Source organism: Hetaerina americana, unplaced genomic scaffold (assembly GCF_022747635.1).
Source record: "Hetaerina americana unplaced genomic scaffold, ioHetAmer1.1.p SCAF_1, whole genome shotgun sequence".
NCBI lineage: Eukaryota > Metazoa > Arthropoda > Insecta > Odonata > Calopterygidae > Hetaerina > Hetaerina americana.
This window is the reverse complement of record NW_027286069.1, coordinates 82,350,610-82,927,325: the sequence shown is the minus strand read 5'-3', so window position 1 is coordinate 82,927,325 and position 576,716 is coordinate 82,350,610. Positions and strand designations below refer to the sequence as shown.

Sequence of the window (576,716 nt, the reverse complement as noted above, 5' to 3'; positions counted from 1 at the left end):
CAACTTGGCTCAGAGAAGGCAGACAAGCCACTGAAGCTATCTGACCTCGTCCAGCGGCTACTCGCGTCGTCAGCACTTCATGCGGCACGAACGGGTACTACTTTCCGGATGACCCTCGTATTTTGTCTCCCTTGCCCCCATCTTCAACGTCCCAGGAAAGTGCCCGGGGCAGTTTCTCGCTCCTAGCGCGCCAGGCAGCAGTATCAAAAATTGCAACACCTCCTCGTCCTGGTACTAGCATGTCCATCCGCATGCATTCAGATTTACTTTTTGTTATTATGTGTTTATTCATCGATTCCACGAGAGAGAAAGAGAGACAAGTGAAGCCCGCTGCAAAGCAGTAAGAATTCTACATTTATTAACGGCCTCATCCGCATTTTCCTTCGTGACTGAGATGAAAATCACAGATACTAAATATCAGTAATTATCTTTGTTCTTTCCTTATAAACGGCGCAAGCGAATAAAATTTCCTCATAAACGGTCCTGAATTAAATAGGGCATGGTTTCTCGGTCGCCAAACGAAAACCAAAATGGCAAGAAATCGTATTCTGACATGGTAGGTAAAGCTAATTAAAAACTTGTTTAATCTCATCAAAGAGAAAGGGTACGTTTACAAATTTGTATTGTAAGGGTGATCTCTCAATACTATAACCAACACCTCAATGGTTCCCACGATTTTTATTCAAAATCTGCATTAGATCTTGATGCACTAGAAATCTCATGCTCCATATCAGAAACACCTAGAAATTCATGAAACCTTTTTCGACGCATGTCCTTACTGTTACACTTTAATTACAGATGCTAAAAAACACGAAAAAAGCAAAAGTACAACGAGCATCAGCACAAAGTCTTAATGGGACAGAGCAAATAAGATGAACAGTATCACTCAAGCAAACAAGAGTCGCCGCCTTTAGGCAATATTAGTTTTATTAAACACGATAACTACCAATTTTGTATTAGCTTCGTGGACTTTTCTAACCTCCATTAAATATTATCAATTATTTCAATAAGCAGTGTCGTTGATGGTGAGGTACGTCATTAATTCATCAAAGATAAATATTATACTTAATGCTTTGGACATATTTAGGAGTAATATACCACTCGCCGAAAACTACGAAAATATGTGGCGACCAAACCATATTCCATTTCATCCATGCATCGGAAGGTGAAAAGAAAAGTTTTATATATCTGAGCTAAGCCAAAAATGAATAAAACGAAGCCTTAAAACAACTTCGAAGAAAACTGACCTCATGTATTTAAAGTTTTATTTGTAGACCTCTATTTATTAATCAGATAGACGACACAAAATTAGTCAAACTCACCAAAACTTAAGAGCTTAGAGAAGCAACAGAGGTGACATTGAATTATGGAAGTGCTAAACTTTCTTATGCAGGAACCCTTTTTCTTCTAGGCATTTTCCGTCATTAAGGGTAGGAGGTACGTTGCGAATTAAGCTCGGTCACCGTCTTGGGAATCCCAAAGAACCAATTCCGACCCCAAAGGGGCTTATTCATTTGCGCACGTCCAAAGAAATAAGCCCATAAGAAACTATAAACCACCATTAGAGTGATGTCCCTGCGATTTAAACTTTTTTTCAAATAGTGTAAATGACTTCTCAATTTCGATAAATAAATTATTTTTTTCGAGTGATGAGAGAGAAAATAAAGGGTACAAACCCCTGGAAAATTGGCAACAAATATTGTGCTATGCATAATCATAATTATGTAAAACGAAAGCGATTGCAAAACCACAAAAGCAAACACGAGGAAAATAAATACACGCGCGGGAATCCCGGGAGCATCCACTTGGGGAGGCTCGTTAATCAGCGCACGTTTCGAACGAGAAAAGTGGGCGAACTACACAAAAACGAAAATAGCGGAGGCTAATGTGTGTGTGTGTGTGTGTGTGTGTCTGTCGACAGCGTAATTCCACCAGGCCGGAGAGAAAATGCACACCACCGTGCGGAGGGCGATTTTTATTTTGACTTCTTTATTTCAACCAGAGTAACAGTCACAGCACTTTTCGAAAAAGTAAATATTTCTCACGAAGAGACTCGAGGTAGGATTAGGCTGGGAGTTAAAAAAGAGATTGGAGCAGTAGCAAACTTTATACTAGTATTTACTCATGCTGTAATTTATGAGCACATATTGAATACCGTACTCTATCATTGCCTAAAAAATTATTGGGATTAAATTAACTATTGAAATAATATTAAGGTTTAGTGAACCATCAACATCCAGGAAATGTGGCTGTTCCTAATTATCAGTATTGTACGCTTAATACTGTCACCTTTAAAGCAGATAAAACGTAGATTAATAATATACAGAAATACCACTACTTCGTACTGTCTTTTAATTTTTTATCACAAAAATCATATGCTTTAGCGCTCATCAAATGTTAGTCTGAAGTTCACTGCGTTCGGCAGAAATAACGGGTAGTGTGGTACAAATGCGTTTAGGCCCCTATTCCGCTTCCGTATTGAACACATAAAGAGAGTCAGAAAATTACAAAGTGACACTTTTCTTATACAGGGGAATAATTTGAGTCTACCAGTAAAAGGTATTTTGCACCAGTAAGTCATTTTTATCTTTAGTACCAGGCTAGTATGGCTTGCCTATTGAACTTTTAAGTTGAATTTTTGAATGAATATTTAAGAACTCTGTTACATATTTTTCATCAAAGTAATTTCAGTTAGAGATGGATTTTATAATATCCAACCCTTTTTAAAAGCTTCTATCTGACGTAGCAATGCTAATCAGGCGATAACGCACGGGCCTAAAAGAAGCCATTGAAATTGTACTATATTACCTAGTATTCCAACTCTGACCGGCCTTTTATTTGGCGAATGCACATTGCCCTTCGTTTTAAGAATTAGCAACCACCAAGCGTAATCCATCCTTCCCGCCCACATACGAAAATTATATCGTGAAAATTATGCAGCAAAAAAACTATTGACCACAGTAGGTCGCATCGCCGATATCATACTACTTCAGGGAAGTATTGCAATAATGGATGCAAACATGTTCTGAAGGAACAGAGCGCAAAATGGGAGGGAAAACGAACGCATTCAATACCATCCTTCAAAGCAGACTAATCCTACTTGAGCAAACTTAATGAAAACCCACTATAATGAAGACAAAATAAATGCTAAAATCAAAAGGCTAAAAATGTAATTCAGCATTTCCTTAACATATAGTCAAATATCCAGGACTACTGGAGATATTAGGGAAATCCCAATCAGCAAACGCACAAAACTGTACTCCTTTTGAATACAAATTCAGTATACTGATATAAAAAAATAGTTCCCCGATCTCTAAAGCAGGAAGAACTTAAATAAATTTAAAAATGTAGTTGAGACCATTTCAAATAAAAACTATAACATAACTCTATATCACAATTATAATGTTTTGTATTTCTGTCGAAAACCGGCAGTCATATCTCTAGCACCAATACGGCTTTAGAAAAAATAAATAAAATAACGAGTAGATTTTTAATATATAACCCTAAAAAAATCAGAGGAAAGGAAAAGACCTCTTTGGCTTTAATAAAGTCCCACATACCAGAGTGTCACATAAGATATAACAGCGAGAAGTAAATGGAAAGATAATTAACACGGTTCAAGACTTTTTTTCTAACCGCGAACAAAGGGTGTTAATAGACGGCATGAGTTCCAATTACGTTCAAGTAATAACTGGTATCCCTCATAGAAACTAAAAAAAGGTGATAATGGCTTATAAGCTGTATAAATGATATTAATGTGGGAATAAATTTTTTTAAAGGATTTTTAATACAAATACAGTATTTACAGAGAAATGAAAACCCGAGGTCGAGATTTGCTGCCATACTTTTATAAACTAGGGTTGTTAGCAATAAAGTTATCAACATTTTGTTCAGAAATCAGAATTGTTAACACTGTCTAGGCCTAAAATAATCTACCCGAAATACAATCAATCATTCGCCTCTTTTTCATTTCATTTCTTTGATTCCAACATAGGTTAATTTTAAATAAAATCAAATATTGTGACCCGAAAAATATTGACTCAATGACTAATTGAAGATATAATACAGTATTTACAGAGAAATAGTTAGGTTGCTAATAATTAAATTCCCTTTTCTTATACGGGTTATTTTTCATAATATATTTCTACGAGGGTCATCCGGAAAGTAGTACCCGTTCGTGCCGCATGAAGTGCTGACGACGCGAGTAGCCGCTGGACGAGGTCAGATAGCTTCAGTGGCTTGTCTGCCTTCTCTGAGCCAAGTTGCGTGACGCTAGCATTGCCTGTGTTGTTTCTGTGATTGTTTACAATGTTTAAAAAAATTGAGAACGCCGCCAGTTGTGAAGTGAGGGCAGTGATTAAATTCCTCAATGCAAGAAACGTTCGCCCATGTGATATTCATCGCCAATTAAAGGAGGTGTATGGAGACAATGTAATGGACGAGTCGTCTGTTCGGCGGTGGTGTCGCAACTTCAACATGGGGAGGGGGAACACACACGACGATGAGCGTTCGGAGAGACCGTCTGTCATTACAGACCAACTGGTGAGCTCAGTTGACGAATTCGTGAGGAACGATCGGCGCGTCACAATTGATGACATCTGTGAGCATTTTCCCAATGTTTCTCGAACAATTGTTCATGAAATTGTTAAACACCATCTGCATTATGCAAAAATTTGTGCAAGATGGGTCCCTCGCGTATCTCAATGAGCTGGCGGCGAAGGACTATGCAGCAGGAATACAGAAACTTGTCACACGTTATGACAAATGCCTTAATTTGCTTGGAGATTATGTTGAGAAGTAGTTTAAAGTATCCTCTTTCAAATAAAATTTTTTATGTTTGTTAATATTTACTTTTGTGTCTTTATTTCACGAACGGGTACTACTTTCCGGATGACCCTCGTATAAAGGGGTAGCTACCAAATGACTATCTCCTGACAAACAACACGATATCACTTGCAACGAATACTTAAAATTCAAAAAACTAAAAACAATAACAGAATTCGATCTTCTGGTTTAAACATTTTTCTGCTTAAATATAAGAAACTGAGACAGAACGACAAGCGCTGATGTTAATTTATAAGTCAGGAGTACATATTTCGGGAGTAAAAACAACTTCTTTTGATTACTTATCAGGAGCCAAATAGCATAAATAATTGGTTAAGGTATAAAAAAGGAAAGCAAAATCTCCTGTACAAAAATTTTGCTTTCCCTATGGATACCTACAGTTAAAAAGTAATAAGAATTCTTTCTAGCTCCAAACCACAAACTGCTTGAGTAACTATTCATTCAGAATCACGAAATTTCGATTGAGTTGTTTTTATATTTTCTATTTTATGCGTGCTTTCTAAGTTTCATCAAATGTTATCAAAATGGAGTCCAAAAAAATTGGGCTATTAAAATTTATATGCTATAAATACTTCGACAGCAAATGCCTGAAAAAAGATATAAATTCATTGTATGTATTCACACTCATTTTCATTTCATAAAATATAGATAAAAATATTCTGATTATTATGTCGTTCGCTTATAATCCTATGTATAGCTAACTTACACCAAAAAATGAAGTAACGCAATTCGCATTACACATCTCTCTCCTATTTAATGAACTTTAATCAGTAATTGATTCTCGACTATTCCAATGGACACTAAATAAAAACATATCTTCCTACAGTTTATTTTATTAAAAACAAAATTAAACTTCGGCCACGGTTGAGCGTGACGGGCTATTTAGGGGACATATCAAGCGGTTTCCCCCAAATAACATAATCTGAGTCCATGCTCACAGTCATTAACATCCTAAAATTAATTGATACATGGCGCAGCTTAAAGCGTTTGTACCTAAATAAGGCATCAGGCATGATAAAATTCCTCAAGAATACCTCACTACGCCTTCATCTGTATCGACCGTCCATTCACACCAACAGTATTAAAATAATATGAAATTGATATCTGAGATCGACTGGATAAACATTTTTAAACGAATCCACTGGATCCGTTTAAAAATGTATAAAACAAGTGCGGGTGACATCAATTTACAAAACAAGATTTCTATATCTGTGATTTGGAAATGGAGAATTAAAAATAGCGGTGAGGATCAACCTGCGCCAAGTAAAGAATGCGCATTCATTACATCAGGATGATCGTTTATATTTTTCCATTTTTATCCGTATAACTGCCGGTGATTCTAACCACTCAGCTTCATGGGGCATTGGTCGAGTACTTCATAAAATGTAAATGAATGGAGAGAAGAGATAATTAGACAAAAAATAGGATGCCATTAACTTACTGATAAAGGGAAAAAAATTCCCGCCAATCGATCGACGTTTTTATCATTTCTTTCTTCTTGATTGATTAAATATAAAAAACAGAGTTAAAATGTGCTGAAAGCGGTCCTGTATTATTAATCTCGTTTTTATAAGTTATGTTTATAATCAAGTCGAAAATACTAATTTTATCCAAGTTGATAAAAATAGAGATTCTTCGACTTACAATACGAATTCAAATCATCTCTTGGCCCAGTACTTAATCTATTTTCATAAAATGCTGAGGCGTGAGAATTCTCTTTCAGCAAAATGTTCCGTATTTATACAGAAAATTTTTCTGACTTTAACAATAAGTTAAAGTACGCAGATATTTATTTTTATAGTACGCCAAGATTTGAATTTTCAATAACACTTCTAGGCACTCTCAGCAATGTTTTCCAGTCTATATGATAAACGACATATGGAGAAAATGCGATATGCATATTTCGTTGATACAGATGGCTTATAGTCATAAACGAATGGGTATTCTTCCCCGATTTCCATTAAAGAAACAATATTTCAATACAATCATACGGGTTTGTGCGGAAAAACTTCAATAATATGAGCAGAAATGAAATTACTTGTTAATAAAGAAAGTAAAAGGAAAGGAAAAAAAATCTTAATAAAGGAGGGAAATAAAATCTTAATAAGGGAAGACTCAAAAAAGCATTATAACTATTGAACGATGACCGTTTTGATTCAATTCAGCTTTTTACATATCTTTGAAATTAATATTATTCATTTCAGTTCCTTCGTAATACAAAATATTTTTTTCCTCACTGAAACACAGTGCACTTACTTGTCACGTAAACAAATGCTATTACTCTTACATAGAAGCTACACAGCTGAAAACAGGAAATGTTTCACTGTGGGAGTGAATGTTATTGTGCTTAGATCTTTAACATTTGATAAAAAAGGCGTGGTCAGACTGTAGACAAAACGCCACTAAAACATTTCTAGTGACGAAAACAATCGCTATAATACGGTACACATAATATTTTACGATTTGCTTGAACAAAAACATCGCTTTAAAAATGGTAATCAAGCATCAAAAAAACAGCCTTGAATGTAATTCTGGAACCGATGAGAGCTTAAGAATATAAATTCACATGTAACAACCAGTTATTCAACTTAATTCTCAGTGCATTGATTTCAATCTCTGATAATCAATACCTGGTTTCTTTTCCCTTAGTGCCGGTTCAACACCCCTTTTGTCTATATTATTTCAATTAATTTATGTCGATGAATCGTAGTCAACAGAATACAATGTTAATTTAGCACCAACAATTATTTCACAAATTTACAAGAGAGCAATGTTAGATAACAAACTTATTTTTCTATAGCATCAAATGAACCAAGTAAAATCACATTTGGTCCTGAAGAAGTCTCCACTTTTCACTAAAATCAGAATTAATATAATAATGCTGGTAATTTTTTTTGAACCCACCAACGCACATAGGAAGTAGAGCAGCTCCCTTGTTAGATTTCTGATCCTGAACTACTAATAAATGACTTCAGAACTACCATATTCGCAAATTTATCACAGAACCATGGGACATGAAATTCTAAGCAGGGAAAATAAATTGTAACATATGACGACGGAGATATTTTGACGGCAGATTTCTCCAGCGGGTGACAAAAACAATATGGGAGGCACATTCGAAAACTATGGGTCGTTTGGTCATAAAAAATACATTAGTAAGAAAAAGAATTACGGTATTAGTCGACGGTATTTGTTTCCTAAAAACCTATTGTATTTTTCTACATTGTCGTCGTTCACCTCAAAGCACCTTTACTAGTTACACTAAACCAGATTCTTTAATCTCTCAGCATAAAAATTTTCCGCCTCAGAACTAAACCAGTTGACAACAGCGGGCTTCAGTTCCTCTTCGTCCTCAAACCGTTGTCCACCAAAGCACTGTTCCATGTGCACGGAAATAGTCTCTAGGTGCAAGGTCGGGACCAAGGATAGCGGTCGAAATAGCATATGTATTCAATTATCTTTGCTTTCTGTGCTGTTAGTCGGCAAGCATTTTTGGTACCCACCTTGCATACTATTCGCGATATCCGAGTTTTTCCGTAACAATCTTGAAAATATTGGTACGTTCAACAAGAGAAAATTTATCAGCCAGAGTACTAATCATTAAAAGTCGATCAGACCACAGTTTTTGGACCACTTGTCAAACAAATTCATCGGTCTGGATTCTGGGCCTGACCTTCAGCTCTTCATAATGCACATTTGTGCGGCCTTATTTGAAGTCTCGACACCAAAGGCTAATTTTTCCTACTCTCACTACTATAGGGCCATTTCCTAGGCTAAATTTCCGAAGAATTTGGACAGCTGATGATCCTTTTCCAAACAAAAATCGAATTACAGTACGTACTTTCGAAGGGAGGGAGGGAGCGAAAATTTTCGCGGATAAGGTTATCTGCATTCACCGACAGGAAAATGACTACTGAATCAAAACATAAACCATGGTGGTATCGGAAAAATCAATACGTAGATGGCGCTGCATTCGTACTAATTTGTTCTTACCCACAAATATTTAAATGCACAAAAACAGCCTTTTCTGTTCCAATATACCTCGTATAACATAGAGACCGACGAAATATAGTAGACATTGGAATTTATTTAAGGGCAAATCAGGAATACGACTGCTTTTGTGCTGACAGAATAACGATTCGCTTTCGTGATAAGGTTGAAAAAGATGAGGACTGACGGTATTACCGTCTCCACCTACCGTTGTATTCCAACTCTCCAGCACCAACAAGTATTTCCCTGCAGGAATACACGCGATCATGTCCTCTAACTAATCGTGCAAGTACATCGACTTCTTCCTCTTTATGATTGTTTGCCAGCATGTATACCTGAGCAATGACCAATTTTGTCGGTTCTGGTTTTATCTCTGCTAGTAATATTCTATTCGTTGCTTTCTCAGTGTTGACTACGCTTCTTGCTACCTTTTTATTCAATATTATGGCAGCCCCTCGTTGGCTCTCGTCCCCGCCGCTGTATATTATTCCATAATTATCACTCCAGTAATCCCCGCTATCCATCCATCTCACTTCGCATGTACCTAAAATATCTATTTTTCCCCTTTCCATCTCTCGCTTAATATTCTCCATTTTTCCTGTCCTCAACTTTGTCCTAACATTCCACGTTCCTATTGTAAATAATTTGGTACTTTTCTTCCGCATATTCTGTTCTGCTGCCATCGGTTTTGCTTTGAAAGTTTTCGTGAGATGACGACCGCGTAAGCCTTGCCTCTCCCGCTGCCGGGCACGACACACGGTCGATTGGGCCAAGTCCCGTAGTTGCGAAGACCGATATTCTCAATGATGTCCATCACGAAAGTCTCAGGAATAATAACTGAGGTGGTTTCCCGTTGCCTTCCTCAATAGTGCTTTTAATGTGAAACCATCACTCAATGGCCGCCCCACTGGGGCCAGATGCTATTGCAGCCGCCTCATTGAGGAACAGACCCTGCGTGGACTAACTTTCGTTTGGCTCCTAATCTTCGACTTATGGGTGACCCTACCAGGAGATTCCTTTTCCAAATGAGGACTTTTTTTTATTTTATTTGCTTAACCAGTGCAATAACGACGCATAATACTCTCCATGTATCGTTTGCACTTTTTGCAAGTAATCGATGAGGATGATTTCGTTTGAATCTCAAAAAATCGTGGCCATCACCATCATCCTATCGGCCGATTTTACTTTCGCCTTTTTCGGAACCAGATCGTATTCAGAAATCCACTGTTTCGACTGAGAGCAAACGCAACACCCATTTTGCCGGGATTTTTACGCACTCCATTTTTCGTGTAAAATCGAAAAATTGATATCTTTTGGTATACTTTTGACCTTAATTATTTGCAAAATTTGATTTGTTGATCACTAAACACCATATTTTGGATTTTTTCAGTCACTTCAGGAGAAGTCATTTGCACTGGATGTTCGTCATTTGTGGATATACTGTACTTCCACATTTAAACTTATTTGCCCAATTGTACGAGTAAATAGTCGTAAACACAGGAGTAGTACCATGAAATTCAATTCAACGCACTCGGTTTTCATCTCTTGTTAAGTATTTTAAATAGAAGTTTTTAATCGCCGCACGAAGCTCATTTTTTTCCATTTTTCTAAATAAACAAAGGTTTTTTCTTTCAATCGACGATAAAAATGAAACTAAGAGATGGATATAGCTGAAGCTTTAACAACAGTTTAGCGAGGGGTGAGGCTTACTAGAAGCAAACCTTTTTCAAAACTAGGACCATCTAAAGTACTATTAAATGACCCACGTAAAAGCTAAAAATCATACAATGTGATTTTCCAGGTTAACTGAAGGATAGATTTGAACTTTTTTAAAGTTGATGATAGAAAAGACAAAAAAGCTAAAGGGTAAGTGACAATGGAAAGAACAGGGATCTATCCTTATTAGATTTATATATTTTTTATAAAGGTGTTGACAGTTTCTTCACTGATCAACGTTTTTCTAAAAGAGTAGGGTGTAAGTTTTAAGCATAATATTAAGTTTGGTAGATAAAAATGAAAAATAGTTTCTGATGCAAATAAAACTAATGAACATCGATAAGAAGACTTTGCCGAAGGAAAAATAAGTTAAAACTCTTATTATTATATTGGATAGTTGACAAAAACTGCAAAAATTTGAATCAGTGTAGGCCAATTTCAAAAATTGAAAAGAAAAGAAACACGAAGCGACTTGAGAAAGGATGAGAGGATATGGGATGGTGGATTTAAGAACGAAAACTAGATTCTGATGAAAAACTCAGAGGTGACGAATCTAATAGAGTTGAAGAAGACGCGACCATCATAAAATCAGATGTGGACCGTCGCTTATCGACCTTCGTTTTCCGCTCCCGAGCTTTCCTTCCCTCCCTTTATGCCTTGAATTAGTTCAACGCCAAGTCACCGGTCGCCGCCGGTCCTTGGAAGGTTGGTACCACACTAACACGGTAACCGTCGATGACCTATTCTATCGAGCACTTTGAGACGTCTATAGGGACACGATTTCTGGACGCTTGGCCGAGGGTTAAGGACCAATGCAGCGAGAGAAAGGAAAAGAAAATCATGCTGTGAACGATAGATGGCATAAGAGAGCTTTTGTACCGTTTGAAAAAGGGTAGGAGAGCTCTCTTCCTAATGTACGAGTATTTTTAAGGATAATTCCTTCCACAAAAGTCCATGGGAGGGGTTGAAAAAGAGGAGGAGGAAGAAATGCGGAAGGAAGGATCGATTGATAAGGCACGGGTGTGTAATTAGAGAAAACGTCCTCACAGACAAGGAGGATTGAAGAATGAGGAGCAAGGAGAACAAGAGTTATTCTTGAAAAAGGAAAAGAAATAAGAAGGCTTCGGTGAAAAGGACTCCGGTAATTTGGATACGACACAAACCTTTAGAAAGGCAGAATGACGCTCCCCGGTCAGAGCTAAGAGAGCGGGCGGAGACATGGGAGGGAGTTAGACTCCAAATGAAGGATGGCAATTATAGCCCCTGTGACGTGGATGCCTTGAGTGCTCTCATTCGAGTCGGAGTGCAATGGATAGAAGGATCCAAAAGAGTGGAATTGTGGAGTGGAGTTTGTTTATGGTTTTGCTAGTATCAACAATAGCAGTACGTTGGAGCGTGATGGAATATTCCGACCAGAACTTAGCTAAGAAAGTCTTAGCTTTAAACGATGCAAAGCGCTCATTTGGAATAGCGTCATGGTCTGGCGCTTTTGTTACCGAAGGTAGTCACCGTAGCTTTGCCAAAGTACCCCGGATTGAAATTCTAATTTTACGGCAGCAAGATTCCGGCATTAAACACTGTGGATTGAAGATCGTTGGCTGCAGGTAATCTATGCAAAGAAATTTCTAGAAGCCACAGACGGTAGGAAAAGGGCACGTGAAACTTGCGGTTAATATTTTTTTATTTAATTATTACCATGGAAAATAAATCTCTTTCGAAAGAATTCAAAGAGCCAACCAAATGATGTACCACGCCTAATTCGCTTTCTTAAGTGTCACTGTCTTCATACTTGAGCATGCACAATAAATTATTTAGCGACCTAATCCTTAGATATCAGATAAAATATGATTATAAATACGAGATTGCATTGATCTATGACATAATTACATTAGCTCAATATATATTATATAATTTTACCCGTACATCATGCACTAATAAATTTTCCTCCGCTTTATATTAAAATTTCGAGTAAATGGAAAACGGCCGACATATCTATTATATAAATAAAATTAAAATAACTAAACAAAACAGTAATATTAGATAACAAATAAAATGAAAACAACAGACATTATAAATAAGAGTTTTTCCCCCAGGTTTACTAATTACCAAGAAAATACTATATCCCAGGAGGAATTATGTTAGTAAAAATAATAATAAAATTAGACCCCAGTATGTATAAACATCACATATCCATATTGAGTTTAATAATTGAAGGGCTTAAACTCAATTTAACCCAAACGATGTTGAATTTCGGAATGAAAACAACTAAAAATGAGAAATATTCATTTTAGATGATTTTAATATATTGCGAAAAAATGTCATCGTATTCTTTGAGGATAGGTATACTTCACAAAATATTAAATTTAACGAATTTATTAAATAGTAATAGGTAATCCAGATCGATGCTGTTGCCTAAATGCACGAAAGAAATGTTATAAATTAAACGTTTTGAACAGAATTACCCAACATGAAAGGATTCAATAGCATTGCATTAAAAGGTGACACCAACTCATTTCGAAATATTGGTGTATTTTATCCTGGTAGATCGAACGAGCCTTTGTGTTTATTCCTTTGACGGTGATGGTATATTTAGTTCTTTCAGCCAACAGCGATTCTTTTTATCTTGGTTGTGATACTTTTATTCCATTGTCCCCGACCAAAACTAATTTATCAGTAGATTAATGAAATTACATGCACCAATTTAATAGTAATATGATTAATTTATTATAAAAATCATCTAAAAAACAAGTTTGAAGATATTACCTACGATTTAAAATCATAATTATAGGTTAAAGTATCAGTTATTCATAATTCTACATTTCAACAAACAATAATAATATTATTTATAATTATGGCATTAGTCATTTGAAATGGATAACAAATCTCTTCAAAATAATTTGTGAAAATGTAAGTGACCCAATAACTAAGTGAGTCTCCCCTATATTTTGAATGGATTTATGTAGGCCTGTTACCTTCAAGGGAGAAAAACAACTCTCTCCAATTTATACAAGACCTGTTCACCCTAAAACACACTTTCACGTAGCTATACAATAATTTCAATAAATATGTTAACTTTCTCATTCCATTTAATTGGATGAATCCTAATTAATTCAATGAGCACGAAGTAATATTTTAACGTACAAATTATATTGTGTTTTTCACTCCGGGTTTAACAATTGAATCCGCTTCTTTAAGCCGAACGGTGCATGTTCATTCACAAAAATTAATAGATCGAAGTTCTCCACGTGTTTTAAGTGCTCTGAGACTCACCCTAGTTGGCTGATAAAGAGCCTTAGCAGCAGGATGGTTATTATAACAGATGTTTATGACTACTATCGGGGTGAGTGGATTTTGTAGAGAAAAGCTCGATTTCAGGGAATGAGGTATAATAAGGGAAGCAGCACCTTCTAATGATATGTGTCAGTCTGTTAACGCTGTGATACCATTTCACAAGAAAAAATTAGGCAATGCACCGGAGATTTTGTTCACGTGACACTCATGTAAAGATACTGATAAAAAATTCACCACGCCGAGATTTTTGCGGATGAAAATTCTTTAAACCTAAAATAAATTGTCTCACCTCACTATTATTAGTATATATAGCCAATGCATCTCACAGGCATGCTGTTTTCTCTTTGCTGAAGGAATGAGTTTCTTGACTCAAATAACCTCCTTATAACTGAGAAGACAGTATAAATAGCTCCCCGAGAGACTTTCCAAAGAAGCACCGGGAAATGCTTTTAATTTTTAACTTCAACGTAAACAATATTTAATATTAGGATGAAAATAACTAAACACGAGGAATTACCTGTTCATTCATTTTAGCACATAATTTTAAAATGACTTAAATTAATCTAATTGCATGCTTTATGTGAGGAAAATTTTACTTCGCAAACTGGATTACAATTAAATGAAATTAGTCAATAGGCATTGGTTATCAGGACCGTTATTGTTGCCTTATAAGATGGAAGAAATATTCGCTAAATGTCATATCATAAGGCCCTGCAAGTTTTACTGTAGGTGCTCAAAGGGGAATATCGCAAACACAAACGATGTCTTACACTACATCCTGTAACATTCCGTGTGTATTCCGTCAGCTATTTAGGCATCATTTATCGATGCCGTCACTATTTTTCTATTATATTTACGGTTTTTTGTTGATATCCATTGGTGTTGACACTCTAACAAACAAATCTCTAAGGTTCTCTTGGGGCACCGAAAAGATTGTCCAACGCTCTTATTTGAATTATAATGATATATCCTGAAATAATATTCCACTTAGCGCCCCTATATATTATTTACACAAAATACAACATAATACCCATTAATATTTTAAACGAGTGAGCGCTGAAATTTCACAGTGTGGGAGAGATAAATAGACCATACTTATTCAATCACTCAATTCCATCATAAGTTCTTGCCATAATGGTTTTCATTGGGTTTTTAATATTCTTCAAGCCACCCCAATCTTTTATGCTTCAAAACTTCAATACTCCAACGAGAAATTTAAAAAGTAACACTTGAGAAAACTGCTTGCTGGTCGAAAATATTTCCCGTCTGAATCAATACGGAAGATGACATCTATTCTTGTCCCTGTCGGCCTAATAGCTTGTTTTATCCTGACAGTAGAGTTAAAATAACATCCTGACCATTCCTAAAATTGTTTCCAATATGAACGTCTTTAATTGCAGTAAGCCTCACACAAAAAATTAAATTTAGGTCAACTTTATTGTGCCAGAGTAAAAGCAAAGACTTGGAAAATGGCTCACTATAAATAAAATGAACTCATCATCAATCCATCAAAAAATTAAGAGAAGTAAACTTTCGTAGCAGTAATAAAACTCGACATGGGAAAAGTTCATGTAACTAGGTGTCATTTTTCAATCAGCTTCATAGCTTCATAAATATAAATGTGCACTTACTAAGAAATGTTAAATAACAGACATGCTTTTTTTAGAAAAGATAATTAATCAGTCGGTAAAGTTCAATTATATTATTCTTCTCTCTTCTTAAACATGTAAATTACCATTATCGTCATGCAAACGCATTTTGCTATAGATTCCCTCAATATACGAGTATCATTAGCTTTCATGCACCTCCGTTGAATTCAACAATGGCAGCATAGTTGGTATTTATACGAGTTTAATTTGACCAGGCCATAGTTTAACATCTTAAAATTTTAATATGAGAGCATTATTTTGCACTGAGACCGCATGTATACGTGTGTTTCATGGAACTCCAACCAATAATTATTTTTTTTCGCTCTGCGGCCTCCACTCCTGAAAAGTGACACATGGTGATGAGTAATGAGCTATAAATTGACGACCGATCATTTGATTACTTGGTATAATTCCGGAGATAGAGAAAATTAAATAGGTCCAAGAGAATGAACGCGACCTTTGGTCATACCCTTTAATGCCGATAGCCTTTTACCGTTATGCGACAAGGGAACGGTAAGGGGCGAGCTCTCGAATTTAATGCCGTTGCGGTTGGGGTTATCAGGTTGGGATTCCAGTACGTGGGGAGAAGTTTCATATTTCGCCTTCGATCCCTATCCCCATCCACATATAGAAGAATAGGGTGTAGTCCCAAAATCGAATTTTCCTTAGAAGATTCCTAAAATATTTGTATGCGGCGAGGAAGGGAATAAGGACGGTATCATTTCATCAGGTCATATTCCATTTCTGAATGAAGCCGTATATGAATACTACCTTGATCAAAAATTTCCCGGAATTTATTCAGAAAATTAAAAATACAAGTTTATTCATCTAAATCTATATTGTCCCCTTCAAAGTAATCCCCATCGACTGCAACACACTTATGCCAGCGCTTGATCCAATCCTCGAAACATTTTTTATATTCGGTTTTCGGTATGTCCATCAGTGCTTCCTGCGATTTTTCCATTACTTCCTCCCGGCTGCTAAAACGCGTTCCCCGTAATGGTTTTTTAACTCGATTGAACAGAAAGAAGTCACAGGGAGCCAAATCAGGTGAATTTGGTGGCTGTTGGATGGTATTTGTTGCATTTTTCGTCAAAAAATTACGAATAATGATAGCACTGTGCGACGGTGCGTTATCATGGTGCAAAATCCACGAGTTTTCTGCCCACATTTCTGGTCTCTTTCGGCGAATTGCTTCACGCAAACGTCTCATAACGCCCAAATAATACTCTTTGTTTACTGTCTGGCCTTCTGGCAAAAATTCATGATGCACTACACCGTTGTAATCCATGAAAACCGTCAGCATTGCCTTCTTTTTTGACTGAAAACGACGTGGTTTTTTTGGTCTCGGCTCATTTGGTGAACGCCATTCACTTGCCTGATGTCTGGATTGCGTGTCGTACTCATAAACCCACGTCTCGTCTCCAGTAATGATCCTTTTGATGAATGTGGGATCGGATTCAGCCTCGCAAATCATGTCTTTTGCGACGTCAACACGGTCTCTTTTTTGCATGAAATTGAGGTCTTTTGGAACCAACTTTGCTGCTACACGACGGAAACCCAAATCATTAACCACAATGTCTTGGGCGGATCCATAGGCAATGTTCAAGTCCTCCGCTATTTCTCTGATGGTTAATTTGCGGTTATTGACCAACATTTCTTTTACTTTATCAATTTTTTCACCGACTCTCGATGTCGATGGTCTGCCACTGCGTTCATCATCTTCGATTGACTCACGACCACTTCTGAACCGCTCGTGCCACTGGTAAACGACCGTTTTTTTAGAGAATCGTTGCCGAAACACTTTTCCAACATTTCCAACGTCCGTGCGCCACTAAATCCGTTTTTTACGCAAAATTTAATACAAGTTCGTTGTTGCAAATTTAAATCCATTTCTGCAATTGTAAAAAATCGCCAACACACACAAAGATAGATGTACTCTTGGCTACGTAACTTTTGCAAATGTCAAGTTATGACACTAAGATTTAAAGGGAATATCAACAACAGATGTACCAATTTAACAAAAAAAAACAGAACTCAAATCGGAACGATGGGAGCGCCACACGGTGGTTATTCCGGGAACTTTTTGATCAAGGTAGTATGTGTTCTTATTTTTCAATTATATTCGAGCAAATATCTTTTTAATTTGGCCGCCCAAACCATTTTTAAGTTTTGGTAAAATTTCTTATTCCTTAATTACTTTCACTAAAAAGTGAGAGTATATCTCAAAATCAGTTCCTAAGAAACATATTTTAAGGCAAAACGTTTTAAAAATTAAGAGAGCGACCAAGAGCTGCATTATTAAAAAACATGAAACGAAAGATGGACTTGACATTGTACGCCAACTTGAAGGAAACAGCAATGAAAATACAGATGTGGCTAATATAAAAAGACATTGCCTTTAGACGCAGATGTTGATGGTACAAGTAATAGTTTTTTTTTACATTCCCATTCCCATTAGAAAGAGATTGCATTTTTATAATCAAGTAAAAATGGTGCTCTGGCTCGATTTTTATCATATTAGGCCAATAACATGATAATCAGACATAAACTTTTATAACAATGACTGGGTATGACGAAATTTCCAAAGGGTATACTTTGAACAATTGTTGCCAAAATTTTTCAATCCAAGGACAAAAAACAAGGGATAGCATTTGACGGAAGGCTCATTCCAACAAAATTCCTCATGGACATAAAACAGGAGAGTGCGAGGGGGATCAGGCCACGTATTAAAAGGGCGCATGGGTTAGTTAAGGTTCAATACCATTGATTTAGCCGAGATGCCAAATGAAATTTATTAGGAGGAATGTACGTCACGCCGGAGTAGATAAAAGGAGAGTAGGCATAAAAAAGGGGATAGCGTATTGACCAGTGGCTCCCAAATGAGAGAAAACAAGAGAGTCGCTAATGAAGAAAACCACGCCCGGAATGCAATACTTAATCGCATGGAATGCGAGAGCGGGATCTGCGGCGAGAGTGGAAGGGTGCGGTTCGTCCGATGGCGGCCTAGCCTCCCCATCCTCTACCGCCCGCTACTTTTCCATACCTCAATCCAAAGTAGGAAAATGAGACGGCGGGAGAGGCTTGGCGGATGGAAGGGTGGCTGGTTCCTGGGGAAGGAATAAGGGTAGGTGTGTTGGAGGAGGGGGGGTTAGAGAGGTACGGTGCCACACGTGGCTCCCTTTTCATTACGAGCGCAGCTGAACTTCCTCCCACCCTCAAGACGGAAGGATGGGGGTGAGGAAAATGTCGGGGACCATAGAGGGATAAGTGTGGGGAGGGATGGAAGGAGGGAGGTCCCCCAGAAGAAGGGCTGTAAAGGGCGGGGGGCAGGTCCACGGAAGATGGGACGACAAAGATGGGGAAGAAGGTTCTACACGGATGAGGCATGCGGGGAGAAAGGACAACGGGGGGAGGGAGAGAGGAAGGAAAGGCAAAGAGAAGGAAAAGAGTGAAGGCGAAATGAACAGAAGACTGGAAAGAGAGAGAGAGACGGTGGGAGAGACAGGTGAGCTTTAGCACAGGATTAAAACAAGAGGAAGCAATGAAGGGGATGAGATGAAGTGGAAACGGTTTGGGAGAAGACGGGAAGTAAAATAACGAATTTACGAAGATAAAACATTAAATAAACAAGCTATAAAATGCAAATAACATTTCCGATATATTATATTTTCGGATAATTAATAACGACCACTTATGCATGCCTTTATGAATGTGATGTCTGCTTGGCAAGGATCATTCCCTATTTTTTTCGTACTAGGAATAATTGAAAAACCATATTTGACACCAGCATATTATTAAAAATATTTCCAACGTCTCTTACCTAGGAATCAAATTACTTTTACGCATAAATATATCACTCGATTGCATTTTAGTGACACAATATTTGAAACTAAATCAGATGAAATGTCTCTTCATATGCAGTTATCAAATCTGTTTCAATCATTTTAATCCCTGAATAATAGAAAAAATATCATTAATTTTAGCCAGCAAATATTTTCCAACAGAAACAATATTTTTCCATCATCACCGCCAGTTACAAACGCGTATAAAATACAAAATAATGCAGAGAATGGGTCGGTAGCCCTCGCCTACTTTTTCTGGTCAATATTCAAATAATTACTTGGCAACATCAAAACCATGAGGTTTCCCCATCATTGGTTTCCCATGGTGTTAAAATCAAATTTTCCGTTTTGCGTATAAACCAAGCAAAACTGCACCGGCTACTTTCAGAGGTTACACCCGGGTGGTGGCATTACCATAAATCACAGAGCAACTTATGAAAGCTAATAACCGTTCAAAGGTTCAAGTGCGAAGCATGGTACATAATTCTCCAAAGGCCCTTTCGGCTCCGGGGGCGACCGTTAGGGTCGCCTCTATAAGATAAAGGATGAGGCGAGAGAGAGAGAGGGAGGGGAGAAAGAGAGAAGGAATGACGAGGCAGAAGGAGAGAAGAGGTGAGTTAGAGTGCGGGGGTGGGAGATAGGAAGGTAAGGGAGTGGACCGTGTGGAGTGGGAAAAGGAAAGGTAAGGCTAATGAAGGGCACGTGGAAAGATTGAAGAGGGCAGAGAGGGAGGGTGGCGCGCAGAGTGTGGGGGGTTAGAAAGGAGGGTTGGAACTGGGGGGTGGGAATAATGGAAGGAGAGGTGGCGAACCGAGAGAAGACCGGGAGTGTGTTTAGCGAGAGAAGGAGATAGAATGATGGGGGATGGCTGCAAACAAAGAGGAATGGAGAGGGAAGAGATAAATATTTGGAGAGGGCGAAAATGGAAGAGGTACTAGCGGGGGAGAATGTATGGAGAGATGGATGGATGAGGGAGAGGAAGAGTAGACATAGGGAGAAGGGCAAAAAGGAGGCAAATATGAAGGCAGATAATCTCTCTATATCTTCCACGAAATATGATATATCCAGGGAGATAATATAACTTTCGTCAAACTGGAAACCTTTTATCGAAGTTTTAATGTTTTAAATAAATGAAAATCGCGTTAAATCACTACAGAAAACGGCCCCAAATGATTCTTCATTTTTGAACTCCCGAGTTGCGAACAAAAAGACGGCAGTCGATATTCGCAAGGTAAAAGGAAAAATATGATAAAAAAGACTAAGCTTAAAGCTGATATTCATTTCACATTTGTGATTTTCTCTTCAAAAAATTCGAGTTGGACAATATTCTTTTGGCTAATGTTTTCATCGTAATAAAGCATTTTAAGTTATTAAATAAACACATCTGTACATATCATTATATATACTTTTAACGCCATTTTCTCCTGTTAAACAGCAGAATAAAAAGAAATGCATCCCTAAAAATATCATTTCACTCAAAACTCTCTCACACAAATGATGGTCATGGGCATTTTTCCGCTTTGCCTTTATTAGTTATTTTTATTCATTTACTAATTTGATTATTTGATATTTTCCATTTTAAACGAGCCGTAACTTCATATTTTATACTGGAAGCAAAATTCATTCTATAAGCCCACAAGTACTCTGCCAGATAAGCTACTGAGACCTACAACACCGCCTATTAGGAAGCGGAAATTGTCTCGGTACACTTCCAGCGTCTCCATTGAATTCAGAAAAATATCACACTCCTTCTCAATACATGTGAAGCAAAATCGTGTATTAAAAAATATCTACATTGACGGATGAGAATTCATTTTAAGCTTGTAGCGATTCCTCTCGAAGAATGAATTATGCCTTGCACTCCACTATAGCTTTAAGACGATAGAGAGAAAACACGTGCATAAAACGGAAAAATGGATACATGAAAGTAAAATAAACGGAATTTAAGCAAAGCAGATGAAGATGAAGAAAACTAAGAAACCGGATGCTTGAAGCAAAAATCAAAAACACGTAAAGAAGCGTGAAGGTACTTTAAAAAAAGAGATTCCTCTTTGAGAAAGTATGAGAAACAAAGACGAGTTGAAATTTGTAAGGAATAAGAATAATCTCGCAAGCATGTTTGTAAGAAACGAAGATAAACGATACAATTATATTCTAAAACTAGCCATTGAATTGTAGATAAATGCAAATAACAAATCACACTGTAAAGTTTATAAAAATATATAAATATCGGGAAATAAGAACTAATATCTCAAATTATTAAAACTTTGGCGTAACTGAAGAATAAATCACGGAGGAAAGATTAATTTAAGAGAAGTAGTACAGCGCACAGCATTTGGAAAGAAGGATCAAAAAGTAAGAATGGCATGCATGCACGATGGATTGTTAACTTAGGTCTTTAGAGGATAATTTAAAATTGATTTAATTGAGAAGAGAGGCAAATAGTACACGATAACTCCGAAAGAACGCTTCAGTTTAAGATTACCTATATTATATATTTTTACTTTATCCGAATCAACCTCTCACAAAACTCGCTCATAGCAGCAATTACACTAAGTTAATGACACTCGATGTTTGCTACGAGTCAAATATTTTGTGGCTAAGCATTTCTTGAAAATCGCTGCGAGCCTCATCTTAATCCAGAAGTCTCGCAGCGACGTGAAGAAAACATGATCCACGAAACGATCGAACACAGGAATCTCGGAAAACTCAATTTCAACAAACCGCTGCAAAAGCCTGCAATCAATGATAAATTTTGATGTTCTACCTGCCAATGTGAAAATATATAAGTATAGTTTTTGATATTTTGGGGAAAATAAACCAATTTATGATTACCTTATGTTCACGACCATCTGAAAAGCCTTTAAACAAATTTAGGATATATTTATCTATATCATAGGTTCCTAGCTTCGTGAGTACCTTGACATTAGACACTTTGTCGAAAGCTTTTTTTTTAAGTCTAGAACAAAAGGTGTCGTTTGAAACATTATTTCCCCCGGAACTGAAAAGATCACGAACAAAAAGTCCAAGTCGTATTTCGAAAAATCCACCCTGGCGGTAACTGTGTTGATTCTTTATCCAAAAATCGTACATATCGAGATGACTCATAATCTAACTAAAAGTTACACACTCCATAACCTTGCATGACAGGCATATAAGGAAAACAAATCTTCGATTCCTGGGTTCTATACTGTCGCCGATTTTAAATTAAGGTGATGGAGTAGTATTTTTCAAATCATTAGAAACCTTGTCATTTATTAGAGGCTTCTTGAATATAGTAATATGATCTTTAGATATGGAGATATTTCCGAAGATAGTTCCTTATATAATCGAGGGCGTATAAGATCGGGACCAGAAGATTTGGGTTAATGCTTTCCAGCAGACGTTCTATTCCACTGCGTGAAATTTCAATTTCGGGAATCGTATGGAAAAACTGATTGAGTAAGCCATACGAGACATCCGCTGAGAACATTGTGGAAACGCCTTAAAAGCAAGAATATAATAAATTGGCCTTTTTTGAAGTGCTGGTAACTCTTGCCGCTTCATCGTTTTTGCGTGAGTTAACCATTGACTTATCTCCCTGAACCTCTTTGGCGTGGAACCAAAATGCTTTCGGATTTTCGTATACATTGTCAGCTAATTTCTTTCTTTTGGATTTGCTTAAGGCTTTTCAAAATGCTTTCTTGAAATTGGCCCTAGATTAATCATGAATAATCTCAATCCGTTCATCGCTTACGATATCATTTCTTGTGTTTTTGATCTTGGTGGGACATATATTTTGACCTGGAATCCTAGGTTCTGTTATTTCATCAATTCAAGATTCAGTATAAGAAAAGTAGAAGAATCGGTGAGCTTCTTTCACTAGGGATGGTTATCTAGAAATCGGTAGTTTCCCGTTGTCTTACACATTTAGAGTACTGCATCCCTTATTGTGACGTAAGCAAAACGTTAATTTTACTAAATCTGAAATGAGATGAGTGCTGCTACGCCTACTACGAGGGTCATCCGGAAAGTAGTACCCGTTCGTGAAATAAAGACACAAAAGTAAATATTAACAAACATAAAAAATTTTATTTGAAAGAGGATACTTTAAACTACTTCTCAACATAATCTCCAAGCAAATTAAGGCATTTGTCATAACGTGTGACAAGTTTCTGTATTCCTGCTGCATAGTCCTTCGCCGCCAGCTCATTGAGATACGCGAGGGACCCATCTTGCACAAATTTTTGCATAATGCAGATGGTGTTTAACAATTTCATGAACAATTGTTCGAGAAACATTGGGAAAATGCTCACAGATGTCATCAATTGTGACGCGCCGATCGTTCCTCACGAATTCGTCAACTGAGCTCACCAGTTGGTCTGTAATGACAGACGGTCTCCCCGAACGCTCATCGTCGTGTGTGTTCCCCCTCCCCATGTTGAAGTTGCGACACCACCGCCGAACAGACGACTCGTCCATTACATTGTCTCCATACACCTCCTTTAATTGGCGATGAATATCACATGGGCGAACGTTTCTTGCATTGAGGAATTTAATCACTGCCCTCACTTCACAACTGGCGGCGTTCTCAATTTTTTTAAACATTGTAAACAATCACAGAAACAACACAGGCAATGCTAGCGTCACGCAACTTGGCTCAGAGAAGGCAGACAAGCCACTGAAGCTATCTGACCTCGTCCAGCGGCTACTCGCGTCGTCAGCACTTCATGCGGCACGAACGGGTACTACTTTCCGGATGACCCTCGTACTTTGGTATCCACCTTCAATAATATTAAGGTTGGTGGCTGCCACCTCCACTAGTAATTGGTGACAGCCATTTTCCAAGTCATGGCCCCTTCATTGGTTTAGGTAGAATTTTTAGACTTTATTTTCCAAGGATGGTCTTCTACATTCTCCAAGTACCGCCGCTAATTGCTGACGACTGCTTATTCGTCGAGTGCAGTCGTTTATTTCGCAGCTACCTCTTATATGCAGAGATCGATCCACTATCAGGAGCCTGGCGGACGCAATCGTTGGTATAAGGCTAAGCAATTATCTCTACAAATGAAGTTCGGACACAATTTTTCATGTAAAAATTTGCACTGTTGTCAACCTGTAGTACAATTCAAACAACCTCCCCAGAAAACTTTCACCGTTGAAGATATTGATATCATGGGCCTACTTCAGCAGCCAATCATGCAGCAAGAATCAATTATATGACGCCTATCCGAGTTATACGCAATACCACCTGTCCAAATGCTTTTACGGTCACGCATTGTGTTCTCCTGATTTATCACCACTATTATCTAGGCGCGAGGTAGTCGAAATGACACGAAGGAAGAGAACTGAGGTATTGAGAGAATGGGCAAGGAGAATTAAAGAGAGAGATACGTCTCAGTTAGTCATTAACCACCATTGTGCCCCTGCCATAGGTTGGTAGCATAATAATTCAAATTTTGCTCACATGTTTGCTCTAATTTGCTTTTAATAAGTTTAGCTTCACCATTCCACTTTGAATGAAAACAAAATAAGGATTTTCTGAGTTATGCTGCACGACTGAATATTCTTAAAGAAATAAAATTTTCCCTTTCACTGAGGTAGGATGGATTTTGGAGGATGGACCATAAAAAATATAACACCATAAGGGTATTTATCGCAATCTACTAGCTGCGAATAATTCTTGCAACCGCAAAAAAATATTGAGGTAAGTTGCGTTGATATAGGTAAGAGGTTTAATTCATCCAAATGGTAATAATGAAAAATTAATCACACAGCGCATGGAAGAGAGCCTGTGCAAGTATATATTCGCCTGAGAAAATGAACTTTATACCTAGGAGGATAAAATTAATTAAGCAAGAATATTAGTTGAAATTTTAACCATCACCAACTGACCACTAGTGGATTCAAAGGAGTTTTCTTTATTCATAACATTACCGATAACGGTGGCCAGGAATATATCCAAAGGAATGGCCAGGAATAAATCCGTCACTACAGAAACATTGAATTTGGACAAAATTATTTACGAAAGCTTTTCAGTGAAGAATAAATATTCCTTCTATAAATGTATTGCGCCTAAGCATTACTTTATTATAATCTTAAGGCTTAATTTGTAATGCATATATGATCCTAGTTACAAAGATTTGACCCCAGTAATGAAGCAGCGGCTGGCGTAGAAAATTAAAAAATGTTCAGTTCGCCTGTTACTGATAATGAAAAGCGCGTTCCACTAAAATGATCCTTCCCATTGGGTAACAGGAAAACGTTACATGGAGCTAAAGCTACGTCCACACTCGCCGTTAAGTGCGTAAATCGCTCAATGTAGGGTGAACGCCATCTTGAAGGGTGTCCAAATTCGTTAAGCAGCGAGAGGGCGCACATTGTTATATATATATGGAGTAGTGTATTATATGTATTTATAATACACTACTATATATACACCTGGTAAATCATATATATATATATATATATATATATATATATATATATATATATATATATAATGTATAACACTTAGCACTAGTGGACACAGACAAAAACACAGACACACACAAAAAAAGAGACTCACTATTTTTCGAATTTTCGGTGGTCGTTGCCACCTTTATCAAGGAGGAGAGGGACAGAGTTCTGTCCCTCTCCTCCTTGATAAAGGTGGCAACGACCACCGAAAATTCGAAAAATAGTGAGTCTCTTTTTTTGTGTGTTTCTGTGTTTTTGTCTGTGTCCACTAGTGCTAAGTGTTATACATTATTATTCACGTCCGTGAGTCTTTCAAAAAGTGTTATATATATATATATATATATATATATATATATATATATATATATATATATATATATATATATATATATATATATATACAGAAACAGATGTAAGGAAAAGGGATAGGAACACATATAAAGGACGAACACAATAGAGGTTACACTAATACTGGTTATTTATTTGATAGAGTACGCTTTTTCTCGCTGAAAAGTCGAAGATTTTATTAACCCAGGGTAAAAAAGGCGTAGTTTTCCTAAGGAAAGATAAATTTGGTGTATTCTGCATTAATGTAGTATAATTCTTGTAAAAACTTTATTTTATTAAGTCGTTGGATATAGATTAAATTGTAGAGGTAAGAACATATTCCTTTGCTTGATGCTTCATTTCATGACTAAGAACATCGTCTTTGTAATCGTGTTTGTATCCATGCCTCATTTTTGTGCTTGTTAAATCTTATTTTGATGCATTACCATTACGGAAAATAATCTTCAAGGGTAATTTGTGTTTGGAGAAGGTAAGAATTCAGTAATGCCCTTAATAAAAATATAGCTGTATGCATGAATCAAACTAGGTAATCATAGGTCGTTCGTCAAACCTTTGCAAAAGGAGTCACCGTTTCACTACGTACGCCCACAAGGTAATAAAACCAACAAACATGAAAAAGCTCTAAGAAAGACTAATTGTAGGATAAGTATTAAATCGATATTAAGCTTCATTAAAAAATATGAAACATTTAGTGAGAAATTACATATAAATATCAAAGAACTACACACGACACAAAGCATATTTTAAAACAATTTGTGATAAGGATTAATGACCGAAAATGTACCCTGAAGTAAAATCCCATATAATGAGATAAAAACTTTAATTTATTGAAGTATACTGTCTTTCCTAATAATTAGAGCAAAGTTAAAAAACGGACAATCTATAAAGAGTAAAATACAGACCGAAAAGAGAAAATTAATACGAAACTAGTGCAAAAAATTGCCCAAGTTACCAAATTAAATGAAAAATATCGAAAACTTATGTAAAATATTGCTGAATGAGCTGTAAACTGAACTCATAATTACGCAAAAACCATTGTGTTTTTGCAACTACACATACATATTTGCACAATCTATCTCAAATATCAAAATATTTACATTCGGACATCATCTGTATATTCCTTCTTCTTAGCTGCATAGATGGCAGTCCAACTGCGTAGGGTGTCCAAACTAAAGCTGCCTTTTCATCATGCGCCTAACAATTAGGCACCCGAAAGCATGGAACTTTATGCCTCACAATTCCGGACGTAGCTTAAGACGACTATATGGGAGATGAAGAACACACTTCCCATTGATTTTTGTGAGCTAACCGCGATTTGGTGGTGGAGTGCACGAAACGAACTGTGTACCAATAGTTCTCATGTGCAGTCTCCTGTAACCAACGTGTGGATGGAATCCAATGAAATTATCAATATTTCTGATAGTTCTCTTAAGCTTACGCAACGATATTCTATCACAATGGCACGCTAGCGGACTTAATATTGACTTTGTTATGTGATCACTGACATGAGCAACGGGTCCAGCTTCATTTAAAGATTTCTCCCCCCTTTAAACCTTATAAACCCTCTTCTGCTAAGCTACAGGGAAGAAGAGACTCTATAAGCCTTGCCTAGCATTACATAGGACTTAGCTAACGATTTTTTAGTCGAGATCAAAATTTCTATGCAGCGCATTTCTCGTCACTCGGTACTTCTATCATTGCCAAAGGTGAACCTGGACATATGTGTATTTCATCTTTAAACGGCAAATTGAAGCATTATCTTAAGAGTACATATGCATAAATAACTCCTATCACACTGATAAAAGTGGCTGGGACGGCCAACATATTACTGCGAGTCGTATTTTTGTATATTCTTGAGTGCGATTTTATATACTTGTGGAAAATTAAAATATGTAAGCCCTAACCGACACCAGAACCAGGAATCATATTCCGGGACAACCATGCTACTGCATCGCGCTGATTAGGCCTGAAATCAGATATGCTTCTTTCAAATATATGTCGCAGGCCTATTTGTTCTCACCAAGATGAGCTGAGAGTACCTGGGGATTTTTAACAGCTATTTTTACTCACCAAAAGATTGGCACAGAAGACAAAGGGCTTTCAATGAATAGTTAATTATGTTTCGTGGACAAAATATTGTACGACAGCATATTTATGATATTTCTAGTTTAATTTTGTTCAAAAATTCCTTTGATACTGAAAAAACGTGCAAAGTGATACGCGTCAAAATTTATAAGTTTTCATTTTCGATCCAAACGGGTTGGTTCAAGTTATATGTATACGTGTGCCGAGTTATGCATTATGATCGAGTGCCTACGTCGAGGTTTGAGATTGCATCAGAGGGCCTTCCTGTTCATTTCCTCTTCAAAAATGGGGAAGAGAAAGTGAAGCGATCGTGGGAAAAGCTAACGACGAGAGGGAACCAGATGAATATGTGAGGGGTTGGGTGGAGATGTTGACATAGAGAAGAGGGAGAGCGGATAGGTTTCCCAGGTCAGGAAAACTTAGAAGGCGGGAAATAGGAAGAACGGGAGTGTAAAATGGCGACAAAGCAAAGCAAATGGGAGTATGGAATGAAACCCAAAAAGGAAAGAATCATCTAATCCGTAGGTAAATTAAAAAGATCCATTAAATTTAAATTTCACCGTGAGTTAAAATTTACGGTGAAACAATTCTCATGTCAATTTTTAAAATTTTGCAAAACAGAAAATTATTGTGAGGAGTGTACCGAACACAAATATTTTTTATAGACAACCTCGTTTCTAACCTCCAAATAGAAATTTAGGCTTGATTTTTTTCCATGATGAGTGTATTTTTAAACACTTTCAAACTTAATAATTAATTTGAAGAATACATTTACAGGTGAGGTTTGTTCATAAAATTTCGTGCATAACCGTTGTTGTGACGTACAATGTGTATAACTTAGCACATGTAGCTTGGTTTGAATATTCATTAATGACAATTCAAAAACTTATTATTATTTAAATGAAATAATATGATATCAAATCAAAATAATTAAATAATAAGAAATAACTAGTTTTCATCAGGGGACCTTTTAGAGCAATAATTAGCATCGTCATCTTTACAAGGACTTTATTTCATTCGCGTTTAAACCGCGAGTAGAACATCATTATAAGGAAACCAAACTTCAATTTGAAACCTGTTTGGAATAAATTAGAGCAATGCTGTCTTTTATTCTTGGGAAATGAAAACAAATTTTCATCCGAGCAACTATGAGAACATGATAATGGCATCAGTTTAGGTGCATCCAACATTAACTGGAAATTCATGGCATAAAAAATTTGGAAATCCTCTTTGGCTGAATGCAGAGGCCTCATCTCAACGGGTGTGACACACGATGTCATAGAATTTGTTTCTGAGCCAACGTCGCGGTGCATGCGTACACTTAAATCCGTGTCGTAAAATTATACACATTGGGAAACCCGCCCTGCCGAGGCCCAGGACTTTCAATGCTACTGATGTGACCGAGAGAAACTAATCCAACATATGCAGGCTATCGGGAATTCTACCAACATTGGCATCAGAGTATATCTTATTGCTGTCCAATAGACAGTGAGACGTACATTTCCGAAATTCTTGCATCCCTCAAGAAAATAATGGACAAAACTCCAGCCAAACCGTGGGACATGTCCCCATGCAGAGATCCTCCATGAAGCCATTATCAACTGTGAGGAATTAGGAATGATGATGATTCAGCTTCGACGAGGGGAATGAACGGCAAAACACACAATTTTCCCAAGAGACGAACAATCCTATCGAAGAAGACGAGGAGCGAAAATTAGTAAGTCACCGGAGCGTGGTCGAGACGCGAAGGACGCGGGTGGATGGAAAGGGGAGGGAGACTCATCTTTTCCTTTCGGAGCTAGATTTTGCGAAAGGAGTTAAGAAGGCGGTGAGGGTAAATTGGACGCTTAGAGTCTGGGATCCCGAAAGATAGAAAGACAGACAGAGAGGGGTGAGGGCGAAAGGCGAAATTTGGAAGCGTAGAAACGACGGCTGATGGACATCAAAGGGGGTTGCAGGGGCGGGATGACGTTGACGAAGAGTGAGGGTACAAGAGAGGGCGATGGAGGAAATGGCATGGGATAGCAAATAGAGATAATACGAGAAGTGGCAACGCCTTAATTTAGAGAGGGGAGGCAATGTGTCAAGGGAGAACGTTGAGCTCGAAGGGGACCAGAAAAAGAGAAAAGTAAGTCAGAGAGGAAGAGGCAGGGTTAGAAAAGAAAAAGGAGTTGACGAGGTAGAATGCGTCCGAATAAATGATATGCGGGTAAAATAAAGAAGATTCTATGAAGCTGGGACACTGGGCAAGAGTAAAATAAAAAGGGAGAGCAGGCGGGGCTGAACGTGCCTTTTGGAACAAAACAAACGCACAGAAGGAGGAATGTGGCGAAAAGGGATGCACTCGGGCGGAATCTCAGGGAGTCTAAAAGGCGTGGTAATGAAAAGTAGGGGGAAGTGAGAAGCAGAGAGAGAAGAGGAGGAGGAGTTCATGAGGGAAGAGCAAATGTAAAATGGGATGGAAAGGCAAACCTTCCCCATTGATTAAAAGAATAAGGCTACGGCTACTAAAAAACTAGTAAAAATGGATCCATAGTGAAGTAAGCAGATATTTTCCAAGATTTACAGATTACACGAATACTCCGTAGAAGAAATCAGTAATCAGTAAATAGGCACATGTATACCCGTCTATTATAATAAATAAATATATATATATATATATATATATATATATATATATATATATATATATACACACACACACACACACACACAAACACACATACATACACATAAATATATAGATATATGTGTGTGCATATATATGTATATACGAGTATATTATTGATGATCGTCCTTTTTAGAAACGGCATTCATTGTTATAATGCTATTTTATGTAATTTCTTGTCTAATGCCACCGGCCCTGTCGTTTACATAACTGATTTTACATTTTCAACCAAAATAGCGAGATGTCTCTTTGCTATTATAATGGTGGATTTGGGGCAATCTACCTCGCCATCAGAAACCAATCTTCCCAATACGAGTTTCGAGGCTTGTAGCTTCGAAATACATCAATCATCAGCCTTAGGACACGATCATGGGTGCGCTAATGCCTATGTTGTTTTTAATATGTTCATCAATTATTTTCTCCTTAATTCCAATCGCCAGGAATTGATTTCCGATACATTCAAGGACTGTCATGATTCTAAGTAACTTTTACTGGAAAGTGAATGGCAAAAGTACATACGAAATCTGCAAATAAATTTATTTAAATCTTTCCTCCACTTTAAAATAAATGATTAACTTACACTTTCACTTGAAGTGGACAATTTCATATATACCTAATCACGAGGATTTTTAGCTCTTCAGCGTTTGTAGTGAATACAGTTAAGAGACAATAATTTCACGTCGTCCTCATGTCAAAATTGTAACATTTCGAAACTGGTTACATCTCCAGATATTTCAGTTTCAAATATTTTTGGAATGGGATCATTTTGCTTGTTCGATTTGGTATGACAGAGAGGGAAGATAATACATTTATTTAAGATTTTGATCTAAGAAATCAGGGATAATTTTTTATGCCTAAGTTGAAAAGTAATGGAGAAATTAAAAAAAGTATTATTTTGAAGTCAATGATGGAATCAAATGATTCATGTATTTAAAAATAGATATGAACTGTAAACGTAAATTTAATAATAGAAGCACTTGTAATATCTACGAATTCCACAAAATATACACTGGACTATCGGTGGCAAAAGTAACATGATCGATTACTATGACAGTTCATTTTTAAACTCTGAATTCCTTTACTGTGACCAACACGGCGAAAAAAAGCACAAAGAATTAATCTGCTCTAGTATAATCAGTAATTAAAATAATTTTACATGTTACTGTGAACTGCAGTTATTTATGCATCGAATATTTATAGGAATGGCAAGAAAACCAACTAAAATGTCGATGGAAAATAGTCTAAGAGGGGTATTATTCGAAATCTACTGTTATTGGCAAGAGCATCTGCATTGCATGCATTGATGATTATGATTTTCTACGCGCATATTTCCACATAACACTAGAACGCTTAGTGGCGGTTATAAATCTTTAATATCCGATGCTTTTAATATCCTTTGGCATGTATTTACGACATTATTAATGACATATTATTACTCGTGAACGGATTTCTTTATAATAATATTTTTATTCCCAAATGCGTTGCTCAGAGTTATATAATTTGAGTAAAAATAGAACTTATCAATTTTTGTACGCCTTATATACCCTCTTATTGTTAATAACAATGTAGAAATTAATCTCATTCCGTGTATCAAAGTGTTTATGAACAAAGAAACGACACTAACGTTGAAAATTAAGAAATATCATTAGGCCTGCACAGCACCACATATCTTACATAAGGTGGAGTTATGTTTTCACACTACATACCATATGTATGTCTGCACTGTTAACTAATTCAGACCCGAGGATATCTAAAAGCAACACTAGTACCAAGGTCATAACCCACATTATTTTTCTCGTATGTTTGCTGTTATAACTGATCGATATATTCTGAATTGCGCGTAATTAAATTCTTAAGAACTCGGTATTTGACTCTTGATTAAGATAATCTTTCATAAACCTTGTTGAAAAAAAAAATTGCAATATCAACGTTTGTCACAATATTACAACGAGAAATCTGCTCAAAATCTCTTCACCGTAGGAGTAACTGCTTATTTCAATTGGAAAGATCTAAAAGGAAAGGTTATCTGGGAAAAGCTGAATTTCAGATTCATTTACCCTGATAGGAAAAGTTGGGAAAGATCCATAATTAAGCATTAGGGGAGAGCTAGTCGAAAACTTATTTCTCCACTTAATAAATCATCTACAGTAAGGCACAGCCGCCAGAAAATCATAAAAGAAGGTTTTTGAAAGGAAAATTTAGGATGAAGGTGTTACATGTATGCAAATAGAAATCCAACATAAGGTTTTCACTATTTGAATAGGGCAGAGGTATGCAAGATCCTAGGTGCATTCACCTGATACAGCTGGCAGTTGTTATAGTGATTTTTCGAGGGGAAAACTCATTTCCGATATAAGAATTAACGAATTAATACTTTATAACACTATAAAGAATTAATATAAGTATAACTTTCAATTTTTTGCATATATTTCATATAGGGACAAGTCGGCTAGAGTAAGGCAGGCACCGATGTCCGAGATTGGCAGCCCTATCAGATCATACCCCTAGCTGTTAGCTTTTATTTAATCTCGATGTTCAATAGGAGTCTTACATTGCACCCGGTAATGTTTAGAGGAGGCTATAAAACAAATTAATGATGAAGACTTTTTTAATCAAGTGGCAAGATAGGTTAATTAGGAACGAAATGCATAAATGGTAAATGCTCTTAATGAGAGATATTTCGGCCATGTAAATGTTCTCTCTCGAGTTTTCCATTAGCCTCGTGGTAGGGGAACTCTGTTTCATTGAGAAAATTAAAATTTAAGGGAATTTGTTTAACATAACATGCTCTTAAGGATGAGAATAAGATTACCCGCACGACCCAAAGATTTTCATTAATTGATTACTCTCATTTTAATTCATTCCCCTTTTTCAGCAAATCCTACTCTGCTTTACAATTTTAATTAAATTTGCTACGTTAATTATGTGAAAAGAATAATATAAGCTCAGCCATTATACAGCTGAATAGAAAGAATAGTATGTACTGCGCTGATTTTACCCACACGATTTTCACAAAATTACTGAATTAAAACTAACCAAATGAAAACCAATTTGTAGTTCGCCAGTGTTAGGGCGACCTCAGAAAACGAAAATTATTACAACATACAAAAGTCGGGAACAGATCCAAAGGGTTTCTGCTCAAGAAATTATCTGAAATTACCACGTGGAAAATGGTGACTGCACCTGCTATAATTTCTGTAGCTAGTAATGCCTCTTCGATCCCTAAGCGAAACAGGAAAAAATACTACAAATATTTAGTCCGAGAGTTTTCATTATTTCCAAATGCTTCCTGGAAACGACGTAGGAAGAAACCGAAATCCAATTTTTTCGCTGTTAAAATAAGAGCTCAACGCAATTCATATCTACCGGGGATGAAATGCTAACCATTTCGGGATAAGAAGGGGACTTTCCAAGATATCCCGCGTCGTTTATATTTGATATTGATTTCATAACCTTAAGAAAACATACACAAATCTCGTGGGAGGGAGCGAAAGGTGAAGGCATTCCGTGGAGTTGGAGAATATGCGCTGTCTGCAAGAGAGCTGGATGGCGATGGTGGTTGTGAGGGAAGGAAGGGAATTCGGGAGCGAGGGAAGCAAGAAGGGCGTTGGAGAGGCAAGGGACGTGGCATGCGAGGGACCAGGAGCGAAAGGGGGCAGCATATGAAGCACCGATTCGAGATTGATTTCATATTTGATGTGAACCTGATCTTGGGAAGCAAACGGTATTCCGACAGATGACGCCCAAATGCCTATTATTTCCCATTCCTTCGGAGGTTTACCCGCCCCCATCTCTATATTTGGCTCCTACTCCATCCACCCCTCCATACTCCCTTTCTCAATCTCCCTGTTTTCCCACTTCCAACCTCCGGCGCTAAACCAAAACACCATATACAAACCGTGCCTTTGCAGTCCACTCTCCTTAGGGCCATGTGGGAATACACGTCCAGCCGAAAGCTGAACAAACGAAAACAATTTATAACATACCGCCAATCCAGCAATAAAACTCGCAAAATTAATTCCACACAAAATTCTTAAAATGCGTACCCATTCTGTATTATAGTTCAAAAAAACATGAATGCATTGTAACGCATGGTTCACAATAATTAAAAAATTTAAAATATCCGTCCATCATACTTAGTCTCTCAATCAACTTTTATTCATAATGGAGATAAATGATTATTAACAATTGTGATTTTTAATATACTTTTTTTATCTACATTTTTATTCAATCATTTAGAAATCAATTTTAATTGGATTCACCAATCCCATCGAAAGAAATAGGTAACGATTAAGGTGTAGATGTGTTGGTTTATAATTTTAAATCTTGTAGGCACATATTTTATCAATGTCCAGTAAACAAATAAAACCCACACTCCTAGGTGGAAAACTAAGTTTATAATATACACACACTAGGAAGGATAAATTTACATCTATCATCATGCAGGTTTATTTATTTAATTGTTCTTCATGGAACAACCGAAAACAATTCTTGCACCCCTAAGATTGCCATTATTGACGCGAAACAATGTTCAAAGTAAGGTAACGTCATGAAGTCATGGTGGAATTGATAGTTTCGCAGATAAACCCTTTAGAAATGGACCAACCATTTTATATGACTAGGTAACATTACTGTCAGCATATTATTATTCCAAATGATGCCAAGTATGAGGAACGGGCAAAATCGTTACCGATATTTACCAGTTATTTCATCCTAATTTTCTAGGATAACGATGGCTGTTGACCAAAAACCATCGGAGGCACAAAGTGAATTTCAGTTTAATGCATAAATCTCACTAACCAATTAAAGAGCAAAACTTATAATTCGTCTCTATAATCAGAATTCGCAGAGCGCTTTGTAAAAACTTAAGCAAATTTGTCTGCGTACCGTATCACTACTGAAATTGATTGTATTCATAAATAATTAAGTGTTAGATTAGTTTTTGTGAGGCTTCGGCTTTCTTAACCCGTACTACTTATAAACGCTGACATACTGTTTGATGATAAATGATTATCCCACTCCTTCTCTAAGTTTGCTAACCAATGTGTGCCCAAATACCCGAGGGTGGAAATATCATCAGTAAACGGGCGTTAATCATGGCATTAACGAATCTCTGACTGATTCATTCTCGATGGAAGAGTCAATATTAATTCATCGTACATCAGTCGAATTATTTTCCATAAAGCGATCATTCCATCTCGTATGCCAAAGTGTACTACTAACATAAATTACTCTCCAATGAAAGAACTCAATCTACAACGGGGAGACGCAGAAATGGAGTTACGGTGCCCCTGTCAAGTTTTACTGGGTCGGGTACGATAGAATTTGCAACGCGATCCCTTTTATCATGTAGTGCATACATATTCCCAATCTATCGATTGATCAACCCTAACCGACGCGGTGAAAACTCAAGAGCCTCGAGACGGTGGACACGTCCCCACATCCGCTATCCAGGATACAAGTTTCAATTTGTCATCCCTTGCGTCACCGGTGGGTTTTACTAATTGGAAACATGATATCCCGCTAACAAAATGAATAACAATGGAGCTGGGCTTTTTATTTAAATGCGACTCCAATTCTCCCTAGGGAGAATGGATGATAGATGAGCTCCATTGCTTGTTAGCAGCTGGAAATAAAAGTTATCCTTTCCCTCAATTCCGAGCGTTTACGATGTCATGAGCGGGGCAGATTTTTGAGCCTTACTTTGGACATGCGTCTTCGCTGAGAGATCTCAGAGTAAGTGCTTAGGAAGGCAACGCTACCAATCAATTTCTTTTGAAAACATGTATCAATATAAAGGTCTGATTACGGAAATGATTCGTTCTATTATCTTGATGAAAAAATTATAGAAATTTCATAGAGAAAAATCTAAGATAAGAGAGAATTTTTTTTCGAAAAAGTAGTTCGTGCCATCTACAGAGTAGGTATGTGAGCAGAGCAGTGCCCCAAAAATAGTAGCAAATACCGTATATACCACTGATCCATATATATATATATATATATATATATATATATATATATATATATATATATATATATATATATAATTCTGGGATATATAACAACTAATTGGAACAATGAATGCAAAAAGGCATGTGGCAGGAGTATGGACATCGAGAGTTGAATATACGGGCAAATAAAATCCAAACCAGCGCAATCGGTTAAATACGTGATCTCAAGGTAATATATATTTGAAGAATTAAAATCACAACCCAATGCAAACTCTGAATTTTGTAGATTCAAGGCTTTTCCGACTACGTAGGAATGATATACCTTTACTCTTATACCAAGGTAATACACTTTATGCCCTGGAATCAACGAATTCATTTCCAAGTCATAATGGGCACATATTTCATGGTGACTTTGAAATACATAATAAAATCAAAACATAAAATTTGCATTAAACGCCTGAACAGAACTATAAAGTAAGATCAGAATCAGTTGCCTTTACTCTCGGTGAGCTTCCATTAACTGTCATTCGCACCTTTGCTTACATAACACAACATGAAATACGAATAAATACGTATACATGGAGAAGAAGGAAGAGAGATGATTGGGCATAGAAGACAAGGTACATTCACCAAGGGTTGGATCATTTAGCATTTAAAGATAGGTCAGGAAATTTCAGCCATTCTGGAACTCTATGGATGAGGGGAGCAGTGCAATGGACACCGCAGCATCACAATTCTTCATAGATTGCATAAAGTGAATATATGAAGGATACCTCTCACAACGGACAGAAAATAGCTTTGAAAAACTACTTCCTGAGAATGTTTGTAACCCAAATACTAACATTTCACAATGTTGCTCAGATATGGGTTTATTAAAGCATTTGAAAAATGAATTGTTCATAGGAATAATATTCCCTCGGATAATTTAATGTTTACGATTGATTTCTGGAAACACTTATATTTCCGAAGATTTTTTCCAAAAAATAAATATACATTGAAATTCTGTAGTAGTAGTGATCAAGCCGATATTGAAAAAATATTAATTATTAGCATTTCGTCGAAAATTCTCTTGCTGAAGATGAAATCAAGATTCCTGTGCGGAATTCCGAGCGGCAAGATTCATGCAATGAAGCATACTCGTACAAATAAAAATAACTTGAAGAGGCTACGATAGATGTTTTGTGCCGAAAAATATGAAGAAGTCTTCTGGAATTTCCCCTTAGATGAAGATATATACCTGAAAATACTGATTATCTATTTATTTTCCTTCAAAATCAACTCTCACAAAAGGCTAGAATAAGGTAAATTCAATTCTGTATCAAATGAGACAGTGAGCACTTATAGAGAAGAAGCTATGAAAGATATTCTGTCTATTTACCCATGATACTAGTCCAATTAATTTTCAATCCGTAAATGAACACAGGATAATATTTATGGCTATAGAAAGCAGCATATTAGAAATTACTTCGAGATATTTGCACAATAGTACTCAATAAAGTAACTTACGTTTTGAAATAAATTATATAAGCCTAATGAAAAGGCAAAGTTTTATTATATGCATTTGAAAGACACATTCTTAAACTATTTTTCTGCATAGTTGCTATTTGAATTGAGGCATTTATCATAACGATACTCAAAACTTTACAATTCCGTCTCTGAAGCCATCCTCCGCCTGTCACAGGGGCATTTTTAAAATTATTGGATCACATGCTTCATTTCGCCTACTCTCATTATTCTGTCTCCATATGCTTTATAAAGTTGCCCAATTGGCTACTTGTTTTTTGCCAGTAAAAATACAATCACAGATCGCACTTCACAACTCGTGGAATTTTCCATTGCAGCGCCCATTTTAACAGTTAAATAAGAGCAAAGAAGAAGAACCTTAGTCTACACACTATCACAGAAGGATGCGTACTGAATGATGGGACGTTTAAGCTTTAATATGATGGCTCTAGCCCTACTGACCGCCACGCTAGGCCAAAACGTAAATTACTTTCTGAACAGCCTTTGTATATCCGTCAGAATGCTGCATAATACGTATACGGTAAAGTGGTAGCCGTGATGACACCGATTTGCCTTCCACCAATTTGTGCTTGCTATCTACCGTTTAACAGACCAAATGCTAATTATAACGAATATATATTAATTAAATCCTCTTTTTTTGCATTAATTCCGTATAACCATACTCCACAGCCAGAGATGCAATACCACATAACGTCGATATTAGGCATTACGGATTCCATCTTAAAAGCGCTTATGACAGGATTTGGGAGAAATTGGATGAAAGAAGGGAGGTAGAATGAGTGAGCAAACGAGATGAAAGGAAAGGCAAGAAGATGGAATGAGAAAAATGCGAGAAAGCTCTCTCGATCGACCTCCCAGGGACTCTTGAAAAGGCAAAAAATACGGCCTAAAGTGGACTCCCGGGATAGACGACAATGAGCGATTGGAAATCGGAATGAATAAGTGAACTTTGGAGCGAGGATTATTTGGATTTTGCAAAGTTCGAGGGTGAATGGCGGAGGTAGGAGAAGGGGAAGTGAAAAAAACCTACGGTACCAAGAGTCGTCGGTAAAGTCGATAGAAGTTTCACCGTATTATAACCCAATTTTTTTAATATGGCCCACTATTATTATTTTTTAATGACAGAAGCTAGTAGAAGGTATTTCTCAACCAAGCCCCTCAAGAGAAACTTTAATTTAATTCACGTTGCTTTGCATTTTTTTGTGACCTACAATTTAATTTTTCCTAGATGTCCCTTGAGTCTCTCAGGTTCAGGATTCTGGGAGTCGACGATTTTAATTTAACTCCAAGCTTAACGAAGACTATTAACTCTAATAATTTCGTACAAAATGCCAACATATTTACAAAAGACACTGCAATCCTCACTGGACGCTGAAGTGAGATTTAAAGGTAACCATTTTAATTTTAAGCTGGTTCTTCATTTTCTCATGCATTTAATACGCCGGAACTCATAAGCCCATTGAAATCTCCGGACCACAATCCCAATGCAATTTCTATCCATATGCATGTTACAACAACTTCTTTAAATTTATCTTCAATACTCTCCTCTCTGTTTATTGTGGTGTCTCTCACAGTGGAGAGGCAACCGGGAAAAAAAGTGGAAGCGGGGTAACTGAAATGGGGAATTGCTAATGACGTCCTGAGGGAGAAGCTCGAGGAAGCACCAGAGGGAAATGAGGGCAGTACACGATGCACACGCACGTTCAAGCGCTTGCTCAGAGGAATAAAAACCAATTGGGAATAATGGAGACCGCAAAGCAGAGATAGACAGGATGGGGGATAGACAGGATTGGGATGAGGGAAACATCAGCGACGTAAGTAAATATCCCACGAGATGATCGATGGATGATATCCTTTGAATTTTAGAACCATGACGTTCCCGGAAAAACCAAGCAAATGGATAAGGGAATAAATTAAAAATGGAAGACCGGATCTTTTTTTTCCTCTCCCTGAGATTCCAGTTTAGAATTTCAATCAAAGAAAAATCTACAATCGGAGCGTTTCATGGAAGTATTGGATTGGAGAAACGAGGTTCAGTGATCATGATGATGCGATGAGAAAATCCGAGTGATTTGTTCACAGAGGGAATACGAGCTCACGTAGCCTCCGCTGCAACGCAAAATCCATCGGCATCTTGAATGGAGGGCTATCGGCGGAAATCAATAACGAAGGCAATGCATGCTGAACTCAGGGCAGCAGAAAATTATGAGAGTTGCCAACTGCTAAAACAAGTTGGATCAACTCACCCGATTTTATCAGCGAGAAAAACTGCGAAAATCCAAGTATTTGACCGTTCACAATATTAAACATAAAAATTGATCCCTTCGAAATTAAGGTACCAATTTACTCCCTGAAGAGGGGATAAAATGCTGTTATCAGTGATGGACTGTTTATAAAATCATAGGCTATTAAATTGCAACTGCATCCTATAATTTCTGGAAAATATTAAACCCTATGTATTCTATATCTTCTCGAGCAAATTGAATTTAAAAACAGAAATAATAATCCTGAGAACATTAACATTACTACCCTAAGAGACTTCAGAAAAATACATTTCGATTAAACGAAAAAATATTCATTATTTTTTTTTCATGAAGAATATTCAGATTATATTAATTGAACAGAGGTATATTGGTATGCTCATATGGAAACATCTACCGAGTATTTTTAAACTCACATTATGCTCAAATTAAAACCAGAACTGCAATATACCATAAAATTGATCATACTCCTGAGTTAGTTTCTTGAAAAGAGAACGAAACCATTTTATTATGGCCTGGAGTAAATTTAAATGCTACAGATATCAAAATTCTCATATTGATATCTGAGATGAATTAAATTAATAACAGCAATTATGGTATTTACTAAATCATTAATAACAGTTATTAGGGGATGGGTGGGAGAAGAAGCAGTTCAGCTTACGTCTGAGACAAGGGTGAGTTGTATGAGGCAAGTACTTTTAAATATTCACCATTTTAAATACGTGCACGCTTTACATATCACGTTTAAACAATACAGAGAGCTGAAAGAATTCATTAATAAAAAACTTCACGAAACAATAGAGCATTTTCGTCAGACGGTAAATTCAGACAACCCAACTGGTCAACTCTATCTATCCGAAAGCATTTTATTTTGTTGACGAAAGTTCCTGCGTCAAAGCAAACAAAGGATTTTGAATTACATACAGTCTAAGTTTTGTCATCAATAATTGCGCACAACTGAATCAGCAGTTGGAGAAAGGGATCCTACTTAATTCTGATAACATAAAATAACATAAAGAAGATAATGAAGAGATGCAATCAGAAGATTTAAAAAATAATAAGTCTGTGGTAGAGCAGCAGAAAGCAAAAGTTGTACCGAATTGAGAATTCAAAAGCATGAAGAAGTAGAAGAGTGTTGTTATTAAGAGAGTACATGTAGAATAAGCAATTGCGGAAGAAGGAAAGGTATGGGCTCATAATGACAGTCATCGAGGGAAAAGTGAGTGGAAAAAGCGTCAAAATAAGGCCCTTTTTAAATGCTTGAAACTAATAATTACAGATTTCAAATAATAGAATCGCGAACTTCATGTCTCTTTTAGCCAACTAATTTTGTAGTCAATTTTCAATGAAGATTATGATGGCTAATCTGATAAATTTTATACTTTATGACAGGTTGGGTTTTCTTATGGAAGGAGAGTGAAACCTGTACAAAGTCTGTCCGATAAGTTCTAGGAAATATCCCTCTTTTCACTAATGGTGTTACACAAATACAGGACTCGTCAAGTATAAAAACGTAAATTCTTTCTCAAGAAAAGTTTTCTACTGCTATTGAAAGTTCTATGCACACACAATTTTTAGAAAGCCAGGAACCGGAGCTGAAACAAAAATAATTATATACATACTCGTATATTCTATGAGAAGTGGGCTATCACGAGACCATATTTCAAAGGGATGATGCGCGGACTGGCCACCTTAAACTAGCCTTACCCCGACACCCCTTTTCAACAAATTAACCGACAAAATCAAATGTAGTTTTCTGGAAACTTAAATTACTTGGGAAAATATTTGGAAAAAACTATAAGGGCTAACCGATCCCTATCTGAGAGACTCTTTGGAAAATAAAGGAGGATATTTTAAGATAACTTCTGCTTTGAGTAATAATCGTCTTACCGTAGCAAAAATACATTTCATTAGAATCAGTGATGGGTCGATTCCATTCGCCGATACTTCAATTCCTTGGTTCTAAGTCAAGAATCGGTAACCTGGGTGGGTCACTGAAGTTGACGATTGAATCCGATTGCAGAGTGCATCACTGGGTGATTTATATTCGGATTTTCGCATGAATATGTTTCAAATCTCTCTTGTTGCGGCCTCGAAGCGAGTATAATAACAATCCATTAATCGCACCAAATCGAAGAAATAGAGCACCAATATCTGAAGCACTGACGTTTGTTCCTATGATCGCTTCATCTATTAAGCGTTAGAAAATTAGATTGTCGTTCTTCAGCCATGCTCCGAAGCGTTTCAAGCATGATATACTGCGGCCTTTCGGTTAAGGTGCTTGGTGTAATGATCCTAAGTAACATGTTTGTTTCAGGTCCGTATCAATGGCAGCTTCAACACACGTTGACTCGAGAATCGGAAATGCCATAAATCGCGTTGACTTGCATCCAGCGAAAATTGGAATGCACCCTTGGAAAATCAAACCACTCAAGGTTCCAAAGATTTTTCTTATTTTGACGATACACAACAGCGAAAACAAAAAAATCCTAATACCAGTGTTCCACAGAAAATCAAGTTAAATCATCATCACTTCGCTTCACCAAGACGGTAGCTATTTTCTGCAGCGCTAGGCTTCCATACACGTACGTGACCGCAAAGGTGAGTGCAAACTGCATCGAAATAAACCCAGTAGACAATGTGCGTGCACACATTACAGCCGTTTGGAAGCCAAGGCCGCGGTATGTGTAGTAACCGGCTTCCGTTGCTGCGGGAAAATCCCATCTATTGAGTTACTCGCTGCCTGTGGTGGAGTGCCTCTGATTACTATGCTATTTAACGCAGTTGTACTTCGGAGATAGGAAGAATTATTATATCAGCCTCACCGTGGCAATTATTCAACTTCAATCGACGAGTAAAAATTAACATTTTAGGAACTGGAATTTTCTGTTTCCAGTATTTAGCATCTAATTGGAAACACTCAAATGGGAAATTGCTATCCGAGGTAAACATTACAAAAGTCCCTATAACTATGAATACTTACGTCAATACTTAGGAGAAGCTGACACCAATTCAGCACTATGAACTCTTCCCCTGTGGAGAATATATGTATAGATATATCCTGTTAGAGGTGACGAGCCCAATACGACTGGAGGAAGAAATGTTCAGTAAACGGTAAGTTTGTTGACCATATGACGAAACCTTCAGAAAAGAAATGCGACTTCACCTATCGTCACGTAGTTCTGTAGTCGATGTTCAAGAACCCCGTTTCATTGTCTTCATTACTGTATCTAGTTCTAGCCTGAGTTCCCATCGCCTTCAACGGGTAATACTAGTGTAGTCCTAACTTGCTACTACTTGATCTTTCAAGTGATTCCATGTTAAAAACATTGTATATTTTTCCTACTTATTATTAAATGTTAATAACTTGGAATTCTTCCGTTCAATTAATCATTCAACTACAATATCGCTGACACAGCCAGCCGATGAGTCGTGTTGGTGTGGGTCGTTTCCACCTGGTAATGACAGCAAACCTGGAACAAATAATATTTTTGGCACATACTGCAAAGCTTACTTCTCCTACATCAAGCTGACATTATAAGCCAAAATTTAGTCATATCTCCTGCGAAACCCAATTAGGATTATTTACACATGATTTACTTGTATCTGGTGAGAGAGGTAGGCAAGTGGATGCCATCTTCTTAGATTTTCAAAAGGCATTTGATAAGGTCCCACATGGTAAACTCATTCATAAATTAAAGGTCGCGGGTATAAACAAGGGCGCTATAAGTTGGGTTAAAGATTTTCTTTCAGAGCGGGAACAGAGGGTAGTCCTTGATGGCGCTAGTTCCGACAGCGTTCGAGTCACGTCGGGGGTACCTCAGGGAAGTGTGATCGGGCCGTTACTTTTCTTGATTTTTGTTAACGATTTGAACCGCGAAGTGAAAAGTAACATTAGGATGTTTGCGGATGACACGGTGATCTATCGGGAGATATCTGGGGATGAGGATCGTTTTATTCTAGCGCAGGATTTAGATTGCATTACTAAATGGTGTTCTAACTGGGGATGGACTCTAAATTATAATAAATGTTCAGTGGTAAATTTCTTTAAAAGATCAACGGGATTTGCTTACAAATTAGCTGGAGGTGACCTAGCAGTAGTTGATACGGTAAAATACCTAGGTGTCACATTCACTAAAGACTTAACTTGGGGGACTCACATACGTAAAGTCTGCGGTCAAGCAAATAAAAAATTGGGATTCATTAGACGCATTGTCGGCAAAAGTGACTCAAAGGTCAAGGAACGTTGTTACCACGCTCTTGTAAGGCCTCATTTAGAATACGCATGCAGCGTGTGGGACCCGAGTGAAAAAGGTCTCATTCGGGAAATTGAGAAGGTTCAACGCCGGGCAGCCCGTTTTGTAAAAAATTCCTACGATAAAACGCAAAGCGTTACCGAAATGCTCATGGATTTGGGGTGGGAATCATTAGAAGAGAGACGATTCAATGCAAGACTGAAATTATTAAATAAATTCAGATCCGCATGTTTCAGCACCGAGGTCTCGCAGATTATTCGTACTCCTACATACATTGGTCGCTTGGATCATGCATATAAAATTCGGGAAATAGATGCCAGGACTAGCCGACTCAAGGACTCCTTCTTCCCACGGACAATACGGGATAGCAACTGTAGGATTATAGATAGTAAAAATTCCACTTGCCACCCTCAGTGTCTAAAAAATAATTAGTTCTACTTAAACATGCTCCTCCACTAACCTTATGTGTTTTGTTATAATAACCCATTCTTTCCGCATGATATCATTCGTGTTCTGTTCATCTGTTTTTAAGTTTCCCTTTCAGTCCCTCTTCCCTCCCGGCGGGGGGAAATTCCTGCTACCTGCAACGTTGGGTCGAATTCCCTTCCTTTTACTGTCTCTTTGGGGGGTTGAGTGTTTTGTGGTGCATTTTCATGTGGTAGTGATGTTTCACATTCTTGCTTGTTGTGTCCTGGCTTGCGTGTTTTAGGATGGCTTTCGTGCTGTATCCTGGGGTGCAGTTTTTTGTTGTTTTGCGGTGTATGTGTTTGCATGAGTATTGGATGGAGGGAGTTTTGCATGAGTGTGTGCGCTGCTGGGGTGTAATTTTCCGTGTTGTTTTTTGCATGTGGTATTTTTCGTTTTTACGGTTGGTGACCTAACACCCCCCGCCACACGCCCTTGCGGCGGCTTGCGGGGTATTATGTAGATGTAGATGTAGATGCATATCTACGAGCATTTAGTTTAGAGAGAGATGTTTTTGACTCAGCAGGAAGCTTATGATAAAAAAAGTAACACACCTCTTCCTGTTTGAGTCAAGATGCGAACGGATTGCATAGCCTTAAGCGTGTTATGGTGTACTTGGGATATACTAATGGCTGAGTAAGAATAACCTTTTCCACTCTTTACAGAGAAAAAGTGCAAGTTAACAATCAATCAAGATATTTTGTTTCCCAACGAAAATATTAGGTGAGTTAAAGAATCATGAAAGAATGTTAACGGATATTTGTACAAGATCCTATTAAACAATATGTTTCTTATGCTAAGGAAATAAATGTTGAAAATAAAATATTATGAAATTATTGCACGGTAAAATGTTTTGAAGACCCATATGGATCAATTGCTTGCATGAATTTCTGCCTGATATTTCACTTAATGGCCTTAACTGATGTTGTATCACGCTATTAAAAATCATGTGAAATAGTTTCTTCTCTAAGTCGTAGCCTTATTAGGCATTCCTTTTATTAAGTTAGATAAATGGTATTTATGATTGATGATCTTGGAATTGCGAATTAAAAATTTAAAATCGAGATAGATATCGGGAAAATGAAATTGACTTATCAGTTATTACAATCTAATTTCGCATCAATTTAGGCTCATAGGAATATAAACCTGGAAATAATTCAAAATTCCTATGTTGTAAACAAACCTTATAGTATAAAAAAATAGCAATCGTACATACTAAGGAAAATATTAATCTTATTTGCCTAAAATGACAAGAGAAATATAAGTAAAATTACAAATTGTGTTCTCTTGGAAATAATCCTTAGGATAGATGAAAGTAGCCTACATACCACCGCCCATTTTAATGCCGATTATCATGTACGCCCGAAATGGGATCTCTCACGTAAGCTGTAACTTCCTCAATCCAAGAAAAAATACAGTGATTCCAAAAATTGAAACTGATGAAACCGTTTTTAAAAAGTTGCGGAACCAAGACAAACGAGAGTACTGCGTGGAAATGAGTGACAAAATGAAGAAGGGAAACATCTAAGCTGCTTTTAAATAATAGGGATCGAAGAGAAAAATCAGAGATAGAAAAATAAAATTCCGTACAATCTGAGATGCTAATGGAAAGATAATAATAAAGAAGAAGAGATTGGTAGAGACATGGATGGAATACATTGAAGAGCTCTACGAAAGGTCCACATCACAATATGATTATTTCAATTAGTTGAGTTATAAGAAGACGAATGAACCCTGGGGATACCGAGAGGTGGAGTAGAAAGAACTGCGAAAGATCTGAAAATCAACAAGACACCAGGAGTTGACAAAATAATCAAAGAATTAATGACGGCATTCGGAGTCAAATCGAAAAATACCCTCTTCAGAATAGTCAAAGATAGCTACGACAGGGAAAAACTATCCGAGAAAGGGTAGTAGAGTATGATGATTGCAATACCGAATAAACAATGAACAAATAAATGCGAAAAATAGAACTTTGATGACAGAAGATGTTCATGATGCTACAAGTGTTAGAAATGGACCACGACGACAGAAGAAGAATCCATCACCTCTATAAAAATTAAATGAAAACCATGCAAAGGCAAAACGGATGTAGACTAGAAACCAGAATAAACAAAGAACTAAGACAAGAATGCAATCTCTCGTCGACAATATTTAACGTTTTTAGAAGAGGGAAAAAACGAGCAAAGAAATGTATCCAAGGAATCAAGGTGAATGGTAAAGAAATTAACACGTTCCAATCCGCAGTAGTTGCAGATACGTGAGAGGATTTGCAAGAACCTCTGAATGATATGGACCTAGTGCTTAGAGAGTATGAGCATTAACAGGAATAAATTAAATTTTTTGGGTGTAGAAGAAAGAAGCTGAAAGCAGATATCACAATACGAGGAGTGATGCTAGAGCAAATGTAATCCTTTCTACCTAGACAGCAGAATAACTTGGGAAGGCTGAAGTTCGACCGATATTAAACAAAGAATATCTCAAGCTAAGACGGCGTTCATGATGAAGAGGTAACCAATTTGTTAAAAAAATATGAAATAGCAATCGAGAAAGCAGTTCGTCAAAACGTTCGCATAGAACTCGACGAATCAGAGACAAGGAACTTTGGAAAAGTGAACCAGCGAAGCATAGAAGCCTTTGAAACATGATGCCGGAGATAATGTTGAAGATTAAAAGGATAAACAAAGAGAGGAATGAAGAAGTGCGTAAATGGAAGAGCAGAATAGGAAAGGGTCATGTGGATAGATACGACTACGGCAAAGGATAACTAGATGGATTGAACACACCTTGAAACCCAATGGATTGGTTAGAAACATAATAGGATGGAAACTTTAAGCGAAGATCCTAGGAGAAAGGAGGCAAGAGACAAGTACTCGTAGGTATACATGGGGCAAGTTAAGAAGGTATAACAAGTAATAGGTATCAAGGGCTGAGGGAATTAGCCTTAATGGAGAATAATGGTTGGCTGCAATCTTAGCAATAAAATAGCAATGATGATTTCACTTAGGTAGCTAAGCCATTCTTTATATATGTAAGCAATATTTTTCAATAAATGCTAGGACGAGTTTTCACGGTAATATACATAGGACTTGAAATAACCCCTTTTTTTATAGTTATTCGAGTAATGTTTAATAACTACAGGGAAAAGTTTCGGAAAAATAGATCTACTTCCGATATTGCGGCATTACGACTTCACAGTACGAGTACATCCCTTGAGCCTCGACACGCTTTTTGCCCGCGACTTTTCCAAGACTCGAAGGCTCCCTGGTAGGCAGATTCCGAAAGGTCCCCAAGGGTGCGCGTGCAAGCTTCTTTTAGGGCACTTAGGGTCCCATGGTGGTGTCCTTTGAGGGAGGATTTCACCTTTGGAAATAAAATAGTCCGCTGATGCCAAGTGGGGACTGTAAGGGAGTTGGGAAATTATTACAAGACGTATTTTTTCAGGTAGTCGGTTACCTTGGAGCAGGTGTGGATGGGTTTGTTGTCGGGATGCAATTTACAATTTCCGGCGATGGTTGGCCTCACCCGGTTGACCCTTCTCTTCAGTCCTTTAAGCACTTCTAGGTAAAAAGCACCATTCACTGTTGTCCCGTCGGGTACATATTTGTATTGGATGTCACGGCTGTCACTCTAGAATTGGTCATTCGAGCATTTTTTGGCCGAGGTGATGCCGCGATGTGCCATTCGAAACTTTGTTTGTGGGTCGTATTCGAATATCCAATTTCGTCTCCCTTGATTACACTGTCCGAAATTCTGGGTCTTCTTCGACGCGTTGCAGAAGACCTTCTCAAGCAGACACTCGACTCTGCTTATATTATTTTATTTATACGAGGGTCATCCGGAAAGTAGTACCCGTTCGTGAAATAAAGACACAAAAGTAAATATTAACAAACATAAAAAATTTTATTTGAAAGAGGATACTTTAAACTACTTCTCAACATAATCTCCAAGCAAATTAAGGCATTTGTCATAACGTGTGACAAGTTTCTGTATTCCTGCTGCATAGTCCTTCGCCGCCAGCTCATTGAGATACGCGAGGGACCCATCTTGCACAAATTTTTGCATAATGCAGATGGTGTTTAACAATTTCATGAACAATTGTTCGAGAAACATTGGGAAAATGCTCACAGATGTCATCAATTGTGACGCGCCGATCGTTCCTCACGAATTCGTCAACTGAGCTCACCAGTTGGTCTGTAATGACAGACGGTCTCCCCGAACGCTCATCGTCGTGTGTGTTCCCCCTCCCCATGTTGAAGTTGCGACACCACCGCCGAACAGACGACTCGTCCATTACATTGTCTCCATACACCTCCTTTAATTGGCGATGAATATCACATGGGCGAACGTTTCTTGCATTGAGGAATTTAATCACTGCCCTCACTTCACAACTGGCGGCGTTCTCAATTTTTTTAAACATTGTAAACAATCACAGAAACAACACAGGCAATGCTAGCGTCACGCAACTTGGCTCAGAGAAGGCAGACAAGCCACTGAAGCTATCTGACCTCGTCCAGCGGCTACTCGCGTCGTCAGCACTTCATGCGGCACGAACGGGTACTACTTTCCGGATGACCCTCGTATATACCCTACAAGCAATCGCCAGGGTGTGTGGTAGGGGTGAATACACACCAGAATCAATCCAACTTCGTGAGGACCCCATATACTTGCATCATATTCTAAATGAAGCCTAACCAACGACAGATAACATTTCTCTTTAACATTTTCATCACATTACCAAGTTCTCTTTTATTAAATCCTAATTTTTTGTTAGCTAGTTCACATATTCCTAGTATGTGTTTCACCCAGGAGAGATCTTGAGTGAGGATAATGTCCAGGTATTTAATTGAATCTACACATTCCATTTCGGTGTTCCCAATACAGTAGGCGATCGGGTGGGAAATGCTCTTTTTCCAAAAATTTATGACTACTTACTTTTTTAAATTTAACTCAAATTGCCAAGTGTCGCACCAGCGTTGTAGAGCATTGAGGTCATCTGATTAAGCTGCTGTATCCTCAGGATCACGGATATCACGGTAAACCACTGCATCGTCAGCAAATAAACGAATCTTACTAGTGACTACGGAGTGAATGTCTTAACGTAAAGTAGAAATAAAAGAGGTCTGATGACACTACCCTAGGGATCACCTGAAGTAACTTCTACTGCATTTGAGCTAACTCCATCTATCAATACTCTTTGAACCCGACCATTCAAAAACTCTTTAATCCAACCTCGGATTTTTTTATCTATGCCATATGCTTCTAGCTTTGCGAGTGGTTTACTATGAGGCAGTTCGCCGAAAGCTTTCTTAAAATCTAGAAAAATCGCTTCCCCTGGAGCATTGCTCTCTCCCGAAATAAGAATATCATGAACACAAGCGGAAGTTTTGTCTCGCGGATTTACCTTTTCGGAAACCGTGCTTATTTTTCATTAATAAATTCTCGAGGTGTCTCACGATCATTAATATTATCGAGGTGTCTCACGATCAAACTAGCATCTATTAGTTCCATAAACTTGCACGAAATGAATGATAAGGAAATAGGTCTATAATTGTTCGGTTCCTCCTAGTCCCCGTTTTTAAATATTGGTGTTACGTTAGAAGTTTCACAATCTCTAGGATCCTCGTGATCTACTAGCGACTTCTTAAATACTATTTCTAGATACGGCCCGATGCTAGATCCTTTAATAAAAGAGCGAGTATTTCATCGGGCCCGGAGGATTTATTAGGCTTAATATTTTCATAAAAGGTTCTATTCCACCATATGAGATTTCCATTATGAGCATCGGTTGAATGGCACGATTTGGTAAGCTATCGGGGGTTTTCTGTGAGATATTAGTGAAGACGCTCTGAAAGAAGGAAATTAATAAGTTAGCTTTTTTCAAACTGCTGGTTACTCTTTCACCTATATCATTTTTGAGCGAATTAACAGTTGACTTATTTCCCCCAACTTCTATGATGTATGACCAAAATGCTTTTAGATTCTTTTTCAAATTTTCCGCAAACCTATTCCTTTGAATTCCCTTAACGCTTTCCAAAATTCATTCTTGGCATTCGCCCTAGATATCTTATTATCATAAGTGATCTCATTCTTTTTGTCGCTAGAGAGATTACCCCTAATATTTTTCATCTTGGCGTGATATAGCCTTTGACGTCGTAATGCCATTCTAACATCCGGGTTGTACCATCAAGGTTCCGTGTTATCTTTTATGAATTTACTGGGAATGAAAATGTTGACTGCTGAGGGCGTGATTTAAATGAAGTGATTTCACGTATTCTCAGTATTTCGGTGATTTTTATCTTTCTTAAAACTAGCAAATTGATTCTGTAGCACGCAGTTTTAGTCATTGTAGTCCCCTTCTTTAAACAAGAATATTTTTCTTTTAGGCTTCCTATTTTGGGCCCCATGAAGCAAAAACTCAGCATTTACTGCCCAATGTTCACTTATTTCTTTTATATTTTCTATAGTTGTCTTTTTCGAGAATATTCGTTGCTAACAAATGAAGAATATTATCGCCCCTAATTGGTGAAGTGACAAGTTGATTCAATGAGTTCAACGTAAAAAAATTTAATAGTGATTCGCAGATATCTTTTTCTTCACCCCCCTTTTCAAAACTACGAGGGTCATCCGGAAAGTAGTACCCGTTCGTGAAATAAAGACACAAAAGTAAATATTAACAAACATAAAAAATTTTATTTGAAAGAGGATACTTTAAACTACTTCTCAACATAATCTCCAAGCAAATTAAGGCATTTGTCATAACGTGTGACAAGTTTCTGTATTCCTGCTGCATAGTCCTTCGCCGCCAGCTCATTGAGATACGCGAGGGACCCATCTTGCACAAATTTTTGCATAATGCAGATGGTGTTTAACAATTTCATGAACAATTGTTCGAGAAACATTGGGAAAATGCTCACAGATGTCATCAATTGTGACGCGCCGATCGTTCCTCACGAATTCGTCAACTGAGCTCACCAGTTGGTCTGTAATGACAGACGGTCTCCCCGAACGCTCATCGTCGTGTGTGTTCCCCCTCCCCATGTTGAAGTTGCGACACCACCGCCGAACAGACGACTCGTCCATTACATTGTCTCCATACACCTCCTTTAATTGGCGATGAATATCACATGGGCGAACGTTTCTTGCATTGAGGAATTTAATCACTGCCCTCACTTCACAACTGGCGGCGTTCTCAATTTTTTTAAACATTGTAAACAATCACAGAAACAACACAGGCAATGCTAGCGTCACGCAACTTGGCTCAGAGAAGGCAGACAAGCCACTGAAGCTATCTGACCTCGTCCAGCGGCTACTCGCGTCGTCAGCACTTCATGCGGCACGAACGGGTACTACTTTCCGGATGACCCTCGTATATGTGCTCCAGTCAATAGATGAGACATTGAAATCTCCACCAATTACAATGTCGCTATCATTATATTTAGATAAAAAAATCTTTAATTTTCTGATATAATTCTAGTATTGAATTGTTTCTATCGACTGGCGGTCTGTAAAATGTGCATGCATAAATTCTTTTGGATTCATAACTTCTAATTGAGCACCAAATGCTTTCCAAACCATTACGGGAATTACCTGAGTCCTGCTGACGCAAGAACTTTCAGCTGGACTAAAGTCACCACCCCCGATTCTTTTTGTTCTGTCATCTCTGTAAATAGAAAAGGATTTTGGGAAAATTTCACCGTCGGAAATATCAGTGGATGACCAGCTTTCTGTCCCAATAATTATTTCTGGGCCTGTGCTTTTAATAAGGTGATGATATTCTGCGACATTGTTTTTTAAAATTTCACTGTCATGTTATCAATGCCAGTACTAGCTGGGATCATGCGCACACTTAACCGACGGTCTAAATTCAGCACTTCACGGAGAGGTTGCTCGTTGTCGTCTGTTCTCGACGGCTATCTAGCGTGGGGCTCGTCCTCCACACTCTCTCGGTCATCTTTGAAGAGGTTTTGCCTCTTAAAAACTGCAGTTTGTGTCATGTTTTCATCCTTGAACACTTGGAAAATCATGTTCTACGTCTTGGTACCCAATTTTACCAGTTCAACACAAAATTTGATGGCTTACCCGTTTAATTGTCCGCTGCATTTTAACCTGCACCGAGCCACTCGACACTTAAAACACGGTCTGGCCTGAACGAATGCTCGGAAGCGATTGGTTCTTGGCGCGTGTTTAAGTTCAAACCCCCCATGACCGAAACTGCGCAAAGCGAGTGCGCTGGGACGTAGGTACGTCAGAAAAACTCGGCCCTGATAATTTTGTACAAATATTGTAAATCAAAGTGGTAACATATTAATTTATCTCAGATGTTCAGGAAAAAAACAATTAGTATAAATCTGTGACTTATAGAGGTAGAGGGAAATGTGGCAAGTAAACCTTGTGAAATTAGTAATAATAACTTTTGACAGCCAAGGGCTGATAGGTTGTTTGCTCTGACAATAAAAATTTATTAAAATACAAAATTTCAGCTATTCACACCTAATGCTAATGCAATATGATTTTATAAAGCGGGTATTGGTTACAAGGATAATAGGTAATTAACGGTGAAAGCGGTTAAAAAACATTCTGTAAAATAATCATGCAGAGAGAATGAGCTACAATTTCCTGAGACTATACGAGCATGTTTGTGTTTCTCCTGCATGATCATCTCGAAGTTTGTGTATGTCAAGCATGTGTGTGACACAAGAGCTGTATACGTAGGATTCATATGCTCTAAACACACCCCCCTTTGATTCACTTACAAAAAAGTTTAGGTAGAACAATTTTCTTAAAATAATTGAAATTAAAGATGATCGCTTTAGATACTTCACACTTTGTCCGCAGTACAGCTAGGTGATTCCATAATCTTACATTGTCAATAACTTTTGGAATACCGTGAAATTTCGCTAAACGTTCAAAAGTGAATAATGAATTAATATTTTCGCTCCCTAAATAGCATGTCACCATGAGAGATTTAATGTCATTCCCAGTGAGTTCGGCCACACTATTATTGGTAAATCAACACGATAATGTCTAAATATGGTTATTATTTCCCATTTTCATGAACAGGTAACTTAAAGGTATCATTCTGCTGTGTACGGCTGATTATGAACACTCAATTTATAAGAAGAAAAGTTAATGAGGCCGTGACTCTGTAACTATTTGGTATGATCGTGTGTTGGAAAGAGAATTAAATGATTGAAATAAAAAGAAAATAATACTTATATTGCTTTGAAACAAAAATATACAAATCTTCACTTACATTTCTATTTATATTCATTGTAAACAACACGTCTGCTGTATGAAATCAGTATTATTGATTTTTTCCAGAGGTATAGCTTAGGAATTCGAGAACTTTTTCTTTTCATGAATAATTTTAAATTATTTCACTGCCTTTATGCCAAACACTTCATTCCATAACCACTGCATCCTGTTTTTCCTTCTTAATTGTCCAATTTGGGACAATCCATGAAATTATTCGCGGGCTGTGCACAAAACACGCGAACTGGTGCAATCTGACGGCCATAACTCGGATTATAGCCGCACTAGCGATGCTAGTTGCCTGTGACCCAACGAGCCGACTTTGCTTGGCGGATCGTCGAGCTGTGCATTTGGTGCCAGTTATGTTAATCTCTGTTGTCCTTGTTTTTACTATTCGTCGAAAACGGAAATTGACGGAATCACGGAGCAACGAATCAACATCAAGTTTTTTGGGTGAAGTGAGGTTAAAGTTTTCAGGAAATTACTGACATGTTGGCAGTTGTTGTTACGGTGATAATGATCTGAAGAAAACATCCGTTTTCAAGTGAATCAAGCATTTTAAAAATGGCTAATAAGATGCCACGAATGATGCAAGGCCAGGACCCTAAACCACTTGTTTTGACGATAACATTGATCGTGTGCGGTCCCTTGTCCTTACCGATCGTCGAAAAGCTGTCCGAATGATAGCTAATGAACTGAATTAAGGAAAATCAACAGTGCACACTATTTTAACCGAACATGATGGATAGATCCTTCACCATGACAATGCACCTGTACATTCAGTATTGATTGTTCGCCAGTTTCTGGCAAAAAATTCAATCACCATAATTGATCATCCTCCTTATTCGCCAGATCTCGCCCCCCCCCCTGCGACTCTATCCCATTCCCAAAATGCAAAAAAGAGTTGAGGGGACATCACTAGGAAGATGTGGACAAAATAAAGCAAGAAACGACGTGAAACTCCAAAGCCTAACTGCCGGGTAGGACTTCCAAGGGTGTTTAAAAGAGGAAAAAAGATGGAATGAGTGCATAGCAACGAATGGAGAGTACTTTGAAGGGGACAAAATCGATGTAGACTAAATTTTGCAAAATAATGTTAATGTAGGTCACGTATTTATTGGACTGAGTAGTATAAGCCTGCGTGTGATTACCAAAGGTGGTGTAGAAGAAAGTGAAATTAATATTTCAAGAGGATCAGTATTGGATAAAATTTTTACCAATGCATAGTTTTCATTTCATGCACCGAAGGATTTTCAATGCATGTATCTTCTAATGTTCTGGTTGTTTCATTTCGTGTTTGTACGAGCTGTTTCGTGTTTGTTCGTAGATGCTCCCATTTTTATCTGTTCCGAAATAAAAATTAATAATCCTGATCCAAGTGCGGCTCAACTAAACACGCGAGGTATGTGCTTTAATACAGTTCACATCTAGTAAAATATCGATGAATATTGGAGTAATTACTGTTCAGTCATAACAGTATTTCTGATGTCATGTGTTACAAGGCCATGACTAGAATGCTTATGAACAGTATTCGCGATCAACTATGTAATAATTCTATGGTAAAGGAAGAGACACAAGAAAGGAAAGCGAATAGGAAATCCTGGCAATAATCTGGAAAGTAATTCTTCACCATTACTCTCCAACATATGAGGGCAGGTTCTTCTGTCTCATTCCAAATAGTCTCAGGCAACACCAACTGTACTAATTCCACGGCAGCAGGAATGGGGAAGTATGATGTAGTAGTAGTGATTTCTCTCTATCAAAACAATTCCTATTGATGGCCCCGCTTGGGGCTGATAATAACAGATTCGGGGAGGTCACCAATAGGGATACTAAGTCCTACGAGAGCAGAAGTCGAATTCGAGGAGAATGTGAAGTACAACAGCAAACCTACAATACTATTGTATGTAGTGGATGCTATATAAAATTCTGTGGTATTTTCAAGCATTGGCGATTCAAGTTAAAGAGTTGTTTTTCTAAAAGATATCTACATAAAATATACGCTAGAGTTAGTACCAGATAAAGACCAGAGAAGGATCAATTGCACTATATTCCGATAAAACCCCATCCAGTCAGTTTCCAAGGCAAAGTTCGCCAAATTTTACCCTTTTCAAGTCCTTTGTAAATGATGTGATTGAGCACGAGTATAACTGGATTTTTAAAAATAATTTATGACAAACTATTTCCCTGGATTGAAAAATAAATTCGCATAAACAAAACTACGGCCCGATGGATTTGCGCTTGGTTAAACAAAAGATTTTATCCTACCCGCAGCAACTTGAAATACAAGAACTAACAAATTAAATGATCTCTCTCCCACTATTTGCTCTTCGACAGTTTACACGTCTAATGTCCACATGCTACAAACTTCTAGCAAATGTGTGAGAATTTAGAGACGATCTATCTCTAAATGGCAACTGCACGAGTAAACTTCGTCTTAGTAGATATGCTAATCACTTTATTGTGTTACGTGTAAGTTAACTTCAGTTTCACATAAGTCCGTCGTAATTATAGGCAGTAAGAATTATATTTTATTAACGTCAAGGATTTTGAAATTGATTTCCATATTTTTCATTTATCATGGAATGTTCAGCCTTTAATTTACGTGACAGAAGGTGTGAAGGGGCGGACACAGCTGAGACTACAGGTCGAAACCGTAGAATATATACATGTGTAATCACCTCAACATTCTTTAACCATTCTTGGAATAGATATTGAATTCAATGTATATCAAGAATTAGCATAACACTTTGCTACGTAGTTTCCCACTACTCATCTCTAGCAAAGGCCAGAAGGGGACAAGAGAAGACAAAATATGGGAGTGGCCGGCCAAAAAATGTAGCGGTTTTCGGCGAGAACCATTATGGAAATTATGTTACTCGTCGTTCTCGTGATAGTACGAAAACAACGACCCTAAAAGCGACTTAACTAATGTGATCGCTGATCAGTTTTCAAAGGAAGGGGCCAATTTCGGGCGCGCCCCAAATAATATTCTGCTGAAGACGATAACAGGAATTTTTAATTCAACATTGTTTCCTTCCACTCCAGACACCTCTCTAAGCCCGTACATTTGTGGGAACTGATTAAACCTTCGCTTGCCATCAAGTTTCTGAGGGAATGAACTGCCGAATTATACAGCAACCATTCTTAAGAGGGGATTAATACCTGCTATCTTTTGGTATGGGATAGCGTCTCTAATGACACTACATCGGCCAGTGTTTTTCATGGAAGCACCAAAATATACTCTCCGAAAACATCCAGGACATATGTTCTATCGAAACTCCAAAACTTCCAGATACGTAACAAAATTAGTTATTCGGAGTCCTATATTAAGTTTTCCATGAGCTGTTTGGATGCTCAACGCAATATTTTATCAATTAATTTGAAACATTGGTCTTAAAAATTTAAGAGCAATTAGTCTGACAACCCCATGCATCAAATATCCAGCCAAGAGTAATATACCGAAGAATGGAAAAGAAGCGGATGAGTTTTAAGAGAAGACCGATTTGGACTAAGCACAAGTAATGGAACAAGAGAAGCTATTTTCGCTCTCAGACTGATCATCGAGAAGAGGAATCAAAAAGATAAACCGACGTACTTTGAATTAGTTGATCTGGAGAGAGCCTTTGACAACGTGGACTGGAATATAATCCTAAAGGATATTTTAATGAACTATAACAGGATATTTATACACGCTCTATACAATAGAGAAAGGAGTAATGCAGGGTCACTTATTATTACCGTTGATATTCAATATGTTTAGTAAGAATGAAAATAAACGATATCAGGGAAATTATAGGAGGTGGATTGTGAATACTTGGAGAAAGTATATATGAATTCTACGATTTTCGGATGACATTTCAATAATTATGCCGAGAATAGAAGGCCTTTCAATAATAATAGCCAGTATTGATGAGAGAATGCAAAAGCGCAATCTGAATGTAAACAAGATTCAAAGTAAGGTAACTGTCTGCAGTCAATCGTAAGGACCTAATCCTCAAGTAAAACTAGGAAAAACATGCTGGAACAAGGGAAAGAGTTTTGAATCTTTAGGTTGTGAAATCACTAGGAATGAAAGAAGCATGAGATAAGTAGGATAGAAAGGGCGAAGAAGTTTTCTTACAGAAGAAACATCTCCCAACAGATAATAGTGTTAGCTAGTAGCCGGACATAAGGAAGTGACTTATTAAAACTAATATCTTGATTCTCCTTCGCTGCGGATGTGAGGCGTGAGTGAAAGAGAATACAATACCCAATAGGAATAAAAGATTGATTTATTCCGAATATCTACTGAGTTTGTAGGTTTGAAAATGGAATTTCAGACCACTCTACAATCAAGCCCCTAGGTCATGGCTAAGGGCGATCACAAACTTATCGGATTGAAACATAGATGTTTTTTCACCTTTAATAGGAATATTGAATATGATGGTAGAGGTCCTTGGCAGTTTTACTTAAAGTGAATATTATCTAATACTCATACACACACATACTCATGCTGGATGCTCCTTCATTTCAGATTCAAACACACCAATCATTAGTAATCAATTTTTCAGATATGTATTTGATGTTCTTGACATTACGATTAAATACACATACATATAAAGATATTTTTCTGTTATGGTAGAGCATCCAAGCTCAAGAGTATCAGATAGGACACGTAATAAGTAACAGATTATATATTATGATTTCGATGCAAGTAACTGTAAATTGAACTGAATATGATGTGAAAAGGACACTTTTCTTTAAAATTCTAACAAGGAATGCCATACCCAATAAGCATATGAATGTAAAACTATTTTCAAGTCAACGTTCATGAATTAAGATATTTTCGGTGTTTTCATCTTTGACAGACAAAATTAATTACAGCAGGTAAAGCTATTATTTTATACAGCAAGATTTCAATATTGTTTTACCGTTTCTGTGGGCAAATATCCTAACGGCCTCTTTCCTCCACCCCAAGTTTGAAAACATTTATTTCCCCATGTTCGCCACAAAATTTGATAACATCTGTAGTTTCACCCATTGAATATGCCGGTTCGAAGTCAGTTGGAATTTCTTCATAATTTTTTGTGCTTTGATTTATTTTCCAAACCGTATCACACATCTAGTATAAACTTTAATTTTTAATTCGCGAAATTACCTCCAATATATTGCGTTGTCCGCTTATTGAAAGCTCGAAAATTTCCATTCTAAAAAAACGATAAAATGCTCATTGATACACAATTAAATAGTTTTCTTAGACCTGCTTAGCCTTATCCAAACGGAAAATTTCTACGGAACTATTGAAATTAACTACCAATAACTAGTACGAACTAGGTTATGCATTTCAAAACTCACTCGAAGGTTTCATCAGATAAGACTACTTTATGAACAAGCCTATTCATTTAGAGAGTAAATTCAACAATAACATTTTTCCTGTGGAGGCTGCATCTGTCCAACCAATGTTTAAGAAATTTTCCTTTCTCGGACCCTACTGGCAAATCCTGCCAGGGCATAGAAGGGAAACGACATAAAAGATTCATTCCTATCTAGAACTGTGGCGATGAGGTGTGTCTCAAAAGTAATTACCGCAACGCATGCAAAAGCTCGATAGAATGAAAAATTTCAATTTGAAGCCATTCCGAACGTACGTACTTCTATAGGGGAGAGGCGGAGGAAAGGGATCGAGAAAGGGGGATTTTAGGGGGTGATAAATTCCATGGTGAAGGCTGAGGAATTTCTTAGCTATTAATCAAGAGACGAGAAAAGCGTTTTCCTTCAACGATGTTTCCTTGAACTATGTTTGAATTGCTCCGACGACTTAAACGGAATTTCACCTGCGTCTTCTAGAGGATTCATTTGTATTTCTTCCTTGTAGCAATCCGACGCGATAGAGCCGAACACCAGAGGTAGGTACGCAACTCTCTCATCCTCCTCTCCATATCTCCCGAGTCCTCCCTACACATCTGGCGGAGTTGCCAACTGGGTCGAGCCACTAATTCCTCAAAAGATATTCAAGGCACTAATTTCCAAAACACGCAAATGCCTGACTGCAAAAGCGATTACGACTTGGGTCCCAATGCCTCTTTCCTAAAGACCAGAACTCCACCGCATCTCTGGTTTTAGGGTCGTATTCGTACTACAGAGGACTTGCAGAAGAATGCAGAGATAGGCGTGTTTGAATAATCATCGTCAATGGACATCAAATGCTTTGCTAGGAAGTTGGGACATTCAATTGCATGTAAACAGCGCATCCTTTAAGGTTAATCTCATAACAATGCATTCAAACTCTTGCTCGAGTTAGGAAAGGGATTGAACGAGACTCGACCAGAATAACATTATTCATCCGCTCATTTTAATTATTTCTCGAAAAAGATTGTGAGATTATACTTAAGACTGTTTAGAGAATTTTTCAAACAAGCCAATGATTCGTGTATTTAATAGTAATAGCGTATGGCTATTATGTCGGAAATATAAAATTGAATTTTTTAGTGAATAGAAGACATTTAATGAAATCGTTTACTCTGACATATAGTTTCAATTTCATTCATGACTGAAGTAAATCGATGCTAAAAATTAATTTTTGTTTTCAAAAATTATTTTTATAAAATCCCTCTCCAGGCGAGAATAGACCGAGACACGTTTAAAAGTTGACTCTTGCACTATTTCAAGACACCTTGGATGACTTTCTTCATTTTTTCGCACACATCAGAATATTTCATTCAGTTCAATATCTCTATAAACTTTATAATGTATCATCAGACAGATTCCTTCATCGCAACGGGTGTTATATCCTAAATATAATTATTTATATTGAATATTTTACTTAAAAATTCTCGTTCCTCCTCAAAAGGAGGGTGAAACTCAGAAAACCTCTAAATATACAACTAGAATACGCAGCGGAGAAAAAGAGGTTTTGGAATCTATCATACGGTTAGAGTAGAAAAAATAATGCACGATAACAAAAAACATTTGTTAATTAAATAAACCAGGCATATCAAATACTGAACTGGTTTGCAAGGTAAAATAAATAAAGGTAAAAGATAATATAATCGCCTCATAAGTGGCGGAGGGATATGAAACCGTAGCAGCAAACAAGCTCTTGTTACCTTGGTCGATGCAAAATGGTAATAGAAAACAATTTTGTCGAAAAAAAACATTTTATCCAGGCTTAAGGTAGAAACACTCTGGAATTGATAAAAATACAAAATAAAGTTACGTCCCAGTGTGCGACTCGTCCCAGCACTATTCATTTTTTCATATTCACTGAAGTGTACCACACGTGCCTGTGAAAGCCCTGCAAACTCCCGTGTAGTTCAATCCCTGAAAATAATACAAATCCTCCTGAGTGGTCTTCAACATCGGCGAGAAAGGGAGGATGAATTCGCCTTAATCGCCTGCGAATCCACGTTGAGAACAAACTCCAGTTTGGACAAGCTCTACGTGGCAAGATCGATCCAGTGTCGAGGCAACACGATGCTTATTCTGCAATAAAGATCGCCAAGGGTCTCATCACTACGTAAACCCTAATGTCTAATGCTCAGACGTTAAGTGAACTATAACTCGAGAACTATGCGACAGACAAGAACAGACCCATATGCGAGTCTTTTCATTTTCTTAAACCTACTGAAGTCTGCAATAAACTAGCAGTAAATTCTACTATTAACAACTCCATTATTTTACTGGAAAAATGAGAGATTAGAATCCCTCGATTCCAATCCTTAATAAATGCTACACTATAAAAAGCAGTATTCTTCTAATTTTATTTTGTTTACGAAGCAAAACTTTGATGAAATTGGATATGTTTACAGGCACGAGAAATCGATTGAGCTATGTCTCGAGTTTGGGAAAACTCAGTGAAAGAGGATGTTTGAAATTCGTAAAAACAATCATTTCATTTGGTTTAGGTTAATTCGATAAAGAGAATACCAATGCTTCTTAGTGTGTTACAGCATAGAGAAAGTTAGAAATAATAATGTTCATGACGGAGTGTATAAGTTCATATATTTCATCCCTAAGATTTTGCATGATAAACTGATTAAATAAAACCTGATAGTAAAATTATAATTTAATCTCATGTTAGAAGAAATTGACTGTACATCTTTCTTTCGATGCTGAATGTTATTGTCGCTGATAAATTTTTAATTAACCAGCTCGAATATTTTGACTTCTTGGGTAATCTTTAGAAATAACATAATATAAATGTTTTAACGAATACCAAATTTAAGCCAGCCCCTCTTTAACGATGAAAAGTCTTTTTGGTACTATTGCACAAATTACCTCAAATGAAAATTTTAAACATATATATATATATATATATATATATATATATATATATATATATATATATATATATATATATATATATATGTATATATGTTGAAAATGTTCATACCATTTTCAAAAATATATGTTGAACTGACACGATCAAAGTAGAGACGTACGGAGAAGAATTGCGCTAGGCAAAGAGGCTTTCACAAGGAGGAGGGAGTTGATGACAGGGACGTTGGGTAAGGATATTAAGAAAAGACTCGTAACAACTTTGATATGGAGCGTACGTAGCTATGTACGGCGCGGAAACGTGGTCATTGAAGCAGAAGGAAAGACGTAGATTGGAGGCTTTTAAAATGTTAGTGTGTGGAGAAGAATGGAGAAGGTGAAATAGACAGAGAAGAAAACAAATGAGGAAGTACTTGGTATGGTGGGCGAAGAGAGGGGTTTGTGGGTAGAAATCCTATGGAGGCAGGAAAAATGGATGAACGGGTGTTGACCGGCAGTGGGATGTTGAAGACTTGAATAGAGGCAAGAATATTAGGCAAACGAGGAAAGGGAAGGAACAGGATTGGGATGTTGACGGGATGATGGAAGGAAGTACTCAGATATGAAGAGGGACCTGGTGTAGAGTAGGATGCTGGATTTTGTATTTTACTAGGAATAACAAAATATTTATTTGGTAGTTCTGTCCACCCAAAAACCTACTTTAACCGATAGATTACCTAATTATATATATATATATATATATATATATATATATATATATATATATATATATATATATATATATGCAGTATAAATGCAATAACTCTTGCAAGCTACTTGCTAACTCTCCCCTAACTCATTACAAAATAAATGTTATAAAACTGAGTGAACCGCATTAATTTCTATATACCTGTATGTACATACATGTAAGTACCTGAAATGTCTGCATAAATACCAAAGGACTGTAGTCAAACAAAAATATTGTTTAATTTTGAAAGCATTGTTTTCATAGTTGTATGCAAAATTTTCTGGCTTCCGGATATGCAACAAAAATGAAAACGTTCATGGCATCCGGTTTTCCCAATCCGATAAATAAAGGTGTTTTTCCAGGGAAACTTCATCATACCTCGGAAATTCGTGAAATATACCACCTGCATCCGATTGATAATACTGCCGATTATTAGTCCCACCGATTAATGGCAACCGGGATATAAATGACAATTATCTTTACAAAAAATGAAGGAAGCAAAATTCTTCTAAATGCTTAACGTTTCCGCACATAAAAAAGTTTCTAAATTATTTTTTATCGTTATTCTCTTTATGCCATTGTCAGAGTTGATATTCAGAAAAAGTAACTAGGAATAAAGACGTTAATTATTCCTCTGACAATAATATACCGGAATAGAGAAAATAACACGATGGAAATGTTTAGCGCACCCACACAATTGGTTGTCTCTCATAGAGGTTTGAATTCGTAGATACACGCATAGAGACCGGGAAGAAATTAAGTATTATTTGAAAAATATTGAAGACTAATATTTTTCTTAATAATTCATACATTACTGGATGAAATATCAACAATGATGAAAAGTTAACTGATTTTTCAGCCATGAAATTCATCCTAAAAACATTTACAGCATATGGAAATGTTCATTGTCGCACTATACCTCAATTTAAAAAAATAGAACTTATTATTTCGGCTTTATTGGTTCAATGATTGTAGATATTTTACATGAATGATTAACTCTGGTAGCCAAATGCAGCTGAAGTTCTTTCATAATATAATCCATCAATTATGTAGATAATGTTGAATCTCCGCTCCAAAATGAAGCGTTTGTATAAAACATATTTTTTGAAGTGTTGAATGATATTTCTGAGAGGTTTTTATTGTTTTTTCGTCCCGGAGGTAATGTTAATACTTCACACAATACGGTATGTATTGGCAACTACTACTGGCTACCCAAACAAAAGGGCTCAAACCAGGCGCACCCGGATTCCGGACTGGATAATACCATAAAATGGGCTTGCTCAATATGATGAAAATAATCCCAACTCCAATTTTCAAGAATATTCGTCTGAGAATGAACTTATCGCCAGACCAGTAAAAAAACCAGCCGGGCAGACGTAAAGTAGCGGACTTCCCAAGCCCCAGGTGTGAGTAGTTTCCTTAAAACTGCAAGCCATACGAACGTATAGACTGGAGTCGAGGAATTTCTTCCGGCTAACCTTTCTCTTTTCATATGAAAACCAAAAATGGGATTCTTGATTTGTTGGCTTATCGACCATCTTTCTTTAAATCAGTCGTTATTCCGAAACCATAAGAGCTGATATGACTTTCATAAAATTCCTCTATCCATTACATATTGGTGGCGAGTTGCCGGTGACGTTAGACGCTCATTTCTGCAGCCGTAAACTGGTTGAAAAATATGATGAAATAGTTCTCCAACATGACAAACGGTAATCAATTTGGAAAGGACATAAGGATGAGTATAAATTAAGTATCTCTGGCGCTCGTTAGTGTAATTTGGGTGCATGTTTATGTAGATAACAACACACATTTAAAAATCAGTTTTCCTAAAAAGCGAGGATGACTAAAATGATGATGACTTCTATAACTAACAAAATAACACTTTTATGCGAAATGATAATGCTATTCTTTTTCAGGTTCGAAAAAATTGAACAATTTAATCTGTCTAACGTAATAAAAAATTGTGAATAGGCAATCGTTTAAACATATCTCAACCTATTAGACTACCTTTCTTCATGGCAGTAGATTCTCTCTTACCATTAGGAATTTTCCTTTTTACAGATTCTATTTTTCATAACTCGTATATCAATCAAATTAAGGCATGTCACGTTTTCTAAAAATACCCCTCCCTGCTCTTCGTTTATGCCATAAAATTCCAAGCCTCTCTTTTCCCTCCCGAATATTCGGCGCGATATTTAAGGGATCCATGGCGAACAATCTTTAAAGTAGAACCATTGGAACGTTATTTTGTTCACAGGGAAACATCGGGAATAAATAAAGCTGTTAGACAGTATTCAAAGGATCAAATTGTGTGTGCATGCACTCTTACTGAACCCACTTGTACAGTATTTTCAACTAACCCCCTTTGAACGCTTACATTGAGCATATGAAAACTAAAGCTACCACCAAAAAGAAAATAACTGCTTATTAACAAAGTACGCAACTCAAAAGAAATCTCTACTAGCCCAAGTTTGCTTTTTTGTGCGTAAACAAGCACATAGGGTCTCTCCAACGGAGATTTTATTGCAAAGATAGTAAAGATATACACGCAAAAATTTCCCCACGAGTCATTTTTTTTAATTTTTCACTCTAAGGAACATGTCAGCATAAATTATCATTATAATTAGGATAGCCAAACAAAAAAAATAATTAAACCACGTCAATTTCAGTCTACAGCTCTAAGAATTCTTCGCCGAATATGAAGAAGCGCATTGTAGGCAAATATATTGCATTATATACAGACGGATAGAGCATGTAAATGACCGCGTAATACTACAAAATGACATCGATCGCCTAGGTGACTGGGTTACAAATAATAATATGGGCATTAATATAAGTAAAAGTAAGCAGAAAATTTGTCAAATAAAAAGAATGCGGAAAAGGAAATTTACTCCCTCTTTGGAGAAAGAATCCCATGTACCAGTCATTGCAAATATTTAGGTATTTATTCAACTAGGGGTCTTGGGTGGGGAGTCCAAGTAGACAATTTGACACGGAAGGCATTTAAAGTCTTGCATTGGGTAATGAGAAATTTAAAAGGAAGCAGCGTAGCCACAAAAGAAAAACCATATAAGGTACTGGCTATCCCTATCCTAGAATACTCCTCCGTAGTATGGGATCCATATGAGGTGGTACATATTAAAAAGATAGAAAAAGTTCAAAGAAAGGCAGCAATATATGTACTCGGAAGGCACAAAAGAACAGATAGTGTCTCAGAAATGTTAGATATACTGAAATGGGAGAGTTTGAAAAATAGAAGAAAAAGGAGTAGGTTAGGCGCGATATATAGAATTGTTAAAAAGGACGAAGCGTGGGAAGATTTATGGAAAGAGATAGAAAAGTCTAACTTTAAGGGAAAAAACGACCATAGTTTCAAAATAAAAATAAGGACGCAAAAAACAAATGAGAAAAAATACTCTTTTTTAAATAGAACTATCATTGATTGCAACCAGCTGCCTGTAGGTTTGTTTGAGCCCTCTCCATCCAATTTTAGAAGTTTTTAGTATAAATATAAAGTAGCCACTGGGTAATAAACTTCATCGTAGTTATTAAAATATTGTTTGTATATGATGTGGAAGTTTGTTTGCATGTCATGTGGAAGTGTCATTGTATGTAAGAATATTTTGTCTCTTATCTGTTTTTATAGTGCGTGTATGTATGTAATTTTCGTTGTAAGAGTTATCTTTGACCAAACTTGACCGTTGCCACCAGGAAAATCGCCTAATTGCAACGTAATTCTAAAATAAATAAATATTAAAATAACAAACTTTCAAATTCATTCAATTCAAAATTTCATATATTTTTCTAGTATTCTCTTTAATAACTACACACAAAGGCTGCGTTTACTTGTGACCTTTTGGAAAATAATAGAAAGTCGACCTCGATGATTAAAATAGTTCAAAGTATTTTTTCCTCATATGTCATTCGCCCCAAAAAGGAAAATGCAGTATTTTATTTACGTCCAAAACTTCAAAAATCGAAATTTTCATCGTGAACCTCCTTAACGCTATCTTCCCATCCCCTAACTCCCAGACTCCCCTTTTGGCGAGAATTTTCTTTACGTCAAGAAGAATCTCGCTCGAAGCAGAGAAATCCCCGTGGGACATCCCAAACTTTGTTATCCAACCTTTCAGTCGGACACATTTTTTTATACCTCTCCAGGTGCTCCGCAATGAGGTAGTAAGTTCAATGTATTTTTTTCCTATCTTCGCAGGGGAAAAAGATGGAAATAGAATCGCCTGCGTTAACCCTAATTTACGTACTTCCACGATTATTTTATTTTTATATTCTGTCATTTCCCTGTTTTCCTGAGATCCCTGCCGGAGTCTACTTCCCCTTCACTCCTTCCAGCCGCTCCGCTTCCTGACTCGAAACAAATAAGGCGACGGTAGGAATATGTAAGAGCGTCCAACTTTTGAAGTTGGTGCATTTATTTCATTTTATTTTTGTCGTCCAGCGCACGGGAACGAGAAAGCCTCAGCGCTCTAAAAACTCCTTTTACATGATGTCCAAAGGGGAGAAAATAATATGCAAAATTTTCCTGTGCCAAGGTGGTAAAAATGATGGCCTCGCTTAGTCTCTTTGTCCCCAGTTCCACACATATATTTCTCTCCCTTACTCAAGGCAAAGCGAAGGATCCCGAATGCATGCCAAGCAAATGGATGGATAGAAGTTTTTCCTAACCATCAAAGAGTACTGCTACTCAGATAAATTTCATTAGCGGCGGTATCCACAAACGCGGCCGAAATATTCAATTTGGCACACCAGTTTATTCTTAAAACCATCAAGTTTTAAAAAGTAATTAAAAATATCGTAAACATATATTATTTTTAAAAAAACTTGAATTATCATTAGTATTAAGTATGCACGGTATCGTAATATCTTCCTTGGTCTGAATTAGGAATAACATTAATTATTACAGCAACCAGGGTATCAGATATTTCATTCATGCTCATAAGTGACTCTGCATTATTATTTTTATTTGCAAACGGCTGCTAAATACTGATTCCCTCAGAAAAACATTTTTATAAGAGAACTTTTATCCATATTTAGGTATCAATCTCTCTCCACACTTAAGCACAGGTATATGCCATAGATTAATTAAAAGAAATGGTTCAGGTATTATTATTCTCAATTAAGGGGAGTGTTCTGAACTGAGTTACACTTAAGGCAGTTCTTTCCTTTAAAAATGTTGCTTAACAAATCCAACCATTTTAAATCGCATTTGATGCACCATTAATTTTCCAAATACTGAGAAGGAGTAGCTACAATCCAAAAGTAACGTACGCCACTATAAATGAACCAAAGGTTTGCTTGGCTGCGTTACGAAATTCCGGTAAGAACGTAACACAGCCACTTGGAATGATTTTAAAATGAGGAAAATAAACGTTGCCTTAAGCCGAGATATAAAATTCTTCTTGAATACAGCCGCGAACAAGCTGTTCATCGTGCGAATGACAAAACCCGAGGCGAAGCTGCAAAGGCACGACCAGGGAAATGAGGTCATAGTGTCTCTGGAGCTAAGGCTAAAAATGATTCAACATATGGTGTGCTCTATTTACTTAACAGTGTGTACCTAGATACCGATTTTATGGGGCTATTTAATGGAAAAAAGCCACATAATGTTCCTATGATAGACATAAAAATTCACGGCAACGAAGGATGGATGATTCAGGTAACACTCATCACCAATTCAGAAAAAAAATGAATCGTCGGTCTAAAATGTCATATAAATGCGCTCCCTTGGTAAACGCATTTGGGACGCAAAAAATGCAGAAGGGTTATTTTACTTGGCTCTTCGTGTGGTAGTCGTAAACTCAGCAAAATCGCACAGCAGATATTGCTCCATTAAAAAGTGGGATCGTTTAATAAAACTGACACGCAGAGCAACGAACAGATGATTGAGTGAAGGATTCCCTTGCACCGTTTGAAGCGCGATACTTATATCGAGCCATCAAATTCAAAGAATTCATGAAATCACACGAATAGAATGTAGCCAGCATTTCGGCAATAAAAAACGAAATTCACTTGCGTTGTCTAATGCAAGCCTTAAGAATTAAACTGATCAAATAGGCCACAATACTATTGACATTATTCTTTGGTCAAACTTAATAACATGGTATAATACTGGGTTCCATATAGTTAAAATATTAAATGGGTTTTATTTTTTTAATTCCTCCATCTATATTCAATTTTACTCATAAGTAGTACTAGCCAAATATTGCAATAAATACTATCAATTTGGATCCCACGAACTTAACATGGAAAAGTTATCCGCTGTCAAACGGCTGCAGGCGTAGGGTTGCCGGAAAAAACGTACCATCGGCAAACCTTGCGATAGATCAAATCACACCATTATAACGTCTATTAAGCTTCCCCCAACACCATAGAAACTTTTAAGTCAGCCTCTTTAAAAGAATCAGTAAAACAGCTGGAGGTGTAAGACTAATTTCTACATTGCAACAAGAAATAATGCTTATGAAACGGGTAATTTTTAATGCTATGAAAAAGAGATACAATTGCGATAAAACTTTTTGATAAACTCCTTTTCTGAAAATAACTGTAAAATACAATAAAATAACTTCTAGTGAAACCGCCTACATGAAAATACATGCACATAAAATATTAACATACGAGATACCTTCCCTTTGAAAAATTTATAGATGTCATTCCCATAACGGAAAACTGTCACGTTTCACAAAATCATATTTTATGAAAACAAGCAAGATTTTCTAGTCAATTCAGGTTTTTTTTTAAGTTTTATTTAATTGGTTTCAGTTGAAATACATGAAAACTACGTGCATCTAATAGGAAATTATGCCGCATTTAAAATCAAATTCATCTCTTGGGGAATTGTGCTAGCTTTGGCAGTACCGTTGCTCCGAACCAATTGAACACTAGTCGTCATTACACCCAGGAGAGAGATATGAGATGTTAGTGTCTGAACAGATCCTTCGGCCTCTGCTCACTCAAGACCATCGTGCAAGGTGGAGAGCCACACGAGCTCCCCTGTTACCGTAAAATACGACAGATATAGACTAGAGAAGATCAATGAAAAATCGCCCTAACACTCCCCTCGTCGGGTAGCACAATTTAGAACAAACTTTCAATTACTTTAAATATCAATTAAGGTGTCGGAAAGGATAGATTTAATATCATAATGGTAAAAAAATAAGAAAACACAAAAATATATATATACTGACAACACAACATTTAGCTACGGGTAATATACGAAGCCAACACACTAAAGAAGTTAAACTGCGCAGTTTCATGATTGAAATGAAAATAATGATGATGAAATAAGAACTTAACGACAGCATACATTTATAAGGTAACGTATTAATTTGAAGAGATGACCCCCATCTTAAAAGGGCTAAAGAAGGAGTGTGAAGCTAGTATGATATGTAATTGTTTTAATATATACAATAAATAATACCGAATACGTCAATGAAAGAATTATTTCAATTGATTTTGAAACTAAAGGAGGACCCTCCCATTTGTGGTACATGCCCCTGATGAGGACCGAAAAGAAGAGTCAAAAGAATTTTATAACAAAGTACAAAATTCATTTAATCAAATCAACCGAAACACACGCCTTCAGTTCTAGAATCCTTGATTTTGGAATTAGATGTATAACCATTTAAATATCGGCAGAATAAAAAGTATAGCCAATAATCGATGAAAATACAATGGCAGAGTAAAAGTGTACGACTGTACAGATTGATAAACTCTTCGAAGAAAGATCTAATTCAATATTGGATAGAAAAGTTTCCCAATAAAATGTCGACACCACTTACGTTCCGATGGTAGATTATAACTTCTTACTTGTTAGTACCTCTTCCCTTGGGTCAAGACTGCGAGAAGTCCAAATACTACTGAGGCAGATTCCACTTTCAGCCGATAGTAAGCAATCGGCCGCTTGTGTTTCTCGAGTAATCTTTGCCTTAGCCATGATAGAAAAGAGATATGGCTATGATTGAAATTATAGAAAAAGCAAACAACCCACCTACGGCAGGAACTACTGCTTTCTTCGCCCATCACATACCATCCCTTCCCCCTTTGTCTTCGCTTCCCCGTCGCGAACTTGGTAAGAGTGTGCGCTCCTGAGAGCGCTCCCAAGCCCACCTTTGGTTTAGCTCGTTGAATCGGAGAGGACGCTTTCAAACTTCCTGTCATAGGATAAGGCATGAGTTAAAACTAGGGCCGCGTGTTTAGAAGATCTTTGAGCTGTCTATAATACAATTCTAGATTATTCATTGTAGAACGTCATGACAATTTAATGAAAAACAAAAATATATAAGAATTTTCAATTCTTCATTAAATAATTATCCAAATAATTTAGGACAAATTAATGATTTCCCGATAGTTAAATTTATATTCCATTACGTAAAGTGCATCATCCTCTTGAATTAATGAAAAAATAGTGCTTTAGTTTGCCCGAAGAGCACAGTACTATGATTTTGATATTTTTCATGCATTTTTGTTAGTGTTGCTCTCCATTTAACTCAAGGAGCAATCCCAAGATATATTAGCCTTGAGGATTATAACTTTTGTAATGGCGAAAATCTAAGTGAAGGCATATTTTATAACTATTAGTGTAGTTTTATATTTAACAACTATCAGTATAAAGCAGGAAGGAAGAATTTGGCGACCGTCAGAAATGTCTACCATTTATGCAAATTTATGAATTATGTTAACATTGTGCCTCCCAAGCAATAACACCGCCACAAATTACTTAGTATTTATTTAGTGAAATTTACCAAAATAATTCTTTAAGGAACGATCGATATCACATAGCTGGTGAATTTAATTATTAGACATAAGTTATTTATTGCATTTGATCTTTAATTTCTTCTGCTACTACTTGCACAGAATGGATGTCATTCAGAAATAATGTAGAATAAAAATACTCAGTACGTTTAGCTTTATAGTTTATAACAAATAATACCTTACGATCAATATTTTACCCATACTTATGACAAATCCGTCACCCTATTAATAACGGCGATTTCTGAAATAACCTCTTTGAAGGATGTAGCAGGTCGTGCAATTTTATAATTAATTCGCACAAACTCATTTTTCGTTTTTGTGCATAACTTACGTAAATTTAAGTATTTAATCTGCTTATAGGTTAGCTTAAAATAGGCAAGCGTGGACGAGTATCGTTTTTACTGAACTAACTTTTACTATATTTTTTTGGAAGCGGCTAGAAATTGTCATGTATTTTGCTACCGTGTTAATCCGGATTTATCTCACAGAAAAGTCCCAGTCTCGTCAAAGGACTAGTTAGAAATATAAAGGCCTAATTAAACAGTGCAGAGGTTGGAAATATTTTTCAACATTATTGCATATTTTTTGTGCTTTGCTCATTCACAATTCAAATGAGGAGGTAGGACAGATGGAGAGGAGAAGAGTGCAGAGAAATTGACATGGAATAAGTCGAATGAATTAATTTTTGAAGGGAGTTAGCCAATACTTCGAGTCAAAAATAACTTTGTGTCTGCGCTTACATAATCAATGTTTAATTATCAAATATGCAAACCAAAAAATGAAACTGATGCACTTTTAGTGAAAGTAAAGCTCATCGGTTTCGTGTAAAAGTGGCGTAGTCTCTCAGTTGGCACAATGAAATTTACCTTTTTAAATGCTATTTCTCTTAGCGACACAATAAAAATACCTTGAAACCCAATACCTCTTCGTCAATGGTACGAAAAATTCGCACAGATTTAAAAGACCTTCTACTGTCGTGAAAACAAATTCTACGAGTACTACATATAAGTTAAAATGACAGGAAACATATGCAGATATAAACATTTTAAATGTGGTTTTCATATATATTCTTAACGTTTATTCTAGCAGAAAAAGCTAATATCTCTAATTCACGTTTAAAATAATTATGAATTCCAATGTGTACATGTAAGCTTGCCTAAAACTATGAAAAAAGCAACTATTTTTTTCTTTTCGCAAAATTTTTTCTCTCTACACGCACATTTTCTTTCTACACGCACTCTTTTTTCCCACGGCAAGATTTAACAGTGAACCTAAACGCCTTTATATTATTATTAACTATATAAATTTTCTAAATAATGGTTATTAATCTTCATAAAGCCCATAGAACCTTCTTTGGTAAAAGTGCATAGTTCGAAAAATCATTAATATTATCGTCACGAGTGTCCTAATTTTAAAAGCAGAGTGCAGGAACAAATATATACATATTTTCTCCAAACATAATGCTATCAAATCCTCATAACTGTATAAAAAATTTTCCGAGGCCTAGGACTTGGTACAATATTTTCCTATTCCGAACTAATTACCCACCCAAGTTAAATCCTCTACGTAGGGATTCATAAAAACAATGACATTTTTTTCAATCTGAAGCTGCATTCAAATAAAACTTTCAATGGAAATCGCGCTTTCAGATAGTTTTGAAAACATCAAAAGTACTGAGAAACCAACAACTTTGATGCATAATTTTCCTTAAAATGTTTGACGTTCTATTAACACACTACTTACGAGGGTGGAAAAATGTTTCCGGTTCTCCGCTGCCTTATATTCCCCAAATCGTCCAATCTTTTTCTTAGCTTCCTCTCATTTGATTTTGTTGCCATGCTTACCCCTTCCGAAATGAGAATAAGCATCGTTAAATGATTAGCCTTTAATTTTAATTATTAATACTTATAACTACTCGATTTCTAAAGTTATCGTTGGAATTGGTAATTAGTGAAACTCTTCATAAAAGATTCGTATCACAATTTAAAGCTAAGAATTTTACTATACATATAAATAAGTCGAATTTATAATTTGATTTAAATGTAAAAATAACTTTGAGTTTAGATCCGTTCGATATTTTTACTACAATAACAATATCAAATTAATTGACTAGTATCCTACTTCATTAGAAATAAATCTTTGAGAGTCAGTTTAAATATTCAGTGCCAAAGAGGCCACGGGTAGTGAAAAACCTGTAGGACAACCTAGGGCATGAGAACATGCATTCCTAACAGACTTATGCTCTTGCATTTAAGTTTTTTACATAAACGAATGCAAGTAAATTTAAACACTTTTATATCCAAATATCTTACAGACTACTCAAAGAAATGGGAAGTACGCTTACCCTAGAAAATTTAAAAAAAAATCTTTTTGGTATAGTAAAAAATATGACTTCTAAGCTAGATAAATATGACCAAAAAAGAGATTACCGTTTGTCAATCGAGTAAAAATAAAGCATGAGAGTCTGGAGGGTTGATGGACTAGGAAAAGAGAAAAATCATATTCTTAAACGGAAATAACTAAAACTTGTATGATAATCACACCAATAGTTATCATAACCGACTAATAATATAAAAATTTCTTCCTAAGAAAGGAGCTCATGCATCAATAGTAGCTTTTTTAAGGGGCGCTTAAAGAAGAGTGATTCAACATTCGGGTTCAAAGTGCGCGTTAGACCCATGATCGATGACACGGTTCCTATGCAAGCCTCCCGGCCTCGTTCAGCCTCGGTGACGACCCCTTTAAGACGTCTTTCGCGACTGAGGATGCCAAACACGAGAGCATATAACTCACACCGTCTCGGGCATTAAGCTAAGAGTTCGAATGCAAACATTCAGCAAAGAGTAGAGAGAGATAGGCACATAAGTAAATATATATACATACAAAGCGCACTCACATACATCAGAAGAGATTACGAAAAATGAAAAGCAAAGAGAAAGTCTTCCAAGTTGCAGGGACTGGAAGAAAGACGAAAGTAGAAGGAGAGAAGGGTCTCTCATGGCGCAGGATCACTGCATGACACACGTATTAGAGCGGCAAAAGGTGAGTGGGAATAGAGGAATGGAGATGGAGGATGAAGAAAAAAATTTCGTCAACTTATGCGGAGGCGTGTTCCTCTCCTATCAAAAGATGCGATATAGTCGGGAAACTATGGCAGCACTTAGCCAATAGCGAAACTAGGTTAATTTTAAGGAAAAGGGCATACTCAAGCGATAAAAATGTAATTATAACCTTTTTCTTTGCATGAAAGTTAGAAAATCATATTAAATTTTGTATAATCGCACTAATACTATAGAGACAAAAAAGCAAACGGCAGAAGATAAATTTACACTCAAGAGGACAGCAGGTATTTATAATGAATGTCGCAAATATTCATTTTGAATTTTATTAAATTCAAAAATATTCCCAGAGGGGATATATTTTTTTCCAAGAGGGCTAGGCACATGATCACCCGCTTGCATCTGTAACTGAATCGGAGTATTAATCGGAATTTATAGTGTAGAACAATATATAATTGAGATAATCAGGATCAACTATGAACCTCTCGAGCAGGTTGCAAAAATTTAATGCGGAGATATATATCACATACCTTCGATTTGCTTTGATTCATACCCTTATTCTTCAACTTTCTAGGTCATTGCATTGGCCAAAATTCACGCACATTCTATGTCAAGGTAGGATGAAATAATTTGTCGACGTTTTTCGTTTTAATGCATTTCCTTTGTGGGTTTGATAAATCCATCATCATGTATTTCAGTTGGCTGCTGTTCATTAGTGTGAACGTACATGTAAGGACTTGATTATTATTTCAAAATTCGTACACATATCTGATGGTAGAGAAGCCAGTACAACCATACTGATCAATTTGCAAAGAAAAGAGTCGACTTCTACTTAAAATAGTATTTGCGTAAAACAAAGTTTACAGAATGGGCAATGTTGATAATTATGTTATGAAAAATTTGCAAGACTCGAGCGCCCGATAAAATTTAGGATACCTGCACATCGCAATTTTAAAGAATGTACTATTATAATACTTGTGTTCGGTTGACTCCAAATTTTGTACCATAATTGAACGATATTTAAACTGAGTTCAAAACATAACCCACTCACTAGAGCCATTCAATCACCGTCAACATTCATTACAAGCTACAGTTTACCTCTGTATAGGCAAATTGCCATCACATGAAAAAGGTTTAATAGCATATTGATTAAAATAACACCATATAGCACGGATTGATAAGCAGTGAATTTGATAAAATACACTGCTAATAATTTCCACAGCCGCGATCGCCGTTGAAAATGGTTTAACCTTTAGAAGCATAAACCATAGAAGAAGAATATAGAGAATGTGAGAAAAAAATGTAGCTTGCTGCTTAATTTTACTGTTGCTGTGGTACTTGTAGACAGATGACTACATTTCTAAGTACAATAATAGTATACCCAAATAGCCAAAGCATTTGCTTCACAAGAGATATCTATCTGACTCTCCGATTTTTAGCACTATTTGAAAATTCAAAGCAGGTCCTTAAGCCAATAAACCACGAAACATACTTCGGAAACATACCACGAGAAGAAGAAATTACTTTTTTAATTACTATTATCTTCAAAATACAAAACTTCAATAAAATTAATCATCGAAAAGGTTAGTTTGATAATTGAGGACTGATATTATCTCGTACTTGTCTCCCTACGGCATATGAAATACGTACATACATCACGGTAGCCAGTTATTTTCCACGAACGGCATGCGACTTATTCAAGAGGCACTGGAAACCGGAAAATCGTACATTTAAGATTGGGCTTGGGTAGAAACTTGCATAGCCACCGGAAATAGCATGATACACGTGCAACAATGACCACTAGCAGATTATACATACGATACATAAAAAATCGAAGATTAGATGCATTCGAAAAGAATCGCAGTTAAAACATAAGCTATGACAATTCTCACTTATAAGTGAGAATCTACTCTCATAAAATCACAATTAACTGCATCGAGTCATTACTTCTTTAACATCGTTGTCTATTATTCTAAATAACAAGAGGTTTTTCCTTGACTTCAAAACATAGAATTTCACTTACTTACATTTTTCAAGCACTAACACCAAGCCACTGTAGACGTAGTGATTCTCAGCGAGAGACCATAAAATGAAATAAGTCTAAACGGGGAGAAATTAGTTTCATTAGAAACACCTGACTCTCTCCAGCTTTAACTAGATCTCACCTTCCAACAGAACTATCTCTCATCATCTCGCTTCCGAGTCACTTCGATTTGTTTCTTTACTAAGAATTACTTATGATAACAAATATGGAAAACTTAATAGTTTTAACATGAAAATATCATCATAAAGTTTAATCAGCCACCAGTAGATTTTCACTCAATTATTGCATCCACATTTAACTCTTTCTCGCCTCCAAGCTAGTTCATAATGGCTATTCATGCACTGCTTATGCGAGTACTTCTTTCCATTTACCCCGACGGCTAGCATAGGACAACCACGTTTCACATTTAAAGTTCCTCTTTTACTGCTTTCTCAGTGATATCAAACTTATCACCTTCCTCTGTTTTACCATTCAGTTGCTATACAGGTCCTGTACATGGTCCACCCCTTGCATTTCCGTGATTTTGTTCCTGAGTTCTCTTTAAAAACTTCCCAGAGACCCCTCAATCTACGCGCGTTATCCCGCCTCAAAAATTAATCGTCCATATCCATTCTATACTTAAAGTGCCATGTTGGTGTTTTCACAATTCTGACTTCTTCTTTTGCTACTAAAACTAGTTTCAACCATTTTTCTCTGTTTTTGCCAGCACTTAGTTAAAACAATTTTACTTTGAAAAATCTAACTAATTAGACTATTACTATTTATAAAGCTCCTTTATGAGAATACTTCACGATACGCGTCAACATAGGAAGTCATTCACATAAAAAATAAGGACATTAACACGAAAATACAACAACATATATTTAAGTAATTCAAAAAGATAAAAACTCATCAATATCGCAATCATTAGTTAGAGCCTTAAGAGTCTAGAGGTCTCACGAAAAGTTGTTTGCACGCTCACTGACTAAAACTTGTGAGGAGCCAATTTTGAAAGTAATGAGTTACCAAGTCAAAATACTGTATAAAATACGTCCATTCCTACACAATTTTTTGTCTATCTAAAAGTAACAAGAGCCAAATTACATACATTACTAAAAAAAAGCACAAACATCCTAACTCAAGCACTGAAAAACCAATCTCTTTTGAGAAAGTATCATCTATATGAAAGAACTATTTTTTTAATAAATGCCTTGTCAGGTCCACCAAGATAAAATGTATTATTCAGAATGGAAACATCCAGGAGCCTAAATTCACATATTTACCTCACCAAATAATTTTTACACAGTGAAAATTACTTGTTACATAAATAAACCTATAATTTTTATTTCATGTATAGATAAGTATGATATTTTTAGTATTAACTAAGATCTAAATCTGAAAAAGTGTTTTCAATGTAAGTATATGCTCTAAACAAATCTATTCTGAACTTCCAACTTACGAGGACGGTCACATAAGTACCCGGCCTGACCTAAAGATGGCGGTAGTTGTTTGAAACATGTCATTGTATTAGAAAGTACGCAACCTATAAAGCATATGTTTCAAGTTTGAAGACACCACATTGTTTAGTATTTGTTTGGCAGCCATCAATACTGTACGTTTTCAGTAAATTTGTGAAAATGGAGAAAATTGGTCATCGTTATGTAATACATTACTTTTATTTGAAAGGCCTCGGCCCAACCAATATAAACGCTGAACTGGATTCTACTCTGTGTGAGTCTGCTCCTTCGTTTACAACAGTAAGATGTTGGGTGGCAGATTTTGAACGAGACCGTACGAGCTATCAAGACGAGCGTCGCATTGGTCGGCCAAATGAGGTGACGACTTCCGAAACGGTGAAGAAAATCCACGAAGTGATAATAGATGATCGTCAACTGAAAGTGCGCGAGCCAGCAGACATATTAGGCATTTCAAAAAGGGCGGAACACCGCATATTAACCGAAAATTTGGGTATGAGAAAGCTGTGTCGTGAAGATGTTTTAATTGAGTGTTCAGCAAAGTCTCACAGCAACAAAGTAGAATTTTTACGCCATTTCAAAATAATTGATGAAACATGGGTCAATTACTTCACATCCGGGACAAAAGAACATCCAAAACAATGGATTCAAAAGGTAAAACCGGTTCCAAAGAAGGTGTAGACCGTTTCATCTGTAGGCGTCGGTTTTTTGGGATACGCGTGGGATAATTTTCATTGACTATCTTGAAAAGGAAAAACTATCAACCGCAAGTATTATGCGAACTTATTGCAACCTTTGAGCGAAGAAATCAAGCAAAAGCGGCCGCATTTGGCTAGGAAGAAAGTGTTGTTTCATCAAGACAATGCACCAGCTCACAAATCCGTTATTGCAACGGCCAAAATTCATAAATTAAAGTTTGAATTGCTACTTCATACGCCCTATTTGCCAGATTTAGCCCCCTCGGGTTATTTTCTGTTTTCAAACTTGAAAAAAATGGCAAGGTGGTCAAAGGTTTTCCAACCGTGAAGAAGTGATGTCTGCAGTTAATGACTAATTTGAGGAGCAAGACAATTCTTATTATAAAAAGGGTATCGAAATAATTGAACATCGCTGGGAAAAGTGTATAGAGCTGAAAGGAGATTATGTTGAAAAATAAATACATTTTTTTCCAAAATATTTACATTTCCATTGTTTGGTCGGGTACTTCTGGGACCACCCTCGTTACATACTTAATACCTTCAGGTTTCACTTCGCGGAATTGTTTCATTTCCATACTAGATGAGTTTGTAATTTTCCACGGACTTCATTTTTAGGTACAAGACGTTTCGTCAACTTGCGGCATCACCTGATGATGCCGCAAGTCGGTGAAACGCATTGTACCTTCAAATAAAGTCCGGGAAAAATTAAAAACTCATTCAGTATGGACATCCAACTTAATATATATATCCTATTCACTAATATCGTATTGTAATGCAAAAGGGTCCACTGAAACACGCCTGCAAACGTTAATGCTGTTTTCTCCTTATTCACCTACCACCTATTCATCAACAAAAATCACTGGGAAGAGGAGTGATAATTCGGAATCTGAAACAATCAGATGAACATGTAAAAACTTGGAAGAGAATGAGAAATGACGACATAAGTACTCACCCATAAATGAGAGCACGCAAAAGACTTGAAATGTTTGATGTATTAATTTCTTTTCTTGAAAATGATTTAACTTGAAAAATGAATTGACAATACCCCTTTCGTCCTCTCCGTAGCCCTCGCAGGAGACGCAAAAATACAATAAAGACGATGTCATAGTCTATTTTAAAAAATGCATGAATTCTCTTCAAAAAACGTAATTTTACTGTGTACTTTGTTGGAGAAGTTATAGGATACTACCTTAACGTAATAAATAGATAAAGAACGTAGAACCTTAACGTAGCTGAAAGATTTATTTTATCTCATATGAAAAATTAGTAAGTTCAAAGGACAGTCCGAAGTCGCGGATTGGAGCCAAAATTGGAGCCAAAATGGAGCCTTTGATTTACTCATACTTTTTATTTTGATACCCGTAATTTTTTTAGTTTAATTTCGGGTAAAGGGGGGGACGATCCCTACCTTTGTTGTCGTCATTATTTGGTGCCCGTCGTCCCGCGTTACCATTTCCTAGAATTAAGAGAGATAAAAGCTTTAAATATGTACTTCAAAGGGAATTTAATAAAAAAATAAAATATAATGACTAAATAATGGTTTTTAAATTGCGCCACTCGGTATTATTAAGAGCAAAGAAAATTCGAAATAAGCGCAATAATAAAATGACTTAATTGGTAAAAGTAATTTTACGTGCATCCATTTGCCATTCAATGTCATTTTACTAACTACTCCATTTGTTAAAAACTAAATTAAGGAAATCCTGCTGTAATATTAAAGTAACTATTTACGAACGGTAATATTTTTTCAAAAGGTTTACATTTATAAATGGTGATTCCATTTATAAATGGTTCCTGATTCTAATTAATTGATGAAAATACATATGTCATTTGCATGAATGTAGTAGAGTCCTCTGACGTTAGTGTTTTGCAGTAAGGGAGGGTAGGCGGCAATGAGGGAGTCGAAATGCGCCGAGACGCAACCCACTCGACGATAGCCGTGGATTGCCATGGGCCAGTATCAATTTCTGTGAAGCCGTCGAAATCCGTAACAATTAATGCAATTCCTGGTCCTTAAGGATTTTAAAATGGGTTAACTACTCTCAAGACGTCGTTTTACTCCGCAGAACGAACATTTTGTTCCAGCTGCGCTCTGACCCCAGGCGTACGGCTATGGCGAGTCGCACAGATAGCAGATTAAAACGTGTTTTCTCAAAAAAACGCGGAAATTTCCAGAATACGCATTTCAATTTCTCTCAAATTTCGAAAAATAAGCGGCAACCTATCCAACTTAGAATTAAGTAAATTGTGATATGTGCATTATTTTCTTCGGGCTTAATTAAAATGCAGAAAACTCAAAAAACTTAATTCACATATGTGGCATCTCCCGCATTGCAATAAGGGTTTTCAAAATCCCTTATTGCAATGAATTCTTTAAAATTCAGTGTCTCATAATTGATCAGAATTTTTTCCTAATAAATTAACATAATTCACGTGAACATTGGGGGCTACAACTGCAAGAATTTACAAAATGATTATTACCCTCTATTGCAATTCTCAAATGCTTAATTCTTCTTAAGGAAACAGACCGGATGAAAATTAAAGGAAAGGGCACGCCCGGGATGCTTACAAAAGAGGATGTGTAAAGATTAGAAGGGAAGTAGTGTCCCTAGTGGGACCACCACGAGCATTGAACAGGCAGGCGAACACGTCCTTGAGATCCTTTCCCCAGATCGCCGAATATCTTCCTCCTCCTCACTCTAGTCATCCCTTGCTTGGACGAACAACCTCTTCATATTGAGGTCCCGCAGAGTCCCCTCCGAGGCGACTCAAACAATGGGTATTCGGGACGCACTAACTGGCTAACCCTACACTTCTTCTTTAAAATCTTAAAGGGCGATTTTTTCTCAAGTATCGCATCGGCCTATACGAATAATTTTTGGCAGTATTGTCTTCGACAAATACCAATGTGTAGCGGACTGGGCCTAATAAATGATTTAATACTATCGGAAATATTTCAAAACACATCGCCATATCAACCAAAGTAATTTTCAAAAATCACTAAATATTTTTTGACAAATTTGCAAAGACTTTCCTACGAATAATAGAATGAGTACAAACTACTTTAACACAACTAATTTTAAAGCTACTTTATGAGGATATCCGACTTACTTTACCACGGAAAATGAGAAAACCAAGGTTATTTAATGTAAATTGTCACCAAAATGGCGAGGTTAATCTCAACAACAAATGTCCATTTTCTTTCTATACGTCCCAAGTGGTCCGTCCAATTTCCCAGATGATCCAAGATTCATTTTTGGTTTCCCATCAAATCTTTTTGGGGCCAAAACCCCTCAATATACAGAAAACAGGATTCAAATCCATTAAATTTGCATCAAAAGATGCTTTATCCCTAAAACTAGTACGAATATTTGCATTTAGACTTTAAATAAAAAACTGCCCGTGCAATATTTAAAACACGTATAATAATCCTCCATGACAAAGGAACGTAACCGTTGTCCAAAAAGCCAAGTTACGCAACAGAAGCTCCCAGAAGCAGCATGGAAACTACATGATAGTTTTTAAATGTGGGGGCCCAGCGGAATAATCACAATCTTATCTCCATTTCAGATGCATTTTTATTCCAAAATAGGAAGTAGCATCAATCATATCTTCATTGATGAACAGGAGCTATATTTATTTATAAGCTAATATGAATGAAAAGTTGCATTATAAAGAAATGCACCCTTCATATTTGGTCTATCTTATTTAGAGATAATAGCTTCAAACTTCAAGATCTTTGAAATGGGCAAATAAATTTCCATACAATAAATTAAAGCAGACAATTAAAGAAGCAACATTCTCTTCACGATCTTTAAGCCAGACGAAGCATGGCAAAGCATTAAATTATGTTTAAAATGGAAACTACACTGGCTAGGAAAGAAAGGAAACATCGGAGGAGTATTGTTCCCCTGACCTTTCTGTGGAAGTCCTCGAAACCCTCTGTTAACCGGAAGCCGAGGAGAAACATCTTCCTCTCTTCGGATATTTCTTTGGGTTGATCGATGAACTTTTCAAAACAAATGGAACTGGAGCCCGAAGAAAAACAAATGATATTTTTCACTACAGCATAAGTGTAAAAAAGCTGGTACTGCATATCACACAACATGCGTATAGCGTAAAGAACTAAGAGTGACGAATTTCCGGTAATCACTATCCACACGGCTTTCATTTTCTACTTTCCGCCTTTCCCTTTTGTTTATAATTACTATACTTTCACTCAAAGCCAGCCAAATTGTCACCATAAGTCCATTATTAAGAGCAAAAGTAAATATTGTATATAATTCTTCCCTCAATGTGCTTAGTTATCACATGTTCACAGTCGAATTATCATTTTCAATACATTTACTCAGGAAAGGAGCAGCATCGACCAGTAATATCATACTTTATGAATTCGAATGACACAACTGAAACTGATCGAATACTTATTCATGTTTTACCATTATTTCTTTGCTCATTTTGAAAGATCGAGTTCATCGGCATCAAGGTTTAAACTAAAAATACATTATTAGCCTAATTTAGATTTTAAAAATTTCAAATTTTTGGGCAATAAAAATTAAATTATTTAAAAAAAGTTTAAATAAACAATTGCTAGTACATGGAAAGCTGTAGTTACAATAATGAGGTAATTAAATGGGACGTTGATGCAGCTATAAATCGCGAAAAAAATTATGTCGTTAAAATATTGAATCAGCAATACTTCCTAGACATTTTTTCAAAAAATGTCAAATGAATAAAACAAGGGTCCTATGGCAAACTGTTACCTTATCCCAATCGCTGCCATTCAATTAGCAGCATTGATATCTTTGAGACCCACCTTATGAGCTCAACACAAAAATAGCACCTATCCTATCATCTCACCGCAGAATTCAGCGATCTGATTGCCTTGCATCGCTCTGTTACTGCTCACGCTTCACTCAATAGTACTCTCAACCTTAATTTATCTTTTTCAGGTAAAAATAGATATAAAAAATTAGGATACTTTCGCCGTGCGCCGTAATGGAGCGTAATGGACAGCGCCCTGGGTGCGTGCCCCCACTTCGAAGACCACTGCTTTCAGATGAGTGGTTCTCAAAGTGTATTCCGGAGACCACAGGGGTCCGTGTAGATCACTCATGTGGTCTGCGGTCTGCTGAAAAATTCACCCTAACGATACGGAACAGTGCTGTTATTTCTCCCCCGCAAAAGGCAAGCCCACGCGGAAAAGGAAGGTGGGCCGGGCCCCTTGGCTCAAATAAATACTTTGTGCACTGAAGTAGCATGATAACCACAGTTTTTTACTACAGCTCTTCTCCAGAAAGCGGTCACGTACGGTAGAAAAGTACACGCATAAACCTCCCTTTACTTTTGAAATTCCTACAACTTATTTATCATAGCCTCATATTACTTTCTTTCAATCGACCCACAGGAACTACATAATGGGTGAAAGAATTCTCGGAAAACAGCGCTGAAACTATGACGTTCAGTAACTGAAATATAACGTTCTTTGTGGCAGTTTTAATTAAATACAGTCAGAATATAAAGGGCTTAGGTAAATCGGGCAGAAACGTCCATTTAGTTCATTCGGTGAGTTTCTCAGATTAAAGTTAACATTAAATATCGGAATAATAGGTTTATAATCTTAATCCTTTGAATATTAAAAGGAAATACATTTACATAAGTACAAAATGTGGATTAAATATTTTAAAGGGTGAATCTATATGTAAAACGACTTACTTTATTGAAAAAGATAGTATGAAACAGTAAAGTGGAACCTTACCACGGCTCTCAATGTCAAGTGACATTTCAACAAGCATTTGAATTCTCACCTATTTTTCCATTACGCAGGCGATATTTATATTAGCAAATTACAATCATTTATTGTAACGTTTATTGTTACTATAATCACGAAAGAATGATTTTCATAAAATTAGCGATCAGAGCATTTATTAAAATACATTTTAACTCATATGTAAACGTATACCATATGCACATACTTGAACTATTAGTACACATAACATTCTTTCTCGCATTAGCTTTTAGGCAATTTAGGCTACCATAATTTTTGACAGGAAAACCGATAAAGTGAGCCAGTAACGTTCACGGCCACCAGAATAGTTTTGTTCGCTATATTTTGATGTAACACAGTTGCGAGAAAGCTGAAGGATGAGGGAAAATTCAAAATAACAAAATTTTATCTTTGTTATTATTTGTAACTAATTACTCTAGAAACTACTACTTATAACTAATAAAAGTGCAAAAATATTATTAATACAACAATAGACAAAATAACCTGTTTTCATGCAATCAGGTGCTGTCGGTCGTTCAACCAAGAAAAGTGAAACTCAAATACCAATGCCAATCGCCACATTTGAGAAAGGTTTATCAAATATCGCTTTCATTTGAATACATCAGTTATTATGCTTTCAAAATTTCACCTAAGACAATTTACATCTATTTCCAATTAGTCAACGTAGTAATCATAAAAAACTAAACATTCAATTATTTGATAAAAAAGGAGTAATTATTTAGAAACTAGTTTCCATAAATTGTAATTTCGTACATCGAGCGTTATGAAGAATGGTTTAATTGAAATTCAAATACATTTATAATAATCACATATAATGAAAAAATGTTAAAAAACAATTGTAAAGTATTTTATTTTTTCCAATCATACTGCCCACAAGAATGAATCTATTTGAAACTACAGAATATATCTCACACAAAATAAATCAAAATATTAACTATGTGAAATGCTGCGGAAAAATATGTACAAAACATTCGTAGAAAAACCCCATAAAAGCTACATTTTTAAAACCAATCTCTTTCAAAGTTTTTCTTTTTAATTGATGGACTATTTAAATAACCCTCAGAAAATGATACTTCCAAGTCAAACATTAGCGCCTTTCTTAATTACAGGCATCAATACTTTGTCTTTCGCAATTTACTAATTTTTTAGCTTTCACGCTCACCAAATTTCAACTAAATACTCAAATACTGATGGGTTTTATTGAAAAAAATTGTCGGATCGTATTCCGGAACCTCGAAAGGTGTATTTGCATTTAACTTCTTGTTTAGATTTTTTAATAAAACGATCTATGACATTAGGTGGCGAAGAAATAAAATAATTGAGCTTTTATTAAGTAGTATACCGTTTGAATTAGGTTTTGGATGGACATGCAATATACAACACTACATTTGTTAGCCTCTCTAAACCAGACAAAACGTGACAACCTGCACTATAACAAGCTTTTCTTCGAATCCACATATACTCCTTTCATTCCGTCCAATACCCTGAAAATTATCCTTACCCAATCTCGCTTGATAAACTTACTCTCCTCTATCACTGTCTTCGATGTCCTATCACCAATAAAAATGTCATACATCAACCATTCCTGCCTCCTTCGTAACTCTCTCAACTCTCTGCTCCTCTACTATGTCTAAGCACTTCGCTTGATATCCAATCCGTCCATGTTACCTTTTTCATCTTTCTACACATCCACACCTCAAAAGATGATAGGCGTAGATGCTTATCGTCTTACTTTTATGACCATATTTCGAGGCGTACGGTGAAGAGGCGAAAAAAATCCAAAAATGCAATTCCGAGGTTTAGAGAGTATATATGTATATCACTAATAATCAGTCAATTCGATAGTTAGTAAAATGCAATCCCTTAGTCTCTAGTAACAGCAGTTTTAGGGGTGGCGACCGACAGCTAATGATGCGCCATTAAGGATAGATGGGAATGGAAGGATGGAGAGAAACCCGGCGTCGGCATTAGCCTACTCTTATCGAAAGGTGCCTAGGGGTCCGCAGTTTACCGTTCCATCCGACGGACGACGGACTCACTTAAAGTGCTCTCCACAAAGCGCCTCTACCAGGGATCAGGCTACCACTGAAAAATGTCTGTCGTCTCCAGGATTCGAACCAGGGTGCATTGGATAACTTACTGGCTTCCCACATCTCGGTGAGAAGCCAGTACGTTAGCCATGGCACCATCCCGATCCCCTTCCTTAGCCTCTAAATTTCTACTCAATGCGAAGTATACTTAAACCAGCCCTGGAGAGCATTATAGCGCTCGTGCTATTTACATATTATAAAGACACTCCAATTCCGAGGCCAGTGGCAAGACAATCTGTGTCCAACATCAAACAAGGTTTAACCTAATTTCTTATGTTCCAAGGTCCTTTAGCATATATTCTTTTCCCTTACGAACTCAAAATTCAACGTTTCATGAACCGCAGTATAATGGCTCTATCAGTAACGATGTGGTCGGAATAGTTAATTCAGAGTCAGCTGAAGAAGAACAAAAATTATTAAGCTCATTTTCAACGAGAAAATTTTCAACTAAGAGAAATTTCGGCATTTATAAAACGTTCTTCTCCAAAAGAAAAACTATAAACGGCCATAAGATCAATCGCCTCTCTTCTCCAAAACATGAAGCACCAGCTTCATCATCTACGCTCAGAGTTAACTACTACATATAATTCTTCGCCTCAAATGGCTTGCAAATGAGAAGCCGTTCATAAATGTAAAACACAAAACGTATATAATATATGATCCTGAACTTGAGGTGAAATATTAGATCCTGCACACAGTCTCCGTAATCTATCGAATTTACAAGAAGAGAAATCCCTCACATCGTCTCATTATTCAAAAGCACTTAAGGTATTGTATTTTAAATAGGTAAATTTTAATGGATATGACAAGAAGTCACCAGGAATAATGCCCCCTTTGAGTCCCGGGATTAAAAAAAGCTGCATTGTTTCAGGAAAATATATTTTTAACGAAATATTTCATCTTATAGTGACATATTTGAGTTATTCATTGTAATTCCTTCTATTTTCTTAAAAATCCTATTCGCGATTTATTATGGAGATTCAATGTTCCGCTTCGGTTCCACTTAATTCTTTCGCTTGGAATACCAGAATGACAGGGACGGGAGAAGAAGAAAGACGTCGCAAGAATGCCACAAAAGGGGCATTCAGTTAAGGAAGGATAGAGATAGATAATGAAAAATTCAAGAAAACAGGGACTAAGTTTGATTTTAAGATCACACTTCGTCTCACATCCGCTTTAATGCTTATTCCACTATGATGAAACACAAATTCTATGACTAGATGTTGTCGGAAAAAACAAGATGAATTCGATGATTTTACAATAGGATCAACAAAGAGGACGTTATATAATATTATAAAGAAGACGTAAGCATAGATAAAATAGTAAAAACTATAAATAATGTTTGGTGGTGTTGAACTGATTTTACCCCAATAAGATTTTTCTCCGCAGAATAAGAATGACGAGTTCAATATTTAACAGCAAAGCAAAGAATTAATAATCAGTAATTACTGAGAATTGCACTCATATAACACTCTTTCATCCTTTGAAACCGTGCAATGAAAACCCAGGATCAATGCCGGTGGGTATGTATACTCTTACGCGTAGCTGACGACCCCGTTGCCCTGCGGATTAACACAAAACATTTTGGCGCAAATATAATTCACATTATTTATGTTTTTAGGCCCACCAATCATCAATTCTGGATTATCAATTGCATTAAAATAAATTAACCCACAGGTAGCGCATACAACGGAAATAAATGAATTATATAAGTTTCAAAAGGTTAACCACCAAATGCAGAAATGAGAAGAGGTACGGATTAGTATGAAGTAAAACGGAAATTTCTGAAACTCAAAGTTTTTGAAAACTCGAAATATGAAAGAAAAAATGGAAAACGTTCTACAGAGGACAGACGGAGAAATATCAAAGAAATAACGGGCGTGCAAAATCTGAAAAGGCATGGAAAACAAAGAGGAGGAAAGATGCGGAAGAGGAGGAAAATCTTCAAACTCTCGCGACGGAGACATGTGAAAGGATAGCTGAAGGGGAAAGACAGGAACAGACGCATAAAAGTGGAGAAAGCGATTAAATTCGAGTAAAATAATTTCAGTTCCGTCAGATAAAATCTCCGTCAGCAGAGGGTGGACAGGAGGTTGAAAAGGGAAAATCTTGTACGGAAGGGCGGCGGTGGATGACAGAGCATGGGCAATAGAGCGGACGGGAAGGTCGGGGAAAGGAATAAATCCGCGGAAGAGATTACGCGGGGATAGTGAAATTGGAGGAAAGAGAGAGGAGGGAAGCGGTGGGTTCCGTTGTGCGGACGCGGGAGCGAACTGCTTGAGCAGCCGGACGAAATGAACGAGTTAGGAAAGAAACATCGGCGGAGGAGAGCGAGAGCAAAATGGGGGAACAAGATTCAAGATATGAAACGAATGCAAGGGACAAATTTAAGAACCAGGGAAAGGGAGTGGAATAAAATCAAGATAGAGCAATGGCTGCTACAAAAATATTAAGTCTGCAAGGTATAGGCAGAGAAATCTTAAATATCCCCAAATCCAGGAGAAAAAAGCTGTGGGCACCGCAATTTGACAAAAGCAAACGCGGGAGACGGTGTATAAGAAGAAGAAATGTTGGAGAAAAAAACGACAACAAGAGCTGAGCGGAAGGTGCAGAAGAGATAACGTGAATTCAGGGCTAAGAAAATTTTAAAAGGATATCTTTAAATATCAAAACACGAAGGAAAATCCAGAAAGAAGCGCAGAATAAGCGAAGCATTAAATAGAGGCAATAGGAAAAAAATACTGAACCCTTATAAAAGGACACACATCTATTTGGTGCTTAAAATTACGGCGTGAATGCTAAAGGAATATCAGCAATAGAGTCTTAAAATAACGAATGAAAATTTGTGGGTGTTATAAATTCAAACACATCAGTGAAATAACATAAAAGTGAGCGGGAGAAGCACAATCAATGAACGGGGAAAATATCGGGTCGGACAGGGGCAGAAAGAGAAGCCGGAGAAAATCAGGAAAAAAGGAGGCACGGTTTTCATGGGAACGATGTAGGCAAAGAAGGATAAGAGAAGAGAGAAATGAATTAATTAGGCTGTAGCACTAGACCGCAGCACCAGAGCTTATACTGGAAAACGCAGCTATTTAATTACTGATACAAAGCCACAGGCACTCCAATAAAAATTAAATATTTAAACCGAAGGGAAATTCTATTTAACGCAGCTACTTGTAGTCGTCAATGAAGTTTCGAGGACGGCGGCTTGATTTTATAACGCTAATATGTCAGGGTTCCACATAGCCCAGTATAAGCATGGAATAGAGAGAGAACAACACGCAGAGATTCAATCAATAACACTCGAGCTACAACAACTTTCATTTCAAGCACCGGAAGCTTTCAAAAAAAACAACGCCCTAGAGTCGAATGCTTTCATTCTCACTCTTATGCGCCCCGTGAAAAGCTTCTCTCTATCGAATCGGTTTATGAATTTAATGAAAGGCTTATTTATGCAAACGATGAGTAAAACGCAAACAAGTTTGGCAAGAGCCTAAAACGAGATGGGAACTGGGAGAAGGAGAGGAGATTTGATACCTCGAAGTGAGAGACAAGGAAGAATCAAAAAGTTTAGACGAGAAGAGAAGAGGAGTGTAGGGGCTTGGTGAGAGATCGATGGCGAAAAGAAACGAGGCAAGAAATACACGAAAAGTTTGTTCATATTTCTTATGCAAACTGAGCGGGCAAAGTCATTCCCTTTTCTTCCACTACCTCTTCTTATTCCGAAAATACCGTCCGCGTAACCGTAGGAGGATAGCCCACTTAATGAGGTACAAGGAAGGAGATAACAGCTACATTAGCCAGAGCTTCGCGAAAGATGCCAAAATATACGGCAGGATATTCTTCGCTGTTTAAACTGAATGCTTCAGCCTCAATCTCATTTCGCCTCCAACATCCTACCAGCTTCCATATTTTTCTTCCAGAACCCCTCCCCGCCATATTCTTGCCTCCACATTTCCCCTCTATGCACCCACCCCCTTCCTCCACCTCCGCTCACTACGCCCGGTTCCGGACGCCGCCACGCTGAAAAAACGTACAAAAAGCGTGTGTAACGGGTTGTTTCCTGACGCCGTCTAGGGTCGAATCGGGCGAATGAAGCGAGTCTTGTGCGGACACACGTTTAAAAAAAAGGTGAATAAAGCATTGAACACGGGATGGGGTGCGAAAGGATATTGTAGTGAATTATGCAGCGAGATGGAAATGTGTTGTGCAGGCGAAAATAAATATTTAAAAAACGAGAGGAAGAGAGGCAGTTGTGGAGATGCAGGAAACGGGGTCAAAGAGAGAAACTTGGAGAGTCGCGCAGCGAAGGATGACCGAGAGAGCTGAAGGAGAACGAGGGTAAGAACATGCAAGTACACACACGTGGACGAGAACTGGTTGGCGAGGAGTTTGATGAAAAGGTTTCAATATACAAGTATGGGAGAAGAGAGTGAAGGAAAGAAGGGAGATGTATGAACTACATTTTGGGATACTCTGCATTCCGAAAACATATACTCAACCGCCAGTTCGTCGAGAAATCCTAGTTTTACACGTGGGTAAAACTGTCGTTTCTCTAGCCCCATTCCGAAATTAAAAATTCTAATTATAAGCACCATAAAGGCGATGAATTTCACACACATAAAGTTAATGTTCCGGGTGAAATTGCTTCTCGCTCGCTCTCGCTTCTTACACAGACCATAATACAGATAGAATAGGGAATAAAGAAAATAAAACTTAGGCATGAAATTTTGAAATAATACATAACGTTTCAGATAGGCCAATTCAGGGGGCATTCTGTATTAAAAAGTTGTTTTGAGCCATCGAATAAATTTAATAATTGCATGACACACCATTGCTGCGGCAGTATCAACTACCACTTTCTATTCAGATCTTTTTTTGGGATCTTTCAACTAAATTCTAGTAATTTTCGGTCAAAATTCTATATTATTAAATCTTAGGCATTCATTTAACATTTTAAAGCACATTTTAAATAACATGCACCACTTTTCATGATTTAAACTTTACAAAAACGAGTGTTTTTTCTAACGTACTCGTTTTCATAGAGAATTTCGGTTTGTCCCAATGCATATAGGCAATTTTTGTGTGATTTTTAAAAAATTTCGGCTTGATTTTTCTTCTCTAGTGTCAAGAATTCCTTTATTATTGTTCACTTCTTACTAATCCCCAAATAGGAATAAATAGAAAACAGAAATAGGTTATTGACTAATTCCAAAAATGTCTTTCAGATGTTCATTGACTAAAACAATGAAGAAGAATTATTTTAGTATCTACCAGTTGGTGCAGAACCAAGACCAAGTGAGAGTAAAAACGAAAATACCTTAAGCAATGAAAGCACCACTAAAAACATAAAAACACTTTTCAATATTGTTAAATTCCCATTTATTGCAAAATATTAGTAATACAAACGTTCTATTGGTTCATGTACCAAGGAGCTGAAAGATGTAAGAAACTTTAAACTATTTTCTCATTAAGGATATATATAGTGTTTCTTTTAGGTAATTGGGAATTTATGCCTCCTAGACACGTTACATCTGCTGTTAAAACCATTAATTATTTTCAATTTGAATGACTTGTGAGGTGAATATGCAGGCCTAGAAGGATTAAGGTTGAAAGATCCGAAGATATAACGCGACAGTAACTTAAGCACCATCATAAACTTGACAGGAATGCCAATATCGGCGATTAGAAGGAAAAGTATATTCCTCAGGACCATCAGAAGGATTAAGAATGCCTTAATGGAGAGTTCTGAGGTTTCAAGTTATAGAGATTGATTTTTCATTCCACATCTGACCCATTATTAATGATGGAGAAACTAAGAACACTAAAAATATTCTTAGGACGGTAATAATCGTAAACAACGCCAAAATTTTGCAGCCAGCGTGTCCTTTAAAATACTGCAATTACAGTTATATCTCCTGTTTTCCTAAATAAATGGTACGGAGAAAGTTAAGGCTTAATTTCTGCGTGAGAATTCACCTTTATGATTATGTTTTTACATAAATGGAATCGAAATATTATTACAATTAAATGGACGAATATAAGCATTTATTTAGGTTACTCCATTACCCATTATTTATTAAGTTCTGTACGGTATTAGTTTTCTTTAATACACCAAAACTCCCTTTTTAAATATCATTTAACGCCCTGTTGCAGGCCATTAATCGGAATCAACTCCTTTAATTGCAAGCATCCTTCCTTTGATGACGTTTGAAGCAATTCTCTTCGCCTTGTGCTCACCATTTTACAGACGGCCACTACTACCGTAACTATCTCTGTACAATGGACCTTAACTCTCTTTATTTTTCTAATGGTATCTTGTCTCCGCCACCACTTTCAACATTTCATTTTTCTCTTTCTTCAATGTCTTTAACATAGACCAGGTAAAATAGGGCGTTCATCAGCAAAAAATGTATTCAAGGAGTTCAAATCACAAAGCTGATATAAATTTGATTTTCATTTCTTCTTCGATGACTTCTTCAACCATTACCAACTGAATTTCCAACGATGTTTTATTTCAAGGCAATTCAAAGAAAGACAGCAAGGTTGGTCGTTATATTATACCATCAAGTAAGTATTACAGGCATATTTGAGCACACCAGTCGAATGCATGTATTAATAATTAGTCATATGGATGATACAAAACCTGGTCATTAGAAAGTCAGCTTTCAAAGTGCCAATTTAAATTATTACGACAGAATTCTTAAACAGAAAGTCTCCTGTGATCTTTAAGTGTTACCGAAGTATAATTAACAACGAATGATATTTACTTTATTTAATCAGCTAAAACGAAATTGGAATTAGGAAAGATTTGGACATCTTAATATTTATTTCACTGAATTATACGCACAAAAGCTTTTTATATACACGGTGAATTCATTGTTCCATGTAATAAAAACATTAATACCTTTTACTTAATAACAAATTGGAGAAGAGTTCTTTCATTTTTTCTGAATAGCCAATCTAAGGCTTTAATTTAACTTTTATTTGTAATTAGTATGGAAGTAGGACTAAGTACACATAAGTACTAAACATTGCTAGCAATAGTAGGTAATATAAAATTACAAATGATAAATTGTAAATTTCTATTGCTATTTCGAGAATTTTTTACTCCATCTAAACTTGGTCTTACTTGCGTACGTTATAATCATAAAAGTTTTTAAAAATCTTTTCAATATCAAATAGAACTAGGCAAAAAATAATAATTTTATAATTATAAATTAATACGTTGAAATAACTTAGATGGAAAACTTATGATAACGGAAAATATTTAACATTGAATCAAAGGGAAATATGTTGATAAATACGACCCTCAGAACAATAGCCCGCCTCTATACATACACTAGGGACATCAACCAAATGGAGGAAAGTGCATTTGCAACTCTTCATTACCACATTTCCCTATCAAATTTGGTATTCTACATCTGTGCGAAATGTAATATATGAATAGCTGACTGATTCGTCATACTACCGCTAAGGTTCGAGAATTATCACGGACCGTGCCAATGATTGCATGAAGTCGTTCGTTTTTGATTGCTTTTTCCAAAACATTGGCCAAAATATTTCACATTTTGGGTTAAGTATTATTAAATATTAACTAAATAGTAGGAGGAATACGATGTTAATTAATATTTTAGGTGGTGGGTTCATTGGCTGAACTGAAGTATTTTGACGGATGGAAAAGAATAAATATAAATATTAGCTTGGAAAGAGAGGCAATAAAATGGTAATTGCTGGACAAATGATTTTTCCTTGCAAATATTTTTTTCCTTATATCACAAAAAAAGGTATTTTTTCTTCACCTAAACCACAATTCATCCGATAAAACAAACTATGCTTCAGCACCAGTCTTTGTCCTATATTGTTTTCTCTTATACAGTAGCAGGCATTGTTATTTGACATTTCCGGTGATCAATTCGTTAGGTAAAGCAATAATTCGCCAATCCACTCAGTAGAGATTTTCAGGTAAAGCAATTTATCGAAATTTGAGGCAGGCATCTGAAGAACACCCTTTGCCTCTCTTACCAACAACAACAGTGACTTGGATCTCATAGGAGTAACTAGTTATCTAAAAGTAGTCCGCACCATATCAATTTGGAATAGAATTTTCCATTGTGAATTTCGAATCAATTTGAATTTGATTACCATTTCCACTACGGTATAACCCGATCGAAAACATTAGCATCCCTTGCAATCAAAAAAAGTAATAAAGAAAAGATTTAAATTACGCGAATGATTTGCAAAGCAAAGGAAAAAGAAGAAATGGAGAGATATAAAAAAAGATCCCTACGAGAAAAACTGCGAGGAAAAAAATGTCCGATGACAAAGAGAAAAAATATTCCTTGGGGACAGATGTCGCAGTCCTCGGCAATTAGAGAAATCTGGGATTTAGTCCAATAAAAAGAAATTCAAAGAAGATCGAAATCGCATTAATTTCCCAGAACGATTCGAGGCGAAAAACAAATAAAATGGCGGAGTTTGGATTTTTTAATCACAAGATAAAGCAAATAAGGGATTTTCCAGATTTATAGAAAACTTAAAGTGATCGTGGCTTTACCCTCAGACATGGGAACGATGAAAAGTACATAATGAAGAGTGGGAAACGTTCCGGACTTGAGGGGGAAAAATACAGCTAATGGTGGTGAAACTTTTGTCATCAAATGACTTGAAAGGTCGATGATTGAAGATACGTGGCCCATTAGGCCGACAGAGACACCGGAGGAGATGTAAATAATAAGAAAGCGTGGAACACGAACAGGAGCGGGACGTTCTCTCAATAAAACTCCCCCCACCCCTCTTTATCAAAAAGAAGAAAACATTTTACTTGAATATTTTTAATGTCGGAAAGTAGTAGGAAAAGGATTTGGAGAGAAAAAAACTATACTGTGCGTTAGAAATAGGACGATGGGGAATGGCAGGACAGCGTAGAGACCTGGCGGAGCGCCGGTTTGTTTACGCTGAACGAGCAAGGCGTCTCCCTTCCTCCTCCCTCAACTCCCCCTCACAAGTAGACGAAAGGCGGAGTCGCCGCGGTCAACTCCACCCCTCCAACGGAGTCCCCTCACTCCAAATTTCACTACATCGGCACGCCCTATTCACTACCCCCTTCTCCATCCACCCGACTCGGGACCTTTCCATCTGTCTATCTTCCTCCCTCCCTCAATCGACAAATTTCGAATCCTCTTTCCCTCCTTAGCTCTTGACTCCCGACCTAACTCCCTCCACATACATTCCCGACGGATCGCGGTTTCCGTTGGTCTGCTCCGTCCACTTCCCGAAGCCACTCCCACCCTCCCCACGTACTCCCCCGACTCAAACTCCCCCCGGAACGTCCCTTACACACTCCTCCTCCAATCCCCTCCCTCACCTCTGGCTACCCATTTTCCTTCAGGACTCCACTCTGCCCCTGCCGAATTCTCCCACACAGTCATCAACTCCTCCCTCCGCAAATTCTTCCCTCGGTTCGCCAAACTACCCCTCGTTCGACGAGAGGGGTAGCCAGCAGACTTCGGTCTCTTTTATTTCTTTCAAATGAAAAAAGGTAGCCTCTTGAACAACTCACCTCCTCTTCGACCTCACCCCCCGCCCTCAATCACTCATTTCATCAGTCTCGCTCGTTTCCTCATTCGTTTCCGACCTACTCTGACGTCCATGGGGCAGGAAGAAGAAGCCAGTTCGGCGGCGATGAGGAAACGACGGAAATATAATAGGTAAAAAGGAAAGGGAGAGAAAAAAACACATGCGGAATTGGTCCAGCCAGGGGAAAGCAAGGTAACCTCTCTCTTTCTCCACGTACCCAGCTCCCTCCCTCCTCTCCATCTCTGACTCCCAACCTCCTCTTGCACGTAGCTTCCGTCGCCGCTACCGTGTGTAGCCTACGCTGCTGAGGGCAGGGGGGGGAGAGTTCGAAAAGAGGAGGAAGGGATAAACGGGAATGAGGAGATTTTGAGAGAGGGGGTGGGGAAGTTCCGTGCGGACAGAGGGACGGGAGGGGCTTTCCCTAGGGGTCTCCGAGGGCTCCTATATACGTACGTCGCACGGCGGGATGGACGGGGGAGGAGAGGAGGGGGAGATGAGGATGGTGGGGGAAGGGGTGCGCGCCCCCGCCCTTCCTCTACCAAACCCCCACCCCCGCCTTAACCCTGCTCACAATTCCACAGAACGGCGGGTCGGTGCGCCGGCGCCCAGAAGGGTGGCGTGGTAGAGAGAGCGGAGCACGGGAAGTTATGGGGAGAAGAGGGGATAAGAGTAATGGTGCGGGTGGTGGGTGGTAAGGGGAAAAGGTAGCGGGTACGGGGAAAGAGGGCGGAGGGGGGAGATGGGAGCAGAGGAAGGGTCTCCTAAACGCAGGAGTGAAGGGGGTGGGTTTTGGTTGGACGACGGAAGGGAGGGAAGGGAGAGGGATGAGGCGCCCTGAGGGGAAGGAGAGAACGTGGGAGGGTGGGTGAGGACCGCCGTGCGGATGGGGGAGGTTTTATGAGGGGGATCCGGCGAGACCCTGGAGGGGGAGGCTGCGGGCTGGCGGAGGTTTGGAGTGGGAGGGGTGGACGCGGTTTGATAGGGTGGACGAGAGAAGGGGGTGGGGAGGATGTGCGGGAGGGTGGGCTTGAATGAGATAGGGAGCGAGGGTGTGTTTAGGGAGGGAGCAGAGTGAGAGTCCCAACCCCCAGACGTTGGCAGCCGTGCACGAAGACTCATCTCCGTTGGAATCAATACGCGCGGCGGCAGCGGCGGTGACTGCAGAGCACAGCAGAGGGCAGAGCCGTAAGCGAAGGGGGCAGTTTCAGAGTGGAGAGAGAGAGAGAGATAGAGAGGGAGTGAGAAGAGGGGGAGGGTTTTCGGTGGTGGTGGTGGTAGGGGGGGTTCGGATTGAGAGAGGGGAGAAGAGGGCAGGAGGGTGAGAGTGGGAGAGGGAGAGGGGGAAGGTCTCAGAGGAAGGAGAGAGCGAGAGAAGTGTATGTGCTCTTCGACGTTGCAGACTCCGGCGAGGTAGTGAGAGAACAGAGAGGAGGGATATTCCGAGGTGAGTGGACCGAATTAAGCGGTGAGGAGCGAGTGAAAGAGTGGAGGAAGAGAAGGAGGTGGTGGAAGGCGGGTAAAGAAAGAGAGAGACAGAAAACAGGAGGATGGTGTCAACATGGGTAGGAGGAACGCGTGGCTAAAGAGAAAAGTGTGATGAGAGGGATCCGTGATGCTGAGGTAACCACCGTAGCTGCACACTTTTCGCGCATGTATTCCCGCACGGGCACGGGTGCACTGCTGTGAAAACAAACCCTATCCAACCAAAAATCCCGGAGGGGGCTCTGCTCCTCTCCATCCGACCGGCACTGGGACCGAGATTTCCGAAGGTGCATACCAAAAGATAAGCGCGAGTTCCAACAGAGGGAAAGTAGGTAGTAAGGGTAAGGGTTTTCATCTTCCTCTAACGAACGCTTCGACCTCCAATATTCTGCATTCTACGTAATCTCTCTCTCTCTCTCTCTTTCAAAAATACCCCTTTCTCCTCGTCCGTCTCGGTCGAGAGCGCGGGTTAAATGTCGGCGCGGAATCTCTGTCATAGTTTGCGGAAGTCGCTTTTCCCGCGCCGTCCGCGAAGGCAGTCCAAGTGATTTGTTACAGAGCCAATTCACCAACGTTGGAAGGATTTTCAAAAAAATTATTATATTTTGCATGAACCCACAATTTTTTGCTCATTTTTTTTGGTGAGTTGTAGTGTGTAAGATATTAGGAAGCCATCATACATCATCCTTCCCTCTATGGTGATTCTGTGAGTAGAGAAAAATTTTAATTTCGGCCCGCAAACTTCGGCAAAGGTATCCAAATAGTTGTTCTTCCTCCGCTTGCAGCTGAGTAAAACTAAAGTTTCCAGTCTTCCAGTTTTTGTCATGTCCTTCTCTTTTCTCTTCCTTCTCTGCTTGGTCGAAAAATAAAAACAACGGGGTGGGGATAATAGTCAACAAACAACAAACATGGCGGCGGCCGCAACGGCTGATCGCCTCCGCGGGGGGTCCGCCTCCCCGTATGGTGTGAAGTTGGTCCTATTCCTGGTGGCCCTATCGGTTGTGCCCCCCCGCGTGGAGCCCACTTCGGCCCCCATGGCCATCGCCCTGAGCGGGGATGCGAATTCTGCCGAACCAGTGACTTCTTCCCCGGTGCGCGAGACTTCGCAGCAAACGACGAGCACAGTGGCGCCAATTAGAACCTCTTCGGCGGGGAAGAGAACAAACGGAATAACCGAAGAATCGCTCGTGAGCGAAGGTAATGTTGAATTATTCCGTAATTACCCGTATGTTGCATGAGAATCTACCCACATTTTCCATAGATTTCGGGTGTGGCTGCACAATTTTGTCCGTGGTACGCCATATACTGTCTCACATATTCCGGCTTGCGTTCCGGAAAACATGCAGGGCAAAGATCCAAGAGTAGCCCCGCGCGAAATTCAAACTTATTTTATCGATGAGAGCAAGAACATGACCGTGATAATGTCGGTCGTTATCTAGAGTCTTCCTATTCAACAAGTGGAGAGTGATTAATTACTTATCAGTTTCGGCTGCAAAATGATTATTAAGATTGAAATAGTCAGGCCGCAGGTGGATAAATATATGAACCAGGAAATATCTAGGCAAAATTAGAATAGTAATGGCAAGGCCTACCCTTAGGCGAACGTATAAGCAGAGCTTGGAAAAACTTTACTCGCGGTTTTTATCACATATTTTCATTGTATTCTGTAAAGGGCAAAGAAAATTTTCAAATATTTTTTTTTATATATTCACTTACATTGTTATAGCAATTAAGTATTTTTCTGATTAAGTGGTCAACCATATGCCAAGGAGGTCAGAAAAATGTGAAGTGATTCCTCTTCACGCCACTTGTGTATTTGAAGGAGAAACTATAATTTAATTGAACGTAATGTCAGCCCACATAACTAAACGTACAATTCTGCAGTAACATGGATATTCTAGGGTTTTAACGAGTGTCTGAACTACGTGCAGTTTCGACGAATTATTCTTCTCTTAAAGTGACAGAAATAAGTCTTCATTAACGGTAATCTTTCAGATAGGGTTTTTATTCACGGTCTTCAATTATAATTGCACATACTTGAGTAATTACTTCCGAAGAACGAAAGAAACGTTTCCTACTGCCATAGGCATACATTATTTCTTATTTTGTTCAAATCCTATTTCCTCCTTTCCCGCGTGCATAGCATTATTTCTTCCATCACATCATCAGTATCCTACGACATACCTACATACATACATACCTACATACCCATACATCCATCTACTCCATCCTCCTCCTCTGACACCATTAAATTTCACCCACCAATTTACTCTCTTCCCCCAAATTCTAAATCCCTTATAACACTCCTTAGTCTAAGACCAAGTTCTTGGGGCAAACAGTATTACTGTTAGCAATAATCTTAAAAAATGTAAAAACACGGAATGGAATAAGAAGTTCGTATTAGGCATTCTCTCATTCACACCGTAGGATTAAAAAATACACGCATAATTAAGGTAATTTTCAAAAAAGAGCGTCAAGTTGTTGGTAAAGTTTCCCTCGCGTTGGAAAATTTATGGTGATGGGTGCATTCTATCTTCCTTCAGAAATAAATATAAGTTACGGCCCCAAAAGCGATTTTCTGTCACTTTTTCCGAATACGACGTGCCCATGCCTTTAATTTATTCATTATATCGTTTATAAACCGCCGTCTTCTTATTCAAAGGAATTAAATGTATAAATTAACAGCCAATAAGAATTAACTAGTCTTATTTCCATCCAAATCTTTTGAATTCAATTTATGATTAACAACGTGGTTTTCTTGTAACCAATTCTTTCCAACTACTTAAAGATTGTTTTTGTTGAAATTTTATTTTCCAAAGTTACAATCATTAAATGGAGACTTAGTTTCCAAATTTATAAAATTTCGTAATTTAAGCATCCGAGTCCATGGATGTTCCACCGATTATTTTTTACCACAAGTGTCCGTGACAAACAATATTTGAGTAAATATTTCATGCCAGAGAAAAGAAACAAAGGGAGACAAATATAAAATACTCGTGTAGCCATGCCTGATTTGTCCTCTTAAATGTCCCGGAAAAGGAAATCATGTCATGGAACCATTTCCGAAAGGTGAATGAAAGATCTCATTAGGGGCAGAAAGGGTGTTTTGAGGACAGGAAAAATCGAATAATTAGCAAGCCACTCAGAACTCTTTCATTGACGGGAAGTCTTTCGAGGAATAAAATAAAATTCGTCACATTTGAACGAAAGAGGCGAACCTGGACACGAGATGATAGGAATCCTTTTCAAAATTGTTCATCCCTGTCTATAATTTTCAGAGGCCTCGATATCTAAAAAAATAAGCACCGTACCCCACATTTACTCTTCCCGCAACCCCTTCAATTCCGCTCCCCTAACTTTGTCTAACTTACATCCTCAAAGAAATCCATTTGAACATCCGATTCCTCCTCCACCACTTCAATTACATATCTTCGAAAAAGCAAGCGCAAAAGGAATTTATGGTAGAAGTCACCTCCTTTTTTTTTCATTTTTTCGGAAAAGGGTGAAAAAGCAAGATTCCCTCAAGGATTAACGAGCCATCCGTCTCTTTTCCCCCTTGGCCCTCTCCCTCCCTCTACCCCTCCATATTTTCCTACCTTCTTCATCCCTCTCTTTCCGTCTGCCTTTGACACCCATTCACTTCTCACTCTCTCAATCCACTCTTCTCTCTCCCTACATTTACCCTACACCTTTATACATAAACACCCCCCACCAGTTTCCTCGGAGCTTCCTCCGTGGGCGATTTGCAATGGCCTGCTCTCTCACGCGATGAGTTAGTAAGCCCCGAAGGAGCAATCCAGATGCGATTCGTCTTTTAACCTCTACGCCCTTCCTACAAATATCCCCTATCTCTAGCTTCCTACTTCACATTCCCGTCGATTATCCCGCTCCTCCCGGCCACTCCGTTTTTCTCCCTCTTCAGGCCACTTACCTCCACCAAAAGAGGGTAAAAGAAAACCGGAAGGGGAAAGATGAGAGAAGGAAAGGGAAGAGGGTGTAAAAAGGAGAAAGTGAGTAAGTGAGAGCGTGTGCAGGCGAAATAGCCCTAACATACACCCTCGTCATACCCTCCTCCTCCCTACGTCTCCTCCAAAGTCCCGAATAAGGTAACTACTCAACGCAGCAACCGAGAAACCATAAACTATTCATGGACTGCAAAAGCCTTTGGGAGTCAACGTCGGTAGGAAGAGCAGAGAAGGATGGGAGAAAAATGCTAGGGAAGAGGAGGTAGAAATGAAGCTCATGACCCAATTGAGATGCGAACCCTCAGTCTATAGGGGAGAAATAAAAAGAAAACCGAGTAAGAAAGAATCGATTTTGAATTTTTTCCGCGCCTTTTTATGCAAATTAAAATGGGGAAGGACTGAAAAAATTGATTGGTGAGGCTTCCTATGTTTTCTGGCCACAAGTAAGGAATCGAAGGTTTAATCCTCAAAGATCCTCCACAATATTTAGTAGTATTTTTTTATCTCATCACCATTACGCTAGAGAGAGGTCATGCCATTCAAAACGGTCCTCTGTTTTTCGCACCGACGGAAAAATTTTTTGTTTGAAAGAATAGAAAATCAAAACGGCAATCAAGATAAAGGTCCCATTTGGACAAATTCCCATAAAAAGACATGTAGCGTAAAATTCACTAATGAAGGCCGATCTTGGGTTTGCTAATCAGAATCGGTTATTCAGCACACTTTTCCTTTTCTCTAGAGAAATTACACCGAATAAATAATATTTAGTAAAGTAAAGAGAAGGACTAAAATATTTTTACAATAATCGGAAACATGAAATTATTGATACATAGACTATTCATGTATATAATTGAATTAAAAGGAAGTAACGCTGCAATAATTATATCACTGTTTCGTCGCATATATTTAATAACCCTTTTTTATCGTTGCCTTCAATTGGTTTGAAATATTAACTTATGTTTTTCTTAAATGAAAATATTAATAAGATATCTTAAATATTCACCAAACATTCAGGCATTCAGACAACTTTCCTAAATTAGCCGCATAGAAATCCAAAAAGACTATTAATATGAGGGCGCATTCCGATGAACCCTATGAGGGGATTAAAGGATAAAATTAACAAGGGCAGGAGACATTTGGTATGAATTTCTTAATTTGTTAATTATCTGAACCCTAGCCCCCGTTTTATGTAAAATGAACATACATGCAAATCAAATGATTTTGATGTGGAGATCGATTAAAATAATGCTCATTTAAACGGGCCCCTAAGAAATAAGCCAGGAATCTTTCAATCAAAGTTGTAGAGCGAATTAAAAATAATTTCTTGTTTTATAACGTAACATGAATCATTAACAATTCTGTGGCATAAGAAAATGTGATATTTATCAAAGAGCTTGGTAAAATTGAACTTAGTCGTATTTTTTATCTATTTGGTAACACAATTGAATGGTAATAAATAATTATTATTACGTTATAATATTATAATGGCTGAAACTAATGTTTCTTTTTTAATAAATAATTACATAATAATGAATAAAGGTCCATAACGGTTCTCCACTTGCGAAGTAACTAAAACAATGTGGGTATATAATTTCGTCGCATTATTACAACCAACTCATATTGAAGTGTTAATTCGTGTTTCGACGAGCTTTCCCGTTTCTACGTAATTAACTCGCCTGGGAATACGTGATAACAAACGAGTAGGCAGTTACAAGGGTAGAAGAAAGAATGGAGATTAACAGGAATCTGTTAAAGTACTAAATATGGAACGTGTTAATAGTAGTAGTATTTAGGGGAGGCGACCGACTGCTGAGGTCATTTGCGCCAGGGGGGTTGGACAGGAAAGGATGAAGGGTGGAGAGAAACCCGGCGTCGGCATTAGCCTACTCCTTACGAGAGGCGCCAAGGGGTCCGCATTTTAACGTACCATCCGACGGACGGCTTACTCACTCGAAGTGCCCTCCACAAAGCACCTCAAGTAGGGATCGAGATACCTCTGAAAAATATCACCGCCGGGATTTGAACCCGAGCCATCTGGGTGGGAAGCCAGTACGATAGCCACCGCAAAATTCCCGATCCCCATAGAACGCGTTATACCACAGTAAAAATTATCACTAATCTCGCCTCTCATGCAAATTTATTGACATGTTCGACAGAAGTAGAGTAACGATAGTTAAAAATTGTAATTCTTTAATTACCGGTTCAATTTCGTTTTACAAATCCTTATTTGGAAAATGAAAATTCCATGATGAACATAGAAGTGAATAAGGATATTATCCCTCGTAAAAATATTTGTAGTCATGACTTTCATCCTTCAGTACAAATATTTTATTTGGACATAATCCAATGTCATTTGGATATGTCCAAATAAAATATTTGTACATCATAATTCTTTATTTTAAAGTTGTTCACCGATAATTATCCGAAATAAAATAAATAAATTCATAGAAATATTTTTCATACTACTGTCCCTTTTCCTTATCCTTAATCATCCCTCTCTTAAGAAAAGAAAACATTTTCTTATCATAAATTATCTAATAAATATAATATTAAACATAAAATCTCGGTTTAATAAACAAGAATCTTCCCTTTATCGATGGTATCAGGCTTGTCTGCGCGGAAATTCATTTTGAATGAACAAAGAATAGTATGCCTTTTTCACATTCCTTTTATTTAGTGCAGCTAGGTTCAACTCTTAGGTGTCACCCACAGGTACTTAAGAATGACGTCTATGCGTTGAAACTAGTAACAAATAAAAAGTTGGTGGCAAACATATAGTTCACCCCAGTTCTTTCATTCAAAACCCTTCCCAGTTATTTCGAACTTCTAATTTGCATTTCAAGCCTGGGGACTCAAAAATAATTTTATTTTGAAGTGCTATAAGGTTAAGTGATGGGGTTTTCCAGTCTTATGGGAGTTCGACATGTCTGCACCCTTCTAAATATCCATTGGTAGAACCTTCAATGGAAATATGAATGGGAAAGAGGTTTAAGGGGAGGATTTAGAAGCGGGAAATACTAAGTTATTTCTTTTTTTTGCTGTAAAAGGATTCCTTAAATTTCTTGATATTGGCATTTAATTGTTTACAATTTAAGCAGAGGGATTAAACTACAAATAGGCAAAAATTATTCACAAATGAATCCGATCAGTTTCATACGAGGGTCATCCGGAAAGTAGTACCCGTTCGTGCCGCATGAAGTGCTGACGACGCGAGTAGCCGCTGGACGAGATCAGATAGCTTCAGTGGCTTGTCTGCCTTCTCTGAGCCAAGTTGCGTGACGCTAGCATTGCCTGTGTTGTTTCTGTGATTGTTTACAATGTTTAAAAAAATTGAGAACGCCGCCAGTTGTGAAGTGAGGGCAGTGATTAAATTCCTCAATGCAAGAAACGTTCGCCCATGTGATATTCATCGCCAATTAAAGGAGGTGTATGGAGACAATGTAATGGACGAGTCGTCTGTTCGGCGGTGGTGTCGCAACTTCAACATGGGGAGGGGGAACACACACGACGATGAGCGTTCGGAGAGACCGTCTGTCATTACAGACCAACTGGTGAGCTCAGTTGACGAATTCGTGAGGAACGATCGGCGCGTCACAATTGATGACATCTGTGAGCATTTTCCCAATGTTTCTCGAACAATTGTTCATGAAATTGTTAAACACCATCTGCATTATGCAAAAATTTGTGCAAGATGGGTCCCTCGCGTATCTCAATGAGCTGGCGGCGAAGGACTATGCAGCAGGAATACAGAAACTTGTCACACGTTATGACAAATGCCTTAATTTGCTTGGAGATTATGTTGAGAAGTAGTTTAAAGTATCCTCTTTCAAATAAAATTTTTTATGTTTGTTAATATTTACTTTTGTGTCTTTATTTCACGAACGGGTACTACTTTCCGGATGACCCTCGTATAATGATATTAATATGAAATCCAGTAAAACTGTCTCCAATGATTGACAAACGGGGTATACACGTTGTTATAATATGACAAAATTTTATACATACCCGAGGAGTGTAGAGACCCCAATTGATTCCATGTAATACCCCCACGATTCAGAAAATAATTCCGACTGCTGCGCGGATTGAAGATCATAGTTAAAGCTTAACAAGTACACACTGTAAAATGTTTGGGAAATAATAAATTGGAAACACTAACACTAAATGCGTATATAATAGACGAGATCATATCAGGTTAATCGGAATAAGCAGAATATTTGCATGCTCCTACAATTTCCAACATATAATATGGGCGTGAACATTAAGGTTTTGTGAATCAACTTTTGAAAAACCAGGTTGAATTAAATGGATTATGTAAACATATAATCAGAAATTTACTGAGTTCCGAGACTTGCTCATTCGCTCTGTTAAGGTAACATTAAGAATATGCAGCTAGTTTGAGAAACATTGAAGAAAATGTTAGTTAGAGAATAACATTAAGTCCCACATGTAATTATTAGTTTTGTCAAACTAAGTTGCGAAAAGAAAGTGAATATGACAGGGTTTAATACAATCCTCCCAAACTCAAAGGGAGGAAGCAATAGAAAGGTTTAAAGAAAATACGGTTAATCAGACCACTTTGATCAAATATGAGAAATAACAAAGAAAGATTCAAAATACTGTCACTATACGCGGAAAATTCACTGTCACAACAAAATTATAGTTTAGCACTCCAATAAAAATGATCAATGAACTGATGTATAATCTAACACCTTATTCCCCAAATTTACATAACAAATTTTGGCATCCCAACCTAATAATTCTGGGTGCAACAATATATTGGGATCGGGAGGCTCCCATGGGAACTCCCGTGGGAAGGGTGCAAGGTGGATATAATAAATGAGAATTTCAACTGCATGAGTGCACGTTGGAATCTGTTAGCTCTATTAATTATCTTCCGGTTCACGAAGCACTTTTATAGTTACAATCGTAGCGTTTTAATTTCACGTGATGGGTCAATTATTATGGATTGTATTTAATGCTAAATCACCATGATAAAATGGCGGATGGAAAAGCTGGCCTGATACTCCTCCGGATTCAAAATCATAATTTTTCTTTCGCTTCTTCGCGTTTGCTGGCAAATAATAGCTGAAATTCATTTCCAATAATAAGTGATATAAAAAGGCTGTTCTCATCTTTTGGCAATAAGGTGAATCAGATTTCTAACAGCACGGCATTAGAAAAACCTGTCTTCAATATTAGCAGTATATTATTCCGTATATTGTCTTCATATACAGGGATTTGAACTGTCTCTGAAGAAAAAAATTTGTTTGCCATACAAATTTCGTTAAATCCATATTAAAAACGTTTATTCCTATTAACCCAGAGTTATTAAACTCAATTTTCGCGAAAAGCCTATGAAGTGACTGCGTTAATGGAATCACATACACTTATTTACAAATCTTCATTAGTCTAATGTGCCCGTATTAAATCTTAATTCCATGATTATCTATTCTATTTGAGATTTATTCTGAGTAGATGGGATTCATTTCATTCAAACTATCAAAAATGAAGCATGGCATAGAGGAAACTTTAAAAAGCGCTTTACACCTATCTCTAGTCGAAAATTAATACACTCTCAGTAAAACTTGGCAGGTAATGGCAATACAAACCGCATTTTGCACGCTCATGAGCAGAACTATTAGCCACCGCAAACCTTAAAAGTGTTGGTCAATACCCTTCAGTTAAATTTCCTTTCTCACTCCATACCCAGGAAAAAATGTCTTTTTAAGCCGGCCATAGGGCACCCACATGAAGAAGTCAAGAGTTTTATTTAGGAACGAAATTGGTTTCGAGGGAAACTGATTTCTGGCGCTCGCTGCGGATGGAAATCGACGTCAAGCGGCAGGATGAGGTGAGCGGGCAGGGTGAGCTTTCCCTTTCCAGGTGGGAAGGGGGAGACAGAGAGAGAGGATATAAAGGAGACCCTTCCCTTTCCGTTCCCATCCTACTCGCAAAAAGAATGAGACCACAGTCGGTAGGGAGGCCGGAAAATAAAAAATAATAAATTCATACTAAATATATAGGGAAAATACCTTTCTAACAAACCATATTTTATAGAAATCACAATTTATTCTCCTTAAACTAGCAACTAGGAGACAATTTTGTAAATATTGATTTAAATTATCAATGCGGAATATAAGTCGTAGTTTTTCCTCGTGCTAGTTAACTCTACTGACGATGTGAGATGAAATTTTTCAAAATGGCATGTTTCACGTAACAATCTTTTGTACGAAATTTTACCTTCCCCATTAGTAAAAATGAGAAATAAAAAAAGCAATGACCCATAGTAGGATGGCATACACATTTATTTGAGTATTTAAAAACCCTGAACATGTTACCTCCTGGAAATGATCAATACTCCTAGAGAGAAAACATGGCTATGGAGATACAAAAATAAAGTTAGATATAACTATTAGGTATAGAATGGTATGAGGCGTCATTTTGCGGAAGCGATTCATGCTGGAAAAGAAAATACTTTGTTCTTCCTCATACGTTTATAAAAGAACGAATATTTTCTTTTCCAGTATAACTATAAGGCTTGGAGTAGGTGTCCATCCCCTATGGCGCAAATGACCTTAGCTGTCGGTCGCCTCCCCTCAAAACTACTACTACCCGAGAACAGCTAAAAAGAAGCTGTCGAATTGTCTCGAAATCCAAATCAAATACATCGGATTACTTTTTACTACATTCTGCTAAATTAACCAACATGATTGTACGCCGAGCAGAATAATAAATACACGATTTATTTGGAAATACTTTGAACCAACTTACCAAGCACTGAAAAATCTCTCCTACTGCTCAATTCTGCACCTGGGACGGCTTCAGGTCCGATTTAAGCATCACCACATAGCCTTAACACATATAATAGCTCTAAATCGTGTTGCTCTTTCTTTATTTTTTCTAAAAAATGTTTAACTGCCATAAACGGTTGGAATTTTAACATAAAGTGTAGAAATAGTGTAAACGAGAAATATCATAAAAATTTTCTTCTGGTATCATGGTAATTCCCTTGTCCAAGTGCATCTAATTAAAACCTAAGTTGCCGGAGATTAGTATTTAATGACCTACTTACTCATTTATCTCAAATCTAAACGCTGGCAATAATGCATGAAGCTGTACATACATTACATATCAAACCACGGAATCGACCGAGAAAAATGATATCCGTTTGCCGACAGCGACGTCAGTTTTCCACAGACGAAGACATAAGGATTGGCGCAGCACTATATTGGCACCCGGGACGAATTGTAATGAGGGGCATACATAACTCAGACGCGATTTTTTCGGCGCTGCTTTTTCCCAAGACCTCTTATTTGCTAAGACCTCTCTTATAAACGAGCTCAGTTGAGATGCTTTTCGGGCATTTTAGCCCACCTACTTTATAACAACATGCCAAAATAATAATATCACATAAAATCTGGATGCAGATCCAGTCTGTCCGAAAAACCAGTCTTTCCATTCTCTCTCAAAAAAATGAGCGTTTCAATACGAGTAAAACTCAGCGCTATTATCTGAAAGTGCTAAGATTTGTTTGCCTCTCAAAATAAAATTGTATCCAACGCATGCAGATTCAAAGAGAAGTGGCAGGAAATTGACAGCAGAGGCCATTTGAGCCAGTAGAAGTAGGTCTAGGAATTTGGTAGGGGTAGTACTGCGTGGGGTAGAATGGACTCTGATTTAACGGGTAAATTGTAAAAACACCAACCAAGATAAAAAAAAAGATTTTCATTTTTGAAAATCATATTTAATGTCATTTTTCTCATTAGGTTTTAAAAATTATTTCATCCAGGTGGCGACCTTGGTGAGCGATGCACATGTTGAATCATTCAACATATTTTCAAAAACTCTTCTCGGCATATCTTGCGTCATTCCAGCGATGACATCTGTTATTGCCTCCTTAAGAGTTTCCAAGATCCTTGATCGAACTTTTTAAACCTCAGCTTTAAGATTTCCCCAAAGAAAAAAATTACATGGGCTCAAATCCTGGGAGCGAGGGGGGCATGGAACATCCTCTCGTAAGGAGATCAGGCGGCCGGGAAATTGTTCTTGCAGGATTTTGCGTGAACGACGGGCGGTATGAGCCGTGGCACCATTTTGTTGGAACCATAAGGCTTCTGTGTCATATTCCTCATCATAATCTTCCATTTTTGGGAGTAAAAAGTTCTGCGGCATCTCACAAGAGCACACAGAGTTCATAGTAACAGTTGAACCTTGGAATTCAAAAAAGTAAGGCCCAATAATGCCTCTAGGGGACACAGCTCACCAAACTGTCACTTTGGGGCTATAAAGAGATCTTGGTTGAAGTTCGCAAGGGTTGTCAGTCGCCAAATAGTGAAAGGTTTGCTTATTTCAGTAAGGTGAAAATGCTTTTCATCGCTAGGCCACAGCGCCCTCTGCGTCGCCATCAAACTATTATTGTTCTTTAAGAACGTTTCTACGACAAAACCTTGATGCTCACCAGACCACTGCATGATAACTATTAAATAATGGCGTTATTTTTCCCAGCTAACGCCGCTAATCCTACTCTGCTAAATTACCTGCGCGCTCTTCAGTGATTTTTAAAGCTAGGGAGTTCATTCTGCTACACTCTGTATATAGTATTCAGGGAATGGAGGAAGGGTGGAGAGAAACCAGGGTTGGCATTAGCCAACGAATTTTCTCAAGAAGAGACAACATAGGGTTCATACTAGCATTACCCTTGTGAATAAGATTAGTAGTATAAAACCATAAACACAGTAATCAACCCGAGGGTCGGTTTAGTGGTAGATTTTAGAGTTCACCCAGTAATAAGCCCGACGGCGTGTGAAATTCATACATCAGAGTAGGGGGGCCAGATCCTTTCCCTGAGCCGGTTATGGTTTACCAGGAAAATCTGGTACCCGAAAAATCACATAGCTTGGGTGCAGCTTAGAGAAGATTGCTCGGGAATCAAACTCCCTTGGTCAATAGTCCAACGCTCTACCCCTGGACTACCGCGATACGGATGAAAAATCACATTCAACTTATATTAGCCCATCTTGTACCACAGGGCACCCCACCAAATTTAATGGCTTCTTTGGTTCGAACTCTTAACGAAAGGTAAAGAATGGGTCCACAATTAAACGTCACATCGGACGGACGGCGTTCTCACTTGAAGTGCTCTCCACAAAGCACTTCAAGTAGGGATAGGGATACCACTGAAAAATAGGGTGACCATCGGGATTCGACCCCGAACCTTTAGAGTGGAAAGTCACCACACCATCTCGATCCCACTCTTGTCCGAAAATTTCTAGAGATCCAGTCTTGTAAATCCAATGATATTTGAACACTATACTTAAGTTGAATAATTCAACTTATTGATAAGTTGGCAGTTAAAATGAATGAGATATAAAGATTCTATCATATCTGTAAAGCATTTAAACAGGCACGCTAATATATGAATTATTATAAATTTCACCTTGAATAATCAATGCATTTAAATAAGAGATAATATATAAGTTATATTTTCAACGAATTTATTGCACAAATATACCTAAATTTATTTTAATAAAACCTGTCGCAACATACTGTTTTGTCCTCATGGTCAACACAATACTCATTTGAACATTTACATGCAACGATCGATCTGTTATAGTAATTATGATATTACGCTTTGGACATGAGATTCACGTGGAAGAAATGTGTTATTATTAACCCCTTTCGTGATACTTACAGGTTTGAGGTTACTTATACTTAAGACGCTTATTTCCCCAGAACTCCAAAAATCAGTGAAATAATGTAATCAATTAGAAAGACCTTCACATAACCTTCATAGAAGCATTAATTGTCACCGACAGGCGTGTCCTCTCCGAGCTAAATTATAAGGCCCGTACGTCATGCGAACACATCCACCTCTCCTATCCCGCCTCCGTTGCACAGGCTTCCCCTCATCACACCCCACGATTCATTTTCTCTCCCGCGACAATCCGATCCCTGAGAGAGCAGAAGGTGGGAAAGGGGCAAATTTTTGAGGGTGAGTGAGTGCAGGAAGGAAGAGTGGGGCGGGGAGAAGGTGAGGGCGTGCAAGTGGAGCCACTCCATCTCGAACGACCGGTGATTAAAATCAATCTCATTAGAATCCATTCGTTCCGCGGCTTCCCCGCGGCGGCATTACGTCCGAAAATGCGAATCCCGTGCGCGCGTTGACGTACACGACAACCTAGGATTGAGATGAAGCAGGACAAATTGATCCAGAGACTCGCACTTACTGGCAAGGTGAAGGATGGAGAAGGACAGGCGTAAAAGAAAGGGAGGGTAACGAAAGAGAGATAGATAAAAGCGAAGAACAAAAATTAGAGGAGGAACCATACTGTGTTTACGAACAGGTAGGTCCGTGAGGGGCACCGAAAGAGGCCTTTGTTGGCTGCGAAATGTTGGTATATTTTTTTCCTCCTCCCCCACCCTTAGCGCTACCCGCACACACATAAACCAGCTCGATCCCTCCTCCTGTCTCCTCTCTCAGGTAACTTTAACTCGAGAGGATGAAAGCGGTCGATGGCTCTTCCTCTATCCTCCTCCTCTTCCTGCCTACCTTTCTCTATCTCCCCCGTCCCCTTGGCAACACGCTTCCCCACCCAGGACACACACACACACAGTCTACCTCAATCCCTCTGGCCCTCCCTCGAGAGTCGGGCGCCACAGTCGCCGCCCTCCCCCACTCCACTATCTCCCTCCTCTCATCTCCCTATCATATCCTCACCTCCCCCCCAACAACCACCTACACGACGCTTCTACCCTCCCCTCACTCCCGTCGCCTCCCTTGATTCCACCCATCCCCTCGTCCCACTCGTGCGTTCATCCCGCACCATCGCCCCGCCGTCTGCCCTCTTTTTTTCCCCAAAAACTCCCTGCCGTGTCGCCATCCCTTCTTCCTTCACTCCCCCTCCCTTTTAGCACTGATCCCTGAAAAGAGGAGTAGGTCTAATTCTCCAACCCTAAAGTGAATAGCGGCGTGATGATCGGAACACCTTAAGAGATAGAAAGCTAACGAGTTATTTTTTTTCTACTCTTTTTCGAATCTAAGTCAATGGAAACGGGATGTGAAGAGAAAGAGAGTATGGAAGAGAGAGAGAGAAATATCCAAAAATATATCGTATTAATGTCCAGTTACTTTTACCACTGCAAGTATTCCTGAATGCAGAATTTAATATGCCGCGTAACAGAAAAGCGTGAGGTGTTCTGAGAAGTATCAATATCATATAACAAACAGAACAATTCATCTTTCCACCTAATGTTTTACAAAGATACATTGTTTTGTTTTTTACTTCAGTGATAATGGATATCCACAAAGTTGAGCCTGAATGCATCGAATATATAAGTATCATCATCTTTATCTTCCGTCCTTTTCCTCGCCGAGCTCCTATTCTTCCTTGTTCTGTCTTTGCAGATAAAATTCCCTTCCCACAAAAAATGTATCTATATATCAAGCTCATCCTCCTTCCTACTTCTTTTCCTCTTCCGGCACTGTAGCAAACAGTTATCTATACCTTCATGTAATCTTTTATTCTTTCATTCACCCATTAATTTCATTTCCTCCGACATTTTGTCCTTGGCATATATCCTTGCAACTACTTCCATTAATGCACAAGTCTCAGGTATCTTCCAATATTATTTTCAGCTCATTTCAACTGTGGCTATTATGGTTATTTTTTAAAATAGGTTTGTATGATTATTAACTCCACAATCAAATGTTTCTAAGCTGTATCCCTTAGTTTACGTTCTGCTTAATTATCCATGGCTTATTTTCATTTGTAGCTTTTCACTTTTGCTTGACAATACTGAGATCCATTAGGTTTTTACGAGCATTTTAACTTTCATTATATCAGGCTCACCCAGCCCCTTCCCTTCACTCTCTTTCTAGAAGAGGCCCTAGAGAAGCATTACATCTGTTCATCTCATCTGTTGCCGTTAGTTATCCGGTTTTATTCATTTCATATTAGCATTACTCGAATAATGCCATCAATTTCAGTGTGCTTCATATTAATGCATGTAGATACGGGAGGTGTTATTTGAAGGATCCAACCTGAAGGAAAAATCAAAATATATATTTACTACCTTGCATTATGTATAATTACTAGCTTTTATAATTTTTTTCTTTCCTACATTTCACTTGATACACGCTATTATTTTTCATGTGCGTTCAGAAAGATTATCATTTTCAACTTTCCATTCGAGGAAATCGCTTTACAGGATTGCAAATTGTTTCCATATCGTTCCGAATATATTCGCCCAAGCTTAAGATCCATATCATATTGCTTGATATTAACATCTCCGGTTCACTTCGGTGTCGTTTTACATCTCTTTTCAAGAGTTAGATGACAGAAATTTTCCATCGACTTATTCTCGAATAAGCAAAATTTGTTATTTTTGTGGGATGGCGATGACTTTTAAGGAACCTGTTACATTGTAAATTGGTTTTAGGATTTCCATTCGCTGAAACTTAATGCTAACTCTGGATTTGCATCAAGTCAATCCTTGTTTCATTTTCCTTGGCTTCCCATTCTCTCCGCTTGCTCTTTTCCCCTCTCTCTGAGGTACCCGGTTGCCTTACCCTCCCTTCTCCTCACGACAGCCTTCATTTCGAGCAATCCCTTACCCTATTGGAAGAGGAGCATCCTTTCCATTAACGGTTTTTCTCCCACCCTCTCTTTAAACATGTTTTCTACTTGCCGACGTGAAGAGGGTGAGGATTATTTAAGTCTTCCTGGAATTATTATCGGAAGCAACGGAAGGAGGGGGGGTCGGAGCAGAATGGAGTTTGAGTGGGGAGAATCTTTGGATTAGAGGTGATGAGCAATTTCAGAATTTATTAGCTCGTGATTAATTATTTCTCCGGATAATTCCATCAAGGAGGAGAAGAGGGGAAGAAGCAAAAAGAGTATGCGAGGTTGTGGAGGAAGGGAGGAAAGGGCTTGGAGAAGGACCCCTTACGAAGAAACGTTTTTAGGGAATACAGTAGGCCTGAATAGGGCAGATTCACCGCTCAATAAAGCATCAGTGACGGTCTATCATTCAACGAATAAAAACTTATTTCAATGGGGAAGAGATTCCTGTCGTTTTATAAACTGGGTGAAATACTTAAGTTAATCTATCCTTCGATCCAATTAAATTCCTTCCCACGAATGAAACCGATTCCTGACAGATCAATTGTGTTTCGCAAAAACGATTATTTCAAGCACGAGATATTTAAATAGCGAATGAATAATTTATAGGCCTTTCTAAGTTGTGAAACTATAGTGGAGAAGGTTCAATAAGAAATTTGACAAGTATGCTTCTACCCAGTGAGCTAGAGAGCAAATGACAGTATTTGGCACAGCAAAAATGGTAAAAACTGATATCTGGTTATGTTTCAGTTAAAATATAGAATAATTATATCTGAGTATATCAGGTTATATCATTAATCCTGTATTTCAATAAAATCCAGTGAAGGGCTTTGAACGTAGACAACATAAAATTGTTTGAACAAATTAATTTCATATCTAATGATGCATTATGTATTTATGATTATCAGGTTAACTCATCTTTATATCATTAAACAGCATGGGAGGAATATATGATCAATTATCTTTCTTGATGTCCTCCGTTTCACCCTTTCATCACATGAGCAATAGCAAATCGAAAAGCGTATTTAGAGAAGGGAATAGAAGTATAGTGAATTTTTCTAAGCGTTTTTCCATATAGTTATGACTTTCTCCTAATAATCAAGTAGCGCCTCATTATTTGTAATATACTAATCAAATACATATTTTGAAATTCATAAGGTAAGATTTCAAAACAAGCAATAGCAAACATGAATGCTGAAATAATTGTCAACTGAATTTACAGGAACCTGACTCATTATATGACTCTGACTCATCAATCGAGTACTTAACTGTATTTATCATATGATATGCAAGCAATTTTCATTTTTTACAGCTCAAAGTCGAAGTTTTCAGTGTTTAACAAGTCATCTGAGATATTTATTGCTACTGAATTGTATATAATGGAGACATATCGATAAAACAACGAGCCATTCAGATGATCAAAAATATTTCTATCACAGGTTTATTTTTTCAACTCAATAAAAATACCAATATTGTGAATAAGCAAAGCCTTACATGGAAGTAATTACCACACACCTCTGTTCAAATAAATAATTTTAATATGGATAACATTCAGGAACGAGGTAAGGGAAAACCCAACTGCGTGAGATTCAAACCAGCGATCCTCGGATTAGCAGGTAACGAAGTTGCCCCTCCGACACTTTTGCCGACAAATTTTACGTAATCCTTTACAAAAACCCAGAGTGTTCTGCATAAACCCACCGGGAAAGCAAAAACCACACCGAAGTACTGAGGGATTTGTGGGTAACGTACCTAATTGAAAAGAGAGGCATGACAAAGTAAATGAACTCAAGAGCCTGGGATTATAATAAAATTTCTCTCCTTTATGGAATGAAGACGCAATTTAACGTTTGGCTAAACTTTATATTAACGCCATTTTAATTTTCCTTAAGAATATAACAGGTAATGAGAGAAATTATTTCTAAATAGCACAGTACCCTAGGCAGTGCGGTACCGAGTGTCTCTTAGCCTCTCGCATGTACGTACTTTCAGAAATAGTTTTCGCTGATCCTAATCCAACGAAATTTTCGCCTTCGGCAGACAGACTCGACATCAAAATCAGACGACTGAGCAATTAAAATTTGACTTGAAAAAGTGAATGGAGGAAAGAACAGTCGATTAAATAAAAACTTTTCAAAAGGGCAGGGGGTTTGAAATATGAATTGGTCATTCCTGGATCTATGCGATTTCGCAAAATAAAATTAATGAGCTAATGGAAAAAGCCATTAAACCTAAAACCGGCGTACTTCCACATGGAAAATTAATTTATATTTCTGTTTTAGCAACGTGAGAAAATTAAAGAATGACCACACAAATCCATGACCTAGCAGTAAAAGTCCTTAAAATTTAATAAGACCTCCCATTGTATACCCATATTGAAAAACCGAGCTTCCTCTGTTCTAAAACTATTAAAACAGATGATAACACGAAATTTCCTCAAATCAAGAAATGAGATTTTGAAATGGCCAACCCCGTTCCTAAAATGAATGCTCAAATATCTACTCTCAGGATTCCTCATAAACATTGTTTACCTTTTTCCTTTAAACCTACATTACGGACAAAAAATCGCAAATGCTATCCGTAGACTTCATTAATATCATAATCGATTAACAATATTATGTAAAGAACTGACAACGATTCCCATTTTTTGTGAATTATAAGTAAACCGAAGTATATATGACCACCAATAGAATATAAATGTATTTTCTTCTCAGTCATTTTTATCCCCTTTCTATCCATACTTAAAATAGGTTAAAATATTACTAACGTTAATAACATATTATAAAATATAACACATATCCAAAAACCATTAATATCGTATTTATCAAAGATAACGGGAAAATTTCACATTTCATCAACCGGACTAAATCATACCTAACAGGTATTTTTTTAAGATAATCACTTCGGCAGTCAAAATACACATTACTTTATAAACTTACCGCAGCAGTGTTTCCCCAAAAATTATTTTCGGGCCTTTCTGCTATACAAGGTCTGTGCCAAAAGTAGTATGACTTATTTTTCCCGGATAGACGGACGGACGGACGACGGTTTCACTAGATGGGTTCGAGGGAGGGGAGCCTCAAAAAAGGATGGAGGTAGGTGGCAGTTGGCTCCAAGCCTTTGCGAAGTGCGGATCGTTCGTTTGCGAAACGTCTATACCGTGATCTCACGCCGCTTCGTCATGAACCGGTTATTGGAACAGCGCTGTGTCATCACATTTTGCGAGAAATTGGGCAACACATGGAGAGAGAATCATAGAATGCTCAAGGCAGTTTGTGGTGATAACGCCATGGGTATATCAGGTGTTTTTGAATGGCACGAGTTGTTTCGGGAGAGTAGAGAAGATGTTGAGGACGCCGAACGTTCAGGACGCCCTTCCGCCTCACAAAAGACCGAAAATTTTGTGTGGCTTTGTTGGACAGGGATTGCAGATTGTGTACGCATGGTTTCTGATGAACTTGGAATCCCTAAAAGTGTCAAAAAAAAGCCTCGAACTACGATGGAAAAACTGGGCATGAGAAAGGTGTTTGCGAAGTTGGTGCCGTGAGTGTCCTCGGATGAAAAAAAGGAAACTCGCTCGTGGATTTGCAAAGAGTATGGCAAACCCGCTGGCAGCGGTGTGTGGATGCACCTAAGTGCTACTTTTTGAAGAATTTTGTTTGAATATATTAATTTTTCGGGCAAAAAGTTTTTTAATCGACTGAGTCTTGCTATTTCAGAACAGACTTTATATTTACATGATCATAAAGAAAAACCAAACACCCCATTTTGTGCCCTCGGGCATTTCTGCTATAGAAAATAGCTGTTGCCCATATGTACACATGGTGATCGATCTATAGCAGTAATCATAAAGTTCGAGAGACAAATAGGATTCCTCCACGCAAATTCTGAAGAATGACGGTTCAGATTTGAAATCGTTACACGTTTACAATGTCTACAAATGTATTTTCTTCGTACGAATATAATTTATTGTAAATGTTTAATTCCAAATAATTTAGAAAAGTGTGAGTGTCGTACCTTTTTTGCTCAGAATCCTAGCATTTATACTTGAAATTCACTAAGTAAAAAATCATTTCCTGGTTTATTATTGCCCTATATAGTCTTAATAAAAGAGAAAAAATGAATTTTTGCAAATGTTCAAAGAGCACTTCGTATTTGATCATGTCTGCCATTGAAAGTAACGTAAATACTAGCATGGCGGGTCAAACCCTGAACTTTTCAGACGGATGTTCACAACTAAAAGGATAAATTTATTTTTTAAAGTCAGCATTAAATAAAATTTCTTTCGCCTATCAACAAGCATAGACTTCAGAAGGACCTGAATGTAAAATTGTATCCCTAAATAACATTAACATCACGGTTTTTCCTTGCTAAACTATTGCATATCTCTTGTGTACAGTCAACTGCGACAACTACGATTCCAATCAGCCGTGAAAATGCATCAATAAATTGTTAAAAATGTTATTATAGCTTGATGTATTCATCCTGTTGAAATTATTATTATGGGTACTCTGCCGTTTAAGATTGGTTCTGGATGGACAAAGAGTAAATTTCGCTACATTTCTTAGCATCGTTCATCAAGACACAACCTGACACCCCAAACTACATTTAACTGTTCATCAATTTCACATAAAATTAACCTCCCACCATTCCATCCTTTTTCTCCCTTTGCCTTGCTTGAATAACGTGCTACCTTTCTTCACCGTCTTCAACATTACATCGTCTATCAAAATACTCTCTCTCCAACTTTCCTGCCACATTTAAACTTCTGCCGACAATCTCTTCTCCTCCACTTACTCGTTTGTTTTCTTTTCTATCCATTTCACCTTTTCGCATACTTCTCTTAACCCACATTTCAAAAGAATTCAATATACGCAATTTTATCATTTTGCTAGTCTACGTCTATCCTCCTGCTTCAATGACCACGTTTCCGGGCAGTACAAAACCACGCTTCATATCTAAGTTTTTATGAGTATTTGCTTACTATCCTTGCTCAATGTTACTGCCATGATTTCCACCTTCTCATGAAAGATTTTTTTCCCAACGCAATATTTTTTCTTACCACCCTACTACTTAGACCATCTTCGTTCAAAACAATTCCAAAATATGTAAACTGTTTCCCCAGCTCTAGTTTCTTCCCCCAAATTGAACGTTTATCTTACCCTTGATCTAATTGTAAAAAATAATTTCAAAATTTTCTATTGCTATTATTAGAAATAGAAACTGCACTTTATAAATTTAATTTGTAAAATTATTGATACACGAAAAATTATGAAAGATAAAATTAAAATAGATGTACCTATGACTCTTGGAGGAGTATGCATTTCTCTTACCTATAGTTTTTCTTTTGCCGGATTTCGTCATTTGAAGTTCGTAGATCTTTGGCCAATTAAAAATACTTGCAAATTAACACTCATTCGTTCTTGTCCGTTTATACGTACGAGAGTTGCTATTTATATCTTAAGCCTTGACAACAATAAGTGCTTTACACGTCATCTGACGTTACCATCTGAAATTTTGACCCTTTTAACGCTAACTTTCTTCGGAACATTTTGTCATTTGACCATAACTTGTGTTGTTCACAGTGACTCGAAAATTTGGTCTCAGTGAAAAAATTGAGTTAACTCGTGAACATTTTCGTGCGATGATTTTTTACGATGTCGATTGTCAAGACAGGAGTGCATCGATCAACTTACTTCCACTTTTGGCGATTAAGCCCCATCCTTTGTCACTGTGAAGCGCTCGTATAACAAATTCCATCATGGCCGCATTTCTCTCAGCAAAAAAAGTCGTGAAGGTCCAACAAAATCAGTTGTTTTGCCAGAAAACATTGATGCTGTGCAAGAACTCGTGAAGGAAGATCGTCATTTGACTTATCGTGAGATTGAGGCATCCTTGGGGATTAGTATGACAAGCATCAATAAGATATTTCATGAACGATCAGCTGTGAAATAAAATTTGTTCGCGTTGGATTCCGCGTCATTTGGTAAAAACTCAAAAAGATGCTCGTGTCAATTGGGGCAAATAAATGTTCAACAAATACAATCGCGGTGCATCAAAAGCTTTGTACGTAAAACATCAACAAAGGTGACGAACCTTAGATCTATGCGTATGAGCCCGAAACAAAACAGCATTCAACTGTACGTATGGGTCTTCCAGGACGAGCCAAATCCGACAAAAGGGATTCGTGCACGAATCACATCGAATCAAATGGTCGCCTGTTTCTTCAGAATAACTGGACATGTGGAAAAATAGGATAGAGCAACGTAGAACCGTGAATTCTGAATGGTACAAGAGCATTTGTTTGCCAGAAGTGCTTGGTGAAATACGGAAAAAGAAGCGGCAACGAAGGATCATTCTTCATCATGACAATGCAAACTCTCACAGATCGGCTGAAACAACTACTTATTTGACTGGCCAAAACGTCGAATTGATGGGTCATCCTCCGCACAGCCCTCATTTAGCACCAAATGAGTTCTTTTGAATGAATTCCCGTTTTTCAAGAAATAATTGCGTGGCCAACGTTTTTCGGCGCCTGAAGAAGCCTCCAAAAAACCATATTTTGGAGGTACCTAACTAGGAGTGGAAAAATCGTCACGAACATTGGTTCGAGCGCATGCAAAAGTGTATCACTAATCATGGAGAATACTTCGAAAAACAAAAAAAGGCATTTCCAACAATGAATTTCCGTCTTTTCATTATTAGGCTGAAAAAATAGCAACCCTCGTATTACCTAAATGGCATCATCAACTAGTAGCATAAGACTTAAATATATGAAAATATGATCACTACTCTTTCCCTTTTCGCGAATTAGAGAGTAACTATTGATTGTTGTTATAAATTATTCTCATTTGCAGCACCTGAAAAAGGATCTTTGCGAAAGGAGAAAATTCACACTTTTTCCCTGATAAGTTCCTTAGAAGTTAAACGATGATCTCACAAAAACGGATTCAGATGTTTATTTTAATACCAAACATTATCAAATGGTTCTTCGTCATCAAAAGAGCATAATTCAGTCGAAATAGAAGAATTTCACTTCAAAGTACGTCAATTCCCTTCCAGAGCCCTGGATTTATGTAACTAATACAACATAAATTGCATATTTGCGTTGGGCGACCTTGAAAATAGAAGCCTGAATGCATTAATACAATATTTCACGTTTTTCCGATTTTCCGTTCTCACGACTGTTGGAAATGAATAAGTTTACGTGGATATCAGAACATATTAAAGGCAAACATGCAAATTACAAATACAGAGAAATAAATATTTTATCATCACGAAAGGAATTGGTTCATTCCAATCGCCTTAATTCTAATTTCGTAATACCAGCTTTTCCAAGTTCGAAGCAAAGATTTTAGTACACAGCAGACACATTATCTCTCTTCAAATTCAAAAATTAACTGCATACCTCTATTCTTCCCGATTCGTAGTTTCTTCTTTCAATAACTACATTCATCTATCAGGGAGTGAAAAATAATTCTTACAACCTTGTACATATTTTCAGAGCAAAACTATTAATTTGGTGTATTACTTCGTCCCTGTTCCTCTCATGGAGCAATACCACATCACATTTCTAATAAATCTTTGTCTCATGAGGTGTATAAATTCATCGGCATCTTTTCGGTACAATGATTCCTGTGGATTTTCCTCTATAAACCTTTAATTTTCCCTTTGTTCTCATCTTATGTCAATTTGATTTTCACCGCGAAAACACCAGACTCCAAAGGCTTTGTTGTTCTTCTTTGATATACTTTTCCAAGTTTAATGTCCTTGATTGATTAAGTTACCTCTCACGACAAGAATAATTTCAAATGCTTCTTCATTGTTTTAAATTTATCTTCTTTAGTAGTAGTAGTTTTTAGGGGAGGCGACCGACAACTTTGGTCATTTGCGCCATAGGGGATGGACAGGAAAGGATGAAGGGTGGAGAGAAACCCGACGTCGGCATTAGTCTACTCTTTACGAAAGGCGCCAAGGGGTCCGCGGTTTAACGTCCCGTCCGACGGACGGCGTACTAACTCAAAGTGCCCTCCACAAAGCACCTCAAGTAGGGATCGAGATACGTCTGAAAAATATTCAACACCGCCGGGATTTGAACCCGCGCCCTCTGGGTGGGAAGCCAGTACGTTAGCCCCCGCACCATCTCGATCCCCTTTATCTTCCTTAGTCTCACGATAAGCCTCTTCATCATTGTCTTCTTAGCCATCTCAGACTGTTAAAGGGTTTACGTCCATCGTGCGTCTTCTATTTCAGAATAATTCTGCTTCTAAGGTAGGATTCTAACGGTTATTATTTCTCGCAACCACTGCATACCATCCACATTCTCCGAATCAATTTTTCTTCAGCATTCACTGCGCTGCAACCTGTTAAAGGATGTCTTTAGGTTGTCGTTGCGTTATCAACTGCGAAGAGGGACATATTATTTCCTATTTAATAATTTTATACCTATCCATCTCCAGAGCTTTTTTCATTTCCTTTTGCACGTATTTACATGTTGAAAATAGTTAGGAGGTGTGCTCTTAAAACAGGCGAGAAGTTACAACCTTATTTTTATTTAGATTTTATCATTTTTTTCGAGCTTTTATTCTCAGTACGGTGAAATGGTTATTTTATAGCTCTAAGATTGTATTTTATTGTTGAAATATACCAAAATATTCCAGAAATCATAAAATCTTACTCCATTCATCGTTGTTAAAGCCTAAGTCAAAAATAGCTTCTTTCAGAGTAGTTTTATTTAAATGTTTGAACCAGCTTGTAGCCTCCTTATTACCCTATTTTCCTCAACCCTAATTGTTTTTCCGATAACTCTTCTTCAATGTTACCCTCCGCTCCTTGACAAATTAATCAAGCAAGCTTTGTGGACCCATAATACCAAAGGCTTCTAGCCCCTCATCCCTCTCGTTACTAGGTTTCTTGGTATCAGAATCAGTGAACTATTCTCTATGTCTATCGGCAACCTTACATTTCTTAGAGAGCTTAATTATTTCAAGCAGAATGAATGAATATACATTTAACTCCGAGTGCCTTCGCTAACTCTCCTATTTGTCTTTCCGCTCTGATGATTTTTGGCGTCAATCACTACTCTTTCAAATTACCTTCCAAATATTTACTGGCACCGGTTAAGCTTGTTCATTTTGTTATATTCCTTAATTGAATTGTCTCCCCGAGGATTCAGCATGTGTTACTTTTCTCATTAATGCACTACCATCTCTTTCCTATGCCCTCAATATTTATTGCTATATTCCCCATCGCACCTTTCGGCGATACTGGATGTTGTTCTTCTTTCTACGAAGTGCCTCTTCATGAACTTCCCTATTATTTTTCAGATTCCTTTTTCACGTTTCCTTGGATTTCCTACTATGTGCCTGTGTACCATTAATCCATATCCGCAAAATTGTATTATCCTTTGTACTGGCAGATCGCTCTTCCAATTCTTTTGCAAATACCCTCGTCATATCATTCCATCATCCACCGACACTGACTTCTTTTCAACTCTCCAGATTTTCATCACCGAACTTCATGAATCTTCCGCTTGTAAATTCCCCACAGGGTTTTCATATTTCATGTAACTTAATGTTTAAATATAAAATTTTCTACTTTTATTTTAATTCATGCAGGTCGTTTAACTAATCCCACTCATACAGACACCCCCCTATTTTTTCTTCTTTTAACATGAGTTTTCCCTCTTAACTTTCGACTTACTCAGTAGCTCATTGACGAGCTTGAACGGTACGAAAGATTTAGGAAAGACTTCAAAGTACGTATTGCTTATCTGTAGTAACAGATTATATGTTGTCTTTACCGCGTCAGATACACAAAATATGATAGAATAATAATTCCTTTCCGTAGGTTGTTAATACACAGACACACATAAATGTTGAGGTGGTTAAATTATATTTTCCAATTGTGCAGGTTCATTCTTCCACAATCAAAGAACAACTATACTCTAGTTATTCTATTTTCCCTCGCCTGTTTTTTCAATAAGTGGAATTTTTATTGATTCACTGTTGTAGTTCCCAGGTATCGCATTTTTTTCCAAAATCACGATTCAATTAATATTTGTCCTCTACGCCTAGTTTCGTGGTGCACTGATTCTGAATGCAGTCTCATAACACTACTCTTTCGTAGAGTTATCTTTCCGTAAATTTAAATGAGCATAACAACATGCAAGGACATATCTCATTATCACTCAGGTCATAGCGTGGGGCACGTATCGGAACGTAATGGACGATTTTACACCCCGGAGACATTTTTAATTGTATAAGCTGATTTTTTAAGCATGCTTTGAAGGATATATTGCATGAATTACGTACGAATGATGCAGGTTATAGAAACCCTCTCGCTGATTCCTGATAAACATACCAAGCAATTACGAGTACCTAAGAAGGCAACTTTACATTTCCACATAGGCTTACAGGCAAAAATCTCACAAGTCAATTTGAATAAATAAGTAAATTTCTACGTTTAAAAGTCATATATCTTTTTCAAATGATTTTTTTATACTAGTCGTTATCCTCTTCCTAACTACTAAATAAAAACTACTAATAAAAGAAGATATTTTATGGTATGAGCTGTCAAACAAGGAACTCCTGTGTGAATCATCGAATCGAATAGTCTATATTTGTAGTTACCAGTTATATTGGTATAAAGGACCAAGTCCAAAATAATATCAAATGACAATGACTACTGCTAAAGGCATCGCGTCCGTAAATTTCATACAAATTAAGAATCGTTTAAAAAAATCTTCAAACCCTTGGATAAAACCAAATCAACGTTTTCAAAGGGGGCGGATTCAATAAAATGATTTGATGATACTAAACCTCGGGACTTCATGTAACAATTGAAGAAAACATATGGGCCACTTGCGCGAAATATATGCATACCTAAAAGAACGTCACTCAGGGGTATTCTAGAAAACACTTCTCCGCTCCTGATGGAAACGATCCTCGTAACGAACGAAGCGCCACAAATCTATTATTAAAGCAATTAAATTGGAGTGGGACGACTTGGGCGGTTGATGGTAAAGGGGGTGAGGGGAGGCGGGGGGAATGTTGTAGTGAGTGAGTTGAGGGGTGTGAGATTCGCAGGGCAGGGCGAAATGGCGAACCTTTTGGGAGGAACGGGGAGATAGAGCGAAGACGGGGAGAGGTATACGGAAAAGCGGATTGGAGGGCTAGAGGGAGTTAGGGGGAGATGGGGGATAACGGACGATGAAGAAGGTGCGGGGATGAGGGTAGGCGAGGCAAGACGAAATGACACGTTTCGTGAGGCAGTTCAAATCCCAAAACGGCCTCACGAGAGATAGTTGGAGAGAGAGAGAGACAGACAGACTCTGGAGGTGTGTCCGTGCGTGTTTGTGTGTGTGTGTGGAAGTGAACGTGTGTGTGCGTCTGTTGTTTAGTACGGCTCGTTAAAAAACCCCTCGGAACGACGCCATACACACCCCTACACACACATACACACGCGAGTGCATGATGGGAGAATGCCACCGCTGGACAACCTCGTCACGGAAAGTTAGTCGTCCAAACTGCTATTCCTAATTGCCGCGCGCGCGCGACTCTCCCCGCCACCCCTCACCAAACCGTCGAATTTCCTGCTCCTCCCCTTCATCATTACCCCACACCCTCACTACCCAGCAAGTTCCCCGCGCCAGAGTTCCTACGCTCCCATCCTCTCCCTCAGCCAAATTCCTTCCCTCCGCTTCGATCCCTCCGCCTCTTACGCATTTCGCTTGATTTATTGTCACAGTGCTATATAATTTATCGAGACTGTTTTCCCGCTGAATTATCTCTCGACCTGGCCATGGATTCTCCCTAATGCCTGAAATTATAGCACGCGTTTTTACCGCGGTAGTTGTCATGGGCCAATGAATATCCAGTTTCCTTAATCGGCCCGCATTTAAGATGGAAATAGCAATTGATACTACGGAGTGAACCGCGCAGGCGACGAAGGGATTTGGAATAAATAACGAATAATTTGACAGCGGTCTTTAATAGAGAAAATCAACTTAGTAATAGGTTGCTTAGTCTAAGAAAATAGTCACATAGAGTAATGTTTAAAGTTCACAGTTACCTTGCCAACCATCAATTTAATAAACCAAAGTGGTTCAAACTTTAATTGAAGCAGAGTACAATATGAGTCGCAGCAGTCGCAGTGAGAGTAAGTTTGCTGCCCTAATATTCGACTTCGGACTAGTGGAGATTGCTGCGGTAAAAGGAACCAATAATTTTTAAAGGGGTGCAAAGGAGATAGTTATTTTAAATAGAATGCTAGCAAATAAGGAATACCCTATTAGAGGTGTAATTTCTGAAGTTTATATTCACTGAGAATCGGATTTATAAATTATCATAGGTATTTCTTAGACCACATGATGGTTAGTAAATTTTAGGAGCTAAGAGCATAAGTCCATGAGGCGGTGGTAGTGACCAATTTTTTTTAAGCTTACCCAAAATTATTTAAATAGAAACAAATATATAGAATTTTATAGGATTGACCAAAATTATATTAAATTGGCGGAGTAATTAACTGGCTGATAGAAGCGTAAATGACCTACTCACACTCTTTCTCTGCCATTCTCCCGCTTTGAGGTCTAGTTCTTTACCTCACTAGACAAGTTTTCTTTTTAGGACAATTGAAACAGCGATGCATGTAAAAAAAACATGTGTCGTGAGGCATGACAAGACTACACAAAAATTAGGGAGAATGTGGACATACACGGCAATATGGCTTTAATGAGAATGTGGAGTTGGACTTCCTTCAAATAAGTCTTTCAAATCTCTTCGAAAAAGAATTAAGCGACAAATGCCGTTAGCGTTTCCAATTCTTAGGACCGATTTTAGAACAACGCTATTAAATAAGTTTTTATTTCACGTCTTTAGGGAACAATAGGCTTAAATTTATCTCGTTGCGAATTAATCCAGGAATATGGCTTCCGCGCCATAGTCATGGCGTCTGATTTGTCGAGCGAAGGCTTGCAAAAGAGAGGCCATTAATCTCAAATTTCCAAAACCACGAGTTCTGCCGTGAACGCGGTGAGCAGCGACGGTTTCCTATGATTAATTACGAGTGAATATCGATTTATAATACCTCCAATTTGAGGATAAAAGCCAAATATGCCAAAGAGCGAGCATTATATATAATCCTTCATAAAATATTCTTTGGCAATTGAATATAATAATCGTCTGCCACAGCGGAATAACAGGTTTCGCTCATCAAATCGCTACTCATTTTCAAAAGAATATTTGCCTCATTTTTTAATCGATTGATTCATTCAAATCCGGATTCTGACCGCTGTAAGCAAACATTCCATTTTGCTTCAGCAATAGGAAATTCAGGAATAGTAATGGCGTTAACTAAATGATTAATGCCAAGTAAATGTCTCCTCCCCAATTTGCCTATCCTTAGTACTTAGAACGGTTAATCAACATACATGTATCTTCCCATTTTCTGATGTGCTTACTAGTCCCCTATTCATCTTCCCTACCTCCAAATACTGAGAGAATGATAGAGATGTTTTTGCATTTTCTTCTGTTGTGATGGCTAGCAGTTGCAATATTACTTCATTCATTCAAAACAGTAAATCTTATTAAACGCATCATCTACACTAATGCACTTACATCTCTTCTTGACTGGTGAAGTTATCTAATGGGGATTACTTTGAAGGGGTCAAAATAGATATTCATGAATAAATAAATAATTTTTGAAAAGTCGCGATACTTTTTGAACAGATCTCGTATTAACCTAAACACCTAGATGAACTTTCCAAAGAAACTGCGGGAGATGCCGCAACAGTAACTTTTAACGGAGTCATCCGCTAATGTGCATTTTAATGCAACAATTTCAGAGCGTAAAAATCATTTCAGAGTTTAAGAGGACGCCTCGGTAGCTTAAGTGGCTAAAGCACTCGACCGGATATTGAGGGATCTGGGTTCGAGTCCCAGTCAAGGCGAATGATTTTTACGCACCTAGATGAACTCTTTAACTTTGTGCGATCGTTTTACGAGGATAGAAAGAATTTTCACACAACGGGAACGGAAACAAATTATTTATTTAAGGTATTCAAAGTCATTTTTTTTAGAAATTAGAAAATTACATGCTTTCATCCGCGTCTATGAATCCATTTACGCACAAGGCTCAGTTTAATTTCCGTTTTCAACCATCATTAGCTGAGTTCAAGCACTCACTCAGCAATCTAAGACAACGAATATACTGACTAACGAAGTTTAAACCGCCCGAGTATCAGATGAGTCCGTTAGTTCATCATCCTGAACCTGTTTTTCCATTGTTCCATCTCCTATCTTAATTCCTTCTCAATGGGCCGGAACGCGAAGAGCAAGGCAGTGGTAAGCGTATTAGGAGCCCTTCAGCATGTCCGACCGCTTATCGGCGCATGGTGTCTGGACCACTATTTCAATAAATTAGTGAGGGAAAACGTGCAGCTCGCTGCATCTCGGAAGATTCCAACGAATGTACTCGTAAAGTCCATGATAAGACGAAGACATATTGCCATTATTCTAAAGGTTTAAGTATAGACCAAACTGAGTACATCTAATGATTGACAGGCAACCATTTTAACTTAAAAAAACAAGTAAGTACGACTGCTCACTCACTTAAGAACAGGTTGTGTTCCTATACTTTTCATCAAAAATATTTATGCACACTGATGAAAATTTCATGATAATGAAAGTAAAGAGTACTACGGTACACTGGTCATTGTATTGCATTATGCTTTGATATGCACACATGTTCTGTAAATTTTGCTATTTTGATGTTATTTTAATTTATTTTGGAATACGAATTCAATATTTTTTTAAATTTTTCCCTACAATTCTGTTTGACCAGAAAATCTCTTCACTAAAATCGTCCCTATAATTCTTGCCATTTTCGGGATAGAATCCTGTACTATTTTGACACAAAATTACAAATTAAATGCTTAGGTTAATGTTATTGTAATTCTTGAACGATAGATAGTAGTAAAACATAGAAAGTCAGTATGTTCCCCTCTTACAGTACCCAGTTAAATTATCTCTTCTATCCCGCCACTCGCAAACATGAATATTTCAGAGAGCATTAAAAATTGTACACTGAAACATTTAGTAATTATATGATACTCAAAATAGTGTCATTATAGTGTGAAATTACTTAAGGTAAACTGAACATCTAATACTTTCACATAGTGCACGTAGTGGTCGTAATAAAGTGCAATGGCCGTTTCCTTTTTCCCCATTCAAATCTCTCATCAGCGAGTAAAAATAAAAATTCAGAAATTAACGAAATCAGTCAATTTCTTTGGGGAATATCATATTCGCCTGCGCTAGGAAATGAGAACGCCTTCTATTCTCGTGTTAAATTCAGGGACTGTGATGAAGCAATAAGAGAAGTGAATACATTTTCAGTCAGTGAACTTCGTCTCTCTTTATACTCCCTTTTCTTGTAATAATAGTCGTAAAGAAAGAAAGAATCAGATTGGAGAGTACAGTCTCGAATTAGCAACTGGTGACTTTTTTTGAAAAAGTAATACCTAATGTGAAAGCAGCTCAAAATTGTTATTATTGGAAAGCACCCTGATAACGAAAACCTAATTCTTTTGACCGAGGTTTTCAACGTCTCGCCCCTTCTTTTCTCTCTTCCCTACTTTTCTTAACTTATCCTTTGTCTCCCTTTCTTCCCCTTCACTGGCTCCTCTCCTCCTCCTTTGCCCTCTCGGCCAACACATTTTTTTTCCCCACCAGGCCGTTCACCTCTCCACCCTGTCCTATCCCGCATGTCCCTCTCCCATCACTCTCACAACCTTTTCCTCCTCCCCTCCGCGCCATCCAGCTCAGGAGAACTATCCAAGTTAATATGAACGGGGGTGTTCGGCGTCCATTACGGCAGTTGATCTCACGGTTCGAGAAAGAGAGGAGGAAATAGGATGAATGTACTGGTAAGGAGAGGAGAAAGTGGGAGTGAGAAGAGGAAGGGTTTGACGGAACGTAGGATAAATGGAGAGAAAAAAGGCAAGGGTCGGTTTTAGGCGCAAAGAGAGAGGAGTAGGAGCGAGGGGAGGCAATGAGAGGTGCGTACATACACTCACGGGAAAGAAAGGTTTTCCCCGTCTCCTTGACCCACGAGGTCTCGTTACTCCAAAAGTGGACCCCTCTCGCGGAAGAGAGCCGAAAGAGAGGATGGGAAGGATGGGTCCGCACCCCTCTTCCCTCAGAAGGAATATGAAGGGTGAAGTCAATGCGGGGAAGGCAATGTCGAGACAGGGTAAAAGGAGCAGAGTGAGGCGGGGAAACTATTTGACATGAGCAGAAGAGAGGAGGGATAGAGGGGAGCATTGGTGGACGCAGGTTTGGAGGTGGAGAAGAGTTTGATATTATGGAGGAGGAGGCTGAAGTGAGCTACGCCGAAGAAAATAATTTTAAATCTCGAATCTTCAAGGGAAGGCTTTTCCATCCCTATCTCACGCGTCCCCTTCCATGTGCCCCACTTCATATTATTTCTTCACTTCATCCCTCCCTTCCCCTTTTACGTTCAACTCCACCGACCCTACCTCTTTCCCAAGCTCCCGCCAACTTATCTCTCGCCCTCTTCACATCACCAAAACCTTCGACAATGAATTAAGTTGGAGGGAGCCCGCGAAGATGCTATGACGACAAAAGTTGGGAAGAGGAAAGGAATAGAAAGGAAGAGAAAGGGAGGGATCTTGATGAACGGTGGAAGCGACTCACTCTGTTGCCCACCCTCCTTCCCTGCCGAGAAAGAGCCTGCCGTTCACTTAAAGTGGGCTTACCCTTGCATCGCAACGGAAACGGATCACATCAGTGTAATCCGTCTTTAAAGAAATTCCGGTCCAGAGAGTCCAGAAAGACGTTTGGGGAGATTGATTAGCCTGAGGAAAGCGCACCATTTACTTCTATACATGTCCGTATTCCACTTATATTCAGCGAGCTACTTCTGCAATTAATTTGTTAGCAAGCTCAAGTAACCCACAATATTTTGTTATTTGAAACATGCAATAAGACAGAGGCATTTTCGTAATTGAAAAAGCAGCAGAGGCATATTTATATTGAGCCAAGATAGTTTGAAGAAGTGGTCGTAACAAATATTTAGGCTAGGAAGGTGAGAATAATGGTACGTACGTTGATAGGGGACACATTGGAACCCGAGTTAATTTTTAATATATTACAAATCAGTCGTTATCTAGATTGACATAGCGTTTTTTGAAACAAGCTCAGTTATCCTACCATGTATACTTTTTTTAATATAGAGAAAATACGACATGGAATATTTTTAAACAAAATCTATGGCGCTGAAAAAGTGCGATAAAGCTATATTATTTTCAATTTATGGCTTTTTGTAGAGCCAAATAAATCAGATCCTCAAAGCACACACGATGCGAGACATGATCGTTAATCAACGTCCTGGTTAAGGAGTTCTCACGAGTTTTTCAAGGGGAAACTGTTGAGGGTTGTGAAAAAAGTCGGAGGTTTTTTTTTCTCCGATCCTTTGCTTCGAAAACAAGATATCCAGAGGTGAAAATATTTTCCTGAGAGGCATGATAGAGCACGTAATACGTTTGTGAAAATAGCATAAATTCTGGATGGAATTTTAAAAATTAACCGTTGTTATGAATTTCTCTCGATTAACTTAAATTAATGAGGTTTGAAATTGGATTATTAATTTTATTCGCACTTAGTTATGATTTTTATCAATATGTGAATAATAATTACTGAAAACAAATTATTGGTCCAATTGAAATGGGATTCTTTGTATAATTATGGAATGAAAGTTGAATGATAATAAAACGTCTAAAATATGGTTGCCATTTGTGGCACTAATGAGGAATATCCATGTATCTTGAAAGGATTTCATCATTGCATCGAGCTACAAGTATAATGAAACATCACGTCTGACTAGCAAAATTTTAAAATATAGGCGCACATATGCAATTTCGTGAATATTGAAACCAGTGAACCTGTCTGTCATGAACAATACGTAAGCAGTTTCAGCAAAGGGTAAAGAGAAGTCTGAAGCAGTCACTCAGCGCAATATTAAAGGAAATATTACTTATAATTTCGAGTTGATCGCTTTCGAATTATCAAAAACTATTAATGGATCTCCGTTCATTACGCCTGAATACTTCATAAAGGTAATGATTGCTCCATGATCTAAAGAAAGAATTCCCAAAGTCAATGTTTTCTATCTTTTCCAGAAATGGAAGAAAGCCTGAGCAATGATTCAACCATGTAAACGCTTCTCGTCGTAGTTAATTTCAATTCAAAATTATCATTTTCACATCCACATCCCATATCTCAGTATTTGCACCCGACAAAAGGAAAGTGTTTAATGAAGAGGTTCTAATATTTTTCCGTATGTGGCCGGCAGAAATGGTCACTGCAATTGTACCAATCGTAAGTTACGTGTGGTCCGGTATGCAACAATTTGAAATCTCCTGCTGATGCGGCCCCAGTTGTCCAGCTTCACTGTTGCAAACAACATTTTGACGTCTGATAAGACAAAATAAGTACCGCTCTATGCTCAGAGTGTGCCGGTGGGCAGTTAGTGCTGTTAGTGACGTACTTTTTTTTTCTTTTTTGTAAAAAGCCGTTCCCTGTCGGCTTTCCTTTCCTGTTAGATTAAGAATTCATATTTTATTCCTAGTTTTAAGTTTCACTTTCTCGCAAACCGCACTTCCACCTCAGCCATGTTTCCTTCTTCAATGCCATGCGTTTCATATGTACAATGACCGGTAAAGGTGGGACTTCACTCACCGGGTTTATACTTGCCCGCTTGGGCAGTCAATGAACTTTTGTGTGAGCTGGGATAATTCTTATGAGAAAAATATACCATACTTCAAAATCAAAGATTCAGTAGGCTGTTGGCATAAACTTACACATTTTTCCCAATATTCAATCTACCGTAATCCCAGTTACATCTATTTTATAAAAATCGTAACCTAAAGTAAAATGCAATATTTGTCGCTATATACACGTTTCTTGCCTCTAAGTGTGCTAGAACTGAGTCTTTATTGATTTTTTCTAATCTTAGCGCACTCGATGATTCATTTCTCACAACAGCGTTTAATGCATATTTGACTTGTATATTTTAATATATTAGTGTCTAATTCTTTATATTCTACCTTTTCGATTCAGTCCATATATCTCCCCAGATTTCAGTTCTAACAGGGTTAGAGGGTTAGAATTTGCCGTAAAATGGAGAAATACTTAAAACAAACAATGAGACCTTAGACAAGAGGAATTCTTTCCTGAGTAACGTATGCAGTCTTGCCATTCAACGGGGTGGCTAGAAGGATGCCTTAAAGATGTAGATATGAAGCATGGGTATAGTGAGACACTGCTAACACGGAGTTAAAAATTTCAGATGACCGCGCATAGCATACGAAGTATAATACTCTGTATTTCTCTTTGAAAAATACTTACGCAGGGGCGGGATCTCCCACGACGGCCTCGGAAAAACCTGCCGCTTTGCAACCAAGCACAACCGGCTCGGTCCCACCCGTAGAGGACCGCGATGAGGACCCCGCGGAGGAGGCGGCAAGCGAGGTTCCAGATTTCACGGCGGACGTCAATACGCTCGCTGTGTCCAGTACGACCGCGGCGGGCCCCTCAGCGGCCGCACCCGCTGAGCCAGCCGCCAAGGAGACTGGAGGGCCCTCGGTTCCGGGGCCCGACTTGGCGGTCGTCGACACCGGATCACACCCGGCCCGAGAGACGACCGCAGGCTTTGATCCCGCCCCGGACCCCGTGGCCACCCGACCCAGCCTGAGGGCTACGACTTCGAGGTTCGTCGCCCCACGCCCGAGGCCCCGCCCCAGACCGAGGCCCGCTGAAATTATCTACGCAGCCCCGCCCCCGCTCCCACCGGTGAGTAGACGCAGTGCTTGTCACAGAAAATAGGGCTTACGTTTCCTTGTAAATAGTACAAACAATAGGCGAACCCCAAGCAACACAGACCACTGTCCAAAAGGAAATCTTTTCCAGCTGCAAAAAACATCAGCGTGCTGATTTATCGCGACTCCCTCTCAAGTGAAATCTTTAACTCCTCCTTGCAAAGCCTGTTCGATGTACCATAGATGAATTTATCAATAACTGTAGCAAAACTAAATCTTATAATATTAAAGACTTTCGGGGGCATTTGCAAGTATAATACATAAATCAGTGCCTCCTCCTACCGCAAATATAACAAAAGAACTATGCCTAGCGATTAAATAAATAGGCTAGAGTACTTTGTACACTGCTGTATTGGGACACCATAGTAGTCGTCAAGTTCTCCCTATGGAATATTGGCACTCCTTTTGCTTTTTGAACTGAATTGGTACCAAAACTTAATCTTTTAGGTAAGAGGAAGCGAAGACAAATGTATCAATGAGTAAAATAAAAAACATATGACTGCATTTTAACCAATATTTCAGTTTTGCACTTGAATTTGCATGCATTTCAAATTTATTCTTGCAAGGCTCAATCTTCCACCGCAAAATATAGGTTAGAATAAAAATAGTTTGAGCATTTTTCTGGCGCATTCATAGAATAATTCTCTTCCATACTCTTTCGTACTATACTCCAAATTCGCTCATATATTCTTATGCCCTGATAGTAAAATGTCAGGCAGGTGAAAAATCTAATATTTCATCGGGAATATCTAGTAAAAATCATTTTTTTAAACATACAGTGGTCACTAAAAAGTACTCTTTGCATGTTCTACTACGCTATTTTTTGAATACTCGCGCTTGCAACCTCAGCTATCATCTGGATTGTTTTCAATCGATGACATCATAAACTTTTAAATTTAATTTAAATTTAAAAACCAATAAATTTTTAAAATAAGAGTTACTTTAATTTTAAAAATGTCACCTTAATACATGAAGTGTTACAAAGCTTACATTCGTGGTTTATATTTACTGGTAAATGTGGCTACATACTTTCGGTGGAACGGTCATGTTTTCCAGTCCATGTTCTGCATTTGGGAACCCAGTAACTTCTTCTGTTGATCTTTTATGACCTTGTACTCATATTTAATTACCATCATTTTGATTATCTTCATACGAGACCTTTCGCTAAACCATATACATTTCTCCAACATGAAAGCATGTTTCCGATTGTTGGTTACCACTACAAGCAGAGTTCCAGGTTTATAATTAAAATGAAACATTCACATGCTTATTGAATCCCCTGAACAACAAGAAATGTTATTCCTGCAGTCGTGTGGTTGCTGAAAATTTGGCTACCGTACACCAGGGGTCCGATATTCTTCTATTTCATTTTATTAAAAAAATCGTTTCTTCGGAAGAAACCGACTGGGAAAATTTTTCTCTTCCTTCGCGATCGCCTGCCTCTATTAGGAGTTTGGTTTGGCTCGAAAAATGTTTTATCAAATACCATCGTATTTCTATTTCCTACAATATATGCATAATGAATATTGGTATAGCACCGTGATACATACAAAAGATGATGAGCTATACGTCTTACACACGTCACAACTACATTATTATGTATGTTGATACGCATGTACATTTTTAATGTTCCAGGTATATAATTACCTGTTAGGCAACCAATAGTAAATGAAAAAAAATACGAAACTGAAATGCTCCAATTGAATACGAATAAATATCATAGCAGTCATTCATATCAGCATGGATAAAATAGGAATTCTGGTACATAAAATATGAACATTACATAGGTTCAAACTGCAAAAAATTACCGATCTATAAACAATTATCTGCTATTCCATGACAAACAAAATAATTTAGTGTACAGGTATTATCTTCTCGACTTATAGTTACATTATTAACGAGCAATATTATTTAAGATATATTATGCACTCAAAATGGAAGGCAAATATTTTTAATAATCAGGTTTTCCACTTTATATAAAATCGCAAAGAGAACGAGGTTACAATATTTTCGAATGCCAGCTGTAATGTAGTAATTTTTGTATTACACATCATTTGTGCAGCCCATCTAACTGTATTGCGTCGTGTGCTTCATTTTTAATTCCACTGTCGTGCATCATCAATTATACAACACGTTCGTGCATCAATTCATGATCAATGAATCATGATTCAAATTCCGTATAAATAATAATTTTATCTTGTTAATGGCAGCATTTTATATGAGCCATCACTAAGATAGGTTTTACCGGGATAATCACCATCTACAATTCACCTTCGTAACCCATTTCAGCTTTCTCAATAATTGCGGCTTGTGCCTTTTAGCCAATGAGTTCAAATGTGTTAATTCATTATATCCTCACGTTAAGATAAACACCAACGATACCTTTCTACGCCAAAATCAGTAAAACTTGGAATCAGAGAATAAAACATTCTTAAAAATACGAATCATGTCTACCTTCTCAATATTTTAAACAAAGTCTACATCCTTGAAAACCAATATTTATGTAATGAACTGCATTCAATCAACTGAAACCAGTATTCAGGGGACAAATATTAAAATCAATGATGAAAATCAAACTTTGACTGTCGCCGCCGAACGGAATATTGGGTACTCTTGACGACTGCCATATCCTGCGATGAGTCCAATTAGAGAGCATCCCTGTCACAACGTTGAGATTTCCCATAGCGGCTTAATATACTGCGTGGCAACTCCAAAAATTAGAAATGGAGTCACTCAAAAAGTATCATGGTTTAGTTAGAACATTTCCCCCGAGAGTTACAAAATAGTTTTCTAGGTTCTGCATTCGAAATATGCAATTTTTCATTACCGAATTGGTTCAACGAACTTTCCTTCGCTTTCCAAAGTCAGAGTGGAGAGAAATTTTCAAAGGACTAGAAATTGAGGCTTGATAATTTACAACAGTATCAAAACCACAATTGAAACATATCCCGATATTTGTGCGAATTTCCGAGGTCGTGACGTCTCAATTTCGGATTTGAGTAGGATCAATAATGGCAAATTCTGATTATTCCTTTTTAGAGCCCACGTACCAAAAGATAAAATTATGAAGTGGTCGTCCGCTATATTTTCCAAACTTAACCGATGATTCTTGGTACTATATTTACGGTGTTTGAAATTCAATTTATGGCACTTACTTCTTTCATTACGCTAGTTTAATCTTTTTCTGAGTGTTATTGAAATTTATTTCACGAAGATCGACATTCTCTAAGATACTTCGACCATCGAAAAAGTTTGCCACCTGTTTATTCCTGGTAATTTACTACAGCTGGAAGTTTTATGTTCACAGGTAAACGTTTTCGCTCAAATGATGTATTTTATACGAATGATATTTAATGTTAGCGTTGAAACACTTGTGAAACTTCTTCAACCGTGTTGAGATAAACTGAGCTAAATAAAAGTCAAAGGAATATTCCCCTACCCTAAAACACTGTTAAATATGCAAGAGTTGGCAGTACTTAATACGTACTTTCTCACATTATTTCTTTCGTGAACTTCTAAAGTACACCAGTTTGTTTTTCAGTATTGAGCAGAGGCCTGGCAATATCTAATGGCATATTTCCAAAAAATCTTTAAAATCGTATACCCACAGAGGATACCGTATATGAAGAAATTGACCACGTACATAAAAATTCAAATAATACAAATGATATCCCCTTAAGCTCTACGGATAAACTGGCCCAGCTAAGCCGACCATAGCCGCTGGAATGATAATGAAGAGCTGAGTTCATTTTATTTATTTATTTATATAGATACTCTGCAAGCCACCGCCAGGGTGTATGGCAGAATTTGAATGCACACCAGAATAATTTTACCCGAACATGACCTTACCGCGGTCGAACAGTTTTGTTATGATCCCCTATCGTTAGTGAAAAAAATGACATTTTATATCTATATGTTTTACACTTAATCTGTCAAATGTTATCAGCATGATCTCTCCTAGCTTAGTAAGATGAGGGTAATAATGCATTTTAACATCACTGATGAAGATACGTCCTTCCAATTAATGCAAGAGCTTCAACCTGTAATTTAACCTTCGCTCCGTGCGTAATTCCCAGGCCTAGCTGCTCTAATATTGTGGATACGCTACTGAGTTTATCATAACAACATTTAAAAATCTAGCTTCTCTACGCTGCACGGTGCGGCAATCAAATAAACTTCGTGAGGACGCCATATACTTGCAGCATATTCTAAATGAAGCCTAACCAACGACAGATAACATTTCTCTTTGACCTTTTCATCACATTATCAAGTTCTCTTCTATTAAATCCTAATATTTTGTTAGCTAATCCACATATTCCCCGTATGTATTTCACCCAGGAGAGATCGTGAGGGAGGATAACGCCTAGGTATTTAATTGAATCTACACATTCCATTTCGGTGTTCCCAATGCAGTCGGCGTTCGGGTGGGAATTGCTCTTTTTCCAAAAATGTATGACTACTCACTTTTTTAAATTTAATTCTAATTACCAAGTGTCGCACTGAGGTCATCTGACAAAGCTGCTGCGTCCTCAAGATCACTGATATCACGGTAAACCACGGCATCGTCAGCAAATAAACACTAGTGACTACTCAGTCAATGTCGTTAACGTAAAATAGGAGCATATGAGGTCTGATGACACTTCCCTGGGGATCACCTGAAGTAACTTCTACTGCATTTGAGCTAACTCCATCTATCAATACTCTTTGAACACGACCATTCAAAAAGTCTTTAATCCAATCCAAAAGAGATTTTTTATCTGTCATATGCTTCTAGCTTTGCGAGTAGTTTACTATGAGGTACTTTGTGGAAGGCTTTCTTAAAATCTAGAAAAATCGCGTCCACTGGAGCATTGCTCTCTCCCGAAATAAGAATATCATGAACAAAAAGCGTAAGCTTTGTCTCGCAGGATCTACCTTTTCGGAAACCGTGCTTATTTTTCATTAATAGCTTCTAATTATCGAGGTCTCTCACGATCAATCTAGCAACTATTAGTTCCATAAACTTGCACGAAATAGATGTGAGGGAAATATGTCTGTAATTGCTCGGTTCCTCCTTGTCTCCGTTTTTAAATATTAGTGTTACGTTAGAAGTTTCACAATCTCTAGGAACCTGGTGATCTACCAGCGACTTCTTAAATAATATTTCTAGATACGGCGCAATTTCCGATGCTACATCCTTTAATAAAAGAGCGAGTATTTCATCGGTCCCGGAGGATTTATTAGGCTTAATATTTTTCAGCAAACGTTCAATTCCACCATATGAGATTTCCATTATGAGCATCGGTTGACCGGCACGATTTGGTTAGCTATCGGGGGTTCTCTGTGAGATATTAGTGAAGACGCTCTGAAAGAAGGAAATTAATAAGTTAGCTTTTTTCAAACTGCTGGTTACTCTTTCATCTATATCATTTTTGAGCGAATTAACAGTTGACTTATTTCCCCCAACTTCTATGATGTATGACCAAAATGCTTTTAGATTCTTTTTCAAATTTTCCGCAAACCTTTTCCCTTTGAATTCCCTTAACGCTTTCCAAAATTCATTCTTGGTATTCGCCCTAGATATCTTATTATCATAAGTGATCTCATTCTTTTTGTCACTTGAGACATCATCCCTAATATTTTTCATCTTGGCGTGATATAGACTTTGACGTCATAATGCCTTTCTAACATCCGGGTTGTACCATCAAGGTTCCGTGTTATCTTTCATGAATTTACTGTGAATGAAAATGTTGACTGCTGAGCGCGTGATCTAAAGGAAGATATTTCACGTGATCTCAGTATTTCGGTGATTTTTATCTTTCTCAAAACTAGCAAATTGATTCTGTAGCACACAGTTTTAGTCATTGTAGTCCCCTTCTTTAAACAAGAATATTTTTCTTTTAGGCTTCTTATTTTGGTCCCCATGAAGCAAAAACTCAGCATTTACTGCCCAGTGTTCATTTATTTCTTTTATATTTTTTATGGTTAAGTCTTTTTCGAGAATATTCGTTGCTAACAAATCAAGAATAGTATCACCCCTAGTGGGTGAAGTGACAAGTTGATTCAATGAGTTCATGTGCTCCAGTCAATAGATGAGACATTGAAATCTCACCTATTATATCGTCGCGATCACTGTTTTGGGATAAGAAACCTTTAATTTGCTGATCTTGGATTTTCTCAGTCGACTGGAGGTCTGTAAAATGCGCATGTGTAAATTATTTTGGATTGAGGATTTAATTGAGCACCAAACCAATGAGTTGGTGTATGAGGGCTAGGGAGAATATAAGGCACTCGTCAGAGCTGATTTTTTCATGTTTCTCAACTCATCCCATTGTGTATCGCAAAATACACGACTTCACCTATCCGAAAACATCTGTTCCCCTCACGCCGACTATCCTAGATCTTGTCCGGAACCCCCTGGACGCCACGGGAGGGCAGCACCGGACAATGGGAGTGGCTGAATACGCTCCGGAGAGGGTGTACTCCCAAGTGAATATCACTTAGACATCACATGTCACCCTCCCATGTCTCATGTAGGCCCCATAGTCCCTGTATCACTCTGGTATGCTCTCGCGTTAAAGCTCGGTAGGGAACGGTAACTAAAGGAGCTCCCCATCATCTCTCCAACCATGTGACTTAGGTGAATTATCCCCACACAAGTGATTTGTTCTTTTTTCAGAATAGCCATAATTAAATATAAGTGAGGAAATGTTTCATATTGTTTGAATGTTCCTATACATATACCATAATTCATTGGGAACAGCGCCACTAGGGAAATAAGGTTGAATACAATATTTTTCTCATCCTATACTCCTCAACACACACACATCGGTCCTTTTGAGATATTGGCTAATATTAATTTCAAAATTAAGCGCTGTTTTCGAAATGGCACGTGAAAATTTTAACCGCGTTTGACAAAAAATAAGCTATAGTAATACTACACGACTTATTTTTGATAATAATATTCAGGATAACTTTAAAAACCAATTTTCGATTCATTTCACGGGCGAATTTCCTGGTTCTCTTTTAGCTTTTGTGATTTTCACCGTACCTACCAATACTGCAGATAATTTGAAAATATAAACGACCTCATTGGCGTTATACAAACATCTTAAGTCGAAAACTACTAGGTTTCCCAGAGAAGATAAGTTTGGATTTTTGGTTTTATTGGGAATGGCCTGGAAAATGGATGCGTTGGAGAGTTTGACTTTGGAGGAAGATATTGGTTGTTTTAGAGGGAGAACAAACCAGCACATGGATTTAAATAACCTACTCATGTAGCTGTCACACAAAAAACCTGGGAAGGGAAACCTGGAAACCTTGTAGTCAGAAAATTTTACCAAATCGATCATAAGAAAGCTATATACTGATTGCCTATTATTTATTTCGAATGGGAAACAGTGTGCCGTCAAATGGGCACATCCATATTTCCTACAAGCCTATAAACCGATTTCGTGATTTTCGCACTCCTTTGCGAAGGTGAACAGATGAGTTTCCTCCGGAGTGTCACCGGAAAACTGTCACTTCTGTCTGCGAATAGAAAAGGTTCGAAGAGATACAAGGCGATAAACAGTAATTGCTTACTTCAAATGTCAGTTCGTGTTATCTGTGAGACTTTGTATGATATGTGTATCCCGGGAGTGATAAATATTTGCACGATAAGGGCCTTGGGCGTGAATAAATACACATTAATAAAGAGGCCAGAATTGATCAAATATTTATGTCGCGTCAACCGACATTTCTTATTAATCGTATCCGTTTTCAATACTTTCCGCTCTAGACATTCATACCACTCATTCACGGTTTCGTTTTTCATATAAACTATGCCCTGACCCAAAGTTTTTACATCAAATTTTCATGAACTTTACCCTCTCCCCTTTTCTATCACCCATGCGACTTTACCTTCCCTCACGAGTAATTAGCCTCTTTGGAAGTGCAGTTCTGATTTGATTCTCCGCGGTGGATGCAATTTCGGCACAATATGACGCCAGGCAAAAAGGAACGTTTCAAAATGTCATGCACATACTGACGCCTGTCATTTTTTTAATTCATTAGTTTCTCTATTTTTAAATACGCGAATGAACATTTTTAACGTATTTTTCAAATGTTTATATAATTTATTGAAACTAAAATTTTTACTATATTTTAACGATGAAATGATCCAAGCAAATAAATTCTCATCAAAAGCGTGAAACGATTTGGTTGAATTGCTTCAGGCTATCCTAAAGAATCATCCCTCAAACAAAGTGGATACGTCTTTGCATTCTTTTGCTTTCCGTCTTAAATCATTATTTGTCTTGAGGACACACTGGGTGTTAGACCAATCATTACAAATCAATCACAGCCACGCTTAGTAATGAACATGCTGTTAAAATGGCTCCTTTCCGATTATTTTTTCCTGCTCTGCAAGAAATAACCTATTATTCTTTGATAGCAGAATGAGTTAGCACAACTGGCAGGGTTATTTTTGGCTGATGTGAGTTTCAGCCAGTTCGAAGACAAAGAGTCCATCGGTACGAGTTACGGAATCGCACACAGGAAATGGACGATGTATTTTAATGAAAAAAATTAAAAAGGAAGGGTTTATGAAAGGATTTACCATTATGTAGAATTGATTTTACCCTCTAAAGTGCAAAGATCTTCAACACCAGCAGTGGTAAAATGAACTTATTCTTAAGTATTAACTCCCCGAAAATAAATTGCATCTAAATGCAACTCATTCGGAAGCAAAATAAAAGTAAAAAGTGACCTGAATTAAAACGATGAGTGAGCTATTTACTAAACAAATGAAATTACTAATATTCAGCCATCCCCAAATGACGTCTGGGAGTCATGAATTCTCCCAACGGAGTCCGGTGAACAATCAATCTAGAGAAAACACAATCACCAAACAACTAGCATAAGCAAGAAATCTCAATACAGTTGAGAAACAATGAAAACCAAGGTAAAGATCTAGATTCAAATCAATATTTTAAGCCGAAGTCAATTCTAAATTTGATTCCAAAGAGTAGCTTTAAACTCGCCAATCCTGCAGTAATACAAGCCCTTCATGAAACTAAAAACTAGAGTGGGTTATTTCACTGAGCTGCAAGTTTGCACCCTAAGTTTTGACCCCTACAAAGCTAAGTTTAAAGGTTCAGGACAATAACTCGGATGTGAACATGGGATATTAAGTCTATACCACTAGGACACCATGGTACCTACCTAACCAATGAAGCCTAAATGAAGTGTTTACACTCTTTTAACTCTTCGACAGTGTTCGTATAATGATAATAAAACGAGAATGTTTTAGCCTGGTGAGAAGATAAACACTTTCCGGCTTTTCAGTTGAGGTTTATATTCCCTCACCTTGAGCACCAATATTTTGCTGTAAATATACTTTTCTGCATTGCGTTAACGATATACAATACCTTCAATTATGAAAAGAAAATCACTTTCACAAAGCAAAACTACGAAGCTGTATCTACAAACTCCTGCTTCGAATGTATTCTTTAATTCCGAGTTTCTTAATGAAGAGGTCACATTCCTTTTCATTTGCACTCCACAAAGACTTTGTTACATAAAATCATTCATTAATTAATAGTGGCGTGTCAAACGATCATTCTAATATGAGCGAAAACATATGTTTTCATCATAAAAATTACTGTGATTCGATTCCATGAGTTTACACTCTCACGATAGAAAGATATCGAGAAGCAAATGCATACAATAGTCAAATAAATTGAAAATTTGGGGAAGAAAGGAAATCGCGGGGAAATTGACTCATTAATGCATGTCAAAAAGAAAAAAACGAATTCAAAGCATGAAAAACATGAGACTTGCTTCGCAAATACCTAATTGTAGAATCGCGGCTCATTTGCAGGTATTTACATACTTATGTTACCAGCGAAATTTTTTATATGTAAGCGAGGATATCTTACCGAGAATGGTCGCATCAATTCTTAACTTCTAATTGAAAACTGAGCCTTTAAATGCGATACTACAAGTATTTGACCCACAAACAGAGTCACATTTTGTAAATGTTAACGTGATCAAAATAAAAACTAAAGAATGCATCAAAAACGACGCGCGGGGTACGATGAATAAGCCTGACTCGTAAAAGGGACCAGGCAGATCGGAAATACCCTAAATATACGATATCTCAAAATTACGATGGGAAGATCCGGCCAGAAAAAGTGGTAAAAAATGTTATTACTTCATTGTATTTCTCAAGCGTTATGAGCCAAATTTCCGGAGAAAAGTTATAAAATGTCGGTTATATTCGTCGATATATCGCGTTCCGGTCTCATTCTCCCAGTTCACCTCTTACCTTTTCATAAAAATGAAAAATTTATCAAAAACCAGGAAATTTCCAGGCTTGAGCAAAGTCGGTGGATAACTGAAAAGAGTACTTTTCTACCAAACGAATGAAAAATCATGAAGAGTCCTGCCACATATACTATTCCAGTAAAATGTGATCTATCGTAACGTGTTGAAGTCCTTAAGTCTGAAACGTGCCCATCGCAAAACCTACTACATACCTACGGAAAGTACCCTGAATATGATCTAGTTTTCGGCAACGAGTACATTAATCAGAGTTATCAATCCGAAGGTCGGTTTGATAGATGAGGGCAGAGCTCACCTAGCAGTGAGCCCAACTGTATATAAAATTCACGCGTTTAGGGTGGAGTTTATAACATACAGTTATTATTACAGTTAATGCAAATAATTTATTATTATTCGCATTAATGCAATTAAATTTTACTGAATTAATTTATTTTATATATAGCGCTGTATATTACCCGTGGTTGCACCTAAACGCGATGGGTCTTGGAACGTGTTACCCTCGAATACCATTGCTGTTCAAAAAGTAGAGTCCATGGGATTCGTTCCATGGATAACGCAGAAAAATCCTGCATATCTTGTTTCACTCAAACCCATAAACAGCCGCATAGGCGGTAAGTGTAGGCCCTACGAGCTACGGCTCGTACTTCTTGTCTCCCACGCTCACTTAACTACACCAGGGTTAAGAGTCTGACAAAAGGGCGAAGCCCGTTTCTCTATCTCAAATTTTCAATTCCAGGAGAGCGTCAGAGGTTCTATGTATAGTGGCTTTAAACCCTTGGCTTTAGCGATGACTACTTTCCAAATATATAAATCTCTTTGAAAATAATCTGTAGCAGTTGGTAAAAATTATTATGCATCGGATAAATAAACTGAGGCCATCTAATGAGATGGTGAGGGAATGGGGGTGAGATCCCTTCGAGGTTATCAAACTCATTTGAAATCTCTTCCCCCTCCGACGCACAGACCCCGTGCAGGCATACGCTGAACTAATTCAGCAAATAATAGAAGGTAAATTTATCAGATGCTTTCATATTCTAAACATTTCCACGGTTCATTTATCTGTTGTTGCTTAGTTTAGCGAATCATAAGAAGCATAATATGTACAATACATATAACCAATCAGTAAATTAATATTGCCGTAACTTTCCCAACACGTTTGCATATTGATTGCTTTAAGGCACTAAATATATGAATCCGAGTGAAAACTAGCCATTAAAAACGGCTAATGATACAACTACACCCTCTAGAATGCATAAATAACACGCTCAATTGCATTTATTTGGAATTTTCTCCCCAAATATTTTCCTTCACATTAATATGCTAATATTATATCCTTGTGCATTCTAATTGCACAGCAAGTTTGTCAAATTCCGTCTTATATTTGCTATTTTTCGAATAATACACACACAAATCCGTGATGACATGCATGTACAATCTTTCCATTACTATTTTTTAGCCCACTTTCCTAATATCCACATGCATGCACGCTGCGATCAAATAGATCCCACATCTGGAGCGGATTACAGTGAAATCAGGGGGCTTTCCCCAGTCTTTCAGCCACCTAAAGCACGTTTGTCTAAACAATACGAAACGAGTCTAAAAACACGTAGAAACATTCCTCGCGCACTAAAATTTCTCCTCACGTCTCCATTCACAATTCAAAATCTGCGGATTAGGTAGGATAGTGCTACCACTGACACCCCGTGACTCCTCGTTAACATTGTAATATGCATTCATAGAGGGAGACATTTCCAAAACAATCCCTGAAATTAAAGTTCGTTGCTGGGAGAGTCGATATTCAATGAGTATTTTTCGTGATAGATTCATTCATTAAGCTCATAGAAAGCTTTTTTTTTAATCTAAAAGTAGGATTCCCTTGACTTTTACTGTGCTGATCCCAGAAAATAAAATCTCCCTCGATCACCTCTCGGGTGTATTCCCATACCTCGCCCTGATCGATAGCGACTTGTCGACGGTGAGCAATATGTCACTTATGTAAACACCGCAACGCTCTCCCAGCTAAAAGTGGATGCTCCATCAACTACGGATCACCCAGCCAATGTAAGAGGGTCGATGAATTGCTATTACCCAAAAGTTTTCGGCCCCATACAGCACTCGTGTACCAATGAACACAAGCGCAGATTAAAAAGCCAAAGGACTGACAGTTTTGCCAGGATACTTCCTTTAAACTTGAAAGGTTCCCATCCATCTTATCTCGAGTAATTACCTTCAAGTGCAAATGCTACCATTCCCGCTGAAAGGAATCGCTTCCGAAAAAATAATCGCTGAGCGAACGTTAAAGGCTCGTTAGGGTGAAACCCTTTAACACTCGTTGCTACATAACGAAATAAATAAATAATATCAATCGGTAATATATATATATGTGTGTGTGTGTGCGTTTAAACATATATATATACACTCACACATAAATATACAAGCTCACACGCATATATATATATCTTTCCATTACTATTTTTTAGCCCACTTATATATATATATATATATATATATGTGTGTGTGTGGGCATATATATATTTTTTTTATATATTTATTTATATATATTTATATTAAAATACAAAAGAAGTATGGTGGAAAACGCAGTGCGAGGATATGGAAAGTTTGCAGAGGAAGGGTGAAATTGGTGCGCCCTACAGCATGGTACTATCGGGAAGTGCGCTCTACAAGGCATTTTCGGGAAGTAAGAAGGGAAGATCTATGCTAACAGTTAGAGATAAGTCGGGTAAGATAGTAGTTGACACCGAAAAAATCCAGGGTAGCTAGAAATATATATATAGAAGAACTGTATAGTAAAGAGCATGGACCAGTAAAGTTAGACATAGAAAAGGAAAAAGACGTAAAGGAAGATAGCTTAGGTCCAAAAATCAAAATTTATTTCAGTTATCATTACAATTACTAAATAATCTTCAAAATACATTCCTCCTACATCGATACACCTGTAGTTCCCGCGTCTGACACTCGTCAAAAGCCCGCTTGAAGTTGGTTTCCGGAATACTGTTGAGAACTTTTGTTGTCGCCGCTTGAACCACCTCGATGGAGTCGGACCGATATCATTTGAGCTCCTTTTGAGCTATACTTTGAGGTAATAACGCTATCGAGAAAATCTTCATCTTCCTGGACGCAGAACAAAATTTCTTGCGAAATTTCCACCTGCCACAGTTTTTGTTCCTCGCTCAAGACTTTCGGCACCAGCTTCGCGCGCACTTTCCTCTTCGCAAGATACTCTATTACAATAGTGTGGACAGTTCCGACTGAAAGGCCGGTCTCCTCACTGATAAGGGCGATGGTGAAACGCCTGTCAGAGCCCAAAACCTTTTTCACTTTGGCCACCTGAGCATCGGTTCGAGCGGTCGTCTGGCGTCCGACGCGGTGCTCGTCTTCGACGAGCTCCCGGCCTTCCTTAAACATTTTGGCCACTCAAAAACTCTTGTTCTGCTTAAGGTTTCATCCCCATAAGCCAGTTTAATGAGTTGAAGGGTCTCCGACGCGGATTTCCCGAGTGTAATGCAAAACTTCACAGCGTAGCGATGCTGGAAGGTGCGCTCCATGCTGGCGCGACTACACCACAGACAATCACAAGCCACAAAATTCACCTCCTTCCTCAACGCATGCCCGGAGGCGACTGAACTAAAGTGCACCTGAGTGATGGGGGACCTCTCTACCGATGCGACCGGTGGGGCCCCCATCCACCGCTTCGTTGAGGCTACAGTGAACCAATCACGATACTTCTTGTGCGAATCCTGTAGAAAGGGCATTAGGGGGGATGAAACTAAATAAGGCCGTAGGGGTGGATAACATTCCTGCAAAACTACTAAAAGGTTTGGGAAATTGTGGAAGGAATAGGCTATATGGACTGATTCGTAGTATCTATGAGGAAGGAATCTGGCCGGAAGACTTTGTGAGATCAGTGTCAGTTCTCATTCCGAAAAAGGTAAAGGCTACATCATGTGAGGACTACAGAACAATAAGTTTGATATCCCACGCAGCTAAAGTTGTTCTAAGGATCATAAACAAAAGAATAGAGAGTAGGGCAAATGATTACTTAGGGGATGATCAGTTTGGGTTTGGGAAGGGGAGAGGTACGCGTTATGCAGTAATGAGATTATTAATCGAGGGGAATATAGAATACAATCAAGACGTATTTGCCTGTTTCGTAGATATTAAAGAGTCGTTTGATAGAGAGTGAATTGAGTATATTGGAGGGATAGGAGGCTAATCCGTAACCTGTACATGTCTCAGACTGCTCAGATGGGAGTGGGGAACGGGGGAGTCCGGATGGGCATGTTAGGAAGAGGTGTAAGGCAGGGTTGCTCATTATCACCGTTGCTGTTCAACGTATATGTGAAGGAAATTAGTAAAGAGGCACGGGAATAACTGGAGGTAGGAATGAAAGTGGGCGGGAATTCGTAAAATCAGTTAGGTTCGCTGATGCCCAAGCTTTAGTTCGTCAGTTAGCCAGGGGTTGCCAGCATTGCTGAGTGAACTAGAAATTCAGTGCGACGGATATGGTATGAGAATCAGTATTAATAAGACAAAGGTTATGCGAAATTCCATAAAGAAAAAGGCTAAGCTAAATATGAAAATAGGAGGGCAAAAACTAGAGCAGGTAGAACAGTTTACGTATCTCGGCAGTGTTTTGGACCAACACGGTCTAAGTAGTATGGACACAAGGACAATTGCGCAAGGCAAAGAGGCTTCCACAAGGAGGAGGGAGTTGATGAGAGGGACGTTGAGTAAGGATATTAAGAAAAGACTCATAAAAACTTTTATATAGAGCGTAGTACGGCGTGGAAATGTGGTCATTGAAACAGGAGGATAGACGTAGACTGGAGGCTTTTGAAATGTGGGTGTGGAGAAGAATGGAGAAGGTGAAATGGACAGAGAAGAAAACAAATGAGGAAGTGCTTGGTATGGTGGGCGAAGAGAGGGTTTTGTTGGGAGAAATCCTATGGAGGCAGGAAAAATGTATGAAGGGCGTATTGAGCGGCAGTGGGATGTTAAAGACTGCAATAGAGCGGAGAATGTTAGACAAACGAGGAAAGGGCAGAAACAGGATAGGGATGTTGGACGGGATGAAGGCAGGAAGGAAATATTCGGAAATGAAGAGGGACCTGATGTAAAGTAGGGTGCTGCATTGTGGTTTGTTTTGTTAGGAGTCACAAAATATTTATTTGGTAGTTGTGTCCATCCGAAAACCTACCTTAGCCGGTATATTACCTTATAATAATAATTATATATATATATATATATATATATATATATATATATATATATATATATATATGTATATATGTATATACATATATACATATATATGTATATATGGGGGATCGAGATGGTGCGGGGGCTAACGTACTGGCTTCCCACCGTGAGGGCGCGGGTTCAAATCCCGGCGGTGTTGAATAATTTTCAGAGGTATCTCGATCCCTACTTGAGGTGCTTTGTGGAGGGCACTTTGAGTGAGTACGCCGTCCGTCGGATGGGACGTTAAACTGCGGACCCCTTGGCGCCTTTCGTAAAGAGTAGGCTAATGCCGACGCCGGGTTTCTCTCCACCCTTCATCCTTTCCTGTCCATCCCCTATGGCGCAAATGACCTTAGCTGTCGGTCGCCTCCCCTCAAAACTACTACTACTATGTATATATGTATGTATATATGTGTATATGTGTGTATATATATATATGTATATATGTATATATATATATATATATATATATATATATATGTATATATATATATATGTATATATATATATATGTATATATGTATATATATATATATATGTATATATGTATATATATATATATGTATATATGTATGTATATATGTGTATATGTGTGTATATATATGTATATATGTATGTATATATGTGTATATGTGTGTGTATATATATATATATATATATATATATATATATATATATATATATATATATATATATATATTTATATATGTATATATGTATATATATGTATATATATATATATATATATATATATATATATATATATATATATATATATATATATATATATATATATATAACACGTACACATTTTATTAAAAGAAATTATGAAGTTATTATTTTATTATCAATGAGGTAATTTTGCTATTTTAAGTTCAAATCATGGAAACCTCATTTCATATGTTGAATGTGGTCCATTAAGTTTCGCACTTATTTTTCTAGAAAATGTAGCCATAAAACTAATGCCAAATCCTCATTTTGTAGTTGCGCTCGCGAAACGATCGTGCGCGAGATCATTTTTTCGCGCTTTTTCAAAAATAACTTATTTTCTTACATTTATAAACTTTAAAATGCTCCGTTTTCCCACTCCTACCTACGGTCCTAGCCATATATAGATGCACATTCTCGCATTCCTTCCCTGATCTTCTGCTCGCATTTTAATTCAGACTCAATATATTTGCTTCTTGGGCACGAAAAATCAAGGTGTTCATGAAGTTAGTCGCCAAAATATTACAGAAAAATCTCGAATAACACTTAAATGATAAAAATTACACACTCCTCTGTGAAATTAGAAGTAATGACAACATTTTCAAATGTCTTACTTCGTTAAAAAATATTCCGAAGCATGTTCATATCAAAATATATTCACATGGTAACAAAAACCATGGAAGAACACTCGTTGGAAGAAAATAACCTTTTCGAACCAGAAACGATCTAAATAAATACCTCCAACTAATATTTTTTTAATTTGAATTAAAATAACATATGCATTTCCAGTGTGCAAATTGCATTCTGCAAAAGACAAGAACTCGTAGAAACGAACCAAATACTCCCTGCCTTGGTAGTGAAACATATGAATAAAAACAATTTTGTACAAAACAAAACTTCATTGAAAAATATTTGCATCAATTTAAGCAGATGCATGACATATGAAACAAAAAAAATTGCCACAGGCACCGGAGAGATTCGAACTCTCGATCTCCTGTTTACTAGACAGGCGCTTTAACCAACTAAGCCACGGCGCCGACGCCATTGAGGGACTTAAAAGTAGTATAAACCAAAAGTTGACATGTTGTTATTTTCTTTTAGTTTTCATTCCTTTGTCTTGTTGAAGTTACCTTTGAAAAACTTTGATTGAGGTGAAACATAGCAATAATCATGTCCCTGACACCTTTGACGCACGTGGCACATCTAGTACAAAATTTTAGATTTTCCTGACACCCACCACAAATATCTGTTCAATGTAAAAAGAAGTGCAATTTAAATTTTAAAAGATCATTACGGAGCAATAATAATGGATCGGTACCGGGTACTACGACTAATTTCACGCATGTCATTCTGTTTTTCACGTGATCAAATATTCAATTTAGCAACTGCTTTTCAGTACCTAGGTGCCAACTTACACGACACCTTACAAGTATATTATAAAAGAAAATGTATTTGTGAATAATTTTATGTAGACGTTTAATATTTGGAAGTATTCCAATGTATCTGCATATACTTGGTATAAATGTAATATAATGTAATGTACTTGGTCATGTCTATTATAATTTATTGATAAAATAAGTTACCAAGGATATTGAATATGTTTCAACTGCGATCGGTGTTTTATATACTAGATCTTATGTGGTCATATGATACTGCTCTGCCCCGTTCTACCTATTTATAAGTACTAGAAACCAAAATCACAGTTCCATAAGGAAATATAGTGACGACTCCAAATGCTAGTGAAGTTATTTTTCAACGGGTTACCAGATAGTATAAGACAAGCGTGACACGGTGGATGGAAAAATGGACATCTCCGTAACTATTTTAGTCATTAATAACAAATAAAATATGTGATTGTAAGAGCTATGTTTCCATTTAAATTAATCCCAGGGATATACCAACAATTGCGGAGCCACATTAGGATCGTAGAATCATATGGAAAAAAGTTGCCGCTAGTGTGATGACTAAATACATCCTTGCTTTAAAATATTAAAATAATAATTATTTCAAAAGGATTTAGGTGAGAGCGAAAAATTCTTATAATAATCATTGTAATGGCTAAATTTAAGAAATCTAAATTTTTATGTTCTTACCAGGATCCAGTTCGCTATTGCAAAGTAAGCATCACGAGCAACGAAGTGGACACAAATAGATCAGATTGCAGACAAAGTGTAACATATAAATTTGTAAAATTCTCAAGTTAATCATTTTAAATATTCGCCTATCAAGCATTCGAATGAAATTTTACTATTTATTTTACATTTTCATGTCACTTACCTATGTCGGTACGAGAAAGAAACAAAACACACAATGTATTACTCGCCCAGTATTTGCAGATACGAACAACGTTGGATAAATGCGAGCTGGCGATTACAAGTAGATATGCGGGATGAAACATAACGGATGCAACTCGTATTCTGCGCTGGGAATCACGCATAATATTCTATTCCTAAATATTTAATAATACAACGAGATAAATTGTAAGAGCTGAATGTATGGTTGCTAGACGAGGCCCGAAAGTTTGGAAATGATAAAACGTCAATTATACGTTTTAAATTAAAATTATATATCCGATAAATTATTATGGAGTTTATGAAGTATTATTGGTGATTCAGACATGTAATTAAGAAGTAGTAGAGGGAGAACCATAAAACATTTGGAGTAGAAGACATAACTCTTCCGCGATTGCCGTCTCGTACAAGATGGAAATCGCTGGAGAGGCATGAAACCAGCAACGTAACGTGTCGGAACCCTATGGATCAAAGTAGATTGATGTAGATGGAACTACTTACACCAAACTCCTATATATTTGAGCAGTAATTTGAGAAGAAAATAGACGGAGCCGTTTGGTCATTTATTCTCATCAAAAGCTAAACGCGCAACAGACTACCCAAGCTAGCGCGCCATTCATCCATACATAATATCAATGAAAATACCTCGCATTGTAATTCAAGCGTTAAATATTATATCCCAAAGTCTTCACAAGAGAATTGAAGGCTAGACATCCTCAAGGCCACCCTCTATCCGGCCCAGAAGCCAATTTTAATCGATCCACGCGGACCGAAATTCATAATTAATTTTCACTTCGCCGCTTGGTCACTTTAAAAGCTTTTAGCTCGATCTGGAAATTCGATTGAAATTAACAACACCGGGAGTCTAGATAAGAGCCTTCCCCACGGATAGCACTTCAGCAAGGATGCATTATAGCGTATTTAGCACCCATTTACCTCCTCCGGCAGGAGATCGACCGAGAAAAGCGACTTCCGGGCTTTTACTCATTCCATGGTGGTCAAATGTGCGACTCAGATATGGGCTGCTTCAAATCTTTCGAACTATTTTCATGGAGTTAGTTGACACCAACTGCGATCACGGAATTCCATGAAATGTAACCTTATGGAAGTAAGAATTCAGAAAATGAGAGGTGTTACTCAAGATAAATATAATTATATTTTCAAATATAAACACACTCGCATATATGTATATTGCCGACGTTTTCATATCAACATGTGCCATCTGAGTACACGAATAGAACGGAAGTGAATCTCAAAATAAAACAGGAAAGCAACTACTCGTATCTTTGTGGCAAGCGTTATAAAATAGTATATTCATATATCTTATCTGGCATGCGCTTATGTATAAAAATATCCATTGATAAATATTTTTGATGTGCCGAATAAAATTCAGAAATTATCTAATGCAATATCTAATGCAGAAACATTTAACTAATAAGCTTACAAAGAACTGAATCTAAAAAAACGTAACATTTTTTCAGTTTACATTCGGGCTCATTCGATTTTCCCCTGAAGTCCGTCAATGGACTTCGTTACTGTGCTGATCTCCTGCATAAGATTTTGTGAGGCGGATCCAAAGTAAACGGATGCCATTGTATTAATCGTGCCAAGCACTAAAACCGCCGATCGCAAAGGCTGATCTGGTTTAAATGCGCCCCAAACGCTGTAAGGCAAAGTTGCAGAAAGCGGAACAGCCTAATGCCGATATATTGTAGATGGTCGGCCCCGTCGGCGGCGGGATAACGTCCTCGTCTGCCAACTCAGAGGTCGCGGATAAGGTGGTTTTTCCTCCACCTAGGGCTTGGATGTATGTGATTGTCAAATTGTTACATCAATGTTCAAAGTCCGATGTAAAGGTCGAAGTACTGCTCTCGGACTAATGCAAAATAAATAAAACTCTTGGAGTGGAATTGGATATACGAAAATATACGTCGCACCAGGATATACGAAAATAGGGATCAAAAAGTAATGCAGAAATATATCATTCATTACATGAGCAATATCCAGAGAAATGGAACCATACACTAGGAATAATAATGATAAGATAAATAGCTATGTACAATAGGAAAATCTAGAATGAGAGTCTCTTGGAATGCGTAAGAGGTAACGCCAAAATTAAGAATGTGGTAAATGCATACAATGGCAAAAGGAGATGGTGCGTCGGCTATTGTAATGGCTTCCCACCCAGAGCACCTGGTTTCAAATCCCGGCGGTGTTGAATAGTTTTCAGAGGTATCCCGATCCCTACTTGAGGTGCTTTGTGGAGGGCACTTCGAGTGAGTACGCCGTCTGTCGGATGGGACGTTAAACTGCGGACCCCTTGGCGCCTTTCGTTAAGAGTAGGCTAATGCCGTCGCCGGGTTTCTCTCCACCCTTCATCCTTTCCTGTCCATCCCTAAGTGTGCAAATGACTTAAGCTGTCGGTCGCCTCCCATAAAAACTACTACTACCGATATCGAGCTCATCAGTAATTCCACTAGCATAGAGCAAGTGAAAACATGAAGATTTTTCTCCCTCCTTCCTCTCACATATAATTTGTAAATATTATGATTTAGGGGTGACAGGAATGATGAAAATGAAAAGTAAATGATAGTAAATGGTCATTTTATAAATTAAATACGAAAAAATTACGTTCGGAAAACACATATTTATTAAACAGTCACTCGACGTCATAGCGAGTATGGGTGCGCTCAAATTCAAATAACAATACAACTATAGTCTTGGAAATTATGCAAAAATAAATAATCGTACCAGTTTTTGAGAAAAATTAAGTGTCGTGAAAATACCTTTCATAGCTTATTAATATACATTTCGAATATCCATGCGAATTCTCTATAAATCATAACCTTTGCAAATGTTTCAGACACCGTTTTGATAATGCTCTTTGCCTATGATTTCTCTTAAACTTAATATTTTCAAGGTACTACAATAGACATGAAAGATTCTAAGATCCCAAATTTTACGACGCGATTGCAGCTTGTTGACTGAAAGGTAAAAAAGAAAATTACAAAAAAAATATTAAGCCCAAGATTTTAGTGCAGATAAATTAATTGGCCAAACCCGAGCAGAAAATAACAGAGTATAAATATTCTTTTAACTGACCTTATATATTTTGAATGTTATAATCAATTTTCATTCCATATATTCCACTAAATCATAAGTAGATTTTTGATGACCCGAGATTACTATTTTTTTCTACGTTTCACGACAACTGTTTTGCCCAACATTATTTATTTATTCACTTCTTCCTAACCTTTTCCTGCTATCATGTTGTCTAGAAAGTTCCCCTTCCTCTATAATGCTTGCACAACATTCTCCCCTCTAGTACGGTCTTCCCACTACCTCTCAATATTTCTACCACCCATTTTCTCTGCCAATTTCGAATTTCCACGAGTAACATACTCTCTTTGCCCACCCTATTTAAAACTTCAGCGTTTGTCTTTAACTCCGTCCAACTTATTTTCTCCATTCTCCGCTACACCCATATATCAATAGCCTCCAATATTTGCTCATCCTCTTGCCTCAATAACCAGGTTTCACCACCGTTATGCGATTCACTCTTTAAAGGCTTTATTAATCTTTTGTTAAAAATCTTTGCATTTTTATGGGTGCACCTGTCATCAATTCCCTTCTTGTGAAGGCTAATTTCACAAACGCAAATCTCCAAATGTCCCCACTACTACTCCCATTTTCCTCTAATACACTACCCAAATGCATGAACGGCTACACCAGTTCCAGTTGATTCCCTCATAATTCAATGTATAACTTAGCTTTCCTACTTCTCGAGAATCTCATTATTTTTGTTTTTATTCGTTTATTCTTCATCCCATACCTCTCGCACTGTTCCTGTAAAGCACTTAATAGTAACTGAAAAGCCCTTCGCGTGCCTGATTCACTACCTTTGAATAATCTACAATCCCAACAATCATCTCGCAGCCTAGTTATTCTCAATTCAAAACTATTCCCATGCCACCCTTAATACCCTTTATATTTTCTCAACATGCATGCATGTATTTGACATTCCTGGCGATTACGAAATCCTGTTTCATTCCCCTGCCAATCAATGTTCACCCCGAATTTCCTTTTGCTACCCTTACCTGTGTCATTTGTTTCATACAAATTTATCGAAAAAGTCGGTTTTTAGTTTCGTTATATCTTCTGAAATGAACGCGGTATTTAGTGGATGCACAGCTTCCCAATATCAGCCACTTTCACTTTCCTTACAGAACTTTCATATGGCACTGGACGTGTGGGACGCAGCCAAAGATCGTCGCTTCACCGTCTCCGAGCACCAGGAGGGCAGCAGACTTTCCACCAGCCTGTCAGCACCAACTGGCCCGCCGGCGTACTCTGCAGCCCCGCCAACGGCCATGCCCTCTCCTATCCTGATGCCCAACGGAAGGGCACCACACACACCTAAGCACCCGCCAGCACGGCTATGTCTGGCAAACCTCGCCACCGGAGTTGGCCACGTAGTTTCGGGTACGTATTCTTAATGTCTGTCGAAACATTGATCTACCCGTCACAAGAAGACATAAGCAGTGACAGAAAATCACAAAATGGGTATAATAGATTTTAAAAGGCGTTATATTTTTATAACTGAAGCTATATGCCGCCTTCCATTACATATTAAATAATTATATCCCACCGCTGCGGAAAATATTTATTTTCTAATGCATCATTTGACTTTTAATTATTGAAGGATGTACTTTTCAAACTGCGTGTCGTAATTCCCTAGAGAAGGAAAGAAACAAATTACGAAGGGTGCGTCGATAAATTACCAACAAATAAATATGAAAACTTATTATTATCAATATATGTCAATCCCCAACGAACGTGGTAGGAGTAAACGCATAATGAGTGATTTCATTACGCTACTTCATAAAAAGGTAAACAGTAAAAAAAACCCTTACCAGCCTTATTTTACATATGCTTGGAAGAGGAAAAAAAGAAGCACAATTAACAGATCCTAATGAAATTGAGAAGAAGGGGCTTATTAATTGACGTTCCGTTTCGCGAATGAAATGAAAATCTTAGCAGAGAATCCAAAAGACCTTCAAATAACATAATCGGACAAGTTCTTCGAGAAATAATATGTAAGTAAACACCATGAAAATTATTATACCAGAAAGAGAGACAGAGGATTAAGGCAGCTGTTGTGTTAAGAAAAGAGCAATTTGTACTAATTGAATCAGCCTCTCTCCAAGTAGCATAACATTAGATGGAAAGAGTTCAGTGGATTCAAGCTGAGTACACCTCAAGATAAAAAATCGTTCAACACAATGATACATCTACTATACTCAAGGAAGGTAAGTTGAGAACAAAGAAAATTATACGTGAAAACATTTGTGCAAGTATGGCAATCGGCGGAGCAGAGAAATTGATCATTGGAAGAGGAAGCCAGAGAGGACAGAAGCCTTCGAAACCAATTGCTGGCGGTGTATGCTGGATATCAAGCAGACAGAAAAAATATGAGAAAGTATACGCACAGAAGAGGATAACAGACAGAAAATAATTAGGGAAAGAGCAAATAAAGTCTTTGGGAATACCTTGCAATATAATGAATTCGTTAGGAGCGTACCAGAAGGGAAAATAAATGATAATGAGAAAAATACGTAGGAAATTTTAAGCTCGATATCAAATAATACAATTTCCAATAATACCTATTGTTATAAAAGCGTAACTGTACGACTTATCATCATCGCATCACTGTTATTTTGCGTTCATTGCAGACGTCTAATCCGTGGGTAACACTAAACAAAGAAAGCAGAAAGGCGGTTATTCCCTCATCAATTTTAAGGCACCAAAGACAGCGTACGCGAAAATAGTCTTCCTGATCGATAAACAGAATCGGAGATAATAGTAAATAATACTCGAATGTACAGAGTTACGCGTACGCTTTCAAATACGTTTGACTCTACTCCTGAGATATGTTAATGCCGAAATACATCCAATACACAAGAGTAAGGATCATAAATGACTATGCGTACCTTTAATATATGTCCGTGTTTCTCTCAACATAGCTATAGCGGCACAAAAAGTATTCCATCACGTGCAGTGAAATGCTCGTACAAATAAGGAAGCATTTCAAAAAAGGAAGTTATATTGTCGCACCCTGCACTGGTGAGCTTTGCCGCATCAAGTAAACTTATTTAACAGATACCCTTCCGAAAACAAACTGTTAAAGCTGCAACGACTCAAATGCTACGAGTAGCCTAAGTGTTATCGTGACAAAATAGTAACCAGCACAGATGGACTATTGACTTTATTTGATTTCCTCTGTTCAGTGACACGAGGACTTCAATATACGTGTATACACACACAAGTGTTAAATAGGTACATGTAGGAAATAAATTATTTCCTTGATTTAAAATCATTACTAAATTAGCTATGTCTTATATTCGACTATCGAAACGAATTGAGACCAGCCGTAAACTGACTTAAATTCAAACTAAATTCAATATAAACTGTGTATGGTTCGCGAATAATCTGGTTCTCCTCACACGTAAAACGAGGAAGAAAGAAGACCCCTCGAGATAGGAAGGGAAATCACTCCAGTAGAATGTGACAGGTGCCTTGACGTCATTTTAAAAATGTATGCTTTCAGAGGGGAAATCATATTTTTGTGGAAATTTGCACTGCGACATTTTATGAAACATGGATAAGCCCAAAAATAACTTTTGAATAAAACAATAATCATATTCATTTTGAGCTTATGTGGGTACCTTAAATAAAGCAAGCGACTAAAAAAAACAAGCACAACCAAATGGTGCAGAGATTTTCCTCATCCTATGGTTCTGACGTGAAAATAGTATCTTTTCCATGACATTTACTTTTAACTCCCGGGTGGTTTTTCACAATTTCATCTTTGCCGATTTTCCGTCCTCCGCCGTCCTGGATTATGAAACTGGCAAATGTCAAATGCAAAATGGATGTCAGGAAAGCGAAAAAAAAATAGTCTGCAGCCAAATTTATTGATTGCTCACATTATTGGCGAGCAGTGCCAGATATTGCTCACATTTGCAGTAAAAATCATAAAACTCTCGGGGAAGAGGATTCCAGATGATGTCGATATTCCAATGTACCTCAGTTGCTTTCCGCCCATGTCGTTTCTCACAAATGAAATAAAAACACTTCGAAACACCAATTTCAAGTGAAAACTTTTCATCATTTCCCAACCTAGATTTCAACAACTAACGTCATCAACTGAATGAAGGAGTAGTCCAGCGTATTGAAATTGATACTGAAAAATTATTATAAAGTTAATACTTTTAAAGTATGACATTACCTTAAACAAAATACCTACGTCAAGTACAAACAAGTTAAAATCGGGATTGATGTAAGTTTGGAGGCCTACTTGTTTATAGAGATTATATCACTTTTAACGATATTTAGGGGTATTTCTCGTTATCTACGTCATTGAATGGTATTTACCTACAGCCTTACTAAGCCCTATCGTACGTGGGACTTAGCACATAAGAATATCAACTAAATCCATCACAAAAAATAAATAAAACAATTGGAATTCCGAAGTACACAGGTTTCCGGGTTTCCTCTGAGTTTGCATCATGTTGATGGCGACTTAATTCATTTAAACGCCGCCAAAACCTTATTCGGAAATTAGTATCCCACCTAACTTAGCTCCACCCTAGTAAGAATAGAAACCAGATCAGAATGAGAGGATTTTCAATTATTTCAGTTAAAGGGAAACTTGTAAAAAGGTCATTTACACGCTTGGCCTTCTTTTTAAATGCGTCCGTGCACGGCAAGCAAGAAATCATAACTTCATTAAACATTTTATCATTCATAATTATGTTACATGTATACACTTGAGCGAATTCAAATGGAACCAATTAAAATCATCGATAATGTTACCAGAAAAATTCATTCGATGATCATATTTCTTCAATTTTCAGAAATATTCAATACTTCTCCCATTTTGACCTTCGCCAAAACTCAGCCAAATATCATCTTGAACAAGTATCTGGTATGGCATCGTATCTGTTGCTACATACTAGATAAATGCTTAGTTAAATTTTCCATCCTTTCATAGCAAATCCAGAGTTTAAAATATTGTAGTAATTAGCTAAAAATTAGTGATAATAAAAGGTTAGCATACTTGCGTCACAAGATTCCGATTACTACGGAACAAGCTACAACATTGAACCTCATGGTTATTACCTAACATACTTTAGAAAAACTCTAGTGGAAAGTGTTGGTTTTCTACTTTCCACCACAGTGATATCTCACGAGCACTCGACGTAAGTGCGTGAAATTTCAAGGTCTCTTCACCACGAAAAGCGATGGTCGATAAATTACAAGCTCAAAGTCCCGGTTCGATTACTGAGCCGAAGTAGCGACATGAGTAGACAAAAACTTAGGGAATTCGCAATGAAACAGAATATCACCAAGTCTTCCAAAACACATACAAAAAAGTCCGAAAAAGTAAGTAATCGTGAAGAGAATAACTTTTTATGTTTTTTTTCTCATCAAACAAGAATAGTAGTAGCTCATGACTAAACGCAGGGATGGTAGAAATAGTTAAATCCTATTCCAGATACACGGCTTTCTCGGACCTCCAGTATATGTACACGTAATTCGGCTCTATCGCATTGATGATGGCCTCCGGATCAGTATTCGCAGTAGCTAATTTTTTAATGTTCTCCGAAGGGTGAGCTCAAATCGCGCCATAAATTGAACTTCGGAAAATCAATTGCAAGTCCATGAATTGACAACATCCAATGCGTCAGCTTCTTCTTTCCCTCATGATTTCCCTTTCTATTGGTGAGTTAACTGTGTATTTCACTTGTTATTCGCCCATATAAACACAAATAAATAATAACGATTCAACGATAGTGCATTTTTCAATTTTGCGTATTTTGGTCACGCCTATGTTAACAGTTACGTTTACCTCTACTAGTAACGTATACCAAGGTGGAACACAAAGAATGAGAAACAAAAATAACACAAGAGTAAAAGAACATGTGAAGCACAATAAGGACAGGAAGAACCATATTGAATGGTGGCACCTTCGGACACAATGGTTTTGAACGGTGGGAAATTGAAGGGTATAAACGAGTATAAGGGAAAGCCGCGGGTGTAAGACAAAAGGACCCAGAGAAGAGAGGAGAAGTCATAGACCAAGTAATGTAATGAAAACTAAATACCAGGGCCAGTAAGACAATAGAGGATAGGGAAGAATGAAGGTATTTAGCCGATCTTTAGAATGAAAGATTAGCAAATGAAAATCTACTTAACTAATTTATAACGACTTCTCACCTTACCCCCTCCCCCTGCCAAACCCGAATCCCTTGGACACCGAAATACCCGTGATTCCCGGGACCTGCCTTCAAGGCGTCCGTTGCAGAATCTCTACCCTCCTTCCGAGCCACTGCTTCTGCGACGAGAGGGGCAGGGACTGCGGGGAGTCCTACGTCCGCTTCGCCTCAGCCCTGGCCTTCCTGCGCTCCGGCAGCCGGGGCCTAGGGTTGTCGGAGGTCGCGGACGATGTGGACGACGAAGAGGTGGGCGACGAGGAGGACATGGAGGACCGCGTGGTAGGCGGCAGCGACGAGGACGAGGAGGCGGAGGAGAGGAGGCGGGAGGAGGAGGAAGAGGAGGCCACAACGGTGCAGGAGGTGGGAGTGGGGTCCGTGGGGCTGGTCACTTGGAGGCGGGGCAGCAGCGGCGGCGGTGGGAGCGCTATGTCCAACAACAGCGTCAGAGTGGAGGCCACTTATGTGAAGACGGAGGGCCACCCCTTGATGCCGGCCACGCTGACCATCGAGGGAAGTGGTAAGTTTATCCACATTAAGGACAGTGTAGTCCAGGAACTGAAAACCTGGGCTGAATGAAAATGGCTAACATTGAGGCTGAAAACGGATTTCAGCCTCATTTTCATTTTCTCTACGCAGTTTGAGTGTGCTATTTTCACAAAAAACTTCATTTCAAAATTTCACATTGCTTCGGAAATTCACGTAGCGACCGTTTCCTAGCTATGTGTAAATCTGTCCATTAGCGCGCGCGTGCGTAAATTTCTGTTTCGTATTTCATGAGCACGAAAACCCTAAAATTATTAATATGACGAATCTTCCCTTCCGGCTCCCATCCACTATGATAATGCATTGAAAGTGACCCAGTCGGAGTTTCCATTTCAAGATGACATAATATGTATATAAAGTACTGCGATTTATAAATTTAGAAGAGATTACACTCTCTTCTATCAAATAAGTTAGGGTAGCACAAAGATCACTGAAATCATAGTTCCGAAAAATAAATCATAGCACATACTCACACTAGACCAGATGCATATGAATAGGATTGTCTTCGGTTATTTAAGAGAACAAAACATCAGGTATTTTTCCTATTTTTTATTGCCATTTAATTCGTTCAATCGTGTTAGTAGGTTAATTCGTACCCGGTTGGATTATTTTTAAGGCACACCGTGTATTGATAGAACAGAGATCATGGCGAATTTGGACATCCTACCCAATGTAAGCCGAATATCGAAAATATTTCAACTTATTGACGTCACTTTGTAATTCGATGACATCACATTTCACGCTCGTATCACGAATCATATCATTTACACTTGGGATGTTCTAGAATATGTCAGAAAGAGTCTCTCTCCCATGTATTTATCGGAAATATATGTAAGTAGAGTACTTCTACATCTTAAACACGATTCTCTTCATATTTTGATACAGATATATAGTAAGACGATAAAGAAGCTTGAGGACAAATGTGTCAACTCCCTCGACAGTTCCCGATACCCAGGATTTCAGACCTCAGTTTCAGTGAAATCCACCCGATATTCACACATTCACCCTGTGTCACATTTAATTTATTCTCTTTCCACCTAATATTCAGTTGTTGGATATTTACAAAATATATTTAGTAATTTCACATGAAAAACATAACTGTTTTAAATTTTTACTACTACGTGTATTTAAGCGTTTTGTGTTAATTTTTATAACAATAAATATAATAATAAAATATAATGTTTTGAGTTAATTTAAATATTTTGTGTTAATTTTAACGCATGTAGATATGATCCACCTTTTGAGTAAAGTTTAAAATCTTACTCAAGGGTTTAAAAAGGAGAGGATGACTCATTGGTTTTCATTGAAACGTTAGCAGCCACCGTCTACCTATCTGTTAGTACTTAATTTTGTGAATTATGTCAATCCTTTGACAACTTCGGAAAGCGGCCATTTTTGTATGTCCTTAGCTCACGTAAATGATTTATGAGACTACATATATACCTCAATAAAATTAATTATATTGGGCGTTACCAAGTGGAAATGTTTCCTATCAAATTAGCGCAACAATCAATTGGCCTTCCACGGCATTTTTGATTTTGTACGACCAGGGTTTCGTTGCGTCCCAAAATGACGAATGATAAGAACTGACAAGGTTGCGACGCTGCAAAGTCCTGGTGGTACAAAATGTACTGTTGAAAACCAAGTGAGCTTATGTTCATTTACACACCCCCTCAGAGCAAGTCAGTCTTCTGAGCATGTAATGTACGTCGATTCTGCCTTCATTAAAACAAGAAAAAATTGAGCTAACCAACGTATACAAGTTATATTTTTTCCATAAACTCATTTAAAAATAAAAACTAGTGAACAAGCTGAACGTAACTAAATTTTTCAGCATAGCGTTTCTATAAACTAGACGGACTTAATATCTCGCAAGGTCTGATCAAGCAGGGATCGTCCTTTAGCGATAAATTTCATTAAAAAGCTGGTTGGAGAGTTAGCTAGAGTTATTTGGCTGAAGCAGGGGTGTTTTACTCGTAGGCAGAAAGAGGATTATTCGATTGGAAGGAGCAACAGGAAAGAGCGACGGAAACTCGTTGTTACGATGAGTAACGACCAATTTATTTTCCTTATCTCCGTAAAGAAAGTGCGCAAAACGATAGAGCGTAAGGGAAGATCGCTAGATCATAGCTTATTCATGTCTTAATGATGTTAAAAATTCAATAAAACGATCGTATATCCACTATCTTCAATGAATACGAATGTACTTACCCAGAAATAGGAATCCGCAGAGATCATTTAAGTGCAAATCAACTTCTTCCGATATCTCTTTCCAGGGAAGGTCTTCGGATTCCCCAATACATACATCCACTTGGTTTACAACGTGGTCAACTTTAAGGTGGGAGGGGGAGGCGGTGGGGGTGGCGGAGGGAACGGCGGCGGAGGCGGCGGTAGCTGGAATAGAGTGGGGTCGCCGTTCGTCCCTCCGCCGGGCGTCTTCTGCCCACCAATTGAAGTGTCCTCCCGTCGGAGAATGCCCCAACTCTCAGATCAGTTCTCTCTCACCATGGAAACCATTGTGCACGTAAGCTGAAACAATAACCGAAAAATGAGTTGGTTATTTACCACTGAAAAATAAAGAGTTTTGAGTTCGATTATAACTACTTCCCCATAAATTTAATTAATTAACAATAAAACAAAATTTTTATAAAATGTTAATATAATTTTAAGTTTATTCTGAATGAGACCGAAAATAATTTAGAACCTCGATTGAAATATTAAATTAAAAGAAAAAATAAATTGCTGATGAACAAAGGATTGTAATTTGAAATGAAAAAGGTAATCGATAGCCTTCCATGTTATGGGAAAATCTGTAATTGGTAGATATTTTCTACTGCATTTATATTCCTCGTTGCAATACTTGGCATCACCACCTAAAAGCATAAGCTTCTGAAGTGCTATCCCTTTGAATTCCAAAATCTGAGGAAACAAGAGCTTTAAAAACATTCTATCTGCAGGTAGATTTAAGGAATTCTAATTTTCCATTTTAAAGATATAAATTTTGTCGCTGCTTACATAGATACAGAGACCTCCGAAATGATACAAGCAATTTTGCTAGCGTTATCTTTGGTACCGTCGTTTTACAAAATCATGTCGCTCAAATATGCTGGTTAAATTAAACATTTTTCTACCAGCAAATATAGTTTAAGTAAATTTGAGGTAAAAACGAGCCACCGTAAATTCAGTGAGGCGGACAGAAAATTACCTGATATTAATTGAATACTCCTGACAATTACGGGGAATGATTGATTTTCAGGGCATTCTGATACCAGAGAAACTTCGATAATCAATTTCGTCCTTCGATATTAAATGGCGGATTCTATATAAAAGGTGAAATATAGTTTAATTTTGCTCCCTGGCCAAAATTTTGTTATCTTCACATTTCCAATAGCAAGAAAAACCAATTTCGAGAGAAAGCAAGCCCCGCATTCGAGAATTCGACATCATTATAGTCCGCGACAAGGAAACCAGGACGTTGATTACGTAACTTTTCATGACCAAGTCCCATTTATTTTCCAGTTTAGTTCCTTAGTTTCGCATCTCATTATAATGGCTCTATGAGAAATTTAGATGGAAGGGCGAAAAACACACACGCCATTTCACACTATACGCGGTCATTGAAAGGATTCCCAATAGACATCCAGGGCTATGGAGAGTCCCACGTAAAATACTAATTGTAATCACCATTATACCCTTCACGCTGTTCCATTTTGGGATACGAACAATCATAAAAATATAGTTATAGGAATAAGTACGGAATAATATTTGTGCTAATAAGAATAATAACTTATTTAATAATTACTGGTGATCTCAATTCAAGTACATTATAATGAACTTGCCAATGATCACAAAAAGAGAGCAAAAGCAACACACATTGCCTATGAGAATAAACGCTATTTAGGAAGTATCCAAAGCATCGGCCAACGGATTAGCAAGCTTGGGCTTTGGCCTATCAACAGCGATTATGGCAAATAATACCCCCTCCTCTTCGTTCCGTTTACCGCGCACATTAATTCCCTGCACATTATTCCTATTTACCATTTACTTTCTATTTCGCAGAACGCGAGGCTCTTGTCTTACCAAGAGCAACACTACGACCTGGGCGAGAGCCTGGTTAGCTTCGAGTGGAGGCCCCGACTCCAACAGCAGCTTCACCGCTTGCTCCTGCCCCTCCTCGTCCGCCCCCCGCCACCCCCACCTCCCCCCTCCTCCTCCCACTCTTCCATGTTCCAGCCACAGTCGCCAGTCTCACTTCCTCTACAGGTAAGTCTGGAGCCCGATCTTTTAATCCCTATTCGTTGCTGTATTTAGCTCCCCCAACTCAGAGAAGACGTCCAATGAGAGAGCACATGGTGGCATCTCACTAAATAAGTCACCCTCATCGCCATAAACTCTACTTGGACCACAAGACTCCTTCCAACTTCAATGCGGGTAGCAAAAATTAAAGAGAAGCTTGAGCACTTAACCAGTTTTCCGCATATTTTAGTCTTGTTTGTAGTAATTTCCTTCACCCTATCCTGGAAACCACACTAGCCATGAACTTTCCATCCCTCATAAAACCCTAATGAAAGTTCAGTCTTTGATCCTTTTGGCATAAATCTTATCTAGGCAATCTCTCAGCATATGTTAAAGATTCAACAACTATCAGTTTTAGCATTGACATATGAAACTAAATAAAGAGTAGGAACTTAAAAGAAGGTTTCATCAGACAGAAGTGAGTAGAATATTTCAAGGAATTTTCTTAAATTACATCAATTTTCATACTACACATGAAATGTTAATAGTCATAAGTCTCACTCAACAGTCTCTGGTCACTTGCTTTGGTGGTGCACTAAAACTTTTCCCCATATCAAAATTATAACACTAGTCAATAATTCATCACTTTCTCAGAATGAGGTTGAGTTCATTAGAAGAAATACACATTCCACATTTTATTTTGATTTGAATAAAATACAAAATGATTACTTCGCGAGAAGTTTAACATTTAATCTCAAAACAATTATTGTATTAATTGTACAATCAACTTAATTTTTCATACTAATTATTACTGGTATTCTGTCTTTTAAAGAAATTTGGAATGGACTCAGGCTGTATAACATTAAATGTCTTTACCTCTCCCAACATAACACAACTTGAAACCTGACACTAAAATAAGCCAGCTCAATTCTACACACTTACTTCCTCCCTTTATTCCATCCAACATGCCTATCCTATTCTTACATCTTCCTTGCTTGCCGAACATTCTTCCCTCTCTACATCCAATCTATAGCCAATCAAAATGCTCTGTATCAATCTTTCCTACCTTTAAATTTCTACTAACAACCTCCTCTCCTCATTTGTTTTCCCTGCTGTCCATTTCATCTTTTCCATCCTTTTCCACACCCACATTTCAAAAGCCTCCATTCCACACCAGTCATCTTGCTTCAATGGTTATGTATACCCACTGTACAAAACTACACTCCATACCAAAATTTTGATTATCCCTTCCTTAATGTCCCCACTCAAAGTAACTGTCATCAATTCCCTCCTCCTGATGAAAACTTCTTTGCCTGATGCAATTCTCCTTCTTATTTCCCTAATACCTTGACCATCTTGGTCCAAAATACTACCAAGATAGGTAAACTGATCCAAATGTTCAAGTTCTTGACCCCTATTTTACAGACAGGAAAGTAGCCAGAGAATTTCAAGAAGAGTGTGCTGATTGCAATACCAAAGAAACCAATGTGTTATTAATACAAAGAACACAGGATATTTATGCATTACTTATGAGTATTATTTCCCATGCATCGAAAAAATTCGGCTAAAGATGAAGGCTAGAAGGGAAGATGGAAGAAAGGCTAAAGGGAAACCAATTTGGACATTAGAAACACCAAGGAAAAAAAGAGGTAATATTTAGCTTGATTTTAATGGTCAGAAAAGTTATACACATAAACAAGTCATATGTGGCATTAAGGACTTAGCGATGCCCTTCAACAACGTCTTGATGAGCTAAGTGCTCAAGATACTAGAAGCTCTTGAAAAGGACTACAATGACAAGATGAATCCTTCACATCTAAAAAAACAAGAACAACCATGCAAATGAAAAACAGAAGGAAAATAGAAGTCAAAATAAACAAAGGATTTAGACAAGGATGCAACTTCTCACCAGCACTATTCAATGTATATCAAGAAGAGGCAATATAAGAAGCTCAAGAATTGGCATCAAATCAATCAAAGTGAATGGCGAGGAAATTAACATGCTCTGGTTTGCAGATGACATCACACTATTTAGTAGTTACAGAAACAAAACCTGCAAGCAACTCTGTATTCTCTGGGTCAAGTACTTCGGGAATATTATTTTTGAATCAATAAGAATAAAACTAAAGTCTTTTCGCACATGGAAGAGAGAAGCTGAAAACAGGTATAACAATTCGAGATGTGAAACTAGAACAAGTGGAATCCTGGCACTTTCCAAGGATTATAGACATGGAACATTGGAAAAGTGGGCTAGCAAAGAATAGAAGTCTTTGCAACATGGTGCTAGAGAACAAGGAAGTATGTAGAGTAGCAGAGGAGGAAAGGGCAATGTGGAGAACTCTATGGAAAAGAGGAAGATCAAGAGGCAAGTAAATGGGGAAATGCAGACGGACCTAAAACAGGGAAGCTATCAGGGGTGAGGGTATGTAGTAAGCCAATATTACTATTGACATACTGATGATGATAATTTTAACATGCAGCTTAGCCTTCCTATTTCTTGAAAATCTCATTATCTTTGTTTTGTTTGTGTTGACTCACATCCTGAACTTATCTATCACACAGATTTAAACAAGGGCATTGCTATGCCAGCACAGCAGACAAGAACGCCTTGTAAACGCCAGACAAGCGACAAGTAGGTGGTTTGCCTAGTATGTAACAGAGCTTCCCCCGTACCACATGCCCTGTCACTGCTGAGATTAAGTCATCAGTCAGCACTGAGTGGCAGTCACATAGACATGGCCGCCTCAATTGATTATCCCACCAAATGCAAATTGCGAAGTGTTATTCATTTCCTGCAAGCAGAAAGAATAAAGTTGCAGAAACTCATCAAAGAATGAGCCGGGTGTATGGATAAAACTTTATGAGTGATGGTTGTGTGTGAATAGTGCCAAAAATTTAAAGATGGCCTAACTGATGTGCATGATGAAGGAGGTCAGGGAAACAAGTCTGTCACCTTGTTCAATGAGCTGATGAAGTGGTTAGAGGAAAATATACCATAGGTGCTTTTACTACAAAAAGCTCTGTGCCTTAGGCTACAAAATACTTCTTCTCACTGGGTCCCAAAAATGTTGACTGACAACCACCAAACTCACTTAATGGCTTCAGCTTTGATGTTCCTTGACTGTTATGCCACTGAAAGAGAAGACTTTTTAAAATCAATTGCGACCAAAGATAAGACGTAGATTCAATTTGACACACCCAAAACAAAGCAACAACCATAACAGTGAATGAACACAATTTCACCAAATAAACAAAGAAAAATCAAGCAAACCTTCAACAACAGAAAGGTTATGGCTACTGTGCTTTGGGACCAAAAAGATGCGTTGCTTTTTAAGTCCATTCAGCTGGGGACAATGAGTAATGCAGCTGTTTAACGTGAAATGTTACGACGATTGAGGAGAGTCATTCAAAACAAAAGAAGAGGCATGCTGACTTCTAGAATTGTTCTGATCCATGACAACACCAGTCCTCACAGTGCTGGTTTGATGAAATGGCTCCTTGAGCAATTTCAATGGGACATTTTTGATCACCGGCCATACAATCCCGACCTAGCGCCGAGTGTCTTCCATCTTTTCCCTGAATGGAAGAATTAGCTGGGAAGGCAGCGCTTCCCAACCAATAAGGAGCTTCAAGACAACGTCAAGGCTCATTTAAATTCATTGGCTGCAACATTTTATGAAGAAGGTTTTGTAAAGCTTGACCACAGGTTTGACAAATACCTCAATCATTACAGTGATTATGTTGAAAAGAAACCATAAGGGCGCTAAACTTTTACTAGTAAAATAATTCTTTAATATTCACTTGTATTTTTTTATGGCCCATCGTAGGTTGAAAAAAAACTGCCCTCATAATTCACCCAGCAATGACCAAAACCCATCGATTGACCAACATACATTCTGATCTCCAGCTCCTTCAATGCTATTTTAATCATTTCCTCTACATATGTTGAAAATTAAGGGTGATGGCGCCCTCTCCTCCATCACCTCCCTTCTTAACACTGCCCATCCTGACTCTCCATCTGCCATTCATATCTGAGCAGTCAGACATGTACACTTTGTGGATAGGTTTCCCATCCCTCCAATCTACTCCTATTTTCTGTGAAATTCATTAAGTCTACCGGGTTTACTCAATCAAACACCTCAAAGTCTACAAATATATTTTATACAAATACAACTTGATTGTACTTGATGTATTTCTCCCATGGCAACTCTCAATTTGTCAAATTCATCAGGGAAGTCTGAGATATGTGCAGGTTACATATATGTCACCTATCCCCCCGATATACTCCACATACATACATCCATATTTTCTGCAATAAGCTCATTAACTTTGCTCCAATTATTCCACCAAAACGCTACAAACAAATACAACCCAACTGTATTTTATGCTCTCCACCATTAGTGACCTAATCACTGCTACAGTATCATAAGTGCCTCTTCCCTTCCTGCACACAAGCATCATCCCTAGGTAATCATTTTCCCTTCTCTCCATCCTCTTCATAATGCTCCTAATTACCATTTTAGGTGCATTTGAAATAAGACATCCAATATTTCTTACACAGATGTCTTATAGTGCTCTCTTAATCCCCAGGTATATTAAATGTATTCATATACCTATTGTGATGTTTAAATCAAGAGTTCATTATGGTTTAACCCTTTTTCCTACTCTTTTGTAAAATTCAATTGCTTTCTCCCCACTGTCATTCCTAGTCCCTAAACCATAATTCCCCACCTCATCACCATACCTTCCTTCACCAACTGTCTCATTCCAATCCCCATCACTATCAAATGTTTCCCTCCAGGAACAGCCATGATTATGTCCTAAAACTGAATGTATACCCTATCAACTTCTTCCTCCCTATGATTGCTTCACTGCATGCATACTTGAACAAAGACTAAGTTCATTGGTTTAGCTTTTACTCCTGCTAATAATAATCTATCAGTCACTTGTTCCATTTTTACCACTCCTCTCCCTAACTTTTTGTTCAATATTATGTCCATCTACCTATGGCTATTTTGGCCTCTGCAGTATATTTCTCAATATTTATCACTCCAGTTATCCCCCTTGCTAACCTTTCACCTCACCTCACACAGCCCTAAAATATCTGCATTTCCTCTCTCCATTTCTCGCTTTATGTTTACTGATTTTCATGTCCTCAACATTGTTCTAACATTTCAAGTCCCTATTCTAACTAATTCAATCCTCTTCAGTGCCTTCTGTACCACTTCTATGCCTTTCACTTTCAGGAATCCTAATTTTAGTAATGGAATGAATTAAATACAAGACTTTTATAGGCCCTTTACCACCAAATGAATTTAATTAATTTATTCAATTACACCCGCAGACTGGTTTGGCACCACCCGGAGACAGCTATCGAATTGTACACGACTTCAAGACTGGAGTGCAATACCGAATAAATGAACGCACAGGAAACTGCTCCATTGGGCCTATACCAACAGATTCCCCAGATGCAGCCCCAGCACCTGCCTCAACATCAACATTCTCCACTGGATCCTCCTCTGATGTTGACACCACTACACGAATCCGCCTTCGCCATGCTCAAGAGCTTCTACAGCATGCTGCCAGAGAGGACTTTGTATACTGGGGACTGGTGAGGCAATGCATTTCTATTGTCATTATGCACATGAAAGCAATTACTACAAAATGCAAGCAGCAAACTCATCTCTTGATACATTTGTACTCCATTAATCCCACTTTGACAAAACCATGTCAGGAATTCAACCCTGTAATAGAAAAATACACTTGCGCTGGATGGGTCTTTGGAACATTAACGAATTATTAGCCTGTTACATTAAATGATCATTAATTTAAAGTAAAAATACAACTTTTGCTTTTCCTGCAGGCTTAACTAGTCCAACTATGTTGAAGTATTCAAATTAGGTTATTTTTGTGATCACAGATAGTGTTAGAAAAGAATGAGTATTCATATCCATCATTTTGGGAGGTTTTTTGTCAATTGATAAGTGTATTCTAATCAAAAAATTAAGCATGAAGTCTAATAATTACATTAGTGTCTTAAGTAACCTTGATTATTCTTTCTAAAAGTTCAATTGATTTAATTTCTTTGGGACTTGAGGGGCTCTCATCCTAGTTCCTGGGGATCGAGATGGTGCGGGGGCTAACGTACTGGCTTCCCACCCTGAGGGCGCGGGTTCAAATCCCGGCGGTGTTGAATATTTTTCAGAGGTATCTCGATCCCTACTTGAGGTGCTTCGTGGAGGGCATTTTGAGTGAGTACACCGTCCGTCGGATGGGATGTTAAACTGTGGACCCTTTGGCGCCTTTCGTAAAGAGTAGGCTAATGCCGACGCCGGGTTTCTCTCCACCCTTCATCCTTTCCTGTCCATCCCCTATGGCGCAAATGACCTTAGCTGTCGGTCGCCTCCCCTAAAAACTACTACTCCTAGTTCCTATATAAATTAACAAATTGCCAAATCTAATGAACTATCTTTGCAGTTTTTCCTATGAATTGAAAAGATTTACTTAAAAAAATTAGAATAGTGGTGAAGTACATTAACATTTTAACAAATTATGACATATTTATGTTAATAAATTGGGAGTCGTTAATTTATATTGAGTGAATGACATAAAATACATGCAAAACCAGCAGGCTTTCATCATATGTTTGAAGTTATTCATTTAAACAACAACAGTCCCCAATAAATACTGAAATAGCTATAAAACCACAATCATTATAATTATCTTTTATATAACCAATTTGTCCCCTGAGTTCCAAATACCTACAGCACATTCTAAATGTGGCCAAATACATATTTACTGTGAAATAAACACTTCATCTTAACTTTTTCATCCCCATAGCCTATCTAACAATGTAAAGTTCCATGAAGGTACATGATGCTATTTATTTAAAATCATGTACAGAATGAAGAGATGGCAGCAATATTACCGGCCAATTATGTGGTAACATTGGTTCATTTGCAATTTAATTAATTTTTCTTAATGCACTACATAAATTCTAAAAATTGTCACTAAAGTGCACACAGCATGCCCCAAGTATAACTTTCAAATACAATGAAATTAAGCATTATGACACACATAATGCACTTAGCATAGATTTCTATTCTTAACTAATGCTTTACAAAATCTAATTTACAGAGAGATGTTCGAGGTGTGGTTTGTGATGTATGGGTGGCTGCTAACAGGCGCAGAGACACTGGTAATATTCAAGATGTTGTAGAGGATAAGAGAGGTCACTCAGATGATGGCACAGTAGAAGGGATGAGTGGGGGACGGTCCATAAAATATGGAATGGGAGAATACTCAACTGTAGAAGTGTTTCTTTCACACAAAGACTGGACAGTGGAGACTGAAGACCTTGGTCAAGTCCAGCGAGTTCCTATTGGCATTGCTACATATTCTGCTCCTACGGTTAGTTTCAATATATTTTACCTTTGTCTCAAGACAATAAAGAGAGATTTAGAGAGATCCAAAAACCTTACTTATATAAAATGAGTAATTCTCAGACAATCTTTCAGGTAGTAGTATATTTATTAACTTGAAAGATGGCCCTAAGCACAAGAGAATTTTCAATATGAGACCTAATAAAAGTTCAAATTTTTATATTAAATGTTTTCTGATGTTAATATGTTTATTAAAGAAAAAACTTAATACAAAATCATTTTTTTTCAAATGAACAAGACTTCTAATTTGACTCTGGTTATCATTTCAGTTTTCCTTCTTTGTGAAACTTAAAGAATTTTTTTTCTTCCTGATATTTAACACATGAGTAAATAGAAAGGTATGAAAGGACTGCTCTACCTTTCACTTAAGTTGCTACCTCAATTCTAACAAAAATACTTTATTAAAGCATACATATTTTTACTATTTTTCTCAATTCATATATAATTATATCTTCCTCAGGTAAGATGAGCAACTCAAAACAAACTAATTAATATGCAATATAAATGAGATTTATATGGTTAATTACCATACGTAATAAAGTGTGGAAATGCTCTTGTCAATAGCAGATCTACAGCTACTGAAGTGAAATGTCAGTGCCTACTGGTGTCATGTACAATGTTTAATTTAAAGTAACATTCTCTCGTCCAGTAACTCAAATGCTTATTTTATTTAAAAAAATCTAGTTCTCATAAACTTACTTCCCAAATGCTTCAATTAATTCAAAATACTTTGATTCATTCTTTTCTCAATTATTCTATGTTTTATGCTAATACCTTTTAAATGTCGTCAGTTAAAAATTCATTTGGTGGTGTATAGTCAAAATTCATTTAAAATGAAATTTAATTGTCATTTATCTGCTATTAGCAAATTTACTCAGCATTCCTCAAGTTTGGCATCAGGTTCAAATAAGGAATAAATACAGGAACAATTTCATTTCCTAAAATTTTCAAGTGATGCTGTATTAATTATGCTAAACAAAGGATTTGTAATACATTGGTGCTTAGACAGTCCATCCAAAGCCTACCTTAACTATTAGACTGCCATAATAATAACAATAATTAATATGATTAATATAGCAGCACTACTGGCTGTGTTTAGTCTAGTTGTATTAAATTTTATAAGTTTATTAGTCTGTGCCCATCCAAAACCCACCTTAAAATATCAGACTGCCAAAAAGAATAATTAGACTTTGTTAATTCTGGGCCTTAGGAAGTTACTTGGCAAAATTTCATCCCCACAGATGAAACATTAATGGATTTAATTTGTAACACGCATACAAGACTATTAGCAATTTGTTCAAAGGTCATTGATAATAAATTTTTGCTGCGTCTGCCACTCACTTGAGCCTAGAGAGTAAAACAGTCCACACTAATATGAAGCCATTTTGGACAATTTGGCTTCAATCAGAAAAAGGCAGAGATGAAAAGAGTTTTAGCAATGATGTGGATTTTATGGTTACAATGCACGACCATGACTATTCCTCTTTGTATAGCAAGGATCCCTAGCATTAACATGAATGCCATTTATATTCATTATTGCCGATGTGAGTAAATGTTTCAATTTTAATGCATCAATTTAATTTCAATTCTGGTTGATTCAAAAAACTCACATTGATTCACCATTGCATTTGAATTTGAAAGATTTTATAGTCACCCTTGAACTTTCACTCCACAACGCTGACTTAAATGGCTTATTAGAGAGCAGAGCACCCTTATTTACATTAAACAATTTGAAATTATGATAGGTTTTATGGTCACTTAGCTGTTCTATTAACTATTGTAAAATGAATTATATATGTGTCTATGAAATGCAAAACTTCCTGGTGAATCTTTACACCCAATTGTAATAATTATTAAAAAGATTTAATAGAAGTGAGAAACTATTTCAAGATTACCACCCAGCACTCAACTATCCCTACTGGTTGTGTTCATCACTCCTATGCTTTAGCCACCAACTTAATAAATTATATCACTATTAATGTCTGCTACCCTTCCTTTTTCAGCTCCCAACTCTAGATAATACACCATGTCAAAATATGGGCATGTTAATGGCATTTGTAATAAAAACACTCTCATGTCATATGCAAGTATCCTAATGCATATTGCTATTTAAACAATAGTTTATATGCACATTAAGAAAGCTCTTTAAGTTTAAAACGATAGATGCCTAAACAATTCATTACTGAAAAATAATAATATGCCTGACTTAAAATATTATCTCGCAATATTTATTAATTTATCATTTGATATGTGCACATTTAATTCACAGGAAAATTCCTGGACATTCTCTGAAGTTGCCACCACACATTATGTTGCCTACAAGACAGGGCATCCTGGGTGGTCTCATTTTGATGTGGCACCCTGCCTAGATCGAATCAACCGGTTATTTTTGCGACTTTCTTTATTAGGTAAGTCAATTGCTCAAAAATATTAGTAAACTTAGACAAAATTATTTTCCATTGCCTTCTACGCTTGAATGGACATGGAAACAATGGAATAGTAGCATCAAGAAAACATATGGAAAAGACTGATTTTACTGATTCAAATTTATTAAGAATTTAAATCTTTAATGATTTGATATTTATAATCAATATTATTGATGCTAGTTTCTTTGGCATAGGTAAGAAAGTTGGACCCAATATGGTACTGTAATAAAGATTTTCATTTGAAGATTGACTACTGATGTGTTCAATGATACTCATAGAAATATCAAAAGTTATTGTATTCAAGCCTGTGTAAGGTTGTGAATTAAGGCGATTGTAATGATAATGTACATGTGCTATAATGTAAAATCATACTTTTATTGTATTTGTGGCAAAAACAGTTGAAAATGGCTGATCAATCAGTACTCTACACATGCGCTTTTGTGGAAGTGGAAGAAAAGAGGGATACTGTAGCACCTTCTGAATCTAAAAATACTTACATCAACATCCAATCAGCCAATCAAATATTAGACCTATATGGGCAAAATATTTTGAAATGTTCTTTTATCAAATGGGAAGAAACTTGGATTCATAAAACAAATGTGTAGTAGGACAGTATGTACTCCAAAGAAAAAGGTTAAAGAGGGTATTATTTTCAGTAGAAATTGAGAATTCGGGACATGCTCTTAAGGACCTAGAATGGAAGACAGAAAACAGCTGCTCATTTTGTAAAACAAGATTATGAACAAAGAGAAAGTATTACGAGAAAAAAGCTGCTCATTTAGTGAAACACAGTTATCAAAAAAGAGAAGGCAACATACAATTTTCGGAAATTCCTATTTGAAAACCCGAGAAAGTACGATGATTGTATTCATCACTAAAACTAAGAGGCAATAAAAAGTTAACGGAAATTGATTGTCAAATATGTCTATAAAAGAAATCATTTTTCCCTTACACTTTCCATAACCATAATCGTGGAAAAAAGTTATGAAAATCCAAACTACCCAAAATTTAATGATAAGAAATAGTAATGGCACCAATTTAATGGCTGGTGATGTCACACACCCAGCCATATGCCTTTGTGATGGCTTACAGGTTGAAGTTATGAGATTAAGCACCAAGGATACCCCATTCCCTACTTGGCAGCTCTATGAATAACACTTCAAGTGCAGTGCTCCAAGCTCCACATGTACTCTATCTCTCACTTGCCTCCCATTTTTCTCTTCTTGAATTACAGTTGTTATGATACCATATGCCACCCCATACACCATTCTCTTTAGGACCCTAAACCCCTGAGACCTAGGAAATTAGATCCCTGATGGTGACAGAGACATTGAAAGGGATGTTAAACTGTATACCTCTTCATTCACTTCAATAAGATTTAACTAGTGCCAGCAGCAGCACTCTTCTTCTTATGCCTTAAAATCCTATCATACAAAATTTTCCCAATCCATTTCCAATGAGACAAATTGCCAATTCTCAAGAGCATTTAAGACAAATTTAATATAAAAATTCGGTCTTCATCTCAAATATTGGTTTAAAGCTGTGGTGCACACTCAGCCCTGCAGCATGTTAAATACCTACTTACTCATGTTCATAATAGGGGAGCCAGTTTCTCTCTCTCTGTACCAATGAACTAGAACTATCTCCTAGTTTTCATAAACTATGCCGAACTGAAGAGGCAAGGTTGTAAGGATAAAAGGTGTTCTTTACTTGTAAAAGAAGTTCATAATTCAATTATATTTTTATGGGACCTCTGAATCCCTACTGCAATAGGATGTACAACCAATGAATAATAACTTACTTTTTACACAATAAAAGATTTTATATGGATACAAAAGTTTAGCATAGGCCATTTGTATTTTTGACACATTAAATAATTATAATGAGCAAATTCAACCTAAATTTTGTTTTCAATAATTAAATACATTCAGTCTTAAGGATTAATAAATGTACTTATTTTTGTGAAATTTTACAGAAATTTTGAACTTTTCCTCTGGAAAAATATGTGTGGGTAGCTGGGTAGTGGGTAGTAGGTATTACATAGCCATTTTATGCAAATAATGTAAGCTATATAGAGTTTGTTCAAATTGAGATTAGATAGATACATATTCTTCTTGCCACTTATTTGTTTACTTTGACTTTAAAAAAACACAAGGTGTTCCTGTCTAAGCATTTGTCAGTGTTTTGGCTATTAATAAAGATAAAGCTCAACTTTATATGCATAACAGCAACATTATATTAATTATGTACATATATCTTTCAAGGGAGATAATTTCAGAGACATTCATTAAAGAGAGTCAAGATTATCATCATTGATTCAAAAAAGATAATTTATATCAATAAAACAATGAGCCAAAAAAGCATTAAAAATCTACTTTAAGATGGCTCAGGAAAGAATGGGAGGATAGCAAGCTTTTTCAAATCTTCACCAGGGCGGTATTTTATATGGTGCTAAAAATACTTTCGACCCCAGAAAGTGAGTCAATACAATTTATTACCTTCTGTTGACTGTCAATCTAAATTTTCATCTACACTTTCCAATTCCTTAAACGCAAGGCAAATGTTCTAATGATTTGAATTTTATGAAAAATTTCTGTACACCATGAATTTGTTATCAACAACCCCTATCTCAATTATAATAATTAACCTCATATGCAATATAAGATTGACAAATCTTCATCCAAAAGTTATAATTAAATAATGCTACAATCCTTCAAATATGTAGTCATCCATTAATTTCCCTTTTCAACATTACAAGTATATTTGTAAAGATGCCACTTAATCTGAAAGTGCATGACACTGAATTTAGATTTTTTCTTATTTTAAATGTCATAAAAATTAAGCACATTTTCATTTTCCACGACAACCTTTGAGAATTTAATGTAACCTTAGATGGTTTGGTTCTACCAAACAATTTTAGAAATACAACATAAAATTTCCACGGCATAGCATGGTATAAATATTTCTCAAAAAAGTACCTGAATAATCAAACAATGTCTAATTTAAGTATAAGTTCAATGAACAGTTTACCAATAGGCTGGAATTTAAAAAATTCAATTACTTTATTTTTAGTGAAATATGAGGATTTGGTGCAGTACAGCATGGAATCTGCAAGAGAGTCTTTGAGAAGAGCCATTGCTGGTATAGCTGGAGTTACACCCCTACGTGTCAGCCAATTAACGGTAAGGCATGACTAATCCACCACACATAAAATGCATTAATATATCATCTAGTACTACTATTATGCTTTCTCAAACTATTAATTCCCCTTTTCAAAACAAATTATACAGACTTTCTGAATTTCTACAAGCACTTAATTTAGCAATTATACAATCAGTTTGTTCATTAAAGCACCACCTGACTACATTAATGGCAAATTTGTTTTAAATTTGCTAGTAAAATATACTTCTTAAACAATGTTACCAAACAAACCATTAATTTCAATCCTTAATACTCATCAGATACAAATATGAAATTTGACAATGTGAGGAGCCTGAGTGAAAAGAAGGGATAATAATTTACTCCTATCTTTAACTTATTTCTAAAACATATTATGCACACCCAAAAAATCGTAATGAATTCATAAATTCTGCGAATTTTCTGATTTAGCTCACAATTAGCTCATACACAAATTACACGGGTCATAAATACTGTATTTAGGCAGTTCTATCTAATATAAGTATAAATGGAAAAATATATGTAATTTATGCAGATAAAACTTCATATCTACATAATTAACAAAGATGTATACCACGTTAGAGTGCAAGTAGTCATCATCCTAGAGGTCAGATTGAGAATCGATGAACAAAGAGTGGGAATGTCCCAAGGAGGGGAAGAGTAATGTATGAGCAGGTCCCATTGACCCCTAGAGCTGTACCGTCAGGGGTAATAAATAGTAGTTGTAATTGAGTAGTAGTAATTACCATTAGATTTATGGGAGGCAACCGACAGCCAAGGTGTTGTGCCATTAGGGATGGATGGGAAAGGAGGAAGGGTGGAGCGAAACCATTGTTATCCTTTTCCTTTTCTTTGAGGACTAGACATCAAAGTAAGATTGCTCACACAACTCAGCAAAATTGCCATGGTTTCTCAAGTAATTATATGCATAATTGGTAATGATTCATGTATAAACTACATGATTGATAAAGTTCACTGATAATTGGCATTCAATGCTTGCAAAAGGCTTTGCCATAGGGCTACATTTGCTTCAGTAATGTGCTTTAGTACATATTAATGACTTTTAAGACACCACATTAATTAAGTAATGCATTTATTGTATTAACACTAAATCTGTAATAAAAAATCTTTTATAAGGTCTTTGAGTACAGTTGTTACCTCATGGAGTTGAAGTTTCACACTGTTTTATGCTAAGTGCTATAAAAAAGTAGTAGTAGCATTTTACATTCTAAACTTTGCTAATAAGTAACACTCTACCTTTTTATAGTTTTCTTTTTAGAATGTTTAAGAAGTTTTAAGAATCATTTGGTTGTCACTAAATTAATTAGAGTTAACAGGTATATCCACGAGGGTTTAAAAAAACTCCTATGTCCAAGAAAGAATTATGGGTATAATGTCAGCAACCAAGTGCCTTCTCCTACAGACTCATCCTACCAGTATTTATAATTACAAAGTATCATTCTTATAATCTATTTTTGTTCTCAACTATTAACTTATTTTTAATGTTTAGGTCAACAGTAATTTTTCTAGGATAAAATCACTACTAGAACTAATGGCTATTATACTATAAAATTGTTCAAAAAATAATATAGGGAAAAATTAACTTGCCACAACAAATATATCTTTTTCAAACTTTCAGCTCTCCAGTGGAATAGGCAGTCATGGGACTTCAGGGGATGATGAGGGAACAGTGGGCCCAGTAACCCATGTTTGGTTTGTACTTCTGGAAGCTCCAGGAGTAACAGGCCCTGTAGAGCAGCCTCGTCCACAGCTGAGTCTTACTGATGCTTTTCAAATGCTTCGTGGAATAACACGACGTCATGAGGTACCCCTCCGCATAGCACTGGGAGCCCAGAGACAGAAGGTGGGTCTGATTCAAGAAGCTGAACCAGCATTACAACTTAAAACATATACTGGCAAAATCTTGAGGCAAAATTAAATATTTTTGTAACATTTATAGTGATTACAAAACAATACAAAGTTCCATCTCTCAAAAACCTTTAAGTTATTTCTCTCAAATCAAAAAAATATTCCATGAGCCATTTGTTATTTTAAGTCTTAATTCTTGCGATTAATAGTTGAGGTTTTATTGATAATGCATCCTTCAAGCAAATGCATATTTAATGAATGCCTAATGTTCTGAAATCTTAATACATACTAATGTCTAAGTAAAACCGAATAAATTTTTGTGATTAAGCAACAGGAAGATATCATAAATAAGGATTGGGAGTAGGTTACCAAATGAGAGCCATAATTCACTAAAAATATAATTGTAATGAACCTGTGTAAATACTTGTATTTATGTATTAAATTATAATATAGCAATTCACAACTACAGCGGTATTAGCACATCAACTTTATCATATACACACTTAACTTTGGGATTTGATTAAGCAAATGTGCATTTCAGTTGGTAAGAAACATCTTTCATGAATGTACTCATTTTGCTCAAAATAACAACAATTTTTAAAAATCTTTCATATAATGGCCTCCCATATTCAACCTCCGACCATGGTTTAAATATGTTTTATATATTTTATGTGTATTTAAAAACATATGCCCATGATTCTTAGCGATTATATGATTATATGGTCATGCACTAGGTCCCATTACAAACCTCACATTGGGGCTTATAGGGCATGATGCAGATAAAGTATGATGTAGTATTCATTTAATTGCAATGCATTTCTTGCAGGTGGTTCAAATTGCACCAGGATCTCTAATGAAAACTCCAGAAGCATTCCATCCCCTTACACGAAGACGGTCATCTCCAGTAATGTATTTACAAACAAGCTACACAGCAGGTAAATATCTTGTGAGAAGTGCTGAGAAGCACTCAGTGGTTTTTACAGTACCAATTTTATCATAGTGGATTAATTGCAATAAGCTTCAAGAAATAGTAATGGCAAAATGATTAATATTTAAAATGGGACCATTTTGACAAGAGGTGACATATTGCATACATCATCCTAATTCATCTTTAAGACAAATCGATCCTTAATTATTGAATCGAAATGATGATGCTATATGCAATCATCAACCTTTAAGTTTTTGAGATGGGCACCCAGGAAGTACGATTCAGACCCATTATATGACTAGACTAGAAGTAATGCCATTTTAGATATACATTGATAAAGTTTACCATTTAGAATATCACGAACAACATAAGTTTCTTTAAAGGAATAGACAAGTGTTGACATTGGCATTCCACAGGAATTGAATACCTGTGGCTGGTCTAAGGCTTCACTTGTATGGAGTCTTGTATCCATTTCTTATGCAATCTGCAATCAAACCAAGTGACTAGTAGCATGGGCCTCTTTCACTTTCTAGAGCCCAATCCTTAATCCAAGGAATTATCATTTCCAAAATTCTGTACAGTCACCAGTATGCCAAAAATTAGAGAAAGTTGAAAAAATTTAAGAAAAATTAAGAGGGCGAAGTGTTGGCATTCAGTGGCTGGCGGGCAGTTCAGTAGCAATCGTGTTATATTACTCTGACAGGCTCCAGAGCTATATCATGACATTCGATTCCATGGGCTAAAAAATTGCCCGGACATGAATCCCCGGCTGGACAGAGCAATTTTCACATTACCAAAATTCTCATTTATCTCAGAAAGCTTAAGACCATAAGTAAGTACATAATTAATCTCTTTGGAAAATCGAAGTAGTTCAAACCTTCAAAGAAACATTCACAAACAGGAGGGATAAATTAATACAACCAGAAAAAAATAAATTTTTGGGAACCAAATTGGTAGGGATATCATTGCTTGAGACAGTAATGATGGGGCCATGCCAGCATGTAAATATTCAAAATTCATAAAATATTTTGCAAGTTACCCATATAAAAACATATTCATCATCATCAGGCACTCCACTGAATTTATAAGAATGTGCTTATCTCTGGGTTGAATTCAAAGATATAGGTGTCTACCTAATGGTGATATCTTTTGATTCTATCTGGTGAATCAAGAGCTACAGAAAGTTAATATATGCGAATGGAATGCATTTTGTGCAGTGGCCAAAAATACTTGAGCTTTTAAGAGAGGGAAGTATATGTATGGTTCCAACCAAATGGCTATCAATGATAAGTTCATCTTGTCATTTCCTAATCGAGGTAAACAAATTTCCAGATTGCTGGAAGACTATGATGCCTATGGATGTGAATATTATTTCCGAAGTTAAAATTTAATTTCTTCAAGCTTTTACGATTAATTTTTCCACTATTTAATTTTATTAATATTTAACAAAATAATCTTGTCCAGCAGTGTGTGGAAGCTACCCATAGAAATATTTTTAAATAGTTCTGAAAACAACATTAAGCATGAAAACCAACAATGAATATACAATTTCAAATAAACCAAAACTGAAAAGTTAGAAGTGATCCATTCACCATATTTCCATCACATATACAAATAAACGATTCATAAAATGCACTTTCAATAAAAAAATGTGTACATATGTACCTACCTTAAAAGTATTTTGACATCCACCTCCAACAAGAGTTATAAAATGTACCAGCCAAAAAATGGATATCCTCGAGTCGGTGGCTAAATCAATCAAAAAGCAAATAAATATTCATTATTTTCTTCAAACGTTGTAATTAACTATCGAAATTAGGTCCATCGCTATAAAGACATGAATAAGCAACAATGAAGATAAGTATACTAACTCCTTGTCGTTGTTAAACATATAAAACTGTTATGCTACCAAACTTTTGAATTGGGCGTCTACAGTACGCATTTCAAATAGGTTATTGTTTCAAGAGATTACGCAAAGTCAAATTTTCTACGCGAAAAGGAAATGCGATCGCCAATTATTGTATCATAATGGTCCTAACCAATGAAAATATGGACCTTAATATTCATTGAAGTTTTACTTTGTCCCAAATATCTCTGTTGGTTCACATCAAGCAAATGCCCTCAGTCGTGACGAGAAAGACAACATAGGCGGTCAGATCACAGAGTCGATTATGACACTAAATCCGTCGGACATAAATATGATAGACATTTTTTACCAACTTTAGCATAATAATTTGTTTATTCTAATGCTTAAAAAAATGTGCCACCCGCATACATTTATGACTACCAACATATTTCCATTTATTACTCGTAAAACCGGTGATGCATTTCATGTCCCAGCCTCTACGAACAACCAATTTCACGTTTGTGTAATCATGTTAAAATAAGCATATTTATTTATCCCCACCCACAAAATCTTAAATAGAAAGTACCTTTTATCCCGCTAAGATGAGTTGAATCAGAGAAAGGAGCCGTAAAAGATGTAAACTCAATAGTTTTATCTCTATAGCCCCATCCAGTTAAGGCGCTGCATTCAAATGGAAGAATTGAAGTTTCCTAACGACTTTTCGTTTCAAGAAGAGGAATCATTCAAGATGGTAACAATAAATGTTCATAAAGTAATAATTGTTTCAACAAATATAATTATTACAATGAATAAATGTTTGTTTCCCAATCCTTATTAAAGCAGTAAATAATAAAATTCAATAAGAGACACTAAGCTGTACTTGGCAGTCATTAAAATATTCATCGCGATTTATATGGGTGGAAGAAAGAAAACAACGGCTAAAACGGAAAAGATACGAACATTAATAATGATATTTTTTCAAAGGTGAGACAATTCAAAAGAATTCACAAAAAGAAAAATTGACTCTGGAGTTGCCCATGAACCATGTCGAATATCCAAGCTAATTCCACTGACTCTCGAAAAATGCCGTTGGCAGTTGATACAGGGGTGGGATATCAGACAGTCTTCTCATTCTGAATGTTTGGGAATAAAAATTTTAAACAACCATGATACAATTACTGCAGCCCTGATCACTATTTTATTTATAAGAAAATCAAAATTACAATTGCAAAAGTTTTACATTACTGTGACACTTTTATCCATATTTTGGCTCTGGACTAAAATTCCAGCAGTGTGAAGATTTATCCATGGATTTAATTCCCCAGTTCATATTTTATGTGAATTGCACAATATTCCCCATTCAGATATGTGTTTAAAACCCTCATACCATACATTCAAGGGATGGCAATTCTCTTCAATCTTGCTCAATTCCTTTCATCCTCTGCATCACCCTAATCTTGTCGCCTACATTCGATAAAAATGCTCACTGCAAATACCAGTAAGCCACAATGCACCATTCACTTTTAAGTATGTACTACAGCCTAAAATGCCTACGGTACAACCTTAACACTTAATATCAATTCCAAACATGAACTCAAATGCACAGTCTATAATTCCCAGCTGCCAATTGAGGATAAAAATTTTTACTAAGCATATGCCTCTTATCTAAAATTCATTAAAGCATACAAGACTAGGGAATTTTCAATTCTTTAAACATTTCAAGGAGTATCAAGCAAGCACTGACAGTTGTATTATCCGATAGGCTGAAAAATGTTTTCGCAACCTTATGGCCATGCAAATGCATGCGTACATAGTTATAAAATGAGGATGTTTATTAGGTGGTTTCAGGTGACTCAAAGTGAAAATGATACATAATGAAATGTAGATAATAGTTTTCTCACATAAAATTTTATCAAATGATCTTTAGGTTTCCATAAACATAACTGTTGTGAGTGAAGTCACTTGCACTTTGAAGGAAGGGAATCCTGGCTAGATGCGCTCAAACAATTTTCAAGGGAGATTGTTCCAATCTCAAAATTGTCAACATTTCTTCTTGATTGACTCTCTTCTGCACTATCATTTTTACAGTAAACCCCCATTTTATTTAACCTCTCAACCCAATGCCTCCCCTCAGGACCAACACCTAAACACTCCTACTTTGCTTGCCAATAACCTAGCATTCACTCTCAACCCCTTCAGCTTGCTTATTAAGTCTTATTCCAATTTGAAAAATATTATATGTAGATCTCATTCTTTATTATCAATTATTGGGTAATTGTCAATTAAAACCTAGGCAATAAATTGTTACGTGGAAAATCAAGCAGGTATTTCCATTTACATGATGATATGTAGAGTACACAGGATGTTCCACAAAATACAGGGTATGTGCCAAGCTTGGGTGGTGCCTTCCTGTAAATTTATACATAAAGAAGCCTATTTGTATCGATATATGACTAAAAAACAATTTGTACCAATCTGTAAACATTATCTACTTATTTTAATTGTCATCACAACTATACTATTTTTTATGAAAAATATAGAAAAAATTTTAAGCAATGCAATGTAGCATTAAAACTAGGATGCTGCAACACTATAAATTATGTCCATGGCACCAAAAAAAAACATGGCAGTTCAACAAGGCTACATCAGTTCAATCTGGAAATAACCACAAATAAAAAATATAACAACCAAGAAGGCCATCTTAAATAATGAACTGATAAAGCAATGAATTCCAAATTTAAGAGAGATCAATACTAAATTATATGATGATACTGTCTGAAAAGTAACCTACTTGATATCCAAACCTTAACTAGTCCATTTGGCATTATCTCAAAATTAAGCAGTGGTCCAAGTATTTCCCACATAACAATGGAATTCATTCTCTGCAAATAATGCAAAGATGAAAAGTAACATATTTGAATGTGGATTCTTGATTCCACTTCCATCCCATTTAGTCATTGGAGTCACATTTGATCCAAATTGTCCAATAAAAATTATGAAGCTATAAAACAAGAATTGGAAAGCCAAAACACTCCTACTTGTGTTAAATTGCATATTCAACATATGTTAACATAAATTTATTGACAAGGGAAAGGTTGAGTAACTTCCACGTCAATTTTAGAATGTTTTGCCAAAGATCCTGTTTGTGAAGTAATTTCCACTTCAATATTTAATGACTCCTAAAAAAACTGCTTTGTTAGAACATGAAAAATCAATACTGCCTACCCCAACTATCAGATAAAATCTCTTCAAACCCCAAATAATTAACAACTAGATTAATACTGTGCAGTGCACCATACTGATCTCAGACAGCATCAAGCATATTGGTCATTTCATTCCTAGTCAACATCATCTATCTGTAACTTAGGAAGAAACAATATAGGTATTTTCCATGGAATTGTCATAATTAAATAATGGCAGTAAAAAGTAGATTATAAGTGCTGTTTACATGCAAAATAAATCTAAAATAAATATATTCACACAATTTAGTTAGAAAATAAAATCACCAAGTTATGTAATAAATCTTATGGATCCAAGCTTCATGTAGGTTGTACATAAACATAATTACAGAGCATTTCATGTCGTTCCTTCCAATTTTACAAACATACAATGATAACAGGGAATTAATTATCAAAAAAAATAAAGCCAGGAAAATTCAGGTAGGTGCCAACCAGCTTGGATCTCAGAGTTAATGTCCAATCACTAATTTATTTATTTATTTATTTATTCAGTATAAGTCCGAAAACAGCACATTTTGGCCTTTACATCGAACTATTAACAACGATAACAATGGTCACATTTACAAACACCCAAGCCCTAGATGGAGGGAAACTCCCCCAGGCGGGAATCGAACCCGCGACCCTTGGAATGGCAGACGAGGACGTCACCCCGCCGCCACCGGGGCCGGCTAATTAAGTTGTCACTTCGAATTATATTACAACTTTCATTAAAGCACTCAAGTTTACATATTTTCACCCATTTCCCTGATATTCTCATAACATTCAACAACCTTCCCTTATCCTATGGAATTTAAAAGAAATCTGGGCTAAGAGACCATTATGCAATCATGAAGCAAGCCTCCACTATGTTCATGCTTCCACTAGTTAACTGGGCTGAGTACCCATGTATTTCTCTTTTGTAGGAGTGATGAGTTACCGCACATGTCAATGGATCACCTTTTATTAAAATATGCACTGGAATCAGTTACTTTCCTTGTACATGAAGTTCTGAATAAGTTAACTAAGGAATGTAACAAAATTATTTATTTTTCAGGATCAATGGCAGGATTAGGTTTCTCCATGTGTGTTGTTGGTGGCTGCCTGGGTCTCCTGCTTGGATTCCTTATGTGGAGGCGTAAACCAGGAGTACCTTATCGCCTAGCAGAGTGAACAATTCACTGAAAAAGAATGAGCTAAATGACAACAAAAATGGAGTGTTATTGAAACTTCCAAAGAGATGTGGTTTTTCCAAGGATATTAGCAATATGGACAAGGTGATAAGAATTTCTTCACAAAAGAGGATATGCGCTCTGAAGTGTTAACAATTAAGACTTCCCAAGAAAATGATTGCCAACTGAGTAGTAAATGTTAAGTAATTCTGGACCCAGGAAAGTTATTAGTGGATCTAAAGTGGTATTTTAGTCAATGTTTCAAGGATGCATATTTTGAGATAATAAATAGTCAATACCATTATCTGTGGGTACAACAAACAACCACATTAAGAAACTATAGGTGATTTTTGAGGTAACAAATTGTCAACTTCCTACTGCTATTATAACTCAATAGTTTTTAATCCTAAGAGTTTTGATGAAATAAATGATCATTATTTGTTAATGTACTTAGATTAACTTGAAGACCAATTCCAAAATAACAGCTTCAAGTACTTCAATTATAACTTTAGACTTAACAGTAGGTCTTCCAGAATAACTTCTTTTGCCAGGGCTATTAAAATGGCAATCAGTAGACTTTGAACTTTAAAAAAATCCATTTCCAAGATTGGAACACAACAAAAATATTGGATGGTGAAACACTCTGCCAAAATCAGTCAATATCACTTTCCATGAACATAAACTGGAGGAGGGTGCATACCACTTAAAGTGTGTCAGATAAGAAGTGAAAAATTTCTTCGGAGGACCACAAATCCCTCCACATTGTATGGCGTCCAAAATTAATGCAAACACTTCAGATAAATGTTTGTTATAAACTATTTCCTTACTATTTATTACTATTTAATGTCAGGTTTGCAAACCCCTTCTGTAACAAAATCAAAAAACTAAATTTCAATACTATTGTTGCCAAGGAGCAGCATCAGTAAATGATCACTGGTAGTGTATTAAACCAAGAATTGACATCACATCATAACTAGCTCAACTATACGGTCCACTAGCAAGGTAAATCCTTCAGAACTTATAATCTATAAAGCTTAGAAAATGTCTTTTAGACACCTCAATAATACATTTGTACAAGAGTTGATATGTTTTAAAACCATAACAATAAAAATGTAACCTAACTACAACTTATAATGAATTTAAAACATCACAATATCAGTGTGGCCAATATCACTAGATGTGGCCAAGACTTAAAAATATTAGTTTTGAACAAGAGCTGCCTTCTGTAATACAAAACAATTTGATATATTAGTAGTCCCTACTTATATAGCCCATGTAAAATATTAGGACTTGTACATCGAGTGAAATGATGAAAATGAATAAATACTGCCATTGTCTATAACGACATGAACTAAAAAGCCAATTAATAACAGAGAACAAATAATGATGAGGTCCTTTAAGCAACACCTCTCCTTTACATAAATGTGGATTTACATTTTTAACAATGTATTTCTAAATGATCTCAGAAGGGAGCATTTGCCACACATCCCTCTTTAAAGTGAAACGGTAGCATTATTCGCAAATTAATATTATCCATGAACTATATACCATGATATATTTAGTCTGACAGTAACATTAAAAATTAACAAAATATTATTATGAAGCTAACAATTCCAATATTGTTAAATTTCAGTTACAATCATTTAACAAGAAACATGTATGTATGTACAAAATTTTGACCACTCGCCTTGCATTAAGTTTCAAAGTTGAATATTAAAATTTTGATTAAGCTCCACAAAAGAGTAATGGTTGAATAATGAGAGCTAAGTGGTTTTCATGGAAGAATATTTGAAAAATACCAAAATAAAGTGTACAGAAACTAAACTAAAACCACCTAAGCCATGGGAAAATTAAAAACGAAAAAATACAATAAAGCTAAATATTATTGACATTTTTGGAATGGTGTGTTTTTCTGTTTGTAAAGGTCTTGAAATGGCATAGTCCTAACAGGCAGGTAGATGTATTTTTCACCTTCATTTATTGGGTTACACTATTGAAGATGATACACAAACACAAAGGTACTAAAACAATGTTCTTTTCTGTACCACTAGGGTCAAGAGAGGGGATTGTTGTTATTGGCAAGTAGTGGTTACTCATTCCAACCTCTGAGAAAGATTTGGGAAGAATGAAGTAAATTTCAATAATGTAAAATGCTGTTTCACATTCTGCCAACTAACTGGAAATCTTGATCCTAGATCCATAATGATCCTGGCCACTTAACTGTCCTCTTCATGATAATATAATGAAATTATCTATTTTATGAATGGTATTCAGCATTACCAACCATTTCAAATTAAACAACTTCAGTGGACTCTAAAAATTGAGATGACTAATCACAACAGACTCCCAAAGAGACTGATCACAACAGGAGAGTTAATCTGATACCAGTGCACAATAATGTCTCACAACATTCCATTATGAAGAATGGCATTCCCCTTTCCATATCACCTAATTAAAATACATGAATTCAAATTATGCAGTCACACAAAACCAATAAATGCCTCCACAAACACACAAGCACCAACCAATTCACGGTGGATGAAGGGAGTGCAAATGGCAAGATCAGTTCCATGGACCCATCTCATTCAATGACTTCACATCACTCTAGCACCATGCATTAAAATTCGTATAAAACAGGGCACCACGAAATTAAGCATCAAAATGAAATATATAAACCATGCATACTACCTGGAGAACAAATAAATACTGCAATTCAAAAGTACCAGTACGAAATAAGATGGTAAATGTCATGGTATTTTTAACTAAAATCACCATTTCACATTCAACTGTTGTCACATGATGAATATACAATGTTGCATATAATGACCTCAACGTACGAAAAATAAATTTCATTCATGATTATAAACATACCAATTTTAAAAACATTACAAATACAAAATGCAAATACTTCATTTACAAATGCTAAGTACAGTATAAACCTAAATTTTGCATAAAAACGGATTTTAAAAGGTTGATATAAAAATCATGGATACTTACTTTTTCAATATTTTGAATGAAGCATCAAGAATGTCCGAAAAATATTCATCCACTAAGACATACAGGTCTACATACAAACTTATATACTTAAACTTAAGAATAAGTATATGAGAAAGTAAGTTGCTAAACTGAAACTTATTATCATACCGCAAAGAAAAAAGTCAGTCAACACAAAACAAAAACTCGTTGGCAATGAAAATTTCAGAGAGAAGGAAATTGGCAAAGTGCCACAAAGAGTCCTAATATGACCTCGGCAATTTGATTTTAATGTTACTGAACAAAAGTTTGAACATAGGGAGCAACATTTAATATTTGCTAAGGGCAAAGTAACCTGGAAAGATAAAAGGTTCAGCTGACTACTAGCAAATAATTCAGATGCAATCCGTAATATCAGCAATAGCAGGTGCAATCAAGAATTGAGTGTTAATATTTTGAGTTTCAATCAATTTACAGAAATTAAAATCAAAAGAATAAACAGTGGCACATATTATAACACATAAACAAAATGGGGCAACCATAAGTAACTTAGATCATTTTAGAACTAAGGAGTAGAGTCAAACCTTTGATTATTAATTCAAATAAGGAGAATGTGAATGAGAATCTCCAATGATATTCGATTTCAAATCTTCAATCCCAGGGACAGATTACACACATTGTAAACATAGGCAATCGGGAAATATATCAGGGAGCAAATGAATTGTATCATATGCTCACCAGTTTATTACACACATTCCACTAGCACCAGCAAACAACACAATTACATATCTTATCTCTGGGAATAAATGGTAATCTCTTAGTAATTAAGAGAATTGAACATATATATTAGTTGATGAATAAAGCAGAACAATGTAAAATTATCATACAGCACACAATCTGTCATAAGAATCTTTCTTGGTTGTAATGTTACAAATTTATCGAAGGTATCATGTTTATGCAAATTAGTATTGATCATTTGACAAATGCCAAGTAAAATAATCAAATTAATTTGAAATTCACCAGAAGACTGAACTCTTTTACCAAATGGCACAGAAGCGTACTTAAGCAATTTACTACTCAAAATAATGTTTCACCAATTTCATTTTTTTAAATTATTTTTTTTCTCAGAATTAAACTCTAAGAATCAATGGTATTTCCATTCTAAATAAATTTTAATGCAGATGAGTTACTTATATAGTATATTCGTAAAAAAAAGCTCTCAAAAGGATATTTTATGAACTATTTTCAAATAAAGGTAACGAAATTTCCTAGATATGTCTGCATAGCTGCAGACCATGTTTTCATTATCTTGTTAAAAATGACAACTTAATTTTTTAATACAAAAAATCCATGCCACACAACTCTCATGATTGCCACAATCAAGGTAGGTAGAAACTTATAGTTATGAACTTCATAATTGCCAATTACAAACTTCTATTATTGTTAATTAACTGCACAACCTTTGGAACATTTTATAACATAAACAACGAACACTCACTTATACAATACCTCATTTTAAGCAGAGTATCACAATGATTTTAACAACTTTAAAAATTATTTTGCATTTATTGGCATTTTATTAACATATGCAGTAAGTATATTGATTTAGCCTTACTTCATACATGAAGTAGCTCTTAAGTTTTCAAATTACAGATAGACACACTCACAGAATTCACTGATTTCATTGAAAACAGCACAAATTACGGTCAACATAAAATGCTTATAATGTAAAAATGAAATGACACATGAATATGAAAAGAACATGGGTATAATAAAAATTTTCATAAATAAAATTTTTACAAAATAAAAGAATGTCAACATGTCATTTTAAAACATGGAGAGTTAATATTGGTATATAACGTGTTTTCCATGGCCAACTTTTAAGAAAGTTATTTACTGTTCTGTGCTTGGAATTCTTTACATACTTCAATGTACATTTTTTCCAAAGTCACTTTTAAGGAAGCCAAAATCTTCCATAAATCGTATTTAGACCTTAGGTTACAAAAAAAAAACGGTAAACACAATTATTTCATTTTAAACTTATCTAGGTCCATGATACCACCCATTACCATACAATTTACTCTGAGACTTGGTATTCAAAGAAATTAATGTGATGGTGGACAGGCAGATAAATAAATCAGACATTATAATATACAAGGGAGGTAAGGGGGTTTTACAACAGCACCTTTTAGTTCACTGGAATTAACCACACCAATGTCCATTAAAAGTGAGACTAGGGGAATTATATGATCAACACCATGAGTGAGTGCTCTCTTCAGAAATGGCAGCATGAATGTATTAATGTTGCTTGATTTAAAAACATACAAATCCTTAACCTCTTATATCTTTCACAAATACCCACACATTCTCACAACTATGCCAAGGCTTCTAAGGCCACACAATGATAATTTACATAGCATCACATTCTCGTGGACACATCTGGAGATGTTAACTTATAACCTTCACCAATTATGCACCAGTGAATTTTTATTGTTATGAGAGGGCTTTCATACCATCAAAGAATTCAATAGTAAATGTCAACAAGAGTTAGGATAACTTCCGAGGCAAATTCTCTAGTATAAAAACATAATTAGCCAGCAGGTAAACAACATGCTTGATGATAATCAAGAAAAATTATTTGAACAGGCAAAATGCAAGACTAGTAAAAAGAGCCATTTTTCATTTAAACCCTAGCCTCCATAGTTGATCCCACCTTATTTAATCATGCCTAACAAGCCAAAAAAAAGCTCTTAAAGTCATAACGAGCCAATATCCAACACTTGCCATACTCAGGCTTCACAATTACATCAATCTATTAGAACACACACACAAAACATACACGCACAAGCGCAATAACACACGGCATCTTCACCATCACATTCTACCGACAGCCCATCCAAGGGCCAAAGTTTAGGATTGCAGTTCTAAAAAATTTGATGCCTCAATGCATCATTTGCATATATATAACTCCCAAATGGATATATCCAACGGAATATCTTGCACGCTGAGAGCAATCTAAAGGAGGCACTTCACAACACTGAGAAGAGCGATGCCCCGGGAGAAATATCCACTCTTTTAAATGAGGGCCTTGATTTTCTTTAGGTTTTTTTTCTTTTAAAATCATCCAAAAATCATAACTCCCTGAGAGCCAGCACTCGGGAATGTGTTAAGGGAAACTCTTTGAAAGCACACATGCAGCTGCAAATGCCTTATGTTGGAGTGTGCTTGGGTGAGGAGGCGCTTGAAGACTCGGAGCCAGTGCCTGCACCATCACCACCTCCTCCTGAACTGCCACTTCTTGTCCCCCTCGAATGTCCATGAGAACTGCCCTGACTTTGTTGCTGTGCTTTTCTGATATAGAGATGTAGCAACTTCATCTTTGAGCCATTAAGGGCGGTCAGGTGTGGCGCCAACACCTCCTCTCCAACTGCCACATGTATCGCCACCATGCAGAAAACAGCAGACTTCCTCACACTGCTCTCCTCATTGTCATATGCCTGCCAAATAATTATGATAGCTTAGGCAAAAAGTAAGGTGATTTCAACAATTTGGGAGAATAGCAACACATTTTAAGCAATGGGAAAGAGAATAAATTGTACCACTAACATGATTTACTATTTTCCACAAAAGCCATTTTGCACAAGTCTACGTATATAAAACACACAATCGGGTATGCCAAATAATTTAACTTTTGAAAGTGCTTTCATTCAACAAGCAAGAAGCATTAAAAAAATGATGCATTTGGCCAAGAATTTTGAGTTAAAAGAAGGCTGACATTCTTGTATTGTTGAGGGGGGCTAGTTTAAGAGTAAAAAAATTATTTGACAATACTTGCAACACTTTTTTTATACAAATTAATCTTATTGACCCATTACCATTGGAGTGCTGGATCACATCACTTTTAATCAGTTACTTATTATGCCTTACTTATCATCACAAAAAGGTTTTCCGAGCATATTAACTAAGCATTGGTAAATGATGGAAAGAATGCAGTTCACATGATTGCCTGGTACATGAACACAAACAATTAAAATTCTGGATGACCTGCGATGTGCATGTTTTCCACTGAAGGAACCAAAACAACGGGTATCAAGGAAAGTTTCCTGTTAAGTTTAGCTTCCCTAGTATGTAATCGCATTTTGGCCAGATTCATCACGAATTATTGAATTCCATTGCTGTGGAATGAAGCCAGTGCTGGAACAAAATGTCAAAAATCTCTTTTTAAAAATCATTCCACGTATTTGCAAATTTAATTCCACACTTGAGATCTATCATTCCACAGACTTAGATACAAAATATTCAGACTCAGGAGGATAGGATAAGTTGCAGCTTACTTATGCCACTATACATTTTACTGCTCAAGCTGGGGCGGTGGGAGTTATTAACCAATAGTAAAGCCTTTATCCTTACAATAAGGTGATGTCACTCTTTAACCTCCTTCATTCTTGCTCAATACACATATCTACACATTTAATCTAAGTGCACTTAAGATTTTTAAACAAAGAATCACTCATACTATAGCCTCGCATACAAGTGTATATACTGCAGTCCTACTCATTCGTCAGTTGAAACTTGTCATTAATGCAAGGTAAAATGTCCCACATATCCCAGGCAGAAAATACACATCATGTGAGATGAATATTAATACTTGAAATTATGCATAAAAGTGGAATGGCAATTGAATATTTTCTTTGAGTATTATTAAAAAATCCCAAAAGAAATCAAATTGCATATATATATTGAACGTTATTCAAATATGTTTAAAAAATTGAACTTTTCATACTATATTATTTGAAATCATGCAAAATCAGAATAGTCAACCTGTTTGCTTTGGCTCCCCCTCCAAGCCTGAAATTAACCACGAAATAATGTCAGCAAAATTGTAGCAATTCATTCACAAAATAAGTATCTCCATATTCCATGGTATCCATTTATAATTAATAGCTATTCCATACAATTTCAATCTTATAAATTACAGAGAACCTACACCTAAATGACTGAACAACTCAACGTTTAGATTCATTACAGAAGGCTAATACTAGAAAATCATCCCGTATCATGCTGGACTTATTAAACAATGAAATACTCACTTTAACAAGGCCTGGCATTATTTGGGGAAGAAGAGGCTCTATCACTACATGTCCCCTCTGTTCCACAAGTCTGGTCAACATCTTAATAGCTGCTTGATTAACTGGAAAATCTTCTGTTTTAATCAACAAGTTAAGCACTAATACTACGGCATCAGCAGGCATGATCGCAGCCATTGCGCCAGCACATGACTCAGCTGCTCGCACCACCTGAAAATTAAGTCAAAATGTATTTGTCCCCTGTGTTTGAAAAAGTTTACAATTAAAGCATGGCATTAGAATTTCAATACACTCACATCCTTATCAGCATCCTTGTGAGCAAACAAGACCTTAGTTATGAGTAGCTCAACATATTGTGCAAATGCAGCAGCAAACGAACGCTTGCTCAACATTTCACCGAGAGCCCCCAAAGCCAAGGCACGGACAGCACCTTCCCCTCCCATCTGCTCCAAAAGTAGCCGCAGAACTGGCCTGTAATCATTATGATGTTTATTGCCAAATAGAGAAAATTAATGTATAGTAAAGAGATTAAATGTACTTGAAGTTTGAACACACTGGATTACTAAATGAAAAAATCAAATGTGGCACCATAATGGCCATTCTCTTGGGTCTTGAAATCAGAAAACATTTAATGCTTGTTAGTTGTACTTGATAGATGATTTTCTTAATAGGGACAGTGGATATTCTTTGAGCATACTTTTTCCTTTTCCTCTACTATTAATGTGCGTGCGTGGTTACTGAAAACACACCAGATAGCACATTTTAGGCTATTGGTGAATATTGCTGCATTCATATTGAAAGTAGATCATAAACATGCACACAAAATTTAAGGGCATCATTTCCATGAACTTTGGACACTACTGAATTTTTATGATCCAATATCCACATTTACACACCTTGCTCAACTAAAAAAATCATAAAAAATTAAATCATGGAACATATACAATGACCTTTGGCATGCCATGGTCATTGTTTTCAAAAACGTAGCAGGATGTAGAAGTTTCCCTTACTAATTGAAGTTGTGCCTATCATGGCCCTTCCTAATATACTGCAGAATATATTGAGCAATAGACTAATCAAACATGAAATATTGTTCTTACAAGCACAGGGCTTCACTTCAGAAACTTTCAAGAGAATTCATTTTCTGACTTGTTTTAAGAAAGGATATAGTTTCACTAAAATAAGCCTCATTGCAATTTCTCATTCCTAGTGGCTGCATTACATATTAACATACCACCACTTCAGCATATAAAAATAAATTACAAAAGATTTAAGAAAGAATCTATCAGTGTAATTGTAGTTTTTCTCTGATGAGGCAAATATATCTTTGGCTAAATGTGTAAACACTCCACAATAGAGGTCAATGGACTCTGGAATAACACAACCAAATCTGTGAAATATGTTCACTGTTTCCTGGAATGAAGTGAAAATGTAAAATTGTGGCTGGAAAAACAACCATGAAATGTAACAACGTTAGATAAAAAAGTGGAAATGCTAATAGAGGCTTTATTGTGGGGAATTCTAAAATTCTGTCACACCTCAGCAAAAATTACTTCAATTCCCCAGGGTTATATGATGTATCACAAAAATGAGATATTTATACCACTTTTCATTTCATTCAACGATGTTTCTATCAATATTGTTTTAGCAATTATTACCTACATTTTTCTATCCAAGTTCTACTAAAATTTGGTTTTTTAATTAGCAGATGCTTTCTAATGCTTTGGTGATGAATTTTGATTCTCAACTGCTGAAATAATGTATATTAAGCTACTTCAGGGATTTTTACCATGAAGTTTAGTATACACTCCATGGATTTAACCAGGACTGCAAACTGAAACTCAACAGACAAATAACAGAAAAACCTTAACGTAATGTTTATAGTTGATAATATAAGGGATGATAGCAAAAAAATAACAAAACTGCTTTTGAAAGAGTAGAACCTCATGATGAATTTTTTTGCATTATATATGACTTAGATATTCAATTCCTGGCAAAGGATATGCAAATGTACAATTTTAGTGGTATGTTAAAAAGAAGATGGCATGATACAATGAGGTATATTATTTCACTCACTAAGGAATGCCACATGAAATGGTTTCTATGGAATAGAATGATGCTACCAAATCAAAATCTAGGTGGCAATGAGAAACCACAGAGCTTTGGCCACACTCATTAGAGGTACAATACATGAAAATATATGAGCCATTCTACACTTGCATTGCTTAAAAAAATGTATCTCTCTGGTAACAGCAGTTCTGGAGGCTGACTAAAGCGTTGTGCGCCATAGGAGCAGTTGGTATGAAAATTTTTGGAAGGGATACAATTTTTATAATTTGAATATTTTTGATTAAGTATTTCTAAGTAAGTATCTCTAACAGCAAGCATGGTTCCTTGCTTTGACAGTTAAAAAGGGCCATTCGAAATTAATCAAAACATTATTTTTCTCAACAAGGCATCCAAAAGCTAAGCAGATTCAAAATTAATAAGTGTCTCAGTCAACAGCAGAAATATTTCAATTCAGGAATAGATTGTTTGACAGATGTTAGCAAAATTTATGCTGTTGGATGGGTAGCAGAAAGGGAGGTAAGTAACTGTAGTCACAAATTAAAATAGGGGTTATGTGAAAAATAATGATAGTGTATGATATCATTAGATTTTCCAAGAAGAGTTGGGCAAGACTCACTTAAAATGATCCATTACAGCCAGCGTACTTCCATCCCGAATGATCCGTATCAGCTGGGTAAGTGCAGCTTTCTTATCAGCCTCTGACCTTATATTTCCTTTGACATTGTCAACATCTTTAGAACCATCTAGTTCAACAACACCATCTGTTCCATTTCCAGTCCAAGAGAGGGCTTCTATTACCCTTCTCAAGCTCTCTGAATCATCTAGGCCAACCTGCAGATGACTGCCTAAAAATAAGTAAACAAAGTTAATTTTGAATACAAATTATGAGATTTGAAGGAGGAATATGACAAGTACATCATAACAGGGCAGACTATTTTATGAGAAATTGATTTCACTCCTGAAATGAATAATTATGGTAAAAAAATTTATTTAATTCAAAATAATTAATGAGAAATTTTTTTTTACTAATTGTCATCATTAAAATTACCTAAGGATTTATAGTTTCAGAGATAAACTAAAAAAACCTGAGGAAAAATTAATTACTCATCCATCCTATGTAAAAAACAGACAAGTTTTGTAGCATATTCTGAAAAGGTTAACTCTCGATTCAGACTCAAGAACAATTTTTCCAAAAATTTTTCCTAAATTCCAATACTTTTCCTAGTATTCTAAAACCCAAATAAAAATCCAAGACTTTTTCAGGTTTTCCAGTTAGATAACAGACCCATTTATGTAGTCAATGATTTGATTTCATACAAGTTTTCCAGATTATATAAACCTTGTTAATATGTACAACATACCTCTGGGACTGAAACCATTCTCTGGAGAAGCAATTGCATCAAAAGATCCACCACCCCCACTATCAGCAGGAGAAGTTGAACTCTTGTCTATTCCATTAAAGCTAGGTAGTCTTGTTGGTGAGGATAATGAAGAGGAGTGCCCTGATCCCTGCTACAGATTGAAAAAACCAATATCATTCATGAAATTTGGCAAAATTAAAGAATTTATTGTTACCACATTTGCAAAATTGCATATTTGTAAACCATATGAATTCATAATATCTAGGTGTCAAAGTTTTGCATTAAATTATGAAATATACATTGACTGTCCAGAAAGTAATTAATTTTTTGAAATATAATATGAACCTATTGACAAGACAAAGTTTTATCATATATATTTGAGAGGCACATTCTTAAAACTATTTTTATTCAAAGTCGTCATTCAAATTGAGGCATTTATCATGATGAATTCACAAGCTTTTCAATTCTGTCTCCAAAGAAATCTGCTGCCTCACAATTTAACCATTTGTTTACACCAATAAGCAATTCTGCATCACTGTCAAAGCACTGAGTTGCAAGCCATGTCTTCATCACTGGAAAGATGTGAATTACTCAGTGCCACATCTGGACTGTACAGCAGGTGATCATACACCTCCCATCCAAAGCTATCCAAGAGCTCTCGGGTAGGATTAACCATGCATAGATGTGCATTGTCGTGAAAAAATAAAACTTTTGAGCTCAGTTTTACCCGACACTTTTTTGTATTGCCCACCTTAGTTTATTTCAATCTATCTGAGTTAATTGTTGAGCCGTTTTCAAGGAATTCGACCAGAAACACACCCTTAGCATCCCAAAAACATCTGCTGTGATCTTTCTGGCCGACAACATTTACAAACATTTTCATTTTCAAAGTAGAAGAACAACAGCCTTTACACTATCACAGCAGGATGCATAATAAGTTTAGGGACGTTTAGACACCAAGATGTTGGCCCCATCCATCGCCATGTTAGGCCAAACGCAAAAGCTTACTTCTTGGCCATCCTCGTATATTATGTATTTTTGGGATGTATGTTACTTGTATTATTAAATAATTCCAATGATTTCAAGTAATTGCATTACATTTTTATCACTGTCAATCAATACACACTTTACAAATAATAATGATAAATAAACAATGGTGATCTGTAGATCATAATTTAAGTATCCAAGATGAAAATATTAAGAATCTGTGGGATCCTGAATATTCCGTAAGCCTTTCTAAGAATTAGGATGGGAAAGTCTTTCATGAAAGTATGATTTTAGACAATGTTTATTTCCAATTTTTCAATCACCAGTACTGAAAATTGAAAGGAAGCATTGGAATTGATGGATGGTTTTATTCAATACAATTTCCAAATGGTTTGATATTCCTAAAAAATTTTGGTAAAACCCACAGTGATGCAAAAACTTAATTTATATCTAAGATCCCACTAATATATTTAAGAGCATACCTTTGTTATCATTTATTTAATGTTAACAGTAATATACTCAACTTACTGAATTGCTTATGCTATTGTCTCCAATATCTGCCAAGCTTCTTTCTTCCCCGAGGCGGTCTTCATTACCTATTGACATTGGCCCAATACTAGATTCTCGGTCTCCTTTGCCAGCCTCAAAGCTGTAATTCTGAATTTCTGCTGTTGTTTTCCTCAGTGACCTAGCAAAAAGTTGATCATTATGTTTATTTCAATAACCAAAATCTTTTAATAAAAGATTAATCACCTTAGAAAAGTACAGATTTTGTTCATAACACAAATTCTGCAAATATTAGTGTATCCATGACATTTAATGAGCTACATCATTTTTTGTAGTAGTAGTTGTTTTCATGGTAGGCGACCGACAGCTAAGGTCATTTGCGCCATTACAGATGGATAGGAGAGGAAGGGTGGAGAGAAACCCGGCATGGCATAAGCCTACTCTTAACGAAAGGTGCCAAAGGGTCCACAGTTTAATGTCCCATCTGATGGACGTCATATGCACACTTAAGGGCTCTCCACAAAGCACCTCAAGTAAGGATTGGGATACTGCTGAAAAACATTTGTTTTCTCCAGGATTTGAACCCAGACCCTCTCGGTGGGAGGCCTGTACATTAGCCACCGCATAATCTCAATACCCCCATTTTTTTAATATTGTTACTTAATTAGTCACAACAATAAATGAAATAAATCCCCACACTCAAATAAAAAATTACCCTTGTCCCCACAACTATCATTTGAGAAAGAAATTGACCCATTTCCAACCTCTTACTGGCCTGTTACTTATTTCATCTTTACTCCAGTAAATAAGCATGTAAGAGTGAAAATTCCCCTTTTCCCACAATTAACACTTTCTTCGAGGGTCCCTAGAAAAGTATAAAGGGGTTTTATTGTATATTAACATATTTCCGTTAGCTTACCGGTAGACTTCATCTGGGTTCAAGTTTTCATCATCATGGATGCCAGCTAAATCTCTTTTGGATCTTGGAGTCTGAGGAGATGAAGGGAGGTGACTAGGATTGTGGTGGTGTACATGTTGAGCATTGTGGGCATGGAGAGGGGAGCCTGGCATACGGGGAGATGTTACAACTGGTGGAGATGCAGAGCCTTCAGCCACACCACTACCTCCACTTGTGCTACTCCTCCTCAGGTGGTTTTGAACAACTTGTGATGCTGTTTCCTGGACAGAGAAAACATTCAAAACTATGAAGGGTGGAATTCAACATTTAATTTTACCAATAAATATTTTACAAATATCAAAATAGCAAACATAATTTAAACTGTTCCTCCTATATGCCATTACTTATCTGTTGGAGTTTGGAAAAAAATAAGGCTATGAGGGACCAAAGACAACTCAGCACACCTTCAGGCCATGGGACGCTTGCAAAACCTACATACATTTAAGAAAAGTAAATATTTCCCTAGCCCTACTTTTAACTCCACATTAAAAGAGCACCACGGACTACCTAGTAAGTAATAAGTGTGGTCATAAGCATCGCAGATCAATTGCATCCACAAAAGCAACAAAAGCCCTCACTATTTTTCCTTTAGTGAGAAAAAAAACAGAATATAGTACTTCCACACAGGTGAACTAATATAATATGCACTTTATCATAGAAGTACACTGGTAAAAAAAATCGAGTTAATTACAGGGTTCACTTCAAAGAGAGGACATGTATATAGGACAAAATAGCGCAAGTCCTACTAGGCAAGTATACCCTCACGTTGTTCATAGGAAATTATTTTCTCATCGCGGACGACCACATGGGCATTTGGTAGTCCATGCATGATCAAAAATCCAATACCCTGTCAATTACATTACGTAGAGCCTCTAATCATCAACTAAGCTTTTCTCAGAATATTCCGCATATAGTCCATAAAAGGAGAACACATACATGAAGGACGACTTCATCCTCATTTCATTTCAAAAGATGATAAGAGCTATAATGAGACTTTCCAATCAAAGAAGTGCTATGTTGGTCTGGATTTAAAATGGTGCCAAATAAAAGACTGGGTTTTGGTGGTAGAAAAACTATTAATGCCCGGGAACGGAAATGGAAATAGCCAGAATATTTGCTTTGGGGAATTGAATATTTCACAATAAATTTTACAAGAAACTTACTAGTATAATTAAGATGCTTTCTGCAACATAAAAAAACTTTATCCCCAGCAAACGTGAAAGTGATGGTTCTGTATGTATTTGCAAAATCTTTTACCTTTCTGGGATACTCGATTGTTATTAGTTTTGCTAGTAAAGGCTCATCTTTTTAAGTATATTTTTACTCCATTCATATTATCTTTAATTAGTAAGAGCACTATTTAAATAATAAAAAACACCAATCATCAGTATGGATCACTTTTGACTAATTTACAGTTATAAGCTATTCATCCATCACTTCACTGTAATTATTATTTTACAAGCATAATACATATTAATCATCTTGAAATACAATTTAAATTACCTGGAACTCCTTAGGTAACTGTGATAGAACCATAGTCACTTCAGGTGCATTCAGATCAAAGAGGGCAACAACAGCTGCTTGGGCTGCCTTTCTAACCTCATGTGGTGATGACTTTGACTCCGAGGTCCATCCTATCATTTTCACCAATGCCAATCGTGTCATTGTGCTAGTATCTTTAGTTTGGCCTGTTAGTGAGTAAATTAAAAGTTTCAAACAAAATTTTCCAAACAGAGGTTTTTAATCAAATTATTGATTCACCTAATTCTATTACAAAAGAAATATTCACTTAAGAAGATACCTTGCATCTAGTATAAATATTTACCAATTCTGTTCCCTTTGTGAGAACTGCTGGAGGTCAAAAATTGGTGGTGGCTTATTGTTAGCCAAAGTTAAATTAAAACAATAACAACTGGTAGTAAGGGACACTCAATGCCATGACATCAGAATCATGGTAAATCATTTTAAATGTACTCTGTTTCCATCGAAGTATTAAATTAATGTCCAATTAAGATTTGAATGCAAAACAGAATTTAATTCAAATTTTTGTTACTCCATTATCGACACCTAAATGTGCAATCAGAACATTCTTAGCTATTAAGTACAAAAAATTGTGCACTTGATTGATGATAATCAAATGCGATACATAAATACTGAGTTACTTTCAAAATAATGACTTCTGTGCCTATGATTTCAAATATGTGATGCATCTAGAAAACTATTATGAAGAAAGACCCGTAAACATTTTATTAAGAAAATGGTGCAGCTAAAACATCAATCACTTTCAAATTAGAAATGATGAATTGGGCCAATCATGCAAAGCAATTTGAAAAAGTAAGCTAGTTACCATTTTTCAAATTGAATATATAAAATAATGGCTTGAATAATTATTAAAAAATTGATTTAAAATACAATAGAACTTGATTTGAAGTAAACCTGTACTTATTACTTAAGGTTTAACCAACTGAATCATGAATGAATTTCAAAGTAGTAATTAAAATTTCAAATTCCACTGATAGAGATGATTAGACAGAGATACTGCCAAATATTCATCGGTGAATTAAAAATTCAAAAATATAGTAGAAAGTTGTATATTGTTGAAAGTTTAGAAAGTAAAGAAAGAAAAAAAAGAAAGAAAGAAAGTACCATTTAAATTCAAATAATATAATTTCAATTTTGGCCCAAATAAAAATTACGAGAAAAACAAATTTGCACTTTTCTACAGATTTATTTATAATGTGCAAAGCATTTGTATGTTAAAAATAAACCTGTGAAAACATGAAAATTTGTTTTCTCCTAATGATGAACTTCCATGACATCACACCAAAATCTGACGAATGTATAAATAAAAATTGTCAAGCCATAAATCTTAATCTACAACCTTATTCAAAAATACAAATATAACTCATTCAATCTACTTTAAAGTGAGATTATATACATATATAGTTTACGGATAGTTATACAAAGAGTTTTTGAGAATAAATTAATGCTATTTAATTATTTCATATATTGGGATATTCCATAAAAATGATAGAAAGAGAAGTATTTAATGTCCAAACAATGAAAGACAATGACTTACCACCAGATGACATACATCCCCCACTGATAAAACTATAGTCTGTTGGCTCCATACAGGCAGCTAGACGTGCTAGATAAGTTAACATGGCAACTTTGACTTTGGCATTAGGTGTTTGGGTTTGGTCCACAAGAAAACGAAGAACTACATTCATTTGAAGATCATAAGGGAAAGAGTCACTATAAATAAAATAAAAAAATGATCCATTAGAAAAGAGAAGCTTTGAAAAAACGTGATTTTATAAACAATATCAGATTCTCTTCAGACAAAGCAAACAATTTACTTACCGAACAATCTCCAAAGACTTGTGAATTTTATTTTGAGTAGAGCTAAGGAGGTCAGTCCCAAGTTTATTTAACAAGCGAGTTAAAAGAACATACAACCAATCATGGAGATCGCTGTTATGACTTGCCACAAGCTCATTCAGGGTGTCCAGGAACAAACTAAATACCTAGAACGATGTTTTAATATTATTTTTTAGCATAGGTGATAAGTTAAAAGAGAAAATTAATATTTAAGTGTAAAGAAATAACTTCAATTGTGACCGCATAAAGATTTAAAAGTTTGTTGTCTTGCAGTACTTAATAATTGTTATACATTTTTATGGCTATTCTACATGAAAAACTCAAACCGGTGACTTCTGGATAACCAAACAAGTAACCAGTTCAGTTGAATTAAAATGCATTAACCATAAACTTACCTTGGTGTGTGTGTCCATGAACATTTTCGTAAATATTTCTATGATTTTCTTCAACTCAGAACCAGAGAGAAGATTTCCATTTTGAAAGTACAGCTGAAGCCCAACAAGTCCCTCCTTGCGGTCTCCCCAATGAGTGCTGGCACAATTTGCTATTATCTCAGTTATATCCTAATAAACAATATAATCAACATTAAATAAACTCATAGAAGTAGCAGGGAACATCTTCAGATGGAATATAGCTTGATCACTATTACAGGGATAATGAAAAAAATTAGTCATTACAGTTGAAATTTAATTTGCAGTTACTGATTGAGAAAAATTAAATAAAAATGGAAATTAAATTTAACAATTGAGACTACAATACTGTGGTGCAAAATCAGATTTCTTTACATTTCCAACCAGCACAATAAATTTTTCCTGACAAAATGCATATTTTTAATAAAAATGCATTCAATAATAGACACCTTACTTTAAGCAAGATTTTTTAGAGAAGAATGATAAATATGCATATATTTTTTTAATTGAATTAATTCTAAAAATTGATTATTTGTGCATCATTCATCTACTTCCACCTTAAAATTGAATTTCTTATATACCCCTTCAATGCTAGAAATTTTCGTCTCATATGGAAAAAAGTGAATTAAAATAACTTACACTTTGAAATAGTATAATTAGCACCATTAAATGCTGTCATGCTATACACCATGCAAAACCTGTGATTATGGAACTTTTACATACTTGCAATGCATTTTATTGAGCGTTATATTAATTGGTGCACTTTTTACAAGCTTATAAACCAATCCAATTTCATTAATTCAAGTGAAAAGCTCAATACATATTACTGTGTACAATGTATTACACCGCAACAATATTCAAATTTCATTAATTGAAGCATATTAAGCCACATTGCACACATGTCTCTTTCCATATTCAATGTTAAAACCACAATCAGAAGCTTATTAACCAATAAATTTAAGTATTCCGACAATACATCAGCTCCTGAAATACTAAAGACAAATTTAAACTTTTCCATTTATTAGCAGGTTTTTTCAGGATGCCCAAGCACAGTATGATAAAAATATTAATTTCAAATAGAAATTAACCAACAGCTATTACCATCAGTAGTGCATTTGGTTTTACCCAAACCTTGAATCAATTTCAAAGGCAAAAATAACATTCCTTCCTACAGATCATTAGCTATGAACACTTCTAAATTAATACTCCTTCCATGTAGGATCATAGGATTTCTACCACATTTACCATTATTCAGAACACGGGCGTAACATTTTTATAACAAGAGAATTTGATTTAACTGTAAGGTGCATGCGATCAATTTCGGTTGAGTTTGGAAATAATTTATTTTTGAGGCATTGGGCATTAGCTTCCATGAAGTAGCAGAGTTATACGGTTAATATAGCACATTATTCAAATTTTAATTCTTTAAAAATTATACATTTCCACATATATGGTGCAAACAAGCATTTATCACCTGTAGCACTGATTAAAATAAATAAATTAATTACATGTAATAGAATTTTGATGAAATTTATGACATCTGATTTCTTAGAGTAAATAAACTGTCTTTAAATACATTTAGCTATGTAAAAATAAGATCTGAACTCATCAAATTTCAAATCCATACCATCACATTTTTGATGCTCAAAATAACTTCTGTGTTTGTAAGCTTCATTTTATACTAATTGTAATATCAATGCCAACCATTTGTTTCAATTATTCTCACATTTCATTTCCATAGACTTATGTAAATAAGAAAGGAATAAGACAATTACTTTTTTGACGTTAAAGTTTCATTTCTTAAACTGTAAGAGAATACATTTAAATTTTAGGTCATAACAATGAAATGTGGAAAATGTGAAGACAATGCGGTCAGAAGATAAAATTTCCTAACTGACCAATTATTGAAATTTAAATAATAAGACGAGACCCCTGTTATATACTCCAAACCATTTAGATATTGTCTCTAGTTTGGTGTTAATAAAATTGTAAAAGTATAACACACATTCTTACCCAGTAATTAAAAATCAATTCAAGTAAACGAGCAATAAAGGTAAAAAGTACACATAATTTACTAGGTAAAATATGTACTGTGGTATGATTTCAAAAAAATGTCAGTTAAGTCAGTCAGAAGTGATTTCCAGAATCAGAAACATTTATGATCTGAATAACTAGTACCTCACTATGCTAATTGTTAACAGTTATGCATTTAAAGTAGATGCTTTAAGATGATAACCTAATTTAGTTTAAATCCTAATTACCCTAACTATAATATATCTTGCGGGCAATAACAAAAAAGCAATGTAGATTCACTCTTTTAGGCAACAATTTATGCACGAAACAAATTAAGAGTAATTTATTTTATTATTTTCAAATAAAATTTTAAAAATTAATAATCAAAAAATGCCCAGCTGTACAATTAAAAATTAATTGCTACCTGCTGAGTGCTTAAATGACAACTCCTTACTACATAGTATGCCTCAAAAGATGTTTATTTAATTTTTTTCCAAAAATATTTGCAAAACCATCAGCTTCTATTTCAAAATTATAACCAATGGCTAATGGCAAGTGACCTATTTTCCTAATACATGCATGACACTGCTACATCACTCTACAAACGAAATCTTTCTTTTCTGACCACACACAAGAATGAAGTCAATCTATGTCTGAAAAAGGTTTTTGCTAGTAGTTGGGTTCTTTATTGGCATTTGACTCTCAATACTCTCTTCTATTTCATAAATCTAGGATTGCACGCGGCCTCTTTCCATTACATTGAATAGATAAATAATGATAATAGTTTATAGAAAATGGTTGGAAAAAATCACCGAAGTAGCAATGACATTGCATGAGCTTTGTGTGTGTTGAAATTAAATAACCATGTCAATAATAGTCCATATATCTCATACAAAATATTCTTCAGTTTCCTTCAAACAATATGCTAACACTGATCATTATGATGTGCTTTGAAGTATCAATACAGTAAATTATTCCATCAATCATTGGTAAAGTTTATATGATCACTAGATGCAAAGAAATCATGGCTTATAGAAACATATATGTTTTAGGGATGGCAAATAACTTATCTTAGAAAATAGTCATGATAATGTTCCAGACTATTTAAAGTTAGATATTATTTGCAAAAACTAACACAATTATTATTTTCCTCCAGCTTTGGAATTCAGCATTAGAGAGATTTGGCACATACGTGATCAATTTACAATTTCAGCTGAATCTTATTCACTTATTCAATTCACCAGAACCAGAAACCAACAAAAATTAAGCTTCACACATCCTAAAATGTAGTAGGTTAAATTTTGAACCAAATATATGTGTGTGCTGATTATGTGTATGCATGAATCAAGTGCTGATATACTAAAATTAATCTAAATGTTCACCACTAGTAATTATGGTTTATCAAATTATTACTACCAAAATACGGATAAATGTATGGGAATAATATTAATGGCTGCAATTAAATTTAATGAAATTTAAAGTGATATTTACTCATGATTTTGGTCATTGCATTCCATTGCATTCTCAAGGCAATAATAATAGTGTAATTAATTTTTCAAACCAAATCTCAATTTGATGCATTAATATGGCAGATAGATTCAAGAAATCAAAGCCAGTAAAATAAATATTATTTCAAAAATCAGTTGTTCACTGAAATGAAATGCTAAAAATCAACTGTCAACCAAAGGGTGCAAAATCACAGCTCATCTTTTAGGCAAAACTTGCATTGACAGGTAATGCAGTGCAGCGCTGATACTAAAGAGTTCCTTATGATGTCATGAAAATAAATACACCTTATTTAGTAGTACTAAAACTGGTTTAATAAGTATTAAGGGCCAATATCTTGTGGCTTAAAATTTTTGAACTTAGCAACAGATTGGAACAGAATTATATCCTCCAATTTTTTTAAAACTAATATCCAGAAAGAGCAACAGAAAGATGGAAAAGTGGTATATCCATAAAACAAGTATCCACAACCCTTAAAATATCCAATTATTTTCAATGATGATTTCACTACACCATAATCCATTTGTTTAATATTTTCATTAAAACTGGGATCAAATGCCAAATCTAGGTAATTCTTTAGCATTATCATTTTCCGACTGGCAATTACCAAAGAAAAATATACAAATATTGAAATAATCCATTGTTCATATTGTCGCCAACCTCTATTTTAAGTGAAAAGTAACATGAGGGGTGGATCTTATGAGTGGGCACAGAACTTTTTTCTGAACTTCACAATCATACAGAACAATCATCACCATTCAGTACCCATTGTCCAGCACAGGTTTCATCATTAAGAAGGTTGCAAAAGTAATCTTTCATTACATTCATATAAATAAATAGTACATTATTCTTTTCAATATCCTCTTAATTGGGATCTTAACTTGCAGTCTACCCATATATACTTTTTATCTGATCAAGGCCATCAAAGCATTTGAAATCTCTAAACAATATACTTAGCTTTCATATTAATTAGAAGCCCACCTCTACTGCTGATTCAGCTTATTTTACCTCATCCAGCAGCTCATCTCTCATAACAAAATGTATTACAAAATTCATTTTCTGATGCCCACCAGCCCAGAATTTTCATCCATTTAAATGTAATGACAGTTCCATAGTCTGACCGAAATGAAGACCCATGGAAAACAAATCTAAAAAGCACGTGGGTCTAGAAATTACAAATGCGAATACTACCAAAGCAGAAAATGTGTGATGGCCATAAAATATGGACTCAAATTAACAATTTTCTGGTTAAAACATATGATAATTCACTCATAATATAGAAAAACCACTGTGGGTGAAACATGTATTGCTCACTATTACTGATTTAATTTACAAGTTAGTCGCAGGGAAATATGCTGTCCCTTAGGCATTATTCGTCATACTGAGGATCTCCTCTTATGCCATTCTTATTATAGCAGGACTCCACTGGAATGAATTAGCCCATTTTTTTCAAAAGTAAAAATGAGCTAAAAAATTAAGTATAAAAATGATCATCCAGTAGGAAGCGTCTATGTCATACTCACACAATTATGAGGGAAAGTTGTCAAACAACACAGATTTCTGAAGTGGAGTTTTAACACCCTAAATTTTGAAAAGAAATATGAAAGGGTAGTCTAGATCCTATGGGGTGCATGGAGGAGGGTGTGTAAGCACAATACCCTCCTATCTTTTACATTTTCTATCCACAAATATTAGGTGCACAGAATAAACAACAATGAGTTCATCCCTAAGGTAAGGGACATTTAAATATTATGTTAATCAAGGAAGTAAATATAAATCCTAATAAATAACCACAGCCATGCATTTTCCTCCAATTATAGTTGATAATAGGAAATTTACAATTTGACAGTTACAGTTTGAACAAACAGTTTTACACATGACACCTGATTTAATGAAATGCATAACCTGGATTTTAAGTACTAGGTATGATAGTGCATAGAGGCATTATCTATGAACGAAACTTAGGTTACGATTATTTAAAAGCTAATAATCACATGCCCTCGAATATTTACCAGTAAGCACAAAACATATAGAAGCGTGTGCTTTACAAATTGAACATTCATTGAGTTTGATAAAAATAATCAGCCTTAACAATGAGAATCAATAGAAAAAAGGTTAATTATCAATGAAAAACAAAATTATGAGGATATAACTGAAAATAATTGACTCCCCTGTCTTTGAATTACTGATTTCAAAGATGGGAAAGTTTTAATGACATATCTACCATTGATAAAACAATGCCAAATTACTACTGTGCTCAGTACATTAATTTCAAGCTAACAAGGACCAATTACAACATTAACAATAGTTTATCTCAGAGTAAGAAATTTGAAACAAACAAATTCTCAAATAAATTATATAAGTCAATGAAAAGTTCTCAGCATTTATCTGAGAAATTCTTAAAACTAAAAGGTTAAGGTAAAAAGTATTTCAACTGCTAATAAAAAGAAACCAATCAAATATCCAAGTTACTACAAAGACCATACATGCAAACTGACAGTGATTTACAATTTAGTTCCAACAACATATGCATATTAATTATCTACACACATCAATTATTTAAGCATGATGATAAAATGCTCTAAGAAAAAACTAACCATTCTAAGTACAAGCATTTACCTGTTGCATATAAGATACAAATTATTCTAACATGTTTAGTTTGTGATGTGAATAATAATGAATTAGGGCTTTATTACTACCTCCTAAAAAGATGACAGGGATAAAGCAAACTTCGCTTTCCTCATGTAAGAATATTAACTTTTACCAGTCAGTAGCCAATAAATTTAATCTCCTACAGTTAATGATACCGTACCATAAATTTCCCAAATAATATATGCCTATTGTCGATGCTATAGCACATGTCTAACATGAGCGCAATACCTATGATTGTAGCCAAATTAAAAGTGGATTAGTTAGCTAAAGAGAAAGGCAAGTTTCATACAGAGAAAGGAAAATGAAGAAAGTGGCAGGGGGTGTAAACCCACCTTGCAAGATGGCTCCCACACGTCTCTGTAGAGCCGCTGCTGGGAACCACTCCATGAATACGGCTACATGGTTAGTCAGTCGGAACAAAAGACAAGACACAAACAATTGGTGCAGTTAAGCCCAACAACTAAAACATATGAAGATTAAATAATGAAAAATAAAGTCTCAGCTTCAACTTGGTAAACAAAACTAACTACTCGGCAATAAACATGGTTATTAGTAACTGATACTAACATAAGCTTTTATGAAGCTTAAAATATTGAGAAGGCAGAGAATGGGAACTTTCTTAAAGAGGAAGTAAGCCAAATCACCAAAATATTGGAGGTACACAACTTGTTCACTTAAAAATGAATGCAACAAATTTATGGGATGTGTGCGCTACACTACGCAGTCGATTGTAGGGCATTAAAATGTTTCGAGGAATTAATACTCTGATGGATCTTTACGAAAGCATTATGCCATCTCTTTTAAACTTTCATAAGATATTGAAAGACTTGCTGCACAAGTAACAAAGATTCCTAGCTCCAAAATTTAGAATGCATTCACAAATATACGTGACAATTAGAAGAAAGAAAGTAGGTAAGAGGTTACATGTACATAAAAATACTAATATTTTCTTCAATGTCCATCTTACACAAAAAAATTTAACAGCAAAAACTCGAATTAATACCAAAGGATATGAGGATATTAAACTCAAAACAATATGATGACTGCAGTTGTGTCCATTACTATTAACCAACAAATCACAATTTAGTCGTACAACGATACAATTTGTTATGCATAATTGCATTTGAATGCTACGCCCCATAAATCAGCCTCTTAGTGCAAGGAATTATATTACACACATCTAACCTATACATATTTTGGTGATGATATTGGAAATAGATATTACTAAAGAGCATGTGGAGTACATCACTTTACTTCATCACTGTCAGGAGCTTTGTTTACATGATTAATAACTAATAATGGAAAATAACATGGAGAACTTTCCAATGGTATGACATCAGCCATTACATGTAAGTTTAAGATTATTCACATTGTGTAATTTTACATTATTTTCTTAAGCATTTAAATTGCTCCAAATTTGTGCAAGCCACTAAAAATTGGAAAAAACAACTTTTTTTCAGAAATCCTGATCCTATTTCTTCTAAGTATTTATACTACCTGATAACATCAATTCAACACCTTTGTCTTCTTAATATTACAACTGATAAAAAAAAGGAAAGTACATCTAACTCGAGTCAAAAAGAAATCACAGGTCAATTGTAATGTGATGCATGTTACTATGCCATCTGATTCACACATATCCATTAAGACACAAAATGTAAAACCCTTACATTTTCTTTGATTGTTCCATAATAACCTGGTACTCCTCAATATAGCTATTCATGTTTTCTACGTATAAATGTGAATGTGGCTCAAGAGATGTAATACCTGTAACTTCTTGACATCATTCAACATCAAATTAACTGAATGAATTCTGGCCAACAGATAATTTTTTAATCTCTTTCATAACTGCCTTTTCTCCATTACTTCTGAAAAATATGTACCAGAGGGGTAAGGGAGTGGCCAGCACTAGTCCTAGGAAGGGAGGTTAAATACCCACCCAGGATAATGGGTGCACATGTTGAAAGAAGATGGAGTGAAAAAGCTCTATTTGAATTTTTTATTTAAGTAATCTGAAGATTTATTATATTCACCAAAGGTTTATTACATGGCATACATTTAACTCCTAAATACCTAAAAGTGCAACAATATCTACAATTTTTTTTACACTTTCCTAATGTATATCAATAAAATTCCAAGAAATTTTAACTTTTCCTATTCCTAATACCATTAGAGATTGGGTAATGTATAAGTGCTATTATTGCAACATAGTGAGAATAATACTAGAAAGTAAGCCAAGGTTTTATCTTTTCTATTTTAAACAAAATTATCTAGAAGGCCTCTGGTATACCAAGTGATAACCTCTACTCAAGTGGCTTAATTAATCTTTTGATCCCGATTCTTTCCCCATATTTCAGCCCAATTAGGACAATTATTAATTACCAAGCAGCCTACTCAGGTGTTTTAGGTTAACTGGAATAATACGTTTCTTTAATATTTTAAATTTATTTAGCAGACAAAGGAGGCCAGTGAATAGCAATGGAAATATATGCTGGGAAAAATTTCCAGGGAAGAGCATTTGATCTTCAGATTTAATAATTTATAAGGTGATTAAAAATGTACAATGACAGCAAAATGAAGGCAAATGACCAATTTGTGGCATATCAAGATAGAAAATCAGACAGCATACTTCAATTCCACCCACCAATCCCCTGCCCATTGTATCTCAGTGGCACTTCATTAAAAAATGTCTTGTGCTACGCATTTCAATAACTCCCAACCGACTAATAAAATTTTTAAATAAGTGCATCTTGAACCGACACCTTTTGGCTTTGGCCATAAAACTGGTATAACTCACTGACTGATAAAAGCACTATAAACCTGACAACTGTTTCTTCTAGATACTTGTTGCATTTATTTTATCAATAGTAATTTGAGTCATTCAGGAAATACCTTCATCACTTCATAATCATGCAAGCTATTCTGTATTCAAAATTGACATTTTGGAGAAAATGCTGAAAAAATATGAATTAGAAAACAAAATACGGTGCTTGCAAGGCTGAAAGATCGGCCTCAAATGAAACCGATAAAAAAATTATATTAAAAGCAAGTCAAAATGGACAATTATGTAGGCATTCAGCAGCAAATACTCCTTCCACACTGCCAAACTGAGTAGGCACACAAATTGTACAGCAACTCGTAAAGCAAAGCTTTGAGCCCATAATGTAACTAGGTAAATTTTGAGGAATGGCATCCAGTTCAATCACAAAAACACTAATCACTACTACCATATTTCAGCAAAACCACTTAATTTCTCATGGATCTTTTAGCTTATGGTTGTTTTGACACGTTACACCAGTGGTTTTCAAAGGCTTTTGGGCCATAATTCAATTGAGGCATTGAAAACTATAAAGTCTCCCTGACCAGCATGCAAATTTAAGTGATGACTACCTGCAGCATTAGTGGGGAAGATGAAAGTGAATAATTGAAAGGGATGGATATTTTATACATGTTTTTTCTATAATTTCCTGGTTTTTACGATCATGTTTTCAGAGGCATGGTACACATATTCAAGTCTACTATGCATGTTTGGAAAATTATTTAGTTTTTTCTCACCTGCCATTTCATTTATCCAATTTTACATCCTGGTAACTCTTTCAACATATTCGAGTAGTTGAAAATATAGTGAGTTGATTTTCTACAATGAGCATGCTTCATTTTTATTCAGAAGAATCAGCAGTGAATGTATATATAGGCATATTCATAACGTTTATCCCACTTGAATTTCCAAGCCTCCTGGTAGTAAGAGTCTAATGTTCGTAATAATATACAAAATTTTTAAATACTCGGTAAAACAAACTAATCTTTAGAAATTCCATCCCATAAACCAGTTTTTTTAATGATAAACCTAAAAAGGCCAGTCCACATGGAGCCAATTACTATCATCCTTCATTCAAATGGACTTCAGTCCTTATTCTTCAAAAATAAAAGATTTAGTAGGCGTGGGCACTTCTGGGAAGGAAACTGCCAGTTAGGAAAAATTTTAGTCTATGACCATATTACTGAATAGGGAGAAATGACTGGAGCAGCACAGGCTGGGATGGTCAATGGTACCTTGGAAAAAACGCAGTGAACTAACTGACCATGCAATATGACAACTCAATTTGTCATAAATAGGATGGTCTTGAGAGAGAAGTGATTTTCATAAACTCACAGCAACCATAAATAACTGGCCACTTTGAGAACCACTGTTGTAATCTCACTGGCAGAAAAAGAGTAATAGGAAACTAAAAGATCCCATACAAAAATATAATTATTGTCCACATATTGATTTGAAAGCAGTTGTCAATTACACATACTCATCCATTTCACACATGAAAACTAGTAATTGAATATATACAGTGGAGGATAATTTATCCAAAACTCTTAAAAGCAGAGGAACATCTAAACTTTGAAATTTTAGATGTGCTAAAGGGAACATGAAATACAATTTTTTTTAATTAGTAAGTCTTTCATTCACAAAAATCTCACTGTGATCCAAATACATCATACTGCTTTAACTTACAAGTATGGTATTCAAGGTAGTTTGAGCAAGTTTAGTGACTCCAAATCTTCTGAAATGTTTACCAAATCCCCTCCAAATATGGCATTATAACTAAAATGTTTTAGTAAATTGCTTTTCCAGCTAGTTTTCTCACAATATATCCTTCAAAAAAAGTATGTTTGACACAGACTTTAAGGAACAATGCTGGTATCTTCACCAAAAACAATTATTTAAAACATGTAGGACTATATCTTTCTGAAAATTTAATAATTATTGCAATAATTTTATTACAAAATACTTTACATGCCTACCCATATTGCTTGGGGAGATTCAAGTATGTGTAATTCAACTTCTGTAACACTGCACTTTTGATATTGATTATTTGTTAGCATATGATGCATCTTTTGAAGTTAATATTCCATCCATCCCTGAGAGGGTTTACTTTATAATGATGCATTGTCTTTATGTATTTGAAGCTTTATTTGCTATTTAATTATGTTACATAGTTTCATTATGCCAAGGGCACATTGAGGATTTCAATATAATTACTACAGTTTAAATGCCTATGTCAATATAACTGCATGAATCTTTTCCCAAAATCTATTAAATTTTTCTACTGCTAATTTTTTAAATTAGAACTTTATGGGAAATATCACGTGATCATTCTACTAATTTCTGCAACTTCTATTCTTGAAAATTTTAACAAGGACTAAAGGGTTTCAAAGCAAGTTGGGCATTATAAATCATAGCCCAGGAAAAAAAAAACACCTCTTGAATAACGAGCCAAAAAGAATGAAGATATCCTAAATTTATGTACACATTAATCAGATATGTATGAAGTACCAAGAGTTTTGGATAAACAATCATCTACTGGGCCAGTAATTACCAGCATATCTTTGATGAGGACAGGAGAAGAGTTCACAACATCATGTTATGAAAAATGCATTAAGCAAAAAACACTGTTAGTATTAACTTCATTGCAATTACAAGAACAAAATCATGCAAAGTACTACTTACATCAGATGGTCTCCTGAAGGAGTCAAAGGAACGCTCAGAGCACACTGAAGAAGTTTCACTGTCATCAGAGTGGTCATCAAATGCACGAAACACTCCACCAGATCCTCCAGATGTAGATGATGATTTCCTTCGATGAACTGGATGTGGGTCATCTGAGATACTCAATCCATCAAAATTCTTAAAAAAACAGAAGTTTTGATTAATTATAACATTAAAAAATATAAGAATACCTGTAAAAGGATGTATTCCCCATAACACTTAACTTTTTGATTCATGAAAAGTTTAAATCTTAACATAAGCAGGCAGGGCCTTCTTACCACTGTTCACTCAAGTGTATTAATGCTTAAGAGTTTGAAGTGTATATCCAATGCATCAAGCAGTTTAATCTATCATGATTTTATCTTGTATCAACATGGTATGCTGATACTACTAAAGGATGACGTACAGTAAACTCTGGGTTACCCGTGCTCATGGATGGCAAATGAAGCTCGGATAATTGAAAAATACGGATGACCAAAATATTTGGAAAATATGGTCATGATATAGAAGAATACACATGGAAACACTCATTTTTCATTCCATGAGATTAATTTGAGTTGTTTTTGACAATAGAAAGTACTTTTTATTCCATTTCCCAGTCATTATTATAAGGGTGGAATTACAGAATTGCAGAACACAGAACTATCACAAAGTGGAGAGCAGAACATATATTACTCAGAAGGCTAAACCCATCACATAGCCAAGAAAAAACAACAAAACTGATGAAAGACAAATTTTAAAAAAGGATCACCAATACAGATTCATATTAACCATATGATACTAATTTCAATAATGCAGTGTATAGAGTTAATGACTTACTTGTTGCATAGTAAAACTATACATTTGCTCACCTTACAGGAGAAAATGGAATCATCTCAACTAGTGAATGTGAGGGAAATGATAAAGGAGAAATACAGATAGTACAAATACGCTTCAATTATAACATTGAATATTAATGACAACTCTTGATTTTGATTGATTGAATCATGAATAATTGAGAATTTACTATACTATTATGTAGTAAGAAGACATCAAAAGGCTAATGAAGATCATTAGCACATTCCAATAAGATCTATCCCGCTACAAGCATGTATGATATACTTCTCAGTAATGAGTTTATCCTTGGTAATGTTGTATTAGTGAACATTTAACTTTTTGACTTCGGCGAATATCGTTCAACTTAAGTCTTCATTATACTTAAAAAAATAACATTATATGGAAAATACTATTTTACCTCTCACAAAATGCCTTTCTCATTTTTGAATGCTCATACTAAGTCTTCCCTAAGGGCAAAATAATTTCCATGAAAAATAATGCAGATGTAAGTGAATTGGCTAACTATGAAGGGGTAAGAGTAGTCAGTCTTAGCCTTCCACCAACAATTGCTGTAATTTGCCCTTTCTTTTCAACCTCTTCAAGCTTTGTACAAAAGGAGCATGAAAAAACAATGATCTTCAGTATTGTCTATTCCTTTATCTACATTCAATCGAGAGAGGGAGCAAAAATATAATAAATAGCTAGAGGTAGCCAAGCAGCATATTAGATTCCTGATAAATTGTGTTGAAATACATATAACAGTGTTTACCACTGCTAATCTTATGCCATTTCATTTGAGATAATGCTAATGCTTCAAGGCTAATTCTCCAAAGTACTAACATCAACACTCATTGACCCACAATTGCACCTATAAAAACTTCACAAAATGTTCAGCAAAGTTTCACAGCAACAAAGCAGAATTTCTGCGCCGCTTCATAACCATGGATGAAACATGGGTCCATTACTTCACATCCGAGACAAAAACAATCAAAACAATGGATTCAAATGGGAGAACCAGTTTCAAAGAAGGCAAAGATGGTTTCATCTACAGGCAAGGTCATGGCATCGGTTTTTTGGGATGCGTGTGTGATAATTTTCATTGACTATCTTGAAAATGGAAAAACTATCAATGACAAGCATTATGCCAATTTATTGCTATGTTTTAGCGAAGAAATCAAGCAAAAGCCGCCACTAAGAAGAAAGTGTTGTTTCATCAAGACAATGCACCAGCTCACAAATCCGTTATTGCAACGGCCAAAATTCATGAATTAAAGTTTGAATTGCTACCTCATGCACCCCATTTGCCAGATTTAACCCCCTCAGATTATTTTCTGTTCGCAGACTTGAAAAAATGGCTCGGAGGTCAAAGATTTTCCAAGTGTGAAGAACTGATGTCGACAGTTAATGGCTATTTTGAGTAGCAAGACAGTTCTTATTATAAAAAGGGTATTGAACTTATTGAACATCGCTGGGAAAAGTGTATAGAGCTGAAAGGAGATTATACTAAAAAATAAATACATTTTTTCCAAAATTTTTGTGTTTTATTTGTTGGGTCAGGTACGTCTGGGATTACCCTTGTAAATAGACAACAAGAAAATAACTTTTTCGAATACTTAAAACGTTAACATGGATACATGACACTGACAATATTCCTGATGGGATATACAATCCTCACACTTTTCCTTTTTAGTTGTAATGCCCCATTATTCCCATGATTCCCATTTTTCTTGATTGGGGACCACCTATTTGAGCTCCTTTTATTTAATCTCCTTGAGGGGGCCCAGCATTCAGTAATGCTGCATGAATTACTAAAAGCATTTTTTCAAATTCCACACAGGACCATTGATTAAAAACTAACCTATTGTTTCCTTTTGAGTTATTTCCTTGATTATTATTGCCTAATACACTAAAACAAAAAGAAGTTACTTTTTTTTAAGAGGAAAGTTTTCATTAACAAAAAATAGAAAGTAATCATGCAATGCCTTAACATTAAACCCAAAACTTGGCTATACATAAACACTTAATAACATCCATTTATAATAAGTGCTTTATTTCAAAATAAAAGCTTTCTTTCAATTTATAGAGTTCATAGCTTTAGATTTCAACTGAAGACATTTTATGCCATAAAATTATTGAGACTAAAATGTTGCTAAAGGCAATTTTGATTGATATTTCCAAAAATTATTTTATAATAAGAAGTGTTGTGCCAAAATTATCTGAATAAAAAACTTCTTAAAATGGAGTGTAATTATCATGAAACTACAAATTCACTACAACCACTAAATTACAGGATTTCAATTCCAATAAATTAAAATAACCTCATCAACCTACCAATGCATCAGCCAACTCTCTCTCAGCCTCCCTACTCTGCTGCAACATTTTCTGAGCCATTACAGGACGTGCTGTAGACACTGGTGGTCGATCTCTCCCAAGCATTGAGCCCCTGGAAAAGGAAAATGTAAATTAAGCCCAATTATATCTCAAATTTATTTTTGAAGACAGTGTGCATTGTGGAGAGAAACAACCTCCTTAAACTTGCTCTACTATTTCAAACAAAGAGGATCAAGAACATCACCGGAGGAGGTTAACAGCCATCACAGATTAATTTCATAGAACCAAAGACAGAATTAAATGGCAAGGTTGATGTTGCAACAGCATTGGGCAGAACTGGTGTACAATGGTAGGGCTACAACAAAGTGAAGATGGGACTGTGCTGATGGGATGGAGCTGTGATGAGGTAACCCATCAAGGGCAAGGCACCATATACAAGTATTGTTGACCCTTCCAGTCCCAGGTTAGGCATACATAGGATGAAGGATGAAGAGAAACCTGGCATTCGCCGCAAACAGGTCTCAGTTCAAGCCCAAGCTGTGGAAGTGGCAAGACATCAGTTATTGTTAAACTATGGGCACCGACCATGTCACGAAAGACCAACTGAGAGGAAATTTCATGTGGACTCTTGCAACGTGTTGAAAATGAACCTGATTATTTGGACGATGTCCTCACCGGTGATGAAACCTGGGTTTTTTAATACGACCCAAAAACAACATGCCAAAGCTCTGAGTGGCACACCGAGATGTCACATAAGGCTAAAAAGGCAAGAATGAGCAATTTAAAAGTGAAAACAATGCTCTTTGTCTTTTTCGAGAGTCAAGGAGTAGTCCATAAGGAGTTTGTTCCTCAAGGACAGACAGTTAACACTGCCTACTGCGTGGATGTGCTGGAAAGACTCCAAAAAAGGGTCATCACGACAAGAAAAGACATCTCCACTACCTGGCAACTCCATCATGACATTGTGCCTAGTCACAACGCACTAAAAGTCCGCGAGTTCCTGGCCAAACACCAGGTGCCATTGCTGCCCCGCCCCCCCCTATAGTCCTGACGTCACCCCAGCAGACTATTTGTTCCCTTGGATTTAGGTAGCCCTGAAAGGAACCCGTTTTTCACCCATGAAAGAGATCTGATCAGCCATGACAAAGACCTCGCAAGAGGTCCCCAAAGATGCCTTCCTTGGTGCGTACCAGCCATGGCAGAGTCACAGGAAAAAATGTGTAGAGGCCCAACGAGAGTATTTTGAAGAATTTCAAGTGTTGGTGCAAATCTGTTCAATAAATTACTTCAAAATAAATCACTGCATTACTTTCGGGAACGCACCCTGAATATTTCAAATTGACCTATGATAAGGCAAAAAAGTTAAGCATTGGGGTGGAGCTTTCTTGCAATAAAATGAATACTGGAATGTGATGCCTGCAATGAATTTGCCATATGCAGCAGCTTGACTTGCCAAGTATTTCTGTTTTCCAGGAGGAGAATAGTATTCCAAAATAATTAGAAAACCTAGCAGAACTTTCTTCCTTCTAAACCTCAGCCTCTGGATAATATGGAAAAGTGCATATCACCTTGTCTCATTTAATGGGCAACTTTCGGCAATACCTTAAAATTTACATTTCTGGAAAATGCTTGACCATGGTTTGAGCTAGAAATTGGGGTCCAGTAACGGTAGGGAAATTAAAAAGAGGATCATCGTTTACCCATATTCATGAAAAACATTTTCAATTAATAATCTTGGAGGATGTTTAGTTTTGTGTCACTTATGACATCAGAAGTTGGGTCAAGAATTATAAAATAAAAATTCTATTAATTCTCAAATGCACTTCCTGTTAGAGAGAATGACTTCAGCTGATTTATACAGTTTATGATTGCTTAGATCACTCATTGCAACCACATCATCTTTATCATCTGTACCCACATCTGAACATAAATGTGAACCTGGAGGATCATAAATATGCAGTCGAGACTGAATTTATCACCATTTTGCTCAGGGATGAGTATTTATGAATTGTCAAACCACTCTAGAAAAGTGACTTAAATGCAGAAAGAATACAAATTTGTCATGAAATGGTGATAAGCTGCCAGGGGCATAAACATAGTTCTCAAACAGAGCTCATTAAACAATAAATTTGTTTGAAATGAAATACAACTTCAAAAAATATAATTAGGTAACAGTACAGGAAACGCTTAAAAGACACCAAATGACAGAGGAAGTATAATCTATCATGTATCATCACAATAAATATCTTCATGCCATGTTCATATTCATCATTAAATTAAAGGAATAAAGATAATATTCTCGGTATTACTGGCTAAGAAAATTCATTTAAAACAAAGAGCAATACCTTGTCTTCCCAAGTGAAGACAGATGACGGCCATGATGATACATGTGAGAAGAGGGAGAAACTGAGGAGGATAGAGATGTTTGAGGTGCATAATGCCTCCCATTTGGACTGGTTTCTCGGCTGGCTTCACGACTGGTCCCTGTACTTCTTGGGATTCCTGAAAGGTGGCGTGGTCTGTGATGTGGACCAGTGGGCGAACCCTCCATTATCGATCCACCTGCTCCTAGCTGACTTGAGTAGGTGGCATAGCTCAAACGAGATGAGGGAGATCCTGATCTGCTACTTGCTGCATTGGTAAGAATAAAGCAAAATGTTATACGGAAAATATATTATTTTACCATTATATATTTGTAAATACTTTACATGAATCTTTCAAAGGTGAAATAAATAAAGAGAAAGAGTACTATGACCAACATGTAAATTGTAAAATAAAAATAACAACTATTTTAATGCATGTAGACTTTGAATTAGGTAGGAAATTAAATAAAAAAATTAGAAGATTTTCTAATGTTGTACGAATTGAAATTCATTTAAACATCACGTGGTTTTAAAGCTATTGGAAATTCAGAGTTGAAGAGGACAGCTTAGTAACTTAACTGGATGAAGAACTAGATTAACAGGAGAGGTATTAATTTTCAAATCCATGGAGGCAATTCTGGATAAGAGTGTGGGTGGGGAAAGATTTTGAATCTAAACTCAATTGATTTTATGGCCACAACTGCAGAGGGGTGAGCTGTTATTATGGATATGGACTTTTTTACAGACTAATTATGGATAGTTTTTTGTAACTCACTTTTCTAATGATCTAATAACAATGTATAGGATAAACCTGCAATAGTTAAGCCCTCTTCCAAAGATTCAACAAATTTTGATGGAGCGAATCCCAAAATATGGTCACCATAACCTCCCATAGTTAAGGAAGAGTCTTCACATGCTTTGGTTCAGACTCACCCCTAGCAAAGCATTGCTGGGAATATTCCTTGATTTCAAGTGTGTTGTGGTGTATCCATGTTTCATAGTAGCAAACAATTGCTTGGACTGTTACTTGATTTCAAGTGTGTTGTGGTGTATCCATGTTTCATAGTATCTATCAATGCCTTGAGTACTGCATATTTCACTGTGACAGTTGCAAAATGACCTTGAAACATGTCACAGTTTTGTTTTTAGTCAACTTTGAGCAATTGCAGCATTTATCTGGTGGTTAGCTTTATTTTGACAAAATTTTGATACAAAATATTAGGACTCAAGTCACTTACAGAATTAGTAATTTCATGCACCTTTAATCTGGTATAATCTCTCATTGTATCATGGATTACATCAATGATTTCTGTAGCAGTGACCTCAACAATCTCTCCAGGACGTCACTTGTGTTCATGTGGCCACTTAGAAAATTTTGAAACCACTTCAAAACCATTCTAATTAAAGTCACAGAATAACCATAATGTTCATTGAGTGTGTCTGTAGCCTCCTAAGGATTCAATCATCATAAAATGTTTTATCTAAACAAAAAAATCAACATTGATCCATATTTTGGAAATCACTCAGCTTACTCAATTTAAACAAATGCTGAACAGAGTAATTCAATGAATATGACTGTAACTTGCTGTATGCTTCTCCAAGAGAAGCTAACTGAAACGAAGCTGCTACTAACTGAAAACAACTTAATTATACACCAGTTGTGCCTGACCTCTGATTTTGCAGGAACTTTTCCAACTACCCCCATATTGTTTACAATAATTAATTTGAGTCAGTACATAATATAATTCTAAAAAATCTAACAGTATTCCCTGACTAATGATTAATTAAATTTAGCACTCAGAATAATAGGTAAAAACTCCTTACGTGAAAATCACATAATGCACTTACGTTGAGACTGAGAAACACCTGCCACTCGCGTTCTTGTACGTCCAACTCGTTCTGGAGATGTTATAGCACTCACAGACATTGCATTCCCTCCACTACCATCCATGGTCTTACGTGGGCGAGCTGTTTTTCAATACAGGAATGACAATTAGTACGCAAATATAAACTAACTATCGGGAGAACAAAAATATACCAACAGAAAATTCCAATATAAACTCTAAACACAGCATTAAGCAACAAGCTGCAATTTTTAGCTCCCACTGAACACTATATAACCTTTAAATAAAGCAGTTCCAAAGATTTTTAACCATATGATAAAACAATTGTAATTCACATTTTGTATGAATTATATTTCCGGTTTATCGCAATCTCAAAGCTAGACTGTGTAAGAGAGAACATGCTGTAACACATTATGGTAACTGATATTTAATGAACATGCCAGTCTAATGCCATGCAGAGTCATACAGATAAAGAGAAATTGGCAGAATAAAATCACTGCATTCTACATGCTCCATCCAAAAATCTTCACCTTAAGTTATGCATTTGTAAATGCTAATATTTCACATCTATCAACTGAAACCATCTTTTTGCTTTTCTTAAATTACATTTCCTTACCACATACACCATGGTAACTGTCTTAATAATCAGCCAGTACTGAGTGAAAGCATAACAGAAGCAAGAACTTCTAGGTTATCAGAATTTCTGTAAGCAAAATTCAGTGTAATTTTTAGGGGCAGAAAAATAACAATATGTCATTGAAAATGGAAAAATTCCACAAGCATGGCCAACCATAGAACCATTTTGGAATTTAAAAATAAACATGCAACTTCTTTTAAATATTCATACACATGCATTATTCCAAGAGAAAATATTAACAAATACATCAAATTAATTGATGTAACTGTTCATAATCAAAGTTCACAAAAATGGTGCAGGTCAGTAATAACCTGCCCCTTACTGATTGCGCATTTTAAGTCTATCTTCTGACTCGTAAACATATGAGCATATAAATGAACAAAACAAAAAGTAAGACTGAAATTCTACGGAATTCCATTAAGGAGTTCCTATTATTTTTTTCCTAGTTTACAACAAGTGTTTCACGGCCAATACCTGATATAATACACAGAAATCTAAAAACAAAAAAGTGACTAAAACTTTTTAATATGCTCCAAAACATCTATAGCTACACACTCAAAAATCTGCATCAAAATCACTCTATTCTCACTTTTGAAAGAGTTGAGAACTTACAACTAACGTTTGCCCCACTGTGATTCTTATCAAACAATCAAACAGGTAACAGAAAGAACTGATAAGGAAACAGGTAAGAAATAACAGTGCTTTTGAAAAAAAATCTAATCCCCGATAAATCATCCACTGAATGCATGAAAAATTTAACTTATTAAGAAAGATGTAATGAAAACTGTCATAATTTTAAGCTGATGGTCAAGCAAAAGCTTTTACAAGATTTCAAAAAGGTAATGTTTGTTTATCAAACCTCGCTTGGATTTAAGAATATTCATTAATGTACCGATATAATACTGGGGAAGTCTCCAGAATATTCATATTACAACAAGCCCAATTCAGCAATCAATAATATTAAAATAAAACCATACAATGTTAAACATAACAGTCTCAACTTGGTGGAATTCCTTCATGACGAGGGTAAAAAAGAAACTTTACACTTCCACCATAAAGTTTAATGTGGAAGAGTAAAGTTTCTTTTTTACCCTCATATAATGACAAAGCATATTTTCCATCAAGAGTAAAAATCATGGACCACTCAGATGTTCAGGACATCACCAGGGACACCAGTTTTATGAAATGGATTCCAACAACAAAGATTGCCTTTCTTAGGAAACCAAAGTGTAAATGATGAATTCCACCTATGATGTTTCCCATATTAATTTTCTGTGATGTATATGGAAGATCATCATAAAAGGAATCACAGAGAGGAAGAAATGGAAGCAGAGGTTAAGTTGTGGGAATTAAGATGGATGATGATTGCAAGATCTGCTACAAACTGATCACTGTACTCATATCCTCTTATGATAAAGAATTGAGTACCTAAGGGAGTTTTCCAAATGCTGAATTTGAAAAAGGTATTTCTATGAAAAATGATTGACTTTCAACCAACTATTAATGATAAATGATCTGAGAGATTAAAACAATAATGCAAATTCCAGAAATTTCCCATTCCAGCCCCTACATATGATGTATAACTACCTATTTCCTCCCCTGATAATTTTCCTTCCAAAAATATAAAGTATATCTCTTGTAGCAAATTTATGTTTCTTTCTTCTGCATATCGGAATCTCTCAGGAACATAGGTTTCAATTTTTTGAGTACTTGTATCATAAAAATTTACACAGAAATTGAGGAACATTTTCCTCATATTTATAGTTTAAAATATTATTCTATCTACCAATTAAAATGCTCCTTACATAAAGCTATATTAAAAATGTGGAATTACTCTAGGCAGAAAACTCCCTTTCATAAACATTATTATGTTGCACTTAAAGGGATCAGTCAAAGGAAAGACATTTTTCCAAAGAGAGTATGTTTATTGCCCAAGACTATGGAATGAATACTGGAAATACTTGAGGAAAGCATTTAAATTGTAACTCTGTTTAAAGTGAAATTAAAAAGGACCATTTTGTGCATAAGTAAACAAAGAATTTGACCACAGTAAGCACTACGATTACTTGCATCAATTTTTCTAAATTAATGCTGGCTACAAATTTTATTTTCAAATACGCTTATATCGCTTATTGCTGGGAAAACCAATGACAATTTAAATTTGTAATAAAGCATTATCATCCAGTCTGTTTACTCGATATGTTACACATTTCTAATAAAAACGACACACAAAAATTTTGATATAAAAAAGATTTTTCGAGTCTTAAGACGCTGAACGCATTGTGATGTTGTTAAAAAATGTGTGTAACAGCACACAACCAGCCACTCACCTGGACTAGTGTCATCTCCTGTGGCGTCAATGGTTATAGGAGAAAAAGGTAAGAGAAAAATTTAAGCAAAATCATATCTTCAAAGTTGATGAAAACATTTAAATGCTCCGAAAATATCTAACAGGATTATATAGACAAAAAACTTCAATTTAACAGGCTTTAACTGAGATCTTACCACTTGAAAATACCAATTAAAATGACAAAAAATTGTGTTAGTAAATTTCCTCCACCAAACATATTAAATAAGCATTCTCATTCACCACACCATTAGAGCATAAACACACTATTTTTACATAACTACATCCACAAATGCCTCTCACTACAAAAGCATTTCAAACCAACTGTTATAAAAACACTTGTCAATATTAGTTAAAAAAGTCATTCAGTTGCAAATTAATTAAAATACCACAAAAATTTCCATTAAAAGCATTTAACCAATAATATTTTAAAGAAATACTAAAAATAAAATTATGCAGGATTGCAAACAAAACAGTAACTTTATTCAGCAGAATATGTTTCAAGACAAAATCAGTGACAATGGTAATCAAAATAAGTTGGTTTTTCTAATCCTTGGCCGAAATTAAATATCCCTACATGCTCATTATAATTTCAAAAAAAAAAGCCGAGAAAAATGATGGGACTAGCTCATATCCAAAATAATGCCACTTCGAAAAATATTTAAGCACTGCAGTTATTTGCTTCATCTTGAATAATCAGTTAGAATAAAAATTATACTGAAGTCATGTAAAGCAAATCTAAAACCGTTGGTAGGCATTACTGCTTTATACTACATCAAATAAGCTTTCTGCAAAATGCTTTTCATCAGAATCAGTTTAACCCAAAGAGGAAACACTAAAGCTGCAACAGTAAGATGAATTTTTAAAGGAAATTCCAAATTATTGATATTTTCCAGTAATTTTCCCCCTTGCTCAACAACTTACGAAGTGAGGCCCCTGAGCCCACTTTGAGGCGAGCCGCAGCTGCATACTGAGCGCGTGCCTTGGCTCTCTGGGCTGCTTGCAGGTCAATAGCGCTGTTGGAGCGCAGTGCTGACCCAACACCACCCCCTCCCACTCCCCCCATTCCATAGAAGTGGCGGCGGGGAGAACCATCTGGTGGAAACGCCACGCAACGCAGTCCCAAGTAGTCGGGTGAAGAGAGATAGAGCAGGTCGAAGAAATGGTTTACAAAGAGAAAAATAGAAGAGAAAAAAAAACAAAAAAAACAAAAAGGAAAAAAAAAAATACTTTATGCAGGCATTAGTGGCAAAACTGCCATAAAAAAATAAAAAATAAAAGCCATAACAAAAAAAATTGACCAAAAATGTATACATGACTACAACTCATCACAATTTAGCTACTTAAAGAGTATTTTTCAGACTATATTACTGCTTTCTCTCAAGATTATGACGTGTATGGAAGTATGTGGCATAGTGAACATTAAACAGGTTGATTTTATAAAGCTTAACCAATAGAAGCAAATCTAAAAAACAATATTGTGCTTGAGTGAAAATTACATTAACATAAAAACAAAAGGATTTTAGAACTATTTCAACATAAAAAAACAAGATACACATACTTGTTAAAGTTGGGTTAATTTTTACATTAAACATCTAATAAGTTGGCATACCTTCTTCCAAATCTACTTGAGATAACACTAGTGAGAAAATTCATTACCGAAGGGAAAAAGAACCATTTATACTCTATATTTTCATGGAAATTAAGAAAGAATATATTTTTCTTATAACTTGATACAATTTAAAGGAAAGGAAAAGCAGCAATACAATTAAATGAACATATGATTTGACCTTACATGAAAAATGCATATACTATAGGTCAAACAAGCTGGTTTTCAGGGCACTAGCAACCATTAAACCAGACAGGTCTTTCAGTGCCACATTCAAATTCCACACTGATGTTGGCATAAAAAATTTAAAAGAAAATCTTCACAACTTCCTATCTTCAGACAAAAAAATTTCATTTTTTAAAGTTTCAGTCATATCAATAGTGGTTACCCATTATAATGCAGCTGTACATAAGATCTTCAATTTATTAATGCCAGTTATTGGGATATATTCAAGTATAAATGGTAAATGAACATCTTTCAGAACACAATCACTCATTTAAAATCAAATACTATTCATTGCTTACTTATTCAGCAAATAATATGTTCACATATTATCTTTAATATAATCTATTAGGTACCATTAGCGAAGGAATAGAAGAATTGGTAGCATATTTTAGAATTACATCCATCTAATCACAGTAATCAAATTGAAGGTTAGTTTAAATGGTGAGGTTGAAGCTACATTTGTACCAATCGCTACACCAAGTGAAATTCACACAGAAGGGGTGAGGGAGCCAGTTCCTTCCCCTGTGCTGCCTGCAGTTTCCCAGGAAGATCTGGTGCCCAAAAATATCACATAATGGGTGAAGCTGGGGGTGTAAATAACCACCAGATTTGATCCCAGATCCTGCAGTCTGCAAACTAATGCTTTACACCCTAGAAGGGCTATTAATTATTTGATCTCCCGAATAGTCGCACCAAACTGAAACTTGCCAATTGATGATTCTTGTTGCTTATCAACTTCATGTTATTTTTGAACTAACAACCATTACTTTTTGGAAATTGCACATTAGTTAATTTTCAAATAACAGCATACACATCTATCCCTGTTCTACTTTTGAACTCATGAAACTTATACCAAATTATCCAGGTTCACACATCACCTATCTTTGATAGCTTGAGATGACTTGCCTTACTCAAGAGGTAGAATGAAATTCCCTATTCCACCTCTCCTGAACAATCCTTAAATGTACAAGTTTGATGGGAGAAGTGGAAAAAAGTGTAAATTCAAGGTTTATGTAAAACTGAGGAAAAACACCAAAAGGTATTTGAAAAGAATTTTTTTATGTTTTATACATAATTGATATGAACTCTTAACTGCCACAGCCGAGCATCAAAAATTCAAAGTACAGAGCCTCAACCTTAAAAATTCCTAAACCACTGAGGTCCTCAATGAAAGAAATAAATGTGTGTTACTCAACTGTCTTATTTATCATAAGTATTTTTTTCATAACTATCAATATTACAAATGTTTTTATTGGCTGAGTACTTCTTAAGCCTTTTGAAATAGAAATATAAAAGAAATTAAAGCTCAAAGATGCTACTTTGAGCCAAATCATTTCAGTTATTCATAGACTTGAATTGTGAAGTTATATTTTCCAGTTTTCTTGTGCTTTTGGTACAATTTCTAAGCAAGTTAACAGCTATTGAGTCAATTCAAGATATTTAAATAACCGCTCCTGACAGAAAAACAAAAGCAACAAATATTATAAATCAGATTAATGCTCCAGTAACTTATTTCTCTGATGATCAGTAAGTATTTAATTAAAAAACAACTTTTACCAATTTACTAGAGAAAACTAGTTTGAAATAAGTAATATGCAAATATGAACCACAACTCTCCGAGACATCAGAAGCTATGGGAAATATGTAATTAAAATCAGATCTAATCCTTAACAGGAGTTGAGATCACACATAAGTTCCTGACTTCAGAAACTTAACTTTAAGAAGTCAATGCAATTATTAGTATAAAAACTAATGAAGAGCATAAAAAGTTAAGCAAATTTGAGTCACAATAAACTGGGGTTAAGTAAGTTCAAGAATACACTTCCACTCATCACGGAAAGTCTTGCCTCTCATTTAGAAAGGGAAAATGAACAAAATTTCCCAAAGACAAATTGTTGTATATAAAAAAAAAAAAAAGATTTCAGTTCAAACTTTGACTTTCACTGCATTCACTGAAATACTGATGATCAGTCAAGTTGGGAATACATCTTGTGTGGTGATTATCCACACGATACCCTCCAGTTTTTGAGTAATCCAAGTTTCCATTGCCCATTACTGAACGTTTTTTTTATTTTAACAGCTATGAAAGCACATTACATGTAATTCCTCAAGAAGTCCCTTCATTAACTGTCAGTTAATCAGAGTACATTACACAATGATTAAAGCAAGACAGTGTTTCTGGAATGTGGTATGTGAACCACCGGCAATACACTACAAGGAATAAAAGGGCATTTCATAAAAAATAGACAAAAGATAAAGAGCATAGAAGAAATGCAGTTTCCAGAAATGTCTAAACTACATTTTCCTCTCCATAAATGGTAATGCTAGGTAAGCTTCCAAACTTCTGGCACGATAAAAACAGGATGAAGGTACAGGTATTACACAAGAAATTGCACCAATTATAGTTGAAGTACTTCCACCCCAAAGGTCCTGTCAATAAGATCAACATTTTGGATAGGGAAATGGAATGTATTAATGTTCATGGAATACTGTATAGTGGTTCTCAACCTTTAAAATACACGATCAACATTCTTGGTTGGGCCTTTTCTATCAACATGCTTGGATGTGAAGTTTTCTCAAATATATGTATTATGAAGTAACAATGGAATTACAGTATGTCACAAAGTTTTTGTAGCCCATTCAAATGGCTTTATGACCCATTTGATCCTCAAACCTTCATTTTAACAAAAACCTATCTTACATTTTTAAATGTACACATTTTCTTTCAGTGCTTTCTGAAACCAAGGATGCTTGTCATCATCCCTCAAGGGACTCAAATCAAATATTACCAGTCAAACCAGGAAATTAGCATAAAGAGAGTCAATGCAATGTTAATATGTCACAATTTTTATTTATTACATAGCAGCTGTAACAGACTGTTGTAATACAAACAATAAGCTACATAAAAACGATTTGTTTGACAGGTTTTTATGCCTTTAAAATTTACTATGATGAATGTGAATTTAGTGGATTTATCGTCTAGCAATATGAGGTAAGTGTTAGGGGTGGTGACAAGCACTCTCCTCCACTAAAACTGCTGAATGAGGAAAGGGATTTTAGACTTACAGATTTCATGATTCAGAATTTATGTTAGAGGATGAACTGGTATTTTATGGTAAATATGATGTATCATCTACCTACAATGGCACTTGGCAAGGGGCAATTCTATTAACACGGCAGCAATTTTAAATATGAATGGGTCTTGCTAACACATTATTCACACAGCATTTTCTAGGTACCAGAAACTTCATTACAATGGGCTTCTACTATATGGAAATGATTTATCTTTAAAATAAACTTCTATAAAATGAAATTATTTTACTGTCAGGCATTCAACTTATGAAGGGAGTTCCTTGAATGACAGGCTGAATCAGTGAAGAGTGATCAACTTTAGCCAAATTAAAGAAGTAAAATGCTTTATGATATGATTAATTCAAATTACAGATCTTTAAAAAATGAGGCATTTTAAGACCCATCCAGTAGAGCAAAACCATTCATAAATAATATAAAAGAGTATAATCATTAAGGCTGAAATTGTATGAAAATAATTGATGAATATAAAGCTGAATAACAAAAATATATAAAGCAGGTGCAGGAGAAATTAGCATGACAACCAATGAAAGCTTAAACACCGACAACTAGAGAAATATCAGGCATGCTGAGAATTCCACCAATTACAATATAATTACCAAACTGTTTGTTAGAACTGTATTGCTATTTTGAAACGAGAGAGAATTGAAATATATTAAGTATGAAATTAATCTTAGCTCAGCAAAAAAAATACTGAATTTGGGAAAAAGGAATGTACAAATTCTTATGGGGTTAAAATATTTTATGCAACCCATCTGGTTATTAAAAATAAAACTATTTTATAGCAAAATAAGAGTTTGGTAACTATATGCTACATGGAAATCTCATGTAGGGCCATGATATGGAAATGTCGGTTCACCTGCTTCCCCTGAGAAGCCACGAGAGCCACTGACGAGGACGGGTATTCCAGAAGATCCTCGCCTTGCTGCCACTCCAGCAGAAGAGGGAGGAGAAGAAGAGTGTTGTAATGGGTGGTACTGTGAGGACTGATAGTGTTGAATCTGATGTGGATGATGATGAAATTGATCTCTTTGTTGTTGATGGAGGAGGAGGGGTAAACTTTCCACACTGCCAACGGTACGCACCCCCTGGGGGCGTGCCGATGGAGGAGGGAGATGTGAGGGAGGTGAGTGGGGGTGTGGGTGGTATTGTCGTGCTTGATGGGCATGGCGTTGTGAGTGGAGGAGCATAGGAAGGCTCTCTGCACTACCTGTAGAGGGTGCCCGCGCAGCAGCTGATGAAGACGGCATCGAAGACTTGCTTATTCGTGCAGGAGCAGCCATTGTGACAAGGGAATTTGATGAACTGGAGTTTGAGACGGTTGCTGATAATTCTCCATAAAGAAGTCGCTTGTAGGAACCATCCAAAGAATTAAGCAAGGAATCAGCCTGGTCCCTGAAGTGGTCAGCAAATGCCCAGAAAGCCCTAAGAAAGAAAATTGATAATTACATAGTGCTCTTCCTCAGTGAGGCAAATTTTTTATCTTGCTCCACCTTATTAAGCTGTAAAACATTTGAGGGATGCCTGGTCCCATTAGGCTCATCATTTTTTGCAAGCATCAACAAAACTCAACAGAATACTCGATTATTTTATTTTTGCATTAAAAAACAATCACTCCTACAAAATACTGAATTTCAAATAATATAGCAAATCAATTTGTTCAAGGGTTGAAATATTAAATGCTAATTTACATTAGGCATACAGGTAAAATACATAAATCAGGTATTAACAAAATCAGATTTATAGCGCTTCAAAAAAAAAATGTTCATGATCTACCTTAAGGAATACTTTCACTGAGAGACAATGTCATATTACGGTCCAAAGCTCTTATTTTCCATTTACCTTATTCATACCATTTACCCAATAAATTTAATTTGGAACTGTAAGGAGTTAGAATGGATTCAGCAGTTAAACCAAACCAAAAAGTCAGTCTTCTTACACTTTTTGAGTATTTAATTAAATGTTTCACCTGAATGAGAAATATAAAGCTATTTCATGTAGAGTTAACTTGGCGAGAAGCCGGAGAATTAACCATCAAAATATAATACTGCATTCTTATACCAAAGTCAATGGCTAACCTTAACTTTTAAGTACAATGGGTAGGTAAGTAGGTTGGATACTCTAAGTAGATACTTTTCAGTAAGAAGAGAAGGCAAGTTGCAATTACTAGACATTATTTTAAGAAAACACAAAATTAATATTAAAATCATAACTTGGAACACAAAACAACACTGCCTATATTCTATGAAAAATATTTAAACGGTGTTCAACTGTTTTTTAGCCATGAAAACAAATGCCATACTTACTTCCGAGCAGATGCTCTGGCTTCAGGGTCTGCATCAGCAATGCCTTTCCTAATGGCATCTTGAAGAAGAGCTAAATGTCGCTCTAAAACATGAGTTGACCATGTGTGCAGTAATTGGTGAAGAAAATCACAGGTAGCTCGACGGATATCTTTAGATTTGGAAGAGAGACCTGAAGCAACAATTGGTACTAGACGAGGGGAGTGCGTAGATCTTATCACAAATCGAATAGTCACAATGCCAGAGGATGCCACAATCTAGAACAAAACACACCCATTAAGAAAAATAGCCAAACATAAAATAAATAAATAAGAGCGACATGATTCAATTAACACTTACTTTGGCACAATTCATTATCAGGTTGATTAGACATGGCAACAGGGCTTCAGCAAAGTGGTCAAACTTCTGCCCAAGTTGCTGAGAAAGATATGCAATTGAGATACAAGCTTCCCTCACTACTTGTGACCTAAAAAAATTATAGAATTTGTTTTTAAACAAGATATATACTGAACAAAGAAATACATAACCCAGTTGAATGGACAGCATGAAAACAAGAGTAATAGTTATGGAACTATAATGAAAATAAGGAAAATAATTAGGAATATCACGGTAAAACTAATTAAGTTTAAAATTACCTTAGATCTTTGACAGATAACTGAAATGCTGGTTCTAGCTGCCTTAGGTGTGTGTGGAATTCATCAAAATTTGATCCACCAGCAATCACAACAGAACGGACCTTTTTTAGCTGAAGACAATTACATCAATTAATATAAATGGATACATATGAAACAAGGCGAAACCATAATATTATTTATGGAAAACAAACTTATTACCAACTAAACTTAAACTGTGGTCAGTTTCAAATTTTTGCCTTACTGCAGGGCTTTAAGAATAGCATTGCCAGCTCTATAACTGGCTTACAATGCACACTGCAGTATCCCCTGTCAAAATCCTATTAAAGTAAAAATATTCAGGAAAATTATTCGCAAGAGTTCATATCCAAATGCAAAATGCATTGCCATTATTGTTGCTCCCAGTTGGTGACACACAGGCTCAAGATCAACACTTGCTTCTGTTTATATCATCTTGCATTATTTATATATTTGATCCTATTATTTAAGGGACCAATTATTATTAAAAAGTGAAATATTACTCATAATCAATAAAATTTTACTGGTCTTACTGTTCCAAATTTATTTAAGCCCACATTCTTGTAGCCTTGATCAAATATCTCACAGCATAAAATTCTAATATTCGTAAATATTTTTAATCCGGTAACATCATGAACTAAGTGTATCTGGGTAGGATTTTAAGAACATGGGTATTTTAAACTAGCTCTTCTGCATTCTATGATATTTTCATTCCAGAAGTTGACACTTATATGAAGATTTTAATACATTTGTCCCAATTTCAAAAGTTAAAGTAAAAATGATACTAAATAATGCATTTCAAAATTTAAAAATTGCCTAAAATAAGCACTGCAAAACTGCAAACCTTAGTAGGAAAAAGCATTTTTCCTTGGCACATGACAAGACAGTTTTAGACTATTTAACTCGCCATGTCACATGGCAAACTAAATTTTAATCAAATTAAATTTTTTTAAACTTAAGCATTAACCAAGTTATTTACATTTAAAGCTTCAGTGCAACAAGAAAAAAATGCTTACACCATTCAAGGCATCTGAAAGTATTCAGTTAACAAATAAAAAGTAAAGCACATTTTTTAATTCCTAACATTCGAGCTTTGGGTAGGATAATACTTAAATAATCATTTAGTAGTTTACATTTTTCTCACAAAATCTATTTACATTCAACTGATTTTTGGCTTTGAATGGGAAAATCCAATTCTTGGGTGGTGCACGGTTTCAATAACTTAGGAAACACAATCACATTATAAGTAGTGTGAAGTTTCAGCAAGTTACAAAATACAAGATTTCCTTTATCTTCAAAAATATTGGATTCAAGCTCATAACACTGCCAGACTATGGGCATATCTAGATTAGAGTTCGGGGTTAGTATTGCTAGAATTTCAGGTAATGCTGTATTTAAAAATATAACTTATCAAAATGGAAGGGAAGAAAAAACATCATATAGCCCAGATTGTAAATTATTAATTTTAATGCAGAAATTTCAGATTGTAAACATCATTTGCCTTGACTGGGATTAAAACCTGGATTCCTTGATGTCCACCCGGGTGCTTTAGTCAGTTAAGCTACTGAGCCATCATCTTACAATGTCCAGGACCACAAATACCTGTGACATTTTATGTGTGGTATTTTGTCATAACATCTTGTTCCTTTAAAGCTCCCAAAATTTCAAAGAGTAAAAGAGTGCCTTGGTAGCTACTAGCTAAAGCACTCAACCGGACACTGAGGTATCCAGGTAAATTTCTGCTTTAGTGCATATTAGCAGATGACTCAGTTGAAAGTTATTGTCACAGTATCTCCCATAGCTCTTCGAATTTATTCACTGAATGTTTATTTTATACACATATGAAAGAAAAGGCAGAGAATACAGATGAAAACTTTGGAGTTGCTGTTCAAAGCCAACAAACAGGCTATCACTAAAGTGGAAAATTAACAAGCATGCATCTAAATCAAATAACTTTTGAAACAATCAGAGCCAATTACACGAAAGAAGAGACTTTTTAGTTTTTGGCATTGCAATGAAACAATATACCAAAACTCTAGTAAAAATAAAAACCTAAAAATCAAAATTAGAATCTCTATACAATTAAGACCAAATGAGCCCCTTTCATAGCGCCTGATCATAATGCCTTGTAAACATGATAAGGAAAAATGTCAGGTACTTACAGCCTCCACTCTTTTATCCCAATCTTTGGAAGGATCCGAAACAATATTTTTAATAGCAGTCATCTGTTCCTCTAGCTCTCTTGCTGAGAACAGCCTCACAGTAGGAACATCTTCAAAAGACCTGATGAACATTTCTTCATCAACAGATCCAGCACCTGCTGTTCCTCCACTCGCTGAATCAAAAGAAGTAAATTATCATCAGATTACAACTATTGAAGCAATATAAATGCAATGCAAAGATGAAATTCCCAATGAGGCTAGCTGGGAGTGTGTTATTATAATTAATCACAAATCTCAGTTAATTACAAGTATAAACAACAATCAACACAGAAACAAATTTTTGGCACCAAGCATAATTGTCCTTTTCAAATATTTTTGGGAATATGATGAAGTATTGCCAATGTTATGATGCCAGGAGGAGACATTTAGGAGGGGGAACTCAAGTTTGACACTGTTTAATAGATTCCGGAGACAAATAGTGATTGGCACTTTACTATTATTTACTCTCAAAAAAAGCATACAGAAAAATAAATCCAGCATTGTTACTGGTATGGGATCAATATCTGGTCACTAGAAAAATTGGATGCAACTAATTATGTTCAAACAAATACGGTGATAATGAGAAAATCTAGTTGATGCCCTTATTGATAATTATTAACCTGGGTTTTGTGGCATAACAAAAAAACCTGGGTCATAGTAATAAAAATCAATATTCCCATTAAAGAAAGTTTTTCCATCATCTCTGTGGATAATTTCCACATAATAAAGGCTAAAACTGTCCCCTCCATATGCCCAATTATATCAAGCACTGCAGTTTTGTACCCCTATCAAGCTCATATAAAGTCCTTTACTACCTCACAGTGAAATTTGTGCATCCCATCTTATCTTTGACTGGGGTTAAGTGATTGGTATTGCAGAACATGAAGGATATAGAATTGAGGCTATGCCATGCATGGCTAAGGCTGCTAATGGCTTCACTACCTTTTAATTTGTTTTACCAATATCATACCAAGGAGCTTTCTAATCTCCTTCTCCTAAACCAGAAATATATTTGAAAAGGACTAGAAAAAGTATAAAAAATAAAGTGGACAAAAAACAGAAACCAATATGCAAAATGAATATCATGCACATTTAAATCAATAAAAAATGTGCGTAAATGGCAAAAATAAACACCTGTACACGTGAAATAAATAATGAATGTTTGGAAAATCTAGACCAAAATGTCACTTTGCACAATTTTTCAATTAATCACATGGAGTTAAGAGGTATTGTTATGCAACTTGGTGGTTGACCAAATTTCATTAAAATTAATTTTCCATGAAAATTATGCATCAAAATTTTTCAATTAAGATATTATGTATATTAATAAATATTAATGGGTGAAAAAATAATTAATAAAATTTATGTTCTAAAATCACCAATGAATTTTAAAAAGTGCCATTACTTCACTCCAAATAGAACAAAAGGGCAGCTATGATGAAATAGACAGATACTTCATATTGGTCATATAAATATTGAGGAAATAATATTTCTTGCAAATAATTACTTTGAAAAAGCATTAAACATGCAGCTGAAATGGTCAATATATTAAATAGCATACAGTGAACAAAATCCAAAATGCATCATGACAATTACTATGACTAAGTCATGCAACCATGCTATATCTCAGGATGATGATGTGGTATACCTAATGACTTCCAAATCATAATAGCTGGCAATAGATCTATTTTGTTGATTCAACTTGTTGATAACATCATTTTTGTAATTTAAAATAGGCAATGATACTGCATGCATTTCTACTCACAAAGCGTGGAGTTTTTTTAAACATAATTTAACAGCCACTAAAATTTTTGTTATGCTTTAAAATAAGAAATTGATAAAAAAAATATGAAATTAATAAAACACCTAATAGGCATGTAATGAATGCATAAAAGTCTTGTGTTTCTTTATAAGGTTCCTAATCAGCTTGTATTTCCACAAAATTTTCAAGTATCTCCTCTTATTTGATCTCATAGGAACTGTGGATGTTAACTCATACCTGACGATGCAGAAGGGGGCCTCCTAACAGAGGCTGACCGGCGTAATCTGCTGCCAGGGGCACCTCCTGATAAGTTTGGAGGGATAGACTCTGTGCCAGCAGCTGCTCACACAATGGCAAATGTCAGTTGATGGAAGGTTTACAACATGCAGGTAGATCCATGGCAGCAAGAAAGAGGGTAATACCCAAAGGGGATAGGAAGACATGTCCAATGACTAATGCTGTATTTTTCCACATGTAATATGGTTCCAGATTTACTGTCGATTTTAAATCAACATAACACAACTTCAGCCTGACAGTAATTGATTTAAGGATTTTCAAAGGGGAAAGGGATCATTCCGCATGAGGAATGGAGGAGCGGATTAAAAAGTAACGTACTGATATAAAAAGAATAGGAAAAATTTACAAGCACCACAAAAGCTGAAAAGAGACATTTGTTAATTTGTTTGGCCGATGTGTTAAAAAAGAAAGAACAAACTGCTTCTTCAATATTTTCTTAGAGTGAATGAGAAAATAAATCAGTGCCCATGGGGACAATCATGCATCTGAATTTATTTAAATATTTGTTTAACTCAACTATCTCAAAAAAACTTTGGATAGGGTGGAGCAAAAAATGAAAACCTGGGAAATATGACTTGTAACAAAGAAAACTATTGCTTCAACAAATATCATTGGAATTTCAATTTGTTATATGTATTTATAATTTTTAGTGGTGAATACTCGACATAAACATTCCCTCAACCTTCCTCCCTGATATTACATCACTGATAACATTTAAGCCATTCTGGAATATATTACATGTTTGACATTCTTTTTTAATATGTAAACATACTGTGTCTGATAGTGATACAAGAAGAAAAATTCATTTTAAAAGCTTAAACACACAAATTAAATTACTCAAGGCATTGCGGACTAACTGCGCCATATTACAAATGGAAAATTGCAGCAGCTATAAAACAAGAAGGCTAATCCAGTTACCAAGTTTAATGAACCAACATTTTGGACAGTACATGAAGATGTACACACACCTTTGATAGGTCACAGGAAGCTAATTATTACAAAAATATTGTTGAGACTACTTCAGCAACCATACACCCTAATATAGGAATTAATATTTTTCACAAATGAGCAATTAATTATATAAGTAGACAATAGCATTCACAACATTAACAGCAAGCAACACATGCTCATTAATTGGAAAAGCAATTGTCATTTAACCCACATAGAAAGAATACCTTCACTGATCTGCCAATGGCATTATCAAGGCAAAAAATACATTAGTAATTTATTTAGACACTATTCATTTTAGCTGAGCAAAATGTCATTTAAAGCTATTATTGTCTAGTCTTAGTTTTTTGTATCTCTATGATGTATGAATTTATTATTGCTTCAAAATTGTTAATACATCTTAATGCAATATTTATGGCAGCATTTTCATTCAAATATTGTTATTATTGTAACTTCATTTTACAAATAATAGATACAAATTCCTTACCAGGCAGGACAGGTGTAGAAGTCCCAGAGCGAGAAGCACCTGCAGATGGAGCACGGCCTCTCTTAGGGGCAGTTATACTTGATACTTTCTTTGGCTGGTTTGGAAAAAAGATAAATATTTTTTCTGTGATACATACATGCTTTCTTAAACATCTATGTTCGGATTAAAGCATAGATAGTTTTAGATAGAAATTTCTAGAGTTTTTCAGGAAATATTTACAGTTACCCAGGGGATCCCACATCGTCAAAGGAGTTTATGCTTTGGCAAAACTACAAATTTGGTAATAATCATCGATTGCAAAGTCAGAAGTGACAAGGTCTTAGGTACTTAACATACGCACCAGAGGTATGCATAAATATGTGAATATTAACTAAGTACATTTGGATCAGAAATCTTCAGGTAATCACATATTATGTATAAACAGAGGATTAAAATTCACTAAAATGTAATTTATCGGAAAATGAAACTAATATTTAAAAAAAATAGTGGCGAACTGTTTCACTATAATGGTGCCACCTCAAAGAAAATACCAGCATTGATGAAGTTAGTATCATCTTCAATTCATTAATTCATTGAATTTCTGTATCCATGGATGATTTATTATGAATGACAATGAATAATTAAATTGACACTAGTGGTCAATAGTTGATCAGTATTAAAAATTTTCTTTTTAAATCCAACACACATCAACCAATAAAAAGTATTTTGGACCTGAAATGTTTAAATTTCCTTTATTTCAAACAAATAGGAAGTCTGCAAAAGGATCAAAAAGATGTGAAGTGCCATCATTGTCTTGAGGAAACCTTTTTGCTTTTTTTTTCTCTTTAGTTACTAAAAGTTATACTTGAGCTCATTACCAGATGATTTCTAGCTTAATAAATCTTTGAACAACTTGAGTTCCGATTACCCATGTTATCACTATTAAAACTGTATTTAAAAGCATAACATTTTTAAGCATTATAACTAAAAGGGAGACTACATTAAGAACATAATAGGTCTTGAGTTTTTAAAGGACATCAGAGAAGTATTAATCTAAATTTTACTTTGCTCATTGAATAATTCACACTATAAAAATGCTGGTAGCATATGATGGCTCTTTATTTGGCAAATATGAGGTCTTGCAGAGGCTGGGAACTTACACTTCAGAGAATCCTCTCTTTCAACGGCTTAAAATGAAATTTTTCTTATTTCTATGAATTTTTTCACACATACTCTTCAAAAAAGTGACAAAGCCAGGACTCCAACCCTACACTCACTCCAACTCGCTGTTCTTTGAGTAACTACTACATATAAAGTTCAGGGTTAGTGATAGACTACTCATTGATAGTTGACCCCACTTACAATGCATTTGGGAGAAATAAAAATTATTCAGCTCCAATTGGAGCCAGTTTGTTGGTCTATATACAATTATATTCAGAGTCTGTATGTATGAAAGCATTAAACTTCTACAAGCATGCTGCAGCTGGATGGCAAAGAAAAGTGTGCCCACAGAATATTATGCAAGTAAAATGATTTCTGAAAAAATAATCTACTGGTTAAGGTAGGATTTGGATGGAAACAACTAGCAAATAAATATCTCCTAACAAATACAACCCAATATCTTACTCTACAACCAGCCCCTCTTCATCTCATGTACTTCCTTCCTCCTTTCATCCTGTCCCACTTCCCAATCCTCTTCCTGCCCTTGAATTATTTACATCATATTCTCCCCTTTATTACAGTCTTAAATATCCCAGTGCCGATGATCAATATGCTTTTCATTCATTTTACCTACCTCCTTATGAAATCTCCCAACAAACCCCTCTTCTTGCCTACCATACAGCACTAGCACTTTCTCGTTTATTTTCCTTTCAGCCTATTTTACCTTCTCCATCCCAAGCATACAATGCTAATTTGATAATGAGTTACCATTAACTTTTTATTTGTATAATTTTTGGAAAAATTTTAATTTTTTTATTCCCTTAGTTTGATGTGTCATGATGTGTTTGATGTGAATCATAGGTGGCACACATTTCAATGATTTTACTGCACTACTGCATCTGCGGCAGCAGCCAATACATGTTGAAACAGGCTCAGTACACCAGTACCAGCTAATAAATACTAATAACATCTAATCAATCAGGTGTAAATTTGATTATCAATGTAAATTAAATCAAATAGACGTAAAAGCAGTAACTCTGCCAAAAATCCAATCTTTCTACATTTAAGAAAATATAGTTTTGTCATACAAAATTAATATTACAGTAAATTTGCATTCGCTAATTAATATAAATACAAAAGGCATGTGATGCCATGACTAATGAAGGGATATCAGAAATCATAAGAATTAATCACTTACTACTATCCTGTCAACCTCGTCCTCATTAGCCTGGCTGTCCCCTGCAAATAAAGAAGACTATTGTTAAAAAACATCCAGAAAAAAATATATTCCGAAAATGTATATAATCTTATGCACCCTATAATGGAATCCTGGGCATTTTTTACGACAAAAAATTGTGAATTCCAAAGGATTTTCCACCATTAAAATAAAAAACTAGATCAAATAACACGCTAAACAATTTTTTTTCTTAAACATAATTTCATGTACAGAAGAATACAATTAACCGGAGTAATAGTAACCAGTTTTCTATGCATTGATAATGCAGTACTGCTGGCTGCGAGGCCAAGAGGGGATCCTGGAGGCATTCATTAACCTGGAGACTGACATTGAGAGTAACTGCATAAAAAACACAAGTCAATGAGTTTGATAAAGGTACTTAGATTCACGATTAATGGTGAATGTACACAGATATAATTGAGCAAGAGGAAGCTTTACACTAAATTTACACAACAACATGCCTTTCACCAAATAAATCGTGAATCGCATTGCTGGTGAGGTTGGTTTAACACCAAATTACAAATTCACAACTTCTTTAAAACAAATTAAATACTTTGAAGTGGGGTGTCGTACATAACTGCATGGAATACTCAGTACAATGGAATTCAGCTGTTCTTTTGGATTATTGTACCCTGTATGGCTATAAATATTTTTATTCTTAAAAAATCCTATAAAAGTATTTAGAAAAGAATCGATGATGTGGACGGTAGATCTTTCTAGTACGGCATGGCACTCATCAAATAAATAAAAGGCTGAAGCAGAGAGAGAAGGTTTTCCCCTCAAGCATTCCCGAAAAATAAATATTCTACCTCTTTCATTTGCACTCACAATATATTTATTTCCGTTTTCCACTCAATTTCCGACTTTCCCATTGCTCCTCCTTTCTTTGGTGACAGCGAAAAATGCGCAGAAAGGGTGAATGTTTCTTCTCATTGTGCTTCCGTGCAGGGGAGAGATGGGGATTGGGGGATGGGAGGGAGAAAAGAGGGCGAGGGGAGCGAGGCGCCGACTTGCAATGGGCCCCGATAATGATCCACAGTTATGTTTCCCGGCACGCAAACCAACCTCCCCGCCTCCTCCCATCACCCAACCTCTTCCCGCCCTTCACAACCTACCCGAGGAGACCCGCCCCTTGGGGAGACCACCCGCACCACCAATCAATCCCCCCACCCTACGCCTCGTTCCCCCGAGACAAACTCGTGAAGAATAGGGGAAGGGGGTTTCCTTGTGTCCCTTCCGGGTTCTCTTTCAGTCGCCTCCGGCACCCACCCTCCCGCGGATCCGCTCTCTCCGCCAACCGTCTCCGCTCCTACGACCTTGGATGCAAGATTGAGTACGTTATCTTCTTCTGAACCGAAAAGAAATAACGCCTTTTGGACCGGTTGGCAAAACGCCAAGGCGGGGAACATGAACAGGCAGGCGTGCATTTCTTTCCTTCATTAGGAGAACGAAAGATGTTGGGCCGATTTCAATCAGCCATTGTATTCTGTCTTCTCCCGGGAAATGACACGCTGACGAGACCACCACCGGGCACAAGCCGAATTACTCTCTGGCCACTAATTACGGGCTCCACGAGATGATGTTCCCAGGCATCATGAATCATCTCCTCCTTGCCTTTTATAATATTAAACATTAAAGATATTTTCCGCATAGATGACAGGGGCAATTACGAGCTAAGGTTACAACTAAATACACCATGCGAAAAACTCATTTTTTCATTGCCTTGTAGGCTCGTCTGCGGTTTGCCACCCTCAAATTGCCCCAACATAAAACACCGTCGCTCCATTAAGAACTAAAGAAAATTACGTTGGAGTATCGGCTGCTCAACAATAAATCATAATTGCATGCAAATGATACGCAAGGAACTCCTTCACTTATTCTCCAAAATTAAAACCGCACATTCCAATGAATTATAATGTTTAAGGACAAGCTCATTATCTCTTTTTTAGTAAAATATTACAGAAATGTCTGTTTCTAATTTAGTCGTTAGGAAAGAAAAAATATCACTCATGGCCTCAGACCCATTATTTACCAATGCCAGCGTGACCCAAGTTGGTAAACCGGTTCATGAGGTATGATTATCTATTTAGTGCCATTATTAGAAGGGATTAACTGACAAATAAATCCTGGAAAAGTTTTGAGGCAATAGGACATCTGAACTTGAGATCAAACCCGTTTTATCAAAATTGCAAGAATTCAGTTTTGATTATAATTAACATATTTTTCGGAACCAAATCCAAACCTTGGTATTTGGCCCTCGGATTTCTATTCACTTGGATGTCGATGCGCATCGGACGAAAACATTTTGACAAACTTTGGAAATTCGTCAGCCGAATGAATAGAACTGGACTCGAGTCAATACGAGCAGACGAAATTGTTAGAACAGTCTGCTTTCAAATCGAATTTTTTGAAAGGTCACGCGGGAGAAAATCTTCACAGGGAAATTAATGGGCAACAGAGAAAGAGGGGGGGAGTGAAAAATCGGAATGAATGGAACGAGGTTAAAGCAGAACAATATGAAAGGTAATTGCTTGCCTTCCGCACTCGAATGTATGACGACTCGATTGTGCCACCCCCTTTTGTTTTATCCCACGCGGGAAAAGCGTGCGCTTGGGCCGGGTGAGAGGGTCTGGGAACCGTCGATGACTAGTGAATGAAATCAGGCGTTTGGCCGGGGGGAGGGGGTGTTGGCAACAAAAATGGAAGGGAAGCCCCGAGGAAGAGCTTTTTCAGCATTCGTCCAAAACAAGCAGCACGATAAACCCGTACATCAACCTTTCAGGACATAAGTTTTCCGTAGCGGAGGAGGATCACAATCACCAGTACATTGCCGGTCATGATAGCTGGGAGGTGTTTGAAAAAGAGGCAAAATAAAGGAATAAAAAAAGCAATATCCATAAAGTATAAGCTACTCCACGGATCCCCTTTTCACTTTTAATGATTTTTCAGCCTGCGCTAAAAATTGAAATACTCATAAAAGCTCGACCGCGAAATAAAAATTTGAACAGGAGCACGCCTTGACCATTTAAAATAGTGTGCAGCTAAAGAATAAAGAAAGTACAACAGCATAAAAAAAAACAAAATTTACAATATCATATAATCTAGGACCACCAAAAAGTAAACGTGAAAATTCTACGGCAATATTTCCCAATAGACATCTAGAAATTGCAACAGGGAAGAACTGTCATCACAATAAACTGTATAAAAATCGAGTGCAATGAAATTGTACGCGCAACACGTTAAATACCTTATCTTACGCAAAGATTAATTACTCCTTATTGCGAAAGCAATTTCTTAAGATTAGGCGTGAGCGATTTAACTTCGAGATGCAGGGATAAAATTGGCAAATCGCACCGAGAATATGATCTTTCATGGCAACAAAAAATTCTAACACTAATCAAAAAATTCCAGGACATGATTCCTGTCGTTGGAAATAAGAAATTTACACATGATTAAATTCCTAAAATAATTAATCATCTTTGGTAAATAAAACACTCATTGAACTTCCTTCAATGAATTATAAAGTTCGAAATATAACGGAGAATCATTGAATTCATTCTCCCTCATTCTCAATATAGAGCAGTAACTGAAGATGGCATCAAGATGCTTTACGCTGCAAATAAAAAGGTGGCCAGTGAAATTGTGCTTAATTAACTCATCGATTAGTTCCACCGACTATAACTTAATAAGAGTAAGTTTAAATGTAATAAACCTATCCACAAGGTATATGGTATTGGCTTTGAACAGATTTTAAACGCCAATAGAAAACCGATTTGGATATGAGCAGATACACGAGAGGCGGGTATAGGCAGTCCCAAGACGCAAAAGCTTGCGCGTGGCACTAAAGGAGCCACCCACGCCAAATGCGGGAAAACTCAATTCAGAGGAACAATTCACAATTTAATTGGCGCATTTCAGGTGCTCGAGAGAACACGCATACAGAGTCGAGCCAAACTCCCGCCAAGCACGCAGGCTACTAAGGGCAATATTGAGCCGTGCACGAGGGAGTAAGCTTAAGTTTACCTCCGACGAATTGAGTTTTTTTTTTGCTTTTTTTTAAAGTCCGATGAATTACTCGCATGGGTATTTGCCCCCAATTCCACCAAAGTTAAAAACCAAACACTAAGCATGAAAAAAATACCATCTTTGTGTTTAGCATTAAAATCAGCGTCGTAATAACTACATTTCGTAATACTCTACCGTCATTTTAGCGAACATATAGTACATTAGCTCTTCGCTACTTGACAAATTTTATAGATTTTTTCTTTATCTGTCAGCATTATTTGAAAGCATATCTTTTAGCCGTTATACGAAATACGGATTTTAGTTAGAATTCCAGGGGTGGTCACACACTTCTCAAAGTTATTCATCTAATTTAAATGCAAGGAATAGAAGAAATGAGTAAGAGTTGGGAGGGGAGAATATTCATTTTCAATAAAGGAGAAGTACCAAGGCGTATTAAAATACGTAATCAGGCGAAATTATGGGGGGAAAATTAAAATTGAATTAAAAAATGAGAAGGTAAATATGTTATCACAGACACTGCTTCAGGATTTCAATTGAGCCACGCAATTAAAAAAAATTGTCCATTTGAATAAAGGAAATGAGAAACTTAATTCGGGAAAACTGTACTCGCAACCCTCATGATGAGGAACATTGAGTGACTAATATCATTCTGCGGAAGCTGTATGAGAGGTCGATCATCCAATACTACCACTTTCCGTTGAAAGACTCGACATCATTTTTATCTATTAAGTCAAAGATTCGATTATTTTACTTTGACATTTTAATTTCCTGAAGTAAATGTTCATTTGTCATTTGGTAATTTTCCAAACGATATTTTTAGGTCTCTTTCCAATTCTACGTTTTTTTCCATTACGATTTACCTTGAGCTAATGCCGTGTCCGTTATTCATAAATATCGACGCTAGGACTAAGGATCTCATAATCTCGCATACGATTGAAACTCTTAAGTAATTCGGTTGAATTTAATAAAACGATGTATATCAACTTTGCGCTAGACGACAATTGTTGGCTCATGGACATGACGAGCACATGAACATCTGGTCACCTTTATTCAATCGGGGACTACATCACGTGCAAAGCATATTTAGCCTAATGCGTCGAAGAATACGCACAGAGCATGCACGAATAATAGGAGCAGGCTTGGACTGAAGCGGAGAAAGGAAGGGATTCCCGCATGCCATACTCCCGGATACTAGCGACATCTTCACCCGGGAGGAAAATACCAATTTACCGGCAACGAAATATCAGGCTGGGTCTTCATAAATCATTCAGGAGAACGTCGAGCCTAGCCGCAAGCCATGACTACCAAGTTGGAACGAACGAAACCGAGAGCGCAAACCAACGAGATTTGAATTTCTGCCGCACTATAGAATTGGAAACGCAAGGAAAATTAAGCAAATTGGTAGGAAGACTACATTATGAGACATACGATATTTACAAAGCTCTAACAAAGAGCAAACAGGTCACCTTACACAGGACGATGAAAAAGAAACGAGTGCTTACTCCTACGTCGTCGCCGAAATACGTTTAGGCACCTATATTGAGTGCTAATGCCATTGAAAATACGCGAAGACAAGGTGCGCGGGTTGAAGAATAAAGAATCTGAGTGAGCTAATCACCTGAACAATTATAATAGCGGCGGTATCAAAATGACAAAAGTATGCCTTAACTGTAACTAAAAGATAACCCACGGCTCCAGAAAGATTATTAAATAAACTCTCACAGAAGCGCGATATTCACACACCAATGAGAACAAAGACACAAAGATGCTGTGTCAACAATCGCCTGCGTGAACAAAGGAAATAGAAGTTATCTCGAGGATAGATAGGAATTTGAATTTATGGCTATAACTTTTACCAACATTACGTCTTCAGAGGGTAAAGAAAGAGAATTCGGGAAGAGAAGGAATTCCACAAAGTTAAATAAGAAACTGTTATGATTACGTCTGCTGACTAGGTGCAATCCAGTTGTTGACATCACAGTTCCACCATACAGAAAAAGACCAAAGTCACTCGAATGAAAGGGCACTTAAAAAGATCTTTGGCGGTACATATTTCAAAGGAGTTGAGTGTTTTTGAAGAGTCGGAGGCTAAACTAAGGGCAACACATGCTAGGGGATTCATTTTTTAATACCTACTTTATTATCGATTGCCAGGTTGGCCTGAGTAGTTTTACATAATGAAAATTGTAATTTCCACCGCGCTTTATTTACTACGAAATTCAACGCTAATGCATCATAACCAGGTCCATACCACTACGCTGTGCGTAATAAATCACGGCGGGGGTTTTTTCAAAATATTTCATTCCCAAACATCAGAACTAGCCACAACTATTGGTATTCATCACCTGATTAGTATCAAAATCCAAGCCTAATCTAAAACTTAGACCTCAGTCGAGGCGGGGTAACATCATCCACTCCTAACACGGACGGATTTAGTCGCGGATTTAATCATGTCTAGATGCGTCTTCCGGGTTACGTACTTGCGATTGTCTTTGAGGCAATTTAGTGTTTATAACACAATACAAAAGGCTAAACTTGACTATTTTTGGATGATAGTTGAGTATACAAAAATTAAATACAAGAATTGGCGGATGTGAACAGCACTTGGGAATTCCCAGCTTGGGGATTGGGTTTAGATAAACCATACAGTATCTATGGTGCCTCAATAATATTTTCTATTTTTCTATGCGCACAGTTACTACGGCAAAACAAGGACCCACCAGCGGTACCGTGCGAAACAAAGCAAAATCACTCTGCTTTATGCTTGCAAAAGAAAGTATTGAGAACCAAAATTACTAAGTGCCAACACTAGAGGCCATAGATGCTACGTACTCACAGCGGTGGAACATGTCCGACACGCCATTGAATTAAATTGAAGAGAATCAATTGGTAAGCACGAAATAACTAAAAATTAAAAGCAGTCATTTAAAATACAAACTTTACAGACCCAACTCTTGACCAAATTGTCCGCGTAATCCCACGAAGAAAATAAGTGTTGCCTTACGTTAACCAAAAAGGGGGATAACTTACACTCAGCCGCATGAATAACAGGGAGTATTTCCGTCATTTAAAATATTAACCCAGAAAATATCACCAATCTTATTAATCCCCATTGGAAGTACGCTAATGTAAATCAAGAAATCAATATTATCCACGGAGCTATTCTTGAGATGTTTTAATTTAATCCCAATTCTTGCTATTGCCCAAACGGCCACGGCGTTAGCAGAACACAGTCATCCCCTCCAACAATGTCGACGCATTTTCATCACTTCCCTTAAACTAAGAGTAGCACTACAAGAAAAATACTATAAAATATTTTTGCCCCGGTGTAGCCAATGATACGCTAATATAAATGAGAAAATTTCAGCCAAATAGATCGAACCGCCTCAATTTACACAAAAAATTAACTCAACATCCGAACGACACAAAACGGGACTTATTCGAGTTACGACACCTTGAACGCAAGTACCGAAATACGCCGGAGTGAACTATCCGTGCCAAAATTTGCATTCGTTCGCCCTCGCGCGTTAATCCCGTGTTCTTAGCGCGGCCACACCTCATCCTAAGGTTACGCTCCTCCACATAAGCCAATATTTGAACTTCATCTTAAAATATTTAAGCTGAAAGAGGTTGGAAGAGCACAACTTAAATACACAAACATCTCTCTTTAAACTGTCTCCTAAGGAAAAAATAAAAAAAATGAACTTACTAAACGAATGCATTCGTCATTAAATTCTTTTAGAGAACGACTTTAAAGGACGCCTGACTCTCCCTTGCGCTCACAAACCACGAGGTCACGAAGGGAGTGGAGGGGACATGAGTGAAAAGAGACGGGGGGAAGGGCAGAGGGGTGGGACGGCAGCCGAGACGAAAAAACGAGAGACGCAGGCGACGGATATGTGAATCGCCTTTGCATGTTTCATGACCGAAGGGGCGGTGAAAAGGCCTGTAAAAGAAGGGGACTCGTGCAAGCGATGAGTGGCACAGGGTTTATTTTCGCCCGTCAGTGAGAGGAAAGTATGGAAAAAGGGCATGGATGGAGATGGCGAGTTTGGAAAAGAGAACGAGAAAGGCATGGAATACAGAGACAATGACATCACCCGGCTGAGGCTGAGAAAATTCCAACTACCTTGCACGTAATTCCTGCCTGTCCTAGAGACAAAAGACAATTTACGAGCGGGAGCCCAAAGTTCAACCTTAGGACTTGGGTAGCGGCTAAGACAATAGCATGATAGTGAACTCCCAGCTATATAGAGTACATATTTCCGATTCACCGCTAAGCAATAATAATCACTTAAAATAATGATTTCAATGGATGGAAATATTTTATTGCAAGACAATTTGCGTATGGTGACTAGTTTTCCAAGAGATGCCCAAAATTATCACCTACCTTGCGCGACAACAATTTTTCCCTTAATCGACAATCAAATACCCAACACCTTTGACAAGGTAAACCAAAATTCCCACTGTAAACTAGACGCCAAAAATGACGCAGTATTCCACGAAGTGACCTTTCACTAACTTTGGTCAATCGTGTCATTCATCATGTATGCGTTATTATTTTCCTAATAACGACTGCTTTTTGCTCAACTTATTTCAGTAACTGAACTACAAAAGAATTTTAACACACAAATTTCCGTGGTTCAAACTGAAATAAAACTAGTGGGCACTTGGAGAAACACTGCCATACTGATACATGGTCTGTCCAAAAAAATAAATAGAATAAATTCAGGGAAAAAATTTATTCCAGATCAAAGTACTAATTGCTAAAATTCTTCATTCAGGAAGATCGCCTTTATTTATCGACACACCAATTCTATTGCCTCCGCCAGTTGTGGTATGCTTCCTGTGAGGCATCAACAGGACCCCGTTCAGGCACCTCGTCATGGCCTCTTTGACATAATCCTGTGGTCCAAAATGGTACTCAAAGGGGTTATACCTGAGTCTTACTCAAAGACCCATGTCCCGTCACAAGTAACCACCTATTCTAAAAAATTCTGGTCACTTTCACCGAGGTCCAAGAGGTCCAAGGCAAGATTGTCACACAAGCAGTCTTCCGACAGCACCTTGGGGACCATCTTGGCACACCTTTCTCATGGCTAAAAAGTCTGTAAGAATGCAATGCACTGTGGTTTTCTGAATAGTGGACTCTGTTAAGATCCTGACACTTGAGGGTCAATCAGAATAGAGCAAGTGTCTCACTTCATGCATATTTTCATTATACTGAGTTGTTGATGGATATCCAGGGCATTCCTCATCGTCAATCTCCTCTCTACCCTACCAGAACATCCTGTGGAAGGAGTTGTTTTCCCAAGACCTATCACCATTTTACCCGCCACAAATCGTCCCATACCAGTCGTCCGCTTCGCCAGGAAAAATCGTTTTATCTACTTTTTGGGTGGGCCGCGGTAGTCCAGGTGTAGCATTGGACTACTGACCGGAAGGCCCTGGTTCTATTCCTGGGCAAGCCTCTCTGGGCACCTGCAGCTCCACTCAAGCTATGTGATTTTTTGGGTACCAGATCTTCCTGGGAAACCATAACCGGCACAAGGGAAGGAACTGGCCCCCCTACCCTGATGTGTGAATTTCACACACCGTCGGGCTTAGTACCGGGTGAACTCTATCATCATCTATCAAACCGACCTTAGGGTTGTTTACTGTATTTATGGTTTTTTTTGTTACGTTTTGGGACAGACCCTGTATGTCCGTGTTTACTTAATGGTTGAATTATCCAATCAGACTAAGCATGCAAAATAATGATAGGTTTTGAAACAATATCCTAGGGTACGAACAGGCTGAGGACTGCATAAAAGGGGAAGAAAATTAAAACGAGAAAGGAGGGGAGAAGCATATAGAAGTATGGAAATAAGTGAAAAAATACAGTATCGTAATATTATGCGGATGCTAACGCGAGAAGGGGGAGAAAAATGGCAGAATAGGAGAGGATGAGAGTAAGGTGAGGGCGACGGTTGGGGCCTCTCCTCCCAGCCCACATCAGAGGACCTCTCAATGTCAGCGCACGCTGCTCCTCCAGCCCTTCATCCGAATTTTAACAAGGACGCGAGCGAACTCCAACTTCGAGCACTTATTTTTGCACCCTCGCTCACCGAACCGCTTTATTCAGGACGTTACGCAAAACTGGATGGGAGACGGGTAGGCGGGGAGAGAGGGCGGGATGAGGCGCATCGGGCACGGCTTCTCGCAGAACGCGCACTACGAGGAGATGGAGAGGGGGGGGGGTGAAGATGGAGTGGAGGGATGCTCCTCTTATTTAATTCGCTCTCTTCAACTGCCACTTCCTTTCTCCTTCCCCCCCCCCCCCCGCTTTCACCCCTCGCCCTAGGAATCCCACTTCCCTCTTTCCTCCCTTCGCGCACAACCCTCCCTTTATCAGTAAGCATTCCAGATGAGGGAGGGGTGGGGTGGCAGGCCAGAAGCAGCAGAAGCAGACGTCGCACACGGACGCTGCTGCGACCTCGGAAGTATGAGGAATCGGGGAGGGGGTCACGTCAACATACAGCCGGGTGAAAGGGGGGTGAAGGAGGAGTGAGACGGGACGAAAAGTAGTGGAGGGGGCGGACAGGGGTCGTCGTCGGCTCCCCTCCGTCCATTATTGGTCCCCAGGCCCCCTTTCCAAGCTCGCCGTTGCATGAGCACGCCTGCGAGGGATTGTCTAGAAGGGGGTGAGAAGAGGGAGAGAAAATAGTTTCCGATGGAAGAGGGACAAAAGAGATGGGAGTAAGACAACACAGGTTTCGGGGTGGGGGGTCTAGAGAGAAATGGGGTTCTGATCAGAAGATAGGGTAAATCTGTAATAAGAGAACGGCACATCCTGGCATGCAGTCGCAGCGATAGAACGGGGAGACTGAAACATCACATGGAATCTGACACGGCATACGGTCAACTGAGGATTGACCCGCCAAGTATTCCACGGAAACGCAGCCAAAAAAACTGGCTTCCCAAGATATTCGGAGGCGAATCCTTCTTCCCACTGCCAAGTTTACACTCGCATTGAGACAACTCCACACCGCTGAAGCAATCCGTAAACTTGAGTTCTACGACGGAATACTGAATAAGTTTCGAAACCACTTTCAAATAAAAACCGTACTCCATATCGGATTCGTATACGAGACGGAGGGTCATGAGGGAGATGATTCCCTCGGACAATCTCCTCCAACATAATTGTGACCACATAATCTTCGCTAGTTAAAATGTCTAGAGAGTTGGAGCAGAGCTACAGTTTGCCCAATTGTATTTTGCTTTTTCCGCCGTCTCTAAAAAAAACAGGGCACAAATTTTCCCTTTGAAGTGCGTCCATTTTTCATGCTTTACAATTTCTCCCACATCAAACAGCGAGCTCCTGTCGCACATAAATGGTTTTGGTAAGCTCACTAAGTAACTCAAACCTCTTGTATGCTGGAGGAATTAGGATGGGAGCCCCTACATCACGAAGAATGACTTCTCTCTGCGGCTTTCTAATAGTCTCAGCAAGGCTAAAACTATTAGAAAGGCACAGAAAACCCGAGGTTTTTTATTGGCACATTAGCTCCAGAGTATACTCGTAATAAGAAAGACAGACGTCACCAATGATTTCAGATTCAAGTACTAGTTCTACCCTTGCACGATACATAATTATGAAAATAGGCATCGACGTAAGCATCCTACTTTATAAATACAAAAAGCAACATTTAAAACTTGACCCAAACTAACAATCTCGCAGATATGTATGGATGTGTAAAAGTGCAAGTGTGTTTGTGTCCGTGAAATATTTATGCATAAGTGAATATTTTATTTGTAAAGGGCTGGGGAACTAACGCCCCCGCTAAAATTCCTTGCGGGACATGCGGGGTCATGCCCGCCGTGGGAAATAACCACATGCTTTTTAATATATCCGGGCATGGCGATCATTATTTTCTATAGCAGAAAAATGTTTGAAAAAGACTGCTTGAATGTTACGAAAAGAGATGCAATGAAATTGATATCACATAACAAATGAAAGAGAGGAAAAATCAGACGTGGGGAACTAAACAAATACTAATGCCGAAAAGAATCAAAGCTGGTCAGCACACGCAAAATAATTGAGTCCTGATGGTGGTCCATCAATGGGATTCTCAACTAATCAGGGTATTCTTAACCCGGGATGAGGAAAACCTTACAATATGGCTCCCAAAACGAAGGAAGATCCTCTGAAATCTTGAATTATAATTACGCCGCCTTCCGGTCCGAAAACGCTCACGTGGCCGATGCTTTGTGACTATCGACTTGACGGTCAGGAGCGTAAACGGACCTGCGGTTAAACAGCTCCAGGCCCCTAGGGGAGAGGGAGACGCGAGGGAGGGACGGGGCTCAAATGCCGAAGTCATGTGCCTCACAAAAAGTCACGAAGTACCGCTGGCGGCACTCTGTGCGGATGGCTTTCACTCGGTTCCTCCGATTATGAGGGATACCAATCGATACAGGTGATAAGGCTAACCTCACGCATGAGCACGTCCGGGCTCACATTAAAAATTAATATCCTTCGAGGATAGCTTCACTTTCACCACTCGCGAGAAACTTCTTCCCGATGGCATGGCTCAATTCAATGGCTCTGTCCACTTCCCCGCGCAAAATTACCAATATCATCCTCCCACTACACCACTTATTTGCATGAGATCATCGGTACCGTCAACATTTTCTACACATTATGATTCATTCCATCCGCTATTATCATTTTCCCAAAACTCTCCCCGAATATTCCGTTGTCTCGGTGAGGCAATTTGTGAGGATAGATTTTAAATCATTGCCCCGCACCCGACACACTACTGAGTAAAAAAAAGTCCACTATGAATCTAACGTTTTGATGGAACTTAAAACCATTCAATCACGCTTTCCATTGCATTGATGAAACGCTTCCATCCATATAACTTGTGAATGACCGTAAAACAAATCACATAATTTCATCGAATGGCTTGGATTGTTACTGGAATTATTATTCCACGAGGGAAACCATGTGATTTGGAAGATATCTTGCACGTGAATCGATTAGCCAAGGAAAAAGAAATTTAGTGGGACCAGTATCTAATTTGCTTAGAAACTCTTGGGAGATAAACCTACGTTTAGAACTTAGTAATTTAGCTCGTAATTTATACCAGGGACGAATTCACTGCAAACGACATCTCCAATGGACGACAAGTTTTCAAATTTCTAGCGAAAGCCCTCTTTACGTTACGGAGTTACCTTCAAAGTTTGAATTGAGAAGCTGAAGTTTACATACCGAACAAATCTCAACCTATTTCCCCGTCATGTATTTATTATAAGGTGGCAACAAGTTTTTCTAAAAATCTGACAAAATGTTGCAATACTATTTAATGCAGCTTTATCTTCAGAAGTACTTCGACGGACTCTAAATGCGGTCTTATAATATGTGTGTGTAAAATATACTATTACCGCCACGGCAAATGCTTTCACAGTTATACTGCAAGCATAAAATGATAATTCACATGTTAATTAAATCAAACTCTAATCCCTTCACAATGCCGAATTTAAAAAGTAATACCCGCCATATACAGAGGTACAATTCAAAAGGTTTCGAATAATTCGCATTACATGAGCTATATGCCCATGCATATTTATATTTTAAATAATGGCCGAGATCCAGTAAGTTTCTAACTTGGTGGAACTTGTAAGTACACGTTTACTGGTGTGTTTAGCAATGTTTTAAATGCAAGCATTGCGTTGAAAGCACCTTTCCAACAAATGTAACAAAACGTAACACTGACCGTATGTTCGAAAGAATTTCTACAATAGACACTCTACGAGGCGGGAGAGCAAACACCAAACAAAGGGAGTGAGAGAGAGAGAGGTCGCAAGAGTGGGGGCAGGGTGCAATAGAAACTTATAAAAAATACTCGGCAAAATAATAAAAACTAGTCTCCTGAAAGAAGAAGATTTAAGGAAGCTTGCCAATAGTACTATAGTATTTCCCATTCCAAGGCAGGGTTGAAATCAGAGCAGCCGACAGAGTGGCAGGTCATGGTTGGTAGCCAGAATTGTCATTTCCTCCATATCGAGTTCACAATAACAATACCATTCCTGTCCTAAGCCCATGAAGAATTTAAGATCTCTCTGGCGGAAACGATCACGGCAAAAGGGAATTCAAGCCAAGTAATAACGCCAGACGGATTTTTAAAAAATAACGCGGGTGTTGCGCGCGTGAACTAATCAATATGAGTTTGATGGAATAACCCATTAATAATAATAATAATATGAATAGTAATATAATCAATCGCAATAATATAGTTTATGAGCGTATATCAAAATAACCCCGCTACCTTATAGCAAGTAAAAACATAACACAGGGCGCATATAAGAGAAACAATGTCAATTTGTTTAGCTGGAAATATTTTTCATTCCCAATTGTTTACATAGACTAATAACAACAAAAAATATCATCGTCAAATATGATTACATTCATGCTGCTTGCAAGGACTTCACATTTTTCATTCCCTGCACGAACCATAATCTACATCCAAATACTACTCTGAATTTTAATTTTTACGTTAATGGAGACATAAATTATTAATTCTTTAGGAAGAACGAACTCCAACGAGATGAATAATTTTTCCAGGACAGTCACGCAATATGCCAAAGAAAATAGCAATACTGAAACCAACTGAAAATCTGTTCGCTGTATTCCTCCTGGATCTAGAACTGTCAGCTTTTAATGGTCTCGTATTTAACCAGACTGCTTAAGTTGAAAATTTACCAAAAATATTAGAATCGAATACCCAAAAATAATTAGAAAACTGCTGAGCTCGAGGATATAATACACACTTGGGTACAATACAATTTAAAGAGAGCATTACGCATGAATTGGATATTTTTTTACGAATGGGAGGTAAAATGACTATTTTTCCCCTGTGAATATTAAACATCACGGTACGTCTGAGAGCATTTCGTAGATCAACCACTTCAGGGCGTAAACAACACTGAGCGGCGTAAAGCGTGTGTTGTATTTGAAGACTGTGACGACGGGAGCAAAATGTAAAGAAAACAGAACCTGCGACAGAAGTTTTCTCGCGAACTTGAATAAACTCTTTCCGGCACCCCCTCAGCCGACCATTGAAGCAGGCCGGCTGGTAAACAGCGGCAAGGAAAGTGAGAAGGCACAAATAAAGAAGCGAGATGGGGGCGGTTAGGAGCTGGGGAGAGGAGAAAACCGGGGCTGAATGAAAAGCGCGTACGACGAGGCGGGGAGGGGATGGAAGGAGAGGGCCCGCGTGAACCACAAGAGAGGAAGTGGCGGGTAGCAGTCACGTAGATGAAGGGGACGAGGACTGCTTGGTGGCGGGTGGAGCGAAGAAATAGAGAAGTGCTTGGAGGTCGTTGGGGTAGGGAATGATGGGAGAGGCAGAGGGGGAAGTATGTGACGGCGTAAGGGAGTGAATGGATGGCGGCGGGAGGGATATGGCCGGGGGGAGGGGCAGGAAAGGGGCGGGGGAGGCGGTGATGGATAGAGTGTGTGGAGAGGACAGGTAGCAGAAGTAGAGGCAGGGAAAGGATTCTGATGAAGGCAGGCGCAACGCAGCGGAGGGATATGTCAAGGGGAGAGGAAGTTTTTCAGACTGGGTACAGTGCCATCAACAGACACTTAGCTTTTTTCCTTACGGGGGAAGGACTATTACGAGAAGCATAAATCCCCCATCGCAAGAACAAGTAATTTCTAAAGGTTTGAAGTACTTTGGTCCCGAAAATGTCGAAATTCACTTTACCTCCAATTGATGAGTGATATAAATAATCATAAAGTAAAAAAAATACACATAGGGACAATACGCTCACGGCGGGTAAGCATGTTCGTCATAACTTTGCTTTTATCAACCATCTTCCTAGAAGGGTGATGGACAACTGAATGAGTGGAATACGCATTATTAGAAATAATGTTTTTCCCCCTCAACGACTCATCACCACAACAAGAGCTGAAGGCAAAGCTACTTAAACTTAATCATTTGTTAATATTTCTTTTCATGGTTTGCCCTAACAACCTCAGGAGCGGCCTAAGAAATTTTACATTAAGAAAGATATAATAAAATACATGAAGGACAGTAGCAAATTGTAAACACAAATGCATTTGCCACGAGCATGAAATATTCCAGGTTATATGAAGAACAAAAACATCCAAAAATATACAAAATAACAGGGACACATCACAAGGGGTATTATTGGCGCATGGTACACCTATGGAACTACAATATTTATTGCTTCGATGACTATGGTGCACTCGTAAAAATGGTGATGCTTTTATTCTTCGATATAAGACAAAATTCAGACAGTGACACGTTCACGCCCCCATTTTGATCTGAGCCCCAAAACCGTAAGTGTTAGACGGAGTGCGCTTTTCACCAGGCTAATCCGATGGAAACCAAGTCCACCCATGGACGATAATTTTCATATTTATGTACATACAAGTATAATCAGATTCCATGAATAATGCAAACAAAAGAATGAAATAACCTTTCATTCGTTTTAAGAAGAGAGCGCGACAAGGCGATTACTCTCACAGAAAAAAGTCCGAAAATTAGAGCACCCGGGGCAAAAACCGCACAGGAGTGTGTTATGAAAACAGGATTTTAAATAGGAACGGCTGATAAATATTCCATGACTCTTCAATGTTTCCAAGTAAAAACCAACATTTTTCCACAAAATTAATGTCAAGTTTCCCATCGTTCTGAGAGTACGCATTCATTTTCTCCATACAATGGGAGGGGCCGCGAAAGTCAAAAATAATTTCTTACGGTATGCGTAGCGAAGGATTAACTCATTTGATGTGGCCCAAAAACGGTACACCCCAAATTCAATACTAATAAAACTGAAGTTAGAGGAAATGTTTCATTCATATCCCTAAATACTGCACTAGGTTTACACACACAACTGTGTGCGTTGACCCCTAACAACAGCATGGGAATCACTACAGACAAACCCGGGGTCAAGGAATCGAATTCAACCACGGGCGTAACGCGGTTTGCCACAATTATCTGAAAACCATCCGCTATCACCAGGAGAAAATAACTCTACAGCCACTAGATATGTATCTCTCCACTCATTTTCTTGGCTTTTAAGTAGGTGTTTCTATTCATAAGTCGATAGCAAATCCCTGACTTTTCCTGGACGATTCTGACTATCGTGACTTCGTTGCCAATATACTTATAATATTTAGTTATCCTAATGAATTCTCGCGCCATTACTCGAGATTATTTCAACTACTACAGGTATGGTATACAATAGAAATTCAATCCTCTATACCATGCAAAAACACAGAGCAAGAATAGAGGAAATTGGGGCTCCACTAACGATTCTCCCATTTGAGTGTAACCCAGGCGCGTAATCAAAATCACGCACCAAAAAGAACTAGGTGCCCATGGCCTCAACTGCGGCACGCCAACAATTTTCTCTACACCTTGGCACTCCGATACAAACAGCTACCAGTGACTGCTTAAACCACTTGCCACAGTAAAATTTTCGCACATTGGAAAACCCCGCTGGAGATTATATAAAAAAAAAGAAATGAACATAAATCCACTCACTCGACATATGGCATCGTCAAAGCTAACATTTGACTCTCACCTCCCGCCTTCCATACAAGGGAATCTGGGAAATGATCGATTTCGGCCGACAAGTGGCGTGCCGGAAAATTTCGTCTCGCGTGCCTCGAGTTCGCGGCGCAGAATTTAAAAGGAGGCGTGGAAATCGCTCTCCCGAGGGGAAGACGGGGAGAAAGTACGCGAGGAGGCGGGTGGGGGAGGATCGAGAAAAAGAGAGAGAGACTCGGGGAGGGAAAAGGACGAATGGGGGTGCGCCGTGGGTGCTAGGAGGGGGAGGAGGGGCGCTCGCTGGATGGGCGTCTCGCTCACCCAGGTCGGCGAGCAAAGGAGAGCACGCGGGAGAGGGGGGGGGTTTACGAGGAGGGGTCGAGGCGGAGTGGGCATGCATTAAGAGTGGATGCTGACGAAACCGGAGAGCACGACGCCCGCGAGCCATGCGCCAACTCCCGAGCGAGCGTCCGACGAGCAGGAATGGATGATGCCGTGAAATTACGTGTGCACCGTGAGGGTTCGGTATTCGAGCGCCGAAGCATGGAAATGTTCGATTAAACGGGGAGGGTGGGGTGGAAGGTGAGGACTTCTCCCTGCCCACGGAAAACCAAGCAAAGCGAAAAAAGCCATGGCCTCGCGAGGGAGCGCTCCTTCCCTTTCCTCGAATACGGGGAGTCCGCACGACGGGCCGGATCGCGGAGATGAGACGAGTGGATGGGATGTGCCGGAGCGCGTGTAGAAATGATTCGTCTGGGAATTGTGGAGGCGGCGATGGAGAGGTTAAACGCGCCTCGTGGATTCGCAGTTATCACTAGGGCAATTTTTCCCACATTTTCCGAATTATTTATCGCATAATCTCCGCTTTTACCTTCTCACCTCCAAGAATGACTCGAAACCCTACATGCAATCGTAAATAATAGCCCGAGGAAGTACTGTAATTGGTACTCCTTCGACGACTATTGGCAAGTATAGCGTTACACTCCAGGATGAAACTATGGAGTTCTAAATTCAACGCAGTTTGAAACAAGCTTTATTAATGACACGCTTTGAAATTAATAGACTTAAAATTAGCATTCCTAACCTCAGGCAGTAATTATTCTTTCTTAGACCAGGACCACGCGGAAATCGCACATTGGGCGTGACTTCCTGATTGAGCGATCGCTTGTGGGTCTGTTATTACCGTTTTAGCCAATAATATGCCTGAATTGTGTGCACCATCTGGCTTTTAAACACGCAACTGAAAATTATCGAAAAATTATGACATATTGATAGAACAGTGTCCCCATATTTCTAATTGCATATAATACTAAAGTTATCAGCCCCTTTAGTTTGATAGGCACACAAATATTTAGTATAAATATCATCCTCAATCTCTGAAAGGCAAATCGTCTGCGCAGCAAACCTAACAATCCAAGTAGTTCAAACAAGCAAAAAGTTATTATTTATTCCAATGAAAAATAAGTGATATTTCCGCCTTAGTAAAAACTCATCTTGACTACGCCTCGAGCATTTGGAAACTAGCAGAGACGGATTCAATTTTACGAATTAATCATAACTTCACCGTTTTTCTTAATATGCTCTGAACAAACAGGGCCACGCGATTATCAGGAAAACCTAGGAACCAATCGCAAATACGAACACGCAATTATTAGGTAAACTTGGTAGAACATCGGAGAGACTAAGATTACAAATAGAATTTATTCGCAAGAAAAAATTTTGTTCGACATCAACACCAGGAAATAATTTAAGTTCCACATTAAATTGGAAAGTATGTCCACAGTTAGAAGGAAACAAAACTACCGAAACAGCAATCGTACGAATTTTTTTATCGCTCTCGATTTGCGATCACAACAGTAGAAAACATAAGGCACAAATATTCGAACAATTCAAAAATGAAGGGCTTCCTTATTTTCTTCAAAGTTTTACAATGCAAACAAAAAATCTCTGCCATAACTTGTCTTGAAACTTCTAGCTCTGCGTCTTTGAGGCGACTTGCGGAGAAATATGTTGATGAAAGACAACTTGGGTAATTTATCTCGAAAAAATTGTCACATGCAAAATCAATAGTCAAATATTTCAGTGGCATTAGGTACTATCGCTTAAGACCGAAAATATCACACAATTTATGGAGCCCAACTATAAGAGTGTCTCCAGATTTTCCAGTGGGCCGAGTTCACCCGATTGCAAAAAATCAAGACCACAGAAATCCTGCTTAAGTGGAGGAAGATTAGCTCATGCCTCACCCACAAACACGAAACATGGGGCGTATCTACGTACTTTGCAGTGAGATGTGAAGAACCTTATAGCAATAACAAGTATTTGTGGATCTAAATTACAGTGCCTCGAGTCCCTCAAAATTAACAGGATAATCCAAATCACTTACTAGAAAATGGAGCAAATTTTGATAGGAGAAGAGATGAAGGGGATGATTTTGATAGAGGAGAATCACGCAAACACTCAACCCTCAACTGCAGCAAAATAAAAATCAGCAATTTCGTCGACCGACGTCAACATTTCACACGACTAATCGTTGGCCAGAGCCATAAAGACGCAAACCAGAAAGGCAGCTATTTGGAGGAGCCTCGATGTAGACGAGATAGCGGGCACTCACGCCAATTACGAGATATTCAGGTCGCATTCCCTTCCGATGTAAACTTTTGTGAAATAGCACATAAAAAAATGAACGGATCGATTCCGTTAGAGTCGACGGTTGGGCATATCTAGGAAGGAAAGCCTGAAACGTAGGCAAAAGGGGACTTCGAAGGAGTAGAGGATACGGTTGAACGAGCATCAATATTTCACCAAGTCGCCAGCGGTTCCTTACAGAGGAAACCGAAAGAATTCCCTCAATGTAAGCTGCCATCAATCCGAAACACAAGCCGATCGATACAACGTGGACAGCAAGGGAAAAAGACCCTGGGACAGGCGAGGTTAGGAGGAATCAACCCATTACGAAAGGCAATCATTTTAAAGCGGCGGACACACCGATGGCACCCATACTAATCAAGTCATCTATACGATAATGCATTCAATCAAAATTGTCTTTAAAATTTAATGTCGACGACGTTGACAATAGTTCACGTGGCAAATAGCCACCTCGATCAACCAGAAGAGACAACCAAAAATGTAACGACGTCATGTCGAATCAGGTTTGCAATTTTAACTCGAGCTCGAGACGCGTATCGGTCGTGCCTGGCAAGACAGCCTCAACAAGCGACCCGCCCCTGTCTGCAGGCAAATAGCCCCCCCCCCCCCACTCCCCCCAGACGGTCACGCCGACAGAGCCGTCAAGACTTCCGGCTTCGCCTATGAGAGGCGCTCTCATGAAAATATCGATTCGAAAACCACTTGAGCAGAGAGAGAGGAAAAAGATGAACGTCTGCCACATGAACGGGAACATCAACAAAGGAGCACTTCCGTGAAATTGGTTCAGGAAAGGACCTGGTGCATTGCAATCCATGGGTGATCCATATCAGTCTAATAAAGAAAATATTACAGCTCGGTTTCAACGAATGAAAATAAAATTGACAGCAGAGAATCGAATCGTGCGATTAAGGAAAGTCATATAACCCACCCCATTCATCAGAGTAACATCCATCATTATACATTATTTAACGACAGGAGACTATCGATAGTCGATGGATTAAGCGGTTAGTAATTTTTGATGAGCTCTATACCCAAATGAGTCGACCTCCGGCGATAGAGGAATTAGGCATGGACTTGGAATAGACGTTGTAAATACTTTCGAAGTACATCAATAAAGTATACTGTACAGCTCCCGCGGCGACCAAGTGAGGTCAAAGTGGAATGGGTCAAGGAAACTTGCATACTTGTACGATACGTTTTGAATTATCTATGTGATGTGCAAGTGGGCAAAATTTTGGACTTCAGTAAATGATTCAATGGAGACGCTCACCACTTCTAGGGACCGGACTCCATTGGATTCTACATCCCATTTTGGCTTACCATTATATTTCGCAGGCGAGCATCCACTTTAGGTTTAGACGGGACTCACGACACATGAGTTGACGAGCTGTTGCTCTACTCACAAGTCTAAACCGTCAGGCAAACGGAATCTTCTACTGACGATTTAATTGTTTTGGATTATGATGCTCATTTTTCGGAGGCAGAAGTAGATAGAAATTTTAACACATAATAGGGAGAATATCCTTTCAATTTTATATTCGTACGAATAAAATTATATTTTAAGGAGCTCTCGCAGCCAAGACATTTGGGGATTAATCAGTATAAAATCATTTCAGAGACGAAATTATAAAACAACGCTTTCCCGTTACGAATTAGCATACACTATGACGTAACAGAATAGTGACTAATGAGGAACGAATCTCCCCCTGTACAAAGTTAATCAGAAACACGAAAATTAATTCTAATGCTATCCCTTACTTATGACAAAATTATTCTACAAACTTGGATCGGAATAAAGCTTGGCGGAAAGGAGCTTCACATCTACAGATTTTAACTACATCTAGCTACGAAAATTAAATATCTAATCTAAATTGGGAGTATATCTATCGAGGAATCTAGAAAACTAGAAAATCAAACATTTTTACCTTTCCCAATCATGAATATACCGGTTACACAGACTTAGCATTTTATTCTGTGTTTAATTGAATATAGGTATTAATCGTATTAACATTGACACACCACACGATACTGCCAAATAAGTATGTCTCACATTATGCATTTCCATGAATATTCCCGACAGAGTTACGGAAGCAAAAATGTACGATTCAAGGACTGATTTCCGACCATGCATTTCGTTTAGCCTGATTATTTCATTCATGGTTGGGCAAAAGACTTCGTATGAATCTGCAATGTCAAGAAAAGACATCTTAACACTTACGAACATTACTGTCTTATGGGTCGCGTTCTGTTTACGCTCACAAGGAAAAATTGACCAAAACGGAGGAGAGAATATAGGGAGGGCGGAGTGCGTCGGGCACTTAAATAGTTTAAATTGCTCCCGACAAAGCGCAGGAGTGGGGAGAAATGCTGCAGCGGGAGTTAAGTGATCGCGTGTGCATCGGATGGGGAACGACGAGGGAAGGGTGCGAGTCAGGCGGGTGAGAGGGTGAGGAGAGGACTAAAGTGGTGGCTTTGTGGAAAAGGAAGATGGTCGGGGGAGGGGTTTGGTCCGATGGGGTGAGGGCGGGTGGTGGCGGCGGCCCAGGGGTGAAAACTGTGGAGGAGAGGGGAGGAATGGAAAAGGCCAGGCAGGGGGGCCCCTCTAGCGTGCCCATATCGATCGCACGAGCGGCCCGCACCGGGTCTGCTTTCACACGAACCGAATCGAATACCCGCCGCCATCAAATATTGCGCCAAGTATCCTCGTTTTGCTTTATCCAAACGGATTATTGGGCGTTGGGCCGACTTAAACAGCTGGATTGACGGATGCCGATCACGCTCGAAGGCGGCTGCTTCCGTCACGAGGATGAGCTCACTTCTCCCCAAACTAACCCCGCCCGTCATGACAACGACCTCGCCCGAAAAAAGTGGGCGAACTCGCAAAATCTGCAGTACTGATTTTTGCGTCGATCCCCAAGGCTGCGAGTTTCCTGTCCCCGCTAGCGTATTAAGTGTTCATTGTAGTGCTAGGGCTAAAAATGGGGATTCACGGCGACATCTAGACGATGCATTCGGCAACTACGGTGTTACTTGGGTACTTGTCTACCGGCGCAAGATTCATCCGCATCGAACAGAAAAAAAGAATGGAATGTATCCTAGCCGCAATGAATTACTTTTTACTACTTTCATACCTCGCCTTGGAGGCGGCTCAACTCCATTGGGAATGAAAAAGCACGGGCGATATCAAAATTAAATCTCGGAACCTAAATTTAGATCGATCGAAGGGCGTTACAACACATTTGACTACGCGAGTGTGAAAGCAACGCCAAGTCATGAGGACGTCGCTCTCAAGACTTGATTCCTCTTGGAGTGAAAAGCGCCAGAGAGACGCCAGCCGCTTGAATATCAACGAATGCGCGGTCCCGGCAGCTGCCGGCGACCAAGCGCGGCTACGAAGGGACCTTACCTGCCCCTGGGCGGCTCCGCGGGGGATCGCGTGTGAGGCGAGCGAAACAATGCGCCCACGACACAATTGCGATGCGAGCCGTAGATAGACAAGAACACGAGAAGTCGTGCGCCGTCGGGATTCCAGCGCGACAGAAAATCACACCGTTGGTAGAACGCTTTTTCTTTAATAAAGCATGCCAACGATGCCCTTAGTTAAAACTGGGTTAGAAATCTCAGCATCTTCGAACCGAAGACAGCTTAAACATTACTGAAATCACACGTTATCAATATTACAACTGCCGTACTTCAGGTTTCATATCGTATTTTGACAGAAGAATTGAGATCTCAGGTTTTAAGTCTTTCGGCGGCTGCCACAAGACTTGAAAAAGGCAATCACCATTGATGAATTTGATAATACTCAGCTGGAGGGATAAATTAACCGAAAGTGATCAGCAACAGGAATTCCAGTCCGCTCGACTTAATAGACAAAGCAGTGAATTTTATTAGAATTTAAGCAGGCATTAACGATCATAAAATGGTAATACGACTCCACAAGCAGAAAAATATTTCAATAACACCATTCATTAATGGGGCAATCGAAAAAAAATCATATAGACACCACTCAGTCCATGCAGACTCTTCCTCCCACATTTTCAGAGCCCTAAGCTATCTTCCTCTACGTCATGTTCCTTTTCTATGCCTAACCTTGTTGGCCTAAGTTCTTTACCATACAGTTCTTCTATATATTCCTTTCATCTCTCTTGGATCTTTTCTATTTCAACTATTATCTTATCCGACTTTTCTATAACTGCTAACAAAGATCTTCACTGCTTACTTCCCGATAGTATTTTAACCTTCCTGTATGGCGCACCAATTTCCCCCTTCCTCTGCAAACTTTCCATATCCTCGCACTACGTCTTCCACCATGCTTCTTTTGCTTTATTTGTTGCCTGTCTCCAATTATTATTTAACTCTTTCAACTTCCTTTTGCCTAACTCTGTGTTTACATTCTTCCATTTTCCTCTTCCTTTCCATTCTTCCCTCCCATGGACTACAACCTTGACGTGGTGGAAGGACTCGTGCGTTCCGATGACCCCTAGAGCTGTGCTGGCGGGAGTAATGATAATTGCTCCTGGTAGGGTCACCCATGCCAGATTGGTCGAAGGTTAGGAGCCAGACGAAAGGTAGTCTTCACAGCGTCTGTTCCTCAGCGAGGCGGCTGCGAAGGTGTCTGACCCCAGAGGGACGCCCATTGATTGATGGTGTCACGTTAACAGCACTATTAAGGAATGCAACGGGATACAACCCCAATCATTATTCCCAAGAATATAATGATGGACACTATAAAGAATGAGTCCTGGCAACTACGGGACTCGGCTCAATCAAGCCGTGTGTCGTGCCCGGCAGAGGGAGAGGCAAGGCTTTCGCAGTCGTCATCTCAAGAAACCCTTGAAAAAGAAAAGGGCTAAAACATAGTAATTCTCAGCTTCAAATAACTCTTACCCGAGGTAGGAGTTTCTATGTTTGGCACAGTCCTGCGACGTTGCATGTGATATCATATCTACTTTCAGATAAAACGATGCTTAAGGGTACTTAGCCGCTCGTAAAATTTGTCCGTAGATCAAAATGACAAACATAGGCGTAAGATTAGATTATTCAGCATGGAAGATTTGAGCCTGGTGTTTTATTGACACATTTATCCAAATCGGTAGCAAAGATCATCCGAATCTTTGATTTTGCAGGAAGCGCTCTGATGTTCGGGTGAAAATTCAAGAGTTTGAGGAAAGTATCATCCAATTTCGAAAAATTTAGAACCGTCAGATTCAAAGGAAGCACATGAAAGTAGAGTCCTTAATAAACACTTAAAGGACTAGAGACTTAATCTGATAAAACGGATGATTTTCTGAATATAATAATATTTATTCACTTCGGGTAACATCGCCAATCTTCTTCCGGAGTGAACCAATGCTTCTGCTATTGCTTGTATTTCGGACTACTTTCCACACTATTGCTAGTGTGTTAAAAGTCAAGGATGACTAGAGAATAATGGATTTAAATTTCCAAAAAGCATAATACTAAGGCCAAGGAGGCCCAAGATATTTTCCGGCAGCAATCCGAGGAAATGGAGACTAAGCATCCGACAGTTGATTTTTAGTAAACATTTTTGCGCCTTTACCAACTAAAAAAAGCATCCACCCACTCGAACGGTGTCAGGTATTATTTGTCGATCGATCGACAAAGTTAAAGAATTTTTTTTTCAAGACTAAAAATGTTCCATCAAGACTAATGTTATACTACAAGAAACCAATCTAATGGAGGACGGCCACAATTTACTCATTATTTTTATCAGAGATTAATGGTAAAATGAGAAAAAATCAATCCGACACTCCGAATATCTGCAGGCCATTAGGTTCCGTGGGAGAGCGATCGAAAGCAATGTAGCAGCATTCATCGCAGCACACAACTGCAAAACGAGCATCGGTCCTTTTTCACAGATTGAAAAAGGTGCGTAAGGCAACCTCCCCCGCGACTTCTCAATGCGTAAGTATTTTCTTTCCCTAACGGACGACCAAAGGTTTTCCTGAGCGTCTACGCCCCCCAAGCGTTCCCGGCAGTCAACCGTTGGCACCCAATTAAACGCGAAAAAAATACAAATCGTCATCGGCGACACATTAAAGGCGAAGGGAGGAGGGAGAGAGCAACGGCACGGCGCGACGGAGAAACGCGAGCCTGTTTACACGGATGCGGGGAGATGGGGGAGGGGGCAGGAGGAGAGAAAGGGCCAATTGATTAGTGCTAGGACTATCACCCCAGCGAGTTATTTTTTTATTGCAGCGTCTCGCCCGCTCGCGATTGTTAAGCGAAATAAGGCCGCACGAGAGGGAAGGGTAACGGAGCAGGGGGGAAGGCGCTGGAACGGGCCTAACGACGTGACGGAGGACCAATATGAGAATGACGACGACACCGAAAATTTTGGAATTGGAATCTGTGCGAAGGAAAGGACTAGATAACTTAAATATAGAGAGAGCGAGAAATAACAGAATGGGGGAGGTGAGGAAACGACGCGTACGAATGCAATGGCGTAATGAAACAGTGGAAGCTACGGGACAGCTCTCCTGCTAACTCACTACAGTACGCATGTCCACATTACCTACGTACTAGTGCGCGCGAGCGGGCGAAAAGAGAGAGAGGGAGGGAAAAATTAATTCGAGCGACGTGAGGAATGCGCTCGGGGGCAAGGTTAACCGAGGAAGGGAGTGAGATATTTTCGAGATGCTCCGTTGCCATGGCGACCGCCGCCGATCCGGAAAATTCGCGTGGTTTTCTTCTCCGGGGTCGGGAACCCCCTCGCTCACACTTTAAAGGAGACGTCGTCGGGAGGCATTCGAGGACGCGGAAGAGGAGAGAGGGTCGCGAAGGGGCATGCGCCCCAACCGCTCGACTCACGCCAACACTCAACCTCCCTCGCGGAAAACGAGAAGAAAAAAACAAGGGAGTTGACTTGGGAGACAATTAACTGCAGGTCAACTCTAAAATCTTACAGATTTATTTAGCGGCCTTTTTGTACGAGGAATTATTTCCAATGAACTACTTCTAAAAATAATTTGAGAGAGAGGGTGAAACTCAGCGGTGGATTTACTTGGTCATCAAAAAGCACTTGGTACATCCGCATTTAATTATTTTATCCCTCAAAAATGATTTCCCTGATTTGCCTGATAGACGACGGGAATTTAACTTGGGTGATTTTGCTGATATCGCGATGGAGACATTTCGTTAAGTTACGCCAGGCTCCCTTTTAGCAGCTCTAGATGCAGTACCAATATAATATGAAGTGTAGACTAATGTCAAAGACACGCAAGAATCCAAAGGATAATTCTGGGGAGGAGGGAAAACAATCCATGACTTTTTTTTGGCTTTTTTGTCGGAGAGAATCGTTCACCAAGCATTTGTGCATCAGCTACTAAATGCGGCTACTTTTCTATGAAAACTGATCGGCAGGCAGGAAAACGGAATCATTTGTTCTGCTGTGATATTAGTGATTCATTAAAACTTCAAATTTATAAAGCGATTTTCATTAATTGCTTTTTCCCAGTTTTAGAATATCGTTTAATAACAAGTTTGAGCTTCTCTCGGGTTTGATCTAGCTTTTTCACATCTAGGTGTAATAAATGGATTCCAGGAACAAAAACAATTTTTTTTAAATACTCATCAAGTGAACTAATATTTGGATTATAACGAGCTAAATTTTTATAACGCAACAATATATCCGGAATCACCCAAAAGTAGGGACCGATTGCCAAAAAATACACATTTAACATTACGATAGAACATCAAATATATTACTGAAGTTAACACAATATCACCGGATAGATATATAAAGTCAAGGACAACTCGGACGATAAGCCTTATCTCAACTTATAGAGCCTACTCAGAAACCGCACATAGTCATCTTCCCAAGGAAAATAGCGAATTCATCTCCAAGAGGTTCCACTAACTGTTATTTTCATAAAGTCAATTCAACTCTACGTCAACGGTAACATACGCCAACTAAGAATCCCAACGCAAAAGGTCATAAGAGTAACATTTAACTCTCTCACTTAGAGTGACTAACACACAAGATCTACCAAGAAAGACTTCCTCCTTATAATGAAAGCTATATAATTATTACCAATAAAAAAGTCCATTTCGAGAAATTACACATTAATACGTAACTATTTTCCATGTACAGCTATAAGCCATTGCTATGAATATATCAAGCTTTTTGAAGGCGTTCCATTCACAGAATTGTGAAGCTGAAGAAGTTTTACCAAAAAGCGACTTACACATTTCACAAAGTAGAATTAAAATTAGTGTTGAGGAAAAAAATGTGCACTGCTGGTATCATGGTATCAAAATGTACCACGAATTAATAATTAAAATTTTAAACTGCTATTGGTCATTCTTAGGGTCCGGAAGGGTGAGCGAAACCCCATCTCAAGAAAACCAATCACAAGATAAATTACTTCCCACCAAGGAAATGTTTCAAAACGGTACTTTAATCCGTCATCAATCTTTGGAAGACAACGCCAATTTTGCGATCCTTCCATTCCAGGACAACAAATAGATAAGTAATTCATGTTCCTCTGTATAACTGTCATTTTCTTGAACAATATTTTCATAAATGTTTAGTGTATTAGCAATTTTCAAGGCCTAATAAAGAACTAACGATTCCGGGCACAAAATAATATACATTGGGCAAACAAATTGACTACAGAATGCATAATTTGAACACTTCCCTCAAGTCTCCAATTCATTTAGGTCCTTAATGTCAGAGCATTGAGGGAGAGTTGCCATATTTCTTATACCTCGATTCTTCCACAAGAACAACTTCCGAATTTTGCTGCCGTCGGCAGTCACTCACTTCGCCCAAACATAAATACACATCTTCCGGACCAGAAACTTTTTCACGGGCCTCGATGGGAGCACCGGCACTTAACCACGAGGCGGTATTCGATCAAACAAATATGAAAGTGTACACCGGAACGGCGAAAGTAAAGAGAGAGCTGCCGCGGGTTTCTGGAGTTACCTTCGGCTACTTGGATTCCCCAAATCCCTCGGGAGAGGGAGTGCCAACTTTTCGACCTGATCCACGCCCAAACTCGGAAGGCAGGAGGGGAGAGAGCGGAGCCGGCGTGCTTTGCGGGAAGGGCGAATGGATCCATATATCGCACGGAACCTTTCACAATCGCGGCGAAACAACTAACGGATTCAAAAGGTTCGGGAAGTGCCTTAAGGAGGCAGCTGCGGTGCAGATGTCATTTGGAAAACAGCGTCAGTGGAAGGTGCTCTCGGAGGTTCGGAGACAAGAGCGAAGTTTCACATTGCAAAACGGATGGAAACATCGCTGGGACCGTTGGGACCCCGGCGTCAGACACGAGCATGCGCTGTGATGACATTTATGCGAACCAAAGCAGCACATCGGTTCGCAAAAAGTATAAAGAAAAATATCCTCTACGGCATTTAATCTCACCTGGCTTCTTCCAGTTACTAGTAATAGAGAGTCGAGAATCACATCCGTTATCCATCGAATTATAAAAATATTAAAAATAAGAATATGTTAGACACAGAGAAGATACTCTCACGTCACGACAAATAGAGAGGGATTTTCAAGCTCCCAAAGACGATGATATAGTTTCGAGCAAAGACGGTTTACACGGTAGTGTTTGTCAACAAATCCAGGCTGACACCACAAGACGGGAGCTACAAGCAGATATTAGGCTATAAAAACCGACAGACCCAAGCGGCTCCGCTCCAAACTCCTGGGGTGGAAGAAGGAGAAAAAACTAAACAAGCCTCCCGCCAAACGCTCAAAATATATCACACGCGGTAAACGGAGGGTATAGAATCGAGGAATGAAACATTTGAAGGCGGAGGAGAGAGAATCACACACAAAGGGAAGCCGGGAAGAAGGAGCCGAGAGGGGGACCTGAATGGGAAGAAATGAAAAAGGAACGGTGGGAGCACGTGAGACCAAGAAAAGATAAAGATACAAGGGGAGATCGAGAGGAGGTTGCATCGAAAGAAAAGAAGAGAGATGGGGAGGAGGGGTCTTTGGGAGCGGGAAAGCAGATCGGTTCTCCACGAGAGGATGAGGGAACGAGGAGAGTAAGGGATTTGGGGAGGAAAGGGAGAGATTGGGTGGAGGGAATGGCAAGAGGGGGAGGGTGGGCCCCTCATTCGTGCACTTCCTCCCTCGCACAGCATCCGTCCCTCACCCGACGTCTCCCACAAACCCACCCACACCCGAGCACACACGTCCCAAAGGCAATACCCCTCCCTCCAGCCTGACCCTCGCTCCCGCTAACCTTCCTCTCATCCCATGGACCACTCTTTATGCCTGGTCCAAAACGGCGTTGCCAAGCGTAGCACAATACTAACTCGGGAGGACGGGGTCTGGAAGGAGGGAGGTACGTTCGTGTGTGCATGGATGGGGGCCCCCGCGTCCTCGGGAAACCTTCATCCAACGTGCCCCCCCCCCCCAGTGGTCCTTCTCTCAGCCGAACCCTCGACACTCCCAGGCCGCGATCCCGACCAGGGAGGAGCGTGCATTGCCCACGGCCCCTACCGCCGTATCGCTCGCTCACTTTTCATGCAAGTGCACTTCACCGCGACACTCGCACACTGCTCGCGGTGGCCTCTCCTATCCGTTGCGAAGAGCCGAAGCCACGGATTCCCCAAGCGATAGAAAGCAATCTTTCGAGTCGGGGGAACAAGGAAGAAAACATTAAAAAATACACCAAGAAACCCACATCTTAGTGCGTAATGAAGTGGCTATTAACTTCGTCAACAAAAGAAATGTTCACCGGAAGTCTAGAACAATTAAAAGATCTCTACGCAACTCTACTCCAACAATCGTAGTGACGCATGTGACATTTTTGACGACGAACCCCAAATATTTGATTCTTCCTAACTTAAACAATTACCGTTTTACAAACACGAAAATCCCATTTTGTCCTTACGTGGTCATGGCCTTCTAAAATGTTTATAGCACTTGATGACCGAAAAGGTTTAGCGTTCTCTGCGAAGGAAGTGGCACACGAAGCTCACGGCACGTCATATGCTGGAGAAACGCAGGGCGATCATTTTACCACGGTGCCCAATCCGCATTTTGTCTTGGGGGAGTGGGGGAAGCAAGAAATGTGTACTCCTTTACACATGATCCTTACATATTTAAAGGCAATGGCACACATTCAAGTTTCACATGAATGCAAAATTTTCCACCTTAAAGTCAATCCTGAGTAACATTCTATTGCACTAGACAAAAAAAACCACTTCACTAAAAGGATAATGACACTTGATTTAATGCATGTTAACTGGATGGATTGTCGTTGGGTCAACAATGGGCTAACAATAGAACTCGTAAAATGCACCTTTGTAATTGTGCAAACTGATATAGTGTTTGTTAATTCACCAGCCTTATTCATTAATGTATGTTCTTGAGGGTTTCGACGATATGCTGGCATTAGGAATGCAATATTACATTTAGTTTTTCAATTATAGGCGCGACTATACTCTCTCTTATATTATGCCGATATAGCTTGGCTTAATGGACCAATATATCTTTTAATATCACTAACTCGAAAAGTTGAAGAACGAACAGCTGAAAATTCAGTCTTTCTTGCTCTCTTCCAGTCACGAGAGAGCAATCATAACTTCTACAGCAACGCCGTCCAACTCTTTTTACAATAAATTTTCACGGATCAATCAAATATTATTTAAATTTACCTGATTCCTTAGTTAAAGTTCTCGCCGAAATACTAAACGCACATCCCAAATTATCCCCAAATTATACCTTCCATCTACTTGCCCGTGAAGTCTTTAAAAAAATCTATCTAATGAGGCCTAATATTTATTTTAAGCGAAATCCGGAATATTCTAAAATTGCATGCGCCCTTTGGTAGGTGGAAGAAAGAGAGACACCTACGTACTTTGCAATATAATAACTGGTGTTTGCCTATTGACAAAAAAGCTACAACCATTTAAGTCAAATTCAGTTCTGAACGAGCGATGAGAAATCTACCACAAATAATTATGATTAAAGGGTATTCAACAACCCTTCATTCTAGGTTTGGATCCACAACGATAACTTTCTGGGAAAATTTAACAGTCGTAGCATCCCTCCTTTAAGAGACTTAAAGCGCCAGTGCATCTCATCAACTCGCATGGCTCAGCGCCAGGTCCCCTATATGTGCATCACACATAATGAAGCTCTTCTAATGGTAATTATCTAGCGCAGCGCGCCTTACCTTTGCAATGTCTTACCATGGACAAAAAACGACGACCCCATTGTTGAAAGAGATATATTAACTAGGCCATCCTCTTCCGGGATTAAGGACTACCGTCCTCATAGCTCACGAGGAAAAAAAGGTAATTTATCAATATAGTCAAGGCTGGTGAGGCAGTATCACTTATTCAAAAGAATACCATCTCACCAGACCTAAAGGATTAACAGACACCCTACACCGAGCATCAAGCCAAGATTTTTTTATTCAATTTCCTAGAGAGGTACCAATAGAATTTTTTATTTAACAATTTTTTGATAGCACGGGCTATATATTTTTTATTTTCCCTGCTACATCGTGACCCCAAAGGTATCGCGGCAAAATAGAAAATAAAAATGAGGGAGGGAAGGAGACTAGTCACGTATTACACGAGTTACGGGAAGGAGGCATCGGAGGGAGAGCCAGAAGTCGAGATGAAGGAGGGGGGAGAAAGTGGATGTGGGGGCAGGGCAAGAATGAGAGAAGAAATGAGGGACGGGCACCAGGTAGTAACATTCTTACTCTCACTCCAGCCACAAGAGAATATCGATTGAGAGGTATCTAGCACAGAAACAAGGGAGGTATCGACGGGGATCCTCCGATCCGTACGCACCCATACTAACTAGCACCCTCTTTACTTTCAGAAGCGAATAAAATAGGGAGGATAATTCCAGGGGAGAGCCCATCTCTTGGCTTACTTTTAAGTAATTTTACAGAAACATAGCGGGCCAAATGCAGCAGTGAATTGTACAACTCGAATCCCACGCATGTCCCTAAACTGTGTCACTGTAGAAGTGTAGCAACTTCAGAAAATATTGTCATTCGCATGTGGCTAACATTTATCACCTGACTTACGTCACGGAGACTCGTAATTGCCGTATAAAATATATCAGGGACTTTTCGCCAGAAAGGTGCACATGCAAAACAGTTCTTTAAGAGATATTTGAATCTAATTTATCCTTAAAATTTGTCAAAATAGACAAGGCGAAAAATATAATTCTCATGCCCTTTAAGTTTTTAACAATGGTTTTCAAGTTTATAGAGTAGCCCACTTATTTCTCTAAATTACTATTTTAATGAAATCGACATTCTGGAATGAATTCTTTCAAGTGCAAACTCACGCAATAGGAGACATTTTCAGAGCAGTCGAAGTTAGTTTTCGGGATGGATTCACACTTCAAACCGTTTTCCTGATAATCAGCTTACCATTCCAGTATATTATATTTGCTAAGCGATTCTTATCCACAATGAACACGAAACTGTGATCTCAACTGGCAATAACCTCATTCGAAAGGATTTCTACTGACTAAATATTTTCTTCTAAAATATAACGCGAGATTAAAAACGATTTTAAAACCTCAGCAATTGACCTTATGAATCAAAGATTTTACTAAATAATCTCATAGATAAAAATATTTCCTAAAAATATACCTCTAGGAAAATCAGAAACCGAGGTATTATTAAAAATAAACTTTTGATGTAAAAATGTACAAGTCTAATGTTATAAATACAGAGTCAATTTCTTGTAATGCGATGTTTTGACAATTTCTGCATTCGTAATATCTCCGTAAAGGAAGCTATTTGGTTATAGTTATTTTTTACTCGAAAATATATTTCAGCATTAATGTTTTTCCTTTCGTATCAAAGAAATGGGCAGTAAAGCATCCCGTTTCGTACTTGCTACTGGCGTGAGAATTCTAATTCCATATGATTCCAACGGACGACGAGCAAAATCCAAAAGTGCCAGTTACCGCCAACGAAGCATAAGCTATGTCTCCCGTCCATTCTCATAATCACGCCGGTTTTGGCATGCTTCTCATCCATTCAAGTGGTGAACGACTGCTTCCATTACCTTCCTTTTTGATTTTCCCGGGTTCTTCCAATTTAGCACTTCCCCCATCGGCATTAAATGCCTTTCTAAAGACTTATCCGAAATACAAATTCCATAATTTTATTTTTCCAGCTTTACCCGCGAATAAAATAACAAGAGCCAGCACACAAGACGATTCTAATTTGAAATTATTTCTAATTGAAGAAAAGATTGATAGCTATCCATTTCTTTTTATTATTTTACTATTTATTACTCCGGATATCAAGCAATCTCACACATACCGATTAACCTGGCAAATGAAATAATATCAAATTAATAATCAAAATTCGAAGTATATGTAATGAACTCAACATCTGAATTTTATTTCCTACAGCAACCACATTCACCCGAAGCGCCAAAAAAACGAAACTATTTCATTTTTTAATGCCTTTACAAACACCAGCAGCAATAAAATACAGTCTATCAGTCTTAACTTCCCAGTGTACGCATTTTTCATCTTTTTAGGGCACTAAGGGGTTTAATAATGTATGAGGCAACGCTCATTCTTAAGACTAAACAAACGTCGCACGCAATCCCGAAGGGAGAAATACCCCAGTTAGGCATGCAATTAAATTAAAGGAAAATTTATGCCAAGGTCTCTCCAGCCTCAGGTCTTCCGCAGTCGCTTTCCTCCCAAATAAAATATTAGAGCGGCACTCTGCTCCGGGGAATTCTGGAACTCTAATCCTACTGCCACCAAAAATTAAAAAGCAGCGAGGTAAACCATGCGGCAGACAAAATCAACAACGCATTCCGTCAAGAAAGGAATCCCTATTTTTTCCCCACGTCGGTATTCGTCCAACGTCATTTCTCGCAAAGTCATTCCGCTATTTTAGTCCCAACCTTCGAAGCCATCCTGTTCCTGCTAAATTCATTTCCACTTTACTCGGGAGCCGAGAATCGCACATCCGAGGAGGGGACCAAGGAAGAGTTTCTCGGAGAAGAGGGGTTGCCGAGAATGTATTTTTTTCCGCGAGGGGGGTGCGAAAGGATCGAAATGAAAAATTTTAGTTAGGCGGAGTCAGCAACTTATCTCTCCTTTTTCTCCTCCATTTCCCTTTCATCCTCGCGCAGGTCCAAGCAATGATCCCCTTCCCCGCACGCTTCGAACAATCCCTCACTCTATTCACAAAATTTCGGGGTTCGTGCTCCACGACCGAGCGACTGTGCAAACGCCACTCTGACTAATGGGTAGCGAGGAGCAGTGGTTAAGCGCACGGCCAACTCAGTCCCATTCCTTCATATTGCCTTAAACGCTCCTCTCAGGCCACGCCATTACTCTCCCCAAGACAATCGATATTCTTTACCTGAGGGGCAACTCTTTCGCAAATAAAAAGTAAAAAATATAAACGCCAAGCATTAAACCTTGCGGTTCAATACCTTACTATTCTCCCCGCCTTCTCCCGGAGGCACATCTCCGTTGCTCATCTTGTACGGCCAATCACAACTCACGATGCAACGCATACCTGTCTCTTCTCCATCTCACTCTCCCGCCCTTACCCCGCCTCGTCAGTCTACTCCTCCACCCCTTTCGCCGCCCTTGCGTCTTCCTGGTGCGTGGGTGCGGGAACCCTCCCCGGCCCCGGTTTGCACCCTCGCCCCCAGTCACCCTCTTTCCATCCTCCCCCCCATCTCCCGGTCTACTTTCAAGCGCACCTCAGCGCCCACACCCCTCCCCCCTTGCTCGATCTGAGCACTTCCCCACCCCCTTAACCTTGCCGCCCGAGCGAATCCACCCGCGTCTCCTGCCCGACTATCTCTCCGAAAACCCTTACGACCCCTTCCAACCCACTTTAATCTCCACACCACTCGCTTTCATTTATCTCCCACTTCCTACTACTGCCTTGAGCCTTCTCCTCCGATCCGTTACCCCCCCTTCCCCTCCCCGTCCCTTCCACGTACCTCCATCCATTCTCGGCTATTCAAATCCCTCAACCCGAGAGCAAACCCCCTAGCCTCACCGTGTAACTCCTCACTCCACCCCACCTACCCCCCCCCACGCAGCCATCCTACCCCTGCCCCGAGCACACATCATCAAAACCCCCCTCCGCCCACTTTTCCAACCTGCCCCGCCGCTACCACCGTTACCGCCGCCTCCCCTCCCCTTGTCGCATTGCGGTTGCCCGAACCCATTCCGCTCCCCTTGCCCAGCAGGAAACATCGAGTGGGCCTCCAGGACCACCACTAATCATCGTGTTGTGGATGGGAGGGGAGCGAAAGAGAGAGGAAGCTTCCGAGGGAGAACTTCTCGGAGGAAGCGTTCCTTGCCGAACGGCGTCCTCCTCCGACCGCGGAGGGTCGCGCAAAAAACGACCGCCCCGAACTGCCATCCCCCTGGGCACGTGGCGCATCCCTCCCTCGCGTCACACCATCCCCTCGGGGCCAGAGGAGCCGGCGCGCGGTGGTATGATGAGAGGCGGAATTCTCTTTGCGCTGCACCTCACACCCGACACATAAATTCGACCGCACAAATCAACGGTTGACGGCCTACGGGGGACGTGGTGGTGGAGGATGGGTTAGTGAGGTGGTGGAGGATGGGTGGGGGAGGGGTTGCTGAAAAACTGTGAAAAATGGTGCGGGGGGGAAAGAGGGCGCCGGGGATGCCCGCTCGCACCTTTCTCTCCCGAGACGGCGGAGGATTCCTCCCTCATGCGGCGCACGGAGGCCATAACTTTTTCATCGCCCCTAGACGCGGCTGGTGGGGTGGACGCTTAAGAGATAATCGTAATGCATCGAGATGACTCGTGCGTTTCGATTTCCGCGAGCCGACATATTTCGTATTTATCCAAGGATAAAAAACGAAGTTGCCCGGAATTATGAATTGTTCGTAGGCACCTGCAATATGTTTCCATTTCGAAAAAGTATGCCACTATGGTGCTGTGGAAACAAATGGCATCCGCCCGGGCATTTAGATCAGGATAAAAAAGTAATACGAGAAATAACTTCCATGAACATTAAAACAAGAAAGAAACTTGGATATACCCACAAATAGTAGGGAAGTGAATAGAAGGCAGAGTACGTATTTTCAACAAATGAGAGACTCTATGTGGATGGCAAAGGATAAAAGAGTGCATGCGAAACGGAAATGTGCCCAACGGTTAATGTGGATTACAAATCGCACTTATTTGGTGCGATTTATTTTGCAAAATTTGAAAATTGTCATCATAATTGCACGTCAGGAATCAATTAAATTGATCTTAAATAAACGCAAAAGCCACAATTTTCTTAATTAGTGAATAATCACCAATAGTTAACTGGATAGTTAAATAAATAAATGATTTCCTCCTACAAGATAAATGGAATTAATCGTAGTCTGGACCAGCATTAATAAACTTGGTCATTAAAATTAAACTCTTTCGAATAACTGTTACGTCCTTGAGATGTCGACGGAAAAAATCCATTGGAAGAAAAATGTGCGAATAATTTTTTTATTCTGCTGTCGCACGCGGGTCGATTTCACTGTAGCGACTGACCCCGAGCTAATTTTTTCAAATCGATGTCTGCAAGCAAGTGGAATTGGAAATAAACACGATTGCGACGACAGTGTGCGAATAATAAGTGATAAAACGCAATAAAAGGTTAATGGCGAATCGATGTCAGAGTAGAAACTGACCCCGAACTAATTTCTCATGTTTAAAGAAAGTAGACTGCCATATGAATACAACTTATACTGCTGTGTCCGAATTAAGTGACGAAAATTAAGAATATGCTAATTTTCCACGAAGGTAGTAGTTCCAAGCAACATAGCTTGTTTTACAGGAAGTTCAGCTTTCACTACGAGTTAGAGGTATATCAAATGCATAAATTAACGTGAAGGTTACGAGATTCCACATTCATTTTTACACTATGATCTTGCTCCCTCCAGATTAGTGTTGTTGCTCATTTGGAAGTCTATATTTTATGAAATACATGTTCAAATATATGCCCGTATTTTTTTCATCCTCTACCGATATTCTCTTGGGAAGTTCCTGCTCGTAGTACAGTAAAAATGTGATGCCTCTCCGAAATTTTACAAAAATACCCATAGTGGCATTCTTATCATAATTAAAAAGTATTTTTTTACAGATGTGGGACAAGAATGCGTGATAGTACAGCCTGGTAGGCGCCCCAAGGGTTACCAGGAGGAAGACCGACCACCTGCTTTGGACTACGGTAAAATTCAAATTTGAATAAAAAACTAGCATGGCTCAATTTTTTAATATTTACCAGAGCAACGTATAGGGTTACAAATCACATCTTAAAACTTTAATGAAGATTTAATCGCAACTGTCCGGCGAGGTTACTCTTACTACGTCACGATCAAAGGCAAGGAAACATTCTGCTTGAAATAGAAGAACCGAGGCCTTTCCCGTAAATCCTGGTAACCCGAGATCTGAGGAATCTTTGTGGTGTCCTCACGGGAAATACGCCCGCACCTAGAATTCACCGAAGGCGGCAGTTCGACTATACTATAGTGGTTTCTAAAACGGTCAAAAGCATGCCCACGCGGTAGGCACGGATACGGCGAGCGCGTGACTCACCAACCGAGCCTTCGATGGGCGCGAGACCAACCCCGACCCCTCCATCCCTCCCCCACACTACACACTCCACCCCCAAAAGCAGGTCGTAGCGTCATCGACTCGATCGACAACATCCTTAATGAGAGAGTGCTCGGTCAAGGCGAATCACGCACCGGCGGCAGCTAATGAAACAAACTAAAACTCATCGACCACACTACGGCGCCACTTGTAATCCAAGCTTCTCGACCCAATTTTTAACTATTTCATTTCGAAAGGTTAGGGTAAGCACTTGCGCCGGATAAAATGCCCAAAACCTCAAAAACAGAAGCAAATGGAGAAAGAAATGCAGACATTCAATCCACCGAAAATTTTCACACGCGTAAACGGCGACGGCACCTCTCTTTTTCACGAAAAGACTTGGGTAACCACTGTGGAAATCGCATTACCAAAACTACTTTTCCAACTGTTTCCAAGGAAATTACGTCACACACATGGAACTCTAATCCCGAAGCGCCGATAATTTTATGCGAACATTTCTCCTTCTCTTTCCTGAAAGGAAAATGAAATCGCTATCGTTGGGAATAGTGCGCAGCTATCCCACACAACTTGTCGAGTGGCCTTGGATCATAACGAAAAATTCATTGAGGCAATGATACGGCTACATCACTGCCTTAGTGAAAACCCCAACCCTTCCTTGCATGCCATTATTTTCTCGTGACTTAAATGGGCGGCATAACATGTGCGAATCCATCAACTAAGGATATGACGGTCTCAAATCTTACCACCCATCATTTATCATCATCAAGGTACAAAGATGAAGAAAATAAAAAACATAAAATTTCAAGGGCACCAACCCTCCCGTCCGGGTCTACTTCTAACGAAGAGCGGCAAAATACCGAAAAATTGATTATGTGTTAGGGCACGACAAATTTTTTACAAAAAAACAAGGGGGCACGTGTTGTTGCGGGCGGAGTGGAGGGAAAGGCTTAAGAGAAGAAACGGGACAGGTAGAGGGAAAGCATCGCCGCATTGGACGGGGAATAATCACTGCGATGCGAGCGTTTGGGGATTTCAGAAGTCTTGCCGGTGTCTTCAAGGTGGTTGTCGTAAGCCCCTCCGAGTGCGCCGGAACGAAGAAGCCACAGAAAATGTGTCGCGTATTCCATCCACCTGGCCGCATACGGAGAAACTTCGTGAGGCGACCGAAATTCTTTCATCTCGTTCATTTGTGGAAACTATTTCCTACAAACACCACCCAACCCACAGCACGGAATATGTGATTTGCAGTGTAAATCATAAAATGCGCTTTTTCTTCCTCAGGGTGTTCTACAGGGAAACAAGTGGAGGCTTACCGGAGGAGACCACACACTCTCCCTCGCCCTTTGCCCGCGTCAATGCAAACGGAATTAGCTCGCGGTCGTGAGAGAGAGAGAGAGAGCGTGCAACAGAGGCCGGGAAAAGACGTAAGACGTTGGTGGGGCATAATCGCAAGGGAAACGAAAGGAAGGGGGACTGGAATCCTTTCGCGACACCATTTGGAATGAAAGGGATTTAGCGTTATTTTCCAGCAGCGCTGTTAAGCCTCCTTTTCGAACCGGGATTAGGAATCAATGGGGTATGATGATACAGCGCTTTTAATTAAATATGCTCGAAGGAAGAGTCCGTGACCTTGGTAAAACTTCAGCACGTAAACACGGCGATATATTGAGGCCACTGGTAAGCCGAGAATGCAAACATTAGAAAACGATCCTAGCAAACCAGCGAATCAGCTTATTTCCCCGGTGGCTTACCTCTGATCGTCAATACAATTTGAAATTACAAAAACTTCCCTTCGGGGAGATTTAAAAGTATCATAAGACATAAAAGCCCGAGCGTCATGTGAGAGATAATCAGTTATTCAATTGACACTCTTTGTCTCCCAATTTCACACACGTCAACACCTACATGACAAAACTATACGGCTTGACGTATAGTTGCGTCCAAATAATAATGTATACATAATTATTTCATTATAAAGGCGTTAGGCATCAATGAAACAGAAAAACATCGAATTAAAAATATTATAAAGTGAAATAACACTATTTCTATGAACTTAGGCGTAATGTCACCAGAATCGTCAATGACATTATGGCTTAAACAGCAACAGCCTTTATCATTTCAAATAAAACTTCAATACGGAATATGTTAATTCTTGCCGTCTAAGAGCCACGACGATTGAATCCGTAATATCTACTTCTTATTAAGGGGGAAACGTTATTTTTTCAAACTCCCTTATAATACTTGTCGCTGCGACAACTAAAATAAAACCCACATAGAAGAGAAAAAAAGTACAGCAGAAACAAGAACCTTGAAGAGGTCATGGACCCTGGAAGAAATGGTGATCTCCGGCACCGTGCCAACGGTCAAGTGCTAATTGAAATAGTATTGGTTTCCGTTGAGCCTTCATATCTTCCTAATCCTCTTTCCACATGCCCTGACGGGCAAGTACGCGTGTCTCACACACGCACATATAAGTACGACCTGCCCAGATCCTCAGCGGCAGACCGCTACAATGGCAGAGCAGAAGTCAACGAGCGCGTGAACATGAGGCGGCGTGCGAGGAAGCGAGTGGCGCGGGTCGGTTGAGAGGGTGGACGGGGGAAGGAGGGTGGGGGGTGAAAGGGGTTGCATGGGGGGGGGGGAGATAGAGGAGAGGGGGTGAAAAGGGAACAAGGAAGGAGAGGCAGAGGAGGGAGAGAGTGAGAGAGTGATGGGGGGGGGGGGGGATGGACCGCAACGGAGTCGCACACTCGCGCGTTGACACTTTGAGAACAACTCTCAAGACGAGTGATTGCAATTGACAGTGCGTGCGGGCGTCACCTTACACGCACACAAATTCTCTAAGAATGCACTGTTGCCACAGCTCCAGATTAACTTGGAAGGAAAAACATTTGACAATACTTTACCCCAAAACGATGGTCGACCGCACGTCAGACATCACCAAGAAAATGCCCTGTCGACCATTAAAGATGCTTCCAAATGAAAATTTTTCACACGCCAACACAGAAAAATGCCGGCAAATAGTTGAGCGATTGCAATTATTCCGACAGTACTCTTAGAGAATCCAATTTACGATAGCAACACGTACAACCACCCAGTCAGTCGGTCTGATCAATTATCTTGCCTTCCCATTACGCCACGGTCCACTCATGTAAATATCCCGCTAGGCTATGGCATACGCTAGATGGCAACAACGCACTCCCACCCTTCTTCCATATGGCGATTCATATATGAATGGGAAATCATATTTCCTTCCCCCTCAAAAGGCAGACAAGCAGTCGATACACTGAGGAGCTTTTCCACCAGCACACAAGTCATATAAAAAGTGTTAATTTATCTTCTTCGGGGCATGATGATACATCAACTTTTGCCGATCTATTACTCTGGTTAAATGGTTTTCATATTTCACTCACCTTGAAGGTAATATTGATATCTCTTCTCGAAATAACGTTAGAAAGTTTTTTTCAAGTCAAGCCGTAAATAAATATGTCATCCAATCATTGGTGGTCTGCCACACATATTGAGCATTCTCGAATAAAACTGCATCGAATATCCATAGCAAAAACTTTATCTAAAGTGAAAATTAAAAAAAAAAATTATGTAAATTTAATTTTCTTTCCACGAAATTCTTCAAAGACGAGTGACGGAGGTTCAAATATTTTCAAATCTTTTAAGAGTAGAAAGTAAATAAATAAAATGCTTACATGTTTACAGAAACTGCCAACAAGTTAATATCACTATTCTTATTATTTTCCTATATCACTTCTCTCCTTCCTATTCTCCCCTATACACGTACTCCTCATTCCATTACATTATGTATCCTGTAACTCCACCGGCTCCAGCTCTGGGACTCTGTCACGTCCTAGTGCTGTTTTCTACCAAGATACTCCCCAACTTGGAAGAGTATTATATCGTATATAATTATTAATACATTACCATTTTTTTTAATTTGACAAATTAGCAGTTTGAACTATTAAGAATTTTGGAGTTAACAAATAAGAAAGTTGCGCAATTCACTCTCAGACGACTTATTATTCGTGCGTGATTATCCGAGAACAGGGTAAAATGGGTTTTATAATTTGTATTTTGACACTGAGGAATATGTAAATATAAAATGTTAGCAGTTGCACATCATGCATACGTAATATTTGATTTGAGCCGCTAATCTGACAGAGTGACGACTGACTTAACAAAACGTCGTATTAAATGATACCCTTAAAGAAATCCCTATCGAAATAAATAAGGGCAACGACTGATCGTGCACATGCTTCCGGTAAATAAGGAGATTATTTATTTATTTATCGGCTTAAGATTGAGATTACTGGATTCGGAAAGGGGCCCAACAACAACGTGGCATGATACACCTCATGATTGATGTGAATCATGCCTCGGGCGCAGTATGGACCGACTCCTAGTGAACACCTTGAGAACGGTCGTTCGTTTCACCCACGGCTCTGGCAAGCACGATCCCGAGGACCACGCTCCGTGAAGCTACGAGAGGAGAGGGAGGACCGCCGAAATCGAACGTGACGGACTGACGAATCGGGGAGGGTGCGGCCATGGCAAATTCACTCCACGCGACGGCATCCACCCACCCCTTTCCTCATACCGTGCGCGGAATGCGAAGCTTCCGGAGTACCTACTCTGCCTTTCGGTGGTGGGTTTCCCAAAGGGCACACGCTGGGGAAGCAGTATGGGATCCTGGAGCGGTCGGAAAGAGAAAAAAAATACAGAAGAAGGGACGGACCCTAAACGAGGCTTCGACCGAATTCCCGCATTACTTATGCGAATGGCTGGCGTGGTCGCTGCGGCTCGAGGCCGCGTTGATGTTATGGGAGGGGATTCGGAAATGACAGAAACAAAAGGCGGCGGCTGTTATGAGAGGGTGTATTATTTCGGAGGCGGAAATAGTTACTACGTGAGGAGGAGGGTGTAATTGGCATCACGTTGAGCAAAGCATTTCCTTTGCAGTTACACCAGAGTCCTGATACCGAAGGTACTTGTTTATCCACACAATGTAAAGAATGACGATATCAAAAGGAATACAAAAATATACCCGTTACATAGCGACGCTATCTAGCTCGCTCTTTCTTTCTGCTGGAACGGAACTCTATATGCTCAACCGTGAGGGCTAAAATCGATAATAAAACTGGACGTTTAATTGCTCCGTAAACGAATTCCTTATTAAGCTATAGGATTACTTTTAAGATAACCCGTTCGTACCTATTTAAACATTGGATTGTCCAAAACTAACAATGCCAATATCAACAGCACACCAGGAAATTTCTCCTATAATACAGGTCTCCTACATAATAAAGGGAATCTCATAAATGCAGGCGTTTAACATTTGTTCTTAAAATTGATTTAGTTTTAGTGCTAATATCTCAGAGTATGAAATCTCACTGATCTGATAAGTTTAATCTACCCAACAACAATTTCGTTCTCCAAAATTCTACGGAAAATTAAAATATTGTGGTAGTTTTCCCATAGTAATTTTGATAAAGGTATCCTTCAACTGAAAACCCATAAAATACTACATGCTCACTCGAAAAACTATAACAGGTACGCCACACACGATAGCATATGCATCATAAATGTTTTAAAATTACGTCGTACACTAGGAAAGACTCCTTCCGAGTGAAAATGAGAGAGCGCGACTAGAACGAAACGGCACAGTAAATAAGGGACAACAACGGAAACAAATGAGAGCATTAATAACTATGCATCAGATGTCTGGGCCTTGACAGCGTTGAAATGGAAGCCATATTGCACCAACATCTTTGAACAACACGAAGAGAAATAAATAAGTGCCTATTCAAAGAGAAGTGAAGCAGTACCTGCGAAAAAATAAAGAAAAAACTAAGGGCATCATTTCTAATATTAGTATACGTCTAAGTTGGTAACCCTACTGCATACCGGTTAATTTACAACTGACAAAAAATGACATCATCAAGTGGAGAAGGAAAACTTAACCGAGAGTTGATGAAGAAACTGCTATGCTATAGCTATGCCTTTAGAGTACTATGCTAATATTAAAATCCAACCTCTCCTGACGGAGCCTGAAAAAAGTAGAGGCAGGGGGGAAGGACTGCACTCCAGATTGAAGGGCAGGAAAGGCAGAGCGGATGCGTGGGGCAGAAGAAGAAAAGGAAGGCTATGGGGGTGGAATTCGATGACAGAAGCTCCGATCGCTCGAGGGCAAATACGAAGAAAGGAAGGGAGGGCGGACGAGGGTGAATTGTGCGGGCACGTGTCCCGAAATCAACGGAGTAAAACTAACAAGGCCCCAGAGGGATGGGGAGCAGGGAGAGGAAAGATTGAATAGCGAGGGGGGAATACTGATTGGGGGGCGCACAGAAGGGGGGAAGGCAATGCGTGCACACATTGGTCCGCAAGGGCCACACGGTTAATCTCTGCTATCAACGATTAGACAGGTCGAAAATCTGATCCACCACCCCACCAACAGCGACGAGAGGAAAACGAAAGATTAATAAAGTTAAATGGTCAACGGAGAAAATAATCGAAATTTCTTCAATGAAAAATTTTCAATGAGGAATGAAGTTTTCCCAAAATGGTGACGACGGAAAGATTACCATTTTTTTTCTTTTTCGTTGCTATCTTTCCATACTGTTCCACATCATATTCTAGATAATTAATAGGAGGGAACAGTAAAAACCACAAAAACAAAATAAAGAGTTTAATTATTTCCCGATCGAAATAAGAGGGTTTACACAAAAATATTAATTCTTTGACACCTTGAGTGTTGGGAAAATAGGTAAAGCACGTCATTTGAATTTAGATAAGAGTGCTCCAGGAATTCGGTGCTCTATTTGACAAAATATAATGCCGTAGCTATCGATCTCTCCAAACCAACAACACTTGAGGGATAGACGATAAAGCATTAACTCTCGAGTTAATTGGTTATCTGAGGCGGCCTTATGGTAACTTCCTCAACGCCGCGTCATTTTGGTCTGGCGGCATTTTAATTTCACACCCAATATGCTACGGGATGACAGCTGCGGCTGCTGGAAAATATTTTATATGTTGGTTCTCTGTGCAAAATAAAAGGGCTCTTGAGGCAACGCAAAACAGCCGATTCATTTCTCCAGTAAAGAAAGCTAGGATGCGGGATCTCATCTGAAGAAGATTCATTCCTGCGCGCACCAAAAAAAAATGAAAAGCCATGGAACGTAATTAATACGTGCTAGGGCCATCACGATTTAATTCCTTTTGCCGAGATCATGAGTCCTTAATCGCTTCGTGACGTCATAGGAAGATTGTATCGCTAAGAGATGCGAAATGATAAAGGAATTAGACTCTGGCAGCCAATTGCGGACGAGATCTTTATAACCACCACTTAACAGAAGAAACTGCATTAATCACACCCACGTATATGTATACCGCATCGAAATTCCCCTTTAAGGACACGCATGAAAAAGTACACAACCGTACGACAAAAAAAAGCAAAATGACTAATGCCTGGTAAATCCTTAATAGTTCCGACGCGGAGAAACCAGTGTTCTTCCCGCTACAATACACCCAGTTTTTATATACGTTTTTAAGCAAGTCGGCAATCGCTTCAAACACAAAAAGATAATGATTTAAAAATTTTTTGGGCATAAATAAAATTAAGGTTGATTCAAATTTTGGAGGAATAACATAAACAGTTAAGAAACATTATCTTTCGCACACAAATGACGGGAAAATTAAGGATGACATAAGAATACTTATTATGTCATGCCATTCGAGCTATCACAGGTAAATGCATTATTATATCGAACAGCTACACTTGAAATAAAAGAGCTCTCAGCTGAAACCAAAGGGAATCCAGACTTCTAGGTATGCATTTATTGATTTTTAACCTATAGACGAATCCGTTTTTCCGTTACAAAAGTAGCTATATTGCCAAGCATTAGTTCAATTAATACCCGAAATGCAGGGGAGCGGACTCTCTCCATTAATGGTGACCACCATTCCGGGGTTCGCGCAGAATCTTGCAGAATGCACCAAATAATGTGGCGTAGAGTTAATCGAGACCTCTTTTGGTACTAACATTTGGGAACTATGTGATCAATCTAACGGACGATTAGGATTTATTAAAGAGCAATGGGGAATGGGACAAAAAATAAATAGCGATGTTATCTCTCAGAACTGTCATCGAAGTCATCTATGGAAATAAATTCCTATACAAGGTAATCTATTCTGTAATTATTATTATAACACAGTAATCAACCCGAAGGTCGGTTTAGTAGGTGATGGTAGAGATCATCCAGTACTAAGCCCTATACGGCGTGTGAAAATTCACATATCAGGGTAGGGGGGCCAGTTCCTTTCCCTGTGCCGGTTATGGTTTCCCAGGAAGACCTGGTGCCCGAAAAATCACTTTAGCTTGGGTGGAGCTGCAGGTGCCCAGAGTGCCTTGCCCGGGAATCGAACCCGGGACCCTCTGGTCAGCAGTCCAACGCTCTACCCACTGGACTACCGCGACCCACAATTATGTATATATAACTAATAATGAAAATAGCCACAAGTTTATTCTACAAAACATTCCTTCCGACGTATCCGTGTACGTAGGTATAGGCCGAAAATTGACTGCATGAACATAAACACAAGTCCCTGAATTCACGTATGAAATACTAATTAATCTAAAATTCCATTGCATTGAGCGTTGACTGCATTCTTAAATATCCACAATGCAGCGAAAAATGCACATATTTGTTTTTAAAGCGCCATTATTAAATAAGGAAAATGGGAAACCCAATATTACAGTTGACAGAGAGTCTTACATGCTCCGTTTTTATTTATGTGAGACGCTATCATCTGAACTCGGGAGATTTAATTCAGCAAGCAGCAAGAAAATAAACACTAAATGCTATGAAACTTTTTACCAGCTGCAACAAACAGTTCAAAACGCTTTCTCTAATTTCACATCAATTGTTGCCATGAAAGGAGTGACACTGGTAAAGACACCTAACTTGTGCCGAAATGGTGGTGATTCTCTTCAGCTAGCGAGCACAAATACCACAAGAAACGCTTTAAATCCTCTCACAATCCAGACACCTCATTTTAGGGAGAAGTTATTAAATGAAAGCCAATTTTAACGCAAGGCAATAAATTGGTGTTCAAATTATAAGAAAATGATGCCTAGAAGAGTGAGGCATCTATTCACGTCTGTGGCGTTACGTCATCCTCATAAATTTTGCGGCTCAAGGCAGTTAGCTGCGAATAACACAACCCTTTCCACGATTCTGCCGACATCGCTATATACTCACAGGAGAAAACTTTTCCATGCCCTGGCAATCTTGAATCCTATCTCCTTTTCGTGCGGGAAAGTAAACTTTAAGCATGGAGGATATGAAGAACGGCTGATACCATGATTCCTCTTCCGATCGGCAAATCGAACAGGAAAAAACTGGTACTCTGGAAAACCTTGACTTAGGCCAGAATGTGCAGTAATAAAGTTTCGACGTTTATTTTTGGTTTCAATTCATTACTGAAAATATGGTCATAAACTTTTGAGGAAAAGCTTATGGAGTTTATGGATTAACATATCATACAAAATTCTAACATCGGCAATAGTAGAACAATCACGACACCATCAAAGCAATGAAATTATACATAAAATATATTGATAAAATACAACAGATGAGGATTCAAATAAATGATCATCTTGCAGGTTGTCCTAATACATTTTTATGGAGCATTAACATTTCATAAGCAAGTAAGGATTTTATAATACCTATAAACACGAACAGCTACTTGATTAATTCAAAAAAAGCGGTCAAACGTTATTCTGAGTAAAAATATATTCAAGTGCGCCACTAACAATTTTTTTCACAAGTCTACGAGCAATAAACATGTCCAATTCGGATATTTATGGTAACTAAATCCCAAATTACGAACGTATCAAAATTATTACCCGCGAAATCATACTGCCACAAGAAAACATAAAAGATCACTGACCCAAAGAATAAACATAATTCAACTACGGTGATGAATTTTACAAGTATAGTGTTTTATCAAGTATTGACGGAGAAGCGTAACATCCTACATGGATGTCACGTGCGTTAAAATCTCCAGATGTAATTAATCGATGCCAAATTGAAAACGAAATAACAAGGAAACATTTTAAAATCCATTCATGAGATTTTCACGGCAAAAACTCATGAGGGCAAAGAAATGAACCACACACAATTACACACAATCTTTTGCTGTGTGATAAAGAAGAATATCCCCAACTCATAGCAACGACTCAAATACTCAGTACTTCGTTTATATGCGAGCATGAAACGATACTGACAGCGCCGAATAATATTAACAAAAATAGCCTGCAAATGTTGAAGATTTTTTAGTAAGGAGAAGGCGATGAAATTATAGAAATCAAGATTGCAAATGGTTCAGGGGCATCAAAAGAAATGGAACTCTTAAGAGGAGGAAACCATCCATGAAAAACAATGAAATGACTAATTACAAGATGACGAGCTAGACCTTTTTATTTGCGCACGTCGCTCCCTCCGCATAGCTCAACGAGATGGCATAAATCGAAAGTTATCTGCCTTCTTTTATTAATTCAAGAATGCGGAAATAAACAGAAGTCATTATTACATAAATCAGGGCAATAAGGTTTATTTCTAGGTCGCATTTGTGGCATTGTATGAAGGTGTGTACATCAGGCTTTCTTTACATTACTTCAAGCGTTTGTGATGAATATTCAAGCATAGTCTACACTTTTAGCCACAAAAATGATTGATGTAAGCATACATCGAACACGGACAGGGAAGAAAATTGAGTAATAGTTCTGAGTGACCTTCGTCATCAATGCTCACTTCCGTTTCAACCATCATCTCAACGCATTTCTATCTCTTTCCGAGAATTAGTGCACAAACAACCCAGAATCTTAATGATTTTTTTACGCAGGAATTCAACGGCACCACTTCCCTTCACAGTTCAAAGCATGCAACTTTACTTACTGCGTGTGAAAACGTGATCATATCGAAAGGGTGGCATCTTGATCAGGTATAAAACGCCATCATTACGTACATTTGAACGATAGGACGTTTTAAATGGTATGCATACGCTAAGGCACATACAAGTGCATTGTACGTGCAGGGTACGCGATGAAAGAATACTCGTTATCATGATATCTTATGATTTACGTTTAGGCCGAGAGCAAAAACCTATTATGATCGAGCTTTTGCGGAAAGGAAAGAATCGAACACTTAGGTCACTCGAAGCCTGACCGTAAATCACACAAGTGAATGGGGGGGAATGGAGAATCTCTCCCATCAAACCGATCCCTATTCCGATCTAAATTTAAATGAATGTGGGCTTCCACGGACACATAAATGCTGGCACTTTTTAACATAAAATGTATACGAACAAAGGTTACACACGGGGCTTTCCCAATCCTTGGTTTATGCAAAACTTTGCGGTGGATCAATCCCGCGTGTTTCCACTTCCCATGGGAATCATAACCGAAAATGTAAAGTCCCCCAATACCTTACCATAACATTTAGTGTTTTTGACACATGGAATATACTTCAACGAAATAACTGAGTATCACGCTAGAGTAAATGTCTGAATAAAGTAAATTTCAACGTTATACGCAGAAATATCTGAAATTAAAAGTACGAATTTTATAGTACAACTGACTCTTGAAAAAGCATAGAAGTCAATCTTCTCAAAGAAAATATCTTCTGGCCACAAAACAACGAATCTTTGATTGATTTAAGCAAACATCGCCACTTCAATATGGTCCGTTCCTCACTAATATACCACTCTCCACGCGGCGGTGGTCTTCTGAAACAATCGACTGGTAGGCAGCCTCATGGGGTTATAAAACACACTTTCACTTCAGCTACCGACAAAAATTACTTAGAAACAGTAAGACTAATTTCCATAAACTGCAACAGACATAATAACAAACTAGAGCATAGATCATGATTATTTAGGCGTAAAAAACCTACAGAATTGACGAATTTAAATCACGCAGGCAAACGCCACTAAATGAAAGCCATGACGGCATGATCATATACATTTTAACTGGCATACGGCCAAATTCCCTGATTTCGCAATTTTACATGAGAATAACCATACCCAAAAATATAACTTAGCAATAATAAACATAGCCGACATTTTATGCATGATTATACTAAACATATGGAACGTAAAATTATTTGCACGAACGGCCCCTACAAAAGTGAGCATAACAACAAGGTTTCTACCATACCTACACGCTACTGATTTCCCATATTTCTAATGCAAAAAAACAACTTACCACGGAGGTGCGAACGGCAGGACAAACTAAAAAGGATGTGCAAGGTATTTATATTTGAATGTCCGTGCATGCATGCATTCCTACGCAAACATCACACTCATGGGGAACCAATTTTTTTTCCTGCCTCGTGACGAAAATTTAAAGATTAACTCGGGCGTGAAGGGACGCGAAATGGTTCGGTTCAGATTTCACTATTCAGGCTATTAATATCTTACCACCGTAATATGAAAACCACCATTCATTTATCGCTGAAGATGTTGTTTAAAACTCCACCGAAGATTTCCCAAGAAATTTATGAAAAAATGTTCGTAATCTTTTTTTCTATTATTTTGCAGTGTCTTTAGACCAAGGTACCTACCTAGCTGCTTAGGAGTACATGAGATGTCATTCATGCCGGAATCATCCGATTACCAAAACAAACATTTCGAGTAGGCCATGGAATTTCTTCATCGGCGAATTCCTTAACCAAGGATTTTGGGAAAGGGTACTCTTTCGAGAAAAGGAAAGAAGTACACAAACTTGAGAAGCTGTCGTAAATATAAGCGGTTCCTTTCTGTGGCTCTAAGGCGAGAGCGTGTTTTCCGTAGGCTGCCGCATACCTCTCACGAATACATTATGAGGAAATTCAGCCGGGCAGATCGTCGAAGGTAGTGGCCGGTGGATCACAGAACTGAACAAACTACATCATGCTCCATAAATTACCAAACGGGCATATCATAAGATTAGGGCGTGGAATTTGAACGTCGATATGTGAACGCCTTTTTCCTGTCAAGAGGGCAAGTTATTTCCTTAACAGCCGCCAACCGTCTCGATGGATCCTCACGGCAAGCTTGTAAGAAAAAATAATAAACTTGTCCCTTAAAGCGACGGTCTGATGGAGCGTTCAAATCCCCAAATGAGATTTCCATCATGACATAGACAGACATATCGAGGTAAGGCCACCAACCAAGACTCCACTATTTTCGCAACAAAGGCCTTAATGAGCACCTCACAAGAACGGACAGACAAAACCTTTCCGACGCGTATCATAACCGGCTTGAATAACAAGGGCACAACTTTTCTCAGCCGTTACTCTTGTCGATTACGTGGATACCGGATCCCCTAGATCGTCCCGACTGAGAAATGAGCTAGGCCTCAAGAAAACACATTGGGGTCGATGATAGTGCGCGAGACCGAAGGACCCGGTTAAAACGGACAGTCGGATGGACAAGTGATACGCACGCAAAAAAGGGCGCAAATTATTCGTGGGGGTACGATAGCGGGTGACTCACAATTCACGGCATGATAAGTCACGCGCCACGACCAGTTTCAGAGCCATACCCCACGAAGGGGGTGTCATAGGGATGATGCATAACGAAGAAAATCGATTGTAATGGACAGATGGGGAGTTCCGCCTACGTTTTCCTTACTTCTTCCTCGACTCCCCCTCCTAAAGAGAGAGGAGTCGAGAGGAGAGCGGGGGTGTGAGGAAAAGAACGACGCAGACCATCAAGATCGAAACAAACCTGTGCTGCTCCTCCTCCGGAAAGTCCTCCATGTTCCCACGATCTCCCTCCCGGGAGAGTGAACGTCGCACCGGCAGCCCCTCGCACCCCTCCCCCCGGGGTGCTTGAGCAGTTGGTCGTACAGGAGGATCCAGCGGGCGTCCGCACCCCACGCGGGGCCACTGTCATTGATGGTGGTGGCACTGCCATCCCACGATGAGGGGGCCGACACTTGGGTGACGGGGGCGGTCGGGGTCAGCAGGGACGTTGAGCCCCCGCCGACGCCCACACTCGAGTTCTTCTGTCCGAAATAATGCCACGAGGGGGAGCGCAGATCGAAGGTCGGAGGGGTCTCCTCTGACTCCGGAGGTTCGGCACTGAATCGGACCCGTGGGGTCTCAGAGTGCCCGTTCACGACGTTCTTGCCGTTCTGCTCGGCGCCCCCGACTCCGAAGTCACCGCTCTGAGGTTCCGAATTGGTGCCCTCGATCTCCCCTCTGCCTTCCATTATTCTGGTTACGTCACGATGGTCACAAAAACCGATGGGACATCGACTCACAGTTCAGCTCACAATTCACTGATGGAGTTATCAAAACCCTGAGGTCGAGTGAGCAGCAACTAATTCAATCGGTACCGCAGCACAAGAACGGTCACCAAAGGATTGCGGCGAGTGCATACGCCGTGTCAAGTTTACCCGAAAGTCGCGTATGCTGATGTTGGTTAAAAAAGTACTGAATATATGTCATAGACTTTATGAAAAAAGGGTTATTACACTGATGACTGCAAAACGGGAAGACGATATCAATAGGCATATAGATAGTCGATTATTTACAGGCATTCCAATATGCAAAACATTCGAAATTGGAAAAAACTCGCACGCATTGGTTAATTTCTGGGTCAACACTAGACCGGTCACGATTTTTTAACCGCTAATATGTAAAACAAATATCCCTGAGCACAGTAACACCCAATTTCCCGGGAGAACTACTAGGCAAAAAATGCCTGGAGTGTGACGCGATATCATCCGGGAACACACGACTCAGGATGGGGATATCGCCATTGAAAAGTCAAAGACGGGTTTCCGATGAAGATAGTCGATTACCTACGGCTCGAATACAAAGCGTGTCCATTGAAAAAGACGCCTATGGTGGTAGGTAGAAAAAGGAAAATGGGAGCGAAAAAGGAGGAAGATGGAACGGGAGAAAAAGAAGGAGAATACTTGAACCTCCTCGGGGGCTTAACTCGTACGTTTCTCTCCTCGCTCGACGCGATAACTGATCTCACACAACAACCTTTCCACGTGCAGGCGCTAACCTCCGAGCCACACAAACATTCCAGATCATCTCCCCCACCACTCCCATGCTTAAGCTACGGCCAGGGATGAGAACCCTTTCAACCCTTCTTCGGCGGAAGGCTTTCCGCCTAAGGACCACGCCGGATACGAAGAATTGGACCGCGATTCCCAAGAGAGGTACGAGGACAAAATAAAAATGAGAATGTTTCTACGGAGCGGTGGTGTGAAGAATGGAGAGAGCGAGGCGATATTCAATGATGGCAAGCTTATATCGTGACACTAGAGTGGATAATTACGTGACGTTGAAGACTTCGAAAAGTAGCTCCGGGCAAATAGAACCGTAATTGCACGACACGAGGTAGTTGCGTCAAACTAAAACAAGGCTTACACATTTTTCTCATGACGCATCACTAAAGAATTTTAAATGATTGTTTTCATTTAATTCTCATTAGGATATTTAAAAAACTTCCCACTTAAATAAAGCATAAAAATATCGTGAGTTAGAAGTGGAAACAGTTCATCTTTACCAAAAACTTCAAAATACTCTTTTATTAAACTGGTAACGTGTCCCAATCGAATAAAAGTAATGTTTTTATGACAACAATACGATTTCATCAACAAAGGCTCTAATTAATAGTTGATAAAAGACATACAACATTAAAAGATCGAAAGTTACCTTAACTTCACACCGTAAAAGAACTTGAGGAGTTCGAGAAAGGTGAAAAGACCAACCTTCCCGGAGACCACTGAACAAATCGTCACGTGGCTGTCACCGCCAAGAGAAAGACGAAGAGGCCGACCACACGGTAGCATCATCCATTGAAAACACGACTCAGTAATTCAGTGAGAAGGCCGTTAATTAGGATTCCAAAGTGTCAAACGAGGAGAGAAGCGAGAAACAGAAAGCCTCTAAGGCCGCAACAGCCCCGCCACTAAAAAGAGATTAATACAAGTCGACTATAACTACAAAAATAGTTATACACGATCAAACTTTTTTCCATATATGGAAAATAAAAAAAATCCCATGACACGGTCCGTGGTTATTTGCCCTCCTTAGCGATGATTTCCGAAGAGAGAGAAAACACGATAGGCAGAAGAAAACCGCGAGCAACCTCCTGCGCTCCGGAAGGGATGACCGCCCCTCCTGCGCGGACGTCCTATGCCGGAAGCGTTATCCGCCGCGGGGGAACATGAAGATCACACTACTCACTGGAGAAAAGTGGATATGGATGACGCGAGATAATGGGGCACACGGAGAGTGGCACGACACACGTGGAACTTGACGGGAGGTTGAGACGGCCATGGACGAATCGCTTGACACTCCTCTCCCAGCGGAGCCGGCGGCTCGACTGCACGGCGGCGGCCGGATCGCAAGCATTGGCGGAGAGAGGGGGGCGGAGGCAGGGAGGGAAGTAAGCACATGCCACACGCCCCCCCCCCCTTTCCCCTCTTTTTCCCTTCCCACCTCCCGCCAATCTCTCTCTTGCCACAGTTCTATTCCGACCGGACGGTGTCGCACGCAAGCGCAAACACGGAGGGAAAGCAGGGTGCGGGGCTGAAGCCTACTCCTCCCCCAATCTCCTCTTCATATCACGAAACCTTCATCCCCCCATACAACGAAAGGGTCCCATACTCCAGAGCCCCCCTTCCCCGCCAGACACGAACCCTCATCAACAACAATCAGTCGAGAGCACAGTCTCCTTCCTTCGCCGACCGGCAGGGGTACTCCCGATTCCACCGTCTCCCACCCCTCATATAAAAAACGGCTCGGAGGTGGGGCGCAAGGTTTGAGGGCAAGGCTGTGGAGTTTGTGGAGGAGCCCTTATGCTGACGCGAGCTAATGGGAGGGGAGCGGTGCGTCCGTGCGAAATGGCGAGGTGGAGGAACGCACGAAGGAGTGGAATATCTGACGAGCACCCTATCGTGAGCGACCAAAAGTCCCGGACGCCAAGGGGAAGGAGGGAAACGGCCTGAACCCGGAATGATGAGGAAACATAACTCCAGTGCCCGGATTGCCGTTTTCCTCCGACTAGAGCTTTCCCGCACGAAACTTTCGACGAGGTGACTTCGAGTGAAAACTTAGTACTAGGATACCCCCTAGGAGTGTGGCAATGGCTGTGATGGGTCGCCTAGGCGTCGATATTTTAGCACAATATGGGGTATTGTATCATACAGACCACATAAGGCTTGGCCTCACGATACCGTTAAAGCAAGAAAGATTCTGGAACCGCAGATCAACGATGAATTTCTTATTGAAATTAAATTTACAAAATCTTTCAGCAGAAGAGATTACAACAAACGTCAACTACGTTCCTGGTTTTACGTGACTAATGTCGTAATAACCCGGTTATGCAGGATAATACATATATTCCAAGAAAATGGAGCGTCGGAATAGCGCATTCCGGAAACGTTGCTAAATAAGTTCTAACGACGTATATTTATGTATAACTTTTTGGACTCTCATCAGTCTTGTTTTCTAGTAATGCTGGCGTTCTCCAAACCAGGGCGCTTCAATGAACCAACACTAACCGGGGAATTTTGGACTCGCATTTTCTTTGATTTTCCCTGGCTTCCTAAGTATTTAACAAGTCTGCGAAAACAAACGTACGAGTACAAGCCTTACACGACCCTTAAAGGTGTAGACAAGGCAGCAAAATAAAGTGAATTCAGGTAAATCGACAGGATGGGACTCACATTTTCGAATATTTGTGCCGGGATTCAATGACTAAGAGTTTAATTAAATGAGTTCCCCTCCTCCGTCCCACGCATAAGGAGGAAATAGCTGCACAATAAAGGAAAGAGCTCCTCTTCCACGCTATTGTGCTCCTTTGTTTCCATTTATACGCGCCACTTGGCAAGGAAACGGTTGCGCACCCTCAGTGAAACTCCGAAAGAGAAAACCTTTCATTTTAAGAGCTGCATCCCGCTTTCTCAGTCCGGCAGCAAGTTAAAATATGAAAAATTAACAATTAATTGTATAATACTTTGAAGTACTTTAAGGTACTACCTCCCGCGAAACTTCAATGATTGGAAAACTCTTCAACATGTTACAAATAAAATTATAATGATTTTTCACATTAACTATCGAAGTGTTTGCTTTAATAAATGAATAAGGGATATATTTCGCACTCATACCAGAACGTGATCAATAATATTTTACGTAGACCTTTTTTCAGAAGTTCAGAAAGTAAGCAAACAGCACAAAGGCAAAAACATAATGGCGAAAGTATTATTAAGAGAGTACCCCCCAAACGAATACGGAAACTGATACGACTAGAATCAAATGCCGACCATCTTTCTGATGGTAAAAACGTTACATAGCAATGATTGAAATAAACAATTAACCCTCTCAAAATGTATACAGCTTAAAACTATTCGAATGAAAGTAAAAATAAAAATTGACCCAACTTACCACCAGGAGTGTTCTCATTCAAAAGCAAGCAAAGTAACACTTACCTGTAACGAAAAACAGAAATACATTAGTGCCAGAATATTTAACACATTCTACTTCACTAAAAATTAACATGAATAAAGTATCCACAAAAAATAGAATTTCCGTGGCCATATATATTGAGTAACCTAAGAATAAACCATACGCCGAGGGTGAGCTGTTGCCCCGGGGCAAAAAATGACCGAGCCACATAGCACATCAGGAACACTGACAACAGGGAAAGTAAGGGATGGCCGGTCACAGGAATACGTACTACACCATATTTGACTCAAGCTAGAGAATTGAAGAGTTGTGAGGGGATGAGGTCTCGATAACTGCTTCCATGGGGGGGAACCATTCGGGACGTCGTACGAATAATTTACCCCTCGGCAAGTAAAAACGCAGCGTCAATTTTTTCTCCTTATCCTCTTCTATTTCCCAGGAGAGCCATAAGGACCTGGTCATGCTTCTCTCGCACACGGTCACATAATTCGTTCGGAGATCTTCCTTTCGCCCGCAGCGAGGAAGGGGGCATTACACTGGGGCCTTGCCAGAAGGTTGCTGGGGGGCGCGGGCGAGGAATGAGAAGGAAGAGAGAAAGATGGACGGGAATAAGCCAGACCTCGGGGTGTAGGCCACCTGCGGCTCCCATTCGGACACCCGCAAGGCACAGTCACGTGTTTAAATTTGCATGGATACTCCGCCTCGCGGACCTAAGCGTAAAGCATGGAATTCCCTCGAGCAATACCCCCCAGCCCCTGCGCGAACATTTGATTTTGAATAACTCGGTTCAGTCTGGCCACAGGAAACCATAGCAAGGAAAAATATTCCAAGGTTAGTGAAACCTTGATCAAATTTTCTTTCACGTGTGATGAGATTTTTATCAATAGACCGTGTTCTCTTATCTCAAGTGCCGAAAAATTATCCTTGATAGAGACCGCCCTCGACTCAACAACATGCGAGTGATACTGTACTCCGATGAAAAAATTTTTACATTCCAAATTCGTCAGCTTAATAATTCAAAGTGCACCTTACGTTTCTCGGTTGTAATACTAAAGCTTCGGATTTTAGGAGAACAAATTCAACATGGCGATGTTTTATTTAAGGGACGAAAGAGGTTTTTATAAAAAATAAATGGATTACCACCTTGTAAACGCACGTATGTTACAATACCTACTTCTGCAGGTGTAAATATCCATTGTTGTTATGAATTCCTACAAATCACAAATTGAATTGTAATCGAATGTTTTACTAATGACAATGTTTCCTAATCTAACAAGAATCCAAGAAAATTCCTATTTAGTATTTAATTAATGGTTTCACAAATCGATTAGTTGGCATGGACCCAGGTAATGGAATTATTTGCGTCAGTCAAGGGTCGATGGATGCTTCTCAGATTCCATTATGTTTTGCTTTTGAAACAGCACTTCCGCGGCAACTGTACAAGGACCCAAGTCATGAACTCTTAAAAGGTCTGACGATGCCCAAAAGACCAGGGGAGCTCGGCACCCCCAGCGCAAGAAACAACAGCGATCTGAAGGTAGAGAGTGGGGCGGATGGAGTGCACTGGAGGGAGGGAATGGTTGGCAGGAGAGGGCGGAGGGGGAACGGATGGAAGAGCCAAGGAAGGGGAAGGGGGGAACGACTGGTGAGAAGAGGGGGCCGGAAGGGTAGAAGAGAAGAGATTGGGAGGGTGGGAAGCAAACGGGAATGAAAAGATGGACGAGGGTAATTGGATAAGGGTTTAGACGGACAGATGGGGAGAGTGGATAGAGTACGACGACGACTGGAGGAATAGAGCGAGCGTAAGGGGGTGGTTAGTCCATGCCTAAGGGCAGCAAGGGTAATTAAAAGGTACACCGGATGAACGGGCATTGGGAATTAATGGAAACTAAAAATGTTTAAGTCAAGGAGTGGACATATAATTCCCACTTTTCATTTACTGGGTCCCAATAAACACCCAAATATTCACGCAATTACGATTTATGTGAAGAATAGTGCGACTTTATGCAAGTAATTCATTACTAGGCATTACGATCTACGCAGTAGATAAAATTCTTCATATAAAAACCATGTAGAAAAAAAATCCCAAAACAGCTTAGTCCTCCATTTGTATTTAAGAAAAAAAGACCAGACTCTTAGAAACAAACAAGGGTAAGCCTGCCAATTCAGACAGGGAGAGCACCCAGGCAATCACATCCACATAATGACAAAATCCGGCTTTGCAATGGAAGAGACTTCATAGGGAGAGTCTACATTCCAAAGCCTCAACTGCTAAGGAACTCAAGGTAATTGCAGTCCAACAGCGCGAAGCATAGCTGAAGGATATTTCTCCCCTCGGAACCTCCATGTTGTTTGGATTATAACAGCCATAGATAGATAATTAAATAATATTTTATTTCACAAACAAATGAAAGTATTTCCAACTAAATTATATTTTCCACTGAAATACAGATGATTATTTGGAAGATTTTGTGGCGAGACTTCGGCTTCAATATTATCCATCTCTCTGTGACTGATCTCTCAGTATTCATCGGTTTCAATAACGCCGACACAAATCTGGATTAGGTTTAACTCTAAGACGGAATAATGCCATTTCGCAATGTTAGTAATAGTAAGTGCAAACTGTACCTCAAACAAATCCTCTGCTCATAAATATTCAAACTATAAGGGGGAGAGACAAGTTCGCCGAAAAACGACACGGGCAAACTTGACCTCTTCTAATGAAGGGAGTAGGGAATTTGCTTCGAGAGCTCTGGTACGAGAAAGCTCCTCGGGAGAAAGAGATGCCGACACCCTCCCGATAATAGGATAAGAAAAGACGAGGAACAAGCGGCGATGGGCCGCAATGGGATTGGTTCCTGAGGGCTACGACGGGAAGGGGAGAACAACACGAGAGGCAGGGAGGACGCGCAAGAGAAAGACTGGGAAGCGGGGAGAGACAGAGGGAAGGCGGTGGGGTAGATAGCCACGGAACGGATACCGGGAAGACGGGTGGACGGAATACTGAGACGAAAATGAATGGGGGAAAAGAAAGATATACGTGGAGTAGAGATGGAAAGGAATTAAACGGATCCTGGGAGGGACGCATAATTGGAGCGTATCGAAGGCACCGGAATGAAAGGAAATGGTCTGAAGACAAAAAGAGAGGAGAAATAGACAGGAGAGGAATGGAGAGGAGGAACTGAACGAGCCAACAACGGGGCGAGAACGCTCCTAACTTTCGCATCTCGCGAAATACTTCGCGTGGAATTCCCGGCGGCAGGGCAGCCTGCAGAAGAGCCAGTTGGATGGAATTCCAAACGCCCTCTGAGTATCGGCTACATCTCTAAACTGGACCGCGGACAAAGTTAAAATAACGACGGTCACCTGGAATTCCACTAGTAACGGAATGGAGGAGGGAAAAAAATTAGGGAACAATATGAAAGTATTTCTTCGTGTCGAACACATAAGGGAAAACCTATAGATTTGAGAAGTTAAGAATATTGCAAAAATGTCTAGATTACCCGCTAATGAACGAGTGGTATTATTAACATCTCACAAATAATCGAATAAATCGAAATAAAATTTACTTCCGGCTATAAAAAAGAATGTGTTGCAAACTGATAGCCGGAAACTCAGATAAGCTTCACTTACACTTATCGGAGACTGCTGATTCTTTTGCTTGGATCGTTAACAATAGCCAAGAGTCCCATCTTTCCCACACAGCATATCAGCACACCAAGTCATCGAAAAACAAATACCGACGAATCGAATTTTTTTCTTTGGCGACTCTGACGATTGGCTAACGCTATCAACTCTACCTCCATCATGCTTGATCAAAAAAATTAGTGTGCAGCCAAACGTTCCCAATTTGACAAAAATGTACGCTTGGCCCATTATCCAGTCGCCACTATACTCTTGACGGTCTACTCCGTAGTCTATAAGTATCGTCAAAACAACTATAAGCATTAGCTTCACACTGCTGTTCACACGTCATAATTTCCTTGGTTGGAGCAAGGCTCTGTTCTTCCACCACAATGGCCCCTTTTCCCGGGTCGCATTCGTAACTAACCTCCGTCATCAGTAATTAAACTGGAAAGGTAACATGAATTATTTTTTCAGAGCTCTTTGAGTTCCACGAAGACTTGATTTGGTTAACATTGATTGTGCTTGTCTTTCAGAAGTCTCGTCACATTGCCTCATGCTGAGATATCCCGATAAATACAAAGTATGTTTGTACCTGGACATGGAACTATGTGATAAAAGCGGTAGCACCGCAATAAATTATATTCATGATACCCAAAAAGGTTTTTTTCAATTTCGAACCAACAAAAATGCATTAGTTCTATTTATTTCGCCTCAAGTTGCTCTTAAGGACCGTGCAGTCTATAAATGTGAACGCTAAATTATCGATTTAAAGGCTAAGAAATTTAAGCTATTAAAAGGACCTCGAATTTTGGCCAAATTTGATTATGATTTCTTAGATGGATTTTCAATGACCAGTGAAGAACTATCACTGGCCATTGTCCAACTATCACAGATATCTAAGAAATAATTTAAAACTGTAATAAAATCAAGTGTCTTCATAAGCTCTCGCTAGCCTACAACTATTAACGGCAATACTAGCAAAAAAATCAGCTTGGTTCTTTACCAGTAGCGTCGTAAATTACATATACCAAAGTAATAAAAAAACAGCCAAGTGCCTCCATTTTGTCGAATAAATTAGACATACACCTTGGAATTGTTAAACTGGCGAATACTGTGCAGGAAAATTAAACCAGATATAAAATCTGCCTATCCACGCTGCGATACCATAAAATTTTAATTACACCTTCTCAGAGTAAAAACACAACATTTATTAGGACACTGAAAGTAATAATGCTTTCCTTACTCATCTATGGCAACCAGAAATCGTTTTCAAATGTAAATTATTTCCAGTAAAACACTCACTTGGAGTGAAAAAATATCAAATTCCTTTAATTGATTGCGCACTTCGTGATGTACATGAAAAAATATTGTACACAGAATTGAAAAAAATAATTCCTAAAAGTTGAAGCTTCATATTATGCGAAGTGAGTAAAAAGTAGACATTGAGTAAGAAAAATCTGCATAGTAACGGTCAATTTTCTCGTAAGATGTGCAATGCTAGAATTACACTTTTTTTTGTAAATGGGATATTTTCTCAAGTTATGGTACATCAAACAAAATGCAAAACCTTTGACTTTCCTAGGAAAACCGCTTTGGCCCTCAAAGAATTATATACCAAACAGAATACACCAAACAAATAGCGAACAATTTTCACAGTATATTTGAATGTGAGAAGGAGAGAAATTGTATCGTTATGAAGGCATTAAAAGAAATGAATGACAGCCGTAAAATCTGAAAGCAAAATGAAAAGCGTAACCGCGGAGAATTACGTCCCGCATCGATCTTCGCGGTCGACAATTAACTTCCTAATTCCTTAAGACTTATTCGTCGTTTCGCTGTCGACATCGATGAACCTTGAAAATATTCCTGTTCGCTATCCTTCAAGGTGGATTATAGTTAAAAACTCGAGCACGTGCAAAATAGGAGCGCCGTGACGACACAGTTTCTCTATTTCTCCCGGAGTGGAACTGCCTTTGCGCGCACCCAAGATATTGGTACGCACGGAGTGCGGCAAGTCATTTCCAAACAGTCCTCGGGATACTAGAAGCCTTGCCATGAAGAACGTCACTCTCGATCGAACTCTTTATAGAGCAAAGACTTATGATCCAAGACTTTCTACAGCCATTCACTAACTTCGTAAAAGCTCAATGCAAAGCTCGTAAAAGCTTGAAACAACAAAGTCGGCCCCTCGATGCAAAATGATAAGCAGACAATGAAGATAGACAGTGGGGTGGTCAATGAAAATAATTAGGCCAGCCGGCGCCACAATTCATACTCTCCATCATAGAGAGTATGCGGCCTTGTCTCACAGAGGCATCAAAGCAATACTTCCCACTTGAATCTGTCGCGCCGATTACGTCTGATAGTAATTAAGGGTAAGTCGAGTAATTTTGGCACTTTACTTGATGTCGCTGTGATAAACAACGTCATAAGCTAGAGAAAACTTAGGTTCTGACGCATTATTTCAGCATCACATACTATAGATCATAACTGCACTGCAATGAACGTGTCGAAGTCAATTAGACAACCAACTGGGCAGTTTGGACATCGAATAGGCTGCACGTGACGGTTGTTCATTAGTGAGTACGTAGCCACATGAAAGAACCGATCGGTGAAATCCATAGAAAGAAGATGAAAAAATAACTTACATCAGCCGCACTACAGAACTTAAGTTTTCGTAGAGTTGATTTTTACGGAGATCGGACGAAAAACAACCTATATGGAAGCAGTAGATAATTTCATATCTGGAAATCTTCAATCTCTTATTCCGAAAAAATTAGGAACAGAAACTTATCCATAAAAATCAGAATCCACACGTTATCTCATTATCTATATAAATCAGAATTCACATACGTCATCTGTCTTATATTTTACTGATAGTTCCTGTAAATATACCACTTCCAGCTCGGTAGAACACTGTTTGAAAGCTCCATTCCGCAAAAGAGTACAAATGCCAATAAAAGTATATGTATGCCACGACATAACGTAAGGCTTCGCCGTGATTGTGCCGAGTTTGACGGAACAAGGTAAGGATTCTCGCGGGGGTCTTATGGCCATTAATTTTCCAAGCACGAGGCTATTATGGCTCGAAGCTTAGCGCCATGGATATTCCCTCGACGGCTAATTACACTAAATAAAATGTATTCATATGTGCCCTGAAATTCCAAGGCTTATCAGCATAGCGGTTCGAGTTACTTATCGACAATTACTGTGAACCTGACCATCATTTATGCTCTCAAGGTTGGCATGGGAAAATAAACCAAACATCCGTTGAAGAAGATTTCAATGCCATTCATTAACAAACTGGGAGGACAACTGAGACGATTCCGATTTGCTTCGCCTCCTGAAGTACTATTTCCACTGAGCAACGAACGACGCTAACTAATTTGGCGGGTCACTCCTATCTAAGTCAAAGGAGATTAGAGAGGTAGGCTTAGGCGCCAACGTTGCAATAACTTCAGTCTGCACTCGTTTGAAAAAAGATCGGTTCTCGCAACATGCCTTCCTCAATGGCACTCCGCCCACTATTCAGCACTATAGCCTAACAACTAAGTCAAATTTTAAGTAGCTCGAAAGGAGATGCAGATGCTAGAAATATAAATTTTCAAGATGGAAGATTTGTTTTGACTTCCCGTCAATACGTTAAATTCAGCTTCGTTTTATCAGAGCATCTCAATTTTCGCAGAACCTACTTGGGTATACGCTAACTTTTAATTAGTTTTATTATTTAGTGATGCTGAAATTGAGCAGGAAATATTTTCACGGTGACGACTTAACTCCTATTAATAAAAAGCAATCTTTAGTCGCTCGTGTCCGGAGTAACAACCTCGGCCGATTTGGTGTGAATTATTAAGTGAAAGCTCCACACTGAACTTCGTTCCATTTTTGCCAAGTTCAACAGATTAAAAAGCTAATTTAATTAGATCCTTCACCGACGCCGATAGAAAACTGGTTTACAACAGGGGCGGATGAGAAGGAAGCAACACGGCCGAGGACGAGGGAGGCTCCAAATCCAGGAGCTAAGAAGGTGCGAATCGACACCGAGGCGCGGCTCGGAGTCGTTCGGATTCACGACGCCGATGAGGAGACGAGCGAGGGCGGGAGAGTAGTTTTCTAGGGCGGAAGCCCCTTTAGCGCTTCAATGCGGGATGGAGTGAGAAGCGAGGGAGGGCACCCACTCTCCATCCCGCCAAATGACGGACGCCTCGTGGAACTGACACTTTTTCGGGCACGTTGCGATCGCGATAGATGGGTGGTTGTGAAACAGGGGAGAAGTGAGTGCGCGACGCACCAAAAGACTTATCCTTCATGCTTTTCTCTCCGACCCGTCAGTCGTCTCGCCAATTCCGCTCTTCGGTGCAATGGGTGACGGAAATTAAAAAGGGCCCCCCGCTCAATAGTTCAGCCAACCGAGCGATGGCGGGAGGGGAAAAGTGGGTATCAATGGCTGCGACCATGATATTCTGACACGCACACGACAAAGCCTTCTTTCCAACGCATATCCGTCGATAAGGGATTAGTTGCGGAGGTACTTCTCACCTCGAAGACGGAAAGGTTTACACTCTCGGCAATGGGCTGGTCGTGGAGGCGTCTTTGAGGAGATAAAACATAGCTAGGGACCAATAACTAAGCATAAAACTGGAACAACTATCACCGGATGTCGAAATATTTCCACTTATTTCGAATAAATCCCTTCCTATACAATTTTAGATGCGCGTAAACACAAGCCCAAGTATACAAAGGGCCCAATGGGACTCATATAAGTGGGAACTAAAGAATTAGAGCAATTATATTTTCAATATTTACCGGACACAAGGAAACACCAGAGTTAATGCAGGAAATGAAAATTATCCAGCGAAGACGTTTAAAGAATCACCTTAATGTTCATTTGCAAGTACAGGTTATTATACATTTAATAATTAAATCACTCAAAGACAAATTCCAAAGAAACTGCGGGAGATGCCGCAGCAGTTACTTCTGAGTCATCCGCTAATTTTCATTGCAATGCAAATTTCAGAGTGTTAAATCACTCAAATTAATTTGTCGAAAGAAAGCTCGACCGCGCCAAGAAAAAAATACGAACAGATAAATGACACACGACAGATTCGTCTGCTCCAAAACCTCATCGCGAGTGACATTCGTGTTTCACAAAAAATATTTTCGTTCTAATTCCCGAGACGAAGTCAGCCCGCAAAAAGTGGATGAAAGAGACAGCAAGATGTTGAAGACCCGTAGACGAGAGACTGTTAGGTTAACGGGAAAGAGAGTGGCATATAAGTATTTATAAAAAGGAGAGGAAAGTTTGAGTAGTCGAAAACATATTATCGGCTACAATTTGCTTATAATAGACCAAAATGATTCATCACTCAACCGAGATGTTCGATATTTTTCAACGACCACCCATATCATATTCCTACACAAGACTCATTCCATATCCTACCCATTGTAAGAAATTTGAAATCACTTAAACACTAATATTATTTTTTACGCTTAAGACATTACCGAAGTAATCACGTGGAAATATACAGTCAATCAATCAACTTAGCGCACACTGTAGAACAGCTTAAGGAAAATATAACGGGAAGACACTTTTACGCTAGAAGAAAATTAACCTTCTATCTGCCCTCATAAACCTATGAATCCAAACTCAAAAGAAGATTCTATTCGAAAGTTTATCTTAAACCCGAAGAGGTGGCAACCGTGCGAGTGTCGGGGGCACTCAGGGGTTTCACACATTTCTCAGTCATTCTAACGAACCAAAATAGGCACATAATACCATTACTGTAATGAAGCTTCTTTTCTTGAAACGTCACTCTCGCGATTATTTTTAGGGTACACAGAGAGATGAGGAGGCAACTTATAAGTACGGTGAAGAGAGTTTCGAGTGATTTGGAACACTTTATTGAAGAGAAATATTGGGTAACAAAGATTTATTCTCTAAAAATCACGTAAAAAGACGTCAGCCCCACGGGAATGAACTCAGCGGAAACCTACAATTAAATATTTACGATACTCCAGCGTACTATTACAACAAACGATGCGGTCTTTATCACGAATCGAATCATCACAAGGCAAAAACAATCCAATCCAAGATGGTCACTTAGGAACCGAAATGTCATAATTTAAATGAAATGGAGGACCGTTTCCCATTCGACTACTGCCAATCGTGTTCACGAAAGTTCAAAATTTCCGAATCATTCACCAATATAGAGCAATGAAGAAATAGAAAACAGCCACAAGGAAACAAGAATTGTATGCAATTAATTAACTTCATTACCCCTCAGTACTAATGGTCATGGCATTGAAATTCAAACCGAAGAACTTTAAATAAAAAACAGAAAAAAATTAACTCTGGACATCATAGTAAATATAATTACAAATAGGTAAAGAAAACTAATAAGAGTTAACGCCTAATTGAGGCTTATTAACTTCTTATATATCATGTCATAACTGTTTAAATTATAATAGCGTAATTTTGGCAATACAAATATTTTGAATTGCCAAATATTAACCGAAAATGTATGTTATCTGAAAATATTTTGCACACAAATATTTTCAGATTATATAATCTACTTGATCGTGACGAGTTAATGGAATAGACCTGGTTACCAGGCTTGTGAAAAATTCAGTTGTTGTGGAAGACAGCTTTAGTTAGAAATAATATATTTTAAGAGCATCTTTCTCATTATATATCACAGAATTTGCCAAATAAAAAAAAACAAGTTTCATGAGCTGCGGGAGGACTGACGAAAAGCGAAAAACTGAAACAAATTGGCATTTTGTGCACAAAAAATAATGCCAAAAAACAGTTACGCATTGCCGGCATATACGAGTAAGTGTCGCATGGAAAAACGTTCGTTACCTAAAATAAGTCGAGATCAAACTTTTTCATATCCCACTAAGTTCAGTGAGAGAAAAATAAATTCCGCGATCAAAATTTGTCCCTGAATGGAAAATAACGGAAGGAACACGGAAACAGAGATACATAGCTGAGCTAAACAGGCGTTGAATCGCCTTATCCGAGGGAAGCATTTTTTTCGACTGAGAAATGAAAAGAAACACACTGTGAGATGATAAGTGGGCTTGCATTAAAATGACAAAAGAAATTCCGCACGTTGCGAGAGGGCGAGCCCATTGAAGAAACATACAAAGGGAAAGAAGGCGCAGGTGGTCCGGTGGTGGGGAGGGACCGCGAGAGAGAGAGAGCGCGCGAGTGTGTGTCCCGCCCGTCACGGGCGACTCTCTCCACCTCGTAAGATATGGGTGGACGTGGGTGAAGGGGCTGAAGGTCACGATGAGTTCACGTGTGGAGGGTGGAGAAGGCGCTTAACATACTCGGAAGGGAGTGGGTGGCAACGAGGAGGTGGGTATGGTTTAGTGATGGAATAAGCGTATCCGTCCACTGATATCACTGAGTGGCGCATCACTCGCGGAGGATGGCGCACTTGGCTCGAAATCCATGGTGGGGATCGAGCGGAGCCCAGCGGGCGCATTTAGGCGTGCGTTTAAGGGGGCGGAGGGAGTTGGATGAGGGAGGGAAAAAAAGCGAGGCGAAGGATCCGAGGAGAGTAGCTTGGGTCGCGGATCATCCGACCGAGAAATTACCAATTAGGGGCGTTTGCTCGGCTACGGAGAGATTACTGCGAGATCGCGCACCACCAACACCCGGAAACGCCCGCTCCCCACTTTCAGACCCTCTCTTCCCACCTCCCCGTGGTGGCCCTCGGGCCATTGCGATGGTTTTCGGGTGGGGGCGAGTGTGGGACTATCCTCGGCAAGCTCTTGCGAGAACCCTTCGGATCGAAGCTGAAAGAGGGGGACGGGGCGCGCTGTGTTGGTGCACTGGGAGGATGCTGGCGATGTGGAGGCAATTTGCTCCCACCTTCTCCTCCATAATGATCATCGTCATCGATTCAAATTTTCCACGGCGCGCGTTCGGATTTAAGCGAACGTATAAAAAAATATCACTGCGTTCATCGATAGGAGATTGCCACCTACGCCTTCGAAAATACAAATTGTCAATGGCTCATTAATAAAGACATTAGGCCCTGAAAAACGCATGACGATAACGCATTTTCTAAAAAAAGGTTCGGTATTTTATTCATACGCAGCCTTCAAGGTCTATTCAGTTTCTCATCGGAGGCAACTGTCACACCGATATGGTAGGTAAAAGACGAAAAGCATCCGCATTAAGACACTTAGTCAAAGATTGATTTACTAAAAAAAATCAACTCAGTTCACGTAAAGAGGAAGGTCGTTGGCGCCAATGTTGCGCGTCTCACGGTGATGAAAATAAAATAGAGTCGTACATCCCGCTCACGTGTATTCTAATCGCCAGGAAAACCCCCTTCTTAACAGGAGTGCCCTCTCAGTACTTCAGAGCCGCCTGTTATCGAGACGTACCTCATATTTCAGGTCGAACGCAACGCGGTGCATTAGAACACGATCAGGATAATGTTTGAATGATGACACTTTACTTCTTTACTCCCGTTTTGTCGATACTAGACAGTAGGTAATTTAAATGCGAGGGGCTTTAAACCGAAACTGATTTCTCCAAAGATCAAAACCAAATTAAAGTCCACCAATTTGGTCCAAAGAGAATTGGCGTCGGGCAGGTGTGCAATAATTGGCCCACCCATCTAGCCGATTAAATGCGATACCGCAACGATAAGAACACCCAGGTCAGAACTCCGCCCGTACAGTTTACTGGCAACTAATTTCACGGAACGCATTTTAAAACGAATTACTATTGCTTTTACATTAATGGGAGAAGAACCTACACTAAGAACCGATTTAAACCTCCCGAGTTGACAGCAAACAAATTGTACTCATTTTTTGAACAAACTGTGGTGGCTTTTAAGAGTTCTACTGAAAAATAGATGCAATCCTGGAAACTAGAAACTAGGACATCCTGGATCTGCAGCATCACAATTTCACTGGTGTTGAGAAATGACGCAAGTAATTATTTCGCATCCGAAACTGCGAAACATTTAGGTACTCTTTCAAAATAATGATTAAGTTATATGACTTACTTGAGTACACTAAGAGTTATTTTAGGGGCAAAAACTACCTTTTGAGCAATTCAAAAATTAAAATCGTAATATGAATATAAAATGGATACGTATGAATTAAGTTAGAAACTATTCCCAATGTAAGCCCCGGAACCATTTCAATGGGAAATTAAAAGGAATACAACGATTCATAACGATTGAAGATTAAATTCACAAATTGCATGGAAATAAAACGAGAAAAGGGAGTCAGCCCATGTTTCCTGCCGATAAATCGAACACGGAGGATTCCTTTGTTCCCGAGTCGGCATGGCTTAGTCTATTGTTTGGAGACAAGTCTTCATTTTCGTCATCTTTTGTCTTTCGCTCATGGGGGCCATTATAACTGAACTGGAATGAGGGTCTTTAATGGATCCCATTTCCTACCATTATAGCAGTAAAAGGCAGAGGCACGGAAATACCACTTTCTTATAAGTATTCTCCCTTTCCAATGACTCCAACGTACTCCTTCTAGACCCGCCTTCCACGGCCTCCAAAGATGATCTACGGATTAAACTGTTTTACTGTTTGACCTTTTGACCTATGCATAGTAAATGCGCATTCACTGAACAAATAAACCCATCTGGTTACTATAGGGCGAATCACTTCACTTTTATCAAAAGCTAAAATACATGAAAAAGTACACTCGACAATATATGAAAAGGTATACTCTAGCACAACGATGCTTAACACCATGTTACTCCAAAATGAGTGGCCAAGAACACTACTCTCTAGAAGGCATAACGTGTCTCCTCGGTCACACTTATGACATAGGCAACAAAACTGTCACATGTCTCTAATGTTGCATTCGCCGCATTAATTGCTAACCTGCCCACTTTCCACTCTTCTCAATCAAATGTCATAACTACATCGTGCACAAGTAAGCCCAACTAAAACCAAAATTTGACAGATAAATATTCACAATCGTCAGAAAAATAGGCAATACATGGTGACAATCACAAGTCCGAATATAAATGTTAAGGGGAATTGGTTCTTCCAAACAAGAGTGATTTAAATCATAGCAAAGTGTACTGTACTCCATAGTTAGGACATGCAAATCTATTCAATTGAGGTGGAATTTTAACCGCATCCCACCACAATTGGATATTTTTCCTAGAAGCTTCATTAAAGAGAGTGTCCTTTCGACTGAAAATTATCGGACATGAGGGAAATCGAAAATTTTAAAGAAAACCGTAAGAATATTTTACGCAATGCGCAAAATCTTTGATGTCAGGTAAAATTTCAAATTCATTAAGTCAACCACCGCATACAGCAGCATAACATCTGCACTCCATGAAGAATGATACATTAACCACAGGATATCCAACGTTAACGCGTTCCGGAATTCTCTTTTTCACGATTCCGAGATTACTTGTAGAATTTTCAAGTGAATTTTCATGCCGGATTACTTCAATAGCTCACAATTCCTGAGCTATTAAAAAAGAGGGGTGGTATGTGAGCTAAGGCTACGGAATATGCGAGGCTACAGATTTTGAAACATATTAACATATTCCGGCGGAGTTAACCTAATGGATAGCATAGCTACTAACTTACCGAGTCTGGGCTTGTGTTTTTATGGCGTGAGGAGTGTGCATGGTATTGTTAATTCGTTCAAGTAAGTTACCATTGATGCGATAAGAAAATACCACATCTGCCGAAGCTTACACATAAATACAACTACCCGTATGTAAATGTGCTTTATAACGTAAAACCACAACTACTACGTCCCAATAGCATCATTAAGCCCATCAGTGCATCAACCACACGATAGGATGAATAGGGAAACTGCTTATGCATGCCCTCCAGGAGCTTCTGTTATTGCTTCTGTACTTGCAAGATGATGAACAGAATTTATTAGGCAAAATGTGCCCGACAATACATGAGGCGATATTACAGAATATCTTGGGCTCAATATAGACTACTTTCTCACACTTAACACCTTTTAAGATTTCCAAACGGCCTGACAATTGGGAGCCACATCTTGAGACAAATATAGAATCATAAAAAATGAGTTACTTTAATATTTACATGTGTGTATATATATATATATATATATATATATATATATATATATATATATATACACACACACACACACACACACACACACACACACATACATAAATGAATTAAGACGATAGAATCGAAGTGAAACGAAAACTGTTTATCAGCTAACGCCATTTCTAATAGATCCTGGAATCCAAATTTTAATTCCGGTACCCAAAATGAATCGATAGGGCCCCCACAAGTCGCTGATAAAAGATGTCTTTCCGAGTCTGGGATTGAGTTGTGACGGAAGCGCGTCAATAGCATCATTTGTAATTCAAGAGTCGTCATCCCGCAGACGGGGCTCCGAGTGATGTCTGGTGGTGGGTCGTGTTCACCTCACCACCGCGGCCTTCGGAGAGAACACCGCACGCTGAAACGCATACGCGTGAGAGCAATAGAGTAAAAAATACAACACGGGAAGCAGCAAGTCAGTCGCGAGTGACGCACTATTCGCGGCTGAAAAGGCAGAGGCTGGTCGGGCGGCAGAAAGTGGAAAGAGACCGGTTGTACGGAGACGATGCCAACAGGCGGGCATTGCATTGTAGGTGCATGCACCCAAGTCATAGGTGCACTCGAGAACCCCATGACGAACTTGCTGCCCGCATATTGAACACAGTGAATACGCTAGTATTTCACAATTGCTCACCATTGAAGGCAAAACATCACCTACGTTACATCAAAGTGAAATCAGGAGAATTTAGAGTAAGAGAGAGTAACCCGGAATCGGCTAGTACGTAGCACACACAACTTTAACATACCTGTATTTATCGAATATTAATGAACTATTATAGGTTACTCGAGGTGCACTGTTATTATCTGTAATGAGGCATGACCCGTGTAAAGCTATTTACGCTGACACTTTTATTTTATTGCCAAATTAGTTTAGCAAACACTTTCTTTTTTAAAATGGTTATTTCACACAAAACAAAGAATCGACACCAATCATTTTCAGCTTCATTTAGCTGAAAAAATTTATATTTTATGGTTTTTTTGTCCGCTTTAAGTGTTTTATTCGGGATTAACGTTAACTGATTTTACTAGAGAATTGTGTCAGCAGCAGCAGTTGCAAGTTGAAACATGTTCAGTTTGCCTACGCCTGTGTTTGATAATGCTTTCCACAAAGATGTTTCTCCACACTGGGGAAGAGGAAAACGTCAAATTTGGCTAGATCTTGATTAAAGGGTACTAGAACTACATCGACTACATGGGACGATGATAAACACACTTTACCTGTACATTAGGTACACCGCGAGATAATCGCCATTCCGCGATGAGTTATGCATAACCACTCACAGACTCATAAGCATTTTTTTTCTCAAAGCGTGGGAGGCACACAATAGGACTTTCAATATTTCTGATAGTATTTTTGACGTTATTCGAAGATCTCTCACAATGCCTACAGCGATTATAAAGTTTACTTCCGCGATAGCCATGGCAGGAGCTCCGGGTCCGCCGTCCTTCGAAATAGATTAAATCCCCAATTAACACCTTTTAAACTATCTATCAGCTGCGTTATAGGTAATGGCAGACTACATAATCCTTGTGCACCATTGCATGAGCCTCGGCTGACGGGTGTGTCCAGGCGAAATCAATTTATCGTGCAGTGCAGCCTCGCGTGTTATCTCCATCGCTGCTGTGCACGAACTGAATACGTTTCAACTTGCAACGGCAGCAGCTGACGCAATACTGGAGTCAAATCAATGAAACCTATTCCAATTCATTTATTGCCAATCCAAAAATAGACAGATTTCGGCCTTTTATATTGACCTAATAACATAAAATATACATATAATGTAGGCACAATAAATCATGCGAATAAAAAATGTATGATCAACTCTTGAAGAGTTCTCGTATTTTGGAAAAATCAAGAAATTTACAATGGCTACGGAAATTAGTTTCATTATCGTTTTAAATAAACCAGTCATACTCAAACTACTTACAAAAACCACGACTTTTTCTCCTTCCTCTTTCGAAATACCCTCGTGACGTCTATGAAAACCAATAATTTCCAATCAAAGACAACTTTATTCTTAATACTGTCACTTAACCAACAAAGCAAAAGGTATTTAGGTGTGGCTTTACGAGCTCAATGAAATATCAGTTCCCGGCAAAAACAAATTGTTACGGAAATGACGGGAAAGGCCCTGGGATCAATGCTACCTCTAAGACGGGCGCACCGTGACGTTGTAGCGCCACTATAATTAGGACCCAATAGGACGAAATGTTTCCTGCCGCAAGCGACACCGCAGCCTCGTACCAGCCTCCGCCGTCCATAATATGAGTTGAGGCTTTCAAACCGAGAAATAACCTTGGTATAAATGCATAGTAATTAGACCCTTATGGGGAAGAGTGGAGAGACACCGAGGGAAAGAGCGGGAGAAAAGAGAGAAATAAACTCCATATGGGTGCGCTGCAAGAAAGCGCGTGATTCCCGAGCATTTCGAATCCCAATGGGCACAGTGGGCAAGGTCGGCTAGCCGCTATTAGTGGACGATGACGCGACACTATGTCATCATAGTAGTGTTACCACAGGTTTCAGTTCAATGCCATTATAAAACGCTTTCGTTTCCGTGGAGGATATTATGCATAACAGAATATCATACGAAGGAGCATAACGGCACCAATTGGGTTCCGCGTCAGAACAAATGTAGTCGATGCGCAGGGTGTTAACGTGGGAGCAGCTCAACTCGTGGCCCCTTTGCAGTGCTCCCAACTACAAACATTCTAGAATCGCCTTCATGATTTTCGTCTCTTTTTGTCAATTTCCAAATAATATTATTTCATGAGATTTATCTAAATAATTAAAACCAATAACAAAAATAATGGTTTTAATTATTTTTTCCATTTTATTGCATCAACTAGTTATCACTTTCTTTATTCATTTTACAAGTATTCAATTTGACCAATCAAAATAAATGCAAAACATCATTTTCATAAAAAAATTATGCAGAGAATGTAAAAGTGGGCCCTAAACTATTGGGCCTAAATTTATGTCCTAGAAGTATTCCGACATTGTTACACATTTCATGATAAATGTGACTATGGCACCGAATGAACAGCCATCTGGTTTAATCCTGAAAGAAAGTCAGGACCAAATCAATACAACAATCGCTCGTTAAATATGTTTGAATGAACAAAAATATGAAAATCACTTAGATAATGCGCAAGCCTAGTACGCTGAAAATTTTAGATCGTTTAATTCATATAACAGTCGGGATTTGAATATTTAGATGGAAGAAACGTTGCATGCAATGACGTTTGCACCTTTGAGTTATCGTTAGTAAACAATATAATCCGTTATGTAGCCTTAAAAATTCATCTATGTAACTACTACTACTCACAGTAAAAACATATCAAATCTAAAGAAGTTACAAAAATAAATAAGGAAGTCAAAATAATAAAAAGCAGATGTTTTCAAGATGTAATTCAACTCATATCACTTTCGTATCCAAATGTGATACCTTCTATTGCGGCGGCTCACGACGCGTAATTACTGTGAGTATTACTGCGACTGAATCAAAGGTCATGCAAAAACTAGTAATAACATGGACGGACGCACACGAAAATGATACATCGATGACATTAACTCTTGAGACACTATGACAAAACTGAATACGGCAAGGTGATACTGGCCATTAAAAGAAAACAGGTGCAGTGCGCTTGGTAGCTTAACGCAAATCAAGAGCATTTCAATGAGGAAGGAAATTGAGGATGAAAGCACAGTCACAGCCGATGCGTCTCTGCTACGTAATGTAAAGAGGAGAATGGAGTGGGAGTCGCAATATCCCAAGACGACCAGGCTGTTTCTCAAGAGGCACCGAGAGGACGATCGTCCTCGTGCGGCTCAATTGGGCGTGGAAGCGCCTCGTTTACGCCACAGCCCAACTTCCTGAACACCTCTCCCGATCACACACCCCCACACAAACAAAGCACGCCCGTGCCAACCCGCCCATGTGCTCCGGCACCTTAATGGCATCCCACGCGACCGCGAGACGAGCGACGGCAAAACGCGCCCGGGGGGGGGGGGGGGGGGGGGGGGGGGAAGAGAAGAATCCCCGCTCGGTATGTGCGCATCCTCCGTGAAAGCATTAAAGGTCGGCCTAACCACACAAAGACTCCCCGTGGAAAGGGATAACAGTGTAACAACCGCGTGGCTTTCTACTAAATTTCTTCTTTTCTCTTCTCGAAAGCAATCAAAATTTTTAACAAAATCTCACAACTGGATTCCCTCGATTTGATCCCAGGAATTTCAGATGCGAGTTTTTACTAAAAACAACATTACACTTACTGTGTATCATAAAAGATAAGCGAACGTCAGTCTAATTACGATATTACACTTTTGGGGTTATCATTATGTCGAAATGATGAACTTGATATGGAGGCTGATTACTATTCTTTATCTTTAACGGAAATCTTGCAAATCAAATAAATTCCACCAATTGTAAAGATCATCCCAGCGGCGTTATAAACGCTGGCAATAAGAGCATATTTCTAATTTGAATGCTAAATTCCTCATCATCTGAATGAATGAACGGTGCGGAGGAACGTACTAGAGACGGGAACGCTTTTTTTAAATCTAAAAAAACCCTAGAAGCTTCTCTATAACGTGACCAATTCACTACGACACTCAAAGCTAGCGACTCATTGACTGTCATTAGGAGTATTAATTGAATGCCCTTAATGATAAGAAATACGTAAAACGATCACTTTGGCTTAAAAACAAACAAAACATAGGTACTGAAAAAAATCAGTTTCTCTGGCGACACTTCACGGTTGTATTACCTATGACTGAAAACTTGAGCTTCTTTTCGTAGAATGGAACTACATTTCCCGGACGGTGACGGATGCATCAACCGTTCCGCTACCGTTACTGCGCGGAGTGGGAGGGGACAATGTAAAAAGTCCTTATCAGATGAGAAATCTATTCCTCCTCAACCCACCTCCGCGAAATTCCAAAGCAATCCGGCACTGTTTCCGCGTGCACGTATCATTCACCTCCTCAGAGACCTCGCCGCCACCTTACATTCACCCCCCGTTACAACCACCGACGTCTTCCTCACCGTCCTCGAGCATTTGCCTTCGACTGCGTTCTCAACTCTTTCCCGCGAACTTCAAACGAGCATCAAATTTACCAAAATCAATTGATAGAAAGAAATGCAAAACCACTATATTTCTGTCCAGAACGTATTTGTCTGTATTGCAATGATTCAACGAATACTTGTCTGAGAACGTATGGCTACTTTGTCAGATTTGTTCGAAAATACCAAGAAATATTTTGATTAAAAACTACTACACGATCCTAAGTCATTTGATTGTATGAAAATGGAGAATATATTGATCACCAAACACATCAAAGGGAAGAAATTAAAACAATGTCTTATAAACGTGGTCTCACCTACCAATTTTAACGGCTCTGAATAGCCCTTAAAGAATTGGAGCTCGCAGAACAGATTTTAATTGTATATTTTTGAGAGAAACTTCAGGTATTAATTATATGTCTCTTCGCCAGATAGAATACTTATCTAATCCTAATTATAAGCACTCCTAATTCCAACACACCTTTCCTCTTGGTTCCCAGACCACCACCTACCGCCCATACGGTCCTCGCCCTTCTACTCAACCCGAGACCCCACCCGTGACTCCCACTCCACAGCTTCCCTCCTTTCCCACCGCCAACCCTCCTCGGCTCCTAGCCTCTGGCCTTTGTAACGGGGGATTCGCGCGCTTCGCTTATCGCAAGGGCGAAACACAAGACCCGTGAGGATGGACATACATGGGTGGCTTTGCCTCTCCCCCAGTCAGCCCCTCCCACATCCATCCCTCTGGACTCCCACCTTTCGCTGTCCCGGCCGGCCATCCCGACCCTCTTCTTCCCGGCCCTCTACGGCCTTCTGATCGGGAGAGATTCGATGGACGGACGCCTTCCAAGGATCCCCGCTGCGTGGGAAAGCATCTTCTCCCCACCCAAGCCGCTAGTCCCAAACTCACGGTTCATGGGAGAAGACGAAGGACTGGGTGCCTCGATTCTTGTCCCTCTGGATGTGCGATATGTCGATGCAAATTTTGGTGGTGGATTATTTCAAGCGGAATGTCGACCCTCGATTTTGAAAAAATTACGAGACTTCGAAGTTGTAGATTGAATAGGTTGTCAGTACTGAATGCGGGCAATTATTTTTTGAACCCAAAGGGTGGAGAGTTAATGGGCATATCGCAATAAATGTAGGCTTTCCAAAAGCAACTCGTTAAGGTAATAACGATGTCGAGTCAGTGAGATGTCGAGATGTGAATACGGTGTGCGATATACAACGCGATTGACAATTTTTCAGGCATTCAATTTACGTCGCAATAAGGTTTTACGTCGCAATAAGGTGTTCAAATTCGAGCACCGTGCTATGGTACTTCCGACTTACAGCAGATCACCCGCTCGAAGCAAGCCCCTCCCGAACTCCACCCGCAGCAGCGGTTTGGGGCCCGTGTGACTGGTCTCGGCCGCTTGGGAGCTGAATTTTCAGTTACGCCCCGAGGTTCAACGAACTCTCAGATGACACACCGAAGATTTATCCATAAAATGTTTTAAGTTACACCTCAAAAAGTAGCATCGCTGCCACAGGCTAATACCACACCTAAAAAAATTAAATAATCATACGACTTTCCGAGCACGAAGATGACTTTCTGAGGTCGACGCACATGCATCTGATTCTGCTCTTTCGTGATACGATTGATTTTCCAACTCCCTCCATTCGTACCGCGATTATTCCACATTAGTTAGCTCTCTTTCAACCCAGCTCGACTAAAAAAACTTCTCCTAGGGCGGAACTAGCAGCCGTTGTCCTCAAACAAAAAGACTTCCCAGTTGAACCCACAAGAAACCCCCATGAAAGTCAACTACATCACTCAATCTCCTTCCCCGATTCGAGTTCCCTTTTCCCTGCAGCTAAATTACAGACAACCACATGCATTAACTCATGCGAGCAAACACGGGAATCACGGGAATCGTTTTAGAGGTGAGTCGAAAGTGACTTTCACAAATGTGAATTTGCCAAGACAATGACAGCCTATTTGAATGGCTCGAAAAGAGCAGTGGTTGGAAGTAAACGAGATCCAGTTTAGAGATCGAGAAAAGATTTAAGCGGGAGTGGGGATGACAAAGTATTCTCCTTCCATAGCCCGAGAGCGATAGGTCTTCACAACTCCCTCACATTCCACAATCGATCATCCGTTTTTGAACAGGCTTGTCTGACAAAAGTGTCTTTCGTTAAGTATCTAGCACCCCGGAAGATAAGAGATTTCTTCTCACATTATCCTGTAACCGGGAGAGTAACAACGGTTTAAAATATACGAAACCTAAGAACTAACGTAAGTGTTACACATAAACACAATCAGATGAAAACTAGGAGTAAGTGGAATAAAACTTTAAAAGGATGTCTAAACGATTTTCACGCCAATTATTTTTTGTGGTTCGAAAAATCGCAGTTTGCCACCAAATTTTTTCACTTTCAGCCAATATTTATTAATGTTGACCTTAGTTTGGCATTCAAGGGTGAAATTTAACAACCAGTTTTTTTATAACAAATATCAAAATTTAATAAATCGCACCATCAAACAAAAATATAAAAAAACGCAACATTAATACAGCAACGCTGCATCACAATCCACAGGCACGGAGAGGGACAAAATTTGCTAATTGAAAGCAAACAATGGGCGAATGAAATGCCCAAACTACCCAGATGGATTCCATAGAAATATAATTACTTTCTAAAGCCACGCTTTCATCCGTAGGTAGCGGATGAAGACTATATTTTAGCCCAAAAAAAACTCTTGAGAAATTCGTCGGTTTCTCTTTGTGTCATATGAAGGCCAATTTAAACGTCGCGACGGTGAAAGCCGCTAATGTGTTTTTCCTAAGGGAGAGACTACGCGAGAGATTCAGCACAAAGGGAGTTGGGAAATGGCGTGAGAATGCTGCCATTTCTTAATTTTAATGCCGCTCTGGTAATTACTCATTTACACCGGCAATTTCTTTAATTTGACATGCCACGAAACTCACGAAAGGAATATAGTTTTCCATTTTACTGCTACATAGAATTCTGGGGCAGCTATCCAATGGCCCATGACCTTCATAACATTCACCAATAAAACACCCCAAGAGTGCATCCAATTCGACCGGCCGAAACGACTTGTGGGTCTGTTTTGCGAGCAACGGAAATAATGTTACCCATCACACACTGTTTACTAGATAATATTTTATGATCTATAAATGTTCATTCTAGATCGAATTGACACAAATGGTCGAGGAAAATCTATAACGGTCGTTTATGGATCGGCGACTTCACCACCTACGCTTGAGCTAATTTTGGATATCAATCGGACACCAATCTGCTTGCACATAAGTTTTTGATGACAGAAAAAAATGTCGAATGAAAAATACTTCTCGGTTTCAACCTTTGAACCCACGCATTACGGATGCATCACCTCCGCACGTGTCCATTACCTTCTGTCAACACCACGACAACTCTACGCAACCCGCTGTCTTAGCCCGGGGGTGAGGAATGGCACAGGCATGAACACCTCCATCGTAAATTCCCCTCGCCGTCCTCTCTGACACGACCTCCTCGCCCTCGGGCGCGCGCGCTCCTTCAGCCAGGCAAAAAACAAAGGATACACAGAAAAGCGGTTGAAGGAGGATCGAGGGGGAACAGTTCTGGATCTGCATTTACATACGACGCGAGCGGGCCACGAAGGGAAGATAGAGGCGGGTGAGCGACCGGGAATAGGGTAACCAGGCGTGGGGGTTGCGGGTAGCGAAAAGAGTGGGGTCGCGGGAATAATAGCATTCCCAACATTCACCACAACGGGGAAGGAGACTCCTAAGAGCGAACACACGGGAGGTAAAATCCATTCTCTTCACACTCTTCCAGAGGCGTATCTATGACGCATTTATTTAAGGCGGTTGACACCGACAACTTGTCAACACTTTTGGTACCGTTACAAGACAAATTACAAATCATCAGTTCTCTCAGACTAACTGCGATATTAATGGCGGCAATGTGGCCCCATTTCTTCGAATGCCAAAGGAAGAATTTTAATTTCAACCAAGAAAACGATTACTGCGTTGAAATGGGTCCACTTCGCTCGGTAAGTTAAACGGTATTAAGATGTATCGTACTATATTTGTGCCTTAAGGGATTCCTGATCAACCGAAACAACGCGTTCCACGCATTACAATACACAACACCTATAAAAAGATTTTTAATGAAAAACTAAAGCTACACATTTTTTTGCATTAGATTTTGCGAATATTTTTTTAATAATTTCAATTTCATTAAAGCAAAAAAGAGGATGATAGACTAATAACCACCACCAGAAAAATTGAGGGATATCAAACTTCAGATAACGTGCACATTAAAATGAAAAAATACATCTCCATAAATTATTCAAAACTATCAGGCAACCAATACTCTCTCGTCAAACCTTTTTAGATGGAAATGAATAAATTAGTAACTTGGTGATTCCACTGAAAATTGATGGGGAGTCTTCTGTAGAGGCTGGCCTTAACTGCGTTACTAGCGTACTTGATATAATTGATGGTTTCCGGTGTAATTTTATGGAATCGATTCATATTGGAAATGAAAAAATAGTAACTTTGTAATTTTCAGTGGAATCACAAAGTTAATATTTCTTGATTTCCAATATGAATCGATTCCATAAAGTTACGCCGGAAACCATCAATTATACTTTTTAGATGGGCTTAAAAAAATTACTGTGCAACGAATTAAAACCCTAAACAGCTGTCACTATATTAAAACAGCTTAATTTAATAAATCAAACTGTGGATTCTCGCAAAGTTTATTTTAGTTTTGGGACAATGTCCCGTATTTTACCAATTAACGCCTATTAGTGCGAATTTCCTAAACAGCTGCTGCATCACCTCTCGCGGATGATTAATGTCGATTAACACTAGCATTTCTGGGGACAATCGTTCAATAACAGGATTATATTGAAGTTTAACAAATTCTAAAGTTACATAACGGATTATTACATCTTCCCCTGAACAATTTCAATTTTTAGGGTAAATAAAGGCTTCCTACGTTTAACGGCACTATTTGGCGGTATGATTCTTCACCTCGCAAACACTTTAAAAATAACCTTTGTGCGCCAACCTCTTCTTGGGTCTCCGCAACTGGTTCCCCACAGGCTTGGGACCCTTGCTTCGACATAAACCACTCACCCGTGACCGAAAAAGCCGTAAGAGGCACAAAAAGGAAACGAGTAATATCCATAATCCTTTCGAAGGTAACACTTCCGACCCAACATTTTTTTTTGTGCTCCGCCACGACGGGATCCATTCGGAAACCATTCTTTCGACATCAACGGACGCAATGAGGGAGACTCCACTCCCTCTTTTTTCCCAATCGCCGACCCCTAACCGGGAGGACCTTTAACGCTTGGCGGTCCTCAAATTGCCCATACCTTCGCGACCGCAGAAGAACTCTCGGGAGGTCCTCCGTTGTTTCTGCATGCAAACAGTCACACGCAACTATAGAATTGGGTGAAAAGTGACGAGAGAGATGGGGTCGAAAATGAACTGATTGAAGCGTGCGATAAATGCGGTATTTACTTTCTACCCAGAATTTATGCACACACAATCATCCTCCTCGTTCACTGTGCTGAATTTGACGAAAGCCTTTTAATTAATGGCATATTATATACATTGCCTTCATTTACTGGTTGCATAATCCCGCAAAATGTACAAGAATATGGAAAGGCCTTCTGGAATGACGGCACAAGCACGCCATATACATATAACCCCACCTGATAAGTCATGCTCGCGTCCATTTCTAGAAACAAATTCTCTTTCGATAGCTAACTGAGCAATCTCTGTGCCAATAATGTATACATTTCATTTTTACGGTACACATGCGAACTAAGGAAAAAATGAGTCCATTCCTTGATAAGTATAACTGCACCCACTGAAACTTGGTGGAATTGCTTCATACAGAAATACACATAAACTGCAACTTAGTTTTTCCACATCAACTTTAATTGTATACGGCTTAGGTTCCGTTAAAGATCAACATTGTGAGGTGTAATGAGGTTTGATATTCAACGAAATAGTTTGGCGTGTCAAACTAATTTTAAGCAACAAACCAACGCTTTTCACGTTGCTGAACTAGATATAGTTATCAAGCATTAAATATTTCCTCCCCCGACAAATGAATTCTGGACCCACACAAAGTAGTTGACATCCTACTGGAATCTTGCCCGGTCGAAATCCTTCTGATGGAGGGAGGGAAGAGGGGGTTTTCCGATCGGCCGTTCGGGAGAATGACGGGGAAAGCTGCTGGCGGAGTGGGTGAAGTTCACGCGAGGTATGGTGCACACCAACACCACCGCCTAAGCACACCGTGAAGCTACGCTCAAAAACTCGCGGACGACAACCGATCACACCGAGCACGAGCAGAGGGCACCGCGTGAGCTCAGGGGACATGGCGGCGGTCGGTGTCGACGAAAAGGAATAGAGTTGCTTTGGTTAGCCGAGAGAGGGAATTCGTGTCACGAGAATGCCAAAAAGACCACATAACGGATCACGCCACTCCATCGAGGTTAACTTGATAACTGCTAAGGCGTAAGGTACATCGGCACCGCCAAGTGACATCTTCGCCGCTGAACAATAAATTTGGCTGGACCAAACTAAACTTCGGTAAATCACCAGGTTATCACCAGGTTATGAGGACCGCAGATATAACATTAACTGAAGGAAATAGTTGACAATACTATTTCCTAAATATTAAATACAGGTTAATATATACACGAAAATGGTTCAGTTTTTACACTAAAGATAAAAACGGTTAAATCAACTTAAAATACAACAATGCCAGCTAGTTCATCCATTCATTCGCACCGAGGAAACGTACTACAACATACACAGAATATTTTAGGGGCAGGCAACTTCAAGGTAAAAACTGATTTCATATTAATAAAGAAAGAACATTATCATAAAAAGAGACTTAAAAAACAAATTCAAATCCAACCGCATGGAATTGTTCCCTTCAATTTACTGGAGATTAAATTAAAATATATACATAAACTGGAGTTGATTAATAATCCATATTTGCCTGGCATGAGGCTATATTATATTCCGAAACATTAACTCCAATTACGAGTTCTGTTCAATGGGTGCCGAAGGATGGTTGATATAATATCCAGATTCAGTACAGGATAGGAACTACTTTTTAAAAACTCCTCGAAAGGCAAAATCCTAATCCCATAAGAAGACGTTTACGGACTGAGCATGCCAAGGATTTAGGACCACATAAGAACCGTTTTTAGCGATGTGAGTGAGATATGCTCAAATCAAAGGAGGAGGGCTGGAATCCCCTCCTGCAGCAGTAAGATGAAAGGGAGGTCACACTAGGCGTCTTCGGGTTGTCAAAATTCCTGGTTCTTTCTCGATAGTTTCTCTCACATATCCTCGGAGTTCGAAATCTAAGGAAAGTTCGGCATTAAAGCTCTTCCCAACTCTCATCCTCTCACGAGAAAATGAATTATGCCGACAGAAGAATCCATGACATCATTCTAATCTAAGAGCGAACAGGTTATAGAACTCGAGGTTGGGATGGGTGACCAAGGAAAAAGTAGGACGAAGCTTGACGAAAAAGTTAAGGCACAAATAAAAACATTGAAGCAAGTGAGTACTCTCATTTGCCTTAGACTTGGATTATTTGCGGAAACAGAAACATTGACTTCGTAGCCCCAGCAGTAAATAAGAAAAAATAGAGTATACCAAGAGGGGGCATACACTAAAAATAGATCCATAGAAATTTACGCCTCGATATTAGGATACATTAATACCCTAGGAATTATGTGCTTATTAGAGGCGGAGAAAAAATGACAAAAATATTGTTTTAAGAACAGGCACATTTCTTTTAAAATACCAAGACTAGTGTACTAGGATACCTTACTAGAAGTTGCTATGCTAAGTGCGAATTATTATGATATTTCAATGTGAACTGAGTATCTATGCTTTTCACACAGAGAATGAACTACGTAGAAGCAACCAATCTACACGATTTAGTTAATATTGCAACTAATAGCCAACAGATTATGAATTATGCGTAAAACATTTTCCTTTCTAAATTTTGTAGGTCATTCAAGTAACATCAATTAACAATACAGCCTTCACAGTTATACAGACAATATACACGCGTGTATGGGCACACTAAATTTTTCAATACGTTTAAGTTATCAAGTCAAATTAACCACGCACAATTATACAAAATAGCATTCACTAAACGCATATTCCCAGTAGAACTTGGAAATAAGGGAGACGACGGCACTCAAAACAAAAATCCGGTGCTCTATCGCGACATGAATGTTCCCAGATACTTCGTCTTCACTGCACTTGAAGATATGGATCATTAATTTTCGGCGTGCCCTCATAATTCCTTCACGTTTTGAGACCGACATTTTACAGGAAAACTATCAAGTGATAAAACTTGACTAACTGGAAAAGGAAATAGCCCCATTAAAAATGCACGCACCAAACTGAATCAATGCACGGGGTAATGTACGAAAAGTAATTAAAACTAATTAAATTTAGGAGCAGTCTCGCCTCTCACCGTTTTTCTTGACCTACGGGAACAGAATGCATGCAACTGATTTTACCAACGTTAACTTCAATAACCAGGGTTGATGGTCATGTTTTAACGCTTAATTTTAAAAAAATGGTTATCTTAACTCAGTAGATTTACCTCAATTCCTAATGCGTTAACATGTATAAGTAATGCAATTTTTATTTTACGGCAAATAGCTGATACCATGGACGCACCAGAAACTTTTTTAAAGAAAGAAGTTAGATCAAATTCAAATTAAGGAATAAACTGATGATTAAGACTATCGCAGTCGAAAGACACGCACTAGAAATTCGACTGAGGCGAAGGCCGAGCGCCCCAAGGCGAATGTAAAACGTCCTACGAGATTCGCGGGAATTCTTCGGAGAGACTTCATCCATGGCGCGTACACGGTTTCGGCAGGACTCTCATATAGTATATCGCGAGGAGTTGGGGGAGTGAGCGGGGAAAAGAGGGCTAGGCAGGACGACGAGCGGCGTCGTAAAATTAAAACGCGTGACATGACAGAGGCGCGTGTTTTGAGTCCTTGCGGTGGAAGTGGCCGGGAGAAGGGCGGGGTGGGCAAACAGAGAGCTTGGAACGCACGAGGTCAACTGTAAAAAGACACGCCGGCAACTTAACTAACAATCTTCCATCACGGGCCTTCGCCCAACCATGAAAGACGTGCGAATTTACGTACACACTCGGGGGAGAGATTGAGGAGGAATTTTCGAGTAGTGGGGTGACGCAGAAGGCGTTGCACAGAATTCCCTTCAACTTGATAGCGCACTTGAAAATTCCACCACTGAACACTAGGTACGGGATGCATCCAATTTCTAAGCGGAAGAGGGAATTAAGTTAGACATGGCAAACGCCCAGGTTTGAAATATAAGATACACTTGGCTTTTAAAAAAATAATTCAACTGTATTGAACATAAGTTTTGGCAGCGTTTACATCATTTATCTTCCGTGGCTTTCGAGAGCTGCTTTTTGTTGTTTAAGGTGCTGTCACTGGTGAGCTACCGAAAACCTCGAAGATTAATTCAACAGTATTTAACTACTTGCCATGGCCTATGGCCTCACGCATTGCATTTCTCGGATGACAAAGACGAGTCTCCAACTTCTCCCAAGAGGCCATCGGTGAGGTAGGTGGTACGCCACGTGTCACATGAACGATGACACCCGATTCCTCTGGTCAATTCAAATTAACTTAGTCACACATTACACCCGGAAAACGTGAAAAAATCCTTCACAGAAACAAGATATTACAAAAACAAATTATCAAGTTGGTTTGCATGTGTTATCTTCAATACAGCAATGGGCGAATGTAGAAAGCATAATAACAAGTATATTGATGTTCACCAACAATAACATTCTTAGGTGAATACCTAAAATAATTACACAATAAAATTCGTAGGAAATTAGTTTTTAACAACTAATGGATTAGGCCACCTGATCGGAATAGCCTTTCTTCAACCTCTTCGACCAGCTCTTTCGAGCTATATAGCGCTAAAAACGCATATAACTAAAATAATTGTAAGAAGTACTTTAAATTATTGCTGAAGCATTACATCACTTATCATTTTCAAACAAAATATTGGAGTTGGCCGCGTCAGCACATTCGCACATAACGTACAGGTTAGAATCGGTTTGGTATTATGACACGATTGACATTCTTTATCAAGGCCATTGGAAGAAGGCTTTGGTATCTCAAAATTTATTGGGTGAGCATTGAGTCACAAAGAATCACGTTTTAAAAGGCACTTTAAAAATGAGATCAAGCAGTAAATATTGTACCATATGGAATAAAGAAAGCCGCGGCGTATCGATCTTGCTCCTGGCATTTATCAAAGAAAACAAATCTTCCCCACCCTCTAGCAGCCAATAACCTCAGATAAACATATGGGAGACGCGTAATAGCCATAAAGAAAACCTTATCTGAAAGACTTTTAAGTATCATGTCTATTCTTAGACTTTCCACGTAATAGTAACTGACTAAATTGGCTTAAGTCGCCAATAAACATTTTATCGTGGGACACTCAGTTCCAATACGAATGAGAATCTAGAATTCTCCTCACGCCGACCATTACGACCGAGAAAAATTAAAAAATAACCCATCATACAGGAATAACTGGGCATCTACTGCCGCTAACCGGGCTGCAATCACGCTGTACGTGTACTTGAGATTCAGAGGCTACCCACTCCTTGTGTCCAGGAGTGTCAATTCTTTATCGCCCGCCATGACTACAGACCACCTCTCACGTTCAACGTATCAGAAACCAAAATCTCGCGACCAAACGGCGAACTCACCCGACGGGGTATATATTACTCGGGGAAGAAAAAATCCCGGCACTCGGTGCGTCGAGAATTGAAGACGAGATAAAGCGATAGGCCAGTGGCATCCCGCTGATGCGCACGAAAGAGCTCTCCGTCGCATACTTACACTTGGCTACCGTTTCCATTATGCTACCGGACGCAATTCACGTTCCTAACGCACAAAACGACTGCTGAGTGCCACAGGCCGTGTGTCGACGAAAATAACATAAGGGCTTACCTGAACCATTCGGAAAGAAGCACCACTTTTTGAAGAAACAGATGTTAAAATTTAGAAACAATTCTGTTACTATCTTAGCTAGCTTTAAGAGGGATTTCAGAAACATGAAAAATCCTAATCCTTTCCTTCAACACTTTCCTTTTTTCTGCAGTGTTAATTCTCTTATCAATGGAAAAAATCCAGAAATTGCAAAACTGACAAAATTGATCAGGCCTAAAATTCATATTAGCAAAAAATTACCCATGACATAGTTTCCATTCAACGTAATAAGTACACCTTTCGGATCCATCAAAGCAATAATATTTCAGGATTTTCATACCCTATATGAGACAGGAAACAAATGCATTAAGTTCCAACAAGTGAGGCGGGTACGAATTATTGTAAAGACCCACTTTCAATGGTCCGGCGTCGTTACGCATGAAGATGTATTGATTTCAACAATAGCACCGGTAATTCTCAATTTTCCGATTTATGTGTACAAGGATTGATTAAAAATGACACGAACGAATTCATGCCCCAAAAGAAAAAATTCAATTTATTACTGAAAGAGCGGAGTTTCATTGACGAATACTTGACTTTAAAATAAATTCTATACAATAATTTAGTATTTCTAAGATACTGATGGAGAATCTTATGACTGGTGCCTATTAGTTTGCTTCAGTTAGTTCCAGTTAATGACAGGATCTTATTTTCCGGGAGCGAATTTTTAAAATACCCTGATGCAATATGGTGGTGTAAAATAACACGAAATGGTTAAAAATATTCAATAAGGTAACACTAATTCCATGAAAAAGTAAATACATACATATATAAAACCATAAACACAGTAATCAACCTGAAGGTCGGCCTGGTAGGTGATGGTAGAGTTCACCCAGCAATAAGCCCGACGGCGTGTGAAATTCACACATCAGGGTAGGGGGGCCAGTTCCTTTCCCTGTAACAGTTATGGTTTCCCAGGAGTATCTGGTACCCGAAAAATCACATAGCTTGGGTGGAGCTGCAGGTGCCCAGAGTGCCTTGCCCGGAAATCGAACCCGGGCCCCTCCGGTCGGCAGTCCAAACGCTCTACCCCCTGGACTACCGCGATTCACATATATATATATAAATAATATATATATATATATATATATATATATATATATATATATATATATATATATATATATATATTTATTTATATGTATATATATATATTTATATGTATATATATATGTACGCATATACACGCACACATGCATATCCTACAGTACATATATATTAGATGCATCACACAAGTATTATGTTTAATAGACCATCATTGGGAGGAATTATATCTTGTTTTATTCTAATAACCTGAAACAATATTATCGCAGAAAAAATATAACGTAGTACAATGCTTCGGATGAGGGATTTTGTACCAGCGGAGAAAATTTATTAATCCAAAAACCGGGAGCACTGAATTTAATTCAGGCAAAGCCTCCGGCCTCTAGTAGCAATATGTGTTGAAACTCGACTCATAAACAACTTTTTTCATCTCCAAAGGTTAAAAAAATAAATGTACACACACACACCCTTCCGTAATTATGAAGAAGGAATAAACATTCTTCACCACATCATCCGAAAAAAAATACTTGACGAAAAAAGATATACGAACCGACGATTGAAATCGAGCCAAAAAACTTAAAATTTATGCAAAGAGAGATTGCGACTAGGAACCGAGGCTTTGAGTAGTTGGCAATCTCCACGACTGCCAAACAATTGGCGAACCCAAGGAGAGTAAAAACCCTGGGGACTCGAAGGATAAGATGCCAGACCCAGAGGGGGAAATGGGCAGATGCGGTGTGGAAGCATGAATGGGACAACCAAGTGGAAGAAGAGGTGCGTGGTGGAATTGGTAAAGACTACGGTAGAAGCACGAAATGCAAGGAACGAAAGTGATCGAGGGAGACTGAATAAAGGTAGAGGAAGAAAATGAAAGAGAGGGGTGTGGGCGGCCAGCGGGCATTCCGAAAGAGGACTGAGAAGCCCGAGGGGAAAGTGCGAAGGGGAACACCGGCGGTGGATGAAAGTGACGTCACTCGACTGACGCCACCAACCGAACGTGAAGCAGTGAGCGGGATGACGTGGACGACGAGGACGTCGAGAGGAACACTCAAATGCGCACCGCGTCCGTCGGGGAACCGAGGTGCGAGACGGGATGAGAACCGAAGGCGGTGGATACTCCTGGGTCCCTCCATAAGGACGCGTACCGGGATGCCTACGTCTCGGGCGGGGCTGCGAACACGGTCTGCAGGAAATGCATTTTGAACACCGCGAGATAGAATCGCAGACGAAATTTCCAAGCTGATGTATGGAGTTTACAGACGAACGCGCCGGAGACAAATGGCAACAAAACTACTTCCAAGAAATTATTCAAATGAACCTCGGGCACATAAATCGTACTATCAATCCGGCGGAGATTAACTGGTTGTGATTATCAGTGTCCGATTTCTCTCCTTTTCGCCGCCCATTCAATGGGAATGGCTGAATCTAAGAAGCTGATATTCGGTTCCAATTATGACGAGTGCCCACGTCAATTATCTCAAGAGGAAAGGAATTCAATGATTAATAAGCCTTTCAAGTTCTTCTCCCCAACTGGCACATAATGATTAGCTGTGGATGAATCCAATTAGCATAAACATTATCCAAGGCTTCAAGAGATTCCCGTGTGCTGGGTCCGTTGTAATTAAGCACACTGGCGAACGAAAACCTTAAGGGCATGTTAACATTGATTTTGTTATCACCTTAGCAGGAAAAGAAATTAACAATATACCCTTGAGAAAGAGCATAGCCAATAATGGTCCCAAATAAATAGAAAAAGCATATTTTTCAAACATTCTTTAAAACTGTCAACTCCTTCAACATAGAAAATTTCAAGTTCCCGTTTCCGGCGAAGAATTTGTTTGCAGAAGGAAAGATCAACTGAAAATATAATTGAATACGCACCCGCACTTGAAAAAATCGGTAAAGTTAATGTCGTAAATGAAACTTCGAAGATTTGTTCCGGGAATCGCCGAAGAAATCTCCGCAAAATCCATTAATAGCATTTTGAAATCGAAAATTAAGATATATTTCAGGCAAAATATAAAAATATTAAGCAAAATCTTGTGCAGTCGACAGCAAAAATAAAAACTTCAGGGTCCATACACGTCCTCCATAATAAATCTCAAAAGATCATTACAAAATCTATACTCAAAAACAATACATACATAATTCATCGAGAACAAATCACAGAGCCAAGTGGATAGCCGTGAGTTAATGTTATGTCATCGAAACACTCCCTAATTATTCATGGTGCAGATGACATCACCGAAGCCGAGGGTTAAATTCATGGATTGACCTTACAGCCCACGCTTATTTCCACGAGGATAACAATGCTAACGGGCAAAAATAAGCGTAAAAATTGATAGCGCGACGAAAATACGCAGAAGAGATGACGGCAATCGATCACATCTCAAGGACATCGAATCCTGACGTCTAAAAACCTCGGAGAATTACACCGTTTTCGAATTACCGTACTTGGGCTCCAAATGTGAATTCATCAAACAACACCCGTCAATTAATATTACTATACTACGAGAATATTATGAGTGAGCAATCATTCGAACCAGCAATTTCTGCACGAACTCCCTTACTTGCTCACCAAGGACGGTGCGTACATTCCAGACATCTCTCGCCTGATGAAGATGGTCACGAAGATACGCACCTACATCCCATCGAATGAACACGACACTCCGGAGCGCTCATATCAAAAGAGGATTAGAAAATGATTTATTGGATGCTTGGGAGGAAACTGACAGCGTAATTAGTTGACATGTCTTGCAGCTTCCGAATACTTAAAAACACCTCCCGCAACCAAGAAGAACAAGGTCTCTTTGCCCCCAACCGAATCCCGTCGGTCCCTGTACACCTTAGAAGAAAAATGCAGCATCTAATGATCACTCCCTTCCGCGGTGGTCCAATTGCTTTAAAACGTGTAATTTGCAGAGGGAAAGGGAGCGAAAAAAAAGCAAACGAACCCGCCTCGCGTGAGCCGGGAGAAGAATTCCGCGCGCTCCAACGCACGCAGAGGAAACCCAGCCGCGAGTGCAAATACACACAAGCACACGGACTTGAAATAGGCTAAACAAGAGCATAATTTACCGACTTCACCGCAGGGGACGGGCAACGTAATTAGCGGGAAACGTAAATACAGTCACTACAGCGTATCATTTCCCTTCCTCCCCGCCACGAACGCAGAAAATCTTCTCCCATCCTTTCTAAAGAGATAGTGAGTCATCCGACTGGGACGTTAATGTTGAAATACGACCGGAGAAAAAGGAAAAATGTGGAGGAGAAAAACAATAGGTGCGGCGTGGATAGGTGTGCAGTTGTGGTTTAGATCATGGAATAGACAAAAAATCTTTCGAGAAGATCGCCTGGAGGGTGAGAAACCGGAGGAGGGAGATGGAGGGGATGGAGCCTGTGGGAAGGAGGAGTTGGGGTGAGAGCGGCGGAAGAGGATAGCACATGAAAGAAGCCTTTTTCAAGAGAATAAGAACACATCAAGAGGGACTCACACGGGCCACATGCGGAATAGGGTCGAGCTCTGCGATAAATATTTCGCAGAGATTTCATCACATGTTCTCAAAAGCAAAGCACAAGTCAGAATGAGAATCTTTCACAAACGAATTGCATCGGGAGATGATCTTTCCCTCCACTAGATTGAATATACGTAGGAATGACGGTCCACATGGAAATTTCGCACAAATAAGTTAATTGTCACTCTCTCTTAACTTCCAATATCACCATATCGAACGACCAAGCAGTCACGGTCACCCTTGATACTTAAAATTTATCGTATAATATATTAAAAACTATAAAGTATTCATTATAATTCACTAATGAGTCGAAAAGTTGATCTCGTTCTTTTCGGAACGTGATACATGCAATTCAATCTATTTTAAATTGCAGTATGCATATCAATTCATTGGGAATTGAGAAAAATGTAAGATTTACTAGGGACAAGTCGGAGTTCACCGCTAACACTCCCCTCGCAGCTCTTTTTTCGTGTTTTTTCAAAGAACGCAGAAAACGAACGCATTTAACTTCACTGGTGTCGATACTGACAGTCACTTCATATCTTAGAGAATGAAACCAGTCGGTATTCCACTAAAGCCAGCGTGAATTACAGCTTTGCTTAACAAAACCTTATTTCTTTCTCCATCCATGTAAATGGGTTCGCCTGAGAGATGAACACGTGTTAACCCCACACATAATTATTACTACGATACAGTGAAGAAACGGCCTTACCCGAAGGGACGACAATGTATGCGCCAAAGACATGCGATCGGTTAACTATGAATATTAGAAAATAAAGCCACGAAAACTGGCAGTGAATGATAAAGCGACCCGCTTGTGTAAACAACAGGATTCACTACAGTAAACAAAGGCCAACTTTCTACCAACCGAATAGCCATTAAATTATTTGCGGCCATAAAAACGGAAAGGCCACTGCGACCTGGACCTTTAAATTCTACCCTTAAACAAGTCTGGGGGAATGAATTCAAACGAGTAAGCAACCTTTGGGTCTCCCATCCTGTGCAGCTCCAGCTACCTAAAATTTAATCAGAAGAATGCCCCGGAGACTTGAGCGCGCGAGCTCTCTTAAGCGGGGAAACGCACCGATTAGCATATTTATGGTTTGCGGGGCATGCGGTCCTCATTTCGAAACACGCCCGAATGGTCAAAACACAAGAGTTCGATTAAAGTCGGCGGAGGCTGGCGAAAAGAAGAGGAGAGGGGGGGGAGAGGCGAGAGCCCCAAGTTTGAACGGGGAGTAGATGGGAGATACGCCTCTACGATACTGAGATAGTCACGTTATGTCGGTCCGTCTAGCAATTCCATGGGATTACCTCGTGTTCAATTTCCAATATCGATCCTAAGTAATTTTAAAAAAATTCCGCGGCGGGCGGATTTCATGCAGCGGGCCAATCAAGAAAATATCGACGACATCGTAAACATCCATAACGTCAACACACTATTGATTTTCCCTACAAAAATTTCGGAAAAGGAGAAGAGAAAATTAAAACTTCGCCTACTTCCGTTGAATCGAACAGCTCTAACGAATCCGATTTAGTCGCCCTTTACATCGCGAAACACGACACATTTTTGATTATTCAATTTTAAATCGTAATTTTCACATTACGCGCAGCGTGGCACAGGCCATCGTGGAGTAGGATGCTCGAGTCTAGAACTTCGAGCTGAAGGAGACGGGAGTGCGAGGCTCGCTCCCGCGGTGCAGCAGGAAGGCCAAGAGCAAAGTGGTGAAACAGAGAAGGAAAGGGGATACGAAGGAGAGCTCGGAGTAGGCGAGCTCGTTGCGGGTAGCCAGCCGTCGCCTTACTTCCCGAGTTTCGACATGTATCCGAGAAACGGAAACTACTGGTGGAGATTAAAGCGTCGTCTGGCGGCCCTCTTAGCGCGGGGTAATTGACGGGAAAGGAGTGGAAACAGTAAACCAATGACAGAGAGGTGAGCAAAGGGAGACTGGAAATGATTACACCTCTTGCCTAAGAGGAACCTGCACACTACCATTGACTCCCACTGAAGATGATTATAGACAGTATAATAGGCTTAAAATTGACGCTCATTTGGGAGGACAAAAAAGCAGCGTCACTTTAAACTCGCAGTAATTGACTGCATGCTGCGAATTGTTTGACTTCCAACTCTTTAATTTAAAACTCTTCAAAAGCATGATTATTTTTATCGATTGTTGAATACTATTTAGCAATTCTCCTTGAGAGACCAAATCCTCATATCTTTAGTACATGAAAGACATAAATCTCTCCACTGATGATATTGTAAGCTTCCAAATGAGATCATAAAGGTTTTATCTAGCTCAAAAAGATTTCTAATGCATATCATATATTGTAATAATTAACAGTGACCAAGAAAGTTCGATTTTAGCAAATCCTAATGAAAATGGCACCATAAATTCTATGAGATCATTACTAACGTAACGAGAGAAAATACTAACGTAATTAAATAATTGTTGAACATGCATGGCCATCAAATATTTACTGCATGTGATGGAACCAAATTACGAGTTACTCGTATGCCATCTTTTAAAGCTTTTAAGGGATGTCAAAAGTTGGCTAAATATGACAAATGCAATATTAAGCGCACCATTTGCAACAATTTCATGCACCCAGCTCCCTTTTGTGGAACATAGTCAAATAGAACTTGATTTTACTCTTTTTAGATATTTCTTAGCCTCTGTCAACAAACATGAGAGACTAGTATTAAGAAGTGTACAAGAATATACTGATTTGGAAGAAAACAGTAAAAGTTAAGTTTCTAATCAGTACCTAAAATTGGTCTTTTTCAACAGTGCATACTATAAAATATAATTTCATAAAGGGTATGTAGGTACGATTGTTGCATAACAGGATAATAAAATGAAGTGCAGATATGCAAAATATAACAGCTTCATGATTTAACTGCAGCAAGACATATATTCTTCTTCAATTACATTTATCTTCTAATCCAACAGAATCAATCCATTAATATTAATTGTTTTAAACAAAATATAAGAGAAAAATGATTGATACTAATCATCCACATTATGTCTATAAATAGCTGTGCTGTTTATTCATGGTTACTTGGTTTGTGTGATTTTTATACTTCTGATCCTAGAACATTTGGGGCTATAGTAAGAGTTAAAGATATACATGTGACATTGCCTTGGTATTTAATTAAAAAACATTATCATTAACTTTCAATTCATTCCCTATACAGGAGTGAAAATTACAATTGCTGAGACAGAGCTTTAAAATACCAGTGTAAACCGATGTGACAGCACTTCCTGGACTTGAAAAGAGGCATAAAAACGCTGTTTTTGCATACTTAAATGACAGTTACTCATTTCAGTTTATTCAAATACACCTAAATCTGCCAATAAATTGTACGTTTTCACTTTTTCACAGAGTTAATAATTACAAGTAGATGGCATTAGATCAAAACTTTAGGAGAGGCATTTAGAATATCGACGCCCCATGAAATTGAATTCACAAAGAGCAGTTTTCCACCCAGTATTTTTTTCATAGGCTTGTTATTTAACTATTGCCGAGGTGGTTAAATGTTCAATGATATGATTTCCGTTATTTTTATACATCAAATTTACCTATGTGAAACAACTACATCATTTGACAAACAACTGAGTTAAATCATCCCAAGTATGTTTTAGGCAATATATATGAGAGAAAGTTGTTGAACCAGAGGACAATTGAAGGAGCTGATTATGCGTCCAGATGAAATTGCTTGTTTTTCAGTGCACTAACTATCGTAATGAACGATCACATGATGATACTAAGAGATAAGTAAGTGAAGCATCAAGCTAATTGAAGTCAAACAAAAAGTTTATCCAAATTTCACAATTTGGGGAAACAATTCAATGAGGAAATACACAAAATTAAGATTGACAGTCCCAATCTGGTCATAAACAATTATGAATTTTCATCCATGTGGCACATTAGACAGCCCACTTCTTAAGTGCTCATTGTGCAACCACTAAAGCACTGACCTAAACATGGTGCAAATATATAAATTTTAATGATAAAGACTACCTACTCCATATTAAATGTAAATCATTAGAAAACAATTTTAATACTGAGCAGCACAGATTACAGAGGCAAACAAACTAAATGCTTACAATATGACCACAACCATGTGAATCCACCCTTCAGACAAATATTTTTTTAACTCACCGGCAGCAGTTTCAGTACTTGCAGATTCTAGTAGATCACCACTTTCCCTTAGCTCGTCAAATTTTGCCATCAAAGCTTGCATCCTGAAAAATATATAAATTCAGTCAATGATTTAAGTAAAAAATAATAGTGAATACCTTGAAATTATTTGATATCAAATATTTGAAAACATATTTCTTTGTGATCTTCCATTAAATTAAAATTTATTTAAAGGAATTGCATGTGTGTACTTATCAAGTACATTACACATATGTAATCATCAGTGAGAATGCTGGTTTCATTTAGTGAGAGTAGAGCTCACCTCTTACAAAGCTTTTCTATTGCACCAAAATCCCATGCCACAGTATGGGGAATAATTCATTTCCATGCTGACTACGGTTGCCAAGATATATCTAGTACCATGATAAAAATGCAATTACGCTTTGCTGAGGCACTGTTTAAATTTAAAACAGCACTCTTGAACCAAGAGGTAACCAACTACAACAAAGTCAAATAAACAAGCAATCTTGAGAGCTTTTGATAGTTGCTCATTGCTCACTATGACAGTTAAGGTCTGGAGGAGGCAGAAAATTCAAGGAAAATGGTGGAGTGCAGGTTTGCTTTGAAAATTGCTTTGGTTTTTTGAGACAAGCATACTCTTACACCTACTTTTGATGCTTTACATGCATTCTGAAATTGCTATCATGAAACCCTCTACAATACGCAATCAAGTCAACTCAGGTAACTTTTGACATGCTTTGTGAGCAATGACTGTTTGCTTGAACTCTGCAAATGAACAGTCAGCAATGCCAACATTTTTTCATTCAAAATGATAAGTCTTTGGGCTTTGAAAATTTTGTTACTCTGGACCCCCTGCGACAGAACAGAACGTTACAAAGATTCTGAAAATTTTAAATAAGTGTTACATTCAAGAATTAGAGGCATACAGTCTCACAAGATGACATATAATAGAACCCTTGCTGTGTTTGTCTGTTGATAAGAGTCTGAAATCATGAACCTTACGAAACACTGTAAAAACAAAAACATGTACGTATTGACCATGGAAGAATCAAATGACTCAGTGTTTCCAAATAATATTCTGGATATATTATTTACAGAATATATTATTCCATTGAAATGCTAAGTTATTATAAGTGGCTTATATAATATATTCTGTAAATACATGTACAGTGAAATTCCATTATAATTATATACATTCCAAGCTCATTATAATGGAATTCCAACTATCAGCCTCAACTATCTTTAAAAAATTTGTATACCTCTCACATAAAAACGTATTTGTGTTGCCAAACATTTAACATTAATGCAGAAAAATACCAGCACTTTTTCAAACTATAAGCAAATTCTGAATATTTCTACCATCTATCCACCATATCATAGTATCCATTTGACATTTTCCAACAGCCCAAGGTCAATGCGTACATAAATGTTAGTGGAAGTTTCTTCTTCAATGTATTTACAGTGTTATCTTCTTATTTGTCTTTTTAATAGGAATTGCGTAATGTTCACACACACATTACACAACTTAAGAAAAGGATTTCCTAAAACAATGAGTTGAACAACAACACTGTATGAAGTATACAAAGGAGGAAAGAACAAAAAATCACTAAAAAGTACAAACGACAACATAGTGATGCCGTCAATGACCATCAATCATATAGAACACCCTAAACCAATCTTACTTCCTTTGGCCAAACACTGAGGTCCCATTTCAGAAAAGTACAAAAATAAAGTCATTTCTATTTCCTTCTTCATTGAATCCATTTCCACCCAGTTCTAAATACCACTAGCCACTAGATGAGGAAATATACATTTAGGCATTCCCATGTAAAGAAAAGAAATTATAATTATGCATGAAGAAAAAGGACGTTGACATAAATGTAAAAATAATTCATATTAATTTAGTACAAGTGATATTCCATAGATGTTGCATAGATAGATGTTCAGAAAATCCTAATTAATTTTAGCTTAAGAGCCTGAAGTATCCTACAAAAATAATATAATGTTCCTGTTCCTAAATCTTGGAAATCATTTCATTCCCATTTGCATGACTTCTCGGAGCAAACTTATTCAACGCCCTAAGAAAATAAAATATTTAACCTATACCAAATTAAGAATTAAGACAACAACAAAACAGCTTATGGAGATCGGCTAATATAAACAAGATTTCTTCTGATATCACCTATCATAATCCCTATTTTAGCAGCATGATGATGAAGCAGGCGAGTAGTATACTAGAAGGCTCTTGGTAATAATTCAGATGAAGCATCTGAATACCAATGACCAAACACATAATAAATAATTTTTCTGTACATCAGAATGTTCAGCGGACAGCAGCAAGCATGTGGATAAGAAACATACTTTCAATTTTGAATGTGTGAATTGCACTTGACCGCAACCCTTCTCCATCCAGCCGACCTTCAAATTTAGGACTCTGTTTAACCCTAAATTAGCCATATTTATATGCTCACCATGATACCACTTAGCAAACAAGAAAAAAATTAATGAAATATAAATAATTGAAAATTATTGTAAATTAAAATTTTTTATAAATTATATAAATTTGGATTTAAGATTTTTATGGCTATTTAACATGGATGATAGCAGCATCAGAGAAAATTAGATTAGAAGCACTGGAAACACTGGTGCAACATAAGTATGATAAAAATAAATGGGTGGCTTAACCAGGTGAGTGATGAAGTCCTTTAAGGAGAAGTCGTGAGAAGTCTTAAGGAAGACTCTCATGAGACAGAGAGGAAAAAATAAATAAGCATATTCTGAAGCACTATATTTTATTAAAGACCAAAATGAAATGAAACACATTAAAGGAAGACCCACAGAAGAAAGCCATGGATGACTAACAGGAAGTGAGTGATGGAAGACATCAGTATAATAGACTAGAAATCATAATGGGGGACTGGTAGAGCACATGAAGGCATTGAGAGCTGCTAGAATTCACTTCATGGTTTGAACACTTATGATGTGCATAATATACATTTATGTATTTACCAACCATTGACACATCCAAACTGGATGCATAGAAATTATGAATGATGATTCTCTACTCTCAAGTAGCCTCCCTCAATAATCCCTTTTGTTATGAATAAGAGAATACATTGATTTTCTGAGTAGTTTCCCCCCTCCTGACTCTAGTTTGAAAACAAAGAGGCATCCACGCAATTTAAAACTGTCTTGGGATTCATGGTGTGCCGTGGACAAACTACATAATGCACCTTGAAAACAGTTCCAAGAGACAATTTTGTACTTCAAAAGTAGAGCTTCAACACCATTGCTCATTTCTTAAATTGACATGCTCTCCAATCAGAACTTCTACTTGGATAGTGTACTTTGAGCATAATGAATATGAGGCAATGAAAGAAGGAAAGGGTACTTCAAACATTGGTGTTTGTGCACTACTTTTTCATAACAAATTAGTTTACTGAGAGAATATGCACTCTTTTCAACAAATTCCTGGTCGGTCAGCAAATTTCTAACCAAGTCCCAATATTTCCAATTTCCATTCAGATTCTTGAAGTATTTCCGGTTTTTGCCATTCCCAGGGTGCTAGACACACAGAATTGCCCCGAACAGATATTAAAAATAAAATGTCTGCTAAAATACAAGTTTTGCTGCACAGTCCTGGTAAAAGGAGCTACCGCAAATATTGTGATTTACAATCACAAGCAACTTACATTCACGTTAAGTTGATCCACCACTGAATTAAAACTTAAAAAACACTATATTTATATCTAAAGCTGTTTTAGACCCTGAATAGTATTTTGTGTGCAGGAGTATGACCGATGTCTTCAGGAGAAGAATCAATGTCACAATATGCATACCCAGTCATAGTCAGAAAATTTCAAATATGCATATGATTTCACAGTATACTTTTCATTAGCAACTTTTTGAGAATTGGCGGCAGCCCTGATATAAAATTAAGGGCATTTGAGTAAACAAAGAGAAAATGCACTTCTTCTGAATGAATAATATGCTGATGTGAAATAGATTGGTTGGCAGTTGCTTCTTTAAAATAACTGCCATGACCTCATTCTTAACTAACTTCAGCTGGCAAAAAGTTACAATCTATGCAGTGCAAAAACTATAATAATGGAAGTATTTTCAACTAAATACTTTTTCCTCCAAATATCAACTGTGATCATTTTAATATTATGAAAAATTTCATTACATGAAATAATTATGTGGCCATATTATATTTGATCATTTTAGAGACCGATTAAAACTGTAGGAATTAAGTGTATGGTGTATTTATCTCACTGAAGTGTGCAGTGTATTTCCTCTCAAAGAAAAACACTGACATGAAACATACAAGCACACCCACGACTTGCAGGGAAAGTATCACCATTCCCCTTCCTTTCCCACCTCTCTCTCATGGCCATCTCACCTGGACAAACTTAACAATGTTGCCAAATATTGCTACCTTTTCATGAATACAGTGTTCTCAGTACTTCTAACTTTGTTTTCGCTTTCCATTTAACATTGATTTGGTTTTTCAAATTGGTGTGACAAACGAACTATGCTTGCAATCATTTTGGAAATTATTATTAATGGTCTTTTGCAATTACCATCATATCAAACTCTTATTTGTCCAAAGCCAGGCAATGAAAAGTCAGACAGAAAAGTCATGAAGTTTTATCCAGTTATGTTTCTAAATCAAAAGTGAATTTGCATAAAATATATGATGAGTATATGCAACAGAAATGGATGAAGGCGAGTGAACACATTAGAAAACCGAAGTGTGGAAACTGATACAACAATGGACAAACAAAAGACAAAATAATTCAATTCTGATGACAAAAGTCCATCGGAAATACCTTCCACAACACAGTCATCCTATGAGGATAGTGAAAATTTGCTAACAATGTTAGAATACATCACTGTTATCAACTTGAAGGTAGGTTAAGTAGGTGAGGGTAGATCTCACATCAGACTTCGCCTAACTGAATGTAAAATTCACAAATCAGGGAAGGGGCCAGTTTCTACCCCAGTGATGCCCGTGGTTTTGCAAGAAGACATGGCACCCAAAAAAATCACTGCTGAGGCATCACCCAGAATCGAACCTGTGCTCCCCAGTCAGCAGTTCAGTGCTTTAGCCATTAGATTTCCACATCCCCTTGTTAAAATACATTAACCTTTGAATGCTGCAGTTTGTATTCATCCCAATTTCACAAGACAAGAGTGGTGCTTCTTGCCATTAAAAAACAAATAGTCACATATCACTGCCTTCAGTGGCTTAATTGTTTCGAAGTCACAGAGAAAAATAATAGGAAAAGAACCAATAGACAAAAATTATTGAAAAACTTTCTTTAAAATTACTACCAACCCATTCTGCCTCTCTTCCCCCCACTGCACATTACTCTCTAACTATTATTTCAATAATCTTAGCCATATTTCTGCCTCACTTCACAGGACCAAACATAGAGACTTTCTCTCTGCTCCTACTGCTAGCTGTTTCCTAACTTTCCTGCCCTAAATATCATCCCTAAATTTCAAGTACATATCCAAATTAAGTCAATATTAGGGAGTCTTCTGTTTAAGGTTAATAGGTTTAAGTAGGTTTTGGATGGACAAATAATAAACAACTATATTTTTAGCCCCTCTGAGAAAACATAACCTGACACCCAGCAATTCAATAAATCCTTCAACTCTGACCTGAACACAGAAATGGAATGTGTAGACTCAATTAAATACCTAGGCGTTACCCTCACCCACGATCTTTCCTGGTTGAAACACATATGGGGAATATGAGGACAAGCTAACAAAAAATTAAGATCTATTAGAAGAGTACTGGGTAAATGTGATGAAAAGGTCAAAGAGAAATGTTATGTCGCTGGTTAAGCCTCATTTAGGATATGCTGCATCCTCACGAAGTTCGATTAATTGCCATATTGGATTTCGTGCAGCGTAGAGGAGCTGGATTTTTAAACATTGTTATAATAAAGTTGGTAGCATATCAAAAATATTGGAGCAGTTAAGCTGGGAGTCACTCACAGAGCGAAGGTTGAATTGCAGATTGAATCTCTTGCCCTGCCAATAAAATTAGTGAGATTTAGTATAAAACATGAATTTAAAATGCCATTTTTTCCACAAACGGTAAGGGACCATAATAACATTGTCCAACCACAGCAGATCATGTTCCGGCAAAAAATTTGTCTGGTGTGTATTCACCCCCTGCCACACACCCTAGCGGTGTCTTCCAGAGTACATAAAAAATAAATAAATAAAACTCTGCATACTTCCTCCCTTTATTCCATCTAATATGCCTTTTCCCAACCCCTACCTTGCTTTCCTTATGTTCTCCCCTCTATCATATTTTTCAGCATTCCAGTCAAAAAAATGCTCTGCATCCATCCATCTTTCCTGCCTTCTTTGGAGTTCTCCCAAAAACAATCTTTTCTCCTCCACTATCACTAGTACTTCTTCATTTGATTTCCAAACTGTCCATGCTATGTTTTCTCTTTTTCTCTACACTTACTTCTGAAAAACCTATTATCATGCTTAAACAATCAAGTTTCTGAATCACACAAAACTATACTCTATGCCAAAGTTTTCACTTGTATTTTCCTGCTTCAATCCTTTCCTGCTTGCAAAAGCAATTCTTCTTCTTCTTATATCATCACTACTGTGACCATCTTGGTCAAAAACATTGCACACAACCACTATCATACTCAATCAGGAAATGTAAGTAACTGAATGAAAATCATTTTTATCATATTGCCATCTTATCCCAAGGGTTGTGAGTGGGTCAAAGCGGCATGCCCTATTCTCAGCTAAGTGATGAAAACTTTTCCCCAGAATACTCTTAATCGAAGAGAACTCATAAAGGACCCATATAGAACTTTACAGTGCAAAGTTTTATTAACAGGAGCATTATGCCAAGTTATTTTCCACCACGTAGACCTGCATTTCACAACACATTCTTTAAATGCTCAACAGGCACCAATGTCAAAACTGGTTTAAGCTCACTAAGTCAATGGCTTTTTTACTGCCTTGTTGACCTTTTCATTTTTGGTGATTCCACACGCCTAGGAAACTTTAACTTGAACAAATAAGATCACTATGAATAATTAATGATTCTCATTTAACTCACAATTAAAGCAGCAGAGATTCAGCAAAGAGCTATCACAGGTTAAATGACCTGTAGCATGAGAAATTACTTTACTACAGCAGGTAAAAATACTTAACCTCATTTTTATTTCAAACTGATATTAAATTTGATGTTAAATAAAAAATACAGGAATCCAGCGAAGGAAATCATATGATGTTTAACATTTACCAGCCCTGGTGGCAGTAAGGTAATATCCTTTTTTGCAAGCCAAAAGATTATATGTTTGATTTGTGCCTAGGTGGGCATTCCTTTGAACTATGGCTTAGCTGTTTTTGACTGCCCTACTTGTAATTTCATATTTATAACCTTATGTAGAAGGTCAAGACTGATGTTTTCAAATAAGTAACACATAAGTAAATGATATTGAATTACTGTATCAAAGGGTCAGAGACCTTTTCAAAATAAGGGGTGATTTACGCATTATTTTAGGGGATGACCCAACTCTTTAAATAGAGTTTTAAAATTTTTAAAGGGAAACTGGCCTTACGGGACAACTTTTGTTGCGGTATTTTAATGCTTTTAAATATTTATGTATTTATCTATTTATATATTTATTGAAATTGGATTGAGGTTTTAAATGTTTTCACAGTGGTGCAAAATGACCACAGCTGTCGATGCACCCTAAAAATCCCAAATACTACTACTTGAATTAGTATTAGTATGAATAATTTGGAGAAACATGAGACGTATAATTAGTTACAGCTCTGCATCTAATTAATGTAAATGTTTTTGCAGGTCAAATTTTCATATGATTGTGTACTAAATAAGAGCAATGTTCACTGTGACATTGCAGCCAAAAGAACTGGACCTAGAGAAAACCACAGGGCTTCATCCATGAGGTTTAGTTAATCAAGTTGAAGATGAAACTAAATGCCAACGAATTTGATGGTGGCTAATGGAAATTTTCCTTGAGATGACGTATGCATATTTGTATTATGATGATAAAGAGATGTCCACATGGGCTAGGCACAATCAAAATAAATTATAGGGACATGCCCATTCAGAGGAAATGGAGTTTACGATACCACCATAACCTTGATAGAATTTAACAAAGTGCAAGAAAGAAGGTAAATCTAAAAATATCATCGAAGTCACCAAAGCACATTCGGAAATATATTTAGGCACGGAGTTTATTCTAACACATTAAAATTCATTTTTTTCCTGATTTAAAAAAACCTAGGAAATATGTGAAAATGCTAGAGAAAAAAACAGTAAAACTATTGGGTATGGAGGTCTAGGGAGAAAATCAAGTTTTAAACATGATTTTCTTTTATCTAAAACCTGGTTCATTAAATTCATTTTTCATTTATAGCTAACTAGCAACGTTTCTTGCTTTCTACTTGCTGCTGAGTTTTTTTCTGATAGATGCCAGTTTATGTAAAGCTACGGGAGACAAAGTTTAAGGAGTTCAGTCAAGATTGGCAGTGGATTCGGGTTGCCAGATGACTTGCACCATTATGGATGAAAATGAGATTTTAAGAACTGGCAAAAAACTTTTGATAAATATTTGAAACAATTACAAAAGGAAGGGAAGTCAAGATGGAAACTGTCATCCAGGTTTTTTGAAGAAAGTATTTCACTTCTGCTGTGATGCTTTGTGAGTAAAAAGAAAGGAAAAAAGCACAAAGGAGGAACAAAAGAAAGGTATAGAATGGCTACTTATTAAATTCGTAACATCCTACACATCTTGTACATTAAAATGAAGTACAAAAATACTTCAGATCTATGCTATTCAAATCATTTCGTCATTTTCCTTGAACTGTTAGCTCAAATTACTTTGATTCTTTTTCATTAATGCTTAGTAAATTACAGCCCTGCACTTTATAAGTCCTTTAAAAACTACACTAGCATTCACAAAGATCTGCTGAAGGAACAGCCACTGCTGATTACCCTCCTTTCATAAAGAAGCAATACAATATCATGAGAGAATCGGTTGTGTCAAGAGAGAATTTCTGCTCATATTTCAACATATTAATAATAGGGGCCAGCAGCACTTTGAGCAAGCAAGCTCACATCAATTACCATTTTTATTTTATTCTTAATAATAAGATTTTGATTTAAAAAATCTCACTAATTTACCAGCTGCTTCTTTTTCCTTGGCCTCTGCTTCCATTTCATAGCAATTGATAAATAATTATATTATTTTTAAAACTTTTCAGTAATCCGAAATCTTCTATAAGTGCAGTGTGAGAAATCAAGAAACTAGTGTGATTGCATTTATATAGGTTTCTGATGTAGTTAAATGAATTCACACAAATGTTGCAATGCTTTGTCAATGGCCTCAAATAAAAGCAACATAAAATGATTGGTTTCCATTGCTAGAAAATCTAATAAAACTATCTCATTCCTGTACCAATTTGCTAATTATTATCATATGCATGGTATTAAAATAACTTTTCAGAGAACAAATTCTTAAAGTAACTGTCAAAGTTCACTTAATGGCTGGTCATCCAACATTTCGGCATAATAGTATGCTTTCGGTACTAACCACCACCAACTTCCTAGGAAATGTTTCTAACTACATGCCTCAATCTTCCGCGCTTCATACTATATACATACACTAACACAATAACTCAGTTTCAGGCGTAACATGGTGGAAATCTTTCATGATGAAAGAAGACACTTTGCTTTTCCACATCAAGTATATTTATTACATTACAGCATAACATCAGACCTTCAGGTGAAGATGTTACGCTGTTAAGTAATAAAAATACTTGATGTGGAAAAGCAAAGTGTCTTCTTTCATCATGAATTTCAAAATGTGTTTATTTATCCAAGCAGTTGTACATAGTTTAAACAGTAACAATGGTAACAGTAACATTTTTATGAATTATAATTATACAACTGGCAAGGAAGCCCTGTTATAGGCAACATGCCTCTTCAGGGAATCCTTCATCATTCAGGATTTCCACAATGTTACGCCTGAAACTGTCTGATTGTGTTAGTGTTTGTATGCAAGGATGCAACTGTATGTAAGCAAAGTGCGTTTTTTCATCAAACACTAACACAATCATCACAGTTTCTGTTGAAGTTTGACATATAAAAACATTTTGAATACAACTTTAACTTACTAAAACATATGAATGACTACAACTATAATTTCCGATTAGGAATCTTTTAATAAGATTCAATTCGCCAGCATTTTGACCAATTTTTTAAAGAAATTAATAATGATAAAACTTGATACATTCTAAATAAGTTATTTCAATAATATCATTATAGTGATTGGAACCTATAAACACATCCAGGGCCCTCACCATGCACCTGAGGACTCTAAATAAGTCCATTACTGATTTTAACTGGCTTTCTCAAAAACAAGTGCATTCAGTGCCAACAATGGCTCAAAGGCTTATCATCAAAATAAGGCTTTTGATCAAGAAATTCAATCGATGTAACAAAATAAACTGACTCATTTTGAAGAAATATGTATCCCGTTTTGTGGACCCAAAACTTTCTGAGATACTGTGATTCAGAGAATCAGTGATGCCACAACCAACCAATTATCCAAACCTGCCTTTATATTTAGTAGAAACTGAACCCAAACATAAGAGCAAATTGACCGTTAAGTCTTCTTTCTCATATCGGATAGTCAGAAGTAATACCTAATTCCTAAGACGCCTCAGCATCCAACTTCTCCAGAAATTCTTATTGTTAAATGCTCAAAGATACTCTCTCTTACTGCCACCCTTCTTTAGTACTACTGTCAAAAGTTACTTCCATTGTTCTGCCTGATGATCCCTATTTGACACTTCAATATACTTTTTAGGGAATGCTATGAAATTCCTCAGCATTATTAAAAGGTTTTCATTTTGAACACAGAATCAAAAGTTGACAATAGTATTTAATGTTTCATTTAAATAATTTTGCACTAACCCCACTTTCCCATTCTTGTTTGCCTCAAATTTGTCAGCCCTGAGAATTCCACATTCTCCTTTAAGGCAAGCAAATATATATTTTCATTATGCAACAAATTTGCATTATTTTAAATGGCATCATATGATGAATATGAATCTCTATTGGCGATCATTTGTCAATATTTATTCTCTGCCAATCCTTTGTTTTTTTCTGGCTACGTAATTGGTTTCCCTTTCTGAAAATATATTCTGCTATTCACTTGATGATAGCTCTGGGTTCTCTAAAAAATTTAGTCCACCCTTATCAAAACGGCTGAAAAACTGAACTTTTTATTGCTGAAGTAAACTTGAATTATTGACAAGGAATGAAAAAGGAGAGTTAATTTGTTTCCTAATCACAGTTATTTTTTTAAACTTGTTTGATTCATACACGCTGTAACTATTTCATTCACAACCATACTTACCACAAATTTCGGTCATCCTTGTTTTTTTACTATCTGTGCTTCATCATGCACCCATTAGCATGAATAATCAAGACTTTACTGTACATTAATCACACCTACAAAATTCAGCATTTACATGAACACAAGAATTAAGTTTGATACAGCTAGTTGTTTTTTCAAAATTTTATGTACGGTTAAAATATTGATCAAAATATTATAATTATTTTCAACCATTTTAATAGAAATTGCAAGATTGGCATTTTTTTCCACAGTATAGCAGCATTGCCTCTTGTAACCGCTTAACGGTCCATCCATAAGACATGGGACTATTCCTGGATTATGCCGGAATCAAGATTAGATGAGCCCAGATTGGCTAATGTCTACTCCACCAGCAATAATAGCATAATATGAAAGCCCTTCAGTACATATAGAAATTTGCAGCTCCAAATGTAACGGACTGACAAGAGAATGCTAAGGAAGTCGGTTTATATCAAACACAGCCTGAAACTTCCTCAAAAAGTTCAAAATGATAATTATTTCCAAACATGTTTTTATATGTACATTTGAGTAAGAAATATAAGATCCTACTGGGTCATTATTGAACAACCAACTTCTACTCCTTTGACAAAAAGAATGATTAATTAGAAATGGATATTTTAACCAAGATGATTCACGCAAATATCTAATCCACACACTATAACCCTGATAAACACTATGAAATACAAGCTCAAGGATTCATTAATATTTTTATGTTTTCAATTTTTCCAACAGCTACCTAGGCAGGTGTGTGAATGATCAGAAGTAAAATATCTTAGTGGTAGTATTTAAGGGAGGTGACCGACTGCTGAGGTCATTTGCGCCTAAGGGAATGGACAGGAAAGGATGAAGGGTGGAGAGAAACCTGGCATCAGCATTAGCCTACTCTTAACGAAAAGCACCAAGGGGTCCGCAGCTTATCGTCCAATCCGACGGACATCGTACTCACTCTAAGTACTCTCCACAAAGCACCTCAAGTAGGGATTGAGATACCTCTGAAAAATATTCAACACTACCGGGATTTGAACCCGAGCCCTCTGGGTGGGAAGCCAGTACGATAGCCACCGCACCAATCCAGATCCCCAGTAAATATCTTCTAGAACTCTCTATCTAGAGTTGAGAGTCAGGACTTTCTCAGGCAATTGAATAAATGCATTGCCCCTTAACAGTTACGTAAAATAAATTAATTAAAATATATTTGTTTTAGTATGCTACATGGTGACTACGGTTATGCACAAAACTGGGGTAGTATACTGAATCATAATATTCAAATATTGTACATCTTATACACCCTGGAGTAGCCCCAGGGAATAAAATTCTTCCCATTCTCAATCAATGCACAGAAAATGCATTAATTTGATTTGAAACTGGAAGGGATACAAGACTATCACACAATAAATAGACTCAAGGTTTCTGTAGGACAATACTCCTCTTTTTTTCTTCGCTTAATACCAGTAGTTGATTGTTTTTTTCCAATCTAAACTAAATTGTAAGAGAGTAATGTTGGCTTCAAGCCAATCCAAGAAAAAGATTAAAAATTATGTGATAAACTATCAAATAAACTCACTTGGAAGGAGGTACTGAAGCATGTTGCTTACGCTGGAGATCTGTCCGCAGACGGTCTCCAACATGACGATAAGTAAAAACTAATGTATTGAAGGCAGCATCACGTACTGACGAAGTTGGATCACCCAGGAGTCGGACGATATGGGGCACAACACGGGAGACTGCTATGGAATGGGAACCATATCTGAAATATTAATTAAAAATCTGTTAAGCCTTTATTAAAATTATAATATAAAATATGGCCGCATATCACATTCAACCCTTAAAAATACATGCGACATCAGACGTATGTCAATCAACTTTGTTTTATTCTAATTTGGCATATGAACTTATTCAATGATTTCTCTTTCTAGGTATGTTCCTTTTTGCATAATATCTGTTGGGTGTTGAACATTTATTTTAATATTTACAGCAGTATTTCAAAAAAGGTTTATTTTATTATGAAAAAAATGACCTCTCTAATAAAAAATATTTTCTTTGGACCCCTGAAGTAGCCGTCATTTTTTAAAACCTTTTTCACTAGATTTAATTCAATTACATAAAATTAAACATTTAATTATTATATAATTTTATTGTAAATCGTCCATTTCTGTTTTTCATGTTATTTACTAAATATTTGTGATCAATTATTTAAGCATTCATAGGCATATTCAGTGAAGTGCCGATGCATTTCTTATCCCTCTTTCTATGGCTCACATGTGGCATCTGTTCACATCCAAAACATTAGTTTCATCTTCTCCTAGTAAATGCCAAAGGTCAGTGCACACTATATTTAAGTCTCAAGAACACACCAGCATGCATTCATTCTTTATGTATCAATTAGAGAAAATTGAGTGAATGACCACACACACAATATTTTTAGTGTGTTCTAGTGAACTTAACGAATGCATCAGCACAAAAGACTACATCAAACCAACCTTTGGGTTTATCATTGCGATTTGATGCTACCAAAAATGAAAGAAAAGCTATATACGAGTATAAACTGGCATCTCCAATAAAGATTTATGAGATATTTGTTGAAAATTGATGTGAATATTATTTTCAAGAATATATATTATTATCAACGAAATTCCATGAGGTCAACAAACATCAGGGGAAAGCACAGATTCAGGTGATATATCCCTAGTAAGCCCAGAAAATATTAAATTAAGAAATTTTCTTCAGTGGATGCTAAAAACTTACACCCCAAAAAACTTAGAAGTTTTACATAGAGAAATAGCCAAAAGGTTAATTTCAAATGAGCAACAGCATTTACCATGTTGTAAAACAATTGATAAGGCTAATTCGTGGTAGTAGTCATAATATAACCACAATTAACTGGTGTACTAGTCACCAGCTAGTTTCAGATGAGGAAAAGTTAACTTAATTGTTTATGAACAGTGAGGAAAACAAAAGGAAGCCTCCGGTGTGTTTTACATCCCCATGAAGCTCCAAATCATTTGATGAGTCATGGTTTTCAGGGGCATTAAATGCTATCATGCAATAAATAACAAAACGAGAAAAAAAGTGTTTAGTTTAAAATAATGCATCGTGATTCCAATAATATTTAAGGGACAGAGAATGCAAATAAAAAACAAATTACATCATTTCATAATGCCACAAAACCTGGAGTTGAGAAGAAAATTAAGTCACGTGTGACCTGCTCCATGGCATGGACTATTGAAAGGCGGCCAATGGTTAAGCTTTTTCCCAAGCTCGGCATTGGTCCAATTAACGTGTAAGTAATTTCACTTGAAAATAACAGCAGGAATTTTAAATAAATCAAAAGTGAAAGTATTTTACCAAAGCCCTTGCTTCAACCTTTGAGGCTAGACGTCTTCAAAAGCAATGTCAAAAACCCAGGGATTAAGCAAGAGAGGTGCAGATTTTAGAGCGATAAGGATAGAACTAGGAGATATTGAATTAAGGGCCTGCAGTGTAAACAATAAGTAAGATGTAAGAACAAAATATAGTAAAGTATTCCTAGTAACATATGCTATATTTATTGGTAAAAATCAAATGACAAAGCATAGGTGCATACCCTGGGAAATTTTATTTGTTTAGAGCATAAAAAGGTATTGGTAAAAGGCATTAAAAAAACTTGACCATAAAAATGTTGTTCAAACATTTAGCTGAATGCCTTGAAAAATATGGTGGCTATTTTAAAAATGAAAATATGCTATTGATTTGCTTGATTCTTTGAATTCTTATGCAGTAGTATATAAACAATTTAAAACAAATTCACCTACGCTATTTGTTAAATTAATACCATATTTATACTTTTTTATGGTTGGAGTCTAACCGATACAACATGAGCATATATGTTCCAGCAAGCAAAAAGATGTACAGGTGGGTAAAACATTTAGATGGATCGATACTTTGATAGCTATATCAATTATTATCATTAACTGGGCTAAAATTAAGTCACACTAATTATATTTAGGCAACGGCACTCAAGAAAAATATTTCAAGCAGTAAGTTGACCTTCCAGAGTATTGAAAAATTTATAACTGGCATACTTAGGCCAGCAATAAAACTAAAACAACAGCATTTTAAAGTAGAACGATTAATATGGTTCACAGGGCATATTTGACGGGATGATTAGAATTTAGGTTTGTTGTTATCAATATAAAACAACAGTCACATGCCACTTTACCTCTACATACATATCACTTCACAAGATGTTACAGTGTTGCAGGAAGTGTGAGGTTTTCAAATAGAATGACCTACAATTCCTTGCTTAGGACGACTTACAGTTTAATGAAACCTGAGAAACACTTAAATTTTTTCTTTTTATGATTAAACTGAATGGTAATGCCAACTTTTTTCTTTGGCTTTAATCGAGAAATGTGTGAGGGGGGAAAAGATTACTTAAATAATCTTGAGCAGCATTTGAATTATGCAAACTGTGATGCTACTTCTTAAATTTTAGCCTAACATGTAATTAGGGATTAGATTTTTTTACCTTGGTGTTGGTATTACACTGCTACATGATTTACGTTTATCCTTATGCTTTGAGTACCATTCTCACCGCTTCAAAGGCTTCCATTGTAGATAGTTCAAGTTAGGCTGTACATTTATAACAATTTTAATTATTCAAAGGATTTCCTTTGTCTTGCATTCACTTCAGAAATAATATTTCTGTCATAAGTTCCAAATGATTCAGGTTTCATTCAAGAGGTGGTGTAATTAATGTGAAATACATCTCTTTCTCTTTCATTGGACGATTTTCCCACTTGAATTAGAGGCACTAAAGAAGTGAAGTTTAGCTAGGCTGGAGCTAACTAAATGGAGTTATTTACATAAATTATTACTCCCACAAAAATAATAAAAAACTTACTTCCACGTTAACTATAGACCAATGAGAAAAAACTTAATGCACAGAGTTGCCAATGAGTTCAAGGGGCATAAAAAATCCTGTAATAGTATTACACACTGAATTAGTGAATCATAAAAACCCACGGAAAAATGTGGATATAAATTTGAATTTTTCTTCACATTATTCCACTTCCTAACTCATATGGTGCCTGGCTAGACACTTATATTAAAATCAAAAGTGGATTCCTTTGGTTCTGTCAAAGAAAAGTCAGAAGTTCATCTAATTCTGGGAATCTCTTCAATTGAAAATACCTCAAGCAAGAATGTGTCTACTATGTATCTACAGCATATAAACTGTCCATCTCCTTAATCATTCAGGCCCATTTAAAACATATTTTAATGAGAAAATACCAATAAAAATAATCAAGTAGAAAATAAATTTTAATTTTACTAGCATTAAAATATCGAAGTCTAATTAAATTTATCTCAGAACCACTTACTCATCTAAAGTATTCTGAAGGCATAACATGGCTTCTTCTCTCACTTTGCCATTTTTATGTGAAAAACAAGGCATGAGGCGATCAAATGTTTGTTGAGGGGTCAGCACACAATCCATTACCCGTAAAATCAGATGCTGAGACTTTTCTCTCACTTGGTCTTTGCTATCACCTTAAATTATAAAAAAAGCACAAATTATATTTTATACTTTTCAATTTAAAAAGTATTGCAACAGTATGAAGTGCATTTAAATGAATAATGCACAGTAGAAACCATATTTAATCCATTCTTGGGACAGAATTCTTCGATGAATTAAATTAAATAACTTACATTGCATGCACGTTTGAGAGAACTAAGATATGGAGATTAATGTCTTTTAGAAAAACACCTCAAGATCAAAGTGAAAACAAATTAAGTATTTAGCTTTACTTTAATGTTACATATTCCCAGGTTTTTGAGATAAAATTTTTAATTAAAACAGACAGTGTTACTTAATCCTTAACATTTTTTTTCTGATAAAAGAAGGCATGATGAAAACATTTTCAGGTGTCAATACCTCTAGAGAAATAATATGCTAGAACATTCTCAGCCATTGTAGCAAGTAATGTAACTGTATTTAAATCCAAACCACCAAAGGGTTTTCCCCAAAAAATTTCACCTAGACCTCGACTAGAATGGATAGAGATACTATATATTTTCAGGTAACATTACATAGCAATAAATATTAGAAGGGAAACATAATTTACATCTAACCATCCAAAAGACTATCTTTTTGTTCTCATCAAGCCAAGAGGGTTTGGAAATGAAAACATAAACTACAAACCTAACTTGGTTTATTGATATCAATAACTTGAAAAATAAGCCTTTATTAGCTATCCATAAAAACCCATACAGCATGAAGTGCATCCATGTTCCACCCGTGATGCCTTTCCCCACCCAGGTAGCACTTGATATAAGGCACAAAATCCTCATAAGAGCTTCAAAGAGAAATGAGTTCACAACTCCTCATCAAGAGCATTTATTTACTTTATAACTAACTTTTAAGGCGACAAGGTAAAACAAAAAATATATTACTTTTAAATAAAACTTATGGATTGAATGAATATAGAGAAGCAGCTAAATAATTAATTCATGGATTGCAATCATGAAAAATAAAATGTCACTTCTTCACCCATTAGTTCACAATGACTAAAACATCTGAAGGATACCTCTTAAGATTCAAATTCACTAATTTCCCATTCTGATGACAAATTGTTTCATCTTTAAGTTAAAATGTTTAAAACCCTTCTAAAGGAAATTTACTCACCCAGTCTATCAGCTATCAGTGGCAACACTGTGGGTATATAGGGTTTAAAGTCATGCCTCATCTTTTCCAGTAGGAACCCAATTGCCTCCAAGCCATTTTGAACAACCTGTACCAAGGAAAAAAGATGAGAGTTGAGAAAATGTTTTAAATTTCACTTCAAAAGAACATCAAATCTAACATACTAAATTTTGGAACATTTGAATACAAAAGTATTTTTCAAGTTAAAATTAATGAAATCAACACAGTAATATTCCATCATTTTTTAAACAATATTTGTTAAACAAAAACGAAGAGGAATAAAAATTGATATTTGGTAATATTTTGTAACTTTTAAATCTTACAGGTTCAGGTTTCACTTTGTGGAAGTTGTGTGTTAAAAACGTACATATTCTCTTTCATTTGATGTTTAAACTTGGTCTTACAGACAGAAATAAGAAATATCATTACTGAGCATTGGTTAATGAGTTAAATAAACCTATTAATGCTCATAGAAAAGTGGTTGCATAAAAATATAATGGGAAGTATGGACCTTACACCATGCATTATTTATTTATGTTTCTAAGGCTAGAAAACTTTCTAAAGTACGGTATGAGAGTAAGTGTTTCAAATACAAAACAATTACCAGAGGGAGAGAGTGCAGCAGAGACTGATTGTAATTGGATAGAATAGGGAAAATAAGTGCTTTGATTTTTCAACATATTTCTCTCATCGGTTTGACATACTTATTACCTCTTTTATATCACCCAAAATGTCTATTCTCTTTTTTTCATCTTCCCTAATGGCCTATCTTCTCCCTTCTATCACAACCTTCAACATCCCATTCCCTTTCAGCCCTTCCTCCATCCACTATTTCTTTTATATAAAAACTTCACTCAACAGCACCCACCAAAACATGTAACACATCAACATTTTTTTCATTAAAATAATTTCCTCCTTTCTTTTCAGCATAAAATCTAAAAAGTCTATCATCTCAGCTTACATTTTTTCCTCTGATAATAGTATTTGGAACAATAAAATGGCAAACTCCACATTCAAGCAAACAATAATCATTTATTTAGATATTATGAATATGTATGCATGAATAAAAAACATAAATATTAAAATGACCACTTTTCTTGGTTTAAATGAGTAATTTGCAATTGACCTTATGAATAAGTTACTTGGTTGATTAAAAGTTAACCAGTGGATAAATTTGTTGAATAAATAAAGGACTACATGGTATTTTTGCATCCCTTTGCACTAATTCTTAAGTATTTCCATAGAATTACTATTATTAAGACTTCATAGGGTATTAGAGGACTCATGGCCGGCCACCTTATGCCAGTATCACTTTCATCAATAAGATGCCTGATAAAAAATCAACTCACATCCTCAGGGGTGTAAAGCATCATAAAAACCATGGGATGGCATATGCATAATATATATTGATAAAAAATTGCTTTATCGATGGTTTCCCATGTTCCTCCGTCACTATAAAATAGCAGGTTAAAAGATAATACTTTTAGGCCTTATCTACAGAAATAATCCCTTCTACCATGCAAACATCCTTGACTTTGCACAAATTAAAATACAATGCAAAAGGGATCAACAGAACGTATTTTTCAAAAAAAAAATATGCAGAGCATATTACTGTCAGTATTTTTACATTGAACTTACTGAAAAAAAAGATTACCAATACATCGACACTCAGTACATTTTTTAATATGACTGATGCTCGGGTGAATATGGGTACCAAGATTTGGCCAGGTTTTCATAAAAGTTACTCCAGATTTTATTTTTTAACTGGATTCATTGGTTGTTTAATGGTTAATTTCGGTCAAAATCCCTTAGCACATTGAGTTATAACATCCTGAATATATCCTAGATGACAAACAGGCACAACGAGACTTACTTTACCTGGGTGGGATTCCATGCCTTACATTTAATTATTACGTGTATTCTTGGATTGGCTACATTTTTATCAACTAAAACAATGCTACAATAAAATTGCGTATTTACTCGTAAGCATTAAAATAGGTCCCAATGCTCAACAGCGTCGCCGCGAGGGATGAGGAAGCAGTGTCAAAACTACTGTATCAGCGGCGTAAAGATGCACAGTGCGAGCATTAAAGCGGAGGAACCAACGCCAGTTCATTCTGTTGCATCAAAAAAAAATACTCAAAAGACGCGAAAACGGGCGAAAACTGAATGGGGAAAGAGCCAGCCGCGCGTGACCCTGAGGAGAGAGGGCGGCACGTAAAGGAAAGGGAGGGAAAACGAGAGAGCCTAGCATTGAGCGAATAAAGGATTAGTTTTTGGAGGAAAGCGGTGGAACGGCAAAGAAGCAACCTTTAGAGTAGATTGGAACCATAAATTTGAGGCTAGAACGTAGAAGAACAAGTTTATTTTAGTTTAAAAGGTCTATTTTAGAGTCCACCATGCGCATTGCCATGCAGGGTATTCTAAAGTCTGTGAGACTGTAAATACCTACTACACAAATGGAAATTCATTGCAGCTAAAATGGGGAGTAAAAGTTTACAGGATAAGCAGACAAATGCCTATTTGCTGAATTCCACCGCAATAATTTTCATTCTATCGCAACTCTCGACTATACCGACTTTAGGCACCATGGGAGGCGCTCACAAAGAATTTAGCTGCAGCAGATTGGGTGGGAAAGCATTTAAGGTTATGGGAAAAAATAAGGGCAGAAAGAGGCCTGCCTGCCCGTTATGACAGTAATTTGCAGCTAAACATCTCGCGCAACCAAGATAAAATGCTATATGCAGTCATGCGTATTCCAGCATGTAGAAATAATAAAATAATTATAAAATCATTATTGCACAACAAATCCGACGCGCAAGACTATTTCAAATACCGCTAAGTTATGCCAGCCTACACAGATTTTTTTTTAAAGTGTGTGGAATTACGAAGTCAATAATTTCATTTCAGTATCTACGCAAAGATATATAACTATTAAATTCTGGGCACTTATAAAAGTGAATTTGTGCTATTTTTCGGAAATGAAGAAAACTCCATGGCCGCCGGACATATAAAATGCACGTAGACCAAAGGCCTACGCCACCATCATGATGAATGTCCGCCGCGGGCCAAGAGCCCTCGAAAGCTGCCACCTCACGGGAGTCCCACAAACACTCCCCCAGTCCTAAATTTTCCCATACAGTTCCTCCAAAATGCATGGAGGTTTCCATTAAGCCTCTGGCTACATAAAAGAAAAGGAAGGTTATTCAGTTACGGGCATCCCCCTCCATAAGGCATAAGGGTCGTAGTTTAAACCCTTGGATCTAAGAAAAAAGGACGAATGGACGCCACGGCTCGAATAAGAATTTCATTGAAATGTGATTCCACCACAAGATCATCCCGTGGCAAATATGCTTTTTTGCATGTGATGAAATGTTTATTGATGATTGAAACAAAATGGACCAACGTGTAAGACTGGCTGGTTGCTGAAACCGCGAAAAAAATCCAAAATAGATTATTATGGCGAAAAGGTAGAACAGTCACCTCTTTAGCAGGTGAATTGTTGAAGGCATTTTAGTAAATGCAAATGATGAACAAAAAGAATGTCATTAATTTGAAAACATTTTTTTAAGCCTGCAATTTGTTTTCACACTTAAATCGAAAGTGTTTCCACCCCAACCCTTAAATTAAAACCCACATCTCATTCGAAAGTTATCTTATTGCGCTTAAGTGTTAAAATTCACACAATTTTGTGAAATACCTCAGGTGGGACAAATTCACAATTACATGGACTTAATCCTGTGTAAAAGCACGCACGCTGTTCCTTCCTATGATATAAACCAAGCTAAATATTCTCTCCAAGACTTAAATTCTTAACTTCAGGGTATGAAACTATGCTATACTCAATCCTCATCAAACGAATAAAAATAGATTCTATAAACCCTAAGAAATGAACCGTTAAATTAGCTCTCTCAGGATCCTCCAGTGCCCTTCGATTTTTAATTTTCCAAACCATTAACTGACTCGGACGTCTCGAATTTCCTGATCGCAAGCCGCCTCAAAAGGAAGTCGCCATTAGAACGAATCTTCGTCGAGCATACATTCGCTCCATTGCACATCCCAGAGCTTAATAACTTGTAAGTAAAAATAGCACCCTGATATCTCCTGAAAACGTCGCAATGCGTCGAAGCAATTAAGAGGTCACTATAGCTAACTAAATAAGGTCCTATTTACTCAGTGAAATCAGTGATCGCTTCACGACCATTCCCTAATCCGATCGAAAAGCATAGGAACCAATTTGATCACGTAAAGCACTCAAGCAAGTTGACAGTCCAACCGAATAAAAAGAACGCCCCAAAGTATCTCACTCCTAGTTCCTGTGATTAGCCCATCACTCCATAACCGAGGGGATCCAGTGGTGAAGTTTGGCAGAACAATGGAGACGCGGTTGACGGAGTAGCAGAATGCAGAGCAGGAAGAGAAGGGAGGGAGTGGAGTGGCTTAAGGGTGCGGGTCGGAGTGGGGAGAGGAGGCACACAATTCCGCCCCCCTCCGGACAAGGGAGGAGACACAAAGATGGCCCGATGGGTGGAACATAAGGGAAGAAGAGATTGAGGTCAGAAGAGTGTATTGATGGAGGCACCAACCATGAGGATGAGGTCTCAAGCAGTGATGCCACATCGTCTGCAGCGAAAGAAGGAAAGGACTGCAGATTGCAAGAGAAGAGGAGGGAGGGTGGGGCGGGATGAAGGAGAGAGATAGGGAGGGGAGGGCGGGGGGAGACGGGTCTCCTGCACCGCAGGGACATGCAAACAAAGGGTTATAAAGGGCATCCCATTGGGCACTTCACCATGAAATCAGAAATGAGAATGGTGGATAGTGGCAGGGAAAATGCAGCTTCTCTGGGGGAGGGAAGCTGACGCATTCAAATTGAAGCGGCTTTGGAGATGATTGAGGAATTACTCGTGGTAGAGTAATGTGAATGAGACTGATGAAAATACTGCCCCGTCCACCAACTCTCTCATTGTATTACCTTGCTTCTCACATTCATATCCAAGAGCTAATTTTGAATCAATCTTCCCTCGGACAAAAATTAATCTAACCCTTCCCCACTCGTTAAAACGAATATCTGTTCGACTCATACGATTTTTATTAATTTTTCCACTTGGCGTAACTCTTGCGTCACTGTATGCAACTTAGGGTCTCATTAAAGTGTAGATCAAGGTGGCCGCCGGTCATAGCATCAAGCTACAAAGAGCGTTAAAACATGAAAGCAGGAACAAATAGGAAAATTGAACCAATGAAAACAATACTCCCGATTTCCCCTTATCCAATCTCAATTCCTTTAATTCCAATGTAAACCTAAAAAATGCCCTCTTTAATAACATTATTTTCTGGCGAGTATTTCCGTGTTTATCTGGATCAGAGTATTGTAATCGACCATGACGCAAGTGTAAAACAAACAGCGAAGTTTCATAGGGCTCGGATTATGTCAGAAAGTAGCAAAAAAAAAACTTAACCCGCGTCCCATTATGACATATTTCCGGGAAAGCATTAAAGGGATTTATTCAAATGAAAGGCACGCGACGAAAAAATAAAGCGCCTAGAATTTCACTCCGGAAAGAAACTTGCGGGCTTGGTTCTTTCGGGGAATCGACGACAAGAATTACGACACGCTAGCTTGCAAGCCCAGATTCCAGATCGATGCATTAGAATAAAAACTTCGTTTAAATCGATCGGCGAACGCCCGCATCATCGCGCAAGAATACCCACAAGAGGAAGGGGAGACATCTTTGGCTGCGATTCCGAATGATCTTGACCTACGCCTTCCCCTTGCGACGACGGCCCTTTGATCCCTATCCATTCCACACCCCTTCCATCGGGGAACTAGGCAGAAAGGTGCCAAGTGCTCCCACCCACCCCCCGGGTGGCGGCCAAACACCTTAGGACCTCGGTTCTGAGTTAACGACCTCGTCCAACGTAAAACAGTCCAAGGGAAGCAAAACGGCAGCGCAAAATCGGATTACTCAACCCTGAACCGCTCAATCTACGCTACTCAATTGCCGTCCACTCCTACCCCACGTCTCCCTCCTCTCCGCCTCCATATCGCCATCTTCTCCACCCCCTCTAACCTCCTCGGCTAAGCAGTCTTCGAAAAGACACGGCGCTGCTTAGGCTTGGGAACGTAAGGAGCACCTTGCATACGCTGACTAGCAGTTCAGGCAAATATACAAATTAATAGCCGATGACGAACAATTCTCTTTTCCTGCCAAGAATGCAAATTCCTATCACTTCCCAGCCAACCTATCAGCCATTTAACCAGTCACGTCGGTACCCATTATTGAGCCAAGTGCCAACGGCGAGCAAACGCCAACCATGATGCGTTAACAATACTTATGTGTACTTAAAAACCAGCGAAGGAAATCAGTACCGTAAATTCATTCGGACATGGTATGAATGAGCGAGTCTCGCGAATTCAGAACAGAGGGATATTCCGTAACAGCTATTACTATTTTTCAGTTGCCCAATGAGCAAGTAGGGAATTATAATATTCTTCTTGCGTTACTTAGTATTTTAGTACAATTTCCACATTTGAACAATTAAAGAGGAGATGCAAATAATCTCTCACATTTCGAAGCACAAAAATGAAGAGTCCAAAAGAACGTAGATGAACGAACTCGACTGAAGGAGAGGACGACCTCTAACTTCGAAACAAGTACATATATCGCTTTGGAGTTTGAAATTACTGTGTCACCGCGTGAGCCACGGAAAGGTTGATTATCACAATCAATGAGGCAATAGATTGATTAAAGACCCAAAAAATCTATCCCTTGAATAAATTACGAGTTACCTACGCAGGCCAATTTCGAGGGCGACCTCGATTCAGGTTTGGGCCAAAAATGAATATTCCAGCTACTCTCAGACGGAAAGAAGCCGTTCTAACTCTACCCTTCTAACAGGTCACAGCCTACGCAAAAACTTACAAATTTTAAGACCAATGCATACATATAATTAAATGGCATCACTGCGTGAAATTTATGAAGTAGAAATGAACAGATAACACACCTTAGAGTATGATATATAATTCTCCGTCTCCTAACATTCATCACTACCATCATCCATGAGGACCTGCAATTAGTTCATTTTAACGGAGCTCTCGAGCTTTCGCCCACCTTCGCCAGGTGCTGCATTACGATAAGGCGGTATCTCCGACTCCCTCCCCCTCTTTCCCATCCTCAAAATCGCCCCGCCGAGTACTAAGGATTTTCCCTTTCTTCCTCAGATCTCCCACGCCGATTCCTCGTCACTCTCACGACGCCGAGGAGCGGAGCTTCCTTACTCGTAGGAAGCACGGCCGCCCTCCACAAGGGGCGAAAGAGCTGAGGGGTGAGGGGAAGGCACCGTCTCCCACAATCAAAAGTGAAGATAACACGAAAAAAAAGAGGAGAAGGGAGAAAAAAATGGGATGGGGACGACCGCTACGTCTTCCGATTCCCAAAGAAACGATGGAAGAGAAGCCCGGCGGAATGGGTGAACGGCCGTTGAGGACGGAAACGGAAGTTCGAGAGCCTTCGAAAGGTAAAAAGAGGGCAGAAGGGGTCGTGAATGTACTTGCATACATGAGAGGGAGGTGCCGCCGCCGCCGACACCAACGCTGCCGATCGCTGGGCTCGCCGGCGTCCCAACCTCCGCCAATAAACGGGTGGTCACGTGGAAGTCATCGAATTTAAAAGCCTCACACCGCCCACATTAGCCTCCCTCCGACCTCACCATCGTCTGAAGGTCCAAGGATCTCAGGTCCGAATAATACGTAAGGTGACGCAGGTCCTCTTGATGCCCGCAGCAGCGCCTCTTGCTAAGGTTTTGATACCGCATACAATAGGTGAGGAATGGGCAAGATGCCATGCGGCAATACCTAATTAATCCTACGTAATTAACAGCATTCATTCGCATAGGGAAGGCTATCCTTCCGACAATCACACAAGGAACGGTACTGCCGACGTCCCACGGACAGCTGGATGCCGGCAGTTATAATGAAGTTCACATGAAGTCAAATGCACGAAATTTCCACCACAGAGAATGTAACTCCACAATTAAAGGTCAGGGACCTACCACCCCACACGACAGAGTGACCCAAAAATCTAACCTGGCAGACCGTGAACTGGACACACAACTCTGAATGAAATTCATGTTCATGACCCACGGCCACTAAGAGCACGACTCGATAGCATACAGGCTACAAAAATCACACTACAATAAAACAGGTGGCCAACTTCGGAGAGAGAGCGCCAAAACCAAGACTTCGGTTTGAATGTTTGCCGAAATCCTTTCGTTATTGCCTTTGAAACTCTTAATAGTGGAACAAATACATCGATTTGACGTTCCAACAGGATGAAGCTTATTCAAACGTTACCGTTTCACGTCGGCATCGTTCGATTACTTTTGTCTTTTACTGTATTTCCTGAAAACGTATACGAGCACAAGCATGTCACACACTGGTTGACAATATTTCCAAAGAAAACCGAGCTGCTGATTAAGTGGTAAGACCCGTCACAGAAATACGCCGAAACAAAAACTTCGGTAAATTTGGCCCACACTTTTCGGCAGGAAATTCGGTCCTCATTTGAATCTCCGAGTATGTGTGCAGTAGTTTAAAGGTTCAATTACCACGTTTCTCATGAGAGATGTACAGATAATCTCCCAACTGAGTGTAGACAGATGTAACAAAAAGCACTTTAGCCAATCACAATTCCCACGAAAACCAAAATTTTGCCACATACATAATCACGACGTTTCAGAAAAATTCAGGCACTGAAACCTGCTTGCTGCGAAAATGAATACAGCAAAACCTTTTACATAACTTGAAAGCAGGAGGAGAAATGTATGCTACCGCTACCCTCTGCCAACCACCGGAACGGATTTATGAGAAAAACTGCCTCAGTGGGTAGATTCACCGTCAAGTCCAGCGTTTCCAGCGGTATTACAGTTTCAAACGCAACGCTCGGGCACCTCTATGGCAACGCATATCCCAAAACACCAAAGAGGTAGGAATATTAAATGGGAGGTTGGCAATTGCGTAAATGGTGTCCACTATTTTGACCTGTACGACCGTGGAATAATGGGGCTACCTTTGACGTAGGTCAACAGATAATAACTAAAAGCGTTCCGAAGAAAATGGGACATTATTACCTTCGCATTAACTGACAACTAACTGAAATCTACAGATCGCAACTTCCGTCATTCTTTTTTCAATGTTCGGTGGTCAAAAAGTTATGGATAGAAGTTGCCCACAGAATTACTCTCATCAATAGTATATAAATTTTGAGTCGTTGGCGTAATAGCAGTAAATGACCTCATCATTTTTGAGACTTCTGCGGGCATATATTACATTTCACGTCCTACGCCGTCCTACTTTTTAAGGCTCAAGTAATTATCAGCGCAATAAAGTAATATCCACACCTGAATCAAAGTTCAAATCTATAACCTAGAGATTTAAATCTCCAGACTGCTACCGGGTAACAAATAAATGCCAGGAGGGACTCAAAATTTATGAGACCATTATGCATGGTCAACAACAATGTTGCTCACAATTTTCAAGCAAATTCTCTAAAATATTTCTAAATTCAATGCATATTTTCGAAAAACTAACCATTAGATTGCAAAACATCAGTTAGATTACTTCATTGCGTCACAAAGTTATCAAATACATTTAAAACAATTCAAAAAACAAAATAATATTGGAAAAAATTAACCTTTGCATAAAACATGTAAAAAAATGGACTGTAACACCAATATATAGTAGGGCTGGCGTACTTCGACCGCATTACAGTTGCCATAATATTTCATCCATTTTACAATTATTCGGATTATTGTTTTAATAAAAGAGATTACACGTTCGTAGACAACACCGCAGCCATCGGATGTGTTTTCTCTGGCAGCCTAACGGTCGATTTTTTATAAAAAGCAGCCTGGAAATATGCAAACCGAAAAAATGATTAAATTGCCTTTTTATTTCTCCTGCCCAAAGAGAATTTAAGAATTATTACTATTCATTAAGCATGTGATTCATAGGCAATTATATACACCTTTTGACTCACGATAAATACCATACAAATTTTTAAAAATCTAAGGTGTTTCTCGATTGCGAAACTAATACTTGAGAAGAAATGAGACTAAGCAAGGAAATATTTCCCTGGAAAAAATGTTATCTGATGTCTTGCTAGAGTCATCAGCTGATTTTGTCAACCGCTATGAGGAAAACACAAATATAGAAATAATGATACACAGAAAAAACAGAACTAAGATAGACTGGTTAGACATTTAAGTCAAATAATTTGCTAAAATAATACCACGATTTTTAGAGCTTAAATCCAAATCCTAATCTTGCCCCTCAATTTAAAAATGCCGTGAATAGTCCATCACCTTCCGAAGTCATAAAAAGAATAATCAAAGAATACAAGCTTTCGGAACATATTGACGGCGTCGTATTAACGAAATGATAATAATTTACCTTCCAATAACTCAACCCAATAATAGCACAACTGCTCGTGGATAAAACATTCACAAGCATTATAATAACTTTACCCTATGCAAAGATTTGGCATCTTCGCACTGACATCATTTACCGGGCTATGCAGAGAAAAAGTGAGCTGTGCCCAAATATTACAAAAAAGCAGCATATCCAGCTTTACTGATATTTGTAACGCGTTAAAAAAATTGTTAGTATATAGTAAGCTCCATATCCTTACAAGCAAGAAAAATGAGCGAGGTCACAATGGTAATTAAGACAAAACCCCATACACATATGAGTGTAGACTTTCAGTAAAAAAACCCTTAAAATGTTGCGAATTGACCAGCCTGACAAATCATTGCATCCTGTTTTCCAACTGAACATGATAAATAATTATTTCGATGACTGTGCATGCAGGTTACATATGAAACGCACTTAATATATAGTAACAATTCCGTGAAACTTTCTGCATTTTAAAGCAAATTACGGGAAACGAGAGGTAGAAGGGAAATATGATATGATGCTTCCCGAGAAAGGGGCAAGTTTTGAACGGTTCTAAGAACCCAGATATTAATATCTAGCACGTAGAGAGAACTCTGATTAACTACAACAATTTGAACTACTTGTATTCTGTGCAACTTCACCGAGTATGTAGGAGTGCTTCACAATTATCAATTTATTTCCTACGTGAAACGATTGATTGATTTGTTATAGTGTAGAGGGCGTTGTTAACGAAGGGCCATAAGCATCGAGACCGGCATGTGCATTAAGGTCATCAATCATTACTACAGCGTCTGAAAGGCTTATGGAATTGACGTGAAGGTCATTGTCTCTTAAGGGGATGTCTCTGATTTTTTGGGCATCCATAAATGGTGTCTCGCGGAAGTAACTTCCATGCTATTTCAGGACACTACTAAGGATTTGGGACGCTGTTTCTTCTGCTTCTTCCCAGCAACATCCACTATGCTTATTTAAAATACATTGAATTGGTCGGGGTGCCTGTTAAATCGATAGTGAATCACTCAGTACCCCCAGCATAGATTTGGTTGGCTTTCATCAAAATTGATAGAAGCTTCCTTGCAATATTAGGCCTTTGTCGCCAAATTCGAACTCTAGCCCGCTTTAAACTCCGCGAAACGTTTCAGAACTTCGGAGTGTTAAGAGGGTCGTCCACTCTACAATTTCGAGCTCCTCTGTCACAAGGGTTGCGGTAGGATTGGTTCTCGAGCAATCATATTATGATTACATTTGGCTCTGGCTTTTTGGATGTATCAGCAACCACATTCCCCCAAGTTCCTTGGCCTGAACCACAGAAGAGTTTCTTCTGGACCTGATCTACAGAGTTTGCGCCTATTCGGATTCCTGAAGTAGACGAATTGTAACATGGACAGCTCGGTACCATAATCCCTGCCTTGACTGTGTATAGGCCCATTGATATCGGCGAATTCTTTAATGAATTGAGCTGAATTTGGGATAATTCATCCACAACACTGTGCTATGTTTCACTGATGCGAAATAGTCTCAGCTAGAGGAGCTCCATCCATACACTAGCTACCTATTTGTCGTCCTTTCTCGAGACATCCTTCGACCACACGGAGGAGGCAATTAATACAGAGCATATTCTTCCATCCCACAACCCAATATGCCTGCAAGGGAACATAGCATTATTAAATTATGTATTTCTTCGTCGACCCGAAAAATCTTTCATCCTGTTACGAAAATTCTAAGATTCTTAATCTCTGATATTTATTCTATCCACACACAAGTTAAACCTATTTGGCATTCGCAAAGTGTTAACGATGCGCGATTTAGAACGGTATTAGAAATTGAATAGTGCGTGATTATGGACGGAGTGTGGCGATGTACGGTGCGCAGTATGTGCTCGTATGGTGTGAACCTAGGTGATGGTAAAGGTGCGGTTGGTAATCTTTAAGTGCCATTGTTTGTGAGAGTATTTTGTCTCCTATCTGTCCTCCTGGTGTGTGCTATATGTATGTATGCGCATTTTAAGAGTGATCATCGATCATACTTGACCGCTGCCACCAGGGCAATTGCCTAATTGCAACGATATATTCTTAAATAAATAAATATATTCGAAGGCCGGAATGGTCATTCAGGAATAATTTAATGGCTCAGCGAACAAAAATCATGTCTAGGAATTCCATACGACTTTCTACCATTACTGAATAGATACCTAAAATGACCCTGGCAAACCCTTGAGCTCATTAACGGAGTCATTTTGAGCCAAAGATGAAAGAATATTCATTAAGACACCGACGCATGTAATTTATTAAAGGCTTCCCATGGTGCATACACGTACTCCATAGACGGAGAATAATAGAAAGTTAACTTGGCCTCTGCAGTACGCCACTGATCACTGCGCGGACACTATTTATAGATGGTAGCTATTTAATGATGGTTTATCGAGGACGACAGGCTTTTAATAGTTGCAGAGTGCGCCATTCACGAATCTCCTAACAATGCCCTCGATCAAACGTCATTTATGAAATGTAAGGAAGAAAATAGAACACAATTACAAGGGGAAAGGTTACTATTACAAGGCATTGAATTTATCTTGAATGAAACGTGCGAGAAGGTTGGTAGTTCAACGAGTTATTGAAGGGAACTTCCTTAGAGAAATTGGAAACTCATACAGCATTCTGGACCCCAGGACACATTAATAAATTTGTAATAGGTAACTCTCCTCTATAATGAGGTGAAATATATTTCATAATGAATTTAATTATGCGTTCAAAAGATGTCCTTAAATGTATCTGAGAAAGAATATTGTGCCGATCGCGAAAATTTTGAGGCCATGATAAACAAATTAAATCTCTAAGAAATGGATGAAGAGAGACGTTACGGAATAAGCAAAAACATCATACTCCATAGAATTAGTATCTTTCGAAAAAATAAATAACAACAATACACCAAAACTATTTTTAGTCAAAAAAATTAATAGTGAAAAATCGTTATCATAATGCATTCATTCAAAGAGTTAACATTTAAACATTAACTCTTTGAACATATGAACAATCAGGAACATATACTTCATCGGATGGAGGAATATTGGAGGTGATCACCACCCGTGACAATTGGTAATTGCATACCTAACCTAAAGTTAAAAAGTCAATGCGCCTATATTAGTGCCGTCCAACAAATATAATAACCGCAATTACGAACAAGTAGACCGAAATGGATACTGCCGTTGAACTGAGCGCTGACAACTTTAATTGTAATAAACTTACATTTCCAGACAAGCAGATTTAAAAAACAGAGGTGTTTGGCAAATCACCGGAACTAAATTTCCTGGACTGAAGTGTTAAGTAAGTTAAGTAACTCATGAATGATAGGAATAAGCCTGCCAGATATTCTCTCTGCCTAAGTTAATACATTCATGTCTTTGAAATAATTAGCATGGGCCATAAGACGCTTACTACGTTCAAATTGGCTAGCAACGCGGCGTTGAATTAAAAAACCACAACGATGAGAGTGTCAAAGGATTATAAAACTGCGACGACCGTTTGGAGAAATATTAAAAAAATTGAAATGAGAGGTAATCCACGTCAATTTCTTCAACGGAGTGATCATGAGACTTAGGGGGCGACAGCTATGTCGGGCATCCCCCGATTATAGGAACGGTTACTTAATTCGCCCATATTATTGACAAACGGAATGAACCACATCAAGGGCTCTATACGATCATTCTTATGTTTTCTGGGCCCCAAACAAAACAATTCGATGAATTCATCAGTGAACCACAACAAGCTGAAAAGACACGAACATATAACTAGACTACTTCTCACTTGGTAAAATGCCAACATTGGTAACATGCCGTATTGTTTATCCCCGAAATACACGACCATCGTGTAGCGGAATTATGAAGTGGCAGCCGTATGGGATGACTGCAAAATGACGAATATGCGGCATATCTATTTTAAGAATATTATCAGTCCGCGATTAATTATTTACAAATATTGACGAGAGTCTGTGAGATTGACCAAACTCAATGACTCGAGAGGAAAACATATTTTGATAACCGTAAATTGCAAATTAAGAACAAATTGCAGCCACCCAAGATCATTCATTTTCATTTACACATGGACCGATTATATGAGGAATTAGTGTGAATGTGACAAAAGTATTTTAAAATAAGGCAATTTACATCATTTTTCAACTGGTATACCATTGGAAGAATATCTACGACTAAGAATACATCATATGACCTAAGAACATGAAAAGTTTACCAAGTGCCATATATTTTCATAATTATTCCAAAACTTCTCATTTAACCCTTACATGAACCTAATACTACCAAAGACATACTAATGCAGAAGTATTAGCGTTATCTCTAATAAATATCCTTGTTGGTCATGTAGCTTGGTACACATTGCGCTCCCCAGTGCTCCTGGGATACTCGTGCCACCAAAACAGTTCGTATCAACTAGGATTTAAGCGTTACAATAAGAAAATCAGCAAAGATGATTTGAAATATGGATTCCAAATGTTTTGAAATAGAATAGAAGTATTCGGGAAGAATGTTTAACAATGGACGAAGAATCAAAGTACATCCAGTTCTCTGCTTTATTCCTCTGCAAATAGCTTGCATATAGTCTTTTGAAAGTAGAAAAAGAAGCGATTCATACTTAAAAACTTAGAAAAATCCGTTCTATTTGCTACCACAGAAATGAGAATGTATAGAGGACCTTAGAGTAACTCCTTCCAGATAATTAGTGGCGTTGTTTTTCAATGAAATGTATAACAAATTAAATAGCTGCAATCGAACTCAACAGAGCCACTTATAGCATCCTCTACTTCGACATCACATGGATTCACATCCCTGTCAAGACGGAAATTGTTTGAATAAACGACAATCAATTGCAAATAATACAGAACCACTGGAGGCAGATAGATTTACACAAAAGAACCATAGGGGAAGCCTTTTTTTAACCCACGGCTTAAAGGCAACCGGGGACTTATTCCAACTTTCTGAACAAATAACAAAAGGAGTTACAAATCGATACTGCACGCGTTCTCTCCTGGGACCCTATAAACTCCTACTTCGAAAGCCAACGATAAAAAAAATTTTACGAGCATTTTATTCCTGTGCACACTAAAGAGATAGAAGTGGGAGAGATCCGAGGATCGCTTTTATTTTGCCTCGAGAACTCTCTCTCGTTCCTCAAATCCATCGTCTAGCCACGCTGTATTCGAGCGGCCTGTAACTCCCCACCCGAACAAAGAAAAATGCTTTGTGGGTGGGAGAACGAAAATCATGCTCCCTGGCCACCTCTCGTCAAAATTCCGCTAAATCCTGCATTTTCATGCTCTCATCGTGCCACTAAAAGAATGTCTTATCGGTTTGGCAAGAAATAAAAGCAAACGAAAGCGCTCAAAAATTGAGGGAGAGGAAGGAATGGAGGTCGTTGCGGGAGGTGGGTCGGGAATGAAGGGAAAAGGGAGGAGGTGCGGGGAGATAACAGGGAGACGAGTGAATGGGAGGCGAAGCCCGCCCCTCCGTCGCCGCCGCTCCACCCTCCCTCGCGAGGAAATGCGGAGTGTTGGGATGGGCGCGGAAGGAGGGGGGGGGGAAGGCAGGGAGTGGAGGAGGGAACGGCGGAGGGAGGGAGCGACGACGCGGGTGGAGTTTCGCCGAAAGGAAACAGAGAAAAGAAAACAAAGTGCCCGGAGCGAGACCTCAAACGAACTAGGGAGACTCGGAAAAGAGGCTCTATAGCGCAAGGACAATGCAGATTTTATCGGAGGATACAATTGTCACTGTGATGTAAAAAAAAGTAATTCCTTTAATGGAAGAGAGAGGAAAAATATGATACACGGGATAAAAAGCATTCCTGGTGAAAATATCGGATAAGTACAGCGTCCAAATAAAGGGATTGCTCATAAGATCAAAGATTTAATGTTAAAAACTCTAGTAACTTGAGCGATCTTTGGAGCATAATTTGCAGAAGTCGATTCGAATCCTGTCGACGGAGTCGCTTGGTGACGTGTTAAAAAATGATTATCGTAGCCCAAATATAACGAGTATTGATGCAACACGTTGCAAAATTTTGAATATTTAGCAGACGATATCCTCCTTCCCGAAAGCAATTTAAGGCAAGCGAATCGAGTGAGCCTCATTACAGACTCCTCATTGATGACAACAATTAACTCAATGGAAAGGAACGCATGTACCTTCCGCTAAAAGGGCGAGGAGAAAAACGCTAGTCGCGAGAATGGAACGCGGGCTGGGGCGGAATACGTACCAGACCGAGAAGCTTTGACTATATACAGCGCAACTTGTGATGAAGGCCGAAGAATACGAGTGCTTCAAAAACAAGAGTTAAAAAGCAGAAGATGTCATACGTGACGTGATTGCAATAGACATGAAGGCGAATGATCACTCCGACATTAAGAGGAAAACAATGTCACCCTAATTCATTCCAACTGACAAGCACACGACGAAAGGGAACTTTAAATTATCTCCACCATTTCATAAGGAATATGCGTGTTATGTGAGCCGTTTTTAGGGTATTGGAACCGAAAACCAACAAGTCATAAACGACGAATGCAACAAGATCGCAAACTACTTACAAGAAGGCATGTGCTGGTTGTGAATGAATGGCAAAGGATGAGAGGAGACAGCCAAATGAATGACCACGTTACGGTTCGTTAGGTCACTCTGAAGCGGTGATGCCCTTCTTCCTCGTCGCTCGAGAGGCGCACCTAAAAAACTGAAATCTCCAAGAGCAATGTAGCCGCATCTTCCCCAAGGTTTATGCGGCTATCCTTCGCCGTCAAGTAATAAAAAGCCGTCATTTCCAATAAAAAGGCGTATTTCAAAAGTGTTAACCAGTAATAATTAGCGAAATAACAGCAATAAAACCGACGAACGAGTCGATTTCGAATTTCATCGAAACTAGGTTAGAGTTGCGAACAGTCGCAAGTATCCTGACGACCGTAAAAATCAACACTGAAATTTATGCACATAAATGATAGAATATATACCTTATTATTCGAGGAAATAAACCAGAAATTTAACAAGTTCAAAGTTTTTACTCAGGGAATATAAACTATATTAATACCTGTGCATGTAATGAATAGAAATTCATTGGATCCGAGTGAAGTACAGACCTATAACACGCATTTACACTAACTATGAATCCACATTAATTATTATAATAGGGTAATGAGACAAAAATTATGAGAAACTGAGGATTTAATGCTAATGTCATTTCTCTTTTTTCACGGCGATTTTAAGGGGAATTTAGGAATTCGAAGCGAAAGTTCGCGTAAAAAATTGAACGGTGGCCCTAATTTCTCGCCGGAGGGCGTAGTGCTAAATGCATAACCGCAGGGCCCAAAGAAATCTATAGGACACCGGGCGGTATTGAAGAGGGAAATATGGGGCCGCCCGAAACACGGTCGGTTTGGCGCACGTGGTGACGTAATAATGAAGAAAAACGGCATTCCGAAACGACCATCTGTGCCTCGGCTTTGCAAAGACATTAAGCATGACGGTCGAAGGCAGGAGTGGACGAATACCCAGAACAAAACGGTATCTAAAAAACCTAAATGAAATTTCGTTACCTACATAATCATTCAAGGGCAATCCGAGTCTTTAAAAATGTCCTCAGCTGACCACAAAGTGAGTATATATGAAAATCGCCCACTGTCTGAGATGAAACCCAAGATTTATATACATGTAACATGCCCTACAAGTCATCCTGCTGTGAACGGCAGCTCGTGCGAACATGAATGGAAACTGATAGGGGATGGGAAAGGAATTTGACTTTGATACGGGGAACGAACTATCGCTTTGACATTTAATTCTCTTAATTTATATTCGTGGTCCGATCGACTCATCGAAATTGGTTCAAGAGTGGCTAGAATCTAAAATAAAACGTTAATCATTTGCCTTCTTATGTAAGTCGAAAATAATATGATAAATTAAGTTACTATAAATTTCCACTTAGTAGCAGTCTCTTAATTACTTCGATTACTGAATCAGAGATCGAGTAAATCAACTAGAAAAATTAATGAGAGGCAAATTAAAAGACCTAAGAGCCGACTCAGAAGGTTTCCACAATCGCACATGCTCCTCAGCAGAGAAGACTTCACGACATAACAACAGACCCAAACCACGTAGCATGCGACCCGATGAACAATGAATGGGAAAACAAAACAACGGCTGAAGTACAACAGATCGGAAAGAGGCTAAGGTAATATTTCTCTGCGACCTCGACACCGTTTGTGAGGGAGGAATCATTAAAGATTAGGAGCGCTTTCCGCATTTCTTATTAAGTGAGATTCGCTCGATAGACAACAACAAACACGACGACAAAAAAAATTAAGTCTTCCTACATGACACGCTCACGAACTACCGCTGAAAAAAAGAACGTCAACTTTGTCCACGCACGCGTGAGTGAATGAGGAGGGGTAATTGGTCTGATACAGGAGGAAGGGGACGAAACCGTGGTCTGACCGTAACGTTGGCTGATTGTGTACGCGGCTGAGAGACGGAATGGAATTGTACCCGTTGGCTCGAGAGCATGCGAGGGGAGCTGGAAAATAAAAACAAAGATGAATCGAAAACATTCAAGCGACAGAAGAATGAGGGGTGGCAGGCTAACTGGCAAGGGTTATCGGAGAAGGAAGAACGGAGGAGGGAAAGGAGTGTACGGAGGGTGAGGAGAGAGGGTGGAGAGGCAAGTTGCCCAGTAAGGAGAGAAATGCGTTGGAAGAAGTTTTACAACCCCCAACGCTTCCGACGAAAGCGTCGCAAAAAAAATAACCCTGCCCCCTTCCACCACTACCACGGAGCGAAAGGACAAAAGCAGATTACGAAGAATCAGCAATATAAAAGCTTTCCACTCTGGAAACATTCAATGCCAGCCAAGGTTGATCTCTCCTCCACACCGGTGGACTTGGAAATCGCAATAAGAGGCGCCGAGGGGAGGGATGCCAATGGGAGGGGGTGTGTGACGAAAGAGGAGAAAAGACAAAAGAATGCCTCTTCCCACAGGCGTAAGTGTTTTCCCAAGGTGAAGTGGACGAGAGTGATTTTTCCGGAGGATGCCAAGGAACATTGGAGTGAACACGAGACCATTATGAAAAAAGACGGTTCAATCGTTTAAACCGCTGACTTAAAACGGGTCAAACGCCAGACCCGACCCCCCTAACCAACACCGAAAATATAAGGAAACGAAACAAAACCATCTCGTTTCCATCGACCACGCCGGCACGAAACGCCCTTCTAATTGCGTTCACTGGATCGATTCTCACGATTCTGTGCGTTCTACCACGATTTCGATCCCTCTTGCCGTCCCGTGTCTCACCAGCTAGAGCGAAAGAGCTACGGACGAAGGACAGGTGGGGAGACGGAGGAGGTGGGGGGAGGAGGAATGGAGAGGCACAGGGGGGAGGTGGCGACGAGGAGAGCTGGAGAAGGCAAAAAAGCAAAGCGTGTGCGTGCGCGCGATGCGGTGTGGGTCGGGATCCAAACACCCCACGTCATACGCCATATACGACGACCTGCCTCTCCCAGCGGCACGTCCTACTTACTCCTACATGAGAGGACTCGCTTGGCGCTGCTGCTGCTGCGGCGACGACGACGAAGTGGATGCCGAGAGAAAGGGAACGAAGGCCGGGAGGGTTTGGGGGGAGGGGGGGGGGTAAGGGAGAATTCACGGCAGGAAATGTTCGGGAAGTTCTTGCTTCGAAAAACTACTTTAAGTTCGTTCATTCCTTCGGAGGAAGTAAGAGATAAGGAGAAATACTTTCGGATTTCGACTAATTACCTCAAATTTCGCAGAGTCATCTTCCCTGCTCAGAGCAATGTACCTAATGCGACCGTTTTCAGGAATACTCGTAATATCAATTAAAGAATATGAAACTGCATGTTATACTTTAAAGTTACGATTCTAAAATACTGCAGAACTGAATAGGCGCCTTTCAGAGAGACACGTGGACCGACGTCGTCGTTATGCTAGCCTAGAGTGTGCATGGGAGAAACTTTCGCAAGATTCAAGGAGTTAAGACCTCTTTCATCCGTTCGTGACCTACAACGCCCATTACGTAGGCAAACCGTCTGCTCTTGAAGAAAAATATGAACGTCTTTCGAAAATGTACACTGGTTTCTTTCCTTATTCAACAGAAGGAATAATTGATGCTCGTGCATCTATGATTCCCAGCGTTTGGCCAACAAAAATTTAATACCGGATTTAATATTAAAATTAATAAAAAACAATATGTAATGCCTACAGCTTACACTAGCAAATAGCTCAATCAATGGTAGACGAAAATCCGATAACAAATGGCAAAAGATATAACATGTGACCCGTCGCTTGGTAGGCAAATCAAAAGAGCACAGACAACAAATGGAAACAAGGCTTTCACTTAAGAGATGACAGGGAACTATGCACATAAAAGGCTTCAAGCAAGCACACCGTTCGATTGAAAAGGGATGACAATACCGGGAGAGAAAACAACTGTGAAAAAGCACGACTTTCCTTGCCGTCGCCCTCCCCAACACTTTGACCATGAGAATGCCAAGAGGCGCAAGCGCACAGTGTGCCTTCGAGCAGACCACTGATTTGCATCGGCATTCCCACTTCGTGTGTTTGAATCGCGAGTGATTACTTTGATACACATCAAGCGACGTAATTTCTACAGCCGGAGAGAGGGAAAACGCGCAGCGGGGCTAGAAGTGAAAGATGACGCCCGAAAAGGAGTGAAAATCAAGGAAGAGGGTGGGAAAGGCCAGCGACCTCATCGAGCGCACTATGGCGCCGCTCCACCGATCACCACTTACGACGGGGCAGTTTAATGCAATGCTCACGGCAATTTCCTGAATAAATTAGCAGTAAAATTATATTCAAAGATCCGGGGGCAGTAGATATTTTCGCCTGGAATCACCCAAACAATTCTTTGAGTGTACTCGCCATACCTGACGAAGTCATGAGAATTGGATAATCCTTCGTTAAAAAAACATGAATTCCTTTCTATACACGCAACTCATACCACTGAATGAAATCAATTGTGGTTAAAGGAGGACCATAAAAGGCTGAGCCTTACCGTGGAGCCCTAATACGAACCAAAGCCACACACAAGTGAAATGATTAATCACGAATACTTTGTTATTCAGAGTAGCACAGCATACAGAGCAGAGAGAAACGTCTATTCTCATGTCCGACGAATATGAAAAACGTTGGGTTGTCTTTTTTTACTGATTGCAATATTATGCCAGCTGGAGGCCGACAAAAATACTTCTCACCTGTAAAGCATTCAAGCGAAGCCGGATCGAGGTCTTAAAATAGCACGCAGAGCACCTCCTTATTTGCAAGACGCAACTACTGAAAAACAAGATTTGAGCATGCACTTGCACCGAAGTCCTACTACCTCTACTCCTTTTCAAAATGCTTCAATGAGGTATCTGATATCAGAGGAACACTAAAAATAGCGAACGTATCGCGTCCAATAAACACTGGATGAAATATCGGCTGAAAAAATCAATAAACAAGATCCTTTTATTCAAGAGAAATTTTCAGACGGATAATACGCTGTCATACCAACTGCACGAGTAGCGAATGTTCATTAAATCAAACCGCGAGGAATACAGCGCAAAGATCATGAAGCAAGAAAAAGGAAGTTTATTTGGGGCACTTCAAGTTTTCTGCAAATATTAACTACGCTTTTCTTATTTTATCCTGATATCCCCTTTTCTAGCAAACAGATTTGCATAGTTCAGTATAAATTAGCCACTACGCCATAGACCCCACGCTTCTGTTAAATAGACGCCATACGGCTGCCATTGAAGAAAATATTGAATTATAACGGCTGTAAATGAGCAATATTCTTGGCCCCACAATCAACTCCAACATTTAATTTTTTATCATAGATCAAATAAATAATTAACAAGATTTTTCAATAGGGGAATCCGACACACACGGGTAATTCTAGAGTATTCAGTATTGTTGTAACAAATTCAAATCATGGTTTCATAAAGTTTCATTGAATGTTTTAACTGTTTCTCAAGTAACTTCTCGCATTCCACAATATTCAGTAGCGGAAATGACTAAAACAACGTAATAAGGCAAGTTTAGGAATACTGAGGTGCACACAAAATAAAAAATTCCAACTCAACAAAATCAAAATTCTGCTGACAGAAATATAGTATTACAGTTATGTTTGTTACACAACATTTAAGTTCCAAGAAATGACATTTAGAAATAAGAAAATGACTTAGGCCTAGAGGTATTAGAAATTTGAAATGCTTAGCAATATGATACGTAATAGAATGCTCCAAATATATTTTATTTGAGTGTAAATATCTAACTTGAAATGAGACGAATGCTTCCCGATCGCCAGGACCTTTGGAACCAGCACCTTCAAAACCAGTGTCTGGTATCATGAGAGTATTATCATTCAAAAAACAATGCCAAATACGAAGAAAAGGTGTAATCATTCATCATAAATATATTTACGTGTAAACCAAGGACGGGCCGAAAATAATTATTCGTTTTCATCGACATACACTCAGTTTTCATCGCATCGTAAACGCTCATATATGTATTTGATAAATGGGCTTAGTGGTTAACTAATACAACACAATCAACATTAAAAGTCGTCATTTAGGTGAATTATAAAAAAATATTGACTACCACAACTTAAGTATCCTGATAGTCCAAAAGCAACAGAGTATATGGCAGGCAAAACAATTGGAGGAGTTAATAGGTTGGAAATTCCTATTCCACACTGAAATACTCTCTCGTATAGAGGGCAAAGCGCAAAATCTTTTGCAAGCCCAATCTCGGTATTTTTCAAACGCGAAGGGGTTTGTCCTTTGCAGCTAATGAAAAAACGTATAAGGTATCCGCAACTCGGTGTGGAACACGACTACCATTTTCGTCAACACCTTTAATGGGACCACTTTCTAACGTAGTCGAGAGTGCCGGAAGCGAAATCGGATTCCCGTGATGTTTTCCTTTTCCTCCGATGCCCAAATGGGCGAATAAGATGAGGCGAAGGCTCATGTCGGCACATTAATTATTGGTACTAGACGCAAAAAACCGGACAAGTGGAATTTGTATCCAAATGAGGAAAGCGTATTAGAAGTTGCATACGCGTTTTCCATTAACTAAAACAAATAGCAGAGCTACGATAACCCATGCAAACAAACGAGTTTGGAGAGAGAAAAAAACAGGATGATTTGTCCGCATACCGGAGACTTTCTAAAACTACGACATAAGTCTCGCGAAAGAAGAAGAATTGCGACGAGTGCTCCTCCGAGGAAGAGTTTTTTAAAGGGAAAAGTGAACCGTGTTAAGAGAATTTAACGCCGATCTGTCTCTACTGTCTCACGATTTAAGTATAGCACAAATCTATTTGATCAAATTCTAAGTTTTTTAAAACATTTGCACCCATTTCACACGCCAAAGAGTTTCATAAATAAAATACAGTCAACGATTGAGCAAGCATGCAAGAGGTGTAATTCCTCCCTTAAGGTGAACCGTAACAGAGGAAAGGATTATAATTTACAAAACTTACATAACGGTAAAGACATACTCGAACAAGTGGAGTAGCTATTATGCCAGAATCTCCAACACAGAAAACACCAATATGGAGATAGTGAAAAGCATTGTTCAACAGAAGAAAACTGAAAAAATAAGGAGGTTCCGAATGCAAATAAATTAGTTTGGACAACAGGAAACGGTCCGCAAAAATTAATTTAGAGTTCATGTACAAGCCTACCACTATGAGGTGCATTCAACAGGAGTATAGAGCAAGGACTAATAGAAAACTATACGTGGTTTACCGAAGGATGACATGATTAATATAAAAAAGGAAAGACTAACATAATCGCCCACAAAGTTGAGGATCCAGGAGGGCAAAACTGCAGAAAAGGGCAGAAAAGAAAACGAAAAGCAAGTGATAGAATGAATAAATGACTATAGATTATGTAGGAATAATGAGAGTGGCGGGCTATGGATTAGATGGCATGAGTGGGCTACTACGAATCAGTATTTATATTAATTTTCATTAATGATGTAATTCCGCGGAAAAATGATTACATCACGCAATAATTTCCATGATTATCCCAAAGGAACTCACTGGGTGCGGTGAGATAATGCGTGGAAAGGAAAATTGTAAGCATTGGAGACGGCAGTATTAATCAAAGCCTTCCGTATTTTGGATATTTCCACTTAGTGTAGCGACTACCGCATCTAGAAATAGCAGAAGAATATTTTCTAAAATGTTTATCATACGCCAGACTAATCTTCTCTCATCTTGTAAAGAAGAAATTCCACAGCAATCTTCCCGATACCATTGCTAAGTAATTGCACTGAGTTTTGACATCAAATAGTGAATCCTTCTCCATTTTTTAAATTGGCTTTACACTCTTTTAAGATCTTTCCAAAAATAGTAACATTAATTTCAAAAGCCCAGATTTATTGATTTTTAACAAATTTGACTATAGACAGTTATAACTCCCGACGAATATGCACAAAAAAATTCCCTGGGCACAAAACAACGTTCACGAGCGCTGAAAAATAAAACTCAATAAATAGCTTCATTTAGAAAGTGTAACAACGCCGGAATTTTTATATTTGAAACCCAGGTCTAACTATAAGCTTAAGTATTGACAAAGGAAAAAGAATACCCATTTAATTGCAATTATCCACAATGAACGTGTAACACGTACTATGATGTTCGTTATACAATTTATGCCCGTAAATCGAGTAAAAGTCACCAGCCAAATGGCTATCATTTTCCCTTCACACTAAAATTACACTTATTAACTCGCGACGAATAATCCCCATCCAACGATTGAAGCAGGGAGGGAACATTTAGCTTAAAAATACTGTGAGCATTCCTTAAATTCAGCATTATTTGCAGTAAGGAGAAATCCAACAATTAGTTTTACAACCTCAGTCAGCATTATAAAACATATGCTAGTCTTAAAGAAAGGTGGACGATGGGATATTGATTTCTTGAATATTTTTGATAACCTTTCACTCATTAATACTCGCAATATGTAGACTGTGTTAAACGCTAAATAGAGTATTAAGATTTTGATTTCATTAGCTAAAAACAAAAATATATGCATTTTAAAGGGTATACTGGCATTGTTACCTGGTGGAACCAAACTAGGTTAAATACTAAATAATTCGAAATTCTCGCGTGATGTATGTAATCGAGTTGGTACTCGAAAAGGAAGACATTTCCAATCCCCCTTAGACCTTTCCCTGTTTCCGATTTCGACTCAATCCCATGAAACCTCGTCTGAAAGACACAACAGCACTGGCCATGCCTGAGACGAACTTAAAGATCACGCCTAACGCTTTATTCTTGTAACCTCTCCCTTCTACTCCACTCATTCTTTCCTTCCTCCACGGGGACTCTAGCGAGGGTCAGCAGAATAAACCACTGGAAAGAGTTGAACGCAGTCAAAGAGGAAAGCCGCGAAAATGAAAACGGTGAAAGACAATCTAAAACGAGCCCGGTGGGTTAAGTACGTTATTGTGAACAGGGATATCAGGGAAAAAAGTATAAGGGTTTTGAAGGCTACCTCAATCCGAGAAAGTAGAACCGCTCTTTTACTCAAAGGATACCATACGTAACATCAAGATCATAATGCCCCAAGAAATTCACTTCACTATACGACACCAATTATTTGTGGGAATGGCCACGCTGTTTTCACCAAGCGGATTTATGGATTAAAATACTACGTAACCAGTTCAAGAAATCTCATTTAACGGGTTAACTACGAAATGAATGACCGCTTACTCGTTTACACAGGAATAGCTCTTACTCGAATAAAATCTATGAGTTTGAAAATCAACAGTCACTTCATGCTGCAAATTTACTTTTATAGAGGCATAGTTCGGAAAAATAGAGGCATTAAAATATCCCTCATATTATTAATGTCCTTCCTTATGGCGATTTGACGATCTATAATCACAATAACTCTATTAACCAAGATTGTCCCACCGTCTTGAGGAGACAAATATTGAGGCGCAACATGTGCATTTCCCGCCTTGGCCTCGAAGAGGTAAGAATAGTTACCATCTCACAGAATAAGTGTATGTAATGTTACCTCATATTAATGAACAACAAGTCACTAGGGTCTTAAGGAAGAAACTGGCGGGATTTAAAAATTCCTAAATCCTGGTGCTTTGTTCTTTCAGCCGTTCAAAATTTCTCAAATCTAGAATGATATTATACTTTTTAATAAGAATGCACAATGCACTGGTAAACGCAGAATTGGATTCCATGCGCCATTCTGAAATACGCTTATAAGTAATAATGAGCCGTGAATAGCAGACATAGATCTTACACAACACAACTTCTGACTAAACTGAACCTCGTGTAAACTACTCGAGCCTCGCATTTTTGCGCGCAGACACCCTGCGCACATGAACATGTTATACTTGGAGATTTAGCAAACATTAATATTCCCCAAAATTAAAAATAATAATTCAACAAAAAGGGTAAATTAATCATGAATTCAGATGATCAGTCAATCGTTCTAATAACAAAATGTATAGGTAACATGAGTTCTATATTTAGATGTATTTGAAATAAAACTTCCTAGGATTTGACCCCATTTAACTTGCAAGACTAGTGCTTAGTATTAGGTGAACTCTACCCCAACAAATCAAACCAACCTTCACGTTCATGACTGGTCTGATACAAAATCTACTACGTGTATCTGAAAGACTCCTTGAGACCCCCAAATAGGAAATACAGCCCGAAGTACGTTCGGAATATTATAACAATGTCAGCTGAATCAAGTCATTAAACCTCGTAATGTTCTATAAAGCGGTCTAACTAATGCCCAAAATTAATATTTTCAAAATTGTTTTTGATTAATAGCTACTGTTACCGTCAAACAGAGACATTTTATGTCACCTGAGGGAAACTAGTGCTCCCATTGCGCTATTTTCTGACCTTAAGAGCAAAGAAAACATCTCACCCTTTCCCACGTCACTCTTCATTGTACTCGCCCTTTTAAGGTCATATTTTCCTAGCTTTTCTTCCTCTCTCTCCTCTTGACTTTGAACCCTATCCCGCAATTGCTCTGAACTCTCGCGAGTGAGCCCCCGAGCCCATTTCTGCCCAATGCATACGTCGCACCATATTGTGGATAAACAAGGCGGGAGTCACATTCAGGTCATTGTCAGGTTGATAACGTGAGTACACAAGCAAATGCGAGACTCGTGTTATGACAAGTTTGCTAAGTCTGGAAAAAATAAGACTCGTATTATGACAAGTTTGCTAAGTCTGGAAAAAATAAGACTCTCAAGTCATTACATTGGCATGTACTTCGAAAGGAAAATATGGTTGTTCACCTGGATTAATTTCCTAATTTTTGCTTATAATCATATAAAAATACTGAGCACTTGACTTGTCGCACAAGGTTTTGGTAATAATAATTAACTCAATTTAAACGATTCAAGACAGCACGTGCGAAGGTCTGAGGAGGCGAGGAGTAGTTTCACAACCAATCAATACCTTCATATAAATCCCTTTAGCGCCCGCATTCTTGAGGCTCTTCCCCCCTCCCTCAGAAGGCTGTGTCAACTCGGAGACGGGGAACGGGTGTCGGAAGAGAGGGCGGCAGCGAGTTGGGTGATGAACGGGCGTTTGGTGAAAAAATAACGAAACCACTCCTAAGATCTTCTGAGGAGGTGATCTTTGAGGGGGTAAAAAAAGAAATCTATAAAAGAAACCCTCGAGAAAACGCAGACTTGAACTCCCCCAGTCTCACAGAGAACGACGAAGAAAGGAGAGGGGGAGGGAGGTGAGACGACTTAGAAGTGCGGGGCTTCTTGTAAAGTATTTTTTTTTCTTTTCTCCTCGCTCACTCTCGATCTAAGATGGGGTCGAAAAACAACGATCAAAGAAGGTGGGAGCCATAATACGGGTATCGATGTGGGTGGGTGACTTAAAGTAATGGGAGCTGTGGGAGAGGTATGCATGCATGCGGGTATCAAACCGCACGGGAGCGTAACTGACCTCCCGAGACTTCGGTTCCCGACCCGGCCACCACGCTTGCTTGTGAGGTGACCGACGCCGTGGTGTCGGACCACAAAATAAAACATCTCGGGCGACTCCCTAGACTGCCCGAAAATAAAGCTTACACGACGACGCTGGGAACGGCAAATCGTAATGAACCGCAAGTATGAGCGGGGAGGAGGGTTGAAAAAGGACTGGTTTGGCGCCGAGAGAGAGCCGGAAGTGAATCGCGGGTGAAGACCGAGGAGATGGGGGAGGGCAGGTAATTAGGCGGAGGGTGTCGGTGCGGTAACATACACTGTGTAAAAGTTGCCTACACAAGGGCGGCAACCCATATTAGAAAAACATCAGCGCATCTTGTGATAAAGGAGGGTCTCTCGAAATTGGTTTTCCTTAATGAAGTACCACGGCGGGACATCATTAGTGTCGGGATTAGTTTGGAGACTCTAATCATTCCAATGAAAATGAAGCGGCGGCATAAATACACGTACAACGGCAATGACGTGTCAAAACAAAAATGGCATTATTCACTACTTTTATAACGAACTGACGTATGTTCAGAAGTGGCGCGCAATGACAATCAATCACGTTAAATCATTGAAATTGAGGGAAATATTATACACGTGACAAAAACAGAACTGTAAAAAAAACTACAAAGCCAAACAAAAGCATACTTAGAAAACCGCAGGAAGGTCGAAGAATAAGAAGGGTGGAGGATTGACACAGGCGATATTATCTGCGTTCTCATAACGAAAACTTCATCGTCAGCATTCATACTTATGCGACTCGGCTATAGCAGAGCTATCTCTACCATAGCCGAGTCTACTATCTCTCGCAGCTATCAACATATTTTTGAATCACTTGATTAGAAATGAGTGGAACATTTCGAGAACAAATGGTTTTTTCGCTCCCCTTAGCATATAATTTATTCTTATAAGCACACTTTAGCAGCATCATAGGAGTTCACGCAATATATTCCATGTCCCATCATGCATATTTATCTACTATCGAAGAAAATTACAAAGAGCATAATAAAGCCCGGCGATATAAGTAGATGCTTTGGATGACCACGTTGCTAACGGAAGGAGCACGTTGGAGCAGTCAACAAGTTCTTCAATCGTCAATACAAAATGTTAATCTAAAGACCATCCGGCCAATTTCATATCATTACTAGACGAATACCTGATTCATGTGAATCTAGAAGCAACATTGCCTAAGCAAGCAAGGCAATTTTTACTAAATACCTTTCTGTATTTTTAAACGTAAGCGACTTATCAAAATTCCAAGAACGGTGTGTCATATCTCCAGAGCCGTCAGTAATTTCTTTCCAACGGTGGACAAACGTATGATAATGCCTCCAAATAGTGTTAAAAATTCGCCACACTGACGAAAAATATCAAGTGATCAAACAAACTTAAGTAAATGGAATTTAATTACCCTTTTTTCATCCATGTTAGTATCTCATTTTAGACCATTTAAATGCATGAATTCAGCATCACGTCATTAGAGAAGCGTACATTAAAATCGAAAGCATTTAAAAGTAAATTAACAACTTAAAAGAAAAGCTGTAACTTTGCAGAGAAAAACAGGATGGTTTTTATTGGCACGGAACAAAGAATAGTTAGAGGCATAGGGAGTCCGTCTTGACCAGAAAAGCCCAAGAGTCAAAAACTGCACGAGTCAACCATTTGGCCATTTTTACGTCACGAAATCGTGACTTCTGCCTTGGGTAGCATAATTAAAAGGCCAACGTGCCAAGTATCGAACGACGCCGACTCATTAACCTTAATTGATTCGACCGCGTTCAATATCCATTCAAGGCAACAAAAAAAGAACAGCCAACTTAAAGGAAGCCACAGAGTCCGCTTCAATGGTTTCCGTATCGTGCGCAAACCTGGATTTAGAAACGCATGTCATTTTCATTCCTTGAGTCACCATCTTCGCGGATTTCCAGTTCGAAATTCATCAAGGAAGCTTTAATTTAAGTCTCCCCATTTTTAATGTATTCAGACTATTTATAGTAGTTGACGCACCTTAGCAGAATTACGCTGTAGACATGGCTGTAAATCTTAAAGATACCGAGCAAATATCACGGTAAGACACTCGGCTCCGAACAAAAGATGATTATGACAAAACTTTCGCCATGTCAACGTATGACGGAAAGAATTTTCGGCGGCATCGACTTCCCAAAATGCATAAGCCTCCTTAATTCGTCACACTCAGGCCAACATTTACGGAAGCGAACGAACTATTTACATTTCAAGAAACACTATCTGAGGTAACTGCGGGGATTTAAAGCCAAAATCGGCTTGAAACACTCCCAACCCCGAGATGCAAGTTTACACCATGGACGCCCAGCAGTAGTGAGCGAAGATACCATACGAAAATGCCATGCCGCAGGCGACGGGAAAATAAAAATGCGCAACCGTTCGACCGAAAATAATCCCGGGAAATTGCCCCCTTCCCCTAAGGTATCTGACGGAGATTAAAAACTCCACCCCTAAGGAGGGTACCGCTATTGTCTTCGGTTTTACGGATCCGGAAAAAGCCCGAGGAATGGTCTGCGTGAGAAATGAGGAAGGAGGGAGACTGCGGAAGTCCAACGAGAACGGCATTCGTAGAGTCGGTACGTTAACAGCATATTTTTCTTTCGGGCTCACGAAGGGGTCAATCGTAACGGAAAAAAACTCCCGATTCCTACGATGGAAAAGCCCTTGGGTACACATAAACACTGAAGACAACCAAAATACAAATCGGAGCGGACGAGCATAGCAATTTATGTCAACAATATCCTGGATCACTCCCTCGACAATTAGTCAGGTGGCTCCACCAACCACCCAATCGGCATTCGTCTCGTGTAGTTGGTGCGAGGAACCCATACACCGATAAAACAGAGCCTGGCACCCGAATGTCTAGGGAGTATGCACGCTCACTTTCCATAAACCTAAACCCGGAGGGTGAATCGCATTCCTGAGTCTAAGACTCATTTTAAGACATACCGAGCGCAGGCCGAAGAAATGCTCTCTATGATTCTTACAACACCCGTTGACGTCCATTAACGACTGGCCGAGAGGCCTCTCCCTCTATTATCGCTTTCAAAAATGCTAAATTATAGGCGTTAAACTCCCCGAGCCCGAAACTAACTTCCACTCACACGAGTGGTTTTATGATAAACCGTGAGGCGGCATACCGGGCTTATAATCTCCCAGGCCAACAATCCTCTTGAAATACATAAATGCGAGGAGATTTTCTTATTTTACAGACCTGGGTGTACGATGCCTGGTTCTGCTTAGTGAACACAAGATGTTCATTCTCATATATGACCGTATGGCCATGGCGGTGTACCCCCGTCTGGGCGACTTCTACTAGGCCTCGGCCCCTTGAAATCTCTGCCTCAACGAGAGGGTGAAGAGGAACGAAAAATATGTCAAGGGCGAAAGGGAAGCTTCCTTAAACGCCCTACGGAAGCACGGCGCCTCTCTTAACCCCTGCCGCCGAACCAAAATACACGGACTTAGACAAAAAAACGAGTCAAGCCGACGGCGGAGGGGTTGGTGGAAGAGGAGTGAGAGGGAGGGAAAAGGGGGGACAGGGGGAGGGGGGAAGAAGAAGGAGAAGAAGAAGTTGGTTTGGATTCGAGAGTGGGTGGAATCCTTTTAAAGGCGAGTGGCACATGAGGTGGGTGCGAGAGGAGGGGAGGCTTAACAGAGAGCGTTGAGGGATTTGAATCCCCACTTCCCGTCACCCCCTCCTTCCGGCTGCCTCCACCTGAAATCCTCACATCCCCCCTACGTTAAGGGCTTTTGCTCCGCCACCCTTTTACACCCGCGCGAACGAGACCCCTCGAGGAAAATGTTTGCTCCGCCAGACAGTGGCAACGTTGATCCTTGCAATTCATTACATGCGGGATCCGCGGCCGGGGTGGAGGATGAGGGGGGAGGGGGAAGGACCCTGGGGTCTGGGGAGCAAGGTCGCGGCACCATCGCAACAAGCGATCGCTTATGGAGGTGCGAGGCATTCTTAAAAATGAGGTAGCGCCAGCGAGGCATTCTTAAAAATGAGGTAGCGTCCCCGACTTCAACCACCCTCCCTCGTCGTGATGGGGGCGACCGGGGAGGGCTGCGGGCGGATGGGGCGCGCATGCCCTAATAAGAAGGAATTTGAAAGAAATAAATCGGCGGGGAAACTCCACCGAGCTAGACCACCCGACACGGTGACTGCCACCGTAGTTTCACGCTTCAATTCTTACAACGGAATGAGACATCCGGATTAATAAAATTCTCACATAGTAAAAAAATTAATCTGGAGTGCAACGAATCGACGCAACTGGAAAACCTGAATACGACAAAAAACGAGCAGCTTAACAAGAACGTGAAAACATATTCAAGCATATGTATATCAAGGCCAAGGTAATTCGTAAATAAGGGAAAACGTTTTGAAGCGTTGAGGATTGTAATGAGCAACGTTATTTGCCACAAAATTGCGTTTCCGCAAGGTTTTAGACCGAATCGGCTTCCTCGGAATTATGGGCAATGTTAAAAACATAATTGAGGAGAATTGAGTGCATCCTCTAAACTACACGCTATTAATTATCTATTGAAAAAAATGCATTATATTTTCATAAAAAGTCTTCGTAGAAAAAAGAAACGAAGAGAACGAGTCAATAATCAAGATAAAATAACTATTAAAAAACATAGATCCATTTAGTTACATTGAAGAGAAATGGTGATTTGGTGACCGACAGTGTATATTTTAAACAATTAAAGGGAAGCAACCAATGCAAAATGGAAGAGTGTGGGCTTTTGAGCTGTTAACGCCAAAAATATTTTTGATAAAGTCCATACCACTTCCTACCTATTCTCGCAAGAAAAGAAAGAAACCAACCAAATGGTAATCAATAAAAGTTTCGGATCTGGAGCGAGGCCGAGATACATTTGCGATCGGCACGCGCATGCTTATCCGAATTTTTAACATACCGAAACTCACCTTGGATTAACTGAAAATAATCAACAACAAAATAAAGCTTAAGAGGAAAGAAAATACTTATTACATACAAGAAGCTCAATAGTATAATGGCGCGGAGATACGTGAAATAACAGCATTCGACAGTTACATATAAATACATATTGGTAATATGAACCACAAAAAGCGGACAAAAATGCTTGTCTGTCAGTTCGCAAGCAGTACAGGAATGAAAATTCCACCGAATGTTGCACCACTTCAAGTAATCGAAACGGATAAAATTTACGTATTTAAAGGGTAAACTACTTCCATGTATACTACTTGGAATCCAGATGCAGAACGAACGAATTCCCAGTGCCGATAATAAACGTGAGGGTGCACCATCCATTTGAAAACGTAACCTTGAAAGTGAATTACTTCGTCATGAACGTAATCAACAGCCTTAAAAAATTCACGGACTTGATCCCGATCACGCACGAAAGGTTAACGGCCACGGACGGAGGACACGAGGGAAATAGGATCATCGCCCTGCCGTAATGTGAAATTATGGGCACAAGCGTGGCCCAACGTGACCATTCCCAGAAGGGCCCAAGTCATTTATTTCGTAGAAAAAAAATTGATACACAAGTAATATTCGAGGGTGAGTCCGTGAGTTTCGTTTCCTCGGGATTCCGAAATGTCTTCCATACAGTGACCATCTACAAGGAATATTTAGCTAAATAAAAAATTTCAAGGCAAGAGAAGAACAATTTAAAAAGCATTCGAGTACGGTAACTTCTATCAAATTGAGTGAACAACCGGAGGTTTTTGGCTAGCTCCCTCACAGCAGCTGGCAATAAGAAGATGCCGCAATCCACCCGAGGGAAATCCGAGCAAGCGCTTGGTCCGCGGCAAAAGGATTGATCCTCGAGTTTGGGCGAATGCCAGACGCACTCTCACACTTCAGTCGAAGGATACCGATCAAACCATGAAATTTACCGAAACGCGGCTGATGGAAAACGCCAGGGGGTTGAAACATCAATCCGGAAAGGGAGGGCTAACTCGAGGGCGCACGCCGTTTATCGTAGATAAGCCCCTTCTCGAGAACAAGACGCAACTGCTGCGAACCCAATCCCGCCCCTCGGAGGAGTCCTCGTGGATCCCAAGCTGGCACGTAACGACGGCCGAGAGGTCGATCTGGAGTGCGTGGGACGGTTGTATAACGGTGGGGGCCTACCAGGAAATGTTTCGGGGTGGATGAGAAAGGTGGAGGAAAGAGGAGGATGTCGGGTGGGCGAGACCTCAAGCCAGGCGAGGAGGGAGGGAGAGGGTCTGAGGAAGAGAGAACGAACACATCGGGGAGATCACACAGGAGGCACCGGGGGCTGTGAGAGGGCGGGTGGTGGTGTATTTCAACAAGCCCACGGACTTGCCGCCGCATTGGTATCGATCCCGTGCCCTATTCCAGCAAAGCTCCTCCGCCATTCTGCGCCCATTCTCCCCAATACGCCGTCTCTATGCAGCCTAGCGGCCGACAATCTCGCTGCTCTTTCGCACACATCATTCGCGATCGCGATGAGCGAGGTGAGGACGGAGTATGCCTCGGGTATGAAGCTCGAACCCGACACGGACTCGGGCGCGACAAACAGGCTCGCCCCGGACTTCACACGCTCGCGGGATGAGGGTTAGCTGTGACGGAGAACACTTTGACGAACTCACTCTCCCCCTTCTCATCTCATTCCCTCCCTCCCTCCCCTCGCTCACAAAACAAACCCCTTGAGGCATGGAAGAATGCGGGAGGCGTTCATCCATTCATGAAAAACGGGGCTCGCCGTAAATATTCCATCGGTGGTCGTGGCGTCATGTAATTGGGAAGGGGAGCCTGGGAAGAAAGGTCGAGGAATGAGAAAGAATCATACTTCGGAAGCATGATAAAATTGTGTTAACGATTAAAGATTTGCAGCTGCTAAATCAAGATCCATACCCTGAACCATGATAATGAATCAACAATATAAAAACCTAAACAACGAACTGGATATTCAAACCTACAAAGAGTAAAATCAAGGAGCAAACCAACTCTTGGTGAACGGGAAAATGTGCTCCTTTTGCAACACACACACACACAAAGCTGAGGTTAATAAGAGAAAACGTTAAATTACTTGCAAAATAATCTTTAAAAAGGTTCCAGTAGTCTGTCAGAAAAAATATTGAACAATTTAAAAATCTTTTTATTCCATATAGATGTGGTTCAGACTCCGGATTAGTCATATTTCCCACCTATGTATTCCATCTCCAATAGCATCATTAATTTTAAAAGGTATCCAATTAATGCGAAAAATAAAAAGACAAAATTTTAATAACTCATGAGAGTAGGATTTGTTCAAGAGATTTTGAATTCAACCTCAAAAGAAACGCTGTTCAAACATGCGAGATAAAAAACAAAAATGACCTCCGTAAATCTTTCAAAAAGATAGGAAATCAATCATCCAGAACAAAAAAAAAGGCCCTCCCATTAAAAATAGGGAAAAATGCCTCATGCGACTCTGTTATCACACTCAAACTAGGGCATCCTCCTCATGTACTCGCGGCAGGACGGCCACCAGAGCAAGGCTCAATTTCCATGCGGCCGATGACGGCCGACTCTTTGAACTTCTCAGACAACGTGGAAAGGGGATAGGATCCTCGGGAGGAGGGGATGCTTAAACAGAGCCGGCAACGTCTCTGCGGCGAAATGAAAGCGAGGGAGGGAGGGGACGTCAGAAATGGTGGGCGGGAGGAGACTCGTTCATCGCACACTGACGGAACCACATCAAGCTCCCCAGCATAGCGTCAACGACGTCGTCACGGAACTCGGCGGAGGATCGCGCAAGGAGGCAGAGCAAAAAGAGATAGGAGGCGTGGTGGGAGAGTGAGCGCCCCAATTACCTGCTTTGGCACCGATCCGCGATTCCGCGAGGTGGAGCCGGCCCGAAAAGGAGCCCGAAGAGCGGAAGGATGCAGATATCCCGAAGGCGACGTCGGAGGCGGGGAACGGGAGGAGGGAAGAGACCGGAAGAGGGGGTCAATAAAAAACAATCCCTCCCCCTCTCACAAAGGCGAGGAAAGTGAAAGGAGACGGAGAAATGCAATTAATAATGGACGTGGAGTGGAGAGAGCGTAAGGATGAGAATAAATGGACGAAGAGGCATTTTTTCGACGGATTTGGTAGAGCGGGAAGGACAAAGCTATGCAAAATTTGAGTTGACTGAAAAAACTACTACTCCGCCTCCGTCGAAGAGCTGGACTCCCTTCAATGGATTCCCTTTAACGGGAGGCAACGCCTGTAGAGCATACACGCTGCACGCATTCAACGCTTCAAATTAGGCTTTCCGCGGCAGCAAGTGTAGAAGCAGAGCAAGTGCGGAAACAGCACTGGCGACCGGAGAAATGCGGCGATGATTCTCAGTAGCTCTAGCTCGTAAACTCCCTCATCCGAGAAAGGAAAAACGAGGAACTCGTACTACCCATGTGTCTTGGCATTCTTGGTTACAAGAAGGAGAATGTTAATAGAACGGAAATAGAAATCCTTGGGTAACGGCAAGTTATAAAGCCAAGTTGAAGCTCCTTACATAATAGAACAAAAATTACGCCCGCGATGGTAACAAGACACCTTCAGTCGTGTCTTACTGAAGAATTCATTTCAACAGGGATTAATTAAGGTATATCAACTCCATTGCCGTTAACTATTTGGTCAGGCCTCATTTAGAATATGCTGCAAGTATATGGGATCCTCACGAAGTTGTATTAATTGCCGAATTAGATCGCGTGCAGCGTAGAGATCTATATTTGTAAAACGTTGTTATGATAAACTTGGCAGCGTATCCAAAATATTGGAACAGCTAGGCAGGGAATCACTCACGGAGCGAAGGTTAAAAAAGTTCTTGCATAAATTGGAAGGTCTTTTTAGCAGTGATATTGAAAATGCATAATTACCCCCATTGTACTATGGTAGGAGAGATCATGCTAGTAAAATTAGAGAGATTAAGTGTAGAACAGATACAGTTAAAGTGTCATTTTTTCCACGATCGATAGGGGATCATAATAACATTGTTCGACCGCGGTAGGGTCATGTTCGGGTGAAATTATTCTGGTGTGTATTCACCCCCTGCCTCACACTCTTGCGGTGACTCGCAGGGTATATATAAATAAATAACTATAATATTAACAGACTAAGATAAGAGAGCATATAACTATACAATAAAGTGAGAAAAAGGTTCCTTAGAAAATGAGATTTGGAGACACTGATGTTAATTTTTGGATTTATAAATGCCTGTCAAATTATTGTCCGTAAAAAATGCAATCCTAGCCAGTTTTCCGAACCTGGAGGCCAGGACAGAGGATCGTTACTTACAATGAGATGAAGTCATAAGCAGAAGTTAAGAATTATATAGAATTATCTTTATCCTAAAAATTTGACCGGCGAAGTTGATCGTCGTCATGCGATATTTTAACTCGATTAATTTATTTTCAGCTTTCGAGAGCTAAAGAATGAATTTAAACCAATCACATTTCCAAGAGGCACGCTTTCGTCAATGTTATGCATGCATGTTTTACATCACTGACTTTACGAACTGACCACTGATACTTTTCAGGCGTATAAGGACCTCCGTTTGCATAATAACTGTTACGTGACAGCATCGGTTCAGAAAAGTAGCATAGCAACAACGCTTACTCCTTGACCGTTAACGTGTTTTCGTTCTCAACACATACTATAAGTTCACCGGCAGTTTAACCGGCACACGGTGGCAAGATGGAGTGGGCCTGTAATACAAATTAAGTCAACTGGATTTGGTAGGGACACTGGGCATGGCATGATTTCCTTTTGAAGATGAAGGAAAACATTTCTTCTCCTTGGTATTTCCGTATCTTTGCGGATTTTCAGTTTATGACGCAACTTGATGAGGTAAAACTGAAACGAAGTATTTTCCAATAAAATGCGCGAAACGTCACACATCACGGTGGCCACTGGCAGCAATCCAAAGTGTTTTTCCACAGTGTCACCTTAAGAGAGTCTGCGGCCAATGCGATCGCCAGACCTTACCTACTCTTTAGAGTAGCTGTTATGAGTACTGAGATTTCTCGGACAACATCCGCACAAACGACTTGGGAAGACCATTAGCACTGAACTTACACAAATTGATGGTGCAACGTTGTGACGCCTTTACGACAACATGAAACAATGTAGTCATGTGACTGGAATAGCGCGGTGGCCACATTCGATAACAGTACGACACCACATTACCCCATGCGGGTCATAAAACGCACTGTCTCCTAAAAATCTGATCACATTCATTCTCCCGTTTACTCTATAAAAGGAAACCAATGGACCCAGTTTCCACGTTAACAACGAATTACTCTATTAATATAAAATTTAAGAAAAAGACAATTTTTTTCCAGCTTCGGAATTAAGAAAACTACAAAGAGAACATTTGTCACGTACCTGAGAGGAATATTCAATAAAAAATGACTCACTTTTTTATTCTGATAATTTATAGAATAACCTCGAATATAAAATCGCTTCTTTTATGAGTAACTTCGAATTAATTTACTTCGTACTATTGATAAAATTTTTCAGCATTAAAAGGTTTGGAATTCTTAAGTCCATCAGCTACTCCCGTTTCGTGGGAATAACTGGGCCAACGTTTCATACTACGGGGTTCTTATGGACCTTGGGAGTAAAAAAACGCCTTAATAAAGAGTCTTCTTGAGGAAACAGGATACCGCTGTACATTCATGTGGGGTACTATATCAGGGCCCAAACAGCTCAAGAAGGAGAGACTCTGTTTTCGAGTTTATCGGCAGCGTGGAGAAATCCCCAAGAGATTTCAAATGTAATAAATAACTTCATCTGTACATGCTCCGAGTTAGACGCTAAAACCTCCAAAATATGCATACTTCTCTGAAATTAAATTGGCGAATCCATTTCTATTACACGACCATTTTGAAAAAAATTAATCTCGGAAAACTTCAAAACATTGGAATTAGAAATTTGACTTTTTTTACATTCTACCATTAAGTGATGCTGGGTGGAAGTAACGAAAAACTGAAATCACGACGGTTTTCTATACGTCAAATTGGTCGCTCAAATCTTCTGAACCGGAAAGACTTTCCCAGGCCACTGATACTTTCAAAATTACACTTTTCGATTTAGAAATAGTAAAGTTATATAAAATTTAGTTTAGAGTTTCAATTTGCCATCACTTTCCGGCAACTATACAACTTGCTTACTTACGTAATGGAGAATACAATCAGCGAATGAAATGAGTGAAGGGACGAAATTTGTTCATAAAAGTGGAAATAACTCAATACGTGAATTAGTATCTAAGAAAGATTTTTATTTGATCGCGTTCAATGAAGTTACGCTCTCGCGTAGAGCCCTAGTTAAAAGAAATAATTCACAGAAGAGCTGGTTTTCACACTATTTTAAGCATAGATTTTATTTGCAGTATTTAAAAACGTGAATGTAGAACGTAAGTCCCTTCTTCGGTATTTTCATGATTTCATCTCTCCAGATTTATGAGATATTCACCCCACCGACGATGAGTAAAACAAAATGACCATCCGACACTACCAGGTATTTTGCATTAAGAACAACTAAAATTACTAACACTGAAATAATTTTAAAATTACGTACTCGCCGGAAAGTTTAATAAACCGGAACCCTAACAAATGAAAAATGCCTAGGGAAAAAATGACAGATCGGCCATTTTTAAGGCCTAGCCTCCAAAAGCTATAACATATTTCCAACAGTTTATGAGAGCAGTCACCTTAATGAAGATTTCACGAGGGACTTTTGTTCTCAGGCATCATATTCATGGGAACGGTGCATGAACAAGCTCTAGAGCGTAACTCAACACAAAGTCCTCACAAGAATACCTTTCCAAAGACGAAAATTTAATTCACGCGAAGCCCTGTGATAAGCGTGAAGGTTGGAGCCTGGGGAGGGGGGGAGTGGTGAAATTTAATTAATGCTGAAACAAGACAAAATATCGTCCTCGAGGCCGTAAATAGCTGTCATTATAAACCCATCCACGTAAAAGATTACCTAGAAGAAAAGAAGTCCGGTTAAGGTATTTTTGAAACTAGGACCAAAATTAATTTAATTCCTCCAACGTTACCATATATTACAACAAAATCTAGGTTTATTCCTAAAAGGACAAAAAAAATTGATTTTCAGTTTTCTAGACTTTTTCTGGTTCTATTTTTTTCCTCTTCTCTATTTTTTGTCCGATGCATATCTCGTCGAATGCAATGAATAACAGAAGCTCTTTTAATTACTTTACACCTCTCGCGAAAGAAGTTAAAACTTGAGTGATTTGAGGAAGCATCATTACAGTTTTCAACAAAGAATTGATTAATTTGAGTAGCAGTTCTCCAACACCATCCCGCTACCCACCCTGTTCATCCCCCCCGGGTTCAAATCCTAGGGACAACAAATATTTTTCAGTGGTATCCTGATCCCTACTTGAGGTGCTTTGTGGAGAGCACTTTGAGTAAGTACGACGACCGTCAGATGGGATGTTAAACTGAGGACCCCTTAGGGCTTTTCGACCAGAGTGGGCTAATACCGACGCCGAGTTTCTCTCCACTCTTCCTTTCCCATCCATCCCAAATGGCGCAAATGACCTTAGCTGTCGGTCGCCTCCCCTAAAAACTGCTACAATAAATCGAACGTCAACGGCATGCATTTAATGAGATTAAGTATGGTATGCATTCGGTTAAGAACTAAATACAAGTTAGAAGAGTGATTCAAAAGAGTTAACAAAATGAGAACCAATACCATCACAGAACGAAATTTGAATCGGAAATAAACCAGCCGCATAAGATGTAAAACGAAAAGCACGGTGCCTAGCAGACGGTCCATTCAACCAGCGGAGAAGGCCATCAGGTTCTCTTTATTCAAACACAAATTTAACACTACATTTAATTGTAAAATTAAATTACTAATCTACATTGCAAATACTTTCGAAGCAAAGGATGCTAAAAGTTGTTGAACCACGTAAACATTAAGTTACTGATACACAAATGATCGGAAACGACAGCAAGGTCAGCATTGAGGATGAGCATTCAGCCATTACTACCGCAGCGTGGAGTCATAGTGAATACTGTAGCGCCTTTTACGAGAGGCATATAACGGTAAAATAATTTTTCACGAAATTAACCCACTAAATAGCTAACAAATTTAAGGCAGGGGGGATTAAGGATAACTGTAAGCTAATTGAATTCATCTAAATAAGAACTAGAACCTCAAGTTTGTATTAAAACATGACTGATGTTACCTAAAACATTGCAAGGTTAACGATTCAATACGCTCTACAACAGCTAATAGAATTTAAAATGCTGTCCTTCCTATACAATAATTGAATACCTTAAGAAAAACGAGCAATTCTCAAATATCACACCACGATTACTAAGTAACGTGTGAAATTACAAAATGAAAGTCACTTCTCTATTCAGCAAACCTGGTAATGGTAATTTTATCCGCCTATTACGAGAACTGTACCAACAATAACATCTCTGCCGTTCGTAATATCGCTCGAGAGTACAAATAAAATGCACATCTAATAGGAATATTTTAAAAAATTTGTCACTTCGAAATAGGGTTCGGCTTGAGCTGACTCGTGTAACTCTGAAGACTTCAACTGGCATTCCACCGCATACCTCGAGTTATCCAGCAACTACATCCCCCTTCTGAGAATTAAGTAACATAACTACTTGGACAATAAATGGTAGAGAACCTAGGATCGGGTAAAATACAGTTGAGGATGCAGTTCACTCTCCTCTGCCAGTTTTGGCACGCCGAATGGGGTTGGGACGGTGAAAATATGGGAGAAATTATTTGATTTTTATTAAGAGGCCTCCTTCAGTTAGTTCGACGATTTTAATTTTCCAACTTTATTGACCATTAACCATTTTCCAGATTTCATTGCTCAAATTTACATCATCGACACCAAAACTGTCAATCATCGAAATAATCGTGAACCGACTGAAACCGCACTTTCATCGATTCAAACTGTGATAGCGGCATTGGACATTCGATTGAAAGAAATCACAATGAAATTCGATTGACCTAACCAGTTCTAAGCGTCCTTGCCCCCGGGTGTGAATGGAAACCGCGAACCGACAGGCCAAAGGAAAGGAGTCACGACACAGCAGCAGAGTTAGCAATGGCGAAGCAAGGATGAAAGCTGAGGTGTTGCAGCGAAGGATGTGATACTGAGAAAGGTGGGAATATTAAAGACGCTCGAAGTGAGCCCGAGGGCCAGGAGGGCGGGGCTGAGGCATAGGGACTTGAGTGAGGGAGGAGATAAAGTGAAAAAGGAGCGAAAAAACCTGAGTCGGGCAAGAGTAATCGGAGAACGTTTGAAGGTTAACATATATTACAGGAGGAACAGGGATAAACTGCGTTGGATGATGTGTGGCATCCACGAGAAAATTTTATCACGGCCATAACTCCATTCCACGTAAAGTAAAAACAAATGATGAGTCATTGGTATCGGTGGCTAACCTTCGGCTCTCATCAACCTCGATCTATGAATGGAAAATCAGCATAAAGCACGATATCCCTGCCTTTTTAGGAGATACAGACCTTGCACGTGCTTCATAAGGAATACTGCGGGGTTATTCTGTTAAAAAACTCAGCTTATCTACAGCTGTAAAGCGGTCATTGTTATATGCATTAACAATTGCATATAATTCATAAATGGAAATTTCAATCAATACAAATAGTTACAGCATACGAGAAGTGCTAACCGTAAGGGGAGTCGTGTAAATACAAAAAGAAATGAGGACTCATGAATGTAATAATCCTTATCTCTAAGAAGCTTCTTTCAGTAGCTGACCTCATACGAACCACTATACTCTCAAGACTAATCCGCGGCCATTAGTGACATCACCAAAAAAACCCGGCACCAAATAAAAACATGAAAAATGTGTACGCATCATCTCTCGCAGCTCCATTATATATTCCCTTCGTTTGTTCATGGTCACGGTCACGAAACTAAAAAAAAACTTTGATTTAAACCCGCGGCAGTTAAAGATATTAAAGCCCTTGCACCTTCCCGAGTTTTAAATACCGGTGGATAAAATGCCGAAATAAAATCCGTTATCCCGAAGGCGCCAAAAAGGACGAAAGAATTTTATCTTCGAACGTTGTCAGATATCACTTGGACAGAAACAAACACACTCAGAGAAGTTTAAAAGATAGGAATAAAGGATGGGTTCTGTCTTCTCCACGCGTGAGATTACAGCACCATGATTTTAAGCCTTGCGGGTATCTTTAAGACTTGCTAGCCGGTGCCTGAAACCTCCATGTCAAGTCAACAGAACCGTCCGGCAGGTACGTGCTGTCCAGCTATAGTGGATGGCCGAAGGAATGTTATGCTTGCTTTTATCAGGAATGCATACTGGTTAAAACATCCACTGAACGATCAGACGAACGTCGCAGTATGAAGGAAATAAACCCAAAGAGATATTCATTTGCTATACTGAAAATATAGATTTCTAGATTATCATAGGATTACGATCAGCAACTACGGCCTCATTTCCTTCACATCATGTAGAATTCTACAAATTCAAATCAATACTGATAGCGCATCCAGTTCAATTATAAGTATTATATTTTCTTTTCTGCGAGGTAAAATTGGAAGAAAATAACTTGGAATCTTATTATGAATATATGAACGTTCTTTATCGAAGCTGTTTATGTTACAAGCATGCTAACCAAACAACGACTGATGAACGAAGACACGAAATAAAACTAATAAAATACGCAAGTTGCGTCATTATACGAGACTGCTTATAACTAAATACGACAGAGATAAATTTGGATGGGTCACTGAAATCGCATGGAATTGTCGAAAGTCCAATATCTAAGCTGATTAAGCACGGAAAATGTCCAACACAGCACGACTGAATTTTCTTCTCACCCAGATGAGGCAGCATTATTTCAGCCGTGGAGGATGATCTCCGCGATCATATTTACACTTGAAAGGTTACCGAACCAACGGGATGCGTAAAAATTTCACCAGCCGGACCCGTGGAGCCCGAACAAAACTCGAAAGGTGCGGCGAAAGAGGTAAACAGCCGATGGGGAGAGGTAAGGTGTATTGGGGGAGATGGTAGGGGAGGTGAATTGCAGGGAGGTACGCGGAGTGGAACCAGCTCATAAAACTGCACACTGCGGCTTGGAAGAACTGGGTATTTCAAGAGAGGGAAGGCGAGGAGGAGCGGAAAGATTTAAAGACGGGAGGTGAGAGCAGGCTTAGAATGACGAGGAGGCCGGGGAGAGGATGAGATAGAGGGAGAGGATGAGATAGAGGGAGAGGGAGTTGGGGAGAAGTTAAGAGAGGGTGGAGGAGAGGGAGACGAGAGCCTTCCTTCCTGCGATTGTACGCGAAGGCTCTCGCGCCGGGAAAGAGTCGGCCGTGACGTGATCGTCGGGAATGCATGAGTGTGAGAGGGTAGGAGAGGAGCGGGGAGGGCAGGGAAGGGTGAGAGTTAAATGGGTGGAGGGAATGAAGAGACACACACGAATGGCGGGAGGAAGGGTGATGGGTGAGTGGGGGAATGGGGTGGGGTGGGCGAGCCGCGGCGCGGAGGACCCAACGTGGTGCGAATCCAAAGGAAGAGACGGCGCAAGAGAGTGACGTTGGGACGGTGTAAGGGCGCCGGGGCCGCGAAAACGTAGCGGGATTATTGCATGCTAGCGGGAAGAAAACGAAACACGGCGCTCCTGTGGACAATTATAATAACACTCGTCGACGACCATATCAATCTGAGGGCACTAAAGACTATAAAATGTAATTCCGTGAAGCAACCCATGGAAACAAACAAGGTACGGAATTAGACAAGAATGCAACAAAATACAATGATAGGTCCCAATCTAATCCACTGTTGTCAAGACAAAAATGGTTTCAATTCAGCATGTAACCTCACATGTGAGTCGGTTTCTTTTAAGGGCATTTTTCCTTTTAATTTGATTGCGTGTCACCTCCGTAGGACGTAAAGAGGAAAAACCACAGAGGAAATACGGAAAAGTAATAAATCAAGATTTTTCTAAAAAAAAATGAGTAACTCGTGGAACTTATCACTAAATGCCAACTCTAATTCTGACCTAAATGTCAAAGCTGAAATCATCCAACTGTAAATAAGGACGATTACGACATAGAATCACCAGAAGAGCGATGGTTGGAATCCAAGTAAAGACTCCAAACTCGACGCTGAAGTAAAAACGTTCGCAGAAATGAATTACGCTTTTAAAAAAACTGAGAGTGGGGCAAACAAGAGTGATATCACGGCGACAATTCATGAGGGGAGACGTAAAAAAAGGGGTAAAACAAACAGAGATGCTGCTAAATAATACGAACATTATTAGTCTGGCACTTTGGTTCATTCTAAAAAAAGGTAGCGAATTTCTATGAACTTGCCAACGTGGTTAATTTAAATTACCACCCCACCCTGAGGGCGCGGGTTCAAATCCCGGCGGTGTTGAATATTTTTCAGAGGTATCTCGATCCCTACTTGAGGTGCTTCGTGGAGGGCACTTTGAGTGAGTACGCCGTCCGTCGGATGGGACGTTAAACTGCGGACCCCTTGGCGCCTTTCGTAAAGAGTAGGCTAATGCCGACGCCGGGTTTCTCTCCACCCTTTATCCTTTCCTGTCCATCCCCTATGGCGCAAATGACCTTAGCTGTCGGTCGCCTCCTCTCAAAACTACTACTACTACTTAAATTACCACTCAGTGTGACTAGGAGTTCATCAGCTAGCAATGACGGCACACAGCTATTCTCCCGGGCAAGAAAGGGCACCCATACACTGAAACCAAGATTGGGAGGGGGAACTTCGGTGGCAACGGGTGTCCATTTGCCTCACACAAGCAGAGACGTTTACTTTTAACTCCTGGCAAGCAGCTACCGAGAGACGAAAGGAGGGTTCGGGGAGCTCAAATCTTCATTATTCAGGTTCGCTGTACTTGAGAAAGAATCACGAAGTGCTTAGTGTCACTCGCTATATTTGGCATACATGTCTCGTTATCTAAATGACCCGTTATTTATTCACACATTGACCTTTTATAAAGTAAATTCTACATCCACACTTTCATAGTTCCATTGAAGTAATCAGAGGGAACGCCTGGGTTTTACCTCTTCGTCGTGATTTCTACTTTCGAATGAAAGCTGAATTCGGACGAAATAAAGAAAGCCGCCGCTTCCAAAAGATAGATGTCTTAGCTTCAAAACAATCGTGGAAAGCATAAGTAATACGTTACAATAATACCTAAAGGAAGTTTTATAAATGATTACAAAGGTGTGGGAATTAATTCGTCCCCGACTAAGGCAACTTTCAGGAAAATGGTTCGGTGGGCGGCAAAGAGGGCACATATTGAATTGTAATCAATGACGCAATAGCAAAAATATCTACGCTTGCCTATTAAAAAATATGGACTGACAATCATCTTGACGAAAAATTTATCAATATTAAATTATTCTACATACATATACACAGGTAAATGGGGTCGAGGTACAACCGTGGAAGAGGTTGCTCACAAAGTGCTACTTCTCCAAGTACGACCGAATGTAAAAACATATACCCACGCCTTATAGAATCCCAAGTCACGGAATCTGATGCCAAATCAGCGAAACCACCTTTGCTTTCTCTGTATATTTCCATGAACTCATTCGTTCATTGAATACAAAACCTGCTAACGGTAGAGGTATCGTCAGGCTGTTCATAAAATTTCAAACATTATTGGCAAGATATATTCACCGACTACAGAACTCTTACTAGATGCAACAATACAACACAAGCGTGTAGAACGCATTTAACAACAGCACCTACTTCGACAATTTACATATAAGCTCTAACATTTATATTCTGGAAAAGCATGCATAGTTTTGACAGAAAAAAATACTTTTATTTTTATCATAAAAGGCAAGCTTTTTCTCAAATAAAACCAGGAAATATACAATACTCGTAAATGAATATGATCAATGTGATGATGATGATGAAGTGAAAAAAAATCCGACGAATTACATATTCAGAGAATAAGTTCTAAAAGCATCAATTAACTTTCCAAAAAATTAAAAAGGCAGCTCACATGACGACTTTAGAAACAAAGCCACAGAAACTGAAGTCTTTAAATACCCGTCCATCTAGTTAACTAAGGGGCTCACCACAATCCATCAATTTTGACAGCAAGGATTTAAATACATATGGCAATCACAGGGAGACCTGCGTCGCGCCCGACCGCTAAGCGATCTTACCATCAACAGAAGTGAATATTGACGCTCAGTGAACACCTTGTTATGTTTATCATTCAAATGTTGTGGTAGACACATTGAGCATTATCCCTGGTTGTCTATTTCAGTGCATTTCGCCGAATGTAGCCCGCGCTTACAAAGAGCAAACAACTGCTTTAAGTAAAAAAAAGGAACACATGAATGGTTATTTCAAGAAACAAGATCCACAGTAAAAAAATCCACGAAACAAGTCATTCCCAAAGCAAACTTCAAAAATACAACTTCTTAGCTGTGAATTTAGCCCACTGCATGTTTGAGTTCACCATCCTCTTAAGCACACTAATTATAAGCCAGCGCGATCAGGGTATTACATAATACGAAAAACACATTTCGCGAAGTAACGTCACCGTGCGAGTAAACACATCAACAAGAACTGCCTCAACCTCGGGAAATGATTTTTTGAAAGACCTCCAACACCCAAGGGCACGCGAGTTCTCTCCTTTCTTGGATGTGAAATGACTGAAGTACCCAATGCACATAGGTAGATTAGTTAATGGGCACATAACGCGTTTCCACTAAATCACAAAAAAATAATGATTTGAATAAGTTGAACAAGAAAAATAAGTTTTGGCGAGGCAACGACATTACAAGTGAAGAAAAGGTCGAAAGTAAATAATAGGGGAAATTTTTGGCAAAGAGTAACAACTTGAAAGCGAAAACAAGTTCCTGGCATTATCAAGACAGGCCGCTAGACTATAAAAAATAACAATGACATCCGTCGACAGCTTACGTCATTCTGAGAACAAGTTTCCGCAGAAAACCAACCAAAGCTAGATAAAACTGTGGATAAATTACTCGTATCAATTAGCAAACTTTTAACTTCTTCTTTCAATAAAATTGATCATTAAGCTCATTCCATAGAAACAACCGAATCTGAAGGGAAAAACCCTAGGCACGCGATTATTACCAAAATCGCTAAAAAAATTACTGCTTTTCTCCGGGTGTGAATACTAAAATGCCGATGTTTTTCTTTGAGATTATAAGTCAATGACTCTGTAAATACTGCAAGCGAGCAAGACTCAATGGCATAGTAAGCAAAAAGAGAGCTCGCTCTTTGTTTTAAAAAAAATAATTTTTAAAAAGATCATCTACTGGCGGACCTCAGCACACGACCACATTCCCATGTTCACTCTTCCAATTCCATGACACCTTTAGGTAATTACATTTCACAACGTTTATGTTTGTTGGACGGTCAACAGCACCACGATTATCAACTTACCTAACTCAACTTTGAATTTTTAATAAATAATAAATGTGCCTCTAAAATAAGTCAGCTCAAGTTAACGTAGAGCGCAAACCACCTGGAGTGCCTCACACGGCGACAGACGTAAAAGAGAAATGAAGTCGAAGGAGGATTGGAACCAAGACCTCGCTCGCGGGAGTATCTGGTGGTTAGTATAACTGAGCCGCATGGATGGCTTCAAGAGAATGTTGTACATATATCTCAGACACACAGCATGAAATTTACCAATTCTCGTCGAACATCATAAACACTCTCCATTTGGGAAAATACCAGAAAAAGTTAACAAAAAAGAAAGCATTATAATTTACAAAATTTATTTTCACTTTCTGGACTAATATTTAGTCCACCCAACTCAAACTCTGACTTGGAAAATGAAGAAACAGAAAACCTCCAAAGAAAAACATTTTTTTCGCTGTGTTATGCAAACACTAATGTGTAACGTAAGCATATGTTTTGGCGTGAAGTGTCCGAAATGTCAGGGTCAAATTGCGTGCCTGGAGAATCCCCACGATTAATTTCAGCATCGAAAGATGGTAGCGCGAATGCCGAATGAGCACAATCAAAGGAAGAAAAGATCTCACGATGTGAGAACCAATACTGACACGAAATCACAGTCGTGGCGACACCGATCGAGACGAGTGGACACGTGGGACACATGCGAGTGCCTCCCCAGTAGCCTCCCCCTTCCTCCACTCCACGTCCCCGCCGGCCGCACTCTTGCTCCCGGCGGCGGAGACACGCGGCTCGACTCCCGAAGGAAAAATGACGACAAGGAATTGAAGGATCGACGCACATAACGCGGGCGCTCAAGTCGACACCCCCTCCCCCCCCCCCCAACTAACTTCAGACCCTTCTAAACATTTCCGTGACCACTTCAGACACCTGTTGCGCCCGAAGGAGGAGGATAAAGATTCACGGCGTATGCGAGTGTTGGTACGGGGAATTGTGAGAGCGCAAGGTGGGGCGGGTGGGAGGGACACCAAGTACAGTGGACCCCTCTTACACTTTCTCGGTCGATGAACCTTCTCTAAGGCTTTACACCGAGCGCGTCGTTGCCACGGATCCCGGCGATGCGGTATTCCTAGCTCCCCGGGGGTGCGGGGTGCCGACCAAGGTTATGATCGGGAACTTACACCCGAGAGCATCCTTTAAGCACACGAATTCGTAAGATGAGCGATATTTTGGACCCGATTCCGGTAGAACACGACAGCGTTTACGGGTACGAAAACAGCAACGGCTGGTGTACAAAAAAAATACCTCCAGAAAATTCACTCACACCTGAGAGCACCGCTACGAGGGCGGCGGGCGTTACCATTATGCATCGATTTTCAAGGACTGATAACTCGAGAATATGAAGGCCCCACATAACACAACCCAATAAGCCGAACAAAAAAATAACGCGCGGGTTCACTGAGCAGGTGCCGTCAACCCCAATCTTGTGGAGGCCGGGTCGATACGGAAAACCCCTTTCGACGCTCCCACACTACCGGTCAGTCTAAATTGGTGAAAAAAATGGCACATACGATGTCCAAGGAAGTAGGGATGCGACAAATGGAAAACTTTAACAAATGGAGGGCTTGAATTCTACGAAAAAACACGGAACTACATTCGCCCTAAACGTACCCAAAATGTAAACTGTACAACAGGTCCACCAAAGTGAATGCATTGCCAAGCCGTACAATAATTTCCCTGCTTAGGAGTGATTTCGAGGACAACGCTTGGAATGGACGAACAGGGAACAGTTCTACGCGCTTGTTGGAGTAGAAAAACTCAACACCCAACACATTTTATCACAACTAGGAATTTTTAAAAAACCAAACAAGAGCAGACCGTGATGACTTCAAGATATTACTGATCACGCTATCCTAACAGACATATGGTCCAGCACCCTCTGAAACACCTGTTATTATCATATCCCTTAAGCACTGTAAATTTTTCAGTCGACCCCTTTGTGAATTTAAGGAAAACGGACAACTAAAAGTAAGAAAAGAGAATGTATTCATAATTAGGAAACTTTTGCGAGTAGTGTTGGTGCCGATACATATTACTGGAGTCTAGCATTAAAATATTCCTCAACGACAATCAACAATTAAGCGCAAATTAAAAAAAATGCACATTTCCAGAATGAGAGCACTCGAGAGATATGTTTCATATGTAACACGCGAAACATCCCATTCTTTCCTGGAATTCAACTAAGATGAATATTCAAGCTTAGGTATTCTTGGCAGATGAGTTCCACAATATTCGAAAAGACACCTGAAAATAACTGAGTAATTATGAGGCGTATAGCGCTGAATTCCAGTATTATTTACATGAAACATTATTCCACTTACGAAATTAATTTATCATATCAAATATCCTTCATAAAATTAAGACCAAAAAAAAGAGGAAATGACATTCAAGAAGCATAAAATTACTCCGGAGAAAAATCTTGAAACTACATTTAAGTCATTATTCTGAGGAAAGATTAGAGCCTTAAAATTTACGCTTTGCGGAAATATAGGGCATTTTCCCATGATAATTTTAATTAAATGTTGTAATATTTCGCAAACAAATAACAAAAAAGAAAATAGGCCTTCACTTGTTTTTGAGATCATTAAAATAATTGATCCTTGCAACCGTTTTCCCGGTCAAGGCAAATGATTTTTACACTCCGAAATTGTTGCATTGAAACGCATATTAGCGGATGACTCTGTTAAAAGTCACTGTTGCGACAACTCCCACAATTTATTTGGTAATTGATAATTATTGACCACCAACCCCTGCAGTTTTTTTCCAATAAAAATGAATATATACTGCAAAATTTAACAAAAAAAACAACCGAAAAATATAACCCTGATTTTCAACTTTCGAGTTCCAGCATTATAACACCACCCAGATGATGAAGTTAAAGCACTGAAACCCGAGTCGTGATTTGATTTTTTGATAAAAATTTTGCAATATCACAATTTTTATGTGACTTGTATCCATTAAAAACGGATTTGGAGATGGTAAATATGATTTCCTTATCTAGATTCAACGGAGCTGTGTTACCGATTGATTAATAACTCTATGTGGACCACAATCATTGCGAGTAGACTATATGGGTATCAAATATTGCCCCAAACTCCATAAACAAGGTAGGTCCCAAAAATAAGTAGAATAAATCTTGGGGGGAATGTATTGCAGATCAAATTACAAATTGCTAAAATTCTTCATAAGAGCATCCTATGTACCCACACACCAATGCCAGTGCCTCCGCCAGCTGTGGTATGCTTCCTGTAAGGCATTAACAGGACCCTCGTTCAGGCACCTCTTCATGGCCTCTTTGATATAATCCAGTGGTCCAAAATGGTACTCAAAGGGGTTATACCTGAGTCGTACTCAAAGACCCATGTCTCGTCACCAGTAACCACCTATTCTAAAAAAAATCGGGTCACTTAACCGAGGTCCAAGGCAAGATTGTCACACAAGCAGTCTTCTGACAGCACCTTGGGGACCATCTTGGCACACCTTTCTCATAGCTAAATCTTCCGTAAGAATGCAATGCACTGTGGTTTTCTGAATATTACACTCTTCTGCTAACATCCGGACACTTTGGGGTCAATCGTAATAGAGCATGTGTCTCACGTTTTACACATTTTCATCAAACTGTGTAGTTAATGGATGTCCAGGGCATTCCTCATCCTCAACCTTCTCTCTACCCTACCAGACAATGCACAATTTCATCGCATATCATTGCTCCAGCTAAAGTGGCATCGTGAATTCGTGACGTGACCGTCGACCAGGGTTCCAGTCCATCAGCAATCAGCACACTGTAAATGCCCACAGTTAACTGACGTGGGTCGCGTTTCTTTCCCACCACAAATCACCCCACTCCAGCCATCAGCATTGATTGCAAAAAAGCATTCTACTTATTTTTGAGGCAGACACTGTATCCAGAAAGGTATTCCTTAGATTAGAGCTCTTGGTTGCTGGCTCAAGCCGGAGTGATATCTACGTGATCATTCCCCCCCGTTACAGAACCTGAAAAGTTGAAGGCAAAAGAGGGAAGGAAACAGGCCACCTACAAAAAATGTGCGAATTCCACTGCCCGTTCGGGCTTTGCCTATTACATCCATTTTCGAACAAAGACTGGTTTTGTTTCATACGGGATATTAAACACAAACGTAGATCCTGTGTTGCAAACAAGCAGATGTAATATCACCTCAGGACTACAACCATAAGATGAGTATAGTAGTAAGTAAATAAGAGTAGTAAGAGTAATAATAGAGCTAATTGCCACACACATACATGTTTACTAAATATTACCTCAACTAAAAATCACATTATTGTCTTGCACTGATGCAAGAACATTATCATCGACACCTCCTCGTATATAAAGGCGAACAGATGGTCGAGGGCGACAAATGAGAAAGGCATTGGTCTCAAGACAGAACAAGGTTGTGACGCCAATGCAGTTTCCAGGAAGTTTTTCCGGATGGCTCCCTATAACGGCAAGTACGCCAGGAGAGTGCAGATGAGGTCGGAGAAAAGATAATAAATCAATTACAGGGAAAAAATATGAAAGCTGATCGGGGTTCTCCCAAATATACACACGTACATTTAAGTAGCAGTCTACGATTTCATCTTAGTCATATCAAAGAGAAATATTTCGCAACTGTTCAGAGCAAATGCATAAATTTTAAGGCAGCATTAAACCTATGATTGCGAAGAGGAATTCGAGGGGACTTTAGAAAGAGAATAAGCTGCTCTCGTCTTCGACCTTAAAACATCGGATGAAATAGATCAGAACGAATTGAAAGGTACGATGTACCGGAAAGAAACAAAGTCTAAATCCTGCCCCCGTGAACAAATACACTCAATGTATGTTACGGATAAATGAACAGACCAGAAAGAGTCCTCATCCACGGTTGGAGGTTAAAGGAGCCTTCGAATTCTAACAAGAAATTGAAAATCCAATATAATGAAATCAACGAAAAACACGAGCACCAGTATTCTTACACGCCCGCAAGATTTTTTCTACACAAATATTCGATACATGTACTGCAAATTAGATGATCTCAAACGATTAAGAAGTTGGGCCTACAAGTCAATTCCAGTCAGAAACGAATCAAGTTATCCACATTTTCTGATATAATTTTCGTTCCATATCGATTCGTTTTCAAATACCATTCCCTGACGAAACAACCATTTACATTCCTATGAAAATAATCCGTTAATTTCAATCAACAACTAACCGCTACTGGAATAATATTAATTAGTGAGAGATTCCATTAAAAAATGGCATCTTGAAATATTATTGTTTCGGAAAAGGAAAACAATTAACAATAATTTCCAAAGCATAAAAAGGCAAGTGCTACGAACGCATTAGGATTCTATCTCGTGAACACGTACGGTCGACTGCGGAGCCACTCACCTACTACTCTTAATAGCAATAAACGGATGGGCACGGGGGGATAGGGTGATATCGAAGAGATTGATAGATTCGATGAATTAGCACTTTTGCTGCGAAATTGCCATTGGATGTTATTTAGTTTCAGAATTATTAGAAAGATGTAAGCTGAATGCTTAACATATGACGCCAAGTTGCCATTAGAACCTAGTCCTACGGTTTAAATGGTGAGCATTATTAATTAGCAAGAAAAAACTGTATTTTCCATTCTTTTTAATTGAAGTAAATGCGTGTACATAGTGTTATGTTACCTAAGAGCATTCATGATGCTTTTCTGCAGCATCACAATCCTTACCACCGATAGCCATCTCAAGAGTACCATTAATTTATTGTGTCCTTACAATTTACAGGCACACTACGAAGTTAAATCAAATTCACTAAGCATTTAAAAGTTGGCATCTGGGATAGCGTTTGGGAATCTGAGCAGAAAACAACTTGTCAGCTCCACGTGCAATTGTGACACATTTCGAAAATTCAGTCAATAATCGACATTTGTTCAGCGGTGAGAATATCGAATGCAGAACCAGTTTTTCCGGATTTTATCCTCGCAATACGTTGTTAATCAGAAACAAGCACCGCAGTAAAATTCCAGTCCACGCATCTCCCTGCCCACCCATTACTATAGCGAAACTCAAAGCAATCGCTTATCGTTGGTTTCCAGTAATAACATACATTGGGTACCCAGACTCTGGCTTTACCTACGACTATTTTGGGCAGAATATCAGATAGTCTGACGAAATATTTTATTGCATGAGAACTTCATCATGGAATCTGCCACCCTCGTGTTGCTAACTAATTGGGGATCGCACGCCTACCGCTTCTACTTAATTTTAAACTATGCGAAACGTTTCGGAAACACGAAAAAATGCCAATAATCTTTATGTTTACTGTATATTCACACTGCCAACCTGGAGGCACTAGGAAATTCTCGCATTTTAGGAGAGTTAACAGAGTGAACGAATTTCCGAAAGAAAAAGAAATCTGACGGTCCGAAGAGAAAAATTAAGCACGACGAAGGTAACACGCCACGGGACCCGCCGAGGGCGGAAATCCCTCATGCCTAGCGAAAGAGCCTTTAGGGAATCAAGCGCTGCTGGTAACCAAGGCAACCAAGAGGGGACTATCCATCCGTCGCCCGCGCGTGGGCCACACCCAAAAGCAGCCCACGCCCACTCATGCTCGCCCTACGGCCCTATCCTAACAGCGCCGAGGACTCGCGGGGCCACGGCAGGCCACGAATTACGCACCAAGAGCAGCCCACGCCTCGGCGAAGTCGCCAGCCCACGGACATCGTTACGTTATCGCGGAAGGAGAGGGCCCGGCAGGAGACCCCGAACCGGCCTTTTTAAGAGAGAGCAGGGAAGAGAAGCGAAGGAGTAACGGGATGCTGTGCTGCAAGGCGCCGATCTATCTTCAGTGAACCGTATCCAAAAAGCGAAGATAAAAGCTCTCCGATTGCCAGGATTACACAAAATATACACAAATAGATCAGCAATTGGTTATCTACTTAAAACCGCCATAACTACACGCCGTTCTTTGGAGCAAAAAAGACGTAAAACTAGAGCAAGACGAGACGGACTGCGCCCGCACTGCCTTAGGACTGAGAAAATACCAGTATCTCAAAGCACACGCTGTGAAAGTACTCCCTCAGAAAATCAAGTCGCTCGTTAGCATCAAGTCCTGGTGGGCTTTCGATGGACCCTGACACTACACTCCACTGTATTCCTACGCCCCGACTAAATTGACACAAAATATCCTTAAACCAAATATTACATTAGCTCTTTCTTTATCACTTTCTACTTTTAACCTTCGTAAGTTCCATCCGAAATGCATATTCTATTATTCCCTCTTATCTCGCTTTACCGGCATTCTACCCTCTGTCACCGTGTTAAGTACCCCACCGCCTCTTAGCATCCTCCTGAACACACTTGTCCTGTCTTCTTCGAAAACCTCCCAATAGCCATCTCTTCCGCAACCATCGGTTAACTCACAAGAAGCTTACGTGCTGGCTACTTTCTCAGAGGAACTCAAGTCAACTTTGCCTAACTTCAAACCAGAAATAATATTAATAATTGCGAGTTACAAATAGCCTCGCGGAAAGAGATCACCGTCAACGAGAATCAAAGAAAAATTATAACATAATATAAAGTCAAAACAACTCAGACTTATTAAATATGGCTCTTCTACTTTCATTCGTGGTCGAAACACGTAGAGTAAAAATATAAACACGTGCAAGTTTACTACTTCAGTGAGTAAAAAAACATAATTATCAACATCAACTTAAGAGAACGATTTAAACCAACTCAGTTCATCGACGTCGTCATGTTATGAAAACACTAGCGGTTGTCCTGTTCGCTGCAAGCTGAACGAGGGAAGTGCATGAGATCACAAGAATAAGTTGATCGAGAATCACAACAACGTAACTAGTCTGTGAAGGTGGTCAACAAAAGCAAACCGTGGGATGGTGAGATACAGCAGTGGATTCGGGAGGGGGCAGGGACGGTGCTGGACCTGCGTGCGTGACCTTAAAGGCTCAAGGTCGTGCTCAGAAAGTACGACAAGTGGGAATGGCACTGTCTAAATTGGAGACGAGACAAGACGCCACATGAAGAACCCCAGCCTTAAGTCCCACTTTGGTAGTGGACGCGATAGTAAAAGAGAGCACTTGAGGCTCTTTATGGCATGCTCTTAAAAGTACGAATAAAAAATGATGGTTTGACTAAACACGGCAACATCATATCATGTTCATTTCCTGTTATTTTCTATACATGGAGGTAGGAAGTGTACCGATTACGGTGTGCAGACAAGAAAGTGCCCGATTTAATGAAGCCGAAAAAGCTGGAGCAAGTGGGAAATTTCTGGAGCGGCCAAAAATACTAATACTTATATTGGAGTCTTACATAGGAAATTAAGTGAATCACTGAATAGTGAAAGGAAGTAACTACCGCAAAAGTACCTGACCGTCAAAGCTGGGAATATTAAAAAAAAATTATTGGGAGACTAACTTCAAAATACCTTCGGATTGAAATGACTCATGAAATAACTATGATTTTATATTACCAGTAAGTTGACGGCATTAATTATAATTACGAAAAAATGTATGCAAGGGAAGTAGTACCTATTTCTTTCATATTTTAAACGAAATTCTCAAAATATTCTCTATTAAGGGTACGAGAGTAGCTGGATCATCTGAACGTGGTGGATTTTGAATCGGTTTCCGAGAATGGACTTGTCTGTGCGAAGATGTTCAGAATAGCATTTAATGGGCGAAAAGGCTTCTTCCGTCAGGACACCTGGCCATCTATTTCAATGCTACTAAAGCCCTTGTGATGTTTCACTAATTCATACAAATAGGAAGCCTATCATCACTACAGCAAAAAAAGATCAACAGGCCGATAATTTAAAGCAGTTCTAACAAGATGCAGGCAATATATCTATTAAAAATTAGCATTATAAAAATTCAACATTTTCACGAGGACGGACATCACAATATAAATGACGCAATTTGCAAACCACTATCTTTCATGCAATTCTAGCGATAACTGAATACTGCTCCACGGTTTTCTAAGGACGGGATAAAGGGGTGGTGTATGCATTATGTGGGAATTGTGCAACTACAGAGGTTTCGTGAGAAGCGAGGAAGAATTTGGGCAGAAAACTGACGGCGTAATGCGATCGAATGGGTAAATAATCACTGGATAGGTAATAAAACAATGCCCTACTGCGACGAAACCTCGTAGGAAGTTATGAAAATATGTTCATTATCCCAGTTCCGATGATAAATCACCATTACGTAAAATACTTGCACAAAAATTGACCACGTGACATTTTTCAAAGAAGGAATGGCATTAGAAAAAAACTACCCACGCATAGTCTCAGGTGGTATAAACTATGGTGGTATTTTAAGCATTTGAGATCACTTTATTAAGCACGATAGCCAATCAATACGAGTACCACTGGGACGTTGATCTCTGTCGCATACCCAAATTCTCAGTCAAATTGCCATGTATTTCAATTAACATAAATGAGTTATATAAAAAACATCAACCCATTAAATTTGGCTAATTTCAACATTGTTCATTTATTAAGACTTAAAAAGTAGCAAACTGCATCAAACGCAAAAGTGAAAGGCACTACAGATGGGAAATAGTGCGTCCATCTAAGTCATTAGTTAACAATAATACGTACATCTCAAAATCACATAAAATTAGATTGCATTATGCATGAGTACCGTTGAGTACTCTCATCATTTTCTTCGGTAGTAATGCGTTAAAATAATGCAATAGAAATGATATGAAAGATTATTCCGCTATACGTCTACACGAAAATGGCATTGCATTGTGGAGATAACTAGCTATTTTCCTCAAGACGAAGTGTCATATTCTGATGGATAAACTCCCCAAAGTCAATGGATTAAAAGCAGATGTCACTAGCAAGAAAAAGCATAAAGTAGAAGTGTTTCCAATATTAACGCAATTAATACACTAAACGTAGAATTCGGAACAAAATAGTGAACCTATCAAACAGTTCTCTAAATAAATAAGCCACAATAATACACGAATACAGAGGAACAGTAAAATGAGATCAATATAGCTTCTTCATCGCTTGGTTAATAGGAAAATTAATATTTGTCCTCTAGTAAATAAATCTGCAATAAACGATACAACCACAGAAACTGTAACGCAAGTTGTATTCAATGATCTTATCAAGCTTGGTGAATAACTAAAAGACGACAAAATAACTCAATATTAATAAATAATCAGTACGTCTTCACAGCTGTCTAATGATGCGAAAAAATAGTGTGGGATGACAGACAAAACATAAATATTGACAGAATCCTATTATTTTAATGCACTTAAGGAAAATTTACCTACGTAAAGGATACTATGAAAATAATTCCAATAATAACCCCAGGGACCAAACGACAGGTCTTCATATCAGCTGAGAAAACAAATGAAAAAACATCTTTAAAAGGGAGTGACTGTACCATTATCTGTGATAATTATTTTGCTCTTATGCACACGCAAACACACGTAGGAAAACAGTTCCATCACTCCTTCACATCCAGCATTAAGCACTGGAGTTATAACTTCTTCTGATGCACTGAAGGCGCCGATGCCGGTCTCATCTCATCCATTTCATGCACGTGGGGGGTGAGGAGGTACACTATAGACTTCTCGTAGCGTGACAAGCCTTAACTTAACACCAAAACTAGATGATACTGCCAATGCTATCTGCGCCGAGAAGCACTAATTAACTCCACCAGCATTCAACGAAATCACACTGGTTATCTTACCTTAAAATTACAGCTTTGCACCCAGGGTAGTAAACCATCAATAAATTGTCCAATATCCGTGCATTCGATGGGTTGATCAGGATTTCCTAAGACTGTTATGACGGCAGTTCCGATAGCAAGTTTCTTTTTCGTGTCGGTGGTTGACAGTAATGGCATCAATGTATCCAAATTAATTGGACTACCTGCGGCGATGCCAATGGAAATTGCCAACTGGCGGTTTGAATGATGTGCAGCCGATGCCATCGTGGGGGTGATAGAAACACTGTTTAAAGAAAAGGTGTATAAATCCACATTAAATTATTTAATTCAATTCAGAATTTATATACTAATTATAAAAGAAATAAACTTTAACCTTCATAAAGTTAACAAAAGTAATATATATATATATATATATATATATATATATATATATATATATATATATATATATATACACATATATATACATTAAATAACATTTAATAAATATAGTAACTCAGATTTCATTTATTTAACTTCATATACACAAATGATGATGATCATGAAATAATTTTGGGAATCAGTCCGTCGAGATTGCCATTTAAGTAACCTTTATGAGTGCATTTACATTCATAAAGGCATGCGATGCTTTCGGCACATCTCCAAATAAACTAACACTTGCAGATTCCAACTGGTCATTATAACATAGATCTATTAACTCACTCTTCGATAAACAGGCACGCACTGCATACGATGAGCATATGAGTGCGACGCACGCAAAAATATATATAAACAGCATCACGTAGTAGTTCCAGGTACTAACCATACTTGGAAATATTAATTAGCATAATGAGCACAACATCGACAATACTAATAATTTGAATGTCGACTTCTTTCCGAAGCGACATGAAAGGCATGTATATTATTCAAAAATAAGTCATCTTAAAAACCAAGCAATATGCTCAGAAAAATAGTGAAAAGTTCAAAAGAAAGCCATGCCATCCCGATAAGATATGAATTTCGGTCGTGCGAAATAAACATTCATATTTTAAAAACAACTCCATGTAGTGAATTTGGTAATTATTATTAATTGTTTATATTTTCAAGGGGTGAAGTTTTAATGAGAATTGCAAGGACGGGTCACACTCAAAATAGTTATAATTGATGCTAACAGAAATTTTCTTAACATTTCCAGAATATTTTTCTTGACACCGCTGCAGATGAGTAGAAATAACATGGTTACAACTTGGGGAAATTACAGGAGTTAAAAAACTACTCTATTACCACCATTATAAGCTTAAAGCAATTCATGCAAGCATAACTGGCATCTGCAGTATCAAAACAGTAAAAGCTACGGTTCGAAATAATACACGCTGATTTTTGAATGTAGCTTAGGGGTCGATATGTTAACGAATGATTAATTCTGGATAAACAGCAACATCAGCCAAAAATGGTACGTAAGCTGAATTGCTCGAGTTTAAAATGTCTCTTACCTCTTAAATTTTACAAATAACCCCTTCAAGAGGCATTCACTTCATGAAACGAGGCTACAGAACATGTATCAACTTCGTAACAACTCCGCCATATTCCTGAACTGTAGCAGACTCGCGCCTCTAGGTTATCATTTGTGAAACACAGACAAGTATGGAGATATCCTGGATGTGACATCACAGTCACGTGACAAAACTCAAATTAATCTGTCTTTTGGGTTATTTGTAAAATTATTTCATTGCGATACAGAAACTTTCTATTAACTACATAACTTTTTAAATGTAGTATTAATGGAATATAATTTAAGGGTAAGAGCCAGAAACTAGAACTTAGAATATTCCATTGACTAACTTATTACACGCGGGACGATGAATGCTGGATTGTTCAATTGTGGAAGTGTTTTCTATCAATTAAACTGCCTTTAAAACAGCGCATGCCAACGGAGGGAATTATTAAATAAGGTATGTGTATTTTATCTCACCAGCTTTATTATCCTAGAAAATTTACTGGATAAAAAAACAGGGGTTGTATATATATGTTCAAAATAGGATTATAACAGCACGCATTCTCTTTCTCATGTGGACCTTCAATGAAAATATTATGGGATAGCTAATTAATGCGATAATGTTTTGATAATTTGCTATTGTTCAGGCTATCGTTTTCTTCGAATCACGTAGATTTCCTCTGTATATTAATGAATTTTACTTGGGGATAAATACATGATTTTATAAATTGTTTATATTTATTGCTCATCTTTAAGTGGTAATTTCCTTTATATGTTACATTTTTTTTATTTTCAATTTTTTTGTGTTTGTGGATTGATTGGTAACGGTAACTGGTAAATACTCTGTAAGCAGATTCCATAACACAGATAGTATAATTCAGAAGAGTATTAGTAGCAAAAAGTGAGTTATTTAGAACGTGCATGTCGAGAGCAAACCGTTATATTTCTCTCAGAGAATGAAGAGATTTGAAAATCGGTAGCGATGTGATTATGTAATTTTGTTACTTTCAAATTGGATGATGCATTAATTGTGTGAAAACGTAATCAGATTGTATTCTGAATCTGATTATGTTCATGTTCACAGCTGTCATATTCATTTAATCTGAATACAATCAATTATGATTGGTTTTCTTGCATGCCTTTAATAGTCATTACACTATGGATCTGGCTTTGTTTTGTGCCCGTCAAACAAAATCTTTTTTTCATTTTGAAAAGAAAAACGAAATGAACCAAGCTAAATGAATACCTACATGAACATGTGTGAAGCATAGTGTATTATGGCCAAATGGTGCCTGCAGTATATTCGCTTGATGTAATCCATAGCTTTTCCAATCCTTTCTTGTCCATGCAGGTGATTGAATCATAGTAGTAGTAGTAGTATTTACGGGAGGCGACCGATTGCTGAGGTCATTTGCACCATAGGGGATGGACAGGAAAGGATGAAGGGTGGAGAGAAACCCGGTATTGGCATTAGCCTACTCTTTACGAAAGGCGCCAAGGGGTCCACAGCTTAACATTCCATTCAACGGACGGCATACTCAAAGTGCCCCCCACAAAGCACCTCAAGTAGGGATCCAGATACCACTGAAAAATATTCAGCACCGCCGGGATTTGAACCGAGCCCTCTGGGTGGGAAGCCGTGATTGAATCATTCTTCAAGATCATGATGATTATTTTAAGATTAATGATGCATTGCAGGCTCTGAGTTAGTTTAGGCATAAAATGGTCTATACCGGCTACTGTTTATACAGCGTCACTGACCACTAATCCAAGCCTATATTCTGTATGATGCCACATCAAGGAAAAGGTTTTTCAGTGTAGCAGCTAAACAACTCCTCTCCTGGCATGGTTCTTCTCCCACTACAAATAATGCCAACAGTGTATTAGTCAAACAATTCTTCATGTATACTCCGGTTAGGGAGACCAAAATAGCTTTATTGGTAGTCCCTCACAGAAATTTTTTAATGAGGCGACCCTAGCCCTCCTGCCTCTTGGCTGTATTCCATCTGGAGAAGTGAGAAGATGCATGATGTTTATGATTCGGATATTTATTATTGATTTAAAATTTCTTTTAACCTGGATGAACCAGGATTTGAAACCTTTTGGCCTTGCTTGGCTAAGTCAGTCTTGACCCTTGAATTCAGGTGTGTCACTATTGAACCAAGGATATTTTCTCTTCTTGATAGCATAAATAGTTTGATGCAATGCATGGTAAACACAAATGTGATTCTTAAAGATTATTATGTCTTTACCCCGAGTTTTAAAATGGTGATAACTTCAGTCAACCATCATGGGAAAGCTGAAATATCCACGGTTGCTCTTATACCCATATTGTTTTGAGAGATAAAGCTTTTGAATTGCCTGTATAGATATGATGCCCAATTGTAGGTAGTTTAAGTTGGTTTATGATATCTCTACATGAAGGTGCTTTAAGATCTAGTAGTTTTCAGCGGGCAACAAACATTGCTTAGGAAAATTTCATTAAATAGACTTGCTGTGGTGAAGTTGTTAGCTGTGCAAACACTAATACCCTGCTTCTGCCAGCTCCATTGTTTCTATATGCTATGTATTGTGAGGGATTTTTAAAATATTTTAATTTTTATTTTCTTCAATAACCACGTTGAAGTTCATATAATAATATACTATGTGTGAATGCAAGGCTGTATCTTATAGGGAGATTAGTGTAGTGGTTGCCTGTTGCCTTGCACATAACAGCATCGGAGCTGATTCTGTGACTTTCACTCTCGCCCACAGCTAGGAGCATTGGTACTAGGTTGATCATCTTGAGCTGCTCCATCAGTGCCTTATGATGAAACTGCTATCTCTTGCTATTGGTTCTGGGTAGTGTTTTTTGTACAATCAAAGCTCTAGGTGGGGACCTTCTTGTAGGGGAATTTCAGTTAAGGTGGACAAATGCAGGAGAGAGAAATGAAATATTAGGTTATTAACAGTCTGCAAGAAGTTGGAATATGCTAAGATGGGACAGACTTGGAATAGACATCCAGGAAGTGAGTGATTATCGGTGAAGATGATACATATCAATACCCTGTGAGCAACCAAAAAAATGTCTGGCAGGGGGTGCAGCACCAAGAGGAAAAGGTAAGGGATGAGGGGGTTAGGGTTTTTCAAATGGATGGGGAAAGGTGGGAGAACCTGCAAAAAAAAATATATAAATATACTAGTATAACCATGCGCAGTCGCTACCTTGTAGGTTAATACATATTATGTCTAGCATGTAAACACAGCAATTCAATCAACCATGGCTTTCATGGGCTTGGAGAAGTCCTTTGGCAGCATCAAATGAACCAGATATTCAAAATACCTGTATGCCCAGAATGAACTACAATGACATAATAATAAGCCATCAACTCTACAAGAATCAGGTAAAAACCATGGAAATGAAAGGAGCCAATATGAACAAAGGAGTTAGACAAGGATGCAACCTTTTACCAGCATTTTTCACATATTTCTAGAAGATGAAATAAAAGAAACACAATAATGCACATCAAAGGATTCAGGGTGAATAGTGAAGAAATTAAGATGTTCTGGTTCACAAATTATATCACAATAGTTTTAGTAAACTGAAAGGACCCACAAGCAACACTAAATCCTATGAACCAAGTACTTAGGGAGTATAATGTGACTATTAACCAGAAGAAAGCTAATATTCTTGTATTTGGAAGAGAAAACTGAAAATAGTTATCAAAATTTGAGGAGTGAAACTATAGAAAGTGGAATACTTCATCTACCTTAGCAGCAGTATAGTATCAACCGAATATGATAAATAATGTATAAAGTTCAACCGAAATCAAGTTGAGAAGGCGTTCATGAAGATGACGCAACTATTATTTTGAAAGAACCTGAGGTTGCAATTGAGGAAGCACTAAATGTTTGTAATGAGCATGGCACTCTATGGGTCATAGACATGTGACTTTGGAGAAGTGGACCAGCAAATAATAGATGCCTTTGAAATATGGTTCTGATGGAGAATGCTAAAGGTTAAATGGTCAAAGTGAGAAACAAGAAAATACATATATAGAAGAACATATGCGGACAGGACCATTTAGAGAACTATGTAGCAAAGAAGTATGTAGTAAGGGGGGTATGTTTGAAGTTGAACTTCACATGCCCATGAGATGTGCAGGTGTAGCCTCTTCTATGCCCCCTCTTGTGTTTCCTGACAGTACTATCACATTACACATTATCATAAGTTAGAACAAATACAAGTTTGACAAACTGGACTCATTTGATATTGATGTTGTTTGGTCATTTGAAAGGGCTTTTTAAAGGAGACTCAGGCATTTAGATCTTTTGTTCCCGCCCATATTTGCCGGCCAGGGTGGCGGCAGGGTAACTTCCTTTTCAACGAACCCAGAAGTCATGGGTTCGATTCCCATCTAGGTGGGTTTTCCACCACCTAGGGCTTGGATGTACATAATTGTCGTCATTGTAATGTTTAGGTGTTAGGTGAAAGAAGAGACTATGAAGTCTTTTCGTATGATTTCCACAATAATTTTTAATACTTTTACACAACCATGGTGTCAATGATTAACATCTGAAGATGGTATTAACTGTCAAAACAATGCTCGTGTAAAAATATAAGAAGTTATTGTGGAAGTTATGCAAAATTCTAATGTTTATTAAAAATAAAGCTTCTCCAAGTTTAGATGGATAGTTATGCTTCCTTTTATAAAAAATACTCTTCAATAGAATTCAGACTATTTATAAAAAGGCAAAATTTTGTTATGATTTTTTGGACTTAACCATATTATAAATTGCTGATAAACATTCTGGAAAAATAGAATATTTTGCCTTGAAAAACCTGGAAAGGTGTTGGAATATTATTCCCAGATTTTTGTGACCACCCTGAATGGAATGAGGCAATAAAAAGGTGACTACGTGTAGCTACAAGGAAAAGTGTATTGTGAAAATGATGAACGTAAATGGTACCTATGTTGTGCATCTTGTGGAACCTGGCCTGTGTTGTATTTCTTCAGTAATGATCCACTTTTAACACTGAGAGGGACTCATGATGGATTTAATGTCAATGTTTTTGAAAGATGGGATCGGGATGGTGTGGTGGCTACAGGCTTCCCACTGAGAGGGCGCAGGTTCAAATCCTGGAGACAACAAATATTTATCAGTGGTATCCCGAAGCACCTAATTGAGGTGCTTTGTGGAGAGCAATTTGAGTGAATACGATGTCTGTGTGATGGGACATTAAACTGCGGACCCCTTGGCCCCTTTTGACAAGAGTAGGATAATGCCGATGCCGGGTTTCTCTCCACCCTTCCTTTCCCATCCATCCTTAATGGCACAAATGACCTTAACTGTCGATTACCTCCCCAAAAAAACTACAAAAAAGCTTTTAAAAGAAAAGAATTTTTAAAAAACTAGCAGTCTTGATGAAGTGGGCAATGAAAGAAGATAATTTAGTTATGATGAAAAAGAATTACTTGAGCCTTTCAGTCAGAATTGTGCTATGTAATTTAGATCGTTAGGGTGCAAAATCATTGCATTCATGATAGAATGCAGAGTGTTGCTGACAAATATGTACCTAAAACTAATTGAAAAGTAATCTTTGAAGAATAAATTGTGTAAAGGGATTACATTTGCTGACCCCTTCCTGATCAAGCATTTACCAAATATTACACTTATGTATTTAGGCATATTACCATGGACATTTCAGGACAATAACTAACTCATGATCAGGAATTATGATCAAATAGAGTTGAATAATTTTACCAGATTTCATGATTTCTTTACCCATCATTTTCTTCAAAAACTCCAGTGATGCGATGAAGACATAAAGAAAAATGAAGGCTAGGGGGAATGATGTGGCATGTTATGGTGAAAATACTCTTTTCAGTGATCATTTAATGATTTTACCAATATTATTTATTTTTGAAAATGCCAGGGTGCATTTTAAAATACAGATTCTGTAGCACACTTGGGTAATGGTTCTGTCCTAGGGAATGTAAATATAGGCCAAAGTCTACAAGAGGAGGAAGATGGTGCAAATTACCTTAGAAGGCAAAACAGTGTTCTGTACATGACTATGTTGCATATATTTTTTAAATCTTTATCCTTAGTGTCACTGTTTGAATGAGATTTTGAACAATTTCTATTCTTAAACCAGGAAACCACAATTTTCAACCCGAAGGTTGCTGTGATAGGTGAGGGTGGAGATCACCTAGTACTAGGCCCAAGGGCATGTTAAATGCCTACATTGGGGTAGGGGGCCAGTGCCTTTCCCTATGCTCCCTATGTTTTCCCAGAAAGATTTGAAACCCAGAAATCGCACAGCTTAGGTGAAGCTGCAATTGCCCAGAAATCAAACATAAGCCCTCTGGGCTGTGCTCTAATGCTCTACTCCCGAACTCCCACATCCTCCTTTCTATTCTGAAACCAAAAACATATTCATTGGGATCCAAACCCCAACCTTAATTGCAAAGCATTAATTTTTGTTTCTGATTGAAACATTCTTATTTTTGTGATGTTCTAGAGATCCCTAACTTCTTGTGGGTAATATACACTTTCAGAGAATAGTTTCAATTCCTTTACTTATTCCAACAGGTTTGAGTTTGGTGTACATAAAAGGAAACTAGCATTCAAAGAACCATTTGATTTGTATGAAAATATTCAATACATGAGAATATGAGCATCAACAGCATTCCCTGTAATGATTCAAGAGTTCTATTATACCCTTATCTAATGCATCACCCTACCATATTTATCTCATCAGTGAAAGGACATGCAACTGATTCTATTTTTTTGCATTTGTATATGAATTTTGATGCCTTCACTCATTAAAGTTCTTGAACTTTTATTATCATTCGCAATGTCAGGGGCTTCATGCCAGTAGGGTGCATCTGCCAAAAGAATAATTTGAAGGTATACAGTTTAACAAGTATTTCAAAACTAAAAAATTATAATGCATATTTAAATACTGTGGGAATTTTACTCACACACATGTAAGCTACTAAAAATATGAAAACAAAGATTCTTAACGAGCTCTCATGAAAAACTGATTTTGTGTATAATCTTCTTTGGCATGAAAGTCTCGGGGCATATGAATACATTAATTACATTTATACCAGGTCACCATCTAGCTATGATTAGTACCTATGCATATTTACATTTCATTTTCAATTTTCATCTTACATTGTTGTTATATTGTTTCTTTGGCTTTGAAGGCATTGAAGACCCTACATGTTATTCTGCCTTCCAGTTGGAAGCTTGAAGAAAAGTCATTAATGGCAATTAGTGTAACTACTCCCTACTGTGTTCATTTAGATGTGAACAAAGGTTCATCTATGTCTGTAATCTTTTTATTGTCATGCTTATATTAAATAAAAGTCACTTGGTACTTTGATAACAATTGTATATGTCATTTAGGGTTACATTGAGTGTCAGTTTCTTGAATGTAAATTTCCAGCCTAGGCGAGGGAAAATTATGTGGTCCAGGTAATTGTCTCTATAGAAGATAGAAATGGGAAAGGTCTTACAATGGACAAAGTTGCATGAAGGTTATCTGAATTATTATCTCATCACTAGATTTAAAAAATGCAAAATACTGGAATTAAATGTTCTGAAACAAAAAATTTTAAATAGATGGTTCAAAATATTTCATCCTATGGGATTCTGTGCTTCAAGTTGCATGTGGTGATTATTGAGTATAGATGGTATTTTTGGGTTATGCCAATCTACCCCTCATATCAATCTCCTCTAATCCTTTCTTTGTATCCTATAAGTATATATATATATATAAGAATGGGTCGTGGTAGTCCAGGGGGTAGAGCGTTGGACTGCTGAGCGGAGGGGCCCGGGTGCGATTCCTGGGCAAGGCACTCTGGGCACCTGCAGTTCCACCCAAGCTATGTGATTTTTTGGGTACCAGGTCTTTCTGGGAAACCATAACCGGCACAGGGGAATGAACTGGCCCCCCTACCCTGATGTGTGAATTTCTGACGCCGTGATGGCTGGTGGGTTTTGTCTCGGGTGTGAAGTAATGGACCCATATTTCGTCCATGGCTATGAAACCACTCAAAAATTCTGCTTTGTTGTCATGAAACTGCGAAACACTCAATTGAAACCTCGGGGAAACAGGCCGATCAATGAAAGTTCGGATGAAGGAACACCTCTGGGCAACAACAAATAAGCAGTTTCACCTGTCTGCCATCTCAGAACAAAAATGTAGTGAACCCAGTCACGAGATTTTATTCCAAAAAGCAAACGTAATAGCAAAGGAGAGTAGATATTACCCACGTTTAATTAGAGAAGCAATTGAGATCGCCAAAAACCCGGATTACATTAACAGAGATGACGGCTACCATCTCCACAACGCATGGAAAAGAGTTCTCCGGAAACGGACCAATCAGTGAGCAGCCGCTAGACGGGACCACCTATATAAGGGTGGCAAAAATCTGAGTCCCTTATCTTTGACCTGAAGACGCCAAATACAACTTTGGCAAAACTGTTGTCAGCATCAAACAACGACGCGGTGAAACCAGATAATGCAGAATCCTTCATATCACCGCCGCGAAAACCTACGCAGCCATACACCAATCAAAATGTTTGGCATCCACCTTACCTGCATACTTTGGATTTCTACCAACAATTCTCTCTCTTTCCCTATCATGCCTGGCACTTACTCATTTGTTTTCTTATTTGTCTATTTAACCTTTTCCATTCCTTTCCACACCCATATTTTTCAAGCCTCCAATATACCTATCATCTTGCTTCAATGACTGTGTTTCCGCACTCTACAAAAATATGATCCATATCAAAGTTTAAGTAGGTCTTTCTTAACATTCTTACTCTAAATTCCTCTCATCACCTCCTGTCATCTTGTGAAAGCCTCTTTGCTGAAGACAGTTCTTCTTATGATGTTGCTTCTACTTGTTTCTTGATCCTAAAGACTGCCATGATGGGTAAACTGCTCCACCTGCTCTAGATTTTGCCCTCCTATCTTAGCATTTAACTCAACCTTCCTGTTTCTCAAAAATCTCATAACCTTTGTTTTGTTAACATTGATCCTAAGCCCATAACTATCACACTAATTGTTTAAAGTCATCAGTAATGCTTGTAATGTAATGGCTGTTAAAAATTTTTAATGCAATTTGTATTAAAGTTTTATAGCCCAACCCCAGAGGGGATAGACTATAGAACTTTGATGGCCTTACAATTCTTCCTTTAATGAATAACCTATATTTGGTCTTCGTTCATTGATTCAATTTGCTAACTGGAGTACGGTTTGTCCTCCTGATGCAATAACTCTTCTTACTTATCAGACTTCTTGTGATCCAAGCCATCAGTAATAGTACAACGCCCAAGCATCCATACCTTGGGTAAAACAAGAACTCAACTGCAAATCCATAAACTGGTTAGTTTCCTATCATCCTAATCCATTAAAATATACTCTAAATATTAATTGCTACCCTTAAGTTCAATCCTAAATGATATGGTGATGTTCATTTAGTTTTATTGTTAAATCTCTAGGCTATTTTGATTTAATAAAAAACAAATTTTTTTTTAGAAATTTCAAGTTAGGGAAAATGCACTTATAACAGTTCTTAGAGTTCGTAATTCGAACGTGTTATAGCATCTTGTTATTTTATGTTTTACGATAGTAAAATCTTTATTAAGTACGGAAAAAGTTTTTGTTTACAATAAATGCAAGGATAAAATATATAAATGTAAAAACATTCTTGGTTGGTAAAGATCACATGGTGATATCCAAAAGTGTATTAAAGTACAAGAGCTTATAAGTGTATGTTAAAATCAGAGACTACAAGTATGAAGGAAATATTAAAATGTGATATATTGAGTTATGTTTAAGTCAAGGTTATGTAATTTTAAACTTGGAAATAGTCTATAATGATTGATTATTTCTTAATATTTACTTCATTATTTCCATGAAAATTTACAGCATTTCTATTGCTCTAAAAATTTGGTCTTCGGTGATGGTTGTACCAGAATATATCTGTGAAATATTATCTAAGCCTTAAAAATGTTAGTTGCGGAAGATGCTTTAGTGCAATGAAAAACTAAATTTTCCTTCTCTGATGGCTGTCAATCATCTTTTGCCAACACTGAACTGGTTTTCTTATTTTCTGAAGTATACTTGGCCACAACCAAGTCATTATCCACACTGACTAAAGACTCATATTTCTCATCACATGATTCTGAATCTGGACCATATGTTAAGAAAGTGGATAATTATGACTTCTTCCTGTGCTCTTGAGTAATCAGTGAGTAGAACATCCTTGTGAAATTAGATGTCAATCTCTTGTTTCACACTTTCCCATGATTTTTGAAGTAAAACAATTTCTTCAAACAAATTGATGCCTGCAGTAAGAAAACTATTTTTGATTACAAAGAAAATTCGTTAGATGCATTTTGTCCTGCACAATTTTTTGTGTTTTAAACTTTTCATTATGTCTTGATCCATTGCTTGCAGCTTATATGTCATGTTCAGTAGCCAGAGTATCACCCAGATAGCTCTGAACTCCTGTGTGGACTTAAATTGAACTGGTCAATTGTCAATTAAAAGTAAGATATTTCTTCCGTCCTTGATGAACTTTCAATCAATATTGTTCCTCCAATATTCATAAATTGAACTTGTTATCCATATTTTTTGTTGTAATCGCAGATCGTAGACAAAGACATAATGCCTGAATAGACCTTGGCTTCACCGATCACGAGAAACCCCATTTTTTCTATTCCACACATGCTGGCTCCAAAGCACCACCCTCACCATTTTTGTGCTCATTTTTCACCCTTAAATGCCAATGTTTTTTCAGGTAAGCATTTGCAAGAAAACATTTTACTTGCGTTGAATAAATCATACCCTTCAAGGAGTTTAGTAACACTATATCTTGGAAATGGTCACAGTCTCTCACAAACACTCTCCATAAATGATCGTGTGAACATTTTTATTATTAAAAGTATGTAGCCATTCCATACTTGCCCAGATGAATGCCTATGTCCTTGATGAATGTTGTAGTGATCTCTTGATCAGACATGGAAGAGGAGATTCATCTCGAGTGGCTGCGAAGAATCTCCGGTAGGGTCTTTGGACACTTAAGAGTTATTACACAAAGTAAATTAGAATCAACAAGGAGTTTATTAGAGTAACAGTAGAGTACAATGGCTGCCCTCTGGGTCTGACGTGACCCGTCCAAGAGCTACAAGTCTAATAATCAGAGAATGCCCCTTCTTTCCCTTTTTGGGGCGTTTAAATACATTCATCCACCGTGAGGAGAGATGGGGTGGGGGTGAAAGGAAAACAGGGGAGGGGAGTGCAAGGTCTCTCGCTCCAGGGTGGCCTTTGGCCTGCTGACACCTCCTCGCGTCTGGTGATAGGGGAGTATGGTTTATCTCTCCCGCCATATCGCTTCTTCTTTGCTGTCCTGTCTCTTGGGTATATATGTCGACACTTGGATATATAGCGATAGGGGAGAATGGTTTACCACTCCCACCATATCGCTGGTCATCTGTCCTCTGTCTGAATGTCTCTGGGTCCCGTCATCATGGCTGGGCGGCGACCAGTACACCTCCCTCCTCAGAGAAGAGGAAACACCTATCTCTGGGTGTTTTCCTCTGCATCATTAGCGTTTCCCTCGGGCAGGTTCGGAAACCGATCGTCTCTCTCTCCCAGGGGATGGTAGCACAACACTGGAAGTTAGTTCAATTTCCTCTTCTGTTTGAGGCAATCTTTCATCAGACAGGTTAACTTTATTCACAAACTTTGGTTTAAACACTATGGCCTTAAAAGGTTCACATTCTTTACAGGATTTGAAATGGTTTGGAAAACATCTGTGACAACATTTGCAGCAGTAACATAAAATCATCAATCCAATCACCACTAATCCTAAAATTGTTAAATAGGACAGATGCATCACTCTGTCAGAATGGTGTAGTTTCAATTCTTGTTCTGATATTAATTTCTCTACTTCATCCACCGTATAACTAGCATATTGTAAGTCTTCTAAATTATTAGTGACATGTTTAAGTGGTGCATACAATTTCACTTGTTCAAACTTTAGTTTGACCCCATCGTCCTCACAACAGTCATATATAATGTTTAGATCAGGTATCACATCCTTGTTGGTGGTATTTGAGGCTACTCGTATTTGAGTTTGAAACATTACATTGTTACTATATCCTCTACACCTGTTCAAGAATTTCAATTTACCCGAACCTTTTAACAATACATCAGTGGCTTCCTCATTTTCACAAGGTATGGTTAATCTTTCAGTTTTTGGTGCTACAAATAACCACTCATTACCATCTAATTTGGTCCATAGGGTCTCATTTAGCTCTACAATTCTTTTAGAACAATCAGAAGGTATTTTTCTGATGGGTTGTAGTAGTTGAGCTTCGCATTCTTCGCTGAAGTGGGTAGAATGCACGGGGAATTCTTGCTTGCACATCCTCCAACGCTCACTCACTACCTTACACTTGGCGAACACACTATGGGGAATTTTGCAGTAATACTGCTTAGTAACATCCATAAAAATATACGGTTTCTCCGGTTGAATAAAAATAAATTTAGATCCTAAGGCTATGGGAAAGGGAATCACACGATACACATTGAACTGTACTCGATCCGTCAGCGGGATCTTCAGAATATAAGCCAGCACATTATGGTTTACAAACACATCAAATTCCACAATTTTTTGTAAGACACTGCCTATAGTCACACCCGAAGGATAGGGTAAGGATAGGTCTTTAGGTATTTGGGTATCCTCAGATTTCATTATCCTTACTATTTCGGCCGGACTTATTATGTGAGGTTGCATTATACCCTTTTGTGCATTTATAATAGAGGTCAGCAGTACCTCATACCTTCTCCTTATTTCCTCCATTAGCCTATTCAGCTGGATCATGTGTTTGTTAACAGTGATCATTACAGAAACTATCCCGAATTTCCTTCGTATTTCTTCCTCGTCTTGACTAATGTGTTCCTCTGCTGATTTTAAATTTTCCATCAGGGATTCCTCATTCCGCTCCAACCCTCGAAAGGTCGTGTTCACTGTTTTCAGGGTGGACTTAACTACCGTCATTTGTTCTTTTGCCAATTGCAAAACGTCTTTCTGTTCTTCCTCTAATTTTCCTATTTTTTCGCTGTAATAGCTAGCGTCTTCGTCATTCATAGTCCCAAACAATACCTTTCCCAATTCTCCTACGAAATTGAGAATTCCCCTTTTGATCCTTAACGGTTCTTCAGTCGGTTTAGCTATCTGCGCAATCAGTCCCTTAATTTGTTTGATTTCCTCTAATTTGTGCGCAGCATATTGTATTAAGGTCGCGCAGTCTGTTAGATTCGCCCAGGAGGTATTTTGATATCTATTGCAAAATCCCTCCGTCGCGCTGACATACTGTTTTACTTGATTAAACTGTTCATTTAGGTTTTTTAAATCAACGTAACAAACTAACTTCCACTCAGAATGATATAACTGAGCTTCTCCCTCGTGCTCATAATATAACCCAGGGGAAACTCGGATGTGGGTAACCGTATAATCGAATCCCGCCACCAGGTAAAAGATCCACGTTGTCGTTATCAGCACGGCGGCGATCCCTTTCATTGTTCCTGCCAAACATTAGAAAAACAGTTTCAATCTGTTCGCGTGTACCTTCACACACTTGCCCTGTCTAGATATTACTACATTCACCCCTTCCACTTTAGTGACTAGATACGGTCCTATCCATTGCGCGGATAACTCTTTGGACCTACCTCCTCTGACCGACTCATCGAACAGTAACACCTTGTCACCGGGTTTGAATATTTCAACCTTCGTTGATCTGTCGTAATATCTCTTATTCTTCTCCTTTGCTTCTAGCAGGTTTTCTCTTGCTTTATGATAGCACGTTTGCAATCGGGACTTCAATTCTTTCAAGTAGTCATCATGGCAATATTGCGTAGCAGGAGTCTCCTTTTGAAGATATCCAGGTATGTTGGCTGCTCTGCCAAACATTAGTTCATGCGGCGTGAATCTCGTAGCCGTATCAGGAGTTGTGTTGTAAACGAAGATTGCATAAGCAATCCATTCGTCCCAGTTCCTTTGGTCTTCTGCTATGAAGTGTCTTAAATATTCTGTCAAGGTTTTATGCGTGCGCTCCAAAGATCCGTTGCTCTGCGGTCGAAATGCCGTGGTCTGAATCTTCTTGATTTTCATCATCCGGCAAACTTCCTTAAATATTGCACTTAGAAAGTTTGTTCCTTGATCCGTCAGTAACACTTGAGGAATGCCAAACTTCAAAATTACTTCTTTCACAAAGGCCTTTGCTACTGTCTGAGCATCTTGCTGCTCGATGGGAATGGCTAGGGTGAATTTTGACAATTCGTCTTGAAAAGTAAGTAAATACTTATTTCCCCCTTCTGTCACTGGATATGGTCCGCATATGTCCATTGCACATTTTTCCATTACCATCTCCGGCGTGCTGGTGATTTCTAAAGGCATTCTTGTCTTCTTGTCGCTACCTTTGTTTTTCTGGCATTTCTCGCATTTTCTAATGTATTCCTTTACCTCTGTCTTCATACCTGGCCAATCGTAATACATTTTTATTCTTTCGTACGTTCTCGCTACGCCTTGATGACCTCCTACTGGTGAGTCATGGAACTCGTGGAGAATCTTCTTTCTTCCGAGATCTTCGTCTCTTCCCTTCCTTCTTCATTCTCATCATCTTCCTTCTCTTCTCTTCCTTCTTCATTCTCATCATCTTCCTTCTCTTCCCTTCCAGGCTTATTCGGGGTGGAAACATGATGAACCCTACTGAGTGTGTCCGCGATTACATTTTGAGTTCCCTTTCGGTATACTATATGGTAATCGTACTCTTCCAACTTCAATCTCCATCTCATAAGTCTCGAACTCGGATCCTTCACACTGAAAATCCACACTAGGGGTTTGTGATCGGTCACAATGGTGAATTTCCTTCCGTATAGATAAGGACGAAAATATTTTGTCCCCCAAACAATCGCTAGCAGTTCCTTTTCTACGGTCGAATAATTCTTCTCGGCCTTGTTGAGCGTCCTGCTTGCGTAAGCCAGCGGTCTGTCCTTTCCGATGACTCCTTGTGATAACACACAACCCAATGCCTCGTTGCTGGCATCGGTGGAGAGTATGAACTCTTGTGAAAAATCGGGGTATTGGAGAACAGGTTCATTCGTCAAGAGATGTTTTAATTTCTCAAAACTCTCCTGTTGCTCCTTACTCCATTCATACTTTACTTCCTTCTTTAGCAGTGTGTGCAATGGCCTGGCGATCTGGCTAAACTCAGGGATGAACCTGCGGTAGTATCCCGCCAATCCAAGAAATCCTTTCAGTTGCTTGGTGGTCTTGGGTTCAGGAAACTCTTGAATTTTTCTCACCTTGTCTGGATCTGGTTTAACACCTTCCTCCGTGATCACGTGCCCTAAATAGTTTACTTCTTTCCTCAGGAATTCGCACTTGTCTGGGTGCAGTTTTAGGCCATGTTGCCGTAATCTCTTCAATATCTCCTTCAGTCTCTCATTGTGATTCACCAGGGAATCTGCATAGACAATTATATCATCCAAGTACACCTGACATTTGATCCCTTGTAGCCCACTCAAAACAGTATTGATAAGCCTCTGAAATGTGGCTGGGGCTCCTTTTAATCCAAATGGTAGCCTCAAGAATTGATAGTGATCAGTGGGTGTGCTAAACGCCGTCTTTTCCCGGTCGTCTCGCCTTAGGGGTATCTGGTGGTACCCGCTCGCTAAATCAAGGGTGGAGAAATAGCGTGCTTTACCCAGCTGATCCAATATTTCCGCTATGTTAGGGAGGGGGAAAGCATCGCCCACCGTAACATCATTCAGCCTTCGGTAATCTATCACTATTCTCCATTTCTTCTCTCCGGAGGCGTCCATCTTCTTAGGGATAACTATTATCGGGGAATTCCAGGCGCTACTGCTCTTCTCAATTATCCCATCCTTCAACATATTTTCCATTTGGTTGCTCACCTCCTCTCTATGGGCCTCAGGTAGACGGTAAGGTTTACTTTTTATCGCTTGGTTAGTTGCAAGGGAAGGAGTTGGAATTGCATGTTCCACTGCTTTCGTGCATGAGAGAGTGTCTCCCGGTAGGTGGAATACATCACTGAATCCTTCCAAGGTTTTCAATAATTCCATCTTTTCTTCCGCGTTCAAATGAGTCAGTCTAAGAAGGGAGATCATTAAAGCCCTCCGCTCAGACACTCGGTCAGCCTTTTCTAACCGCAAAATGTCCTTTTCCGTTTCTACCGCTTTCAGCTCTATTTCGGGGAGCACTATCTCCTCGTCTTTCTCCTTAGTATTGACCATACTGGTGAGACACTCGCCGTCCTTGCCCATGGTGAGCGACTCGGCCAAATATATCCCAGGAGCAACTGATTGTTTTTCGATAAGTCCTTCCCCAACACTCTCAGTCGGACACTTCACTATTACTTCACTTCGCGCAGGCAGCTTTAACCGTCTGACCGCTTTTACCCGTATCTCTTTGTTTATTACCGTATCAAACGGTATCACAACATTCCCCATTTTGATCAATCTTTGCGCAAAGTTTATTTGAGCTCTCGTCTCCTTAAAGAAATCGCTACCAATTATTCCATCGTTTCCTAGGGCGACTTGTTCATCCACTAATTGAAAACTGTGGCTTCTTACTTTTGCTCCGGTCATCAGCCCTAATTTAATAATTCCCAGCGTCTCAAATTTTTTATCTGTAACCCCCTTTAAGGTTACCCTTCCCCCATAGAGGTAGTTTGTGCCCTTCTTCAATGAGGTTTCCTTTACTAAGCTTACCTCCGCGCCCGTATCAACCAATAATTTGAGCCTTCCATTTTTACTTTCCTTGGCTTCGAAAGTGACAGTGCACCCTCTTTCAATATTAACGGACCTCACTTGGCGCACTTCGCCATACGATTGGCGCGCTCTTTCACCTTGATTCTCCCATCTTTTCCTATCGCCATTTTTCCTCGGCGCCCTACAGTCTTTCATTAAGTGTCCCATTTTATTACAATTAAAACATTTAATCCCACTTAATGCCCTAACTGCTTTATTTTCAACTTTACTCTTCCTTAAGTAGCAGTCCGAAACTACGTGTCCCATTTTCCCACAATTCTCACATTTGGAATTATTTCTCGGATTAAATTTATTCCGCTCTTTTGCTGAGAGTATGGCACTCTCCTCTTCTAAGGCTACGTCAGTGGCCTCGGGAAGGAATATTCCATCCCCTCTACTTCTTACAATCGTCTGAATTCTTTCATTTTCAAGCCCTTGCACAAAACATGCTTTAGCTAAATGATTTATAAGGGATATGCTCCCGCAACATTTCTACTCCCGACTACTTTTGCCGCAGCATCTCGCAAATCTGTTTGCATCGTATCCATTCTACTCGCCCAATTAGCAATGCTCTCCTTTGCATGTTGGCGCGAATTGAACATAGTGCATGCATAGTAATCAAGTGTCCGCCTGGTCGCATAGTTCTCTTCCAAAATGGCCCTAACTTGCTCCCAAGAATTGGACTCGTCTCTCACCATAAGTTTGGCTCGAGCTTCACCGGTTATTTTAGCTTTAACAAACTTCAATAATTTTCCGTGTTCCTCAGGATTGACTAATTCAAAGGCAACGTCCGCGTTCTCTATAAATTCCTTCAATTTCTTTTTATCTCCCTCAAATGGAGAAGCAATTAGTTTTATGGCGTCCATTATGCCACAATACGACTCACGGCTTGCGCTAACGTGGGCTTCCGGAGGAGCCATCACTAATCAGTAATGAAATCTGAGATGGAGCAAAAGGAAAGGAAAGTTAGGGTGTGACTTACCCTCTCTATCTTTGCAGTCTTCTGCGTTCCCAAGCTCCTTCCTCCGTTCCCTTCTGCGTCCCGTGGTCTCCACTTGCTCTCGGTCTGTCGTTCGGCTGTGCAGCGGTCACCTGCCGGGGCTCTGCGTCTTTCTGCCGTCGACTCTCCGGGACTCCGCCTTGTCTCTCTCTTTGTCTCTTCCTTGCTCCGGTCCGCCGGTACTCTATCCTAATTTACTGTGCCAATACCCCACACCTGACACCAAATTTTTCCCTATGTAGTGATCTCTTGATCAGACATGGAAGAGGAGATTCATCTCGAGTGGCTGCGAAGAATCTCCGGTAGGGTCTTTGGACACTTAAGAGTTATTACTCAAAGTAAATTAGAATCAACAAGGAGTTTATTAGAGTTACAGTAGAGTACAATGGCTGCCCTCTGGGTCTGACGTGACCCGTCCAAGAGCTACAAGTCTAATAATCAGAGAATGCCCCTTCTTTCCCTTTTTGGGGCGTTTAAATACATTCATCCACCGTGAGGAGAGATGGGGTGGGGGTGAAAGGAAAACAGGGGAGGGGAGTGCAAGGTCTCTCGCTCCAGGGTGGCCTTTGGCCTGCTGACCCCTCCTCGCGTCTGGTGATAGGGGAGTATGGTTTATCTCTCCCGCCATATCGCTTCTTCTTTGCTGTCCTTTCTCTTGGGTATATATGTCGACACTTGGATATATAGCGATAGGGGAGAATGGTTTACCACTCCCACCATATCGCTGGTCATCTGTCCTCTGTCTGAATGTCTCTGGGTCCCGTCATCGTGGCTGGGCGGCGACCAGTACAATGTGTCCGCTTGTTCAAGAGCTAAAGTTCCTTGAACTGGAATATTCTTGTCCCTGACCATCTTTGTCAATGGAGGCATTTAGTCTTCCAAATGTGGATAATTTCAAGCTTTTAGTTTTCTTCCTGTGATTAAACGCTTCTCCAAACGCCCAGCGATATCTTTTCTTTGTTTTTTAATATCGTTAGAAATGTCAATGGAGGGATCCTGAACTCCACTGGAATTCAGTTGCGTTCTCCACTGCATTTATAACTTTATCGTTAATGTTCAAGGATTTTAGCACCCGTTTCTCTTTTTCCACGTATATACTCTGCTAGACTAAATTAAAACCCAGAGGGCTAGTGGCCTCTCCACGTGTTACACTGATAGCATTTACGAACAGCTGCTGAAAGATTCATGAACCCTGAAATGGTCATTTTCTGTGTGACCGTTTTTCTTATAAATTCGTCTTGACAGCGGTGAACATGAGTAAAACCTGTTCTGGATGCTCGGTACCCACAAATATCATGGGGGGTTAAGAGTATTGCTTTGGCGACCTGCTGGAAAAGGTTTATCAAGGTTGGATCGATTGCTAACGAGAGAAGAGTGAGCCAAAATTTCCTAAGACTTAAATAGAAATTCCTCCGTTAAATATTTTCAGGTATCATTCATTTTTAAAATTGTCATACTCGAATTCACACCACGAGTAATCGGTTTCGAGATTTAGAGTGAGCATGGCATACATAATGTAAAAAAATGACATCGTAATTCTAATTTATTTCGAGTTACCGAAATCAACTGATAGAAGTTCGAGCTATCAAGGTTTAGATGTATTTATCTCTCTGTATTGATATACTTATCCACTGGTATATTTATTATTAAGAAAGTAATTCAAATTGGCGAAGACCAGATTAAGTACTGTCTTTTACCCCAATAAAATGTATTATTCACTAATTTTTCGTTCGTGAGGTAGATTACGGGAGCGTTTCTTCCTTACATACGTGTATTCACAACCAGTTTCAGGCCTCTCCCTTCTTCCTTGCATGTAACTCCTCGCCTTCTATCCTTCCAAGAAATATGCTAAGGCAGGCGTCCGAAACAATGAAGAGAAAGTGATTGAGCTGAGTATCTGGTCGGGCCAACGCTGGCATGTAAAGTGCTTTTGTGGAGAAACTGATTTAGCGCCCCTGCATAAAAATTGCTTAGTTTTGGCGACTGCATTGTAACTTTACAACTGAATTTTCGTATTCAATATACATGTATTCCGAGGATACAGGATTTTGAATCAAAGATAAATCCTTTGAAACTTAAATTGAAAGAATTAAAAAGTTCTGATGCATATACAAGAAGTTTTTTCAATAATAATGTATTGTTACGTTTTAATTCTTATATCAGACAGGTTTGAAACTCTACTTCATCGCCAAATCGTTTATCCGAGAGCAAATTTTAACTCTCTTCGGACATCTGTGGTGGCGCCAGTTTATTAACCATAAGATTCGTAATTCCTAAGTTCTTAAGCTGCATGATGAAATAAGATACAAAAGGTTTCTCAGTGGAATAAGCGATTAGAGGTGATGTTTTTAATGTATTAACAATGCAACCAACAGATGCCATAGTGGTACAAGTTAACATGCTCACGATAGACATCAGCGATGCCGATTTGAAGCGTATTGCGATTTTTCCGATGTAATGAAAACTGAGAGGAAAGCATACTTGTATTTGGAGACTGAATACAATCGCTGGAGAAGACCAATTAGTAAAAAAATTAGGATGATATGGTCCAGAGAAACGAAACAAAAGAGGAAGGCTTTTGGAATTCTGTAAACAGTACTAATTATTGTCGGCAAACAGTGTCTCAGAACCACCCACGAAACCGATACACATAGGTAAACGATGCCAGGGGATATAATAAGATACCAAACTGACTACGCACTCGTGAAGCAGAGATTTGAGAATCAAGTAAAGAATTGCAGAAGCTATCTAGTTAAAATTATCGACAGCGAGATGTACCAACTCCACAATTTATTACGATAGAAGAGCCTTCTAGAATTCAAGTGACTGAAAATTCAATGATAGCTATTTAGGTGGAAGGAAACTGAGCCAAGGCTGAATTTCAAATAGAAAAGTGTAACAACACGTGATCGATTTAAGAAAATTGGCAAGAATTTAATGGATATATAGAAGCCGCGAAGAAAACGATATGCTCAGGGATACCTGTGAAAAAACATGGATCACAGAAGGAGTACAGAATCTGATAGAAGAAGGTACAAAAACTAACCAACTTAGGAAAGACATGCAGCCGAAGGTTAAGAAATTAAATCAGCCGAAAATTCAGAGGACAATGGATGAAGACCTTTAGGCGAAGAAGTGCAGTATAAAATGGTCCAGGAACAAGGGGAAGCAGCTTTTGGGACAGTGAGAGACCATTTAGTGAACCCCGAGCAAATACCAATTCCATTCTGGATAAAAATGGTAACATTCTAGCAGAAGATGAAGACCATGCGGAGAAATGAAAAGAATATTTGTGTCGGAAAAGAATCATACTAGAATGCGGGATGGAAGATACGAGGGCGGTTCAATAAGTACCCGTGTTTGACGACAAAGGGCGTTTCTGAGGGAAGTTTATGTTATCAACGTGTGCTGTCTATCAAACGACGGCGAAATAAATTTCAGACTGATTTAAAGGTTAGTTTGGATTTGGCAGCCATTCGAGTAAGACGTGATTTTCGCTAAGATGGAAAAAGAGCAGTATCGTTCGGCAATTCGCTTTTTGTTTTTTGATGGGAAGAAATGCGAGGAGATAAAAGCAAAGTTGGATGCTTTTTATGGGGACACTTCGCCATCTATGACCACAGTGAGATATAGGTTCAACGAATTTAAACGTGGGTGAACATCTGTTTTTGATGAGGAGCGACCAGGACGCCCGGCAGACGTGGTTACCGAGGAAATCATTCAAAAAGTCCACGCCATGATTCTCGCTGATCGACGAACAAAAGTGCGCGAAGTAGCAGAGGCCGTGGGTGTGTCGACCGGAACGGCAATTAATATTTGACATGATAAGTTGGCGATGTAAAAATTGTCGGCCCGATGGGTGCTGCGATTGCTCGCAACGCACCAGCTCATTCATCCGGAGTTGTCGCCGCCAAACTGCATGAACTACGCCATGAATTGCTGCCGCACCCCCCGTATTCACCCGATCTGGCTCCCTGCGACTTTTTCTTATTCCCTAACATCAAGAAATGGCTCGCGGGAAAAAAAATTAGCTAAAAATTTCACGAGGCAGTTATCGCCGAAACAGGCGTATTTTGGAGAGTTCGACAAATCCTATTTTTTGGAGGGGTTAAAAAAATGGCCGAAACGTTGGGATAAGTGCATCTTTCTAAAAGGGGACTATGTTGAAACATAAAATAAATGTTTTTGAAAAAATGGTTTCTTCATTTCTAACACGAGTACTTATTGAACCGCCCTCATACAAGGATGAGGAAAGAGACTACATCGTAAGGTCTGAATTTCACGCTGCACCGAACAAGGTACCAGGAATCAACGTACTCACGGGACTAATTTAAAAATGCAGGAAAAGAAATTTTGACATAGATATAGTATTATGTTTGATATGTGTTTGAGAGAGTAAATACTAATGGACTTTATGAAGAATTTAATCGTCTCTATGACAACAAAGAAAAAGGCAAATAAACATTAAGAATTGTGAACAATCGGATGACTATGCGTCGAAGATTTTGGCAAAAATAATATACTGGAGAGCGGAGTGTGTGGTAGGGGGTGAATAAACACCAGACTAATTTTGACCCTAATATTTTTACCCCTATCGCGGTCGGGCAATGTTATTATGATCCCTTATCACTCGTGGAAAAATTGCATCTTAAATCTATCTGCTCTAAACTAAATCTCTCTAATTTTATTGACATGATCTCTCTTACCGTTGTACAGTAATAATACATTTTCATCAGAACTGTTAAAGAGACGCTCTTCCAATTTATGCAAGCGCTTCAATCTGTAATTTAACCTTCGCTCCATGAGTGATTCCCAGTCTAGCTGCTTAATATTTTGGATACGCTACTAAGTTAACCATAACAACGTTTTACAAATGTAGCTCCTCTACGCTGCATGCGATCAAATTCGGCAATTAATCCACTTCGTGAGGATCCCGTATATTAGCAGCATATTCTAAATTAGGCCTAACCAGGGAAAGATAACATTTCTCTTTGACCTTACATCACATTTACCCAGGACTCTTCTAATAAATCCTAATTTTTTGCTTGTCCACATATTCCCTGTATGTGTTTTACCAATGAGAGTGCGTGAGTAAGGGTAACGCCCAAGTACATAATAGAGTACACATTCCAATTCGGTGTTTCCGGTGCAGTAGACGTTCTGGAGGGAATTGCTCTTCCTCCAAAAATTCATCACTGCGCACTTTTTTAAGTTTAATTCTAATTGCTTTGTGTCGCGCCAGCGTTTTATAGCATTAATGTCATCTGATAAAGCTGTCGTATCCTCAGGATCACGGATGTCACGGTAAGCCCCTGCATCATCGGAAAATAAACGTATCTTACTTGTGACTACGGAGTCAATGTCGTTAACGTAAAGTAGGAAGAAAATAGGTCAGATGACACTTCCTTAGGGATCACCTGGAGTAACTTGTACTGCATTTGAGCTACCTTCATCTATCTTTACTCTTTATACCTGACCCTTCAAAATATCTTTAATCCAACCCAGGATATTTTTATCTATGCCATATGCCTCTAACTTCGCCAGTAGTTTACTATGAGGTACTTCGTCGAAGGCTTGCTAGAAAAGGTAGAGCACTTGCTAGAAAAAGAGGTAAACTAATTGGACATATCCTGAGGTAAGATAGATTACTACTGGCCACATTGGAAGAAAGTGGAGAGGGAAGAATTACCAAGAAAGGATGGATCATACGAAGTTATGGAAAATGAAGGCGTGAGGACCTATAAGGAAATCGAGAGGTAGGCTTGGAACAGGATTGTTGGAGAGCTGCAACAAGTCTGTCCTTGCATTGATAACCCTTTGATGATGTTAACTTTTTCCTATTTCTCGCTATGATGCCTATTTAAATGGTTTGGCAACTTTCGGTATTAATAGCCTCGTTGACTAAAATATATGAATTTAGTGGTGAAGTTGAAATGAACATCCTCATTTGAAATTCTTTCCCTTGCCTCCCTCTTTTTCACCGTTGAATCATTGGGTCAAAAGTTATCCTTTTTGGTTTGCTACGAAGTATGTTGATCTCCTAAAAATTTGATATCTGATACATTTAAAATAAAACTAATGTCAATTCTTAAATGAATCTTTATGCCTTGCAATAAAGAGCGTACTGAACGAATTTGAAGTGACATATTCAATTTGCTGAGATGTCAGGCCGCAGGAAACCGTAAGGACCGCTGATAAAAGCTATTTCGAGTGCGTGGATATTTGAATTGCAATGCGACTCCTATTGTGTATTGGAGAGTTACGGTCCCACTATCTAGGCGGAATCTCAGAAGATACTACTGATCTTATCTGGTTCAAGGTTCTCGCCCCATCTTGATGCGGGGATATTAACTACGACCTACAAACTACCGCTCCTCAAGCTAAATCTCTCACGTTCTATCGCTAACCAGAAGCCTCATCAGTACCAACTCGTGCATCGCTGAGGTCAGCTTCAGTTGCCGTTATTTCTCTAACCTTCAGGTGAGTGATCCGCATGTTAGCATACATTTTCCCGAAGAGCGCCCTAACCGTTTCTCTTTGTTCATTATTAAGCTTTCGCACATAGTGTAAACAGTTCGACGTGGGAGATGGTAAGGGATATTAGCTGTCGAATACGCTTTAGCCGTTCGATATCCTTTCACTTATCATGGTGGGGTGATTGTACTTGTGATTGAGTAGCATGATTCACTGAAACCCAACCTCTCGCTGAAGTACATCGATGTGGAAAGGTGTTGGAAACACGAATAGGAAAGTAATTAGATCTTCATCCCTTGCACGCGATTTTTTTGTTTTATTTTAACCGAAAGAAAGTAGAAATGTATCCCGTACTATTTTAATAACTACAAGAACTTACAAAATGAAGTTTATATTTATTTTGGTTTATTGCAATTTGCCTGATTCGTCTGTAATGGTTTGTTACGATATGACCAGTGACCTACGGGCAGCATTCATTTGATACCTCCGCAATGGCGACTAACCTGACTACTGTATACTACCCTTTATTTTTTTCACAACTGCCTTTAGTATTAAGTAAGTATGTGCTGGGACAAATTAATCATGTTACCGAAGCGCTACTCCATACCGATGTTTTATTCCTGTATACATATTTGCCTGGTAATTGATTTGAGCTATTCAGAAAGTAAACATGCAGCATTGCTTCGAATAGAGAGCTTAACTTTTAACTTCACTTTCGATTATAGACTGTTACAACAAACAACATAAGCCGTTGAATATCTTATCTTCACAACTTTATCCCAGTGCCACTAAAATTCATCAATTCAGAAGTCTACCAGCTTGCTTTTCGCCGCATTGACGCAGCTCCCTCTGATTTCCTTGAGATTGCTAATGGTCGTCCTTGAGATGATCAACCATGATAGGCGTCCTGTGATAAAAAAATACCCATCACTTTAAAATCCTTAAGTACGACATTAAATTTTAGCCGGATTTCCGTAATGCTTATCTGGAATCCAATTGCATTTGAATTTTATTCATCCTAGTCTTCGAAGATCACAGAATAAATTTATCATCAATTAAACCTTTATTTGTCTTCCTATTTGTGTGAAGTTTCAATATATGCATTTGACTGAGTGCTCTATAAAAGTATTTATCAGTAAGAGGAAGAAGTCCGGTGGGGTCTTCTTGTGTAAAATGAAACTCCAAATAAAAATTTGTAAATCAAACCCATATCTATTGAAGCTTTTGCTCCACCCACCGAAACCTATCCCAGCAACTCTATGCCCCACAACTGGTTTCAATTAGGCCCATAGAGTGAACGGCATCACCGTAGACATCTAGTGAACTACTCGGAACTCGCGGCGATCCGTGCGGCCGATCTATTTTTGCGGATTCTATTCATAATTTAATACCAATGAAGAGTAACGTCGGATTCAATAGGATGAAAAAGTGAAGACGTTTAGTAAATGGAATGTAGAGGCATTAACCGGTACGAAAAGAAAGGAGTGTCCGCGGCTGAATAGAAAGTAATGAGTGAGGAGAAGGAGCTGGGTGTAAGAGATGAAAAATAAGAAGATTGCAAAAAAGTGTTATCAGAATCAACAAGAATATCAAGAAAACTATGGATTACGGATGAGATGATCGGAAAGATAGACGGTAGAAGTAAATGGAAGGCTATGAAAACAGAGTTAGCTAACAGTAAATATTAGGAGTTCAATAATAAATAGAGCAAAAGAAGCGCGGTGAAGGAGGCCATGCGAGGATACGGAAAGTTTACAAAGAAGGTGAAATTGGTGCGCAATACAGGAAACTGAAAGTACGGCGGGAAGTACGAAGGGAAAATCCGTGCAAACATTACAATTCGAGAAATAATAATTGAACTATGGGAAATTCAAGAGAGATGAAAGGAATATATACAGAGGAACTACATATATGGTAAAGAGATTAAGCCAGTAGGCTTAGGAAGAGAAGGTGACGTAGATGATGATAGTTTGGATCGGGGCCTACTCGTTGGCGAGATAGAAAGGGCATTCAGGGAGCTATAATCAAATGAGGCAGTGACGGTGACAATATTCCCCTGGAATAACTTAAAGGTTTAGAAAAGCGTGGGAGGAAGAGTTTTTCTGGACTAATTCGTAGCACATACTTGTGTGAGGGAGGAATTTTTCCGGAAGATTTCTTAAGATCAGTGTTAGCTCCTATTCTAAAAAAGGGGAAACGCAAATGTAAGGATACAGAACTTTAAGTTTGATTTCGCATACGAGCTAAAGAGTACAGCTAAAGTGGTTCTCAGGATCATCAGCGAAAGAATGGAGAGTAGGGCAAATGATTGCTAAGGGGATGATCAGTTTGTTAGGGAGGGGAGAGACACGCGTGTTGTCATTGCAGTAATGAGATCGCTAATCGAGAGGAAAATATAATATTACCTATTTGCTTGTTTCGTAGATTTCGAAAAGGCTATTTGTTAGAGTGAATTGGGACTAACCAATTAATGTTTTGCAGGAAATAGTAAAAGATTGGAGGGATATGAGGTTGATCTGCAAACTGTACATGTCTTAGATTTGTACAGGTTGACTACTCCAGTGCGATTGGGGTATACAGAGTCCGGATGGATTGTGTTAGGAAGAGGATTCAGGCAGGGTTGTCCATTATCACCTGTGCTGTTCAATGCATATGTGGAGGAAATGATTAAAGAGGCTTGGGAAGAACTGGGGATAGGAATGAAATTCGGCGAGGTATTCGTAAAATCAGTTAGGTTTGCTGATGATCAAGGGATGATGTTTATTCCGAAGTAAAATAGTTATTTTTGAAAAAAATATTTGTCAAGACTTCGTGTGACAATGGTAGCGCTGGTATTAATTTGAACCGCGAGGAGGACGGGTAAAGAGGACAAATTGAGCGTAAATATAAAGCGCGCGCAGAATAACAGAATCCTGCTTTTGTATCTGAGAGTGCATCTGAAACTTTCGTGCCTGAAAGAGCACCTGAAACTGAAGTAGTAGGCCCCTCTGGACTATTCACTTTATTCTGGTAAGCATTTAACGAATAGATAATCAGCTCGAGAAATCAGGCGCAATCGACCTATTTCCCATTGAGCATGGACTCTGGGAAATAAACGGTCGATTTAAGGAATATTGAGTATTTAAAGGATATTCAGGAAAATTGTAAATAAAACGTAGAAAAGTTTAAAAGGCAAGCGATCAGGCCAGCCACTTTTAAATGAAAATGGAGTCTCATGGAGACGAATACTTATAGATTGGAGCCAGGATGGGTAGAAAAAGCGCTATGGAAAACGAAAGATAATAAGGCAGCACGATTAGATAATATCCCCACAGAATCATCCTAAAGAGCTTAAGCTAAAATGGAAGGAGATTCTTCGAGCTTGGCATTTATGAGAAATGATTTCGGACGGTATGCTCTATTAGAATGAGTTTGCTCCCCATCCCGAGGGAGAGTGCGAGGACAATAGGACGAAACTTGAATTTCAATTACAGCAAAGTTAGTTCTACGAATCATCAATTGGGCAACAGGGGAAAGAAACACGTTACTACATTAAATTCGTGATATTATTAGAAAAATGCAAGAAAAATCTGGATGACTTAGTGTGTTTCAAGGATTTTGAGGTGTTCGAGCGAGTGGACAACGTTGATGAAAGCATTGTGGTATTTAGGAGTAGTCTGGAGGGATACGCGACTTATCCGTAACCTCTATATAAATCAGACGGCCCAAATAATGGTAGCAGCGGGAGAATCGACATGGACAGAAACAGGCAGGGGATTGAGACGGAGTTAACCCGTTATCGCTGGTACTTTTTAACTTAATATGCAAAGGTAATGTTAAGGATGGCATGGGTAGGCCTTGATCTGGGAATAAATTTGGACGGTGAAGTGATTAAGCCAAGTTTGCAGACGTTTCAGTAAATCAGACACCCATTTATTATCAGGGCAACGCGAGAAGCACTGGATAAATATTTACCACAAGAAAACGAAAGTAATGCTACAATCAAGAAGTTGGAAAGCTAAATAAAATATTTCAACAGAAGAAAATAAACTAGAACAGGTGAACAGGTGGAGCTGGTCACTTATTCTGGTAATATTTTAGAGGAAAGTGGTCGTAGCAATGGTAATCATAAACACAGTGATCAACCCGAAAGGTCGGTTTGGTAGGTGATGGTAGAATTCATCCAGTCCTAAGCCCGACGGCGTGTGAAATTCACACATCAGGGTAAGGGGGCCAGTTCCTTTCCCTGTGTCGGTTATGGTTTCCCAGGAAGATCTGGTACCCGAAAAATCACATTCGATGGGGACCCAAAAATAACAGGAATGTTGTTGTAGATCCTTAAGTTCTCAATATATTTACATTAAATTTTGTTCACCTTCTAAGTATTCCCCATTGACCACAATGCAATTCTCCAAACGTTACTTCCATTGTTCGAGACATTTCTGAAATTCATTTATCGGGATGTCCTTAAGGCCTTCTAGCGATTTTTGTTTTACCTCATACACAGTGTCAAAACGCTTTCCTTTCATGTCCCTTATGAGTCTGGGGAACAAAAAGAAGTCACAGGAAGCTAAATCCGGTGAGTAGGGGGGGGGGTGGACAATCGATGGCATGCCGTTTTTTTGTCAAAAACTGCATCACGGAGAGGGCAGTACGAGCCGGCGCGTTGTCATGATGGAAGAACCAGTCGCCTGTGTGCCAAAGACCTGCTCTAGAATCCTCTGAATTGAACATTATGACCCTCCAGGATCATCTCACGGAGTTGATCAATGGTTCTGCGACGTTCCTCACGAATGAGGCCATTGATTATGTCGACGTTTTCGTCTGTTCTTGATGTTGAAGAGCGGCCTGAACGGGGTTGGTTTTCAATTGACATTTAAACGTCTAAACCACTCGTAGACTCTGGTATTGCTTAGGGCACTTTCCCCATAAGCAGTCTTGAGCATTACATTAGTTTCCGCGAACGATTTCCCAAACAGGAAACAAAATTTCACTGCAGCACGTTGTTCTTGTTAATCCGCCATCACGTGTTTCGCCGAAATGAAAAAAGTTGTTTCACTAAAACAACTATTACGGACGGCCGACCCAGTCATAGCGACGGCGCTGCGCATACTGACGCAGGTGGCGTGAGCCTGACTTACGACCGGCTGAAAAGAGGCTTCCCCCAGTCTCGCTCCCCACAGCAGCCCAATTACCGTTACTTTTGGGTCCCCCCTCGTAGCTTGGGTGGACCTGCAGGTGATACAAAATGAAATCCTTAGATACAAAATGAAATCCTCTGGAGAAGTTTAGGCAGCTTCAGGAAAACTAAGCGCTCTGATAAGCATTACATAATTTTATAAGTTTACTGTATTTTGATGTACCTTGAGCCTGATTTCAATAAAAAATCGGGAAATGCTGTGAAAGTACCTTTTGTGGAGTCACCCACTGACGTGCATACGAAATGTGAGAATTTTAGTGTAAAAAGAACGAATTCCAGGCAAACTATTTTCACGCTGTGAAATTCTCAATTTTAATTTAAACTAGTCCAGGACAAGCATATATATGTGAACTTCGTATTAAATTGTGTGATGTGGAAATGCTTATCTCATATTTGGTACACTAATGAATAAGAATTAATATGTATCATACAAGGTTTGTTTAAAAAGTATTTGGAAAGTAGATTTATTTCAGATATTGCTATAATGCCTCAAAATTCTTCAAAGGTCATCCCTTGAGCGTCACACTTTTGCCGGCGGCTTTTCCACGGCTCGAAAGCTATCTGGTAGGTGGATTCAGGAAGGTCCCTAAGGTCACGCGTGCAAGCTTCTTTGACGGCACTTAGGTTCCCATGGTGGTGTCCTCGGAGGGAGGATTTCACTTTGGGGAATAGGAAATACTCTGCTGATGCCAAGCCGGGACTGTCTGAAAAGTCAGGGTTTTCTTCAACATGTTGCAGAAGTTCTTCACTAGCAGACATTTGACTCTGCTTTTGGTCGTCCGTCAAGACCTTCGGGACGAGTTTAGTGCAGATCTTTCGCACTGCCAAATTTTAGTAATATTGGTGTGAACTGTCATCTTATCAATGCCAATACGATCTGCGATCATGCACACTTGTAAACGACCGTCTGAATTCAGCACTTCACGCAAACATTGTCGTCGGTTCTTGACGTTGACGGCCGTCCAGCGCGGGGCTCGTCCTCCACTCTCTCTCTGCCATATTTGAAGAGCTTGTGCCACTTCAAAACTGCAGTTTGTGACATGCTTTAATCGTGAGCACTTGGAAAATCATGCCCAACATCATTGTACCCGATTTCCTTGGTCCAACACAAAATTTGATGGCGTGCCGCTGTTCAATCGATCTTTGCATTTTGCGCTTGCACCGAGTCACTCGACAGGGGTCCACTAATAACACGATCTAGCCTAAACTAACGCTCGCAGGCGATTGACGCATGTTGAAGTCAGACCCCCCACTACCAAGCCTGCGTGCTGTGACGTAAAGTCACGCCAGGAAAAAATGCCCGCACTGCACACTGTATACAAACACTGCACATTATTGAGCCTTTGAAAAAACTTTAAAATCATTAAGAAATCAAGAAAACAATACTGGACACAGCTGCACATTCAAAATAGTTGCATCACACTATATCAAGGAAAAATTATTAAATTATGCGGAAGTCATATATTTACTCTATGAGCATTGTTTGGCAAGAGCCCACACACCCCAATGGTCAATTCATTGGACCTTGGGGTGGTTCTACAAGGTGAGCACGCATAGCAGAGACCAAAGATGTGAGGAGGGCAGTAGCTGCTGAATATTTTAATTTCTCGTCAGTGATATCAATTATTAAACGTAATAACTTCATAAACAAAACATGCGTCACTTTGATGACCAAACCTTTATTTAGTGTATTCTGGAGTATCTTTATTGGAAATTAAAATAGTAGAATAAAACGTGTATTTTAATCAAGAAATTTTTAATTCAATCATTAATACTTGCAACCCCTTGGCTGACTGACAAACTGACTGAAAAAATTGTTTTCAGAATAAACGTCGTTTGTTTCTGAGCCTCTCTTGCTCTTTTTCCTATGATTCGTACCACTTTCCAAGGTACGGCTCATTTTATAAAAGGACAGATATAGCAAATGCATGTATTTTTCTTGCTCTTCTCTTCCCCTGCCTGTGGTTGCGCTTCTGCTCCGCGTAAGCCAAATTTACATTAAAAGAGCACTATCCCAAGCTTGGGAGGGGATCAATGAGACAATGCATGAACCCGGATAGTTTTGCTGCGAAACGATTACCGATAAACTTGGCGGGGGATATAGGTGTGGGGGTAGAGACATGCACCCACTTTGAACCCCTCGAATCCAGCGTACACATCAACCTAAGTAGAAGTTAGAAACTGAAACGAAATATGTTATGAGAAATTTCGGGAAGGGAGAGGGAAGAGATCGGAGGGGGTCTATCAGGAAAGGCATGGAAATCTCCACGGGCCCTTAAGCTTCCTGAGACGTCACACTAACAAAAAAAACATGATAATGGTGAGGCGTCTCTCAAATGTGGCCGATTTAAGTGGAAGAGACCCCAATTCTCTCCACGAGAATAGTGAGTTTAGTATTGCCGTATGTATGCCACACGTAGCAGCGACAGAATTGACAGGATGTCGCCTGCATTCGGCAATATTTTCAAAAAAGGATATCTCTGCAGTCCATTACTCATTCCAGGTGGATTTCGGCAATAACAGTGCCTGGATGATTTCTTGTTTGCTTTCTCTTGCAATGATATTCCTGCAATATGTAATTCTACCCCACACAACAAGTAACTTAGCGTACCCTTCAAAACAAAGTATGAGCACCAGTCACTAGTAGTTGACTCGTAATGGCATAAGCGGTAACAAAAAAGTACATCTTGACTGGCTGAACTGTAACCTTTCATGTCAGTAGAGTGCATAGCTGAACATTGGGTGGGGACGCAAGAAGTCTTTTCAGGGATGAAATGTGACTTTGGTGGGATAAACAACAGCCACATGTATGTAAATAAATACACCTTTGAAGATAAAAAAGAATTCCCGCTATCTTGAGTCGTGGCATGTCAGCTGACTTCTCATACTGTCACAATTACAATGTACAAGTTGTGTTCAAAAGTAAGGTGACTTTTCAAATTTCATGGGCAACATACATTCGATTCTCGATTTTTTTGTTGCGTTGGTGGATATGTCCCAAACATTTGTCATCGGTTTCAACGATATAGCATATTTAGTTAGTTTTAACAGATGCAAATTTGAAAAGTGTTTTGGTGTGCCGGCGATTTTCTGCAATAAAAAATGGATCTAAGAATTTGAATAAAATTTTCTGTAATGAATGGAATTAAGTGCTCCAAAACACTTGAAATATTAACAGTGGCATACGGTGAGTCTGCTGAATAGAAAAAAATTATAAGTGGTATCAGCACTTCCAAATGGCCGAGGAGGTGCCAATGACGGAACTTGATCTGGACGCCCCAGCACGTCAACAACAGATGAAAACGTTGAAGCAGTGAAGAAAATTGTAATGAAAAATCGTCGAAATACTATTAGCGAAGTTTATGAGGATGTTGGAACATCGGTTGGCTCATACGATGTAATTTTTTCGGATGTTTTGGGCATATCAGCATTTTACTATTTGAGCATTGGGATATGTATCAGCGAAGTTCGTTTCGAAACTGCTTCATTTTGACCAGCAGAACTGTCACATGAGCATCGCTCGGGAGCTTTTAATTGCGTCAAAGATTATCCTGATTTGCTCAAAAGGATCATAACTGGTGACGAATCGTGGGTATATGGTTATGACGTCGAAACCAAAGCCCAACAGTCCCCAATGGAAGAACCCCGGAGATACAAGACCGAAGTAAGCACGTAAAGTTCGATCAAATGTCAAAGTTTTTCTCACTGTTTTATTCGATTACCATGGCGTAGTGCATGAGGAGTTCTTACCACAAGGTCGCACGGTAAATAAGGATTATTACCTTGAAGTTATGCGCCGTTCGCTAGAAGTTATTCCAAAAAGAAAGTCCGGAATATGGAAAAACGCCCTATGCGACTATTCCCTGTTCCCATAACTGAAGATACCTATGAAAGGGCGGAGATTTGCAACTATTGAGGAGATAAAGACTGCATCGCTGGAAGAGCGCAAGGCTATACCATAAAGCGGTCATCAGAATTGCTTTGAGGATTAGAAAAAGCGTTGGCACAAGTTAATTATATCTAATGGGGATTGCTTTGAAAAGAACAACTTGAATATCAAAGAATAAATAAATATTTTTTCATAAAAATATAAAGTCACCTTACTTTTTGAACACGCCTCTTATGAGTAGAATCATATTCATTATATTTCATCCTCACTCCGCATGGCTCATCTTGAATCTACTTTGAATGCCTCCTTTGCCATAATTATAAAGTATAAGTGCAGAGTCACTGCTGCCAAAATCCTTACCTTTCTGCATGTGCTGTTTTCCATCAAATGTATTCCTCACATGACTATTATTGAGTGCCAGTGCATGAAAAACTAACACACAAGGAAAGTTACCAGAATAGAAAAAGTTGTCGTTGCCCGACAAGACAATGTTTACATTACTAGATTCTATTCTATTGATGGAATGCCATAGCAGAAAAACTAAGGGTATCATTGAGGCATGGCAGAGTGCCTACTTATGGATAATGCAATGGTAATAAAAGAAAACCACCATTTATGATGGTAGAAAGAAGGAAAGAATCATAGTTTTACCACAAAATACTTCATTTCGTGACACATTTTGCTGATACATGGCTGGTATATCAAATTAGTGCCATTTAAATGGCATTACAAACAATTTTAATACTTAAGCAGCAATTATTCACTACCTGCAAGTGACAAAAAACAGTGCACTGGAAGACATTCTTCATGATCGATAATTTTTTCCTCTCATGTAAAAAAATAACTTACATAAAATCTGCCTGCATACAGGTACGTAAGAGTACATACAGGTATGTATATATTGTTTTAGCTAAAATATATGTGACCTTAATCACCTAAATAAATCATATTTGAATGTTAGAATCAAGGAAATATAATTTAAGTTAAGTTTTTTGCTAATATCATTTTTAATGAAGAGTAAAGGTAACCCCAATCTTAATTAAACAAACATTATTAACAATATATGCTATAGAACAGATGTTCTCCTGGAAAAAAATAAAGAGCATTTAATTTCTGGACAGTAGACGCTTAACATGAATACTAAAGGTCATTCTACAATGAATCTTTAGTCTCGTGTCCAAAGTTGTTGCTGAAGTCTTGCAAATAGTGTATTGTAAATCTTGAATATGGTTGTTGGTTTATGCTGAATGGCTTGAACAGAACTGGTCTCTAGTCTCTCGTCTGAAAAAACAAAATATAACCATCTTCTTCTGAGAGTTAAGGCATCATCTCCACAGCTATGAAATAATATAATTATGAGAATTGAGACTATAGCCCAATTTTGGTTTGACCTAAATGCCAAATAAGAACTTGTGATCTTCCTCAGGTTGTAAAGTGTTGTAGATAACATATTGGCTTCAGTTAAGCTGAAGAAACTGATTTTAATTTGTGTGATTTTGCTCTGCATAATTGTACAATTAACTTGTTTTACTATTTCCTAATGAGTTTTGCATACTGACATTTTTCTTCTGCTTAGTAGTTTAAATAAATCACTTTTTGTTGGATCTGTATTTTCAGGGTATATCAAGCATTATCAGCATGAATAGCAATGGGGGTGGTGACAATGATGACAATATCCTTCAACCAGGGCAGCAAATTAGTCCTGTAATTAGCATTGATTTGGCAAAAGACTTCGTGAGAAAACTCTATGGAGTAAAAGTTAAAGAGATCCATGAACTAAATGCATATGATGACAAAAATTTTCATGTTCTGGTAAGGAGGAAATATCTGAGATTATGCATATTTTAATGATCCTTTGTTTATCCTATGCTGCTGAGCAGTTACTGAAATTATTTTCAGGCTGAAGAGGTTGATAACCCATACATCCAGAAAGTATTTCACCATGGCTATGTATTTAAAGTTATGAACACTTTGGATTCTAAGAATCTATTATTAATTGATGGACAAAAAGAAATAATGGTTTATTTAGGTAAGACCAATTGAATTAAATATATTGGAAATTATGAATACATTAACTAGTTGATTATTTATGATTGCAGTAGTGGCATAATGTTTTTATTTTTCTATTTACAGTGAAACATAACATTAAGTGTCCAAATCCAGTACCAGATATTCATCATTCATATTATTCTATAGTAGAACTACAGGTGCCTTCAGGTAACTGAGTCTATTGGAGCCAATGAGTTATACATTTTAACCTTCTTTTGAGTCTTAATCATCCTTAATTTTACCCTTTCTTCATTAAAAACTCTTGTGCCTGGGATTTATTCAATATCAGTAGGTAGGCACCTGATGTATAATGTAAAAAAGTGATTGATAATAGAAAAATCTGAACAGTTTATATCAGTTGTAAAATGGCAAAAAATGAGTGTAAGATCAAAGAATAGAAATTTAAGGAAATTGTGGTAAAAGGTAATATTTACTTCTCAGCTAAACCTGGCTTTGAAAATGATTCAGCTAACTTCAATAACTAGTGAGATAATGTTCTTAAATAATTCTTATTTCATGGTTAAAATCAAAATCTGCCATAGATAAGCTTACCTGTTTGAATCTTTGATGTTTTTGAAGTACTTTTTCCTGACTCACTACTCCCATAAGTCATTCTGAACATAAGCACCTCATTACTGTGCATCCCATGGTAATTATTTTTCCTGTGACTTGATTTTTTCCATCTTTTTTAATATATTCCAGCAAAATAAATTTATGAATGATAAATTCATTATATTTATGCATCACCTATCTCAAATGTTTTTATAAATAACAAAAATTTCTATTGGAATTGGAATTCACCTTCACATTAAATCTGAATCTGATCACAGAGAATTGTAATTCAGTCATGGATTTAAATTTGCCTATTCTAGGACTAAGTAAAGGGTAAAATAATGTCTTATCATTTAATAACTATACTTTCGTTTTTCATGAAACGATTACTTGATTTCTTTGGCAACTTAGGTACACAATATAAGCATTTGTACTCTTGAAGTCCTACCAAATTATCAGCATGTACCTAATAGTTTACATTTCGTGCTATGGCCAAATGAAGCTCCACCCAGCCATCTACCTTCCAAGCATGTTGTAAGACTACTTGAGTACCAGCCTGGAACTCTTCTATGTCATGTACCAGCATCTACAGAGTTATTTTTTGATGCAGGAAAGTATTTAGCCAACTTGGACCACATCCTTAAGGTACACATTTGAAAGTTACAATCAGTGGACAAGTTAAGTATGTGTTTACATTTTAAAATATATATATCTCTCACGCAGGGTTTTAGTCATGCAGCATATACATCTCACAAGTCCCTGTGGAGTTTATCAGCAGTACCTGATTTGAAGAAGTTTCTCTTTGCAGTTAAAAACGCTGATGATAGAACTCTTGTCAGTGAAATTATTGACAATTTTGAGAATGATGTACTGCCATGCATGGATAATTTGGAAAAAGGTATTTTTAAATTTTGAAGTTAATGCTAAAATTAAATCTAAAATGCTAAAAAAATATGCTTCCCCTTTAACTTTGTGGAGAGTATACATCTGCCAATTATGTACAAAAATATTGTCCTTAAGATTCATAAATGATAATAGTGATTTTTCAACCACAGTATTGATGTGTTTCCTTGTAGAAAAAACTCAAACCTTTCAAGGCATAAAAATATAATCAGTAAGCATCAGATTTGGAATATTTGTAATTAAGTTCCTTCTTTCTATGAAGTAAGAAGTCTCTTAAGCTCTCACTTCACTGCATAGTCAGTTGGCACACACTTCACATAATATTGCTTCTGAGCTTTAAATGAAATCCCATACCATATTTGTTTCATTAGAGGCACCTTATCCCAACATATGTCTCATAGGCATGCAATATGCCAAATTTCATTCTTCACTTCCATATCATTGCTTCTTAAGCAGTCTGGATAGCTAAAATAACTGTAAACATTTCCCTAGTGAGTACCTTACCATAGCATCCAATGTATAAGATTGAATAATGTAATCAGATTATCACATAACTTCTTATCAAGTATTTTTTCACCACCCGAGTCATGTTTTATCAGTCATTCCTGTATCGAATATCAGTCATTGCCTTATTGCTTCATTAGTCTTTGCTTTATAGCATATCTGAGCTCCCTCATCATCAATATTCATCATTACTAAAATTGATTAATGACAGAACTCCACGTTATTCTCCCAAACACAAAACTCTTGCTAATTTCCATGTTATGGAAAATATTCCAGACTTAAGTTATTCCCCATTCCTTGATAATTCCATTACTTGTGTATAATCCTTGAGTTTAAAAGATTGGCCATCATGGCACATCTGCCATATTCCTGCTTTTATATTAGCCAAACTAACATATTTCCTATGTATGTTTTTATTTTTTTATGTAGAATATTGTCATGGTTGCACTTTTATTATTTCATGACCTTCTCCAAGTTATCCAGTGTTGTTTTCAAATCCCATTTATATTTCATTCCTGGTGTATCATTATTACAATGTGGCATGCTGATTTATTCTCTGTGGTAGTGAACTGCGGTAACCATTTATTGATTTCATGATTGAAACAGAAAATATGGTCAGAATTGCTCTCCTACCCCTACCATGCTTCATTGCTGCCCTGATTTAATGACATCCTTATGGTCTTGATAATTCCTGGTAATAGCTTTCCTGTCTTAAGGATACTCTAGTAACTCCAAACCCATAATTATGGTAAAAGCACCCACACAGCATCCACAAGGGAAATTTCAAAGGGATTCAAAAGTGAAAACATGACTAACTTAATTAAAATTTTTTGGCATATTTTGGAAACTTTTCTATGGAGCTTCGTTTGTACAAGGTCTGTGCAAAAAGAGATGAGACTGGTCTTTCAACATGCAAACTGCTGTATTAAAATCAGTGAGGTATGTCCTTCTAGCGAAATCTGTGAGAAGTAAAACATGGCCTTGCTTGCGGCCCTATCTCAGCTGGTCCCCACACAACAGCAAACCTTGTCTGAGCTTGCACACGCCTGCAGTACAATTTCTTGTGTCAGTGAGAATTTAGGTGTTATAGAAGCAGCATGCCTGCATCGAATTTTGTCTTAACCTCTGGTAAAGTGCAACTATAATTTATGGAATGATTCAAGAGGCATTCAGTAATGAAACTATGGGTTGGGCACAATATTTTCATTGGTACAACCACTTCCAGTCTGGAAAAACCTTGACCAATGAAGAACCGAAAAATAGACAACCATCAACATCATCAAACGATGCCCACGTCAACACTGTGAATTATCTAGTGCTTGCAAACTGAAGGTTAACTGTCGGGGAGATTGCCAATGAAGTTGACATTAATTTTGGATCTTGTTTCACCATTTTGATGCAAGTATTGGATATGTAGCATGTCCAAATTTGTGCAGCCAGTGTTAATGGATGAACATAGGAAAAAATGTCTTGGCATCAGCCAGGAACTGCCTGATAATTCAAATGACAACCGAAACTTCTTAAAAACAATGGTCACAGGTGATGAAACTTGGGTTTATGGTTATGATATAGAAACCAAAGCCTAGTCTTCACAGTGAAAGGGGCCATCTTCCCAACGACCCAAAAAAGTTAAGATGCCACGATCAAACGTGAAGGTGATGTTGATCGTTTTCCTCGATTGGGAAGGCATTATTCATCGTGAATATGTCTCCTAAGGATAAACAGTGAATCTGCAGCACTGTATAGAGGACATTGAAGACATCCAACAAAATTGTATGGCAGATCTAAAGGCTATTGTATTGTAGCCAAGGGTTGTATTTTGAAGTTGATAAGCATGATTAAAGGGCAACCAATAAAATCAAATATCTATTTAAACAGTCTCATCTTTTTTTTGAATGTACCCTGTATCACCTCGATGATCTTTTTTAGAAAAATTTGGATTTTCATTTTGTGAGAAATCAGAGATTTTCATCAAAATTAGTTTTTACATCATTCGAAACAGAAATATAAGACCAGAAATATATTGAAAAACTGTCAAGTGTAACCAATCCCTATAACATTTGCTTGCTTATACAAAAGCACAAATTGAAATTGCAAATATTCCTGACCCTTTGCAAAAGCTAGAGAAATTTACTTGCAGGTACATACTCATAATCCCTGCATTGCCTTTACTTTCGCTACTTTCAGTCTGTAATGGTTAAACTTTTTTTTAACCATTAGGGTATATACCTGGTTACTTGCTCACCCACTATACTCATTGGATGAATTCTTTTGTGACAATTTTCATCACATTTAAGAAAGTATGTTTATATGTTAAATAATACTTATATTGACGACATTTAATATGGTTGTACCATTTTTAAAATGAATAAAGTATTATTATTATTATTATTAAAAATTGCTGTATACTCTTAAATTTCCTTCATATCATTTTGATAAACTATAATTTTTGTCTTACTAAAACTTAAAAGTAACTAATAAAATAACTTTTTCAAGCAATAACTCCAAATCAAGTGGCATAAATGAAAATTTCATGACTGCATACTCATTTTCTTAACAGAGATAATCTAAGTAATTTTCAGCAGCCAGCAACAAGAACTCATACATGTATTTTATAATAAATTATGCGATGATATTGGAAATGCAGTGAAATTTGCTTGGTGAATTGAATAGATGATATCAGTGTATAGATTAAATCAAATTTAGGTTCTCTTAAGCTCTAAAGGTTAGTTCTTATGATTGATCTTTGATTAGTTTCCAGTTAAATAAATACGAACATGCATAATTAGATGAGCATTAATAATTTCAGGTATGTTGCATGGAGACTTCAATGAACAGAATATACTTTGTGCCCAAACACCAGATGGAGAATGGAAAGTTTCTGGCATTTTGGATTTTGGTGATTCCCATTTTTCCTGTTATGTTTTTGAATTGGCAATAGCCATGTGTTATATGATGCTTCAGTGTAAAAATATGGATCAACTTGAGGCAGGAGGATGTTTTTTAGCTGGCTACAGCACCATTAGACAACTTCCAAAATCAGAAGTCAATTTATTAAGGGTAATTCCTAAAATAACACATATTTTCTCTTTTTCCAAAAATGCAGTTCAGTTCTTCTCACTGCAGTACATGTATATCCTTTGTTTCAGACATGCATAGCAGCCAGGTATGCACAGAGCCTAATATTAGGAGCCTATTCCTATTCCCTTAATCCCAATAATGACTATGTCATGGTCACTGCAAAACTGGGATGGAAGCAGCTCAAGCATTTTTGGTCTACACCATCGGTATCACTTCACCTGGTGTGGGATTCTGAGATGAAAAAACATGGAAATATATCCATTGCTAGATGATTCTGAATGTTCACGGTTTTGTAATACAATATTTTTAGTAAGCGATACTATTCATAATAAATTATCATCACCATATGAAAGGATTAAGCAGAGTCAATATCTTTGTAAGGCATAGCAATAAGTATTATTGGCACTTATTATTGCAGTAACTTAATTTAATGCCAAATCATGCATTATAAGAAAAATACAATATTTCCAGAAAGTGTTAAAGTTAGCATTTTAAAATTGCAAACAGTGGGAAACTATTGTCTTCTAAAAGTGGTATGATTATATTTATATTCCTAAGCAATAAAACTTTTGATACACATTATTGATGGTGAATGAAGAAATTTCTTTTGAACAAAAAAATACTTTACATGTGATATTTTTGGTGATATATTGATTTGACATGATATGGGTACCTGCTTATATGTCTTGTTAATTGTTTATTCAACATCATATGTAAGAGTTTTGATATGCCAAAGATAATCTTATGATTAAAAGTAAAACCCATGCATATGTAGCAATAATAAATTTTAAAACCTCATGGTTATTTTTATGCATGCAAAAACGAATTTAATATTAATACATGTATGAGCTCACATAGCTAATTAAAATATAATGAACATTGATACAGTATTAATACTGAGATGCTGGATTACAGAATTTTCAGTAGGTATGAATTTTTAAATTGTGGGACATAGTGGATTGACTGATATAAAACATAGGGTGGAGGTTACAATTAAGATAATATATTATGTTGCTTGGATGTGGAAAAAAGTCTGAAAAGATAAGATATATTTGAGAATTTGTTTTTCAGGAAGGATGTGTGATGAGTGTAGAGCAAGTTCTGCATCTGCATGGCTGCACTGAGTCGGAGGGATTTTTAGAATCCAGAAAAGGCTTTGATTAAGGCTTTTATTAAGAATATTAGTAAGATTTTCTGGAATTTCAAGGGTACAGAAGTGAATTTGGGCTGTAGGTTGGCAGTTGTTATGTTGTTAAAGGGATGGGGGAAAGATCTCTTAGGATAATCTTGAGGAACTGCATTCCAGAAAACTAGGTCGTACAAACTGAAAGTGCCATGTTTGCTTTTATGGGTGGTTTTGGAGGTGTATGTGTAATTGCATGGGATGAAGGGAGGAAGGAAGTACTCAGAGATGAAGAAGGACCTGATGTAAAGTAGGCTGCGGTATTGTGTTTTGTTTTGTTAGGAGTCACAAAATATTTATTTGGTAGTTTTGTCTATCCAAGAACCTACCTTAACCGGTAGATTACCTTATAATTATAATGATGTGTAATTGCAATTTTTTGTGGAGAAGGGAATCTGTGCAACCATATCAGGGTAGAGAGACATGAAGTCTGAAATGGAATTTGTTTTGACAATCAGCATGACTACAGATACAGTAGCTATGGGTAGAAACATAACAGGAGGATAGACTGTTTTTATATGCAGAGGGTGACAACTATTGAGGTGAAAATATAGTTGTATTTTTGAGGGTTGAATGTGGACTGATTTGTGGAATTTGTTGTTAACAAGGGTAATTTGGATATCAATGAAAGTAAGTTACTCCGATACCCTGCAATACACCAAGACGTGAAACGTCCAATTTTCAAAACCCAAATCCCATCCCTCTCCCATCTTTTTTTAACTCTCTCCCACCAAGTCCTCTCACACCTCCAGAATTAAAGCCTATCTCCTGAAGTGCCAACTATGCTCTGCCTCCTATATTGGAAAGTGTACCACACCCCTAAATATTAGGATTAATAACCAGTGTGCCTCATGCAAGCATCCATCCCTAATTGGGAAGCTCCCAATTCTAAAGAATGCCTCCAAACATAAAACTCCCTAATAAATGCTATAGTGTCTCTATTCTAGCATCCCTTCCACCCTCCACTCAAACTCAAGACAATAAAGCAGGCATATACCTAGCTCCTTAATTCCTGAAATGAACCAGGGCTCAATATCAGACACTAATTAACCCAATCTCCATATATTTTCATCCTCCTGAGCTCCCAAAACTTTACATTTCAATCCCACACTCCCAAACCATTCCCTGCTTTCCCCTTCGATCCATTGCCCTTGTCCTCTCCCCTGGACACTTTCTCCTCAGTTCCTTCTTTCCCCAGGTGATGGTGGTTTTGCCACCCAGAATTTTAAATATGATTAGTGTCCTTATTTATATGATTTTCTCTACATTTGTTTGCTAATGCCATGGTGCTCCATTATTTGAATTGTTATTCACATCATGAGAATTTTGTACGATATATATATATATATATATATATATATATATATATATATATATATATATATATATATATATATATATATATAGTATAATACAGAGTAACAGACAATATAGAAACACAAAAAAAGAAGAACACTCACACGTTATTTCTTGATATTTCGACGGAGACAATCCATCTTCATCTGAAGATATAGAAGTAATGACTGCTGGAATTGTTGAGGTGAGGGGTGCGAGAGAAAGGGAAGGGGGCCAGGGGAAGGGGAGAACGGTAGGCGAAGGAGGGGTGAGAGGAATGGTTGGGGAGAGGGAGGGGATGGAATTGGCACAAATCAGAAAATAGAACAACATGCTCACTGCAACTATTGCAATATACGAGATCCAGGTTTCAACCTACAAAGTATTGATCATGACCTCGCAAGTCAAAACAAAGGCCACGTACACCAAAACTCATTCGGAAAAACACAGTGTCCACCCCCCGATATGCTTTGCTTCCACAAAGTAACAATTTTAGGCCACTCCCATCAGTGAACGACATTGAGGCCCGGATGCTGATAGGCCATACAGATGTAAATGAATGCCATTTCAAGAGTTTTTAATTCTATAGGGTTGTCGGATGTGGGAAGGGACGCTAGGACGGAAACATTGTAACACTGGTTGAAAGGGGTATTATGATGGGAAGCATGTTTAGGGATGGGGAGACCCACGGACGGGGAGGAGGGATTGCACGAGGCGCGGTGGTTATTAATCCTAATATTAAGTGGTGTGGAACATTGGCCAATGTAAAAGGACGGGCAGAGTTTACAGGTAAGAAGATAAACAACATTTATATGTAAATGTAAATATATATATTAAATATATTATATATAATATATTATATTTAATACATACACACACACACACACATATATATATATATATATATATATATATATATATATATATATTTAATACACACACACACACATATATATATATATGTGTGTGTGTGTGTGTGTATTAAATATAATATATTATATATAATATATTTAATATATATATTTACATATACATTTATATATAAATGTGGGTGTGCCTATGGTCAGTCAAAAGCATGGTGATGAAATATAAAAAACCCTCCTAAAGCTTCCCTGGACACTAAACATGCACCCCCTCTCCATATGCACAACACACTTCCCAGGAATTCAGTCCCTCCTACATATTTTAAAAGACCTCTTCCCCATAGTAAACAGAACTAGCAACGGATAGAATATTCTAGTAGAGATAAAAGCAGAACCAACGAACTTAGTCATTATTCAGGTATACATGCCATCAAGCAATCATATGGAGGAAGAAGTCGATAGGATATATGATCAGTTAGAGGACATAATCATGTGTGTTCCTGCAGGGAAACATTTGATAATGATGGGGGATTGGAATGCGACGGTAGGCGAAGAGAGAGATGGTGATGAGGAAAGGGACTATGGCTTACATGCAAGGAATGACAGCGGGGAGAAAGCATCAAGTTCTGTATCAGACAGAGGTTAGTCATCTGTAACACTTGGTTTAGACACCACAAAAGGCGTAAGTATAAATGGAAAATGCCAGGTGACTCAGAAAGGTACCAGTTATATTATATTATGGTTAGGAATAGGTTCAGGAACAGTGTGATAAATTCGCACAGCTTCCTGGTAGCGGATGTGAAGTCTGACTATGCCTGTTAAAGGCTAAAGTCTGCTAAACTTTGTGCTACATTCTGAGCACTTTAACTCATACACTCCACTCCTCTCATTTTGGGGACTTTGTCTTTAGTATGAGAGATCAGGTTCTTAAGGCATGAATCACTTTAAAACAGTGGTTCTTAATGTTTCAATGGAGTGTTTAGCAAAGTTTCTCAGCAATAAAGCAGAATTTTTGAGGCGTGTCATAACCATGGATGAAACATGGGTCCATTACTTCACACCTGAGACAAAAGAACAATCCAAACAGTGGATTCAAAAGGGAGAGCCACCTCCAAAGAAAGCAAAGACCATTTCATCTGTAGGCACGGTCATGGAATTGGTTTTTTGGGATGCACATGGGATTATTTTCATTGACTATCTTGAAAAAGGAAAAACTATCAACAGCAAGTATTATGTGAACTCATTGCAATGTTTGAGCGAAGAAATCAAGCAAAAGCGTTTGGCTCAGAGGAAAGTGTTGTTTCATCAAGACAATGCACCAGCTCACAAATCCAGTAATGCAATGGCCAAAATTCATGAATTAAAATTTGAATTGCTACCTCATGCACCTTATTCACCAGATTTAGCCCCCTCGGATTAATTTCTGTCTGAAAAACTTGAAAAAATGGCTCAGTGGTCAAAGATTTTCCGACCGTGATGAAGTGTGTTGGCAGTTAATGGCTATTTGGAGGAGCAACAGTTCTTATTATAGTGTCGGGTACTTTTGGGAATACCCTCATAATTCACAACCTGTATGTATCTAAGAGTGCTCAGGTGCAAGTGGGGGATGGAGAGACCAGATGGGCAGTGTTAGGAAAAGGCAGGCATAGGCAGGGTTGTCCATTATCACTGGTGCTGTTCAACATATATGTGGAGGAAATGATTAAAAAGGCATGGGAAGAACTGGTAGTATGAATAAATGTCAGGGGGGAATCCATAAAATCAATTAGTTTTGTTGACGATCAAGCTCTAGTTTCTCAGACAGCCAAGGGGTTGCAAGCATTGTGGAATGAATTGGAAATTCAGTACAATAGATATGGAATGATAATCAATGTAAATAAAACCAATGTTATGTAATTTTTCAGAAATACAAAGGCTAAGCTAAACATTAAAATAGGAGGGCAATTACTAGAGCAGGCGGAACAATTTATGTATCTCGGAAGAGTTTTGGACCAACATGGTTGAAGTAGTAGTGACATAAGGAGAAGAATTGCACTAGGCAAAGAGGCTTTCACAAGGAGGAGGAAGTTGATGGCAGGGACTTTTGAGTAAGGAAATCCACATCCACACACAATTTATATGATTATATGTGGACACAAACACATATTTAAAAGCCCTGAAGCATTCATGAGTGATTAATGATTAATCCATGAAGAAATACAAATTAAATATAAGGTACTAAAAAAATTTCAATGAGTCATATGCTATTTGGTATCGTATACTAAGATACATTTAAAAGATGAGGTACAATTGATAATGATAATTGGTTATTATATTGTGGTGAAATATTGAGTGAATAAAATCGAAATCATTTGGTGATAATGAATTATTCTTGAAAAAATTCTTTGTGATATTTTGCTTTACATAAATACAGGACTTGTTCATTGGTATTACAAGTTAATCTATTAGTAGTTGTTGTTTGCTTACACATCACGCTCCTGGAAAAATCTAATACATATATAATGTACTTATTAATAAATATACTTCCTAACACATTATCAAGTAATTAAAACTTTATCACTAAACCAATCTTTAAAATTAGATCTTCACTGCCCTTAATATTCTCTAATTTTATGATGAGTTTGTTTATTCCATTTATGTATGGAAATATACTTTTTATTCTTTTAGCATACTCTAACAAATATATTTAAAACTATGTGAAATATATATAAAAATTATACATAAATTTAAAACTAGTGAATTATTTCCTTGAAGATAATTCACTATTTGTAAATGATACACAAAATAATAGAACACTTCATTATAGTATGCTAAAAGAATAAAAAGTTATTACAATACCCTCAAGGCATATTTTATTGGAACACTCTGCCTTTGTATTTTCATTTGTTTATCATCCTTTCATGTAATTTAAGTACACCAGCATGTAAATATCAGTGAGTATTCAAGCACAATATGATGAAAATATCTGGTGTTAAGCCATACATTGAGAATAAGACACACCAGTTTAAGAAAAAGACTCGAGAATCAAGATTAACTTCTCAGGTTCAAGGCCCAGCCCTGTTTGTCAACATAAAATCACTCTCCCATCTTAGAACCAGCAGAGTGTGTGTGTGTGTATATACATGCGCGTACACACTGGAAAATGCTAGCGTTGTGCATGTGGTACTTAAAGATTCATTTGAAATCAGATGAATCAGAACTCAAAGGAAATATTTCCCCATATTCAACATAAACGAGACTTTCGGGTACGAGGGCCGAGAAGAATGGATCTTAAACAGCTAGATTTTCCTAACCATGTCTCCATGTTAGCAAATGGTTTTTACTCTATAAAATGAAACATACAAGGTATGATCAAAAAAGACAGGACTGATTTTACAACTTGTTTATTTCGATGGATACAGCTTAATCGAACTTGTCGCCCTCTAAGTACATGCCTTGGCTGATGACACACCTTTGCCAACGTTCCTTCCAGCTCTCGAAACCTGTCTTGTAAGCCACCTTAGGGATCCTCCTGGGGCCCGCCAAACAATTAGTTTTAATGTCCGCAATAGAGTCGAATCGGCGCCCTTTCAAGGTTGATTTTAACTTTGGAAACAAAATAAAGTCTGATGGAGCCACGTCTGGAGAGTAGGGTGGCGGAATCACGGAAGTTCCAGTTCTGGCGAAAAACTCCGTCACGATCAGCGCCGTGGGAGCCGGAGCGTCATCGTGGTGGAAACGCCATGCATTGTTTTTCCACATGCCGGGCCTCTTTCGGCTCACTGCGACCGTTAGCCTCTTCATAACCTTTAAGTAGAAATCTCTGTTGATGGCTTGACCATGAGGGACGTAATTGTAATGAATCAGCCCTTGCCAATCGAAGAAACACACCAGCATGACCTTCACATTGGACCGGGACATGCGAGCTTTCCTTGGTCGCGGAAAATGAGGACCTTTCCACTGAGAAGACTGGGCCTTTGTCTCAGCATCATAACCGTAAACCCAGGTTTCTTCACCAGTTCTGATGGTTTAAAAAAAAAACTCTGGATCGGAATTGGCTCGATTCAGGAGTTCCTGACAAATGTCCACACTTTTTGTCTCTGTTCATCAGTCAGCACCCGCGGGACGAATTTTGATACGACACGCGTCGTGCCCAAAATGTCTGTCCAAATTGTCTGACAGGATCCAAAACTAATGTTTACTTCCTCGGCTATCTTTCTAACAGTTAAACGGCGATTTGTCTACACCAAATCGTTCACCAATTTGGCATGGTTGGGGTCTGTCGAAGTGGAAGGCCGCCCCGTTGGCGGATCTTCATCTGTCGAGGTTCTGCCCGATTCAAAACGACTGTACCACTCAAAACACTGGCTTCGACTCAGCTTCATCAGCAAAGGCATTCATTCCAATGGAATCGAAAGGAATCATTCCAAATGTCTCCGTAGCACTTTTGCCAAGTTTGAAACAAAATTTCACGCACACACGCTGTTCCTCTAGCTACTTCATCCCTGCCATTGCACGCGGCGACGAACAGGTTAACACACGTACCGCTGCTGCTGCGTAACGACTCGACGTAAACAAACGCAACACCTCTCGTTCTAGTCGTCAGATGAGTAGCTAGATGACGCACTGTCTTGTTTAGATCCGTTGAACGATTTGTGCAGAATAAAATCAGCCCAGTCTTTCTTTGATCACACCTTGTAGATGAATATCAATAAATCCTTTCCTCATGTACCATTTATGTAAGATTGCATAATAAACCCAAGTTCCTAAAAGAATGGCTCTCAAGTTTTTAAAGTAAAACTGCGAGATGGAGATCCTAGCAATCATGTAAAATCTTAAAAATAATCGTATGCTTATACGTATAGGAGTGGCCTACAATTCGGGTCCTATTTCACTCGGGTGGAAACATACCGGTCGGTTGAAAACGCGCAGAGATGATTTACTCCTGTACGAGATGACACCCGCAACACACTGTGTGGCATACGTTGCCTGATGTGCAGGATACGAATGCCCCAAAAATAAATTATCCTAAACAAAAATAATTTTACAGCGAAATTAGGGCCATACAGCCCTATACCATTCTTAATTACCTCTATCTTAAAGGAACATTTGAAAATGAACAGAAAGGACACCTCAAACACCTAAGCCTAGGTGAAGGAAGAAAACTCGCCTAATGCAACTATTTCAGAGTGTACAAATCATTCGCCTTGACCTGGATACAAACCCGGATCCCTCAATGTCCGACCGAGAACTTTAGCCAGTTCAGATAGCGAGGAGTCCTCTAAAACTTTTAAATTGTTGCATTGAAATGGATGGTAGCGGGTGACTCGGTTAAAAGTTACTGTTGTGGCGTCTCCTGCAGTTTCTTGAAAACTCGCCAAATTGGACATCGAACCCACCACCTCTGGATTAGGCAAGGACTGTTTTTTCCCTACCTTTGCCGACGCCGGAAATCCGCTGGAAGTTTGGTAAGTTTATTCGACTGCCGATTATCCTCAAGCAAAAAAATTCAACCACATATGTGCATCCTTAAGATCTAAATTTTATAGATTGATTTACTGTTGCCTTCAAAGCTGAAATTCATGGACAAAAGTTAACTTTGTATCATTGCTTGTGGCTTATTCCCATTCATAACTAATGGAAGAAAAACGATGGAATTCAAGCGCTATAATTTGATGCTGAATATTAGCCATAGGCAGAACCCTCTCCTCTGTAATAAACCCTAACAGGTTGGCTTTTCCCAGAATCAAATTTATTTTGCACCTTGGTGGAACAGTACACTGTATTCACCTCCTAGTTTGGTATGTGCAATAGGATGCTGGCTATCGAGACAGTCCCTTTAGTATGTAGACTAGCTTGTTTAGAAAAGCGAATACTAGTATGGGATATTATTTACTAGGCTTTGGTTTCACATACGATATGGATTTATTATTTTTTAATTGAATATGCTGGCATTGATGTACCAAATTTGATGGGTAGATTACCATAACCATTAGCAAAGAATAATGTATGTAGCACAAGTACTTCAGAGGTTGCTAGCCTTGCATACAACCTTTCATTACTCATACAAATTTAACGACAGCCTTGACAATCTAAGGCATAATTAGATATTTATATTGTATGAGATGGTTCCACTAAGATGTAGATATGGCAATATCACGTCAGATTTATTTAGATCTTGGACAATCATGATAAAAGAACAAGAACTGCAATGATTTTCTGCTGATGATCATCCAATTCATATGATTTGACCTCTCAGTTGTCAAATCTGCTGCGGGGTAAATTATTGCCTTTTTTACATTAAAAATTAACAATTGGATACACAAGTGGTAATGGACTTGGTCAATTACACAAGAATACCAATCTTGAGATCAGCTTAGAGTAATATATTTCATCCCACTATCTTTACCACAACTCATAAGTAGCCTTAACTAAGACATAATTTATATCATCTTTAAGTAAACAAGGTGAGATCCATTGGAGAGAAATTCTACTCCTCCCAAAAACACCCACAGTGGACTTCTCCCAAAAATTCTGAAAAAAGTACAGGAAGCAAGTACAAAAGGGAAGAGGTAGAAAATTACATTTGTAAAATGTTTTTGTTGCATATTATCATTGATTCACTTAGTTTAAAATTCGTACAATAATGAAAAGCATATTTTTGGATTTTCCATGATAAATTTAGCAGTGAACACAAATCACAAGTGAAACACTAGAGAGTAGGTGAAAATCAAACCTCAATTCACACATGTTTTTCTTTGGAATTAAAACCTCTTGCATGCATGATTATGCTATGTGAAAGATGGAGGGCAGCACCCAACCAAATGAAATAAATCAGCTGGTGTATGTATAACAGCTGATAAAAAAATGAACATTGTTTTAACAAAATACTTTTCATTAGTCCTGCAAAGTTGGTCATTTAACAACTGGTCCCAAAACCATTGTCAAACTTTTATTTCAGCCTTTGCATATGATGGAAGATACTTTTTAATAGGTTCTTTAATAACACCTCAACCACCATTACCAATACTTCTTATGATGAAGTGGATGCTTTCCATTAAGGTTTCTTCAGATTGGGGAGCATGAAAACATCACATGTAGCTAGGTCTGGATTACAGAGAGGATGAAGAGGAAACATCACATTGATTTTCATGAGATATTTAGCAAAAACTATCGTGGAGATATGCATTATTATCATCAGCATTCAGCCTGTTGCTTTAAAAAATTGGACTATTGTGATTGACGTGGCCTATGGGAATTTTTGGTATGATATAAATAGTTGCATATAAAAAATTGAGTCAGTGATTCAACATTTTCTTAATCTCTATTATCCCTGATGAAAAAACAATGTGGATGAGATGATTTTAAATGATATATTTTTTGTCAGAGCTGAATGACAACTGGTGATCATAATGGTAGGTTGGTACATTTAGCATTTTATGTTTCTAAATTATTACAATGCCTATTGTCCATAAAAATGAATTCACTAGTTTCATTTTTTTTCTGGACACAGGACACTATTGACAGTATTTTTGGGAAGGTAGTCTAGCTTTAATTGGATATAAACTTACTCGTGTTCTTTGCTCTTGGAAGATCCAAAGTTTTTAGATCGCATTTGGAACTTGAAAAAAGGTAGGATTGCTAACTGTCCCAGTGAAGTGGACTTTGTTGTCCCAGGCAATGCCATGGTAACATTTGATGGTATAGTTTGTTTTGATATAATAGGAACTAATATTGCAATGAATAAGAGTTTAAAATGGGTTGAGTTTAAGACTAAATATTTGGGGTTTACAAAATTATACCAAACTTGCAAATTGTATGCAAACTTTTTAAACAATTTTTTACACTCTCATGTATAAACCAAATGAATTCATTCTCAGTTTTGAGATCCTTCTTTAGGGACAAGTTTTAAACAAATGGAGTCTTAAAATTGTAAGTTTTCACTGGGAGGAGTCATCCTTGTATCATCACTACAGTGCTTAAATTCATATGAACCATATTTCCCAGCCCATTAGATGCACTTTTTTTTACTTCAAAATGTGCTCTAAATTAGTCTGTATCTTTTAGGCTAAGGGCATACATGTAAAAAAGTGAACTATTATATGCAAGTCAGTTCACTGGGAAAATATGTACCACTAAGCATTTCTTCCCCGGTCAGGCAAAGAAAATGGTTACCTTTATTACAATTTCAATAAATTCACTTTTTGGAGCCAGTAGTAAGCAATGGAATTTTCATGATTCCTTTAAGGACCTCCTAAAACACTTCCCAAATAAATCCCAAGGGATGCCACCCCTCTAATTATACATTGTATCTCTCCCAATACACTCTTTGGTTCAAAAAAACTTTAATGTTCATGTTCTATCGATGTCCAAAGCTCTAGGAACATATTAATAGTGGTTACTATATCCTCCAAAGAACAGGATTACTGTTTCAACAAAAATGATTTTAACTGTAGAGAGAAAATTATTGATAGGTATTTCTATAGCCAATTTTTTGAGATAACGTCAGGGTTCAAGCGCTTCATGAAGAGAAATGGTCTGTGCATACATACCAGTACTATAATGGGATCAAAATTGCCACTTAAATACAAAAGGTTACAAGTCACCAACTCATGTCCCACCAACAGGAAGGATGAAATGGTCGTCGATTTCTAGTACTTATGATTGGTTGAAAAAGGCCCAAAATAAAGGTTATGATTGATTGTAATAATCTCTTTTTATAACTGTGGCAATGATTTCACACCAGTTATAATGAATTTCTGGGATTCTACGATGAATAAATGCTGATTTAGCCACTAACTTTTTGATTCAACAATTCCATTTCCTAAGTATTGTGTTACCATTATAATATTTGGATCCTCTTCTGTCTGATCCAAATAGTTTAAGTAAATTCTAGCCTGAAAAGTCAGCGCATTTCATTCGCTGGTGCATCTAATGGCTCAGATAATACGGTAATACAGTTATCATCCTCAACATTAGTTACTAAGGTGTATATATGTATAATAAGCAATAATAGAACCCTTATGTTATCAGAAAGTCCAATTAGGTGTATTAAATTCACACATCAGGATATGTGTTAGGGTTCTAGTTTCTTTTCCTGTGCCCAGCCATTCCTTGGAAAGATCTGGCACCAGAAAAATCAAGCAGTTTTCAGAGAAAAATTTGAAAACCAAAGTATAATTAGGTTCTAGGGTGCCAAGTTGAATATTTAAGATGCTGTGATTCAAATTAATGACATTGCTGTACATAGGTTTTTACATACTATATGACCCTTAGGCACTACTCTTTTGCATATGTTAGTCAGTATTAGTAATTATATCGTAGTAACTATGCCATAAATAAAGGAAGTTTGCCATTTTCGTGGATTCTTTTCAACAACATAACCAAGGAAAATGTTAGAGATGTACGCAATAATGCAAAGATACTACGTGAAATATAACTTCCCACATTGAGAAAAAAATACCTAACTTTTTGCATACTTTCAATTGAAATTTAGTCATGGTGAATAACAGTGGATACATTCTATGAAAGGCATAGGAAAATATATGCCCATTACTTTGGTTTAACCTAGTTTTGTGCTAAACAAATTGGTCTTAATATTATTCTGCCAATTTCACTTAGGTCACCAGATAGGTACACAATGTGCTATCTGGATAAGGTTGTATTTGTAAGATAAAAATATTATTTAGTAAGTCCAAATATATATGTTCCTCAGTAAGGCAGCTTCAAAGGCATTTGACACCAGTCAAATCTGGTCATCAGAACCAGGGCTGGCCATCAGAACAAACATAGAGCCCTTCCATCACATCAAGGCCGTAGTCTGTGGGGAGCAATACAAATTAATATGCAATAAAACATAAAAACATTCTATTTTATTATTCTACTTCACTACATAGCAATATACAAAGGCCAATGAGTTTAAAATTCACTCCTTAATTATTTGCATACGCTGGGGCTCTTCCACAATGGCACATCATTTTTCCATCTTCCCATAAGTCTGTTCATAGATTATCTTAGCATAACTTTCTGATTCTTGATACCTTTTCTTCCGTAGGTGTGGCAGTATTATTGTCTTATATCCAACAACTATAGTTATAGTGCCAAACAATGCAGCTCCAAATAGCAGTAACGGATTGCTGGGTATACGAACCATTGCTGACATATGGTTTTCCAAATAAATCGGCTAGAATGAAAGAATTATTATGGTAAAAACTGGTTGAAGAGCAAGGAAAAATGCACAACCTTTACTAATAACTGTTTTACTTTCTATTATTTTGACCAAATGTTGCAGCTGTAGGTTTTATCTATATCAGAAAAATTCATACTTACATCAGAAAAGTAGCTATAACATCAACTGGAATATGCCTACTATTTATATTTTGCATAATCTTCAGAAGATTTATCCATACACAGGAAAAAACATTAAATATTGTGCACGTGAATTATTATGAGATTAAGGGATGTACAAGATTTTCATCCCCAAGAAGGGATTGATTTTGGGCACAATTAACCCACCTGAAGTCACTTTGCTGAAGGCCTACTACCTTGTCCAATAAATACGTGAACTGAGGCCATAAAAATTGCAAAATTTTGTCCCCATCAAAGTACTCTCCATTCATTGCTATGCACTTATTCCATCTTCTTTTTCACTGTTTAAAGCACCCTAGGAAGTCCTCGATAGTTTTTAGTTTTCTCTTCGTTTCTTGCTTTATTGGGTCCTCATCTTTCCAGTGATGTCCCCTGATCAAATTTTTGCATTTTGAGAATGGGAAAAAGTTGCAGGGGGCGAGATCTGACAAATAAGGAGGATGATCAAGGATGGCGATTGAACTTTTTGCCAAAAACTGGCGACCAATCAATGCTGAATGTGCAGGTGCTTTGTCATGGTGGAGTATCCATCCATCATGTTTGGTTGAAATAGAGTGAACTGTTAATTTTCCTCAATTCAGTTCTTAGTAGTAGTAGTTTTGAGGGGAGGCGACCGACAGCTGAGGTCATTTGCGCCATAGGGGATGGATATGAAAGGATGAAGGGTGGAGAGAAACCCGGCGTCGGCATTAGCCTACTCTTTGCGAAAGGCGCCAAGGGGTCCTCAGTTTAACGTCCCATCCGACGGACGGCGTACTCACTCAAAGTGCCCTCCACAAAGCACCTCAAGTAGGGATCGAGATACCTCTGAAAAATATTCAACACCGCCGGGATTTGAACCCGGGCCCTCTGGGTGGGAAGCCAGTACGTTAGCCCCCGCACCATCTCGATCCCCAATTCAGTTCATCAGCTATCATTCGGACATTTTTACGAAGATCAGTAAGGGCAAGAGACTGCACACCATCAATGTTATCGTCAACACAGGTGGTTGAAGGTCATCCCGGCCTTGCATCATCCGTGGCGTCTTGTTGCCCATCTCCAAAATGCTTATTGTACTTGAAAACTGATGTTTTCTTCAGTGCATTATCACCATTAACAGCTGTCAACATTTCAGTAATTCCTTGATAACTTTTCCCGCACTTCACCAAAAAACTTGATGTTGATTTGTTTCTCCGTGATTTCTTCAATTTCCATTTCCAACAAACAGTAAAAACAAGGACAACAGAAACTAACATAGCTGAGCATAGCATAGTAGAAACTAACTGGCACTATACGCACAGCTCTACGATCCACTAAGCACAGATGGCTCATTGGGTCTCAGGCAACTAGTGCCGCCGGTGAGCGGTGCTATAGTCCGCATCATCGCTGCTAAATTGCACCAGTTCGCACATTTATTGAACATACCACGTATTACCATTTTACTGATTGTCTAATTTAAACTCAAAATGTATTACTACATCAATTTGCATATTGTAGATGCTGCATTTTTTATAACCATGTACTGCATTGCACATTTTCCTCTATAACTAGTTGTTTAGGGGACCCTTCGATTCAATTGATATTTTATCTTATTTCTTCTGATGCCTCAAATTGAGCGATAATTAACAATAATATATTTATATAACCAGAAATATGTTGTTCCATACAGGGTAAATATGGGTAGAAGTAGTACACTTGAGAAAATCATTAATGATAGGCAAAAAGCATAGGGAGATGTGCAAGTTCAGTTCACAAAAAGTCGTCAAGGGTAAATATGGGTAGAAGTCGTTGTTCCGTCAAGGGTAAATATGGGTAGAAGTAGTACACTTGAGAAAACCATTAATGATACGCAAAAAGCATAGGGAGATGCACAAGTTCAGTTCACAATAAGTCGTTCACAGAATAAAACTATTTTTTTGTAGAAGTTTTAAAAAAATTTTTCTTGAAATTGTACCTCTTGGATTCATATTTAATATCGGGTGGTGGTCTATTTAATAGGATTACGCCCACAGATTTAGGTCAACGAACAGTATTATCCTTAAAAATGGTAGGTGTAGATATTTAGAAGATCTAGCTCAGTGACAGTGGGGTCAATAGTGATATACCAAGACAATATTCTAAACATACATGTGCAATTTTTGAGCAAACGTTTTTGCAGAAATATATGTCTTTACTATGTAATTTTTTAGTACTTCCTGTTCAAAATTGATAATAATTTCAAGAGAATCAACACTACCTACTGAAAATGCTGACAGGATTGTTTATTTTATTTTTCACCCTTACATGCAACCTGTAATACCTGACATGGCCATTGACCAGTATTAACCACATTTGACAATGTATAGCAAGCATTCTCTTGTTTCATTTTATAATTATTCATTTCTGTTTTTACATAGTTTTTTACAACCTACTCCCAGTACTGAAGCACTACAATTATTCAAATAAGTTAGCAGTAAAATTGTTTCTTTTTTAGCAATGGGGATATTTTCCTTTCAGCAATGCAACCAAGGCCCTATTCAGAAGTAAACACTAACTTGCTGGAGAGAAAGCATTAAATTTCATTCATCATATTATTTTCATTCGTATTTTTAGAGGAAAAAATATTCTGTAATCATAAGAGGAAATGAATGCTAAGACATTTCCTCAAAAATCATTGCAGAGAGAGAGACATCTTTGTACTTTAGTAAGGAAACGTGAAAGCCAGCAGAGAGAACAATATTGTCATATACAGTAAAACCCTAGAGAATTTCTGAAGGGGGCAAACTGAAAACTTCACTACAAAATTAACTATCCAAGAGCCAACACTTACTTTGAAATTCATTGATATAAGAAATTTTCACTTTATACAGGAATTAAAAGTTCCTTGGTTTGTGCTATGAGAGAACCCAGGGGGTCTATTATATTTATTTTGTGGATGGGCAGTTTAATTTTAACAAGTATGAGAAAAATCCATTAGGGAAACCCATTGGGTTGAGTGCTTGTCTACTCACTGAAGAGTTCAAACATAGATCATTCAGGGCACCCTCAGCTTCACCCAAGCTGAGTGATTTTTCATATTCATCAACTTTCTCAAAATTCAAACGTGACACAAGGAAAGTAGATGACCCCTTAAATTCTGATGTGTAAATACCACATACCCTAGGCCTTGGAATGAGATTACTGTCATTTGTCAGACCAATCTGATCACATATGGGACCTTAAAGGTGGCCAATAAGAGCCTAAACTGACATTAAGTGGTGCAATTTTAATAGAGACACAGGTTTCAAAGGAATTAAACTGTACATTCACAGATTATTATATTAGGTCCCACATTAAAACAAGAAAGTTTCTACGAGGGTCATCCGGAAAGTAGTACCCGTTCGTGAAATAAAGACACAAAAGTAAATATTAACAAACATAAAAAATTTTATTTGAAAGAGGATACTTTAAACTACTTCTCAACATAATCTCCAAGCAAATTAAGGCATTTGTCATTACGTGTGACAAGTTTCTGTATTCCTGCTGCATAGTCCTTCGCCGCCAGCTCATTGAGATACGCGAGGGACCCATCTTGCACAAATTTTTGCATAATGCAGATGGTGTTTAACAATTTCATGAACAATTGTTCGAGAAACATTGGGAAAATGCTCACAGATGTCATCAATTGTGACGCGCCGATCGTTCCTCACGAATTCGTCAACTGAGCTCACCAGTTGGTCTGTAATGACAGACGGTCTCCCCAAACGCTCATCGTCGTGTGTGTTCCCCCTCCCCATGTTGAAGTTGCGACACCACCGCCGAACAGACGACTCGTCCATTACATTGTCTCCATACACCTCCTTTAATTGGCGATGAATATCACATGGGCGAACGTTTCTTGCATTGAGGAATTTAATCACTGCCCTCACTTCACAACTGGCGGCGTTCTCAATTTTTTTAAACATTGTAAACAATCACAGAAACAACACAGGCAATGCTAGCGTCACGCAACTTGGCTCAGAGAAGGCAGACAAGCCACTGAAGCTATCTGACCTCGTCCAGCGGCTACTCGCGTCGTCAGCACTTCATGCGGCACGAACGGGTACTACTTTCCGGATGACCCTCGTATATATATATCCCTCCAGTCCAACAGTCCTAGGACTCCATTCATTGTTTTATCAGCAAGGCCAAAGAGAGGACCACATATGCATCACTTGATGTTCTGATAATACCCCTGAGGATATACATAGGGCATAGAAATAGACTGAAAACCTGGGGGGGCTCAACTTTGGTTTTGATCATATTAATATTTTTTCATAGTTTTCCTAAGGGAATGAAAATTTCCATTAAACAAGGACAAATTCTGTTTTACTCATTTTCCGGCTTAGGGACTACCATTAATGATACATATGGATGAAGACTTACAGAACATGAATAACATTTTCTAAATGATACCTTATCTATTCACCAGAAGAGATAGATATAAAGGAAATTTCAAATACCATCTGACATTAAATACTGTGGAAAAATAATACAAAGAGCCTATTTCTGCCCAGAAAGTTCTTTTCAAAATCAACATCCATGGTTTGCATAATAAGTATCAGGTAAATTTTCAGATAAATAGATTTATTTCAGGTAATAGCTCAAACAAAAAGTAAACCCTTTGAGCACCAACACAGTTTTGCCAGTGGCTTTTCCACAACTCAAAGGCTCGCTGATAGGCAGATTCCAGGGAGTCCTTAAGGGTATGTGCTCAAGCTTCTTTGATGGCACTTAGGGTCCCATTGTAGTGTCATTTGAGGAATTATTTCACTTTGGGGAACAGGAAATAGTCTGCTAATACCAAGTTGGGACTGTAAGGGGGTTGCAGAAGGTCTTCACAAGAAGACATTACTTTTGGTCGTCCGACAAGACCTTCAGGATGAGTTTGGCACAGATCTTATGCATTGCCAAATTTTCAGCGATAATTTCCACTGTCATCTTATCAATTCCAATATGATCCGAAATCATGCGCACATTTAATCGATGGTCTGAATTCAGCACTTCAGACACACGTCAGGAACAAATTGTTAACGATACTTTTCATAGGAACCTTGAACTTATTCGACTCAGAAGGCTGGTGGTAGCTACTGAAAAATATTCAAGAGAATTCAAAGAACCCCACCACCATAATAATCAACTTGCCATTTGTAACACACCACAATCAGGACACATTGTCCATGTTAAATTACAGAGTAAAACTAGTATTATTCCATGGCAAAATTAATAAAGTTCAATAGAAGTGAGATTATTTTTCTAGAGCACAAGTTCATTGCTAGAGGGATTAGTGTTGACCCTGAAAAAATAGAAGTTACCTGGGAGGTACACAATCAACAGGAGATCAGAAGTCCCTTCAGAGAATACCAAGTTTGTATAACAACTGAATTAGATTTATTCTGACCTATTAAAACTCTCAAAGATGAGTTGAAAAAAGAATATTAAACTGGAATAGTTCTTGAGATAAGTTTCTTGAGATTTAAAAGTAGCAATTACAAGACCACAAGGCTCTTACTCACTCCAACCCTAATAAGTCATTGCAAATACCAGTTATTGTTTCGTTGATGGGTCGATAAGAAATTTCGTTCCAAGAGGGGAGGCACCAGTGGCTTGCGTGTTGAAAGAATTATATGAGACAAAATTATTCTATGCTCAAATAGAAAGAGCTTTTAGGAATTTTTTTTGGATGCGAGTACTTCAAATCATTTATGGCAACCTAAATGTTACATTTGAGACAGACTGCAAGCAATTGATCACATTATTTTATAAGGCACTTCAAAAAGTCCAAACAAGATTACAAAGAATGTTATATTACTTACAGCCATATGGGCTAATCAAATCATTTAAGATCAGGAAAAAATATACATTTGCAGTGGACATATTATCCAGAGAACCTAAGTGAGCAAAAGTTGTCTGATATGTTTCATGATAAAATTAAGTTGCAACTGAAACTGATCAAAGACAAATTACTAGTAAGTAATCAAAATATGAATGCTGTGGAGGAAAAAAACAAACAGAAATTAACTTACCAAAGTTAAAATATTATGGTATTAATAGTTGGTACAAATATAAGAAGAATATTAGCAGTGAAGTAAAAGTTAATTTAATTTTTGATTTTATTTTCAAGATGATGCAATTTTAATGCCTCGGACTTGAAAACTGATTCTTCAGTCAGTAAATTCCACAAATTTAGGTGACCAGATACAAATCTATATTACGCTGAACTTATTACTAATTAAAATTGACTATAGATCTAGAAAATTAAAAATCAATTAACGAAGGCTTATGCTATTTTCAGGAGGAGCGATAAAAAAGATGCATTACTATACCATGCTGTACCAGAATTTCCCTGGCAGGTCGTGGGCAGTGATATATTTTAACACAGAAACAAACATTATATACTCTTGGTCGGCCATTTCTCACATTAAATAGTAGGTAATAGGTAGTTGAATTTAATAACTTGGGTAGCCAAAGTGTAACCAAGAGGCTAAAATCAAATCTTTTTAGAAATGTCACACCATTTAAGTTATTCACTAATAATGTCCCTGCATCCAAATTGATGACTGAAAAACACTTAGTATTTCTCCCTTTTCACTGAAATACTCTACCATTTTCAATGTTTTCACACAGTTATCAAAGTACAAAGTTGGCATTCAGTCCATATTGTGGAAAATTACAAATTCATTTAACATGGATATCAAACAACTCCACTTAAGGAAGCCTGAAAGTGTAAAGTTTATTGGCATTCAGTATCGTCTAGCCTATATATCCATGAGATAGAAACAGGTGGGGGTTTAAAGGGAGGGTGATTAATATATATATACGTAAAAGGCAAATCGTTGAGAATCTGAACACATGACCACCTGTTCAATTCACCTGTCCCAAATATCTAACCACTATTATACCTACCCACCAGTTGATTTACTTACGATAATGAAAGAAAAGCTTTAAGGCCAATTAATGTCATCACCTAAGGAATTTATTCAAAGATGTGTGGAACACATTGCAGAATAGAGGCCCACATTTTTGGTTTCAAATTCACTTGATCTATCACTCAATGTATAGTATATGCCCACTGACAGCCTTTGGCAGCATGCCCAAAGGCTGTCAGTGGGCATTAATAAAAAATAAGTACCATACATTCACGGGTGGTGCCCCTGGTCATTGAATAAGTCTTAGATTCATATTTGTGTGATGCATCTGGACATCTCCTGCTTCAAATACGCTCTTATATAGGGTTGGGTATCAAAGCTTTCTCAGAAACTGCAGACAGCACAGAATTAAATGGCTCTCCTGACACAACATGCCAATTTCACATGCCATTGGGCTTGTTAGTTTGAGCCCTCTACCCTCAGTTATCAAACCCCCTTAACACTTAGTTAGCTGCATACATTCTTTGATTGCAAATTTTAATTCCTCAAAAAAGAAAATAACTAAACAAGTAGCATTAGTAGTAGTAGTAGTATTGGGGTTTTTAGGGTGCATCACAGCTATGGCCATTTTGCACGACTCAAAACATTTAAAACCCCAAAACAATTTTAATAAATGTATAAAAAAATAAGTACATACGTATAATGATATTTAAGTAAATTTGTATACGATAAATAAATAATTATAAATAGATAAAATATTATAATTGGCAAGAAGCATTAATAAAGCAGAAAATGTAACTCAAGAAAAAGAAACTCACTGACAAAAAAGGATGAAAAACTCATCAGCAAACAGTACTTTGAGCAACCATTCCCGATACCATGACAAAAACGACATGTGTGGTGACTGCAGCATACTCACATCACGGCAAAAGTTACTGAACAGTTTTCAAGGGTGCCATTGTAACAAACATTACACTTTTTTTAAGTTATGTTCCTTTTCATTTACAATATTCTTTAAAGGCCTGACTAATAAGTTTTGATAGTCATGATTACTTAGAAAGGAATGTAGTATGTATAAACAATTAAGGCTACCCACCTATTATGAAATGAATATTCTATTATTTAGCCATAACCATTCTTATTTGGGAGATCCATACATTTGCATCATTATAAATTTTAATATTTTCCCATCCCACCATTTGCAAACTGGATGCCTGGGTCATTCAATGTGAAAATATTCAGTTTTGAGATTTGAAAGTAAGATTACTAAAAATTGCACTAACATATAAAAAGTAAATAAAATAACAGGAAATGGCAAATTTTTCATTGCTGACATCAAATCAATTAAATCTATGTAAGAGGAGGCAAGATATAAATTTACTTATTTTTACTTTTAAGTAATTCTTTAATTGTTACCTGCAAATTAATAGCACTTTAAGCTACCTTCACAAGTGGTTCGGTTACCTAATTTTTGGGGGTTTCAACAACAGTTTTGAAATTAACCGAGCATTCATGGTCAACATTTAATATAAAAACCATAAACACTGTTATCACCTACTAAGCCGACCGCCGTGTGGGCTTGGTAGGTGATGATAGAGTTCACACAATACCAGGCCCAACAGCGTGTGAACATCACACATCAAGGCAATGGGGCTAGATAACTTCTCTATGCTGGCTATGGTTTCACAGAAAGACCTAATACACGAAAAATTACAGCTTGGCAAAGTTGAGGGTACCATGAGGGGCATCCCCGGAAACGCTTTAACCCTAAACTACCGCGTCCTTCTCCAACCTTAAATATAACAGACATTAGAACACTCGAAGTATTAAACGCACAAAAATTCTAATTGGCAAATAGTATTCCAATGACAACAATGGCATACACACAGCGATGATTAGACTATCTGCTATCAGCATCTTAAGGTTGTAATTTTTATTTTCCCAATGATGCAATTTTCTACAAGCATAAAATTTTTTGGAAGATTCAAATGAAAAATTTTGGTAATTAAATTTCAACACATCTGAAATCATGGGTAACGCATGCCCGCCCCCGTACTCATTTGTAGCGACGCCCATTCAAGCAGAACCAATTTGAAATAAAGACAAACATCATACCTTTGGTAATCAATTAAGCTTCTTTGATTTCTCCTCAGCCTCTTTCGGGTGGTCTAAAGATTTTGTCTGGTTCTCAAACATATATTTTAGTAGTAACGGTTTCCAAATGTAAACTCCGCCCAACACTCCTAGAACTGTAACCAGGACTATTTCTTTAAAACCAAATCCCCGAGGTTTTCGAATCAACATGCTTCTCTGTGCCGAGTTCGTTTGCACTGCGGATGGTTTCGCGTTTTCTATAAATAAGCACCGAAGTTATTGTAATGTGATACAAATCATATTCTTCACCAGAGATTTTACAGTAACAAACACTCCATAAATTAGTCGTTTTCTGTAATTTCCAATGGAAGTTATGCAGACCGACGATGGTCTAATTGCCATATGATACACAATAGAAGGTCGCAATTTTTAAAAGCGCTTTTCCTTTGTTATTAATCGTGCCCAATACGTTTCCTTTGTTTTCGTCACGTGGTAGCTGGTGTGTATGTTGTGACCACAAGAAGCAGGAAGTTCTCTGAAAACAGTTGTCTGAATTTATTAGAGGCCGAATAAGCAGTGGTAAGTACACTGAAGCACAGTTTCAAATCAATTCCAATGAGGTAACCCCAACATCCTTGTTACTATATAGTTTTTATTTTTCCGTTTCTAAGCAATGTCTTCGTGGAAAAAGGCAGCCAAAGTCAACCAAAAAACCCATCGTGAGCGTCATCAGCCAGATAGTAGAGCTCATCTTGGGATTTTAGAGAAAAAAAAGGACTACCGACAGAGAGCAAAGGATTTTCATTTGAAGCAGGCAAGACTTAAATCTTTGAAGAAGAAAGCTCTCAGTCGCAATCCTGATGAATTTTATTTCCACATGATTAATTCTAAAGTTCAAGATGGGGAGCACAATGAAATTGACAAAGAAGATGAGCATACACCGGGCCAAATAAAATTAATGCAAACTCAGGATTTGAAGTATGTGAATTTGAAGTGTAAAATAGAATCAAGCAAAATCGAAAGAATGCAAGCCCAACTGCATTTAATTGATGTGGCCAATCAAACTAGCAACAAGCATATTTTCTTTGTTGATTCCAAAGAGGAGGCTAAAAACTTTGATGTCGCAACTAGGCTGGATACCCATCCGGCTCTTATGTCAAGGAGGACCAATCGGCTCAAACTCTCCGATCTACAAACGATGCATCTTCCGAGTGTAGACGAAGTAACTGTGAACAGCCTTTCCAAAGTAAGGAATGCTCGTTACAAGGAACTTAAGAAGAGGGTTGAGAGGGAAAAAGAGTTAACAATCATCCAGCAGAAGTTGGAGGTTAAAAGGCACTTGCAAAATAAAAAAGAGCAACCTCCTCTTCGCATTAAACCAGGAACTAAAGAATTACCTCCTGTTTATAAATGGAAGTTAGAAAGAAAAAAGTGATTTTTCAGTTTAACATTGTTATTCGACTGTATGATCTTTGTCTCTAGTTCTTGTGTATGTAATGGAAAAATGCATAATTATGTGATGTTTATAATAATAAAGTATGAAAATATTGTGAACCAACATTTTCTTTAGTTCTTGAGAAATTAAGCCCAACTCCCTCTAAAAGGTACTCCGTTGTATCATGCAATAATGCGTTAGTTTATAAAACAAATCGATAGTTCCAGGGGAGTGAGGGGACGGAATCAAAGAATTTGACGGGAATGGAAGAAGAATAAAGGTGACCCAAGGCTAGAGACCAGCAGAGGGGGAAAACTACAGAAATCCTAGGTGGAGCACACAATCAACCTCTTGTGATATCTGGGGTTCTCGTTTCCTCGCATTCTACCGATAGTCAGTTCTGACCCATTTCGGGTCAAAACACTTTCAAGTTGTCCACAGAAGAGTTTTACCAGATGGGGAACCATGGACACCAAGCACCCGTTTTAGCGAATTTGGGTTAATTGCCACAAGCTTTGGTTTTTATATACTGCTTGGCAGAAGTTGTCTTGTTCAATGGAAACAATCAATTTGGATGAAAAATAGTAATTACTCAAGAAATTTCATATTACCTTATTGACAGAATATGTCAGGACGTATGTTTATTTACATTTGATTGCTTCAATATTCTCAAATGGGTGAGGATTGATCACCCTCAAATAAACTAAAATAAGTCATTATATGACAAAGCATTCTTGTACCACGGGATTCATACCTGCAACAGACCATATCATCAGGCAGGCAACATTATGGTAACTCAGCTGTTGAATATAATATAGCTTTTCTATCCTAGAGTCTTAGAGGCCTGAGATAGAGACTTTGTAAGTAATGATGTGGGAATAGTATTAATGCCTAGTTTGAGGTCTTAAATTATTCCTTTTCCCTTCCAACTCAATACTTCATTAAGTGATAGTGGTGACCCCGGATTTAAGTATAACGGTACATAATCCAGAAAGATGTTTTGTTTTAGTACATATGTGGCATGACAAAAACTGGCACATTTGCAGCTTTTTTCTTCTTATAACTAAGTAATTGTCAATTAAGTGATTCATTGAGTACACTCATGATCACTTGTTTTACAGCCTCTTGTAAAATGGGTAACTACAGGAAAATGTATGTTAATAGAATTGATACGTGAATACCAATTTTCTGCCAATGTGAAATTTGGACAGAACAGTTACACAAAATCAATTGTTGCCTAAATAAGAATGGCATGTAACATCAGACGATGCGCCCTTTTAGTGCCATTATTTTAGTTAAATGGTATATTCCCCTAAATGGCAGTGGGTAGTTTTAAGTCATGTCAGGATATCTTGAATACCTTTTCATGAATCAGATGTACTTTGTCTGCTTTTTCATAGTTGTGATGACCACATTTTACAAACACTAATAGTTCGTAATAATGCTATGTAATACTTGCTTTAAAATTAACGGCTGTCTATTACAATAGTATGGTTGCCTGTCGAATAATGTTCTCTAGACTGTCTCTGTGAGATAGGTTACATCTGAGAAGGATTGCCATCTAATTTTTTATGGTCGTCCTTTTTCAAGAGTGCCCGGGAAGGATTTGAATGATTAACCAGAATTAACTCTGCAGTAGGAAATATGCATCAGTCAATGTGCATGGACGTATAGCAGCTATTTTTGAGGTTCTTCATTGTAAAATACCCTTTTTCCCATTTTCATTATTTCCTTCAATATTGACCTCAAGGAATACGGAAACCCTACTATTTGTGATACTTCCGGGTACTGTTATTTCACGTGAAAAATATTGGTCGACCATCCACACTTGAAAGTGGAGAATTCACTGACTTACGAAGCTGATGAATGGTAATCCTTAACCTCGCACTTCAAACACAAATTTTGGCTGCCTTCTACTTTGGATAAACAGGTGATATCTGAGGTTAAAATATAGAGACAAATCCAATGTCCAAACCAAAATTAGTAGCAACTGAATATAAGACAAATGTATAGAATAATTTGTCCAATATCTACGTACTCAACAAGAGTTCAGAGTATCTTTATGATTCATAATCCGAGAAACGCTCCATTCTTTTTCCATGAGGTGTGTTTTCAGTAGTTACTGTGGTTACAGTTTCCTGAAAGTCAATAATATGCAAGACATTTACTCGGCGATTAAGGTTTTGAAAATTTACCAAAATCAAAGATACAGGTCAATTTCCAATTTAAGGTTCATGAAAATATCACGTAATAAAGTAATTGAAAATGGAAGAAAATGAATCGGAAAATGTAGCAGAAAGTGAGCTACCTGAACCAGCGCCGCAAGAGCCCGTTGTTTCACAAGAACAGGAGGCCGAGCCTCAAAAAGAAGAGGAACAAGATTCTCTGTTTAATTCGTGGGAGTGTACAAATATTGCTGCAAACGGCGAACAACCAGTTTGTCTTCACAGTAATAAATTGTTACAATTTAATCCGTATTTATGAAACGTAAAACAAACTCGGCGATTTTTCTTATTCAAATTTTCCACCTACACGCAATTCATGTCTCACGAGATGCTCCAAACAAACCATTCCGGAAATGCGAAATAAGTTTCAAAATGAAAGTAGAAATTCGGCATTCTAGTTATAAAGTTGCCGAATTAATTTGAACGTCATCGCTTTTCTGCAAATTTGCCAGTTTGTTTATTTAAACCACGCAATGCCTTCGGTGCGGTTGGAGGATTCGTTAGTTTCTGGGATAGGTGGTAATTTAAATTGGGGGAAAACTTATTTTATATGGTTAGAGGTGATATACTTAAAGTTTTGTGATGCGTATTGTTTTTCAGACGAAGAACCCTGGCAGGATGATATTAATTTGTATGAGCCATATGAAGTGGAGCAAGTTTTATCTACGGATTACGCAAATTGCCTGGCGGTGCAGGCATATTTGAAAATGTGTAAATTAAACTTTAATGTGGAAATGCGAAGTAACGCTGAGTTTATGTCACCATCAGGTAATAATGTACGCCTAAAGTACTATAACATTTCACGCTCGTAATTTAAGATTTGTAATATTGCTACGTCTTTGGTAGGTCAAGTACCTTTCATAAGGTGTGGCTCTTTTGTAATATCGGAGCTTGATCCAATAGTTGCATTTTTCACTCATAAGAATGTAAGCCTTTCTGAGAGTCTGAGTGAAAAGGAAAAAGCTGATATGAGAGCATATATGTCTCTGGTGAATACCGTTTTAACTAATGCCGAGGTAAGTTAATGAGTGGGAAATGATTGAGGCAACATTGAATAATTGCTTGAAATTTTATAGCAGTGCTTAATTCATTTTGATTGGATGTTAAGTAATCTAAACATTTTTGTTTCATATAATAGCAATATGTCCTGTGGAATGTACCAGAAGTTCTTAACAGCGTAACCAAACCACGTTATGGCTCTGTATACCCTTGGCCTTTAAATACGTTTATGTGTTGGCGTAAGCGTTGTCAGTGCCTTTCTCGACTTAAGGTTTATGGATGGGCATCAAAGACCTTAGCTGAAGTATGAGTCAGATGAAATATACCTTTTTTTTAATTTGAACGTTATAGCTGTATATGTGTATAAGGTGTGCTTTTTCAAAATTTAATTTGGTATTGTATTTCTCGAGTAGGTCTATGAAGAAGTCCAAAAATGTTGTTACAATTTGGCTAGCCGTCTTGGTCAAGGACCCTATTTTTTTGGGGGAAAGTGAGTATGAATATCTGATATAAGTTATAATATGAATATATATATTCGCCTATAATAAATAAAGTACATGCCATTACATTGACAGGAAAAAGTTGATAATGAAGGATGTCGGTTATGGTGTCCTTTTGTTTTGATATCAGTTAAAGATATGAACAGTTATTGATGCCATTGAATTGGATCGCTTGAAAATGAGGAACTTTCTAGAGCCCAGATTTTTCAATTATATTTTGTTATCAAGCCAATTTATCTGTGACATATATTGGATACTACCCAGTATTTATTATTGTATTGTTTGGGTAGGTGCGAAAACTATAGAGTGAGTGGTACGAAAAACTGTTGGAATTTTTTGAGAAGTTGTATTAAAAGAATCAAGTGGGTTTGTGATTCTCAGTTTCGTGTGACATTAAGTTTCATGGTAATATTCAATTTCTCTCATTTTGTTAAAAATTCCAAAGCTTAATCAGGAAGTTGAAGACATCATCAATTTTCACCGGAAATACTAAAAAGATGGTGGGAAACAGTAGTAAATAAGTTTTCAAATTTTTCATAGAATTGTGAAATTTGTGAATGAAATTTCACAGTGGGTTTTGTTAAGAGTTATTATGCGCTGGCAAATGGTGCTTGCATACATTTTGCAAGAATAAAATTGATCATGAAAATACAAAGAGAGAAGAAAATCACTTAATCATTCTGAAAGCAGATTATTTTAACGATTGGTGGCTGGTGTGAGGGCTCAATATTACAATTATATCATGCCATTGACTTTAATGATATTATGAATATTTATAATGCATAATGTGGCATGAACAAGTGAACAGAACACATTTGATAAGAAAAAGTGTTGGTCATATGTGAGTCTATATATATATTGTGGCCATCATATAATGTAGTATATCAATATTGATAATAGATTTTGGAAAATGCAATTTGCTGCATATACCCTATTCTCCGATAAAATAGTCCCTCGTATATAATCTTTAAGTATGTGTAGCTGCTACCCTACTTATGATGTTAATCTGGAGAGATGTGGACTGTAACTCTGAAAATACCGTAGTCAATACATAAAAATCAGTCAAATACCACAGTTTGTAATTGGCCTTATTGAAAAACTGACGACAAGCCTAAGAAAAAAACTGGCTGAAGCAGTTTTCTTGACATTGATGTGAAGGGATATAATAGTTGAGGCAATTAATGTTTATTTCAAGTAAAAACAGAGACAAGGGGAATAATATATGGATGTGATTGTGAGCAATAAAGAAAATGGTTTTTAATCTCTAATTCATTTGTACTAGGTTGAATTAGTGAGTATTAAATGTGCAGGATATGTAGGGAAAAACAAGTAGACTGATTTTTAGTCACTCACTCTTTAGGCAAACTTAGAATTCAGAAGATGTTCTGTAAAAAATCAGTTTTTTACTCACTTTAAGAAGGAATTGTTCTCCTTTACATCTGTAACGGTTCCCTGAGACTCTCTTAATGAACTTTATAACGGTTCTTTTTGGTAGCGCAAACTATTTGGCTGATAATTCACTTTCGTTGTATGTCCTAACAATCATTCTATTTCACTTATAATGTCTAATAAGTTGATTAATTTTAATTAATTCAAAGTTTTGTTCTTCTGCCCCTAATTGTCTTAAGTCATTTTCTGCTGCTTGTCAGTTATTTTCACATGTATTAATTATTGAAACGAATATATCCTTATTGCAACTGTATTGATGCTTGTCTTACGACTGTTAATACCCTTGTGCATGTGCATGGCTATTATGTGTGGTAGTGATACCACAAAACCCCTTGGAGTACTGGCAAAATTTCCTTAAAAATTTGGAAAAGTGGTCATATTTTAGTCAGGATGATGATAGTGTGGTATTTGGGTACTTATTCAAATGGTGATGGTAATATCTCCAATATATCTGATGTGGTAGAAATGACTGCACAAAAATATAGCTGAGTTCATGATTGCACTTTTATAAGGATATATGACCCTTAATCTGATAGCACATGACTATCCATTGAAATTTTGATTTATTTTTCTCATACTCTTTTAGCCTTAAATGACAAAAAAGTACAATAGCAATTAATCTTACGTATGTATATATGCACTCTTTAATCACACAATATTTCTACACTTGCCACCCTCAGCGTTGAGGAAATAATTAGTTCTACTCAGTTGCATGCATTTTCACTAACCTCATGTGTTTTGTTGTCAAAACCCTTCCTGCATGACCGCATTAGAATGCCATTAAATAATGTAGTGCTCGTTAGAGTATAGCTTGTTCTGCTTTGTCTGTTTTTAAGTTTTCCCTTCCATCCCTCATCTTTCTCTGTGGGGGGACCCTCCCACTACCTGCAGTGTTGGGTCACATTCCCTACCTGTGTCCTTGGGGGAGGAGACGGTTGCATGTCCATGTGGTAGTGGAATTTTGCCTTCTTACTTTTCAAATTCTAACTTGCACGCTATTGGATAAACTTTTACTACATTGTAAGGTGCAATTGTTTGTTATTTGATAAAATATGTGCTTGCATGTGAGTAAGTTGAAAGGGTTTTTGCATGAATGTATGCGCCACTGTTGGCATAGGTTTGCATGGATATATTGATTGTGCATGTGGCTTTGTGTTATACAGGTGGTGACCTGGTACATGCCCTTGAGGCGGCTTGTGGGGTATTATGTAGATGTAGATGACCTAATTGTATTTTCAGAAAATGAATATTTTGGTACAATAGTTCCAAGGCTAGAACATGTTTAAGGAACAATGTGAAATATTGTTTTTGTGCATGCATCCAAGTTATGTTGATTTTTGCCTGATTTTCCTGTTTCTGCAACATATCACAGTGATTCTACTCTTTCCTTCATTACCACTGTTAATGTTTCACTGAATATTTTCCCAGATTCTCACAATGTTTATTCACAGTGTATTTTTGGTTGTAAATAGCATCAAACCCGTTTGATGATACTAAATATACATGGGATATCAGACTGCAAAAATATTTGGCTATTACTTAGTGATATTTAATTTTTTTGTGAAAGTATGTGACTGATTCCTTAATCTGATACCCTCTGACATCTTTTACATTTATTTGATCTTGAAATGAATCATTGTAACTTCGAATCTTTTGTTTGAAGTTGTGGAAATGTGGTAGAATAAAAAAAATAGGAAGGAATTGCTTATGGAAATCTGGAGTACTATTTATGAATGGCCAGAATATAAGTAAAAATTTCATAAATCATTTGTACCCTTGGTTTATCCAAGGGAGATCTATCTGATGAAAATATACATTGGCTAGAAAGCAAAATGCCATTCTGAAGATGTATCCTAAAGTAGAAGGTTTGTTATCTCTACTTCTGTTTGCAGAAATGTTTTTGTACAAGAGTGATAGTTTCAAAGAAAAGGAGGTTTTAATGTAATGAAACTGTGATATTTTAGTGTCACATTTTTGCATCCTGTGATTTAGTTCTAACAATACATATAACATAATTAATAAAAGTAATAAAATGTGAAGCAACTCGCCCAGAAATCAAATCTATGTGTAATTGATCAGATCAAAATCAGTTATTGTTCATTTATGTTGCTTTGAAAAATTATATGATTAAGCATTCTCTTTTGCAGGCCTACGGAACTAGACGCTTTAGTGTTTGGCCATGTGTTCACTCTTATGAGTACACCTCTTCCTGATAACCGATTAGCATCAATTGTCCGTAACTTCCCTGAGCTGAGAAAGCTTTCCAATCATATTGAAGGAGAGTACTTTGCAAACACCTTGTCAAATACTTCTTCCAGCCCAGAAGATACTAATCAAGACTAGTGATGTGTAAGTCCTTGAAGTGGTTAATTATGTATCATGTAGACAGAAAATTTGCAGTGGGGGATAAGGATCCATTGTGAAACTGGCAGTACTAGCTCAGTAGATAGAAATCAAGGGATTGTGCAACTGACTGTGCAGAAGGTTAGGTGTGTTGTACATTTGAAGCCATTGCCAATTGCTTTGTAGTTTGTTTGTATGAAAAAAATCAAAAAAATTATTTGATATTTCTCAGTAAACAAAATATTCTTTTTGTAGTGATTTGTATGTGTATTGTGAAATTTCAGTTGGTCATGAGCAAGGCAATAGTTTTGTGGGAATCATAATGAAGCAAAACTACTTTCTCAAAGCTTTCCTCCTACATTTTCCTGATGATATTCATAGTGGTTTTGCAATTGTAATTGACAAACCTGCACAAAGAAATTATGAGTATGTATTGTGGTTTTTGTTATGGATCTTGTTACATCCCAATTATGACCATGTTTATTGTCCATGGCTAATGCACTTGGGTGAAATACAAATGTAAAACTAATGTAAAGCATTTTTCTAGTCCAGATCACATTTTTCTTTTATTAATAATTTATTGAATAAAAATTGCTATCCTGTTTCATTCAATGAAGAGTGTATTACCTTCCTCAGTTTCATTGTTCTTGTAAAAAAATATTCACATGACACCTCATTGCAGGCTGTAGCATTAATTTACTTCTGATAAAGATTAAACCAATTAGCAACTTGATAGTGTTTGTGTAAGGTTCTTACTAAATTCATTGCAGCCACAACATGATTCAAGCACACACTGAATCCTATAGGCAGAGGAAAACAAGAATCTTAGAATAAGAACATTCCTTGAAATATCTATAGCAATAAACATAACTGTTTATCATTTAAGCACTTACGGTATTTTATTAATATTGGAAGCCTCTTTTGATTAAGGTAACAATAGAAAATGATATTCTTTGAAATTAAAAAGCACCAATTTTATTAATATTACTAATGACATAATTAATTTGTTATTTTATAAAATAGAGGACATGGTATCACATTGGCTTTGAGAACTTCGTTCAGCAGCCAGTATAAAAAACAAACATTATCAACAGAAAGAAAATGCATTACATAAAATGTGATGTACATAAAACTTTTTCTGCCATAATGTAACAAATATTCTCAAATAAGGATTCTTAGTGGAAATGTCAATAGCAAGGATTAGGATATGCTAAAGAAGACAGTGCCACAAACAATATGCACTCCAAATTGTATAATCTTAAACATGAAAATAATTGAGAAGAAGTACTAGCTAAAAATTTTTACAAATTACAAATTGGTTTCTTTAACATATATCTTGTTTTAACTTTGAATTTCAGGTTACTTTTGGATTGGTAATATTGTTTGCAAGAAGTAATGGTAATTTTGTGGCACATAAGTTGGTGCCATTTTTAGTGCAGCACACGCCATACATCAATAATATTTCAAGTATATAAACTTGCTTAGTTATGCCACCTATGACTAAACCCCTTTCCCTCACTCTCAGATTGTCTTTAAAATGGTCGTGGCAAAGGTCCAGAGCCTCATTTAGTGAGCTTCCAACTTAATAACGTTGGCCAACATTTTTAAAAGCCATCTCATTGGCTGTGCTTGGCAATAACTGTACATAGTCAATGAAACTGTAAACCAGTGCCACCTAATTGTCCATATATAACTGATTTATGCATCAGTTTTGAAAACATCTGAAGTGTCGGAGCCCACATTAAAGCAATGTACCAATTGCTTTTTTTTCTATAATTAGCAAAAAAACGTTTTCCAACAACATGAAAATCATATTAGCATTGAATGTACAGTTTTTTGCAATTTTTTTCAGTTAAATCTGAGGAAATAGTGTTAGAATCTACAATTAAATGGAGTAATTTTAGGAAATGTTCTCATATGATATATATCTTATCGTACATGGAAGACATTTGATTGCATAAATGTTTCGTACATGCAATAGGTGCTAATAAAAATGTGCATGTTCATATGAATGTGTTGTGTAAAAACTGTATAAAGTGGTGTGGCAACAGTGTTAGGAATTTCAAATACTGTTCATTTTATGAGAGATGATCTTATATTTTATGTCTTAATGAATGCTGCCTGCACATTAGTAGAAAATATTTCTTCCAATGTGATGCTGGGCAATATTTTTAATTTTAACATGACAAGTATTTTCAAAAGTTAGTCACAATCCACACATTATGTTAGTAAAACAAGGTATGGATGAGAAAACTTTAGCTAAGTTCTCTTTCATAAAGCAAATATGACATTAATCTCAACATCCAAAATGAAGAAGGACAACAGCTAATTACTACCTTCTGACAGCAAGGACTTATTTGTTTTAATCTTTGGAAGTACTCCGTGAATAGATTGATCCAATTTCAGCTGCTACTTAAAATGCTATGAAAGCACTTTAAATCAATAGCTTTCTTTCTTTGCTCGGTGATTGCCATAGTTCTTTTCAAACATTAAGAGCTCTCTAATATGTTCATTTCCTTTCAATTTAATTTAGAACAGTGCTTGTTCACTTATGATGTACTGCGAAATCTGTTTATATCAAATCCTGAAATATCTTCGGTAAACCATTCTTAGGAGTGCTGACTTAACTTTGCAAATTGTCATACCAAAAGACGTAAATTTGTCAGGAACAGCATGAAGTGCAAAATATGATGTGATCAAATAGTATAAGATCAGCTTTGAGTATGGGATTTTGCATCATTGAAACTAGTTGTGGCTTTCTGCCTGTGATTCATCTGAAAAATTGTAAATTCAACTTCCCTGCAGCTGTTATCCAATTTTTTTCTTCATATTCAGTAGAGATTATCTGAATTCAAATTCTCCTAAAAAAATCTGCCACAGCCAGTATTGGAAAGGTTACCCTCAGTCTAAATATTGTATTAGCCACAAACCTCATCATCAGGAACTGATTAAAATGTGTGTGTGGTCTGCTAATTGCTAGCACAGAGCTGATTTAATGAGTAGTTGGCATCTGACACCTACATTTAATCAGTTCCTACTGAAGCTGCTTGAAGTAAATATGATGGCTCATATTACAAAATTCCAAATGCAGAAGAATGAAAAGATTGCATTTAATTATGTAAGATATCATGAGATCACACACCTGGCATATAGTATGTCATACCTCATGATAATTACTTTGTGAAAGTGAGTAGATTCATATTATAATGCATTATAAATGAAAATTTTCAATGATCATTGCACCATTTATGCATAAAACATGAGCAAATAAATTAGTCTAACAGATGATACATTTTCTATGATTGTTAATCTAAGAAAAAGTAAATTCCATTCATTAAACTTTTTTACTCTTTCAGCACCACTTTTGAATTAAGGAAACACCTTTTTTTTCAGAATATCTGAACATTTTGAATTTATGCTCCCAGTGTAATATCTCACTCGTGTTTCATTAAAACTCGTAAGAAACTTTCAATGATGTGCATGCAAACACATATCAGATGGAATATTTACATTTGTGTACTTAAGTTGAAAGTTGTGTTCAAAACCAATGAGAAAACTGATCATAGGAACATCACAATTTGGCACTCAAAAAGTGTACCAAAGTACTGTATTACATAAACCCTGAAAAGCCATCTTGTAACACCTGTGCTAGGCTTCTAACCTACATAGAGGTAAAGAGGTTTTCATGTTATTGTGTAGTGAAGTAGGTTCAAAAAACTTTGTGTACTGCACTTAAATGAGTAAAAAAAATGATAAGGTCTGGTTCTGCAATGATGAAGTATGAATCGGCTTTTCTCTCTCATTGGAAAGAATGTGAGTGGCCTGAATCACCTGATGGCTGTTTAAAATGACATACTCTGTCTATTTATTCCAAGCCCAAGCAGGTAAGGGGAAGTATTGCTTTGATTTGCTAATGCAAATTGCTATTCATTAAGAATGTTATTAAAATAGAAATAAACAAATAAGGCCTCAGAAAAGGCGTACATAATTCGATTGGTTTTCTCCCCCAATCTTTAAAATACAAAGCCTTAAGTCTCAATTGTAACTCGGGCATTTCTGTGCCACATAATTGATGCCTCTGGAAACATTTGGAGGGAAGGTTTTTCAAGTTACTTGGAATTCATGGAATTGGCCCATGGCATCATTCCTAACGAGAGGCACTTCTACATGCTTTGAGAAAATTGGCTAAATTCAAAACTTGACACTAGCTCCTAATATTTTTCATAGTATTTTGCCTACTATCCCATCAGTTATATATCAAATATCTCATGTAAACATGATTTTGTAGAGGTCTTGTAAATTCAGTCACCATATCTTAAGCTCACTTGATTTTTCATATTTCCTGGACTAGAGGAGGGGACAAAAATTGAGGATTATCCACAACATTCCTAAAAAGTGACTAATCAGTCTCTCTGATTATGTTGTGTCATACTTCTGTATGTAGCAGACTTTCTCTTAAGCATTTCATAAAGAAGTTCCAATGGTGCCGCAAACTCTCCCAAAATTCTTTTGAGCGAGAGAGTTGGTGTGATTAACAATGCAGCAATATTATCACGTCACCAAATTGTTGGCACCTTTCACTTCCACCAAACTTGTGATGTCTTTCAACCAGAAATGGCATTTCTCATCAGATTCACCTCTCTCAAGTCCATTTCTTACACACTGATCCATTCAGATTGAATGGTTCTATTAACTGCTATGGCTGTATGCAGTGTTGGTGTATGGACCACTGTATATGGAGCTTCCGCTGCCACCTATTGTGGACTCTCCTGCCTTCCCTCGCCTTCTTCCACGCCTCCTTCGGCGTGAAACAATGATGAGAACTGCTGCCAAGACAGCCAACATCAAAAGCAGACCTGCTATGGCTATTCCAATTGCAAAAGACCTCTGTGAGATGCAAATGCTGTCAGGATCATCAGGTGTCTAATGAAATACAAACAGGGAATTCATTAGGTTAATTGAGTTCACACTAAAATGCTTACTTGACCTTAGAATTTAGTTTTGTCAAAACTGGTTTGATAACTTGACTAGATAATTAGAGCCAAAAATATAGAAATTCTTACGACTACTCTAAAACTGTTTAGTATTACTATTAGTTGGTTTAGTATTATTATTTATTTTATTTGTATTATAATTTAGGTAGTATTACTTACTGATTTTTTAAGCAAATGTACTTGAAGCTAATTCACCTCCAAATTTTCAACATTATTTGAAGTGATAGATATATATAATAAGCTAAGACATTACAAGGATATAAAATAGTTAGTGCATGCATCAAATGATATGTGTCATCAAGAGAGAATTAGGTGAATTCCAAGAAACTATGGGATATGCTGCGACTGTAACTTTTATCAGAGTCATCCGCTAATATGCATTTCAATGCAACAAATTCAGAGTGTAAAAATTATTTGCCTTGACTGGGATTCAAACCCAGATCCAGTTTTGGATCCCAGGCAACACGAATGATTTCTTCACTCTGAAATTGTTGCATTAGAAGAAGGTAAGTTTTATGAATGAATATTTAAGGATATTGTATAATTTGTTTAAAACTTAATGGCAATAAATGAATGAACTTACTTTTTCCTTGGCAACCCCAGAATCAGAAGCAGATGGGTCCGAAGTTCCACGACCCCCAGCATCAGTTGCCTCATTAACATAGAGTCCACTGTAGACTTCTATTGTTGCAGGGCTACTTCCATCATCTTTTCCTATCTCCAAAGTTGTTCCCCCAGCTTCACGACGCTTCCTGTTTGTGTCACACTTGGGAGGCTGAAAAGGAGAGGTATGTATTGCAATTAACGAAAATCAAGGCATGGGACATTCTACATTTATAACAAGGTACTAATTGCATACAAATATTAACAATGATTATTTTTATTACTTGTAATTGTATTTGTAGGGAATAAATTAATATTAAAAAAATAAAATGGAATATTTCTTTTAACAAATGCAATGCATCATGCATGCAAGAAATATCAATAAATTATTATTATTTCCTATTGTAAGCAGCACTCTAATTAGAGAACCAACTGATTGTAACAATCAAGATGGGTTGAATATAATATTATTTCAATCATTCATGCAATCATTGTATTTTTCATCTCATTTTTTCTTCTTGTGCAAGTCTTATCTGGGCACAAGGCTTAGTGCACAAGTGATATCAGCAAGACTTTGATTATTCACTCATAAGCACTACTCAATTTATTATCATAATAAAACAAATTCTGGTCATGGGAAAACATCTCACATGTTCCCAACACATCATTTCTTTTATGTGTGGCAAATGTATCATGCCCTCATGTTGTTAAGCCAGATTTACTCCCTAGTCCTTAGCAGTCGAGAGCAGATGGAAAGATGGTTAATAGACTATCATAAATTGTCGAAAAAATTTAGGGGTGCTAATTGGTCCATGGCTATCTATTGAAGTAGAAATCCTTGTGGTCAAAAATTATTTTTCTGCTAATTTTGTGTGTTGCATTCCACTGAGGTAATAGGAAGGAGACATTGTATTGTGGACATATATACCTTGCTTACAAATTTTGGTATGGAATTACTTCAACTGTTAAATTTTCCCTAAAATGATACAGTTTACGAGGTATTTTATTGATTCAAGCAGGCTCATTGTGGAAATAAGTTGAACAAAAAATATAGGCAGTAACTACAATGTTAACTTTGAAAGCAAATTTTGTTTTCCATTCCAGCCATTTGACTTTTTTACAGTTTGAATGTGACATAATTTAACAGCAATTCTTTAGGCCAATGCATCATCACCTATTTTAAAATAGAAAGTTCCTCCTTACCACATCTACACAGCCTCCTCCGGCCTTGACACACAGCCTCACATTGCACTGGTAATATACAGATGCTGTGTATGGAAATTTATGGGCCTGAAATCTTACGGTTGCAGTGGTTTTGGCAGCATTGTACTTGAACTGTCCCATGATTTCTCCATCTAGTGGACACCTAAAAAGATAAATTCCAAATCAATATGAGCATTTACTGCTTATTAAATTCAATACACACCTATAATGAAATCTTATGAAAATTTGTATTTCTATATTGTGTGTTACTGTGTATTGTAATATTTGGCACTTCCGTGTTACGTCTACGAAAGCATATATATACATATATATATATATATATATATATATATATATATATATATATATATATATATATATATATATATATATATATATATATATATATATATACATACATATACACACACACACACACACATATATATATATATATATATATATATATATATATATATATATGTATACCTGCGTCTTTTGTGGTGTCTAAACCAAGTGTTGGTGATGACTAACCCCTGTCTCCTGCAGAACTCAACTGCTTTCTCCCCGCGGTCATTCCTCGTGCCTAAACCGTAGTCGCCCACCTCATCACCATCTCTTCCTTCGCCTACCGTCGCATTCCAATCCCCCATCACTATCAAATGTTTCCCTGCAGGAACACACGCGATCATGTCCTCTAACTGATCGTATATCTTATCGACCTCTTCTTCCTTATGGTTGCTCGGTGGCATGTATACCTGAATAATAACTAAGTTCGTCGGTTCTGCTTTTATCTCCACTAGTAGTATTCTATCCGTTACCTGCTCTATGTTGACTACGCTTCTTCCTACCTCTTCATTTAATACTATGGCAACCCCTCGTTGGCTCTCGTCCCCACCGCTGTATATTATTCTATACTTATCACTCCAGTAATCCCCGCTATCTTTCCATCTCACCTCGCATAGACCTAAAATATCTATATTTCCCCTTTCCATCTCTCGCTTAACATTCTCCAATTTCCCTGTCCTCATCATTGTCCTAACATTCCACGTTCCTATTCTAACTAATTTTGTCTTCTTCTGCTGCGTCTTCTGTCCTGCTGCTGCTGGTTTTCCCTTGCAAGGGTTTCGTGGGATGACGACCGCGGAAGCCTTGCCTCCCCCGCTGCCGGGCACGACACACGGCCGATTGGGCCGAGCCCCGTGGTTGCCAGGACTCAAAATATCTCTATTGTCCATCATATTTTTCTAGGGAATGATAATTGAGGTGGTTTCCCGTTGCCTTCCTCAATAGTGTTTTTAACGTGACACCATCACTTACTGGCCGCCCCACTGGGGTCAGACGCCATTGCAGCCGCCTCACTGAGGAACAGATGCTGCGTGGACTACCTTTCGTCTGGCTCCTAACCTTCGACGTATCTGGCATGGGTGACCCTACCAGGAGCAATAATTATTACTCCCGCCAGCACAGCTCTAGGGGTCATCGGAACGCACAAGCCCTTCCACCACGTCAAGGTTGTATTCCGGGGAGGGATATGTATATATATATACATATATATATATATATATATATATATATATATATATATATATATATATATATATATATATATATATATATATATATACATATATATATACATATATATATATATATACATATATATATATATATATATATATATATATATATATATATATATATATATATATATAGTATATACATATATACATATATATATATATATATATATATATATATATATATATATGTGTGTGTGTGTGTGTGTGTGTGTGTGTGTGTGTGTGTGTGTGTGTGTGTGTGTGTTACTATATATATATTACTCTTTGCTTTCATTATATGGAAGATATAATTTTTAACGAGAAAAATGATGATTTATATTTTTTATTAGGTATTTTTGGGTTTCTACACCTAAAGTGTTATTATGTAGGAGGTAGGAAGCAACATAAAATAGGCTATGAGGGAAGGCAGAAAAGGAAATGGAAGGTTAGGGGTTTGGTTACATTTAAGTTTCGAGACAAATCAATAGAATAAATTAGAATTGCATTCTAATTAGAAAAAGGCTTAGTAATAAGAAAAAGGATAGGTATTAAGTACCTTAGGCAAGATTTTTTAGAGATACTTTAAACTCATATTTTAAAACTAAATCATTACTTCATAAAATATTTATCCCAATGCTAATGTGGATTTTAGCTAATTATCCTAGGAATGTATCAATCATATAAAACAACAGTAATCAGCCCAAAGATCAGTTTGATAGGGTAGGTAGAGCTCATCTAATCTATTTCCATAATGGCATTTGTAATTTTTTTTAATTTTGGAATTATAACCTGATATTTTAAAATAATTTTTACTATTTTGAAATGGGACCATGACCACATTCCATCATATATAACATTCTAATTTACGAGGGTCATCCGGAAAGTAGTACCCGTTCGTGCCGCATGAAGTGCTGACGACGCGAGTAGCCGCTGGACGAGGTCAGATAGCTTCAGTGGCTTGTCTGCCTTCTCTGAGCCAAGTTGCGTGACGCTAGCATTGCCTGTGTTGTTTCTGTGATTGTTTACAATGTTTAAAAAAATTGAGAACGCCGCCAGTTGTGAAGTGAGGGCAGTGATTAAATTCCTCAATGCAAGAAACGTTCGCCCATGTGATATTCATCGCCAATTAAAGGAGGTGTATGGAGACAATGTAATGGACGAGTCGTCTGTTCGGCGGTGGTGTCGCAACTTCAACATGGGGAGGGGGAACACACACGACGATGAGCGTTCGGAGAGACCGTCTGTCATTACAGACCAACTGGTGAGCTCAGTTGACGAATTCGTGAGGAACGATCGGCGCGTCACAATTGATGACATCTGTGAGCATTTTCCCAATGTTTCTCGAACAATTGTTCATGAAATTGTTAAACACCATCTGCATTATGCAAAAATTTGTGCAAGATGGGTCCCTCGCGTATCTCAATGAGCTGGCGGCGAAGGACTATGCAGCAGGAATACAGAAACTTGTCACACGTTATGACAAATGCCTTAATTTGCTTGGAGATTATGTTGAGAAGTAGTTTAAAGTATCCTCTTTCAAATAAAATTTTTTATGTTTGTTAATATTTACTTTTGTGTCTTTATTTCACGAACGGGTACTACTTTCCGGATGACCCTCGTATATCCAAGTCTCAGGGCTACCAAATAAACTTTTGAATATAAGGGTATGTTTTTAGACATTTTAAGATAATCATAAATCTGCTTACCCATTTGAATCAATCAGCTTTTGCTCACCCCACCCTAGGCCATCTCGGACCAAGCAGTCAGTCACCCAAATGCCATAAGCAGGTATGGACAAGTCTTCATCCTCTGATCCCACATCATTCCCACTTAATGCATTATCCGTGGAGGCTTCTCCTTCACCTCCATGCTCCTCATCCTCTTCATCCTCAATGCTAATGACTAGTGACAATGGGTCACCAATCCTCACATTTTCAGCTATTCTTCTGACATCGGGATCACCAGCAAATATTTTCATGCTACATCCTGGCATGGGTGCTGTTGCAGATATCGGTGTAGTGCCCAGCATACTGAATGAAAATAGTCAACTCAATAAATTGTAATGTTGGACAATTTCATCTATGAAAAACCTCAGCAAAAAGTAGAGATTTGAGAAACTAAGTTTTGCTGATTACCCTGCTAATTCTGTTTGGTAAATTGAATTAACATTAAAACACAATATTTAACTTTAAGAATTTACTTTAGTCATATCCTTTATGTTTAAAGGTGAGAAAAGCAATAAAAAACAAATTTTAACAAGTATTCTGATGAATGACCAACATTAATTTTCATCAGAATAAAGCCAAGTGATACAATGCCAATTTAAGAAAGAACTGAAATACTGGATCAATTAGCTAATGGAACCGACAAATTTCCCAATTTTAGTTGACACTTTCAGTGGCATACATCCACATTAGAATATATATCAAAAAATAAATTTTACTTACAATATATGAAATAACCTTCTGCATTATAAGAAACTAAATTTGTTTTTATACATACTGCACATACTTTGCAGAAAATGAATGCATTTATAATATGCACATAAAATTATGGGTCTGCATGCAAATGTTTTCTCTACCATTTTTAGCATTTTATAACTGAAAATAGATATGAAAAAGCAGCTCAGTCTCTGTTTGTTGTTCCAATTTCTAGTTTATTTGTATTTTACATAAATTAAACGCCGGATGGATTTTCATACAACTTTTTATATGTATTGCAAGAGCGCTTTATTGAAATTACATTTGTCCAGTGGAGAAATCACTTTGGGATCTGTAGAAAAATGATAACTTACTAGAAGACCTTTGACATTAGTATCTCTTTGTGTGCTTGAAATTATATGTGACTTTTTGATGCGTCTAAATACCTCACGGATAGGTTGGGCTTACAGAACCAAAAGTAAGTGGGAAAAACAGCTGTAATCTTGACTTAAACAAAGGATATTTTAAGTGATTCAAAATTTTTAAGTGCTTACCTCACATTGAAGTGGGATAGTATTGTTTTGTCTTTTGTTTGATAGCGGCATCTAATGTGATATCCTCGACCTTGATTAGTAACTAACTTCCTGTGAGGCTGGACAACTATAGTGTTGAAATACTCCACTCCACCATCAGACTGAAAATGAATAAAATATAGATTTATTATTACAAAAACCAATATTCAAAGTAGATATGTATATGTAAGTGAATTTTTGAAACAATAAAACACTGCAAAATCAATGTTGCATTAACTTTAGAACAGAGCTGATTCCTGATCCCGAATAAATACACCTTGGAAATTGTTTATGCTTGAGTTATTACTTCTTTGGGTGAGTATGCAAATAGATCTCATAGGTACCCATTCTCGATTTGTTAGTTGAGTTAGTAATACCCATGAGTCCTGCCTTGGACAGAGATGCTACATCACCTCTCATGATTTGATACTTTCAACTGTATTTGACTGAAGGACACTTGCTGATAGGCCAGGAGTGTCTGTCTCAATGGGATCTCCCAGGAGCACATGACCAGACCAGATGGCAAAACGTAATTCTAAATTTTCTCAATCATTCATTCTACATACACATCTATTTGTCTCTCTCCACTTTATTTTGGAGGATGTCATTTAGAATTACTGAACCTATGATGAAAAAGCACGTGAGAAAAAACTTCATTGATACAACCACTACAAGTTAACCTAGGCATTTCTTTTACAAGTGGAGTCTTCCTCCCAATTGGAATCACTTGCAGTCGTTGAGTACTAAGTGAAAATTCAGTTACGTTACTAAGCATATGTATTCTGGAGGCCAAATTGGCATTAAACCATATTGCAATGAATTTTGAAGCGTGACTGCATCCCCTCTTGAATGCTGTCATAAATATGGTACACCATCAAAAATTTATTATTATTCCGAAATCATGGCTTGCAGTTGGACAGTCATCTCCAACACACCGTTGGTAATGGCTAAAAAAAGCAGCTTCACTACCTAGGCCTAAACCTAACCACCTAGGCCAACTAGAGTGGGAGGGCAGTTGGTACATACTCCATTAAATGCGTCACTCACAGCGATGCAATTTACTTGCAATAAGCATGAACTCATTGCATCACCTCGATGTCTTATTGCACGTTGTAATGATAGCACAATGGAAATTGCCAGCACCTTCATTTCAAAATGGCCTCATTCAACACACGGAGACGCCTTGGCCTATTGTTTATACCCATTGCATGTATGCAAGAAATGAGCAGCAGCATTCGAGAGAAAATTGTTCAATTCCGCAGGGCACAGGTGACAGGGAAATTTATGATAAGGACGCGCAAATAAAATAAAACCGAGCCAAAGAGACAAGCCCACGTTTAAACGTTACTCTTCCCCCATCCTTTACAACCTTCGTTCGATCCCCCACTTTCACTGTTGCCGGCCACACCCGAGTCCCGACTAGGAACTAGCCCCCACGCGCGAAAAATCGTGTATACTGGTGGAGCTGGAGGTGAAAAAAAGGAGGCATCGGACGCTCACGCACGGAGGCGAGAAAGAGAGGAAAAAAAGGGCGAGGAGAATTTTTCTTTTTCCGAAAAACACTTTCCCGCTTCGATGCGGCGTGGGGTTCCCGCCGCGAGGTTTACCTGGGCGTCCTCGCGGGCGCCGATTGGGCCCACGCACCTGAGCGTCCTACGCGCGGCGACGAGACCCCTTTTTATGGAGCTGTCGGTGGCTACGGAGAAGGGGCCCGGTCCCTGATGGCCACCAGCCAAGCCAGCCCACGCTCCTGAGGGGGAAGAGTGGGGGTACCCGAATGGAAATTGCGGATTCGATTGGGTGGGGAAGCTGTGAAGAAATGGCAAGTGGGGAATGCGTCATCTTCGAGACGCGGCCGTAGTTCTTCCAAGTTGCCAAAAAATGCCATTATTTTCGTAATTTTTTTCAGGGTGGTAGGAGGACACGGGGAGCTCTGGACGAAGTGCGTACCATACGTTTCCGAAGAAAAGGGTCCTTAATTTCCAAGCTCTACACTTTTAGTCATGGAAACCCAATTAGTAGTTAACCATTCACGTTATTTCCTTAAGACACTAAAATAACCTTAATTCATTTTTGTTGGCGCCTAAGGTGATACAAATTTCAACATAAGAACGCGTACATGTGTGCAAATATGAAGCGTGATCGGAATGGGAGAGGGCAAGTTTTGCTCCGAAAATTGTCTCAGTATACTCCTTTAATATGCTACATATTTTAGAAAAAAGAAAAAAGAAGAAGAAAATTAATTTTCTCCGAAAATTTATTTAATCGTAGCTTGATGAAAAATGTCCGATGCTGTATTATTCAATTCTTCTACATCAAACCCAGTGAATCGTGTAAATTCCACTTTGTTTTGATTACCCCACATTTGGCGAATCACCCAAAAATGTACCGAACTATCCAAAAACGTTAAAATTCGCGGGTCGAATTCCCGCTGTGAGGAGAAAGTTTTTAGTAACTTTCATATTTGCATAACATTCAACTTTATAGAATGTATGAATACATTGAGGACCAGTCTACTTTCCCGGAGTAACGTCTGGTGCGCTGGTCCTAACCAAACCAGAACCGATGCTTGGCAGCCGTCTTCGATTGAGCCAGGTTTGTTATTTGGGTCTATTTACTTTTAGCTTTGCTTGGACGGCTGCCACTTCAATTTCTAATATATCTTGTCTTCTTCTTTTAAGTACCGAGCTATATTATAACATTAGAAATTACGAGTCTTAATAAACATCTCATGCTATAGCAAACGGATAATATCAGCTTACCGTCGAGCGCTGTCTTTCCGATAATCCTTAGGTACGGTCGTTAAACTTAGGAAATCGCGTTTAAACAGTTGCAACGTTGTCTTCAATGCTTGCAAGAAACTGAGGAGATGTGCTGCCGCTCTAAAACTCAACAATTTATCTGTTACCAAATCAGCCCCAACTTCATTCCGAGAGAGACGTTGTATTATGCCAAACCAGCTCAATTTGAGGAACAGTTTGGAACTTGGTTAGTATAAATCCTGTGACGATTAGGACTGCGGCTATCTCATTCAGGAATTTAACCTGGGAATGGTTAATAGTGAACTGGCACTCGTATTTTAGTTAGTGGACACGTTACACTGAAATGTCGGCTTTCCGGGGGAACTCGGGAATGAGTAAACTTCTTGTTTGTAATGGCCGCTTTCAGCGGATGCCGGTTTTCTCTCCACCATTCTCCAATCCGTTAAATCCTATCTACCCCTGATCGCCCACCCAGTACAGGTATCCAAGCAGGAGCCGATCGACTATCAATGGAATCGGCTTTATGACGCGCTTTCGAATTAGTCGAAAATTTGTCCTTTCTATTGTATGCAAAGCGTTAACCACGCTCTTTAATCGATGATGTTATCTTCTATCGAGAATGTTTCGCTGATTGCTGCCAGGAACCTGGATGACCTCACTTAAGGTGTAATCCTTCCCCACGCGAAGCGCGATGCCAGGAGCCTCCGCTCCGTTGCGTATTCTCATGTTTTCCGGCGTCACGAAGTGCATGCCTCACGTCCATCCGGGCCAAGAATGAAAACCAAGTGTTCACAATATTCTCCTACGGAATGTGAATCCGAGAATTAACGCCGGCGTCGGGAAAGGTGGTTGGCAAATCGTGAGTGGATGTCACCGAAATAAAAACGTCCGAATTTTCAACCCACCGTCCACGATCGTGTGGATAATCTCCGGAGGAACTTTCTCCTTCCAACCTCGAACCTCCTCTCCGTATCCCGATTACCTTTAGGCCGAACGCACGCCCCTCTGTGTGGGAAAACATCGGAATTCAAGGATCGAAGCGCAATCAGAAAAAGAGTTACGGCAAATAACTTAAGGAGGGCATGATTTAACAAGAACCTCGAATACTCTCTCTCTCTCTCTTCTGTAACACTGAAGGCAACATACTTTCAATGAGTTTCCAAGGGTATTCCCCGAAACTAAAAGCCAATTTATGTATTGCTAACACTCATCAGTGTAACGTGTAATGCTAAAAACCTTGCATGCTGAAATGTTTTATTAAACATTTTATTTAACACTCTTGCGGGCCATCTGAAGTAATAGGTTTGTATATACAGTATACCTGTACCAGAGCTATGCTATGAATTCATCATACATTATTGAATTCGTCCGTTGGTATTCAAAAGTATATTTATTTTAATCTTCTCACCGACAGCATGGGAGTACTTGAAACTCTCGTTTTGATTATAAAATATCATGTATTGACATTTTTAAAGCACTGGCCTAAACAATTCACAACAAAAACATTTAAGGGTCGGATTCTGTGAATGAGAAACAAGCGCGGTTTGACAATATTGATAATGCCTCGGTGGACTTATACAGGTATACCACGAGTATCCCCAAGGAAACAAACATTAACGGGCGGAATATGATTCGGCACAGCTTCGGAAGTGGGGATGAGGCTTCATGTTTGATTCCTTGCTTGATGTGCTCTCAAGAGTGGTGGAGAGGAGTATTCAAATTATCGTAATGGCCGGAAGTTAAGACATGACCTTGATAACAATCAAAAGGTCTCTGCTTAAGAGGCATCATCGCGCGTCCTTGATGATCTTTAAAGAACCAGTGTTCCCACAATTACACGGGTGTTTGAATCCGTCACGAGTCGGAATTCCCATTGGCTCGTCATCGTCTCCGTTTCATGCTTCGCGTTTCTGTCGCTCTTCTGCTGATTCGGGAAAAGCAAGCAACCGGGAGGCAACGGCCGCGTCGATCACGCCCCCCGGGCCTTTCATCTTCCTCCATTCACCTCTCTCCCTCTTCCCATATTACATCCCAACACGACTGTACCCATTTTACACACACACATAGATCGAGACAGGTCGCATTTCTCGGTGAAATCAGAAACAGAGAACTGATTATCGGATAGAAAATCCGTTTACTGCCCTTTTTCAACCACATATTGTACCTGGAAAATTTCGCAAAAGTTTACCTTTGGGAATTGAAGCACTCCACGATCGATGCTTACCCTACCAATCCCTTCTTGGAGAAAGCGGTTGAAAATCGTCTTAAAATAACTTCGGCTTTATGACATTGGATACCTTCGAAACTGATTGAGTGAAGCTTTTAACTTCGCGGAATCGTTCCACGGTTGAAATGACCACAATAATTTTGTTATACAGGTATATTCCACAAAAACTTCTGGGATAAAACTTGAGTGATGCATGTAACGACGTTACTGTTGCCATCAAAATCAAATGATACTCAATTCCAATCTGTTTTTTACATCAATTTTTGTACTTTTTCTTAAAAATGGAACACTTTCTGGTATGTCTTTAGTGTTAATAGCGCTTTACACTCTCTCATCAACTTGCTAAAATCATCCCACAAAGATTTATGGTCCATTTTATGGATATAACGGGCAAAATATTGAGTCAAAGTGTTGCCAGTTCTTTAACGGCAAGATTGTTTTAGGTTTAGAAGAAATTTTCTCTGCATTTGAAGAATTGAAGTATACTAAGGAATCCACCAATGGTTGAGATGCCCTCGAGGCAAGAAATTAACGTGAGGCATCTGTAAATTATGGAGGACGTTTTCGATAATGGCATTGGATACAAATTCGAGGGAGTTATCATTCAACCACTTAAAGGGGCGTGGAGAGGTCAATAGGAATGTTTTTTGAAGTTATTCTCTGACGTTGACGCCTCATCTCTACGAACCGATCTGTGGGCATTAGCAAGCAATTGAGTAGAAACACAATCAAAATAGGAAGAGAATTTTTCTCATCCTGGATGCTAAATATCTATCAGTTTGATGGCCAAATTTGACGCGGGGATAAAAGTTGAGGCACGGTGTCCTTCAATCGCTTCACGTCCATCCAAAAGACTAAAACCTAGTAACTCTAAAGGTCACGTCTTCATCCGACAGAAAGCATGATACCACCTTATCAATTCCTTTATCAGCAATAAGAAACACTAGATAGCGGCCAAATGTCGCCCGATCAATATAATTGCGTTACTCGCATACTTTGCTCAGTTCAACGCATAGTTCCATGGACCTTTGTTGAGTGAGTTATCAAAAGAATAACCTGTTTGAGTAAGGGTTTCATAGGCTAGAGTAGAGAAATGTAGTTAGGGTCGCTAAGCGCAGTCAATGGTAGTCGCTAAAGATTCCGCTTTTGGGCACTTCGGCGGCTTAGGTTGTATCACACTCTTTAACCAAAATAATTAATCCTGCGGCAAATACAATTTCCATGCCTCAGACCTATGAGCTACGAGGCTTGCGTCTTCCCAACATGGCCGATTGCAGATGAAGTTAACATGAAAAAGGTAATTAATAAGAGAACTACGAATTTGCACCGCTTTCATCGATTAGCAAAGGCGAAACGGGACCAATTCTAACACTTACCACGCTACCTCCCGTGCCTTACCTGCTTATAAGCTAGGGACAATGAGGTAGATTAAGGAACATGCTCAGTCAGTACTCCGCGGCAATGCCTCAGTAGGAGCTCAAGATACTAAGCTCCCACCTCTAGCTTTCACTCCCAGCAATGATCTCCGCCATAGTTATAACAAATGGGAAGGGATCGTATTGGTGCGGTAGTTTATATTATAGCGACTATTGCAGGCCGAGTTCGATTCCCAGGGTGGGTGGATTTTTCAGCGTATCCCATATTCCGGGGTGTCGCGTATGAAGAGAACTCCAATTGCATGACCTACACCGTAGAGACCTGTGGATAAACTATGGACCCATGGAAACTTTTGCGGAAGATAGACCAATATGGATGGATGGTTTCTATACACTCCATCTCCACTCCCTATTATCTTATTTTCGCCAGATACTCCTTACCTTATCGAAATAGTGCGAATGCTTTCAGCAGACGTTCATCTCTCCTCTTTCCGAGCTACCACAATCCCCAATAGGATTTGGTAGGAGACTACTGTTCCGTAGATCTCCTTCCACGCGAGAGCAGAGGAGGAGAGAGAGGTGGGCGTTGAGGAGGTGACGGAGGCGACGCGTTCCACATTAAAACTGGCACTAAGAAGGGAAAGTGGGGGAAGGGGAAATAATGGTCTCATCCGAAAAGAATTCCAAATTCCAAGCAGAGCACTCGCAAGTCTCACCGCTGCGCCCTTCAGAGAGGAGGAGGATGAGGCTGGAGGTTCTGATGGAATCGGGGAAGGAGGATGAGGGTAAGAGGGAGAGAACGAGAGGTTTTTCATAAGCCTCGTTTGCTTTGACGAACAATGGCCCCAAAACTTTCCTCCTTCCTCTCCCATCTCCCCTCACTTTCCGTTCTCACACTCGATCCCGACCCCATCTTGGATTCGGTGCCTTATTTCTCATCTCGCTCCCGTCTCCCTCGAATACGTGCGTGAAATAGCTCGATCACGCGCCTCTTTCGAGACGTTTCGGAGACTTGTCTTTCGGAATTTTTGGCGCCGTCGATTCCATTCGTCGTTCGCTTGCATTTGGTATCAGTCGATGACCTCCTCCATCCTCCCCCCCACCCGTCACCCGCACATAATGCCGCAATAGAGCCCGCTTGCTCCAAATTGAACAGGGAACAGTAACTTGCCCACCGCTGGGTTTTGTAAAAACTCGATTATTAGTTGTCGATGGTGATGAGGGTCCTGTGAGGATTTTGAGGTGGGCCACAGGATGGGGGAGGCCAAACCTATTGGATGCCCACCAATAATTCAGACGTGAATCTTTCCGTGAATGATTAGGGATAAGAGCAATTAAAAATGACGGTGCTAGGGGTTAAATCATTTTAAGCAGTCTCGTAATTTGTGATCATTTCATCAAGCCCTTTTTTATTTTTCTTCCTACAAACAACTCATCTCGAAAGCGTATAGAAGTATATACTTTACACTTAGATATCGTAGTGAACGTACACGTAGCTGTTATGATAATCATTTCTATTTTTGAAAACGCACTCATAATTTAATAAATCCAATGTAAATCCATTTATTCAAAACATAATTTTGAAATTGCATGCCTGGTGTGGAATTAACCCCCACCATACACTCTAACGGTGGTTTCTGGGGTACCATGTAAATATAGATGAATATTTTCTACACTCGTTTCTACGATTACGTGTAAACTAGTAGGATATCCGTCTCGAAACACTGCATAGCTGGAACACCGTCTCGGAAGGTCATCGGACTTCCCATAGCCATGGACCTAGCCCAGTGGTTTAGGTCCGCGGACTGCAGTTAGGCAGCATAAATAATAAAATTTCAGTCCCATTGCATACTGTTATTAATTTAAATGCACAGAATTATGCTTATACTGTTAAAATTTAGGTGAAGCCATAATCCATATGAAAACATCACACCAAAACGTTTGCGTCATAACTATAAAATGGCTGACGCAATATATTTCTAACCGATTAGGGCAATATTTTCCGGAAAATAACACATTTAAATGTGGCTAACGCTTTTCTGTGAACAAACCATCTCTACAACAACGAGCTAGTCGGGTGGCTGCTGAATACGTTTCCCTAAGGAAATGCTAATTCCGCCTCGGACATAAGCGTGGTTTCGTTGCGGAAGAGTTTAAGATAAGTACCCGTATTAACTGTCGGCATTAAGACCCATATGGGCCTTCACCGAGCCCATACATTACATCACTAAGATGAGAGAATGACATCTCGAAGAAGCTTTGTACTGATGAATCATAAGCGTGTTTGCTAACAGGAGAAATAAATCTTTCCGGCACACTCCTGGGAGAGACATTGACAGTTCTATCGCCACGTATCTCCTTTCACTCGAGCCTCCGAATGAAATTTACATGTGGCATCGTGCCATGGGGAAAATGTGTGAAATCACATGGTTTTCCCAACCATTTCAGTGAACAGGGCATTATCGTTTGCCACTTACACTAGAACTACGCTATAAACAAGAGTTACTTATACCAGTTGAATTTTCATAAGAGTAGAATTCATCCTTAAAACATTATTACCAGAACGTTTCTAGAATAAAAAACATTTCGTTTCATCGAATAAAAAAATCTAAAAAAAAGCGAGACGCTGACTACATTACGAACCTTCCAAACTATCGCGGAAAATATAGAATAATGGGTGTAAGTTTTTTAGTAGAAACACAGAAAAAACACCATTCCACTGACATAGTTAAAAGTTTGGCAACCATCATCCAATCTTCCCTTGGCACCCGTGCCTGTCCTGCGCTACAATGTCATCTCGGATCCATTTAGGGCAGGGGCGACTATCCGGTTCCAACTTCCGCGCCCAGATGACAAGTAACGCGTGCATGGCGTTCCCACCTAGTGAAGCGGAACGCTTTTCTCACCTCACCTCGGAGCCAAGGAATAAGGGCAAGCGCCTGCGCCTGCCCCCCTACATGCGGGTGTTGCCTCCCGAGGGTTACTTACGAGCATCGAGCAGGTTGTGTCGTGGGAGCGTGATCACTTTAAGCAAGTTTCAGGTAACATTTATATCGCGGACTACGGCGTACGGTACACGGCCTTTTAAGGTCAATGCCCATCAAGGAAGTCGAAATGGCCGTCGCGTGCAAGGTTTGAAATTTTTTACGTCTTATCGAATGATGGTATTTTTATAGTTACACGGAGGAGATGCCTCATTACAGGAAACGCCAACGCAAGGTGTCGCCATGCGTTCAACTAAAACATGCCATCACTGAGGGTGAAATTCTTAACGGCTTTGACCCTTCCAAAAGCTATGGAACTGAAAACATGATAACAGACATTGTGTGATTACTGAATGGAAAATGGACTTGCCCGAGACCTTTCCAGCCACATCTATTACAAGACCTCACAACGCTCTTAAAATTTTCTCCCGAAAATGCCTATTTACCTCAAATATATTCGTGACATGTTAGTGATTTATCACAAAATCTTACATCAAATGTTTTGGCGAAGTAATTAATTGTGATGCATAATATTTTATTAATATCCCCTTTCATTGCACTTTGAAAGCTCTGCTAGATCTTCAAAACCTTCGATTTACAAATTTTCCCGTTCACCAAAATAATACAAAGATGGTAATGAGCTACAGCAGAAACCATTGAAATTAAACTGTTACGGGACCATTCAATAATGAATAGCCAACTTGTAACAGAAAAAAATAAAAACCTAAAACAATAACGTGTTTGAAAAATAAAAATGAAAATTCAAATACACTTTTACATTTAGATTAAGATATGGGAGAGTCCGACGATAAGGCATCAAAACAAGCATAATATTTCTTTTGAATGGTACAGTTTTTAAAGATTACTACTTACTTACATAAGCAGTTCTGCCAAATCATTACGCAGTTTTCTACATAGGGGACTTTCCATATGAGGTGCCTTCAAGAATCTTGCATAATCAACACTTTCTCGTGGCTATATAATTAAAGTTCCATGTACTTATAGCATAAATTAACATTATATCACATAATGTTAATAAGCCCTAAAATCCACTGCCACAAGCCACTCTGTAAGACACCGCTAGGGTGTGTGGCAGGGGGTTATTACACAACAGACTGCTTTTGATTCAAAACACTTTCCCCATAGCGTGGTCGGACAATGTTATTCTCAACCCTTTTCTTTCGTGGGAAAAATGATATCTTGAATCAATCTGTTCCCTACTTAATCTCTCTGATTTTGTTGACATGATGTCGCATACCGTAATACGATTGGGCTAATAACACATTCTCAATATCATTGCAAAAGAGACATCCTTCCAAATTATGCGAGAGATTTAATCTGTTATTTAACTTTCGCTCCGTGTGTGATTCCCAGCCTAGCTCCTCTAATATTTTGGATTCGATACTAAGTTTATCATAACAACGTTATACAAATCTAGCTCCTCCGCGCTGCACGCGATCCAATGCGGCAATCAATCTAACTTCATGAGGATCCCACTTACCAACAGCATTTTCTAAATGAGGCCTAAACAGCAAAAGATAACATTTCCCTTTAATCTTTTCATCACCTTTCCCCAATACTCTTCTGATAAATCATAAATTTTGTTAGCTTGTCCATATATTCCCCATATACCACAGATTTCCCGAATGCTTCACTCAGGAGCTTTGGTGCATGACGCAAACGCCTAAGTATTTAATTGAGTCTAAACTTTACATTTCGGTGTTCCTGATGCAATAGGCGTTCATTTGCTAAAGCTACTTTATCCTCAGGAATCGTATATCTTTGTAAATCACTGAATCGTCGGCAAATTAACGTATCTTACTATTAACCACGGAGTGAATGTCGTTAACATAAAAAAGAAATAAAAGAGGCCCGAAAACATTTTCCTAGGGAACCCCTGAAATGACTTCTGCGGCATTAGAGATAACACCATCTAAGACTACACTTTTTACCCGACCATTCAAAGAGTCTTCAATCCAGACCATATCAAACTGCCGAAACGTCGAAATGACTGCTTCTGGTATTCATAAATTTGAAAATGCGAAATTCATTCAAAATTATATAAAAGCTAATCACACCTGTGGTCTTTTATAAGCAGCGAACAAAGTTAAGGTACTTATGCATGTCGGTCTTGGTTAAAAATGAACCTATTCGCTGGTTGCAAGGAATTCCATTTCTTTCAAAATGGTATATTATTCCAATGCAACAATTTCAGAGTGTAAAAATCATTCGCCTTGACTGGGATACGAACCCAGATCCCTCAATATCCGGTCGAGTGCTTTGGCCACTTAAGCTACCGAGGCGTCCTCTTAAACTCTGAAATTTTGGGGCTTTTAAAGGAACAAGATTCTTTGGAATGGTATATTATTAATTAAAACTTCTCCCCAGGGGCACTACTGACCCAGGCTAATTATTTTGGAAGCGGAATGCATAGGAGAGTGGCATACTAAATAGACAATATATAAAAGTTGTATTATCAGTGGTACAAACTAATTTCCTGAAGTGTTGAATGATAATGTATAATGTTAATGGAGTAATTCACTTCAGAGAAGCGTCTAAAGCAAAAACATTTAAGAACATAGATACTGAAGGAGTCAGCAGAGTATTGTTATATGAACTTTTCGGAGAGATCAACCGCATAAAAACGAGCAGGGCTCAAATTCATGGCTGCATACAGTACTAAATACTCCCAGTAAGACTTTTGTCCAATTAACCCACCTAAATGAAAGCACAGGGTTTCAATCACCTGCACATTACCCGGCTCCCCCAACTGAACATTATCCTCTCCCCCTTTTAATTAAGACGGTGATTGAACAGTCTTGATAATCAAAGCTGAGCACAGGACCAATTGCAAATGCAAACCAATGAAATCATTCACCATTCTCTGATATATTTACTCAGAATCGCTCATTTCAGAAATTATCCTGACTCACCAGATCCGTACTCATGGTGTTGCAGGACCTCAGGGGCAGTACGTATTTGATGGGGGGCGTCTCCGCCAAGAACTCTGCAAGGCAACTCGAGTTCTTCGAGAGCCCCTTTGGGTAGACCATGCCGTCGAATTTCCTTCCGGCTGCCGGTCGGATGGCCACGGCGATCTCGTCGTTGTTGCACTCGATCCTCACCTCCTGCGGCGGCGGCGGTGTCGGGGAAGCGGCATAGTCCCGCGCCGCCAACTCCGTGTCGTAGTCGTCTTCGGATGCGGTGGGCCTGTGCTCGGGAAACGGAGACGTCGGCGTCCGGTAGTGCAACCGACGTCCTCCGCTGTTGTCGTCGTCGCCCTCGCTCACCGCTGCGGAGGAAATGGTTTTGGTTCGTTTACAAAATTGTCCAAATACAATAAACAATATTACGACCGGACCAAATAAGAGACGGGCGCATTCGGTAAACAAGGTTAACGAAATATCGATAGCACAAACAGGTGAGAAAGAAAGCCCGAATAATTTTCAGAGGTGAAACACAATCGGCTGGCTCAATTTGTCAAGAGCAGAGTGAAAACGGATCAATCTTGTCGGGAAGTGGCCATCAGAGGTGAAAGGCAGAAGAAAGAAAGCATCTGATTAGCATTAATCTGGGAATATGCACATGGTGTGTCTATTCCCAAATTCGAGTGCACGGGTAGGTCGTGATGATGTTGATAGTTAAAGTATATCAGGACAGTTAGTGAGGGAGAGTAAATTATGCTATAAATAAATTTTTAATCAGTTTTAATCATGCGATTGGAAAGAAAACGCATTGAGGTTGAAGATAGAATGGTATCCGCGGAATTATTGAGACATTAAGAGATAGTAAACAGCGAGACGTGAAAGGAGTACTCAAAGAGACAAAACTTTGATTTTAATGCCTGGGTTGGGTCATAGAAATTAAGTTTATGATCTGTTAATATACTAAAATCCTTAATAGACGACTTACTATTGGGGACTGCGGAACTAAAGGTTTAGTCGATTTCAAGAGGAGATGTTTTTGGCAAAAGAGACTCAGCACAGCATTTTATTGAGTTTAAGTACACTTCCACATATTGTACCATTCCGTAGTTCCTGTTTAAATCGCCTTAAGCGCTGGCATTCACTCGTAAAAGTGACGAAAAGTTAGCAGAAAAATATTTGGTTCGATTGAAACCGGTCTTAAAACCAGTCACTTTAATCCTCAACAGGAAGACTCTGGCACAGTTGGATGTAGTACCCACATTCCGTGCACATCATACCCTGCGGGGTGCCTAACATGTGTCAAGAGAAAATTCCATGAATTCATTGAGTTTTATCAATGCAATATTTCTCAGATCAAAACATTCTTTTTAAATGTAGGCAAGTGAATCAATTTGATACAATTTTCTCTTGATAGAAAATATTTTAAGCCAGCATTTTCAAGATTCTCACTACCTCCCTCCTTTTGCAATGAGTGCGGAAAATTTGTCAGAGATAAAAGATGGTACAGGTTAAGTAAACACCTACGCGGTACGTGCGACGATTTGCAGCTAGCGGAATGCAGACCTTGTGATCTGCCAATAGTCGTCGCTAAGAATTAATGGGGGATTCCTGAAGTCAATTCTGCCAAATGTTTATTCTTTATGAAGTAATCTTAAGGCAGGTGGAATCATAGATGTAGATCTCCCAAACCACAGATAGGCGCTCTTTACCGAAAAATATTTGTTTCAATTAAAAATTAATAATCTACTATGTACAGAAAACTATGGAAACGTGGAGAAAAAGATTTAGAGACGTGCCGATGATGGCTGAGAATCAATTTCTTCAGATACAACTTGTCGCAAAAGTTCCTGAAGCAATTGTGCAGTCCCATCCATATAAATGTCAAGTAACAAGCCGATTCTCAGATACAGGCGAAGGCGAAATTTATTGAAACATTAATTAATGTTTTGTTGTTTTTAAGATGAATTGTGATAAAATGAACGAGATTAAATAGTTCAAATTATGAAAAAGTTTCTAATTATCTTAAACGTATGAATGGGCTCTAAATAAACATTACCCTTGCCCCAAAACCTACATGACTAGGAAGTTCTGAAGGTTGAGATACAGAGAGCAATTTTGACTTTGTAAAACAGCTATTTTGAGAATGGAGTTCGTCAAATTTTGTAAAACCTTGAATTGAATTGATGAGCTCTTGATTGTTCTAAGCGCCCAAAATGACTCATTTTCGGTTAGTTAAGACAAAAACCAGTTGACTTAACGCTTGTAACTGATTTTTCTTAGCCAGCTGTTTCGCACTTCATTCTTCTGTTCATTCTTTCTCAACTACGACGAGACAATGATATATTAGCTCTCTGAACAAATTTAATTGAGTAAAAAAATGGGTCGAAAACAGCTATTTTGAGAATGGAGTTCGTCAAATTTTGTAAAAACTTGAATTGAATTGATGAGCTCTTGATTGTTCTAAGCGCCCAAAATGACTCATTTTCGGTTAGTTAAGACAAAAACCAGTTGACTTAACGCTTGTAACTGATTTTTCTTAGCCAGCTGTTTCGCACTTCATTCTTCTGTTCATTTTTTCTCAACTACGACGAGACAATGATATATTAGCTCTCTGAACAAATTTAATTGAGAAGAAAATGGGTCGTTTTGTTAAGCAACACACGTGCTAGTGGTGCGAATATTTTTTGTCGTCCCTATTTAATTTAGTAATTGAATTTAACAAGGTTGCGTCCATTGTGGTCGGGTTCTGGAGGTGGGAGGTTGGCTGGATTCATTCTAAAGTCATGAATGAGAAAAACACACTGAAAACGGTCGAGTAGAGATAAGTACAGCTGAGGACACGGTCACTACAGGTCGTCCATTCACAAAACCATCCACAAGAACTCTTATTCGAGTGCTTTCAATAGTCAATGCTAACGGAAATTCATTATTGTCGCCGTCGTTAGCTAACAATAGGGGGGGAAAGCACGCAACCTCCCAGCCCCAAAGTGTTTTTACGCCAACAATGCGACGAAATTGCGTGCGAAATCACATGGACGGGCAAAATCATCGGTCGCGATATCATCTGACCTTTTGGACACAACACCCATTGACATTTGAATCCTCCAGGACACCGCACGTGAGGCAACGATTACGAGCGATCTGAGTCCATTGGCGGTCATTTCTGTCGTGTCGAGGGGACGTAGGAAACCAACAACCGGGGAGGGAGTGTGCATGGGGGTGCGAAAATTCACCCTCCGGTGATGGCATGGAAGCCAAGGTCTTCGGGAGTCGTTGGCACCCGGAAAGTTTTGTCACCTGCCTGCCATTCTTCGGAGTCAAACTGCTTCTCGTTCCGCAAGCATTCCTCAGAAGTCCCTTCCCCCATACCTTTCTTCGCCACGCGAAAACCACTTGGGTGTGTAGGTGTGTGTGTGTGTGGGCGTAGGTAATCGCGGGAGGCCACTGAGCTAATCCTGAATCATCGCGACCTTCGTCTTTTCCTCTTATTCTCTCTTCCCTCGCTTCCACCTCCCCCTAGTCTTCCTCCTCCCGAGCAAAAACCCACACCCCTTCGGGCGGCAATGGTGGGGCTGGCTCGCTCCTCGCAAAAATTCAGCGTTATCTCCGCCCGCTCCGAGTCCAACCAACCGGAATCGCATTGCTGCAGAACTTTTTACTTTATTTTCACCCTCAGAAATCATCCGGGTAATACTTCTCCCAATGCAGTCCAATTCCCATGGAAAAAATTCCAACCTAAATAACCGACGAGTGCATTATGAGATTTCACTTCGGGATTTCGGGGTCCTCAAAAATTCGGCCGTCAGGCGTAAAGCGCGAAATTTTGAGTTGACAAGAGACGTGCGTCGAGGCTCTCGAATCTTTTCCCGATTTCACCAAAACATATAAAAATGTTGACCAAATCCAATGAGAAAACTCAATTCCTAAACTCAGATATAAACCTGTAGCCAGAATAATAGACTGCCACTTTTTCCTCCAAATAAAAACATTCCGTTTCATTTTAAATGAATCCCAATTGATGTTTAAACGAGGACATCCTTTTTTATTAAATTAATTCTACGTTAATTAGTGCGATGCGTGATGGAATATAAAATCGGATCCTGACGATGGTCATTTCCTCATCTGCCTATTAGGAATTATGTAAATGAGAAATAACCTTGACTGGGATAGGTTTAAATAAATGCAAAAGCGTCCATTTGTGAATATAGCGATTACACAGACAGTGATAATTTGGGTGAATTCTCTACATTTTAGCATCGCTCTTAAACAAGACTCTCGAGCAGAACGCACCACTTGCACCCAAGTGCAGACCGTCAGGCCAGGGAAAACTCTTGGCTTCCTCTTCACCTTGACACTTCCCACGACCGTGCCCCATTCGTCTCTGTCTCCCAAGGAATCCCATTCTGCATTTTGCGACCGTCTTCCCCACTCCTGTCCCCTTACACCTCCACCCTCCTCCTCATCCCCCCTCTTCATTTTCTGCCTCACTCGCGTATTCTTCTCCACCCCCGCATTGCCTCCCCGACGACCGTCGGCAAGCGTTTTGGCAAACCCCTCTGTGCCTAATGTTCCCCCCAAGAAGGCCCTTTCCAGGTGTCCTTGCCACGAGGGAGGGGGGTAGGCCGGAAAAGGAAATGAGAGGATAGGGATGAATAGAAGAGTGGGGAGTCGGGAGAGTTGGCAGTTTTGCGACAGGGCTTAGCTCACCCGGCAGTGCAAGACCACGGACTGAAACTGAAAAGATCGCACCGTACGTGGACAGTCGTCCGTTACGTGTTTCACTGCCGCTGTGTGAAACCTTGTGAAAAATTTAAACATTTCGTGAAAATTAAAATGAAATCATTATCTTTGTATTTATCCACATTGACTTTGTTTTTCAACCATTGCTTTTGCAAACATATAGTACTTTGACATCTGAAGCCATGAAAAATGATAAAACTAGCTTGTTTTTACACATGTACCTCAATAACTTCAATCGTTTAGAGTTTTCACAAGAGCATTATATTAGTTCATATTTTTCCTCAACTTATCCATTCGTCCTCATCAATTTTTTTGCATTTTTTATGAATGAGAGATTTGACACATTTGAACATCTACGACTATAATAAAAAATTGAAGAAGAACATAAAATTCTGGCCTATCAATCTAGGCATATCAGAAGATTTTTTAAAGAATAGAAGGTTCTTCCGTTCACTGTTTTTTCCGATATGGTGTTTATTGGCTGAAGTCACCTATTACAGAAACGCATATAGAATTTCATACACATACACCTGTATATTTCGATATCAGAAAAAAAGACATATCCGTCTTAAGCTGGGATTGGTTCAGACTCTCCAACAGCGAAATAGGTATTTGAGATGTGCACAACTGCGCCAGTAGTCAATTACAATTTCCGAATGGCAGATTTGGAAGAGAGTCAGTGGAGTTATTGTATTACTAGACTGAACATAGATGTTTTTAAGTTGAAGGCCGTAATTTGCCCACAGTTCATTGAGAAGTAAATTGCCACCGGAAACTGAAAGTATTCTGAACTTAGGTTGAAAAACTTCGGGGAGAAAAAAAAATATTACATTTTCTCCGTGGAAGAGAGTCTTGGAAATTGCCTCTCAACCGCCTGGCATCTTCCATTCATTCACAATCTCCCACTGTTGCGAAGCGGGCACCTCATTAAGCTCGGAGATCGGAGAAGAAATCGGCCAGCAGTGGTCATGTATTAACAGCGGCGCAGAGAAGATTCTCATTTCGGTAGAAAACCACGAAATATTGCATCACGGAGAAAGTCTCTCGAGGCTTCCGGATGGACTCTTTGAAAAAAAATCAAGGTGGAACACAACCGACGCAGCGGACACAGCATGGGGAAAAACGTAGAAACATCTGCGGATCTACACTAAAGAAAATGTTTCAACGAACGAATAGCGGAGCAGTTTATTTGAATAAAAACTTTATGGAGAGGGTTCATTTCGCGTTTGCCTTAATTTAGGCATTTGGGCAACTAGGCATTACCGTAACTTAAATACGCGTAGAGCGTTTGGGACTTTACGCAGAAGGACTTAATTTAGGAAATAAACAGAATTCTGGAACGAGATATTCGTTTGTGAAAAATCTCTATGAATGAACAGAAACCGTCATACTAATATGATGAATGCTGAACAGGGAGCCACTGGAAGTGCGGAATTTATATGCTGAATCAAAACTTCTCTATCGTATGAGTTTAACTCTGATATTGAGAGAATAATTCTTGCTCCGCGTTTTTAGGTGAGACCTCACCGAGAAGGGAAATCGAAAGGCCAGCAGAAATATACAAGGTATCATTTCATCTCATGCAATTCACAAAAAACAACAGTGTAAAACACCACGCACAACAATTTTAACTATTCAAAAATAAAATGATATCGAATGCTTAATTACACTTATGACTGGCGACTTGACATGCCACACGCCCTCGTGATAAACGAACATCTCGTTGCAATTGTCCTGGTGGAAACGGTCAAGTCTGCTCAACTGCCACTCTAACAATGCACATGCATACATACACAAGAAGAACAGATATGCGACACAATGTCCATATTTACAATGACACTCAAAGATTGCCGACCGCACGTTTACCATCACGCATGGGCCAGGTTCACACCATACACACAACGCTCCGAGGCTATCACCCAGTAGCTGCTTTACACTTACTCTTGAAACTCCTAAAATTGGATGGAAAGGGCTCAAACAAACCTCCAGGCAGCTGGTTCCATTCAATAATAGTTATGTTTAAAAAATAGTATTTTTTCATATTTGTTTTTTGTTCTTATTTTTATTTTAAAACTGTGGTTGTTCTTTCCCTTAAAGTTTGGTTTTTCTATCTCTTACCATAAATCTTCCCACGCTTCGTCTGATGTGGACTTAGATGAACAAATATACACTTTTGGAACGCCTGCTAATAAACACCTGAGTCATAAAAGAGGGGACATCTAAGGAAGTTGGGAGAGGTAGAATGAATGAAGAACAAAGGGCATAAATACAATGGGTCCTAAGGATATGATGTGCATGGAATGCGGCGGAATAAGGATCAAAGGGGTAGGAGTGAGTGGAGGGAACATGGAAGGTGGGAGGGAGAGAGGAAATTACAGGGATTTGGTGAGTCAACGATGGATGCGAGGCGGTTGAGAGGGGAGGTTTCGGATTTATACGACGTGGATGGAGGGAGCGAGAGAAAGAACCTCAGGATATTATGCTTTTCGCGTGGATGTGATGGAGTGGGGAATGCGAACCGAGTGAGTGGGAGTCAACACGAGAGGGAGGAGGGGGGTTGGTTGGGCCGGGGAGGGTGCAGAGGGAAGGGGTTTGAGACGGTGCGGGGGCGATGGAAGGGAGACGTTCGAGGAAGTGCGGTTCACATCCGACGGGATGGTGCCTACTGCCGGGCGGCCTCAGGAGGCGGAGGAAATGAGCCTTGCCACAAACTTAAAATTACGTGGGGGTTAAGAAGGGACCTTGGGGCACACATCCACTGGTTTTCGAGCGTTTGCGGCCGCGAAATCGTGTTTTCACGAGGATGAAGTTTGTTTCCCTCGGGCCATTGTTTTTTCGAGTGAGTTTTGCGGTCGAATGACAGAAAATTTATATACCATTCACGCCATGTTGGTTAGCTAATTGATAAGTACCACATCTTCCTTTCCGTGTTAAATGTACCTCTAAGATTAAACTTGAAGCGAATTTAATATTTACATATGGTCCAAATGGAAAACATTAATGGAGAGAATGTCAATTTCTTTAAGATGTTTTGAATAAAAGAGTTAACTATTATTTCCATTATCATTGGACATATATTAGGTGTATAAATGATAACTAAAACATTGTATAGCAGCCTTTTAGGTTTGTGGGCTAATGAAGCGTTCTAATGGCATTTTCTTACGTTTTTTTTCAAATTTCTTTCCAGTTTTTGCCGTCGAATAAAACGAAAATCACCAGACAAAAACAGGAAACATTTAGCCGACAACATTTTCTCCGTAACATTATTTAGTAATGATTTTTATAGATTTTTAGGGAACTTGACTTCCTCGAATGCAGTATCTATGCATACTGTATACTATTTTTTTCCTATTCCTAAAATTAGCGACATTAGTTTTTAGAAACATGAAACAACACTTCGAAAAGAGCTGTTTTTGCATGAGGGAGATGGACAAAAGTTATCCCTAGAATCCGCTATATTGCTTTATTCATTGATATGCGACATTTATATTTTAATCGACTAGTTTGACAAATGTATTTACAAAGTAATATTTGGGCATATTGGTCTGAGACATTACTATTCTATGAGAAGAACTGGCTCTTTAATATTAGTATAGTGTACCATTTATCGTTATTATCAATAATATGACTACATCAATTAATAATAATTTTTTCATCATTTATAATTTCATAACAATTAAATTAACAAAGAAATTGAAACTTTTTCTTGGTTCCCCATTTAGGCGCTAAATTTGGTGATAACCTATTTATTGCTGAAATTCAAATACATTAAGACTAATCGGTAATTAAAATTCTTACAGTTCTGCATCTACCCATCCGTAAAAAGTCACATACTACCTTGATCAAAAAGTTCCCGGAATAACCACCGTGTGGCGCTCCCATCGTTCCGATTTGAGTTCTGTTTTTTTTGTTAAATTGGTACATCTGTTGTTGATATTCCCTTTAAATCTTAGTGTCATAACTTGACATTTGCAAAAGTTACGTAGCCAAGAGTACATCTATCTCTGTGTGTGTTGGCGATTTTTTACAATTGCAGAAATGGATTTAAATTTGCAACAACGAACTTGTATTAAATTTTGCGTAAAAAACGGATTTAGTGGCGCACGGACGTTGGAAATGTTGGAAAAGTGTTTCGGCAACGATTCTCTAAAAAAAACGGTCGTTTACCAGTGGCACGAGCGGTTCAGAAGTGGTCGTGAGTCAATCGAAGATGATGAACGCAGTGGCAGACCATCGACATCGAAAGTCGGTGAAAAAATTGATAAAGTAAAAGAAATGTTGGTCAATAACCGCAAATTAACCATCAGAGAAATAGCGGAGGACTTGAACATTGCCTATGGATCCGCCCAAGACATTGTGGTTAAGGATTTGGGTTTCCGTCGTGTAGCACCAAAGTTGGTGCCGAAAGACCTCAATTTCATGCAAAAAAGAGACCGTGTTGACGTCGCAAAAGACATGATTTGCGAGGCTGAATCCGATCCCACATTCATCAAAAGGATCATTACTGGAGACGAGACGTGGGTTTATGAGTACGACACGCAATCCAGACATCAGGCAAGTGAATGGCGTTCACCAAATGAGCCGAGACCAAAAAAACCACGTCGTTTTCAGTCAAAAAAGAAGGCAATGCTGACGGTTTTCATGGATTACAACGGTGTAGTGCATCATGAATTTTTGCCAGAAGGCCAGACAGTAAACAAAGAGTATTATTTGGGCGTTATGAGACGTTTGCGTGAAGCAATTCGCCGAAAGAGACCAGAAATGTGGGCAGAAAACTCGTGGATTTTGCACCATGATAACGCACCGTCGCACAGTGCTATCATTATTCGTAATTTTTTGACGAAAAATGGAACAAATACCATCCAACAGCCACCGAATTCACCTGATTTGGCTCCCTGTGACTTCTTTCTGTTCAATCGAGTTAAAAAACCATTACGGGGAACGCGTTTTAGCAGCCGAGAGGAAGTAATGGAAAAATCGCAGGAAGCACTGATGGACATACCGAAAACCGAATATAAAAAATGTTTCGAGGATTGGATCAAGCGCTGGCATAAGTGTGTTGCAGTCGATGGGGATTACTTTGAAGGGGACAATATAGATTTAGATGAATAAACTTGTATTTTTAATTTTCTGAATAAATTCCGGGAACTTTTTGATCAAGGTAGTATGATCTATTTCAATTGATATGCGAAGAGATAAGGGTAGGGAGAGGGCAAACACCCAAGGATACATGCATCAGTGATATTTCTCGGCTTTAGTTAGGCCAGTGTTGAGTACATCGGGCAAATTAGGCTTAAAGCCCCTTGATTCACGAACAGAGAAGGCAAGAAAGACATGGACTTTTAGAAGGCTACAGAAGAAATCATTATGACACCAAATTATATTGGTAGATTCGACCACAGAGATAAAATAAGAAAGATAGACACCCTCACTAAACCGAGTCAAGTATTCCTACTTCCTTGGCACGACCATAAAAAATGCAACCGAATATTTTTGCTTCTAAAAAAATATTTACTGACATATGAATTATTATCGGCATATATGTGTGAATGTGTCCGAGTGTTTTTGTAAATGCATGTATGAATTAATAGCTGTGCATGTATGACTGGGGCTCGACCACCCCCAACACACGACCTTGAGGTGGTTTGCGAGGCATTATGTGGAGTAGTAGTTTTGAGGGGAGGCGACCGACAGCTAAGGTCATTTGCGCCATAGGGGATGGACAGGAAAGGATGAAGGGTGGAGAGAAACCCGGCGTCGGCATTAGCCTACTCTTTACGAAAGGCGCCAAGGGGTCCGCAGTTTAACGTCCCATCCGACGGACGGCGTACTCCCTCAAAGTGCCCTCCACAAAGCACCTCAAGTAGGGATCGAGATACCTCTGAAAAATATTCAACACCGCCGGGATTTGAACCCGCGCCCTCAGGGTGGGGCATTATGTGGATTTAGGTGCATTATCAGATGGCATCCGAATAAGGCTCAGAAAAAAAAAAAAGAAAAACTTTGCTATTCTAAATTAAACAACTTAATTGACTCGGGATGGTAGCAGAACAAATTGTTCCCTTCACTCTAAAGAATTAAATTAGCTTCATTTGAATATTTATCAATCACAGACCATATCTGCGGCAAATGATCGCATTTAGAGAAAGAATGAAAAAGTTGAGCAGCCAGAAGAGCAAAGGTCATTTGCTAAATATGGTACCGATTGCTATTACGGTTGGATGATAATTCATTTCCAAGGCTTCTAGGATGGCTACCTTTGTTTTAATAACAAAGGGATCGGTCAATCCCCTGAGGCGCAATTTTTGTCAGTTACGAACTCACCACCCGCAGGCTACATGAGAAACTTCGTGCGAAGTCATGGATAATATGCCAGATAATACCTTTGGTGTTTGGTGTTCCTTGAACCCAAATTTAACGCTGTGCAATTTCACATATCCGCCGGGCAGCCAATTGTGTTTGGAACGCTGACATTTATAAATAATTTATTATTTTTAGACATCGAAAATGGACTTGTGATTACAGGGGTAAGAAAGGTGGTATGTTTTAATTTTTTTTCGAAATAAGTTTTCCATCGTTAAATTCACATTCGCGCGTGCGCCGTCAAGAATCTGGTGTGAAAACGAGGGCCTCTGGGGGGCTGTTTCGTGGAACGACCGGAGCATATCGTGGAGTTAAAGGCTAAAGGAGTTCGGTGTGGTGAACTTTGTTATGAATAAAGACTTTGCGAGAGGGGAACGGTGGGTGAGGGATGGGATGGGGGAGAGCGGGGTGCAGCCACACCCTGACGTCCTTGCGTCCTCGTAAATCGTTGCGATAGATCGCTCTCGTCCTTGGAGAACACCCACCAACCCAAACCAAACCGGCGCGGCGGAGGGCTTGGGGAATATCGTCTGCCCACCGCTTTATTGGCTGCCTCTCCTCCTTCCCACCAGGTCACCGTAATATTTCAAGTCTTTAACGATAATGCGTTCCGGGCAGCATTCAACAAGAACAAAATGGAGCACTTTAAAAGCTGACTCCATTCTGACGAGCTCCTTCTATCTTTACAATTGAACCCTCAAACTCGCGGGTCACACATTAAATGGTGCTTAAACTTCCTTCATCATAATTATTACAGCAATATTTACCAATTGACCTCAGATAAGCGGTCAATGAGTATGGTGTAGAATTCATTTTAAAGAAGTCACTATAAAAAGGGAAAATAGTCACTATAAAAAGGGAAAATATGCACCTCCAATATGTAAGACACCAACAGCCTACACCAATATACAATTAGAACAATAGCTCACGGACGGTGAAAGCGGCAATTAAAGAGGGCTACAAGATGATGATGCAAAGGGATTACAGATTTGAAAAATTCAACGGTATTAGCGCATTCCTTTTTAGCATAGAAAGGTCTGCGCACATTTGTCAGTCTTGTTTAGAATTTTGACGGGGACAGTTTATAAAACTTGAAAGAATTACCGATATCCTCTGCAACTTTGGTGTTCAAGCACGAATCCTGACAAATACCAAGGATTTCTACCAACCTTCATCTCTCTTTCCCCACCATAACCAGCACTACCTCATTTGTTTTCCTTTCTGAGCACTTCACCCTTTCCATCTTTCTCCACAGCCACATGTCATTTGCCTCCTATCATCTTGTTTCAACGATCATGTTTCAGTGCCACTAAAAACCATTCTCCATTTCAAAGTTTTCTCTAATTCTTTCTTTACTTACTTACTCAATGTCCCTGTCATCAACTGCCTCCACCTTGTGTAAGCTTCTTTGCCTGGCGCAATTCTTTAACTTATGCCCCAACTACTGCGACCATTTTGGTCCAAAACACTTTCAAGATAGGTTAACTGTTACACCTGCCCTAGTTCATGACTTCCCATTTTAATTTTTAACTTAGCTTGCCACTTTCTCGAAAACCTCATTGTCTTTGTTCCCAAAACCGCCGGGTACATTGAGTGGGGAATCTTTTACGTTAATTGAAAAAAACTTTTGGAGTTCCGAATTTCATCGTACTGAGAGTAAAATGTAATGTTGATAGCGCTATTTGGTGAAATTCAATGATTTCATGCGTTGTCACTTGTTCCCATGCAATAATGTTATATATTGCCTTTATGTTCAAGGGTATGTTCGAAATCCATGCGTGTAACTAATCACAGTGATTATATAGGGCACAACGCAAGGCTGAAAGGGGGCTAGGAATGTCGAGAAGCACGCTTCCCTCGGGGGGAGGGGGGTTAGAACTATGACGGAACACCCAAAATAATGGCGTAATGACGATGTGCTTTAGGGTGGGTCGAAAAGCAAAGTCATTCGGCCGGAAAAAGAGAGTCACATTATCGAATGTCGCAGGTGCAAAACCTGGAAGACGGCAGGAAGGTAGATTAGGTGAGGGAGAACCATCCGCGTATGGCAATTTCACGCAAGTAGATGGTGACAGCTGGCATTGTTTTGAGGATCAATTTATACGCCGCCGAACGAGAAGGTCGATCGTATTGCATGCTTCCGGAAAGTGAAGAAGAAGCCGGACTTCGAGGGTGAATCCTTAATTGAATTTCGACAACATTTCATATGCGTTTAGGGGAGAAAATATACCAACGACAGGCTATTTTTCATTACGACCCGAGCTATGTCACCATAAAATGTTTCATGAAAACTTTAGAGCAACTTCGGCAGCTGACTTCTATAAATCTAACTATTCCAGAGGCCTGAAAACGTTTTTATTTTATTCCTTTTGAATTTGGGAGAAAAATTCCCATAAGTGCATGATTTTTGTCAAAATTTTGTTAAAAAAATAACAAGCTAGACATCATCGAAAATTAAAATTCTATGGTTATTCTTACCAGTGAAATGTGTATAAACACCCAGAGAGTTTTTCTTGATTTTTTTTGGAACTAGTCAATTTATCAATGACTAAAGAGATTCTACTACCCTTCAAATAATATGGTTTAGGGGTACGCAATGTAACTATCCTAACTCCCTTAAAACATAACTAAATGTGAACGATTAGATCCTACGGTACAACACTAACAGAAACACTTTGGTATAAATATGTGATATGTTGAATATTGGCAGAAGCCAATGAACTTTGAAATTAAAAATGAGCATGTACGAAATCAGGAATTCAAGTGAAATTATATTAAATTTTGGTTTCCGGCCGGAAGATATGTAGAGCAATTCCCATTTCGGAGCCATGAAAAAACTGGCTTCATGAATCAACATAGGGTGTTTACAATATCAAGTATCATCACCGAAACCAGTAGAAAATCAAATTAGAGTTCTAATTATTTACTCAAGCGATATGCCAATACACCAGATGGGGAAAAATGATTATTCCAAGAAATTAAATTTTTTGTGGCAAAAGGAAATCATAATTATACATTTCTTAGCCTGATATTTAAGTCCTGAATAACTACATGTTAACTAAGTACAACTCAGTAGTTATCGGTAGGATAATAAGCACCCTTAAAAAAATCCAAATGCCATTCAGGTGCAGCCGTATCAAGTTTTTAACTTAAGTTTTATCAGTTAGGATGAAGTCATTAAGAATAATAGGCAAAACTTCACGATTATCCCCATATGCCTGAATGACTTTCATTGTACTTCATTTTTCCACAAGTGCTTAATTAATCAATACACTTTCAATGGGATCGATGCAAACAAGTTTCATCCAGCCGGAATTCGGAAAATCATGCCTTCGAAATCCATAAAACTTACAATATGGCTAAATATTTACTTCGATAAAATGAGTTGAAGTAAAATTAAGTGCTCTCACAAGGTTGATTAATCGCAAACAGAAATATTACTAATTGATATGTTATCTTAATCCTCCTTCTCTAATCCCACAAATTGAGTCAGCGATGCAGCGCGTGGTAACCTGTTTCCTCGTTGTCCCCGATTGCTGCCAGAATAATAACATGAAAACAATTTTAAAACTACGAAAGGCATTCCGTAATTCCAAAATGTGCGCGTCCAACGCGCGAGCACGCAGCGCATTTCATGGTTAACGATTCTCGCTGGAAAATTATCAGGGGGAGACTAAGTCACGTTCTCTGATTAAATTGGCGGTGGTGGAGTAGGCGAGTCGAAGGATAATGTGTTTTCCATCGGATAAATAAAGAGAGTTCCACCATCAATTTTTGCGGAACATCGGGGATGATCATTCTTGAATGACGTCACCGAGTGAGATGCTTCCCAAGGCCGACCTCCGTGCCAAAATAGACGATGGCTCATTTCCCTCCCCGAAAAAAACTGATATTGGTTGACCCTTCAGTCACTCGATTTCTGTTGGGAATTCTTGTTGGGGGTTCTTTGAGAACTAATATGGACAATGCGTATTTTTTGGAATCAATCAATATAATCAATATAACGATTGCATTTTAATTAAAAAGCCCATACTCTATCATTATGAATCATGAGTAAACTGGAAAATTATTGAGGAAACCACATAAGAATGAGATATTAAAAAATTTAGATGGATGTGATAAACACATCACTATTCCCATCCAAAAATCAAGTGATAGAGTAATAGAACTATTATTTACATAGAAACATTATTTGGACGCCAGCGCTTCAATATTGGATCGGACGCAATACGGCGGTGTTCAATTCGCAACTTCTCCCATCGAGGAAAACCGTAATTGAGATTAGCAACATCGATAAAATGAGCTATTTCTACCTAAGATTTTTTGGGTTAACCAATACGGGAAAATCATACCAACGCGCTCTGATTATTAATTACATCTGCAATTGATAAGATATGGTTTATTAAAACTTATATCACCCATAAATTCATATGGCCTTTTAGACTTGATCGTTCTAACTGGAAGTAAGGCAACAGCCACATCTACAATTTGGCTTTGGTAATGAAAAGATGTCCAATTAATGCCCATTATTAACTTTGATGCATTAATAAAATTAATTAATTGAGTTGATGCGCCAGAATTTTTCCTCATTGTACAAGATAATGTTTCAGCATAAACTCTTGCTTATTACAATAAAGGAGAAAGCCTTGGCAATCATATGGAAGGAAGTCCATGCCGTTGATGCGGCAAAATAATGGCACCATCCGGTTATCACTGCCTGAGGAGGAAGTCGTTTATTCAATCCTTCTTCGGCGACTTCTCTTTTTTGAGCCATCCAATTAGATATCGTAATTACTGACCCTGGTGAATTGGTTGATGAGGATTGACTGTTTCCTCTACTTTGGCACGGATGTGTTCTCCCAAGGGCTTCCGATTCTCGCCACATTAGTAACACGCGTAAATGATGCCATACGAGTATGCGTATTATCACCCCAAAATGTAGGCGAGTGCGCACGCAAGCAATCCACTGTTAAGTCATACTTATGTCCTGCGCCCTTTAGGACGTGTTATTCCAGTTGGTGGTACACTAGGCTACTCACCGGAGGGCTCGAGTTCGATTACTTCTGAGTAACCCTCAGCGTCACTCAGGCTGTGTGACTTTTCGGGTACCATATCTTGCTTGGAAACAATACGAGGTATAGGAGAGAGCCCCCCCTACCCTGATATCTGACTTCCACACTCCGTTGGACTTGGTATTGGGTGAACTCTACCATCACCTAGCCATTCAACCTCCGCTTTGATTAATGCAGTGACGGTGGTATGCTCTTTAGAAATTTCGATTTTACGCTGTCGTATTTGAACAGATGAAATAGGAGGAGGAGGTAGTCTCATTCATCAAGCTTTTAATAAGCTTTCTTAAGAGAACGCTGAAAAATTTTAAGTCAGAGGAAATGTACATCTATCTTCCATTGTAAACATAATATTGTATACCAGTTACTCTCTCAAAAAGATTTAGATCTCAATCATTGGTCTCCTTCGGATGAGGGCAGAGAAAAAAAATTACCATTCCACATAAAAAGGTTTAACATATTACACGTCCATGGTTTTAATGCTGCGCATCATCATCAGGTGATGATCATGAGCAGCATTGGATCTATGGTAGTTTAATGCATTAAACTTTTTCATGTGGAATAGCAAAGTTTTTTTCTCTAGTCTCATCATGAAGGAGTTCCACCTAGTTAAGCCTGTGACTGTTATTTCCCCTTCGGAGACGAATTATTGGCACAGCAATAATCTTTAACAATTTTTCTCAATTTCTTTAACAATTTTTCTCTTTAGTTGTGCATGATTTGAGGTGAACCTCCCTCTGATTATATGTCGGTAATTCGGGGATGCATCCGTCACTACCTACTCTCGAGAACCAGGTAACTTCTTTTGGATTAAGGTGGAGTGAATTTTCGCATTTCTACCCTTGTTTTCCTCACTCTACAGCAAAATATTCTTCATTCCTGAATAATTTATCCTTAGTAGAGCACCAAGCTAACTGAGCAATATTATTTCCATAATCTAAAGTTCACCCTTTAGAAGAGATGCCGGTCAAGTTACTTTACGTGGTAACAGACTTGTTTGTCAAAATAAAGTTCGCCACGTGCATTCACATTTGTTGAGTGCTGTGATCGACTCGATATCATAGCATAAGGATATTCATGATGACAACAACGGAAAACCGCAGCATTGGGAGGATTGTTCAAGTTTCTTAACACGTAAGCTATGCAATAATTCACACGTATGTTGATAGTATTATCAAACTCCGGAGCGTTTAACTTTCACACTCTCATGGATACATATGTAAAACGCACTCAACTACAGATAATTTTCTTTCAAAATAACCTAAAAAGATGGATGTCAAATGAGAATTTATAATGAGCGCTAGAGATATATTTATTGGCATTGCTCGTTAAAAAAACTGCAATTCTCTGACATTCGCGGCGAAGCCTGCGAATTACTTTGGCGCGCTAAGTTAAGGACCCCTTGAGAAATCTCGCAAAGAATTTCTCGCGGAAATTAACAAGATATATTCCATCGGGACGGGTTGAAAATGCCACCCGTGAGGATTACGACCCGCGCGATACACGAGCGGGCCACTTTAATCCCCTCCCCCTCTCTCCACCTACGCCATCAAGTCCCGCCCACCCCGGATAGCTTAATACTCGAGTTGGGGAGAGTCGCCGCGTCGTGTTTCTATTGTTTGTCAAATAGCCTCGCTAATTTGACGCCGCAAGGCTATTCATACTCCGGAGAATGGTAGTAAATTGGGAATGCTTCCGCTGCTTCCACGTTATTAATTACAAGATTTATTCTTCCTGGGGGCTTCAGGAGAAAAAAATAAAGGAAGCGCGGTGCGATGAACTTACGAGGGGATTAACTCGGAATTTGGGAGATGGTGGCGGGACTCGCTCGGATGGGAAACGCTTCACGCTTGGGCGGTCGCTTGTCGGACTCACGCGTTGGCGCCGCAGAGTTCTCTAAGTGATTAATTCGTCTGGCTCAAGTGTTCGACCGATGGGATGTAATTGCTTGCAATGTTCTGAAAAATAACCTTCCGATCTACTTGAAACATATCAATGTTTTGGCCGGTAAATAAAACTTCGGGCACATCAACACTGGATTCGGGAACTTCACACGGGTCGTGAAATCCCGTTCTCGTCCATTTAAAATTAAATTGATACTATTTTTTTCAAAATGAAAATAAGAAAGATGAAAAGCAGATGGGTTCACCTTGGAACAGGGACTGTGGGGTTTTGAAACCTGTTGGTAGGAATGACGATACTTTTTTTTTGAACGGCTATAAGAATCATCATCTGTGGCCATGAAGGTTGCACGAGGCGACATGCAACGAATGTGTTACGCAAAACATCCTTCCATGTCTCCGCTCAGTTCTTACAACATAACACTGCATAGCATTAGTTAAACATGCCTCGGAGACGAAGGACGCGTCGCACCGCCGTCACAAGCCTACACTTTTCATAATCACTATCTTCAGGTTAGCCTGAGAGATTCCTGAAATTTTCGACTATATTCTTTGGTTCACAGCATGCAAGTACATTAACACATATCTCCTCTACGAACTGAATTAAGAGTATTTCTGGGGGGCAATCGACATATTTGGTCATTCACGGTGCATCACCTCAAGTGCACAGAATGGATGCATGAAAATTGTACACACGTAGGTCTTTTATACATTTTCCATCAATGATATAAAATGACTGTATGGGTCGCATTAGTCTGGGATTTTTTAAGTAGCCATCCGTCTCTAATAGTCGATGAAAACATTTCAATTATAACAATACGACAAAATTCTTTTTCGTCAAATAAGACTCTTGAAAATACTAAACTAGGCCTATCTCGTTTGAAATCGTTTTTAATAACATTCAATGCTTCCGGAAAATCTTTTCAATAAGTAATTAGTGAGGAGAAAATTAGTAGCCTTCATAAATTATCAATTGGGAAACCAAATTGACAGAGTGTTGAAAAATTTATTCCATTGAACGGGTGAACAAATATCAAAATTAGATAAGTGCATTCAATATATTTCCAATCCCTATGACCTCATTCATGGCATCATATGTACAAGTCAGAGAACTGGATATAATAAGCTCCCCAGTGTGTAAACAGAAAGGGTCGTCAGTCCCACGGAATAGCGCTCAAACAAGTTGCCCTCCCACCTCAACAAGTAGGCCAAGGCACGTCGCATGGTTTGCGGTGTTTTGTTTTCTTTTATCTAAAAAGAAATCTAGCCTTCTTAAAAGGAGCAGAGAAACATCGCACTGGGTGCATGAAGACCGTGTACCCATAATGCTACCGAGTCAAAACTGTCACCCTTGTCAAAAAACCTGACACTTTCGTAGTGGTGACAAAAATTAATTATTTTCTGAGTCTGAAGCGTAACAGCTCCTGAGAACCAGTTTCAAAGCAGCAAAGAACCGCAATTTCGGCAAATGCAATAACTTTCCGGGGGAAAAAAAGATCAACATACCTGCTTCGGTTGAAGCATTGCCTATCTGAATCCATCGCCTCTTTTTTCAATAATTCTCGTCACTCACCACATTAAAATCACCTTGCTAAGGATCCACACTGACGAAAACGAGTTTCATTGCGTCCAAGGGGGCGCCATTAATCCATTGATTTTGAGTAAATGACATTTTACACGGTTTAATTTTTAACGAAAACATTTATAACGAGGTTAAGCTTCTGAAGGTGGCCCACTCCTCAGTTGTTTGTTGTGCGTGCGTAGTCAGTCGAACGTGGCAGTCATTTGCAGACGGCAGGGGGAGGGGCGTTGGGCAATTCGTGCAGCGTGGGAGAACGCTCTCGAGGCAATGGTCATGCTAATAAATATAGTGTAGAGCTCACAGTTAGATAAAGAAGCCATATGGTAGGGGACGAGACCATGTTTAGTCCAAGGACACGTACACCATTCGCCCTAAATTGTTCGTGAAATAACTGTAGCGGCTTAAATTTTTTCCGATGGCTCAAGAAAGGTCGCGAGAGACCCGCATCTAATCCAGGTAAATAGCTTGAAAATTGCACTTTCGCCGTGTTTGCGTACTCTAATAAAATACCCCAGTCAAAATATCACGGATACCATTGAAATGAAAGTTTATGAGCAATTTAATTTTATTGAAACGGGGTCGAATCGGACAGGTTTGATGAGTAATTACAGAGTCCACTTTCTATCCCGAAGGTCGCGGGTTCGAGTAACGCCTAGGACATGAGTTTTATAAGCTATCAACCCCTTAAAAAGCAGATGGAGTGTAAAATGTCCACAAATGATATAGATTCCTTCGGGAAGACTAAAAAAGGAGATGAGACAGACGAAAAAACTGAAACATGATGCACAGTGCTCTTTGCTCTTCAGGTCACGTTAAATGTTATCATCTTATTATACATTCATATCGCTCTGTGCTAAAGTCAAGCAGCAATCACGTCTTTCCTCTCCACTTCATTTAGTACGCTGGAGGATTTGCTCTACGTGACTCTCGGTGCGCTGCCCTCGCGAAGAATATTGATGCCTTAGAATCTCGCCGAATCGCGGATACTCCCAAAATCTTTGCGACTGTGCCATAAAATCTGCTGCGTAACTTTCGAAATTCCTTGGCCCACTGCGGGAAAATTCGGCAGATGGCGGCAACAGTCGAATCTGCGAACTATATCAGCGCGGTAGGCAGTTGCCTTATTTTAAAGTGAGAAGGTGCATATTGGAATAATAAGTGACGAATGCGCCGTTGAAAAAGTCTTAAGTAACGAAATTTAAGTAGTTCCCACTAACCTGCCTCAATCATAGTTTGTTTCTGGTTGTATTGAATTCACTCTTAACCTTCAAATGCAACAAACATCATAACAGAGAAATAATAATAGGGACTCAATAGGGACTTAAATAGGTTACATGTAATGCATGAGTCTGAATGATGATAATTTTCACAGACCAATTTTAAATTTCATTTCTATATAAAATATTAATTGTCTATACACGGAAACATATAGTACAAAAAAACTGCCTGCATTAAAATAGCGCATACATGAATGGACTGATCTACTAAGGTCTTCAATACAGATTTCATGTATTCCAGATTACACATGTGTATGACCATGTGCCCTATACGTTTGACCTTCGGAGCAAGCGTTAAGTACCTAAATTACTAGTCCAAGCAGTCAGGCCCCAACTCGATTATCACACACTAATGGCTAAACGTATCCACTCACTGGCATCTTCTGTGCTGTTATGGAAATGTATCCATACATATTTCTTCAATGACATAGTTGATACGTAAGGCGCAAACACTGATTGTAAAGAAATATTTCGCCAACACCCTGTATTGCAGTAAATATGGTAAAGAAGCCATGACTTTCCTGGAAGATTTTTTTAGGAGCACACCGTTTACTGACGTGGTTCCATGAGTGCGGAGTTTAAAAGTATAAAACGGTAGTATACAATAAAACATAGCAGGATGCAAACCTATTCGCATGAAAATCAGCGCTCAAAATATTTTATTCGCATTAGAGTCCAAAAGTCGTGTGATAAAAGAGAGGAATTATGTGCGGACCCCTCACATCGTGGACAGAATCGAAAAGTTTTCGGCAGTGTTTCCGTGTGATCGCGGAAAGATGTTCGCGGTTAACAAGCATTAAGAACTTCCAGCAGAGCTATCCGATTTAAAAAAAAGCATAATTTTAAAAATCAGATTCGTTCTCTGTAGAACATACAAACAAGTATGTTTTCAAGACGGCTACGAGCGGGAGAAACGGTCGAACATGGCCGCGAAACTCATATGTTATGACTTGAGAGCGGGAGGTGGTCGGAAATGAGAAGGGCGAACCTCTGCGCCACGGGATATAGAGTTAGGAAGGGCAAGAAGTCCCGGGCTGAGGGTAGAATAGAGGGACCCGGAAGCTGGCGCATGCGTCCGAACCTCTCACCGAGTTCACCGGAGCATAATCGGTACGTGACGTGGACTCTTCGAGGGTGGGAGGAGGCGGGGGTGGAGGGAAGGGGGGGGTTGAGAGGGTTGGGGGCGCCGCCGCGCTGCCGATGTAAAAACCGACTTCTCAATCTCAAAACTCCAACGGAGTAAGGCGGGCACTTTTTTTTCGCCTGATCCCATCCGTCCCTCGATCGAAAAAAAACAGCGAACTCCGAGCTAAGGGAAGCTACTTAAAATGGATCGACAGCCGTGTAATTGTTTACGGCCCATTCCGAAGCATGAGTATTGGAAGTGGGGTGAAGTCGGATGAGAACCGATTCGTTTGTTGGAAGAGGTATTCATATGAATCGTACAGAAAATTTCCTGCGTTCATATTTTTCCTGCGTTTCCTGATTTCTATTCATTCAGAGGTAGTGCCGCGATGGTAAATAATATTGACATAACCAAAATGTAACAATGAAGTATATGATAAATATTAAAAGAATTTATATATGCGTATGAATGTGTGTATGTGTAATGTATACATGCGTGTGAGTGTTCATATATATATATATATATATATATATATATATATATATATATATATATATAAATAAAACTTTTTGAAAGTCTCACGGACGTGAATAATAATGTATAACACTTAGCACTAGTGGACACAGACAAAAACACAGAAACACAAAAAAAGAGACTCACTATTTTTCAAATTTTCGGTGGTCGTTGCCACCTTTATCAAGGAAGAGAGGGACAGAACTCTTCTCTTCTGGAACTGAGTTCTGTCCCTCTCTTCCTTGATAAAGGTGGCAACGACCACCGAAAATTTGAAAAATAGTGAGTCTCTTTTTTTGTGTGTTTCTGTGTTTTTGTCTGTGTCCACTAGTGCTAAGTGTTATACATTATATATATATATATATATATATATATATATATATATATATATATATATATAATTGACTACTTATATTACTGCGAGTGCCTGTAACTCTTTCCCTACGCATCCATTGTTTAATGCCTTAAAATTTTCAATTTTATTGTTGATCTATCTAATTGATATTTTTATAAAATGCATTCTTGGTATAGCTCTCCTGGTGACTAATAACTAGAAATGTTCAAAGAGATTGAGTAATACTTAATATTAAAATACACCCTATCCTTAATTCCAAATAGCGAAGAGAAAGCTTCAAAAATATCTTTTGTATTTTTATTTGATTTTATCCTCATCTCCTCTTCACACCTGAGAGCGCGAATCAGTATAATCGAAAATACCTGATTTCATGTTCACACGAAGGGCTTATTTTTGAAAAATTTCAAGGTTCAAAGGTTATTACCAACATTAAATTTGACATATATAACTATCCTTGAGAGGCACGGCCAACATTTCTCTAAACGAAGACAATAAAATATGTAAGGTGAGCCAAAATGAAGGAAGAATCGTTTACATCAACCGATGATCCTGGTCTGCGATTCCAAAGATAGAATTCGCATATTGCATACGTCTTCGGAGTTAGGGTTTCCGAATATCGAGAAAAGGCATATGAGGTTCACGAAGAAATCCTGAGATCTCTGACGCCGTTGTTAGACAACTCGCAAACCCAGCATTTGTATGAAATACCGCGTCCTGATTTTAAAAACTGGTAAACGAGTAATGAAAGCGAAAATATGGAAAATCAATGAAAAAAAAATGAAAATGAAAAAGTAAACCCTTATTGGTATCTCTCATATGAGAAGAATTTTTCAACGTTTGGATTTAAGTCTTACAAGTTTACTTAGTGGTAGGGATAATAAAAGCCGACATTAGATGTGAAATAACCGCTCTGAATAATGTCAACGTACACGGAAAAGACCCGAAACATCGAAAGAAATTCTACTGATAAACGCTGAAGAAACCAAAGAACCAAGGTCAACGCTCTTCAAATTATTTTTTACCCTGATCCTGATTTTAACCACTGTCATAAGTCTCATGCCTGAATTTCTGTCGCTATTAAAAGAACGTCGTATTTGCAGATGGCGTGACGCTACGGCCGTAATTTCGGAACGGATTAGAAGGCCAAGAAATATGCTAACAGAAGGGAGTTGGAAAGCTTGGTGAATGACGAGAGCAGTGAAATGAAAAAAACGGATGAGAATGAGATGCTAATGATGGTTTTGAAAATACAGAAGGAAAATAACGGTATATTATTGGATTAGTTTTTTTTACTAACACACACGTTGTAGATACCATATTTATTCTTTGATTCCACTCTCTACCTCGATATTTTCACATCATAGGTAGTGGTGCTTCACAAAATGAGGATCACATTTTATTAACCTGCGCAGATTTTACCAAATTATATTTTCATATTAATTCTTTTGAAATATATTTGTAATTTATTCTCATATGAAACAAAGTTAGTACAGGTTTTAATGCACATAAAAGTTCAAAATGTAAGCTCTATGACCAAAACATTTCCGTGTATAAGGTATTGCCTATTAACAAGAATGGAGAGACAATTAGGTGTTCATACTTTCATCGACAAAATTTAAAACATGTATTTCAAGCAGACAACACACAATCATCCATAGATTACCAATCCAATTATATAAAAGACGGCTGAATAAGCTATAGCATAACCTGCTAGATTACTACACCATCTCGGTCTGAAAATCCCATTATATTTAATAGCAATCAAATCTAGCTAGACGGTGACGACACCCTTTTTTATCATAGCACCTGCGTATGCTTTTTATCAAGAACACTAGAATTAAACAAAGACTAACAAATACATTATCTTCCATTCTTTAATCACCTCTCCCCCTCCTCAAATCCCTCTCGGAAGTGGTAGACCGGACTAGAGGGGAATGCATGGATGACAGTCAACCTTCCGCGCTGCGACGCGATTTTCCCTTCGACGTCACGGCGGGAGAGGATGACGCTAGGGGGATAGATTGTGTCGGGGGAAGAGAACTGCGATGGAGGTGCAAGTATTGGTTTTTTTCTTTCACTGAGGACCTGAAGGGCCGTGGGAGAGGGTTGGCGTTTGCTGCAAGAGACCTCACCCCCCACCTCCCCCCTTCTTCCGTCCACCCTCTAGGGTGAAAGGAAGGATTCCTGTTGAAGATGAGCCGTGAGGGGATGGGAGAGGTGAAGTCGGAGTCTAAATATTGAGGTGACGTCAGCGTCTCGAGAGAGCGACGGAGGTAGGTAGAGAGAGAGAGAGAGGAGAGATGGAAATCGGAGAAATCGGTGGGCACTAATAGCATACACTTCATGGTGAAGTCGGTGAAACACGTGCTTAAACCCCTCAGATGTACATAAAACAGAGACAAGCCATGACATATCAAATAATACCCCTGAGATGGAAGGGTGATTGAAAATACCCTAGTTAGCACCCGTATCTGCCTACGAGAGGATATGCTAAAATCCACTCACGTTTGAATATTGTCCTTCCGTAGTGAAATCCTTCAACAAAATGAGAAATAAAGATTAAATTTAAGTGGAGAATACATTATTATTATTTCGTAAATATTACCTTAAAGCGCTGAGCGATGCTGGATTATTTCGATAATACGCGTATGCTATAATATGAAAATCAATGAGTTATACCGCATTGAATAGTTTGGCATTAATTTTGCAAAACTCAACTGTCTGACGCATAGCGTATAAATGAGTAATGTGACCAGCGTTAATATTTTAAGTTCTAATGAAATGGCATTAAATTATATGGAAATGAGCATGATAAGTAATATTACCTACAAATGCATCAGAACAAGGTCATGATACATATGCATCCGCGTTACACATATTTAACTATGTAGACTGATACCTTTTCCATATTAAAAAATTGGTACATAAAATGACGACGCGAAAAATATTGTTTTACGAAGCATAGAACATCTTATCACCAGATCAGGACAGCCTACTCGAATTTATGAACGAATGAAAAACGAAAAAAAAAGGCACCGGGGAGATTCGAACTCCCGATCTCCTGTTTACTAGACAGGCGCTTTAACCAACTAAGCCACGGCGCCACACGTCCTTTAGCGAGTTTTATTGGAGGAAAATATCGATAGCAGGATAAAATCGATATGAATTATTTTCGTATTACTTTTCACAACGGTATTGCCTGCACATCGACTATTGTAACCAAAACAAATTTTAATTATAGGTATGAGGCATGCGGTGGCCAATAAATGGTCCAGATTTCGAATGGTACAATATGCATGAGCCACAGTTACAACTACGTCAGTAGGTATTTCGATTATTAGAGCACAAGCATTAACATAATTATTAATTTTAATACCTATTTAGTGATTACTAGGAGGAAGAGGACGACACTTAACAGTCATAACTTAAAATCATGAGAAGTAAAACAATCAAGTAAAAATCAAAATAAATCAGCGTGTTTTGGTGTGAATGGAATACAGGTACAATGATTTTATATTTTTTTGTAAATGTTGGTTTATGACCGTATGTTGTCGTCCGGAAATCATCTTACTTTTGGTTGCAAATTTGTTTATCAAACATTTGTACTATCGTAAAGATATTATATAAGAGATACCTGATAATGAATAGATATAATGACTAAACACAATATGCCAGATCTTTAAAGGCAGAACTTAGAAAATCAAAGGCGATGTATATATATATTTATTTATTTATTTATATATGTGTGTGTATGTATGCAAATATATATATATATATATATATATATATATATATATTTATAAGATATATATATATATATATATAAATTATATATATATATATATATATATATATATATATATATATATATATATAATTAAATATATATGCACACATAAATAAACGCATTTATTATTCATTTACATATGGATCGCTAGTAACCTTTTAGGCAAATGAAATCATCATGGATCTCCTTACCATGTCTGTTGATATTGATGGAAAAAATTCACTACCAACCCTCATTACGCGCAGAAAAATAAGCTAAAGAAACGAACTCATTTTTCATATTGTTAAACAACTGTAATATGCGAAGGGTAGTAATATTTAAACCAAATGCAGACTTGAATCACTTGCCTCAACAGGAGGCGTCCCTTCCGTCAAAGGCGTATCAATGGAGCCAACCGCAATCGCCAGCCAGGACGGTTACCATGTCACATATTGCGTATCAAGTCGAAGGGTGATTTCAATTTCACAATCACAATTTCCAAGAATTATGTGTAGGTGACGACACAGCGGAGGGGGTAGTGGAAACATCACATTAACACTCGTCTCCCCGTATATGGAACAGGTTCTTTAAGGATACGCCCAAATTTCTACGACCACTTACAGTCCATGGCAGGCACTAAAATATTCGCAACGGCGAATAATACATAACTAGTAAAAGTGGTTTCACCCCCACAAGAGATCCCTTGATCTTCCCACGTTGATTTCTCAAGATATTCCATATTCCTTAAGGTAGACGAGAAGCTTCATATATTCTACGGAGTAATTCGATTTATTTACAGCATTTGGTTTTGATAAGTCAGTTACCATGGCTTCTAAACGCATAAGTTCTTATGTATAGTTGCTATTTCTGATACTTTTCAATTCTTGCTTTTAACTTTTCGATAAATCTGAGGATTGTAGGTGGGGGAAATTTGTGAAAAGGTCATAGTTGGATACAAATTTTATCTACTTTATTCTATAACATTAATGTCGACAAGATTTTAAAAGTACCTAATTGGAAAATAACATAATGCGTCGAAACCATATTTAAATCGTAAAATACATTTATTCAGTTTAAGAAAAGGTAAAAATACTAAAGTCTGCTCACCTAATTTTGCCGGAATTTGAGCACCATATCCCAAAGTGGTCACCAGCAGCAATGTGACTACCACCTGCGGAAAAAAGAAGCGTCATTATTATCTTAAGATTACCATGTAGTTACAATAAAACATAATAATTGAGCTCTAAATATTTTACTTTGAATATTAAGGGATAAAATGCGTAAATTATATACAAAATAATTTAGTGTCTGAAAACTGAGATGGCTTTTGAGTTTTAAGTACATAAAGAAGTGACGTCTGAAGAAAATGAATTCATCAGATAGTAATACAGATGTCCTCACTGAGGAAAGAGTTATATTTCGGCCTTCCGCCTTCTCCTGGTACACCTTTTTCTACAGCAATTCCGTTATAAAATTATTTAATACCTATTCCTTGAATAGACATTATTCAAGTCGTGCCTTCGTAAATACATTTTGTACGGGATAGGAATAAATGCCGAAGAAGGGAATGGTGGGTACCATGGGAATTGTGGGGCAACACTGAACAACAAATAAATTTACTTCCCTGAGATTCCCGAGAGGAATCTTCCCCACTGGTGATTCCCACAGCTGCAGAGGCAATAAACAACGGCCATGTACCATGAAAATTTCGTGACGCTGCCGAGCACGTACGGTAAGACGTCACGGCATTTTTTTCGCCGCTTTCAAGAAAATGAGCGGGGGGAGGAGAAAAATAGGAATGGCGAGAAGACAAGCGAGGGAAGGGTATATTTATATTCGTGCGGGGGAGAAGAAGAACGAGACAGAGAGAGAGAGATGATGTCGAAAATACGAGGGTCATCCGGAAAGTAGTACCCGTTCGTGCCGCATGAAGTGCTGACGACGCGAGTAGCCGCTGGACGAGGTCAGATAGCTTCAGTGGCTTGTCTGCCTTCTCTGAGCCAAGTTGCGTGACGCTAGCATTGCCTGTGTTGTTTCTGTGATTGTTTACAATGTTTAAAAAAATTGAGAACGCCGCCAGTTGTGAAGTGAGGGCAGTGATTAAATTCCTCAATGCAAGAAACGTTCGCCCATGTGATATTCATCGCCAATTAAAGGAGGTGTATGGAGACAATGTAATGGACGAGTCGTCTGTTCGGCGGTGGTGTCGCAACTTCAACATGGGGAGGGGGAACACACACGACGATGAGCGTTCGGAGAGACCGTCTGTCATTACAGACCAACTGGTGAGCTCAGTTGACGAATTCGTGAGGAACGATCGGCGCGTCACAATTGATGACATCTGTGAGCATTTTCCCAATGTTTCTCGAACAATTGTTCATGAAATTGTTAAACACCATCTGCATTATGCAAAAATTTGTGCAAGATGGGTCCCTCGCGTATCTCAATGAGCTGGCGGCGAAGGACTATGCAGCAGGAATACAGAAACTTGTCACACGTTATGACAAATGCCTTAATTTGCTTGGAGATTATGTTGAGAAGTAGTTTAAAGTATCCTCTTTCAAATAAAATTTTTTATGTTTGTTAATATTTACTTTTGTGTCTTTATTTCACGAACGGGTACTACTTTCCGGATGACCCTCGTAGGATAGGATGATGCTTTGACGGGTTCGGCACTCTTCCAAACTTCAGCTTAGGCCAAAAATGGTCCGCGAAAGTGAAAAACGGTGACGGATATGGGCGGAGAAGGTCTTTGGTCGCAGAGTTTCTTCCTCCGATGCAACCATCCCCCCTTGCGATTCTCACGGGTGTGCTCACGTACAAATGGCTTGCGGCCGCCCGCCCCTTAAAGCCCCCATCTATCCCGAAGCTTCTTCCTGCAGAGTCACACCCCTTCTTATGTCCTTACTCTTCCTCATCTCGGATGATCCAATTTTATTAAGTCCATCACTCCCGCGTACCTCTGCGGCTTTTTCGCTTTCCTTCGCTCCTCTCGGCAGTTCGATTCTTTCGAGCGTACCCTCCCCCTGATGGTTTTTTCCACCAATGCAGTGCCCTCTGGGCGTAACACCGTCGTTCTGCTCGTCGACCATTCCCCCTTCCCCTCACCTTTCCCCCAAATAACCTTAGTCAACATCCTGGACGGCAGTCTAAAGATTTGCCGGATGGCTGGGAAAGTGTAAAAAAAAGCCCAACGTAATCGGCGCCATTTCAACTCTTCCCATTATAAAACATGCATTCCAACTTCTGACGATTTTGAGTGATAAATGGTTCAAGTCATATAGGAATTAATTGTTCAGATACTTTCCGATACCCAAACTCCTTATGATTCTCGTGACGAGCGATCCTCATGCCCCTGGAGCCGAGTAAATTTCAAAATTTTCCTATACGAGGTAGTTTCATGCCTTGAGATTAAGATGATTCAGAGAATTCGATGAAATTCTCAACCACTCGTATATGGCTTATTTTTGTTAACAAGTGACTGCACTTCACAGGTTGAAAAGTTATCATCCGAACGATAACAACTCCACGACATCTAGCACCCAATTTAAGTAATGTTATGGCGCTTCTATGGCCGAGATCATACTGCACAGCGTAATCGATAACGAAAAGTTCATTAAATTGCACAACGGCACAGCATGCATATTCAAAGTAAGATTGACATGCGCGACCTTAGAGTCGGAGAAAAAACATTTCATGCCACTTGGCCGGACGCAGTCCGAATACTGTTTCATATTTGTGTATTTGAGAGAATTACCAGCGGAATTTTTTAAATTAGTGTCACGTGCCTTTTTTGCTGTTTGGTCAACTTAACGATAACATCGTGTCCATCAGAGCGGCCGGAAAGCTGGCGCCAAAGGGGGAGGGGAAAGGCGTTTTTCATCCCTTTAGTACCGCGTGACGGGCTCACGACCATCGCTCCTGCTTTCATGGGGCCGCGCGGACAATATTAATCCTGCATTCCATCTAGTGTTTGTCCTTGCCGCCTACTTTCAAGGCTTAATATTTTTCTCAACTTCCTCTCCAGGTTCCTTCTCCAAAATCATTCAAGAAATTATATGGGACGAGCACGGCGGGTATCGTGACGACCACGATCTAGGACAGCAATACCGCAGAACTTCATCAGGGACACTAGACACCTTGCACAGGATGGAAGACAACTTCTCTTCCATAGTTGTATAAAATCCTCGATTAGAAAAAGAGAATGGTCGTAGAAAAAAAGTATTTCCAAATGGGTCGCCCACACGCTCAGGAGGGACGACGGAAGCATGAAATTTCAGAGTTCTTGCCCACTAAGGTCGAGGACATTTTTAAGGTAACGATATCTCTCCGTGACGTCAAGATTGATCGTTATCTACGCTCTATGTTAATAATAAAATGAAATCAGTATTTAGAAGAGATAAAAATACGTTATGAAGATAACTAAGAAAAGATGTATGCATGTATATAAATACATATATATACGAGGGTCATCCGGAAAGTAGTACCCGTTCGTGCCGCATGAAGTGCTGACGACGCGAGTAGCCGCTGGACGAGGTCAGATAGCTTCAGTGGCTTGTCTGCCTTCTCTGAGCCAAGTTGCGTGACGCTAGCATTGCCTGTGTTGTTTCTGTGATTGTTTACAATGTTTAAAAAAATTGAGAACGCCGCCAGTTGTGAAGTGAGGGCAGTGATTAAATTCCTCAATGCAAGAAACGTTGATGATATTCACGATATTCAAACGATGAAATGATATTCATCGCCAATTAAAGGAGGTGTATGGAGACAATGTAATGGACGAGTCGTCTGTTCGGCGGTGGTGTCGCAACTTCAACATGGGGAGGGGGAACACACACGACGATGAGCGTTCGGGGAGACCGTCTGTCATTACAGAACAACTGGTGAGCTCAGTTGACGAATTCGTGAGGAACGATCGGCGCGTCACAATTGATGACATCTGTGAGCATTTTCCCAATGTTTCTCGAACAATTGTTCATGAAATTGTTAAACACCATCTGCATTATGCAAAAATTTGTGCAAGATGGGTCCCTCGCGTATCTCAATGAGCTGGCGGCGAAGGACTATGCAGCAGGAATACAGAAACTTGTCACACGTTATGACAAATGCCTTAATTTGCTTGGAGATTATGTTGAGAAGTAGTTTAAAGTATCCTCTTTCAAATAAATTTTTTTATGTTTGTTAATATTTACTTTTGTGTCTTTATTTCACGAACGGGTACTACTTTCCGGATGACCCTCGTATATTTAAGATAAAGTAGAAAATATAATTATATATATACACAAATACATCGATGATATAGAAACTCTCACACGAGCAGTATAATATTTGGACGGCACCATAGAACACAAGTTTAAGCTTTCGGCCTTCTTCAAGTAAGACTCAGCTTAAACAATCTACAATGTGAGTGTCCTTTTAAGAGTTCCTATTTTACTTGTGTTCTATTGTGCCGTCCATATGTCATATATGTTTATATATATATGATTTCAGACTGCGCGTCTCAACTTCCGAATACCATCTTTTAAGGTGACATTTCAGGCCTAGGATAGTAACCTCTCTCCAAATAACTTGGACATATAATTGCTAACGTAAACAAATGGTGGCGAAATATGATCATTATTGTGGATCGTTTCAAAATACTAATAAGAGCTAATACATATATTTAATCGGTGCTTGATTCATATTTTCCACAGCTTATCGATGTAAATCCCTTCAAACCTTCCTCCGACAGGTCTCCCCATTCCGTCCTGCCTCTTTAAGTTCCTACACCTTGCTGCCGCCCCACCTCGGTCTCCTATAAAGGACGCCCTCTCCCCCAACACAACAAGGACGAGCGCTCATTTACCCTCGGATGAGTTTCTCGGAGCGGAGCACAGTGGGCGTCCCGCTCGACGAGGAAATTTTTCGGGGAATGTGCGTGCGTGGGAACGGCGAGAAAGGAGCGTGCGCGTGGGCGATGGCCAGGGGTCAGCGCCTCTCCGGAGTGTCAGGCCTGCGTCGAGGGAATGACCACCGAAGAGGTCATTGCCGGTGTCCCCGACGTACCATCCCCCCTTCCTTTCTTTCTTTCTCTCACGATACCGTTCGCGAAGGATGAAGCACGCAAGTTATTTTTTCGGAAAAGACACGCGAAGGAAATATTATATGTGAAAAATTGACAACGGTAAGGAGAGGTAAGGGGCGTTGGTCGAGAAGGGATTAAGCGAGAAGGGTTGACGTTAAGCAGCAGGTGCTCAACTCCGGGGAAGAAAACTGCCCTCGCATAGGCTAAGGGCTTGGGAACAAGAAAAACTTTTCACAGTGATCAAAGAGTCCTTTGCCGTACACGAATTGTAGGTGAATATATATTGTATCGACAGGTAGACCACGATACGTAATAGTAAGACGTTGATCGTTGATTAAAACTATTAGTGCGCGTTGAATCAAAGGGATCTTCGCAAAAAAAAGTATACATGATGCTTGTAACTCGAAGAAAAAATTAAACAAGCTCTATATGTTAAGTTATGGGCTTACCATTATGGAGGCTAGTTAAATTGAGCATAGCATAGAAACAATTCACCAAAAACCTAACACAGACAAAATCAAATAAACCCGAAGATCTGTTTTCTAACTGCTGCTAGAGTGAATACATGATAAAGTTAACCTGAAAATTTTATGCCCGTATTGTAAGATTTACATCCATTGATACATTCTTGCCGTCCCCTTTCGGAAAAAGAAATGCTAAAATGCCTGATTTTTTGTTAATTCAGTTAAGTATCTATAAATAAAATTTTCCCATTAATAAAAATCACAAACAATAATTTATTCCATCACTCATTAAAGTCTAAAATTCTGAAATATGTACAAGTTTTATTATTTTTCCAATTGTTAAAAGGAATGAGATAGTACATACATAAAATATATATGTATAATTGCTTGGAAATCGGTTCTCAATATTTAAATACCATGACAATAGAAAATTCAATCACATTGTCCCGAGAAAGTCTGAACTATGATAAAGTTTCTAGTAAATTACTTGAAAAATCTCTTTTAGTATTAACTATGAGAGGTAAAAATAAATGCTAGGAATATAAAACCGAATATATAAGAAGATTTAAGAGGAATTCGATTAGATTACTTCTTCTCCGTCTCCATCAGTGCCCGGAACTCCAGAATGTTTTTTTCTGGATTTCCACGAACATATAATGAAAGAGAACCAAATAAAATGAGTTATTTCACCACTCGTCAGGGTGTTCTAAAACTTCTTTGCTTAATGGCAAAACGGTTAACTGTATTTCTAGAAGATTTAAAAATTTAAAGTGATGCCTTACAGGCAAACCGGATGTGTCCGGGTTTCATTCGATAGAGAGGATACCTAAACACAAAAATTAAGGGGTCACCAAACTTTTCTCAGGTTCGGACGTCGATCCTTTTAAGGCACTAGAGATACGATTTCCATCCTTGCATGGAGAATGCGTTGGCGGATTTGGCCACCTCTTTTCACGACTCGTCTTCACCTCAACGCCCACCTGATGAAGTTCTTTCGGGGTGAGGCATCCCTCCGCCAAAGTCAATGGAATTAACTGTCGACTCATCCTCCATTCGGCTCTCTTTGAGGAGGGTATCGCATACGAAATGTACTCAACATATGTTTAAGGTATCTAATTTTAACCCAAAGAAATTCAGACTAAAAAGCGTCTCCTCTAAATTTTCGCCTCTCCTTCTAAAGAACCCCGTTCATTTTAGTGTTGCATATAGAAAAAACCAGACAATGTGGTAAGTGAGAACGCATCTTTAAAGTCATGTGCTCTATGAGGAGTAAACCGTGAGATTGTGGCGATGTAAACCGTATAACCAACCATGGTAACCTTCCTTCGGGTGTTAAATATTCAAGATCCAGAGATAATTTACTATCGTCAGTAACCAAAGACCGGTAGCAGCAACTTAACGGAAGAAAATATACGTAAATACGAAAACAATTGCAGTCACATGATTTGGCCTAATGAACGGCCAAAAAATATTTATGTAAAAGATTCCCAGTGAGAAAAATTTACGACTAGACATCAAGAACGTCGTAAAGATGCAGGTACAAAAACGAGTTAGCACTCAACCATAATTTGACGCTTCGAGATTTCCTGCTAGAGGGAAGATGATCTCAAATCACCATTTTCGCATTCACTAGATGTGCATAAACATCGCCAAAAGATTATTTCCGTTAAAAAAACAGGCATCCAAGAGGTGTTTTCCCCAACCTAAAGGTGTTCTTCGTGCGGAGCATCATTTCCATGCTGCCGGCAGTTGAAACACATCATGACGCACACTCGAAGGGCGACAAAATCCCACAATCAAAAACCGGTGCCGTTGATGGAAATATTTTCTTGAAATCTTTTACCGTTTTAAAAGCATTCTTTCTAAGTAAGATGACTGCCTACTTTCGCGATAATAGTTTCTGTTGGGTATTCGATGTACTAATTGTTTCTTCAGATCGTCGAAATGCCGTAATTAATCAAAAATGTAATAATCCTAGGTAACACTATTAAGTACTGAGTTAGGATAAGACGAAATTATTAACGTCTGAGGAATATAATAGGAATTTTATAGTGACTGCATAAAATATCTCGGTCGAATATTCCCATGGACACGGTACATCAAAAAAAGAATAACCTTTCAGCAGAAACGGAGTGAATCGACGTTTGAATTACATCGAAATGGTTGATCTAGAAAACAAATTTTCTTTGTTAAATTACTATTCGCTCATCCATTTGGTTTTCACGGGTATCAACTATCAGGGTAACTATATAAGAGTACCAATGGAACCGAAATAAAATCGATAGGATATTTTTAAAACTTCCATTTTGCGCTTAAATATACATCACTATTGCGTTAATTTTTTATGCCCCATAGAAACCATCATTTCCCTGCTATGCCACACCCTCTAAATATTTGAACGGGGGTAAAAAAAAGAACGTAATTTCCCGTCAATTTTACACGCCACTTTGAAGGCGGTTCGTGTAGGAGAAAGATAATTTACGTGAAACCCGATGATTCATTAATCTGCGAGGGAGATTTAATATAGCGATGTTTAAGGAAAATCCCTGCCTCATTCCCTCCGCATGCATCGCCATGCTCCGGTCACAGAAATGCGGAAAGAAATTGAAGGGCGAAGAGGCAGGTAGGTAGATGTACATAGGAGGGATGGAAGGTGCCATAAATTCGGTCCCCGACGAGACGGCCGCCGTGCAGACCAGCAGGACCGGATCTGCTCTCCGTCCTCTCCTGCTCGCCATTTCATATTCCGCTTGCCTACGGTCCCTCTCATCCACCCTCCGGGAGTTCGAACCGCCCTGGCAGGGACGGAAGGTGGAAGTAGGGGGAAGGGGTGGGCCCTCGGCGGAGGATACAGAGAAGGTGGGCACCACGGAAGGGAGAGGAGACGGTGACTCCTCTTCTTCGATGGTCGATAAGAGAGAGAGAGACGGGGGAGGTAGTCGGGGGGTGAGCGTGTATGTGTGTGTGGATGGCGAGAACCAAGTTCACCGTCGCAAGCCGAAGTCAATGTCCCCTAGACACCCAGGGAACCACCGCCTCCACCCCTCTACCTCTCTCTTTCTTCTACACTCCCCCCTTTCACTCTCACCCTCCGCTTTAGCACTTCCCGACTTTTCTTGCACTCGTCTCTTTTTCACCCCCCCACACACACACAACGCCAGAAGAGTAAGTATTTTCCATCCATCTCGTATTCCTATCCTCTTCTCTTTCCTCGCTTCGTCTTTTTTTGCGAACCAAGCGCGTCACCCACCCCGTCTCTCAACCGCCACCCTCCATCTAACCATCCCTCGCCCTCCCTCCTTCTAGCCCCTGTGATCTCCACCGACCTCGGAGAGCTGGCGGTGACGTCACCGACGTTGCGGGAACTTCCGACTCTTTGCTTTTAACGACGGGGGGGAATAATGAATTACGCTGCGTGAGACCGACCCCCTCGCAACCCACGACGCCAACCCAACCTCCACGAGTCGGCGGACGTGAAGCTTAGGGTGGTGAGTTAATCGCGAGAGGGCGCATCTCAGTCGCGGCGCCACCTGGCTGGAAAAAACAATTTGGTGAAATCATTGCTTTTTCAGTTTACGGAAACTTCTGAGAATTCGATCCCTCTCCAGGTCTCTGCGCAATTCATTACAATAAAAATATTCTCAGTATGAACATACTATAAGGGAGCAGCAATAAATAAAATAGTTCCATGCAAGAGAGATACAAATGAGAGAAGCACTATGTGTTGGAGATAATGTTCAGGACTGGCACACGGCGGGAAAAGTGACGCCGAATAATTGAAACAAAAATTATCCCTGGGGATGAATGCATGGGTCTCATGTATTCTAATGGTCTATATTATAGCTTTTCACCTAAAAATGCTGCCACTTGCCTTTCCGTCAAAAAATATGGTATCAAGAAAGAACATCTGAAAATGTCAATAAAGATGAACCATTCCATTCTTTGTTGTTATTAATTCGACGCTCGAACATATATTTTTACATTATCCATAGGCATAATATCTTCTTATATCATAGTGAAAAGGTTGTTTTTCTTTGAGTCATAAGAAAAACGGTCATATGCGCTTCACTACGCGCAAATATGTCAATAGCTTTCATTCTCAGATCATCTTATAACAGGTGAGGGGGCGTATAATGGGAGTTTGAGGCCTGAAAAGGGATATCGGCGTCTTTCAGCCACTCCATCGAAAGGGAAGTAAAATGTCTAAGCCACCTTCGTGATGGAGATATTGGTGTACTCTTGCAGATACATCCGCGAAGATAAGACACTCCCTTCTTTCTTTATCGCCTAGGTTTTCATTTTCCGCCCTCTTTCATTTGAGAAGGGTCAAATGATCAAAGAGCGACCCTCCGGCGCCCTGTTCCCATAAACTCCTGTTCGATCGTAGCATTCATCATGCGCTCCCTTCAATTTTGTTCTCCGACATCCAGCTTTCTCTCGTAAATTTTATCTCGCCTTCATTTCATTTTCGTTTCATTTTACCTGTCTATGTACATTCTCACTTTCTCCATTTTACAGCGACTCCGTCGAGATATGTTCGTCGTCAAGCATTATACTTGTACGTATGCATCTGTTACTTTGTGTATGACGATATTAGTAAATGAATAAAAACTGCCTCTTTGATTCTTCCGTTCAATGTAAGAATGCTCTAATTTCCATTTCTTTCTCGAAACGGATGTGTTAAAAAAACCAAATCCGCAATGCCTATGCCACATAAAAGTACGTCAACTTAAATCCCGCAATATAATGACTTTCAACTACGATCAATTTAACTAACATTTAAATGCGCGGACTTTCACAGAAATTCGATTGCCAATTCAACCGTTTCTGTATCTCTCAGGTAAAATTTCCTTTATAAGGAAATCCTTCCTGTCCCTCATATTTTTTAACTCGGGCACTATCACGGAAATTCACCAGCCATAGTTAAAATCCATAAGTTACTATACATAGTTTCCGGTTGAAATAGCGTCCACAGGCCAAGAGACCGCACCGACTTTTCAAGTGAATCGAACCACCCCTTTGAAAAAATGTCGCATCTTTCTCGATGGGAAGACGGACACATGCATACATACGCCCGCGGATAACGGAGTGCGTGATTCCACGGAGGAGACGGGTCAACGGGAGACAGAGAGCTGGAAAACGAAGGACAATGAAAACGAGGATGATGATGAAAGAAAGTGAGGAGGAAAGTGTGGATGATTGGACAGAGGCTCGAGGAAGAGAGCATGCAGAGGAAGCATCGGGAGCATGTTTCGCAGGAGGCAAAGAGAGGGAAGGGAAGGTCAACGCGACAAGAGAGCTGTGGGGTTGCGACGGGTGGCAAGAGACTGAGATAGAAGGAAGGAGATAAAGAAGGTGAAAGAGAGAGAGACGTGGGGAGGGAAAGAAAAGGACGAAGCGGGAGTGGTGGGAGTTCTGTACCCCGTGGCCTGGCGTGTCCCTGGAATCACGCTCGGGCGCCACGAACCCGCAATCACCGCTGGGGTGAGGAACAGTCTTGAGCGGTCACCTATTGCTCGATGGGGAGGAATGAAGAGAGTGTGCGTTGGATGAACGCCTTTTCAAGACTTTTGCGCGGACGGAAAGCACCAATCGCACACCGAATGGCACATACAACGCACATAGTTGAAGAGAGAGAAAATCGTCGAAAGGTCCATGGGATAAAAGGGATCACGGCATCTGCCACGGAACTTTTCGCTGAACAGGTGGTATCGAGTGAAATAGTGTCCGTTTCCGTATCATCTGTCAGTAAGTGCGGTTCGACCACACCGAGCCAAAGGGTATGTGGTGATAAATGTAGCAACAATGCATCTACATAATCTACATAATACCCCGCAAGCCGCCGCAAGGGCGTGTGGCGGGGGGGTATATGATAGGAAAGCATTGAACAAAGTAATTAGTAGCCTTCCCGTCATTGTGGCTGTTCATGAGCGCAGAGGCTAGGCACGGCTACACCTCTAAGCCCGGCATAGCACTACACTAAAATACGTCGTTCTTTAATTCCGCATACTCCCTGCCTCCCTTTATTCCTTCTTGCATGCCTATCCCTCACTTACACAGTATCATGCCTATAACTTCTTTGCTCACCTTCCTTTCCATATATTTCACTTTTCATCATCTTCCACATCTACCTCTCAAAATCCTCCGATCTACGCCTAACCTCTTGCCTCAACCATCACATTTCCAATCCGTACAAGAATACGTTCCATGTCGAAGTTATACGTAGATCAAATAGTTCTGCAAAACAGACCACCTGGGCATCCATTACTAAGCCTCTTAGTCTATAAATTTCGAATTAAAAGATGCCCATCGCTGTAGAATTTCGCAGCCTAATGACCATATGGTCAAATGTATAAGGTAGAAATTCGACGACAACGAACGCTATTTCGCCTGATGACCATTAAAGGAAAAGGTCCATAATAGGCGCACAGGTCTTTATTTTTTTTCCACCTTCACCTCGAACTGTAGGCAATGCATGATATCCACTTCCGTCTGGCCCCAACATCTTTCCCCGCCGGCATTGCCTTTTTCCATCCCTAAGACTGGCGCACCCCAAGCTTGCACGGACCGGACAAAAGATTGCGCTAACGGATATTCCCCTCATCGCTTTATCATCTCTTCGAGATAGTAAACTTGAAGACCCGGAAATAGTGTTTTTTGAAGTCGCCGGTGTAGGAACTCTTCTTCCTTCGAGAAATTATTCATCCGAGAGCCCCTCAAAAACTCTTGAGGCTTTATAATTGCTTATATATTCCCATTTCCGGCCTGGAGTTGCTGACACAGGGAAGGGATTAATTTTCTGAGATTGACGGCCAGAAAACGAGTGCGAAGTACTGAATTGCTTTCCCAGAAAAAAACAAAAGAAAATCATACTTAGAAAAGTCCAATGTACAAAAATGTTAATCCTATTGCTTTTTATAGCGTTTGACTCTTAAAATGTCTTTGTCATAAACTGTAATCAACTTATAAGACAAACGTATCAAGCCTGATACAGTAAAAATGCAGGGCCAAAAAAGAGATGGAAAAGGAAATTTCAGCAAAAAGAGTGAAAAGGAGATTTATTAGGGAAGAGCCAATGCGGCGAATTGAAAATCGTAAAAACTATCCCAGTACGGCAGGAAGGAGCGACTAGTCAAACCTAATTCACACTTCTCAGACAGAGAGGCAATTGAAAACTCTTGTGGTAGTCTAATTCCATCTCGGCATGTACTTTCATAATTTTAAGCTAGTAGATTTAAGGCGAATAACAATTTCTGATGCAACGATGCAATTTTTTACTCTATCATAAACGTATTAAAAATCTCCATCAGAGCGATCACAGTAGTCTATATTCCTGTTTCATATCAACATTCAATTTTTTCATTGCACAATTAATATATTTATCAAAATTCTAGCAATGTTTGAATGGAAACTAATTTTTACTCTCATTTCTCAATCATATTTTTAAAAACTCTAAGCAGGGTATATTGTCCTTTACAATGAATAGTTAGGGATGGCGAATGTGCCCATTCAATGACACTGACTTTCTTTTGCGGAACATTTAACTATTACAGAACGTTCTCCGTACATTTCAAACATTTACAAACACTTCATCAAACCTATGTCATTTTTACACCAAACTCGGGGAACTATGTATATTTTCTTTCATGGCATAAATAATTACATCAATGAGAACCATTAGGTGCCGCATTCAAAGGAATAGTTTCCTAGCCTATTGCATTAATGAAACACCAATTAGCTTCATCCGCGAAAACATTGCCCCCAAGGCCGCAAGGCTGTTTCTCGAAGGAAATAGATATCACATTGGTTGCTAGAATCGCAAAGTTGTTTCAAAAAAAGAGAGGCTCACAACATGCACCTATTCCATCTGAAAACGTATTGAAAGAGCGGATGTACAATCGATCGTTAGTTCATTCAACCTTGTGGCTCGGAAAGGGAGGAAATGCGGGGGTCTGGAACATGCACTCCAGTATAAACAAATGCCGCCAACATGCAGCGCTGGGAGGGACAAGGAGGAGAAAATGAGGGAGGAGGAAGCAAGAACATCGCTATAAAATGTGTGCGTTGAGGTTGAGATTCTCATTCCAACAAGCCGATTTTATAAAGCACTGCATCGTGTCCCGAAGGGCGGGTGGGTGGTTGGGAGGGTGGATGTGTGGGCCACAAGAAACGCGCCATAGCGGCGGCGGCGCGCCACGTGGTCCGGCCATTGTCCGTGCGATTCCGCCCCCCTCCTCGAGCTCCCTTCTCCCGCATAGCTATTCCCGCTCCGGCCACTCGTCTTCATCTCGTCTCTCCTTTCCCTTCGCCCTCTCCTCTTTCTCGGGACGCACAGAGCCCCCTTCGCACCCCCACGCCCGCGGCAATCGAGCACACACGTTCAAGTTCGTAACTACGAAACTACCCATTCCGAAACTTCACTCTTTGCTCTGCCGCTACCCTCCTTCGGCGGCGCACTGCCAGGCCTCATTTGATTGAGAACCCCCTCGCCTTCCCTCCCGCGAGCGTCCATTTATATCTGTCTCGCCAGACCAAAGAAGAAGCATTTTCACACCACCTCTCCCTTGGCCGCCTTCATTTCGCCCGCACCTTCCCTCCTTCCATTCTCCCCTTCCGCCCGTGCGGCATGGGTAAAGAATACCACTTCACACTCCGTGCAGGGTGGTGATCGGCCCAGGCCACGAAATCCCGGTGCCCTCGACCGCACTGCACTTGTGGGTTCGCTACGCTAGCCTAAGCTCAAGCTAAGGTAACAAATTGTAATCGTCAACAGAAGTTTTAGGTAAATGTCGTGAAACGTCCGATGAAGTGGTGGTCACCTTGAAAGAATATTACCACAATCGAAATAATAACCATCGGCACGGCTTTACTTAGAAAATGAGGAATGATCCGAATAAATGTGTTTTGAATTATTGTTTGATTTTTAAACCCTTTCCTTTGGGAATATTGTCTGACGATGTAGTTATTATCGACATCAGGTTATCGACGACATGCCTTACCGTTTTTTAAGCGGCTTTATTTTTCAGAGGTCGCCTAGTTGGGCTTATGCTCTGGTGTACATTTTTCTATATACGTATATATAGATAGCATAAACTAGGTATTCATTTGTTTAAAAGAAATCTCTACAGGATAAAATGTGTTCAAAGGGCAATATTTCTTCTACAAAAGGGAGGTCGAAGAATGCAAGAATTACATCCGCGAAAGATTATCAAGTCCATTTGATGCAAATAATTATCGCAAGAACACAAAATTGGCAAGACATATAACGACTCCCCGGAATAAGAAACGGAAAAGCAGTATTTCCTAATGGAAGATAGTCGACATACACGGTTTAACATCATTTGTAAATCCCACAATTTGCTCCCTCCGAGATCAGAAACTTTATCCGGAGATTCACCCCACTCCATACAAGTATTGGAGACAGGATTGTACAATCTACATTCGCATTCCTATTCAACCACCTCATCCAGCCACCCGGCTCATGTTTCCCTCCACTTTTTCTCCACTGCCTTCTAGTCCCCTCTGCCACATTATTCTGACTCCTAGGGGAGCACATATTTCGTTCTTCAGTAAGAAAAAAATAATACCGAAGCAAGTAGAAGTGCACCTCTCTGTCAGGCGAGATCTCCGGAATAAAAACGGAAACTCAAGTTTCCAGGACTCTCATTTCGCCCCCCCTCCATCTTCCACAATCCTATCTATCCTCCTCTCTCTCTCTTCCCCTCGGGCATTCGGTGGAATGCTCCATAGATAGTGAATCTTGCCGTCCCCTCCTAGTAGTCTCCCCATCGCCACCCCACACCAAAGCACGCCACCATCCTCGCGCGGCACAGAGTGCACGACCACAATTTCCATCGTCGGGGTAGATCGAGGGGGGGGCGGAGGGAGGGATGGGAAGATTCTTCCCTGCGCTGAGAAAGGGGAGAGAGAAAGAGAGGAAAAAAGTGGTGAAGAACAACCGAAACAATGGCAACCGGATGTTCAGGAACTGAAGGGAAGGGACACGTGCACGTGGCGAGCATCGAGGCACGATTCTTTAAAGAGTTTTGTCGTCGTCGTCGAACGGGTCGATCGATACATAATATTTGATAGAGAAAAGCTCCCTCAAGCCAATTAACTTAGGGGAGTGATTTGGCCGCCACCATCCAAAATTTGAAATTATGTTATCCCATACTCGGAAGAGAATGAACAGCAATGCCCATTCTACAAGCCTTACCATACTTTCTAACACTTTTGTAATTTCATTTTCTGGTAATGACAATCGAGTGAAATGTTTGTAAGGATATCTGAAATAATGCTGCTCAACATCGAGGTTATATTCTAAGATCTCATCGCCAAAAATGCACAAAGACGATCAGAACCGTCCTCCAGTTTGTTTCAGCAAGAAGTACATCCACATAACGAGACGATTAAGATTTAAGTACCTAGTTATCGCAAAGTGGAGGACTTGATGGACGCACTAGGATCACTTCATTGCGTGTTCATCCCTCAGTCTCCAAGCATTTGGCGATGCATAAAGAAGGCACCATACTAATCGCTTCTTGCTGTAGGAAAAAAAATATTTTTTCGCGTATCACCGACACTGATTGTTCCTCAGCTATTAAGAGGGTCAAAAAAACGTGACCCACCCTTCTAGGCCATTATCGCGTACAAAATAACCTTTTTTCATCCTTAAATCCATCTCTAAACGCTCTTATGCAGGGTATTATAACCGCTTTCCCTTTGGGCCTTAGCCTTCTCCTACATTATTCACCGTTCCATCACAATTCCCCATTCTCTGGTTCTACCCATCGTCTTTCTCAACTCCATGGTTTGATTTTTTCGCTGAGCACACAACGCAATTCGCTACTCCTTCAATGATTTCCAATTTACTTTCATCAACATTTACAGCGATATTGGACCAAGAGGATCAATTAATTTTCCCAAGCATCAATGATTTCACTTCGAGGTCCCCGGGAGATATATCTGTTCTTTTCTTACCTCTCTTGAAAAGTGTATCATGGCAATAATTGCTGAAGTGTGTACACCGACGGTGAGAACGAATTGTAATCAGCGCTAAATCATAAAATTAAAAAGGATACTAAAGGTTGTTAAATAATGGAATTGGGAGGGGTAGCCATTAATGTAATTGTAGAGTCCTTTTTTACGGCGTAAGACCATTTGAAAAATACCCTACCTTCACCGTACTCAAGACGCAATTTTCCCTTACGTTCACGCTTCCCATTACTCTCCTACCTCTTAAATGGCTATCGTAATTGGATGAAATTAAGCCTGCCTCTGATCATCCAATCTCATAGGCATAAATACCAGCAGAAAATTTTGCTGTCTTCCCTATCCTGTTAGCTATCTTTTTTATACCAGCACCCCTTCACTACTCGGTGTCCCCCTTACTTCCTTGCATCCATGCTATTCCTCGGCTGTAACTCATTGTGTTCGCAAAGAACAAAGAATGCCAATTGGCTGCAGAAGCAACGAGCCGCCTGGGCTGATAAAGTAACTGTACTCACGCTCGTTGAAGTCTCCGCAGCATATCGAAAGGAATATAATTGTAAGTAGTATCTGGTCATTTTGGTCCTCAGCTCCAGAGGCTACGAATCCGCAAACGAGTGAAAATATCTTTCTCAGACTATCTCCTAAACCATAAAACTTTATATGCGTGTGATTTCAAGAAAAGCGGTTCATTTTCTGGGATTTCCGAAATCCCTCCTCCCGCCTTTAGGCCACTCCCGTCTTAAGCCTTAAGTGCTTGGGATGAAAAGTATCTTAGATACTGAACTCTTGACATCTACAGAAAGTTGACAGAATTCCAGAGAAACAATAACATTTTATCATTGTGGTGTAAACGGTGGAACATCGGTCGAAATAAAAATAAAACGTCAATTTATTTCAAATTCATGATAACGGATACATGGTAACTACGGTAGATATCGGAGCTTCAATGTGAGAAGGCCCGTTAAATAGGAAGAGAGAAGCATTTTTAAATTGCAGGTCAAATGAAAAGAATACTGATATATTCAAACTTGAATGCGATATTTAGGTATTTTGTCGCAATAGGGTTGCTGCAGATGGCAACAAACTTTTAAGCTAATAATGAGCCATGAGCGTTATTTAAGCTGTAAAGCTTATATAAACTGATGAGATACAATGACTGAGAAAACTTACTTCGTATGGTAACTGCACACTTATTGGTGTTAGAAATAGGAAAGAGTTCAAACGTAAAAAGGGTTTTTACTTGCTTAAAACATCTTTTCTATTTTAATGATTAGGCTTTCGTTGTGTTCTGCTGACATGATGCAGGCGTATCAAAAATTATTAATATGAATTACGTGGGTCAAAAATGCAATAAATGTTAAAAAAAAAGATTACATTAATAAGTTCAATAAATATGTCAAGAAATTGCGAAATGAAAATCGTGAACTTTTTTCCGAATCAGGCAAAAAATTATACAGAGCACAAGATCAATACGCTGAAGGTATGAATCTTGAAATTTATTCCTCCATCGATTATTTATGCTGATAGGATAGTTATTTTTTTACGGTACTGATTAAGTATTTGCGGAGAAACATTGACCAGGTTGTCAATGAGTAAATTACGCACAAGCACACCTTAAAACAAAGTATTAGTTTTTTTATAAATGGCAAGGCGAAACCTTATCGATGGGGCTTAAAACAGCGCCGGCCGTTTTCTCTGATCGTAAACCGACTCGGGCACGATTTATACATCCATAATACGAACCAAATGAATTTATGATCGCCCAGCTGCTATGATTCGGTTCGGTTTGGCGGTCGTATTTGCATTCGCCCGCAAGGGCGTTACGTTCCACTTGCTCTGCAATAGCCAACGAAACCGACGTTCACTCTCGATCTCCCTGCCGCCTTCGGCGTGGGCGATTTCCGTTGCTTTCTCCATTTTTTCGAAGGCGTAGATCCTGTCTGTCAATCCCACTCTCTCTGATTGAGAGGCTTTTCTTCCACTCTTTGAGTTGCTCGTGTGTGACGAGAGGGATGATTTGCTCGCACGTGAAAATGCAAGTGAGACTGACCGCAACGTAAATGACTTGCTCAGGCGAAAGAGTCCCATTACACTGCTTTTAAATGAGAAATGTTCAACGAAACATCGACTCACGCTTCAGGCATTTTCAAACTGATTAGAGAATTTTCAATTGATATATTGCTGGTGACGTCCTTCCGATTATAACTGCTTGTAAATCAAGGAACGTGAAGTTACAAAGTAATGATAATACAAGAGATCAGCTATTTTTAAGCACATCAATGAGCGACGACAGGACCATAATTCAAGTTACGGATAATACCTCATAGATGTAAGGTAATCTGTAAATGAACATGAAATAGTAAAAATTTTCAAATATATGCAGTTACTAATAAATGCATATTTTGGTTTGGAAACTCTTACTCATGTAAACGTACGTTTTTGGGCGCTACAATCAGCCCATCATGACCGAACTCGCTTGCAAAATATTATATTTAATTTCACAGTAAAATGTTTTGAAAATTAAAATATGGAAACTGCCACTAATGTTATTTAGGAGGAAAGGCGTTTCCTTTTTCAATATTGTATTTTAATTGTGGCAATGAGTCAACTTTTAGGTGAAGTAATTAACATTATCAACGAGAAAGATACTAGGGAAGGTATTCGCTGGAAAATGAGTTTGCTAATATGAACATGCACTTCTAACATGAATACGTGACTATTGATTCGCACAATGAGGTTGTTTCCTTTTTTACATTTAGGTACATCCCATTAAGATTCAAGTCAGAACTAAAGAATTATGACATTTAAAATCTTCGAGGGCGCGCTTACATTTTACGAAGGCTGATCCTTGAAACCCATTGAACGGGACCTTTATGGCGTTATGAATGTAATAAATACATTATTCAACGAAACCCATAACTATGCTTAAAATTTCTAAAACAGACACCGCCGTTTTGCACATCATAAAAATCCTAAGAAGGCAGTTCAAGCAGAGAATCCTTGTGTGAACAATGGGAATCAGACGGATGAGCCGTGGCTAACCATCACCATCTGTTGTCGTGAAACAGTCTCGAGGACCGCCTCTGGTTCGGAGTCTTGAAAGAGATTTTTCTCTCACGCGGCATTTCCAACGAAAAAGAACCGTGACGAAGTGATTAACTGAAACCATTCCATTTCCTCCCTTAAAGAAACGATTTCCAGCTTAGAAATTACGTAGCTCCCATTACTCCAAGCGAATAGCTGTCTGCAGAACTTCGTCTGATGCGACCAAAACGAATACTATTTTTCGAGAAATTTCCATCTGACATATTTTCAGCATGTAATTAACCGTACGGTGACCATACGCTTTTGATTACACTACGTTTTGAATAAAATTAATTCATATCAACGCTCTAATGCGAACCTATCATATGGAAGCCGGCAGCAAAACCAGCGTTATACAGAAATAGTTAACGGTGAAAATAAGCGATTGAGCAATTAAATTCAAATTGCTTTTGCTTAACATCGAATTGGATTGGATAATTTACCCGGAAAAGCAATATCCGCTTTATTACCTTATTCAAAAAATGCAGAAAAATAATAGCTCCAGTTACGTTGAAAGCCACTGAGTTTCTGAAGCCATCGCGGAAAAGATCCCCAGGTTATTGCATCTCTCAGCTCTTTTTGTTTTAAGTTTATAAAAATCAATTAGAAACGACCACAGCAGTAATACTTTCCAATTAACAACATTCAGTTACTGAAAGACCCAACCAAGTACTCGCCGGCTTGATAATGCCATGATAGTAAAGGAATGGAGTCGAAAGAGAGATGAAATAAATCAAATTTGCGATAAAAGTATATGCATGAGGGTGAGCTGTTTGGCTGCATAGGTATGATTACTGTGGCATGTACTGCCCCGTTCATAGTCTATTCACATATTCTCCTTTCAAGGACCATTTCATTTCCTCCGAAGACGAAGCTTCTCCCACTGCATATTCCACCAACCCAACAGCACGCGGCTACACTGCCTAGCGCTCGTGCGCTGAATCGTTTAACAGTGGACAAGGCGTTTCCATCTTCCATTCCTTCGTGCGGTGGATGGAGGGGAAGAGGCAACCTCACGCATTTCACCTCATTGGGTTCTACTCATCGGGAGGGACATTGCGGAGGGTGGAGGGAAGAATGGTCCGGTCACTAATGTGCCATTAAGAGTAAAGAAGTAACGACTGGGAATGGATTTTTTTTAAATCCACAAATGGGTGGCCACAATCAGAGTTCATGTAGCAAGGTATATTGCTATCACAAAGCTGATGAATGCTAGACAATAATGTCGAATAGGTATCTTAGAAAAATATGAGGTAAGGGATTCGCGAGCAAGACTGTTTTTGCTCTGGCGCCCTTCCACCACAACCAGGCAAACGCTCGATTGGCGATCATTTTCTGATTTGACCGCCAAGGCGCGGGATTTGCGTTGCGTCAACCAAAGTCATCAGTAAGGCTTGGAAAAACTGTAAGGTTAATGGTCAACAGAATGAAACTAATATTCGACAGGCGTATTTGAACACAATGATTATTTAATTATTAGGGGTATGTAATTATTGTCACGCAAAGACTGTCGATAAAATGATTGGGGTCAACAATAAATTGGTGAAATAGACCGAAGGCACATTTTATTTCATTAACAAGAAGATTTTGCGGTCAAAAATTATTTTTTGGGAAAAGAGAATCCACTTAATGATGCATTTTTAAATGGCCGATTAATCTTTAAATTTTGTTCGGCAGTTTTTACACTAAGAGAGAGCATTGTATTAGTTTCAATTACGTATTTCGACGTACATAATTCTGAGCGCAAGCATTTTAGGCGGTTAACGCTTATGAAAACGGACTACAGAAAAAAACTTTTTAAATGTTCAGACTAGATCAAAAAATTAAACGGAAAACAGCTAAAAGCGTCATATACGAGGGTCATCCGGAAAGTAGTACCCGTTAGTGAAATAAAGACACAAAAGTAAATATTAACAAACATAAAAAATTTTATTTGAAAGAGGATACTTTAAACTACTTCTCAACATAATCTCCAAGCAAATTAAGGCATTTGTCATAACGTGTGACAAGTTTCTGTATTCCTGCTACATAGTCCTTCGCCGCCAGCTCATTGAGATACGCGAGGGACCCATCTTGCACAAATTTTTGCATAATGCAGATGGTGTTTAACAATTTCATGAACAATTGTTCGAGAAACATTGGGAAAATGCTCACAGATGTCATCAATTGTGACGCGCCGATCGTTCCTCACGAATTCGTCAACTGAGCTCACCAGTTGGTCTGTAATGACAGACGGTCTCCCCGAACGCTCATCGTCGTGTGTGTTCCCCCTCCCCATGTTGAAGTTGCGACACCACCGCCGAACAGACGACTCGTCCATTACATTGTCTCCATACACCTCCTTTAATTGGCGATGAATATCACATGGGCGAACGTTTCTTGCATTGAGGAATTTAATCACTGCCCTCACTTCACAACTGGCGGCGTTCTCAATTTTTTTAAACATTGTAAACAATCACAGAAACAACACAGGCAATGCTAGCGTCACGCAACTTGGCTCAGAGAAGGCAGACAAGCCACTGAAGCTATCTGACCTCGTCCAGCGGCTACTCGCGTCGTCAGCACTTCATGCGGCACGAACGGGTACTACTTTCCGGATGACCCTCGTATGTAAACGTAAGGTTCATTTTAATAGATTAGCTAAGTTACGTGGGAGGCTTAGGAGATAACTCCTGGCTCGGGTGAAAAACGTACGGGAGACTTGAGGGCGTGTATTTCTCGGAACTAGTCTTAGGAGCAGTGGTTGAATCAGGAGTTTATTTGAAGTCTTAGCAGATAAGAAAAATTTCGCAGAATTGCCGTGTTCAGAATATGATGGACTGGAGAGTAGAACCACCTTTTTAAGTTTTAGCAGGTGAAGAGTGGCTAAGTTCCAGGTAATTAAATATTTATGAATGAACTCCCAACGTAGGTTATGTTGGTGGAATAGGGAAAGGAATGGGAATTTTTATTCGAATACAATGCCTGTTTAGTATTAATCCCGTAAGTTGTCAGGTGAAATACCGAATTCCCAACGGCAGACCTTGGCTTCGAATGCTAAGGGTACATACTATGGTACCGGATCTTAGTTGCCAATTCCCAGTCACCGCTGAACTCACTAACGAAACAGGAAACGTGCGCAAACTTAATTCATCAGGAAGATGTCCCATGATCATGTATGAATGCACTGATCGGAAAAAAATCCCAAGTAAAGCGAACTTGAGACGGCTGGAATGTTAAAGCTACCACGCAAAACCAAAGAGAATACACACTAACAGCACAAGAAATATTTTCTCAATCTGCTGGAAGAAATATTCTGGAGGGATAAGAAAAGAAATAGTACCGAGTATAAGGGAGGTAGTTTTCCACAGCCAAAAAAGCTCTGGACCGTATAGTACAAGCCATGTTTACAACTCTTCCCACCCTCCGGAAGACCGGAACAACGCACCAGATCAAAGAGGTGCCGAAAAACAGCCAAACGCGTAAACATGTGGAGCAGGTGGTGGCAATGGGAGAAGAAAAAGGGAGCCAGTAGAGGGTTTGAGGAGAATGGCCGAGGGGGCCGGCGAGTGGTCGAAGGGCCAGGGCGGAAGTTAACTCGCGTGGGCGGTGGATGGTATGGGGCACTTCGAAGGGAGAGGAACTAGGGAAGGGGTAGACAAGCAGGTGGGAGATCAGGAGAGAGGGAGGAATGGGGGAGGGAACAAGAGGAGGAGAGGATCGTCTGCGGACACGATCGAGAACCGCAAGGGCCACGTCTCCCACTCAAGGGTCGCGCGGGTGTCTCGAGATACGGACAAAATGGCGCCCATCACCCATCGACCTCTCTTCCATCCTTTCTCCATCCCTCCTCATCCCTCCCTCTCCCTTTCTGTCTCTCTCACACACACACACTTCTTCTTTCACAGAGCCTCATGCGTGCGACTCCCATCTTTCTCCGCACTCTTTACTCTCCCCGCTTATGCACAGACCGGCTCAATGGCCATCTCTTCCAATCTCCATACACGACAAGACCTCATCCTCTAACTGGATCGTTCCCATCCACATTCCCAACGGTTTAGTATTGTTTTTCCTTTCTCAACTATTCCTCCTTCCAGCCTCTCGAGTACCATTCTTCTTTTTCAACTCCCTTTTGGTCCCATTCCCATCCCTGTGTCCTCTCCCAAATGTTTTACTCTCGTTCTGGGTGCAGGCGGCTCCATCAGTCCGCTCCCTTTATGCTCCCTCTCTCTTCCAATCCATTCAATCCCGTCATCCACTTCTTTCTTTTTTCACTCTCTCCATTTTTTCTCTTACCTGACAATCTCCCTCTAACCCTCTTGTTTTCCTCTCCACTCCAAGGAGATCGGTGCTACCCGTTCCTCCCTAAATCTCATCCATTGGTATCACCATTATTTAATCTAATTTTCGAACCCTAGTCATCTCCTCCTCGAAGACCTGTATTCTATTTTCGATGGTGACCCGCAGGATTGGATTAATATTGTCACACATAATGTTGATTTATAAATGAACTAAGAGTTTATGGAAACCTTTTCGGGTGACACTAACATTTAGCTATAGTTATGCGGTGCTGTCGGAGGTAATAATCTACATTAGGAGATCCGAGGAGTGGGTACTCTATTTGAAAAATGCTTAAAGGGAAGGATAAATACTTTGCCTTGAGGCCGACCAGTAATGGTGGCGTACACCACAACTTCGCATGCACGTTAGGGAATTTAAAAGATTTAAGAAAAAACCTACAGTCATTTTCTCATCGCTCGCATTTAGACATCCGTATTTTGGGGTGGTCATCTGTTTATTTAAATGGAAGAAGGTTACTGAAACAAGTTTATCATCGTGGAAAGGATTAAAGAACCAACTCAATCGATCACAAATGGATTTAGATTATTCCCAACTCTTCAATCACTCTAAAAACCTTCTACGATGAATTTTCTGTGGCCTAAATCCATTATTTGTTTTTAATTTAGCATTTCCTTAATCCCCATCATAAAGTGCAGTGGTTCCTTCCCGCCTGTCTTTTCAATAATCTACCATCAGCTATTCCTGGCGATGCACGTCAACGGGCAGAAGAGTTCCCTTCCACTCCGAGACGTCAGCGGGATTTGAATTACACAAGTAAACGTTGCGTGGGCGTCTTCTGAGTGGGGATTCCAAGAAATCGACACAACGGGAAGAATTATGGATGCGGATGACTAAAATGAGGAAGGAGGAAGAAGGCTGAAATATAGGAACGCGGCGTAACCACAGAGGTTGCGAAGGCCCCACTCCGCAATGAGATGGGACTGGCATGATTCCCCGTGAATAGTTGCGGGCCCGTGAGGGAGTGGCAGGGGCAAGATTTCCTCCTGCTGTAGTCTAACGATTTCAAAAATCTAGAAACACCAATTTAGGTAGTAAACATCAGGTGCCACCGAGGAAATGAACATTTCCTAGCATTTCCATTCTACAACAAATGTTTTTGTCCGCTCTCTAGTTTTTAAAGTCTCTCGATCATTAATTAATTATTCATCATTTGAAATAATTCTCTAATTGATAAATTATTAATCGTTTGAAATGATTTTCTAATTTGCGCGAGAAAAACAATCAGTATGGCTTAATATCCTTAAGTAAAAATCCTTGGGGTAAGCACTTCCATATACGGCATTGAACACTAGAACACGCAGTAAACTTAAAGATCCTAAGCAACTTACATCTTGCATCTTACATCTCATTCTTCCTATAAATATTAACAGAAAAGACTAGCGCAAGGTCAGAAGCGTCGATAACTCATTAGTTTGAGAGCACGATATCGATTTGGGATAAAACTCGCTATTTTATTTTTTTTCTACGTTTTAGTATCCATAAGCTAATTATCGTTGCCGATTAGTGTTTTGAAAGAATGAAGTGTTCAAATTACCTTACAGATTACTCTGTAGGATAACACGCTTTTTAAATGTAATTGTTTCGAGACTCACCGTTGGCGAGATTATCGTGATTCCAATGGAAACACGGCATGTATTCAAGAGGAATAAAAAATCAATTATCCAAAATTAGTCAATTATCACTTTAAAATAAGGCCCTGGTAAGTTCATTCTTATTCAAGTATCAATATATTTGCTAAGTTAGTGTCTAAAGAAATATCTATTAAAAATTATCTCATCTCAAAGAAAATCATTGGAGGTTCGTGGTGTACTGGTAGTGAGAACTCGTGGTTAACATAAATTAGTTTTGTTTCATCTTTTTCTTCTTTATTTACAGCAGCCATTGAGAAAGTCGCATGATCACTTGAGCAATTAACAGCGATAGGGTGAAGCAGTGAAAGAACGGAAGAACGGTGGTTCGGCGTGGTCATTAGTCGACCTCTATCTAAAGACTCGAAGGGATACAAAATTCAACGTTTCCTCTACGTAATTATTAATCAAATATGAAGAAATATTAACTAGAGTCCCACATAAAGATAATAATATCACATTAAAATTCTGAAACCCTGAGAGTCGGACCAAGAGACTCGGAATGGGAAGTACAAACCTAACAGAATCAATATGATAAACTTCTTTCTCATTTCTTCCTTAATTCCTACTTCATAAGTACAAGTAACACGTATTGATGGGTCTCTCTTGAAAGCTAGGAGCTATTGACGACAAAATCGGAGACGGATCACCTTTAGCCAAACCACATTAGGGAGGAAAGGGTGGAGAACTCAGCCAGGGTCCGAGCAGCGGGCGCTTGGCCAGCTTGCACTCTTCCTCCTCGCCCGCCATGATGCCCTCCCGTTTCCCCTCTCCTTCTCCTAAGTATTCCTCCCTTTCTCCCTCCTTCGCTCTCCCAGGAGTTATTTCTTCCCCCTCCCCGCCCTTCAGTTTACCTCCCTTCCTCCCGACCCCACACTCCACCTTTCCGTTGGGATTTTTACCGTCTTTTGTTCCCGGAAAGGGCCTCGACCCCACTCCCCTTTTCATCCGGTCGGAGGAGGAGGAGAGATGGCTCTCACTCACTCTTCGGAGGGAACGAAAGGGAAACGGAGCGGAGGAAAAGAGAAGAAAGTGAGAGACGGAACGAGGGAGACACAGAGAGAGAAGAGGGCAGGGCGAGAGCGACAAAAAGCAAAGAACTGTAGGATGCACATCCAGTGCAAAAACACAACGGAGTTAGAATCTTCGAGTTAAAATATGCATTTCGAGATAAAGTTCCCGCATGGTTCATTCTTCCGAGGGGCGGTTGTCAAGGTGTTTAATGGCGCGTAAAATATGAGATCATATTACGAGAGGTACCACGCAAGGAAAATAAACCTCAGGAGCATGCAGAGCTATGATATTACCGGCTAAGGAGAATAAAAAAAACTGTTTTTCATCGAGAGAAGAGGGCTGCAAGCGGTGATATTATATACGTACAATGATGGAGGCGAGCACTGACGAATGCACTCTATTTGCCGGGCGTGCATCGCAACTCACTCCACAAACAACAAACAAACTCCTGCGTTGCAATGGGAGGCCATAACTCAATTGGAACTTCTGTCATGAATAGAAGTACTCCCCCACGGCACGCCAAAATTCAATTTTGGTGTCTTAATTATAAAACTTGATCTATACATGAACTCATAGTAATAAGCCGATACTGGTAATTGAAACAAAATGTGCTCATAAAAAATAACTAAATTATAGGGTTTTTGGACTGCCAGTTTTATTCGCAAAACAGAGAAATATGCATATTAATATGCGGATCAAAAATTAATTTGTTACCCTGGGCGAAGTCTTCCATACTCCATATATACATCAACTTAAATAAGAGTGCATTGCCTGCTGGCAATCATGCTAAAGGAATTTAACCTACGAACCGCGGGGTAGCTAACCTGTTTAAAAAGCTAACCCTCTGAATTGTCTGAGAGTTCACTCTTTGACTCAAAAAAAAGGGTTCTTGGTTCCACTCTGCGAGGGAGATTCTGTTGTACGCCAGCATTTTTCTATTATATAAGACAGTAAGGATGATTAATGCTTGAAATTTTGGTATGGCAGTGGCGAAGGAAAGGCTTGCTTTAATATTTCCTGAAGGCAAGACTTACATGTATAGATCTCATAACATACTGGGAAATTTGTCATAAGGCTATTATTTGAGGATATGGAGAATGTGTGCGGTCAATTGAGATGTAATTATTTTTTAATACCCGTCAGTTGAATAGTTGCCGGAATTAACTTTTGACCCCTGGGGAACACCACATCAAAAAAACTGGATTCTCTAGGATTTTGCAACATTTACTTTACAGCGGTACGATATCGATAAAATGGTAAGAACTATCGATTCACTTTTATTTATTTAAACAGCACATATTATGAAAATAACTACTTTAAGATGGAGCTACGAAATCACAAGATACTTCATTTTAAAGTAATACTTCAAACATATAAAACGCAGTAAAATTTGTTTAAAGAATATTTACCTCGCATGAATTCAACTTTTATTTCTGTTATGGCATTAATGCTATTCTGATTACACAGAAAAAAAATTCTATATCATATATTTATTCAAGTTTAAACCCAGGATGCCCTTAAATTACTTCATGTAGACGGTTATAGGACGCAAAAATCATCACTCATTACATTGGAGCTTAAGTATAGTTTGAAGAATGTGCATCATTTAGTGGTAACCGTCAATGTTTTCATCTCCCCTCCTGCCTAAAAGTAGCAACTGTGAAATTTGAACGCATGTACGAGGAAATGGTAGAGGAAACATCTTCAAGGTCCCTCATTAAACTCAAAGTAAACGCCGTAACTTGGCGGATAAGAGCCGCGTCGATTTCCTCGAGAGCGGGCGGGCGCGCCGCCTCAAATAATTGAGCGGGACAATGGGATTAGCACGCTCCTAAGCCGTTCGCTACCACGGCGTTTTCCCGCCTTCCCCGCCGCCGGGTTCCGTTCGCACTCGGCGGACGAAGCTTTCCTCCCCCGGGGCCACACACTACACACTCTCTCACTCTTACTCGCTTTCCACCCGCTCGCCTCGAGACGCCGAATCGGAGGGGAGGGGAGAGGGCCAAGTGCGCCATTGCCTACACAGGCTCCTTCCGTCGGCCCTTACTTTCATGCTCGCGCCGTACGCCTTCGTCGCACCACACCCGTTCCACTCTCGGAGATCACTTCCTCCTGCTTTTGCGAACGAGTGAAACTCTTTCTAAGGCAAGCTGCGGGGACATGCACGGATGGGGAGTCTTTTTTTTTCCAACTGTTGAATTTCGTAACTAGGTGTGCTAGATCGCTTTCGCATTTAAATTAGGCCGGAACGCAATGAGAACGGTATCCACTGAAAAGTTCAGAGTGCATTAAGTGTAAGCAAATATGATTGATGCGTTATGTGTCACCGGATTTGAATATTATCGTCCTCGGATTGTGTAGCAGTAACAAGGCTTAACTTGAGCGGGTAACAATTGCAACGGCGGAATGGAGTGTTTTGGTTCACGAATGAAAGTTATATCCTCAGGTTAATTTTTTCGCAAAAAAATTATAAAAGCTAGTCTTCGATGTGATATTTAAGTATTAAATAAGAACTATTTTTATTTTTCTTCACATTTTATCTGAGAAAATTTAAAAAAATGTACCATGTGGAATTTTTTCTTTCATTTGTAACATTCCTATCCTATGGAGAGCAACGCAGTTACGTATACTTCAAAATTTCATTCTGAGAAAAGCAGAGACGTTAAATTGATTCAAATTGAAGTAGTGTCTGAAGTAGGAACTCGAAGATTAAAATGAATCATCGGTAAATTTAGAAAACACGAAAATAATGCCCCCACAGGAAAAAGTATATTAAACATTACTTTATGTGACTATTACACTAAATTCTCTAAAAGAAATTGGGTAACAGTTACCCAATTTCTTATATATATATATATATATATATATATATATATATATATATATATATATAGATTCAACAATTAATTTTCTCGGAAACATAGTAAAATTGGCAGTTAGAAGTTGGAATTGCGACCTCATTTTAGTTGATCAGATCTCCTTTCGTCAGTTTTCCATTCCTTCCTAGTCAACGAGATTCTCCCACGCTCGCTAAGTGTGGGCCCAAACGACGTTCACCACTCAAGACGCAACCCAGCGGAGGAAAAGGACAAAAATGAACTTTATGAATCACGACCCAAGGTAAGAGGGGCTCCTTAGCGTCGCCGACGTCTTCCTTGCTCTCCTTGCACTCCTCTCTGCCCGCCCTATCTCTCGCTTAAAAACATGCCCCGCGTCCTGGCCTCCTCTTTCCTCCCGCCTCTTCTTCCGCAAACTCATCAAGTCCGAATAAGGGGATTGGAGTGCATGTCCAAATAAATTACACACCGATCTCATCAATTTCCCTCCGCGGCCGTCTTTCCCCCACGGACCCTTCACAATACCTCCTCTTCGGCCACCTTCCATCCCCTCGGTGGGGTCAGAGAGGGATAGAAACATACACAGACACACACACACACACACCCCTCCTAGCAGCCGCCTCCATTGTTTCCTTCGCCGAGGGGACGGCGCTGATGGGAGGAGGAGGGGCTCTTGTGAGATGCATGCACTGAAGAGGACACGAACCCACATCTCCCCTTCTCTCTCTCTCCCCCGCACAGAAACAATCTTCCCATCTACTCTTCCCGACTCCCCTTGTACCGATTCCAACTGCCCTTACTGGCCGGTGGCCTATCTGCAGACGGAGAACACCACAGACACCACATATTAAGTGCGAGAGGGGGCCTTCAGCGTGGCCTGTCGCCATCACTAGAGAGAGCACGATCTCCCCTCACCCCTCCCACACCTACCCCTTTCCTCGTATCACCGATCAACTTCAATCCCCCCCCCACACACCCAGTCGCACACCGTCCGCGACGACCCTCCGTCACCTACCCGTTATCCCGTCTTCGATAGGACGGTGTGTACGCCATTGGGTTTTGAGAAAACCTATTTTTATCACTCCACGGGATGTACTCTTCTCTCCCTCCTCTCCTCCCCTCTCCGACCCTCCACCCAGACACCATCGCCGGCGAGAAGTCCATGAAAACAGTTTGCACACCTAATAGTAATACGTCCCGGAAGGAGATGCGGGCACGGTACACGTCCTAAGACAGTGGTGTCTTCCTTCCCCGTTCCAGCAGAAACAAATTATACAACTCAAGGGCTGTACAAGAGAAATCTCGAGGGTAATTAATTCATTCGTCGTCAATGTGAATTAGATACCACGACGAGTGACCACGCGGTTTTCGTTTTGGGCTGCGCTCTAAACACTTAGGATTGACCCATTGCTAGGCGTTTAGATATGCCATGAATTAATTCATAAGCACGATTCATTGAAAATTGAAATTGATTGCCCATCACTGAAAAACTCCATTAAAGGTATTACTGATCTTTGGGTTCGACAGGAGAAAACGCAGTGCATGTATAACATTTCCGATATTTTTTAGTGTCTCTTGCCGGGCACCGATGTCCTCATAGCCAGTTAATGAATAAAACTGATTCCATCCTCTGTCGTCTCATTCAGAATTTAATCTATTTGATGTTTTTCACTTCTTCTGTGATCATATCAACTTATCCTCGGCAGCCTTTCACTATTTCTGTCGGAAAGCATTTAATAAGCACTTGAATGTTCGAAATTACAGTCTTTGAGTATATTATCTGCAGATGCGTAATCACAAGCCGCATAGGCAAGACTTAAGCCGATTAAGATTTCTTCATTCGCAACCCATGTTGAGGCAATAACGTAATAACCCCCTGAATGACTTCAAGAAAGCAGTCTCTAACTCGCTTCTTGGCAAAATAAAATGAAGTCTCCAACTAATAGAAGTAAAAGGAGGGTTACTTGTTCTTCTGCCACAGCAAAAGCTCGTAATGATACGCCGCAAATCATACTTTCTCGTTCGTCCAATATAGTCTAGCCACAAGACTTACTCTTTCGCAACGCACGAAGCCTTTGTTAGGAGTTCTATTAAAGATCCGGATGGGTTTACAAATGAGCAATATGGAAAAGGGAGAAGA

The 576,716-nt window shown here is 38.5% G+C and overlaps 6 protein-coding genes, 1 long non-coding RNA gene and 2 other non-coding genes across 26 annotated transcripts in view; 4 read left to right on the top strand and 5 right to left on the bottom strand.

The window, feature by feature from the left end:
- The first annotated feature begins 98,418 nt into the window (after positions 1-98,418).
- On the top strand, positions 98,419-193,024 carry LOC139694114 (uncharacterized). 2 transcript variants are annotated; one of them, XM_071592547.1, is made up of 14 exons: positions 98,419-98,501; positions 99,432-99,736; positions 134,556-134,995; positions 157,814-158,069; positions 162,942-163,382; positions 165,685-165,932; positions 167,468-167,671; positions 172,989-173,255; positions 174,782-175,054; positions 177,356-177,494; positions 180,585-180,694; positions 182,329-182,553; positions 183,385-183,493; positions 189,605-193,024. In XM_071592547.1, the coding sequence occupies exons 2-14, from the start codon at positions 99,448-99,450 to the stop codon at positions 189,718-189,720; spliced, it is 3,117 nt and encodes a 1,038-aa protein (XP_071448648.1). In that variant the 5' UTR covers positions 98,419-98,501; positions 99,432-99,447; the 3' UTR covers positions 189,721-193,024. The 2 variants fall into 2 exon arrangements, with proteins under 2 accessions (XP_071448648.1, XP_071448656.1); XM_071592555.1 differs by lacking the exon at positions 98,419-98,501 and adding an exon at positions 98,519-98,880.
- On the bottom strand, positions 152,260-152,333 carry TRNAT-AGU (transfer RNA threonine (anticodon AGU)). The gene has a single exon. It is a non-coding gene; the product is annotated as a tRNA-Thr (tRNA).
- A 152-nt stretch (positions 193,025-193,176) lies between the features above and the next one.
- Positions 193,177-421,854, bottom strand: chb (chromosome bows). Of its 13 annotated transcripts, none has more exons than XM_071592492.1 (34): positions 421,740-421,854; positions 420,289-420,550; positions 360,553-360,658; positions 359,249-359,417; positions 355,453-355,635; positions 342,427-342,509; positions 245,412-245,452; positions 243,074-243,167; positions 241,579-241,680; positions 239,541-239,713; positions 237,364-237,473; positions 237,068-237,194; positions 236,732-236,985; positions 235,633-235,850; positions 235,285-235,356; positions 230,426-230,596; positions 229,485-229,502; positions 226,522-226,641; positions 224,656-224,941; positions 222,311-222,422; positions 219,125-219,301; positions 213,957-214,019; positions 207,439-207,606; positions 207,026-207,189; positions 206,742-206,917; positions 205,166-205,350; positions 203,624-203,883; positions 202,726-202,885; positions 201,211-201,361; positions 200,466-200,694; positions 198,076-198,250; positions 197,783-197,989; positions 197,514-197,540; positions 193,177-196,189 (listed from the first exon to the last, which is right to left on the bottom strand). In XM_071592492.1, the coding sequence occupies exons 2-34, from the start codon at positions 420,529-420,531 to the stop codon at positions 195,902-195,904; spliced, it is 5,112 nt and encodes a 1,703-aa protein (XP_071448593.1). In that variant the 5' UTR covers positions 420,532-420,550; positions 421,740-421,854; the 3' UTR covers positions 193,177-195,901. The 13 variants fall into 13 exon arrangements, with proteins under 13 accessions (XP_071448593.1, XP_071448601.1, XP_071448608.1 ...); XM_071592500.1 differs by having other exon boundaries at positions 235,636-235,850; XM_071592507.1 differs by having other exon boundaries at positions 235,285-235,350; positions 235,636-235,850.
- A 34,885-nt stretch (positions 421,855-456,739) lies between these two features.
- LOC139687219 (hydroxylysine kinase) lies at positions 456,740-462,970 on the top strand. The gene is made up of 7 exons (XM_071584379.1): positions 456,740-456,938; positions 457,026-457,155; positions 457,260-457,333; positions 458,139-458,372; positions 458,451-458,625; positions 461,944-462,194; positions 462,284-462,970. The coding sequence occupies exons 1-7, from the start codon at positions 456,765-456,767 to the stop codon at positions 462,485-462,487; spliced, it is 1,242 nt and encodes a 413-aa protein (XP_071440480.1). The 5' UTR covers positions 456,740-456,764; the 3' UTR covers positions 462,488-462,970.
- A 12,457-nt stretch (positions 462,971-475,427) lies between these two features.
- Positions 475,428-485,299, bottom strand: LOC139686337 (uncharacterized). The gene is made up of 2 exons (XR_011700366.1): positions 484,904-485,299; positions 475,428-475,758 (listed from the first exon to the last, which is right to left on the bottom strand). It is a non-coding gene; the product is annotated as an uncharacterized lncRNA (long non-coding RNA).
- A 62-nt stretch (positions 485,300-485,361) lies between these two features.
- LOC139686331 (probable U3 small nucleolar RNA-associated protein 11) lies at positions 485,362-486,431 on the top strand. Its single transcript, XM_071583501.1, has 2 exons — positions 485,362-485,461; positions 485,554-486,431. Exon 2 carries the CDS (start codon positions 485,556-485,558, stop codon positions 486,315-486,317), a length of 762 nt encoding a protein of 253 aa, XP_071439602.1. The 5' UTR covers positions 485,362-485,461; positions 485,554-485,555; the 3' UTR covers positions 486,318-486,431.
- A 2,504-nt stretch (positions 486,432-488,935) lies between these two features.
- Positions 488,936-494,438, top strand: LOC139686319 (metaxin-2-like). Of its 2 annotated transcripts, none has more exons than XM_071583488.1 (6): positions 488,936-489,058; positions 489,143-489,310; positions 489,389-489,558; positions 489,681-489,845; positions 489,955-490,031; positions 493,638-494,438. In XM_071583488.1, exons 1-6 carry the CDS (start codon positions 489,016-489,018, stop codon positions 493,831-493,833), a joined length of 819 nt encoding a protein of 272 aa, XP_071439589.1. In that variant the 5' UTR covers positions 488,936-489,015; the 3' UTR covers positions 493,834-494,438. The 2 variants fall into 2 exon arrangements, with proteins under 2 accessions (XP_071439589.1, XP_071439580.1); XM_071583479.1 differs by having other exon boundaries at positions 488,936-489,061; positions 493,638-494,437.
- A 354-nt stretch (positions 494,439-494,792) lies between these two features.
- pio (zona pellucida domain-containing protein piopio) overlaps positions 494,793-576,716 on the bottom strand; it is a 233,877-nt gene continuing 151,953 nt past the window's right edge. For all 4 annotated transcript variants that reach the window (XM_071592431.1, XM_071592405.1, XM_071592413.1 and 1 more), the window contains exons 3-9: positions 545,263-545,326; positions 517,470-517,828; positions 505,170-505,309; positions 503,902-504,225; positions 500,634-500,796; positions 499,411-499,602; positions 494,793-498,756 (exon numbers count right to left, since the gene is read on the bottom strand). In XM_071592431.1, the coding sequence (XP_071448532.1) occupies positions 498,523-498,756; positions 499,411-499,602; positions 500,634-500,796; positions 503,902-504,225; positions 505,170-505,309; positions 517,470-517,828; positions 545,263-545,326 (1,476 nt within the window). In that variant the 3' untranslated portion in view covers positions 494,793-498,522. The remainder of the gene's footprint in view (positions 498,757-499,410; positions 499,603-500,633; positions 500,797-503,901; positions 504,226-505,169; positions 505,310-517,469; positions 517,829-545,262; positions 545,327-576,716) is intronic.
- On the bottom strand, positions 543,420-543,493 carry TRNAT-AGU (transfer RNA threonine (anticodon AGU)). Its single transcript has one exon. It is a non-coding gene; the product is annotated as a tRNA-Thr (tRNA).

What these genes read in the sequence shown, in the direction of transcription:
- LOC139687219 (XM_071584379.1), top strand. Translation starts at nt 456,765, where the DNA reads ATGAATAGCAATGGGGGTGGTGACAATGATGACAATATCCTTCAACCA. An exon ending in ACAAAAATTTTCATGTTCTG is followed by an intron (nt 456,939 to 457,025) that starts GTAAGGAGGAAA and finishes AATTATTTTCAG; the next exon opens with GCTGAAGAGGTTGATAACCC. An exon ending in AGAAATAATGGTTTATTTAG is followed by an intron (nt 457,156 to 457,259) that starts GTAAGACCAATT and finishes TTCTATTTACAG; the next exon opens with TGAAACATAACATTAAGTGT.
- LOC139686319 (XM_071583479.1), top strand. Translation starts at nt 489,016, where the DNA reads ATGCCTTCGGTGCGGTTGGAGGATTCGTTAGTTTCTGGGATAGGTG. An exon ending in GTTAGTTTCTGGGATAGGTG is followed by an intron (nt 489,062 to 489,142) that starts GTAATTTAAATT and finishes ATTGTTTTTCAG; the next exon opens with ACGAAGAACCCTGGCAGGAT. An exon ending in CCCTATTTTTTTGGGGGAAA is followed by an intron (nt 490,032 to 493,637) that starts GTGAGTATGAAT and finishes TCTCTTTTGCAG; the next exon opens with GCCTACGGAACTAGACGCTT.
- LOC139686331 (XM_071583501.1), top strand. Translation starts at nt 485,556, where the DNA reads ATGTCTTCGTGGAAAAAGGCAGCCAAAGTCAACCAAAAAACCCATCGT.
- chb (XM_071592444.1), bottom strand. Translation starts at nt 420,531, where the DNA reads ATGGCATCGGCTGCACATCATTCAAACCGCCAGTTGGCAATTTCCATT. An exon ending in AAGTACTGAAACTGCTGCCG is followed by an intron (nt 245,453 to 342,426) that starts GTGAGTTAAAAA and finishes CTTTATTTGCAG; the next exon opens with GGGACAGCCAGGCTAATGAG. An exon ending in AGTTACCTAAGGAGTTCCAG is followed by an intron (nt 203,884 to 205,165) that starts GTAATTTAAATT and finishes TTCTCTGTCCAG; the next exon opens with GAAACAGCATCACAAGTTGT.
- LOC139694114 (XM_071592547.1), top strand. Translation starts at nt 99,448, where the DNA reads ATGGCGGCGGCCGCAACGGCTGATCGCCTCCGCGGGGGGTCCGCCTCC. An exon ending in CCATGGAAACCATTGTGCAC is followed by an intron (nt 165,933 to 167,467) that starts GTAAGCTGAAAC and finishes TCTATTTCGCAG; the next exon opens with AACGCGAGGCTCTTGTCTTA. An exon ending in CAGTCTCACTTCCTCTACAG is followed by an intron (nt 167,672 to 172,988) that starts GTAAGTCTGGAG and finishes TTACACCCGCAG; the next exon opens with ACTGGTTTGGCACCACCCGG.